Source organism: Taudactylus pleione, unplaced genomic scaffold (assembly GCF_031769625.1).
Source record: "Taudactylus pleione unplaced genomic scaffold, aTauple2 ptg000116l, whole genome shotgun sequence".
In the NCBI taxonomy this organism is placed as follows: domain Eukaryota; kingdom Metazoa; phylum Chordata; class Amphibia; order Anura; family Myobatrachidae; genus Taudactylus; species Taudactylus pleione.
In genome coordinates, this window is record NW_028284518.1 from 10,641,217 (window position 1) to 11,107,599 (window position 466,383).

The window sequence follows — 466,383 nt, forward strand, 5'->3', positions numbered from 1 at the left end:
AGCATCTTGCTCCTACGTGGGAGGATCTCTCGAAAAAGGAGTTTATTGGTTTGAGCGATGTTAAAATTGCCAAGGTTGACTGCACTGCGGAGAGATCCCTCTGTAACAGATTCTCGGTAAGTCTGTACACTCATTTGTTTCTCTGCTAATTGCTGAGACCTTTTATTACTTTGTGTGTGTGAGAAAAAGGTATTTTTCTCTCTATACCTCTGTGAACTTTAGGTTTATTGCGTTTTGTAGGCTGCATGTTTGCCTCAGTCTATTATAACGTGCACCTTTTTACCTGTCTCCAATGCAAAAATATAAGGGCACATTTAGGTGGAAGAATTACAAAGTATGTTTTGCGCTGCCCTATAGTTACACATGTATGTTGCATTAACCACTTAGAAGCAAGATGTGGTGCGGTCAGGATTCGTATATTGTTGGATGCAGTTTGAGGGGTGATTCTGGTAACTATCATTTTGTGACACAATTACTTAATTTCATAAAAATACTCTAGTGACGAGGAGGTTTATGAAGTTGGGAACTTATATTTATTGTAGTTATGTAATTCTGTTTCCTTGTATGAGTACTGTAAAAGTTTCCTCCGTATTCAATTCCAGAGTCTTTTTGCCGGTGCGGAAACGCAATGCAATAGAACCGGCAAAAAAGTTACTCCTATGAATAGGTGTTGAAAAAAGTGCAAAATTGCGGTTTAGGGGTGCAAACCACCCTGCACCCTTGGGACAGTTCCCCAAAGGTAAACTGCGTCAAAAAAAGTAAAAAAAATACTTTAGATCACTCCAAAAAAGTACTTTCATTTTGGGGGTGAAAAAGTCCAAAGTTAGAGGACAAACTTAAAAACTAGGGAAATAGAAATAGACTCTAGTGGGGTCCCCAAGTATGTCACAGGTGTTTTTAAGTTTGCAGGTGGTTGCGAAAGGTGTTTTTTTTTTTTAGTTGTTTTCAAATGTCACTTTAGCAACTTTAAAATATGCTAGCAGCACCTAAGGTTTAAAAATTAAAATTTTTATTTGTGACTGTTTATTTTCCAGCTAATGGCGTTTGCAGTATAAGTTACTAAAGAAAACAATCCCTCACTATGAGATTTGTCTCTCACCATCTAGCATGCCTAATATACAAATAGGACATATGGCCCATTCCTCTACAGCAAAGCCTCCATGTGTTAATGGAGGAAATGCTTTCAGTTCTGGCAATAAATGAAGAAATTGGTTAGTTTAAACCCAGTAATTATTTCAAGGCATATTTGCAATTTCTTTCTGTCTTACAAAGGAAAGATGATCTTTTCCTTGTTCACAGTAATGGGGCAAATCCACTAGACGATCTACTCCCTGTCCAATCTTTAAACGATTTTCCCTTGATTTTTTCCCTTGAAATTTTATCTTTCAGTCTGAACGATTTGCAAACGATTTACAAACGATTTACAAACGATTTGCAAACTATCTGTAATAGATCAAGTGAAATTGACCTGCATGTTCAGTCGACTGACGAGACGATCAAACGACCAGCGGGAGCGCGCATCGTTGATTGTTAACGACCAAACACTGCACGATTTATAAACGATTTTTAAACAATTGAACAATAATGACATTGTTATCGTTCAATCGCCTGCTAAAATCGTGTAGTGGATGCCCCCCTTAACTTCCAGAGATTCCTGGATTTCCTACCCTGAAAATGCTACTAAAATGAATCCTCATTTTGTGCTACTATTCAGCAAGGCCATGTACTTGGTACAGCTGGAAATGGCGATTACCCCTATGTCATACAGATTTGTGCAGGACTAAGATCTGTTGTATAAATTCCCAGTTGCATTGTTTGAGCAGGCATAAGTGAAATTGAGCTAAGTCAGATAATGGGGAAAAAAGCACAGCATTTAATTTGTTAAACACGTTTACCTAAATGAGTCCTGCATGTGCACATGTGATTGATAAATACTCATATGTTCAAGTTTCGTTGAGGTGAAGTCTAAACTTTTCATTTAAAATTGTCCACCTATACTACGCTATTCCTAAAAGAGCTGCAGATGTGTGGTGTGCTCATGGTGTAATAGATTTTACATATATATATATATATATATATATATATATATATATATATATATATATATCCTCCTGATACTGCTTGATGGTCCTCAGACCATTATTTGCTTATTAAGGTGTCTGATTTTACAAACCGCCTAAGTTAATTGTCAATTTACCACATGGGGACTTTTACACCCGAGACTATTCAATTGTAAACCTATTATCCTTGCACGGTAAATCTGCGATTAATACATAGATTCCAGGGTAAGCACCCGGAGCTATGGGTTAATGTGTTTGTCGTGGCAGAAAAAAGACAAAAAATATCACTACTTTATGCGGATTTCTATTCAAGCCACAGGACGAGGTGAACAGAAATCCGCGTTAAGTGGCTGTTGCGGGCTGTAATTGAATAGCCCCAGACACCGCATCGCAGCTAATTAGCCCTTCGAGGCTAATTAAATTCGACCCTAAGTGTTTAATTATATTTTGGCTCAGGCGATCAGAAACACAGGGTGTCCCATGTATGTATTCCCAATCTGTAGTAGTCTCCTACAGACTTCCAGCATTTGGGACAGTGAGAGGCATGTGTGATTTCTTTTCAATTAATGGAAAGCCCAAGAGAAATGATGGAAGTAGAGATGAAGGTTTGTAGATACAGGTAAAGCAGCAGCTTATTCTGCTTTGGCTGCATTCTGCCGAGATATTCTGTTTCGTATACAATTAGTAAGACAAATTGAACATAACATAAAAATATATATATATACCAGAACAATTAAATTGAACAGAAGCCAAAATTCCCTGCTCACAAGATGTTGCAATTTTGTGGGGAAGAATTCTAGATTTAAGTGTTATCTACATAAAAGTAATACTGTAGCCTAGTAGCTTTCAGTTCTTATTTTTCTGCACTGTGACTGACCATCCATCTTATGTTGGGCATACACTATATACAATTATTGGGACGATCGCCCCGATAATTGTACTGTGTGTGCTGCCGACCAATGTTAAAATATCGATTGGTCGGGCATGCCGGATTGTCTAGCCCATCTGATATATCGGGGCCAAGACACTGTGAGATATCTCAGTGTATGCCCTTGATATCTGCAGGCTGTGAGGCTTCCAGATAAAATGTATGTCAGTCTCTAAGGTATTTTATCTGGCAATGTATGCCCAGCATTATCTTCACGGTCTGATTGTGCTCTAGGGGCTGATTCCGAGTTGGTATTAAGGTAAAAAAAACAACAAGCAACTTTGCACCTTAGCAAAACCATGCTGCACTGTAGGTGGTGCAGATTTAGATTTGGGAGGGGCGTATCCTAGCTCAAATCTAATTTGTGCGCAGCACAGACAGTGTAATGGTTAGCATTACTGCCTCACAGCACTGAGGTCATGGGTTCGATTCCCACCATGGCCCTACCTGTGCAGAGTTTGTATAGGGTTTCCTCCAGGTACTCCGGTTTCCTACCACACTCCAAAAATATACTGGTAGGTTAATTGGCTCCCAACACATATTAACCCTAGTGTGTGTGTGTGTGAGCATGTGATAGGGAATATAGAGTGTAAGCTCCACTGGGGCAGGGACTGATGTGAATGGCCAAATATTCTCTGTTAAGCGCTGCGGATTAAGTATGCGCTATATAAATAACTGGTAATAAATAAATAATAAAAATAACATTTGCAGGGTAAAAATAAAGCTATCTAGCATTTGTAGGCTACATGCAAAAGCAGCCAGTATTTACCCTGCATGCATATATATTTGCGCACCTTGCATTGTAACAAGGTTTGTCCAGGTGCAAACTTACTTCTCTTTTGATTTGCTCTCAATCTCAACTATGAATCAGCCCCAAAGTTTGTTCTGTCTTTCCACTGGGAATCTCCTGTTCAGTGTATTGTCAATGACAAGGTACAGATCTATCTATGTTGTGTGAATTTTGCGTTTTTTTAATCTGTAAATATTAAGCAGCCTTATTGTTTATTCTATGCTGTAGGGGGACTTGTATTGTGATTAATGGAGACCGAAAGCTCAGGATGTATATTCAGTAAAATCCTTGAAAGGAGCTGCAACTCTGCTTATAAAAGTCCCTCACATTCAGATTTAAAACTGAGGGCCTAATTTTTTAAATTGAAATATATATATATGTGTGTGTGTGTGTGTATGTATGTACATGTAATATATATATATGTGTGTATGTGTATGTATGTACATGTAATATATATATATATATTGGAACAGTTCCATAATTTTAATGCTGTATAATAATATTTCCAGGGTAGAAAATATTATACAACATTAATCTGTCTAATGTTTTATTCATTGATGGTGTGCAAGGGGAGGGGAGATGCTCAAATGTCGTGACTATCAGTTAAGCCATCGTTTCACCTGTACAGAACTACTTTTTTAGTTTTCAAATGTGTTTGACAGTAACTTAATTATATATATACATAGATGGATGGATAGATAGATAGATAGATATAGATAGATAGATATATTAAAAATAATAGTGTTTTTTTTTTATTAGCCAGTTGTATTCTCCCTTTAGTTCCACCACTGTACTGTAGTAAATGCTTTCTAATAAACACAAGGTATAATAGAGTGCTTTTAGCTCCTTTTTTAGCCATAAAGCATCTACTGCTTTCTTTACCTTGTTCAACCCTTCCCCTTTACAGGTACATGGGTATCCATCATTGCTACTCTTTCGTGCTGGGGAAAAAGTGGGTGAGCATGAAGGTGCCCGAGATCTGGAAACATTACAGAACTTTGTCTTGCGTCACTCCAGAGATGAACTATAAAACTTCCCTGAACCCTATGGGTTTATCTCGTCTGTATGGGCCAAATGGTTACTGAATTTTCTACATGCAGTACTACAGAGCGTCTTGATTTGATGGTTTGTCCTCTCTGTATTCTGTAAGACATGTTTAACCATGGAAAAGGAAGGGATACAGCAATTTGTCTTTCAGAAGGGCAACAGAAACCTATATAAAGACATCTCAGGATGTAGGTTTATTATGCCACTATATGGACAATATGTCTTAAGGGGAGGAATTTAACAATCTGTCTCTTAAACATATTTCATCACCTCTTTCTCTTATTGTGAAATTAGAAGTGAAGTGCCTTACTTACTTGCTGGGTGGGTAAGGGATGAAGGGTTACACTAAATGAAACAATTAAATAAAAAGATTTTTCATTGTTCTGTGTAGTATGTCGATTCTGACTATGGTGTGCAGCATATATCAATGGTTTGTTAGAAAATGTTATACCTAATTACCTTTTATGGGAAATTATTTTTGATCCTCTGTGTCTCCATGTACTGTAAGCCTAACCTAATTGTTTTTGGCTCTAGGCTAGGCTGCCCCAATAAACGCAGCTTTAACAGACAAACCATAATGTGTTGGATTTTTTGTTTTGTTTATTTTGCCACCAAGTGTTTCAATATCATTATAACAGTACAGCACTTACTGTGTCCGATCAATGTTTTATTACAGACTTCTGCATTCAAATACATGAAGGTCCTGACCGAATTAGCAGGTATCCACAGTTTTTTTTTTCTACATACAGCTTTTAAAGGTTATCAGCATAAACTACCTCTTGCAAGCCATAACTAGTTGATCTATGCTGACATGGATCTAGTAGAAACCGGTATTGTTACAAATAATTTCAGTTTGTATTAAAGTCTACAACCGGTAGCCCCTAACTTTATTACTGACATCTCTCTCCCTGTAACTTTTGTCTGTGCTGTGGAGAACTTGACTTATACTTGTCTGTGATTTTGATAGATTACTCTGCATATGGGAAATCAGTGGCAAACGCAGGGTTCCAAATGCTTGATTTTAGAGCGAGTGTGGCAAGTCCATGAAGAGGGTAGAATTAGCACTTATCCAGCTTTAATATGCATCATACAAAGTATATTGTGTTGCATTATTCCAGCATATACAGGACCAGGGATCACAGTAAGCCATTAGATGCGGAATAAGGTCCATCCTGTGTGAGCAGAATGCTTTTTTTCAGATGTGGGCATCATTTCAGAGTATTGGAGCATCCGGGAGTCTGGGGTAGCAGCAGAAGAACCTAGCACTGCCCTGAACATATACAGTCAGGTCCATAAATATTGGGACATTGACAGAATTTTCAGATTTTGTCCTCTATTCACCACCACAATGGCTTTGAAATGAAACAAACAAGATGTGATTTAACTGCAGACTTTCAGATTTAATTTGAGGGTAATTACATCCAAATCAGGTGAATGGTGTAGGAATTACAACGGTTTCTATATGTGCCTCCCACTTTTTAAGGGGCCAAAAATAATGGGACAAACTAAACAATCCTAAATCTATCTTTCACTTTTTAATACTTTGTTGCAAATTATTTGCAGGCAATTACAGCCTGAAGTCTGGAATGCATAGACATCACCAGACGCTGGGTTTCAAATGTCTTCAGTTCCTGCTTGTTCTTGGGGCATTTTCCCTTCAGTTTTGTCTTCATCAAGTGAAATGCATGCTCAATCGGATTCAGGTCAGGGGATTGACATTGCATAACATTACACTTTTTAGCCTTAAAAAACTCTTTGGTTGCTTTTGCAGTATGCTTCGGGTCATTGTCCGTCTGCACTGTGAAGCACTGTCCAATGAGTTCTGAAGCATTTGACTCAATATGAGCATATAATATTGCCTTCAGAATTCATTCTGCTGCTTTTGTCAGCAGTCACATCATCAATAAATACAAGGGAACCAGTTCCATTGGCAGCCATACATGCCCACGCCATGACACTACCACCACCATGCTTCACTGATGAGGTGGTATGTTTTGGATCATGAGCAGTTCCTTTCCTTCTCTTCTCATCACTCTGGTACAAGTTGATATTTGTCTCATCTGTCAATAGGATGTTGTTCCAGAACTGTAATGGCTTTTTTAGATGTTGTTTAGCAAACTCTAATCTGGTCTTCCTGTTTTTGTGGGTCACCAATGGTTTGCATCTTGTGGTGAACCCTCTATATTCACTCTTGTGAAGTCTTCTCTTGATTGTTGACTTTGACACATATACATATACCTCCTGGAGAGTGTTCTTGATTTGGCCAACTGTTGTGAAGGGGTTTTTCTTCACCAGGGAAATAATTATTTTGTCATCCACCACAGTTGTTTTCCGTGGTCTTCCGGGTCTTTTGGTGTTGCTGAGCTCTCCGGTGCGTTCTTTCTTTTTAAGAATGTTCCAAACAGTTGATTTGGCCACACCTAATGTTTTTGTTATCTCTCTGATGGGTTTGTTTTGATTTTTCAGCCCAATAATGGCTTACTTCACTGATAGTGACAGCTCCTTGGATCTCATATTGAGAGTTGACAGTAACTGATTCCAAATGCAAATGTCACACTTAGAATGAACTCCAGACCTTTTACCTGCTTGATTGATAATGAAATAATGAGGGAATAGCCCGCACCTGTCCATGAAATAGCTTTTGAGTTGATAGTCACATTACTTTTGGCCCCTTAAAAAGTGGGAGGCACATATTGAAACTGTTGTAATTCCTACACCATTCACCCGATTTGGATGTAATTACCCTCAAATTAAATCTGAAAGTCTGCAGTTAAAGCTCATCTTGTTTGTTTCATTTCAAAACCATTGTTGTGGTGAATAGAGGCCAAAATCTGAAAATTATGTCAATGTCCCAATATTTATGGACCTGACTGTATGTACATTTTGGTTCTCCTTATGTACTGGATAGTGTATTATTTTACAGTAATAATAATTAACCCTATTGATGGTCTACAGCAGTGCATCCCTAACAGTGCATGTTTTCCACATCTCCTAGTTGGTGCACAGGTATATTTATTACTGGCTGACACATTTTAAAAGATCCACAGGTGTTGCTAATCATTTCATTTGTGATACTGAGAAGAACATGCAGCACTAGTAACATTGTATCATATTACTATTTCTATTGTGGTCATGATGTGTGCTGGGGAGGGGGGTTTCCAGGCAGACGGAAACCCCCCGTGCGTTTGCCTATGGAAATAGTATGGAAATTATTGTATGTCAAATTAAATAAATTACAAAAATTGTATAATGGAAATTATTGGATAAGTGATGGACTTAATTGTACTGTAAGCGTGATCTTAAATAAAGAAAACTGAACTGACCTGGTTATATTATAAATATGATGGCAAAAGGAGGCTTTTAAAGAGTGGTTATCAGGTTGCAGAACAGAAACCCCTTTTTCAGATTTGGCAATGCATGTTGTTTTGGGTACGTGATCCTGGCACTGGTAATGCCAACGGTCAGAATTCATGCAGCCTAATCCTGATGCATGCAGGTAAGTATTCTAACACTAACCCACCTATCCCACACCCTAACTTAATCCTAAACCTAATACTCACTGTCTGGATAGCAGCCATCAGGATTCCGGCACCGGGATTCTGTCTGCTGGCATGGTCTGTCCTGGGATGGTAACTTAGATCCCCATGTTTTGTAAGTTAACTGGTGAAAGGAACTGAGTATTGGGAGTGAGATCTGGTCAGAAAAATGATCCTTCAACTTGTTAATGACAAATGGATGAGTGCTTGTGGGTCACAAATCTAACGAATTCTACAGCCATGGTCAAAAGTTTTGAGAATGACACCAGTATTAGTTTTCACAAAGTTTGCTGCTTCAGCGTTTTTAGACCTTTTTGTCAGATGTTACTATGGTATACTGAAGTAAAATTTACAAGCATTTCATAAGTGTCAAAGGCTAGTATTGACAATTACATTAAGTTTATGCAAAGAGTCAATATTTGCAGTGTTGACTCTTCTTTTTCAAGACCTCTGCAATTCGCCCTGGCATGCTGTCAATCAACTTCTAGGCCACATACTGACTGATGGCCGCCCATTCTTGCCTAATCAATGTTTGGAGTTTGTCAGAATTTGTGGGTTTTTGTTTGTCCATCCACCTCTTGAGTATTGACCACAAGTTCTCAATGGGATTAACGTCTGGGGAGTTTCCTGGCCACGGACCCAAAATTTCGATGTTTTGTTCCCCGAGCCACTTAGTTATCACTTTTGCCTTATGGCAAGGCACTCCATCATGCTGGTAAAGGCATTGTTCGTCACCAAACTGTTCTTGGATGGTTGGGAGAAGTTGCTCTTGGAGGATGTTTTGGTACCATTCTTTATTCATGGCTGTGTTCTTAGGCAAAATTGTGAGTGAGCCCACTCATGAAGCAACCCCACACATGAATGGTCTCAGGATGCTTTACCTGACACAGGAGTGATGGTAGCACTCACCTTTCCTTCTCCGGACAAGCGTTTTTCCAGGTGCCCCAAACAACCTGAAAGGGGATTAATCAGAGAAAATAACTTTACCCCAGTCCTCAACAGTCCAATCCCTGTACCTTTTGCAGAATATCAGTCTGTCCATGATGGTTTTTCCTGGAGAGAAGTGGCTTCTTTGCTGCCTTTCTTGACACCAGGCCATCCTCCAAAAGAATTCACCTCACTGTGCGTGAAGATGCACTCACATCTGCCTGCTGTCATTCCTGAGCAAGCTCTGCACTGGTGGTGCCCCATTCCCACAGCTGAATCAACTTTAGGAGACGGTTCTGGCACTTACTGGACCTTCTTGGGCACCCTGAAGCCGCCTTCACAACTATTAAACCTCTATCCTTGAAGTTCTTGATATTCCGATAATTAGTTGATTTAGGTGCAATCTTGCTAGCAGCAATATCCTTGCCTGTGAAGCCCTTTTGTGCAAAGCAATGATGACTGCACATGTTTTCTTGCAGGTAACCATGGTTAACAGAGGAAGAACAATGATTTCAAGCTCCACCCTCCTTTTTTAAAGCTCCCAGTCTGTTGTTCTAACTCAATCAGCATGACAGAGTGATCTCCAGCCTTGTCCTCATCAACACTGTCTCACCTGTGTTAACGAGAGAATCATTGACATGTCAGCTGGTCCTTTTGTGGCATGGCTGAAATACAGTGGAAATGTTGTTTTTGGGATTAAGTTCATTGTCATGGCAAAGAGGGACTTTGCAATTCATCTGATTTACTCTTCATGACATTCTGGAGTATATGCAAATTGCCATCATAAAAATGGAAGCAGCAGACTTTGTGAAAACCGATACTTGTGTCATTCTCAACTTTTGGCCATGACTGTACAGCCCTGAGTGCTTGTTTCAGCAGTGAAGGGTTCTGGCATGGTTTTGGTGCGCACACTTCCTTATAAGGAGAAGTCCATGATAATCACAGATGTCTCCACATACAGCTTACTTCCTTGCGTGATAAAAAGCCCTTCTAGTTACGCCATGCCATGCAGTGGCAAACGCAGGATTTCTAGAGGGGGGTTTCCAAATGCCTGATTTTAGAGTGAGTGTGGCCAGTCCATGAAGAGGGCATAATTATCACTTATCCAGCTTTAATATGTTACATACAAAGTGTATTGTGTTGCATAATTCCAGCATATACAGGACCAGCGATCACAGTAACCATTATATGCGGCAGAAGGTCCATCCTGCCTGAGATGTTTTTTTTTTCAGATGTGGGCACCATTCCTGAGCATTGGAGCAAGTCTGGGAGTCTGGGGTAGCAGCAGAAGAACCTAGCACTGCCCTGGACATATATGTACATATTGGTCTCCTTATGTACTGGATAGTGTATTATTATACAGTATGAATAATTAACCCTATTGATGGTCTATAGCAGTGCACCCCTAACAGTGCATGTTTTCCACATGTCCTAGTTGGTGCACAGGTATATTTATTACTAGCTGACACATTTTAAAAGATCCACAGGTGGTGATGATTATTTCACTTGTGATACTGTGAAGAACATGCAGCACTAGTAAAATTCTATTACATTACTATTTCTATTGTGGTCATGGTGTGGGCTGGGGAGGGGGGTTTCCAGGCAGACGGAAACCCCCCCTGCATTTGCCTATGGCGTGGCATGACTCTGCAGCGCCAAGCGTCTTTTTGTGATTTTTTTGTTTGTTTGTTTTACCTTCAAGTGCGTCATTCACAGACCGATGGAAATAAGACTCACAAACCGCTTCTGTTGATTAAAATGATATGCAGCATGCTATATTCTGTGTGTAACTGCGGGTGTATCTGAATGTGAAATGTTACATTAGTGTCAGAGGCGGTGACAATGATATAGCATTTCGCATGCAGATATTTCTAAATATAGATACCCGCAGGATATAGATATGCCGCATATCATTTTATTCAGAAGCTTCTTGTGCTACCCTATTCGCATCGCTGTGCGAATAAACTGCATTTGTAGGAGAAAAAGTTGCACGCAAAGACGCTCTGCGCTACTGAGTCGCATGGTACTCACATGTTATGTTTAACGCGACGTAGTGCACGAAGGTAAGATGTATGTGGACACATCTGTAATGTTACCAAGTGATGATCATCTTGACCACACTCTGCAGAATTTCTTGTCTATGATTACAGCATATTTGCCCACTCTCCTGGAATTTCTGGGACACGTGTATTTGGGGAAGAGTCTTCTGGCCCCTGGGAAAGTGGACAAGTCTCCCGCATCACATCTCTTTCTGGGTAAAGTGGGCAGGGCAAAGGCCTGATGAAATTCCTAATTGCATCATCATGGCTCTGTCACAGCGAAGTATTGCCAAGAAGCAAAGCAAAATGTAGCAAGAATGTGATGACCCAATTTGTTGTGACATGACCCCATCTGGACCTCTTTCACCCAGAGAGGGATTTTTACATTGTCAACAGGTATGGATTATAGTGCCAATATCCACTGATCCTGTATGGTCCTCCAATGGTTTGGTTAAGATGACAAACCCATGTAAGAATTCATGGGAACAATATCTTTAAGGGGCCCAAACATCTTGCTGCAATTCCCTGATCCCCAATGCCTGGGATTGGTCTGGCGATCATTTTTAACATGCAGTATTTCCCCGCTTCCCCTTTGGATCGGTGTGTGGGGATCAGGGAATTGTGGCACTGGTGTATTACCCGCATATGACAATATTTTCCACCACTGTCAGCCATGTGTCTGTTCTGTAACATTCTTGTAAAACTCAAGACATTGGTAGACACAATGCTTCAGTATATACTGGCTGTATTAGTCAGAGCTAAGTGACTTCATAGTAGGATTTGGTCCTTTTTTTTGCCCCCTAACCAATGGACTGAACATAAAAACCCATCAAAAGAAATGCCTATATGTCCTAAAAATACTATATCATTTGCTTAAGTGGAAGGAGAAAATAACATGTAATGGCAAAAAGGAAGTAGTGCAAAACTATAAAAATTAGCCCATTCCTATGCTGTAAAACACCCATCATCTACGTTAGTTGCTAGACAGACTTTCCAGAAAATAAGTTAAGCTCTCTACAGCAAGCTTCAAGAAGCCCTTAAAGTTGCACTATAGCACAGATTCTCAAACTTTGTTCTTGGTACCCCAAACAGTGCACATCTTCCAGTTCTCCTCACAGAATCGCAAGTGACATAATTAGTTACATCTGTGGATCTTTTAAAATGTGCCAGTCAGTAATGAATACACCTGTGCACCTGCTGGGTAACCTGGAAAATGTGAACTGTGTGGGGTCCTGAGGACCGAGTTTGAGAACCACTGCTCTATAGTATCAATGCTATGTTTTCCTTCACTTTTATTTTAAATATAGGTCCAATAGTTTACTTTTTATTTCATATTGTAAAATGGATACCTTGATAAAAAAAATGCAATGATCAGAATATTAATTTTATCACTTAGTTGAAGCATTACATATCCTAACATGTTAAAGTCCATTTTTCCCATGTTGGAAGACAAAAATAATAACTCATACATAAAGTCTAGAATTACTAAAGATTTAATGACCATTGATGAACAAATTGTAAATGACTAGGCCGCAGAACATGGAAGGAGTTGTAGTCCCACAATCTGCATAGGAACACAGGTTGGCTATCAGTGGTTTAGTGCCTACAACGTCCTACATATCAATGAAACTACACTCGATGGAAGTTTTAAATGCTCTTTAGGTAGTGAGCCAAATTTAATCACTGACTTATGAGATGTTTAAGATTGATAAATACTGATAATGAAAGTCCCTGGAAAGGATGTTTATATTTGAGTTAAGTACAAAATCCATGTGGATATTTAACTCATCCAGTGCCAGGAAATGTTGACCCATTCATTTATTATGTGCTGTACAAGGTCTATGGCAGTAAACAGGGAGTTAATACCAGAGTAATATTGCACTGCTTTTAGTATTTTCCCACTGACTTGTTCTGAGCAGTAATATGAGATGTCTGGAATACAGCGATTACAGATGCATCAATGACCAGTACTGCTGGTGTTACATTCTTGTAAAATTGACTCCATTAAAGAAACTATTTTAGTAATAATCTAAACTTTCCTGATTCCTGACTCTGGGACCAACAAAGCAGCACAGAGGTTAATGCATATCATATATATAAATATTATTTTAATAGAAAAACAGCTTGATCCAAGCTAACTAATAATGAATTAGCAACATTTCATTTTGGAAGATTTCATTTCACTCCTGTTCATCTTGCAGATAAATGACCGTCCTGTGTGCACAGTTTTAAGTACATGTAATACACATAGCTGACCTCTATTAATAAGCATTACGGATGTTCCTGCCTAATGTTTCAGTCATCATTAGCAATGTGTAGTGGAATGAAAGTGCTCCTTTTGGATGGTCCTTACTCCTCTTTCTTCTAACATCTCTGGAGAGACACTCAGTGACAGCCACATGCTCTCACCACCATGTTCCTGTATTTCTTCAGTATGACATTGGAGTTGTCATCAAAATAAAGCACTGAGATGGCGTTTAGCTTGGTTGGAGCACAGCATGGTTTTGGGACGTATTCGGGATTCATAAGATGGACCTGTTCAATGAGGGGAAATAAAAAAGAAAAGGGTTGAGCACTAACAGTAAGGTAAATGGCCTATTACATAGATGTTTCCTTAGCTACACAAGTCTTTCATTGGGGAATTCAGTTGATTGGCATCGATCCAATGTGGCGTTCCGTAACCGCACATCACCATCCACTGGCATTGCACCTCTATGGGGTTGGGAGGGGAAATTTTGCGATATGGGCACTACCATAACTGGCCAATATGTGCTCAGCTAGGCCTCGCTGCGATGCCTGGTAGTACGTCACCAGCAACTGGATTCCCCCCATAGAGAAAGATTAAAGGTTCACTCTGCCCACAATAGAAATATAATTTTTGGTTGGATTTAATCAGATAATGTAAACATTGGTACTTGCATATCTTTGTACATATATCTGCTTAGCTGCAATAGTTTCAACTGACAATTACAACTAGCTTCATAAAATTAGAAGGCTTACTATGTAACAAATAGCTCCATTTGTTAGGTGTTTGTCTGTGGTGCATGAGGTTGTGAGTTCCAGCATTAGGTATGGCATGCTGAGCAATCTGTATTTTAAAATACAGGGGGATATAATTAAATTACAAGGTGCACATAAAGCACAGTTACTGATAGCTCACAAGTTAAGTATAGGAATATAGAGGTTGGTGTTCAAATCCCTTTCTTGAAGCTTTGTTAAGTAGCTAGTTTACTGGAAACCATCAGTCTTCCTGAACCAATGTTTAGCACTTAACAATTATGACCAATGGTAAAAAGTTAAAACATTGATACGACCAATGTTTTCTTTTAATGTCCCATCCCTATTTGCATGTTTTTGTGGAGGAGGGCAATATGATGTAATTCTTTTAATTGCGTAATTTTGTCTCCACCACCTGCCCATACACATGAACACCCCCTTTATAAAGCCTGCTTTTGCCCGTCACAGTTAACTTGAATCGATCTCTTAGACTGTTTAAAAACAGGGCAAAAGAAGCATTGTGTGTGTCTCAGCCATCTCTGACAGATCCAGCACACATACGGTACAGTGAATCAGAGGCATAGCCAGAACTTTGTGTGTCCCATAGCATTTTGAAAGGGTCCCCTCCCTAATGCTAGACACCTCTCTCCAATGCGATGTTCATTTCATGCCCCATAATATTGCCCTAGTTGTGTAAATGTACCATACAATAATAATGCTCTAGTTCATTTTATGCCCCATAGTAATGTCCTAGTTCACAATGTACCACACAGTGAACCCGTTCATTGTATTCCCCACAGTTCACAATATGTCACATTGTACAGCTACCTGTACACATTAGGCCACATAGCTAGCATTGACTAACCAGCTTCTACCTGAGTGGATACTTCCTTATACCCCTTTTACACCAGAGGAAAAACCTGTGTTTTTTCTGGGTCTACCCAGGTCGAACCTCAGTGTAAAAGGGTCCCCGAAAAATAACCCGGGTCAAGTGACCCAGCAATCTAAACCAGGTAGCTACCAGGGTCGGACCCAGGATGGACCTGGGTAATGGTGCAGTGTAAATGGCGCAACCCGGGTTATCTGACATGGGTCATGCCTAAAATGAGCTGATTGGTGGCTGTGGAGCAGTCACCTCCCACTTTTTATGACCTCCCAAATGTAGGAGGGCAGACCCAGGTCCAGTGTGAACGGGTCTGACCTGAGAATAACCCAGATCGATGGTGCTGTGTAAATGGTGTCTGACCTGGCTTGGAACCATGTCTGAAAACCCATGTCGGACCCAGGTTTTTTGTGGAAAAGAGGTATAATACAATTCCACTTTGGGTAGAGATCTTCTTAATTTAAGCACACAGTCCCTTTCTGTAACAGTCCTAATCTCGGACCTCAATTCCTGCCCTTCAAGCTTCACAAAGGATGTAAACAAGGAGAATCAATAAGCACTGGCCTATACTACTACATGACGATGCTTTAGCAGCCTCGTTACCAGACGCTCCTAAGGTTGTATTCAGAAAAGCACCTGACATCAGCACCAAGCTAGTCAAAAACCACCTAGCCCCCATGGATCACAAACAAACCACTCTGACCAACATATGGACTACCACAGCAAACAGACATAAAGAGGGGTTCTATCATTGTGGCCAATGCACAGCTTGTACCACCACTGGGGTAAGAACCACCCAACCCACAATGTCTATAACATCCACCTCCAATCAATTAGAATGGAAGATCACAGACCACATTACTTGCCACACAAAGGGAGTGGTATATATATTGGAGTGTCCTTGCAGGAAACAATATATAGGCAGGACCATTCGCCCATTCAAACAGAGAGTAGGGGAGCATATCCGTAACATAAGGAAAGGGAACGAGGATCATCCCATTTCAATACACTACAAACAATTCCACCAGTCTGACCCTGCCAAAATAATATTCTGTGCCCTCAAATTGGTCAAACCCAATTGGAGAGGGGGGAACTACACCGCACAGATAAACAAAGATGAATTGAAACTAATAATAACTTTGGACACCCTGACTCTGCAGGGATTAAATGTTTACAATGAAGTCAAGTCCATTATTTGTGACTAGAATGACATTGACACCCATCTGTTAGTAACAGATACCTATATTCCTTAGCACATATTTCTAACATGAACCCTGCCCAGTAATACACCCGATTTAGACTAGATCCAAATTACATACAGACACTTAAACATCAGATTTAGTGTACTACTTATTATCCCTATATGTATATATATACACCAAGTGGCAACATATTTATTTGCACCAGGTATAGGTATATAATCTGTTGCAACCGAGTTCATTCCAGATACATTGATTTACATTATGTTCACAAGTAGGCCTGGCCTTAAGTTTGACAGCCTCCTTCCAACTACAGATTGACAGGTACACCTGCCATACAGGCTAACAAGCACCCACCTATCACAAACAGAGGCGGGGACATACTAGCCTATTTAACTCCGTAGGAGTGATCTACACACATACCTATCTCCCAGAGGAAGACCCCAAGGGGTAGAAACGCATTGGAGCACACATCCCAATTCCAGACCCTATTCATCCTTTTACAATTTGGACTTGCTGTTCCATCCACAGAGTTGACACATGGCAGTGCTAACATCCTTCTAGCCTGCCACAGACGTATTCAGTCACGTGATGCCCACAGCATCACCCGATGCGGAAGTAGCAGCATGAGGACGGAGATCAGACACGCCAGCCACACAGCTGGAGAACGCCCAGCAGGAAGCGCGGACAAAGAGGACAGGTCTGGGAGGGATCCAGCCACATCAGGCAGCGAGTGAGAGGTGAGGCATCTGAAGTGGAGGGGTCAGCCAGGTTGAGACCAGCGAGGGTCGCAGACCGGCTCTCCCCTCCCCACAGACGGCAGCGACAGGCTACACACTGTGACCCCGGTGTCTCCTCTCACCAGAGGACACCTGGTCCGGATCTAGCTCTGACCTACTGGTCCAGACACCTAGCCCCACGGCCCCAGTGGTCTCCCACCTGCACTGAAGACCACCCGGGCACCGACCCATCCAGCCACCCACTGACTATATTCACTCAGACAACAGCGGGACGCCGCGTTGTCTACAAGAGACAGTCCCATCCACACAAACCTCCCATTTATCATGCGGACAGCAAGCCCATCCACAGGCCATACATTTCTTACCCACCCAGGGAGAATTAACAGCCTAGCTCCATTTTTATTTATGCATGCTATTTATTAGTGTCAAATACAATAAATGAAATTTTTTTGACTACATTATACACTTGCTTTTCAGTCATTTTGCATAGAAGGATAGTGCGCTGAATACATTGTGTTTGTGTTAACCTGCTATCGAGGGAGGGCAGACCCCCCCCCCATTCAGCAGCACATCCCACCTCACAGTTGTAACTCCAGTGCGCAGTGTTTTACTTGTTGTAAACAAGGAGAACCCTACTCTCCGACAGTGCTGGTCTTACTGATTAGCTCATCTGTGTTCGTGAGCATGAAACAGTAGTATGTGATATGGATCATATCAGTATGGAGCTTTACTGAGAGGGAGAGATCGACACTGGACAATGAAAGCAAACATTTTATACTTGTTTATCCACAAATGTGTAATACAGCATACATTAGATAAAGAAATAATTGTGCAGGACAATGACATGAAGGATTGAGATATTGCAATTTTTGTGAGATTTCGCACATGTGCATTGGGGCTAACCAGGAGGCATGACATAGCCATCAGCAGCGATCGCTAGAGAGGTGGGTTTCTCTTCTGCACTCTGGTGGCTGAAACATTAATACATCTCAGCATTACTTCTTCCTACTTCACCTTGATAAGAGGCAAAGCAGGGTCAGTTTTATAGGCACAATATGTGCCCTAATAATACATCTCCCTCAATGAAGCTGTGTTTGTGACCCAGACCTCAATATGTACTTACCATTATTGATCCAGTGCCTGTGACACTGACCTTTGCTTTGCTTGACCATTGTCTGCCTCCTGATTCCATACCTAACTTAATTAATGCACACCTGTCCGTCTAGCTCATTATGTTATCCAAGTCTATATATATTCAAGATAACTTTGGACAAGATTTAATTTGCAAATCATCTTCTCCCGCAGGGGTGGACCTCTTCTTTGTGAAGAAAAAAGATGTCAGCTTCATCCCTGTATAGATCTCAAGCTATCAAAATCAAGAATAAACACCCAATTCTCCTAATTACTTAGTTATTTAACCACATCAAAGTAGTCAACATTTTTACCAAGTTAGACCTTTGCAGTGCATATAACTGTATTGGCATTAAACTAGGAGATGAGTAGAAAACTGCTTTCAATACTAGATAGGTCAATTATGAATATCTAGTAATGCCTTATTACTGCACAGGGTGTTTCAAAGTTTCATGAACAAAATTTTTGATACCTTTTACATAAGTACAGTACATCGTTGTCTCTCTAGATGACATCTAGATTTGTCTCAGTTCATTGGGCTGATGTTCAGTAGGTCATTGCCTATTTCAAAACTACAGATGGATCCAAAGAAAGTCAAAGCAATACAAAACTGACCCCAACCAACCTGAAAGCTATCAATTGCTTTCTAGGTTTCTCAAACAACTACAGACAGTTTATTAAAGGATATTCAGCCACAGTTGCCCCATATCTTGGCCCTCACCCCATCATTGTCCTCACCCTAAAAATTGTCCGTTAAGCTGGCAAAGATAGCTCTTGTAAGGTGCAGTCTTATCTGTAACAATTTATAATGACTATGCGTCTAAATGTTCAATAGGCAAAAAGGTCTCTGTACTTCTATTTCAACATGGTTATTGCTTTCTATCCTGGTGCCAAGCACTGAATGACAGATGGTCTATCATGCTTCTTCAAATTGATGAACACCGGAAAACCTTCTGCACCTAAAAATATACTGGAATAAAATTGTGTCATGCTGGCCCATCCCAGAAAGGTCCTACTCCTTCCCCTAATGAAATGTTGGTGCTCCTTAATCTATGCTCAAAACTCTTGTTCTAGGCTCATAGCTCTTGCTTTTCAGGACATGCTGCTGTCAACAACACCTTGAAATTTATATCCAGAAATTTTTGGTGGTCTACTGTCTTGTAATGTCAGGGATATTTTTTCTGCTTGTACTGTCTGTGCATAGGGCAATATTCCTCCACAGGAGCCTACCGGTTTACTTCAGCCTATTCGTTGATTTTGTTACTGATCTCCCTCTTTACAATGAACATAATATGATTAGGGTTATAGTAGACACCTTCTCGAAGATGGTCTTTATATATTTTATTTCATATCTCTCAAAGGTTTACCATCCATCTGTACTATAGATTCTCTCTTTATTATTTTCCATTTACACAGATATTCTCAATAAATTTTTATTTGATCGATGCGCTCGGTTCACTTAAAATTTCTGGAAGACTTTATGCAAGAACATTGGTATTAAATTCAATTATTCTACAGCAAACTACTGCAGAATAGGATTAACCAAGATTTGGAATAGTATATCTCCTCAACTCAGGATGCTTGGGTCAATCTGTTGCATGGGCAGAATTCTCTCAGAAAAGCCACTATAATCAGTCTTCTGCCATGAAACCATTCTTCATTGTATATGGAGTGCATCCACAACTACCTACTTCTGTTGCATTCCCTGCTTCTGAAGTCCCTGTCATTGAATGTCTCTTTCAAGACTTTTCAGTTGTTTGGACACAAGGCAAGAAAAAACTTCTCAAATCTTCCTGCAACTTTTGCAAAAAAGAGCGTAGTTCCAAAGATAAATACTCTAGCTTAGTTGTCAACTCATCACCTCCAGTTGAAGATAAAAAGCATAAAATTTGGTCCCCCTTTTATAGTACCTTTTTATATTCTACAAGGGTTAGGCACTAGGGGGAGAGTTAGGGTTAGGCTGCAGGACGGGACGGTTAAGATTAGGCTGTGGTAGATTAATGGTTAAGATTTGGATAAATATACTTACAATAATCTATCGGGTACCCAACCGGTACTGTCATATGTTGGGGGCAAGTACCTACCTACCTGATCTGGCAGTGTGGTCTCAAGTTCCGCCACATTGTGCAAGCTTTTTGCTGTCTCTTCTACCCACCAGATGTTTTCCCACTGCTCTCTCGCTGGACTACAAGCAGTGCCTCCCTCTAGGGCCAGGTGCATTGGCACTGCTGGCAATTTCATATTGCAATCACGTAAATTCCAAATTAAAAAAAAAACTGAAAACAGTGCCTATATATACTCACTCTGTACATCATTTGGTGCTAGAGTTTTAGGTCCCATTCTATGCTTCAGCAGTACCTTGGTTCTTGTATCTGATTACATTATATCTAACCTTGACCTCTGCCTGAATACTTTCATTGAATTTGTGCTTGTGACCCAGATCTCTGTGCTTAGGACCCTGACATTTGCTACATTATACGATTTTCTATCTTGCTTCATTAATTTACATTTACCTGCCCAGCTTGTCTGCGGGCAGCAATAGGGCCGCGACCCACAGGCCCCTGGCAGCTAAGACTGTGCCACCTCATGGCAGTTTCTGGTGAAGATTAGAGCTCATTAGACTCTGTGCCTTGACCCTGTCAATCCTAAATTGATTTACAGATTTAATCAATCCAGTCTGTTCTGTTACACTATGCTACAGTACTTATATGTTAACAATATATTCCTTATTTTAAATGTCTATCTTTGTCAAGATGTTTCTCTCCTGTTTTCGAATATACTTCTTATATGTACTGAATTTTTTTCATGGACGATGTGCGTAATAATATGTCCTACCTAGAGCCAAGTTGGAATTTTACTTATTTATATTTCTATTTCATATCACGTTTCTCAAAGAGAATTAAATGCAAGTATAATGAAATATTTAATAAATAGAATGATTACTCACCAGAGTCTGCACAATAGCATGGTTTGTGGCATTCATGTGAGCATTGAGTGGGAATGAGCATTCTCCACCACAGTAATTTGCAGCATAGCCCTTTGGTGCTATTATCCAGTCCTATAACACATAATCAGACAGTAAAGTATTAGCTGCTATGTCATTAAATATAGATATTGGTAGACAATAAATTCTGTAAGAGAAACTAAATAGAAACTATATGGTGGCATACAAAGCATTAACTTGCCGTGAAGTGAAATTCATGTTTTAGGACTCGGCCAAACACCAATTTTTTTTATTTTTATATATATATATTTTCCTGAATATAAGCCTAAATTTGTTCACAAATATGCATGTTAGATAAATAGATGCGTAAGTGGTTTGTGTAAATGTATCTCCTGGATGTGATAAACTCACTGTCCTGTGCCCTTAATTAGGATAGAAATAAGAATATGGATAAAGCCGCCAACTATTGTTAAAAATAAAAAAATCTTTGTATTCTGCTAAATCTTAGATTCTGTGCATCCCTATTTTTTTGCCCTGAGGTTCCGTTCCATCTGAAAACAACGCGGGGTATCTGATTAGAAAAGCTTTGCTTGTTTTAGCGTGCCGAAACTGAGTAGTCCTCCCAAACATTTCATATACAGCAATGTCTATTGGCGGTCGCCCGTCTGAGTATATGCAAATGCAGCTGCAAACTCCCTCCCTTGTGTACATCCGTGTGGCAGAATGTGCGAGGTCTGAGGCGACTACATGTAGCATCTGTGCACACTGTAATACTGATTGGCACATCCTTATATGCCATGTACCATCTACCTATGGCAGATGCAGTTTCTCTGTCTGACCATGGCTTCCTATGCCTGCAGTTGTGCATCTGTTATTGCAGCCACTGTCACTGACATGCCCACGACATTCCCATAACACGTCCTCTGAACGGACCATTCATGCGTCCATTCCTAGCCTCCTCCCAGTCACCGACCAGGAACTTCCATCTCTTTTCCACAGCATGTCTGGTACTGTCTGTCCCAATCACAACAGCGCCTTTGTACGTACACTCTGCGTATGTACAGATGCAAAGAATCGCTCAATTATGTGAACATCGGCATTGCGTGCGGATTTAGGCCCTGATTCAGAGATGTACACTAAACCAATGGTTAGCGCACATCTCTGATGTTTGGAGGACTGGCCATGCGCAGCAGGTGTACTGCGCATGTGCAGCCCTCCGACTGCAAGCCCGCTCGCAGTGTGTCCCAGCCGCAGCCTGATTGACAGGCTTCGGCGTTTGGGAGGCGGAGCGGGGACGTTCCCTGGCAGTGTTCCCCGAAAGAGGGGTGTGTCGCCACCATTTTCCAGGAGGGACGAGGCCAGGGTCTGCATGGGTGCATGCAGACTTCCTGGCCTCGCCAGCTGCCAGGACCCGGCCAGGCTGCAGAAGCTTTAGCTCCCACAGCCTGGCCAATGGAACATCGACTACAATCGCGACTGATGGTCACGATTGTTTCGATGGTGACCCCAGCTTGCGACCTCGATTGTAGCGCTGGAATCACGCAGATGCACCAAGGAGGTGTGTGACACCTCCTTCTGCATTTGCATTTTAAATAAATGGAATTGCACAGCCACTTGTGTGCAGCTTTTCAATTCCGTCCATCTCTGAATCAGACCCTTAGGCCGTATGTTTTATTTAATTGAGGATGCTAACAAGGCATTACTGACAGCTGCCAGTGTGTTAGACACTTTTAAGCCCAAATCTATTAGGCTCAGATTTGATTGTCCCTGAGTGATTCTAGAGATACAGCCACTAGATTTAAGTACCAATTTGTTTTGAGTCAAAAACAACCTGGTTTTGTCTTAAAACTAATTGCCATTTTAAATCTAGCAGCTATATCGACGTAAAACTACTGCTTTAACCAAAACTTGTCAGCTTTTCCAGAATGTTCCGGAAGGCTCATTAAATATAAAGGCTAATTCCCGAACTCCGGAAACAGTCTGGCAATCTCCCAGAAGATTGGCAGCCTTAGGCCCTCATTCAGACCCACTCGCAAGCGGGCGCACGTACGTTAGGCGTACGTACAAAAATATTTAAATTCAATGGCTCGCTCGTATTTTCGTTCGCATCTAAAATTCCTCCCTAAACTCTGACGACCCCTCCTCTAACTAACGAGCGTACGAAATAGCGAGCGTACATCCCCGAAATGGCTTGAAAGGAACGCACGCACAAGTATAAACAGGAAGTGGCCTTGTCAGATGTCGATTACCTGCTCCTTTATTCTGCCTACCTCCATCAATCGTATCATGCCAATCAATGTATCAATTAGCTTAATTGTTTGTTTTTTTTCAACACAATGCAAGAAACTTTACTCTTGTCCGTGTTTGTGTTTACCCGCAGAATATGTACGGATGAAACATTCGCTTTTATTGTTCAAAAAACATGTGAACCACAATTAAACAATTGTTCTATTGCTGTGGATCCCCGCATATTTCCCTGGGTTCATTTCTTTATTTAAATTTGCTTACGCATGTCACTGCATCAAGCCTATCATAACTCTCCAGAGATTTCTGGCCCTGTCGAACACATGACTCATACACTAACCAATAAAATTGCTCCTGTTAATTTCCAAAATACATTAGCCAATCAGAAAATTTTTACACACTTTATCAAAAATGATTTTTAAGAAAAACACCATTGCCATCATGAGAGCCTCCGCATTCACCAGGCGCGAGCTGCTGGTGCTTACGGAGGTCATGGATCGCCGGATCACCAGCCAACCTCAACCCATCACCAACCGGCAGCAGCGCTCCGCGTATGCGGAGGCACGGTCCCGCCTGCGGTCCTTCGGCTCACGCCGCAACATCGGGCAGCTGGAGCGCAGGTGGTCCGACCTGCAACGGCGAACGCCCCGCTTGCTGGCATGCTTTCGCATGCAGATCGAGGAAAGTAAGTGTTATGTATTGTGGTTTTAATGTTTGTGTTTGTGGGGCAAACTGCGTGTGCATGTTTTCCTGTCTGTCCTATTTATTATTTGTACTCATATCTGCGTGTGCATGTTTTCCTGTCTGTCCTATTTATTATTTGTACTCATATCTGCGTGTGCATGTTTTCCTGTCTGTCCTATTTATTATTTGTACTCATATCTGCGTGTGCATGTTTTCCTGTCTGTCCTATTTATTATTTGTACTCATATCTGCGTGTGCATGTTTTCCTGTCTGTCCTATTTATTATTTCTACTCATATCTGCGTGTGCATGTTTTCCTGTCTGTCCTATTTATTATTTGTACTCATATCTGCGTGTGCATGTTTTCCCTCTATTTCTGATTTATTCATTCTACTCCTATTTGGCTTATTTTTTGGGTTGTTTTTTTTTTTTAGTTTTGGTCCCCGGATTTGTCCATAAACCGCAATTTCTTTGACATATTTTAGGGGGACAGCCAAGACTCCGCCGTCACCGTCCGTCCAGACGGCGTTCCCGGCCACTATCCCCAACCCCCAGCCAACACTCCACCCCAAATCTTTCCCCTATTCCCCACTCCTCCCCATCCTTCCCAGACCCTCTCCCGGAAATGTCGGGCCTCCTTCCCCTCCGTCCCACTTCCCCCTCTCCTCCACCCACCCCTCTTCCAATTACCCCCTCCCCGGAGTCCATCATAACTCCTCCCCATTCTTTGGGGAATGACGGATCCTCCGAGGAGGATCATGGAGGCATTTCCGGAGCTCCCGTTTTGGCTCCCGGTATGTTTTTATTTTTTTAAAGCACAAACTGTTTGTATGTAATCATGTGTCGTGCCTTTCTTCGTGTTTTTGTGGCTTGACTTTTGGTGATTTTGCAGTTTGCCTTTACCTCTTCCTGGTGATTTCAACATACACATATCATACCTGTGGGAATTTGTACATAGGCCTTGTATTTTTGGCAGCACCCCCCTTTTTTTTTTTTTTTTTAGGTTTAGGAGTGATTTCGTTGTGTTTTTGTTTTTTTAATGTGGATTCCCTATTGTTGTATTAACCCACACACTTTTCTCACCCACAGAGGAACAGAGACGTCGGCAAGAGGTGGCGGATTGTGTTGGCCAGATGCGCCAACATGTAATTGGCATTCTTGTGGCCCTCGACCGGCTGTCTGGCCTCCTTTGCCAGTAGTTTTTTTATTTTTGTTAACTTTTCTAAATAAATTTTTTCAGACAAATATACGTTCTGGCTCATTTTTTAAATCCAAAACCAAGATAGTTTAGCATGACATAAGTAGACTGTTCCTGCAAGGATTTCCCTTTTTTAAAAGTTAGATTGTGTTTTGTCTTTGTATGTCAAACAGACACAAGAAACACATAACAGTAACAATGTCATTTCCCTTTTTGGGTGTAGTGTCAATTACATATTTCTACATTTTACAGGTTCCTAGTTGGTGCGCAAGCTGCTTAGGCCAATCTTACAAATCCCAAGGTTGGGCCAGGCTTCCTTTTGGTGTGGGTTGGGAAGCTGAAAACATATTTCAGTTTAGCTCAACTGGCGTCAGTACTGGATTACCCCTTAGTCAAATGTAACTTGTGTTAACCTGGTTACACTTGCTGTTAACGTCCCAAAAAAGGAAGACCATTTCACTCTCCAAACATTTATTCACAACATAACAGAGAAAACAAAGTGGTCACTCCCAAAAAAAGAACACAGTGATAAATTCAAATACAACACATACCAAGAAATAATTAAATAAAAACAAAAAATCAAGAACTGGTTGACGAAGGACCATGCCAACATGATTCCACAAACATGGCGTTGCGATATGGGTTCCAGAATATATGCCCAAAAGGACCAGATCCAGGTTTGGTAAGGGTAGCAGGAAGTAGTGAGCGTTGGAGTGCCAAAGATTATGTGAACAAACAGAAGATGGTGAGAAAAAAAACACAAAATTAGATGTTCGCAAACAAACACAAACACATTAGGTATAAACACTGTAGTTTTGTTACAACTTACCTAAAAAATCTGGCCACCACATCATCGCGTATGGCCCCCCCACATACTGACCTCCGACCAACCTCGGGGGGCCATCCTCAGGTAAGGCATCCTCTGGCTGCATTGGGACACCACTCCTTATGGCAATGTTGTGAAATATCCCACACAGGACCACAATTTTAGACACCATATCCGGCACATACATGAGCTCGCCACCAGAGCGGTGGAGGCATCTGAATCGGCCTTTTAAAAGGCCGATACAGCGCTCCACCACTTGCCTGGTGGCTGTAAGTGCGGAATTATACGCACTTTGTGGCCCTGGTGTGGGAGCCAAATAAGGAGTGAGCAGCCAGGACATGCAAGGGTATCCACTGTCTCCTGTGAAAAAAAATAGACAACATCAGGAACACTGTGTATCAAGCTTAACATTGTTATGTACTAAAGGTCTCCACTTACCCAGAAGCCACGCATCACCAGCTTGTAGGTTGGTTAATTTCTGCCATATCCCTGATTGCCGGATGACGAAGGAGTCATGAGCACTTCCTGGTAATTTAGCATTCAGGGACAGGATCTGGAGGGAGGCATTACATACCACCATTACATTCAGGGAGTGATAGTGTTTACGGTTTCTAAATATTTCCTCCAGCCGTGCTGGAGGCTGAAGTGGTATGTGAGTACCATCCACAACCCCTATGATGTGTGGGAAGCCAGCTATTTGGTAAAAATTGGCCTTGGCCACACTAAGGGCACCCATATCCAAAGGCATTTTAATAAAATGATGGAGGTGCTTGAAAAGTGCCTCCATCACTGCCCTCAGGATCCGGGAAAAGGAGGATTGGGAGATGCCCGCCACTATTCCCACCGTTGTTTGAAATGATCCTGAGGCACAGAAATGTAACACCGCCATAAATTGCGTCAGTGGTGGTATTGCTGTTGGACTGTCAATTTGCCGCTCAAGATCACTTTCTATTAATGAGAGAGTGTCTATGATGATTTTGGGAGGTAGACGGTAGCGTCTTAAAACCTCATCATCGGGCATTCCAAAAAGGGTGACACGTGTTCGAAATATCTGGGGCCTTGCATGCCTACGATGCCTACGCCTGGGACGAGTTTGAGGTTGGTCGTCTTCCGGGAGCAGGGCCAGAACAATTCGCCCCAGATCTACCTGAAATTCAAAGTTTACAATGTAAGGCTTTTGAGCCACCCCAAAAGTAACATAAAACAACTTAGCTTTATGATACCATCCATAGCTGCTTACATGCCGGGGTATTGTCATGATACGTATAAACTGTAAAAAAGCCAAAAATGAGACATCAAAAATTTAGAGGGTGATTTTATGTTTGTCAAATTGGTGCAAGCCAACACATAAAATAGGCGAAACACACATTTGGCCATCGATGAAAACGACATTGCACACCGTACGTCAAATAGGGGTCAAATGGACCCCAAAAATGGAAAAGGGAAAAGCAAAACTGGTTTACATGATGAATAAGCCTTGAAAAATGCGTTCATTATTTCGCAAATGCAAGTCACTACACCAACAGTCAAAAATGCGTTAATTAGTTCGCAAATGCAAGTCACTACACCAACATTCAAAAATGCGTTAATTAGTTCGCAAATGCAAGTCACTACACCAACAGTCAAAAATGCGTTAATTAGTTCGCAAATGCAAGTCACTACACCAACAGTCCAAAATGCGTTAATTAATTCGCAAATGCAAGTCACTACACCAACAGTCCAAAATGCGTTAATTAGTTCGCAAATGCAAGTCACTACACCAACAGTCCAAAATGCGTTAATTAGTTCGCAAATGCAAGTCACTACACCAACAGTCCAAAATGCGTTAATTAGTTCGCAAATGCAAGTCACTACACCAACAGTCCAAAATGCGTTAATTAGTTCGCAAATGCAAGTCACTACACCAACAGTCCAAAATGCGTTAATTAGTTCGCAAATGCAAGTCACTACACCAACAGTCCAAAATGCGTTAATTAGTTCGCAAATGCAAGTCACTACACCAACAGTCCAAAATGCGTTAATTAGTTCGCAAATGCAAGTCACTACACCAACAGTCCAAAATGCGTTAATTAGTTCGCAAATGCAAGTCACTACACCAACAGTCCAAAATGCGTTAATTAGTTCGCAAATGCAAGTCACTACACCAACAGTCCAAAATGCGTTAATTAGTTCGCAAATGCAAGTCACTACACCAACAGTCCAAAATGCGTTAATTAGTTCGCAAATGCAAGTCACTACACCAACAGTCCAAAATGCGTTAATTAGTTCGCAAATGCAAGTCACTACACCAACAGTCCAAAATGCGTTAATTAGTTCGCAAATGCAAGTCACTACACCAACAGTCCAAAATGCGTTAATTAGTTCGCAAATGCAAGACACTACACCAACAGTCCAAAATGCGTTAATTAGTTCGCAAATGCAAGAAAAATAATGGACTTACCAAAATCGAATATATAAGATTTCCCTCAAAAAGGTTTTTGGGTCCGAAAGCCAAAACAAACTAAAATAGATGAAATTAGTGTAAAAAAAAAATTAAAAAACAAAAAACCAGAAGTAGACACCAATTGGCCACAAATTAGACTGCACAAAACTTACCAAATCAGGAAACGATGGCAAAAAATAAACCAAAAAAATGCGAACGGAAAACCAAAACAACTGTAGCAAACCAAAAAAAATACAAACACCGCCAAATCCTCCAACCGCAAACAACCAAATCCAACCAACTTAACCGCCAACAATCCAACAACGCAACCTCGACTCCACACACACCAAGCCATAAATAGTGTTTATTTTCCCGCACAAATTAAGGATGAATCATAGGGACGCACAATCAATGATGCGGCCGCAAACTAAGGACGCATGTATAAATACGTCACGAAATCACATTTAATTTCTGGTTGATTTCATTCTGGAAGCAGAGACATGGCTTCAGACCAGGGAAACAATGGCCAAAATTCCGCCGGTAAGGCCTTCATGCATTTTGTCTCAATGATTCTTTTAAAACATAATATTGTGCAAGTTGTGAAGTGGCTAAATCTGCATATTTACCCAAATAGGTGAGGAGGATGACATGGAAGAGACTGCTGGCCCCAGTCAACCCGCCAAAGCTGCCAAAAAAAAAAGGCAGCCACATTTCACAAGCAAGAAGATGGAGGTTTTGATCCAGAAGTGCGTTGACATCCTGCCCCAGGCAGCCAGGAATATGAGCCAAAGCCAGAAGTGGAGAATGTGGGAGGAGGTCGCCGTTGCTGTCAATAGGGTGGGTGATTATGTCCGTCTAGCCCGGGATGTCAAACGGCGGTAAGTAAACACTTTCCCATCCTATAAACAAACCCCATTGTAAAAAAAAGGATAATGGTTCCAATTTCATTCCACAGATGGGCAGACTTCAAATATCGTCTCAAGCAAAAACTTGCCGACAGGGCTAGGCATGCAAGGGGGACAGGTGGGGGTCCCACCCCTGTGTCATTGGAGTTGACAGACTTAGAAGAGCTGGCACAGGGGTGTGTGCAGGCTGTGGAGGTGTTTGGCGTGTCCAACATGGATACGGACATGCCAGACTTTGCGGCTCCTCATGTTGGCCAAGGTAAGTCTTGTGATGTCACCAACTCTGAAATGCTATTGTGCCAATATGTAGATTCTAATGTGAGTCTTTTCGCATTTTTCATAACAGAGACAGAGGCGGATGAGTCTGCTCCAGAGGGGAGCCTTGGCCGCAGAATTTCTGCTGGCTCTGCAGGGGAGGAACCAGTACATCCGGCTGAGGACCCTGCAGAAGCCAGTCCAGGGCGTGCCCCCTCGCAGGCAGTGGGCCTCCTCACAGAACTCAATTTTAAATCGGATTTCCATACGGAGATTCTGCAGAGGATGGACGCCAGTCTGATACGGGTGGCTGAGGCCCTGGAGCAAAATGCTGCGGCCAACGTGACCATTGCTCAGGCCCTGGCGGAAAATACCAGGGCCAACATCCGCATCGCCGATGCCCTGGAGCAGCTCGTTCGCCAGCACATGGTGGAGCCGACCTCCCTTCCTGCCGGAACATCCGGATCCTCCACCTCTGGCACAACATCAGCCAATCCTCCAAATGTGCCTAGCCCTGTGCCTAGTCCAGAGGCCACAACATCTGCCTCTGGACAGGCCAGCCCGATGGCATCCCGGACCCGGTCTGGCGCCCACCCTCACCCAGCCAAACGGGCGAGAAAACGGTGACAGCAATGGCGACTTTTCCCACACTCCTTCTGTGCTTGGCTCATATTCCTTTCTGGTCAAAACTTCCCTCTCCTTTCTTGTGAAATGTTTTTAATTTTGGTATTTACGTTTATGTTACCAGTTATGGCTTTTATTTTTTTTTTAACAAATATCTTTGCCACAAAAAAAAGGCAACAAAATATTAGGCCAATTTGTTTGTGTTTAAACAATACATTTAAAACAAAAAACTGACATTGTATTGTGACATTATTGTACAAATGGGTTACATTTAATCCTGGCCCTAAAGGCAAAAACTGACCCTCTTAAAAAAAAAAAAAGGCCTCTTTAAGGAAGGTTTAAAAAATCACATAGCGATGCAAATTCCACAGTAAACCAAAAAAAAGGGGAGCTAATTAAAACATGATGACATTATTGTTACAATAGGCCATAACCAACAAATTGTGGCCAAAATAAAACACCAAAAATGTACGCTAATTGATTGTGTAATCATGACATTAGCAGCTCTGATTTCCACCTGCGTACGCTTTTGTGCTATCCCAATAAACTGCTTTCCAAACACATACCAAGCCGGTTTTCAATCCAACACTAATTACTTTACTGACCAGCCGCGATTAATCGCAGCACCATCGTTGAGTCCCGGAACGGAGGAGAAGGCCATCGCCAATGTGGTCGAGTAATCCTGACCCTAAGCTGTGCGAGCATTTTGAAGGGAAAGCGGATGTTCCAGTGACGTATGAGACGGTCCGAACACATTTGACGTTCGCATCTGCTAATGTATGTACGCCCCAAAAACGCCTCGCCACGCCTGCGTTTTTTCATCTCCACCCCCGTCAAAACCCAAAAACGCCCTGTTCTGTCAATCACATTTGACATGTCACTTCCTGTACGCTATTTTAGGAACGAGAGAAAAAAAACTCGCAATCTGCCGTACGCACATGCGCAGTGTAACACCGACGCATGCGCGGTTAGTCAACATCGGAACGCAACGAGCGTACTGTTGTTAACGTGCGGCTCTGAATGAGGGCCTTAGTTCCTTGGGAGAAACTAAGGTTGTCCGTGGACCATCAATGCTTGACATCATCAATGTTTAGGGGTAAATGGGTGATGTTTTTCCCATTGATGATTTATCACCATTGATGGCTTTGTGCAAATGATGTTTACAAATGTTTGATAATATATAGTTTGGTTTGTCACAAAGCCGGACTGAGGGGCGAAGGGGCAGAGAACACAGAAAGACAATGCTGTTTATCAGTGACATGCAGTCAGGGTAGGCAGAGCCTCCCCTGTCATATTCCTGAGATTTGATATAAAAAGTAGAATACAAAGAATATATTTATAACTTGTAAAGATCTTTGTTACCACTCACCAGCTTGTTGAGCTCCCTGGGACTGCAGGGAGATAAGGCAGCAACAGCTCAGCCTCGCTTCTGTATAATCAGACACTGCTTGTAGAGCTGGGGGCGGGGCCACACCATGGGCCGTAAGCTGCACAGAAAGAGAGCCAACAGAAGCATGGCTCTGAGTAAGAGGGGCATGCCTTGAGCACTGATGGACACCTTGGATGTGTGATGTGACCAGGAAGTGCACTGCAGTGTTTAGAGATCAGACCTCAGTCAACAGCAGCAAGAGAAGATACAGTCATGCAGGTAGGAGAGTGTCATGTGACCAGGAAGTGCACTGCAGTGTTTAGAGATCAGACCTCAGTCAGCAGCAGCAAGAGAAGACACAGTGATGCAGGTAGGAGAATCAATGGACACTGAAGCTTTGTGTAGTGAGGGGAGAGTTACAGTGAGTAGGGGGTGAGACAGTCTTCCAACACTCAGACCCATCTCCATGTGGGCCTCCCCAGCCATTGGCCTCAGATTCTATTTAGCATTTATTGAGCACCTCTAGAAGATAATAGATATAACCTGATTGGTTGCTATGGGCAACATGTCCACTTCTAAAAATCTGCACTTTAGTAAATATACCCCTAAGAGTCAGAACAGATATAACTATTTGCTGTACACCTAACAAAAACAAATTTCTAAACAGTTTGGAATTTCTGGTAATATACTGGTATGCACATTTATTTTATTTGTATAATATAGTGAAAACGACAATTTCTAAATCACACTGCTGTTTTTGACACATTTTACAGTATATTTTATTAATATACTGTATGTCTAAGGATGGGTTGAGTACAGGATGCTGGCGCTCGGGATCCCAGCGGTCAGAATCCCAACGCTGGCATCCCAACAGGGTTAGGATACCAACACCTGTCGGCAGGGCCGGTGCTACCATTGGGCAACCTTAGGCTCCCGCCTAAGGGTGCCAGTCACTGGAGAGTCCACGAAAAAAAAAAAATGGATGGCAGAATTCATGGCTGTGTGGAATATTATGAATTTGCGGCAGTGTTATGAGGTACATTATGATTTTGGCGCTCTGCTGTGTGCATACTTCCCAACATGACCCTCTCCAGGAGGGACACAATGCTCTGGTGCTGGACTTCCATGGTAATTTTTGATTGGTGGCAGCTCCAGTCCAAAATTCAAATAGGGGAATCACACCAAGTGCCAGTGAGTCCCAGCCAGTGATGTTTGGCAGTGTGTGAAATGACAGTTGGTGTGACTCCCCTATTTGACTTTTGAACTGCGCTGCAGCCCCACCTCTTACCAGGGAGGTCCAGGACCAGAGCATTGTGTCCCTCCTGGAGAAGGTCATGTTGGGAGGTATGTGTGTGTAATATTCTATATACTATATATTATGAATTTGGGACACTGCAGGGTGGTATCATATTTTACTGAGGAGACTGATGCGTGGCATATTATGAATTGGAGGGAGCAGGGGCGGTTGGTGAAATGTTGCCTAGGGCGCCCAGAAACCTTGCACCGGCCCTGCCTGTTGGTAGGTCTCCTAACCCTACCCCTCAGTCGACACCTCCCTACCACGCACCCTAAACCTAATCTCTCCCCCCTAGTGCCTAAATCTAACCCTCCCCCAGTGCCTAACCCTGACCCTCCCCCTTGTGCCTAGCATTAACCCCTAACCCTGCCCCTAATACCACTACTTACCGTCAGGATGCCGGCGCAGGGTCTGAATGGTGTCGGGATTCTGGCACTGGCATGTTGAGCGCCAGCATACCGACAGCCAGTATAATGACTGCATCCCCCTAGGACAACTTTGAAATATATCCAATATGGCATTTCCTGTTAACACAACAGTTGGTAATACATTGCCTACTAACAGCCAGTATATAGGAGATAAGCAGCTTTATGGCCCTACCTGCAGACTTGGTCAGTCAATTTGACAGGTTTTATTTTTACATTTGTTCTGTTTGCCCCATAAGTGATAAATGCTCTAAATATTCCAATCGATTATCCTCCGATCTCCAGCTATAAGAAATGGATGGGATTTCATGTCCAAAACCCATGTACACTATGCAGGGCTAACATCCTAGATACATTTCACAGTAAATGGTACAGTAAGTACAGTAGAGGAAAGTTTTAACTTCATCTGATTGCTGAAGAAGCAACAGGGGTAGCTGAAGGGGCAGGCTTGCAGGTCTTTTACCCGGGGAGCTGCAGGCTGGGATCACAGCTGCAGTCACCATGTTGGCGTTATCTAGTCTGACGGAACCCGCAATATAAATATATACTGTGCTGCACTGCTGTCCCTTACTCCTTCCAAAATGTCGCCACATCTGACATCCTGGGAGGAGCAGGGGAAAGAGAGAGGTGCCGTGCACCTTAACGGTAGGTGTACCTCCTTAAGGACAGGGAGATACACCGAATCAACTACGGCTTTGAAGACACACACACTGTGACTTCCCAGTCTGTGTGGGAGCCACTTGGAAATTATGTAATTGTTTTCTGACATGAAAGCGGTACAGGCAGCCTGGCTGGAGATCATTGAGTCTGATGCCACAAATGTGCCAGTGGGTAGTGGCTGCTCAGAACCGCTCTGGCCCCCTCTGTAAAAAATGAAGGTATTAATAAAAAAAGCTATCTATCTATCTATCTATCTATCCAATGGCGTCACAAAGGGGGTGCGGGCCACTCCCGGGTGACACCGCAGGGAGGGACGTCACTATATCTATCTATCTAAGAAGTTATGTTTGTTTGATGGCGCATATGTTCCACAGCTCTCAAGGTAAAGCTTCCAAATCTTACATAGGTATTTAGTATCGAAAAAGTAAGTTATTAGACCACATAGCGACAATGTGGCAATGCGACAGAACGACAAATCTTATATAGCAATTTCATTGGTCTGTTAGTTTGCTTGTCTGTCCAGTTATGCATTCGGACACCCCTGCACCGATTGGGATGAAACCAAGGTGAGGTGGTCTAGTTGGATCCTGGCCACGTTTTAGGGGGGTTAGAGTCCCGGTCGGACCTGCCGTTGGTGTAGGCTGGGCAGAACTTTGATCCGGGAAGTCTGTTCTGAGCCTTCCACTTGATGGATTTGGATGAAAACTTCACAGAATGGTAACATTGGATCGCAGAAGACATACTAGGCAGTTGAGGTCCCAGTCGGACTTCCCATTTGTGTACGCCTAGCAGAACTTTGACTTGGGGATGCTGGGCAGAACTTTGACCCAGGGAGCCTGTTCTGAGCCTTTCACTGGGATGGATTTGGATGAAAACTTCACAGAGGGGTGGCAATTAGTCTGGGATGCCTAATGGAGTGGTTTGGGTCCCGGGCAGACCTCACAGCTGAGTGAGCCGGGCAGAACTTTGACTCAGAGAGTCTGTTCTGGGCCTTCCACTGGATGGATTTGGACAATATCACATAGTAAAACTTAATAACTTTTACATTTAATTTTAGATTTAAGCCCGGGCAACACAGAGTATATATATATTAGTGATCTGCCATGCCATGTCACCACAGTCCCATGTATCTCACCACAACCCCCTGATTCTCACTAGTGCACCCTGCATCTCACCAGTGTCACCACAACCCTCACTGCTGCTGCCCTGCAGCTAGATGGGTGGGGCCCAGCATCTTGGATGTGCTAGGAAGGGCAGGAGGATTATGGATGAGAGATTTGTATTGCAGCTTCCATAAGCATATTCAGCAGCATGTCTTCGGGGCTGAGCCACCTGTGCATTTAAACAGCCTACATGCGCACCCCTCCCCAGCTGCTGAACATGACCATGAGCAATATCTCATTTGCACAATGTATCCTGTATTTCCTGGGCTTCCTGTTGAGCCCAGGTAATGTGTCGTGCACCTGTCCGAAAGTGCTGACTTTCATGGGAGGTGCCTCCTATTCACAGAGGGCATGTGGCTGAGTGGAAACATTATGCTGGAGAGGGAGAATTTCATGGTGGAGGAGTGGTGGCCAGAGTCTGTCTGCAGGTTCAGCCTAGGGATGGACATCGGAATCCGATGGTAACTAACCATCAATTTTTTTCCGATGGTAGTGTTTTTAAACTTTTTACCATTTGATGGTCACGGTCTAATGTTTGCCACCATCAAATGGAAAACATTTGATGGTGTTCCAATAATTGTTTTTTTTTTTAATTCCTAGTTATGCCTTCTCTATCTCCTTCCTAGCTACTGTGTCTGCATCAGGGCATCTTCATAGGTTAGTTGGAGACTGTCTCTCATTCTCTTCCTCAGATGTAACCCTGCTCAGTCCCTGACTCCCTCCCCTCTTTAGGCTCCTGTTAAGTAACTGGGCAGCTATCTCTGTTTGGCTATCACTGTCTCAGAAAGCCAATCAGAGCGCAGCAGCTGTCAGTCACTCATACAGCAACAGGTTTTTTTTCTGTAACTTGCTTCATTTCAAGCCTCAGTTTCAGATGCTCTCTTGCTGTTCAGCACACTGGCCAGCAGCTTGGTGCAAGATTATTTTCTGTGACTTGCTTCACTAAAATCAGCACGGCTTGGCTCCCTTCTGTCACAGATGAATGGTTCATACACAAACACCTTACTCGACCAATGCTGTATAGAGTGGTGAAAACCCGATCAAAATCCGTCTAGTGGTCCAAGAGATTAGCCCGACAGATCCCTAAACCGTGGACTAAACTTTATATAGAGAGAGATATAGACCTTTAAATATATATTGACATCTATATAAAGTCGGGTGGCACTCACGTTAGTAGCAGCAACTGCCCCGATACCCTCCTTAGTACTCATTAGCCCAACATACATCACAAACGACGGCACTCGGGTAATAACGAGCTTGACAGAAAGGTAATCACAAACGTTTTGATGCTTTATTTACATTGTTATGCCCTGAAGACAATGTGAATTAAGCAACGTTGGCGATTTACCTACCTGTTTAGCTTGTTATTACCAGAGTGCCACAATTCGTGATGTATATACAGTATACATAATACATAATAGTGTTAGTATAGACTAATTTACAATATTAGGCCTGTTATATCTATAGGTGGGTAAAAGTTTAGAAATGGGGTACACTATATGATTTATATACATATCTACTGGTATAGCTTGATAGAGATATATAGTTAAACTCTTCTTTGGCTATATTTATAAGTTTACTTAGATTAAGTTTATTTAATACACAAAAAATAGAATATGGTATAATTTTTACTGAAAGAACAGTCACAATTATTTTAAGAAATGAATATAATTTCAGATACATGATTTCTACATATTGGTTATTGTGAATTGAAATACATATAACATATTATGTATAATAACATTTAACTAGGGTTCTCCTTTAATTCAACAATGTACATTGTAAACATATTTGTTACCATAAAGTCAGGTAAAAGATAGGTAATGCAAAAAATGTCCTCACCTGCCATCCCAAGTCTTGAAAACTAACATACAGCTCGTGTTTCCGACACGCTGATTTAAGGTCACTGCTGTTGTAATCTAACAGGGAAAAAGACCACAATTATTATTATTATGAAGACGGCACCCGCAGGCTGTCTTAGCGGTGCGCTGTGCGGTGAGGGCAGGGCGCTTTTTGCCCTTCAGAAGGACAGCAGGGCGCTTTGCCCCGCTAAAACAGCCTAGAGGGAACGCTAAAGGATCCTGTGGATATACTCTTCACCAGAAAACCACCCAACAGAAGACCAAAAAGGCCAATTAAGAAGGATACCAAGGTGCTCACTGATTTATTGGATCTATGTTATGTTTTTTACTTTGTTTATGTGAACTAGAACTTTTAAATGTTGAACCTATATTTTTATCAAAAATAAACATTTGGGGGTAAATTAAGATATCATCTGATTGGCTCTGCAGCAAGGCCAACCAGAAAATCTCATATGTGACCCGTGGGAGAGCGCAACTGTGGGTACACACTAAACGATCTTCATGATTTGTTGTTCCAATATGACAAATCGTGAAGATAGATATCATTCTAGTGTGTACCCGGCCTTACACATGTATATCTCAGCAGATGTCAGTACACAAAGTAAACAATACATGCTTAGCATACAGCGAACCTTACACAGCACTACAGTAATATAAGTGGGTGTTATATTAAATATAATGTATGAGAATAGATTTGGTGTGAAATGTTTGGTTTTTAGGTGAAACTCACCTGCGATTAGTGGTTAGTTATATGGTGATAATAAACATAGGGTCAACTTTTATATTTTCTCTCATACTGACCTCACAGCTCTACAAAGTGAATTACATACAGGTGTCATTGAAAAGTATATCTGCATAATTTACATTACACAGGAGATTGGTATAGTTATTACATGTTTAACTATGCACCACTGACTAGAGCAATTAGCGGGAACGCTAAAGGATCCTGTGGATATATTCTTCACCAGAAAACCACCCAACAGAAGACCAAAAAGGCCAATTAAGAAAGATACCAAGGGGCTCACTGATTTATTGCATCTATGTTATGTTTTTTACTTTGTTTATGTGAACTAGAACTTTTAAATGTTGAACCTATGTTTTTTTTCAAAAATAAACATTTGGGGGTAAATTTACTAAAGTGAGAGTTTTTAGAAGTGAGTTTTAAAAGTGATGTTGCCCATAGCAACCAATCAGATTCCAGCTATTATCTTCTAGAAGGTGCTAGTTAAATGTTAAGTAGAATCCGATTGGTTGCTATGGGCAACATCACTTTTAAAACTCACTTCTAAAAACTTCAGGGTGATATATCTATATATATATAGTATGTCTCAGTTAACTGGTTGCTTTCATGGATATCAATACAGTAATAAGAATATATGTAGATCTTATAACACTTATGCAGTGATTGGCTGATTATTGTGCCTAGTCCCTGCAACATTCCCAATTTCAGCTGCAAGCCAGGGAGGTGAATAGATCCCCTTCAGTTTTTGTACCCTGACATCAGTCCCTACAATCCACGTGGACATAGAGGGGGAAAATAAACCTGTGGTGAGCGAAGTGAGCCCACGAGGGGACACGTTTCTTTTTTTGGTGGACTGTTTAGGCATGGAAACACACTTCTGCCTATCTCCACATCACTTCCAGGTACTGATACTGAAGGGGATATATACCTTTCCCTGCAGCCAGCACTGGTCTGTCCCATGATGCTGAGCAACACAGGGGTCAGAGGAGCATGTGATGAACTCCTCCAATCAGGGCTCAGCTCCCCTGACCACTGTTGAGCTGCAGGGAAGGACCTCTCCTGCTGTGCTGCCTGTGCCAGTGTAATGGCAGCGCAGCATCTACAGCACCCTCCTTTCCACTTATTATTGTTTTATGAATAAAAGGCTGTGGGAGACAAGCAGGGGGCTCCCTGAGAGAGAGGGGCCTGGGGGTACTTGCACCATGTGTCCCCACCCCAATCCGGCACTGGGTTGCCCCCATGAGGCCAACAGCCTGCCAAGTAAAGTCCCAATAAGACCAATGTCCAGTCTGCCCCTGGGTGCATTACATAATAAATAGTCTTCAAGGAGTATCCTGATTTTTTGGGGGGTTTTCTTTGCCACTTACATAATGAACGAGGCTCTGTGTAGAGGCAATAAAATAACAATGAAGAAGCGATGTAGGTTTATTATAATGGGGATTTAGTAATCTTTAATACCCAGACTAACAATGTTATAATACCTAGCCTAAATAATAATAGTAATGATGAGAACAAGTAGATGTTATTTGATTGTACAGAAACCACTTGTAAAAAACAGGATCTTATCTGCCAACCTTAAAAATCATGGCGTACCCATGTAAGCTTTCACAAGCAGGGCCCTCTACCCCCTTGTGCTACTCCTTATACTGTCATCTACTCCCCACTAGGGCACCTAACACCTGATTGCTTACGCACTGTTGCTTATTTGAGTGTTATGATCACTAATGCAGCAATGTATATAACCCTTGTCCTACATTGTATTGTACTGTAAGTCACTTGTTCACTTATTTGTCTATGTACTTTGTAAGGCGCTGTGGGACACTTGTGGCACCATATAAAGTATAATAATAAAAATGTTGTGGGTCCCAGTCAAAAGAAAAAAAAACCCTGCTGTAGATAAAAACATAAAGGGTAACATTGCATACTTGCCGACATTTAGCTCCCATCCTTCTGGGAAGGAGCTGAATGCCTGCATACAGTAGGGGGCATTGGCTGGGCTATGATGCCGTTCTGGGGGTGGGGCCAGGGCATGACCGCACGATTGCATCATCATGGCCCCGCCCCCTCTTCACAATGCCAAAAATAAAGGCATTGTGAAGCAGGGGGCGGAGCCACGATGACGCGATTCAACGCAAATCACGTCATCGGGCCCCCCCACTACGGGGGTTTCTAGTAGTAGCCTGGGGGTACACACTAAATGCTCCTCATGATTTGTTGTTCCAATATAACAACTCGTGAAGATAGATATCATTCTAGTGTGTACCCGGCCTTACACATGTATATCTCAGCAGATGTCAGTACACAAAGTACATAATACAGCAAACCTTACACAGCACTACAGTAATATAAGTGGGTGTTATCATATTAAATATAATGTGTGAGAATAGATTTGGTGTGAAATGTTTGGTTTTTAGGTGAAACTCACCTGTGATTAGTGGTTAGTTATATGGTGATAATAAATATAGGGTCAGCTTTTGTATTTTCTCTCATACTGACCTCACAGCTCTACAAAGTGAATTTACATACATGTGTCATCGAAAAGTATATCTGAATAATTTACATTTATATTACATAGGAGATTGGTATAGTTAATTACATGTTTAATTATACACCACTGACCAGAGCAATTACTGGGCACTTATGCTGGCCCACTTTACCCCCTGCACATGTGACATCATGCCTCGATGGTTCCACTCCCCATGGCCTGTGCCAACCTAGTTATGGGATGCCACTGACAATAGGATGGACTGTAGGCCCATTGTGGCCTTTAGCACTTAAATAGTTATAGTATTTGAAATTATTTCCCAGGACACTTTTCTGCTCATCTGCTGCATCTAAGCACGTCATGTGCGATACTGTCTCTGCAGCCCTTGAAGCACGATAAATCCCATCATATCATGTTTACTAAAGATCAGAACTGGCCCTAGCCAAATTACTGCCCTAGGAAAGATTTTGGGTGGTGCCCCTTTGTGGGATCCTGAAATGGGGGGTGGCCTCATGGAAGGGGTGTGGTCTCACTGTGCGGTGGCTCCTTCCCCCATTGTGCTGTGCTCCCAGCTCAGCACCTATCACCCCTCTCCCAGCACAGATCACAGCACCCCTCTCCCAGAACAGTTCACATCATCCCTCACACAGCACACCTCTCCCAGCACAGCACAGATAACAGCATCCATCACCCCTCTCAACCTCTCCCAGCACAGCACCAATACAGCACACCACCTATGGCCCCTCTCCCAGCACATATCACAACACCCATCGTCCTCCTCCTAGCACAGCACCCATCACCAAGCACAACACCCCTCACCCAGCACCCCAGCCCTCATCAGCACAGAACCCTTCAAACCTCCGCCTACCCTAGGTGGGCTTGGATGCCGCTAGGAATTCCAAATGCCCTAGGCATTTGCTTAGTTTGCCTATGCCTAGGGCTGGCTCTGCTAAATATAATTTCATTGTTGTACTTTAAATACTGTTCTTTAATAAATAGTTGAATTATAAAGCCTACAAAATAACAATATATACTTTAAGAAGAATTCTATTTGAGAAAATGAGGTATCTTACTGTGCATTTGGCCTATACTGTACTCAACATTAGTGACATTTCTGCTGACATAGATTTCAAGGGATAAATCATTAAACCCCAGGACTATCCCTGGAAATGAGAGAGCTGACAACTGTGTACTTGGGTTGTTTGTGCAAGAGGGTCCCCATAAACATTGCACAGCACATTCCTACTCCTTTTGTTGCTAATTAATAACCCAGCCCTTCTGAGCAGACTCTTCATTCACTGGTGTGAAGCCTTATTCACATGTATGGGCCCAGGTGTTGTTAACACGATGGCCGGCCAGACTGTGGGCCTGATTTATTAAGGATCGCTACTGGGATCGCAGCTGCGATTATGGATGCAGTTCTGCTGCGAAAATATGATTATGTTTGCAGCTGCTCAGCCAGCATAGAGACTCCCACTACTGCTTTCTCACATCCGTAATACCTCGCAGTCCTGCGTATACATCGCTAACACAGAGTAACATCGGTCCCTCACGCAGAATTACAGCAGGTCTGACCTGTCTCAGAAATGCAACTCTCATTGCACGCAGTAAGAGCTGTGAATGCCATCGCAGTGGCTAATTTATGCACACCCAGGAAACAGCGTTCAAATGGACAGGCAGGCCTGCGTTTCTCCAACCACTCCCCCGTCACCACCCCCAAACTGTCCCATCACTCACTCTTTGATGGCTTTGTATCTGCATACATGATCGCAGTGTGATCGCAATACTGGCCTGCGCACGGGCACTGCGGTGCATGTGCAGTACGCACCATTGGCCGATCTGTGTACACTGTTGTAATTACGATCTGTGATAAATCAGGCCCTGTGTACAGAGATGAGAAAGTACACCATGCTGTCTAATTTTATGTATTACACATAGTAACAACACTGCTCATCTTACAGAAGCAGCTTTGTTGAATTTATAATTGTTTTATATAAGGAACTAATATGTGTAATATGGCTGCAATTGAAATGATATTTATTCACCTAACTTGTTTCTTTTCTTTTTATAGATGTCATGAAGATACATATTGTGGAGCTCTCCGTATTTATTGTGGCTCTGATTCTCCTAGTGATAGTTGCGGCTATAGTCACTTTTGGCATTTGTTACGTATAAGTTACTATTGTGTACAGAGTGTTACAGTTTATTTACCTAGGTAAAATGTGTATTATTACTATATTATTATTACAATATAACAATATGAAGTAGCTGGCCCATAGGTGCATATGTCTCTAGTTTTACAGGAGCAGATTTACTATTTGTTTTAGTAGGCTGGTGCCGACAGGTTAGTTCCTGACCCTAATGCCATCAGAGATGGGCAATGTTACCTGTATCTTTAGTGTTGCCACCCCTGTCCTTGTATTGTCAGAGACACTTATTATAGGAGTCATCATGGCACAGTCTGAGGGCCCCATTTATAAATGAAGCATAACCAGTGTAGCATTCGCTAAAGGGGTTATAACATCCTTTCTGTATTTAACAAACAGCAGTAATTTAAGATTACCGCTGTTTGTCACAGCATCGTTCTCGCCATCTTTATATGGTGAGAATGATATGGTCCCAATTGATTGCAATGGGGACCTGGTGCTGCCCTTCCGGCTTCAGTGGCACGCTAAGGGCACTGCCAGGTCCCTGTGTCATTCACATGCGCAGACGGACCATCGCACATGCACATTACACAGGAGCCCGTAGCTGGCAGCATTAAGCAGCCAGCAGGTGAGCAGAGGACCTTGTCGACGAGGAGGACTTCACTGAACTTCATCGGAGGAGTAAGTATTGATAAGTACCAGTGGCATTTTCGTTTGGATCACAGTGATATTAACTGAAAAATTCAGCTGATGTTTAGCTTCATTAGTAAATGGGGCCCTGAGTGAGATAAATCATTGCCTGAGAGATACCTTATACATACACTGATTTGCCAAAAGTCATGGGATAGCAGTACAGTATGTAAAGTTAATGCTAGGTGGTGCCATGCTGTGACATCTATGAAATGCCCAGACCTGCATCAGTTGTGATCTGACATTTCATGAGTCAGTTTGAACACTGGCAAGGCTGCTTATGACAAGGTAACGTGAATTATCAGAGTTCAAACGGGGAATGATAGTAGGTGCCTAACAATGGGACATTCCATTTCCAAAAGTTGTGCGGACATTCAACATTCCTTGATCTATGGTGTCACGTGTGTACCGGGAATACCTCATGGAAGGCATTATCACCCACCATGGACAGCGCAGTGGCCAACCATGGCCATACCAGACACATAACCAACAGGTTAGTGGGATATGGGAGCAGAAGACCCACCAGAATGCCCCTGTTAACACTATGACACCGGACACGTACCCCCACAAAATGAAATATTCCAGCAGGATAGTGAGAATGGTGTAGCCACCACATATGCCCGACATGAACCCAATTGAGCATTTCTGGGTCGTCACCTATCCCATGACTTCTGGCACTACAGTGTAATAGTAGTGGTTAGTAATGAGGGAGCCATATGCTGTAGTAGAGCAGAGTGAATAGTGAATATATTCAACACCTGGTCAGATCCTTTGTATTTTTTCCACTTTGCAATTTATAGACTAATTTATGAATTCTCAAAAAAAAAAAGAAAAAAGACTGGATATAACTTTTATAATAAAAATAAACAACTCCATGTGCTCATGTCTATTCATAAAACATGTGAAAAGAGAATTGTTACTTTTCACTATATATCACATATGTTCGATGCAATATACAGCTTTGGTAAGTAGCAATGCATGTATATTTACCCAGGGCCAGATTAACAATGGGGCGGATGGAGCTACAGCTCCAGGCCTCAACATAAAAATAGGCCCATTGTCATGACAACATGATGTTGACTGACCATCTGCTCTCCATATGTTCAGCCATAAATCATAAGTAGTAAAATTGTATTTCTATTTACCTCACAAAATTAAGCATTTGTTTTCTTTTACATATTTAGGGAGACATTGGGGCTCAGAGTATAGGGGTGTACACGCCCACATGGCACTGGTCACACCTTCTCTGATTCTCATAATAGGCCCTTAGTAATTTTCAGCTCCAGGCCCATGTGGCCCTTAATCCGGCCCTGTATTTACCTTTCTAACACAGCAATCCGAAAACGAGGGCTCCAGCAACCCTGTCTTCTCCTCTCTGTGTAACTGGCGACTGAAAAGTAGGTCTTTTCTGTGCATGCACCAGTTTCCCTTACAGGCCGCTGGGGTCTTGGGGTGAGCAGGACGAGTCAGCGGTGGGGGAGCGAGCATTTAGTGGTGATCCGGCATATGCATATATATGTATAGTGGGGGTGTGGGCAGAGCGAGACGGCAGCGGGCTGTATACAAAATGAGGTGACCCGGCATATGTCGGCTCACCTCACTGATATAAAGCGGGGGCAGAGTGAGGTGACCCGGCCACTATTATACACTCTCCGGGAAAAGAATCTCTGATATAGGGAGCAAGAGAGTATTTCTTTTTTTTGATTGGCCGGTGTCAGGGAAGGGGGCGGGGGGAAGGCAGGAATACAGCTGTCTTCCCTGCTCCTCTCCCCTCAGGAGGCTCATTACGCCATCCTGAGATTGAGAAAAAAAAAGTACAAGCAAAATGGAAAGCTGAGCTTTCTGTGCTTCTATGAATCGCTCTCCTCATACTAGTGTATGGGGAAGTGATCCTGACACAGAGCTGGGACACCGCTGGAGAGATCTGAGATTTCTCCACTGTAACCCCTTCTGTGAATAGGACGAAGCAGTGAAAAATCAATTTATTCACTACATGAATAGAGCCCATAAAGACATAACTGTAGAGAACATAAAGGCTTAAAGAAAAAGCAATGTAATTAGTGAAGTGCAAGTGAATACATTACAGTCATCCACAGACAAATATAACTGCACAAATTCTAAACCTTCTATCGTCAGAGGGTGCCCTGTGTAACACCATGTAATAAAACACCTTCTTACTAAATTATATGAAATAAAGACTCAGAGACATGAGATTTGGCAGAATAATTAGTTATCAAATTATTAAACTTATATAATGAATATTAAATTAATCTAAACTGATCGAAAGTATGGTGGCAAAGAAAGGACGGCAACATTCAGCTTACTCTAAGCATGCAGCAGCAGCACACAGACATGCATACCAGCGGACATTGCCCAAGGTGCAGAGCAACCAAGAACTAAACTGTCAACAAAAGGTATCCACTCAACCCTCTAACATGACTACCCACCCGGAAGGGTGATGACGCTATCCCCGGCTGGGTGATCCAGCAAACTAACAAGTCAACGAAGGTGAGCACACCCAAAAACTATACATTATTTGCCACATAATAGTTTTGTCTTAATAGTGATGTTTAATGTAATATTGTATTCCATTAACGGTCTGATGAGACAGTCAGTCTGGACATTACACAGGGGAAGGAAACATTTTACCCCTTAATGTATGTTGTTATGTGCACACTAAATTCCCACCTAAGTAGCCATATAAACACTATATTATACTAGCTGATGTGCCCGGTTTCACCTGGGTAGACCTTAGATATTTACTATTTCTATTTTTTTTAATCCCATTTTAACTTATCTTATATGCTTAGCTCATTTTATGCCTCTGGGGTAAAGGAGCGTGGTAGTATCTATTTAAATAAATTTAGTTTTTTAAACTTTTTTTTAATATGAATGAATTGAAGGTGGGTTATAAGACGAATGTTAACCTTAATGTCATTTGGAAACAGCCATTGTATTCCCAAACACAGTCCATGATGTGAACATGCTCAAGGTGGCTGTCCATTAACAGGCTGTAGAGAGGCTCCGGCAGAGGTTTGAAGGGCGGAATCTGCACCTTGCCAGCTCTGCAGCACATGCCAAGGGCATTGCAGCCCTGGCACTTGTGGCTCATGGTACCCAGGACTACAGTGCTGTCTGCCTCATAAGCCATGTCAGGATCATACATCATGCCTGACTGAGCCTTGACCTCCAGAGAAGTGCTCACCTTTCTACTCATTTTCTAAGATTATTTTGCTCACATTAAGAATGTGCTGCGCTGTGCACCTCAAGCTGATCTGGCCACCACTGCTCTTTTCACCGGAGTTATTTTGTTGGTACATGGCCACTGAAGAACGGTGCACTGCAGGATTACCCTGCACATATTTCCTTTCTGCATTCTGAAGTTGCTACCTTCTTTTAGCATCCGTGTATCTGGCACGACGGGAACCTTCTTGGGGACAGGTAGAGGTGATGCCTTTGAGTGGTGTGAGGCAGAGTCGGGCTGAGAGATGGATGTGGTGACCATCTCTTAAGTTTCATGTGACAGACACTCTTTGCAATGGCTGTTAGATAGGTCGTGTGTAAAGTGTAGCCTCCTTACAGGGAAACATTCAGCACCAACACTCTCAGAGCTCACCAGTGTGGTAAACCTTGAAGATAAACTTGAACAGTTGCCCAACCACCACCAGTTCGTATAAACCACCATAAGTAAAGGGTTGGAACATGTTAAGGAGGTACTCAGTGGACCTGGTGTAGTTGTCCCCCTGCTGTCATGCGACATGATGGAGAAGTCCTTCTAGTTGTCCAACATGTGCCTCACGTTTAGCTCACGTACCTCCCTAGCCATTAGCTGAGTGCCATACATGAGATAGAAGAGGAAATGGAACAGGCAGGCTCCATCTCCTGTGATGGGGACAATGATGTGAGACACCATCTCCCCATTAACATTCAAAAACTCAATTGCCATGTACGAAAATCGCTAATCAAGTGAAGTACCATATTACAATCAAAATTAAGGTTAAGTTTTCAATATCCAAATACAAATCAAGCGAATTTTCTAAAGAAAAAAAACTAGTCAAAGTGTTAAGTCCTCAGTGGTGGCTCCAGAGGTGGGACTGCAGCACAGTCCAATATTCAAATAGGGGAGCCACACCAACTGCCACCACAAATGCTGCGAAACATCACTGGCAGTAGGTGTGGTTTCCCTATTAGGAGTTAAATTTAAAAAAATTCCTGCTTAGTGGCTGCTTAGGTCATGGAAGGAATATACTCCCTACATTTTAATGTTTTTAGGTCCAGGGGTTTGGGCTTGGTGTTGATGAGTAAGTCAGGACATTTGTTTTTATATAATTAAGATTTATACAGTACTGATTATACATGTATATTTTCATGTAGTACGGAACCGACTTTTGCTGTATTTAGCATGGATACATTTTTTTTTTTTTTTTGCTATACTGTATTTAGTATGGAACAGGCTTTTCACCTTCTTGCTGTATTAAGTGGTTAATATACTGTACACTACTTTGCAATTACCTTATTTTTGCTTTTCACAGTTCAGTCACACCATAAAGACAGGGAGCTGGGGCAGTGGCAGGCCTATGATGTGGAGCTGGGCCAGAAACATGAAGATGGAGGCTCTCACCATGTCCCCTTGGAAGATATTCAGAGGGAAGATATGGTTCTGGCATATATACGCGGTATACAACACCAACTTTCCACTATCCGTAATTCTATTGAAAATATCAACCAATATGTCATCTGGACAGAGAGGTTGTCGTGATCAACTTTTGTTTAGGAACCTTTGGACTAGACTGTATATTGCTGAGCCGGCCACCGCTGACGTCCATGGCTGTGACTGTGTCACAATCCACCGCACTGCGAATGCAGGGCAATACGAATGCCTGGCGAGCATTGTCCTGTGTCTATTGTATGAATATATGCACACTTAAAGAGGTGGATCTGATTTATACAGTCATATAAGAACCCAGTCTGTTGGGAATAGGGATAATAAGCATGTCCACACTTGCAGATAGTAGTGTAGTCAATTGTGTCCGAGCACTCAATGGAAACAATAAATATCAAAGTTAATTGTATTGAGCTCCGTGGAGCTTCTTACCATCAGGTAGATGTAAACGATGATCTCCCCAGAGGGCTTGGAAGCCCACACGAATGTAGATGGACTAGCAGAAGAGGGGAGGCATACTTCTGGGAGAGACCCGTTGCAATGGGTGCAAGCGGCAGATGAATGGAGCTCCAGCCGCGTCTCGAGCCCGGCCTCTACCCCCAAAAAACGGCAGCAAATTTCTCAGTTTTTCCTCGTCAAGTGCAACAAGGTATGTAAGGTACGTAGCTTATCCCAGCGGGTCCACAGACAATCCACTGATGCGTTTCGCTCCACAGAATATGGGATATATCATCATGATAAAGCCCCTATTCTGTGGAGCGAAACTTGTCAGGTAATTGTCTGTGGACCCGCTGGGATAAGCTACATACCCACTCACCTTATTGCACTTGACGAGGATAAACGGAGAAATTTGCTGCAGTTTTTTGGGGGTAGAGGCCGGGATCGAGACGCGGCTGGAGCTCCATTCATCAGATCCACCTCTTTAAGTTTGCATATATTCACACAATAGACAGTCAGTTTTTTAAAAGATTTATTGATTATATGTATTTGTTTTTTATATATATCATGACCGATCATTTACGCTTTTTTTGATATGTATTTATATTAAATGTGTTTATTATCACCTATTCAGTACATGATTCATTCCATACCACTCTTAAATTTGGCAGATCATAGCACGAAGATACACCCTCTAGTTTTCTCTAGATACATCTTCGTCTATAGGTTTTGCAAAACCACCATCAAGTGTTTTGGTTTTGGTTCTGAGTTTTAAATAAACAAATTGATAAGTTTTTAAATACAGCTAAACTCGTCTATTTTTTGCAATTCAAAACCCGAAATTCGGATTTAAAATCTGAATTACAGACCACGAGAAGTTTTGAACCGCGACTCAGATCTGTTCGGATCTCCTCAGGATATCAGAACCGCGACTCGGATTTGTTAGGATTCGCAATATTCGGGTAGATTCGGATTTCTGGAGAACCAAGCACATGTCTAAACTAGAGATGAGCGGGTCCGGTTCTTCGAGAACCGGACCCACCCGAACTCCATGTTCCGAGGCGAGATCCGAGTCCAGCTCTGGTTTTCCCGTGTGACTCGGATAGCAAAATGAGGCAAAACGTCATCATCCTGCTGTCGGATTCTCGCGGGTTTTAGATTCTATAAAGGTCCCGGTGATCGTCGCCATTTTCACTACGGCTGGGGACAGTGCCCCTGAATCAGGGCGTTTTTTTTTTTTTTTTGAGCCGGCCTCCTGGCCGCTCGCTGTGGGTGACCACCCACAGCTTTTGCGAGCGGCCAGGTGATGGTCGCGATGGTCGCAACCATCGTGCTTGTGATGATGATTGTGGTAGGGTCTCGTTCCCACAAGCCCCAGTGAGCTTCCTGCTCTAATAGAGCAGGAAGCTCAACTACTGACATCACGAGTGATGTCAGTAGGGCTGCCCTCAAACGGCAGGCGTTCCTTCGGAAATGCCTCCGTTTGGCCAGCCACCCCCCCCCCCGCCTACAAAACGGGGCGAGCTGTCGATCAACATTGACAGCTGCCCCGTTTTGTTGCGAGCCCCGGAGTGAGTGATTTCTCGCTCGCTCCGGGGCTCGCGCACACGCAGTGCACACGCGGCGCATGCACACTGCCCGGCCATCAACCCGCTTGCGAGCGGGTCTGAATCAGGCCCTCTGTACAGAGCAGAGGTGCTCTTGGTGCAGTTAATGTAGTAACTAGTTGTCAACTTGTCAGTCATCAATCATTGTCAGTGATTTAACATTGTCACTATTTGTTCAAGGGTGCAGTGTTGTCAGGCTGGGGCTGCAGTACATAAAGTGGGGGGTTCTGTCAATCAAGGGGCAGGGGCTGCAGTACATAAGGGGCTGCTGCTGACTTGTCTTGTTCATCAAGGGGCTAGGGCTGCAGATCATAAAGGGGCGCTGTGTTGTCCAGGGGTGCTCTGTCAATCCAGGGGTGCTCTTTTTTTAAACTTTTGTGTGTGTGCTAGGTAGTAGTAGTTACACTATTATTGTTTGGTGACACAGCCGGCCAGACTGCAGTTTATCGTCCATGTATTTGTGACTTTGCAGGTGGTCTGTCGACACTTGACAGAGGTGCTTTGTTGTCCATAAAGAAGGAGTGCTGTCTGTGTTGTTCATCAAGGGGCTACTGCCTCATTCAGGGGTGCTCTTCCCCAGTGTAAAAAAAAAAAGTGCTTTTCTTTTTTTGTTTTGTGTGTGTGTGTGCGTTAGCAACTTAGCTGTGCTATTATTGTTTGGTGACACTGCCAGCCAGGGGTGCTGTCTATGTTGTTCATCAAGGGGCTGCTGCCTCGTTCAGGGGTGCTCTTCCCCAGTGTAAAAAAAAAGTAAATGTGAAATAAAATGAATATTATCAATCCACAAAAAAATTATCATCCATGTATTTGTGACTCTGCAGATGGTCAGTCTGCACTCGGCAGGGGTGCTTTGTTGTCCATAAAAGAGTGCTGTGTTGTTCATCAAGGGGCTACTGCCTCATCCAGGGGTGCTCTTCCCCAGTGTAGTTATTTTTGTTATTATTCATTTCTTATTCATAAAAAATCTTTTGACACTGTAAGTGGTAGCGAAGTGTATTATTCATAAAAAATAGTGTGACACTGTAAGTGGTAGCGCAGTGTTATTCTTTTCTTATTCATAAAAAATATTGTGACACTATAGGTCATTGATACCGCAGTGTAACATTTAAAATTGGTACAAATTGATATGTGTGCTGTACCCCACTTCATTTGTGTTTGTTGATATGGAGAACGATCAGTTGAGAGGAGAGCAGGAACCACATAATAGTGCTGGAGCTGCTGCCAGTGCCACAAGTCATGACGATACTAGTCCATCTACATCATCTACTAAAGCCGATACCCAAGGGCATACAGGGCTTAAGTCAGGGCATCTAAAATCAAAGAACCAATCTTTTAGAGTGTTAAAGAAAAACACATCAAAGGGAATGTTAGCTGCAGAAAGACATAAAATTGGCAATATGCCTTTCAACACGCGAAGTGGCAAGGAAAGGCTAAAGCCTTGGTCTTTATTTATGACTGGTGGTTCTGCCTCTTATGATGATGTAGGCAAAAGTGAACATGCTGACATAGAAATAGAGGATGCTTCCATGGAAGTGCACCAGGATGAGGAGGATATTTGTGTAGCTGATGCTAATAAGGATGTTGAGGATAATGATGTTGTTGATGAGGAGGATGTTGTTTGTGTAAATCAGGCACCAGTGGAAGAAACAGTTGTCGCCCATGAAAAGGAAAAGCTCATTGTCATGTCTGGGCATAAGACAAAAAAATCCACTTCTTATGTGTGGAATTATTTCTACCCAAATCCGGACAATTGTCAAGCCATCTGCACCCATTGTAAAGCCAGAGTAAGTAGATGTAGGGACCTTAACCATCTAGGAACCTCCTCCCTGTTACAAAATTTGCAGCAAGTTCATGGAACATTTTTGGGAAAATCAAAAACTGGTGCTAAAAAAACAACAACAGACAGTCCAGCATCAGTCAGCTCACTTCCCTCAGCTAGATCCTAGCACCTGCAATCTCCACCACCAACACCATCATCAATATCCTCACTAATGATCGGAGGTAGTTCTGCATCCAGGATAAGGCTAGGTGACTCCTCCCTTATCCAGTATTGCTTAGAAGAATCCTTGAGTGCTAGGCCTGCTGCTGCTGCTGCTGGGGGTGGATCTTCATCCCAGAAAGGGACCAAGAAAACTACAACTAGTAGTAATTTAAAAAAACAATTGACTATTAAACAATCCTTTGATAGAGAAAGTATAACAGCTGTCACCTAGTTTCTCAGCGTATCACTGACTCCATGACTGTTGTGCTAGTATTAGGTGAGGATGAGGGGTAAATTTGTGTCCTATCTGATGCTAATGAGGATGTGGATGATGAGGATGTTGTTTGTGTAAATCAGCCACCAGTGGCAGCAGTTCTTGCTTGTGATAAAAAGAAAGCCATTGTCATGCCTTGGCATAAAACTAGAAGAGCCACGTCTTGGGTGTGGAATTATTTTAACCCAAAACCTGACAACAGTTGTGAAGGCATCTGTACCATTTGTAAAGCCAAAGTTAGTAGAGGTAGTGACGTTAACCATCTAGGCACCTCCTCCCTGTTACGTCATTTGATGCGTTATGCAATTTATTTAACAAAATTATAATAATTTGTAAATTAATAACAAGCAGTCCAGTATCAGCTACCAGCAGTTTGGACCAGCACATGCAATCTCCACCACCAATAACCTCATCATTAACCTCCTCCTTAATAATTGGAGATAGTCCTTCCAAAAAATGTTTTCTGGGGGCCCAAACAAACAAAGGACTTCAGCCACAAAAGTGTCAGTCCTTGTCGCTAAAGTGCTTGGTTTGTTAAACTGTGCATGTCCTTTTTAATATCTCACATAAGAGTGGGTGGGAGGGCCCAAGGACAATTCCATCTTACACGTCTTTTCTTTACATTTTGCACAATTTGGGGCATTGCTGACTCACATTTTTCTAGTTTATTAAACTGCCACTCTGTCTGCCACTGCTGTGTGGTAATGTTTCATAGATGTCCTATATTTTTTTTAAACTGCCAGGTATTTGTGCCGCTGCTCTGTCGCTTACTTTAGCCAGCCAGTTCGCGGCAGCCTTTGGCCTACAGTGCATCCGGAAAGTATTCACTACGCTTCACTTTTTCCACATTGTTATGTTACAGCCTTATTCCAAAATGCAATAAATTAATTTTTGTCCTCAAAATTCTACACACAATACCCCATAAGGACAACATGTAAAAAGTTTTTTTGAGATTTTTGCAATTTTAATAAAAAAAAAAAAACCACTAAGAAATCACATGTACATAAGTATTCACAGCCTTTGCCATGTAGCTCAACATTGAGCTCAAGTGCATTCTGTTTCCACTGATCATCCTTGAGATGTTCCTACAGCTTAATTGGAGTATATCTGTGGTAAAATCAGTTGATTGGACATGATTTTGAAAGGCATACACCTGTCTATATAAGGTCCCACACTTGACAGTGCATGTCAGAGCACAAACCAAGCATGAAATCCAAGGAATTGTCTGTAGACCTGCGAGACAGGATTGTCTCGAGGCACAAATCTGGGGAAGGGTACAGAAAAATATCTGCTGCTTTGAAGGTCCCAATGAGCACAGTGGCCTCCATCATCCATAAATGGAAGTAGTTCGGAACCACCAGGACTCTTCCTAGAGTTGTACGGCAGTCTAAACTAAGCGATCGGGGGAGAAGGGCCCTAGTCAGGGAGGTGACCAAGAACCCGATAGTCACGCTGTCAGAGCTACAGCATTCCTCTGTGGAGAGAGGAGAACCTTCCAGAAGGACAACATCTCTGCAGCAATCCACCAATCAGGCCTGTATGGTAGAGTAGCCAGACGGAAGCCACTCCTTAGTAAAAAGCACATGGCAGCCCACCTGGAGTTTGCCAAAATGCACCTGAAGGACTCTCAGACCATGATGAGACAAAGATTGAACTCTTTGGCGTGAATGCCAGGCATTATGTTTGGAGGAAACCAGGTACCGCTCATCACCAGGCCAATACCATCCCTACAGTGAAGCATGGTGGTGTCAGCATCATGCTGTGGGGATGTTTTTCAGCGTCAGGGACTGGGAGACTAGTCAGGATAGAGGTAAAGATGAATGCAGCAATGTACAGAGACATCCTGGATGAAAACCTGCTCCAGAGCGCTTTAGACCTCAGGCTGGGGCGACAGTTCATTTTTCAGCAGGACAACAACCCTAAGCACACAGCCAAGATATCAAAGGAGTGGCTTCAGGACAACTCTGTGAATGTCCTTGAGTGGCATAGCCAGAGCCCAGACTTGAATCCAATTGAACATCTCTGCAGAGATCTGAAAACGGCTGTGCATCGCATGCTTCCCATGCAACCTGATGGAGCTTGAGAGGTGCTGCAAATAAGAATGGGCGGAACTGCCCAAAGATAGGTCTGCCAAGCTTGTGGCATCATATTCAAAAAGACTTGAGGCTGTAATTGCTGCCAAAGGTGCATCAACAAAGTATTGAGCAAAGGTTGTGAATACTTATGTACATGTGATTTCTTAGGTATTTTTTTTATTAAATTTGCAAAAATCGCAAAAAAAACATTTTACACATTGTCATTATGGGGTATTGTGTGTAGAATTTTGAGGACAAAAATTTATTTAGTCCATTTTGGAATAAGGCTGTAACATAACAAAATGTGGAAAAAGTGAAGCGTTGTGAATACTTTCCAGATGCACTGTATATTGGTGAAAAGTAGTGAAAACAATATTGTGAGGTGGTTATAAATGCTTGGAAATGCCTCAAAATTATTATTATTATTATTATTAAGGTTAATAATACTGTAGGAACAAATACAGGCCCAAATGATGTGGTTTTATATGTTTTTATCATTTCTTTTTTTAAATAAGATCCAAAACCAAAACATGCAGGATGGTTTTTTAAAACCAAATCCAGATACAAAACCTTGAAGGAGATAGAGATCCAAAATCAAAACCAAAACACGGGGGTCAGCGCACATTCCTAGTCTAAACTATAGACTCTATTATATGCAAGATTTTGTGTGGGAAATTTCAAGTTGGCAGCCATGTTTGATTTGCACTGTGATTTATGACAGTAGAATAATTAAGAGCATTACATTTCATTATGCTCCTTCTGGCTTCTGTTTCTCTTAATTAAAAGCAAACAGCGTTCTAGTAATTGTTGATCTACCCTCCTTTATTTCATTAAAGCATTGCTTTCAGTGTAGTGCTGTTCCAGTTTAAACAATGTTCAGTTTGGCCTTTGATTCAAACACATCTGTGTAAACAAAATCGGAACAAACTTTATTTTTTACTGTTTATGTAACAAAAACTTGACACAGAAAGCAAATATAAACCCGGTCTCTTATAATTTTACTCCTTGGGGTATATTTACATAGCAACCATTCAGATTCTATAGGGTAAATTTACTAAAGTGAGAGTTCTAGAAGTGATTTTTATAAAGGGATATTGCCCATAGCAACCAGATTCTAGCTATTATCTTCTAGAAGGTGCTAGTTAAATGTTAAGTAGAATCTGATTGGTTGCTATGGGCAACATCACTTCCAAAACTCACTCCAAAAAACTCTCACTTTAGTAAATTTACCCCCACTTATCATTTATCAAGCACCTTCTAGAAGTTAATAGCTAGAATCTGATTGGTTGCTATGGGCAACAACTCCACTTCTAAAAACCTGTACTTTAGTAAATATGGTCATATAGTTTGGGCATTATTTTCTTGTAATTAAGGAGTTTATTTATCAAGTAGTGATTTATCAAAAGTAGTGGTTTTTAAAATGACAATTTTATTAAAGACAAAACCTGGCATGTTTTTGCCTTTAATAAAATTTGCATTTGAAAATCTCTAAAATTGGAGATTTTGAAAACAGCCCCACATAATAAATCCCCAAGAACCCAAAAGCTTGGGTCACCATCCATATCAAATAAGATGCAACCTCAAAATTTTGGTTTGCTAAACAATTGTTTACTATAAATATTATGTTGCATAAGTAACGAATTACAGGTAAAACATTGATACCTAATTTCTGAGCAACAGTAAAATAACAAACAATAAATAGAAACTAAATTTATTCATCACCCCCGACTGAAAACGGTTTAGAACTTTGACCCTATGGGGCTACAGTGCAGATTTTTAAAAATGGAGATGTTACACATAGCAACCAATCAGATTCTATTTAACATTTAATTAGCACCTTCTAGATTCTAGAAGAAAATAGGTAGAATCTGATTGGTTGCCATGGGCAACATCTCCACATCTAAAAATCTGCACTTTAGTAAATATACCCCTATGTGTCTGATTCAGAGGTGGATGCTATTCCCAACACAGCTGAGACTATGGGCTTGATTCAGACCCGGACGCGGGTCGCTCGCTCTCAAAAAGGGGCCGTCTATGCAAAACATGCACTCGCTCTTTGCGATGCAAGGACGCCTCTATGTCTTAGAGGGCGAGGGCTTATTGCTCTCGCAGGTGTTTAAACACGCCCCCTTGCCACTCGCAACAAACGTCATCTCCGGGAAATGTAGGATTAATCGGGACCATCGGAGCTGCTTGCAGCACTTAAGGTAGACCTAGACTCCGCAAGCAGTGCGAACAGTTCATGGAAAAATCATCCAATGTTCAATGACGCTACTTTGCTAATTATGCACACCCATTAAACTCCGTTCTGACGTCGTGCACGCCTGCGTTCGCACATCCACTACCCCGTTCACAAGCACCTTTCCCTGTTACCACCCACAAACGGCACTGTCTGTCACTCAAAGTAGCGGCCAGGCTGTGTACTACGAGCGGACAATTTCACATCGCAGACGCTTGTTTGAGCACGTGCACTTCGACTTATACGCATGCGCAGTTCTGCGACCATCGCTCAGAGCGAGCGAGTACAGCTTAGTGACCGGGTCTGAATCAGGCACTTTGTACACAACAGTACTTAGAAATTATGCTGATGGCTTTTGTCTTTAGAGCGCATACAAATCCACACCATCGGTTACACATCAAATTTCTGAGCAACCCTACGGCTGCTCAGAATGTCCATCGGAAGTAAGCCGCTAGGGGCCAATGAAGCTGAGTACAAAGACGCAGTCGCTGGCTGTGACACACCCACAAAACGGTGGCGACACGCACTGTTATCTCGCAGAAACACACACACTGACCGTCAATCATTTTGCATACAAATACTAAATATGACCGCCATCAGGAAAGCATCGCAACACATGCGCAGTTCAACTCAGGAATATCGGCCTTGCATCAACTTCTGAATCAGGCCCTTTATTTTCCACCTTCAGGGGAGTACAAGTGTCTCTTATACCATTTCCAGTCAGCAGATGGAAATGATTGATGTTTTTTCCAATGGCTATTTACTCGACAACTGTAGTTATAGACAGTGTAAGGAAGTGCTGCATGGGAGACGTTAGAATCCTTCATGCAGTGCTGGAAAGGAAAGGTTCTCCCAGTTTCTATTTCAATGTAAGCAAATCAACAATGAGTGTCCTCAGCCAAGGCTTGCACTAGAAGCACATGTGCTCTTTAAATCCTGTTATGAATTTTAGCCCATTACTTTATGTAACAGAAAAGTCTGACTGTCTTTTCTAAAAAAACAGATAAAAAGATTTGGAGTGAGTGCTGTTGATGTGGAAGCGACAACATTGTCTTAACGAATGGGCACACTGGGCAGCTGCCCAGGGCCCCACGATTTAAGGGGCCTTCGAACAAGGGTAGGCTGGGTCGGGTTTCTTGGGAGGCACACAGAGAATGCTGCTCAGCAGCTCTGATTGTGTATATTCCACAAATCAGAGCAGCTGGAGAGCATCTTTCTCTGTATACCCGTCAGCTGACAGCACTATGCATGAAGTAAGCGGCCGCACATTACATGGAGCGTATGGCCGCTAGCTGCTAGCTCCGTGCATAAGGCAGCCGGCTGAAAGACATGCAGAGAAAGATGCTCCCTGGCCTCTGATTGTGAATTACACACAATGGGCTCTATTTACTACAATCCGCATATTGAATGCGGATTGTAGTGTGATATTACCGAGTGAATTCGCATTGCGAATTCAGGTAATATCACAGGGATTTACTATAAATCCCTTGCAGGGACAGAGCTTGCGATAAAGCTCTGTCCCTGCGGATCCCATCCGCACTCTAGTCGCGGTATTTTCGGAAAAAATACCGCGACTAAGAGCCCGCGCATGCGCCGACCGACCACCGCTACTACCCCCCCACCGACGCTAAGCCCCGCCCCCTGGTGCTAAGCCCCGCCCCCCGATCCCCCCCTCCCTTCATTACACTTACCTGCATCCTCCTGGCCTCCGGTGGTCTTCTCCGGGCTTCCCGATCAGGTGATCTCCCATACTGCACTGGGGCCCGATCACCGGATCACCGGGCCCCAGTGCACTGTGGGAGACCAGCTGTCCGGAGAGGAGCCATCACCGGAGGCCCGATCACCGGTCCCTGGATTCAGGTAAGTGAAAAAAAAAATGTTTAATTTTTTTTTTCTTTTTTTTACAGTAATCAGCTTGCAGTCTGCTTAGACCACATAGCTGATTACTGGTACCGGCTCCCGCCTCTGCTCTCCCCGTTAGAGCAGAGTGGGAGCCCGGTAACCGGGGGAGGTTATTAACAGGTGGCGTTATTATCACAGGGCTTCCCCCGGTATTTTTTTACAATTTATTTTTAGTAACTTGCACACAGATCACATTTCCCATTACAATTATGGGAAATGCGATCTGCTTTACTAAAAATAAGTGATACTGGGGGTTGGAGTAGAATTTTACTAATTCTACTCCAATTGCCCTGTAATAAATACAGGTGAATCTAAAATAATGTGAAAAGGGTGTGGAAACACCCTTTTTCACTTTATTTTAGTAAAAATAATGTTAATAAATAGAGCCCAATCTGAGCAGAATTCTCTACCTGCCTCAGAAGAGTTCCTGACCCAGCCCACCCCTGCTTGAAAACCCCCCAGAATCAAGGGCCCTAGGCAGCTGCCCAGTGTGCCCATATGTTAAGACTGTGCTGTCGCTTCCACAACAGCACTTATTCCAAAACCTTTGATCCGGTTTTAGAAAAGACACAGTCGCCCTTTTTCTGTTATATAAACATGATTCATGAGCTAAACTATATAACATGATTTTAAAAGTGCCTGTGCTTCTAGTGCAAGCCTTTGCTGAGGACACTTATTGTTGATTTTGCATGTTCTTCCATGTTCTCAGAGGCCTGTGCATCAGGCAGAGTTTTTAAAAATTCCAAGAGGAATGGTTTATTGTAGTGAATTTGTTTCAGGTGTATATATTTTACCATGAAGTATTTAAGACTTGGCCACAAGACAAAAAAAAAAATTGTGGTATAGAAACAGTTCACATACTTCAATGCGTGTAAATGTCCCCTACGTCACACAGAGAATCACCCTTTTACAGGATTTTTAATATTGATGGCATTGCACCACATGAAGGGAAAGTTCTGATTAATTCTTTTAATGTGGAGTCTGATTTTTTTTAATTTGTGTGGCAGGGGGGAAATATCAGATATGGGATCCGCTTGTATTAATAGGGGGGTGGCCTTTGGGCATCTAATCTGGGGTCTGATTTTATTAATTGGGGAGAAGGGGCAGTGGGTGTCTGCTCTGGGGTATGATTTTATGAATGGAAGGGAGGTGGCAGTGGGTGTCTGAATGTAGGGGACTCAGTGCATTGCTTTGCCTAGGGCCTGTGATGGTGTTAAGTTGGTCCTGGAAGTGACACCTCTTCTCAAGTCCAATCCAGGTTTTGGCAGGCCAAAACAAAAAAGCATTGGGACCATGATGTAAGGGAAGTTATTCTCAGAAGCTAAGGGGGAATAGAACACACGTTCCTGTTTGAGACTAGTGAGGGAATGGTCAACAATCTTTACTATTGGTGTGTATGAATGGGCAATCCAAGGGGATGGACCTTGTCCATACAAGGTCATCGTCCAAGTTTCAAGCAACACAATTGCCAGCCACTGATATAAATTTATGCCCTGATACTCTTCCAATGATGGCATATTCAGCCTTTAGAAAACACATCTCAATGAGCGCAACACACATTTATGTTGTTGCCAAAAAGACACAAACAAATGGTACCCCAACACTGTACAGAAGACAAGACAAAATTCTCTACGCCAAGGTTACATCAAGTGTAAAAACATCTGCTTTAATGTAAAACCGGCTGCTTAGATTAGGTTTCAAAGTTTGGCTGCATAATAAGAACCAAGGAATACGGTCTTCTCATCATGAGTGTCATTTTAAAACAGAAGCTCTGCTTTTCAGTTTAAGATGTACACCAGAGGGATATCTTATGTTTCCTGGAAACAAATTCAGAAATAAGTATACTCTGTTAAATTTCCATTTTTTTACGGCTAATAGATAGTACTACATGAGTATCATTAATCATTGTGCAATGTTTTCCTGCTGTATGATGGAAAAACATTGTGCACTGGACAGGTATTTGCACCTGCAGACATTATTTGAAAAAATATCTCATTATTTGTCCTTTCTGTTTCTGTGCAGCAGAACCTGACAAAACAGGCCATTATGCTGCCATCGGTCATGCTTCTTCACTGAAAGAAGGTTTGGCATTATGTAATGTCACTATAAGAAATCTATGTACTAAGCCATGGAGAGACATAAAATGGAATACCAACCAATCAGCTCCTAACTGTCAGTTTACAGGCTGTGTTTGAAAATTGACAGGGGCCAATTGGTTGGTACTTTATTTCTTTCCAAGGCTTAGTACATCTCCCCCTAGGTATTGTAACTAATGATTTATGGGCTCTCCCTCATATCTAGTGTGATTATACAGAGCTGTACATGTCACAGCGCAAGAGGAAAAACATTGTTGATTCTAATATCATATGCGGGTTAAGAAGATACAGAGTGTCTTGCGTATTGAGCGGTATGTGGGGATCATCATCAGCTTTGTCCACGCTACACACCAGTACTCTGTAGTATTGTTGTTTAAACAACAATATTACTGGTCATGTAGGTGGGAGTTGGCATCTTGTACAGAACAATCCTATGTAAATGAGGGCGAGGCAAGGAACTATATGGCAGTGTTTCAGGTGGTGCTATGGTAGAACCTCAACATCATCCTACATGTTTGTCTGATCTGGTTGTTATCTTTGTAAAACTGAAGGGAATTAACACAGTGAATATGCTATATCTTCTTCTTTCATGATATCATGCACCTAACTGTATGTATGAAATAAGATCTATAGGTACACACATTCATCAGGATGACATACATTGGATCCTCACTGTGCCACAATTGTTTATTAGTATAATTGCAGAGAAATGCACTTGTTCCCAAACAAAAAAAACCCATTCATTTATATCTGCCCAGCTTTAGTCAAAAGCAGAACCAGATCACCCATTAGGCAACCTAGGCTCCCACTGAGTTCCCACCGCCACGAGTCATTATGATGGTTAGTCAGCCGCCAAAGCACTGTTCGATGGTCCAAACACATATGCCTTCTTTTCACCCAGCCCCTTCCTTCTCCTTATAAGAGCTCCACCCCTCTTCTCTGTTCTGCACATTGTCTTCAAGGATAAGTATATGCAGAGGAATGGGTAGAGTGTATTACTGTTATCTGAAGGTCTGTGTAGGGGTATAAGAGGTGCGGCTATTAAATAACAAGTAACTGTACTTGTACTTGTAAAAAGTAAACCATACTGCGTGAATAGGGAATGGGGAACCTCTCCAACTTGGACTATCCCAAAATGGTTTTGCTAGTTTCACCTCTCTCACACAGATGGTTTGCTGTCACACAGCGTTCGTAGAAGTTGTGTTTTTCCTGTGCATCGTGATCTGCTTTTTGCAGCTTAGGTGCAGGGTGGTTGTTAAATAACGAGACTGTACTTGTAAAATTTGTAAAAAATAAAACTATTCTGCGTGCATTACAAGGGAGTGGGGGGAACATTGACCTTGGACTATCCCAAAATGGTTTTGCTAGTTTCACCCCTCTCACACAGATAGTTTGCTGTTCCAAGAAGTTGTGTTTTTCCTGTATGTCGTAAAAATGCTTAGTTCAAAAGTTAAATTGAACAAAATTCCTGAATCTTTCCATATGCTAACCAAGGCTTACGGGGCAGATTGTATGTCAGGTGCACGTGTGTTTGAGCGGCACAAGCGATTTAGTGACTGCCGTGAGGATGTCGAAGAGGATAAATGTCCCGGAAGGCCTTGCACATCAAAAACAAATGAAAATGTGGAAACATTCTTTGAAATTGTTAGAATTGACCATTGACTCAGAATCCAAATGATGAATCAACATTACTACAAAAATGTTCTAGCAACTTTGCAAGAAAGAATCGGAAGAAAGAGGCCAGAGTTGTGGAAATCCTCCCTCAGGACAACGCACCAGCGTACATGGCTCTCACTGTGAAGCAGTTTTTGGCTGTGAAATAGATTGCAGAACTAGAACACCCTCCATACTTGCCAGACCTAGCACCGTGTGATTTCTTTCTTTTTCCTAAAGTCAAATCTGTATTCAAGTGAGGTAAAGAAAAAAACGACGGAGCTGTTGAGACAGCTGACAGATAATGAGCTACAACACGGCTTTGACCAATGGAAAATAAGAATGCAGCAGTGTGTGGCTGCAGAAGGGGAGTACATAGAAGGGGAATGAAGTTAAAATGTACTTATTATAATGACACATATATTATAGCTTCAGTCTCGTTATTTAATAGCCACACCTCATATATGTCATTTGCGCAGGGGGTTTGTTAATGTTATCTGTGTGCATGTGTTACTGTGTTTATTATTATTATTATCTGGGTCCATGGGTATAATTATTACCCAGATCAATGTACGTATTGATGTTATTTGGGGAGGTGTATTAACAATTCTGCAATGGGTGTATTAAAAGTTATTTGAAGGGTTGTAATAATGTAATGTGGGGCGCAGGTATAGTAATGCCATGTGGGAGCTAATGTTCACAAATTCTAACAATGACTAATAGAATAATCTGCTAGTCTTGTATAATTCTTATCCAGCAGAAGACCTACAGTAACATGGAAACACGGAATGCAAGAGAAAGCAAGTAGTGTATTATATTAGATAGCCTTATGTAATGTTGAATAAAGATGTTTATCTGGAGTAAAATCCTTTAGAGGTTGGCATTTTCATAATGGATCTTGGTAAACTCGGCATGCATGTCTTCTTCTTTGGACATACATGGAATAAACCTGCCACCAATTTAGTCACAGATGTGGGAAAAGAATACAGTATTTATCTTGGTAATTGAGGCCCTCAATGAGGGTTCTCTTCAGGGCAGGTCTAGACACTCCAACAGCTGTGGAACTTGAAAACCCAGCGACAGGGTATGAAGGGATTTATAGATGCACAACAGCTTTGAATAGCCACAGGTTGCCTGGGCCTAATCTAGAATGGGATACATATATAGAATCAAGGAATAATGTGGCCATGTGCTTTATAATATCAGTACAAAAAAAAAATAGTACTTAAACAGATATACTAAATCACAAACAACAAAAAAGTGACACTCAACACACCAATTGGGGTGGCAGCAAATCTTCTGTTTTCTCTACAGCAGGTATAGTGATGAAGTTCATGAATTGGTGTAGGGCGTTATTGTACTACTTGGACACTCTTTATGAATACTTACTTCCTGCTCCATATTCCTGACCTGAGATTTAATTCTCATGAGTGGTTATCAGATAAGCATTATTTATTTTCATTTCTTGTACACATATTTTATTTATTTCTTATTAAATTCGGTCTTACATTTTGAAAACACTATATTATGATGCTACACAGAGCACCCAATGTTACTATTATGCCCCACTGCCCCCAGTATGCCACACCATTCCCCTTTAATTATTATTATTCCCCATAGTGCCACCAGAATGCCATACAGTGCCCCCCTGTCAGGGCCGGCCCGAGCCCAAATTTTTTGGTAAGCGAATATATTTTTTGGCGCCCCCAGGCTTATTGTTGCCTGCGCCAGAAAAATTTAAGGGGCCGTGGCATCATGGAAAAAGGCCATACCCATGAGCCATACCCCATTTTTGTCACAATGGATGCATGCCCAGCACTCCGGGAGCTATGAAGGTGTATAGAAGTCACCCATTGTCACACACACCAGTCAGATGTTGTCTTGCGTACCCACAGCAGTCATCCATTGTCTCATATGCACACACACACACAGCAGTCAGACATTGTCACACACACACATCAGTCACCCATTCTCTCACACACACACACACAGTCACCCATTCTCGCTCACACAGTCACCCATTCTTGCTCACACACACGCAGTAACCCTTTCTCTCTCTCACACACAGTCCCTGTCCCAGACTGGCAGGGGCTCCTCCTAGAGTGGCGTGGTGACACTTACATACAGTCCTCCTTACTTACTTACATATAGTCCTCCTTACATATATACATACAGTCCCCCCTTACATACATACATACAGTCCTCCTTACTTACATAAGTCATACATATAGTCCTACATATATACATACATACAGTATACGGGATCCCCCCTCCAAGGTGTTACCTGCTGAGGGATTCTCTCCAACCTCCCGGCAAACCTTTTACAAGAGCAGCAGTGCAGCAATCGACTACACTGGTCTGAAGCAGGATGTTTAATGGATAAGGTCACCAAGCCTGCACAGCGCTGTGCTCCTCGGGGCCGACACAGTGGGGTCGTGAATAGCAGGCTGCAGCTAGGACCTGCTGCCGGCTCCAATACTTTTTTTTTATATATATACAGTATATGCATCCTTTACCTGTCCCCCGGCGCCAGGCATGAAGAGAGCAGCTGAAGATTGCCTGCACCCTGCGGCTACTTCTACTCCTCAAAGGGCCGACCTGGCTTCAATGCTCCCCCTCCGCGTCACTGGCGGTCCGGACGGGCGGTCTCGATCCTTCTCAAAGGCGGGCTACAGCTGTTACTCTCCTCCCGCCAGCCCTGTTTGCATCTCCAGCCTGCGATCTTGCGACATGACGTCATAAAGTCACGTCGCCGCATATAACCCATCGGACGGCCGCCCTTTAGAACCGCGGTGCAGCTGTGTCACAGTGACACAGGCTGCCCGCGGTCAGCCTCTCCGCTGCTGGGTGCAGGCTAGTGGCTAAGTAAATTAATCACATGGTCGCGGCCACGGCGCCCTTCACTATGTGGCACTCTACGCGGCCGCATACCTTGCGTAATCAAAGAACCGGCCCTACCCCCTGTATGAATATTGTGTCTCAATGCCCCCAGTATGCAACACAGAATCTTTGAGTACTTACCTTCTGTGGGGGGGCTCCTCCTGATTTCCCAGCCCCTGGACGGAGCTGACACTGCTTTTCAAATCATAGTGCATACAGAGTGGCTCCCGAGTCCCTTAAGCATGGTGGATGTGATGCTTTAGGGACTTGGGAGCTGCTTCATATGCAATATGCATTCAGAAAGAGTGCAGCTACAGCCCCGTCTGGGAACAGGTGCTGCTGGGCACCTGTTCTCTGTAATTGGTGGGTCAGACCGACCCTGTGTGTGGTATCCATCACATGCAGTCACATGCAAGTGACAGATCGCTTATACGGAAGATCTAACAGACAAGTTTTCAGATGAGCACTATTTCCATTTTTTTATTGGGTATGAAGATATACTTGTCACATGTGGATATATTGAATGCATCACAATGACCTTCATGTAGAGTATATATCATAGAGCGACAGATGGAAGAAGAAGCACCTGATAGTGTATTATATTTTAGAAATTAAAAAATATACAAAGGTGCCCCAAAAATGTGCATACCAAAGACAAATTATAGCATACTGACCTGTTTAGAACGTTCTGTGAGATCGCGCAAGTTTGTCATCGTTTATGCGGATGATATTTTTATTTACTCTACTTTTCTTTCTCAGATTCAAAATTATGTTTCTTTCTGTGTTACAGAGAATTAGAACTTTATGCAAAATTGGAAAAATGTGTTTGAATTTTCCAAAGTGGTATTCTTAGGATATATTATCTCTGCAGAGGGTTTTTCCATGGATCCAGCCAAGGTACGAGTTGTCGTAGAATGGAATTTACCCACAAATCTTAAGGACATCCAAAGGTTCTTATTGGTTTGCCAACTATTATAGAAAATTTATTCATACCGTCTCAATGTTGGTGACTCCCATTACTGCTTTAACAGAGAATGGAGCTGATACTACTATATGTTTCAGCACCAGCTCTCCATCATCCAGATGCTGAGGAACCTTTTATCATTACAGTTGGCACATCAGTTGTTGGGGTTGGTGTTATCCTGTCTCGGGTATCTCTGTACATGCGCTTTCGTTTCCAATAAGTTTTCACTGCCAACTGTGATGTGTGCAATCATGAATTACGTGCAGTCAAATGAGTATTTAAGAAAATAAAAATTGTCAATATATTGAGTTAGCAAAAAGGTTGGGCCCCAGACATGCCCACTGCCATCATTATCTACCATCCTGGTGCAAAAAAATATTAAGGCATAAGCTTTATCCAGGAGTGTTTATCTCAAGATATTGTATAGTGGTCTATAGAACACATTGTAAGGAAATGCCATATCCAAAAATATTGTGAATGGTGGATTTTCTGTTTCTCTTAACATGTTTCTACAGTTGTTTTGATTAATAGACCTATCTATTGGCTGGTACCTTATCTCCTTTCACTCTCCTAACACTGCTTAGTATAATAGATCCCTCAGTGTTGCATAAAATTAATTGTCGGCACTACTGCAAGGCATAATATGAATGAGGGCAGTACTTTTTGTCATAATATGAACTGAGGGAACTACTGTGGTTGGTCACACCCCCCTCTTTAGCAACAGGATTTGAAAGATGTCTCGGCCGCACTAATAGTTGGAACTGGGACCACCCAATAACAGATGCCTAGTTTCGCCTATGTCTGTAGTATATGCCTTGTTCTGCCCTAAGGGACTCTTTCATGGCACTGTAAATCAAATTGTATTGTCCAACTGCTGTCTTCTTTCTGTATTCCTGATAATGTATTACAATTTTATACAATGATTGTAACATCTGACTGTTTTGTAATTTGTATAAGGCGTTCATGCATATAATGCTTCAATAAAATCAATTTAAAGAAAATTACCTAGTGCTTAAAGGCATATTTATAATTAATTACCATCTGGCCTGAAAATGAATATATCTTATCACTACAGAAATATAATTTTGGCAGTATCATCCTGCCGTCATTGGGACAGGGGCTCTGATAAAGACCCTTCATGGAGATAAGTAAGAAGTAAAGGGATAGTGTAAGCTACGACTTTACTAAAGGGCCTGGCCATGCATGTGCTCTGCAGAAAAGTTGCATTGGAGATCGGAAGATCCTACTCTAGCCAGGCTACTCCATTAAGATAAGACGGTTGATCAAGTGCATGCGTTTCATGGCAAATTGTATTTAAAAGACATTCATTTATTCTGTAGCTGACTTCAGGATATGAGATGAAGAATTATCAGAGCAAAAAAATATAAAGAATTCAGCTGAAAATATAATATTATTGTATTACATAGATACAGACAGATTATCTTTTTTAAGATGAACTTAACCTTATTATTGGCTGAAATTATATCCTTAATATAGTGTATTGTACTTATTGAACCAATGTGCTTAACTCAGTTGAGCTCACTCCATGATCACTTATTGTACAGGCTGTCTTTACTTTGAAGATTTTCATTAGCTTTGCGTTATTTGAGATTAGTAGTTCAAACAAAAAATATTTTCTAGTTGGGGCTTCTAATAACTGACAAATGCCTTTAATTTGCTGAAATCCATCATCATTGTGTTTGTTAGACAATCCCCTATGCCAATCAATTTTAGGACATTAAAATCCACTGTTATAACCAATATCATCCGTTTTAGCAAATTTATTGAAGCAGGTCAAATCAGGACTAGTCTTCTGATCATTTTTCCTTTGCCTCCTTTTCTGTGATCTAGTTGTGTATCTTCATCTCCACCTTCATGTATACTTTTCCAGAGCAGAGCTTGTGTTTGAGGGTCTCTCTCATTTTGGTGGTGGACCTCTATGTTGCTAGTCTAGTTGTTAATTGAGATCCCAAAAAAGTTTGCTACTCGCAAACTTATAACAACTAACAAGATGAGGTGAAATTATGTAAGAGAAATATAATCATGACAGTGCCAAAACTACACAGGGGGGAATTCAATTAGCAGCGGTAATTTACTGCAGGTGAAAAGGGTGGTAGCCTCTGGCTTTAACGCCCAGGACTATTCAAGTAGAGCCCCTTTTTCTCGCTCAGGAAAATTACAGTGTTAACACGCTGTGGCAGTGTCACCAGAAGTGGCGTTGGTGAGTAGCAAATTCTGTGTGGGGTTGGAGAGATCCTCCCACACAGGGTATTAATACTGAGTTGTGATACACCTGTGGGTGCCTTGTGGAGAGAGCTCAGGTGTGGGATGATGAGGAGGCAGACAAGTCAGGCTGCTGTTGGAAACAGTCTATGTGGGACTGTGGCAGCCATAGAGCCCAGTGAAGCTAAGCGAGCCATTGGGGGCCAGGAGGCCTGTGTCTGGACCTTGCAGGAGGCAAGGGGGGACCATAAACCTCTCAGACTGTGTAAACATTGAAGCAGCTGGGCTGCAGGCTGAGGAAGCCAGGGCCTACTGTATACCTGGAGGATACAGGGAAGGCCACAAAGACTGATGGTGTTTGTATAGCTGTGCAAGCCAAGCCAGGCTGGAGCCGGCAATAGACCTGCAGAGAAGCAGGCAGAGACTTTATTGGCAGACTAGTTGTACCTTGATAGAGAGGGTTCAAGAAGTGCGCTTGTGCTCTAAGAGAGGGCTAGGTTGTTTGTTATTTTCTATTTTTGTTTCCTGATTACCATGATGAAGTAAAGCACCATTTTCTTTATTTTACTGGAATGCCATGTGTGAACTCTAATTCTGCACCTAATCACTGCACTACTAACCCAATCTACCGAGCTAATTACCCCAAGTTATCACAACGCGTTAACCCATAGAATCCAGGATAAGTTCCTGGATCTATGGTTTAACATGGTCGCAGCACCCGCAAACAGGCTATTTAATGCGGATTTCTTTTCAAGCCTTCAGGGTCAGAAAAAAAATCCTCGTTAACTACAACCTACGGGCTGCCTTAGGCTCTAATTGAATAGCTCCACTGCTTCAATTAGCCCATGGTAAATTACCGCGGATAACTGAATGTCCCCCTGAGTCAGCACCTGAAATGCAGCCATTACTTCCAGGAGTTATGCCACTGGCAGTAATGTTATTTGTAAGCAGTTGACTGAAAAATAAGAGCGAATTTGTTGAAATGGCTCCTTAAAAGTGCATGAGCAGAGGTGTCCTAGTTTGTGGAGAGTATCCAACCTTGATGACCATCAACGAAGCTAATTAAAAAAATAAATAAATAAATACTGTTCTAAATAATTCACATCTTGTGATACTTAACATAGTTCTTTTTGTGACTAAAACAAGCTCCTGATGTTTTGGAAATGGTTCAATGTGAAGGATTGAATTAGAAATCATCTTGGTGACAAAGAGCAGCTGTTTCTATTGCTATTGACACTGGCTTTTACATTAAAGAAAACAAACTTTAGCCATGCAATTCCTCCCATCCCCTATATATACATCTGAAGCAATTCAAGATTCCATAAGTTAAGCGCTGGCAATGAACTCATAAATATTTACCATTGGCAATATTCATAGAAATGTATGAATTTACCCACTTACTTCTGTTTTCACTAGAAAATTAAATTAACCATTGAAGGACATGTGCTAGTCACCATCGATACTACAACATTAAGGGGGTCAATTCAATTAGGCACAACTAAGACGTGTATCCACTAGACGATAAATTGGCCGATTTGAATGATAGCGATATCGTTATCATTCATCGTCCAGTGGATATGCCGTCAACAACCAGCTATGCGCGCTCTGCTTGTCGTTGACGGCATCTATCATCGCCGGAACTTGCAGAGCAGTCTGACAGTATCGTCAGGTTCTGCAGGTACGGGGATGAGGGAGGGTGATGTCACTGAACAACATATCATTCAGTGTGGGTGCTCAATGTCATTTATGACATTGAGCACATCACTGCCGGGGAAACACTTATGGAGCATATCGTCTAGTGGATACCCGCCTTAAGTTGTGTACGTCAGTTAGTGTGGCTATATGCCACACTTACAGTACTGCCGGACTTGTGGATTTTTCTTTGCAGCCCCATATGGCTGCATACGAAAATCCACAAGTTTGGGGCAAGATCTGGCCGCGAGGGGGGTTAGTTTAGCTGTGTTTCTAAGCCGTTGCAATTGCATCTTGCCCCTTTTGCTCCTAATTGTATTGATCCCTAATACTGAAATATACATGCATTATTTATTAGTATATGTAATCACATAATCATGGAGAGATCATGGAGTCCAGAGAAGAGCCATGCTTTTATGCATTTGTCATTTTTCCATAAAGCAGTGATTGACTCCTTTCCACTTAATACTTTCAGCTCTTCATGTTTCCCCACAATTCACAAAAACAAACAAACCGTCTTCTAGGAACTACATTGACTTTCTCCTCTAGATACATGATAAGGTCAGCGGAATAGCAGGGGAGTTGGTTCCCACTGAAAGTGCTTCCTGCTGATTGCAGTCTGGACTGGCAATCCCAGGGGAAGAAACCACCTCCCCCTGGAAATGCCAGTCTGGCGTGTGTTTAGCTGAAACCACTTCCAATGGGAAGCCACGGCAATTGTACTCAATAGTAGTGGTGGATTTTACTGGGGGAGCTTCAGCTCTGCAACTCCTAGCTTAAACCTGTCTCTGCAAACCTAGGATGTGCCATGTAAATTCCTATGGAAGCAACTATTATTGATATAGTTTGAGTTTGTTTCTTTAAACACCACCAAAGTGTGATACCCCAAAACAGGACATCATTTCATCATTTATATTTATGTTTTAATATAAACTACTTTCTTGAAGGAACAGGGGAGTTGCATACCAGACTAACCCGTCCCCCCACACATATACAGACACCTGATGCAGCTGTGGGGGAGGAGCCTCAAGACTCAGTGCCATGAGAGACAGAGGAAATGGAGGGAACTATCTAAGGCTTAAGCAAAGCCCTGAGAGGTGACAGCCAGAGAGCCCTGAACTGACAGAGGATGGAGATTCCCAGGAGTGGGAGCAGGACCTGACAGATTTAGGAGGATCAGGTCTGTGATGATAATACTGCCCTGCACCCCTCACAGAGAGTAACAGAGATTCAGGATGCCACTTGTGACAGAGGATACATATGCAGCCATGGCAATTACCACAGACATCATCTGAGAGAAGTTGTTTAATCTTAATAAAATAAGTACTTCTGTGACAGCACTGAGGACAGACAGTAATGGCTGACAGGCTATGTACTCATACAGGCAGCATATACAGCTCTATCCAGTAACTACAGTAATACCCTCACCTGACAGCACTGAAGACAGACAGTAATGGCTGACAGGCTATGTACTCATACAGGCAGCATATACAGCTCTAACCAGTAACTCCAGGAATACCCTCATCTGACATCACTGAGGACAGACAGTAATGGCTGACAGGCTATGTACTCATACAGGCAGCATATACAGCTCTAACAGTAACTCCAGGAATACCCTCATCTGATGACTACAGTCACCTAATACAGGATTACTACCTACTGTAATGAGCTTACTGGATGCTACTATTCAATCAACTCCATAGTAATGAATAAGTGCACCATGGTAGCATGGCCATGCGCATAGAGAGACTCATAGAGGGGTATTCAATATGAAAGGTTAACTTCCCTGGCGAAGTTAACGTTTCATATCGGAGTTTTTTTCTGCGTAAAGGTTTGGTGCGCGCTCCCGCTTATCCCCGTATTCAAAATAAAATTAACGAAAACGGGAAACTCCGAAGTTGGATTTGCGTAAAGTTACGAATTTTTCCTAAAAATAATTGTAAGACCCCCTAAAGTTGTAAAAATATGGGGGATCACTATGGGTACCCCCGTTTTAGCCTTTAATTGTAAGTCGGGGTTTTAAATAGCCGCAGCAGGTGTTTTTTTCCGACATTGAAGAAGTGATGCAGAAGAGCACTTAGGTTATTTTTTTCGTTTTTTTTAAGTGGTCCCATCAAATTTGGGGTACATGAAAATGGGTACTAGCATATTTTTAAGTCCCTAAAGTAAGTTTTTAAAAATTCTGCATTTGTGCACCTGCCGCTATAATTCTATTCTAGAAAACATCTGCCGCATACTTGCAGAATAGCCCTGAACCTATTTCCCTATTGTTAAACAATTTTTTCCCATTTTTTTTTTCACCCCAATTTTTAAATTAATTTTTTGGGGTGTCCCTATTTTTTTTTTAAACTTTTTTTGATACAGTTTTGTTTTAAATGTCAGTCCCAGGGGTGCAGGCTATTTTTTTTAAGCCTGCACCCCTAAACCCCAATTCTGCACTTTTTTTCGACACCTATTCAATGGTGAAAACTTATCCCCGTTTTTTAGCAAAGACTTTTCAAAACTGCGATAAGTCTTTGAAATTGAATACGGTGTAAGACTAAAACCAGTTATATTAATGCAAAAAAGTTAAAAAGTGCGATATTAACACAAAAAACGATGTTATCGCACCCATATTCAATACCCCTAATAATGGGTAATTAGAATGTGTGAGAAGGTAAATGAAAATTGTTGCTTCATGTAAATTGCAATGTCCTATACCCCTATTTAGGGCCGTGTAGTGTGAGCCATTAGGAGAGGCTCTTGGTGATAGTAAGAATGAGAATACATATAGAAGTATTTACTGCTTAACTTGGTGATATTAAATTATATTTACTGTAATTTTGTGTGCATAGTTTGGTATAATCTGGAATTTGTGTTTTAATGTTTAACAAACCTATTACATTGATGCTGGATCAGCTGTATTTAAAGCAAACAGGTTTTATTACTTGGGAAGCGATCCAGTCAAATAAAACAGAATTTTCCTTTATTAACCTGTGTGATTCTTGGGTCTGGGGTCAGGTTACCTTCACCTCTCTGCCAAGGAAGAAAGAACCTATTACGTTTGAAGGAACCTACCCGAAATACTGGATAACGAAGGTGGGTGTCACAAAAGAGTTTAGGAAATAACAACACAAATCTTCTTGCTGAATGCTGTGTTATATCACCCACAACCACGACAACCAACACAATCTTAGGGCCTGGGAGAGACAGGGTGTGGTCAAGTTCTAGGTGCCATGGCCACACCTTTTCAGAGAAATAAAACAATGACAAATAATGTGTGGCAGTGCACGCTGTGTAGGGGGCATTTCTCTTCCTCCACACCTCGCCGGGCCTTCAGACAATGCCGAGCCTGGGTAATTGGTAAATCTACCCTCCCTCTCTCTGCCCCTGCCTCCAAATTATGGCATTCAAATTACAACCCTGGAACCGCACATGTCAACTATATAATAATTTTACAACAACAATTATAATGATTAGATTCAATGATTGTTATAGGACCTCTTAATATCTGTAATTTGATAAATAAAAAATAAAGTAAGTTTAAGTTTAGTCAGGGTTGATGTAACGTGATACTTGACTTTTATGCTTCAAAAATGTTATTCAGATATCTTCCTTTCATTTTTTTGGAAACCTTTCCCTTGTAAAGCATGTTGTGACATGCAGTACTATGGGCTGAGGTTATTCGGACATGCAAGTCTATGTTAGAAAGCTTATACACAAGCTCTAACACTAGGGGATGCTGTAGCAGAGAAGATCTGGGTCTTACTTGTTCTATATGATCTCTTTTTATGATCTCTTTTATGCACTAACAATCACATTACTGGTAGTTGCTTATCCTCAATCATCACAATGCTCCCCCAGTGACAGCAGCAATGTCAATGAAATAATATCCCCTATGTTTCTAATTAGCAATTAGCTGTCCAGTAGGACGCCAGATCAGTATTTACGTGTGAGACATTAAATCCAGTTTTAAGAGATCAACATAGGATTTATGTCACTGGGCTAAGCTAAGTGTGGGATAGTCACTGATATAAATTATATGTCTATAGCAGGGAAATGGTTGATATTGCAATTCCCACTTCAGGCTATAATCTTTGCTGTAATCAGGCCAGGGCAAAGTCTTGGCTAAAAGTGTCAGCCAGGGCAAATCATTAAAACAAGACAAAGAGAAACCCAAATTTTGTTGAGCTGGCCTTGGTTCTTTTATTTTTTTTACATTATGCACTGACTGCATGTAGCACCACTTCTCTTATACTGGGACAACATTATAATTATTTTATAATGGGACAACATTATATTCACATTAATGTGATTTAATCTAGAAACACTTTTTACAGTTTTGTACTAAACCCCTAATTAAACCACACCATTATTTATCTAAATTGTGCAACGCAATAGGCTCAACAATGTAATTAGTAATTTAGTATAGCCCTTTTTTTCTTAGGATTACACCTATGGCTGTAATATAGAGAATAGCTCATTACAGTACCTATTACACTGGATACTCTTGATACATCTTGTGATTGCGAATAGCGGTTACGATTTGGGTTCTTGCGTTTGCTTGTTGCAGATCTTGCTGTCCTCAGGTGAACCTCACTTGCTTTAAAAAAAGCAACCATGAACGGCTGTTTGTCATATGGACCATCTCTGCCAACCAAACCTGCAGCTCTTGTGTTTACATTCTGACCTGGATCCAAATGAGAGAAATCTGTATTTGTTACTTAACTGAAATAAGTATCTATAAATATACACATTAATATACAAATATAAGATATATAAAAGAATAATCTATTTATGCAGACATATTACTGTGCTGAAAAATAAGTGACACATACTGTAAAGGCAAAAGGATTAAATAAAAATACGAGTAGAATAATACAACAAAAACATGAGAGTATGCACAAAATATACCAAATTAAATTCAGTAATGATATGGATATATATAAATGCTGAGTGTACATAACTGCAAATTTTTCAATAGTATATTACTACTCTCTCATTTTATGTAGTTTATTTTCCCTCTTCATGAGCAACACAAGGATTAGTGTATGTGCATAGAGTGGGTGATGGAGCAATGCTTAAGTTTATGGGGGACATGACTGAGATAGCCAAATAAGCTCTTTTGTACAATATGATATACAATGCCGACCGCCGGGTTCCCGACTGCTTAATCCCGGCAAGGTACACATGACAGGCGTCGAAATCCCGACGCCTGTCATTAGACCTAAGCCGGGAGCGGACAGCCGCGCAGGGGGGAGAGGGTTAGGTTAGGGGCTCCCGGGGGGACTAGGGTCAATGTTGCCCAGAGTAAATAAAATAATGGCACCCCTTGAAAACTGTTGTTTAAAATTCTGCACTACGGGTCTCAGTAATATCCTGACACGGGCATCTCTCAGTACTTCTACAAGTTTGCTCTGCATCTGAACCAGCAGCAACACCCAGCTCTCCAGCTAGCCCTGGATGGACAACTCTTATCAACCTTCTTGTAATCTCCAATCACTTTGCATTGGAAGCCCGGAAGATCTTGCTACCCCTATCTGCCACATCTCTGCTCCAGCAGTGTTTCTACTATTTTTTTAAATCATGTAGATTTTTATTAGAAAATTTTCTACATATTATAAACAAAACAAAAAACAGATAAACAAGTAAATAAGTGTTGCCAATAAAAAAGGAAAGTACAGTGGTACAATTAAATACCAAAATATACAATCAAAGAAGAATCAGCAGTAAACCGAACCTGAGATCACAAATATGACATGTAAACAGCTCGCGCATGGGAGTAAAATAAAATAATCGAACAATAAGGAAGCAAACAAAACAAAGAACGGGGCAAAAACAAAAAAGGGAAAGAAAAAGGAGAATAGAAGAGGCTAGATTACACGGAAGGATCCCCAATTGGTCTACGAAGGCCCAAGAAAGAAAGAGCCCATCTATCCCATAATTTGTGAAATTTAGAAAGGGCTTTACGACTAGTATAGACATACCTTTCATGATCAATGGTATCATTAACAAGTGCCCTCCGTTTGTGTATATCAGGAGGATCTGGAGCACACCAAGAACGGGCAATAATTACTTTTGCTAAAGTGGATAAGCCTAAAACATAACAATAAATATTTTAATTAAATAATTCCTCAATATCCAATGCGAATAAACAAAGTTTTGCCTCTAAGGGAGGTAATGAGAGGAAAGTAAACTGTATATCAGACCATACCAAGGTCCAAAAATCATTAACTCTAGGGCAATCCCATAACAAATGCCAAAAATCACAACCAAGAGCATGACATTTGGGGCAATTAGTTGGAGCATTAATATCAATACGTGCAATAGAAACAGGGGACCGGTAAGACCTGTGCAAAATAAAATAATGGATTTGTTGGAAACGAATACAAGAGGAAGTATATCTTATAAAGCCCAACAACTGAGACCATTGTTCATCCTGAAGAGAACCCAAATCTAGTTCCCATTTATTCCTAAGGGGGAGAAGGGCATCTGGCAAATTACGAGAGGTAAGATCACTATAAAGACAGGAGACTGTCTTACGAACAGGTACTTTGATAAGTGCAAGTTTAAGAAGAGAAGGTGATAATAAAACAGGGTCAGATCCAAACTGGGAGTGCAGGGCATGACGAAGTTGAAGGTATCTATAAAATGCCGTACGGGGAAGGCCAAACTCCATGCACAAATAATCAAAGGAGTGAAGCACCCCATTATGAAACAAATGGCCAAGGGATTTGATACCATATGAAATCCAGAAGGACTCCGATCCCAACACTCCCAGCTCAGAAAAACCAGCATTATACCACAGGGGGATCTCTGGATCCACACCCTCATCCCCAAATAATCCCTGAGCAAAATGCCAAACCAATCGAACCTGTCGACGTAAGGGGGGAGATCTACCTGGCAATTTTACAGATAACAAAATTTGTAGAGGAGCTGAAGGGGAGCCTGTTTGCACACTAAGAAATCCCGCCAAAGCGGTATCAGTACCAGCAGATAACCAGGGCACCAATTGTGACAGCTGTGAAGCCATATAATAAATACGTAAATTAGAAAGGGCCAGTCCACCTGAAGATTTAGATCTACAAAGTGTACGGAGAGCAATCTGTGGTCTCTTATCCCCCCACACAAAAGAAGATAAAATAGCATCAATGTGAGAAAAAACTTTTTTGGGAATATATACAGGGGAATGCTGTAAAACATACAAGTATTTAGGTTGAATGGACATCTTAAATAAGTTAATACGACCTGTCACTGTAAGCGGAAGTTTCTTCCACACATGAATCTTTTGTTTAAAAGCTGAGGTAATGGGCATCACATTTAATTCTACAAAGTCAGCAGGGATAGGTGAAATGGAGATACCCAAATACCGAAAGGAGAGAGTCCATTGTAAAGGGCAGGAGAGAGAGGGGGATAGAGGCAGGGAGCCATTCAAAGGAAAAATATTAGATTTGGACCAATTAATCAGCAACCCCGAAAAAAAAACAAAATCCTTAATAACGTCCATCAAACGATCCAAAGCTGGGCCCGCGTCTGCCAGAAACAGGAGCATATCGTCCGCATAAAGGGCTATTTTTTCAATTGCATGGCCCACTCGCACGCCGGGAATATCGGAATCTGGGCGAATGAGACACGCCAGGGGCTCGATAGCCAGTGCAAACAATGCAGGGGATAAAGGGCACCCCTGGCGTGTTCCACGCCCAAGTTGAAAAGAAGAGGAGACACAACCATTCACCGACACTCTGGCTGCCAGGGAAGAGTACAAAAGACGGACCCAGCCAATAAAACGAGGACCAAAACCAAATTTAGACAAGACCTCCCATAAATACTCCCATTCCACAGAATCGAAGGCCTTGCCTGCATCTAAGGAGACCACCACCGTTTCAGAGGTATCCCCATGGGACATTTGCATATGGTAAAATAATCGCCTAATATTTTGAGTAGTAGATTTACGAGGCATGAAGCCGGTCTGGTCAGGATGTATAATAGAAGTAATAACAGAATTAAGACGAATAGCCAGCAGTTTAGCCAATATTTTAATGTCAGTGGTAAGAGGGAAAATAGGTCTATAAGAGTCTGGATAGAGGGGGTCCTTCCCAGGTTTTGGGCGCACTACAACCAAGGCCTCCGACATGGATGGTGGGAGACAACCAGCATTCAAAAAAGCATCAAAAGTCTCAATGAGACGCGGAATAAAGACGTTTTTAAATTTCTGATACACCTCTATCGGGACACCATCAACTCCGGGAGCTTTACAGTGTGGAAAGGAGGAGATAGCAACCTCCAATTCCTCCTCTGTAAAAGGAGCATCTAATAAATTCACTACCTCAATCTCAAGACGGGGCAGACAAACTGCCTCTAAATAAGCACAAAGCTGTGAGGGAGAATATGATACCCTAGTAGCATAAAGAGAGGAGTAATATTGCAAAAATACATCTGTTATAGAAGGAGCGGAGGTATGCAACATTCCAGAAGAATCAAGGATACCAGAGCCCGTTCTGGAAGCACCATCCTCTTTTGCCAAAAAGGCTAAATAACTCCCCCCAACATCCGCCTGTGAATATTGCTTATGACGCGAAAACAACAGTTTGCGCTTGGATTTATCAAACAGGTGATCCGACCACTCCCGCTGGGTACGGAGCATAGTCTCCCTGTCTGAAATCACTCTGGACAAGAGGTACCGGGCCTCAGCATCCCTATAAGCAGTTTCCAGAATAGTTTCCCACTGCCTATGATATAGTTTAATGTTAGCAATACGCTTAATAAAGGTGCCCCTTAAAAAAGTCTTAAAGGAATCCCAAAGGAGAGAAACCTCAGTACCTGCATTATCTTCAAAATAGGACACCCAAGCAGCCTCCAACTCAGAGCCAGCATCCATTAGGTCCAGCCAGAATGGGTTAAGCTTCCAAAAACGGGCACCCTCTGAAAGGGAGGAACCAACAGTAATACAAAAAGGAGAGTGGTCGGAGACACCCCTCGACAAATAATCAACTGCAGAAACTCTGGGAACCAAAATAGGTGAGAGAAAAACCATATCAATACGGGAAAAAGTACAATAAGTAGAGGACTGACAGGAGAAAGCAGAGATAACGGACACGCCAGACATCCAACCAGCCCAATTCAGCAATCAATTTAGAAAAGGGAGACGGGGAAGGAGGTAGGGAAGAAATGGACTCTCGCCAACGGTCCAGGGATGGATCCATTACGTTGTTAAAATCACCCAAGCAAGTAACAGGGGTAGAGGGAGAAAGTGCAATAAAGGCAGCAGCCTTACCCAAAACATCATTAGAATATGGTGGGGGGATATAGACCGCAAGTATATGCACAAACAGAGAATTAACAAATGCTCTCAGGAAAACATATCTACCCATGGGATCAATTTGGACTGTAAATGAAGACTAAATCAAGACTAAAATGAAGACGCTTGTGAATCAAAACAGAAACGCCTAGAGAATTATGAGAGAAAGTGGAATGGTACATCCATCCCACCCAGGGCTTTTTCAAAGCCATTATACGGCTACCAAAGAGATGAGTCTCCTGAAGACAAACAATATCTACATTTAATTTTTTAACCTGTGACAGAACTAGGGCTCTTTTAACCTTATCACTAAGGCCCCGAATATTCCAGGTGAGCAAACGAATGCCCCCAGAATTATCCCCAGCAGCCATAATAATAATAAATCACATAAGAGAGCAAAAAGGATTAAAAGAAAACAGACAGAAAGACAATAAAGACACCCCCATGTGCAAGCAATATACAGGTCGGCTCATATACCATCATATCAGAATAGCAAAAAAAACTGCAACACATATAAAAATAATTCAAATAAAAACAACATAAGAAAAATAACAAACTAACCCACATCCAAAACCCACCCTGCATACCCTGCCAAACTTAAGGTATACCTAATCCCGAAAAAAAAAAAAAAATATTCCCTAGTCTAAATTAACAAACATAGACTAAATAAGCAAACAGTAACTTACGTATCTAGGGTTGGTAGACAAAGCTATTGCTAGAAAGGCCCTCCAAATAGTTATAGAGGAGCGGTAGCCCCTCAGAACAAACTAAACTGTCCACTAAACTGTCCCAACTTCCCCCATTACCAGAGAATAAATGAGAAAATCACGACAAAACAGCAGATGGACCACAATATACAATAAAATACATTAAATGATCAAACAAAATAGGGGAAGCACTTAAAACAGGGGAAACCAGTAACGGACTCACGAAACCCCCAGATCGGCATCAGGAAACAGCAAGGAGTCCAAGCCAAAAAAGTCAACGTGGAGGCCGCGGACGTCCAGCCAGCCAGGCCTTAGCATCTGCAGGTGTATTGAAAAAATTAGTGGTTCCATCAGCCACCACACGCAGACGAGAAGGAAAAAGCATGGAATATTGGAGTTGGAGCTCCCGTAGCTTGCGTTTAACAGGCATAAACTGAGAACGGCTTTTTTGTACTTCAACAGCAAAATCAGGAAACACTGAAATAGAGTGATTATCCAACTTGAGAGGACCATGGAGACGGACCAGCTGCAAGACTGCGTCACGGTCTTTGTAATGAAGCATGCGGGCAATAAATGTCCTCGGTGGGGCTCCCGGAGGTGGCGGCCAAGCAGGCATGCGGTGGGCCCGTTCAACGGAAAGCTGCGATGAGAAGGCATCTTTACCAAAGAGTTTCACCAACCACTCCTCCAGGAACTTCTCAGGAGCAGAACCTTCAGCTCGCTCCGGCAGGCCTACAAAGCGCAGGTTGTTTCTTCGGATCCGTCCCTCCAAATCGGATAGCTTGGAACGGCAGGCAGCCGCTTCAGTGGAGAGGGCCGCAATCTGCCCAGGTATTGGCGCCGTAAGATCCTCCACAGCAGAGATACGATGTTCAGCCTCCCCAACTCGTTCCCTTATTTTCTGAATATCATGACGGATCAGGGAGATATCAATCTGTAATTCACCTATCTTGTCAGTGACCCTCTTGTCTGACGCCGCAATAGCGTGTAAGATATGTGAAAGATTAGAGTCACTTGCAGAATCAGACGAAGTAGTAGGAGGAGGAGGTGGCGGAATGACAGGAGGAGGTTCAACCGGTGGCATAGGGGTACGGGCAAAGCGCTCCAATTTAGCGGCAGCCCCAAAGGAATGGCCAGTTTTCCCCATTATATAGCAAAGGGATCACCAGAGGATACTTGAAAGTAGAATTTTAATGCAGACAGAAACTCCAGGAATTGTAGAATAATCAAACTGCAGCCCAGCAATAAATCAGGAGATACAGACCACACAGCAGGAATGCAGGAGGGTGAACTACAGGTCCCAGCCAGTCACCCACAGAAATTAATTAAGATCCAGCAAGTCTACACCACTAGAAAGTAGACACCTCTGCAGGTGGATCAGGCAGCAAGAGAGAATAAAAGGCACAGGTTGTTCAGGAAGTCACTGACCCTTAAACTGGCAGCAGCACTGCTGTGTGTCCAAATCCAAAATGGCCGCCGTCAACAGGAGACACCAGGAGCCAGCACCACAGCCTGCAGGAGGGAGAAGCAATCCGGTCACCAGTCCACCCAGCAGGAGAGGAGAACCGTGTCCCCAGAGGATCAGAGAGCCAGGAGGAGAAACTGCAGTTAGCAGCCGCCGGGGAGAGACAGCGGGAGCCGCGACCGCCCACGTGACCAGCCGAGGAGGAACACACTGCCAGTCAGCAGCCCCAGCGTGCATCCACAAGCCAGCGCCGGGGAGTAGAGGAGAAACACTCCAGCAACGATCCAGGGGCAGCAGCAGACACTCACCCACAAGGCAGGTAAGTGAAAAGCCCAGGGCACCGCTCCTGCAGGATTAATGAAGGATAGATAGTAGGAGAGCACGCAGGTATGCTCCTACTACATGCCGCTCCAAGCCACTCCCCCGTGTTTCTACTATTTTTAACTATCACTCACTTAGCTATCTAATTATTTCACGGTTGTTCCCATTGTACTGTCTGCTTCAAACATTTTACATTGAATTATTTGTGTATCATTGTAATTTTCCCTGTACAACGCTATGGACACTTGTTGGCACCATATAAATAAAAGTGGTCATTTTAATAATAATAATCACTGCTTGCAGCGAGTATCAAAGTCGCTGCGAGTAGCAGTGGTGTATACTAAATCACCAAGGCAATGCAACATTGCTCCGGTGCAAAGAAAGCTGACCCGAAGATCAGCTGTCCCCGCGTTCCCTATCACCTGTACTTCTGTAGCAGTGAAAATTAGCACTGCCTAGTCTAACTTGCCAGTGTTAGTGCACATGCATGAACTTGGGTTCACACATGCGCACAAAGAACCTAGCGCCCGGCGTAAGTAGCCAAACAGACGCGAAGGGATCAGATCGGATCCCTCTTTGCAACCCTTGACCTCCTTCCAATTGGAAGGAGTAGGGGTCCGGGAATCAGCGCCATCTGAAAATAGTGAAGGTTCCTGTTCTCAAGCCCCAAAAATGGATAATTTTCGAAGCTTGATTAATTTTGTGATATCTCCTGCTTTACCTTTATAATGTTAATTTTCACCTACTTTTGTAGAAAATAATGGATAATTAATAGATCCCTAAGCCTAAAAGTTCCTCAGACCAAGTCTGAAATTTTTTTTACATTTTTTTTCAGTTTTTCTGATGTCTCAAGTTTTGCGTTCTTGGAGTTTATCTAGTGCACTTCCTAGGTGTCCATAGTCCACCCTGAAAGGGGAGGTTACTGTCAGGATGCAGCCTGGGATCGGCCGCTACTCATGTCCTTGGGCTTAGGTGTTCAGTCGCTAGGAGTGGAGGTGAGTGTTGGCTGAGTATTCTCCCCGGGGTCTGCTAGGGGACCCGTATGATAAAACCACTAGGGAATTGGGGGCATTCACTGTAAAGCCACCATAGAATTAGGGGTCTGCAGTGTAAAGTCACCAGAGAATTGCTTCCTACATTGTATTGCCACTTGTGTATGGTATAGCCACCAGTGAATTGGGGTCTGCACTATAAAGCCCCCAGAAAATTGGGTGTGTGCACTGTATAGCCACTAGAAAATTGGTGTCTGAATGGTAACACCACTAGAGTGCTGGAGTCTACACTGTAAAGTTACAAGATAATTGGTGGTCTGCAGTATAAAGTCCCCAGATCCAATTGGGTCCTACACTATATAGCCAGTACAGAATTGGGGGTCTGCACTATAAAGTCACCAGAAAGTGGGGATCTGCATTGTATAGGCACCAGAGAACTGAGGTCCAAACAGTAAAGAGTTTAAAGACACTTTGATTAGTTCACCAACTCTCATGTCCTTCACATGCCAATATAGACCTCTTACATATTTGTGATACCCCAGAGTAATAAGGGTAATAACATACTTGCCAACTTTTGAAAATTTGTTTCAGGGAGATTATATTTGTTAGTAGAATGCGCTACGCGGTGCGCCATTGAGGGGATGTGTCATGCTCCGCCCCACATGCGTATCTATCACCGCCTATGGGCATATATATTTCCACTCAGGGGTGTGTCCTGTATTGGAGGGTAAAAACTGTAGTACTAAGAGCAGCTGGGCAGGGTAGAGGGGTATGGAGGGGCAGTAGAATGCTGGTAGCTGATCATAGTAGTATTGTGGTGTAATAGTTTAAAATGGGCACCAGCAAGGTGATAATTATAGTGCCAGCAATGACTCTTGCAGGGTGAGGTGATCCCTGGCATTGGTGGGGAGGGGGGCATAGGAGGTGCAGGAGGGAGCTGGCAGCTGACCTCAATATAGTAGGATGTAATAGGTGTAACATGACACAAGCAGGATAATAATCATAGCTGCCCGCATTGCCCCCTGCTGGCTGAGGTGACCCTGGCATGGGGGGGGTATATAGGATGCTGCCTCTCAGTGTTATTGCGGGTGTGACATGGGCACCAAAACGGTAATAATTACAGTTGCCATCAATGCCTGCTGCTTTGCAGGGTGAGGTGGCCCCTAGCATTGGGGGGGGAAGGGAGGCAGTCACACACATATACACAAATAGTCACACACTTCCACACACACATACTGTCACACACACTTATACACAGTGTCCCCCCTCCCTATTAGAACCTTACACTGTCTGCAGTGCTCCTCGAGTCCTCTCCCTCATGCTGCTTGTATCCTGCTGCACACAGTGCCACGCAGCCCCGCCCCCTGCAGAGCAGCCCCGCCCCCTCCTGCTCGGACTTCTTTTCACTTAAAAATTTTTGATAGCTTCTAAATTGAATAATCAAGACTGGGGGGGCCTGATAGAGGGCCCTGGAGCACTAAGATCCTCTGCTCTGCCCCCCCCCCCCACACTCAATCCGGATCTGTTATAGCTGCTGCAGTACTGCTCTCGGAGAGTCTCCCGTCCTGCTCCCCATCCCTCCCCCGCCCGGTTTTTCTCTCTGCAGCAGCGCAGTTCCCATCACAGGTAACACCCCCCCTGAGCACTACTACTATTACCTACTTGTTAAGGCAGGGGGAGGAGATGGAGCCGCTGCTGTCCCAGATGTTGCAGGAGAGAACTGACCGAGTGACAGTCACACAGGTGGCTCGCTCTGCTTGCTGGATGAGGCGGCCAACGTTACCGACAACCCTGCGATGCGTGGCCAGGCAGGAATACTGCTAGCGCGAAGGGGAAATAGTCATGTCCTGCCCGTCACATCCGGACCTGCCCATGCGCAGAATGGGTTTCACACAGCGCTGTTGGGAATGCGGGGGATTCATTAGTTTTGTAGGGCAGCGGGAGGCTTGTCAGAATAACGGGAGCCTCCCGGTTGGCAAGTATGGGTAATAATTGCGTGATTACATATCAGAGTTACCTTGGTGGGGGTCTTCTTTCAGTAATGGCTCTTCACTAATGCCACACCCCAGCAGAGGGGCAAGATTTCCCCAGACACAGAAAGATGCAGCACATTTTAGATGTAATCTAACAAGAATATTTATTCCACAACCTGGTGCAATAATAGGAACGGTCTCACCTAGTGCTGAGTATCACTAGTGAATCGTCTCTCTGTCTGTACTTGGGTAATGTCAGGTATGATAACAACTGCTGGCTCCCTGCAGTAAGTGTGACTCTAGATGCAGGGTTGCTTGCAGTCCGATCACGTCAGGTTCAGCATGTACGGGGATGATGGATGTCACTACACTGAACGACAGAACATTCAGTGTAGGCACATCACAGACATAGAAACAATGGGCCGTATTCAATTTGAGGCGAAAAGTCTGTTTCGCTTGTTTGGCTTTTACCCCGCATTCAATTTGGAAGACTTTCCGCCTAGGCGGAAAGTCAATGCAATGTAATAGGCGAAAAAGTATCGCCTATGAATAGCAGGCGGAAAAAAGTGCAGAATTGGGGTTTAGGGGTGCAACGTTGCGGGAACCCCCGTGCAGCCTTCAGACAGTCCCCCAAAGGTAAACTGTGTAAAAAAAAATTAAAGAAAACACTTAAGGACACCCCAAACAATCACTTTGAATTTGGGGGCAAAAAAAAAAATGGGGGGACAAAGTTAAAAACTAGCGAACTTGACTCTGAGGGGGTCCCCAAGTATGCCTCAGGTGTTTTTTACATTGCAGCTGCTTGCGGCAGGTGGGTTTTTCACGATTTTTTCAACTCACTTTAACAACTTTAAAATATGCTGAACCCCATTTTCAAGTACCCCAAATTTGCTAGGCATAATTATTTTTCCCTAAAAAAACTTTTAAATGCTCTTCTGCATCACCTTATTCAAAGACGCATTTATGCACCAGCCGTGACTTTTAGAAACCCCGACTTCCTTCACGAGATAAAAATGTGGGTACCCTTTGTCATCCCCTATGTCTACACATCTTTAGGAGGGGTCCCTGGATTATTTCCCAAAAATTCCCGTTGCATTGTGCGCATGCGTATGCATCACAGTGCGCATGTGCATACCATAGTGAAAGTTCACAATGCATTCACTCACTGCGCATAGACAGCCCAGCAGAGTGAGTGACAGGAGAAGCCGTTTGTAGGTGGTAACGGGCTGGCCATTAAAAAATGGGGGAGTGGAGGTGCAAATGCAGGTGTGCCTGAGCATCTCAATGGCGTTTTAGAGGTGTGCACAATTATAAGGCAGCATCATAGTACACGTCACCTGGATTGTTTTTACACTGAAGTGCTCGCAGTGCTTGCGGAAGGGTATGGTCAACCTCAAGCGCTGTGATAGCATCCAATGTACCGATGGTTGCATACACTTCCTGGACATGACGTGCACAAGAGGGTGTCTTAAAACAGGTTGGGTGGGGTCTACATACACTATGTGATTGTTCTCTAAGAGATACTGTGCGTGATAATGCATACGCAATTTGCATACACATCGTGAATCAGTCCGATAGTTCAAAGTTTCTAATATGAATAGTGGGCCTGATTCAGACCCGGTCACAAGCGCTGAGCGCTCACAACCGGGTCGATGGTGGCCCAGAGTGCATGCACACGACGGAGCCGGCTCCGTCGTGCGCATGCGCAAGACCCGGATAGCGACGGGCAATCCGTCGCTCCGGGTCTCGCACCAAAGGGGGCGTGCTGTCGATGTTGAGTGACAGCACGCCCCCTTTGGTGGGTGGGCCGAGGCAGTGGCTGCCCAGACGGAGGCGATCCCATGAGAACGCCTACCGTTTGGGGCCGGCCCCACTGACATCACAAGTGATGTCAGTGGAGAGATTCCGGCTCTGTTAGAGCCGAAATCTCTCTGGGGCTTGCGGCAACGAGACCCTACCACAAGGGTCTCGTCGCAAGCTCTATGGTCGCCATGGTCTTGACCATCGTGACCATCATCATGACCGCTCGCTATAGCTGTGGGTGGTCACCCACAGCTATGCGAGCGGCCAGGAGGCCGTTCTTAAAAAAAAAAAAAAAAGACCGGCCCTGACTCTGTCAGAGCGTCCGGCTCTGAATCAGGGCCAGTGATCATACTTTTAAGTGCAACTGTTTACTCCATATTTATTGAAGACGAGTATGTATTTGAAGTTTTAAGAAAGTGATCTTAGAACATGGCTGACATCAAGTTTTAAGGATCCTATTTATTAAAAGGAAAAATATGTTCGCAATGGTGGCTTGTTACCTCTTTGACCTATACCTGAAATGGATTACCACGGCCTTTGCATGGGAAAGCCTATGTAACAAGTACTGCCATGATAGCCATAGTGATCCCCCGGGTCTGGACATCTTTAGGAGGGTCCTACAATTTTTTCCAGAAAAATCCAGTTTTTTTTCGCCGATCACAAATTTCGCCTGTCCCCGATTTCGCCTACTTTCAAATTGAATACAGGGATATAGCGGGCACACGTGCGAAAAGTTTTCGCTTCCAAACTGGCGATGTAGGCGAAAATGGGATTTGGCCAGCAGAGGCGAAAACGCAGCTTCAAATTGAATACAGGCCAATGTCGTAATCGTGCTGTTGTTTCTATGTCTGTTAATGGATAGGTACATTTACTCGCAGTGGCTGCATGTAATCCCACTGCCAAGTCCTGGAGCTGTCTTTCTCCCTCTCACCTCTATGTCCAGCTGCCTCACCTGTAACCGTCACTAACTGTCCTCTCTGTAACTGTCACTTCAGGCTGTGCATGTGCCCTAGATAAGCCGGGTGAATTGTGGGGCAGTAGATCAATATGACTAAGCGGCCTAAGCAGCACTGGCAAACCAACAAATTGATACCTTAAAGTTGTGGGATACCACATATTCATAACAGAAACTGTTCCTTATATGTCCTTGCAGGTAAAAAGTGTCACAAGTATACGTAAAAAAGTGTTTAGCAAAGAATGCAAAAGATTAACTATACTGGATAATCAATAAACTGGACTTGCTGTGACCGCTTATAGTGCCTGATTCAGACCCGCTCGCTAAGATGCATACTCTCGCTGCTGCCGATGGTATGCATTGTGCGCATGCGTATGCATCGCAATGCGCATGTGCATACCATAGTGAAAGTTCACAATGCATTCGCTCGCTGCGCATAGACAGCCCAGCAGAGTGAGTGACAGGAGAAGCCGTTTGTAGGTGGTAACAGGGGCTGGCCATTAAAAATTGGGGAGTGGAGGTGCAAACGCAGGCGTGCCTGAGCATCTCAATGGCATTTTAGAGGTGTGCACAATTATAAGACAGCATCATAGTACACGTCACCTGGCTTGTTTTTACACTGAAGTGCTCGCAGTGCTTGCGGCAGGTTATGGTCAACCTCAAGCGCTGCAATAGCATCCGATGTACCGATGGTTGCATACTCTTCCTGGATATGACGTGCACAAGAGGGTGTCTTAAAACAGGTTGGGTGGGGTCTGCATTCACTGTGATTGTTCTCTAAGAGATACTGTGCGTGCTAATGCATACGCAATTTGCATACACATCGTGCGAGCAATCGCATCTAGCGAGCGGCTCTGAATCAGGCCCATAGTTCAAAGTTTCTAATATGAATAGTGATCATACTTTTAAGTGCTACTGTTTACTCCATATTTATTGATGACGAATATGTATTTGAAGTTTTAAGAAAGTGATCTTAGAACATGACTGACATCAAGTTTTAAGGATCCTATTTATTAAAAGGAAAAATATGTTCGCAATGGTGGCTTGTTGCCTCTTCGACCTGTACCTGAAATGGATTACCACGGCCTTTGCATGGGAAAGCCTATGTAACAAGTACTGCCATCATAGCCATTTCGTTCAGAACAGAGCAAAAAATCCCTTATTCTAAGAATACATTTTTTTAATCCATTAATGTTTTTAAAAGTTTATTTAATTATTAAAATATGTTTTTATACTTTATTTAGGGTCTGATTCAGAGATATACACTATTGCCACCACAGCTGCGATCCCGTACGCAGCCACTTCACGAAAATATGCAAATGTCGCAGGCACCGGGATATGTATTCAAGCCCACTGGTGCATTTCCAAATCCAAGCATCTACATACAAAGTCGCAGCTTCGGTCGCAGATCATTCGATGTTAGCAGCCCGAGTAACTCTATGGTAGTACAGAATGGGTTTGGGAACTGAGATGCCGGATACACATTTTGAGTACGGGATCGTAAACACAGGATGTGACGCTCCTGAAACGATCGTGACACACCTGTGTTTTTAGCCGACACTCCTTGTTACCACTCCCAAACAGAGCAGTAGCGTGGAACCATGGCGCCCGAAGAAAGTGCATGTCATAGCACCCTGTACTGAACTGTGCCAGTGGGGTATGGCCAGCCTGCAGGGGCAGTGGCAAATGCAGGATTTCTAGAGGGGGGTTTCCAAATGCTGGATTTTAGAGTGAGTGTGGCCAGTCCATGAAGACGGTAGAATTAGCACTTAACCAGCTTTAATATGCGTCATACAAAGTATATTGTGTGTCATAATTCCAGCATATAGAGGACCAGCAATCACAGTAAGCCATTAAATGAGGCAGTAGGGCCACCCTTCCTGAGCTGAATGTTTTTATTTTAGATGTAGGCACCATTTCAGTCTATTGGAGCAAGTCCGTTAGTCTGTGGGAGCAGCAGAATAGTCTAGCACTGCACTGGACATATATGTACATATTGGGCTCTGTAGCAGCACATCCCTAACAGTGAATGTTTTCCAGATCTCCTAGTTGGTGCACAGGTTATTTATTACTAAAGCTGGCCATACACGCTTCAATTATTGGGGCGATCCGCCCGATATCCGCAGATCGTCCCGATAATTGTAGCGTGTGTGCGGGCAACCGAAGGTTAAATATTGCTCGATCTGGCATGCCGGATTGTCCAGCATGCCCGTCTGACGCGATATTTAAGAGGTAACTGTCGGCCGTATCGGGCTGTGTATGCCCAGCCGCGGCCGACAGACAGACATTTCCTGTAAAATCGAACCAAATGTGACACCACACTACCAGCGCTAATACATAATACTTAGAGCAAAATGTTGGATTAATCCAAAGTCCTCAAAATCCCATGAGCAGTGGATAATCAGATGACTCTCAAACACAGCATAGTCCGTAGAAATAAATTGCACATGTCCCCATGTAAAAGAAGAGGATGGGCATATAGTGAAGTACAGTTTTAATATATTAAAAACCAATACACATAACACATAAACAGCACACAGAAACACTCCTATCTTGCTAATATGCCACCGCTATTATTAGCACATGGTGGTAATCAGAAAAATCTTTGAAATATGAGATCCCCAACCGGCCAAAATGCAAACAATTACCAGCTGGATTAAGGAAATTTGCAACAGTCAGGTCTTTATGCACCAGTGGATAAGCCGCGATCCAGCATCTGTCCGGAGTATGTGCTGGATTCTAACCGGCGTTCATCCCACGTTCTCTGCACTCTCATCAGTTTGGGGGTCTCAGAAAAAATTACCAACGCGTTTCAACCCCTCGCCTGGGGTCTTTTTCAAGGTCTGCAATCAGTATGATCCCAGAAAAAAATGAGTCCATTAAATACGTGGTGTGTCCTATTAGTGCGGTCCGGACACAGCTGATCTCTATACAATAATAAACTACAAGTCCCATGATCACTTGCTGTGTCCGGCCGATCTCCTCCAATTAATAGCAAGCACGTGATTCCTCTCCTTCCACTATGTGGCCACAATATGTAATATCTTCCAATCCTGATAGCGATACGTCCCTTCCTTAGTAGTAACCATGGTAACTAAGCGCTTCTTAGGAGCGGTGTTTAGTTTTAAGTCCCGATCATCATAGCGTAACTATTAAGTCCACAGACTTTCTCCCATGTAGCTTGCGGAATGAGGTAATACGATTTTAAAGTGCTTTGTGCCTATTAGTATAAAATAACATAACGTTAAAATACATGATAAACATAATAAAAAAGGTTTACAACAACTCATAAAAACCATTTCACCTCAAAGTCGAGGTTCAGCCCTCCCGGTTTAAGAGTACCTAATTCATAAATTTTCTTCATCTCAGCTTTAGCTAGCTGTCTAGGTAAATCTTTTTGCCTCCAATGTCCTGTAATGCAAGATTATCCTATAAATCTTTTTATGGCTGATGGACAACAATTGTGACACTGCTTAAAATTATTTGATAAGGCATGTGTCTCAAGACCGTTTCTTATATTACGTAGGTGTTTTTTGAAAATGCTTTTAAAGAAGAAGGAGAAGGGGTGACTTTATTAGATGAAGATTTAGAAGACACTATGTGTAAATTAGAAAATGTACTTTTAAAAGAAAATAAAATCTGGTGGGAAACTTTAACATTGGAGAAGTATGTTTCCCAAAAATTAATACCAAAAGGGTTAATAATACATAAAGTCGCATCCTTCTCTACACCTGATGGAAATTTTAAAAATAAATGGGACGACATTTTAAAAGAATGTTCCCTGAATCTGATGAAATTGATTATCAGTGAGAGGAAAAAGGATTTATTAGAATTAGAGAAGGAGATTGACTCACATAAAGAGATGGTCACCCGTTTTGCGGATACTCAAGAGTATAAGGATTTTGAAAAGCGCATTGAATATAGTTTACGGAAGAACGAGAAGATTTTAATAGACCGTAAGGTTAAGAAATTTAATAGAGACAGAGCTATATCTAAAACAGAAATTGAACAGAATGAAAGAAATTTGGACAATGGAGGAGTTAGAAGGTTCGTTACAATTCCCTCAAGAGATTTTTCCTCTGAAAATAATAGAATAAGAGAAGAATTTAGAAGGGGAGGGGTAGATAGAAATAGATACACTAATGATATAAGGGGAAGAATTCTCCAAAAATCAGAGGGACAATACAAAAATCACGAGAAGATCTCTATAGGCCCCCATATAGGAATAAAGATAGGTGGGGAGATATTGGGAGAGATTTTATCAGATCCCCTAGGAGAACGGATTGGTATAATAAAAGACGGAATTGGGAGGAAAGAGATGTGGAGATACAAACTAATAATAGGTTTCAACCACTACAGGATTTAGAAAGTTCAACATCTTTTTTATCCAGGAGGAGACGTCTACCGCCCCTGAGATAAGAATTAAATCAAAAAGAGGTTGTAGGGGGTGTAAGATAAATCACAAAATAAAAAGGAAGGCCTCACGAAAGAAAAGAATTAAAAGTAAAGTAGGGACCACTACAAACACAATGACTTTAAAATTACAAAAAGTAAAATTGTTTAACTTGAGCAAACATGTTCTTTCAAAAGAACAGACGACTATGTTGGAAAAGGGTTTAAAATATGCTCCAACTATAGCCCTGAATAAGTTTTCCACGTTTGTGGATCTACAGAAGTATATAAGGAAAATATCAATTAAAAAATTCTTCTTGAGTAAAGAAAGTAATATAGGAGATGAGGAATCAATCACTCCTAATACCCCCTTTAAACCTAAGTCAATTTTCTATCCTTCCTACATTAAGGGCAATTTTATAGATACCTTCTTTTCTATGGTTCATGAAGATATTCAGAAATTGGGTACTAAAATCTCTAAATATAATTTATCTTTCAAAGAAAGAAGGGCTCTAAAAGAATTAAGTGAGATGAAAGAAATGATAATAAAACCCGCCGATAAAGGCGGCGGGATTGTAATCTTAGACAGATCTATGTACGAGGAGGAGGTATTGAAACAACTTGGTGATACATTGACATATGAAAAGTTGAAAGTAGATCCCACAGATGGGATCATAAAGAAGCTTCAAATTATGTTAGATAAATATAGAAACAATGGATTACTAGAGGAGAGAGAATATAAATTCCTCTTAACCACTGAACCAACTATACCAGTTCTGTACATACTCCCGAAGGTTCATAAAGATCCCCTCAATCCCCCAGGGAGGCCAATTGTCTCTGGGATAAATTCAGTGACAGCTAATTTGTCAGAATACATTGACTTCTTTTTGCAACCTTTAGTTACCATGAATAAATCCCATTTAAAAGATACAAAAGATTTATTAAATATGTTACAATTTATTCAATGGGAGGAGGGGCTTATTATGGTGACGGCGGATGTTCGGTCGCTTTATACTATTATAGATCATCAAGAAGGCATTAGGGCCGTAACAGAGTTTTTAAGACAAAGCACTTTAAAACAAGACTTACAGGATTTTATTAAGGAAGGAGTACTGTTTATTTTAACCAATAATTATTTTAATTTTAACGAAAATTTTTATATACAGAAGGTCGGGACGGCGATGGGCACCAGGTTCGCTCCGAGTTACGCTAATTTGTTTATGGGATTGTGGGAAAACGAGAAGATTTGGAACCATAACCCCTATGGAGCGAACCTGGTGTCCTGGTCTAGATATATAGACGACGTTTTATTTTTCTGGAAAGGAGGCTGGGAGCTATTAAATGAATTTTATAATTAATTGAATACTAATTTTAAAAATATAAATTTTACATTCACATCCAGTGATAGCATGGTAAATTTTTTGGACATCAATATATTTATTGAGGATGGGGTTATCAACACCATGAACTTTTACGAAACCCACGGATTCACAAACATATATTCAGGCATATAGCTGTCATCACCAGAATTGGCTTAGCTCAATTCCAGGTAGTCAATTTAGACGCCTTAAACGGAATTGCACAAAGAAAGAAAATTATGATAGACAATCAAAAGAGTTTCAGGATAGATTTTTAGCATGTGGCTATAAGCCAGATCTAATAGAAAAAGTAATGAAAGAGATTAATGAAATACCCAGAGAAGAGCTTCTTGTAAAAAAATCAGATAAAAGATCTGATCATAAACAAAATATTTTTGACTGGGCATTTATTACAACTTACAGCTGTCAGCATAAGATAATTGAAAAAACTCTGAAAAAACATTGGAGCATTTTACAGAAGGATCCAGTGATAGGGACTTTAATTCCGATAAAACCAAAATGCATTTATAGAAAGGCTCCTTCATTAAAAACTGCTCTAGTAAAGAGTGCATTACCAAAAATTAAAAATATGACAACTATTAAATCAAAAGGGTTTTATAGGTGTGGTATATGTATAGCTTGTCGTCATATTAAAAGTACTGGAGCAGCGAAGACAACAACAGTTGAAATAAATGGAAAGATACATCCGATTCGGGAATTTATAACGTGCAATACTAGTAATGTGATATATACTATAGAATGCAAATGTGGCCTTTTTTATATTGGGCGTACCTCAAGACCGGTAAAAGTACGAATAGGGGAACACCTACGTAATATAAGAAACGGTCTTGAGACACATGCCTTATCAAATCATTTTAAGCAGTGTCACAATTGTTGTCCATCAGCCATAAAAAGATTTATAGGATTATCTTGCATTACAGGACATTGGAGGCAAAAAGATTTACCTAGACAGCTAGCTAAAGCTGAGATGAAGAAAATTTATGAATTAGGTACTCTTAAACCGGGAGGGCTGAACCTCGACTTTGAGGTGAAATGGTTTTTATGAGTTGTTGTAAACCTTTTTTATTATGTTTATCATGTATTTTAACGTTATGTTATTTTATACTAATAGGCACAAAGCACTTTAAAATCGTATTACCTCATTCCGCAAGCTACATGGGAGAAAGTCTGTGGACTTAATAGTTACGCTATGATGATCGGGACTTAAAACTAAACACCGCTCCTAAGAAGCGCTTAGTTACCATGGTTACTACTAAGGAAGTGACGTATCGCTATCAGGAGTGGAAGATATTACATATTGTGGCCACATAGCGGAAGGAGAGGAATCACGTGCTTGCTATTAATTGAAGGAGATCGGCCGGACACAGCAAGTGATCATGGGACTTGTAGTTTATTATTGTATAGAGATCAGCTGTGTCCGGACCGCACTAATAGGACACACCACGTATTTAATGGACTCATTTTTTTCTGGGATCATTCTGATTGCAGACCTTGAAAAAGACCCCAGGCGAGGGGTTGAAACGCGTTGGTCATTTTTTCTGAGACCCCCAAACTGACGAGAGTGCAGAGAACGTGGGATGAACGCCGGTTAGAATCCAGCACATACTCCGGACAGATGCTGGATAGCGGCTTATCCACTGGTGCATAAAGACCTGACTGTTGCAAATTTCCTTAATCCAGCTGGTAATTGTTTGCATTTTGGCCGGTTGGGGATCTCATATTTCAAAGATTTTTCTGATTACCACCATGTGCTAATAATAGCGGTGGCATATTAGCAAGATAGGAGTGTTTCTGTGTGCTGTTTGTGTTATGTGTATTGGTTTTTCATATATTAAAACTGTACTTCACTATATGCCCATCCTCTTCTTTTACATGGGGACATGTGCAATTTATTTCTACGGACTATGCTGTGTTTGAGAGTCATCTGATTATCCACTGCTCATGGGATTTTGAGGACTTTGGATTAATCCATCATTTTGCTCTAAGAATTATGTATTAGCGCTGGTAGTGTGGTGTCACATTTGGTTCGATTTTACTATTGTGGTGGAGGGTGAAGGATACCTGTTTATCTTGACACTATCCCACTAGCTGCTTGGGTGCGCATTTTAATTCTGTACAATTTTACATAGACATTTCCTGTGTTCCTTCCTATGGAAGGATAAGGGAAATGTCTCCTCCCCCGGGGGTGGAGCGCAGATGTCGGGTGAATACACTGTGAGAAAACTCACAGTGTATGCTACGGACATCTGCGGCTGGCATGCTGCCAGATAAAATGTCTGTCGGTCTGACAGGCATTTTATCTGCACGTGTATGCCCATTTTGACTGATACATGTTAAAAGATCCACAGCTGGTGCTAATTATTTAATTTGTGATACTGTGAAGAACATGCAGTACTATTAAAATTCTATTGCATTACTATTTCTTTTGTGGTCATGGTGTGGGCTGGGGAGAGGGGTTTCCATGCAGACGGAAACCCCCCTGCATTTGCCTATGGGGGGTATACTGACGTGAAGAGAAAACCAGCAAACAGTGGCAGTATCATGCTGGGCATTGAGGTCCCATTGAGGGAATGCTTCGGTGATGCACTGATATTGGGAAGATGTATGATGCAGTGAAAAGAGTAGAGAAGGGTGCCAGTGGAGAAGTTGCCCATGGCAACCAATCAGCTTTAAGGTTGCATTTATCAAGTACAGTCTATAAAACGATACAGTAGGTAGAAGCTGATTAGTTGCCATGGGTAACATCTCCACTGGCACACTTCTCCATACATCTACCCCATTAAGTTGTAGCTGCTTTTTCACTGCTTTCTTTATGTATAGCACCTAGGATCTGACTTTTATCTCATTTGAATCATTGTTATTAGTCAATAGATTGAGAAGAGATTGTATTATATATTCTGATAATTTAACTTAAATTGACAGAATACATGTGCTAGAGTGAGATTCCAGAGCGTGCACAGCTTATGACTGCGATTACTGCCCCAACCAGCTTTCACTGGAGTGGGAACACCTATGGGGTAGCTCCCTTCTCAGCTATGCTCCTACTTCACAAATATACATTGCAACTACACTACCATTCAAAAGTTTGGGGTCACTTAGAAATGTCCTTATTTTTGAAAGAAAAGCACTGTTTTTTTCAATGAAAATAACATTAAATTAATCAGAAATACACTGTATACATTGGTTAATGTGGTAAATGACTATACTAGCTGCAAACGTGTGGTTTTTAAAGGAATATCTACATAGATGTATATAGGCCCATTTCCAGCAACCATCACTCCAGTGTTCTAATGGTACATTGTGTTTGCCAAGCGCATTAGAAGACTAATGGATGATTACAAAACCCTTGAAAACCCTCGTGCAATTATGTTAGCACAGCTGAAAACGGGTTTGCTCGTTAGAGATCTAGTTGAGTATCTGGAGCATCACATTTGTGGGTTCGATTATAATCTTCAAATGGCCAGGAAAAGAGAACTTTCATGTGAAACTCGACTGTCTATTCTTGTTCTTAGAAATGAAGGCTATTACATGCGAAAAATTGGCAAGAAACTGAACATTTCCTACAACCGTGTGTACTACTCTCTTCAGAGAACAGCACAAACAGGCTCTAACCAGAGTAACCAGAGTAGAAAGAGAAGTGGGAGGCCCCGGGGCACAACTGTGCAAGAAGACAAGTACATTAGAGTCTCTAGTTTGACAAATAGACGCTTCACAAGTCCTCAACTGGCAGCTTCATTAAATGGCACCCGCAAAACGCCAGTGTCAACGACTACAGTAAAGAGGCGACCCCGGGATGCTGGCCTTCTAGGCAGAGTGGCAAAGAAAAAGCCATATCTGAGACTGGCCAATAAAAGGAAAAGATTAAGATGGGCAAAAGAACACAGACATTGGACAGAGGAAGATTGGAAAAAAGTGTTATGGATAGACGAATCGAAGTTTGAGGTGTTTGGATCACACAGAAGAACATTTGTGAGATGCAGAACAAGTGAAAAGATGCTGGAAGAGTGCCTGATGCCATCTGTCAAGCATAGTGGAGGTAATGTGATGGTCTGGGGCTGCTTTGGTGCTGGTAAAGTGGGAGATTTGTACAAGGTAAAAGGGATTTTGAATAAGGAAGGCTATCAGTCCATTTTGCAATGCCATACCCTATGGACAGTGCTTGATTGGAGCCAATTTCCTCCTCCAACAGGACAATGACCCAAAGCACACTTCCAAATTATGCAAGGACTATTTAGGGAAGAAGCAGGCAGCTGGTATTCTATCTGTAATGGAGTGGCCAACACAGTCACCAGATCTCAGCCCCATTGAGCTGTTGTGGGAGCAACTTGACCGTATGGTACGCAAGAAGTGCCCATCAAGCCAATCCAACTTGTGGGAGGTGCTTCAGGAAACGTGGGGTGAAATTTCTTCAGATTACCTCAACAAATTAATAGCTAGAATGCCAAAGGTCTGCAATGCTTTAATTACTGCAAAATGAGCATTCTCTGACGAAAGCAAAGTTTGAAGGACAAAATTATTATTTCAAATGAAAATCATTATTTCTAACCTTGCCAATGTCTTGACTATATGTTCTATTTATTTTGTAACTCATTTGATAAATAAAAGTCAGTTTTCATGTAAAACACGAAATTGTCTGGGTGACCCCAAACTTTTGAACGGTAGTGTATATTAATGTGAGTACACTAATCATGTTCTGTCTGCCACCATTATTATTATTTCCGGTCTCCTAATATTTTTTAAAAGACCTTTCAAATAACATTGTGTGGTCATGTCTGGGAACACCTCCATTACTTTAAATAGCAAAACAGTGACTCTTTTTAAACTCATATCTTATAATTGAAGTTTAGGACTTTACCTCAGATGTGTCACTTTTAAGTCCTTTTAAGCACAATGACTGAATGAGGAGAGAAGGAGGGAGGGGATCAAAGAGGAGAGTGGGAGAGGAAATTGATGATCAAAGGGGGGCGGGGTGACAGATGCCAATAAGAAAGGAGAGGGGAAGGGCAAAGCCAATTAGGGCCAGTGACAGAAGCCAATAAGAAAAGGAGAGGATATGGGTGGTGACAGAAGCCAATAAGAAAGGAGTGGACAGGGGCAAAGAGCCGATCTCAAGGTAGATAGGGGAGGGGAATTAAAGAGGTGAGAAGTGAATGTAATAAATCTGACAGGAAAGGGGAGGTGACAGAAGATGATCACAGAGGAGGGAGGGCCGGAGTGGAGGTAATTGGGCAGCTTGGGAGAGCATGAAATGTAGAAACGGATCTCAGATTCATAATTAGGATATAGAGCAAACAAACCCCATGAATTCAGGAACTCTGCATGGCACCCTCTTTCCATTTTGGCGCCCGGAGCTCATACTCCACTGGAACCACCCTCGCTACACCCCTGCTCCCAAACACTCTCTGACTGTTAATGACACTGAGAATAAATAGTCGCTGCGAGCGACTACGGTAATGTACCTTCACGCATGCACAGTACAACTCAGACACATTAGCAGATGGCCGATAGTCGCTCGACTGCAAAGCATCGACATAGCGTTCAACTCTGATCAGTTCTTTATTGTGTATTTCACATTATTTAAACCAAAAGAAAACACCTGGGCAGGCTAGCTCACATATGCGCAAAACTGACTCAGCAAAGCGGGAAATTAATTAAATTACTGCTCCAGACCAATATTTTTGAGGCTTCCAGACCAGTATTCAGCAGCTGAACGACTGAGTAACTATATCAGTGACATATTTTAAATAAATGTTGGCAGTAAATGAATCATAATTATCACTGCAATAGGGCTGTTAACAATAAATATACCACTGGGCATGGCTTAGCTGGCATCTGGGACAGACGCTCAGTGAAAGCGCTCCATCTCTTACCTGCTGACCTGGGGATTCAGCTATCTGTACCGGTTCTAGAGCTACAAGGACCTGTCCACCAGTGACCGGAACCATCTCCCGTGGGTCCCCACTTATCCAGCTGCCAGCTGTGCTTTGGGCCTACTCAGCTGGCAGAAGCTGCAGCCTCGATTTTCGGTGCGGGCACACAGGTCTTTCCAATCCTTTGCAGATAGCTGAAGTCTCAGTTGTGTTATCATTGGCCCTGTGTATGAATCCACCAATCCACCTAGTGAATTTCTGCAGAGCAAACTGTGCCTACCTGCCTGTTTAGCTGGGCATGCACATATGAGGTACAGCTGGCCCCCATTATACTTTGTCTCTTAAATGAACTACTGTATAAAACATAAAAATGTGGCAGGTAAGAATTAATTTTGCACACTCTCATAAATAATTTTGTTAACCAAGTGTGCAAAATTCATAGCTGGGTCACAAGTTGTAGTCATAAAACTAGTTGTATAAAGGAAAGGTGTTGGAACTGAAATTATAATGCTTTATTGTGTAGCAAATCAAATTTCATAACATAAAAGGTATAAATTGACTCTACAAAATTAAGTTTGATTTAATAGAAAAAAGGTGCTTTGCTCCAAAACTTTCCACTTAATGTACTATTGTTGCCTGTGCTGAATTAATGAACTGATGTTTCAAATAACCTTCATCTTCAATTAATTAAAGTCAGTACTGGTAACTGCACCAATAAATGAACAAGGAAGGTCAGGAGCATTTTTTACCAGGTGGAAGGGGTCATGTTGGTGGGTGTAAAATACATAAAATTATTAGGAATTTCTACATAATGGATTTAGTTTATAGAAAAGAAAAAATATTCCACAAAATAAACACTGTGCAAGTGACGTGCTAATTAATTAAAGTATCAAAAACTAATCAAAAAAGTTAATTTGGTGGTACACGTTTTCTGTTGCTCCTGGCAATCTCAAAAGCTCTACTATATAATTTCACAACTCACTGATGCATTTTTTAACTGAATGATGTGGGAGAAATATTACAGAAAAGCTAGCGTACATAGTGGGAGTATTGAAAATTACATTCTTGCATTATACTTTTTGCTCCTATTTTTATGTGAGAGCCAAGCCTGGATTTGTATTTTTTTACACAAGCCATCTTTTTTGTGCTAACCCATTCTCCCAAGCAAAATATGTAGATAATGATTTAGTAAAGTACAAAAACCCATCAATAAAATCGTGGAGTAGAGTTCCTTCTCTGGACCATGTACCCTATGTAAGGACCTATGTGGTATTTCCATAAATCTAAACTTGAGCTGCACGTGAAAAATAAAATTGCTAGGCTTCAAATGTTATTATGCAGGCATATATAGTGGTTCCTAAATCGGTCATGTAATTTTTGAACATATTAATAACACATACAACATGGCATAAGCTTATAACATCTCTTGATGTGTATCTTGATACAGCCACATATTTACAGTGTATTTTATTTTCAAGTGTCTCACAATATACAGTATAACTTTAGCCACAATTCTGCATCAACAAATGTGTGCTATTGTTTGCCCTGAACAATTGGGTCCTACTCTATCTAAATGAGGCTCATAGTGATAAAAATCACTTTTTTTGTTGTTGTTATTTACAGTTAATTTGCTAGCCACCAAATTTATGAAAGGCAAATAAATCTAAAAATACCCAGTTTTGCAAACTTCCCTAAAAATAATTTATAGACATTGGGCCTGATTCAGCTTTGTGGTTTTACCAAGGTGCTCAGTTACTTGCTACATCTTACTATATTCCCAAAGCTGAATCAGGCCCATTGATTTCTCAAGCATATAACAAGGGAACTCTATTCATTAAAGAATAAATTTTGTAAATTGCTGAAAATCCCCCAAAACGTTTTTACTAGTTCAGACATTCAAGATTTATTTAAAGCTTCCAGCATCTCAATTGTGTTAAACATACTGTAGTGCCCCCACTCTGCATTATGCCAGACTGAACCCCAGTTTGCATATTCCGCAGCACCCCCCACATTGATGATGTAGCTATGTGTGGCGGCTTCCTGTGTGTGTTGCCCGTGGGCGTCTGTCCCAGCTGCCCTGTTGTTAATCCACGATAATGATACACACTATTGTTACATCTTTTCTCCCACATATTCTAGGATATCTATTTGGAGAAATCTGCATATACTCAAAAGAAAGAGAGAGCTCTGGAATCAACCCCCCTTTCATCATTGACTATTTAAAGGAGCCCAGTTGAGAGGCCCCAGCTGTTCCTGGCCGCTCATTCTTTTCCTCACTTGTTCCCTAAGAAGCATCTGGCACCAACTACCCACATTCCCATCTCCTTAATATTTATTACAATTTTACTTTTGATACTAACCACTACTTAAAAACACTTTAAGATCTTTGCACATATATTGTCGTCTAAGTGCTCTTACTGTATATTCCAAATATTTCTCTTTTCCAGATTAAATTAACAATTAAATACTCATTACTAGCTTTATATAATTGCCTATATATAATAAAACAGGATTTAGTTGAACATTTACTAACCATCTCTGGTTTCCACACTCAGTTGTAGACCCAGATTGTGTTGTGGATTCATTACCCATAAGTTGCTTGTTGCAGTAATGTCAAACTCCAACCATCCTTCTTCAGAAGCCCAAACTGTCTGGGTATCCAACAGAAAAATATCAGATGCCCTGTTATTAGAACAAGACAAAGACATTTTAGTATGTAGTCCTGAAATAGACAAAATGGGAGAGAAAATAATGCGGAAGTGTTAGGCAGACAAAGAGAAACAGACAGAGGGGGAAGGAGAGAGAGATGGGGAAGATAAACTCAGGTGAAGCCAGGAACAACTGCTAGTATTCTTAAATAATATAATCTTTGTCACATTTATTTATTTTTTAAAACATGACATTTTAAAATATGGCATTACAATATATAAAATAGCATTCATAAATGAACGTTGTATTCTGTAGTTGTCTTAACATATCAATTTGCACTTCAGAAGCACCCAAAAAATACAATGAACCAACTGCACTAAACTTGCCAGATTGCAAGGTAGAATAGGCTACTGAATATAAAAAAATGCAATATTTTAATTTTAATTGCCACCTTTATTGAGATAATACTTTCACCCATGGGTTAAAAGATCAATTAGACACCACTTGCGCTATGGAATTTGCATGCTGCTTGGTCCACTACACCTGTACACCAACCACACAATACAGATTAATAACAGACCAAAATAGTGGACACTAGTGCTGAATTCCAAAGGTTACATAAATAAAGTATCAATCTGTAACACCACTTATTTTTTTCCCACTCCTGATATATTTGTCAATTATTGTGACGGCTGTCTCTGTGCAATGAGGATTGTTCCCTTACACAAAATAACATGTATTGATCGAAAATAGATTTAGAAAATAGGGATATGCAAGTCAACAAAAAGATTGAACATTTTGAGAAATCACTAATTGATAATAAGAATAGGAAGTTGTCAAGAGATCAGAATGATTATAACAAAGGTCAAATTAGGACTTATAATAGATCTCATCGTATGCCGTATTCAGATAGATCCAGCTTTAGATCTCCTCATCTTGTACGTTATAACAATAGACAACCAGATAAATCCTCTGAATTCATTGGGGAAAAAAGAATGCCGAATAGATCAAACACTAGGTATATCTCTAGATCTGATAACTTTAGAGCCAGAAGGAAAAACTCTTGGTCAGATTTTGAACATCAAAATCGGTTTGAGAATCTGACCGAGGTAACTGACACCCCTACTCATGACATAAGGACAGCAAGAACCACCTATAATAAAAAGAATAAACCAATGGTGTCCAATTCATCTACTACCTCACGTTTTTTTATGGATAGATCCTCGGACACATCAATATACTCCCCCATCAGCCTCTCAGACACACAAAACAGAGCTAAGAGCAGGTTGGTCGACCAAAAGAAACAGAGATGTAGAGCTAGAGGAGGACGAGGAGGTAACCGACATAAGAAATCCCAACAAAAATGTAAGATGGCGATAAATGATAGTAAGGGTATATTTAATCTTTCGGATAAAATCCTAGCGGATAATGAATTGTCCTTACTCCAAAAGGGATTAAAATTCGCTCCGGCAACTAAACCCAATTTATTTACACTTTTTGTTGATTTAAATAAATATGTTAGGACCCTTAGTCGGAAACGTTTTTTTGCATTAAAATCCCTTAAAAATAAACAGTTAGAGGGTTACCCTATTGTTCTAGACATGGAAGATAGGATTTCTCTTGAAATTCTAGAGTCCCTAGGCAGAGAAAATGAGGGACCTTCAGATTCTTATTTGGAAGCCGATACAGAGTCGTCTTTAAGTTCTACACAGATTTATAACACCAATTATAATAATCATACTCTTTTGAAAAGACCCTCTAATTTTTATCCTTTGCAACATCGGGGACCTTTTATAGAGAGTTTCTACTTCAGGGTCCATAGGGGGTCCACAGGGTTGACCTTGGGGTATAGCTGGATCTGGATCCACGGGCACCACGTAGTTAAAGCTTTGCTGCTCCCAGGATGCACTTGGGTCCGTCCTCTATACCCCGAGCCAGAGCACCTCAGTTTTAGTTGGTGCCCGGCCGGAGTTGGGTCACCCTGCGCAGTGGGGCTGCATAAGAAGATTTTATTATTTTATTTTTACTATCTTCAGAGCGGCAGCATCAGACTGTCCTTCTGGACGTCCACGCTGCCGCTCCAACAGCCCCGCTGGCGCTGCGACGCCGGTACTGATCCGGGGATCGCAGCGGGACCCCGGAGTCAGTGCTAGCGTGGCTCCAGGAGCTCCCACTGACTGCTGCCGGACTCAAGGGGCCAGGTAAGCCGCGTGCAGCGCTGCGCGCGGGGAATAATGCAGTCTTCATGCCGCCGGTCTCTGGGGACAGACCGGCGGCGCTAGTAGCGGCGGCGGGCTCCCCCACTATGTGGCATACCCCGCGTGTCTGCTGACCTCCAGGGTGTAAGACCGGCGGGGAACCGGCTTCCCTGGGGGTTTTCATACTAGCAGGGGAGGCAACCTTCCCTGCTTCAGTGCTCCTCCCCTCAGCTCAGCGCGCCTTCTCTCAAGCGTGCTGGCCACTCCTCCTCAGTGCTCTCCGGCGGCCATCTTCAGGCAGCATCGCAGAGCTTCCAGGCAGGCTTCCAGTGGACCAGTCCCCCTGCGTACCTCTCCCCTGATCAGGACAGTGTTCGCAGCGCTATAGCCCTCCCAGACACTGAATCTGGGAGGTTGATTGTAGCGGAAGGTGCAGTGAGTATAACTTCTCTGCATGGTATGTGACTATTGCTAGTGCTGCTGTCTGTGCTTTTTTTCTACTTACTGTCAGCTTTTTACCTATCCCTTTCCTTCTCCTACGGCCCACAGGTGCGTGGGGGAGGGGTGTTCTTTCTGTGTAACCTCACTTCTATAAATCTACGTATTTGTGAGGTCCGTCACATACTGCGGTGTGCTCCTCAGTACCAGTTTGTGGGCTGTTCGGGGTGCATACTTGGGAGTGCGTGGGTGTTATACGCCTTACCTCGTTTCGGTGAGACACTTTTATTGCAAAAAAGTTTATGTCATGTCTGATGAGGAGAATGAGCGCTCTGTGGCTCCTGTGTTGTTTTCCTGCCGACGCTGTTTGGCAGGAGTTGACGGGGCGGATTTGTCTCAGGACGGTCTGTGTGGGCGGTGCCAGTTGGTACCTGGACCTTCTAAACCCCCGGTGGCGCAGGATCCTCCGTGGGCGATGTTTACGCAAGTGCTGGCGTCGATCGCGGACCGACTTGCGGTCCCGACTGCGGCCCCTTCTAGGGCGTTGCCCCAGCCTACCATCCCCCGTTCCCCGAGTGTGATGCGTCTGGTGCAGTCTCCTCCGGGGTCTCAGACTGTGGGTCCTTATGCGGGTTTGCCGGTATACGTGCAATCCCCCATGGTGCCGCAGCAGTCGATGGTACCTTTTCAGGGCTATCCTCAGGCAGTACCCCCGCCTTGGGTGGACGTTCTCTCCAGCTCTGTTCAGAGCCTGGCGGCTTCGTCATCGGCTTTTCAAACTATGTTGCACAGTGATTTGCCCCCTCTGGCGTCCAAGCGTTCCGTTCCGGCTTCACTGGCGGCTCAGTTCACGGACACGGACGTGTCTTCGGATGACGGGGAGATCCATGAAGGGGCCCAGGAGGTGGAGGCTAACTCTTCCATTAATGTGCCGGCATTGGTTAGGGCGGTGCGAGCCATCCTTCACATTGAGGAGGATGTGCCGGCCCCCAGGTCAAAGTACCCAAATTTTAAAAAGGCCAAAGTAGCTTCGACGGTTTTTCCCCTGTCCGATCAGTTGACGGATCATATGGCGGGGGCCTGGCAGTTGCCCAGCAAGAGGTTCCAACCGCAGAAGCGGTTGGCTTCGAACTATCCGTTTCCAGAGGCTCATTGCAGGAAGTGGGAAACTCCTCCAGCGGTGGATTCCCACGTTACCCGCTTAATTAAAAGCGCTACGCTGCCTTTGCCGTCAATCTCCTCCCTGAAAGATCCCACGGACAGGAAGGTGGAGACTTGTTTGAAGTCTATCTACTCTCTCTCGGGGGCGGTGGCCCGTCCGTCCATGGCCATCTCTTGGGTGGCTAAGGCCATCGAGAGCTGGGCCAATGCTTTGGAGGATACCTTTCCGGAAGATGCTCCGGAGATCCAGAGAGCGTTGATAGGTCAAATGAGGGATGTGGCTTCCTACATTGGGGAAGCATCGTTAGATGCAAGCCTGCTGACCTCTCGGGTGTCGGCTGCAGCTGTGGCGGCGCGTCGGTCCTTGTGGCTGAGGTCTTGGAGAGCTGACGCTGACTCCAAAAAGGGGCTGGAGGCCTTACCTTTTAATGGGGAGTTGCTTTTTGGTCCAGACTTGGACAAAATTGTGGACACTCTGGCTAAATCTAAATCAGCCTTCCTCCCTTCGGCTTCTGCACCTACCAAGGTTTGGAGCTCTGCTTTTCGGTCCTTTCGGGTTCAGGGCAAGGCCAAAGGTCAGTCCTTCCCGAGGCAGTCGACAACCAAGGCCGCTCCTAAGCCCAAGAAACAGGCCTGGAGTGCCAGGCGCCCTTCTTCCAAACAGGAAGATAAACCTTCTGCCTGATGGGACGGGCCTCCCTCTGGGGGACCCCAGAGTGGGAGGCCGACTTCTTCTATTTGCCCAGTGCTGGCACAATACCACCTCGGATGCCTGGGTTCGAGAAGTGGTCTCCCAGGGGTACGCCCTGTCTTTTCGGCACAGACCGCCCCACCAGTTTTTCTGCACGAGTCCTTCTCAGGATACGACCAAGTCCTTACAGATTCAGGAAGCTATAGAGTCCTTGCTGACAGCAGGGGTCATTGTTCCCGTTCCTCAATTACAACGAGGGACGGGGTACTATTCTTCTCTGTTTCTGGTGCAGAAACCCAATGGTTCTCATCGCCCTATCCTCAACTTGAAGTCTCTGAACAAATTCCTCAGAGTTCCCAAGTTCAGAATGGAAACGTTACGTTCCATCATTCTGGCGATGGAACCGGGGGATTACATGGTGTCCCTGGATATCCAGGACGCCTACCTCCATGTTCCGATAGCACCTTCGCACCAGCGGTATCTGAGGTTCGCTATCCTTTAACACCATTATCAGTTCCGGCGCTACCCTTTGGTCTCTCCACGGCACCGAAGGTGTTCACGAAGATTATGGCGGTCGTGGCCGCACATCTTCGGAACCAGAATGTACGGCTGCTGCCGTATCTGGATGACCTCCTGTTGCTGGCGAGCTCCCCGGAGGTACTGCTTCAACATCTCCACCTGACGATCGCCTGCCTGCAAGCGCATGGGTGGCTGATAAATTGGAAAAAGTCCTCCCTGATTCCATCTCAGCGGATGGTTCATTTGGAAGCCCTGATGGATTCTCGTCAAAGGATCTTCCTGACCCCGGAGAAGGTCTCCTACCTGCAGCTGAGGATACACAGTTGCCTGAGCAGTTGCCGCCTGTCGGTCCATTCGGCTATGAGAGTTCTGGGCTCCATGGTGTCAACATTCGACATGGTGGAATTTGCCCAGTTCCATTCCCGCCCCTTCAGGGGCTGATTCTATCGGAATGGAACGGGTTACCTCACCGGATCCGCTCTCAGTTGCTGGTGTTGTCCCCGGAGGTTCGGCAGTCTTTGGCTTGGTGGCTTCAAACAGCTCATCTGGTCGAGGGGCGCCCCTTTTGGATCCCGGACTGGGTCCTGCTCACGACGGATGCCAGTCTTCGGGGTTGGGGGACAGTGACCGGCTCGTTGTCACTTCAGGGTCGTTGGTCTGCGGAAGAAGCTCTTCCCATCAACATTCTGGAACTGCGGGCAGTATACCGGGCCCTGCAGTCGTCCGATCCCGCTCTTCACAGAAGGGCGGTTCAGCTGCAGTCCAACAACGCCACCACGGTGGCGTATATCAACCACCAAGGAGGAACTCGCAGTCGGGCAGCGATGTCGGAGGTGTCTCGCATCCTTGCTTGGGCGGAATGTCACATTCCAGCGATCTCGGCAGTCTTCATTCCCGGAGTCCTCAATTGGGAGGCGGACTTCCTCAGCCGTCACGACGTGCATCCCGGGGAATGGTCGCTTCACCCAGAGGTGTTTCAGCTACTCGTGGACAGATGGGGGCTGCCGGAGCAGGACTTGATGGCCTCCCGTCACAATCACAAGTTGCCCGTTTATGGGTCAAGGACAAGAGACGCAGGCGCCAGTCTGGTAGACGCGCTGTCGGTGAAATGGACGTTTCACCTGGCGTATCTGTCTCCTCCGATATCCTTACTTCCTCGGGTTCTGCGGAAATTCAAGCAGGACGGCGGCACGCTCGTGCTGGTGGCTCCGGCGTGGCCCAGACGTCCTGACGTCCTTGGTACTCCGATCTGAGGTGTCTCTCCATCGGCGCTCCGTACCTTCTTCCTCAGCGTCGGGACCTGTTGTCTCAGGGGCCCTGCCTTTACCCGGATCTGGGTTGGTTTTCTTTGACGGCGTGGCTCTTGAGACAGCCGTCTTGAGGTCTCGGGGTTTCTCCAGTTCGGTCATTGGTACCATGCTTAGGGCACGCAAGCCTGCTTCCGCACGGATTTACCACAGGGTGTGGCGCACTTACTTTCAGTGGTGTGAATCCAGAAACTATAATCCTCAGGTGTTCCGGGTTTCCAGAATCTTGGAGTTCCTTCAATCAGGTTTGGACCTCGGCTTATGCCTGGCGTCTCTGAAGGTTCATGTGTCTGCTTTGTCCGTGTGGTTTCAGCGACGGATTGCTACACTACCGGATGTTCACACCTTTTTCCAGGGTGTTCTCAGGATCCAGCCTCCCTTCGTGCCTCCTGTGGCTCCTTGAGACTTGGCGGTGGTGCTACGGGTCTTGCAGGGTCCTCCTTTTGAGCCTCTTGAGTCGGTGGACCTCAAGTGGCTGACGTTCAAGACCGTTTTTCTCCTGGCAATTGCTTCTGCCTGGAGGGTGTCACAGTTGGGGGCGCTTTCCTGTCGCCCCCCTTTTCTGACTTTTCACCAGGACAGAGCGGTGCTCCGCACTCGTCCTGAGTTTTTGCCCAAAGTGGTCTCCAAGTTCCACATTAATCAGGAGCTTGTCGTGCCAGCTTTTCAGTCACCTGATCTTTCCGCTGGTGAGGCTTCCTTAGATGTAGTCTGGGCACTTAGAATCTATGTGGACTGGACTGCTTCGGTTAGGAAGTCGGATTCTTTGTTTGTCCTCTTCGGTTTTCACAAGAGGGGTTGGCCTGCCAACAAGCAGACGTTAGCCCGTTGGCTTCGTTCAGTTATTTGTGAGGCTTATGCACAGGAGGGTTTACCTGTGCCAGCCTCTGTTAAGGCTCATTCCACTCATTCTGTGGGTCCCTCTTGGGCTGCTAGACGTGGCGCCTCCGCTGTTCAGCTGTGTAAGGTGGCCACTTGGTCTTCCATTCAAACGTTTTTGAGGTTCTATGCGTTTGACACCTTCGCCTCTCAGGATGCATCCTTCGGGCGCCGGTTACTCCTTTCAGCACAGGAGCGTCCCCGCCCTTAGTTGAACTGCTTTGGGACATCCCCAAGGTCAACCCTGTGGACCCCCTATGGACCCTGAAGTAGAAAACAAGAGATATGGTAAGAACTTACCTTTCTTATCTCTGTTTCTACGAAGTCCATAGGGTCCACAGGGCGCCTGCCCTGACGCACCTGGCTTCATATGGGCTGTGTGGCTGGTCACCAGTTTTCCGTCTCCCATTTCTGTGAGTATGGTTTCTTGTGTGTTCCAGTCTTCCTTCTCTCTGTTTAGTCTCCTCCTCCGGCCTTGGCTGCTTACCAACTGAGGTGCTGTGGCTCGGGGGCGGGGTATAGAGGAGGACGGACCCAAGTGCATCCTGGGAGCAGCAAAGCTTTAACTGCGTGGTGCCCGTGGATCCAGATCCAGCTAGACCCCAAGGTCAACCCTGTGGACCCTATGGACTTCGTAGAAACAGAGATAACAAAGGTAAGTTCTTACCATATCTCTATGTACGACATCTTTGTAAAAAAACAGAGAGTATTAATCTGGGCGATAATCTCAACAAGATCAGAGAGAATGGCTCTCAAAAAATTGACTAAGGACAAGAATCTGACTATAAAACAAGCCGATAAAGGCGGTGGGTTGGTAATACAAAATACTGAGGACTATGTTAAAGAAGTTTTTAGACAGCTGGAGAATCAGTCTTTCTATTGTAGACTCCCCTACGATCCTACTTATAGCTATGGGGCGGAGCTTAGAGACCTTTTGGATGATGCTCTATCATGCAGCATGATATCCAGAGAAATTTTCGAATTCCTTTACACTACTCATCTGATTACACCGATTTATTATCATTTGCCCAAAATACACAAAGCACTCACTGATCCACCGGGGCATCCTATTATTTCAGGTATTGGGACCTCACTAGTAATCTTTCCTTTTTTATTGATACTTATTTACAGAAGTATGTGGTGTCCTTATCTTCATATATCAAAGATGCCATGGGGACCAGGTTCGCCCCGAGTTTTGCGAATCTATACATGGGCAGATTTGAGGATCACCATGTGTGGGAGAGCGGATTTGGGGAGCACCTGGTCCAATATGGCACATTTATTGACGATCTGTTTTTTGTTTGGGATGGAGACTCCAATTCTATTCTTTCCTTTGTACAACATCTTAGCACCAACACTTTTGGGTTGAAGTTCACCAGCACTTTTAGTTTAACATCGATTAATTTTCTGGATATCACGCTGACAGTAGTAGATAACCAGATTATGACTTCCACTTATAGAAAACCAGTAGATTGTGGGAATTATTTAAATTATTCTAGTGGTCATTACAATCCTTGGAAGAACAACATCCCTAAAGGTCAATTTCTCCGTATTAGGAGAAATTGTTCCAATATAGATCTATTTCAAAATCTAGCCGAAGGATTGTATGACACCTTTCTGAAACAAGGATACCCACATGGTCTTCTCGACAAAGCATTAAAGGAAGTCACTGATCTGGATAGGACTTCATTACTTGGCTACAAATCCAAATATTTGAAATCAACTTCAGATAATGAAGATTTGAAAGAAAAGATTCCTTTCATTACACAATATAATACATCAGCTTATGCTATTAAAAGAATTATCTCTAGAAATACTTCACTTTTAAGAGCAGATAGGATCCTAAGCTCCGTTCTCGATGACCAACAAAGGTTTGCATTTAGAAAGGCATCCAATCTTAAACAATTCTTAGCTCCCAGTCTGTTCAGAGGCCAAACTAAAGACCCTAATCTTAGTACGATCTCCTGGCTACCACCTAAACCATCTGGATTTTTCAAATGTAGTGGGGTAAGATGCATAACTTGCAAATTTTGTAAGAATAAAGTGAAAGAAGTAGTTTCTTTTCATAATAAGAAAAAGTATATCTTAAATTTTATGAACTGTAAATCTACATATGTTATCTATGTCATTCAATGCAAGTGTGGCATCCAATATGTGGGTAGGACCTCTCGGCCCCTACATGTTAGGTTTGCCGAACACAGACGGAATATACTTAATGGCATTAAAACTCATAGTCTATCTAGACATGCAGTTTTTTGCCTTAAAGGAGATCTTGAAGGTCTGTCAGTTATGGCCTTAGAACAGATTCCTAATACATCGAGAGGAGGCGATAGGTTTCTTAAGTTGTGCAGAAGAGAAGCCTTCTGGATATTCCAGTTAGATACTTTGATGCCCTTCGGTTTGAATGACACAGTAGAACTCAATCATTTTTAGTTTATTTAGATTTTATAGATTGGTCATGTTGGATCCTGTTCAGTGTTAGACTAGCAGTGATACTTTGGGTCCCCATAGGTCACACTCTGGTTCAATTACGGACAGAATCATTCTAGTCCTGTGTCATCTATACTTAATCTGTCAAATGTTCTCATGGTTAGTGATCTATTCGCTTTTATCCCATTTGTTTTGCTGGTTAGTGGTATATTTGTTTTAATTATTTGTTTGACTTTTGCTGTTAGGTCTTGAACAACTATGTGTGTGTATGTTATGTTATTTACACACACTCCCTCATTTACAATAGTAGTGAGGTAATCTTTGACACTAATTTTAATAGATAATAAAAAAAAATATTTTTTGTAGCATTTTGATTGGTTTGTTTATTGTGTATTACTATAGCATTAATATTATGCATTATTATTTATTATGATTATTATTATTATGATTTTTATTATTTAGATTTCGGAATACATTTATTTATTATTAATATTTTTCTTATAATATAATAAAATATATTATATGATTATATATGTGTACGGCAGTATATATATATATATATATATATATATAATCGTGTGATGATTAACAATCATATTGAGTAAATAATATATATGTAAGAATCCTGTTTATATATGTGTCCAGTTCATATTTTCATATATAGATATAGTTATTTATTTAGTATATTATAAATTTATTATTTCATTGAAAAAACTTTTTAATAAAGTATGTGGAGATTTTTTCATTACCACATTCTTCTATCTGTCCCATTAGAAACACAAATGATTAACGGAAATGGTTCTTAATTGCTACATGTGCTAATGTTTAATTAATTACTGTCAGCATAAATAGAGTGTGTCTTTACACACTGGTCACCTCTGATGAAACGGCCTTTCTGATTGGCCGAGAAACGCGTCAGTGTTTCCTGTGCTTCCCAGACCTAGAGAGCACCTGATAGGTCCATCAGCCGCTGCCAGCCCATCTGCGTTCCAGCACACTGGCAACTCACACGGATACAGGCGCACACGCAGCTGCCCCCAGGCTGTCTGGACTTCCGCGGATTGGTATGCTGCCTGCACCTCCGCTTCAAGTTATCCTTTCCACCGGGCCTCAGTGATACAGTGTGGCCGCCCAATTCACTCCTGACGGCCAGTTACCGGGATTCCTGCAGGCAGTGACGCCGAGACATATCCTCCCCCGCTGCCATTACCCGCTTGGCTCTGGCAGTTAGCAGTGTGGCCTACTACTCCTCCAGATGGCCCAGCTACCATATACTATCCGGATCTGTCAAGAGGCAGGCCAGGCGCTACATAGCTGTTTGCCGGGACGCCGGCTTACAGCTTTTACCATACAGGTACAATTCTTCATCGCTGTCTGTTATCTTCATGAGTTGTTTGTGCTGCATCATCAACTAACATTCAGTTGGAACATATTATATATAGATTTTTATTACTAACATCTTCAATTTGCTTCACTAATGCTGGCTGAGCTAGATGGAGAATGCATGAGACGCTTTGCAGCTAATTATATGCATTTTTATTAACCCTTTATTGCTTGTTACTTTCTTGCTTACCCATGTTCTATTTATCATTTAAGGTGCTATATTAACATTATCTAGTCTGGACATTATTCATTATTCTGTGCACATGTCATTTTATGATATTGAAATTTTATTATATGTTTTGTGTTAGTTATTATTTGGATTAATAAATTATTTACCACTGTCCAGCGCTCTTCATTGTTTTTCTACATAAATAAAGTATCAATCTGTAACACCACTTATTTTTTTCCCACTCCTGCTAAATTTGTCAATTATTGTGACGGCTGTCTCTGTGCAATGAGGATTGTTCCCTTACACAAAATAACATGTATTGATCTCCGATTGCACAAGGGAAGCTGCGGCATGCAAATTCCTAATAGGAAGACACTTACATTCAGCAAGCTTGGTTCGGTCACATAATGATTTCTTTAAATGTGAATGGTCCCGCTGCTTGCACCCTGGTCAAAAATGTGTCATACTTCATTTAGCCCAAATACATGTGCGACTTCATCAATTCTTGCTGCGATCCTTGCTGAATCAGGCCCAAAGTGCTGTTGGAAAGGTATGTCTATCACTGCCTGTGGGCCTAGCCCCACCCAGCTACTAGCACCAGCCAGGGGGCATGTCTACCACAATTTTTTATGTCATTACTCCCCCTCTCATCATCTTTCCCCCCAATCTCATGATGCACCCCATCTCTCCCATATCATCATATCCCTATCCAATCCTTCCATTTCCCTCTATTCACTTACCTATGACCTAGTCATACTTTTATTGTGCACGCTGAGCAACTTCCTTCTCAATGAAGAAGAGATCACATTCCCTTCCCAATTAACAGATTTGAATTTTCTAACTCCATATTGCATATCACACCTGATTCATATACGACATAAAGAAATGCCCCCAATACATATGATGCATCCCAGAAGTGTCCCCTGGATGGTGTATTTTATAGTACATTCTCTACTCACTGAACTGTTCCATAGTAAACTTCTGTGGAGGTGGGAATAATTAGGGTGTGAAGTGGTGGTTGCCGCTGTACCACCACATCTTAGGAAGTCACTGTCACGGTCACTGGTGGTTGATTTTGTGTTCCTGATCTGGTATCTGGGTCTAGTGTTCCTGGGACAGCTGAATGCAGAAAGCTTGGGGGTTTGATATAGTTCCTGCGCATATAGTAGCCAATTAGCTTAAATTCTAAGGCAATGGAAACGGGACTGGGCCCATGAAGTAAATGGTAGAGTAGTTGAAGTTTAGCACTAACTGTAGCCCAAAATAATTCCAGATAAATATAGTTAGGTTCTTGAGCGGATACTAGGCAAACGTAATCGAGACCCCAGATTGGTTCTGGAGAGACTAGGGTTGGACTCTGAGCTGGTACCGGAAAGAAGTTGGGTGAACTCCAAGCTAGTACTGGAGAGTAGTTGACTGGGCTCCAAGATGGTACTGGAGGGAACTTGAGTGAACTCCAGGCTTGTACAGGAGAGGTGTTGACGGGGCCCCGGGCTGGTACTAGAAAGGTAATGTCTGAACTCCAGGCAGGTATCGGAGAGGTATTGACCTGGTTCCGGGCTGGTACTGGAGAAACACTGACTATACTCTGGGCAGGTACCAGAGAGATACTGACTTAACTTTGGGCTGGTACCAAAGAGATGTTGACTGGGTTCCGGGCTGGTACTGGGGAGACATGGACTGGACTCAGCTGGGACTGGAGAGATGTTGACTGGACTCCAGGTTGGTACTGGAGAGACACTGACTGAACTCCAGGCTGGTACCAGAGAAATGTTGACTGGGCTCCGCGCTGGTACCAGAGAGACACGTACTGGACTCCTGGCTGGTACTGGAGAGACACTGAGTTAACTCTGGGCTGGTACCAGACAGGTGTTGACTGGTTTCCGGGCTGGTACCGGAGAGACACGGACTGTACTCTAGGCTGGGACTGGAGAGATGTTGGCTGGACTCCAGATTGGTACCGGAGAGACACTGACTGAACTCTGGGCTGGTACCAGAGAGACACTGACTGAACTCCAGGCTGGTACCGGAGAAGTGTTGACTGGGCTCTGGGCTGGTAGCGGAGAGACACTTAGTTAACTGTGGGCTGGTACCAGAGAGGTGTTGACTGGGCTCCGGGATAACTCTGGGCTGGTACTGGAGAGGTGTTGGCTGAACTCCAGGCTGATACCAGAGAGGCACGGATTGGACTCCAGGTTGGTACCAGAGAGGTGTTGAATGGACTCCAGGCTGGTACTGGAGAGGTGTTGACTGAACTCCAGGCTGGTACCAGAGAGACTGACAGAACTCTGAGCTGGAACTGGATGCAGAGAGTATACTGGGTCCACTCTGAGGAGCACAGATACAGATCTCATGTCAGAGGCTATGAGTCTTGTTCACTGGCAACCAGACTGTGCAGCTGTAATCTCCTTTATAGGGACTGCCTGTTGCTGATTGGCCGGAGACCCAGGGGGAGCTGCTCCATTGGCTGCTATGTGGTCAGCTGATGTGACCAAGAAGAGAAGAGAAAGCAGCTTAGGGATGGCCATCAGTGTGGTTACCATCAATGGTGATTTAGCAAGTGACCATCGATGGTAAACAACTATGCAATGGATAACCATTGATGGTTTCACCAACCGATGGTTATTCCTGTTCTTTGACTGACTGGCCATGGGCCAATCAGAACATGTAGGCGGTGCTTTGCGGTGTTGGGGGAGGGGCTAAGCTCAGTGTCCTGGCACCTTGCAAAAAAAAATTAAAAATCATTCAGTTATGCTTTACCATCGATGGAGGGAAATCATCTGGTTGTCCCCATCAATGGTAAAATCATTCGACATCAACCATAAACCATCGATGATTTTGAATCATTGATGGTCGATGGCTATCCCTAGAGCAGCTGTTCGCACTGGAGCGGCTGAGGATGGAGCAGCGGTAGCAGATCGTCAAAGACCCGGAACGCCGCAGTGGAGCACCCGGATAGGTAAGCAGCAGGGTCTGTGGCTGAGGTATCTAGAGATAGCTGTGACAGTAACTTACACTGTCACTTTAGAAATCTGGCAGCACTGGTAATTTTGCTCACAAGCTTGGAGACAGCATCCAAAATTAGGGTGTGCCTGGGAAGCTGAAAAGCTGGGGCTTATTTATTTATTTATACACTAGCACTTTTTTGGCACTTCATCACACCTTTTTATGTTTATGTGTGTGTGTTTTTCCAAGTTTTCGGAGTTTTGGATCTAGCTTCAGTATATATATAAAGCACGCACCTCAGGCTTAAAAAAAAAAAAAAAAACAATGTTCACATGTTAATGCAGATATTAGGTATACTGAAGCCTACAATGTATTTTGGTGTATATTGAGAGCAAAGCAAAAAATGGAGCAAATTTGCACCGTGTCAAAACCATGTTGCACTTGGGTTTGATATAAAATATAGACAAGAATAATATAGACAATGTCTAGATCAGTGGTTCTCAAACTCGGTCCTCAGGACCCCACACAGTGCATGTATTCCAGGTCACCCAGCAGGTGCACAGGTGTATTCATTACTCACTGACACATTTTAAAAGATCTACAGGTGGAGCTAATTATTTCACTTGTGATTCTGTGAGGAGACCTGTAAAACATGCACTGTTTGGGGTCTTTAGGACCGAGTTTGAAAACTTGTGGTCTAGATAGACAACATATGTTAGACAGGCAATAGGTTGACAGGAACAAAAGGTCGACACAAAAAAACGGTCAGTATGTGATTTTTTTTTTTGTTTTCACCCTGACCCTAACACTCCCCTTGGTGCCTAGCCCTAATTCTCCCTCCTTGTGCCTAACCCTATGGGGTAAATGCCTAACCCTAACCGTCCCTTCTAGTGCCTAATCCTAACCTTCTGATAAGTGCCTAACCCTAATAAAAAGCATGTCGGCAATTTTTGTGTTGACTATTTTTCGTGCCGACATTTTAACCATGTAGACCTTTTGTACCAGTCAGCCTTCATCCATGTCAACCTTTTCTGTGTCCACCTTTATTTTCCTGTCAGCCTATGGCCTGTCTAGCATCAGTTGTCTATCTAGACATTGTCGACCTTTTTAAAGTCTATCTTCTGACTGGAACCCGTTGTACCTCAGGTAGGCAAATTTATAATGAGCATACAGATTCAGGGTTGGGAAGGTTGTGTCCAACTCCTGCCTAGCTCAATTCTTAAATTCAGTGTAAAAAGAAAGCTGCCCTGTATGTGTGTGCTACATGCACAATAAGGACGTATTGGAATGTAGAATGTTTTGCCGGCCGCACGATTTGGTGATTTTTTGACACACTATGAACATACGATCTCATGTACGTTCACTCGCCCCTATACGACTGGTTGTGATACGATCGATCATGTGCCTCACCAAAAACATGCGATCATAATAGATTTAAATGACGCCGCTTGGACGGTCGGACGCAGGATGCATCGCATTTGCAAATACACGGCACGATTGGCATACGATTACGACGGATAATATGGGCTGCACGTCTGATCATAAGATACGACAGAAGAGTGGCGGGAGCGCACATTGGATCGTATTCCTGCCTAAATACTACTACACGATTTCCACACAATGCATCGTACGATGCATCTAAAATCGTGCAATCGGCCCGAAATCGTGCAAGTGTATGGCCAACAAAACTGTCAATGCCACAGTTATAGGAGCAGCAACAGACTCAGTTATAACTGGGCCCATGTACAGCCTCCTCCGTCTGCCTCGGGTCTTATGTGTTTGAATAAAGCAACTGTAGGTGACATACAGTGACCTACTAAGGGCCGTATTCAATTAGCCGCAATAAGCTGTTTTCAGTGGAAAAGTATCGCGGGTGACGTCACTTCGCCAGGCAGAAAAGTATCGCCGTATTCAATTCCAAATAGTTTTCGCGTACACGAAAACGCAATGTAATGTAACAGGCGGAAAAGATTCGCCTATGGATAGGTGGTGAAAAAAAGTGCAGAATTGCGGTTTTGGGGTGCAAATGTTGGGAAACCACTCAGCAACCCTTGGGACAGCCCCCTAAAGCAGTACTGCGTCCAAAAAAATCCTAAAAAAAATTTGAACTAGCAAATTAAGCTTTTGGGGGGTCTGCAAGTATGGGGGAGGTGTTTTTTTGATTGCAGGTGCATGCTGAAGGTGTGTTTTTTAAAACTTCACTTTTGCGATTTTTAATCATACTTGCACCCATTTTCATGTACCCCAAATTTGCTGGGACTAGTTATTTTCGCCAAAAAAAACCTGCTAATTAGCAGCTAATGAGAGCATTTAAGGACCCCAAATAGCTTCAGTAGGGCTATTCGGGGGCATCTACATTGATCCCCAATGTTATTGCATCTTTTGGGGGCTGTCAGGCTGATTTCCCCACATCTGACAGCACTTTTCGCCTGTTTGCGTTTCACTGGGTTCCGTTTTCACGTCCTTTGGAATTGGATAGGGCTAAAAGCGGGGGCGCGCACGAAAAGTGATTTTGCCAAAAACACACGATGTAGGCGGAAAGTCGGACCGGCGAAACTTTTCCGACTTTTCGCGTGTAATTGAATACGGGCCTGAAGGCAATTCTGCAATCGATTGAAGAAGGGGAAAGATTTTTATACACAATCGATTGCAAATTGCACGATTGCTGCAATCGATTGCTGATGTATGGGGGCCTTAAGTCGATTCTTGCAGAGTAATGACATCACAGTTGTCCCTTAAGAGTTCACCAGGAGAATATTAACAGCCCTCCAACATGACCTCTTCCACCAGGTACAAAATGGTCTGAGCCTGCACATCCTTCTTAATGTATGATTGCAGGCATCTGTGTTGAAACATCCTTCTCATCAATGACCTAGTTCATCACAGATGACTACAATCATAAATTAGGTCCAGGAGCAGAGCATTTTGTACCTGATGGAAGGGGTCATGTTGGAGGGTAGGTAATAAGCTGCATACACACACAACGATTTTGTTACCAACGATTTTCTGAATTATTTTCTGTCAGATTTTTTAAAGTGTAATGAACGATTTTTTGGAACTACAAACGATTTTTGCATATTCCCTTAATGAAAATCGTTCAGTGGGTCAATTTGACTGAACTACAAACGTGAACGCGCATGATATAGTTAAAATAATCGTTGTATGTGTATGCACCTTTAATAATGAATAACAGTAATATAAGTGCGACCCGTGCATAGTGATGATAGCGTATCAGGTGTGTATAGGATTATTAAATAGAATGGTATTGATGGTCAGAGCCGTAATTAGACTTTTTGGTGCCCTGTGCCAGAAAGAGCATTGGCTCCTCATTTTTCTAAGGGACATAATGCACCCAAAAAAGGGGAATTGCCTCATGGGAAAGGGCCAGGGAAGATATAGGGCAGCCAGGAGATATAAGTGAGAATAATAATAAACAGAAATTTGACAGGCCCAAACAGCTCCCCCTGACCTGTGGTGCCCTGTGCGATGGCACCGGCCGCACTACCCTAGCTACGGCCCTGTTGATGGTTTAGGTGAAGGTAGCCACAAAACAATATCTTGCTTAAAGCCCCATGGACACATAATTAAGATGGCCACACATCTAAAGATTATCTGTCCAACCAGCCAACTAGTTGATTGGTTGGAATGAAAATCTGGTAAGGTATGACAGCAAATGACAATCAGCAATTTGCTCCCAGAAGCCGGAAAATGCACAAAAACTGTTGTTTGAACAAATTGTTTAGATCAAACATTTAACAAACTTGTCTGAACGACCATTTTCATCTGTTTTCTGGCATTTAGGAGCAAATTGCTGATCATCAGTTAATCCCATACGTTACCAGATTTTCATTTCAACCAATCAACTAGTTGGCTGGTTGGACAGATTATCTTTAGATGTGTGGCCAGCTTTAGGCTCTGCTTGTGTACAGTATCTGATCCAGCTTGCTGACTGATGCTTCTCCTGTCTGAGGATTTAGTAATGATTCTGTCTGTCTGGTTCTGACCCGGTTAATCTTAACTTTCTCTTCTGGTTATCCTCGTGGTTTGTGCAATCCCAGCTTGTTGACCTGCCCCAGTTCCTGTCACCGACACATCACATCTTGTGCATGGCAGAGGGCAATCCTATAAGCCTTGCTTAGGTCCCTTTCAGGTGGTCACTGGTGAAGATGTTGTTAGACTGTGCACCTCTGCTATTGCAGCACAAATCCAGATTAACATAAGTAAATCCACCATAATCAGCTAAATCCGTAACACCTGGTATATACAATGGTGCTTATGAAATTCTGTGCCCCAGCAGCAAATTATTAGCAGCAAATTCCACATTTGGTCATCATAACAAAAGCCTGAATAAAATGTTTTTATATTTGCTGTAACACCTGAATTACATTTATAATTTAGTTAATAAAAAAAATTGTAAGCATTCAATAGAGGCAATACATGTAATCTGCATTGAGAATATGGGTAGTCATAACAATCCTAAATCGCCAGCATTATGAACCTTCACATGTGTCCACTGTAGAATGCACAAGGTGGAAGAGACTTCTGGTGTGAATCAACACTGAAGAAAGCACAACACACAGTAATAAAAGCCATGTCACACCTCCAATCCATGCTAATATAAAACTCACTGAGCTCTTGAGGGATAACAGAAGGAGTTGACAGGACAAACCATACCTACCCCCATTTTAATTATATCTACCCATATTTTGGCTGAAGTTCAAAGCTTGCAATTAACCAGGTGTTAAAACAATTGCCATGCATCAACAGCATTTCAATGGAACGTTAATTAAACATGTTAATAAAAAAATATCTAATCCACAAAAACGTTCCATCTATGCTACTTCAAAGGCTCTAGGGAAAGGACTTTATAATCTCATTTTAATTGAAGGTAATTTCAAACACTGACAGATCTAGTGTGGAACAAAATATGCTATACTGTATGTGCAATGTAAAGTTGTATCTGAATCTAAAATTATTTTGGTACCTAAACCAGAAAACTGATGGCTAAAATTGATAAATATTAAAGGGCAGCCCTTAGTTTTAGCCCTTAATATACCAGGTGTTCCAGAGTAAACAAGGTGTAAAATCATCCACATTATTGATTGCAATCAGTGTTAGGGCTAGGGGTGAGCGGGTTCGGATTTCTGAAATCCGAACCCCCCCGAGCCCCCCCGATCCGAGTCAGGCTCGACTTTTCCCGCCTGACTCGGATCTGAAATCGAGGCAAAACGTCATCATCCCGCCTTCCGGGTCTCGCGGGTTTTGGATCCTATATAAGGTACCCGCGTCAACGCCATTTTCTCACTCGGCTGTGGACAGTGAAGAGGGAGGGTGGGAGTTAGGGCTGGCTGGGCTGTTTAGTGTAGTGTAGTGCAGAGTAGTGTTGTGCTGTGCTGCGCTGTGCTGCTGTTGTCCATAGGGGCTGTGTCCACTACTTCAAAGTCTATAGGGGCTGGCTGTGTTGTGCTGCTGTTGTTAATAGGGGCTGTGTCCACTACTTCAAAGTCCATAGGGGCTGTCTGGACTGTGTTGTGCAGTCAGTTGTCCATAGGGGCTGTGTCTACTCCAAAGTCCTGTGCAGTGTCCCAGTCCTAAACGGGTGCTGTAGTGTTGTCCAGGGGGTGCTCTGTCCGTCAGGGGTGCTCCCCCCAAGTGCTATAAAAAAAAATATTTTTTGTGTGTTTGTGAATTGTGTGCGCAGTAGCCGCACGTGCATCAAGAAAGTAGTGCCAAGCGTGCGCCTGTGTCATAAGTAAAGGGCCGGCTGGCTTGACCGTTAAAGGGTGCTGTAACCCCCAAAGTACACTCCAGTCCAAACCAAATAAAAAATTATTTTCTGTGTTTGTGAATTGTGTGCGCAGTAGCCGCACGTGCATCAACAAAGTAGTGCCAAGCGTGCGCCTGTGTCATAAGTAAAGGGCCGGCTGGCTTGACCGTTAGAGGGTGCTGTAACCCCCAAAGTACACTCCAGTCCAAACCAAATAAAAAAATATTTTCTGTGTTTGTGAATTGTGTGCGCAGTAGCCGCACGTGCATCAACAAAGTAGTGCCAAGCGTGCGCCTGTGTCATAAGTAAAGGGCCGGCTGGCTTGACCGTTAAAGGGTGCTGTAACCCCCAAAGTACACTCCAGTCCAAACCAAATAAAAAAATATTTTCTGTTTGTGAATTGTGTGCGCAGTAGCCGCTCGTGCATCAACAAAGTAGTGCCAAGCGTGCGCCTGTGTCATAAGTAAAGGGCCGGCTGGCTTGACCGTTAAAGGGTGCTGTAACCCCCAAAGTACACTCTAGTCCAAACCAAATAAAAAAATATTTTCTGTGTTTGTGAATTGTGTGCGCAGTAGCCGCACGTGCATCAACAAAGTAGTGCCAAGCGTGCGCCTGTGTCATAAGTAAAGGGCTGGCTGGCTTGACCGTTAAAGGGTGCTGTAACCCCCAAAATACACTCCAGTCCAAACCAAATAAAAAAATATTTTCTGTGTTTGTGAATTGTGTGCGCAGTAGCCACACGTGCATCAACAAAGTAGTGCCAAGCGTGCGCCTGTGTCATAAGTAAAGGGCCGGCTGGCTTGACCGTTAAAGGGTGCTGTAACCCCCAAAGTACACTCCAAACCAAATAAAAAAATATTTTCTTTTGTTTGTGTGCGCCTTAGCCGCACGTATATATCAAATCAATATAACATAAATGGAGGACCAAACTTTCTCCGATAAAAATAAAATAGAGAAAGATCAAGAACCACTTCCTCCTAGTGCTGAAGCTGCTGCCACTAGTCATGACATAGACGATAACATGCCATCAACGTCGTCTGCCAAGGCCGATGCCCAATGTCATAGTAGAAGCCACATACAATCCCAAATGACAAAGTTCAGGAAAATGACCTTAAAAAAAACATTTAAATCATCTGAAGAGAAACGTAAGCTTGCCAATATGCCATTTATGACACGGACTGGCAAGGAACGGCTAAGGTCTTTCCCTATGTTCATGACTAGTGGTTCAGCTTCACATGACGATGGAAGCCCTCCTCCCACTAAAAAAATCAAATGAGTTAAGCTGGCAAAAGCACAGCGAAGAACTGTGCGTTCTAAGAAGATATCACAAATCCCCAAGGAGAGTCCAAATGTGGTGGCGGTTGCGATGCCTGACCTTCCCAGCACTGGACGGGAAGAGGTGGCTCTTTCCACCATTTGCACGCCCCCTGCAAGTGCTGAAAGGAGCACCCACAGTCCACTTGCTGATATGCAAATTGAAGATATCACTGTTGAAGTACAACAGGATGAGGATACTGGTGTAGCTGGCGCTGAGGAGGAAGTTGGCGAGGAGGATTCTGATGGTGATGTGGTTTGTTTAAATCAGGCTCCGGGGGAGACAGTTGTTGTCCGTGGGATGAAAAAGCCCATCACGGTCATGCCTGGGCAGAAGACCAAACATTCCACCTCTTTGGTCTGGCAATATTTCTATCCAAATCCGGACAACAACTGTCTTGCCATATGTACCATATGTAAAGGTGGAATAAGTAGGGGTAGGGACGTTAACCACCTAGGAACATCCTCCCTTATACGGCACCTGCAGCGCGTTCATAATAAGTTACTGTCAAGTTCAGAAACTTTGGCTAAGACCGTAAGCAGTCCAGGGACACCTAAATCCCGTTGTCCTGTTGTATCCAAGCGCCTGCAAACCACACCGTCAACTCCCTCCTCGTCAATTTCCTCCTTAGTCAGGATCGGAAGTAGTCCTGCAGGCCATGTCACTGGCATGACTGACTCTCCTATCCGGGATTCCTCCGGAGGATCCTGCATTGCTACGCCTACTGCTGCCGCTGCTGCTGTTGCTGCTGCTGGGAGTCGTTCATCATCCCAGAGAGGAAGTAGGAACACCACTACTTTTACTAAACAATTGACCCTCCAACAGTCCTTAGCGAGGAGGATGAAGTACGACAGCAGTCATCCTGAAGCAAAACGTATAACTGAGGCCTTGACTGCTATGTTGGTGTTAGACGTGCGTCCGGTATCCGCCATTAGTGCAGTGGGATTTAGACAATTGATGGAGGTAGTGTGTCCCCGGTTCCAAATCCCGTCTAGATTCCACTTCACTAGGCAGGCGATACCGAGACTGTACAGAAACGTCAGAAAAAGTGTCCTCAGTGTCCTGAAAAATGCAGTTGTACCCAATGTCCACTTAACCACGGACATGTGGACAAGTGGAACAGGGCAGACTAAGGACTATATGACTGTGACAGCCCACTGGGTAGATGTATCACCTTACGCAGCAACAGCAGCAGCGTCACCAGTAGCAGCATCTCAGAAACGCCAGCTCGTTCCAAGGCAGGCTACACTGTGTATCACCGGTTTCAGTAAGAGGCACACCGCCGACAACCTCTTAGAGAAACTGAGGGAAATCATCGCCCAGTGGCTTACCCCACTTAGACTCTCCTGGGGATTTGTGATATCTGACAACGCCACCAATATTGTGCGGGCATTACATCTGGGCAAATTCCAGCACGTCCCATGTTTTGCTCACACAATAAACTTGGTGGTGCAGAATTTTCTGAAAAGCGACAGGGGCGTGCAGGAGACGCTTTGGTTGGCCCGAAAAATTTCTGGCCACTTTCGCCATTCAGCGACTGCGTGCCGAAGACTGGAGCGCCAGCAAACACTCTTGAACCTGCCCCGCCATCACCTGAAGCAAGAAGTTGTGACGCGGTGGAACTCAACCCTCTATATGCTTCAGAGGATGGAGGAGCAGCAAAAGGCCATTCAAGCCTATACATCCACTTATGACATAGGCAAAGGAGGGGGTATGCACCTGACTCAAGCGCAGTGGAGAATGATTTCCGTGTTGTGCAAGGTTCTCCAGCCCTTCGAACTTGCCACACGTGAAGTCAGTTCAGACACTGCCAGCTTGAGTCAGGTCATTCCCCTCATCAGGCTTTTGCAGAAGCAGCTGGAGAAAGTGAAGGAGGAGCTAAGACGGAGCGATTCCGCTCGGCATGTGGGACTTGTGGATGAAGTCCTTCATTCGCTTTGCCAGGATTCCAGGGTGGTCAATCTGTTGAAATCAGACCACTACATTTTGGCCACCGTGCTCGATTCTAGGTTTAAAGCCTATGTGGTGTCTCTCTTTCCGGCCGACACAAGCCTGCAGAGGTGCAAAGACCTGCTGGTGAACACACTGTCAGCTGAAGCGGAACGTGACACGTCAACAGCTCCTTATTCATTTTCTCCCGCAACTGGGGCTGCCAGGAAAAAACGGAGGTATCCTAAGCAACCCGCTGGCGGTGATGCAGGGCAGGCAGAACCAAGTTTGGACATCTGGTCCGGACTGAAGGACCTGGCAACAATTTCTGACATGTCTACTGTCACTACATATGATACTGTCACCATTGACAGAATGGTGGAGGATTACATCGGTGACAGCATCCAAGTAGGCATGTCAGACAGTCCATACCTGTACTGGCAGGAAAAAGAGGCAATTTGGAGGCCCCTGTACAAACTGGCTCTATTTTACCTGAGTTGCCCCCCCTCCAGTGTGTACTCCGAAAGAGTGTTTAGTGCAGCCGGGAACCTTGTCAGCGAAAGGCGTAGGAGGTTGCTTCCACAAAATGTGTAGAAGATGATGTTCATAAAAATGAATTATCAACTCTTCCAGGGAGACCAGCCTCCAGAACGTACAGAGGGACCTGTGGTGGTGGATTCCAGTTGGGACGAGTTAATACTCTGTGAGGATGAGGATGTACACAACACTGAAGAGGGTGATGAATCAGTGGATGAGGAGGATGAGGACGACATCTTGCCTCCGTAGAGCCAGTTTGTGCGGGGACAGATTAATTGCCAGCTTGTTTTGTGGTGGCCCAAACGAACCAATCATTTCAGCCACAGTTGTGTGGCAGACCCTGGCGCTGAAATGATTGGTTTGTTAAAGTGTGCATGTCCTGTTTATACAACATAAGGGTGGGTGGGAGGGCCCAAGGACAATTCCATCTTGCACCTCTTTTTTTTCTTTGCATTATGTACAGTTTGGGGCCTAGTTTTTCAAACTGCCATCCTGTCTGCCACTGCAGTATCACTCCTAGATGGGTCACGTGTTTGTGCCGCCCACTCGTGTCGCTTAGCGTAGTCATCCAGCTACCTCGGTGCAACCTTTTGGACATAAAAACACTATTGTGAGGTGTTCAGAATAGACTGGAAATTAGTGGAAATTAAGGTTATTGAGGTTAATAATAGCATAGGAGCAGAAAAACCAACACATTCTGTGATTTTAGCTGTTTTTATGCTTTTTTTAAAAAAAATACAGACCCAAAACACAAAACCCAGAACCCAAAACACGGAAGGGTGGTTTTGGCAAAACCAATCCAGATCCAAAACACGAAGAAAGATCCAGATCCAAAACCAAAACACAAGACACGAAAAGTGGCCGGTGCACACCCCTAGTTAGGGCGCATGCACACTGGACGATAAGTGTAAACGATAGCGATATCGTTGAACGATATATTGTTCATATCGTTCAGTGTGTATGCACTCACCAACGAACGATGCGCGCTCCCGCAGATCGTTAACTTTATCCCCAGTCGGCTGTATGTACATGCAGTCCAATCTGAGGATATCATTAACGATGTCATGCTGCCGAATGCAGCATGGCCACGCTCCCCCCCTCCACCGTCGTTCGTCATGGCCGGCATCGGCAAGTGTGTATGCACTTGCCGATGCCGGCACCCCTGCCGGGCCTGCCGCTGACTATGTCGCTCACTGGACACATCGTCCAGTGTGTATGCGACTTTAGTGTTAGTGACACTTTGCTTCTGAATAAGAATGTATAATCATATAATAATTATTTTATTGCATATAACACAATTCCCAAAATTTATTTAAAACATCAAAAAATGAAGGTACAGATGGATTTAATTAATTGGGCTTTTATTGCCACACTATTAAAGCACGGAGCCGGCTCCACCATAAAATATTATTAATTAATTTCAATATATAAATTCCTCCAAAGACTTATACAAAATTATCTTTCTAAAACACACACATTGGAATGGAACGGAGCGTAAATAAAAGTCATTAGTCACAACCTGCCGGATGATTTATGTCGGTAATCTTTGATCCTGAGTTTTTGATTTAGGTTATTGCGTAATGGGTATACCATTAATTCCAGGCAACTCTGGTTAATGTATGGCTATTTGACTTCATGTGGGCCTCTTAGTAGCTGACCTTTCGGACTCTATATTTTTGGACATTGAGGGTTTCTTATTCTCGTTTGGATTACTTAGCTAGTATATTCCACCACTTGTTATGTATAGATGGTGGTTCATTTTTGTCCATTTTTTGCGTCAAAATTGTTAGAGGATCTCTATAGAATTAACGATTGTAATGATTTTCTCTGAAGATAGTGTAATTTGTGCCTTCTTAGGGTATCTATATGTATATTAATATTTATTAATTTATTATGGGTTTTGGACCCTAAGAATTTGTTTATATACTACTACTATTTTTTGCTTCCAATCCATTTCTTATTGTAGAATATTAATATTACAATGTTTATCCATGCAGAATAGGATTTATGTTGTCCCTTATTGTAAAGTATTATCTTGATTTTAACAAATTATTATTATTTTATTATTATTTATATACAGGATTTGTAATAGCCATATAAGTTTAGGACTATTATGTATGGATTATTCTAGCAGGCACCTTGGGGTAGAATATCAGAAAAATAATTAATATGAATAATTCTTGTTAAAAAATATACAGATTGTAAAATGTATGTTTCACCATAATATGCATGTGCAGACTGTTTATCCCGTTGTTAGACAACACTGTGGCATGTCAGCAGTTAATTTTTAAATGGGATTGAAAAGCAACCAATCCGGACATTCTAAGAGGGATATAACAGAGCACCAATGAGTCTAGAGCCATCCTCTGATGAAACCGCCGCGTCATTGGGCGGAGAAACGCGTCAGTTGACTCGTGGAACGCAGGTGGTACGCACACTGGAAGCCGGAAGTACACCACCGGAAGTGACGGAGCGGCCACCAGCCAGCGTGCAGCAGCATGCAGCTGTCTGTCCATACAGCCTACTGGTTCACCGTGAACGGTAAGAAGTGCCAGGATCCAGGAGTAGAGGTCTCTTTGCCCGAGTACACAAGCACCTCCAGACCACATGGTGCACTATATCTGTGAGCAGGCGACCATTGCATGAGCTTCCTCCCCCTGGGGTAGAGGTTAACTGCCACAATTCATCCTGTTCTTTCTACCCAAATGGTTGGATGGTAATGTACTTACTATAGGAATTACCTATTTTCCACTGCAATATTAACACTGCAATACTAACATTCTAATCTGCGTTGAAAGAGCTGTGCTGTTTTCTCCACACTCATTAACTCTTTACTAACTGGGTATAAGTGGATATCAAGACTAACAGCAATTAATCCATGCTGGCAGGATGTGACTAATGACTTTTATTTACGCTCCGTTCCATTCCAATGTGCGTGTTTTAGAAAGATCATTTTGTGTAAGTCTTTGGAGGAATTTGTATATTGATATTAATTAATAATATTTTATGGTGGAGCCGGCTCTGTGCTTTAATAGTGTGGCAATAAAAGCCCAATTAATTAAATCCATCGGTATCTTCATCTTTTGATGTTTTAAATAAATTTTGGGAATTGTGTTATATGCAATAAAATTATTAAATTTTTTAAACCAGCAGCCACTGTCAGCGCTCCCATTTCTTTCTTTATTTGGTCTTTATATAATCAGGTGGATATCCAGATCCACTGTGTGGGGGCAGCAGGAGTGGTATCTTTTTTAGCATAATTGGTGACATATATTGGTAGCGCCCACTTTTTTCCCTCTTTTTTTCTTAGATATATTTCATATTATAATTTGGTGAGCGATAAGAAATTCAGAAAATTAAATAATAATTTAAAAAAAGAAAACACCATCAAAGGGAGTGCGCTACTATGCAGACTCCATCATACTGTCCCTCCAGGGAGGCTTCATTCCCAGTACCAAGATGGTCGCCAGACGTAGTACTGCACAGGTGCGGAGCCACTTGCCACTGTGAAGAGTGACATGGTGGGAGTTGGACTTCTACTTAGCTCTTAACTAGAAACCTGGTTATTATCTGCTATTACACTGTTCCAGCATCCTGCACTGCTACACACAATTAAAATACATGCACCAGCTGCTGAGCTGTATGAAAACCTGCACTGCTCAAGAGTAGCGCACGCAGGGGGTTTCTGTGTACCCAGAAACCGCCCCTGACAGCTTCAAGAGCAGGCACCATGTTATTAAGTCCCGCCCCCTCACGGCAAAATGTCACGATTCACGAGTTAATAGGGAGGAGGCTGTGCCAATGTCACTATTCTATTGTGTCATTTGGCTCCGCCCCCTCCCTATTGACCCACATATCGCGGCATTTTGCCGCTAGGTGGAGGAGCCTAATGACATGGTGCTAGCCTGCTAGGTTTTGTCCCTGCAGCTGCTGCAAGGTAAGTGTGTGTCTAATGTATGTGTGACATATGTATGTGTGAGCATATATGTATATACAGTGCTATTTTTCAGCAGGAACTCAGGGCCTGATTCAGACCCGGTCGCTAGGATGCGTTCGCCCGCAGCCCTCAGCAGCCTGAGTATAGAAATCCCGCAATCACTAGCAAGACATTAGCACGCCTACTATGTCTTGCCGTGTGATTGCGGTATGCATTTAGACGCCCACCAGCCTGACACAAGACGCCCACTTTCCCTTAGAAACATACGTCATGTCCAGGAAGTGTATTAAACAATCGGTAACATCGGACCATACGCAGCACTTGCGGCTGACCATACCTTACCGCGAGCACTGCGAGTGCTGCTGTGTATAATTCAGCCATGTGACGTGTATGCTGATGATGTCTTAATTATTCACGCCCCTGAAACGGCGTTCAGATGCACAGACACGCCTGTGTTCGCACCACCACACCCCTGTTACCATTGACCACCCCAGTCACCACCCACAAATGGCACGTCCTGTCACTCATGCTGGCGGAGCATCTGTGTACATGGTGCGAACGCTTCCCAATCGCATGGACTAGTTCACACACATGCACTGTGTCTTGTACGCATGCGCAGATTGCAAACATCGGCAGGCTGCGTGCAAACACAGCCTTGTGATCGGGTCTGAATCAGGCCCTAAGTTCCTGTACCTCTCATTAACTATGATGTAATATCCTGGGCCAAAATGTATTTTCCATAAGATAAGTTTTATTTTAAAGGCCCTTTTGAGTGCCTTATTTTCTAAATATACTATATTTATATATAATATAAATGTATGTATGTATAATATACACATTATTGTTTTTCTATTGCTTCACCCCCAGTTCCTGAACCTAATTTTCCTGAAAAATAGCCGTGTATATATATATCAATCATACTTGCCTACAGTACTTTTGAGAAAGCATTTCGGGGAGATTGAGAAAGCACCACCTATGAGCACAGCGGTAAAGTGGGCGTGTACTTCTACATCTGAGAGGCGTGTCATAAAAATTATTTAAATCCAAATGTAAATGAGCACTAAAGCAGTGTCACACTCTGCAAATTGTATGACTTACCTTGCCATTTGCTGCAGGTCAGGATTTCTGCCTGACCTAGTTCGGGAACCATGCAGTGACATCACCATCATGCACTATGTCAGCTGATAGCATTCTTCCAGTGAGAGTGCTCCTGCCTCAGCTGACCTCAACAGCCTATCATGGACTTGGAGCAGATTCATATCCCCTGTGAGAACTCCCACTGGTGCCTGAGCAAAGTGTTGCTTCCTAGAGTTCAGTTCTAACCTGTGGCTCCTTTGAGCAGAAAACCACCACTGCTATCAGGCTCATTTACCAGATTCCATCGTTCCTGTGATAGTCCGTTACCTGTTCCTGACCTTGGCTTAGTTTGTCACCCTGATTTTGCCTGACCCCTGGTACTGCATCTGATATCTGGTTTTAACTTTGGCTATTCCCTGTGACCTGTTTACGCCTGCTCCCTGGTACCGTCAAAGTCCGTTTGGTTCTGACCCGGCCTGTCGACTAAGCTATACTTCTTCTCCGCTTCATCCGGAGTTTACCAGCACCTGTATAAGGGAACCTATCCTGAGGGCCGCGACCTGTGTGTCAGACGCAACCAAGCCCATACCCTCTTGCGAGGGTCCCTGGTGAACACCGCCGGCACATTAGACTCCGCGCCTCAGGCTTAGGTCTAGCCAACTCCCTAATACGGGCCGCATCCATAACCATCCGGGAGTTGTGACAAGCAGTTAGTAAGGTCTGCTTGTTGATGAAAACACACTGATACTTATCAGAAAAAGCATGTAGTCATAGGGATCATTGTGCCTTATATAACCAATTCAGGGAAATTATACTAATGATCCCATTTGAATGTATATATCTCTGGTTTTTTTTTGTTTCATAATGGGAATAAGGTGCAATCAGGGAGAGTTTGCAAGTATGATATGTGTGTGTGTATGTATGTATGTATGTATATATGTGTGTATATATATATGCGCATGTATGTATGTGTATATATATTAGGGGTGTGCACCGGCCACTTTTCGTGTTTTGTGTTTTGGTTTTGGATCTGGATCTTTCTTCGTGTTTTGGATCTGGATTGGTTTTGCCAAAACCACCCTTCCGTGTTTTGGGTTCTGGGTTTTGTGTTTTGGATCTGTATTTTTTTGAAAAAAATCATAAAAACAGCTAAAATCACAGAATTTGTAGGTTTTTCTGCTCCTATGCTATTATTAACCTCAATAACCTTAATTTCCACTCATTTCCAGTCTATTCTGAATACCTCACACCTCACAATAGTGTTTTTATGTCCAAAAGGTTGCACCGAGGTAGCTGGATGACTATGCTAAGCGACACGAGTGGGCGGCACAAACACGTGACCCATCTAGGCGTGAAACTGCAGTGGCAGACAGGATGGCATTGAAAAACTAGGCCCCAAACTGTACATAATGCAAAGAAAATAAAGAGGTGCAAGATGGAATTGTCCTTGGGCCCTCCCACCCACCCTTATGTTGTATAAACAGGACATGCACACTTTAACAAACCAATCATTTCAGTGCCAGGGTCTGCCACACAACTGTGGCTGAAATGATTGGTTCGTTTGGGCCCCCACAAAACAAGCTGGCAATTTATCTGTCCCTGCACAAACTGGCTCTACGGAGGCAAGATGTCATCCTCATCCTCCTCATCCACCGATTCCTCACCCTCTTCAGTGTGTACATCCTCATCCTCACAGAGTATTAATTCGTCCCTGCTGGAACCACAGGTCCCTCTGTACGTTCTGGAGGCTGGTCTCCCTGGAAGAGTTGATAATTCATTTTATGAACATCATCTTCTCCACATTTTGTGGAAGCAACCTCCTACGCCTTTCGCTGACAAGGTTCCCGGCTGCACTAAACACTCTTTCGGAGTACACACTGGAGGGGGGGCAACTCAGGTAAAATAGAGCCAGTTTGTACAGGGACCTCCAAATTGCTTCTTTTTCCTGCCAGTACAGGTACGGACTGTCTGACATGCCTACTTGGATGCTGTCACCGATGTAATCCTTTAACAGACAGACGCACGCTTGTCGCTGCTGCTTTGAGGATGCAAGTGCGGCTACAGCCCACACAATTCACAAAGACAGAAAAAAGAAGAAGAATATTTTTATTGTTTGTGTAGCACACTTTGAGGGTGTCACCACCCTTTAACAGACAGACGCACGCTTGTCGCTGCTGCTTTAAGGATGCAGGTGCGGCTACAGCCCACACATTTCACAAAGACCGAAAAAAAAGAACAATATTTGAATTGTTTGTGTAGCACACTTTGAGGGTGTCACCACCCTTTAACAGACAGACGCACGCTTGTCGCTGCTGCTTTAAGGATGCAGGTGCGGCTACAGCCCACACAATTCACAAAGACAGAAAAAAGAAGAAGAATATTTTTATTGTTTGTGTAGCACACTTTGAGGGTGTCACCACCCTTTAACAGACAGACGCACGCTTGTCGCTGCTGCTTTGAGGATGCAAGTGCGGCTACATCGCACACAAGTCACAAACACATTAAAAAAATAGTTTTTTATTTTTTGGAGCACTTTGAGAGTTACACCACCCTTTAACAGACAGACGCACGCTTGTCGCTGCTGCTTTAAGGATGCAGGTGCGGCTACAGCCCACACAATTCACATAGACAGAAAAAAGAAGAAGAATATTTTTATTGTTTGTGTAGCACACTTTGAGGGTGTCACCACCCTTTAACAGACAGACGCACGCTTGTCGCTGCTGCTTTAAGGATGCAGGTGCGGCTACAGCCCACACAATTCACATAGACAGAAAAAAGAAGAAGAATATTTTTATTGTTTGTGTAGCACACTTTGAGGGTGTCACCACCCTATAACAGACAGACGCACGCTTGTCGCTGCTGCTTTAAGGATGCAGGTGCGGCTACAGCCCACACAATTCACATAGACAGAAAAAAGAAGAAGAATATTTTTATTGTTTGTGTAGCACACTTTGAGGGTGTCACCACCCTTTAACAGACAGATGCACGCTTGTCACTGCTGCTTTAAGGATACAGGTGCAGCTACAGCCCACACAATTCACATAGACAGAAAAAAGAAGAAGAATATTTTTATTGTTTGTGTAGCACACTTTGAGGGTGTCACCACCCTATAACAGACAGACGCACGCTTGTCGCTGCTGCTTTAAGGATGCAGGTGCGGCTACAGCCCACACATTTCACAAAGACCAAAAAAAAAAGAACAATATTTTAATTGTTTGTGTAGCACACTTTGAGGGTGTCACCACCCTTTAACAGACAGACGCACGCTTGTCACTGCTGCTTTAAGGATGCAGGTGCGGCTACAGCCCACACAATTCACAAAGACAGAAAAAAGAACAATATTTTAATTGTTTGTGTAGCACACTTTGAGGGTGTCACCACCCTTTAACAGACAGACGCACGCTTGTCGCTGCTTTAAGGATGCAGGTGCGGCTACAGCCCACACAATTCACAAAGACAGAAAAAAGAAGAAGAATATTTTTATTGTTTGTGTAGCACACTTTGAGGGTGTCACCACCCTTTAACAGACAGACGCACGCTTGTCGCTGCTGCTTTGAGGATGCAAGTGCGGCTACATCGCACACAAGTCACAAACACATTAAAAAAATAGTTTTTTATTTTTTGGAGCACTTTGAGAGTTACACCACCCTTTAACAGACAGACGCACGCACGCTTGTCGCTGCTGCTTTAAGGATGCAGGTGCGGCTACAGCCCACACAATTCACAAAGACCGAAAAAAAAAGAACAATATTTTAATTGTTTGTGTAGCACACTTTGAGGGTGTCACCACCCTTTAACAGACAGACGCACGCTTGTCGCTGCTGCTTTGAGGATGCAGGTGGAATCTAGACGGGATTTGGAACCGAGGACACACTACCTCCATCAATTGTCTAAATCCCACTGCACTAATGTCGGATACCGGACGCACGTCTAACACCAACATAGCAGTCAAGGCCTCAGTTATACGTTTTGCTTCAGGATGACTGCTATCGTACTTCATCCTCATCGCTAGGGACTGTTGGAGGGTCAATTGTTTAGTAAAAGTAGTGATGTTCCTACTTCCTCTCTGGGATGATGAACAACTCCCAGCAGCAGCAACAGCACTAGGAGGAAGTGGTTCTTGATCTTTCCCTATTTTATTTTTATCGGAGAAAGTTTGGTCCTCCATTTATGTTATATTGATATATATACGTGCGGCTAAAGCGCACACAAACACAGAAAATATTTTTTTATTTTTGCTGGAGAGTAGTGCACTTTGTGGGTTACACCACCCTTTAAGAAATGAGCCAACCGGCTCTTTACTTATGGGACACAGGCGCACGCTTGGCGCTGCTCCTTTGTTGATGCACGTGCAGCCACAGTGCACACAAGTCACAAACACAGAAAATATATATTTTTTTGGTTTGGAGTGTACTTTGGGGGTTACAGAACCCTTTAACGGTCAAGCCAGCCGGCCCTTTACTTATGACACAGGCGCACGCTTGGCACTACTTTGTTGATGCACGTGCGGCTACTGCGCACACAATTCACAAACACGGAAAATAATTTTTTTTTTGGTTTGGACTGGAGTGTACTTTCGGGGGTTACAGCACCCTTTAACGGTCAAGCCAGCCGGCCCTTTACTTATGACACAGGCGCACGCTTGGCACTACTTTGTTGATGCACGTGCGGCTACTGCGCACACAATTCACAAACACAGAAAATAATTTTTTTTTTGGTTTGGACTGGAGTGTACTTTCGGGGGTTACAGCACCCTTAACGGTCAAGCCAGCCGGCCCTTTACTTATGACACAGGCGCACGCTTGGCACTACTTTGTTGATGCACGTGCGGCTACTGCGCACACAATTCACAAACACAGAAAATAATTTTTTTTTAGGTTTGGACTGGAGTGTACTTTCGGGGGTTACAGCACCCTTAACGGTCAAGCCAGCCGGCCCTTTACTTATGACACAGGCGCACGCTTGGCACTACTTTGTTGATGCACGTGCGGCTACTGCGCACACAATTCACAAACACAGAAAATAATTTTTTTTTTGGTTTGGACTGGAGTGTACTTTCGGGGGTTACAGCACCCTTTAACGGTCAAGCCAGCCGGCCCTTTACTTATGACACAGGCGCACGCTTGGCACTACTTTGTTGATGCACGTGCGGCTACTGCGCACACAATTCACAAACACAGAAAATAATTTTTTTTTTGGTTTGGACTGGAGTGTACTTTCGGGGGTTACAGCACCCTTTAACGGTCAAGCCAGCCGGCCCTTTACTTATGACACAGGCGCACGCTTGGCACTACTTTGTTGATGCACGTGCGGCTACTGCGCACACAATTCACAAACACAGAAAATAATTTTTTTTTGGTTTGGACTGGAGTGTACTTTCGGGGGTTACAGCACCCTTTAACGGTCAAGCCAGCCGGCCCTTTACTTATGACACAGGCGCACGCTTGGCACTACTTTGTTGATGCACGTGCGGCTACTGCGCACACAATTCACAAACACAGAAAATTTTTTTTGGTTTGGACTGGAGTGTACTTTCGGGGGTTACAGCACCCTTTAACGGTCAAGCCAGCCGGCCCTTTACTTATGACACAGGCGCACTCTTGGCACTACTTTGTTGATGCACGTGCGGCTACTGCGCACACAATTCACAAACACAGAAAATAATTTTTTTTTAGGTTTGGACTGGAGTGTACTTTCGGGGGTTACAGCACCCTTAACGGTCAAGCCAGCCGGCCCTTTACTTATGACACAGGCGCACGCTTGGCACTACTTTGTTGATGCACGTGCGGCTACTGCGCACACAATTCACAAACACAGAAAATATATTATTTTTTTAGCACTTGGGGGGAGCACCCCTGATGGACAGAGCACCCCCTGGACAACACTACAGCACCCCTTTAGGACTGGGACACTGCACAGGACTTTGGAGTGGACACAGCCCCTATGGAGAACTGACTGCACAACACAGTCCAGCCAGCCCCTATGGACTTTGAAGTAGTGGACACAGCCCCTATTAACAACAGCAGCACAGCACAACACAGCCAGCCCCTATGGACTTTGAAGTAGTGGACAACAGCAGCACTACACTACACTACACTACACAGCACTAACTCCCACCCTCCCTCTTCACTGTCCACAGCCGAGTGAGAAAATGGCGCCGACGCGGGTACCTTATATAGGATCCAAAACCCGCGAGACTCGGAAGGCGGGATGATGACGTTTTGCCTCGATGTCAGATCCGAGTCAGGCGGGAAAAGTCGAGCCTGACTCGGATCGGACTCGGATCGGGGGGGCTCGGGGGGGTTCGGATTTCAGAAATCCGAACCCGCTCACCCCTAATATATATATATATATATATGCATGTGTGTGTGTGTGTATATATATATATATATATATATATGTGGGTGTGTGGAAACCCCCCTGTAAAAATCCTGTGTTTGACCCTGGCTCAAGCTCCGCTCCGCTCCATCTACATTGTGTATACCGCAGTGAGTACGGCTGTACCTGCTACATCCAAATAAACCAACACCACTGGTTAAGTAATGGGCTGTTCATAGTTTGAGTTATCTGCTGGTGTTTGCCTATATAACTCAAAATCAACACCTGTACACACACACATCACTTCCAAAATTCAATATTCAAATGTCAATCAGAATGGAAGTATGGTAATATAATATAACTGTATAATAAGCTATACTATAATGTGATTTTATTATACAGCCACTTACAATCAGTTATAGTAGACTGAAAAGTGCAGGCAACCTGAAGTCCTGGAAATGCCATCAAATGCTACAAGTTTAAGACCTAAGAGCTGAGACCATTAGCTATGCAGTGTGAAATATGTAACTTTGGGCCTGATTTGGATTTGTATGCAAAGCAATGGTTTACGTACATTTTAAATGTATGTAATGTTCAATAAAGAAATTGACGGTAGCACTGGGGAATTAAAGTAAAAAAACACTATATAAAAAAGTCTATTGCAGAGGTCTGCAGCTTCCCCACATTACTAGCTACTTTCATGCCATAATGCTTAATCGTGTTCTTGAATGGACCCGAGCGAGGGGTTTCAAACAGTGGATCATGTTGGAGGAAAGCAGTCTGGCTCAGCCCATAGAAATTGTTCCATGGCTTCCCAAACTACCAACTGTTAGACATCCCACTATAACACCCACACTACGCGCTTGGCAGAAATTGCGACGTCTCCCCCATATTTCATCTCTTGTTTCCCCTCTCACTTCCTTTCTTCGGAATTTAGACTTTTCCCCTGGGCTCTCCACACTGTCCTTTAAAAACTGGTTGAGCGATGGCCACTTTAGACTAGGTCAGATGGTTTGTTCGTCAGGGGTGCGTTCGTTTACAGAACTCCAGGAATCATGGCATCTTCCCCAATCCGAATTCTGGAAATACCTCCAAGTACGACATTTTATCACCTCTTCTTGCAAGCTTCCTGATCTCACCAGGACACTTACCTTATTTGAATCCTTATGTTCTTCATCTCAGACTCCATCCCATACTATATCTACATTATACTCACTAATTATTGGAAATTTATATAAACTACCTCCTCGATTTACTGCAGTGTGGGGAAAAGAACTCCGGAATAAAGTTCAGGACATTGATTTGGAGATTGTTTTTAATAACACCTTTGCCAGTTCTTCTTGTATAGCTACTCTTGAAACTCTTTACAAAGTTATATCATGTTGGTATAGATATCCAGTACTTTTAAATAAAATATTTCCTCAGGTCTCAAAAATCTGCTGGAGATGTAACTCTGCACCAGGTAGCCTTCTCCATATATGGTGGGACTGCCCTTCCCTGGCCCCTTTTTGGTTGAATGCATTTGAGTGTTCTAAGATAATTCTTGGGGGAGAGGTCCCTAGAGATCCTGACTTTTGGCTTTTAAACATGACCTCTTCTTCTACGGCTTCCTACAAGAATTCCTTACTGAGGCACTTGAACAATGCAGCTAAAGCGGTAATCCCTGTTTTGTGGAAGTCCACCTCCCCTCCCTCCATTGAAGATTGGTTTAAGAGGATCGATTATTACATGGATATGGAGGACATTATATCCTTTTCTAAAGGTAGACCTACCGACTTTACTGCTTTGTGGTCCCCATGGCTGATGTTCAAGGGCTCTACACAATATTCCATGTTTAATGGCTCCAACTCTGCATCCATATCTGTCTCTTCTTGATGCTAATATATTCTATTTGAGGCTATGATAAATTGCCCCCATAGATCACCCCCTTATCTCCGGCTCAGTTTCCTTCTTCCCCTCTGACTTCCCTTTCCCCGAACTTTCCTCTATATTGTTTATTTATTGCTTATTTTTTATTGTCTATTTTATTTTTTATTGTTTATTTTATTTTACTGTATATTTTTTATATGATCTATCTACACTAAATTAGGATTTTCATTGTATTATTCGAAATGGAATCACCAATTGTCAACTATTTGTATCTATATGCTTTTTCCGTTTTATTCCATCTAAAATTTTCTGATCCTTTTTCAATAAAAACAGTTTGTATAAAAAAAAAAAAGTATTGATCTTGGCGCTCATCTAGCACATCAGATTACTTCTCTATAATACCAATATATAGTTAATAGGTATATTCATATATTAAATTACAGCCGCATGTCCTCAATCTTGGGCTTTGTGAATACCCATTAAGCACACTAAAAGAAAAATATATTCAAATAACACCCCACAATGTTTTCCACAGAAATCCAATAAGGGCCACGGACACACTGTAAAAAAACGCTACAGCATGTTACAGTACAAATATCGAAAGAAACCAGCGCTGATAATCAATATTGAATATTAAATATTAATTACTAGATGGATGGTAAGATAAAAATGAGTAACTTATTTAGCTAATGACACTAAATATCATAAAAACACATGTGCACATGAGAAAATAAAATAAATGAATAAACATATGACATAAACACATAGATTAAAATGTAATATTGGTGGCCACCTATCTCTGGTGGCATATAAATAAATGCAGGTGAATCACTAATGTATCTCGCAACAGTCAATAAATACCTCCAGATTGCAATCAAAGTCTGGATATAGAGGTTAAAATCAGCTCTGATAGATAATAACAGATAGTGCCACACTGGATGAACAACAGCACTTTACCAGTCCTGGGTAAATGGGTGGTATAGGAATCCTCTGGCGTCCAGCACAAATGATGGTTGTGTGAGGCTGAAGCACAATAATGAGGAAAAATCACAGCTGCAGAGTGAAGCCCGATGTAAGTGGTTCAATAGAATCCTCTGCCGTCCAGCAAGATGTGCCACGCTGAAGCACAATAAGGAATGTCCACAGAGCAGGATAATTACAGGTTTTCACCCAGCAGGTAATGATGGTGCCAATATAATGGCATGCTGTATCAATCCAAGTGGCGATCTGGGTGATTTCCAGAAATGAAGGGTCACAGGGTCTCAACGCGTTTCGCTGAGGAATAACCACTCAGCTTCATCAGGAGTGAGAATGAGGGTCAGGGAACAGTCCTTATATACCCCACTAATTACACCATACTCAGAACATATGTAGCGATTAGCAACACTTAGTACAAAAAATACCATCCATCTATATAAAGAATCTTCAATAAACTACGGAGACAGTCATACTATTAATCCCTAATTGTGGGTGTATAAACTAAGGTAACTTTCTGTAATGTATAATATAAATGTAATAGAATCGCTCCTACCTTGGCGTGATTCCGGACTCCCGATCACGTGAGTGTGACATCACACATCACATGTGCAGGGTCCGTCCATTCACGGAGAAGGTAAATAAAACTCGTCATCATGACGTGTGATGACGCTGGGGATTCCGGTCTCACGCCCATATTGCATCTTGGCTGGACATTCCTCACTTATGTCAGCGATAAAGAGCTAATTATCTATTGGTAAGCAGTCAAAGAGAGAAAAAGAACCGCACATATATCATGGGAACATGATTACTATGAAAATATAACTGCTAACAGCCAATTATTCGCTGTTGTCTCTAAAGTAAGTTCAGCTTTATTTCACATGAGGTCAGATAACTGCATAAGATCTAAGCTTTATTACGAAGCAAATGTCATTCATAAAAAAGGAACATTATATATAATAGTAATGATAACCAAACGTTACCAATAATATGTCCCACAATTGTCTTAATCTAATCTAATGCTAAACACTTTCAATATATATCAATACAGGACATATTAAAACAATACACCCTTAGGATAAGTATATATAGCGAATATTAAGGAATCAGAGGATCACAGAATTTAGTTCAATAGATTCATTAAGTCCTTCGGGATGTAAGGAGTTGAAATTAAGCATCCAAAATACTTCATGTGAAATAAAGCTGAACTTACTTTAGAGACAACAGCGAATAATTGGCTGTTAGCAGTTATATTTTCATAGTAATCATGTTCCCATGATATATGTGCGGTTCTTTTTCTCTCTTTGACTGCTTACCAATAGATAATTAGCTCTTTATCGCTGACATAAGTGAGGAATGTCCAGCCAAGATGCAATATGGGCGTGAGACCGGAATCCCCAGCGTCATCACACGTCATGATGACGAGTTTTATTTACCTTCTCCGTGAATGGACGGACCCTGCACATGTGATGTGTGATGTCACACTCACGTGATCGGGAGTCCAGAATCACGCCAAGGTAGGAGCGATTCTATTACATTTATATTATACATTACAGAAAGTTACCTTAGTTTATACACCCACAATTAGGGATTAATAGTATGACTGTCTCCGTAGTTTATTGAAGATTCTTTATATAGATGGATGGTATTTTTTGTACTAAGTGTTGCTAATCGCTACATGTGTTCTGAGTATGGTGTAATTAGTGGGGTATATAAGGACTGTTCCCTGACCCTCATTCTCACTCCTGATGAAGCTGAGTGGTTATTCCTCAGCGAAACGCGTTGAGACCCTGTGACCCTTCATTTCTGGAAATCACCCAGATCGCCACTTGGATTGATACAGCATGCCATTATATTGGCACCATCATTACCTGCTGGGTGAAAACCTGTAATTATCCTGCTCTGTGGACATTCCTTATTGTGCTTCAGCGTGGCACATCTTGCTGGACGGCAGAGGATTCTATTGAACCACTTACATCGGGCTTCACTCTGCAGCTGTGATTTTTCCTCATTATTGTGCTTCAGCCTCACACAACCATCATTTGTGCTGGACGCCAGAGGATTCCTATACCACCCATTTACCCAGGACTGGTAAAGTGCTGTTATTCATCTAGTGTGGCACTATCTGTTATTATCTATCTGAGCTGATTTTAACCTCTATATCCAGACTTTGATTGCAATCTGGAGGTATTTATTGACTGTTGCGAGATACATTAGTGATTCATCTGCATTTATTTATATACCACCAGAGATAGGTGGCCACCAATATTACATTTTAATCTATGTGTTTATGTCATATGTTTATTCATTTATTTTTATTTTATTTTCTCATGTGCACATGTGTTTTTATGATATTTAGTGTCATTAGCTAAATAAATTACTTATTTTTATCTTACCATCCATCTAGTAATTAATATTTAATATTCAATATCGATTATCAGCGCTGGTTTCTTTCGATATTTGTATATGCTCATACTCAGGGATTGACAACCCCCTTACCAGCAGCTCTCCTGTTAGCGCGTCCATTTCTTTTCCATTTGTTACAGTACAAGAATGACAGCTCATGGGATTGAGCTGTCATTAGTACTATGCTGCGAACCAATCAGCGGCAGCTTAACATTAGTGGCCGCTTATTGGCTGGGACCTACGTGGACTTCAATGGAGGAGCCGCTCATTGGCTAAGTCCATGTGGGTCCCAGCCAATGAGCGGTCGCTAATGTTAAGCCGCCGCTCCTTGGCTCGCGACCTGGTACTAATGACAGCTCATTCTCCGTGAGCTGTCATTCGCGTACTGTAACAACATGCTGAAGCGTGTTGTTACAGTGTGTCCGTAGCCCTTATTGGATTACTGCAGAGAACATCGTGGGACAAAAAGTGAGTATTGGATCTTTTTTTCAGGTACTTCCATAGGATACTTTACATTGAGAAGGGGACGTGAACATCTGGCAGCAGATGGGTATGTGTGAGTGTATGGATGTAATAAATCTTTATTTTCACGGTGTGTTTGTCTTGAGTTTTTTTACACATTTCTTTACAGGTGAACTACACGTACAAGCGGTCCCTTAATGCCCCGCATGCTGCTACTTGTGGTTCTCCAAGTACCAGCATGCGGAGAAGGCTTGCTGGGACCTGTAGTTCCACTGTACAGACAATGTTGATAATTCTATTTTTAACACTACATACACTATCAACCAGTCACCCACCGCACAGGGGTGGGAGGATAGTCCCGGGCTCTCAGCCTAGGCCAGGGGTGCCCTGGAGAGGGGGACCCCTTTATTGGATGGGTCCCTAACTCCCCAGAGATCCCTCGCCTGGGCTGACTAGCAGTCAGGGCTGATGCTGCAGCTGGGGGGCCTGGTGAAAGGGCACCCCTGGCTATGGCATCAGTCCCCTGCTAGAAAGGGTCCGGAGCTGGTTTTAAATATACGGGGAACCTTATGGCAATTTATTTCTCCCTATATTTAAAACCAGGTCTGGCCCTGCTTCCTGGTGCTGGTTCTTAAATTACTGTGGAACCCTACACATTTTGTTCCCCGTAATTTGAAGAACCAAGACTGGCTTGCAAGTCCGGGGCTGGTTAGTCTTTTGGGGGGGAAGAGACCCTACGTAATTTTTTTTAAAACATTAACCCGTTTTTTTAACCATTTACAGAAAGAAGCATACACAAATCACAATGATTTGTGTATGTTTCTGACCATCTCGCAGATCAGGGGGTTGAGAGATTGAAAAGTGATTTTGACAGAGAGTTTGCTCCTATCTCACTTGAGCTTGTCATCCCGATTCTTGGTAAATTTGAGAGATGTATGTTTTAGGTGAAAAGTACTTCCGATTTGACCCAATGGTGATTTGATTCAAGATTGCTATCTCACCCGAGTTTTACGAGTGAATGAGAGAAACCTCTCTCTAACTCACCCGACTTTTGCCTTTAGTGAATTTGCAAGCAGGAAAAAAATGAATAAATCATCTCGACCTATCTCGAATCTTAGTAAATTTACCCCTTATAATATTTTTTTTTTTAAATTTATTAACAGTTTCTTATATAGCGCAGCATATTCCATTGCGCTTTACAATTTTAAACATTGATAGAACAAAACAGGGTAATAATAGACAGACATAGAGGTAAGAGGGCCCTGCTTGCAAGCTAATATAAATTCTAATGGCATAATAGCCTGATTCTAGTGATGTGCTTATTCACTGCCTTCAATTTACCAATTGTCAGTGTTAAGGTGCGTATCCACATGCAGATATTAATGGACGACTGCACGATAACGTTATCGTTCAGTCGTTCATTAATCGTGCAGTAAAATGTCAGAAACAACCAGCGATGCGCGCTCCCGCTGGTCGTTTCAGACATCAATCATCGCCTGAACATGCTGGTCAAACTGCCGATAACGACAGTTGGCCGTGTTCAGGGATGAGGGAGGGTGCCTACACTGAACGACATATCGTTCAGTGTAGGCGCTACAGGGGATGAGGAACGACTGTACGATTACAATGTTGTAATCGTACTGTCGTTACCCCATCGCCTAATGGATACACATCTTTACTTAACAGGTGATCTCCTCAGTTTATACACATAAAGTTTCAATTGCCCACCAGGACACTGGGCCTGATTCAGACCCGCTCGCAAGCGGGTCGATGGTGGCCCAGTGCGCATGCGCACGACGGAGCCGGCTCCGTCGTGCGCATGCGCGAGACCCGGATAGCAACGGGCAAACCGTCGCTCCGGGTCTCGTACCAAAGGGGGCGTGCTGTCGATGTTGAGTGACAGCACGCCCCCTTTGGTGGGCGTGCCGGGGGCATGGCTGCCCAGACGGAGGCGTTCCCATGGGAACGCCTACCGTCTGGGGCCGGCCCCACTGACATCACAAGTAATGTCAGTGCGAGTGTTTTCGGCTCTGTTTGAGCCGAAAGCACTCCAGGGCTTGCGGCAACGAGACCCTGCCACAAGGGTCTCATCGCAAGCCCGATGGTCTTGACCATCACGACCATCTTCCTGGCCGCTCACTATAATTGTGCTTGGTCACCCACAGCTATACGAGCGGCCAGGAGGCCGCTGTAAAAATCAAGAAGGACGGCCCTGATTCAGAGCGAGCGCTCTGTTAGAGCGTCCGGCTCTGAATCAGGGCCACTGTTTCAGTGATGTGTCAGTTGTTAGACACTTTTGTAGCAGAATATTATATGGTAACAGTTATCATAACACATTCTACTGGTTCAGGAGGGTGGAATGGAATGTTACCATAAAAGATTAATGTTTACAGTAGTTTAAAAGTAAGAAAATGCTTAGTGGTACTATAACCGGTATGCAGTCGGGAAGCCGGCGGACGTAATCCCGACGGCCGGCTTCCCGACTGCTTTATCTCGGCAAGGGTTAAATGACAGGCATCTAAATCTAGACGTCTGTCATTTTACCGACGCTGGGAGACCGGCGCCCGGCATTCCAATCGAAGGGATGCCGGGCGCCGCTGCGGACAGCCGCGGGGGGGGGGAGGGTTAGGTTTAGGGCTCCCGGGGGGACTTAAAGTTAAGGTCCCCGCCGGGTGGTTAGGGTTAGGCTAGGGGGGAGGGAGGGTTAGGGTTAGGCACCCCCGGGGGGGACTTAGGGTTAGGCACCCCCCCGGGGATTTAGGTTTAGGCGGCGGGAAAGGGGGTGCTAGGTTTAGGCACTTAGAGGGGGGATTAGGGTTAGGCACTGGGGGGATGTTAGGCTAGGGGGAGGGAGGGTTAGGCTTAGGCACCCCCGGGGGGACTTATGGTTAGGCACCACCCCTGGGGACTTAGGTTTAGGCGGTGGGGAAGGGGGTGCTAGGTTTAGGCACTTAGAGGGGGGATTAGGGTTAGGCACTGGGGGGAAGGTTAGGGTTAGGCACCCCTAAGGAGGGTTAGGGGGGGAGGTTAGGTAAGTAAATACTTACCTGGGGTCAATCAGGATTTTCACCCATGTCAGGCAGCCGCTGCCGGGATTTGAACTTGCATCCGGCGGTAATTCATACCAATTCCCTATAACCCAGTCTCTTGCATAGCCATTATATTCATATATTTTATTTATAAAGCATCCTTCTCCAACTTTATTTTCTTAAAGCAACCAATATTACTGTGTAACTGTTACATAAATAATTTGCCACATTCGCTATTGTGTGATAATACTGTCTCCTACAGTATTTTTAGCTTAGTCTCCCCCATTGTGTATATACTTCAGTTCAAGCTGTAATACAGCCGCATTTACAGACCTAACAGTGATTTACCTCAAAAAGTAACACGGGCTGATGACAGTCACTGTTAGATGGAATCAATTCGAGATTGTCCAGATGGTACTGAATATTGCTCTATATTTCACGAAGACAGCTTAACTATTCTCCAACGGTAAGTATAGCGTCCGTCCTGGCTGCTGTTTGGGAGCTGCACTGTGCCGTACTCACACTGCCGCACTACCCCCACAAATAGATATGCACTTTGCTGCACTCGTTAACCAGGTTGAGATCCCCAAAACTGTTTCCTAGGAATACATTTTATAAATGTCGATTTCAATCGTTTAAATGGGTCTAAATTGATGTTGTGTTTCTGGGGCTAAATCACACATTTACTAACAGACAATTTTTTATTTGCTTTTTTAAGTGTTAGTAAATTTAGCCCCAGAAACACAACATCGATTTAGACTGATTTGAAATCGATTAAAATCTATTAGAATCGACATTTAGCAAATTTACTCCTAGTGTGTGGAGCAGTGGTGGAAGTAGCAGTGGTGCAGCCGGTGCCTTGCACCGGGGCCCGCTGTTGTGCAGGGGCCCATAACCACCTGCATCCAACAGCACCGCTGCACCCGCCGTCAGTGTTCCCCGGGCCCCACAGTATTTAAGTGAAGTGTGGACTGCAGTGAGAGCGGTCCACACTACCCAGTAACTAACATACCGCCAACAGCGGCGGCTGTGTGTTTGTTATAACAGCCAATGAGAGTCACACAGACTCTCATTGGCTGCTGCGTCCACAGAGGGAGCCAGGCTGGAGCTCATTCATGAGCTCCGCCTTACGGCTCCCGTAGTGGGTGATGGGAGAGATATCATGACATCTCTCCCATCATGCAGAGCGGGAGGACAGAGGAGCTGACGGCGGCGGGCACAGGAGGGGGGATTCATGAAAGTGTATTTTTTTTGTGTGTGTGTGTTTGTCTTATATATGTAGAGGAGGCACTGTATAAGGGGCACTACTGGGCGCACTGCATAGGGGAACCACTACTGGGGGAACTACATAGGGGAGCCCAAAGCATATTCTTGCACCTGGACCCACCACTCTCTAGTTCTGCCACTGGTGTGGAGATCTGGTAATAGAGTAGTCAGCAAAATAGATTTGTTACACAGAGCTGGAGTAATAATACCAAATGGGATAAATAAAGCAATAGTCAGGTATCCAAGGGGAGAGACACAAGAGTAAACAGGGGACCCGATAGATCAAACACAGGAGAAGTAATTTGTACAACACTGCTGGAGACTAGGAGGTAAAGCCTAATACAGGTTGAGTCTCCCATATCCAAAATGCTTGGGACCAGGGGTATTTTGGATAACTGAATATTCCGTATTTTGGAATATTTGCATACCATAATGAAATATCTTGGGAATGGGACCCCAATATACACACAGAAAGCATTTATGTGTTGTATACACCTTATACACAAAGCCTGCAGGTAATTTTATTCTATATTTTCAATAATTTTGTGTCTTAAGAAAAGTTTGTGTACAGAAATGAAATTCATTTATGTTTCATATACACCTTATACACACAGCCTGCAGGTAATTTTATACAATATTTGTAATAATTTGTGCCTTAGACAAAGTTTGTGTACATTGAACCATCAAAAATCAGAGGTTTCACTATCTCAGTCGTGCCAAAATTATTCCGTATTTTGGAATATTCCGTATTTCAGAATATTTGGATATGGGAGACTCAACCTGTAATAGTGTCAGTACTAGGATTATATAGGGGACGTGATATGAATTTGTGACCAGGCACCACGTCAGTGATCACATGATAACAGGGATAAGGAAATTGTTGTACACACCTGTAAGAGTGTATGCTGGCCATGACATGAAGGAGGAACCAGGAGAGCAGGGAGCAGCCGATTGACTCTACGGGAATCAGGAGTGCTGAACCTGGTGTATACCCACTGATTTCTAGTGCTGTGTGATACCATCTCTACAAAGGGGCTGACAGACCTGATTACATCAAGTAAGCTTCTCCACCCTCTCCCATCCCTTTCCCCACCCTCTCCTCTCACTCCACAACGGCCAGGAGGCAGGGCGGCTGGATGTAAATTTATGTGCTGCTACCTGCATTGAGCATGCCGCCCTACACGCCAGCGTACTGTGCATAATGGTCAGGCCAGCGCTGTCTCTACACAGAGCCCATGTTTTCTTTATTGTTTGCAGAGTCCTCTACAATGATGTATTCATTGCTATTGATTTAATTGGTGCTTGATTGGGGACAGGAAGCCTAAAATGTTACCATGCTGTTTGCCTTTCTAGGGGGTGAACAATACCTATCCATTTTCCCAACAGGTCCCAACCTTCAAATATTCAAAAAGCATCAACAGAGCCAGTTACCTAGGGGCATATTTACTATAGGTCGATTTTGATCAATATGATCCTGATTCCTGGGGCTAAATCACACATTTACTAATACTTAAAAAACAAAATGAAAAATTGTCTGTTGGAAAATGTGTGATTTAGCCCCAGAAACACAACATCGATGTTGATCAATTTTAAGAGATTTTCATTGATGTTTAGACTCTTGCTGGGACAGTGGGTCTCATGCAGACCCGGTCGCAAGCGCCGGTGCGCTCGCAACCAGGTCGATGGTCCCCACAGAGCATGCGCACGACGGAGCCGGCTCCGTCGTACGCATGCGCGAGACCCGGCTAGCGAAGGGCGCTACATCGCTAGGGGTCTCGTAGCAGACAGGGCGAGCTGTAGATGTTGAGTGACAGCTCGCCCCGTTTGCTGGGCGGGCCGGGGGCGTGCCCAGCCAAACAGGGGTGTTCCAGTCGGAACGCTTGCCGTTTGGGGGCGGCCCCACTGACATCATTGATGATGTGGCTTACGAGAGCCCAGACCCAACCTTAGGGTCTGGTCGTAAGCCCCGATGGTCGCGATGGTGGTGAGCCTATTCATCATTACATAATTATCATTAATTATAATTATATTTTGAATCCGCTGCGGGTTCAAAGAACCGTTCGGGGGTATTCATCATGCCTCCTTGCCTAAAGTATCACTTCCGAAAAGTTGCTCTTTTTGCGGAGTCAGCTTTTTAGAATCGTGATACTTTTATAATTTATCTAAGTCCTCTCTGCAGCCTCTGCCTGTCTCCACACACCCTGCCGCAGTCCCTGCTCAGTTTCTCCCCCTCTCTCTGCCCGCAGACCCTGCTCTGTGTCTCCCCTTCCCCACCGGTGTCTGTCCCAGGCTAATCCCTGCCCCACCTTCCCCCCGCGGGTCTCCCCTGCTGCATGTGTCCCTAGGTTTACCCCAAATATCAGCTCTGTCCCTGCTCCCCCCCCACTGGGTCCCTCAGGTTTCCCTGGTGTCTGGTCTGTCCTTGAGGCCCCCTGCTCCGCCCTTCTCTGCTTTCACTCACCAGTCTTCGCGTGTTCTTTTTCGGAACTTGACGAATGGCCCTGACACTTATTTTTTACTAAAGTATGTGAAAATATACATTTTCACATGCTTTTGTGAAGAATAAGTGATGATGAATAGACCCCTTGGAGAGGAGACTGAGGTAAGAGGAGCTGAGCATGGAGGGGAGAGGACTCGGAGGCTGGAGGAGGAAAGTCTGGCATGAGGGGAGTGGGAGAGGAGGCTAGCATGAGGGGAAAGGAGTCTGGCATGAATGGAGAGGATTCAGAGGCGGGCATGAGGGGAGAGGAGGCAGGAGACTAGGGATGTGAGAGGAGGAAGGAGACTAAAGCTGGGTACACACTAGGTCCGGACCCGCCGATCTATCTGACGATTGGTAAATGTATGCACACTTACCAATCATCTGCCCGATGTCGGGCTTGACAGCTCAAATGGATGGGCATGTGTACAGGTGATCTGAGGGTCACCCGTACACACCAGCAGAGGGCCGATATATCTGCTGTACTGCACACCAGATTGGATATGTCTGTGAACTACGTCATTCACAGACATATCTGCTGTAGACACCCGGCAGTGCACTACAGATACATTGTCCATTCAATGGAACTACTGCGCATGTGCAGGCACCGTGACTGCGCATGCACTGCCACCTCGGGAGGAACCATCTCCCGGCTAATTATGAGAAGTATGGGTCTGATTCAGTTTGAATCGCACGGCTGCATTTGCACGCAGCCAGTCAATGTTTGTGCTCTGCGCATGCATCGCAGTGTGCGAACTGGCCGATGCGAACGGGAAGCAATCGCAGTGAGCACGCAGTCCAATCCCAATCATAGATAGTAACTGTGATTTACACCAGACCATTCAGTTCTAATTTTACACAGATGAATAGGATTAGTAGTTATTAGGTGATAACTACTAATCCTATTCATCTGTGTAATAATAGAACTTAGGACCTGATTCAGACGCGCTCGCGAGCACTGAGCGCTCGCAAGCGGGTCGATGTTGGCCAAGTGCGCATGCGCACGGGGGAGCCGGCTCTGTCCTGCGCATGCGTGAGACCCGCATAGCGACGGGCAAGTCTTCTCTATGGGTCTCGCTACAAAGGGGGGGTGCTGTCGATGTTGAGTGAAAGCACGCCCCCTTTGGTGGGCGTGCCGGTGCCGTTACTGCCCAGATGGAGGCGTTCCCATGGGAACGCCTACCGTCTGGGGCCGGCCCCACTGACATCACAAATTATGTTAGTGGGAGTGCTTTTGGCTCTGATAGAGCCAAAAGTACTCCAGGGCTTGCGGCAGACGAGACCCTGCCACAAGGGTCTCGTCGCAAGCCCGATGGTCGCGATGGTCTTGACCATCACGACCATCTTTTTGGCCGCTCGCTATAGCTGTGGGTGGTCACCCACAGCTATGCGAGCGGCCAGGAGGTCGCTCTAAAAAAAGAGAGGGAGGGCACTGATTCAGAGCGAGCGCTCTGAAAGAGCTTCCGGCTCTGAATCAGGCCCTGAGTCCTGTGTTCAATAACTGAGCATGTTGAATGAAGGATAAATGCTACATATATTTAATAGCTAGATCCAATATATGAATGTGTGGAAGGACAGGGTTTATGCCTATATTTTAATTCCCTGAGGGCCTGATTCAGAGCTGAACGCTCTGACCAGAGCGCTCGCTCTGAATCAGGGCCCTCCTCCATGAAAATGGAGCGGCCTCCTGGCCGCTCACATAGCTGTGGGTTACCACCCACAGCATATGCGAGCGGCCAAAAAGATGGTCAAGACCATCGCGACCATCGGACTTGCGACGGAGACCTTGCATTAGGGTCTCCCTGCCACAATCAGAGCCAAAATCACTCCCACTGACATCACTAGTGATGTCAGTGGGGCCGACTTCAGACGGTAGGCGTTCCCATGGGAACGCCTCCGTCTGGCAGGCACGCCCCCGGCACGCCCACCAAAGGGGGCGTGCTGTCAATCAACATCGACAGCACGCCCCCTTTGGTGCGAGACCCGGAGCGATGGAAAGCCCGTCGCTCCACGGGTCTCGCGCATGCGCACGACGGAGCTCCCGCTCGCGAGCGGGTCTGAATGACCCCCTGAATTCATTACTTTTGTTCACTGCTCCTCTTGTCTTACGGACAATATTCAAAGCAACAATAAAAGTTATATTTTAGATTCCCCAGTGCACCACTTCAGGCATTTCTTTCTCTCTTCTCTATTCTTTTGGCCATTTTAATATATACAGTATAACATTATTTACATGCCCGGTTCAAGCCACGCCGACCCACACATGGGGCGGGGCCACAATCGCCGGTGATTACAGCAATGCTCAGAGCATCCTGAGGATACTCTGGGGAGCTGTAAGGGCAGCGGTGTGACTGTCTGAAGCGCCTAGGATGGTCCAGGTGGCACTGATGCATAGATTCTGGCTGCAGGGTACCTAGAATGGGCTAGATGAGGCTAGCAGAAAAAAGCGCAGAGGGCCAGACCAAATGACTCTGCGGGCCTTAAAAGGCCCCCGGGCCTGAGATTCCCCATCCCTGGTCTAGACAGACACCAGATGTTAGACAGGCAATACGTCGACAGTGACAAAAGGTCGACATGGACGAAAGGTCGACACGCTAAAGGTCGACATGTAAGAAGATCGACAGGTACAAATAGCCAACAGGGTCAAAAGGTCGACATGCAAATTTTTTTCGTTTTCTAACCCTAATCTTCACCCTAACCCTCCCCTTGGTGACTACCATCAGGGTAGGTGCCTGACCCTAACCGTCCCTTCTAGTACCTAACCCTAACCCTCTGGTAAGTGCCTAACCCTAAACCTAACCCTAAAAAACAAAAAAAATACAGTTTCGACCATTTGCATGTCGACCATTTGACCCTGTCGACCATTTGTACCTGTCGACCTTCTTACATAATGTCTATCAAGGCATTGTCTACCTTTTTACTGTAGATCTTTAGAACGGATACCTGCATATGCTGGCAGAGGTCTAGATGGCGACAGGAAGTTTAGCAGTTTGTGCGGTAGGGTCAGGGCAACCACATCTGTGTGAATGGTTCCGATGTTACTCAATGTTACCGATGTTTTTGCTGACTTGCGGATGGGAAGTGGGCGACTTTATACAGTGATGAGTGTCTTGATATAGTTCTGCGATCGCATTCATAGGCATATTTTTGCAGCTAGTGGGTACGTGCAAACGCAGTCGTGCAATCCAAGCTGAATCAGGCCCTATAGCCCATAGGCTACAGCGGCTAACACTATCTTCAGATGGCGTTAGCTGCGGAGGCCAATCCGGAATGCATCACATTCCAGATGTTGGTAAATTTGGCAGCATTGCATCCCTCATAGAAACCTATGGGGGATGCAGCTGCCAGCGGGAATGGAGGGATCGCAGCAGGTTTAGGAGATATTTGCTGCGGTCCCTCCTTCATACATCTGGGGAAAACTTAATATTTGCGGTAAACCCACGAAAACAGGTGTTTTCGGGGATATGGCCGCAAATATACAATGATAAATGGGATCCTTAATACACTATCTTTTTAGGCTAGGAGCCCCTATGTAAAGAAGGCTGCATTAGATATTGCAGCAGGACAGCATGGTAAGGTTTTCTGTATTGGATTATCACACCTTTCACCGAGCAATGCAATGGGCCACCAAGGTCCAGTACCCCTAGAGTTTTGGCGGCGGCACAGCTCCTCCTAGATTTTTAGATGTTTATAGAGGGTGCGTGACATGGCCATTCCGCCTCAGCCCCCACACATTCAGTTACGGTGCACCTCTTTTTCTGGATCCGGCCCTGTTAAGTGCTAATGTTTAGGGGGTGCCTAATATACTGTGTGAGTGACATAATGCAACTCATCTAGTGTATTAACTGCTCATGGAGCACCAGATGCTGAAAGAAGGGAGAAGCTACATACTGTAGATACTGTATTAAAGGTTGAAAAAAATGGATTGATGACTTTTTGGAAACGTACATTAGTGTTTTTAGGACACTGAGCTTGATGCAGTGTCATTACTCATAAACAAATGTCATTATGAATATCTCTTAAAATGAAAAGTATTTCTAATCACTGTTGCAAGGAACATTTCCCTTTGAAAAGTCTGATGAAATTTTTAGTATCAACTTTATTTTCCGCCAACATAAAATTGATAAATAACCCCCTAGATGAGAATTAGTGTGATTGCACATCCACTGAGTAGGGTTCACTCCAAATAACAATCTCCCATTTTATATTCCTTTGTCTTGAGCACTGATTTGCAGTGTAAGGACCATGCATTCCTGGACGACAATTTGGCCAAACAACAGCATTAAATTTATGCAAAATTCCTGGGAGCATCAAAGAAAGTGAAATATTGTTTAAGTACTTAACTAAATGTGACATGTCAAGAACTGTATCCTTGTTTGCGCTAAACAGCTGCTTTTAGTTGGCTTACACATATTGCACTAGAACATAACGTAAATCTTCCAAATATGAAACTGGCTGCCTCTATGACTGCACTTCCCTTTGTAAGGATTATGAGCACTAAACTCCCAGCAGATCTGCAATGACATTCCTAATGAATCACAGGGAGAAATTAAAATATGTATCCACATCAGCTTCTGCAGATGTGAAAACACCATGTATGTTGATAAAATATTTATCCTGTTTGTATGAAATGTTGAATAATGTGCTATGTATTGATCTTTGTGAGTTACTGTGTAGGAAGAATGTGCAATGCACAAATATGTGTCGAGTCAACTGTATCACAGCGGCCAAACTGCATCACATCGGCTAAACTGCATCACAGCGGCCAAACTGCATCACAGGCGCCAAACTGCATCACAGGCGCCAAACTGCATATCACAGGCACCAATCTGCATATCACAGGCACCAATCTGCATATCACAGGCACCAAACTGCATCACACAGGCACCAAACTGCATCACACAGGCACCAAACTGCATCACACAGGCACCAATCTGCATCACAGGCGCCAAACTGCATCACTGCCTCCAAACTGCATCACAGCGGCTAAACTGCATCACAGCGGCCAAACTGCATCACAGGCGCCAAACTGCATATCACAGGCACCAATCTGCATATCACAGGCACCAATCTGCATATCACAGGCACCAAACTGCATCACACAGGCACCAAACTGCATCACACAGGCACCAATCTGCATCACAGGCGCCAAACTGCATCACTGCCGCCAAACTGCATCACAGCGGCTAAACTGCATCACAGCGGCCAAACTGCATCACAGCGGCCAAACTGCATCACATGCGCCAAACTGCATCACAGGCGCCAAACTGCATCACAGGCGCCAATCTGCATCACAGGCACCAAACTGCATCACAGGCACCAAACTGCATCACAGGCACCAAACTGCATCCCAGGCACCAATCTGCATCACAGGCACCAAACTGTATCACACAGGCACCAAACTGCATCACACAGGCGCCAAACTGCATCACACAGGCGCCAAACTGCATCGCAGGCGCCAAACTGCATCGCAGGCACCAAAGCAACCAAACGGGGTGTAGTCAGCATCCCGGCGTGCGGGATGCCGACGGGCGAAATACTGCCGCAGAAATTCCAACAACATCGGGATCCCGGCACCAGAATCCTGACCGCCGGCATCCCGAAGGTAAGTATCAGGTGTTAGGGGGAGGGTTAGGATGAGGAGTTAGGCATTAGGGGGAGGGTTAGGTTTAGGGTGCGGGAAAGGGGGGATAGGTTTAGGCACTAGGGGGGGAGGTTAGGTTTAGGCACCGTGGAGGGAGTGTTAGGTTTAGGGTGCAGGGAAGGGGAGGTTGGGTTTAGGCACAGGGGAGGCAGGGTTAGGGGTTAGTCTTACCTTCTTTCCTTAAGGGTGTCGGGATGCCGCTGTTAGTATTCTGACCAGCGGCATCCCGACGACCGGGATCTAATACCCAACCCCACCAAACTGCATCACAGGCACCAAACTGCATCACAGACGCCAAACTGCATCGTAACCACCAACCTGCATCACAGGCACCAAACTGCATCACGGGCACCAAACTGCATCACAACCACCAAACTACATCAAAGGCATCACAGCCACTAAACTGCTTCACAGTCACCAAACTGCATCACACAGGCACCAAACTGCATCGTAACCACCAATCTGCATCACACAGGCACCAATCTGCATCACAGCCACCAAACTGCATTACAACCACCAAACTGCATCAAAGGCATCACAGGCACCAAACTTCATCACACAGGCACCAAACTGCATCACACAGGCACCAAACTACATCACACAGGCACCAAACTACATCACACAGGCACCAAACTACATCACACAGCCACCAAACTGCATCACAGCCACCAAACTGCATCAAAGGCATCACAGGCACCAAACTGCATCACACAGGCACCAAACTACATCACACAGGCACCAAACTGCATCACACAGGCACCAAACTGCATCACAGGCAACATTTCATTTACAGTCAAACTGATCAGAGACACAGCTAGGTTTGAAGCCAACTGTGAGGTCAACTAGATCAAGGTTTGATATCAACTACATCACAAGCACCAGCATGTTACATGTCATCTGTAATACAAACACCATCAGGTGTGGTTTTAGCCCCATTATATATATATAGCTGTGTCCACAGTACAGTACATCTGATGTTTTATTATCCTGCCTTTCAAGGGTATACTATACTTACACATTAGTATTTTCTGCAGTCTGCTTGTTTGCCCTGCTGAGTATATGTAGGTCTGTCATAGTTTACTTCTGTCTAGTTCTTTTGCATCATGCCCTAAGTATACAACCTTGAAAGGAAACATTGATAGTACCAATGTTAAAATCATTAGTCAAAAAACATTGTTTAGTTATAAACATTGGTTTCCTTTTTTAACCAATGTTGAAGTAACAGCTGCAGGATGAAACCCACGGTCTGTGGAACTCAGTGGGCATTCCTAGGAGGTAACTAGGGGGTGGGTAAACAGATGCGGGCATGTCGCTGTAAGCAGCTGCATCTAAAGATGTGCGCTCACTCAGGAGGCAATACTCAGTCGGAGAAACTGTATCTGAAATAGGGCTGCTGCAAGTTTTGATGTTGTGTCTAAAGAGGCACCGAGACGGACTGCACCACTGCAAGACGCTGTAAGTGGGCACCTCAGTATTAATGAAATAGTCAGCAGAATTTGCATAAACATGCAGACGCGGCTGTGGGCCTGCGGCAAAAGATGCAGTTGTGTCCAGACCCCACCCATCCCTCACACAACAGATCAGGACACCTGGCTGCATGCAGAAAGAAAATAAATGTTTCTAATAGGAAATAAATAAAAAAACCAGCTTACCTGTACCCAGGGATCCATGAACCCTTCTATTCACCTGACCACACAGCTCAGCTGACCTGGTTGCAGAAGGAGCTCACCGATCCCTGATCCCTGGTTACAGGTAAGCTACTTTTTATTTATTCTCTATTACAAACATTTATTTCTTTCTGCATGCAGCCAGGTGTCCTATCAGACACAAGCTGCATGCTCGTCTCCACACTCTGCACTGCCTTAGCCTACATGCCTACCCTCCCGGTTTTCGCGGGAGGCTCCCAATTTTTCGGGTAACCCCCCGCACCCCCGGGAGGGTAGGCATTTCTCCGGCATTCTGCCCACTTCCTAGTGAAGTGGGCAGAATGAGGAGAATTCCTGTGGCGTGAAGGGGGCGGGGCTTAAGACGTGATTCTGCACGAATCACAGCATGTGGTCCTGCCCCCTATGTAAATTTTACCCAATCGCGGCAATTTTACTGCGAGGGGCGGGGCTTAATTGCGCAAATCGTCAGACCCCGCCCCCACCGGCCCCCTGCTGCTTCTCTTACCCAGGTTTCTCCCGGGAAGAGATTATAAAAGATAGGCAAGTATGCCTTACTGGGCATGTGCAGAGTGGAGGCTTTCACTTTTGTGAAAGCCTGATGCAAACAAATCGCCAGGACAGGGCTTTCTTTCCAAGCTCTGTCCCGGGAATTCTCCGCACCAGAATATTGATACATTCCTGTAATTTGTGGTAATGTAGTAAAATTTATATTATCACATTGTGTGAATTTAATCCTCAGATGGTCAGAGCTGAAAAGACGTGTATTGTGTTTTCAAACTATAGCACTAGGAAAGCGCGTAGTTCAATATTATTGGTGGACATGCAGATACCAGCCTGGTTTTGCTTTTTACATTATTGCGGCTTTAAACTAGGGATGTGCAGGCTCGGATAGGTTCGAGTTTGCACGTGGAGTTCGGATTTTTCCCTCCAAAAAAACGGAACTCAGAACGAGGCAAAACGTCATCTTACATGGACGAACATCATCATTCCTGGACAAAAGACCAGGAATGATGATGTTCGTCCATGTAAGATGACGTTTTGCCTCGTTCTGAGTTCCGTTTTTTTGGAGGGAAAAATCCGAACTCCACGTGCAAACTCGAACCTATCCGAGCCTGCACATCCCTACTTTAAACCTGCTCCGAGATCATTGGAATTGCAATACTTCTGAAAACTTGCACCCAATTACATAACAGAGTGGAAATATACCTTCCTTATTCCAATAAAGGCAGGGTAAGCCAATTATTATATACTATCTGGGATACCCGGAGACTGGATCGTGAAGTACACCTGCAGCCGTCATCTTTTTACATTGTCCTTGCCTATAACATGGATAACTATGCAAATTATGAGTAAATGACAGTGTAGACAGACGTATTCTCATACCGTTTGGAACGGGATACATCAAGAGCTGACTGACTTACAGAACAGAAATATGTATAGCTTCCAAATCCACTTGAGTTTCAGAAATCACTGCAGAACAGCAGGGGTGATTCAGCTGCAGACAGACATGCAATCGCAGCTGCAAACATGTTAGCAGCTGCAATAGATGTAATATGGTAATGCAGCAGTGGGCATCACACCTCCTGATCTGAGTTGTTTCCAAGGACAGAGCATCGGCTCATCTGCAATGCTGGGAATGGAGTCCCATTCATGGACAGAAAGGGGGCCACCCACAGTGGTACTGTGTGGCTGCAATCAATCTCCTCTGCTGTTTGTAATCTCCATATGCTAAGCTTTGCCAGGATCAAAGATTGAGTATTGATTATGCTGTGTGCCACAGTCTGAATGTATTTAGTGCTGAGCTGCTCATGAGCCTGCCAGAATGTGACAGTGTGTGTAGGAAGCGAGCCCCAGAACCTGTGTAATTTAAGAGTGTCTCGGTTTTATGGGATTGTGTGACAGTGTGTGGCCCTGATGAAGTTCAAATGTAGGGCAAGAACCTAATCCTGGTCAAACTACATCACCATGCCAAATTTTGTGGAGCTAGGTACAAAACTCTGGACATCATGAAGGACAAACACATACACACACACACACACACACACTTTCTTGCTTATTATATAGATATGTTTAAAGATAATACAAAGACTTTTCAAATCAACTTTTTGTACCACGAACTATACAGAGGAGTCCAGGGGCGGATTGAGATGGAAAATCAGCCCGGGAAATTTTTGGAAGCAGCCCTAATCGGGATGGAGTCTGAGGGGGTGGTGTTTGTCAAGGTGGGGTGGGATCCCTCCTCATAGGGCCTGATTTTGTGTTGGACGCAGTTGTGTTTTTTACTTTATGCTATTGCTGCTACAATGCCCTTCCCTGGTGTACAGCAGTGCATCTGACATCCACTGTCAGTGTCTACAGACAATAAAAATAAGATAACATTGGAACACACAGAAAAAAAAGAACAAACAAATTGGTCCCTACAGAAAACAATAGAACACATTGTCCTCCATATGACCAAAAAAACAAACACATTTACCTCAATAAAAAAACAAAACACAAAACATTGGCCCCATCAGGAAAAAAACACATTAGACCCCACAGGAAAAAATAAAACACAATGGCTCCAACAGGAAAAAAGCAAACACATTGGGTTAGGTAGGTAGTTTATGTCTCTGGGGCAGGGAGTAGAGTGAGTAGTATCTGTCTCTGGGCATGGGGTAGGGTGTGAAGTGTATGTACCTGGGGCCAAGGTGGGGGGTAGTTTATGTCCCCGGGGCAGGGGGAAAGGTATGCAGCCGCTCTCCCCGCGATGCTGTGCCCAGGACAAACACGGAGATCCCGAGTCTCAGCCGGGAAAGGAGCCTGTCTCAGGGCAACAATTTATCCACTCAGCCAGACAGGGTTGACTCCTGACATGAAGGGACATTTCTTCTGGAACTTGCGAGTGGTGGGCCCGGATGCAAAAATATGCTCTTGGCCCCCCTCCTCTGTTCCACAGGAAGAGGCAGTTGGTGACTGGGGAGAAGCAGTGGGTGACTGGGAAAGGCAGAGGGTGATGGGGAGATAGTGAGTGACAGGGGAAGTCAGAGGATGACGGGAAGTCCACCAATGATTATAATTAGCAAAGAACATTCCATTTATATTCTCTATTCTTCTCTTCAGTTATATTGTTCTTTTTACAGTGAGATGACCAAAACATTACCAAAATGAAAATATATAGTACATTCGCATACCCTGATGCTGTTTGAATCTTACCTTCTCATAAAAACAAATCAATCATAATTCATTCTGACATTTGTAGTATCAAAATATTTTTACTATAAATTTTTTTTCAGATTTATGGAATCCTTTACAGCTTTCAGTACCATAAAAGTAATGCTGCGTACACAGTACGATGGCAACGATCAGATAACGATCAGACCCCTTAATGACTATAACGACCTGCGAACTATGGCCCTGATTCAGAGCCAGACGCTCTGACAGAGCGCTCGCTCTGAATCAGGGCCGTCCCGGCTCCTTTTTGGACCACCCACAGCTATAGCGAGCAGCCAAAATGATGGTTGCGACGGTCAAGACCATCGCGACCATCGGGCTTGCGACGAGACCCTGCGGTAGGGTCTCGCTGCCGCAAGCCCTGGAGTGTTTTTGGCTCTATCAGAGCCAAAAGCACTCCCAATGACATCACTAGTGATGTCAGTGGGGCCGGCCCCAGACGGTAGGCGTTCCCATGGGAATGCCTCCGTCTGGGCAGCCACGCCCCTGGCATGCCCACCAAAGGGGCGTGCTGTCAATCACCATCAACAGCACGCCCCCTTTGGTGCGAGACCCATAACGACGGCTTGGCCGTCGTTATTCGGGTCTCGCGCATGCGCACGATGGAGCAGCCTCCGTCGTGCGTATGCGCACTTGGGCAACATCGACCCGCTTGCGAGCGCTCGCGAGTGGGTCTGAATCAGGCCCTATGTTCGCGGGTCCCTATAGTAAGCAGGCTAACCTGGTCGATGTTGACCAAGTCTACCTGCTTGCACAGACGACGGTAGTTGGTCGATAATGACCATACGTGGCCGCGCATCGACCATCGTATGGTCGTTTGCAGGGGCCAGAAACTGTCAGATTTTAACGATAACGTTAGGATCATTAAAATCTGACAGCTTATTTGACCGTGTGTACGCACCATAAGGTAGACTTTCAATATCAAAACAAAATCTAAAAATATATGATGTATTCCACATAAATGATACATAAAACACTGGACAAGGTAAGAAAGAAAAGTACTTTGATACTGTAGATACAGTAAATGGCCGAAGGGATAGGAAGCAGAGGGTAATCGAAGTAATGAGCGACTTCATGTACTTCACAAGCCGCAAACCTTCTAAATTGCTGCCCATTACACATCATTCCAAGAATGAAAACATGAACAAACGACCTCAATAGGTCCATATCACTAATACCAAATAACCCTACATATCCCACACTTGCTCCAAAATGTCACTAAATATCTCTCCACATGCCTCTTCTGTCCTCCCTACATGCCCCTTACTGACCCACCTGCCCTCCCCACATGACCCTTACTGACCCATCTGCCATCCCCACATGCCCCTTACTGGCACATCAGGTCTCCCCACATGCCCCTTCCTGGCCCATCTGCCCTCCCCACATGCCCCTTACTGGTCCATCAGATCTCCCCACATGCCACTTATTGGCCCATCAGATCTCCCCACATGCCACTTATTGGCCCATCTGTCCTCCCCACATGCCCCTTACTGGTCCATCAGACCTCACCCAAATGCATATTGCACTCCCCAATATGTCAATAAGATCTCTCCCACATGCTCATTCGATTTTCCCAGATGTCTCTCATTCCTATCCCAATTTTACAGATACATATCACTCAACTGTCTTGATAAGTGAGCCCACTCCCTTGGCTGACAAGCAACCCCACACATGAATGGTCCCAGGATGCTTTACTGCTGCCACAGTAATGCCCCTTTACAACACATTATGCCACACAGTAATGTCCCTCATAACACATTATGCCACAGTAATGTCCCTTACAACACATAATGCAACACAGTAATGCCCCTTACAACACATTCTGCCACAGTAATGCCTCTTATACATTAAGCCACAGAAATGCCTCTTATTCACTAAGCCACAGTAAATGCCCCTTATACATTATGCGACAGTAATGTCCCTTATACATTTACAGTATGCCACAGTAATGCCCCATATACATTATGCCACAGTAATGCCCCATATACATTATGCTACAGTAATGCTCCATATATATTATGCCACAGTAATGCCCACTCACATTATGCAACAGTAAGGCCCGTTTTACATTATGCCACAGTAAGACCTCTTACACATTTTGCCACAGTAATGCCCCATATACATTATGCCACAGTAATGCCCCTTACACATTATGCCACAGTAAGGCCCCTTTTACATTATGCCACAGTAATACCCCTTACACATTCTGCCACAGTAATGCCCCATATACATTATGCCACAGTAATGCCCCTTACACATTATGCCACAGTAAGGCCCCTTTTACATTATGCCACAGTAATACCCTTACACAATCTGCCACAGTAATGCCCCATAAACATTATGCCACAGTAATGCCACATATACATTATGCCACAGTAATGCCACATATACATTATGTCACAGTAATGCCCCTTACACATTATGCCACAGTAAGGCCCCTTTTCCATTATACCACAGTAAGGCTCCTTACACATTATGCCACAGTAAGGCCCCTTACACATTATGCCACAGTAAGGCCCCCTTTACATTATGCCACAGAAGGGCCCCATACATATAATGCCACAGTAAGGCCTCTTTTACATTAAGCCACAGTAAGGCCCCATCTCCCTTTTTTTACCTGCCAGGGCCGTGCGGTGGGTGAGATTGGGGTGGCGTGGGACTGGGCTGCCACATGCTGGGGAACTGGCAGTATTGCCGTCATGTAATGTGGCACCGCTCGCAAACTAATTGGAGCTCGCGGACCGGCAGCCTCTGCTGATTGGCTGCCGGTCCACCAGCACTGATTGACTTGCGACTGGCACCACATTAGACTGACGGTGTCTCTGTGCCTCTCAAGGCCGGGATGCGGCTCCAAACCTACAAGAGCAGCAACCTAGCCTACCACAAGCCTCTCCCTGGCACCCCCTCAAGTCCGGCATCCGTTTCATGTGCCCCCTTGGCCCCCCCTAGTTGCGGCCCTGCTAAGTGGCTCGGGGAACAAAACATCAACATTTTGAGACCATGGCCAGGAAACTCCCCAGACCTTAATCCTATTGAGAACTTGTGGTCAATCCTTAAACGTGGGTGGACAAACAAAACCCCACAAATTCTGACAAACTCCATGCATTGATTAGGCAAGAATGGGCGGCCATCAGTCGGTATGTGGCCCAGAAGTTGACTGACAGCATGCCAGGGCGGGTTGCAGAGGTCTTGAAAAAGAAGGGTCAACACTGCAAATATGGAGTCTTTGCATAAACTTAATGCAATTGCTAATAAAAGCCTTTGACACTTATGAAATGTTTGTAATTTTACTTCAGTATACCATAGTAACATCTGACAAAAAGGTCTGAAAACACTGAAGCAGCAAACTTTGTGAAAACCAAAACTTGTGTCATTCTCAAAACTTTTGGCCATGGCTGTAGAGTGGTGGTGTGCGGGGGTCAATTTACAAGGCAGGTCTGCGCATAGAAAAATATCTTTCAGTAGTGTATCTGCACTCCGTCATTCCTACAGACTCCCACTGTGAACAGTAAATTATCACACTGCATGTTGTTATTACATCCACAGCCTTCAATAATACGCTATATGGCTTAGTTCTAATGGATGGCTTTAAGTATAAGTTCCTGCCGCGGCTCTGTTATTATAAATGCCGCGATGTTGTCTCCTACTCAATTATATCTAGGTCTGGATCTATAATGAGATGCTCTCACCATTTAATATGTGGTTATCCTTGCAAATCTATATTTAAACATGTTAATACTGCATAGTTAATCTCCCATATATATAGTAGAGTGATGGTATGCAGTTCACCCTCCACAAGATCAATTTACAGAGCAAGTCTGTGCATAGAAAAATATCTTTCAATGGTGTATCTGCGCTCCGTTACTCCTACAGACTTCAATGTGTGAATACGGTATATTATCACACTGTGTGTTGTTATTACATCCACACCTCTCTAACATAATCACAGAATTAGTAGTGTGAGATTCATCCAGAGGATTTGAGGTGTGTTAATGCTGACACCTGGATGTTAAATACACTTGCAGCATTATTCAATTTTAAACATGCACAAGCGAGAGACTCTGAATGAGGTCCTTAGTCCATTGCATTACAGCTTGTTCAATCAGCGATGCAAGAAAACAGAGGTTAGAGCTATTTCTGCCTGTATGAGAGTTTAACACAGTGCTCTACCAAACAGTGGGCTTGATTCAGCAAGGAAGGCAGTTGCTGATCGGTCGATTGTTGCGTAGTGCGCATGTGTGAACTAGCCATTGCGATCAGGACTGTGATCGCAGTGACTGCGCAGACCCATCGCAGAGTGATTGACAGTAAGTGCCGTTTGTGGGTGGTAATGGGGAAGTGGTCGGCCGAATGCAGGCGTGCTAGTGCGTTTGAATGCCGTTGCAGGGGCGTGCATAAATTATCCACTGAGATGCCATAGGCAGCATGAGGCCTGATAGCGTGCGCAGAAGTTAGCAATTTCTGAGTAAGGTCTGACCTTGTGCAAATGTGTGTGAGGCTGCAATGGTACTCGATTGTACAGATGTTTTTTCAGTCCTGCTAAACATTACGGATGTGTGTAAGGTAAAGTGGGCTCCTTTTGTTGTGCTGAGATTGCATTGTGATCACAATGGATTAGCATACTATCGCAGTGAGACTGTGCGCGTAATCTCTATTGCATTCGCATCTGCGTTCCTTGCTGAATCAGGTCCAGTATCTCTTCTAACCCACAAATGGTTAATACATACAATCTCCATCTCCCTTTATTTCATTCTTAGAAACGGTCTGATGATAGGATGGGTATTACATGAATACAGCATACGCAGACATTTGTTAAGGATCGCCTGCCTAACACCTAACGTACGTTTCACATCTGAGCTTTCTCAAAGGCAAAAAGAGATCGTCCAGGAAGTCATATGTCCATTTATTTGCAGATGTCACTAAGCCACTTCAATTCAGAAGCTCTCCCCTAGCAACTGAGGGGAAGCCATCTTATCACTTCAGCAGTAACATACAGTAACATAACGCAGGTGGGAATAGCAATTCATTTTGTAAGATGTTAGATTAGCCTTGGGAATTATATCACTATAAAATAGGGAAAGGTACAGTAACCCTGTAAAAGACAGAGTCACAGGGCACATCCTAATAACTCATTCATTTACCTGTTTTTGTGCTCTGGTAAGACTTGATGTATGCTGATTAAAAAAGTCTGGTTCTCAAAGCTGCCCAGTACACAGTCCTTATATATTCGGAATTCAGCAGCTGTCACTGCTTCTCCCTCAGGTATCTGGGATAAATTAAACTTGAATTCTTTATGATGTCTTAGACGAGGTGACAGCTCCTTGTCATATTCAACTACAAAAGGAATAAAGAAGAAAATATTAAAAGTGTAAACATATATAAAAGCGGAAATAAAAGATGTCTGATAAATTGACACTAGCGGGCGGGATGCACTAAACGGAAAAAGCGGTAAAATCCCTGTTTACCGCATTTTCCATATGCATCAATCACCTGGCCGTCGGGCTTCGATGCGGAGGGGCGTTACCCTATAGAAGCCCATGGGCTTCTACCGCATCTCGCTGCTAGGAGGGATCGGATCCCTCCCAGCATGCCCCGTGACCGCCACATCACTCTGCACATGCGCAGATGGACTCCCGACTCATAAACCCGGAAGTTCACTGTGCAGCAGAGATCGCAAAGGACAGCTCTTATCGGAAGAGCTGTCCTTTGCTGTACTGATGCATATGTTAGTGCATATGCGATCAGTACCAATGCGATGTCCGGCGGTGTTAGGCGGTAAGTGTTACTGCATCCCGCCACAGGTGCCCCAAAACAAATAAAGAAGCTAAAAATAATAATAATAATCATAATAATAACAATAATAATTTATATTTTAATTATATTAATATAGTTTATTTTAAGTAGCCATATCGTTTCCCTAGTGCCATACATGGAATATACAAAGTAATGGTGCATACACACTGGGCGATATTACTGTGCGACATCGTAATCGTGCAATCGCTCAGTAGTTATGCACAAATCGTGCACTGTAATGACGGTAACGACCAACAATGCGCGCTCCCGCTGGTCGTTTCCGACATTGTCCATTGCCAGAACATACAGGCCAATCTGCCGATAACGACAGATTGGCCATGTTCAGGAATGATGGAGGGTGCCTACACTGAATGACACATCGTTCAGTGTAGGCACTACAGGGGATCAAGAACAATTGTACGATTATGATGTCGTAATCGTACTGTCTTTCCTGATCGCCCAGTGTGTACGCACCTTAAGAGTGACACAGGGTAGGGAAAGTAGTTTAGCACTCAATGAGCATGTTCCCAAACGGCAAGCTACAGTCAGAAATGCTGAATTGGACGAGAGGCCTAATTCATAGATGTACATAAACCCGATGTTTACATACATCCCCCATGTCTTTAGATCTGCGCAAACGCATGTGCAGATCCGGGACTGGGATGTCGCTCTTAGTGCCCCAAATGCTGCAGCATGATTGACATGCTGCTTGCGTTTGTGGCGGTGATGGAGCAGCGACAGGGTAGCGTTACAGAAAACAGGGGGTGCGTCAGCCCTGTTTTCTGGTTTTGCTGAAGCCAGTGGCTGTGTTCTTGGATGCAGCTTCTCTGGCTTCAGCAGCATGAACTTTCTGGCCATCCTGAGTAACCTGAGGGTTACTCAGATGATGACCGATGTACACGTAGATGATTCGATGCTGCACCCTCGGATGCAGCAGCAGATCACAGGAACTGGCAGGAGGAGTTTATTTACACAAGACGCCTCCTGCTGCATTAGCATATTATTGCACAGCCCTTGCATACAAAGACACAGTGTGATCTGCGTCCATCTCTGAGTCAGGTCCTAGGAGACAGGATAGTACCAGGAATGAAGATAAGGAAGGAGGGTCTGGGCCATGAGAACCTACATACTAAGAGGAGGGTTAACATTGTACTGGCGAGAAGATTACATCAGGGGAAGAGAGGCAAAACGACATTAAGGAGGATGGAAGCTGGGCTTCAAAAAAACTGGTCTAGAGAGTGGTAGAAAGTCTGACTGAACGATGAAGTAAGATCCAGAGGTTTGTTGTGGAAATCTTGGTGGAGGGAAATGAGAGGAGGTGACCAGGGTACAGTGCAGGCGGCAATGAGATGAAGTACAGAGGGGATGGGAGGGAGCCTGGGCACAAATTAGGTTGGAGATGTAAGATGGGGGAGAATGATATAAGTGCTTTATAAGTGAGCTGAGGAATTTGAGGTAATGGGAGTCAAGCAGGTTGCAGATAGGTGGATTTATTATATTAAAACATATTGATCAATATTAAATTCTGCCCTTTTCAGATATACAGAACTTTGTTTTTCTAGTACAAAATAAGTACAACATTTTCACCCCTTATTTTTTTACCCTACACAATTTGAATAACAATCATCCATGCAGTCTGGCTTTGTGTATATGTACACTGAGAAAAGTGAAACGACTCTTGTGCCCATGACCTTGTTCTTTCCTAGGGGACGTTAGTGACTATTAGAAAAGCAGGGGTTTGTTCAGTTCAGTCTATTTACACATGGAAATATAGGCTCTTGCCTAAGGACCACCATTGGACAGTGGTAGGTTGCATAGGTTGCCTAGTAGGTGATAAGCATTGAGATGATTACCAGGTGTGGTCCTAGCCAGCCCTACTGGTGCTCTTCTTCAATGTGGCTGTCCCTATTTCAGGACAAGCCACCAAGGTGCTGTGGGTTTTCCTGTCCAGACCTCCCAAAATCCTGGCCTTTTTCCTCACCACTCCTTTCCTTCCTTCTCATCTCTAATACCATACATCTCTTAGACTGTAAACTAATTTGATCAGGAACATCTTTACCTTCTGTTCCATATTATTGTATGTTATTTTTTTGTATCATGATACCTTCAGTGTACAACACTATGAAATATGTTGATGTTTTATAAATGAAGGATAATGTTGATAAAAACTTATATTACATTGCATATAAACACTGAACATTGCACATACCTGAAATTACATGCCCCCTGGATATCATGATATAATACAATTATACAACATTCCACATATGACCATAGCCATATGACACTAGTACTACACCTACACAATGTGAACTGATCGCTGAATATTAGCATAACACAATTCTATAACAGTCTATAAAACCATGGGAAAATACTCTCCTCTTCAAAATATAACAACTGAACATTAAGTATAATACAATAATAAAAAATAATAGGATTACCAGACATGAGAGTACTATATTGATATTCTTACAACTGTAAAAAGAAATTATGTAAAATTAGAATACATATGCCTGCGAGCTTGTACTACCTTTTAATTCTGAGTTATTCCAGGTATGTCATGAAATATTTTGCAAACCACCCAAATCACAAAGGAAATAGTGATCACCGGATGAGGTCTGCTTATCGCATGGTAAGTTCCATCACCTGGAATAGATTTCTCAGGCACTGAGTGTAACCAAATTACAGGAACTTGATGTGCTTATAGCATCTATGCAATTCAATATACAGTTTCCTTGACAACCTCTGGGCCTCCTTCACCTGTTTCCTATTACTGTTCAGTTATACCTAGTTCTTTACCTACCTTTCTAAAGCATCATTTCAGTCTCTCTAGTGTGGCTTCCTAGACTTTGAGACATTCTTGTTCAAGTACTAATAACGTTCTTGCAACTAAGGTGCGGGATGTATCAAAATAAAAAAAAACTGCGTATAATTCCATGCATTATCGGCCCAATATTAATCAGAAAAACGTTACACCTAGCGCCCGTATATATGATAACAAACAGTTCTGCAAATCAGCTGCCGTCATGATCTTTGGCAAGCACTTATTAAAGAGAAGCTGTACTAATGCGCATGCGCAGAAATTCCTAACACATGCGCTGATACACATACAGGACGCCCGTCAGAAGATCATCAGAAGACACTGCCAGAAATAGTACAATGCTCTTTGCAGATAAGCATTTTTATGAACCACTAAAGGAAGCTATTGTTAGACCTCTTCTTAAAAAACTTAATTTAGACCGGTACTAAACCTTCCTTTTCTAGGAAAAGTTAATGAGAAAGTGGTTGCAACTCAACTGGTAACCCGTCTATCATGTCAACCCATATTATTTATGGTCCATTGCAGTCAGTATTCAGCAGAAGACATAGCACTGAAACAGCCCCTATAATGATCTGATGGCAGGAGACAGAGGTGGCTATTCAATCTTAATCCTTCGGGATCTCTGTAGCATTTCATGCCATGGGATTCTACATGAGCACTTGAAAATATTCTGTGAACTGGATGGCACAGTCCTCAGCTGTTTGAAAAAAATTCTCACCGGTAGGTCACAGAGAGTTTCTATTGGAGTATACTCATCATCACCAGTGCCACTGCCATGCAGTGTAACACAAGGTTCTATACTACTGTATCTCCCATGCTTTTTGCAGTATACATGTTACCAATGGGTGAAATAATCAGACGTCATTGCCTGGTCTACCACTGCTATGCAGATGATACACAACTGTAGCTGTCCTTTGCTTTGAGTATTGAGAGCCCAATAACAACCTTAAATGGCTCCCTAGCTGAGCTCCAGGGCCGTCACTAGGATAGTGCGACCTGTGCCATGGCACAGGACACCACAGGGCAGGAAGCGCTGTTCGGGTCTGTCAATTTCTGTTTATTATCATTCTCACTTGTAGCTTCCTCTTCTTTTATCCCCAGCATCTCCTGGCCTCCCCTATCTCTTCCCTGGCCCTTCCCCATGAGGCCATGGCCCTTTTTCGGGTGCATTTTTTATGTCCCTATTTGAAAAATAATAGGGTGGCGGTGCCAATGCTCTTTCTGGCACAGGGCACCAAAAAGTCTAGTTACGGCTCTGCTGAGCTCCAAGAGTAGATGAGTGCCAGTTGGCTGTGACTGAATCCTGATAAAATAAAGATCCTTATGATAGGAGTTTACCATCAAAGGACAAGAATACAGTATAGCCAGCCAACTGGACTTAAGCTTGGGGGTTCAGAACTGAAAAACACATAATGTGCGGAATCTTAGTGTTGTCCTGGATGGAGACTTGACACCTAAACATCAGGTATATAAGCCACAATCAGATCCTCTTTTTTTCATCTGAGGAAAATACAGTAGCCAGTAGCACTTAGGGCTTCATTCAGAGGCGGCCGTAAGGTCTACGACCGCATGGCCGCCTCAATGTTTGTCCAGTGTGCATGCGCACGAGGGAGCCGGCTCCTTCGTGCGCATGCATGAGACCCGCTACGACCGACAGCGCCGGTCGTAGCGGGTCTCTTTCCAAAGGGGGTGAACTGTCGATGTTGATTGACAGCTCGCCCCGTTTGGAAGGCGGGCCGGGAGGGTGGCAGCCCAAACGGAGGCGTTCCCATGGGAACGCCTGCCGTTTGGGGGAGGCCCCACTGACATCACTAGTGATGTCAGTGGAGAGCTTCCGGCTCTGACAGAGCCAGAAGCTCTCCGGGGCTTACGACAAGTGAGACCCTACCCTAGGGTCCCGTCGTAAGCCCCGATGGTCGCGATGGTCTATGACCATCGAGACCATCACCCTAGCGGTCGTTAGAGCTGTGGGTGTAAACAGACAGCCTAACGACCGAAACAGAGGCGGCCGGTCAGGATGCAAGCGGCCGCCCAGTTTCTGAGCGACCGCTTGCATCCTCCGACCGCCTCTGAATGAGGGCCTTAATTCCCTCAGAAGATCTTCCTAAATACATGCATCCAAAGCTCTCTACCTGGGTCTCCCAGCAAAAGAATTACACCACTTGCAGCTGGTACAAAATGCAGCTACCAGGCTGCTAACTAACCAGCCATGTTCCTGCCACATAAAACCCCATTCTCTACTCCCTTCACTAGCTGCCTGGAAGATGGTGAATCTATTTCAAGATTAGCTTACTGACTTTCAAACCCTACATAACCAGGGTCCAAAGTACCTGAAGCAGCTTCTTCTTTACACCCCCACTCGCTTCCTTTGATCTGTAGATGAAGGACTATTAGCTGTACCTAGAATCTCCCTTAATTCATTTGTTGGACAAGCTTTTAGCTTTGCGGCTCTGAGTCTATGGAACTGGATTCCTTGCACAGTTTGAGAGGCCTCCACTCTAGATTCCTTCAAAACCAAACTTAAAACTGTTTTCTCAGTATTTCACTAATGTCGCTATAGGTCCTAAAAAATTAAAACCCAAATATTTAGTTCTCTTTTCTGTTAAGCTTATTTTGTATCTTGTGTTTTTTAAGTGTAAATGTGAGTCCTATTGGGGGAAAATAATAATAATTATTATTATTTCAAGGGATAACAGGTAAGTAAACTGGTTATTTATAGAACAATAAAAAAAAAATCATTAGCAATAATAACAATATTTTAAACAATCGCTATAAATATTATATCAGATGAATAGTATGTAAGTGTTGAATACGATGATACATAAAATAGAGCATTACATTTATGTCACAAGCCGCCGCTGGGTCTTGACTGACAATAGTGCTCCAGGCGTTTCTCTCAGGCCCGTTGCTAAGAGACCGGGACGCCAGGCTGTCACTCCGTGAGGTCCTCCTACCTGGCTGTTCCATCATGTCCGTCTTGTCCTGATTGGATCCCTCTCCTTTTTACCTCTGCTGAGTCTTTGCTCGGATGCCAGCTATAGCGTTCATTACGTGGCTTCCGGTTCCATGTGTGGTATCATACTCGTGGTGTGTTCCAGTTTCTCCTGTCTAGCGTGTATCTTGCCAGTCACTACCGTACTGTGGCATCTGAGGGGACTTAACAAATATTCATCATGACAGTCTCATGCTGGCCACACAGATGGCGATCTGCACACGATCAGCCAATGTGTACGATTTGTGTACAATTTCCCTTGAAACCCTCCCTGGCAGCTCTGCACACGAACTCCACACGATCTGCACACAATTTGGTGTCCAATCTTCATACGATCTCTCCTGCATCCAGACTTTCACAGTGCATCACCTCCAAGATTGTGAGATCTGCCCTACTGCACGGCAGATCTGACGATTCAATGTGCGACCAGCGGGGACACGCATTGCATCGTGAGTGGGGACTCACGATTTACTGAGGATTTGGCCATATTTTACAAGATTTGTCCTCATGATTCGTCAAAATCGGGTAAAAAAATCGCCATATGTGTGGCAAGCGTAAGCCTCACTGCAGTGTTCAGGTTGACTATCTGTTTTCAAACTTACAGCTGTCTCAGTCACACCGCTGAACTGACTGGACTCTTTGTTATCTATCTTACAGCTGTCTCAGCCATACTGCTGCATCTGACTGGACTACAGTATTTGTTATCAACCTTACAGCTGTCTCTGTCACACTGCTGTGTCTGAATGGATTCTTTGTTACCTACTTTACCGCTGTTTAGGTCACACTGCTGCGTCTGAGTGGCCTTTATTACATCATGGCTGTCTCAGCTGCTTTCCTCCCAAGTACACATCAGCCCTCAAGGCTGCAACTTGGCCACATTGCAGCCAAGTACACATCAGCCCTCAAGGCTGCAACTTGGCCACAAGGCCACATCCCAGCCAAGTTCATATCAGCCCTCAAGGATGCAACTTGGCCACAAGGCCACATCCCAGCCAAGTACACATCAGCTCTCAAGGCTGCAACATGGCCACAAGGCCACATCCCAACCACGTACACATCAGCTCTCAAGGCTGCAATTTGGCCACAAGGCCACATCCCAGCCAAGTACACATCAGCCGTCACGGCTGCAACTTGACCACAAGGCCACATACCAGCCAAGTTCATATCAGCTCTCAAGGCTCCAACAAGGCCACAACTCCAGCCAAGTACACTCGAGTCCTAAAAGTTTCTTTATTAATTGACTCCTCATCAATTGATTCTTCAAAGCTTCTTTATCAATGGATTCCTCAAAGCTACTTTATCAATTAATTCACACCTCAAATTATGAGCTTTTTATTCCTGATAAACCATTCTTACTGTGACACTTTCCAGAGATTCATAACAATTTATGAGCAAGCATCAATGGGATATCAAACAAAGTTAGCACCTTGATAAAGACTTTTAAGAGTTGAAACGCATCCGTGGAGTATAGGAGCTGCTATCCTTTCTTGGGACCTCTGAGGTGGATCATCTACAGCATGGAGGTGATTTGCCCTGGGACACTTGCTCACATGCTGTCTTAGGGCCTGATTCAGACCCACTCGCGAGCGGCTGTCCGCTCGCAAGTGGGTCGATGTTATGGACTGAGCATGCGCACGACGGAGGGAGCTCCGTCGTGCGCATGCGCCAGACGCGACGAGCGAAGGAAAGTCCTTCGCTCGTTGTGTCCGATCAAAGGGGGCGTGCTGTCAATGTTGATTGACAGCACGCCCCCTTTGGTGGGCGTGCCGGGGGCGTGCCTCCCTGACGGGGGTGTTCCCAAGAGAACGCCTCCCGTCAGAAGCCGGCCCACTGACATCACTAGTGATGTCAGTGGGAGTGATTTTGGCTCTGATAGAGCCAAAATCACTCCGGAGCTTGCGGTTGAAAACCTCAACCGCAGGCTCCGGCTCGCAAATTCGAGCACGCTCGTATAGCCTGTGGGTGGTGACCCACAGCTATACGAGCGTCCAGGAGGACGCTCCATGAAAATGGAGCCCGGCCCTCATTCAGAGCGTGCGCTCTGCTCAGAGCGTACGGCTCTGAATGAGGGCCTTAGTGCCTTGGTTAAGGCCCAAGTTGGTGCGCAGTCATTTTTATCATTATTTTTTTTTATTATCACTATATGAAATAAAAGTATATTTTAACATTATTTTTAACATGGAATAAATTGTACAGTTTTACACTATGAGAAGCATATATTTATGGTTTCTATGAGGTCCATTGACACAAGTAAATCAAAGCAACTGAAGTACAGCTGTGGAATATTGTTGGGTCCTAAAGCAGATTTGGATCTGGAATTGTTAACTGTCAAGGATCCGCTGAACTGGTATATGAAACATATTATATCAGAGACTCAATGGACTGGTATAGACTGTTTCCTAAATTGGGAGCGCTTCTTCACATCTTCTTATATTGTTTGCATATTTATTGGGTTGGTGGTAACCTTTTTGTGAAATAGCAGCACCCTAATCTATGCGCATAAGGTGTACTTTGTTGTTTCACATATATTATTTCAGGACCACCTCTAGACTGTTTGTTTATACATTATTTTTAGATTTTATGTCACTTTGTACATTCGGGTTTGCGTAAGAAAGTGAATAATGCCCTGTATATCACTAGTGTTATGGTTTATTCTACATTGTACTCCAGCAAGTAGTAATCTGGTGTGGTTTTCTTCTTATGATTTCTCCCAGTGAGCCAGATTCCTGTGAGATCAACACTCGCTATAGGAATCTGCTTGTAAAGCTGTAGTTTGAGGGTTATAAAGCATTCTTGACAACTATGGTTAGCTAAGAGGCTAGTCAGTTGGGAGTAGAGTTGCTGGTAAATTTTCAACTAGTTTTTAATTTGACTTCACAGGTTTAAAGGCACAGAACATGTTTGTGATATAATCACCATAGACTTGCAGTTCAGAATTTGATGATTCAGGTTATTCATCTGCAGTTTACTGTATGCATTGATGGATTTGCGGTTCACCTCTAACTGTCAAGGATAGCGGGCCTGATTCAGAATTGTACGCTGAATATGCTAATGCCTTCAGGAGGCATCTGAGGGAAAGACGCCTTCTGCCAGCATCTCAGATCTGATGCCTGCGACCGAAGGTGCAGGATCGGACCCACATTGCGACCATAGCTTACTCAGAATGGCCACCTCCTGCCCACTTGTGAAGCCAGTAAAGCTGCATCGATAGACATAGACACTGGCCTCAGCACTTCCAAAAAACAAGTCCAACATGTCCCCGTTTTCTGTAAACTCAAGCAGCGCCAACCTGTCCCCGCCCCAAACTGCCGCAGCATGTCAATCATGCTGCGGTCTGGGGGCACTGCATGCAATGTCGCAGAACTCGTTCTGCACATGCATAGGACAGGTCCTGCACATGCTTAGTCCATTCATCATCATTGTTGTACAACTCTGATTCAAGCCCAGCATTCACGGTTCATGTTTGTCACTCACTCTAAAATTGCTAGATGTTATATATAAATATATATATATTTTAGCAGAGCCGGATTTAGGAGTCGGTCGTAAGCGGCCGCTCGGTCGTACGCCTAACGACCGAGAAACTGAAAAAAGGAAGCAATCGCACGGCCGGTCAGTCGCAACCAAAGTGACGCCCATATACGCGAACAATGCACCTCCTCTAGCTAGCGAGTGATAGCAGCTAGCAATCGAGTCAATCGTTGTCAGTCGCTGTATGTTAATTTTCTTCTGATGGTTGCGGCCGCTTGTGTTGTATTGTTCAAATGTAATTTAGTTCATGCTGATGTTTTAATGGTAGTGCGTTTGTAAATTAAAAAGATTTTAAACCCGGATTTTGGAATAATAATGTTGTGTTGTTGTTAAATGCATGTTAAAATTAACAAAAAAATGCATAGAATAAGCCATCCCCATGAAATTTATTTATTCTTATTATTCGCTAATACAAACGCAGCTGAATCAATTACAAGCCAATTAGCAGTGTTATTAGCTTCAACAAACGATTATTAGCTGCTTGCATTGTGTGGCTCAAAATAGAAACATCGATCCTAACATCAATAACATTCGATAGTATCGATTGTACTCTGGGGCTTGCGACAGCACGTACCCAACCTCAACCTGTACGATCAGCCAGGCCTCGAACCTGCTCGCAGAGTGACGTTTTACTACTTCCGGCCATAGCAGGTAAATTATGTACGCCCCTAAAAAGCCATCAAAACGCTGAGGCACGTCTGCGTTTTCAGACCACCACCCCGATCAACACCCACAAACGGCCTTTCATGTCAATCAACTCTCGGAAGCCACTTCCTGCTTGTAAGCCGTACGATCTACAGCATTTTGGATCGCAAAGCCTCGTACGCACATGCGCACAACTAACCGTGCACATGCGTGGTTTGGAAACATTGGATGCGTACGACCAAGCGGACGCTTACGACCGACTCTGAATGAGGTCCTTAGACCTCATGGGGCCCTAGGCAAGATACCAGTTTCGGGCCCCCTTCCCTCAAACAATCCATAGCACTACTGTATATTTTCATATCCTGATTCATGTCCCTTACATTATTTGTTATGTTTCCTCCTTATATTCAAAGATTTAAATGTTACAAACATGGGCCCTGATTCAGAGCCGGACGCAAGTGGCTGCTCGTTCGCTCCGAGCGATGTTTGCCCAACTGCGCATGCGTACGGATCGTAATACGCATGCGCGAACCACTCAGTGCGACCGAAATTCATGTGCTCGCAAAATAGCGAATGCCTGATAATTTGAGTGACAGAAAGAGGCGTATGTGGGTGGTAACAGGGGAAGGTGCTTGAAAACGGGGAGTGGAGATCCGATCGCTGGCGTGCTTAAAGGTCAAAGCGGGCGTTTTATGGGTGTGCATATTTAAAACAGCAGCGTCATTGACCACGTCACTGGGTTCTTTTATAGCCAGAACTGCTCGCAAAATTGTGGTAGCAAAAACCAACCACAAGAATAGCGAGCAGTTCATACCCTGGTCGATGTACTCGATTAATCTAATAAATAGCGGACATGACGTAGGATGCGAGCGGCCAGGGGGCATATTTTTCCAAAAAACGAATGCAAGTTTTGTTCGCTCGTTCAGACCTAGAGGCGTGAACAGACCGCAAACAGCGAACGGTTCATTTGAATAGCCACCCCTTGTTTTAGAACGAACGACCGCAAATAGCGAGTGGCTCTGAATGAGGGCCATGGTGTAATGGTTAGCATTACTGCCTCACAGCACTGAGGTCATGGGTTTGATTTCCACCACAGTCCTGTGTGGAGTTTGTATATTCTCCCCGTACTTGCATAGCTTTCCTCCCACACTCCACATATATACTGGTAGGCTAACTGGCTCCCAACAAAAAAATTAACCCTAGTGTGTGCGTGTACAGGTGTTTAGGGCAGACTAGATGGGCCAAGTTGTTCTTAACTGCCGTCAAATTCTATGTTTAAACATTAGAAACAAATACAAAAGGAATATAACACAGAAAACATTCTAGGGATTTACTGTACATACAATACAGGAACAGCTTTAGTGACCAATGTACAATATACATACATAACTAACGAAAGCGCAAAAATTCTGCAGCATGGTTTGGCCAGGGATGGGACTTGGAGCAGGATCGGGGTGTGATTGGAGGTGGGGCCCGGAGCAGTGACTACCTGCTGCTCCAGAGTCCCAACAGATGCAGGAGTGATCTCAGCCAACCCGAAACTGGCTGTGAGCCCATCTCACTCCTCTGAGTGCAGCATGAGAAGCATCACTTTAAAGTTAAGTATGTAGAATAGGAAACTACACTTTCACCACTAAAACAGCTCCAGTATGTATTTGGTTGTAGTGCTTATCTGGCTGCTGCTTTAGTGACAGTGAGAGGCAATCAGAACTGCAACATGGGAGAGAGGAGGGACCAAGCAGGTCACGTCTGATGTAGAAAGGGACAGCCTCCATTGCCTCCAACGGAGCTAAGGACCCAGGTGCCGCGATGCAGGGGGCAACAGCAAGGAAGGGAGGAGCCAGTGGCAGAGCAGGAAATTAAACAAAACAGGTGACCATCAGAACACCATCAAATCATTAGCATTCGATGGTGACAAACATTGGAAAGACACCATCGAATGGTAAAAACACTAACATAAGAAAAATATTGATGGTCTCTAACCATCACAATTCGATGTCCATCCCTAATCTACCATCACACCACCCTCCATGCACCCACAGCAAAGTCACTGAATGATCTGAATCCTGCCATGTTACACCCAAGGTCCAAGCAGTTGAAACACATGATGAGCTGGGCGCAAAATGACTCAGATGCTGCTGGGGAAAAAGGCGACAAAAAGGGTATTCACACTATTGCTGCTACCAGACATTGCCCACAATGGCCCTGATTCAGAGCCGCTTGCTATTTGCGGTCGTTCGTTCTAAAACAAGGGGTGGCTATTCAAATGAACCGTTCGCTAATTGCGGTCTGTTCACGCCTCTAAGTCTGAACGAGCAAGCAAAACTTGCGGTTGTAATTTTGAAAAATATGCCCCCTTGCCGCTCGCACCATACGTCATGTCCGCTATTTATTAGATTAATCGAGTACATCGAACAGCGTATGAACTGCTCGCTATTCTTGTGGCTGGTTTTTTCAACCGCTATTTTGCGAGCAGTTCTGAGTAAAAAAAAACAAGTGACGTGGTCAATGACGTTGCTGTATTAATTATGCACTCCCTTAAAACGCCCGTTTTGACCTTTAAGCACGCCTGCGTTCGAATTCCACACCCCCGTTTTCAAGCACCTTCCCCTGTTATCACCCACATACGCCTCCTTCTGTCACTCAAAATAGCAGGCATTCGCTATATAGCAAACAAACGATTTTCGGCCGCACTGACTGGTTCGCGCATGCGTATTAAAATCCGTACGCATGCGCAGATGTGCGAACATCGGTCAGAACGAACGAGCGGCCGCTTACGAGCGGCTCTGAATCAGGGCCAATGTCCCTGTTTATGAGGTAAAAGATCAAACATCACCACCACAAACACTATCATTGACATTACACTAACAGCACACACTGCATCACTATAAAACCCACTCAGCACACACCGCATCCCTATATCACTCACTCAGCGCACACTGCATCCCTCTATCGCTCACTCAGCGCACACTGCATCCCTCTATCAGTCACTCAGTGCACACTGCATCCCTCTATCACTCACTCAGCGCACACTGCATCCCTCTATCACTCACTCAGCGCACACTGCATCCCTCTATCACTCACTCAGCGCACACTGCATCCCTCTATCACTCACTCAGCGCACACCGCATCTCTCTATCACTCACTCAGCACACACCGCATCCCTATATCACTCACTCAGCGCACACTGCATCCCTCTATCACTCACTCAGCGCACACCGCATCCCTCTATCACTCACTCAGCGCACACCGCATCTCTCTATCACTCACTCAGCGCACACCGCATCTCTCTATCACTCACTCAGCACACACCGCATCCCTATATCCCTCACTCAGCACACACCGCATCCCTCTATCACTCACTCAGCACACACCGCATCCCTATATCACTCACTCAGCACACACCGCATCACTATATCACTCACTCAGCACACACCGCATCCCTCTACCACTCACTCAGCACACACCTCATCCCTCTATCACTCACTCAGTGCACACACCGCATCCCTATATCACTCAGCACACACCGCATCCCTATATCACTCAGCACACACCGCATCCCTATATCACTCACTCAGCACACAATGCATCCCTATATCACTCATTTAGCACACACCGCATCACTCTATCACTCACTCAACACACATCGCATCCCTCTATCACTCACTCAGCACACACCGGATCCCTCTATCACTCACTCAACACACACCGCATCCCTCTATCACTCACTCAGCACACACCGCATCCCTCTATCACTCACTCAGCACACACCGCATCCCTCTATCACTCACTCAGCATACACCGCATCCCTATATCACTCACTCAGCACACACCGCATCCCTCTATCACTCACTCAGCACACACCGCATCCCTCTATCACTCACTCAACACACACCGCATCCCTCTATCACTCACTCAGCACACACCGCATCCCTCTATCACTCACTGAGCACACACCGCATCCCTATATCACTCACTCAGCACACATCGCATCCCTCTATCACTCACTGAGCACACACCGCAACCCTCTATCACTCACTCAACACACACCGCATCCCTCTATCACTCACTCAGCACACACCGCATCCCTCTGTCACTCACTGAGCACACACCGCATCCCTCTATCACTCACTGAGCACACACTGCATCCCTCTATCATTAACTCAGCACACGCATCCCTCTATCACTCACTCAGCACATACCGCATCCCTCTATCACTCACTGAGTACACACCGCATCCCTCTATCACTCACTGAGCACACACCGCATCCCTCTATCACTCACTGAGCACACACCGCATCCCTCTATCATTCACTCAGCACACACCGCATCCCTCTATCTCTCACTCAGCACACACCGCATCACTCTACCACTCATTCAGCACACACCGCATCCCTATATTACTCACTCAGCACACACCGCATCCCTCTATCACTCATTCAGCACACACCGCATCCCTCTATCACTCATTCAACACACACCGCATCCCTCTATCACTCACTCAGTGCACACCGCCTCCCTCTATCACTCACTCAGCACACACCGCACCACTCTATCACTCACTCAGCACACACCGCTTCCCTCTATCACTCACTCAGCACACACTGCATCCCTATATCACTCACTCAGCACACACCGCATCCCTATATCACTCATTCAGCACACACCGCATCCCTATATCACTCACTCAGCATGCCTCTATCACTCACTCAGCACACACCGCATACCTATATCACTCACTCAGCACACACCGCATCACTCTATCACTCACTCAGCATCCCTCTATCACTCACTGAGCACACACCACATCCCTCTATCACTCACTCAGCACACACCACATCCCTCTATCACTCACTCAGCACACACTGCATCCCTATATCACTCACTCAGCACACATCGCATCCTCTATCACTCACTCAGCACACACCGCATCCCTCTATCACTCACTCAACACACACCGCATTCCTCTATCATTCACTCAGCACACCTCAACACACACTGCATTCCTCTATCATTCACTCAGCACACGCCGCTTCCCTCTATCACTCACTCAGCACACACCGCATCCCTCTATCACTCACTCAGCGCACACACCGCATCCCTATATCACTCACTCAGCAGACACCGCATCCCTATATCACTCACTCAGCACACAACGCATCCCTTTATCACTCACTCAGCACACACCGCATCCCTCTACCACTCACTCAGCACACAACGTATCCCTCTATTACTCACTCAGCACACACCACATCCCTATATCTCTCACTCAGTACACACCGCATCCCTCTATAACTCACTCAGCACACACCACATCCCTATATCACTCACTCAGCACACACCGCATCCCTCTATCACTCACTCAGCACACACCGCATCCCTCTATCACTCACTCAGCACACACCGCATCCCTCTGTCACTCACTGAGCACACACCGCATCCCTCTGTCACTCACAGCGCACACCGCATCCCTCTATCACTCACTCAACACACACCGCATCCCTCTATCACTCACTCAGCACACACCGCATCCCTCTATCATTCACTCAGCATGCCGCATTCCTCTATCACTCACTCAGCACACACCGCATCCCCCTATCACTCACTCAGCACACACCGCATCCCTCTATCACTCATTCAGCACACACCGCATCACTCTATCACTCACTCAACACACATCGCATCCCTCTATCACTCACTCAGCACACTCCGCATCCCTCTATCATTCACTCAGCATGCCGAATTCCTCTATCACTCACTCAGCACACACCGCATCCCCCTATCACTCACTCAGCACACACCGCATCCCTCTATCACTCATTCAGCACACACCGCATCACTCTATCACTCACTCAACACACATTGCATCCCTCTATCACTCACTCAGCACACACCGGATCCCTCTATCACTCACTCAACACACACCGCATCCCTCTATCACTCACTCAGCACACATCGCATCCCTCTATCACTCACTCAGCAGACACCTCATCCCTCTATCACTCACTCAGCACACACCGCATCCCTATATCACTCACTCAGCACACACCGCATCCCTCTATCACTCACTGAGCACACACCGCATCCCTCTATCACTCACTCAACACACACCGCATCCCTCTATCACTCACTCAGCACACACCGCATCCCTCTATCACTCACTGAGCACACACCGCATCCCTATATCACTCACTCAGCACACACCGCATCCCTCTATCACTCACTGAGCACACACCGCAACCCTCTATCACTCACTCAACACACACCGCATCCCTCTATCACTCACTCAGCACACACCGCATCCCTCTGTCACTCACTGAGCACACACCGCATCCCTCTATCACTCACTGAGCACACACTGCATCCCTCTATCATTAACTCAGCACACGCATCCCTCTATCACTCACTCAGCACACACCACATCCCTCTATCACTCACTCAGCACACACCGCATTCCTCTATCATTCACTCAACACACACCGCATTCCTCTATCATTCACTCAGCACACACCGCATCCCTATATCACTCACTCAGCACATACCACATCCCTCTATCACTCACTCAGCACGCACCGCATCCCTCTATCACTCACTCAACACACACCGCATTCCTATATCACTCACTCAGCAGACACCGCATCCCTATATCACTCACTCAGCACACACCGCATCCCTTTATCACTCACTCAGCACACACCGCATCCCTCTATCACTCACTCAGCACACAACGTATCCCTCTATTACTCACTCAGCACACACCACATCCCTATATCTCTCACTCAGTACACACCGCATCCCTCTATCACTCACTCAGCACACACCACATCCCTATATCACTCACTCAGCAAACACCGCATCCCTCTATCACTCACTCAGCACACACTGCATCCCTCTATCACTCACTCAGCACACACCACATCCCTATATCATTCACTCAGTACACAACGTATCCCTCTATTACTCGCTCAGAACACACCACATCCCTATATCATTCACTCAGTACACACTGCATCCCTCTATCACTCAGCACACACCACATCCCTATATCACTCACTCAGCACACACCGCATCCCTCTATCACTCATTCAGCGCACAACGCATCCCTCTATCACTCCCTCAGCGCACACACCGCATCCCTCTAACACTCACTCAGCGCACACCGCATCCCTCTATCACTCACTCAGTGCACCCACCGCATCCCTATATCACTCACTCAGCACACACCACATCCCTCTATCACTCACTCAGCACACACCGCATCCCTCTATCACTCACTCAACACACACCGCATTCCTCTATCATTCACTCAACACACACCGCATTCCTCTATCATTCACTCAGCACACACCGCATCCCTATATCACTCACTCAGCAGACACCGCATCCCTCTATCACTCACTCAGCACACACCGCATCCCTATATCACTCACTCAGCACACACCGCATCCCTCTATCACTCACTGAGCACACACCGCATCCCTCTATCACTCACTCAACACACACCGCATCCCTCTATCACTCACTCAGCACACACCGCATCCCTCTATCACTCACTGAGCACACACCGCATCCCTATATCACTCACTCAGCACACACCGCATCCCTCTATCACTCACTGAGCACACACCGCAACCCTCTATCACTCACTCAACACACACCGCATCCCTCTATCACTCACTCAGCACACACCGCATCCCTCTGTCACTCACTGAGCACACACCGCATCCCTCTATCACTCACTGAGCACACACTGCATCCCTCTATCATTAACTCAGCACACGCATCCCTCTATCACTCACTCAGCACACACCACATCCCTCTATCACTCACTCAGCACACACCGCATTCCTCTATCATTCACTCAACACACACCGCATCCCTATATCACTCACTCAGCACATACCACATCCCTCTATCACTCACTCAGCACGCACCGCATCCCTCTATCACTCACTCAGCACGCACCGCATCCCTCTATCACTCACTCAACACGCACCGCATTCCTCTATCATTCACTCAGCACACGCCGCTTCCCTCTATCACTCACTCAGCACACACCGCATCCGTCTATCACTCACTCAGCGCACACACCGCATCCCTATATCACTCACTCAGCAGACACCGCATCCCTATATCACTCACTCAGCACACACCGCATCCCTTTATCACTCACTCAGCACACACCGCATCCCTCTATCACTCACTCAGCACACAACGTATCCCTCTATTACTCACTCAGCACACACCACATCCCTATATCATTCACTCAGTACACAACGTATCCCTCTATTACTCACTCAGCACACACCACATCCCTATATCATTCACTCAGTACACACTGCATCCCTCTATCACTCAGCACACACCACATCCCTATATCACTCACTCAGCACACACCGCATCCCTCTATCACTCATTCAGCGCACAACGCATCCCTCTATCACTCCCTCAGCGCACACACCGCATCCCTCTATCACTCACTCAGCGCACACCGCATCCCTCTATCACTCACTCAGTGCACACACCGCATCCCTATATCACTCACTCAGCACACACCACATCCCTCTATCACTCACTCAGCACACACCGCATCCCTCTATCACTCACTCAACACACACCGCATTCCTCTATCATTCACTCAACACACACCGCATTCCTCTATCATTCACTCAGCACACACCACATCCCTATATCACTCACTGAGCACACACCACATCCCTCTATCACTCACTCAGCACACACCGCATCCCTGTATCACTCACTCAACACACACCGCATTCCTCTATCATTCACTCAGCACACGCCGCTTCCCTCTATCACTCACTCAGCACACACCGCATCCCTCTATCACTCACTCAGCGCACACACCGCATCCCTATATCACTCACTCAGCAGACACCGCATCCCTATATCACTCACTCAGCACACACCGCATCCCTTTATCACTCACTCAGCACACACCGCATCCCTCTATCACTCACTCAGCACACAACGTATCCCTCTATTACTCACTCAGCACACACCACATCCCTATATCACTCACTCAGTACACACCGCATCCCTCTACAACTCACTCAGCACACACCACATCCCTATATCACTCACTCAGCACACACCGCATCACTCTATCACTCACTCAGCACACACCGCATCCCTCTATCACTCACTCAGCACACACCGCATCCCTCTGTCACTCACTGAGCACACACCGCATCCCTCTATCACTCACTGGGCACACACCGCATCCCTCTATCATTCACTCAGCACGCCGCTTTCCTCTGTCACTCACAGCGCACACCGCATCCCTCTATCACTCACTCAGCGCACACCGCATCCTTATATCACTCACTCAGCACACTCCGCAGCCCTCTATCATTCACTCAGCATGCCGCATTCCTCTATCACTCACTCAGCACACACCACATCCCCCTATCACTCACTCAGCACACACCGCATCCCTCTATCACTCATTCAGCACACACCACATCCCTCTATTTCTCACTCAGCACACACCGCATCACTCTATCACTCACTCAACACACATCGCATCCCTCTATCACTCACTCAGCACACACTGGATCCCTCTATCACTCACTCAACACACACCGCATCCCTCTATCACTCACTCAGCACACACCGCATCCCTCTATCATTCATTCAGCACACACCGCATCCCTCTATCACTCATTCAACACACACCGCATCCCTCTATCACTCACTCAGTGCACACCGCATCCCTCTATCACTCACTCAGCACACACCGCACCACTCTATCACTCACTCAGCACACACCGCTTCCCTCTATCACTCACTCAGCACACACTGCATCCCTATATCACTCACTCAGCACACACGCATCCCTATATCACTCATTCAGCACACACCGCATCCCTATATCACTCACTCAGCATGCCCCTATCACTCACTCAGCACACATCGCATACCTATATCACTCACTCAGCACACACCGCATCACTCTATCACTCACTCAGCATCCCTCTATCACTCACTGAGCACACACCACATCCCTCTATCACTCACTGAGCACACACCACATCCCTCTATCACTCACTCAGCACACACTGCATCCCTATATCACTCACTCAGCACACACCGCATCCCTCTATCACTCACTCAGCACACACCGCATCCCTCTATCACTCACTCAACACACACCGCATTCCTCTATCATTCACTCAGCACACGCCGCTTCCCTCTATCACTCACTCAGCACACACCGCATCCCTCTATCACTCACTCAGCGCACACACCGCATCCCTATATCACTCACTCAGCAGACACCGCATCCCTCTATCACTCACTCAACACACATCGCATCCCTCTATCACTCACTCAGCACACACCGCATCCCTCTATCATTCACTCAGCATGCCGCATTCCTCTATCACTCACTCAGCACACACCGCATCCCCCTATCACTCACTCAGCACACACCGCATCCCTCTATCACTCATTCAGCACACACCGCATCACTCTATCACTCACTCAACACACATCGCATCCCTCTATCACTCACTCAGCACACACCAGATCCCTCTATCACTCACTCAACACACACCGCATCCCTCTATCACTCACTCAGCACACACCGCATCCCTCTATCACTCACTGAGCACACACCGCATCCCTATATCACTCACTCAGCATGCACCGCATCCCTCTATCACTCACTGAGCACACACCGCAACCCTCTATCACTCACTCAACACACACCGCATCCCTCTATCACTCACTCAGCACACACCGCATCCCTCTGTCACTCACTGAGCACACACCGCATCCCTCTATCACTCACTCAGCACACACCGCATCCCCCTATCACTCACTCAGCACACACCGCATCCCTCTATCACTCATTCAGCACACACCGCATCACTCTATCACTCACTCAACACACATCGCATCCCTCTATCACTCACTCAGCACACACCAGATCCCTCTATCACTCACTCAACACACACCGCATCCCTCTATCACTCACTCAGCACACACCGCATCCCTCTATCACTCACTCAGCACACACCGCATCCCTCTATCACTCACTCAGAACACACAGCATCCCTATATCACTCACTCAGCACACACCGCATCCCTCTATCACTCACTGAGCACACACCGCATCCCTCTATCACTCACTCAACACACACCGCATCCCTCTATCACTCACTGAGCACACACCGCAACCCTCTATCACTCACTCAACACACACCGCATCCCTCTATCACTCACTCAGCACACACCGCATCCCTCTGTCACTCACTGAGCACACACCGCATCCCTCTATCACTCACTGAGCACACACTGCATCCCTCTATCATTAACTCAGCACACGCATCCCTCTATCACTCACTCAGCACATACCGCATCCCTCTATCACTCACTGAGCACACACCGCATCCCTCTATCACTCACTGAGCACACACCGCATCCCTCTATCACTCACTGAGCACACACCGCATCCCTCTATCATTCACTCAGCACACACCGCATCCCTCTATCACTCACTCAGCACACACCGCATCACTCTATCACTCATTCAGCACACACCGTATCCCTATATCACTCACTCAGCACACACCGCATCCCTCTATCACTCATTCAGCACACACCGCATCCCTCTATCACTCACTGAGCACACACCGCATCCCTATATCACTCACTCAGCACGCACCGCATCCCTCTATCACTCACTGAGCACACACCGCAACCCTCTATCACTCACTCAACACACACCGCATCCCTCTATCACTCACTCAGCACACACCGCATCCCTCTGTCACTCACTGAGCACACACCGCATCCCTCTATCACTCACTGAGCACACACTGCATCCCTCTATCATTAACTCAGCACACGCATCCCTCTATCACTCACTCAGCACATACCGCATCCCTCTATCACTCACTGAGCACACACCGCATCCCTCTATCACTCACTGAGCACACACCGCATCCCTCTATCACTCACTGAGCACACACCGCATCCCTCTATCATTCACTCAGCACACACCGCATCCCTCTATCACTCACTCAGCACACACCGCATCACTCTATCACTCATTCAGCACACACCGCATCCCTATATCACTCACTCAGCACACACCGCATCCCTCTATCACTCACTCAACACACACCGCATTCCTCTATCATTCACTCAGCACACCTCAACACACACCGCATTCCTCTATCATTCACTCAGCACACGCCGCTTCCCTCTATCACTCACTCAGCACACACCGCATCCCTCTATCACTCACTCAGCGCACACACCGCATCCCTATATCACTCACTCAGCAGACACCGCATCCCTATATCACTCACTCAGCACACAACGCATCCCTTTATCACTCACTCAGCACACACCGCATCCCTCTATCACTCACTCAGCACACAACGTATCCCTCTATTACTCACTCAGCACACACCACATCCCTATATCACTCACTCAGTACACACCGCATCCCTCTATCACTCACTCAGCACACACCACATCCCTATATCACTCAGTCAGCACACACCGCATCCCTCTATCACTCACTCAGCACACACCGCATCCCTCTATCACTCACTCAGCACACACCGCATCCCTCTGTCACTCACTGAGCACACACCGCATCCCTCTGTCACTCACAGCGCACACCGCATCCCTCTATCACTCACTCAACACACACCGCATCCCTCTATCACTCACTCAGCACACACCGCATCCCTCTATCATTCACTCAGCATGCTGCATTCCTCTATCACTCACTCAGCACACACCGCATCCCCCTATCACTCACTCAGCACACACCGCATCCCTCTATCACTCATTCAGCACACACCGCATCACTCTATCACTCACTCAACACACATCGCATCCCTCTATCACTCACTCAGCACACTCCGCATCCCTCTATCATTCACTCAGCATGCCGCATTCCTCTATCACTCACTCAGCACACACCGCATCCCCCTATCACTCACTCAGCACACACCGCATCCCTCTATCACTCATTCAGCACACACCGCATCACTCTATCACTCACTCAACACACATTGCATCCCTCTATCACTCACTCAGCACACAACGGATCCCTCTATCACTCACTCAACACACACCGCATCCCTCTATCACTCACTCAGCACACATCGCATCCCTCTATCACTCACTCAGCAGACACCGCATCCCTCTATCACTCACTCAGCACACACCGCATCCCTTTATCACTCACTCAGCACACACCGCATCCCTCTATCACTCACTGAGCACACACCGCATCCCTCTATCACTCACTCAACACACACCGCATCCCTCTATCACTCACTCAGCACACACCGCATCCCTCTATCACTCACTGAGCACACACCGCAACCCTCTATCACTCACTGAACACACACCGCATCCCTCTATCACTCACTCAGCACACACCGCATCCCTCTGTCACTCACTGAGCACACACCGCATCCCTCTATCACTCACTGAGCACACACTGCATCCCTCTATCATTAACTCAGCACACGCATCCCTCTATCACTCACTCAGCACACACCACATCCCTCTATCACTCACTCAGCACACACCGCATTCCTCTATCATTCACTCAACACACACCGCATTCCTCTATCATTCACTCAGCACACACCGCATCCCTATATCACTCACTCAGCACATACCACATCCCTCTATCACTCACTCAGCACGCACCGCATCCCTCTATCACTCACTCAACACACACCGCATTCCTCTATCATTCACTCAGCACACGCCGCTTCCCTCTATCACTCACTCAGCACACACCGCATCCGTCTATCACTCACTCAGCGCACACACCGCATCCCTATATCACTCACTCAGCAGACACAGCATCCCTATATCACTCACTCAGCACACACCGCATCCCTTTATCACTCACTCAGCACACACCGCATCCCTCTATCACTCACTCAGCACACAACGTATCCCTCTATTACTCACTCAGCACACACCACATCCCTATATCTCTCACTCAGTACACACCGCATCCCTCTATCACTCACTCAGCACACACCACATCCCTATATCACTCACTCAGCAAACACCGCATCCCTCTATCACTCACTCAGCACACACTGCATCCCTCTATCACTCACTCAGCACACACCACATCCCTATATCATTCACTCAGTACACAACGTATCCCTCTATTACTCACTCAGCACACACCACATCCCTATATCATTCACTCAGTACACACTGCGTCCCTCTATCACTCAGCACACACCACATCCCTATATCACTCACTCAGCACACACCGCATCCCTCTGTCACTCATTCAGCGCACAACGCATCCCTCTATCACTCCCTCAGCGCACACACCGCATCCCTCTATCACTCACTCAGCGCACACCGCATCCCTCTATCACTCACTCAGTGCACACACCGCATCCCTATATCACTCACTCAGCACACACCACATCCCTCTATCACTCACTCAGCACACACCGCATCCCTCTATCACTCACTCAACACACACCGCATTCCTCTATCATTCACTCAACACACACCGCATTCCTCTATCATTCACTCAGCACACACCGCATCCCTATATCACTCACTCAGCAGACACCGCATCCCTCTATCACTCACTCAGCACACACCGCATCCCTATATCACTCACTCAGCACACACCGCATCCCTCTATCACTCACTGAGCACACACCGCATCCCTCTATCACTCACTAAACACACACCGCATCCCTCTATCACTCACTCAGCACACACCGCATCCCTCTATCACTCACTGAGCACACACCGCATCCCTATATCACTCACTCAGCACACACCGCATCCCTCTATCACTCACTGAGCACACACCGCAACCCTCTATCACTCACTCAACACACACCGCATCCCTCTATCACTCACTCAGCACACACCGCATCCCTCTGTCACTCACTGAGCACACACCGCATCCCTCTATCACTCACTGAGCACACACTGCATCCCTCTATCATTAACTCAGCACACGCATCCCTCTATCACTCACTCAGCACACACCACATCCCTCTATCACTCACTCAGCACACACCGCATTCCTCTATCATTCACTCAACACACACCGCATCCCTATATCACTCACTCAGCACATACCACATCCCTCTATCACTCACTCAGCACGCACCGCATCCCTCTATCACTCACTCAGCACGCACCGCATCCCTCTATCACTCACTCAACACACACCGCATTCCTCTATCATTCACTCAGCACACGCCGCTTCCCTCTATCACTCACTCAGCACACACCGCATCCGTCCATCACTCACTCAGCGCACACACCGCATCCCTATATCACTCACTCAGCAGACACCGCATCCCTATATCACTCACTCAGCACACACCGCATCCCTTTATCACTCACTCAGCACACACCGCATCCCTCTATCACTCACTCAGCACACAACGTATCCCTCTATTACTCACTCAGCACACACCACATCCCTATATCTCTCACTCAGTACACACCGCATCCCTCTATCACTCACTCAGCACACACCACATCCCTATATCACTCACTCAGCAAACACCGCATCCCTCTATCACTCACTCAGCACACACTGCATCCCTCTATCACTCACTCAGCACACACCACATCCCTATATCATTCACTCAGTAGACAACGTATCCCTCTATTACTCACTCAGCACACACCACATCCCTATATCATTCACTCAGTACACACTGCATCCCTCTATCACTCAGCACACACCACATCCCTATATCACTCACTCAGCACACACCGCATCCCTCTATCACTCATTCAGCGCACAACGCATCCCTCTATCACTCCCTCAGCGCACACACCGCATCCCTCTATCACTCACTCAGCGCACACCGCATCCCTCTATCACTCACTCAGTGCACACACCGCATCCCTATATCACTCACTCAGCACACACCACATCCCTCTATCACTCACTCAGCACACACCGCATCCCTCTATCACTCACTCAACACACACCGCATTCCTCTATCATTCACTCATCACACACCGCATTCCTCTATCATTCACTCAGCACACACCACATCCCTATATCACTCACTCAGCACACACCACATCCCTCTATCACTCACTCAGCACACACCGCATCCCTCTATCACTCACTCAACACACACCGCATTCCTCTATCATTCACTCAGCACACGCCGCTTCCCTCTATCACTCACTCAGCACACACCGCATCCCTCTATCACTCACTCAGCGCACACACCGCATCCCTATATCACTCACTCAGCAGACACCGCATCCCTATATCACTCACTCAGCACACACCGCATCCCTTTATCACTCACTCAGCACACACCGCATCCCTCTATCACTCACTCAGCACACAACGTATCCCTCTATTACTCACTCAGCACACACCACATCCCTATATCACTTACTCAGTACACACCGCATCCCTCTACAACTCACTCAGCACACACCACATCCCTATATCACTCACTCAGCACACACCGCATCACTCTATCACTCACTCAGCACACACCGCATCCCTCTATCACTCACTCAGCACACACCGCATCCCTCTGTCACTCACTGAGCACACACCGCATCCCTCTATCACTCACTGAGCACACACCGCATCCCTCTATCATTCACTCAGCACGCCGCTTTCCTCTGTCACTCACAGCGCACACCGCATCCCTCTATCACTCACTCAGCGCACACCGCATCCTTATATCACTCACTCAGCACACTCCGCAGCCCTCTATCATTCACTCAGCATGCCGCATTCCTCTATCACTCACTCAGCACACACCACATCCCCCTATCACTCACTCAGCACACACCGCATCCCTCTATCACTCATTCAGCACACACCACATCCCTCTATCACTCACTCAGCACACACCGCATCACTCTATCACTCACTCAACACACATCGCATCCCTCTATCACTCACTCAGCACACACCGGATCCCTCTATCACTCACTCAACACACACCGCATCCCTCTATCACTCACTTAGCACACACCGCATCCCTCTATCATTCATTCAGCACACACCGCATCCCTCTATCACTCATTCAACACACACCGCATCCCTCTATCACTCACTCAGTGCACACCGCATCCCTCTATCACTCACTCAGCACACACCGCACCACTCTATCACTCACTCAGCACACACCGCTTCCCTCTATCACTCACTCAGCACACACTGCATCCCTATATCACTCACTCAGCACACACCGCATCCCTATATCACTCATTCAGCACACACCGCATCCCTATATCACTCACTCAGCATGCCTCTATCACTCACTCAGCACACATCGCATACCTATATCACTCACTCAGCACACACCGCATCACTCTATCACTCACTCAGCATCCCTCTATCACTCACTGAGCACACACCACATCCCTCTATCACTCACTCAGCACACACCGCATCCCTCTATCACTCACTCAACACACACCGCATTCCTCTATCATTCACTCAGCACACGCCGCTTCCCTCTATCATTCACTCAGCACACGCCGCTTCCCTCTATCACTCACTCAGCACACACCGCATCCCTCTATCACTCACTCAGCACACAACGTATCCCTCTATTACTCACTCAGCACACACCACATCCCTATATCACTCACTCAGTACACACCGCATCCCTCTATCACTCACTCAGCACACACCACATCCCTATATCACTCACTCAGCACACACCGCATCCCTCTATCACTCACTCAGCACACACCGCATCCCTCTGTCACTCACTGAGCACACACCGCATCCCTCTATCACTCACAGCGCACACCGCATCCCTCTATCACTCACTCAACGCACACCGCATCCCTCTATCACTCACTCAGCACACACCGCATCCCTCTATCATTCACTCAGCATGCCGCATTCCTCTATCACTCACTCAGCACACACCGCATCCCCCTATCACTCACTCAGCACACATCGCATCCCTCTATCACTCATTCAGCACACACCGCATCACTCTATCACTCACTCAACACACATCGCATCCCTCTATCACTCACTCAGCACACACCGCATCCCTCTATCATTCACTCAGCATGCCGCATTCCTCTATCACTCACTCAGCACACACCGCATCCCCCTATCACTCACTCAGCACACACCGCATCCCTCTATCACTCATTCAGCACACACCGCATCACTCTATCACTCACTCAACACACATCGCATCCCTATATCACTCACTCAGCACACACCAGATCCCTCTATCACTCACTCAACACACACCGCATCCCTCTATCACTCACTCAGCACACACCGCATCCCTCTATCACTCACTCAGCAGACACCGCATCCCTCTATCACTCACTCAGAACACACAGCATCCCTATATCACTCACTCAGCACACACCGCATCCCTCTATCACTCACTGAGCACACACCGCATCCCTCTATCACTCACTCAACACACACCGCATCCCTCTATCACTCACTCAGCACACACCGCATCCCTCTATCACTCACTGAGCACACACCGCATCCCTATATCACTCACTCAGCACGCACCGCATCCCTCTATCACTCACTGAGCACACACCGCAACCCTCTATCACTCACTCAACACACACCGCATCCCTCTATCACTCACTCAGCACACACTGCATCCCTCTGTCACTCACTGAGCACACACCGCATCCCTCTATCACTCACTGAGCACACACTGCATCCCTCTATCATTAACTCAGCACACGCATCCCTCTATCACTCACTCAGCACATACCGCATCCCTCTATCACTCACTGAGCACACACCGCATCCCTCTATCACTCACTGAGCACACACCGCATCCCTCTATCACTCACTGAGCACACACCGCATCCCTCTATCATTCACTCAGCACACACCGCATCCCTCTATCACTCACTCAGCACACACCGCATCACTCTATCACTCATTCAGCACACACCGCATCCCTATATCACTCACTCAGCACACACCGCATCCATCTATCACTCATTCAGCACACACCGCATCCCTCTATCACTCACTGAGCACACACCGCATCCCTATATCACTCACTCAGCACGCACCGCATCCCTCTATCACTCACTGAGCACACACCGCAACCCTCTATCACTCACTCAACACACACCGCATCCCTCTATCACTCACTCAGCACACACCGCATCCCTCTGTCACTCACTGAGCACACACCGCATCCCTCTATCACTCACTGAGCACACACTGCATCCCTCTATCATTAACTCAGCACACGCATCCCTCTATCACTCACTCAGCACATACCGCATACCTCTATCACTCACTGAGCACACACCGCATCCCTCTATCACTCACTGAGCACACACCGCATCCCTCTATCACTCACTGAGCACACACCGCATCCCTCTATCATTCACTCAGCACACACCGCATCCCTCTATCACTCACTCAGCACACACCGCATCACTATCACTCATTCAGCACACACCGCATCCCTATATCACTCACTCAGCACACACCGCATCCCTCTATCACTCATTCAGCACACACCGCATCCCTCTATCACTCATTCAACACACACCGCATCCCTCTATCACTCACTCAGCACACACTGCACCACTCTATCACTCACTCAGCACACACCGCTTCCCTCTATCACTCACTCAGCACACACTGCATCCCTATATCACTCACTCAGCACACACCGCATCCCTATATCACTCATTCAGCACACACCGCATCCCTCTATCACTCATTCAGCACACACCGCATCCCTATATCACTCACTCAGCATGCCTCTATCACTCACTCAGCACACACCGCATACCTATATCACTCACTCAGCACACACCGCATCACTCTATCACTCACTCAGCATCCCTCTATCACTCACTGAGCACACACCACATCCCTCTATCACTCACTCAGCACACACCACATCCCTCTATCACTCACTCAGCACACACTGCATCCCTATATCACTCACTCAGCACACACCGCATCCCTCTATCACTCACTCAGCACACACCGCATCCCTCTATCACTCACTGAGCACACACCGCATCCCTCTATCACTCACTGAGCACACACCGCATCCCTCTATCACTCACTGAGCACACACCGCATCCCTCTATCATTAACTCAGCACACGCATCCCTCTATCACTCACTCAGCACATACCGCATCCCTCTATCACTCACTGAGCACACACCGCATCCCTCTATCACTCACTGAGCACACACTGCATCCCTCTATCATTAACTCAGCACATACCGCATCCCTCTATCACTCACTGAGTACACACCGCATCCCTCTATCACTCACTGAGCACACACCGCATCACTCACTCAGCACACACCGCATCCCTCTATCACTCACTCAGCACACACTGCATCCCTATATCACTTACTCAGCACACACCGCATCCCTCTATCACTCACTCAGCACACACCGCATCCCTCTATCACTCACTCAGCACACACCGCATCACTCTATCACTCATTCAGCACACACCGCATCCCTCTATCACTCATTCAGCACATACTGCATCCCTATATCACTCACTCAGCACACACCGCATCCCTCTATCACTCACTCAGCACACACCGCATCCCTATAACACTCACTCAGCACACACCGCATCCCTATATCACTCATTCAGCACACACCGCATCCCTATATCACTCATTCAGCACACACCGCGTACCTATATATCACTCATTTAGCACACACCGCATCACTCTATCACTCACTCAGCATCCCTCTATCACTCACTGAGCACACACCGCATCCCTCTATCATTCACTCAGCATGCCGCATTCCTCTATCACTCACTCAGCACACACCGCATCCCCCTATCACTCACTCAGCACACATCGCATCCCTCTATCACTCATTCAGCACACACCGCATCACTCTATCACTCACTCAACACACATCGCATCCCTCTATCACTCACTCAGCACACACCGCATCCCTCTATCATTCACTCAGCATGCCGCATTCCTCTATCACTCACTCAGCACACACCGCATCCCCCTATCACTCACTCAGCACACACCGCATCCCTCTATCACTCATTCAGCACACACCGCATCACTCTATCACTCACTCAACACACATCGCATCCCTATATCACTCACTCAGCACACACCAGATCCCTCTATCACTCACTCAACACACACCGCATCCCTCTATCACTCACTCAGCACACACCGCATCCCTCTATCACTCACTCAGCAGACACCGCATCCCTCTATCACTCACTCAGAACACACAGCATCCCTATATCACTCACTCAGCACACACCGCATCCCTCTATCACTCACTGAGCACACACCGCATCCCTCTATCACTCACTCAACACACACCGCATCCCTCTATCACTCACTCAGCACACACCGCATCCCTCTATCACTCACTGAGCACACACCGCATCCCTATATCACTCACTCAGCACGCACCGCATCCCTCTATCACTCACTGAGCACACACCGCAACCCTCTATCACTCACTCAACACACACCGCATCCCTCTATCACTCACTCAGCACACACTGCATCCCTCTGTCACTCACTGAGCACACACCGCATCCCTCTATCACTCACTGAGCACACACTGCATCCCTCTATCATTAACTCAGCACACGCATCCCTCTATCACTCACTCAGCACATACCGCATCCCTCTATCACTCACTGAGCACACACCGCATCCCTCTATCACTCACTGAGCACACACCGCATCCCTCTATCACTCACTGAGCACACACCGCATCCCTCTATCATTCACTCAGCACACACCGCATCCCTCTATCACTCACTCAGCACACACCGCATCACTCTATCACTCATTCAGCACACACCGCATCCCTATATCACTCACTCAGCACACACCGCATCCCTCTATCACTCATTCAGCACACACCGCATCCCTCTATCACTCACTGAGCACACACCGCATCCCTATATCACTCACTCAGCACGCACCGCATCCCTCTATCACTCACTGAGCACACACCGCAACCCTCTATCACTCACTCAACACACACCGCATCCCTCTATCACTCACTCAGCACACACCGCATCCCTCTGTCACTCACTGAGCACACACCGCATCCCTCTATCACTCACTGAGCACACACTGCATCCCTCTATCATTAACTCAGCACACGCATCCCTCTATCACTCACTCAGCACATACCGCATACCTCTATCACTCACTGAGCACACACCGCATCCCTCTATCACTCACTGAGCACACACCGCATCCCTCTATCACTCACTGAGCACACACCGCATCCCTCTATCATTCACTCAGCACACACCGCATCCCTCTATCACTCACTCAGCACACACCGCATCACTCTATCACTCATTCAGCACACACCGCATCCCTATATCACTCACTCAGCACACACCGCATCCCTCTATCACTCATTCAGCACACACCGCATCCCTCTATCACTCATTCAACACACACCGCATCCCTCTATCACTCACTCAGCACACACTGCACCACTCTATCACTCACTCAGCACACACCGCTTCCCTCTATCACTCACTCAGCACACACTGCATCCCTATATCACTCACTCAGCACACACCACATCCCTATATCACTCATTCAGCACACACCGCATCCCTCTATCACTCATTCAGCACACACCGCATCCCTATATCACTCACTCAGCATGCCTCTATCACTCACTCAGCACACACCGCATACCTATATCACTCACTCAGCACACACCGCATCACTCTATCACTCACTCAGCATCCCTCTATCACTCACTGAGCACACACCACATCCCTCTATCACTCACTCAGCACACACCACATCCCTCTATCACTCACTCAGCACACACTGCATCCCTATATCACTCACTCAGCACACACCGCATCCCTCTATCACTCACTCAGCACACACCGCATCCCTCTATCACTCACTGAGCACACACCGCATCCCTCTATCACTCACTGAGCACACACCGCATCCCTCTATCACTCACTGAGCACACACCGCATCCCTCTATCATTCACTCAGCACACACCGCATCCCCTATCACTCACTCAGCACACACCGCATCCCTCTATCACTCACTGAGCACACACTGCATCCCTCTATCATTAACTCAGCACATACCGCATCCCTCTATCACTCACTGAGTACACACCGCATCCCTCTATCACTCACTGAGCACACACCGCATCACTCACTCAGCACACACCGCATCCCTCTATCACTCACTCAGCACACACTGCATCCCTATATCACTTACTCAGCACACACCGCATCCCTCTATCACTCACTCAGCACACACCGCATCCCTCTATCACTCACTCAGCACACACCGCATCACTCTATCACTCATTCAGCACACACCGCATCCCTCTATCACTCATTCAGCACATACCGCATCCCTATATCACTCACTCAGCACACACCGCATCCCTCTATCACTCACTCAGCACACACCGCATCCCTATAACACTCACTCAGCACACACCGCATCCCTATATCACTCATTCAGCACACACCGCATCCCTATATCACTCATTCAGCACACACCGCGTACCTATATATCACTCATTCAGCACACACCGCATCACTCTATCACTCACTCAGCATCCCTCTATCACTCACTGAGCACACACCGCATCCCTCTATCACTCACTCAGCGCACACTGCATCCCTATATCACTCACTCAGCACACACTGCATCACTCTTTCACTGGTATGCAGCCTGGAAGCCGGCGGACGTAATCCTGACTGCCGGCTTCCCGACTGCTTTATCCCGGCGAGGGTTAAATGACCGGCGTCTATATCTAGACGCCTGTCATTTTACCGATGCCGGGAGACTGGCGCCCAGCATCCCGATCGAAGTGATGCCGGGCGCCGCTGCGTACAGCCGTGGGGGGTTTAGGTTTAAGGCTCCCAGGGGGGGACATAGGGTTAGGCACCCCCCCCGGGAGGTTAGGGTTGGGCTAGGGGTAGGGAGGGTTAGGCTTAGGCACCCCCCGGGGCACTGGCGTATCCAGGGGGGGGCGATAAGGGTGATCGCCCTCTATAACACACAGTCCCATCCCCGCCAATCTCCCCCTGTAGTGCAGCAGTGGCTCAGGGCACAGAGGCCGGGGTTAGCGGGAGTCACGCGCCATTGCCGCTCCCTACCCGCTGGCGGCACTGGCTGATCTGCGGCGCTTATTGCCTGTGCCTATGCCTGCCTCTATGTCTGACAGCCTGCCGCTGCGGCTGTTCAGAGGCGGACAGTACTAAGGGGGCAGGCACAAGCTTCAGCCGCACGCGCGTGTACACAGTGACAGCCTGACTCACTGTCAAGAGCCTGGCACTTTCTGGAGTACAGAAAGGCAGAGGCAGCACTGTGGCAGTGAGTGCACTACATTCGAGGAGAGGACTGTTGTCACTGCTTCCGTCTCTGTCTGCACTAGCCACCAACGCCAAACAGCCACATGGAGGACACCACAGCAGCCCACCACAAGCTCACATCATCAGGCTTACAGTAAGTGCGATTGACATTGATATAAACATTTTTTATATGAATTTTTTTCTTTTTTTTTTCTCATGTGGTAGCCTATATGTATGTTTTTTTCTCATGTGGTAGCCTATATGTATGTTTTTTTTCTCATGTGGTAGCCTATATGTATTTTTTTTTTCTCATGTGGTAGCCTATATGTATATGTTTTATCCTCATGTGGTAGCCTATATGTATGTTTTTTCATCATGTGGTAACCTATATGTATGTTTTTTTACTCATGTGGTAGCCTATATGTAAATGTTTTTTTCTCATGTGGTAGCCTATATGTATGTTTTTTTCTCATGTGGTAGCCTATATGTATGTTTTATTCTGATGTGGTAGCCTATATGTATGTTTTTTTCTCATGTGGTAGCCTCTATGTATGTTTTTCCTCATGTGGTAGCTTATATGTATGTTTTTTTTTTCTTGTGGGGGCCTTCTTGCAGAAGCCATGCACATGTCGGGGGCACGGGGGGAGCAGCAGACATGAACATAGTCAATGAATGGGTGGGTGGGTAGGGGCCCAGTGCATTGTTTTGCCCAGGACCTTCACGGCTATTAATATGGCCCTGGGTACATATATAGGGTTTATGTGGTTAGGACACGGCTTAATGACAAAGGAGAAGAGTGAAATTTAAAATGAAAGGGGGGAAAAAAGGAATAGAAGAAGCAAAAAGAAAAATAGATATAGACAGGAATGGATACACAAAGCTATGACGTAAGGTTATTGCCTGAAAATGGGAGGAGCCAGGTTTGGAAGTGGGAGGAATGAGGGGAGGAGTCGCGATTTATTCTTAAACCGCCCCCCCTAAAAGAAAAGTCTAGATCCGCCCCTGCCCCGGGGGACTTAGGTTTAGGAGGCGTTAGGGTTAGGGGGGGAGATTAGGTTAGTTAGTAAATACTTACCTGGGGACGATCGGGATTTTCACCCATGACGGGCAGCCGCTGTCGGCGGTAATTCATACCAATTCCAGACTTCACTCAGCAGACACCGCATCCCTGTATCACTCAGCACACACCGCATCCCTCTATCACTCAGCACACACCGCATCCCTCTATCACTCAGCACACACCGCATCCCTCTATCACTCAGCACACACCGCATCCCTCTATCACTCAGCACACACTGCATCCCTCTATCACTCAGCACACACCGCATTCCTCTATCACTCAGCACACACTGCATCACTCTATCACTCAGCACACACTGCACCACTCTATCACTCAGCACACACTGCACCACTCTATCACTCAGCACACACTGCATCACTCTATCACTCAGCACACACTGCATCACTCTATCACTCAGCACACACTGCATCACTCTATCACTCAGCACACACTGCATCACTTGATTCAGCACAAACTGCATCACTCTATCACTCAGCACACACTGCATCACTCTATCACTCAGCACACACTGCATCACTTGATTCAGCACAAACTGCATCACTCTATCACTCTGCGCACACTGCACCACTCTATCACTCAGCACACTGCATCAGGGGCTGGCTGGCAACTTTTAGCCTGGGGGGCAAATGCATGCAGGCGGCCCTGGCAGAGGAGTAGTGTGTAGCCAGGGTGCCTGAAAAACGTGCGTGCTACGGCGCCGCCCCCCCCTCAAGTGCTCCAGGGAGGGGGCGGGTCCATATGGGATTAATGTAAGGTAAAAATAAAGATTAGGGGCAGCCCCCTGTCGTAGTGCCCATATGCAGTGCCCCCGTGTGCCATAGGAGAGAACACCCTTATGCAGGCCTCCAGTAGTGCCCCCAGTAGTGATCCCCCCTATGCAGTGCCCCTTGTGCCCCCAGTAGTAAGCCCCTTATAAAGTGCCCCCAGTAGTGGTCCCCCCTGTGCAGTGCCCCTTGTGCCCCCAGTAGTAACCCCCTTATATAGTGCCCCCAATAGTGGTACCCCCTATGCAGTGCCCCTTATATAGTGGCCCCAGTAGCAGTCCACCCCCCATGCAGTGCCCCCAATAGTGGTAACTCTTATGCAATGCCCCTTAAATAGTGGCCCCAGTTGTAGTCTCCCCCCTATGCAGTACCCCCAGTATTGCCCTTTATATAGAGCCCCCAGCAGTGGTCCCTCCTTGCAGTGCCCCCAGTCGTAGTCCCCTCCCCCTATGCAGTGCCCCTAGTAGTAGTCCCCTCCCCCCTATGCAGTGCCCCTAGTAGTAGTCCCCTCCCCTTGTAGTGCCCCCAGTAGTAGTAGTAGTACCCCCCTTGTAGTGCCCCCAGTAGTAGTAATACCTCCCTTGTAGTGCCCCGAGTAGTAGTAGTCCCCCCCTTGTAGTGCCCCCAGTAGTAGTAGTCCCCCCTTGTAGTGCCCCCAGTAGTAATAGTCCCCCCCTTGTAGTGCCCCCTGTAGTAGTCCCCCACCCCCCTTGTAGTGCCCCCAGTAGTGGTCCCCCCCTTGTAGTGCCCCCAGTAGTAGTAGTTCCCCACCCCCCTTGTAGTGCCCCCAGTAGTAGTAGTCCCCCCCTTGTAGTGCCCCCAGTAGTAGTAGTCCCCCACCCCCCTTGTAGTGCCCCCAGTAGTAGTAGTCCCCCCCCTTGTAGTACCCCCAGTAGTAGTAGTCCCCCCCTTGTAGTGCCCCCAGTAGTAGTCCCCCCCTTGTAGTGTCCCCAGTAGTAGTAGTCCCCCACCCCCTTTGTAGTGCCCCCAGTAGTAGTAGTCCCCCCCGTTGTAGTGCCCCCAGTAGTGGTCTCCTCATTGTAGTGCCAGACCCCCCCCCAGTAGACACACGTAATATAAAAAACAAAATATAAAGAGACACTTACCTCAGTCCCCGCTCCCGCCATCGCCATTCGTTCCTCAGTCTGTCCTCCCGGGCTGGGCTGCTCTGCATTATGGGAGAGACGTCATATGACATCATGACGTCTCTTCCATTGCCCACTGCGGGAGCCGGAAGATGGAGCGGCTCCTGCAGTGGGCGCAGCAGCAGCTAATGAGAGTCTGACAGACTCTCATTGGCTGCTGATCACAACAAACACACAGCTGCCGGAGCCGGCGGCTGTGTGATTGTCACTTGTGTAGTGCTGACTGAACTCCGTCCGGTCAGCGCTACACACGCGGTGCAGTCTGTGTCACAGTGACACAGACTGCCCGCAGCCCGCATGACGCTGCGGCCCGGGGGGCACATGGCACCCTGCCCCCCGGCCCAGCCCGCCACTGCACTGCATCACTCTATCACTCAGCACACTGCAGCACTCAGCAGAGCCTTTCAAACTCCACTTGGCAGCTTGCACAGTAACCCTCCTCTTTCTCCCTCTATATACAAAACCAGTGGCATAACTAGGGCAGGGCGAGCGGGGTGCGTGCCCTGGGCGCCGTTGGACCGGCGGCGCGCCGCCGGCCACGGTACCGGCCCGCCAGCCCTAGTTAGCCAGTGTAGCGCCGACCTCAATGAGTGCGGTCAGCGCTACACATTTACACAGGACCGGCGCTAGGCTTCCAGCGCCGGTCCTGTGCTTCACACCTGAGCCCGTTCCCTCCCCCTGAGCGCTTGCCCAATAGCGCTAGGAGGCGAGCTCAGGCTGTGCAAAACACAGCATTGCCGCCAGCGCTGGTGGCGATGCGTGTGTTAAACAGCAGCCAATGAGAGTCAGTCAGACTCTCATTGACTGCTGCAGCACCCACTGCAAGAGCCGGACTTCCGTCCGGCTCCTGCAGTGGGTAATGGGACTGACGTCATGACGTCTGTCCCATAATGCTGAGCGCGCCAGCCCGGGCGGGAGCGACGTCGCTGACAGGAGCAGGAATTCAGGTAAGTATATTTTTATATATATATATATATATATATATATATATATTTTTTTTTTACCTATCTGCACAACGGGGGAGGGGGGTGGCTACTACTGGGGGGACCTGTACTGGGGGAGGTGTGGCTACTACTGGGGGCGCCATTGGGAGGACCTCTTCTGGGGGGGAGCTACTCTACTGGGGACTACTACTTGGGGGGAGCTACCACTGGGGGCATTATAAAAGGGGCCTATTACTAGAGGCACTGCACTCGGGGGACCACTACTGGGGGCAATAATAGGAAGGACCACTACAGGGGGCACTGGATAGGGGGGATCACTACAGGGTGCCTGCATAAGGGGACCACTACTGGGAAAACTGCATGGGGGGGGACTACGGCTGGGGGCACTATATAAAGGGCACTGCATGGGGGGGACTACTACTGGGGGCACCATATAAAGGGCACTGCATAAGAGGATACCGCTACTGGGCGCACTGCATGTGGGGACTGCTACTGGGGGCACTGCATAAGGGGGAACACTATGTGGGGCACTGCATTTGGGGGGGCCACTACTGGGGGTACTGAGTAAGGGGAACTAATTGGGGGCTGTATAAGGGGGACACTACTGGGGATACTGTATAAGGGGCACTACTATGGGCCTGCATAAGAGGGACCACAACTGCATACTGGGGGTACTGTATAAGGGGTACTACTGGGGTTAAGGTGCATATGGATAGGAATGTTCAGTTTGAAAATAAAGGGGTGTGTCATGTTGACGCCCCCATTTTTAAGTGAACACGCCCATTTTTTTGCGCACATCGGGGGGGTGGGGAGGCTCCCTTTTCAAATTTGCCCTGGGCTCCAAATACCCTACTTACACCACTGTACAAAACACAAGTGACTCACCTGTATCCCTGTCATAGTTCACTGTGGCAGAGCAGTAGAACGTCATTTGGTACTTCAGAGGGCAGGAACACACAATATGTAAAAACCCCATGCTGCCTGTACTGTAATATTAGAGGAGAGAGCTGCCCAGGAGGACTACACTAAGGATAGGTAGCTGAAAATCCTCTCAGCGCCCCTTGCTGCAGCCTGGATGCAAGAACTAGGAGAAGATGCCGACGATGTCTTTCCGGACCTAGTTGTTGTGAGTGACTGCAACTAATCCCCAGGGCCAGATTTCAGGAGGCCCAACCACGGGCCCCTTGGGACCTACCGGGCCCTAGGCAGACGCCTAGGTTGCCTAGTGGTAAATCCGGCCCTGTATATTAGCATAACTACAGCAAAACAGAGATTGAATTTCTGGACCCTGAAGTTTTCATTAACAATTGTAGCTATATATATCAGCCACAAGCCAGAAGCACTCAAACTGGCTGGCTAATATTCCACAGGCATTTTGAAAATTTGATCGACTATATATATACAACAAGGAAAATAAATGAAAGGACATTTTATAGAAACTCTATAATATAGATCTAGTGAAAAGAAAATGTGAGGATGTAATGCAAACAGTTTGTAGACTCAACTTATGTATAAAAATCAGAGTAATAATATAAAAAAAAGAATGACAAAGTACATTTCATTGCTCAGTCTCCAAATGCATCTACAAACACACAAAGGGCTCTATTTACTACAATCCGCATATTGAATGCGGATTGTAGTGTGATATTACCGAGTGAATTCGCATTGCGAATTCAGGCAATATCACAGGGATTTACTATAAATCCCTTGCAGGGACAGAGCTTGTGATAAAGCTCTGTCCCTGCGGATCCCATCCGCACTCTAGTCGCGGTATTTTTGGAAAAAATACCGCGACTAAGAGCCCGCGCATGCGCCGACCCACCGTCGCTGCTATCCCCACTGACGCTAAGCCCCGCCCCCCACGATCGCGGACCCCCGCGACCTCCCCCTCCCTTCATTACACTTACCTGCATCCTCCTGGCCTCCGGTGATCTTCTCCGGGCTTCCCGATCAGGTGATCTCCCATACTGCACTGGGACCCGATCACCTGATGACCGGGCCGCAGTGCACTATGGGGGACCAGCTGACCGGAGAGGAGCCATCACCGGAGGCCCGATCACCGGTCCCTGGATTCAGGTAAGTAAAAAAAAATGTTTACATTTTTTTATTATTTTTTTTACAGCAATCAGCTTGCGGTCTGCTTAGACCACATAGCTGATTACTGGTACCGGCTCCCGCCTCTGCTCTCCCCGTTAGAGCAGAGTGGGAGCCCGGTAATCGGGGGAGACGCTGGATAACGCCACCTCCAGGTGGCGTTATTATCACAGGGCTTCCCCCGGTATTTTTTTCCAATTTATTTTTAGTAACTCTGGTCAGATCACATTTCCTATTACAGTTATGGGAAATGTGATCTGCTTTACTAAAAATAAGTGATACTTAGGGGTTGGAGTAGAATTTTACTAATTCTACTCCAATTGCCCTGTAATAACTACAGGTGAAACTAAAATAATGTGAAAAGGGTGTGAAAACACCCATTTTCACTTTATTTTAGTAAAAATAATGTTAATAAGCCCAAAATGATAAGAAAACACTGGCACATTCTTAAGTTTATAGACATATTAAAAATTCAGAAGGTACACAAGAAGGGCAATGTATACATATACTGTATTTGGGCAGGTGTATCTTTGCTTTAACAATCTTAACAACCAAAATGCATATGCCCCTATTCACTACAAACCGCATTTCAAATGCGGTTTGTAGTGTGATCATTTAACCTATATTCGCATGTATCAACATTCTCAAGCAGGGACAGAGTTTGTGAGCAAGCTCTGTCCCTTTGAATCCTCAAATCCTAACCTCCCCCCAGGGGTGTCTAACCCTAACCCCCCCTTCCCCTAGCCTAACCCTAACCTTCCCGGGGGGGTACCTAACCCTGTCCCCCCAGGAGCCCTAAAACCTAACCTTTCCCCCCGTGGCTGTCCGCGCCCGGCGCCCGGCTTACCTTCGTTCGGTATGCTGGGCGTCGGGCTCCCGGTGTAGGTCTAATGACAGGCGTCGGGATTTTGACACCTGTCATTAGTACCTAGCCAGGATTTGACAGTCGGTCACTTACCTGGTCCCGGCTTCAGCAGCATCTCTTACATCGTCTTGCGGGTACTGGTGGTCATGTGACGAGCAGTTCTGGTGCAGACATCTGACAAGCAGAATTCCAGTGAGCCCCCCCATCCCTAATCTTAATTCCTACACCTAAACCTCCTCGTAGTGCCAAACCCTAACCTCCACCCCGCAGCCTAACACCTCCATCTAGTGCTTGACCCTAACCGTCTCGGCGACACTTGAACCTAAATGTCAGCATTCTAGAATGTTGATGTTTCACATGCCGACATTTCAGAAGTTGACATTGTGAAAATGACAACATTGAGATCACAAGACTGCAATAGCAAGTAAAGTGTAATTAATCATGTAATTTGCTTCTCAGGGTAACAATTTGATCTTGTTGTGAAAAGCATAACTATAAGAAACTTGCTAGGTGAGAAGTAAACGCAATAAAGAAAAGGAGAGAAAGATTTATAAACAATAATCCATTTATTCAAATAAAAACTACTGTGAATTAACAATGCTGAACAATTAATGGGATCTAAAAATAAAATACTGTAATAAACAATTAATGGGATCTAAAAATAAAATACTGTAATAAATGTATATACTAATATAATAAGAATGTTGCGTCTCTTTGATCTAAGTTGGTGCAAACACTACTGAACCAATTTTTATGAAAACTGCATCATTTTTGTAGTGAATAGAAATAACCTGCATTTGTTTCATCTCGATCCGTCAAGTTAAAGCTGAGCAATAATAAAAATAAAATTGATGTTCCTCACCTAAGTAATAGGATTCCGATCAGGAGGATATGCCTCCCATCAGCCGACAGTGACCCTGCCGCACTGCCGACTCTGCTAACTGGAGGCAGGCGGGCTGCTCTTGCAGACAAGCCCAGCCCCCCTGTATCTCACCAGATAGTAGAGGAGGCGGCACAAAAAGCATAATCCAATCGCAGCTGTCTCCGGAATGCTGTCAGCTGGCAACAGGAAAGAGGTTCACCCAGAGGTCAGCGCTGCATCCGGAGTGGAATGAGTTCAGCGTGAGGTCAGAGGAACGTCACAATTAAGGGCAGATCACATTTTACTATTATGAAATCAGTCATGCACTGCACCCTGCAGAATAACCGCAGTGGGTATCAATGCAAAAGATAGGTGTGGCACCTCGCACGCGGCTGGTAAGGTTTGGGGGGAGAAGTGCTTTGGGCCCACGTTCACTTAAATATAATATGTTCCAAAGCAGTCTGTGCACAGGGCACACAATGACATTGGTGTGAGTGATGGGAGCTGCTGCCACAAATCTGTATAGCGCTGCTGGTCATGTGGGCCACTCCCCCAGCAGGGCCCATATGCAAAACAATACAACTAGAACACCTCAAATAAAAAAAATGTTGGCAGAAGCGATTTCATTGTGGGCACAGCCGTGTGCAACAGCTAGTATAGCTGTATAACTAAACCAAATGGAATCGGTATGATTTCCCAGCGGCCCGGATGCCGGCGGCAGAAGACCGACAGCGGCATCCCGATGTTCAACATACCGACAGAGGTCAGTAAGTAGACTTTGTCTCCCCCTCTAACCCCTCCCCCGGTGGTGCCTAACCCTAACCTCCCCCAGGTGGTGCCTAAGCCTCCCTTCCCGCACCCTAAACCTAACCCTTCCCGGGTGGTGCCTAACCTCCCCACGGTCTGTGATTAACCCTAACCCACCTCAAGAGGTCCCTAAACCTAACCCTCCCATCCCTGGGCTGACCCTCACACTTACCCGCATACTTACCTTTGGGATGCCGGAGGTCGAGATGCTGATGTGGTATCCTGATCTCTTTGGGATGGTGGCATCATCATTCTGACGGGCGTCGGTATATTGACATCTGGGATTCCGTCCACTGGCATCTTCACCGCATCCTAACCAAAGCATATTATGTGGTATTAAGCTATATGTCCCTGAGAAAGTTTCAAGGTACCTACACACTAGACGACTTGCAAACCATACAATGTCAACGATGTTCCTTGATCTCCTCAGCACTCCTGGACATATACGATATCGTACTTTAAACTGTGCAATCTGTATACCGAAAAGGAAGAGAAGTGTTGCACAGGAAAATCAATCACAATCTAATGTCACAAAACTTCCCCAAGTATTAATAATACTTAGTTCGTATTGGTGATGAGGGTGATACATCAGATCCAACAAGTTACCTGCTAGAAAGAGAGAGAAAGGGATCTCTCCCTTTCTAGCTTGTAACTGTGCAATCTGACCAACGACCTATTGTGCGTCCTTAATGATTTCCAGTGCATCGGTAACGAGATTGCCAGATCTTACTGCATGTAGGTAAGATCTGAGGATACGACAAACGACCTGCGGGATGTGCTTCGGGATCGTTATCGTTCATGGACAGAACACGTTTTGTCGTTCCGATGCATCGGCATCTGCCCAGCGGGCAAAAAATCGTCTAGTATGTAGGCACCTTACATGTATTAATGGGTTTGCATTAGGATGAAGTGCGTTGGATATACATTATTTATTTATTGGTTGATGTCTTCAGGCTAACATTGAGATAAGCCTAATCATTTTATTTATATTGTACATGTGATTACTAATTTTCTCGTAGATTTGCATATCTAAATAGGATTACGCTATGTTTTCTACTAGATCTTTATTTTTTTAGCTTTATTAGGAACATTGGTTTATGGAGAACTGTCTATGGCAGGGACGGCCAGACTTTTGGACTCGTAGATCTACACTAAGGGCTCTATTTATTAACATTATTTTTACTAAAATAAAGTGAAAATGGGTGTTTTCACACAGTTATTACAGGGCAATTGGAGTAGAATTCGTAAAATTCTACTCCAACCCCTAAGTATCACTTATTTTTAGTAAGCAGATCGCATTTCCCATAATTGTAATGGGAAATGTGACTGGCCAAAGTCACTAAAAATAAATTGTAAAAAAATATCGGGGAAAGCCCTGTGATAATAATGCCACCTGGAGGTGGCGTTATCCAGGGTCTCCCCCGGTTACCGGCCTCCTACTCTCCTCTAATGGGGAGAGCAGAGCCGGGAGTCGGTCCCAGTAATCAGCTGTGTGGTCTAAACAGTCCGCAAGCTGATTACTGTAAAAAAAAGAAAAAAAAAATTGTCAAAAATGTTTTTTACTCACCTCACTCCAGAGACCAGTGATCAGGCATCCAGTGATGTCTCCCCTCCGGTCAGCTGGTCTCCCATAGTGCATTGCGGCCCGGTCATCAGGTGATCAGGTCCCAGTGCAGTATGGGAGATCACCTGATAGGAGGCATGGAGGACATCACCGGAGGCCCGGATCATGCAGGTAAGTGTAATTAAGGGAGAGGGGGGATCGCAGGGGGGGTTTCGTGATCGCGGAGGTGGGGCTTAGTGTCGGGGGCGGAGCTTAGTGCCGGGGGGTAGCAGCGGTGGCCGGTTGGCGCATGCGCGGGCACTTTGTCACGGTATCTTTTGCGAAAATACCATGACTAGTGTGTGGAGGGGATTCATAGGGACAGAGCTTTATCGCAAGCTCTGTACCTGCAAGGGATTTGTAGTAAATCCCTGTGATATTGCCTGAATTCGCAATGCGAATTAATTCGATAATATCACACTACAATCTGCATTCAATATGCGGATTGTAGTAAATAGAGCCCTAAAAGTAAAAAATATTTTGTGATCTACCAAGCAGGGACATTTGCGTGTGCCATAGAAAAGCTCCTGAAAAAGGGGTGTGGCCTCGGGGCAAGGAGAGCCAAAATCACATATTGGCCTCCACAGGAAAATAAAATACACATTGGCCCCACAGTAAAACATAAAACACATTGGCACAAACAGAAGACTGACCTGACCTGTCTGAGAGAAGCTCCCAATTTCTACTTCCTACCTGCCCTCAGCTCTTCAGTTCATGCCCACCTCTCTACACTCTAAGGGCCTGATTCATCACCGATCGCAACTGCAACAGCGTACGCAGATCGGTCAATGGTGCGTACTGCGCATGTGTATGCACCACAGTGCGCATGCGTGAGTTGACATTGCGATTGCACTGCAATCACTCACGCAGAAACAAAGCCGTTGCAGAGTGAGTGATTGGAGGTCAGCATTTGGGGGTGGTGACAGGGGAGTGGTCGGATAAACGCAGGCGTTTCTGTCCGTTTGTTGAACGCCGTTGCATGGGCGTGCATAAATTAGCCACTGCAACAAAATACGCAGCTTCTGTACTCACTGTGTACAATGAGGTTAGCAATTTCTGAGTAAGGTCAGGGCTGCTGTAATTCTGCGTGAGGTGCCGATGTTACTCGATGTTCCCGATGTAAACTCACGGCTGCAAGGTATTACGGATATGAGTTAGTGGGCGTCTCTATGCTGGCTATGTAACGGCTTTACAATTGCATTCATTAGCATATTTTCTATGCAGACCTCTGTGCGTAATCTCAGATGCGATCGCAATAGCGATCCATAGGGAATCAGGCCCTAAAATCTGGTCGTTAACTCCTTGCATTCTCTATCATTTGCCTCATTTTTGCATATATCCTACAAGGCCTCAAATGTTGCCACTCGGTCCCCCCCTTCTCCCTCCTGTCTTACTACAACTCTCCTGTCCCCCATCTTTCCATCCTTCCTGCCCAACACCCCTGCCCTCCTGCCACTATTACTGCACAGTCTCATCTTCCTCAGTTTCCACTAAGTCCATTGTCCCACCTCCCACTAATAATCTTACCCCTCCTTCAGTAATATGCCATAAACAGCATGGATGTCCAAGCCGTAAGCTAAAATTATTATACAGATGATGGGTGGGGGGCATCAAGCCCTTTACTTTGCCAGCGGTGCCTTGACCCCAAGGTACGTCCCTGGTTGGTAGGTATGTATATGTCCTATACCAATTACCCTTAGATTATTATGATAAAGTCATATCTATTGTATTAGCTCTGTAATGTGATAAAATTCACAACTAGTATAGGGATTAATAGGGTTGTAATGGTAGTCTAACATTTCCTGAACAGTTCCTGTAGTTTACACATGTTAATATTTATTTTTACAGTTTTGCTAAATGGTGCGATGCTTAAAAAAAATGCTGATGGAGCATAAAATTGCTGGAAATATGCTTTGCCTAAGGAAAAAACAATATGCCTTTAGCAGTTATTAATTTTAACTCACAAAGACTTTTGAAGACATGTCAATCACACAGAGAGCTCAGTAAAGGAAAGTGACAGCAGTTTTTACTGCACTTTAAAAATGGAGCTCATATTGTTGGGTTTAAGGGGCCACTAAACTCAAACTATGCCATGACTTATTCATAACAGCTATTCATAAACATCACAAATATACTGTAGGTAAAGTATTAGGAGCTTATCAGGACTTTAAATATTTGCGATAAAGTTAATAATATGGAGGGAGATTTATTAAGCAGCAGAATTTGGAAGAAATTTACAAAAGCCAAAATTTCAGTTAAATCGACTGCGTTCCTCTGCTCGCGCTTCCGGAAAGGTCGTGCCCAGCACTTACGGAAGTGCTGGGCTTCCCCCAAGCTCTCCCCTCACGATGAATAATTGCTGTGCACATTAATGCGTCTTACACAGTAATGCCCTTTACAACACATTATGCCACACGCATTGATGCCCTTTATAACACATTATACCACATGCAGTAATAACCTGTATAACACAATATGCGACACGCACTAATGCCCTGTATAACACATTATGTCACACGCACTAATGCCCTGTATAACACATTATACCACAAGCAGTAATGCCCTGTATAACACATTATGCCACACGCAGTAATGCCCTTTATAACATATTATGCCACGCGCAGTAATGCCCTGTATAACACATTATGTCACACGCAGTAATGCCCTTTATAACAAATTATGCCACACACATGTAATGCCCTTTATAACACATTATGCCACATGCAATAATGCCCTTTAGAATACATTGCAGGAGCCGTTCTTCAGTGAATGAGACTGCCTCCAGTAGTCAGTATCAGTCTTTAGGGTTAAGTGGTACCTGGGTATGTGGCGGAGCCTGTCTCTAGTGGCGAGTGGTTCCCAGGGCCGGTGCCATGTTTCCCGGCACCCTAGGCGAAACTTCAGCGCCCCCCCACCAATAAAAATAAGACTGTATTTGCAAGTCAAATGGAATAAACATAACATCAATAACAAAAAAAAATATATATATATATATAAAAATATAAATATAAAACAGATTGATTTGGAACAGAATACATAAATACATAGTCAATATTAATAACGGGGACATGGGAAAATATACAGCAGCATCCCACTAATTAGAGAGATCAGTATTATATGTTGGCAGAGCCAGGAACACCAAATGCTACAAAGACCAGATTTGACCACATTCTGCAAAGTGTCACAGGGCCAAATCCTCCACAGGATTGAAATATTTGGGCAGAAGCACACTTGCTATTGGTTTTACCCCTTTTACTGTGGAGCTAAAACCCGGATTATTGCAGGGTTAACCTGGGCAGCTCCTTGGTGTAAAAGGGGAGAGGGTAACTAGCAGGGTTTGACATGGGCGTAACCCGTGAAATCCTGCTGTGTGCATGGCGCGCTCCGGGTCACGATGACCTGGAGCGTGCCGCAAGCTGGCCGATTGGTCTGGCTTCAGTGGTGATTGGAGATGACGTCATCTCCAAGTGTCCACTTCAACGCCGGTAAAGCCGGGTCTATGCAGACCCGACTCCGGCGTGAACAGCGCCGACTCGGGAATGTCCTGGGTCGGCGCCGGCTAAATTCCGGGTCTGATCCGAATAGGAACCCAGTTCCAACTCCAGGTCAGACCCAAAATTTAGGTGGAAAAGGGTTATTACTCTTCATCAACATACCTACAACCCAAAACAGGTGAAATATGCTTAAACATAATTTACATGCCTATGAACAAAACATCATAGTTAGTGCTTCAATACCTGATGCAGCACCTTCCCACGTTCCTCCGCTCACCAACTGTGTGATGCTGCCAGCACAGCCCAACCAGGTTTGGATTAAGCTTTCAGGGGGCCTGGGGTACTTAAGACAGGGGGACCCACTCTCCATTGTCAGCACCCCCACCCTGACTGTGCCTCCACTAATTATATATATATATATGATTTTTGTCTTTCCCCCTCCCAACAACTCATCACTCCAACCCCTTAAAATATATTTAATGATCTTCTCTTTCTCCATCACCCAAATATCTTTTATAAGCAATGATCCCCCTCACCCCAGACCTTATATATTTAGTTATTCCTCTCACCACCAGCATATCTAATTATACCCCTCACCAGCAGCCCTTATATATCTAATTATTTCCCTCACCACCAGCCCTTATTTATCAAATTATCCCCCGCACCACCAGCCCTTAATTATCCACCTCATCACCAGCCCTTATTTATCTAATTATCCCACTCACTCACAGCCCCTATATATCTAATTATCCCCCTCACCACCAGCCCTTATTTATCTAATTATCCCACTCACTCACAGCCCTTATATATCTAATTATCCCCCTCACCACCAGCCCTTATTTATCTAATTATCCCACTTACTCACAGCCCTTATATATCTAATTATCCCCCTCACCACCAGCCCTTATTTATCTAATTATACAACTCACCCCCAGCCCTTATATCTCTAATTATCCCTCTCACCACCAGCACTTATGTATTTAATGATTACCTCTCTTACTGCTAGGCTTACAGTTTTGACAGAATCCAGCCTCCTGCCCCTCAGCCCCCTTGTCAGTGTCAGTATTAACAAAACATCGCTCATGGCTTGTCACATCACAGTCGGAGGACTGTAGACAGCCAGGACTAACAGGTGTCTGGCGGCGGCCACCGCACTGCCTGGGGAGCAAATCCTCTACTCTACAGTTTACAGCCTTCACCGCCAGCAGCAGCGTGGGGCGGTGGAGGCAATCGTTCCCAAACAGCAAACTCTGTGATCGGCTATCAGCACACAAGGGGCGGGCCGCGCCGGCTGCTTCACTCAGGTGGTGAGCGGAGGAGGCTGCATCACAACACGTCACATTGTCAGTGTAGCAAGCACTATTGTGATTGTGTGACTGACCAGCCAGTCCAGTGGGTGATAAGAGTGGATAAAGCAGCAGCAGCCATTACCAGGTTCATCTTAATATTTCTCCCAGCCTCAGATGCCGCCCCTCAGGTCCCAGCGCCCATAGGTAGCTGCCTAAAGCTGGGTATGTGGAGGAGCCTACTGCTTTAGTGGTAAGGTGTACCTTGGTTGTGTTGCCCCCCAGTGACAAGGGTTACAGGTGTATATGGATGCCTCTCAGTGGTTAGGGGTACCTGCCTGGGTCTGTTTCTGAGCCTCCCTCCATTACTCACTCCTCCCTTGACCACTACCCTAATACTAGCAGCAGTTACACCCCTCCCTTACACCAGCAGCAACACCCCCCTCCTTTACACCAGCAGCAGCACCCCTTACCAACACCCCACCACCTGCAGCACACTCCCCCCACTAACCAACACCCCAGCAGCACACTCCCCCCCACTAACCAACACCCCAGCAGCACACCCCCCTTACCAATACCCCTGCTGCACATTTCTCCACCCCCCTTACCAACACCCCAGCTGCACATTTCTCCTCCCCCCTTACCAACACCCCAGCTGCACATTTCTCCCCCCTATTACCAACACCCCAGCTGCACATTTCTCTCCCCCTCTTACCAACACCCCAGCTGCACATTTCTTCCCCCCCTTACCAGCACCCCAGCTGCACATTTCTCTCCCCCCTTACCAACACCCCAGCTGCACATTTCTCCCCCTCCCGTTACCAACACCCCAGCTGCACATTTCTCTCCCCCCTTACCAACACCCCAGCTGCACTTTTCTCTCCCCCCTTACCAACACCCAGGCTGCACATTTCTCCCCACCCTTACCAACACCCCAGCTGCACATTTCTCCCCCCTTACCAACACCCCAGCTGCACATTTCTCTCCCCCCCTAACCTACACCCCAGCTGCACATTTCTCTCCCCCCTTACCAACACCCCAGCTGCACATTTATCCCCCCCTATTACCAACACCCCAGCTGCACATTTATCTCCCCCCCTTACCAACACCCCAGCTGCACATTTCTTCCCCCCCTTACCAGCACCCCAGCTGCACATTTCTCTCCCCCCTTACCAACACCCCAGCTGCACATTTCTCTCCCCCCCTTACCAACACCCCAGCTGCACATTTCTCCCCCTCCCCCCTTACGAACACCCAGGCTGCACATTTCTCCCCACCCTTACCAACACACCAGCTGCACATTTCTCTCCCACCCTTACCAACACCCCAGCTGCACATTTCTCTCCTCCCGTTACCAACACCCCAGCTGCACACGTCTCCCCCCTTACCAACACCCCAGCTGCACATTTCTCTCCCCCCCTAACCAACACCCCAGCTGCACATTTCTCTCCCCCCTTACCAACACCCCAGCTGCACATTTCTCTCCCCCCTTACCAACACCCTAGCTGCACATTTCTCTCCCCCCTTACCAACACCCCAGCTGCACATTCCCCCCCCCTTACCAACACCCCAGCTGCACATTTCTCTCCCCCCCTTACCAACACCCCAGCTGCACACGTCTCCCCCCCTTACCAACACCCCAGCTGCACATTTCTCCAACCCCTTACCAACACCCCAGCTGCACATTTCTCCCCCCCTTACCAACACACCAGCATCACTTACAACAGTACACTAGTTTTTTTTTAAAAAGTCCTTACCTGATGCTTGTCTTCCGGTCCGAGTTGGCTGTATAGTCTGCTGTCATCCTCCCACACACTCGATGTAAGCAATAATGCCCGGGCGGGAAGCTCCCAGAGAGCAGAACACTGACACTGAGAGCAGAGGAGGCGGAGCTTCTCAGTCAGCCTCCGAATATGCTGCTGCTATATAAATCCGGCTGCCAGTAGCAGCAGCAGGCCGGCAGCCAGCAATTCTAATTACATTTTTAAAAAGCCTGCAAATGGCAGGGGGACTCATCGGCGCCCTCTAGGGGCCTGCGCTCCGGGCGATGGCCCTGTTAGGCCGCCCCTAGAACCATCCCTGGCCGGAGTCCATCTGCAGGTTCAGCGAAGGATGGACATTGCAATCCAATGGTTACTAATCATCAATGTTTTTGTTCCGATGGTATTGTTTTTATCATTTGATGGTGGCGGTCCAATATTTTCCACCATCGAATGGAAATCATTTGATGGTATTCCAATGGTTGTGTTTTTAAATTCCTGATAGCTATACCTCCTCTGGCTTCTTTCTGTCTACTGCTCCTTTCTGTCTGGTGCAAGATTTTTTTTTGTGACTTTGCTTCACAAAAATCGTAACTGCTCGGCAGTGGCGGAACTAGAGAGTGGTGGGGCCAGGTGCAAGAACATGCTTTGGGCCCCCCCTGCCCATTCCTGGCACTCCGCACCCCAAAATTTTTTCACCACCCCTCACTACCCCCAGTAATTAAATCCAGTGTCTGTCCACCTGCCTGGACTTGTTTTTACACCACCCCTCACTGCCCCCCAGTCATTAAATCCAGTCTGTCCAGCCCCAGTGTGTCAGCCTCATTCACCCCCTCAGTGTGTGTCCCAGCCTCAGCGTGTCAACCTCATTCTCCCCCCCAGCCCCAGTGTCAGCCTCATTCTCCCCCCTAGCCCCAGCGTGTCAGCCTCATTCTCTCCCCTCAACGTGTCAGCCTCATTCTCCCCCCAGCCCCAGCCTCAATCTCCCCCCCCAGCTCCAACATGTCAGCCTCATTCTCCCACCTAGCCCCAACGTGTCAGCCTCATTCTCCCACCCAGCCCCAACGTGTCAGCCTCATTCTCCCTCCCAGCCCCAGCGTGTCAGCCTCATTCCCCCCCAGCCCCAGTGTGTCAGCCTCATTCCCCCAAGCCCCAGCATGTCAGCCTCATTCTCCTCCCCCAGCCCCAGCATGTCAGCCTCATTCTCCTTCCCCAGCCCCAGCATATCAGCCTCATTCTCCTCCCCCAGCCCCAGCATGTCAGCCTCATTCTCCTTCACCAGCCCCAGCATGTCAGCCTCATTCTCCTCCCCGAGCCCCAGCATGTCAGCCTCATTCTCACCCCCCCAGCCCCAGCATGTCAGCCTCATTCTCACCCCCCCCCAGCCCCAGCATGTCAGCCTCATTCTCCCCCCCAGCCCCAGCATGTCAGCCTCATTCTCCCCCCCCAGCCCCAGCATGTCAGCCTCATTCTCCCCCCCAGCATGTCAGCCTCATTCTCCCCCCCAGCCCCAGCATGTCAGCCTCATTCTCCTTCCCCAGGCGCAGTGTGTCAGCCTCATTCCCCCCCACAGCGTGTCTCAGCTTTGTGCCTCCCCCCCAAAATTCCACCACAGTCGCCGCCACTTACTTACCTAGTTTCCTTGGATGCCTCTTCCTCGCTGCTCCTCTCGGTCCGTGGCTCCAGTCGATCCTCTCCCTCCGGCTGCCCGGACCCTTGTTATGACACGGCACGCATGACGACACACGCGCTGTGTCATAACAAGGTCCGGGCCATGGCGTGTGTAGGTCAGGTCATGTTGGAGCCAAAGCGGGCCCGCTCCAGCCCCAACCATTTTGTCTTAATGGGAACCGGGTCAGCGGCGCTGTCGGATGCAGGCGGCCATGGGCCCCTGCACCACAGCGGGCCTCGATGCAAGGCACCGGCTGCACCACCGCTAGTTCCGCCCCTGCTGCTCGGCCCCCTATTGTCATAGATGAACAACTGTATAGAATATTGAAAACCCCATCAAAATCCATCCAGTGGTTCAAGAGATTAGCCCAAATGAACAAACAGACCCCTAAACGGGAACTTTAAATCAAATGTCCTGACTGACTGACTGACTGACTGCCTAACTCACAGACTCATCAACGCCCAGCCCAAACCCCTAGACTTAGAAACATGAAAATTGGGGAGTATATGCCTTCTATAATGTAGATGCAATGTTCTGCCTGACTATCTCATCGTGGCTGCAGCACAGTTCATATTTGAACACCAACTGTCATCCCAAGTGCTGCCAAACATCACTGGCAGTTGGTGTGGGTCCCCTATTTGAATAGTGAGCAAGGGATGGGTGTAAAGGTACAATATCGGGTGGAGGCTTATGGGGTAAGGGTACAGTATTGGGTTAAGTGTTGAGGGATAAGGGTTAGGGTGGTAAGCATATAGTAGAAGGTTCAGGATTAGGGGGTAAGTGTACAGTATGGAGTGTAGTGTTAGGGACACAGGCCCTTATTCAGAGCCGGACGCTCTGGAAAAGCGCTCGCTCTGAATCAGGGCGTTTTTTTTGTAGTGATGAGCCACGGAGCGAGATAATTTCTCTCTCGCTCTGGGGCTTGCGCAAGCGCAGTGCGGCCGCTGCGCATTCGCAGAGCACACCATCGACCCGCTCGCGAGCGCTCAAGCAGGTCTGAATCAGGCCCACAGTGTTACTACAGAGGTGAGAGAGGAAAATGTGTTACTACACAGCTGAGGGAGGGAAATGTCAAATGTGTTACTACGAGGTGAAGGAAGAGAATATGGGCCTGATTCAGAGCTGAACACTCTGACCAGAGCGCTCGCTCTGAATCAGGGCACTCCTACCTTTTTTTGGAGCATCCTCATGGACGCTCGCATAGCTGTGGGTTACCACCCACAGCTATAGCGAGCGTCCATGATGATGGTCGCGATGGTCAGACCATCGCGACCATCATCATGGACGCTCGCTATAGCTGTGGGTGGTAACCCACAGCTATGCGAGCGTCCATGAAGATGCTCCAAAAAAAGGTAGGAGGGCCCTGATTCAGAGCGAGCTTGCGACGGAGACCCTGTGGTGGGTCTCGCTGCCGCAAGCCCTGGAGTGACATCACTCCCGCTGACATCACTAGTAATGTCAGTGGGGCAGGCTTGAGACGGTAGGCATTCCCATGGGAACGCCTCCATCTGGCAGGCACGCCCCCGGCACGCCCATCAAAGGGGGCGTGCTGTCAATCAACATCGACAGCATGCCCCCTTTGGTGCGAGGCCCGGAGCGATGGAGAGCCCGTCGCTCGCCGGGTCTCGCGCATGCGCACGATGGAGCTCCCTCCGTCGTGCACATGCGCAGTGGGGGAACATCAACCCGCTTGCGAGCGTACTGCCGCTCACGAGCGGGTCTGAATGACCCCCTATGTTACAACACGGGCGAAGGAGGGTAATATGTTACTCCAGAGGTGAGGGAGGGGAATAAGTTACTACAGGTGTGAGTGAGGGTAATGTGTCACTACAGGTGGGGGTTGTATTTGTACACAGCTAAGAGAGGGGAATGTCAAATGTGTTACAACACGAGCGAGGGAGAGGAATGTGTTACAGAGGTGAGTGAGGATAATGTACATCTGCTAATATATATATATATAATTATATATATATATGTATATATATATATATTTTAATTTTTTTTTTCAAACTGTTGGAGTTAAATCAAAATACTTCTGTATTGTCTCATTGATTGTGCAGTTCTGTGTTCAAATTAAGCTTTCTTGAGTTAACCCTTTTGCACTGACCAAAAGACTTTAAAAAGGGTTAACTGCAGAACAAGGAAACTTATGGCCAAATGTAATAGGGTGAGAGTTTAGAAAATGTGAGAGTTTAGCAGTAAAACTCTCACACTAATACATTGATTGAGTTATATTTTCAATACAGGAAACACTTGGATGAGAGTTTAACTCTTGAGAGTTAAGGCTCCCATACATCAGAGATTGATTGCAGCAATCGTGCAATTTGCAATCAATTGTGTATAAAAATCTTTCCCTTTTTCAATCGATTGCTGATTGCAGAGATGCCACAATCGATTGAAAAAGGTAAAGATTTTTATACACAATCGATTGCAAATTGCACGATTGCTGCAATCGATCTCTGATGTATGGGGGCCTTTATTATTTGAGTCTGAAAATCATGCAAGTTTGCATGTTCTGTGACTTTGTTACATTGGCTGAGTTTAAAAATGCGACAGTTTTCTCTCACATTTTCTAAACTCTTACCCTATTACATTTGTCCCTTAGTGTTTAATGTTGGACTATGGGCCTGATTCAGACCAATGCGGATCAATGTTGGCCCAGTGCGCATGCGCACGACGGACCCGGCTCCGTCGTGCGCATGTGCGAGACCCGGATAGCGACGGGCCGTTGTTATGGGTCTTGCTACAAAGGGGGCGTGCTGTCGATGGTGAGTGACAGCATGCCCCCTTTGGTGGGTGTGCCGGGGGCGTGGCTGGTCAGATGGAGGCGTTCCCATGGGAACGCCTACCGTCTGGGGCCGGCCCCACTGACATCACAAGTGATGACATCACAAGTGATGTCAGTGGGAGTGCTTTTGGCTCTGATAGAGCCAAAAGCACTCCAGGGCTTGCGGCCACGAGACCCTACCACAAGGGTCTCGTCGCAAGCGCGATGGTCGCGATGGTCTTGACCATCGCAACCATCTTTTTGGCCGCTCGCTATAGCTGTGGGTGGTCACCCACAGCTATGCGAGCGGCCAGGAGGTCGCTCGAAAAAAAGAGAGGGAGGGCACTGATTCAGAGCGAGCGCTCTGAAAGAGCGTCCGGCTCTGAATCAGGCCCAATGATCAGGCCTGTACACGGTGGCGGTTGAATGCTTGTAATGAAAAATAATACAGCTTATGACTTTACGGTATTGATGAAACCAGATCATACCACTCTAATCAAAATGGACCACGTCAGTGTGATTATGTCGAGACCCTTATAAATAAATCTATCTTTGCTTTCACCACAAACTGTCTAGAAGAAGAATTTACTTAACAAAACACAACACACTACAATCGCCATTCCGATATTTTATGCTGCAAGTACAAATTGTTGGATTACTTAAGCTGGTGGAAAACTCACCAGAAAAAAAATGCCAGGAAAAAAGAGGTTGCTTTGTTCAACTTCAAAGATATTGCTCAAATGACGCCTTTTGAGTGATCATGCTGTTCAACATAATAAAGAATAACAATAGATTTATGGATTATACTGCAAATGATTATTTGTTAATTAAGGGGGTCATCACAGTTAATAATTATGGTTATGGAGACACAATTATTTAATAACTATACTGGGGGGACAGAATTACTGTAATGTTCAATTAGAAGGACAGTATTATATTTGTATTACTATTTTTTAATTGAGTTGTGAGATCAATAATATTTGCATGTTAATTGGAGCAATATTAACAATGTTGTCACCAACTATACTACGTACTTGTGACACTTGTCATGTGCAGGCTGCCAGTTGTAGTGTCACAAATGTGCAGTATTATTATTATTATTATTATTGTTATTACAGGTTGAGTCTCCCATATCCAAATACTCCGAAACACGGAATATTCCAAAATACGGAATAATTTTGGCATGACTGAGATAATGAAACCTTTGATTTTTGATGGTTCAATGTACAAAAACTTTGTCTAAGGCACAAATTATTAAAAATATTGTATAAAATCTCCTTCAGGCTGTGTGTATAAGGTGTATATGAATTATAAATGCATTCTGTGTGTATTTTGGGCAGGGGGCAGCTGGCAACTTTTAGCCTGGGGGGCAAATGCATGCAGGCGGCCCTGGCAGAGGAGTAGCGTGTAGCCAGGGTGCCCGAAAGAACGTGCGTGCTACAGCGCCCCCCCTCAGGAGAGGACACCCTTATGCAGGCCTCGAGTAGTGCCCCCAGTAGTGATCACCCCTATGCAGTGCCCCTTGTGCCCCCAGTAGTAAGCCCCTTATATAGTGCCCCCAGTAGTGGTAACCCTTATTCAGTGCCCCTTAAATAGTGGCCCCAGTTGTAGTCTTCCCCCTATGCAGTACCCCCACTATTGCCCTTTATATAGAGCCCCCAGCAGTGGTCCCTCGATGCAGTGCCCCCAGTGGTAGTCCCCTCCCCCCTATGTAGTGCCCCTAGTAGCGGCTTCCCGATTGCTTCCCCTAGTAGTAGTCCCCTCCCCCCTATGCAATGCCCCTAGTAGTAGTCCCCATGTAGTGCCCCTAGTAGTAGTCGCCCCAGTAGTAGTACCCCCCTTGTAGTGCCCCCAGTAGTAGTCCCCCCCTTGTAGTGCCCCCAGTAGCAGTAGTCCCCCCCTTGTAGTGCCCCCAGAAGTAGTAGTCCCCCCCTTGTAGTGCCCCCAGTAGTAGTAGTCCCCCGCTTGTAGTGCCCCCAGTAGTAGTAGTCCCCCCCCTTGTAGTAACTCCAGTAGTAGTAGTCCCCCCCCTTGTAGCGCCCCCAGTAGGAGTAGTCCCCCCCTTTGTAGTGCCCCCAGTAGTGGTCTCCTCCTTATAGTGCCAGACCCCCCGCAGTACACACAGATAATATAAAAAAAAAAAAACACTTACCTGACACCCGCTCCTGCTCCTGGTCCCGCCGCCGAGATCAGCTCCTCCGTCCGCCGCTTTGCATTATGGGAGTGACGCGTCATGGGAGTGACGCGTCACTCCCATTTTACCCACTGCAGGAGCCGGAAGATGTTCGGCTCTGGCAGTGGGAGCATCAGCCGATGAGAGTCTGCCAGACTCTCATCAGCTGCTAAAGCAAACACACAGCTGCCGGCTGCGGCGGCTGTGTGTTTGTGCTGTGTAGCGCTGACCAAACTCCGTCCGGTCAGCGCTACACACGCGGTGCAGTCTGTGTCACAGTGACACAGACTGCCCGCGGCCCGCATGACGCTGCGGCCCAGGGGGCACATGGCACCCTGCCCCCCGGCCCAGCCCGCCACTGATTTTGGTGTCTCATTCCCAAGATATTTCATTATGGTATGCAAATATTCCAAAATACGGAATATTCAGTTATCCAAAATATCCCTGGTCCCAAGCATTTTGGATATGGGAGACTCAACCTGTATTATTATATTTGTTTGGGATTACAGTCCAGCCGAAAAAAGATCTTTCAGCCAAGCTTAAGTTGTTTAGCAGGTTGAAACCGTTACTTGCCTGTATTTTGTACCATCCTTGCTACTTTTGACAAACTACAGGTGTGCTTTTACATGGTAAATTATGGGCAATGGCTTCTTCTGTGCTACCCTCCAATACATGCCTGCCTGGTGCACCTTAGTCCAGGCTCACGGAACTCTGTAGATATTTCAAAGTAATTGTTGGCTTCTATGTGGATTTTCTCACAAGTCTCCCTCATGTGCACACAAACAAATTTAAGGGATGACCTTTTCACGGAAGCATCTAGATGGTTTCATGTAGCTTCCACTTCATGATAATTGAACCAACAATGCCCACTGGGACATCCAAACACTTGGATATTGTGTTTGTATTTTCCTCATTTATGCACTTGTATCACTTTGGGGGAACTGTATCAAATCTTCTAAAGAGTGGAGAAGTGGACCAGTGGAGAAGTTACCCATGGCAACCAATCAGCTTCTAGCTTGCATTTATCAAGTACATTCTATAAAATAATAAGTAGAAACATATTGGATTCTATATGCAACTTCTCCACTGGCCAACTCCTATACTCTTTAGAAGGTTTGACTCATCTCCCCCTTGATCTGTAACTTCTGAGGGATGATCTTTAGTCTTCAAATTCACAACCTGAAAAAAATGGACCCTTAATGCTTTTATGTGAAGACCTCTTTAACTGTATGGAAAAAATGTACTTGAAACACTGGACCTGAAATGGACAAGCACAGCATCTGGACTGGATGTTTGACTACGTGCATTGTTCCCTGTTGAATGTAAGTACAGGGTTTGCTTATTTATCCAGGTTTAAATGAAATAATCAAGACAATGTTTCACCAATGGGGCATACGCCATGCTTTCTTACTGCTGGTGAAAACTCCCTCACTTTGCCAACATTCCATTATCCTTCCCACTGCTTTGTCACACGGGGCCTGGAACACACAAATTTGCAATGCTCTGCAACTTTCCTTAACAGAAAAGGAGAAGGGCCTGTTCAGAAACAGTGCATTTATTTTATTATTTCTGGCTGGCAGGTTTTGTTTTTGTTACGGGTAATACAACACATACCATGTAAAACTGTTTTAATGACAGATCCAAATTTTGACCACAATATTTCCAGGGGACATCATTTGCTGTAAAAAATACAACTTTGAGAAAAATCTTTTAAAATATGAATCTCCCTGTGGTGGATTACTGTGTGTTTAAGAAAAAATAAATAAATCAAACAAAATAACCTACGCCCTCAGCATGCATATTATTTCAATGGTGTTTGTCAAGAATACGTTTGACAAATGCAAAGTGTGTGGTGTTTACAGCGCCTAATTATAAACATATGTTGTGCTTTTCTGTGGGATTCTCCAAATACTCATTTCCATATTTAGCGCTTAGTTATATTTTTATGTTCTGCTTAATTTATGCTGTAAATCAGGCACAAATTAGTATATATTAAACTGAAAAAAATTCCTTTGTTGTATTTTCAGAAATTAAAAACCCCACTAAAGTCTTGGAAAGTCATAAAGAGACTGTGTTAGAGTAACGGATAGTTTGTAGCATATGATTCTAAATTAATAATAAATTCATTATTTGCATGGGTTGCTGAAGGCTGTCGACTTTTGTAATGGTAATGGGTTGCAAAGTAATTTATCCTACATTATTGCAATACAAGATCCTTTTCACACTGCAAATAGATGCTGCTAGCGTCTTGTTTTGCGCATCCGTAATACTTTCTAATAAGATTAGGTAATACCGCCAAACTGTCTCCACTTTCAGTGGGACAGTCCTGATTTTGAGACACTTAGGTAAGAGTGGCTTACCTAAGCAGGTAAGGTGTACATGTGTTACAAACGATAATATAATTTTTAGACATCATTTACCGCAAATACTCTAAAGGACTTTGAACATATATTGCTCCAGCAAAAATCTTATCTTCACTCAATTACTGTACTTCAAGTCTAATGGCAATATAGGTGCTGTAAGTGCCGTCATCCTGACTGTCAGTATTTTGGCCGGATCCCAGGGATATACATTATATGTTTCTGCCACTGATTGTGAACAACTTCTGAGCATTATTGGGGAAATCTACCTACACTTTCATCTCTTGCAAGCAAGAAAGATGTGGCCAGGGGCGGATTGGGCCGCCGGGACAGTCTCTTTTTATATATTTTAAGTGCCAGTGCTGGCCCAGCTGTTGCGATTGGAGCTCAGCTCCGACCGGGCAGCCAGGGCTGGATTATAGGCGGGGCGGCAACCCCGGGGCCCCCACACTCTTTACCCGAAGCTTACCATACAAATCCGGTGTACCAGTCTCGCGAGAGGAGTCAAATCTCGCAAGACTGATACTGTGACAGCTCCTCAGCAGCCGCGGTAACAGGTAATAATAGCTGAGCTGCCGAGGAGGAGACCAAGGACCGGAGCTCACACAGCTAAACGCTGTACTCCGGATTTTTTTATAGTAAGCGTCAGGGCAAGGTGTGGGGGCTTCTATAGCTATACACATGTATATATATACTGTGTATGAGTATATATATATATATATATATATTAGGGGTGTGATTTCCCTCAGTTTCTGTAAGAGGTTGTCGGCAGCGTGCCTCTTACTGAAACCGGTAATACACAGCGTAGCCTGCCTTGGAACGAGCTGTTGCCTTGGAACGAGCTGTTGCCTTGGAACGAGCCGTAAGCAGTCCAGGTGTCCCTGGACTGCTTACGGTCTTAGCCAAAGTTTCTGAACTTGACAGTAACTTTTTATGAACTCGCTGCAGGTGACGTATAAGGGAGGATGTTCCTAGGTGGTTAACGTCCCTACCCCTACTTATTTCACCTTTACATATGGTACATATGGCAAGACAGTTGTTGTCCGGATTTGGATAGAAATATTGCCAGACCAAAGAGGTGGAATGTTTGGTCTTCTGCCCAGGCATGACCGTGATGGGCTTTTTCATCCCACGGACAACAACTGTCTCCCCCAGAGCCTGATTTAAACAAACCACATCACCATCAGAATCCTCCTCGCCAACTTCCTCCTCAGCGTCAGCTACACCAATATCTTCATCCTGTTGTACTTCAACAGTGACATCTTCAATTTGCATATCAGCAAGTGGACTGTGGGTGCTCCTTTCAGCACTTCAGCACTTGTAGGGGGCGTGCAAATGGTGGAAAGAGCCACCTCTTCCCGTCCAGTGCTGGGAAGGTCAGGCATCGCAACCGCCACCACACTTGGACTCTCCTTGGGGATTTGGGATATCCTCTTAGAATGCACAGTTCTTCGCTGTGCTTTTGCCAGCTTAACTCTTTTGATTTTTTTAGTGGGATGAGGGCTTCCATCGTCATGTGAAGCTGAACCACTAGTCATGAACATAGGGAAAGACCTTAGCCGTTCCTTGCCACTCCGTGTCGTAAATGGCATATTGGCAAGTTTACGTTTCTCCTCAGATGATTTAAATGTTTTTTTAGGTCATTTTCCTGAACTTTGTCATTTGGGATTGTATATGCCCTCTACTATGACTTTGGGCATCGGCCTTGGCAGACGACGTTGATGGCATGTTATCGTCTATGTCATGACTAGTGGCAGCAGCTTCAGCACTAGGAGGAAGTAGTTCTTGATCTTTCCCTATCTTATTTTTATCGGAGAAAGTTTGGTCCTCCATTTATGTTATATTGATATATACGTGCGGCTAAGGCGCACACAAACACAGAAAATATTTTTTTATTTTTGTTGGAGACTAGTGCACTTGGTGGGTTATACCACCCTTTAGGAAATGAGCCAGCCAGCTCTTTACTTATGGGACACAGGCGCACGCTTGGCGCTGCTCCTTTGTTGATGCACGTGCAGCTACAGTGCATACAATTCACAAACACATGAAAAAAAATTATTTTGTATTTTTTGTGGAGCGCACTTTGAGGGTTACACTACCCTTTAACAGACAGATGCACGCTTGGCGCTGCTGTTTTGAGGATGCACGTACAGTGCAGACAATTCACAAACACAGAAGAAAATGTTTTTTTTTTTTGTTGGAGTGCACTTTGGAGGGTTACACCACCCTTTAACAGACAGATGCACGCTTGGCGCTGCTGCTTTGAGGATGCACATACAGTGCAGACAATTCACAAACACAGAAGAAAATGTTTTTTTTTGTTGGAGTGCACTTTGGGGTTGCACCACCCTTTAACAGACAGATGCACGCTTGGCGCTGCTGCTTTGAGGATGCACGTACAGTGCAGACAATTCACAAACACAGAAGAAAATGTTTTAGTTTTGTTGGATTGCACTTTGAGGGTTACACCACCCTTTAACAGACAGACATACGCTTGGCGCTGCTGCTTTGAGGATGCACGTACAGTGCAGTCAATTCACAAACACAGAAGAAAATGTTTTTTTTTGTTGGAGTGCACTTTGGGGGTTACACCACCATTTAACAGACAGACGCACGCTTGGCGCTGCTGCTTTGAGGATGCACTTACAGTGCAGACAATTCACAAACACAGAAGAAAATGTTTTATTTTTGTTGGAGTGCACTATGGGGGTTACACCACCCTTTAACGGACGAGCCAACCGGCCCTTTACTTATGACACAGGCGCACGCTTGGCACTGCTCCTTTGTTGATGGACGTGTGGCTACAGCGCACACAATTCACAAACACAGAAAATAATTTTTTATTTTTGTTGGAGTGCACTTTGGGGGCTTACACCACCCTTTAAGAGATGAGCCAGCTGGCCCTTTACTTATGGGACACAGGCGCACGCTTGGCATTGCTCCTTTGTTGATGCACGTGCAGCCACAGTGCACACAATTCACAAACACAGAAAATATTTTTTTATTTTGTTTGGAGTGCACTTTGGGGGTTACACCACCCTTTAACAGACGAGCCAGCCGGCCCTTTACTTATGACACAGGCGCAAGCTTGGCGCTACTTTGTTGATGCATGTGCGGCTACTGTGCACACAATTCACAAACACAAAAAAATATATTTTTTTATTTTTTTTGGAGTGCACTTTGGGGGTTACAGCACCCTTTAACGGACAAGCCAGCCGGCCCTTGATTTATGACACAGGCGCATGCTTGGCACTGCTCCTTTGTTGATGCTACTGAGCACACAATTCACAAACACAGAAATAAATGTTTTTTTTTGCACTTGGGTGGAGCACCCCTGATGGACAGATCACCTCCTGGACAACACTACAGCATGGTGCTGCTCTTTTGTTGATGCACATGCAGCCACAGTGCACACAATTCACAAACACAGAAAATAATTTTTTATTTTGTTTGGAGTGCACTTTGGGGGTTACAGCACCCTTTAACGGACAAGCCAGCCGGCCCTTTACTTATGACACAGACACACGCTTGGCGTTACTTTGTTGATGCACGTGCAGCCACAGTGCACACAATTCACAAACACAAAAAAAAAGTTTTTATTTTTTTTGGAGTGCACTTTGGGGGTTACAGCACCCTTTAACGGACAAGCCAGCCGGCCCTTGATTTATGACACAGGCGCATGCTTGGCGCTACTTTGTTGATGCTACTGAGCACACAATTCACAAACACAGAAATAAATGTTTTTTTTTGCACTTGGGTGGAGCACCCCTGATGGACAGATCACCTCCTGGACAACACTACAGCACCCCTCTAGGACTACAGCCTTTATGGGACAGTGCACAACACAGTCCAGCCAGCCCCTATAGACTTTGGAGTGGACACAGCCCCTATGGACAACTGACTGCACAACACAGCCCAGCCAGCCCCTATGACAGCAGCACAACACAGCCCAGCCAGCCCCTATGGACAACAGCAGCACAACACAGCCCAGTCAGCCCCTATAGACTGAGTGGTCACAGCCCCTATGGACAATAGCAGCACAACACAGCCCAGCCAGCCCTAGCTCCCACCCTCCCTCTTCACTGTCCACAGCCGGAGTGGAAATGGCGCCGACGCGGGGACCTTTTATAGAATCCAAAACCCGCGAGATCCGGAAGGCGGGATGATGACGTTTTGCCTCGATTTCAGTTCCGAGTCAGGCGGGAAAAGTCAAGCCTGACTCGGATACGACTCGGATCGGGGGGGCTCGGATTTCAGATATCCAAACCCGCTCATCGCTAATATATATATATATAGAGAGAGAGAGAGAGAGAGAGAGACCGCAGTGGGGGGTTCAGCACTCCTGATTCTTCATAAACGACACAGCTGCGGTATACAATTTAAAGCAACGTTTCAGTGCTCCTTTATTTAAGCACTGATGACATCCCCCACTGCTGTCTGTAAATTACTTTGTGCGGGCACCTGGCCGAGTATTGCTCAATACGGGAGAGCCAAACCTCATTAACTTTTTATATATATATATATATATATATTATATATATATATATATATATTATATATATATATATATATGGGCCCCCACAAGTTTATTGCCCACAGACCTTAATTCGGCCCTGCGGGCAGCGTTACCGCTTCTGCTGCACACGCCGGCAGCCACCCTTCCCTTAGTCACCCCACTTCCAACCCAGCTGCCGCGATCGGAGCCCAGCGTTAAGCCTACAGACCTAAACAAAATGTCCGATGGGGGAGCTGCTGCGCACGGCCAGCCGCTGCAGCTCCCCCATAAGCCTTTACCGAGCCTGTCAGTCACTACTGACGGCTCCATCTCCATGCTGTCTGTGGTCAGCCTCAGTGCCTCCAGGATCATCTCTGTACCATGCACGGCACACTGGCACTGTGCACTGTCTGCAACAAGCAGCTGGCATACAGAGTACACATATATAATATACACACACACACCTAAAGTGCCGCCCATTCACTTGCTATATACTATGTATATATATATATATATATATATATATATTACCACGACGATGAGGGGTGTATTATTGGAGTGACACAGGAGTGTTGCTGAAAGTCGGTGCGTGCAGAGACGCTGAATCACACACGTTGGAGGCCATACTTCATGGATAATCTGCACCTAGCAGATGACACATCTGATGGTAATGTCTAAAGACAAAAGTGGGTGTCTCAGTTCTTGCATATTTGGATGCACGGCTGTGCACCATGCAAGGGGTTAGTAGTAGCTGCAACTGCATCCAATTTAGAATCAGGCCCTTTAAGGAGGGCGTATCCTATTCCCTCAACAGACTCCACTGTTTTAACAGAGCCCGCCCCCATCAGGGCTGCTTCCAAAAATTTCCCGGGCTGGTTTTCCATCTCAATCCGCCCCTGGCTGTGGCAAATTGTGTGCAGCCGTGTCCCGAGGACCTGATGCTGGATGTGACGGAAAATGAATAACTCAAACATATTATCAATGGAAATAGTTGATCTAGGTCAGTGTTGGCTAACCTTGACACTCCAGCTGTTATGAAACTACATAACCCAGCATGCACTGCTACAGTTTTGCTATTAGGGCATGCTAAAACTGTGGCAGGGCATGCTGGGATATATAGTTCCACAACAGCTGGAGTGTCAAGGTTAGCCAACACTGATCTAGGTCCACCCTAAAGGTTGTGACAAGCAAATGAAGTATACTGCAATTAAAAAATTAAGAGTTCATTAATTTTATCATAACATTCAAAACACACATACTAACACTTTCCTGGGCATCATTGCACAAAAACTTATTTCCTTAAATTATTATGCAGTCTACATAAAATGCTGCATTGTGGGCTGCGTGAGAATATGAGTGTAGCAGCAAAGAATCAACATGGAGACATGACCTACTAATCTTACTAATGCCATAATGGCATTAGGCACATGTGTAGTGGCCCCTGTATGATAATTACTGTAGATTCAGGGCCTGATTCAGCAAGGAACGCAGTTGTTAATATGCACGTAATCGGGTGATTGTTGCGTACAGCGCATGCGTATGCATCAAAGTGTGCGTACGCGAACCGGCCACTGCGATTGGGACTGTGATCGCAGTGATTGTGCAGACCCATCACAGAGTGACTGACAGGAAGTGCCGTTTGTGGGTGGTGAAGGAGTGGTGGTCGGGTAAACGCAGGCCAGTGCGTTTCAACGCCGTTGCATGGACGTGCATAAATTATCCGCTGAGATACGATACGCAGTCTGAGGCCTAATAGCGTGCGCTGAAGTTAGCAATTTCTGAGTGAAGTCTGACCTGCCTTAACTTTGCATGCGGGTCCGATGGTACTCGATTGTACCGATGTTTTGCAGTCTTGCTAACCATTACGGATGTGCGTGTAGGTGAAGTGGGCGTCCTTATATAGTGCTGAGTTTGCATTGCGATCTCTATGGATTAGCATACTATCGCATTTGTACTGCGTGAGTATCCTACATTGTGATCCGTAGTGAATCAGACCCTCAATGGGTAGGATGCATCATTGCAGATTTTGCGGTCAAACCTCCAAAAATTACATTTTTGGAGGTTTGACCACTTACCCCTTGGAGGTATTCAATCGTATCCCTTCCAGAACCCCCCACGATGCTTCTATAACAAAGGACAACTCTTACCAGAAGAGCTGACCATTGCGATTTTCTTCATGCATACTGATGTTATTTACGTCGGCATGCATGCAATAAGTGGCGGGGTGCACCGCATGTAAAATGCGATGCTTGATGCATCCCGCTCAGTGTCTCCTATATATTAGAACTAGTGCTGTGAGCTCACTGTGTGTTCACTTACATACAGTACTCATATCACCTTGAGAGAGCTGACAGTGAGCAGGTGATGAGTGTGTGTATGAGTATGCTTATATGTCTGTATGTCAGGGGGAGGCTGTTGGGAAGCAGAGTGATAGACAGGGGCCCCCAAAGGACATGGCCTAGGGCAATGGTTCTCAAACTCGGTCCTCAGGACCCCACGCAGTTGGCTTTTTCCAGATCACCCAGTAGGAGCACAGGTGTGTTCATTACTTACTAACATATTTTAAAAGATTTACAGGTGGAGCTAATTATTTAACTTGTAATTCTGTGAGGAGACCTGGAAAACATGCACTGTTTGGGGTCCTGAGGACCGAGTTGAGAACCTGTGGCCTAGGGGATCCCACCTATGGCTATCTGGAACTCCATGAAGAATATTAGAAAAAATTTGACATGGCAGCTGATGTGCTTTTGATATATAGTTAACAGATGCTTGTGGGGTGGGGATCCAAAATTTATGTACAGCCCAGAATTCCAGGCTTAATACACCACTGGTTAGAAGGACACAAAAGTCTGTACCTGGTAAATAAGTAAATGAACCTTCATAATCAGAAGCAGGGGCATAGTCAGAACTTTGTGTGTCCTATAACAATATTTTGAAAGGACTCCTGTTCCAATGCTTCTAGAGAGACACCTCTCCATAGCAGTTCATTTTAGGCCCCATGCTAGTGCCCTTGTTCATTTTCTGAACCATAGTTATACCCTAGTTAAGTTATGCCCATAGTAGTGCCCTAGTTTATTTTATGAACCATAGTTGTTCCCTAGTTCACATAAAGGGCTCTATTTACTACAATCCGCATTGGTAATGCAGATTGTAGTGTGATATTACCGAGTGAATTCGCATTGCGAATTCAGGCAATATCACAGGGATTTACTACAAATCCATTGCAGGGACAGAGCTTGCGATAAAGCTCTGTCCCTGCTAATCCCCTTCGGAGCCTTATCACTGTATTTTTGCAAAAAATACCGCGATTAAGTGCCCGCACATGCGCAGACCGTTCGCCGCAGCTACCCCCTCTGGCGCTAAGCCCTGCCCCCGGCGCTAAGCCCCACCCCCCACGATCGCGGACCCCCCGCGATCACCCCTCCCACCCCGCGACCCCCCCCTCCCTTACTTACACTTACCTGCATGCTCCAGGCCTCCGGTGATGTTCTCCATTCCTCCGTTCAGGTGATCTCCCATACTGCACTGGGGCCCGATCACCTGATGACCGGGCAGCAGTGCACTGTGGGAGACCAGCTGACCGGAGGGGAGACATCACCGGAGGCCCGATCACCGGTCCCTGGAGTCAGGTAAGTAATTTTTTTTTTCACTATTTTTTTTTTTCTTTTTTTTTACAGTAATCAGCTTACGGTCTGTTTAGACCACACAGCTGATTACTGGGACCGACTCCCGGCTCTGCTCTCCCCATTAGAGCAGGGCAGGAGTCCGGTAACCGGGGTAGACCCTGGTTAAGGCCACCTCCAGGTGGCGTTATTATCACAGGGCTTTCCCCAGTATTTTTTTCACATTTATTTTTAGTAACTATGGTCAGATCACATTTCCCATTACAATTATGGGAAATGCGATCTGCTTACTAAAAATAAGTGACACTTAGGGGTTGGAGTAGAATTTTACGAATTCTACTCCAATTGCCCTGTAATAACTATAGGTGATACTAAAATAATGTGAAAAGGGTGTGAAAACACCCTTTTTCACATTATTTTAGTAAAAATAATGTTGATAAATAGAGCCCTATGTCACATTGTAGGGCTGCCAGTAAACACTATGGGCTCTATTTATTAACATTATTGTGACTAAAATAAAGTGAAAAAGGGTGTTTTCACACCCTTTTCACATTATTTTAGTATCACCTATAGTTATTACAGGGTAATTGGAGTAGAATTCGTAAAATTCTACTCCAACCCCTAAGTATCACTTATTTTTAGTAAAGCAGATCGCATTTCCCAGAATTATAATGGGAAATGTGATCCGACCAGAGTTACTAAAAATAAAATGTGAAAAAATATCGGGAAAAGCCCTGTGATAATAATGCCACCTGGAGGTGGCGTTATCCAGGGTCTCCCCCGGTTACCGGCCTCCGTGATCGCAGGGGCGTGGCTTAGCACCGGGGGTGGGGCTTAGCACCGGGGGGAAGCAGCGGCGACCGGTCGGCGCATGCGCGGGCACTTAATCACGGTATTTTTTGCAAAAATACCGTGATAAGGCTCCGAAGGGGATTTGCAGGGACAGAGCTTTATCGCAAGCTCTGTCCCTGTAAGGGATTTGTAGTAAATCCCTGTGATATTGCCTGAATTCGCAATGCGAATTCACTCGGTAATATCACCCTACAATCTGCATTCAATATGCGGATTGTAGTATATAGAGCCCTATGCCACACAGTACCCACAATTCACATTATTATATAGTGTCCTTAGTTCATATTATGCCGCATGACCACATAGTGCCTCCAGTGTATATTTTACCAGTGCCCTCCATTTTAATTTATGCCACTCTATAGTGTCTCCACTTCATATTGTGCCACATTACAGTGCCCCAGTTCATATTATAGTGCCCTCCAGTTCATATTATACCACATTAAAATGAGCAGGTCAGATTATGCCAAATTACATTTCCCAGTTCAGATTATGCCACATTACAGTGCTCCCTTACCATAATAACATCCACTATACACAGCTTTCACTGAAAATTGAATGTCACCCCATTCGGACTTGGCAACGGGATGGAACCAATTGCTTAGCAAGCAAATCCGGGATATTGGTATGCAAGTACAGTATATAACTTGGGTCTGGGGCCCCCTAAGCCTCTGGTTCCCATAGGAATGGCACCCCCTGCACCCACTATAGCTATGCCCATGATCAGAAGGCTGTTTAAATATCCATTCATTGGGAAGAGGTAATTTTGTTGAAAAGCAATATGTTGACAGTGAATATGTCAAGCGGAGAATGCTGGTAGCATTATGCCAACACGGTTGTACTGTTAATTAAAACAATTTAACTATATCAGTATTATAACTTTAATGTCAACACATAAAGGGGCCTATTCATCATACCTAAAAATTTGATGGATGTAATTAGGTTTAGAACTTGCATGGAGTTCTACCTAGTTACTGAAGGAATTCATCATTCCTCTTCTCCATAACTATCTATTTCGAAAAGCTGTCATTTTTGCGATGACAGCTTTTTGGGAAATAGATAGTTTTCCCTCTCGACACTAACTTACTGCAGCTGAAATCCGTGCTGCGCTGCGGTAATTTAGTTCCCCCCTCCGCTCACCTCCCCCCGTCCCTGCACTTACCTGCCCGATGCAGCGCCTCCGGCTCTGGTGGCTGTGCTGAGACGTGGTCTCCCAGCAGCATACTGTACAGTTTAAAAAAAATTATATATTTATTTCTAAACTTTATTGTGTTCTGCTGGGAGAAAATAGTGTCCGAGCAGCCTCCGGAGCCAGAGGACGGACCAGAGCGCTGGAGGGAGATGCCGGGAAACCTGCACATGCTAACACAGGTAAGTTTTACCTGCTATTCGCCAGCTCACAGTGGCGAATAGTAACACCATCAAATTCCGAAAATACATAATTTTCGGAATTTGATGAATACCATAATTTCCATATCCCCATACTAATGTATGGGGAATGTGGAAATTACCGCAGGGGGACTTAACCAGGAGATATCAATGATATCTCCTGTGTGAAGTCTGTTCATGAATACTAAAATAACGTTAATTAAGGAAAATGTCATTAAAAACTTTATTTTAGTGTTGATGAATAGGCCTCAAAATCTTTAACTTTAACTGTCAAATGTTTATATTCTCCATTCTAATTGTTCTCACCTACAAAGAATTTGACCATGTTAAAGATACATGAAAGAGAAGTGTCATTTAAGTTAAAAGATATAATTTTGATGTCAGAAAATTATTCTATTAAAAAAGAAAGGGTTTAATAGATCAATAAATTTGTTTGGAGATGAGGCCTAGTTTCATGCTGTGCTTTTTGATGATTTTGTTTTTTTAATATATTACCGCACAAAGGCCCTCATTCAGAGCCGTACGCTCTGAGCAGAGCGCACGCTCTGAATGAGGGCCGGCCTCCATAATTATGGAGCGTCCTCCTGGACGCTCGAATAGCTGTGGGTCACCACCCACAGCCTATACGAGCGTGCAGTTTGATGGCCGCGATGGTCTTGACCATCGCGACCATCGCCACTGCGTGCCGGAGCCTGCGATTGAGGTTTTCAACCGCAAGGCCCGGAGTGATTTTGGCTCTATCAGAGCCAAAATCACTCCCACTGACATCACTAGTGATGTCAGTGGGCCGGCTTCTGACGGTAGGCGTTCCCTTGGGAACGCCCCCGTCAGGGAGGCACGCCGCCGGCACGCCCACCAAAGGGGGCGTGCTGTCAATCAACAACGACAGCACGCCCCCTTTGATCAGACACAACGAGCGAAGGAAAGTCCTTCGCTCGTCGCGTCTGGCGCATGCGCATGACGGAGCTCCCTCCGTCGTGCGCATGCTCAGTGCAGACCATCGACCCACTTGCGAGCGGACAGCCGCTCGCGAGTGGGTCTGAATCAGGCCCAAAATATCTAAGGTCAAAAAGTTACTGTTGAGAAGGATTATACAATGCATGAGAACAGGTGCAGCACTGAGAGCACACTACGAATGAATAATCAGTAACCGCTGTAGCAATGCACAGATGCAGAGGAGATTTTAGGTTTCGTTATAAATCTTTATTGTGTCTTTGTGCCCCATTCACACAGAAAGGTTCTGGGTCCGCAGTCCAAAGACGATACTCTACTATTAACTCCTGGACAACAAAAAAGTTGAGCCTACAGAGTTATGCGTGGGGGTTAAATGCTTTTCTTCCTGACCTCGGAGGAGAGCAGTGGTTGTCTGCATTTAATTTTCAAACCACATTTCGTCCTTTTCCGCCTGCACATGACCACAAAGAAAAACAACTTTCATGCTGTACATTCTTTTCTGATGCTTTCGGGTTAATCTTCAGTTTTTGCTAGAAACAGCACTTGTTTGTCTAGCCAGAACTGTGAAAGCTCAACTTTATAGGTCTCCTTCACACAAAAAGAACTGGCACTGGGAATGCATGTTTGTTGTTTCACCCAGTGGCGAGTGAATGCATGGAAAAACAATCAGATCAGAATGTGCAAATATACTTCATTTTCTGTTCGTCAGGGCAATCATTTGCAAGAGGATACATCATTTGAGGAGTAAGATTTGTATGAAAAAAAATGGATAAGGCAATTACTAGTGTTTTTCTAGCTATACTAATGTCAGACAGGATTTTTCACAGTTACGTACATGAATGCTTTGGTGGATATTGACCATGATTTAGGCTCTGGCTCTAGCTCTCCCTTCTGCATACCCGGTCTGAGTTACAAGATGACGCAAGTCAGCACAAATTGCATCATCGCTCATCCAGGCCGCCCGGACTGTCCAATGCACTTTAGAAGTGGGCAGTGCCAGGCAGACTAAGGCAGCAGACACTCCAGACCTGGAGACTTAAATACTCTTCCTGGCGACTAGGAGCATCATCCGTTCCAGGAGAGTAGGCAAATGTGAGGTGCATGCCATGCTTATTTCGCTGATGCCAGCAGTTTTAAGAGCATAATTCTCATGGAGCCCAAAGACAGTGCCTATATATTATAAGTAGACACACCACCAATGGACAAAAATGGATTTAGGGGTCAGGTTGCCTCTAGGCACAACATTATTGGGCGCCATCTCCCCCATCACAACTGCTCTTAGACTTACTGTCCGCAGGCAGTTAAGCATAGCAGCAGAGCCTCACAGCAGCAGGTACATTCGGCTCTGCATAGATATCATGATAGTGTCACTGCCAGTTCTGGTGCCACCTCCTTCATGATGTCTGGGGCTGGATGTCATGGCAGTAAATAGGGATGTTCCACTGGTGCCACCGCACAGAGCGCAGTGCCACCATTGCCACCTCATGCCCTTTTCTTCTGGCTAGCAGGGTGCTCTACAGGAAAAATATAAAACATATTGGCCCCCACAGGAAAAAAACACACGTCCACCATGGCAAAAAAACCCACACCAATTGTCCCCCATGGGAAAAAAATGCATATTGTCCCCCATGGGAAAAAATACATGGATTGCCCCCCACAGAAAAATACATCAACGCTTTATGTTAGTTGGCACATGGAGACACTAAGGGATGAGGCACAATTAAACATTAATTGATAGGACTTGTGTGCGGGAAGGGCGGCTAGAATGTTCACTCATTGGGGAAATGTAATGCTGCACAATGGACGAGATGTGCCATTTCAGAATGGCACATTGCATCCACGAGCATCGTTAGTTTTACTTCACGTGGGAAAATATGTAATGTGAACACTACAGTAAATGGCCGATATGCAGCTGCGGAACATTGCATAGAATTTAATTCCCGCATTGTTTATTATTAGAAGAGGTGTTAATTATATATATTTTTTCCAGACAGGCTTGCAACCTTCCAGGATTTATACAAGTCCCAACGGAACTTAGAACACCAACAGGCAGCTGCGGCAAGTGCAGGTAGTACATAACGTATTTTGACTTTGTTTATTTTATGTACTCGTTGTTGTTGGCAGAGATTAGGATTTTGTGAATTATGTTTCCTTGTTGATGTCCTGTTAAAACACTGGCCTCTCACAGGTCAATATAATGCTAATTCCTATGACTCACTGGACAACTGTCTTTTTTAGGTGTAAAGCTGGGTACACACACTGACAGACACATTGGCCAATGTATCTGCTGCCCGTCGGGCAGTGTGTACCTGCGATATGTTGGTGAACGCCGGCATTCACCAACATATCGCATTGGCTGTGCTGCACAGCCAATGGACAGATATGTCTGCAGACATTTCTGTCCATCGGAAGGTGTGTACGAGCGGTCTGCAGACCGCCTGTACACACAGAGCGGCAGCCGCGAGGAGGGGGAGGGACATGCCCCGCCCACCGGTACACGCCCCCTGGTCGCCGGGACCTGCAGATGATGGCCGTTCAGTGTGTATGAACGACCATCATCTGCAGATATATCTGTCAGGTGTGTACCAACCTTAAGGGTTTAGGAAGACACTTTTGTTAACTGAATTAAGAGCCAGGCCAAGTTTTTATTAGTTCCACTAAGGAGAGGATGTTTGGAGGTCATTAGGATGTATCTCTCTGACGGCATCCTAAGACCAGGAAACCCCAATTTAACAAGGCCTTTTGTCTGGGGCCACGTGTTGATTACCTGACCTGTGAAATAGGAAACCATAGACAGCCGGCATCTGCAGAGACTGGTCAAACCAAAATATATTTGTGAGGTTCTGAATTTGTTGTGGACCCGGGGTGGTGATAGGAGCAGACACAGAAGCAGACTTAAATGAAAAAGTGGAGTTTTTAATAAGTGACTTAGAAGACATGGGAATGCCAAACGAAAAAGTCCAGGTATACAAGTATGGTGAGCTGAAAACAGAATGCAGGTATGATGATCTGTAACTGAATGCAGGTTTGATGAGCTGTAACTGAATGCAGGTTTGGTGAGCTGTAACTGATGCAGGCAGAGGTAGTGAAGTCCAGCTGGGAGTGAAATGAAGCAAGGTGCAGGGAAACAGCAGGTTCAGGTACTCAGGCAGGTGAGAAGGTATATGGAGGGTGCAGGGTAAGCCCAGCAGGTTGTAGCAGGCAAGGTTCAGGCTAGAAGCGTATACGAACAGGCAGGTAAGGCACAGGTACTCTCTCTCAGCTGCAGCTGAGAAACACGTTGCACTGGCAAGGAAGGAAGGCTCTGGACCTTCCTAAATACTCAGTGCCGCGCTGTGACTGGCTGGAATGAGCACATGACCTGACAGGACTGGACAGCCGGAACAACATGGCCGCATGCAAGATGGCGGCGCCCATGCCAACGGAACGGAAACTCCGCCAGACCTCATCAGGCCTAGTGACAATGTGCCCGCACAGAACAACGCGCAGCCAATGCCCCTCGCCAAACACCAGCACCGCTGCCAGAGACCCCCCGCCATAACAACCTCACAGGTAATACCTGGTGACTACCATGCCAAGAAACCCTGGCCGTGAAAATATTCAGTCTGTCCTTCAGTTGTGATTACACATAAGCAGAATTGAAAAATTATTTTATGAGGTTTTAGATGAAAATTAATGTTTCTATAATCACTAGGAGCGTCCAACTTTCCATACAGAATTATCACATCTATTCACTGGTTGGGTGCGATTTGCAAATCACTTAGAGAAGTTTCTAAGATATGTATTCTTTGCGAACAATACAGTGAGAAGTGTGTGAAGTGGATTTGCAGGGACAGAGCTGTATGCGAGCTCTGTCCTGCATGTGGTTTTTGATGCATCCTTGTGATGTATTTAAATATCGCAAAGTGAATTTAGGTGGTGTTATTACAACCTATTTGCATCTTAGATGAGGATTGTGATAAATGGTGCCCAAAGAGTTGAGCTGAATTATCAAGTAGAAGTTTTCTTTACAAAATGGTGGTGGACTTGGCTTGTCCCATACGTGACAACTACATTTTTTTTATATTGTTTTGGGTATAATGGAGAACTGAAATGTGTTTCCACCTAAACAATAAGCCTAGTTAGGCAATTTGATATTACATCCAACTTTAAAAAAAAAAAAAATACTTCCAATTGTTAGGTTTAAACAAAAATTGATATGTGAAAATTTGTACAAATTTCCCGTATCAATGGAATGGCCCACCAACAAAATGAATGAGGTTTCATTCATTGAAATCACTCAATCAATAAATATTTAAATGTTTGTCTGCTGTTAATATTAGAGATGAGCGTGTTCGGTTCTCAGAGAACCGAGCCCACCCGAATTTTGCAGATCCGAGTCGGATCCAAGCAGGCTCGGAGATTCCCGCCTGTCTCGGATCTCGAAACCGAGGCAAAACCATAGAGTTGGAAATCTTGCAGATAGCGAGCTTACGTCTCTATGATCAATGTAGTATATAGGGACCACACAGCGGACGCCATTTCTCTCCGGCTGTGGTGACTGGACAGGGAGGGTGGGTTGTGTAGGGCTGGGAGAGTGGGGCTGTGTTCTGTGTCCTGGGCTGGTGCACTGCTGATCCATTCCGGGCTGGTGCTGCTGAGTGCTGATCCATTCTGGGCTGGTGCTCTGCTGTCTGCTGTGTCCTGGGGTGCTGCAGTGCTCATCCATTCTGGGTTGGTGCTCTGCTGTCTGCTGTGTCCATCTGGGCTAGTGCAGAATACATCTGGGCTGGTGCTGCGTCCATCTAGGCCCAAGTTCTGGACTCCCTCCAAAAAAATATATATATATATTGTAAAAAGAAATAAAAATAAAAGTGTTTTTTAGTGTAATATTTTTCTGTGTGTGTGTGCGTGTTAGGCTTAACCGCACAAGATCCAGCCAGCAACGTAAGTTGCAACCTAGTGCTGCCCGACTCCAGTCGTGATCAATCGCTGCTCTGGGCCCAAGTTCTGGAGAATAAAAAAAATAAAAATAAATTGTCTTTTTTTTTATCTTTAACTTTAACTGAACAAATAGAGGGCCTGATTCAGACCCGCTCGCGAGCGCTGGTCGATGGTGCCCTAGTGCGCATGCGCACGACGGAGGGAGCTCCGTCGTGCGCATGCGTGAGACTCGGGGAGCGACGGGGAAGCCGTCGCTCCAGGTCTCGCACCAAAGGGGGCGTGCTGTCGATGTTGATTGACAGCACGCCCCCTTTGGTGGGTGTGCTGGGGGCGTGGCTGCCAGACGGAGGCGTTCCCATGGGAACGCCTACCGTCTGGGTCCGGGCCCACTGACATCACTAGTGATGTCAGTGGGAGTGATTTTGGCTCTGATAGAGCCAAAATCACTCCAGGGCTTGCGGCCACGAGACCCTACCGCAGGCTCTCGTCGCAAGCCCGATGGTCGCGATGGTCTTGACACACAGCTATGCGAGCGTCCAAGAGGCCGCTCCGAGTTTAGGTAGGAGGGCCCTGATTCAGAGCGAGCGCTCTGGTCAGAGCATCTGGCTCTGAATCAGGCCCAGAGTCTAACTGGTGCACTCTTGATCAAAAATAGTAAATAGTCAAAAAAGTGGATAATGAGAAGAATAATACTTAACCTTTAATGTAATTAATAAATAAAATAAAAAAGGGGGTGTATCAAAATACTAATATTTTATACACCCCCCTTTTTATTTTGCTTCTCTGCTAACTAACTAGAATTGTAATTTTCACAAATATCATCTGGTAGCACCACCAACGATAGCGTCTCATATACATTTGTGTCATCTGAGACAATTATGTTGGTTTGGATTATTATTTTTTCATTACTATTTTTGTTTACCTATATTAACAAATCTGATTGACTAGTGCGGACTCTACCAAAACTTTCTTTTAACCGCACAAGAGCCAGCCAGCAATGCAAGTTGCAACCTAGTGCTGCCTGACTCCAGTCGTGATCAATCGGTGCTCTGGGCTCAAGTTCTGGAGCTGTAAAAAAAATTTAAATCAATTGTCTTTTTTTGTCTAATATTTTTGTGTGTGTGCACGACTGCACGTGTGTGAATTTTGTAACCGCACCTTGGCTACACTAATGGTGCTTTTGACACTGCTTCAAGACCGCAGAAAATATTGAGGGCTGTCACATGACAGGAGAGTAAGGCCATGAACCACATGTTGCAGCTGCCTTCAGCAGTGCAACGCCATCAACTTCCTTGTCCTCTATGAAGGCCCATGCCCCAGGGCTTAAGTCACACCATCAATATGGTAAAGCTACTTGTACTGAAGTTAAGAAAAAAAAATTGAAAGGAAATTTGCCTCTAGATAAACAAAAAATTGGCAATATGCCCTTTACTACACAAAGTGGCAAGGAAAGGATAGGAGTCTTTAGGAAGACTGCTGATTCTGATAGCCCTTCGGAAAAAACAACTGTGTGCCCTGAGAAATCGAAATCACAAATCCCCGAGGAGAGTGCAAGTGTGTCTGCGGTTGCCATGTGTGAGCCAGACCTAAATACTAGTGTACTGGAGGATCCTCCAAGTTCCAACATTTGTGTGCCCTCTGTAAATGTGGGGAAGGGCAGTCAACATCTTGCAGACGTAGTCAGTGAGGATGCTTCTGTGGAATTGCACATTAAGGAGGAGGATATTTTGGTAGTTGAAGGTGCTAAGGATGATGAGGATGTTGATGATGAAGATGTTGGTGATGAGGATGTTGATGCCGAGGATGTCCTTTGTGTAAGTAAGGCAACAGCTGTTGCAAATGGATTGAAAAAGCCAAAGCCCATTGTTGTCATGCCGGGACAAAAGACAAAAAAATCCACTTCTCACGTGTGGAATTATTTCCACCCCAATCCGGACAACAGTTGTCAAGCCATATGTAACCGTTGCAAAGCAAGAGTGAGTAGAGGGAGGGACCTAAACCACCTAGGAACCTCTTCCTTGTTACGTCACTTGTAGCGCATTCATCAAATATCAAAGTGTATGTCGCCAAGTTCCAAAACTCAAAACATAACAAGTCCAGTGTCACCTACCTGCTCCCTCTCTGTAGGATCCAAGTGCCTTCAATCTCCAACACTAACACCTGCATCATCATCAACATCCTCATTCATAATCGGAAGTAATTTAAAAAAACAATTGACTATTAAACAGTCCTTTGATAGAGGAAGTATAACAGCTGTCACCCAGTTTCACAGCAGATCACTGACGCCATGATGGCTGTGCTAGTTTTAGATGGTGAAATAATAACAAATGAGGAAGATAGTGTGGAGGAAGTGCCAAAGGAGGATGAGGGGGAAATTTGTGTCCTATCTGACGCTAATGTGGATGTTGATGATAAGGATGTGGTTTGCGTAAATCAGCCACCAGTGGCAGCAGTTCTTGCTAATGATAAAAAGAAAGCAAGAAAAGCAACGTCTTGGGTATGGAATTATTTTAATCTAAATTCTGACAACAGTTGTGAAGGCATCTGTTCTATTTGTAAAGCCAAAGTTAGCAGAGGAAGGGACGTTAACCATCTAGGATCCTCCTCCCTGTTACGTCATTTGCAGCAAGTTCATGCAATTTGTTTAACAAAATTATATTTTGTAAATTAATAACAAGCAGACCAGTATCAGCTACCAGCAATTTGGACCAGCACATGCAATCTCCACCACCAACACCCTCATCATCAACCTCCTCCTTAATAATTTAAGGTAGTCCTTCCAAAAAATGTTTTGTGGGGGCCCAAACAAACTAAGGAGTTCAGCCACGAAAGTGTCAGTCCTAGTGGCTAAAGTGCTTGGTTTGTTAAACTGTGCATGTCCTTTTTAATATCCCACATAAGAGTGGGTGGGAGGGACAATTCCATCTTGCACCTCTTTCCTTTACATTTGGCACAATTTGGGGCATTGCCGACTGACATTATTATAGTTTATTAAACTGCCATCCTGTCTGCCACTGCTGTGTGGCAATGTTTCATAGATGTCCTATATTTTGTTAAACTGCCATGCATTTGTGCTGCTGCTCTGTTGCTTACTTTAGCCAGCCAGCTAGCTGCAGCCTTTGGCCTATATTGGTGAAAAAATAGTGAAATCAATATTGTGAGCTGTGAGGGGGTTAAAAATGCTTAGAAATACCTGAAAATTATTGTTATTACGGTTAATAATACTGTAGGAACAAAAACAGACCCAACTTATGTGGTTTTAGCTGTTTATATAATTTTTTGGAAAAAATACAGATCCAAAACTAAAACCTAAAAACAAAACACCAAGGAAAAAAATCCAAGACCAGATTCAGATCCAAAAGCAAGGGAGATCCAAAACCAAAACCAAAACACGGGGGTCGGCGCACATCTCAAGTTAATATCCTTTTCTGATTATATATAATATTGTTCACTACAGTTTTCCGCTCATGTTTTCTCTCCTTTTGTCTTACAGAGTTTACCCCAGTTCTTTATTTTATTGCTCAGTATTTCATATCACTGCTTACTTACTATGCCAGAACTGTGTCAGGAAAGAAGTCTCATGTGACCCAAGAGCCCTGACTTGTGCAGCGTTGGTGTAGTCAACACATTTTAGCCTAAGGCTAGACATGGATGTACTTAGCATACAAAAGGTCTTTCATAGGAGTCGGTATCCATATTATATAATCTTACTTTTCCCTAAAAGAGGTTACATAGATAAGTTAGTGGAATGATGAAAAATATGCTGTAAAGTATACCTATTGAGTAAAGAAAAAGAGGATGCAGACAAAAAATATACTTTCTGTAGCTTGTAAATTCTTTTGGATTTACAGAGCTTCGCCAGTGAAGACCCAATGGATTGTGCTGTTTGGCTTGTCACAAGTCTGTGCATTCTTCTCCAGAGGACATGATTATTTAAAAGCAACTAATTTTTCATTATATATTAGTGTAATAAATATAATTATGCGTGGGGTGTGGGTGATATTATTATTTTCTCAAAGGCTTTATTTATGTCTTCCATTTAAATAAGAAAAATAATACAGAATTGTTATTAGAATAGTAAAAAAAACACTCAGAAATTGTCATTTTTTTTTTATGATTGAATTAGGTCAAGAACACATTTTTAAAACTTATCCAATACAACTTTATAAAAAAAATATATTTTTAACCATTGTTTACCATAAAAATAGCAATTTTTATGGTATACTGTAGTAATTGCTTTTGACAGCTGTATCATCAATGGTCGATGGGTTCAACCATCGGTAGAAACTATTGATTGTTTGAGACTGTAGCTGCCAATGTTTCATTAACATTGCTTGGGGCTGCCATCGATGGTGCAGCAACAGTGCCCGACAGCGATGGCAAAACCACTTGTCATAGACCATCGATGGTTGGCTCTCAGCCGGAGCCAAATTTAAACAGGCAGCCTCTTGCTGACCGGTGTTGGGACAGTGACAGTCCTAGCGCCGAGTGTCAAAGTGAAGTACCGGTATAACACACCGTTTCATACCGCCACACTTCGAGCACTAACAGGGGTATTCAATATGAAACGTTAAGCTTCACTGTCGAAGTTAACGTTTCATATCGGAGTTTTTACGTGCGTTAAAGTATCGGGCGCGCTCCCGCTTATACCCGTATTCAATATAAAATTAACGAAAACGGGAAACTCCGAAGTTGGATTTGCGTAAAGTTACGAATTTTTCCTTAAAAAAATTGTAAGACCCCCTAAAGTAGTAAAAATATGGGGGATCACTATGGGTACCCCGTTTTAGCCTTTAATTGAAAGTCGGGGATTTAAATAGCCGCAGCAGGTGTTTTTTTCCGACATTGAAGAAGTGATGCAGAAGAGCACTTAGGTTATTTTTTTTGTTTTTTTAAGTGGTCCCATCAAATTTGGGGTACATGAAAATGGGTACTAGCATATTTTGATGTCCCTAAAGTAAGTTTTAAAAAATTCTGCATTTGTGCACCTGCCGCTATAATTCTAGAAAACATCTGCCGCATACTTGCAGAATAGCCCTGAACCTATTTCCCTATTGTTAATCATTTTTTTCCCATTTTTTTTTTCACCCCAATTTGTAAATTAATTTTTTGGGGTGTCCCTATTTTTTTTAAAAAAACTTTTTTTGACAGTTCTTTTTTAAATGTCATTCCCAGGGGTGCAGGCTCTTTTTTTTAAGCCTGCACCCCTAAACCCCAATTCTGCACTTTTTTTCGACACCTATTCAATGGTGAAAAGTTATCCCCGTTTTTTATCAAAGACTTTTCAAAACTGCGATAAGTCTTTGAAATTGAATACGGTGTAAAAGTCAAACCTGCGATAATGACGTCAAAAGGGCGATATTAACGCAAAAACGATGTTATCGCTCCCATATTGAATACCCCTGTTAGTATATTAAACTTTATTACTATTATTAAAGAATCAGAAAGCATGTCCCATTAAATTACCATATTTTTTACAGAAACAAAGGAAGGTGGAATGTTTATTGTATGAGCAATTACATATGTTATCCATTCCTACAGGGATATATGTTCTGTAGATAAATAAATTGTCTACTTTCACTTGCTAAACTGATAACCTTGTAGGTTAACAGGTGCTATTAGTAAGACACGAATATTACAGAGGAAGCTTATGCTGTTGCACACGGGTTCCATTGAGACCTGGGGAATAAAGAAATGAACTGCAGCTGCTTGGAAAGTATAATAACATCTGTAATGCACCACCATCCACCTACACCAACTAAAATCAAGACGAATCTGAAAGAAAGATTTTCTTGAGGTCCAATGGGATATAGTTGTAAAATTCATATTTCTGCACAAGCCTTTTGTTTACTCTCTCAAATCATGGAAGGAAATTTAAAATTGTAACCGTTGTATAATTATTTAATATACAGTATTTTATGGTTTTGCATTTGAACTTGTTGAAAACATTCATCCGCTCTGCTACTGGCTGTACATTCAGATTGTAGAAGCCAATCTGTTTTTGGGTTTGCAGTAAATACAGTAGGGATCTCTTTGCAGACTGAGGGATGACATTTCCTGCATGCTCACTTTGGTTATTCTTACTTTTGTCACGCTTCAGGTTTTGGGTACTTGATGCTGTGATTTATATGTGTCACTTTTTGTGTGATGTTGGAAACTGGAGATATTCATTTATATGTGGTCTAATGAGCAATGGCTCCTGGAGTAATATATCAGGGTAATGTGCTTCTTGATTTGGTATAGCAAAGATGAGAGACAGGCCTGCTGTAAGGGTGCATATTAACATTTTTATGTTATATCAACTAATCTGTGATATAAATATATTCTAAATTAGAATAAAACAAAAAACAGTACTTGTAACAGTTTTGACTATAAAACGTATTAAAATTTGTAAACATTTTTATAGTCAAAACAGCGACAAGCTCAGCCTCCTCTCTGATAATTAGAAACTGCCAGGAGTGCACCTTAGCGATCAATAATTCTAGTCAGTGCATTGCAGTAACTAAAATGAACGAGCACCATTGGAGGTAGCTATCAATACTGCCTCAATGATGGGGGCTTGCCTTGCGCAGGGCCAACCCTAGCCATGGTCACACACAAGGTCACCCGCCTGCCCTGGACACTGATTCCTCTGATTGGCGCATAGCCCCATGTGTTCCTCCCCTGGCCACGTGTGTCTCCCGCCGTGTGCGCAGAGTCCATTGCAGCCGTGCACATGATCACATCCACTGGCTGCAGACTCAGCAACTCCCTTGTCCTCCTCATCCTCTGCCCCATCAAACTCATCTTCAGCTGACCCACCATGCACCTGGAACTCGATTGTGTGCCCAGCTTCCCCCAGCTTGACAAGCAATGGCTAGGTGTAGACTGGGAGGCCAGTGAGCTGTGGGCCCAGGAAGTGTCCGCTGCCCACCCCACAGTGTAACAAACTCATAAACTCGTATGAGGATAAGAGCAACAAGTTTGTGTGGCAAGAATGTCAGGCTGACAGCCAGGTCTGGGCCATCCTTGTGGAACTACAGCTCACAGCATGACCTGTTAGCCACAGCCCCAGAGAGTTCCACACTGTAGTCGCGACCGGCCAGGTGGGTTAGGTCAGACTGTGTCTCCTGGCACTGTCACGGAGGGTCAGGTTGGCTGTACAGTGAGGACACCAAAGGAGCTGGATGTCCAAAGCCTGAGAGAGAGAGGCACCAGCGGAGCCTACAGCAACAGTTCAGACGGGTGTGTTGTTTAGGAATCCCAAGGGAGCCTCCAGGCAGGACTATCCCGAGATGGAGAAGGATAAGTCCTCCCCGTTGTACTGCAAATGCACGGCAGCCACATGAGGAGAGGTGCACAGCAGATCAACTGAGTTGATCTGCAGTGACAGCGTGTGCCAGTGGGAGAGGGTAGACAGCTGGGGGAAGGTCACAGCAGATTCCCATGCTGCTTACTGGCCCCTGGGTAATCCTTCCCTGTACAGTAGATGTGCTACACCCAGAGCTACCCAACACATCCAATTGGGAAGTTATTAGTGGCCAGTGCCTCCCCAGTCATTGACCTCACCGCATGTCACTGGTATCCATTATATCTTTTGTTCAAATTTCAAACCATTTAGAAGGATATATAAAATATCAAGATAGTACCTAGTACGTAAATATGTCTCCCTTTAGCAGCATTTTGTTGGTGGGGGAATTGTGCCTCTATAAGACAATCCTCATCTAACATACTCAATCTCTCACATTGCATAGTATGTGTAGCGCGGCTGTAGTTCTCTATTGAAAGACAGTCCGGGCTACCATGAAATCCTCACTGTGTTTCCTAGAAATAGACAGATGGTGGAAATAGAAAAACCATCCCATTACTAAAGATGATTATCCGCCCAAGGGAAATATGCGAGATTATATATTACGCAACCCTAACTAATTTCTGTAATACATATAATGAATACTGTGTCTTTGCTTTAACTGGCTAATTTTGTTTTCTTTCATCCAATGATATATTAAGCGAGCTGGTGTGTGGCTACAAAATAATTTCTCATTGTGTTATGAGCTGGTAGTAAACCAAAAACTCCATAACACTATATATTTCAATTTGTATTACATCCTCCCTAATGTGTTCTATTTTATGTTAGTTTCTTATGTATAGTTAGAATGTTTTGATTGATTTTGTGACCGATCCACTCTCCGACCCACCCCCCTTCTCTCCTTAGTGTGCACCTCCCCGAATGTTTAATCAATGAGACCAATAAATCTCAAGTAAAAAAAAATGTAATGATAGAACCCAAGCTACAGTACATGCATGTTTTTGGGGGATCTGAAGTTCAATGTCAGCAGAGCAGAACACTTTTTCCACCTAATAAAGAGCAAGAAACAAGTAAATTTTCTTTTTTTTTTCCTACTTTAACATTGCTCATATTCCCAATCTGGTGTGTAGTCAGGAAGCAAATTGTGAGCTTCCTAAAACAATTTTGTGTGCAGAGACTAAATGAAAGTATGGTCCTTCATCCAGTGTACAGTAGACGCAGCCAGGCATAACTGTGATTTGGAGCCAAGAATAAAATATGGGAACCAGGACCTCTATAGCTACAAAGTACAAACTGAAATCCAACATAGTAGCTAACAGAATTGCAATGGATAGCTGTGGCATAGAGAGGGGGAGGTAGGGATTTCCCCACATAGTAAAACTAATGAGGTGCCTTGAGGCTTCTCATGGTAGCGTACGAAACAGAAAGGAATGATAGAAAATGTAAAAAGTTGTATTCTACACTGACTCTACATTGCACAACTGCAAAATGCTGCTGAGAAGTTTGTGACATTTAAAAAGATTAACAAAGTACAAAATTAAGTCAATCCATTTAAATGTTAGACACAAACAATTCTTTGTTTAACTGGCCATTACACCTCCCAAATTCTCAATTCCTTGCTGGTAATTAGCTACCTGTTTTATATTGGAAAGACTATGGGGTACATTTTCAAAGATGTCTCCCACCTACTATACATATAGAGGTAACAGCTTCATTGCTGATGCTAAAAAAGGTCTGTTGGAAGGATCAATCATTGTAATGCAATAGTGGAATTAACACAGTGCTTAGAAAAGAAGATTAACTCATCTCTCTGGCTAGTGCACCTGCGAACCCGTGAGCTCCTGCACAGTCTCCAGCAAAATGGCTCCTCTAGGGAGGCTTCGTCCCCTAACCAAGATGGCTGCTGATAGTGTATCTGAGCATGCTCGGCGCCATCTTGTCACTGTGTATGAGTGACATGATGGAGTACAGATGTCCTCTTCTTAGCTCCAGATACTAGCAACATTAACCAGTTTCATCCATTCCAGAACGCTGCACTGTTACCCTGGTAGAGGACAGTCACCAGCTGGTGAGCTCTCTGCACCGCTGCTTTGCTACAGGCTCCACTCCGTTGATGAACCAATAATTGTAACAGTGAGTATGGCTGTACATTCACTTCTACAAATAAACCAAAGAGCGAAGTTAAGCTACCTGAGTGGTCATTGCCTACACAATTTCACCACTAGTGTGTACAGTACTCTGTTTATCCCCAAGACTGCACACACATTCCCAACAGGTTGTGGGCCCAGGCACAAAGAGCCCATGTACTGATCAACAGACCAGAGGGCGCAGCCATGACAGGCACCCAGCACACTTCACTACAGAAGGGATACCTCAATATATAAATAATAGAAGAGGATTAGAATCTCCAGAGTGTATACAGAACTGCCCCAGGCATGTGTTACAAATGCTAGACAAGTTTTGAGGCGCCATCTTGGTGGGTTAGGTATGAGATTCCAGCATACACAATACCGGTGAATTTGTTTGAAATACAGACACCTGTAGGTAAGGATTTTAACCCTATTGCTAACCCTACCCCTAAATCTAACCCTCCCCACTGCAGCCTAAACCTAACCCTCCCTCCACAGCCTAACCTTCCACCACAGCCTAACCCTAATCATCTCCCTAGTGCCTAGCCTTTACCCTAAACTTAACCATAATACTTCACGTTGTCAGTGGTCAGGATCCCGGAGCTAGGATTTTTACTGCTGTCAGGATTCCAACACCAGCATTCTGAGCGCCAGCTTCCTGGCTTTCTGGATGTCAACTACATCCCATTTTGGCCACATGTAAAGATGCTGAAAGCTTCTGCAGCACACAGGAAGACAAACACAGTACATTTTAAGCTAAAAGGTTTCACAGAAAACACATTTTACAGCATTGAACTGCATATAATGGCTGTAAGGAGCATAAGCATAGGGACAATACCTATAATGGATTTCATTAAACTTAAAGGTGCAGAAAACTACACAACATGGAAATTTGCTATGGAAATGCAACTTAAGCAGGAGAGACTGTGGAAAGCAACAGTAGATCCTGATGACAGTCCAAATCCAGATGAAGTAGAAAGAGCCATGGGTAACAAAGGCTTGAGTGTGGAGCAACATCTGCACTCCATAATACATGGGAAAGTGTCAGCTAGAGACATGTTGATTGCATTGCAAGAGACAATCAGGATGGATGTCTCGAGGCGAATAAACTTAAGACTTGTAGTATATAACACAAAGTAACATGAATGCAAAAGTATAAATGACTATACAGATAAGATGGTGTCTGTATTTCAGCAGTTAGCTTATTTAGGTGTAAAGATAGAAGATGAGGAAATTGCAACCACGCTTCAGAATCTAATACCAGAGTGTGACTTCTTAGTTGACAACAGACACAGTGTTAGCAAAGCTAAAACAGTTCCAGGAACGTGTACCCTGTGAACCTAGTGCTGAGACAACTGTGTTACAAGCAAAGAGTGAAAAGTTTAGAAAATGTTAATTCAAGTTAAATTCTAGTTCATCATATTATTGTCACACGATAGATCACAAGGCAATTAACTGCAAACAAAGAAAAGTAGATCCAGTTCAGAGCCAGAAATGTGATGACAAAGATCAGACAGCATTGAGTGTAACAGATAACACAGAAAAAAATCATGGTGTATTGATTTAGGTGCAACAAGACATTTCAGCTGCAATGAGAAGTTGTTCACTAAGATAAGTGAGTGTGAGCTATCACAATTAAAGGAATCAGCAATCATTTGTTGACAGTCATTAAAGTTGTGACAAATAAGCTTGAATGAGGATAGTTCAAGATCTAAAGTCACAGAAATTCAAATTGTATTCTATGTACAAGAGATGAAAACACATCTTATTGCTATTAGTGTCTTAGAGCAGAGATGCAACACAGTTTAATTTGCAAGAGGAAAGTGCATTCTGAGAATCAAAAGTGGGACAATCCACTACTGCACAAGACGCCAGCAACTGCATGTCCTTGATATACAGCACTGCTATGCAATGAGTCACTATCATTGGAACTCTGGTATAGAAGATCTGGTCACCTTGGATATGACAGTGTTGAAAAGCTGCAGGACAAGATGGTCACAGGAATGTCAGTGACTAACACAGAGAAACCTGTGTGTGAAAGCTGCAGTATAAAAATAAAGTAATCAACCATTTCCCAAGTCAACCAATAGAACTAAAGCACCACTTGAAATAATAGATTCAGATGTGTGTGGATCAATTGGAGTTCAAATTGCAAGAGGAAAGTGCACTGTGAGAAACAAAAGTGGGGCATTCATCGCTTCAGGCACAAACACCAGCAACTGCATGTCTTTGATACACAGCACTGCTATGCAATGATGACAAGTGAGTCACAGTTATTGGAACTGAAGCAGCACTTGAAATAGTGCATTCAGATGTGTGTGGACCAATTGGAAGTAAGGACCTGATTCAGACCTGCTCGCTAGCAGGCACTCGCTCGTTTCTGGTGATGTTTGCAAATGTGCGCATGCGTATAGTCGCAGTGCGTGTATGCAAACTAGTATGAGCAATCAGGATGCGCTCGCTCACCCTGCCAAGACAGCCCAGAGGAATGAGTGACAGGAGAGGCCGTTTGTGGGTGGTAACAGGGGCAGGGCAGTAGTAATGGGGGGAGTGGAATTAAGGACGCAGGCGTGCCTGAGTGTTTAAACGCCATTTCAGAGGCATGTATAATTAACTGACAGCATCATAATACACATTACCTGGTTGAATAAGACACTGAAATGCTCGCTGTGCTTGCGATAGGGTACAGTCAACCGCAAGCGCTGCGGTCTAATCTGATGGAGCCCGATATACCGATGGATGGTTGTATATACTTCCTGGAGATGACGTCTGCTAGTGGGCGGCTAAAGACAGGCTGGTGGGCGTCTGGAAACACAAAGTGATTGCTCGCCAAGACATAGTGGGTGTGCTTATGCCTTGGCGTGTGAGCGTCTGCCTTGAATTTCCATATGCTGGGAGCAAGCGGCCACATCTAGCGATTGGGTCTGAATCAGGCCCTAAGTTCATAAGTGAATATAGCTACTTCATGACATTTATTGATGACTTCACAATAATGGCACACGTGTACTTCATAAAGGTGAAATCTCAAGCAGCAAAGAAAATTGCAGATTAAAAAAGACTTGTAAAGAAGCAAAGGCCACAGACTCAAAATTCTGAGATCTGATTTGGAGGAGAGTATCTCAACAGAGTGGTGGAGCAATTCTTTCCAAAATATGGAATAGAGCATCAGTTGACCATTGCTTATAGTCCAGAGCAAAATGGAGTTAGTGAATTAGCAAATCGTACACTGGTGGAGAAAGCAAGGTATATGCTGAAGGACGCAAATTTAGAGAAACAGTTTTGGGCAGAAGCCATATCCACAGCAGTCTACTTAAAGAACTGTTCACCAACAGTTGCCCTGACTGACAAAACACCAATTGAGGCCTGGTCAAAAACAAAGCCAAGTGTAAAACATCTGAAAACATTTGAAAGCACTGCTTACATCCATATACCAAAGGAATCAAGATGCAAGCTGAATTCAAAGTCATTAAAATGCTGGGATATTGTCATGAGAATAAATGCTACATATTGTGAAATCCAACTGCAAAAAAGCTTATCAAGTCAAGGGATGTTATATTTAAAGAATATAGAAGAATGTCCTCCTCTTAGCCTTAGAGACTCGTGACATTACCCCATTTCACCCGCTGTTACAGAACCCTGCACCGTTACCCTGAGAGAAGACAGTCACCAACTGGCGAGCTCTCTGCACCCCTGGTCTGCTACAGGCTCCGCTCTATTGCTTGACCAATATCTGTAACAGCGAGTACAGCTGTACAATCACTTTTACATATAAGCCACAGAACCTGGTTGAGCTACCTGTGTGGTCACTGCCTACACAATTTAACCGCTAGTGTGTATACAGTACTCTACTTATCATCAAGACTGCACACACATTTCCAAACAAATAATAGATTTGCCAAGAATATGCAGTACCTGCAGTGGGTCGGACAGGTAAGTCTTGGATTCTTATATGCACTAGGACCTGGGGAATTAAAGGTGGGAATGGGATGTACTTGGACAGATTTTGTGAAATTAAGATGGGTAGGAGCAAATGTTTGATTCAATGAGTGTATTGCAAGAATTTTAATTTTTAATTTAAGGTGCTTTATATAATGTTGATGTTTTACATTGTAATGGAGATTATATTCATTTAAAGCTATTGTATTAATTTTGATTTTAATACTAAGTGGTAACCAACATTTTATTAGGCTAATTTATGCAGTGAACTAGTAGTTGGGTAGGTTGGTTTGCATAGAGGGGATCCCAAGCACCAAAAGTAAGATTAATCTGCAACTGATTAACTATGAGCCTGATTCAGACCCACTCGCGAGCGGCTGTCCGCTCGCAAGTGGGTCGATGTTCTGCACTGAGCATGCGCACGACGGAGGGAGCTCCGTCGTGCGCATGCACCAGATGCGACGAGCGAAGGACTTTCCTTCGCTCGTTGTGTCTGATCAAAGGGGGCGTGCTGTCGATGTTGATTGACAGCACGCCCCCTTTGGTGGGTGTGCCGGGGGCGTGCCTCCCTGACGGGGGCGTTCCTAAGGGAACGCCTACCGTCAGAAGCCGGCCCACTGACATCACTAGTGATGTCAGTGGGAGTGATTTTGGCTCTGATAGAGCCAAAATCACTCCAGGGCTTGCGGTAGAAAACCTCAACCGCAGGCTCCGGCTCGCAGTTTCGATGGTCGCGATGGTCAAGACCATCGCGGCCATCAAACTGCACGCTCGTATAGGCTGTGGGTGGTGACCCACAGCTATACGAGCGTCCAGGAGGACGCTCCATAGCTATGGAGGACGGCCCTCATTCAGAGCGTGCGCTCTGCTCAGAGCGTACGGCTCTGAATGAGGGCCTATGTTTTTCCACTTAGGAGGTTGCACTATTTCCAACCCCACCTGGAGTGCTGTGAGATATTAATTGCCAATAGCAGAGGGTATACCTCCTGATCTCTTTTGCTGTATTATGAGGCTTAGGCATAAATCAACTAGCTCCCAATGTGGGTACTCCTTATGCAGTGGTCACTCTAGGGTATTAGTTAGTAAATTATATTGCTTCCTGAAGAGTTCCAAGTACTGCAGGTGGATCAGTAGGAGTATTCCTCAATGGAACTACAGATGTATTTATTGGCTCCACAAATGAGGTTTGGGACTGGTACATCTCCAAAGCTCTAAACACTTTACGTGATACAAGGGAATCTTTCTTTATTGGTAAAGGGTGACTGGTATAAATGATGATTATTATTGTAAGACTATTGCTGAACATAACACCATTTGGTTGTCCTAAAATATCCATGTGCTTTAATGCAGTTTCATTGTGTGCGACTCCATCCTGATAGTACAAAATCCAATCCGGAAGGATATAAATTGATGTGTCAGGTTGGAAAATTAGGTTGGCCAAAGTTGGCCTTAAGTGACGCACATGGAATTCTCCGTGAAATGTGAATTTCCTAATACAGTATGAAAAAGGCAGATTATTGTGCTGGAATTTTGTACCTCCTTAAACTAATTTGTTCCTACACACAAATCAGTTTGCACGAGATTTTACTGCAATTTTGGATATATCTAATTTCACCCTGCAATATTTTTTATAAATCTAGCGGACTGTTTTTTCCCCTCTATCAAACCCAAAAAGTGACATATTAATATCCAAAAATATTCAACCCCTAAAAAGTTAACAGACACAGATAATTCCAGACTGTATTATTTGTTACAAACGAATGAGTTTAGTAAAGTAAAATTTTTAATTTATAATTGAAACAATTGAAAAAGACTAGTACTTGGACGAACCATTTTTTACTGCAGTAACTTTAAGTCTGTTGGAATACGTTTCTATCAGGTTTGCACGCTATTTCTGAATTATTTTGTCCTTGGGGAGTTGTTCCAAATTGTTCAGGTTGGTTGGATAATACTTGTGGTTTGTAATTTTCAAATATTACCACAGATTGTCAATTGAACTGAGACCTGGACTTTGACTTGGCCATTGTAGACCATAAACCTTTTGTTGTTCAACCTCTTCAGTGTTGCTTTGGCCTAGTGCACTTTCTCGCAAATTTTAGTTTTCCTGCAGACTGAAGCAGGATATCTTGCAGTATATCCCTTTATTTTGCACAATCCTTCAGTTTTAACAAGATGGCCAGTCCTCAATAATGAAAAGCAGCTCCCTAACATGATGCTGCCACCCTCATACCTCACGATTGGGATGGTGTTTGTTGAGGAATGGGCAGTGAGGTTTTAGCCTTTTGAATAGCAGGCAAAAAGCTAAATTTTTGTTTCATTTTAGCTGGGTCACTCTCATATTTTCTGGCAAATACAAGATGTATAGATGATTTATTTTTCATTTGGAAAGGGGATTCTTCATCTATTGTACAGTTTGTTCAACACCTTAATCATAATCACTTTAACCTCACATTCACGAGCACTTGTCACCAGCACACAATATTTTAGACATCACCCTCAATGTCATAGATAATCAGATAGGCACCTCTACTTTTCGGAATGGGGTTGTCTGCAAAAATTATATTAATTATAGTAGCATCCACCAAAAAAGTTGGCTCAATAACATCCCGAGAGGACAACTGTGCAGATTGAGGCACAACTGTACAGGGAGGGATACATTTATTGAACAGGCAACCCCTCTACTTGATTCGTTTAAAGAAAAACTATATCCTCAGGGACTATTGGACAAAGCACTAGATGAGACTCTGGCACTGGATAGGGCTACACTCCTATCTAAGGATCAGGTGCGCCCCAATAAGAGTGAAAACATTTGATAGGTCTTTGGTGTTTGTCTCTAAACAAAATAGTTTGTCACATAAGATTAATAACATAATGGTGAAAAATTTCCCTATCCTACAGTTGGATTATTTGCTTAAAAATGAACTGCAGAAGAAGCCTATTGTGGTATTCAAAAGAGCTGATAATCTACAGAGGAAATTAGTTTCGAGTCATTTTAAACAACTGGGTGAAAAGACAAATAATTCCAATATTATTCCATGGGCTCCCAAACCGGTTGGATGCTCTAAGTGCAACCATGCTAAGTTCACTACATGTAAACATATAGCCAACCTACAAAAGAGCTTCTGTTCAACTAATACTGGACAGTCTTTCACAATTGGGACTCCTACCACCTGTCAGTCGGATTATGCCATCTATGTCTTGTCATGCCCGTGTTATAAACAATATGTTGGTCAAACAACAAGGAAATTTAAAGTATGGATCTTAGAACATAGGCGAAACATTATGAAATGCATGACCAGACATAGTGTGGCCTGACATTTTGCACAGGAACACGAGGCCAATCCATAGTCACAAACAGCGATTGTAATTGAGCAAGTACCAACAACCCAAAGGGGAGGAGATCGCTATAAAAGGCTTTGTATGAGAGAAACCTACTGGATCCATGCATTACATACATTATATACATTATTTTGCAGATCAACTAAATTAAACTATTGAATTGGACTTTTAGTAAAACCGCTTTATCATCCCTAGATATATCTTAGAATTTATAGGTAACAATAGATCTAGATGCTCTTAATATGTGAATCCACATTTATGTATGTATAAGACATGAAATGTTTTGTATATAGAGAAACATTCTTTACAGGAGTAGTGGCCCCACTGCATCAGCGAATGTACTTACATCATTGCATAAGTAAAAATATATATATTTAATAATAAGGTTTAGTTTTTGCAGCACAATGATTCTAACTTTTTGGACTGGGGCTCAACAACAGATTTTGTTTTAGATTAATAATATGCACATTTGTACAGATAAAATATAACTTTGTCATAACTATTCTTATGAAGATTACATCATTAGTGGTCTTCCTGAGTAGCTCTCCATGTAATATTGACTATACATTATGTATTTATTAGACAAACATGGGATGCAGATTTCATGTTTGTCCTGTGAATAAGGAATTTAACATGCAAACATACTGATTATAAACAATGTCTTATCACAATATTGAAGAATATCTATACATTACCTTGTGTTACAGATATGTATGTAAATATGGGGACTAGTCATGATATTATAATGGATTATAATGGTTCACTTCTAACCTTTGATTTAGGTATGTTAACACACTATGCTGTGGGCTAGAAGTGTGTACATTGGTTTGCACAGTATATTATCTAGTTGTAATTATTCTTGGGTACACTACATTATTTAATGTTTCTGAGGTGCTTTCCACACTTTTCAAATACACATTAGATATATACCTTAAGTCAATTTTGGGAGTTTGAGGAATTAAATATATATGTTAACCACTTGCCTGGCATGGTCGTATCAGATACGACTGCACCAGGCTGGGCTTTCCCTGACATGGTCGTATCTGATACGACCAGTCAGAAATGCCCACTAGGCGGCTGTGGGAAGCTAATCTTCCAGCAGCCGTCTACATCAGAGGGACCTTCTGGTCCCTCTGCAAGCATGGCTGCCTTGCCAGCGTGTCCCGATCACAGGATAAAATACATAAAAAACACACGAACAATGTATATATATAAAATTGCTTTAAAATTAGAGTAAAAAAGGGATAAAAAATCGTAGCTTATCTTATAAAAAATGACAAGTTCATGAGTGGGAAGAGAGTAGGAGCCTCCAACGCGTTTCGTCCGTATCCTGGACTTCTTCAAGGGATCCCTTTTACACGTGTGAGGTAAAAGACACACATTGAGGACAAAATCTTTTATTTAGAGGGATTTTTACCTAATTGGTGCTGTAATCTTCTGCTACACATATATATATATAATCGCAGAGCCTCTGATTAGAGACGGCAATCTACACAGATCTCCTCGACCAATCGCTAAACAATTGATGGCTTCTAACGATGGTTGAACCATCGATGGTACAGTTGTCAATGGCCATCACTACAGTATAACATAAAAGTCGCTATTTTTATGGTATACGGTGTTTTTTTTAAAAATGTTTGCTAATAAAATAGTGATGGATAAGTTTAAAATTATGGCCCTCATTCAGAGCCACACGCAAGCGGGCGCACGTACGTTAGGCGTACGTACAAAAATATTTAAATTCAATGGCTCGCTCGTATTTTCGTTCGCATCTAAAATTCCTCCCTAAACTCTGACGACCCCTCCTCTAACTAACGAGCGTACGAAATAGCGAGCGTACATCCCCGAAATGGCTTGAAAGGAACGCACGCACAAGTATAAACAGGAAGTGGCCTTGTCAGATGTCGATTACCTGCTCCTTTATTCTGCCTACCTCCATCAATCGTATCATGCCAATCAATGTATCAATTAGCTTAATTGTTTGTTTTTTTTCAACACAATGCAAGAAACTTTACTCTTGTCTGTGTTTGTGTTTACCCGCAGAATACGTACGGATGAAACATTCGCTTTTATTGTTTAAAAAACATGTGAACCACAATTAAACAATTGTACTATTGCTGTGTATCCCCGCATATTTCCCTGGGTTCATTTCTTTATTTAAATTTGCTTACGCATGTCACTGCATCAAGCCTATCCTAACTCTCCAGAGATTTCTGGCCCTGTCGAACACATGACTCATACACTAACCAATAAAATTGCTCCTGTTAATTTCCAAAATACATTAGCCAATCAGAAAATTTTTACACACTTTATCAGAAATGATTTTTAAGAAAAACACCATTGCCATCATGAGAGCCTCCGCATTCACCAGGCGTGAGCTGCTGGTGCTTACGGAGGTCATGGATCGCCGGATCACCAGCCAGCCAGAACCCATGACCAACCGGCAGAAGCGCTCCGCGTATGCGGAGGTACGGTCCCGCCTGCGGTCCTTCGGATCACGCCGCAACATCGGGCAGCTGGAGCGCAGGTGGTCCGACCTGCAACGGCGAACGCCCCGCTTGCTGGCATGCTTTCGCATGCAGATCCTGGCAAGTAAGTGTTATGTATTGTGGTTTTAATGTTTGTGTTTGTGGGGCAAACTGCGTGTGCATGTTTTCCTGTCTGTTCTATTTATTATTTGTACTCATATCTGCGTGTGCATGTTTTCCTGTCTGTTCTATTTATTATTTGTACTCATATCTGCGTGTGCATGTTTTCCTGTCTGTTCTATTTATTATTTGTACTCATATCTGCGTCTGCATGTTTTCCTGTCTGTTCTATTTATTATTTGTACTCATATCTGCGTCTGCATGTTTTCCCTCTTTTTATGAATTTTTAATTCTACTGCTATTTTTTTTGGTTTTATTTCTTTTTTCTTTTTTTTATTTTGTTTGTTTGCCCGGATTTGTCCATAAACTAAACGCAATTTATTTGACATATTTTAGGGGGACAGCCAAGACTCCGCCGTCAACGTCGGCGTTCCCGCCCACTCTCCCCAACCCCCAGCCAACACTCCACCCCAAATCTTTCGCCTATTCCCCACTCCTCCCCATCCTTCCCAGACCCTCTCCCGGAAATGTCGGGCCTCCTTCCCCTCCGTCCCACTTCCCCCTCTCCTCCACCCACCCCTCTTCCAATTACCCCCTCCCCGGAGTCCAGCATAACTCCGCCCCATTCTTTGGGGAATGACGGATCCTCCGAGGAGGATCATGGAGGTTTTGCCGGAGCTCCCGATTTGTTTCCCGGTATGTTTTTTATTATTTTTTTTTAAAGCACAAACTGTTTGTATGTAATCATGTGTCGTGCCTTTCTTCGTGTTTTTGTGGCTTGACTTTTGTTGATTGTGAAGGTTTGCCTTTACCTCTTCCTGGTGATTTAAGCATACACATATCATACCTGTGGGAATTTGTACCTAGGCCTTGTATTTTTGCCAGCCCACAATTTTTATTTATGTTTTTGGGTTTAGGAGTGATTTCTTTTTTTTTTAATGTTTTTCTGTGGAGTCCCTATTGTTGTATTAACCCACACACTTTTCTCACCCACAGAGGAACAGAGGCGTCGGCAAGAGGTGGCGGATGTTGTGGGGCAGATGCGCCACCATGTAATCGGCCTTCTGGTGGCCCTCGACCGGCTGTCTGGCCTCCTTCGGCATTAGTTTTTTTTTTTTTGTTGTATTTGCCAAATAAATTTTTAAAGACAAATATACGTTGTGGCTCATTTTTAAAAACCAAAACCAAGATAGTTTAGCCTGACATAAGTTCCTGCAAGGATTTCCCTTTTTTAAAAGTTAGATTGTGTTTTGTCTTTGTATGTCAAACAGACACCAGAAACACATAACAGTAACAATGTAATTTCCCTTTTTGGGTGTAGTGTCAATTTCAGATTTCTACATTTTCCAGGTTCCTACTTGGTGCGCAAGCTGCTTAGGCCAATCTTACAAATCCCAAGGTTGGGCCAGGCTTCCTTTTGGTGTGGATTGGAAAGCTGAAAACATATTTCAGTTTTGCTCAACTGGCGTCAGTACTGGTTTACCCCTTAGTCAAATGTAACTTGTGTTAACCTGGTTACACTTGCTGTTAACGTCCCAAAAAAGGAAGACCATTTCACTCTTCAAACATTTATTCACCACATAACAGAGAAAACAAAGTGGTCACTCCCAAAAAAAATACACAGTGATAAATTCAAATACAACACATACCAAGAAAAAAATAAATAAAAACACAAAATCAAGAACTGGTTGACGAAGGACCATGCCAACATGATTCCACAAACATGGCGTTGCGATATGGGTTCCAGAATATATGCCCAAAAGGACCAGATCCAGGTTTGGTAAGGGTAGCAGGAAGTAGTGAGCGTTGGAGTGCCAAAGATTATGTGAACAAACAGAAGATGGTGAGAAAATTAAAAAAAAATTAGATGTTTGCAAAAAAAAACAAACACATTAGGTATAAACACTGGAGTTTTGAACAAACTTACCTAAAAAATCTGGCCACCACATCATCGCGTATGGCCCCCCCACATACTGACCTTCGACCAACCTCGGGGGGGCCATCCTCAGGTAAGGCATCCTCTGGCTGCATTGGGACACCACTCCTTATGGCAATGTTGTGAAATATCCCACACAGGACCACAATTTTAGACACCATATCCGGCACATACATGAGCTCGCCACCAGAGCGGTGGAGGCATCTGAATCGGCCTTTTAAAAGGCCGATACAGCGCTCCACCACTTGCCTGGTGGCTGTAAGTGCGGAATTATATGCACTTTGTGGCCCTGGTGTGGGAGCCAAATAAGGAGTGAGCAGCCAGGACATGCAAGGGTATCCACTGTCTCCTGTGAACAAAAATAGACCACATCAGGAACACTGTGTATCAAGCTTAACATTGTTATGTACTAAAGGTCTCCACTAACCCAGAAGCCACGCATCACCAGCTTGTAGGTTGGTTAATTTCTGCCATATCCCTGATTGCCGGATGACGAAGGAGTCATGTGCACTTCCTGGTAATTTAGCATTCAGGGACAGGATCTGGAGGGAGGCATCACATACCACCATTACATTCAGGGAGTGATAGTGTTTCCTGTTTCTAAATATTGCCTCCAGCCGTGCTGGAGGCTGAAGTGGTATGTGAGTACCATCCACAACCCCTATGATGTGTGGGAAGCCAGCTATTTGGTAAAAATTGGCCTTGGCCACACTAAGGGCACCCATATCCAAAGGCATTTTAATAAAATGATGGAGGTGCTTGAAAAGTGCCTCCATCACTGCCCTCAGGATCCGGGAAAAGGAGGATTGGGAGATGCCCGCCACTATTCCCACCGTTGTTTGAAACGATCCTGAGGCACAGAAATGTAACACCGCCATAAATTGCGTCAGTGGTGGTATTGCTGTTGGACTGTCAATTTGCCGCTCAAGATCACTTTCTATTAATGAGAGAGTGTCTATGATGATTTTGGGAGGTAGACGGTAGCGTCTTAAAACCTCATCATCGGGCATTCCAAAAAGGGTGACACGTGTTCGAAATATCTGGGGCCTTGCATGCCTACGATGCCTACGCCTGGGACGAGTTTGAGGTTGGTCGTCTTCCGGGAGCAGGGCCAGAACAATTCGCCCCAGATCTACCTGAAATTCAAAGTTTACAATGTAAGGCTTTTGACCCACCCCAAAAGTAAGAAAAAACAACTTAGCTTTCTGATACCATCCATAGCTGCTTACATGCCGGGGTATTGTCATGATACGTATAAACTGTAAAAAAGGCAACAATGAGACTTCAAAAATTTAGAGGGTGTTTTTTTTGTTTAAAAATTGTTGCAAGCCAACACAGAAAATAGCGGAAAAACACATTTGGCCATCGATGAAAACTACATTGCACACCGTACGTCAAATAGGGTTCAAATGGACCCAAAAAATGGAAAAGGGAAAAGCAAAACTGGATTATATGATGAATAAGCCGTCAAAAATGCGGTAAATTATTCGCAAATGCAAGTCACTACACCAACAGTCAAAAATGCGGTAAATTATTCGCAAATGCAAGTCACTACACCAACAGTCAAAAATGCGGTAAATTATTCGCAAATGCAAGTCACTACACCAACAGTCAAAAATGCGGTAAATTATTCGCAAATGCAAGTCACTACACCAACAGTCAAAAATGCGGTAAATTATTCGCAAATGCAAGTCACTACACCAACAGTCAAAAATGCGGTAAATTATTCGCAAATGCAAGTCACTACACCAACAGTCAAAAATGCGGTAAATTATTCGCAAATGCAAGTCACTACACCAACAGTCAAAAATGCGGTAAATTATTCGCAAATGCAAGTCACTACACCAACAGTCAAAAATGCAGTAATTCATTCGCAAATGCAAGGCGCTACACCAACAGTCAAAAATGCCGTAATTCATTCGCAAATGCAAGACAAAAAATGGACTTACCCAACTCGAATATATAAGATGTCCTCAAAAAACTTCTTTGGGTCCGAAAACAAAAAAAAACTAAAAAAGATGAAATGAGTGTTAAACAAATGAACTAACCACAAAACAGAAGAATACACCAATTGGCCACAAATTTGAATGCACAAAACTTACCAAATCAGGAAAGGATGTTGAAAAAATGAAAAAAATGCGAACGGAAAAACCAAAGAAATGTAGCAAAAACAAACAAAAAAACAACTCTCCAAAATCCTCCAAACGCAACCAACCAACCAAATCCAAACCACTTAACCGACAACACTCCAACAACCCCACCTCGAAGCCACACACACCAAGCCATAAATAGTGTTTATTTTCCCGCACAAATTAAGGATGAATCATAGGGACGCACAATCAATGATGCGGCCGCAAACTAACGACGCATGTATAAATACGTCACGAAATCACATAGAATTTCTGGATGATTTCATGCTGGAAGCAGAGACATGGCTTCAAACCAGGGAAACAATGGTCAAAATTGCGGCGGTAAGGCCTTCATGCATTTTGTGTCAATGAGTATTTTAAAACATAATATTGTGCAAGTTGTGAAGTGGCTAAATCTGCATATTTACCCAAATAGTTGAGGAGGATGACATGGAAGAGACTGCTGGCCCCAGTCAACCCGCCAAAGCTGCAAAAAAAAAAAGGCAGCCACATTTCACAAGCAAGGAGATGGAGGTTTTGATCCAGAAGTGCGTTGACATCCTGCCCCAGGCAGCCAGGAATATGAGCCAAAGCCAGAAGTGGAGAATGTGGGAGGAGGTCGCCGTTGCTGTCAATAGGGTGGGTGATTATGTCCGTCTAGCCCGGGATGTCAAACGGCGGTAAGTAAACACTTTCCCATCCTATAAACAAACCCCATTGTAAAAAAAAGGATAATGGTTCCAAATTCATTCCACAGATGGGCAGACTTCAAATATCGTCTAAAACAAAAACTTGCCGACAGGGCTAGGCATGCAAGGGGGACAGGTGGGGGTCCCACCCCTGTGTCATTGGAGTTGACAGACTTAGAAGAGATGGCACAGGGGTGTGTGCAGGCTGTGGAGGTGTTTGGCGTGTCCAACATGGATACGGACATGCCAGACTTTGCGGCTCCTCATGTTGGCCAAGGTAAGTCTTGTGATGTCACCAACTCAGAAATGCTATTGTGCCAATATGTAGATTCTAATGTGAGTCTTTTCTCCAATTTGCTAACAGAGACAGAGGCGGATGAGTCTGCTCCAGAGGGGAGCCTTGGCCGCAGAATTTCTGCTGACTCTGCAGGGGAGGAACCAGTACATCCGGCTGAGGACCCTGCAGAAGCCAGTCCAGGGCGTGCCCCCTCGCAGGCAGTGGGCCTCCTCACAGAACTCAATTTTAAATCGGATTGCCATACGGAGATTCTGCAGAGGATGGACGCCAGTCTGATACGGGTGGCTGAGGCCCTGGAGCAAAATGCTGCGGCCAACGTGACCATTGCTCAGGCCCTGGCGGAAAATACCAGGGCCAACATCCGCATCGCCGATGCCCTGGAGCAGCTCGTTCGCCAGCACATGGTGGAGCCGACCTCCCTTCCTGCCGGAACATCCAGATCCTCTACCTCTGGCACAACATCAGGCAATCCTCCAAATGTGCCTAGCCCTGTGCCTAGTCCAGAGGCCACAACATCTGCCTCTGGACAGGCCAGCCCGATGGCATCCCGGACCCGGTCTGGCGCCCACCCTCACCCAGCCAAACGGGCGAGAAAACGGTGACAGCAATGGCGACTTTTCCCACTTTCCTTCTGTGCTTGGCTCATATTCCTTTCTGGTCAAAACTTCCCTCTCCTTTCTTGTGAAATGTTTTTAAATTTTGTATTTACGCTTATGTTAGTAGTTATGTTTTTTTTTTTTTTTGAGCAAATATCTTGGCCACAAAAAAAGGCAATACAATATTATGCCAATTTGTTTGTGTGTAAACAATAAATTAAAAACAAAACACTGACATTGTATTGTGACATTATTGTACAAATGGGTTACATTTAATCCTGGCCTTAAACGCAAAAACTGACCCTCTTTTTTAAAAAAAAAGGCCTCTTTAAGGAACGTTTAAAAAAACACATAGCGATGCAAATTCCACAGTAAACAAAAAAAAAGGGGAGCTAATTAAAAGATGATGACATTATTGTTAAAATAGGCCATAACCACCAAATTGTGGCCAAAATAAAAGCCCAAAAATGTACGCTAATTGATTATGTAATCATGACATTAGCAGCTCTGATTTCCACCTGCGTACGCTTTTGTGCTATCCCAATAAACTGCTTTCCAAACACATACCAAGCCGGATTTCAATCCAACACTAATTACTTTACTGACCAGCCACAATTAATCGCTGCACCATCGTGGAGTCCCGGGACGGAGGAGAAGGCCATCGCCAATGTGGTCGAGTAATCCTGACCCTAAGCTGTGCGAGCATTTTGAAGGGAAAGCGGATGTTTCAGTGACGTATGAGACGGTCCGAACACATTTGACGTTCGCATCTGCTAATGTATGTACGCCCCAAAAACGCCTCGCCACGCCTGCGTTTTTTCATCTCCACCCCCGTCAACACCCAAAAACGCCCTGTTCTGTCAATCACATTTGACATGTCACTTCCTGTACGCTATTTTAGGAACGAGAGAAAAAAAGCTCGCAATCTGCCGTACGCACATGCGCGGTGTAACACCGACGCATGCGCGGTTAGTCAACATCGGAACGCAACGAGCGTACTGTTGGTAACGTGCGGCTCTGAATGAGGGCCTATGTTCTTGACCTAATTCAATCATAAAAGAAACCGACAATTTTGGAGCGGTTTTTGGAAAAAGAATTCGTCAGTTAAGTGGTTAAGTGATGTCAATATATTGTGTGGAAAAATGGCTTACTAATATTTAGACATTATTTGATATACTGTATATCCCAAATTGGTTACATGGTCCTACCCTGTTTCAGAATATCTGAGGAATTACTGAAGTAATCTTAAAACGAAAAGATTGGTTATAGAGATAGAAAATTATTTTATAGATATTCCTAAATCCTCTTATACTTGTAGTGACTTGAAAAGTAGTTAATATGCATTTCTCCTTCCATTTAATAGCTACATTCTATACCTTTCTGTAAAATTTATTAAAACTTTGAATAAATAAATAAATATATTCCCTATGCTGGGCATACACGACCAGATAAAATATCTGTCAGACCGACAGACATTTTATCTGGCCAGCTGCCAGCCACAGATGTTGCCGGCATACACTGTGAGATTTCTCTCACAGTGTATAGCCCGACATCCGCACTCCGCCCCCAGGGGAGGAGACATTTCCCTGTTCCTTCCATAGGAAGGAACACAGGAAATGTCTGTCTGTCGGCCGCGGCTGGGCATACACTGCCCGATGCGGCCGACAGTTTACCGGGAAATGTCGCATCGGACGGGCATGCTGGACAATCCGGCATGCCCGACCGAGCAATATTTAACCCTCGGTCGCCCCCCCACATGCTACAATTATCGGGGCAATCCGCCGATATCAGGCGGATCGCTCCGATAATTGTAGCGTGTATGGCCAGCACTAGAAACAACAAGGTCACATATTTTTGAATATGATGGTACAAGTTTATACAACATATGATTGATATATTTTTAGTATGTGGTATATTTTTTATTTTTCTCTGTTCTTTAGAGCTGTCTATTATGGTTAGAAGCTTCCCTCTCTGTGAAGAACAAACTGAGTAACACATAGGGCCGTATTCAATTAGCGTAAAAAAAGTATCGCCGATTGCGACTTTTCGCCAGTCTGAAAGTTTCCTCCATGTTCAATTCCAAAGAGTTTTTGCGTATGCGAAAACGCAATGCAATGTAATAGGCGAAAAAGATTTGCATATGAATAGGTGTCGAAAAAAGTGCAGAATTGCGGTTTTGGGGTGCAAATGTAGGGAAATCACCCTACACCCTTGGGACAGCCCCCCAATGGTTAACTGCATTGAAAAAAATCCCCCAAAAATAAAGAACACCCCAAAATATGACTTTGATAAAGGGGATGAAAAAGTACAAAGTTGGGGTACAAACTTAAAAACTAGCGAAATAAGCTTTTGGGGTGTCTGCAAGTATGGGGGAGGTGTTTTTTGATTGCAGGTGCTTGCTTAAGGTGTGTTTTTTAAGTTTTTTAAAACTTCACTTTAGCAATTTTTAACCATGCTTGTACCTATTTTCATGTACCCCAAATTTGCTGGGACTAGTTATTTTCACAAAAAAAACCTGCTAAATGCTATTCTGCACCACTTGTGCAAAAACGCTAATTAGCAGCTATTGAGAGCATATAAGTACCCCCAAATACCTTCAGCAGGGCTGTTCGGGGGTATCTATAGTGATCCCCAATGTCAGTTCATCTTTTGGGGGGTGTCAGACTGATTTCCCCAAAACTGACAGAACTTTTCGCCTGTTTGCGTTTCACCGGGTCCCGTTTTCGCGTCCTTTGGAATAGAATAGGGCGATAAGCGGGGACGCATGCAAAACTTTTCCGCAGGTAAAAGAAGCGATGACAGCGAAAAGTACGGCATGCGAAAAGCGGCCGACTATTCGCGGCTAATTGAATATGCCCCATACACTATTTATTTGGAGATTATTTGTATATTTTAAATGTATCATGTTTAGGTTTAACAATGTTTAAATTATGGACACAGGGGGTCATTCAGACCCGCTCGCGAGCGCAGGATGCTCGCAAGCGGGTAGATGGTGCGCATGCGCGAGACCCGGCTAGCAACGGGATAGCCGTCGCTCCGGGTCTCGCACCAAAGGGGGCGTGCTGTCGATGTTGATTGACAGCACGCCCTCTTTGGTGGGCGTGCCGGGGGCGTGGCTGCCAGAGGGAGGCGTTCCCATGGGAACGCCTACCGTCTGAAGCCGGCCCCTCTGACATCAGTAGTGATGTCAGTGGGAGTGATTTTGGCTCTGATAGAGCCAAAATCACTCCAGGGCTTGCGGCAGCGAGACCCTACCGCAGGGTCTCCGTCGCAAGCCCGATGGTCGCGATGGTCTTGACCATCGCGACCATCATCATGGACGCTCGCTATAGCTGTGGGTGGTCACCCACAGCTATGCGAGCGTCCAAGAGGCCGCTCCATTTTCATGTAGGAGGGCCCTGATTCAGAGCGAGCGCTCTGGTCAGAGCGTCCGGCTCTGAATCAGGCCCACAGTTTTTAATAGTGCAAAGTAACCCACCGATGCTGGTTAAATCAGCTGATTGAGATTTGCACTAATTGAAAGGCAATTACAGCTACCGTAAAGCCTGAGACCAGCTCAGTGGAATCCATACCTTCTGAGGAAACCAGGACTCCAACTACCGGGAGAGATTACTTTGCTAAAGCTCCTTTTATCATCCCACTCAATGCTCGTACACACTACACGATATGCTCCCTGAGCGATATCGTGTAGTGTTGTCCCCGGCAGGCTGTGCTCAATGTCGTTCATGACATTGAGCACAGCCACTGAACGATATCATTAACGATATCGTTCAGCGCCGGGCTCTCTCCCCCATCCCCTGACATGCAGCAACCTGACGAGATCGTCAGGTTGGGCTGCATGTCAGCCCGATGAACGATAATGACGAACGACCCGCTGGAACGCGCGTCGTCGTTATCGTTCATCTTTTTGGGGTTAAAAATGGACGATAAAGTGGACGACTGAACGATACCGTTATTGTTCAGTCGTCCACTTTATCGCCCAGTGTGTACGCACCTTTATAGTACACTGACTTACTGCTTATTGCATCCTCAAGCCCGGCCAGGAAGAATCGCCGAACGGCTGCCCCAGCGCCAAATACACAGACAGGCTAGTGGATTCCTGGGGCTTTACTGTTTACCGCACAGTCCGGCTGTCACACTTCACCGAGCGGCTGGTCCGTGACAAGCCTACGTTCCCGCTGACAAGCGGCTGCAAGCCATCACATGTGAAAAACAATCCAGTGAGTACTTTGTGCAGCTTACAAATCCTAATAACATCTGTGTATGCTTGTATATACGGCACCCAGTCAGAGGACTTATGACCTGATTCAGACCCGCTCGCTAGGATGCGTTCGCTCGATTGTAGCTTTCTGCACATAAATACGCATTGCAGTGCATGTGCACAAACCAGTGCGAGAGATCGGGAAGCGTTTGCTTGCTGCACATAGAGAGCCTAGCAGAGTGAGTGACAGGAGAGGCCATTTGTGGGTGGTGACAGGGGCAGGCCACTATAAATGGGGGAGTGGACAAGCGAACGCAGGCGTGCCTGAGCGTCTCAACGCCATTTCAGAGGCATGCATAATTAACAGGCAGCGTCATAGTACACGTCACCTGGTTGTATTTCACACTGAAGTGATCACAGTGCTTGCGGCAGGGTATAGTCAACCTCAAGCGCTGTGATCGCATCCGATGGTACCCGATGTACAGATGGTTGCATACACTGGAGATGATGTGCGCAAGTGGGCATCTTAAGACAGGCTGGTGGGCGTCTACATACACAGAGCGATCGCATGCTAATACATAGCGGGCGTGCTTATGCCTTGCCATGCGATCGCCTGCCGTGTCATCACTTAGCCAAATTTGTATGCGCTGGGTGCGAGCGAATGCATCTAGCGAGCAGGTCTGAATGAGCTCCTTAGTCCAATATTGGCGTAACAACACACACACGGAGACACAGATTGTTCAAACCAGGGACATATCGACTTATATCTTAATATGTGGCAGCTAAAAAGGACATTGTATTAATATACCCACATAGGAAGTGGCATTTCAATGAGTGGGAGATTAATTGGAATACACAAATCAGAATAATCCCTTTTTTTGGGGGCAGATCTATACAGGACAATGTTATATGAAACCTTGATATACTGTTTTGATCCAACATACTCTTTTTGGAAAAAGATTGGGAATCAATTTATTGATTTTAGAGCTTGAGCAGATATTTCACTGTATTTTACTGTTTCTACATTGTATTTAATATGCCAATAGTGTTATTACATAATTGTTTTCAAACAGAAGTGTAGTTATGCAAACAAGTGCTCCATCTACATTTTCTAGATTTTCCCTTTAGCAGGTAGCAGCGCCAGTTTGAAACCAGTATATATTGACTGATTGAGGGTCGCAGCTGGTTTTTTCTCTTTTTTTCTTTTTAAATACAAGTTCTGCTTTAATGGTTTTTCTTCAGTAATAGAGTCTTACAAGCCACCTTACCTGTACCATACAGACAAATTGTATGCACAGTAGGCATGTGCGCCATCCCTCGTGTTTTGGTTTTGGATCAGTATCTCCTTTGATGTTTTGGATCTGGATTTGGTTTTGCAAAACCGACCCTGGTGTGTTTTGGTTTTGAATCTGTATGTTCTTTCAAAAATTGATAAAAACTGCTAAAATCACATCACTTGGGCTTTTTGTTGTTCCTATAGTATTATTAACCTCAATAACATTAATTTTCACTCATTTTCATTCAATTTTGACCACCTCAAAGCTCACAATATTGTTTTCATCCAGTTCAGGCCTAAAAGTTGCACAAAGCCAGCTGGCTGACTAAGCTAAGCGACAGCAGTGGGCGGCACAAACAAGTGGCAGTTCAACCCTCAGCATGGCACATAAGGAAACATATGTTTTCATTAAGGGAGGGAGATGGAGTATGTATGTAGTTAAAGGCAGGGAAAGGAAAGGTTGATTCATAGTAAATATATTTAAATTTTTTTATTCCGAAGCAAATGTATGAGGGAGGAGGGGAGAGCATGGGTGAACAATATGTCCCATGTTTTGCCCACAAAATCAACTTGGTGGTTCAGAATATTTTCTTTCATTTAAAGGGGCATGCAGGAAATGCTGTCTGTGGCCATAAACATTTCGGTATTCAGCAACCGCATGTCAGAGTTTGCAACAGCTGTGGCAGTTCAACTTCCAACATGGCACATAAAGTTACAAGAAAGGAAGGGTTGATTAGTAGTAAATTTTATTTAATTTTTTTATTCCAAAGCAAATTTATGAGGGAGAAAGGGAGGAGGGGAGGCATTTACAAAAAATATTATACTCATTCACATTCACAGTCCGTGCCCCAGTGGAGCTTCTCGGTGGTTCCAAATTTTTTAAAAAGAATCAAAGGGGCATGCAAGAGATGATGTTTGTGGCAGCACACAAAACGGAAGCTCTGAACAGGAAGGAGACAGAGGGATTTTAAAGTCTGGTACTAAGCATCTCTTATCATTGTGCTTCTGGGAATGGGAAGACTGGGAGGGGAGGAGGGAGAACATCTCCAGATAGTCAGATACCATCACAAAATAGCCTCTCCATTTGGTGTTTGAGTTTCATCTGACCAAACATGGCTGTTATAATCAAGGAAAGCCAAGCCCACCAGGTTGGTATCTAAAATCAAGGTTGAAAATGGCATAAAAGTATTTTGCAAGTATGCCTATTTGTGATTTTAGTTTAAATAAATACAGTATGAAACAAAAAAAAAAAAGGCAGCATCAGAGCAGCGACATAAAAGCATGGCAGTTAAAAAAAATAGAGAACATTTTTGAAACATTTGCCACACAGCAGTGGCAGACAGGATGGCAGTTTAATAAGCTATAATAATGTCAGACAACAATGCCCCAAACAGCACATAATGCAAAGAAAAGATGTGCAAGATGGAATTGTCCTTGGGCCCTTCCATCCACCCTTATGTTGTATATAGTAAACAGGACGTGCACAGTTTATTAAACCAATCACTTCAGCGACAGAGACTGCCAATTGTGGCTGAAGTGATTGGTTTGTTTGGGTTCCCACGAAACAAGCTACCAATGGGCAGCTGACATTGCTGCCAATGATCTCTCCGTGCACAAACTGGCTTTACAGAGGCAATATGTTGTCGCTATTATCATCCAATTCTTTGCCCTCATCAGTGTGTACATCATCTTCACACAATATTAATTCGTCCCCGCTGGAATCCACCATTACAGCCTCAGGTGTCTCTGTAATTTTTGGATGTAATTGGCAGTAAAGGTCTTCCTTGTGAAATTTGTACTATAGTTCATTTTTACCACATTTTGAGGAAGTAGCCTCCTACGCCGATCGCTGACAAGGTTCCCGGCTGTGCTGAAAACTCTTTCTGAGTACACACTGGAGGGTGGGCAGCTCTAGTAAAGCAAAGCCAGTTTGTGCAAGGGCCTCCAAATTGCTTTTTTTTTCCTGCCAGTAGTGAAACTGACTGTCTGACATGCCTATTTGGACACTATCATTAAAATAGTCGTCAACCATTCTTTGAATGGAGACCGAATCAGATGGAGTCACGGTAGATGTCTCATTAATTGTAGACAATTCCTTTAGACCTGACCAGATGTCAAAACTTGGTTGCGTTGACTCATCTGCATCACCAGTGGGTCTTCATTTGGGAAAGGTTAGATTTTTCCTGGCAGCCACACTTGCTGGAGAAACTGAAGAAGCCATCGCTGCATCACGTGCCGCTTGAGCTGACAATTTCTTCACCAACATTGTATCTCTTCAGATCTGTGTCTGCTGGGAAGAAATACACGACGTATGACTTAAACCTGAGATCCAGCACGGTCGCCAAAATGTATTGATCCGATTCTAAGATCCTGACAACCCTTGGATCCTGTCGAAGCGAATAAAGGACTTGATCTACAAGTCCGATATGCTTAGCGGAATCGCTTCATTTCAGTTCCTTCTTCATTTTAGCAAGCTGTTTTTCCAACAGTTTAATTAGAGGAATTACCTGGCTCAATCTGGCAGTGTCTGAACTCACTTCACAGGTGACTACTTCAAAGGGTTTCAGCACTTTGCACAACACAGAAGGTATTTTCCACTGAGCTTGAGTAAGGTACATCCCCCCTCCTCTTCCTATGTCATAGTTCGTTGTGTAGCTTTGGATGACTTTTTGCTGTTCCTCCATCCGCTGAAGCATATAAAGGGTGGAGTTCCACCTTGTAACTACCTCTTGCTTCAGCTGGTGACAGGGCAAATTCAACATTTCTTGCAGGTGCTGCAATCTTCTACATGCACCTGCTGAATGGTGAAAATGTCCAGAACTTTTGCGGGCCACAGTGAGCATCACCTGCACGGCCCTGTCATTTTTTAAAATAATTTACACCACCAAGTTGATTGTGTGAGCAAACCATGGGATGTGTCGGAATTCACCCTGCTGTAATGTTCTCACAATATTGGTGGCATTGTCAGAAATCACAAATTCCGAGGAGAGTCCAAGCGGGGTAAGCCATTTTGCAATAACTTCCCAGAGTTTTCTAAGAGGTTGTCAGGTGTATGCCTCTTAGTGAAACTGGTGATACACAGAGTAGTATGCTTTTGAATGAGCTGCTGTTTCTTAGATGTTGCTACTACTACTGTTGATGGCGCTGAAGGAAATACACCCACCCAGTGGGCTGTTACAGTCATGTGATCTTGCATCGTCCCTGTACAGGCTGGGAATTGCTTTTCTAGTTAAGTGGAACCTAGATGGGATTTTGTAGGACCTCAATTAACTGTCTAAACCCACTGCACTAAATGGCGGATATCGGACGCACATCTAATTCCAGCATAGATGTTATGGCGTCAGTGATCTGCTGTGCAACTGGGTGACTGCTGTCATACTTGCTCCCTCTTGCAAAGGATTGTTTAACAGTCAATTGTTTTTTAGAACCACTACTAGTAGTCTTCCTGGTCCCCTTATGGGATGAAGATCCACTCCCAGCAGCAGCAGCAAATGTAGCGCTCAAGGATTCTTCTGAGGAATCCAGGATAGGGGAGGACTGAGTTAGCCTTATTAAATTGGATGCAGGACTACTTCCAATCATGATCGAGGATATTGTTGATGAAGGTGTTAATGGCAAAAATGCCAGGTGCTTGGATCTAGCAGGGAGAAGGGAGCTAACTGACGCTAGACTGCTTGTTGTTACTTCTTTAGCCAACATTTCTGAATTTTGCAAACACTTTTGAGGGATGCGCTGTAGATGGTTAGGGTCCCTAGCTCTACTTTTTCTGGCATGGCAACAGGTACAGATGGCTTGACAATTGTTGTCCGGATTTGGGTAGAAAGGATTCCACACATGAAGTGGATTTTTTTTTTATGCGCAGGCGTGACAATGGGCTTTTCCTTATCATGTGTCGAAGCTGGTTAATTGGCTGAGACAAGATCAGTTTAAAATTGGATCGCAGCGACGCCATCTTGCGACTGGATGCAAGACGCCATCTTGGAAATGAGATCGCAAGACGCCATTTTGCGAATGGTCGCCTAAGCGCCATTTTAGATAAACTCACACTTTAGTACATGTGGCGATATTACTATTAGCATCATGCGATTGCATCTGTGACCATCGCCATAAGTTATGGCGATTCATCAAAAGCCCATTTCATGACTTTACGTAGTTTGGGTGCTCTGGATAAAGTGTGTGTATTATTATAACTCCCCTACAGGATATATTTCAGAAATGGCTGTACAGTATGTCAAAATTGGATTGCATTAGCTAAACAGAGCAAATGGCCACGTGACAACTAGCCTGTGAAGACAAGCTTCATGGACATAACGTCTGCTCTCACTCCAGGTGGCCCTGCTCGAATACAGCAAGAGGGTCGTTTGTAGCACTTTACATTAGCAGGCTTCCTACAATAAAATACCTTCAAAGCCATTTGCATCTACACAGGCCCTAGGAGAACAAAGACCAGTATTTTGGAGCCTGAAAAGGGTGGGGCTGCTGGGGCATGAGCAAGTCATGGAACTATAATGCTCAGCATTCCACACTGCTAGGTGTTCACTTCTAGGGGTAGCTGAGAGCGAAGAAGTACTCCCCATGTCGGTCTATGGTGGTCTCCCTCCACACAGATTCTCTAAGACTTCAGATCAGCGTTATCTCTGTGCTCTAATGAATTCACGTGCCTGTAGAGGCTCATGCTATAATTGCGTAATCACTGTGACTTTAAGTGAGATTTAAGTGCACCATTTCTCATACACACATTAATACGCACAATTGCGCTGTTAACTAGTCGCATATTAGCGAATGCATAAGACCCTGTATGAAAACGCTGAATATTAGCTCCATGCACACGCATCTGCCCCAAGTTACCTAGTGTCTTTACATCAAACCCCACATACTCACACATTACATATTCACATACAAGGTTCCATAAGCTTTAAGGTATAAGATTCGAGTATGCACATTTATTATCATTGCTAGGAAATAAAGGTTATTTCGTAACTAAGGTTTTATACGTGATAAGTAAGCCATGTTTGGTATTGTACTGATGCGTACTCTCTCAACAGTATTCCGGTAATATCGATGGAGAGATCGCAACATGCATTCTCAACTTATGGACCGCAGAGACTTCAAGCAACAAAATGTACATTATATGAACAACTGTTAGGATTTGCATGAGGAAACCAGAGACTACCAGTTGTGAGAGGCTGGATTATGTCTATTTGAACCAACCTGTTAAATGCCTTGTAACATATGCCCTCTCCTTTAGGACCAATGGTATTAGCTACAAACTTCTCTATTGTGTTGTTTATTCCTGGGGGGTATAAATATGTGTGCTCTGACCCTGGGTTTCTAGTCTTCGTGCTGAATGCTCATTGACGAGGGGTTACTTGCTGATGCCTACATCTGGACCAGAGAGCGCTGCGTATGTATAATTGTACTTGGGTCTGTATAATCTCTTTGTGCTAAGATTATATGAGGATCATAGCGTGTAACTGCTGTACTTTTACTTGAATAATACTTTGTGCTTTGGAACCACAGGTTCTAGGTCTGGAGTCTTTACTTACTGTATGACTGCGTACGCAAATTAGCATCATCCTTAGAGGTTTATAGGAAGGATATTAGAAGGTATAGGCAGGGGTATTTATAAGGTTCAAAGGCAGTATCATTACATGGGTAACAACTGCTTCCACTGGGGCCTGATTTACACAAACAACATCCTCATCATCAGCATCCTCATCATCAACATCCTTATTAGCGTCAGTTACACAAATATCCTCCTCATCTGGTGCACTTCCACAGACGCATCCTCAATTTCTATGTCAGCATGTTGACTTGTGCTGCTCATCCCCACATTTGCAGAATGCACAAGTTGTGGAAGAAGGCTCCTCTTTGAGTACAGTTTTGGATATGTCAGGCTCACACAAGGCACCCTCCCCGACACACTTAGACTCTCCTAAGGGATTTGTGACATTTCTGAGCGCAGTTGGTTCCTGTGCCTTAACGATTTAAATTTTTTGGAAATGTCTACAGGGAGAAGGGTTGACATCATCATAAGAGGCAGAACCATTAGTAATAAATAAAGGCCAAGGCCTTAGCCTTTCCTTGCCACTTCATGTGGTGAAAGGCATATTGCCAATTTTATGTCTTTCTGCAGCTAACTTTCCCTTTGATGTTTTTTGCCTTACCAATGTAAATGATTGGTTCTTTAATTTCAGATTTGGGCTACATTCCTCTTACCTCATTGGGTATCCATAGAACTGTGCATTACCAATCTCTGACAATGTCTAAAGGCAGAAACTCCCATGCAAAAAAAGCTTTCCCCTATACCTTATGAAGTAGTAACACATTTGACATTCTCCTCCTTCACCCCTGCAGTAACACATTCCCACCCCCACCTCTAGTAACACATTCCCTTCCCTCATTATTCAAATAGGGGAGCCACACCAACTGCCAGTGACGTTTGGCAGCACTTAGGATGACAGTTGGTGTTTGAATTCTGATCTGTACAGCTATGATGAGTCAGTCAGGCAGGACATTGCACAGGGGGAGGAAACATTTTAGCCCTTTTCACTCCCTTGAGTAGAATTTAAAAAAATCCCTTCTTAGCAGGCACCTATGTCATGGAAGGCATGTACTCCATGATTTTCATGTTTCTAGGTCCAGGAGTTTGGGATGGGCACTGATGAGTCAATCAGTCAGTCAGTCAGGACATCTGATTTGATATATATATATATATATATATATATATATTTCTAGACTAGTAAATCTATGTATATGAAGAGAGTGTTGTCATGTTCTTTTTCTGGTGTAAGGCCAGACAAAATAATTTGTCCTTTTCTGAAACAGTAGGACATTATAGAGACACGCCTTGGGAAGATTTAAAAATGTAGTGAAAAACATACAAACTCCCTCCAATATAAGCAGCCTTGCCTTAGTGCCGCTTATCAGGGTCAGACAACTCTCAGAAGCATTGAATTTGCTGTTTTCTTACTAGTTAAAAAAGGGGCTTTTTTAATGGTCCTAAAAAGCAAGAGATCATCTTTAAACAAATACTGAATGACTACAGGAGTACCACATGCTCTCGTTTGCAAAGAAGAGTGCAGTTTTTTTATCACTGAAAATCTGAACTATGGGCCTGATTCAGGCCCGGTCACTCTGACAGAGCGCTCTCTCTGAATCAGGGCTGGGTCAGTGGGAGAGATTTCGGCTCTGTGAGAGCCGAAATCTCTCGTGGGCTTGCGGCAACGAGACCCTACCACAAGAGTCTCGTCGCAAACCCGATGGTCGCGATGGTCTTGACCATACCGACCATCTTCCTGGCCGCTCGCTATAGCTGTGGGTGGTCACCCACAGCTATGCGAGCGGCCAGGAGGCCGCTCTAAAAAACAAGAAGGCCGGCCCTGATTCAGAGCGAGCGCTCTGTCAGAGCATCAGGCTCTGAATCAGGGCCACAGTCCCTTGCTGGCTAGTGTTTGAGAAGGTTGTTATACCCACACCACTGCACTGAATAGTCTATTGTTACAGTAATGCCGGCCATACAGAGTACGATTTTCTGACATAGGATGTGTTGTACGATTTCCCTTGAAATTCTCCATACGATATGGCCAAATGGTGTACGATTGATCAATTCGATCATACATTACGATGCATACATGTGTAACACATTGTACACAATAGATCGCAATCTTACGGTTTTGCAGTAAGATCTACGATCCAGCTATATGACGGCGGGGACGCGCATCGGCATCATAAACACACAGAATCAACACAAGATGTGCACTATTGATCGTTAAGATTGATCGAAATCGTCCACAAATCGCACCATGTATGGGTCACTTAACTTGTAAACACTCCACCACTCCTACCTTGCATTCTGTTGTATTTTGTTGTGCTGTACTAAAAAACCTGCTGGATTTTAATACAGATTCCAGCCTGGCGACTTAATGTAACCCACTACAATTTGGTTATAGTCAGGGTTGGAGCAAGATCTCCTGGCACCCTAGGCAAAACGTCAGCCTACCCCCCTTCCCCACACACATGCCAATTACACACTTCCCAGCCAGTAAAGTGAAAGCATCTTATAATGTAAGTCACCCCCTCCCCACACACCAATTACCCACTGCCTAGCCAGTAAGGTTAAAGTTCTGCAAGACATACACCCAAACACAACTATAAGTTCTCCTCCCCTCCTACAACATTCATGACACAGCCAGATACAGTTTGCTTAATATGCTAATGCTACAGGTGCCTTACATACAGGTGTCTGGACCCGACAGGAAGACTGCAGTGCAGTGATGATGAGCCACTAAGCACTGAATGGCCCATGGAAGCTGCCTGGGAGGAGCTGAATTGTGCATCCCAGCAGCTCCCCTGGATGACTCACTGGCTACAAGGTCGTTCGGAGCTCTGGTGTGAGTTCCAGCTCACAAAAAAAAATTGACAGTGCAGCTGCGGCAATGAATCTGTGGGCACCACTATAGTGAAGTGCGAGTGACTCTTCCGAGCCAGGTAGCCCTGCTTCTCGTCTCTGAAAGGCATAGGGGGAGCTAAGGGAATGAGAAAGCAGGCCAGGGGGCTGGTGCCTTTAGGGTGAATCACCGCTGACAAACAGCACGGGTGGATGCGGCAGGAAGAGGATACCAAGCACTAGCGTGACCAGTGCATTGCTGGTGGCGAGATGACTGACAGCGGTGGCTGCGGCTGGATAGATATGCTCTGTGGCTGGCACTAGGCTAGGCCACCACTATGTAATTTTGTTGTAAAACAAATTAAGCGGCAGGCTGCGGCACTCTCCAGTGGCCAGTGCCCTTAGGCAGCTGCCTAACGGTGGTGCCAGCCCTGGTTATAGTAGGATCAAGTTAGTTATTGTCTTTGATGACTTTGATGAGCCAACATTGAGACGATTATGCAGCAGTTTGTGGTGCATCTCATAGAGCTCCAGCAGAAACAGATGGAGAAAATAGCAAAGCAGATAGAATGCTTGCTTAGACTGTTTAAAGAGGAGAGGTCTGGGAAGTTTGTGAGCTGGTGTGAATGCTGCTGCTGTAGCCATTTGTGTGGATGGCCACTTGTTACAATTACATTAAAGACTCTTGGGATAAAAAGAAAGTTTTGCCCAGGTTGTTGCAGCCAAGTGTCAGAAAGAAAAATGAGTTTGGGGCAATGGTTTGGGTATGGGAGAGCAGTACATTTCCCATGTAAAGTAGTGTGTTATAATGACAGCATTCTAACTAACATGATTGGAGACACTAGATCACATGACTGTGCATTATTTCCCAACAGCCACACACTTCCCAGCATAACCGCTCCCCTGAACTACTTCTAAATGTCACATGACAAATCCAACTGTAAACAACGGCATCACTCATACAGACACTACTCACAGGAAAGTAGCACATCCCTGCTTCACTGACAGCAGCACATCCCTGTCTCACTGACAGACATACACATTTCTGTTGCATTCATACCCGTAACAGAATTTTTTTCCCACAGCAAATAAAAACAAAACGTAAGAGCCTTCAGGAAGGCGTGAGCGATCAATGGGTCACAACTATATGTCTCAGACAAGAAAGAATGAAGAGTATTCGCAACGTGAGTCTCATTCCAACAACATTTACAACTAAATCGAGAGGCGCAGACTATCCAGCCCTCAGCCATCAACCTCTAGACAGCCAGCTGAAATGGAAGCAAAACTTGAAATCCCCAATGCGAACATGGCCTTCACATCCTCCATCTCTAACATTAGTGAGTCATTGAACCAATTGGGACATCACCACTCTGAGCACTTTGCCAATTTTGTTTTGCCTGATACTTTAGATGAAGAAGCAGGAGTGATTCCTCACTATACGAAAGCGTAAACCACAACTTTGCTGCGCATTGAATCCCGTTTTTTATTGTGGGTTTCAATGTGAGATCTGCTGAGCTGTACATTTCAATTGCGAAAAGATTGGCACCAAGAATATCTTTCACATTAATAGCTGTTGCCACGATAAGGTTCTCCTGTCACCGACTCTTTCTTACCCATTACTTGAAAATCCTCTGAAGAAAGATGGCAACTCTGACAAGCGCCATTTCTTAGACAACATCAGGAAATACAACAGCGCAATGTCATTAGCTTCTTTTGTTGCAAATTAAGCTTTCTTACCTGTATATATTGATACAGTATGTATATATATATATATATATATATATATATATACATACTGTATATATATATATAAAAAAGATAAAACACTTGGCGCTAAAGTATATACAAGGTGAATAAATATGTGAAAAAATGTATAATACAAAGGTCCAAGATCAATCCAATGGGATATAGTTCCAAATATGCATAGGAAAATCCACGTGAAGGACGGCAACACAGATCCTTGTCTAGATCCACACCACCTCCTTTATTCTGTAATATATAAAATGACAAAGGCGCCTCCTAGTGCAATAAAGTGCAAATGCCACCAATATCTGCTCAAAAAACTGATAAGTGGACCCGTACCAGAATGATAAATGAATAAGCTTATCTCAGTGTTGTTTCCACAGGTATACAAGAATTCATCCACCATAGGATTATTCATAAATTTTTAATGGAACTCCAACAACATACATAGGATAAAAACAAAAATACATATAGTGCAATAGAGTTTGTACATAAGGACACAATTAAATGTATATAAAATGCCCGTACATTAAAGAAATAAAAAAAGGCTTATCTGAGATGAACGTCTAGTAGTACCCAAAGTGTTTCATCTAGATGGGGTTATGTCCCATCTCCTGGACTTCCTCAGGGGTAAGTTGCACTTAATTGCACTAGGAGGCGCCTTTGTAATTTTATATCTATATATCTCTATCTATATATATCTCTCTTTCTCTCTCTCTCTCTCTCTCTCTCTCTCTCTCTATATATATATATATATATATATATTTTGTAGGATTATGGGAGAGCACTCACCAGACAAATATAAAACAGATTTAACCTCGTTCAAAAGGAATAAATTGGACAGTGTAGCCCAGGATTACCAGAGGCATTCAGTATTTAGATGGCTCTTGGGAGAGGACAGATCTATCCGCCCAAATCAAGGAGCAAGACAAAGACGATTTTTTAGAGCAAACCGATTTGACAACTTTACATCAAACTCATCCTCTGAAACTGATACCACTGATAGTCTTCCACCCTCAGGTTCATCTTTTTTAGGTCCCAACACGAGATCTCAAGTAGAAGGTTCAAACAGGGAACTCGGAGACCGCACCCGCGGCGGGGGGGGGACCAAGAGGAAGACCAAGGGGTCGGGGGAAGGGAGGAAGGAATTAATTTTAATTTATCCTCACACATTTTGACTGAAGCTGAGATTTCTCTACTCTCTAAGGGATTATCGTTTATTCCAACACATAAAGCAGATTCCTTTCAATGGTCAGTTGACTTATTCAAAATTGGCCGTAAATTGAGATTAAGGGAATACTTTGATAATAAACAAGACCTTAAAGTGCAGAAAAGTATGTGTAAATTTAGGAACAAAAGTACTTTTGATCCAACCTCGTCCAATGCAAGTTTAAAGACATTTCTAAGGCTGGTGAATACCGATTGGAATGACAACTTTAGATCTAACGATAAGAGATTTGAGAATCTGACTATGGCGGAGAAATCAGCCTTGAAAGATTTGCGTAACAACACCTCTTTGGTCATAAGGAGTGCAGATAAAGGTGGTGCGATTGTTTTACAGGATTACTCCTCCTATGACAAAGAGATAAAGAGACAATTGTCAGATCACTCTACCTATTTGAAAGTTGATTTTAACCCTGTAGTAAGGATTAAGAAAGAGGTAGATGATCTTATAAATCTTGGTGGAGGTAATGGTTGGATTGATGAGGGGGTGGTCGCATTCTTGACAGTTGATTATCCAATTTGTCCGATTTTATATACGTTGCCAAAGATCCACAAGACCATGGTGGATCCACCTGGGAGGCCTATAATATCGGCCCGAGGCTCTGTACTACAGCCTATAGCCCAAGTTTTGGATTTTTATTTTCAACCTATTGTGCAGAATGCGAGCACCTACCTGCGAGATACTGGCCATTTACTAGCCGACCTTAGGAGGTTAATTGAACTTCCATCTGAATATATGCTGGCAACACTTGATGTATGTTCCTTATACACTGTGATCCCACATACACAAGGTATTGAGACAGTAGAAAGAGCGTTGAGCGAGGGACCTTACAATGGTCCTCCTATACAATTTATGTTGGAATTGTTAAAAAAGGTATTGGAATGTAATCATTTCCTGTACCAAGGAGATCATTACATTCAAACGACCGGGACGGCTATGGGGTCGAATTTGGCTCTGGCCTATTCTAATATATATATGTACCAATATGAGAGGGAACATATACTGAGCAAATTTGGAGAGCAAATTTTTTATTATAGGAGATTCATAGATGACGTTTTTTTGATTTGGTTAGGTAATGAGGAGTCTTTTAACACCATGATCTCGAGCCTTAATAGTCTCTCAAGTCCTATAAGATTTACATCGTCTTTGAGTGATAAATCCACAAATTTTTTGGATCTCACACTATTCAAGAGTGATTTTGGGTTGGAATATACTCTTTTTAGGAAACCCACTGATAGAAACACGCTTCTGTGGGCAAGTAGCCACCATCCAAATTCATTAAAGTCAAATTTACCAATTTCGCAATTCTTACGCATTCTACGGAATAACTCCAATCGACAGTTAGCCGAAATACAGATACAAGAATGTTGTAAAAGATTTGGAGATCGTGGCTATAAGGAACAGACAATCAGAAATAGCCTTATAAAGGCAAGAAAACGATTCGCTGAGGGGCAAGCTTTGCCTAAAAGAACTTTACAAAATGAATCAAGACTTATTTTGAATAGTAGGTGTGACACTAACCTCTCGGTGGTACAGAGATCGATCAAGAGAAATTGGCCTATGTTGACCACTGACCAGGCTTTTAGCAAATTGGGGAGAGCACCACCACTTCTGAGCATAAAAAAAGGTCCAAATTTGAAGGATCTGTTACTTCGTCCGAATATGCATCAGAGTGATAGACCTATGGACAACTGGCTATCAAATAAGAAAGGATGTTTCAAGTGCCTTGGATGCACTACATGTAGATCAATGCTAACTGGAACATACTTTAGTCATCCACATAGTGGTAAGAAAATCTTCCTCGTTAGCGTCTGACGTGTCAACTTGACCATGTGGTATATTTCCTCACGTGCCCATGTGGATTATTTTATGTTGGCAAGACGGTGAGGACATTCCGTGAACGGATGAACCAACATCGGTCTTCTATTCGATTGGCATATTCTACTGGAGCTTCTGATAAGCCGGCGGCGATTCATTTTCTGAAGAATGGACACCCTATTCCCACTTTAAAGTGTATGATAATTGACTGGATTCCACCCTTGGAGAGAGGTGGAAATCGTGGATTAATTTTGTTGAAATGTGAGGCAAGATGGATTCATAGCCTTGAAACGGTTGCCCCTAAGGGGCTAAACGAAACCAATCCCTTATCTATGTTTATTTAGAAGTTGAGACTAGGATTCGGGCTCTCATGGTGTTATGACTCGGCACTTAAAAAGCGAGTGCTGAATCTATTATATACTGTATGCTAATAATAGGATAATACACTGAGGTGCAGTTTATATTTAGTGAATGTCTGTCTGTTTTGTCTTGTATATGTGTTATTAATGTATATGTATGTGCACTATTGGGGGTCTTTCTACCTGAGATGCTATGAATATCCTAATATTGACAAATGTGATTAGGTAGAATTTAGGTGATGTGGATCTAGTTACTCTGATGGGACCTGTGGTTGATTACTGTGTGTCCATCACTAGAGGTGCAGATCGGGCTCTAGTGATAGAGCTTGCTGCTCACTGGTCATGCGTTCCAGCATGCTGGGGAATGCCGTTTTGGCACTTCCGGTTTCGCGACTTCCGGTAGGAAGTCGGAGGTGGCTCCCTGTAAGCAGCTCTAGTGACAGAGCTTGCTGCTCACTGGTCGTGCGTTCCAGCACACTGGGGAATGCCGTTCTGGCACTTCCGGTATCGCGACTTCTAGTAGGAAGTCGGAAGTGGCTCCCTGTAAGCAGCGGGGACCTGCACATGGAGCCGATACATGGATATTGTGGGTATGTAGAGATTGGGATAATAGATCTCGTCGCTGTGGGCTGTAGTATGAATAATAATATTATGCTAGCTATTTGATTAAAGTGACATGACTTCCGGTAGCGTCACACAGGTGATCCTGATTGTAATTTACTCAGGTATAAATGGCACCCAAGGATGCACATGCTGTTATACTGCTTGTATGAAGGTGGATTCTTTGTCTGTCCAGTCTTGACAAAGGCTCTGTGGGAGCCAAAACGTCGACTATGTCTATGGATTAAATAGATTTTTGCTGATACAACTCTGATGGAATTTTATGAAGTCTGGTGAGTGCTCTCCCATAATCCTACAATATATGTGGGGGTCCTAATGGATGGACTTCCTGAGATTTGGCACCCCAGCAGTTGCTGAAGTTTGAGGCCCGGGAGTGCGGTTTTCTCCGGTGGACTATATATATATATATATATATATATATATATATATATATATATATAATTTTTTTTTATTATTATTTTTTTTTTCAAGATCAAAGGCCAGCTCCATTACAGATTTGGCCATTTGCATCTCTAAAATGTTTCTGAGCGATCTTTTGCACAACTTTACATCATTGACACTGTTGAAGCAACTGAAATGACGATTGGATGGGACTCAACCTGCAATCCTAATCTGATGGCAAAAATGCATGAAATGATGCTCGAAGACAACCCTTTAGCCCACAAGTACAAGATGATGGCAGAAGTTGAGAAGGCAGAGAACGTACTGGCACTTATCGAAGTCAGGAAGCCATATGAAGTTCAGCCTGACATCCGTGACCAGAGCAAGAACCGATTCACTTTGCCTTCAGCAGATGAAATCGCTGCCATTTTCATGACCAAAGATTGTGATCCTCCAGTAAACTATGCCTTGAATTTCTTCCCTAAGGGATCTGGGACTGAATACCTGAAAAATATCAACTCACTGCATCAACTCACTTACCCGATGCTATAGCCTTTACTGTTTCCTTATGAAGAACGTGGACAGTATAAGAATAGGCCACATGAAAGACAGACCAATGGCAAGTTCAGAAAAGTAACTCGATTGCAGTATGTGGCTTATAGAATGTCTATCCGGAAAGAATTTTCTGTTTTACACAACTTCGGCAAGTTGTGGCTACAGTACTTAGTCGATCAGTATCTACGAGTTCAAGGTGAGCGTCTCATGTACAATATGACACAGCTTGAGCAAAAGAAACTCAGAGTTGAGACATTTGCTGGCCTACAAGACTACTTATTCAACAAGGCAGCCGAGCGTGGACTACAACCTGAGAAAATCGTCATCCTGCCTTCTTCCTTCCAAGGTTCGCCCAGAAACATGAACATGCATTACCAAGATGGTATGGATTTAGTCAGAGCCTTCGGCAAATCATTGCTGTTCATCACACTCACATGTAATCCGAAATGGAAAAAGATAACTGAGAATCTTGGATACGTAAGTCAGTCCAACTTTAGGCCTGAACTTATTGCTCAAGTATTCAAAGCAAAACTTGATGAGCTCATATCTGATTTGACCATGAAAGAAGTCTTTGGAAAGGTGATCTATTACCTATATGTCATCGAATTCCAAAAACGAGGACTGCCTCATTGCCACATGCTTCTCACCCTGGCAGAAGAAGATGCGATACATAGGATTGAACACATTGATAAAATTGTCTCAGCAGAACTTCCACAATCTGATCACTCACGAAGATGCACCTGGATTATCTGCCACAAATTAATGGACTTAAACTATTGTCTTTACTGAAGTCTTTGAATGAATTTGTTATTTTTTTGTCAATCAATTAAAGTTTACATTAGTTGCTTGATATGAGTTTATTCATTAAAAAAAATAAAAATAACCATCGATTTTGATGGGTTTCTTCTAGCTTTATATTAAGAATGTTACAAGGGGTCCTGAAGCACTTAAAGGTTACCTTGGTGAGTATGTCAATCTACCATGCACACACAGATGTCTAGCTTAACGCCCCCCTCGCACTCTAAAATCAATGTTAAGATGTTTTACTGAAAAATAATTGGACAAAATCGTCCCTACTCCTTGTAAGCTGTTTGCAAGTTGAACAGCCATATAAATGCTTTTTGTCATTTGATCTTCTTTATGGGAGAAGGCCCAGGGCACCCTTGACCTCCTTCAGGAGTACTGGGAAAAGTATCCTGTAGAAGGTGAGAACATCCTGCAGCATGTTAAGAACATGCACAATCATTTGGATTTAGTTGGCCAGTTAGCCAAAGAGAATCTGTTGAATGTGCAACGGGCACAAGAGTAACTGTATAATTGTAATGCCCACACTTGTTTCTTCACACCAGGTGCTAAGGTCTTGCTGTTGTTACCCATACAGGGAAGTAAACTGTTGGCAAAATAACATAGCCTCTACGAAGTGATCCATAAAGTAGGAGATGTAAATAACGAGATATCTCACCCTGACTCTCAGAAAAGAAGATGGATTTACCATATACACTATGTAAACAAAAGTGATTGGACACTGACAGTAAACAGATCAACAAAATTTTATTGACGTCAGTACTTTGTAGGTCAACCAGGACACCCTTCTTGGCAAACTGTCCACAAGTTCCTGGACAACAGGATGCGGTATGTTTTGCCATTCTGCCTTAAGAACAGTGATCAACTGTGACACTGAAGAAGGTCGAGTCGGCCTATAATGTACCCGTTGCTCCAATTTGTCCCAAAGGTTCTCAATGGGGTTAAGATCTGGACTCTGAACTGGCCAGTCCATCCAGGTTACCGAATTTTCTGTATACCAGTCCGGCGTTGCCCTGGAAACATGACAGGTGGCATTGTCCTCCTGATAAAACCATTTGCTGTTTCAGTAGAACTGCCACAATGTAGGGAGCACAGATCTATAGATAACATCTCTATACTTCTCATTTTATACCTTCACGAACATCTGTCTGCTGACTGCTGTAGTAGCATACCATTTCACTTGCGTGGGAGTGTCCAATCACTTTTGACTACATAGTGTAAATCAGTTAATAGTTGGAGAAAGCAGGAAACTTTATGTCTACATCCTGTTGGGTTAATAATACTCTTTGTCCTTTGGTGTCACAAAACACAGTCCGTACGATAGCATGAGAAGGGTTTTTTAAAGTCCCTAATAGCCAAATTTCCATATGTGCTCTCTTATACCACAGGGATGACTAATTTATACTGCATGCCATTGTGATTCCTCCTTAGCTTGTGGTTCATCATAGGCCATACAGACTCCCTGAGGGAATATGAGAACAGGTAATAAAAGATAAAAAAAAAAATGTTACTCCTACGCATAATAGAAGAGTCTAGTAGTGGATGGTGTAACCTCATTGTTCTGGTCCCTAAATTGGATGGTAGTATCTGCTTTTACATAGATTTATGCAAGGTAAATGCAATTTCAAGTTTGATGCATGTCTTTAATCGGCTGGATTCTTCCATATATATTTCCACCCTTACAAAAGGCAATTGTCATATTAATTTGACTGAGGAATCTAAGCAGAAAAGAGCATTTTATATCCCTGTAGGTTTGCATTAATTTGTAACTATGCCTTTTGTGCTCCGTCACTCACCTGCATCTTTTCACCGTCTCATGGACAGTCAAAATTATGCTATCGCTGTCCTCTGAGACATGGTCATCTATAGTATAAATTTGGAATGTACACCTGATTCACCTATGCCATGACATTCAGGGGGTCATTCAGACCCGGTCGTTAGCGCCGATGCGCTCGGACCGGGTCGATGGCCCCCCACAGAGCATGCGCACGACGGCGCAGCCGTGCGCATGCGTGAGACCCGCTACGACCGACAGCGCCGGTCGTAGCGGGTCTCGATCCAAAGGGGGCGAGCTGTCGATGTTGATTGACAGGTCGCCCCATTTGGAAGGCGGGCCGGGGGCGTGGCAGCCCAAACGGGGGCGTTGCCATGGGAACGCCTACCGTTTGGGGGCGGCCCCACTGACATCACTAGTGATGTCAGTGGAGAGCTTCTGGCTCAGACAGAGCCGAAAGCTCTCCGAGGCTTACGACAAGGGAGACTCTACTAGGGTCTCGTCGTAAGCCCCGATGGTCGCGATGGTCTTGACCATCGTGACCATCACCTTAGGCGGTCGTAAGGCTGTGGGTGTTAACCCACAGCCTTACCACCGCAAAGGAGGACGTCTTGAAAATTCAAGAGGTCCTCCCCTCATTCAGACCGACCGCACGCTCTGTGCGACCGGCTCTGAATGAGGTCCTCAGTCCTTGCAATAGGCAATCTTATTGGCTAACCTCAAATAAGTGTGCTTTAGGGATGCAAGATGCTAAGTATTTGGGGCACTGCGGCCAGGTGGAAATCTCCAACATTTGAAGAATGGGTTCATTTTCCCACACCCTTTATTCAATTAAGAGGAGCTAAGGTATATAAACCTGTTTGTGCAGTCAGAGGACAGATAGAAGGGTGTGCACCATTAGAACCTCACTGTGTATTGGATGCCGCATGAACTGTGTATTGGATGCCGCATACCCTAACTTCCCATGTTGCTATATTCCTGAGTTTGCGGTTTATACTCCTGTGTAAAACATTATTGCACTGGCTGTACCTGTCTGCTGGAATAAAAGCCTATTTGTTTTGAAGCACTTCAGTCACCAGTGGTCATCTGAATCTACCCACTACAGGTACATTGTGGGCAATAGTTAGGCAAATGGCTAGGGGCATGCATTCCAAGCCTAGGGCTGGCTCAGCTTCACAGTGGGCAGTGGCGGGATGGGCAGACGGTGTCGGCTGCTCTGCTCAGGGACTGATCCAGAGTAACACAGAAGTCACTGACAATAGTACTACTGCAGTGACACGACTCAAAGTCAGAAGGGAGTGATTGAGTTTCAGGGCTCGTCTGGGATGTCTGTAGAGCAGACTTATCAGATCTCCTCAGCTCAGCTGTTCACGGGCCCCTCTAGCTGGCTGGCTGGCTGCTGGGTGGAGGAAGTCGCCTTACCTGACGATAGCCCCAAAGACTCCTCCCTCTCCCCATCTTACTAGGAGCATTGAGCAGGTCATTTGGACATTTCATGGCACAGGTGAAAGTGTATATTGACTGTTTAACCAGTCTGAGGGCAGATTATTCCCTTGCCATTTTGCTATACCATTCAAAGCATTTTTCACTATTTGTCAGACTGGCTTTAGGGCACTACTCTGTGGTGTAATATGAATAAGGAGCAATACGGTGTGGCATAATGTGAATAAGAGGCAATACAGTGTGGTGTAATGTGAATAAGGAGCAATACGGTGTGGTGTAATGTGAATAAGGAGCAATACAGTGTGGTGTAATGTGAATAAGGAGCAATACGGTGTGGTGTAATGTGAATAAGGAGCAATACGGTGTGGTGTAATGTGAATAAGGAGCAATACGGTGTGGTTTAATGTGCATAAGGAACAATACGGTGTGGAGTAATGTGAATAAGGAGCAATACGGTGTGGTGTAATGTGAAATAAGAAGCAATACGGTGTGGTGTAATGTGAATAAGGAGCAATACGGTGTGGTTTAATGTGCATGAGCAATACGGTGTGGTGTAATGTGAATAAGGAGCAATACGGTGTGGTGTAATGTGCATGAGCAATACGGTGTGGTGTAATGTGAATAAGGAGCAATACGGTGTGGTGTAATGTGAATAAGAAGCAATATGGTGTGGTGTAATTTGAATAAGGAGCAATACGGTGTGATGTAATGTGAATAAGGAGCAATACGGTGTGGTGTAATGTGAATAAGTAGCAATACAGTGTGGTTTAATGTGCATAAAGAGCAATACGGTGTGGTGTAATGTAAATAAGGAGCAATACAGTGTGGTGTAATGTGAATAAGAGGCAATATGGTGTGGTGTAATGTGAATAAGGAGCAATACGGTGTGGTTTAATGTGCATAAGGAGCAATACGGAGTGGTGTAATGTGAATAAGGAGCAATACGGTATGGTGTAATGTGAATAAGGAGCAATACGGTGTGATGTAATGTGAATAAGGAGCAATACGGTATGGTGTAATGTGAATAAAAGGCAATACGGTGTGGTGTAATGTGAATAAGAGGCAATACGGTGTGGTGTAATGTGAATAAGGAGCAATACGGTGTGGTGTAATGTGAATAAGGCGCAATACGGTGTGGTGTAATGTGAATAAGAGGCAATACGGTGTGGTGTAATGTGAATAAGAGGCAATACGGTGTAGTGTAATGTGAATAAGGAGCAATACGGTGTGGTGTAATGTGAATAAGGAGCAATACCGTGTGGTGTAATGTGAATAAGGAGCAATACGGTGTGATGTAATGTGAATAAGGAGCAATACGGTGTGGTGTAATGTGAATAAGGAGCAATACGGTGTGGTGTAATGTGAATAAGAGACAATACGGTGTGGTGTAATGTGAATAAGGAGCAATACGGTGAGGTGTAATGTGAATAAGGAGCAATATGGTGTGGTGTAATGTGAATAAGGAGCAATACGGTGTGGTGTAATGTGAATAAGGAGCAATACGGTGTGGTGTAATGTGAATAAGAAGCAATACAGTGTGGTTTAATGTGCATAAAGAGCAATACGGTGTGGTGTAATGTGAATAAGGAGCAATACGGTGTGGTGTAATGTGAATAAGAGGCAATACGGTGTGGTGTAATGTGAATAAGAGGCAATACGGTGTGGTGTAATGTGAATAAGGAGCAATACGGTGTGGTGTAATGTGCATAAGGAGCAATACGGTGTGGTGTAATGTGAATAAGGAGCAATACGGTGTGGTGTAATGTGAATAAGAGGCAATACGGTGTGGTGTAATGTGAATAAGGAGCAATACGGTGTGGTGTAATGTGAATAAGGAGTAATACGGTGTGGTGTAATGTGAATAAGGAGCAATACGGTGTGGTGTAATGTGAATAAGGGACACTACTGTGTGACGTAACATGAATAAGGGACACTATCCTGTGATGTAATGTGAATAAGGTTGCACTACTGTGTGGCGTGAATTTGAATTGGGGGTATTATTGTGTGACCGTGGCCCTTGCCAGCAAGACCACACCTCTTTATGTGGGCGTGCTTTTGGTGCACGCTGTCCCTATTTAAAATAAGGGAGGTTTGGGGGGAGCAATAGCACAGGGCACCAAAATGTTTTGTTACAGCTTTGGAATCCAGTCTTTTTCTGTGGATGAGGATTGTTATGGGTGAGGGGTAATGGGTGGTGCTGGCTGCTCAGGTTCAAGTCTTCAACAAAGCCCCATCCCCTGGCAATAAAAAAATAGTTCCTCTCTTTCTAGGTTTAGTTGGCTACTATTGGCGGTTTACTCCTCAGTTTTCTACTGCAGATGTTCCTCTAATGAATTTCCTAAATTCTGAACTGAATAAACTGGTATGGTCGTCTGAGTGTCAGTCTGCCTTTGTTACTATTAAAAGGATCCTTTGTGAGGATCCTGTTTTAGAGGCACTTATTTTAACAACAGTTGCTGATGTTTCTGATGTGGGGTTGGGTTAGTTGTGTGTCAGGGTTTAGAAGGTGTAGGGGACTCAGTTTTGTATCTTAGCCAGAAGTTCTACTCTTGTGAATCCCACTACTTGGCAGTGGAAAAGGATTGTCTCACTGCCAAGTCAGCTGTGGAGTCACTGTTATTATCTTGCGGACGTACACTTTGCAGATGCCACTGACCAAGCACCCCTAAGTTGGGTTCATTCCACATAAAACTAAAATGCCCCATTATATGGTGGCACCTAGCAATCCAGTCTTTTTCTTTTGAGATATATCACCACCCAGGATCTTTGCATCTTGTTCTGCCCTGGGCTGAAGTGCTGGGGTTTACCTTGACTTTTCAAGGACCACCCTCTAACAGAGAAGGTATGTGACAGGATGAGAGACTGTCACATGTAAGGAAGGGGTTAACCAACTGGCATTCAGCTGATAGTTCCACCACTTCATCATATGGGACACATTGAAGACCTCAAACTCGGTCCCTCTGCAGGTAAGTGTTTAGGGAGTGTGTTATGGACCAGATGTCTGCGCGGTAGAACCTATTGTTACAGGAACTTGTAAAAATTCTACCACTTATATACTGCTGTGTTCTCCAATAGTAATGGTGCATACATACAGGATGATTGACAACGATAACGATATCGTTGTACAATCTCCCGGGGGTGTGCTGGATGTTCTATATCGAACATCCAGCACACCATGAACCCACCAACGAGGGCCAACGACCCGTGATCAACGATCAACAATCAATATAGTAACCTGGTTGATATCGACCAAATTGGCCTGCATGCCCGGACGATGGACGATATCATTATCGTCCATACACTCCCGCGCATCGCAGTTTGTTGGCCACCGAAAAATGCACAATATGAACGATAACGATATGATCAATATCGTTATCATTCATGTCGTTCAATTTCATCGTATCGTGTGTACGCAGCACAAGGCATTTGTGTAAGAGTAGCACAATAAAGATCCTGCCTGGACTTAAATACAGAATCCTGCCTGGTGACTGGTTAAACCACGGCCAGCTCCCCCACTATGATAACCTATGCTTCCAGATGTTAGGGTTGCCTAAACCACTGATTAAATTAAATAATGTAACTCTTTACTGTCCCCACAGTGCTCTATGTATGAGCCTATGACATGGGTGTCAGCAGTGGGGAACTTCTAACTAGTAAAGCTGCAGACTATGATGTAATAGCTGGTGCCACACTCCCTAGAAGAGAACATGCCACTCCACCCATGCTCCACACAAGGAAAGATGTTGGCTATTAGTGCCAAAGGACAGGTGGTGCTCAGTGATGAAAAGGGTTTTTTGCATGGGGGAAGCATGCCCTGGCACTGGATAAAACTAGTAATTAAACTTCACATAAAAGTACAAAACCCTATCCCATTTTTTTCCCTAATGTAATACTTGGCTTAGTCTCATTCAAGAAGGATTAGAAAATAAAAACCTACTCAGGCGCTTTATAAATTAGTTAAATGCTAGAATCCTTCTCAGAAAGCTGACAGCTGTCAGAGAAACATAACAAGGAGATTATATAGCTTTGACTGTCAATGCTGCTCTTTTATTGAAAATATAGGAAACAGCATCCATTACTCAGTGCTACTACAAATTTTTAAAATGCCAGACTCAGAACCTGGGAGTGACTTGTGTGTGTTACCTGCTAGAATACCACAGACGGTTAATTATCGCTGCTGAGTGAAACATAACAGTCAGACTAAAGATGGGTACACACTTAGTGATGTGTATCCTGCCCGATGTTGCGTGCGGCGGGACCCGTCAGTGGTGCCAGCATCGGCAAGCGTATAGACAGTTGCCGATGACGGCAGCGATGGCCACTGCTAGCGATATAGCCTGTTGGACCTGCTGACGACACACGGGAGCACGCATTGTCAGCGACATAGCATGTACACACTTGCCAATGCCGCAGCGATGGAGCGACGGCAGGGGCCATGCTGCATTCGGCATTCTGACAAAGTCATCTGAGGAAACGCGTTAGAGCGTTGCCTGAGTAACGCGATTCTGTACTGCCCGTCGTCTCCTCCAGCCACCTCGATCCCCATGGCATCGGTACGCTTCAGCTTCCAGCGGCGGCTTTTAGCGTGGGGTGTTTGTCCCGGATGTCTCGTGGATGATGGTTGGTGATTGCCTGGGATTTATTCTTACATGTCATGTAGTAATCAGCCCACAGAGTTCTTAGACTGGGTACGAGTACATCTCGATCAGTGTTATATCTTTTAATTGTTTATTAAAACTTTTATGGACTATGGAGTGCCCCTCTTTCTATATATATATATATATATATATATATAATGTGCATACATATAAGCTGGGACACCTGGCGGCGGCATTGGCAGGGTTGAAGACTGAACCCTGAAGTACACCTACAGCCTTTGTTTACACTGTCCTTGCCTATAACCTCATTCCATTGATCCTGAAAAGAGCCCCACTGTTTGCTAACATGCATGCAAACAGTGACATAACTACCGTGGGTGCATGGGGTGTGGCTGCTATGGTGCCCGAGCTACCTCTGGGGCCTGCTTCTCCCCCTGCACCTAGTCACACATACAAGGTGGGCCGGTCCAGTCAGGGTTACCAAGGGGGGCCAGGGTGGCAGCGGTGTTGATTTGATGCCGGCCCACCAGGTGATTATAGCTGGTGCATCGGCAGGCAGACATGGAGACAGCGCCGCCGGTCGTGAGGTAGTCAGAGCTTGCGGACTGGCAGCCAATCAACACTAGCGGCTCCTGATTAGCTGCCGGTCCATGAGCTCCAATTGGCTTGTGACCAGCACCAGATTCAAATTGTGCTGACGCTGTCTGTCCATGTCTGCCACTGACTGCCGGTGCACCAGCTGTGATTAGCTGACGGCCCAGCACCGAATCCACACCTGCTGGCAGCTGATGGCACACAGGGGAACGCGAAAGGCTGCTGGAGGGGGCCAGGCAGGTGAGTTGCTGGCGGGGGGCATAATGTGTAAGGGGCATTACTGTGTGGAATAATGTTATAAGGGCCACTACTACTGTGTGGTATAATGTGTATAAAGAGTACTACATTGTGGCATAACCTGAATGAGCTTTGTGTGGCATAACAGGAATGGGATTTGTGTGGGGGCAAATGTATGGTTTTTTTTACCTCTGGGTGGTGGCTATTAAGAACTTGCTATGTGGCCCTCAAAGTTCTAGTTATGACCTTGCATGCAAACGCAGAGGGCTGACTAACATATATTGTCACTTTAAAAAGAACTAACTCTGGATTTAATATGAACGTGCATGAGCCATATAATATATATATGAATGTCCACTTGAGCCAGCCCCAGAACCTGTGTAATTAAGAGTGTCCCCATATTTAGGAATTGTGTGACAGTGTGTGGCCCTGACGAAGTTCAAACCTAGGCAAAAACCTAATCCTGTTCAAACTACACCACCCTGTCAAATTTGTCAAATTTGGTGGAGCTAGGTCCAAAACTATGGCCGTGTAAAAAGGACAAACAGACAGACACACTTTCTTGCTTAGAAAAAAAAAAATATATATATATAATAAAAAAAGGGCACTCATCGCAGAAAATAGACAACACTTATCTGTTTATTTAACTCACGAATATAATATGTCGACGTTTCGGTCCGGCTGAACCTTTGTCAAGACCAATACACAGAGACAGCACAGCTACCACACCCAGGAATCGTGTCCCACACTCTCACAGAGCCAGCTTAAATACCCTTTATAATTACTTACTGCTCACACCTGCGGTAACATGTCCAAAACTAGAAGTCAATCCATAAAATATGTCCAGCGACTAGCATACATAGGCATATGGTACAGAGACCAGTGCCTTTACCTGCTCCAGATCGCTACATCGCGGACACCCGTGTACCCCGTAAGTGGTCTCAATCAGCTAGCGCTGCCTAACCAGAAGTACCCTGCATTCCACACGCTGGAACGCATGGGTACCAGAAATTACGCGTGACCAAAGAAAACTTCATAGTTCTGAAGTGGACTATAGTCAGGTGATCACAGAATGCGTTTCAAACACTGGAATGCAAAGTACAAAGAAAACATATGTTCAAACCCCGGTAATACTTACATGCACTAATAAGTACTAAAACATCCGTTATATTCAATGAACCATTAATAATACTTATCAACTTATCAACTGTTGCAGCTTATCTTCAATAAAGAAGTCATTATCTATAGGGTTATTTACCAAACTGGCTCTAGTGGAGTACTAATGGTAGAGAAATATTATGGCTAGTGCACCCTCTACAAATTAATGACTCAAGAAACTATTAAATATAAATTAAAAAAATATAAAAATAAAAAATAAAAAAATATAAAAATAAAAAAATAAAGAAATGTGGATAACCAAAACTATTTAACCAAAAAATCTGAAAACCAACATAATAATGAAAATATAAACACACATTGTATAAAGTTACACTCATTAAACCATATTCCCCATGTTAGAACTATATTATATGCAATCCGCCGAAACAAAATGCATACTAGATATATGTGTCAAAAAATTGATAAGAAAACATTGTCTGCCAACACTGCAAAATAAAAAGATTTTCCTATGTACAGTATTTCACCGCAGAAAAATATTGTATGGGTGATATTTGTTCAGCCCGCGTGGGGCCGCTGTGTCCAAGTAGAAAATCCAAGACGCCTCGCATTTTTTCAATAGTAATTCTCTGTTGCCACCCCTTAAGGGTTTCGGAACAAAGTCAATCAACATATACTGTAACGATGAAAGTGGATGGCTTAATTCAGTGAAATGTTTAGCTACCGGCTTATCGGAAGTATGTGATTGTAACGCCAGGCGTATCGAGGACCGGTGGTTCGCCATCCTCTCTCTAAACACCCTAGTCGTCATCCCAACATAATACAGTCCACACGGGCACATCAAAATATAAACTACATGGTCCGTCGTGCACAACAATTTATATCTGATCTCTATCTTCTTACCACTATGCGGATGTGTAAAACTTGTGCCGGCTGTCATTGACCTACAATTAGTGCAATCTGTGCACTTAAAGCACCCACCTTCTGGCCAGAAAGAAATGTGTGTGATGTGTGTTGGGTTGCCTTGCAGGACGTAGTAGTAGTTGTCGTAGACTTGGCCCTCTGCGGTATGCCATCTTAGGAGGTTTCTTATTGACATTGTTGAAAACTTTGTCAGTCGATATTATGTTCCAATTCTTATGGACTGCTTGCTTTGTTTGATGAGATGATAGATCATACGTGGACGTATAAATCATACGGTTCGGGTCCAGAGGTTTCTTTGTGGTGGCTTGTGCTTGTCTAAGTCTGGCCTTTTGAAAACAACGTATGTGTATACCCTCTTTCAAGAAACCGATCGCTCATCTCATACAATGTAGAATGTAGTTGATTATCCTTTAAGAAAATTGTAACGTCCAAAAAATGTATGGCTTCTTTTTCTAGAACAGCCGTAAATCGTATGGGGCTGCCCAGTGAATTGGGGCTGTTGACCATTGCATGGAACTCGGCCTCAGTACCACTCCAAATGAGGAAAAGATCATCAATATACCATTTGTAATATCGGATCTTGTCCCCAAAAATGCTCAATAAGTGTTTACGTTTGTAGTGAGCCATATACAGGTTAGCATAGGATGGCGCAAGGTAAGAACCCATTGCCGTCCCAGCCAACTGCATATAGTGATCCTTACTGTATGTAAAATGGTTATTTTTCAACACTAATTCAGCCAATTCTAACAAGAAGTTAATCGGAGGTCCTAAATCAGAGCCCATGCTCAATGTTTGTTGTAATGTCTCCAAGCTTGCATCATGAGGAATCACTGTATACAAGGATGCAACATCCATCGTAGCCAGCCACATGTCATCGGTGAGGCCATCCAATGGTAAGACCTTATCTAGACATTCAACCATGTCTTGGAAATAGCTTCCCATACTGGTGACATGTGGCTGCAGAAAGCTATTAACAAACACTGCAAGTGATTGCAATACTGATCCCCTTGCTGAGATTGGGCGACTAGGTGGATTGACCAATGATTTATGGACCTTAGGTAACAAATATATAATGGGACAGATGGGATGATCAACCTTGACAAAAAACGCTATCCCATCATCCAACCATCTGTGTCGAACCGCCTGATCAACCGCATCATCAACCAATATTTTTACATCGTACATGGGACTACGAAGCGCTCTCAAATATGTCTTGTCATCATCCAGTTGGAAACGTACTTCCTTGTTGTATGCTTGCCAATTCTGGATGGCGACTGCAGCCCCTTTATCAGCCTGTCTGACTATATATATATATATATATATATATATATATATATATATATATATATAGTCAGGTCCATAAATATTGGGACATCGACAGAATTTTCAGATTTTGGCCTCTATTCACCACCACAATGGCTTTGAAATGAAACAAACAAGATGTGCTTTAACTGCAGACTTTCAGATTTAATTTGAGGGTAATTACATCCAAATCAGGTGAATGGTATAGGAATTACAACGGTTTCTATATGTGCCTCCCACTTTTTAAGGGGCCAAAAGTAATGGGACAAACTAAACAATCCTAAATCTAACTTTCACTTTTTAATACTTTGTTGCAAAACCTTTGCAGGCAATTACAGCCTGAAGTCTGGAACGCATAGACATCACCAGTCGCTGGGTTTCATCCCTGGTGATGCTCTGCCAGGCCTCTACTGCAAATGTCTTCAGTTCCTGCTTGTTCTTGGGGCATTTTCCCTTCAGTTTTGTCTTCATCAAGTGAAATGCATGCTCAATTGGATTCAGGTCAGGGGATTGACTTGGCCATTGCATAACATTCCACTTTTTAGCCTTAAAAGACTCTTTGGTTGCTTTTGCAGTATGCTTCGGGTCATTGTCCATCTGCACTGTGAAGCGCCGTCCAATCAGTTCTGAAGCATTTGACTGTATATGAGCATATAATATTGCCCGAAACACTTCAGAAATTCATTCTGCTGCTTTTGTCAGCAGTCACGTCATCAATAAATACAAGGGAACCAGTTCCATTGGCAGCCATACATGCCCACGCCATGACACTACAACCACCATGCTTCACTGATGAGGTGGTATGTTTTGGATCATGAGCAGTTCCTTTCCTTCTCCATACTCTTCTCTTCCCATCACTCTGGTACAAGTTGATCTTTGTCTCATCTGTCCATAGGATGTTGTTCCAGAACTGTAATGGCTTTTTTAGATGTTGTTTGGCAAACTCTAATCCAAATGTTCCAAACAGTTGATTTGGCCACACCTAATGTTGTGCTATCTCTCTGATGTGTTCGTTTTGATTTTTCAGCCTAATGATGGCTTGCTTCACTGATAGTGACAGCTCTTTGGATCTCATATTGAGAGTCGACAGCAACTGATTCCAAATGCAAATGTCACACCTAGGGGTATATTCAATTGGCCGTGAAAAAAGCTAAAAACCCGCACCTGCGAGGTATTTCCTGCAGGTGCGGGTTTTTTGCTATTCTATTAGGTGCGTGTTTTTTATAAAAACACGCGCCAGGAAGTTTTTTTTTGCGCACCTCCTGAGCAAGCGTGATTTTTCCAGAAATCAATGTTCTTAGGTAAAATCACGTGTACTTGCTCTGACAACCCCCCCCCTCCCCAAAGAACTAATTAAGCAATTGGCTTAATTAGTCCATAATTACTCACCTTCCGAAGCGCTGTCTTCTCATCTTCTTCTGCATCCAGCATCGGGAGCCGGCTCTTCTGCAGCAGCGGTGAGTATGTCAGTGTGTGTGCTGTATGTAAGTGTGTATGAGTGACTGTGTGGTGTGTGTGTGTATGAGTGCATGAGTGTGTGTGTCACACCCGGTGCGGTGTGTGTGGCCCCCCCGGAATGGGCACTGGGAGAACTACATCTCCCAGCAGCCCTTGCTCCTCCCATCAGCCCCCGGGACTCCCAGCAGCCCCCTCTCCAGTAAGAAGAGAGAGGGGAGGCCGCCGGGAGCCACGGAGACCCGGACAGGGAAGTGACTTTTTTTTTTTAAAATTTACGCGGCGTGTGGTTTTCAGTGATGAAAACCCTGCGCCCACTGTTTTTTTGATTGAATCCCGCAGGTATCGGGAGCGCGCATACCCGAAATTGGCCGCGAGGGGCGCAAGGTTTTTTCCTCGCAAATCCTCGTGGCTAATTGAATATACCCCTTAGAGTCAACTCCAGACCTTTTACCTGCTTAATTGATAATGAAATAACGAGGGAATAGCCCACACCTGTCCATGAAATAGGTTTTGAGTTGATAGTCCCATTACTTTTGGCCCCTTAAAAGGTGGGAGGCACATATAGAAACCGTTGTAATTCCTACACCGATCACCTGATTTGGATGTAATCACCCTCAAATGAAATCTGAAAGTCTGCAGTTAAAGCACATCTTGTTTGTTTCATTTCAAAGCCATTGTGGTGGTGAATAGAGACCAAAATATAAAAATTCTGTCAATGTCCCAATATTTATGCACGATATATATATAATCAGTACACAAAGAAAAAAATATGTCTTCAGGAATTTTTTTGTTTTTTAATAAAAATGAAACGTTGACTCCACGAAGGATATTTCCTGTGACTTGGTGACATGCACCTGTCTTTACTGTTCAGAGCAAGTCCAATGAGTGCCAGGATTCGTGTACCAATGGATATTTGCAGGATGGGACTATAAAAGGATGAGTGCCAGCTCCCTTGGTATATATATATAATGTAAAGATCCATTGACCGGCACTCCCAATACAACACTAGCTTGCCCAGGTGCCAGATCCCCAAGTAACAAGTACAAGTATGCAAACGGGAGGCACTCCTGGGACTAAAAAATGGTTGAGTTAAATAAGCCACACACTGCAAGGATCAAGGACACCACTTAACCACCATTATAGATCTCGTGACATATCACCGTTACAAAGTGGTTTTGCTTTTATCAGTTTGTTTTTTCCTTTTTTACGTATCCCCCCCTTCTTTTGTTTGGGGTATTATGTCTTAAACTACAATCACTGAAGCCTACTGTGGATTCAACCATATCAACCTACCTCTGGGTGAGGTGCTAAGCTTCTCTAAGAGCGAAACAGAGATTTGAGGATACTGCAGGAGAGGCCTGTACAAGTGATTTATATAATAACTGGATCAAGTTGAGAAAAAGGGAAACAGATTTCCTACTACATGGGTTTACATTATCAGAAAATGTCCGGGAGAAAAAGATGCGGATTTTGTGTAAAAAATCCACCCACCATAGGACTACAACAACGAAGTTTGCCATCGCTGGATTGCGGTGCTGAACAAAGGCTCTTTCGATTTGATGACCCTAGTAATTGAAGAAGCGGCATGAGAACTTGCCTGCACCCGTACAAAAATACAGGAATTTGAAGAATTATATAGGGCATCAATTCTATCGGACACTTCAGCTGACTGGCTACAAAAACGTGACTATCAAATCGCTATATACAAAAAAGACCTTATAGCCTTTATAAAGCAGAAAATGGAGAAAGTCAATAAAGACTACAATGAACAACGGGTATATAGATGGCTTACTGGTTCAGGGGAGCGTTCATTTCGTCAACGCATGGCATTACATAGGTCAGCCATCAGAGCTGCCCTTAATGGAAAAACTTCGGATCAGCCTGTGGCAAGACACTTTTCACAGGCTAGGCACAGTCTTGCTAGCTTAAAACACATCTTAATAGATCACATCCTGGAGAATATACGAGGTGGAGACCGACACAGGAGACTATTGCAGTTGGAATCTAAATGGATTTTCCTTTGGATTCTGTAAAACCAAGGGGTCTTAATAACCAATTATCTTTTTAGTGCATTTTTATAATTATAGCCCATATATACTGACCATGTTGGATTCCGATTCAGTACATGAGTAGTACTATACCTGCTGATACCTATCCTTATAGTGACCAGTAGTGATACTAGATGTATATTACAGTGCTCGTTTCTTCCTTACACACTAGTTTACTTTTACTTTCATTTCTGAGCAATAGTACATATGTTCACATATTACTATCTTTTGTTAGTTGGTAACAGCTTCATGCTGTGATTCATGACTTATTTGACAAATTACCAACATTTGCTTTTGATATTCTTTTCATAGATGCATGTTTGCAAATATGATCGTGCTTAGCAGCAGGTTTGCTGAGTGTTCCCTCCATCTATTAACAGTGTGTCCTCACCACTAGTTCCAAATAGTTTATCATGGATGGGATGTTACATTGCTTTATTACATTTATTATGCTCCTGTTGCTACATCGTTTCTCTTTCTTATTTTTCTGATAGCACATTTATTGCTTCAGTATATTCATGTGATGCGCTTGATGTTTCCTCTGTAGATGGTTCCATGTCTTTCTGGTGGTGGGTACTGTATGTCACTTGATATAGCGTCTCCGTTGCTGGGATACTCTGATGCTCTGGCTGACTGGTCACTTCCGGTACACTCTACCGGAAGTGGGTGGCTCATGTACTGTACCAGACAACTGGAGATGCAGAGCATAGTGGGTGCACATAAAGGTTAGATCATGTTTATATATATATATATATATATATATATTACTTACTGTAATTCATTATAACTGTATGAATTAAAATATTAGAGCATCTTCCAGAACCAGTTCTTTTATCCACTGCACAGGGACTTTCTCTTTTAAAGATGATAACATTTAGAGCCTCTTTGTAAGCAGGTGGTAATTTTACAGTGCATTTGTGTTGCTTACTTCATTAGTTACCATTTATTTATTTATGTCTAATACACTTGTTATTTTTTTTTTCCTTTTTACTAGTGCTGTGGTTTAAAAAATTGTTCCTTGAGCATTTTGAGTATTTTTTTTGGGCACATGATGCACACGCATATGTCACTTCGACTTTTGCGAGACTTTTAGTTGTGCTTTTTTTAATACAAGAGATATAGTTCCAACACTCAGCAGCTGTGTTTGTTTACAGGGTTTGCAATTAGCACTGAACTAATGGAGAGATTCCAGCAACTTTCTTGGCACCGTGAATATAATTTAAAATATATAGTCATGGACCCCAAATCATAAACTTGCCATTTGTGGTGTCCAAGAATAAGATTGCTAATACATACATTAAAATTCACACCACTGCGGGGTCTACATAATGTAACAGAGTAATAATGTCACGTTATATAACCACTAAAGTATTTATTTATTTAACCATTATCATTTAACATTAAACACTGCCTGGGTATATTTAGAAGGTTTATAAAAGATAGGCATAAGGAATACTAAAGATTTATAGGGCTCTATTCATCAAGTCAAATATCGGGATCAGAACGGACCCCGAAAATTAACATTTGAACTTGCCGCGATAGCAATTCATCATTGCTCTGGTGCGGAGACAGCTGATCCAAAAATCAGCTGTCTATCTGGAACTTTTCACTGCTCCTTTCACTGCTCCTACAGGTCACGCAAGCTCACAAGAGCCCCAGCGACTGGCAGAAGGAGCCGGACAGGGGCGGCCGAATCTGAAAGTATCCCTCTCGGCGACCCGGTAATACCGCAAAAGCTTCTGCAGTCAAGCTCCGAAAATATTGTATTTTTGGAGCTTGATGAATTCGGTCCTCATACTAGTGTATGTGGACAGCGAGCCATTCTGGGTGAGAAAGGTAAGCAGAATACCTTTTTGATGAATGGCCCGGACACTTAATTTCTACAATTGCAGTGGAAAATGTTAATTTTCACCTGCTTTTGTAGACATTAAGTGATGATGAATAGAGCCCTTTTTAAGTAAGTACACACCTTTTTAAGTAAGTCTGCCTGCTACAAAATTGAATAAAAAAAAATACCAAAGCTGCAGACAACGCAATGTGTATCACTTAGGAGAAATATGCACATTTCTATATGCGACAGCCTGTGCCTGCTTTGCTGGTATGCACAATAGTGTGTACACCTAAAACTCTTATACATTTCACTGGTGATTATGCCTAAACAGTGCATACCTGTTACCGTTTTTTAGAGCCAAATGCCTCATACTTACCCCGGGGATTAGACAACCACCTCGGTTCTCACCTACTTCCTCAGTGCTGTGAGTGGGACAGGAACATGATAACACAATTTACAGTGACCTGTGTCATAATAAACCTGTCCCCTGTTGCTGTGTGATACTCAGGGCCGTAGCTAGGGTAGTGCGGCCGGTGCCATCGCACAGGGCACCACAGGTCAGGGGGCGCTGTTTGGGCCTGTCAAATTTCTGTTTATTATCATTCTTGCTTGTAGCTTCCTCTTATTTCATCCCCAGCATCTCCTGACCTCTCCTATCTCTTCCCTGGCCCATCCCCATGAAGCCATGGCCCCTTTTTGGGTGCATTATGTCCCTTTGAAAAATGAGGGGAGCGCCAATGCTCTTTCTGGCACAGGGCACCAAAAAGTCTAGTTATGGCTCTGGCAATACTGTAATCTGTGGCATTTTGCAGTGGAGGATGGAACTGTGATGCAAATTGCTGGAACTTCTCACTGCAGTGGTAAGCTGTTGACTGCTAAAACCCTGGATCGCTAAAAAGGAAACCTGCATTTGTTTGTATTGCTGCAATGTGCGGCAATGCAGAACACACCCACTGACCCACCAATGGTAAATCAACCCCACAGAGGCCTATTTAACAACAGGCCCCTTTTTCTAGTGATAAGGTTGGTTGCCCTACTGGCGCATGCACAGCGGAACTTATAACCAAGATTTGGGATTTTACACTGATTACAAGAAAACAAAATATAATAATTAAAAGAACTGGTAACAATTATTATTTAAAAAATAAAGTAATTTCAAAACTTCCAAGTAGAAAGCATTTTTTTCATTAATATTGTTATCACCATTCAGCACAATTTTAATAATTTAGTATCTCAAAATGAAACTTTTACCTAGGGGCGCCATTGAATAATTACTGGGACACTATGGCCACTATGTCATGAAAAAACTGGAGAACCACTGTCACGTAGATTGAGCTCATTAATGTGGAAATGGCATTACTTTGGTCAGGTCGGTAGGGATGAGAATGATTGGAGCTGGAGTGCGAGAGACCACAGAGCACCAAGCAAACTACTGGCTAAGGGGCATATTTATAACAATTCGCATATGATTCTAAGGGGTAAATTTACTAAGAATCGAGATAGGTCGAGCTGACCATCTCGGGTGATTTATTCATTTTTTTCCTGCTTGCAAATTTGCTAAAGGAAAAAGTCGGGTGAGTTAGAGAGAGATTTCTCTCATCCCACTCGTAAAACTCGGGTGAGATAGCAATCTCGAATCAAATTACCATTGTGCCAAATCGGAAGCACTTTTCACCTAAAACATACATCTCTCAAATTTACCAAGAATCGGGATTACAAGCTCGGTTGAGATAGGAGCAAACTCTCTGTCCAAATCACTTTTAAATCTCTCGACCCCCTGAGCTGTGAGATGGTCAGAAACATACACAAATCATTGTGATTTGTGTATGTTTATTTCTGTATATGGTTTCCCAAAAAAATGATGTGAGATACCCCCAAAACACTAACCGGCCCCAGACTTGCTAGCCAGTCCTGGTTCTTAAAATTACAGGGAAAAAAATGTGTAGGGTTCCACTGTAATTTAAGAACAAGCACCAGGCAGCAGAGCCACTTGGTTTTAAATAAATGGAGAAAAAAATAGGCGTGATGTTCCCCGTATATTTAAAACCAGCTCTGGACCCTTTCTAGCTGGGGACTGATACCACAGCCAGGGGTGCCCTTTCACCGGGCCCCCCAGCCGCAGCATCAACCCTGACCACTACGCAGCTCAGGCCAGGGATCCCTGGGGAGTTGGGGACCCCTCCAATAAAGGTGTCCCCCTCTCCAGGGCACCCTCTGGCCTAGACTGATAGCCCGAGGCTATCCCCACCACCCCTGGGCAGTGGGTGGCGGGTTGATAGTGTATGTAGTATTAAAAATGGAATTATCAACATTGTCTTTACAGTGGAACTACAGGTCCTAGCAAGCCTACTCCACATGTTGGTTCTTGGAGAACCACAAGTACCAGCATGCGGGGCATTAAGGGCCCACTGGTACCTGTAGTTCACCTGTAAAGGAATGTGTAAAAAAAGACACACACACCGTGAAAATAAAGAATTATTCCATCTATACACACTCACACATACTCACCTGCTGCCAGATGTTCACGTCCCCTCCTCAACGTAAGGTATCCAATGGAAGTACCTGTAAAAAAAGATCCAATACTCACCTTTTGTCCCACAATGTTCCCCGCAGTAATCCAAATTGGGCCCCGGACACACTGTATCAACCCGCTACAGCATGTTGTTACAGTATGCAATGTGTATTCATCAGGCTTTCACAATAAAGAAAGCCCTCATTTGCTGAGACACACTCTTCACATAGCCATTAAGGCAGCGTAGTGTGGAGACAGAGCATACAGCCTGTGTGGGATAGAACACAAGCTGCATGCAGAAAGAATATAAATATTTATAACAAAAAATAAATAAAAAATAGCTTACCTGCACAGTGGGGTCTCTGGGCCTCATTCAGCAGTGTATGCAATTGCGATCGCAGCTGCGATTTTGTATGGAACAGAGTTGTGAAAATATGCTAATGCTTGCCAAAGGTCAGCCAGCATAGAGACGCCCACTGCTGCTTTCTCATATCTGTCCAACCTCGCCTTTCTGTGTATACATTAGTACCATTGACGCACATTGGCCCTTCGCTCAGCATTTACATCAAGTCTGACCAGCCACAGAAACTGCAAGACTCATTGCACGCAGTGAGTGCTCAAGCGGCGTATGCAATCGCAGTGGCTAATTTATGCACGCACATGAAACAGCGTTCAGGCACGCCTGCATATTTCTGACCACTCCCCCGTCACCACCCCCAAACACTGACAGCCTGTCAATCACTTTGCGTTGAGTTCCTTTGTGCATCTGTATGTCGCAATGCTATCACTGAACACGCGCAGTGGGCTTGCACGCATGCGCAATGGTAAACAATCGCTTGACTGCTATTGCGTACACTGCTGAATCTGGCCCTCTGATGAGAGGGCTGCTTTTATAACACGGTCAGCTGAACTGTATGGTCAACTGAGCTGCTCCAGGCTGACACCTCAGCTGATCACACAGGGATCAGAAGCAGCCCATCAAACAGAGACCTCACTGTGCAGGTAAGCTATTTTTCTTTTCCTTTTATTTTCTATTATAAACATGTATCTTCTTTCTGTTAGTGTCCTGATCTGTTGTGTAATTGATGGGTGAGCTACTGGACGGATCTCCGTGCAGCTCACTCATTGCTGTCAGTGACATCGGCTCTGCTGTGCCTGTGCTCTCTGTACAACAGAGCAGGATAATGGGGGAGGGATCTCCCTCTCTGCCGGACATAGTACACAGCTCGTATCTTCTGAATGGAGGGAAGCCTCTATAATACAATCTAAAGATGGCGCTAATTTCGTGAGGAATCTCCGGTATTATATTACAATGTGGTTATAGTAAATATGAACAGATCACATTACCCATTAATACAGGTATGGAAAATGCAATCCGCATTAGAAAACTATGTGAATTTCAACTCATGGCCGAGTTTTTTTTAAGAAACCTCCTCCAAAAGCCCTTTGATACATTAAAGTGATACTAAAATAATTATTTTTGTAGAAAGAAAGATTGATAAAGAAAGATTGGTGATCGGTGCTCCGGTGATGTCCTCCGGGGCTTCGGTCAACTGGTCTCCTGGCTCCTGCACTGTGACCCCGGTCAGCTGCTCTATGCAGCACAGACGGTGTAACGGTTAGCATTACTGCCTCACAGCACTGAGGTCATGGGTTCGATTCCCACTACGGCCCTAACTGTGCGGAGTTTGTATATTCTCCCTGTGCTTGCGTGGGTTTCCTCCGGGTACTCCGGTTTCCTCCCACACTCCAAAAATATACTGGTAGGTTAATTGGCTCCCCTCAAAATTGACCATAGTGTGTATGTTTGTGAGCATGTGGTAGAAAATATAGATTGTAAGCTCCACTGGGACAGGGACAGATGTGAATGGTAAGATATTCTCTGTAAAGCGCTGCGGAATATGTGTGCGCTATATAAATAACTGGTAATAAATAAATAATAAATTGCTCATATACACAGCCTTAAACCTGAGAGTATCAAGATTTCTTTAATGCTGATACCTTTAAGTGGGATTGGGACTGACATACCGGCAGCAGATTTAGACAGACAGCTTCCCGGCCGTCGGTATTCTGACTACATCCCCTTTAAGTGCTGATCACATTTATTTCCTAGCACACCAATACAGTTGCCAGCATTTCCTATATACAGTATACCACTACCCATGATCATTTGACAAAGCCCACATACATTACTCTTTACTACTGTGTGCTAATAAAGGTGTCAGGTAGCTCTTCCCTAGTCAGATGTGTGTCTATGGGGCCTATTCATCAACACTAAAATAACATTTTTAAGGACATTTTCCTTAAATAACGTTATGTTGGTATTCATGAACAGACTTAGCACAGGAGATATCACTGATATCTCCTTGCTAAGTTCCCCTGCGTTAATTTCCACACTGGAAATTGTGGTATTCATCAAATTCCGAAAATTATGAATTTTCGGAATTTGATGCACAGTGGCGAATAGCAGAATCGACTTACCTGTATCCGCGTGTGCAGGTCCCCCGACGAGTCCCTCGGCGCTCTGCTCCGTCCTCAGGCTCCGGAGGCTGGCCGGACATGTGTGCTCCCCAGCAGAGCACAAGAAAGTTTAGAAAAAGAAAAAATTTTTCTTTTTTTTTTCTAATCTGTCATGTGGTCTGCTGGGAAACCACATGACAGACCAGCAGGACGGAGCCGAAGGCTGCTGCGCGGACAGGTAAGTCCACAAACACAAACACAAACTTAACGCATCTGTAGGCAGTGCTGCGCATGCGCTGGTTTTACAGATGTAACAGCGCATGCGCAGCACTGTTTCCAGATGCGATAAGGTAGTGTAGGCAGGGAAAGGTATCTATTTCCCGAAAAGCTGTCATCGCAAAAATGACAGCTTTTCGGAATAGATACTTATGGAGAGGTGGAATGATGAATTCCACCTATAATTAGGTAGAACTCCATGAGAGTTCTAAACCTAATTATCTCCATTGAATTTTTAGGTTTAATGAATAGGCTCCTATGTTACTGTGAAACCACATTTACAAATTGTACAGTGTTTTTTTCTGAGTTAATCCACGGTAAAAGTCTGAAGTTACTACTACAGTACACAGAGAACTGGAACTAAGATATAGAGGCCTATTCATTATTACTAAACTTTCCCTGGAGGTAATTAGGTTTAGAACTTGCATGGAGTTCTACCTAATTACCAGAGGAATTCATCATTCCTCCTCCCTATAACTATCTATTCCGAAAAGCTGTCATTTTTGCGATGACAGCTTTTCAGGAAATAGATAGTTATCTCTCTCTACACTAACTTACCGCAGCTGGAAACAGTGCTGTGCATGCGCTGTTAAATTCGTTAACCCAGCGCATGCGCAGCACTGCCTACACATGCGGTAAGTTTGTGTCCCCCCCCTCCGCTCACCTGCCTCCCCTCCCCCCCGCCCCCTCCCCTTCAGCACTTACCTGTCCGCGCAGCAGCCTCCGGCTCCGTCCTGCTGCTCTGTCACATGGTCTGCTGGAAGAACACAGTGTCCGACCAGCCTCCGGAGCCAGAGGACGCACCAGACCGCCGGAGGAAGACGCCGGGGGACCTGTCCAGCTGGAAGCAGGTAAGTTTCACCTGCTATTCGCCACCTCACAGTGGTGGATAGTACCTCCATCAAATTCCGAAAATACATAATTTTCGGAATTTGATGAATACCATAATTTCCACACTCCCCATACTAATGTATGGGGAGTGTGGAAATTAACGCAGGGGGACTTAGCAAGGAGATATCAGTGATATCTCCTGTGCTAAGTGTGTTCATGAATACTAAAATACCGTTATTTAAGGAAAATGTCCATAAAAACGTTAATTTAGTGTTGATGAATAGGCCCCTCAGATAGATACATTGTGCTAGAATCTAAGGTGAGACGTCATTCTTCCGCAGCTCTATCTATCATTCACTCATCATTTATTCTTAGCATGGGAGTATTTCAGCCACAGGGGTTATATGCTTTATGTTTGAAAACTATTGTAACTTTTCCAGTGACAACATTTATGGGCAAAGTTGCATTATTTCATAAATTGTATTGTCACACGAAGAGGGCTATACATGACTACAAACAAGCAGCTATGTAGCTACAGTATGAGGCACTGGAGGATCTTGCTGGAAAACATTGTCTAATCATTAGCTGAGAGCTGACGGGCATACTGTTTTGATTGTAAAACAGGTTGTATATGATGCAAATATATGACTCAGAAATGATTTCACATAAACATTTTAGCAACAGCAATCTGACTCATTAGCTCCAACACAGGGAATATCAAGTCCTCCAGAACATCTGTGCAGTGCTAGCAAGTCAAATCGTTGCTGCTCCCCAGAAAAGCTGGGGAGAAAGAGAAATATTAATATTATCCAATTCTTATCTGAAGAAGATTTGATCAGCAGTGTATCTGCTGATCACATCTTCAGATAAGCTGTTATTTTCTCTAATTATTGTACGGGCAATTATATACATAATTGTGTTGTCATTTTTAAAAACCATCTTGCGCTATGTATGTTTGTTTTTATCTTGTATGTGTTTTTTGGTGTCCTATTAAACCCATGAAAAAAACATACTGTGCATGACTTTGGGGTAAATTTACTAAAGTGAGAGTTTTTAGAAGTGAGTTTTAGAAGTGATGTTGCCCATTGCAACCAATCAGATTCTACTTAACATTTAACTAGCACCTTCTAGAAGATAATAGCTAGAAACTGATTGGTTGCTATGGGCAACATCACTTCTAAAACTCACTTCTAAAAACTCTCACTTTAGTAAATGTACCCCTTCATGTGGACCTATGTGAAACTTTGAGATAAGCCTAATTATTTTATCCATATGGTACGGGTTCACTTATAACTTGTATTCAATTCACATTGGTGACATTTTCACTCTATTGCACTAGAAGGCACCTTTGTCATTTATTGTATATATATATTATATATATATATATATAAATATATATAATTATATATATATATATATATATATATATACAGCATGTGTATAAAAGCCAGTTTGAAAATAGATCTCTCTCTCTCTCTCTCTCTCTCTCTCTCTCTCTCTCTCTCTCTCTCTCTCTATATATATATTTATATAAAACAAATAAAGATAAAAGAGCGCCTGCTAGTGTAAACAATATAACCAGTGCAATAAAATACACTAATATAATGTGCACCATCAAAGTGCACCTTGAATCGTATTTTCTGTGGTCACATGACCACCATGAGATTCAATGTATGTGAGAATACAAAAGAAAATATAACTTAGTGTGTACTACACAAATATCTGAAGTGGAGCACAGAATCATATGTTAAAACAAGGAGTAGGAACACATAGGTCCCAAAAACAATTTCAATAAAGATCCGCTAGTGCCGGTACTTAAAAACATAGTTTTATTCCATAAAAGCAAACAAGTAGCACACGTAGAAGATATAAATATAAAATGAGCTTATCTGTCCATAGGGGAAGTCAGGAGTACCAATGCGTTTCATCTCATACAGGAGAATTCATCATGATATCCCCATGTGATGAGCCACCCCTCATATAAATAATAATATACTATGAGGAGTGTTTCTTTTACATATTTTTTTTTTGGCTAATTTTTTTAGGTTTTAAGTATTACTTATTAATTCCACTTTATTCACAATTTTCCAAGATTCAATTATATTGTGTCCATATCTACCTGATTTTTACATTGTAGACCAACAAAGGTGTGAAAATGTGCTTGGAGGAAATGAGTAACTGTCAGTGCATGTGCAGTGTAACAGTTGATCCTCTGACTCACTGCTCTTCCATTGGAGCTCTGCCTGCCCCCCACTGGAACATATCAGCCTGTGCCATCAGATCAGTGCAGTTTTAGGCACTGGAAGACATCCTGAGCGAACTTGCCTAAACCAAGCTTCAAATCAGAGACTCCATGGCCTACTTTGTGAGCACCATGTCGACATCCATGGCACTGATAAACTTCAAACATAACCTAACCCTAATCCTGTTCAAACTACACCACCATGCCAAATTTTGGTGAAACTTGGTACAAAACTGTGGCCGTGCATAAAGGACAGACAGTTGTAATAAGTCACTAGTGGTGGGGTGTTGGTAGGTGAGTCGTACCTGTTTCCCTGCAGAAGTCGTCAATCCCGGCCTTTCAAATAGTCTTTGACCTGCTGCTGCTCTTGGATTCTGTAGTGGTTAGGCAGAGAGATGGGAACCCCCGAAAAACCCCTGACAAGTCACTACACGTGTGGACAGTGACAAAATGTTTTATTTTGCCTGAATGGTAGATCACTGTAATGTTAATTCAATATAAATACACAGTTTAGCAATATGACTTTGTTAACAGTAAACTCAGTTTCACACACAGTATAGTTAACCTTTCATAATAAGTTATAGCAATTTTACAAAGAACAATGCAATGATGATAAACGCTCTAATATCTCACAAATAATCTAACAATCTGGCATTACCATTAGGAAATATCAGGAAGTTCTGCAACAGATAGTTGTTTTCCCTTAATGTAGTCTCCCTCAATAACACATATTGCACCAAAGTCTTAATGGCTACAGGCAGAAAGCAAAAGAGTTCTCTCCACACTTTGGACTGGGAATGTCAACGTATTACTATTATCCACATGGTGGTGGCACTGAGATAATATCTTAAATGTATCCAGACTAATGGTCACGTTGCTTTCAATGACTTCCGGATGGTAGAATATATATATGTATAACTGTTCTGTCCTTCATAACTGTATGCAAAGGGAGTAACACCCTGTTCTCTTGATTGTCTGCTAACAGAATATATATATATCACAGTTCTGTTCTTGGATTGAGTTAAAAGAGGTAAAGTATTTCAATTAGGTTAACTGTGTACTATGCAGGCTGTTATTCTGACCAGTTCATTAAACAGCATGAATCCCAAGTCACATACAATGCACACCACTGGTTACTATAGACTGGTAGTTGGTTGCTTTGCTTTCTTAAGGTAAATATCCCTTGGTAGCAAAGGGAGGGAAAATAAATCTTGGATAAAGTTCAGTTTATAGTGCTGTAAGGGTTGTTACTCACTGTGCCTTACTGAGTCTTTCATAATAGATAATGGGAGCCACAGTACACTTTAGGATATCACTGTGCTTGCGATCACTGCACCTGCTCCTTCTTTCTCTGTCTCACTGGGAGTCTCTTACTTCATATTGCCGGCTACTTGCTGCCCACTGCGTCCTCTGACCTGGCAGTGCAGCTTCTTCACTCCACGGCTTGGCTTCTGGTCACAGCCCTGCAAACAATCCCAGATGCTGCACTCCTCACAGCCTACTTTCCAGTCCCTTCACACACCAGACATGTGCTTTCTCAGCCAGTTTCAGGGTCCTTCTCTCTCCTCCCCTTTTTGTTACAGTTTTTAGTCTGAGCTCACTAGTGAAGCACACTCTGCCAGATTTCCTGGATCCTAGTGCACCTCCTCACTTCAGTTACAGAACATTCTCCAGCTCAGGGCAACATACAAATGTCCACAAATATGGGGGTCTTTACAGGGTATCACACACTCCCCCGCTAGAACTATGCATGTCCTCACGCAACTTTGTATCTACTTAAAAGTCCTGAACAATCTTTCACATTTATAACCAGAAACAATCTGATACTGTACTTTGTCATAAGGCAATTATACATACAGGTTACAATAGTTCACATGCGGTATCTTACAGGCATTATACCTTTGGTGCTTCGTTCTGACCTTCTGACTTCTAGGTCAGGTACATTACTCTCTAACTGATCAAGAGCAGGAAGGGGGTCAGCTTCGCCTTCCATAGACCTTACTGTTAAAGGTTCTGGGGCTGTACTCCCTACTGTACTCAATGGAACCGGGCCACACATGAATGTGAGCAACTCTATGGGGTCATTAAGAGGGACGTCCCCAGAAGATCCCCATCTCTCTGCCATAGGGGAGTCCTCCTGCTGTATCGGGGAAGCTTCAGCAGTGCATAGCTTTAACTGGTCACGTGGTACCGTGCTGAGTTGTCCATCTTTCTTCCTCTGGATTAGGTAGGCGTATCGGCCATCAACGGGGACACCAACAACGGTATAAGGGACATCCTCCCACATGGCATCCAACTTGCTTGATCTGTGGTTTTTCTTCTTCCAGACTTTGTCTCCCATTTGTAAGGGCAGCGTTCTGGCATCTGAATTGTAATTCCTCTCCTGACGTTGATGCAGTCTCCATCCTCTTCTCAACTATCTCTCGGGCAGTCACTATCCGGTGCTGATGTTCCAGAACCCAATTAGTCTGTGTGGTAACAGGATCGACCAGCTCGGGAGCCAACTCCAGATCCTTGGGCAGCTTGCCATGCCGTCCGAACATGAGGTAGAAGGGCGTGAATCCTGTGGAACAGTGTTCTGTGTTATTATACAGATACACAAGGTCAGGCAGGATGGTAGGCCACTGAGAGCGCTTCTCGGCTGAAAGACTTCTTAGCATTCCAATCATAGTCTGGTTTGCTCTCTCACACAAGCCATTGCATTGAGGATGATAGGCGGTCGTCCTCATCTTCTTGCAGCCATACAAAGAGCAAAGTTCATGAAATAGCTGTGACTCGAATGCGGGTCCTTGATCTGTCAAGATCCGATAAGGGTACCCATAGGGACGGACAAAGTTCCTTAGAAAGACCTCCGCTGTGGTCCTGGCTGTCAGATCACGTACTGGGACAACTACTAGGAATTTGCTGTAGTGGTCAGTGATGGTCAGTGCGTATTGGAATCCACTTGGGCTGGGCTGAGCTGAGCTTTCCCCCTAGCAAAGAGTCCTTTTGAACCTCATTGTTTGGTTTGGTTTGGTTTAGACATCCGTTTGTCTCTAGATTTTACTTTTCCCATCTTCCCTTTCCGAATCTTTCTTTTCCTTTCTTTCTTTTTCTTTTTTCTTCTTTTAATAATATCTGAGAAACGATTTTTGAACCATTTGCTCTATTTGATACTAAATAGTTTTTTATAATGTTTCTACACTAAGGGCTCTATTTATTAACATTATTTTTACTAAAATAAAGTGAAAAAGGGTGTTTTCACACCCTTTTCACATTATTTTAGTTTCACCTGTATTTATTACAGGGCAATTGGAGTAGAATTAGTAAAATTCTACTCCAACCCCCAGTATCACTTATTTTTAGTAAAGCAGATCGCATTTCCCATAATTGTAATGGGAAATGTGATCTGTGTGCAAGTTACTAAAAATAAATTGTAAAAAAATACCGGGGGAAGCCCTGTGATAATAACGCCACCTGGAGGTGGCGTTATCCAGGGTCTCCCCCGGTTACCGGGCTCCCACTCTGCTCTAACGGGGAGAGCAGAGGCGGTAATCAGCTATGTGGTCTAAAGAGACCGCAAGCTGATTGCTGTAAAAAAAAGAAAAAAAAAATTAAACATTTTTTTTTCACTTACCTGAATCCAGGGACCGGTGATCGGGGCTCCGGTGATGGCTCCTCTCCGGTCAGCTGGTCTCCCACAGTGCACTGGGGCCCGGTCATCAGGTGATCGGGCCCCAGTGCAGTATGGGAGATCACCTGATCGGGAAGCCCGGAGAAGACCACCGGAGGCCAGGAGGATGCAGGTAAGTGTAATGAAGGGAGGGGGGGGTCGCGGGGGTCCGCGATCGCGGGGGGCGGGGCTTAGCGCCGGGGGCGGGGCTTAGCGTCAGTGGGGGGGTAGTAGCGGTGGTCGGTCGGCGCATGTGCGTGCTCTTAGTCGTGGTATTTTTTCTGAAAATACCGCGACTAGAGTGCGGATGGGATCCGCAGGGACAGAGCTTTATCGCAAGCTCTGTCCCTGCAAGGGATTTATAGTAAATCCTGTGATATTACCTGAATTCGCAATGCGAATTCACTCGGTAATATCACACTACAATCCGCATTCAATATGCGGATTGTAGTAAATAGAGCCCTAAATAGTGTTTTCTAGATATGTGCTGTTTTTATAAGTGTTCACAAGTATTATTTTTTACTACTTGGTTCTCTCTGTTTTCTATATGTGATTTCTGCAAACTTTTTCTCATAAATGCTTTTGCAAATAAAAAATTTCTTAAAAAACAAAATCACTCAATACAGTACACAATTTAATTAGATCAATATTTGCACTAATAATGTAAACAACAAATACGTACTATAAAATATATACAAAATATATAAAAATAAAATACAAATAGATACAATAGAAATAACTTCAGCATCAGCAGAATAGTGCACATATAGATGGAAGGAAGATACTACTTATGAAACAGTGAAGAGCACTCTAAGGAGTAATAAAGTGTAAAAGAGAAGTAACCTATTGTATTTTACAGTGGAACTACAGGTGCCAGCATGCCTGCCCTTTGGCACTTGTGGAACTACATGTGCCAGCAGAGGGCCACACCCGTATCTTCTCCACTGTAAAATAAATAGTTAAATAAAGACACAACACACACACCATAGTTAGTATACATTTATTACACACATACCTCAATCACACATACTTACCTGTACCAGCCGGTCTGTCCTCGTCTCCCATGTAGAAATCCGTGTGTTTGTTGTTTTGCCCAGACCCTAGATGCTACAGAGAGCAGCGCCAGGATGTAGGTGAATATAGGATCTTTTTTGCAGGTACTTCCACACGGATTTCTACATGGGAGAAGAGGACAGATCGGCTGGTACAGGTAAGTATGTGTGATTGAGGTATGTGTGTCATAAATTTATACTAACTATGGTGTGTGTTGTGTCTTTATTGAACTATTTATTTTACAGTGGAGGTACGGGTGCCGGCTGCCTGCTAACACGTGTAGTTCCACTAGTGCCACAGGGCAGGCATGCTGGCACCTGTAGTTCCACTGTAAAATACAATAGTTTACTTCTATTTTACACTTTATTAACCCCATACCCACAGCCCAGGATTGCGGGGAAGAGCCCCTGGCTCCAGACCAAGCCTGGGGTTTCAGGAGAGGGGGGACTCCTTCTTGTGGGGGCCCCACCTCCCCTGAGATCCCCAGCTTGGCCTGATCAGCTTGGGGTGAGAATGCTTTGGCCCTGGAGACCCAGTAATAGGGTCTCCTGGCTGTGGCATTATACCCCGGACAGTTTGGGTCCGGTGCTGGTTTTCAATATAGGGGGACCCCTATACAATTTTTCCCCCCTATATTTGAAACCAGGACTGTCCCTGCAGCCTGGTGCTGGTTAGTAAATTATGGTGGGACCCTACTCGGTTTGTTCCCCATAATTTTTGGAACCAAGACTGGCTGACAAGTCCAGGGCTGGTTATGCTTTTGGGGGAGACCCTACGTCTTTTTTTTTTTACAAAAATTTACCGATCTTTTACAGGTTTTACACACAAGCAGCCTGCACATATCTCACTGATATGTGCAGGCTGCAAGCTTGGGAGAGATTTACAGAGAGAAAACACTGCAATCTTGGGTGAGTAATCTCATCTTCACTTGCAACTCGGGGGAGATATCTCGATCTGCTTCACCATCGGCCATCTCACTTTTAACTAAACTCACTTCTGATGAAAAATAGGAAAATCACCCGAGATTCATAGAAACATAGAATTTGACGGCAGATAAGAACCACTTGGCCCATCTAGTCTGCCCCATTTTTAAATATATTGTTACCTCAAGCCTTATTGATTCTTACTTCTTCTGAAGGATATCCTTATGTCTATCCCATGCATGTTTAAATTGCTCTACTGTCTTAGCCTCTACCACCTCTGATGGGAGGCTATTCCACTTGTCCACTACCCTTTCTGTGAAGTAATTTTTCCTCAAAATTCCCCTGAACCTACCTCCCTCCAGTTTTAGAACATGTCCTCTTGTTATAATACTTCTCTTTCTTTGAAGAATGTCTCCTTCCTTTACCTTTTTAAAACCATTTATATATTTGAACGTTTCTATCATGTCCCCCCTTTCCCTTCTCTGATCCAAACTATACATATTAAGATCTTTTAGTCTTTCCTGGTAGGTTTTGTGGTGTAGACCTTGCACCATTTTAGTTGCCTTTCTTTGTACAGTTTCTAATGTATTAATATCCTTCTGGAGATATGGCCTCCAGAACTGAACACAGTATTCGAGATGAGGACGTACCAATGACCTATACAGTGGTATTATCACTTCTTTCTGCTACTGATTCCTCTCCCTATGCAACCAAACATCTGACTTGCCTTCCTCGTTGCTTTGTTACAATGTTTGCTTGCCTTTAAGTCACCTGAAATAGTGACTCCTACATCCCTTTCCTCTTCAGTACTTTCCAGCATAGTAATATTAATACTATATTTACCCTTTGGATTTTTGAGACCCAAGTGCATGATCTTGCATTTTTTGGCTTTAAACTGTAGTTGCCACGTTCTTGACCATTCTGCTAGTCTACCTAGATCATCAATCATTTGTTTTACCCCTCCTGGTGTGTCTACCCTGTTGCATACCTTTGTGTCATCTGCAAAAAGGCATAGTTTCCCTTCAATACCATTTGCAATGTCACAAATAAAGATATTAAAAAGCACTGGTCCAAGTACAGATCCCTGAGGTACTCCACTGATAACATTTCCCTCTTGAGACTGCACTCCATTTACTACAACTCTCTGTTTCCTATCCTGCAGCCATTATCTTATCCATTCAACTATATCATGCTTTCGAGTTTATTTAACAGTCTGCTATGTGGAAGTGTCAAAAGCCTTACTAAAGTCTAGATAAGCTATATATATGCCCCCCCTTTATCCTTATCCTTAGTCACCCAGTCAAAAAAGTCAATAAGATTTGTTTGACATGATCTCCCCCCAGTAAATCCATGCTGTTTGTGATCCTGAAAATGGCTGGATTTGAGATAATCTATGACTCTTTCTTTTAAGAGTATTTCCATAAATTTCCCAACTACTGATGTAAGGCTCACTGGTCGGTAGTTGCGTGCCTCTTCTTTGCTTCCGCTTTTGTGCAGTGGGACAACCTTTGCTTTTTTCCAGTCCTCTGGAATTACTCCAGTAGCTAATGACTGGTTGAATAATTCTGTTAATGGTGTTACCAGCACCCCTTTAAGCTCATTTAGTATCCTTGGATGTATTCCATCAGGCCCCATTGATTTATCCACTTTCAGTTTTGAGAGTTCATTTAGGATCTTCTCCTCTGTAAATGTGCTTGTTCCTACCTCTTTTTTCTGATCACACCTGCAACTTAACTGTGGCCCCTTGCCCTCTCTTTCAGTAGTGAATACCGAACAAAAATAATTATTAAGATGATCAGCTACTGTATTACATTGTCTTCCTCAACAAGACTCCCTCTTTCTGTCTTTAGTCTTTTTATTCCACTTTTTGTTTTTCTCCTTTCGCTTTTATACTTAAAAAAAAGTTTTGCCCCCTTTTCCCACAATTCGGCAATGCAAGTCGAGATGAAAAAAAACAAAACTCGACCAATCTCGATTCTTAGTAAATTTACCCCTAAGATTGTATCATGAAAACTTCGCACCACTACTAAACTGTTTGCCCCACTGCAAAACTCAAGTTGTATGAAATATAGCCATAGTTGTATTAATCTTGAATTGAATCACATGTTTGTTGCCATCCCTTATTCTCTGCTGTTGGAGAACTACATGTTGCAGATTGAATTTTTTTAACTCACTATGGGGCCTATTGATAATCGGGGGGCCATACAGCCCCCTATGATTAAGTATCCACCTCGCTGCGGTGGATACTTATCACCAGAGCAATTCATCATTGCGCCGATGCAGGGACAGTTGCTCCGAAAAGCGTCTGTCCCCATGATTACTAGCACAGCTACAGAAGTAGCTGTATTACATACCTGTCCCCGTTGCCGGCTTGTGCACATGTGTGACCAGAGGTCACGCATGTGCAAAGCCGCCGGGGAGTCAGTGAAGAGGCGGCGGAAGGATCCACTTAGATCCCTCTTCGCATCCCCGGAACTCCTTCCCATTGGATTGAGCAGGGATACGAGAACAAGCGCCATCTGAAGATGGTACTTGTTCTTGCAGGCAAACTCAGAAAACGTAAAGTTTTCGGAGTCTGATGAATATCAGGTCGTCCTATCGGATCCCTGATGATAAATGGCCCGGTAACTTGAATAGTGTTTGAAGATGGTTAATGGGACATTTTAGTTATGATAAATAGCCCCCCATGGTTTTTCCACCAAATACGAACACAAAGATTGTAGGCTAAACATTTTCACCTGTGCCATGTTAGTCATGAATTTACAATAAGAGTACTGTAGATTAGTCGTATCCACAATTGAAAGAGTAGAAAATGCAAATAGCTCCAATGGTAGTGTAATTAGAGATCTTGCCTGCTCACCCATTAGTTTCATGGATGGTGCAAACTGAACGAGGCCGCACTGTCTGTCCGCGCCAAGAGTAAGAGCTGTACACTAATGCACTGTATTATTGTATTATAAGTAGAGATAAGCGTTTCAGTTTTGGTTCGGTTTTGGCTCGGATCTGAAAAATGAATTTTAATGGAGTCTGTTTCTTACGTATTTTGGAGAAAATGATAAATCTGAACTTGCGCTAAGTTTGGCGAAAATAACTAAGTAAAACCATACTGCTCGTCTCTAATTATAAGTGCAATATACTTGTCATGATTGAGAAAGAACACATGCATTACTAGTGTTTCATGCTGTATAAATGTATTTGTTGGCATTAGAGACTGATTTACATAATCAGCTATGTACTTATATTACGTTTTTTCTAATTCAATCTAAATGTAAGGAGCTGGTAGCCAGCACTGTATATACAGAAATGTGCTAGCATCTGCCATTCTTCCTCAGCCAATTAAGACAATTAAATAATTGATGTACAGCTATAAACTGCTAATGTTTACACGGTATTGTGTAAAATATGCACTCAAGTTTTCCCCTGAAATGTTGTGTAATACTTTTGTTCCCCAATTAACACAGCTGGGTTGACATAACACTGATGTGTGTGTCACCACTTTCTATGAAACTTACACTGACACAGCCCATCAGGAAGCAGCTGGTAAACATGTGAAGAAAATCTAATGAGCGCTTGCTGGCAGCCTGTGCAGTTAATTTTAAGGGGGATTTCACCTTATAAATCCATTATGTTCATAATCTGCCCTTCTCCTATGGATACCTTGGTGTGCCTACAGTGTCTCCACTTTAAGTAAGGCTCATTTAATACATGAAATTGGGGAAAGTAATTACAATAGGGGTCCCTGAACGGTGGTCAGAGGGACGTACAACAATATTTAAAGCTAAGGTTTATTTATTTTTTAAATTTCAAATTATTATTAGTATTATTTAAAATATATATATATATATAATATATATATACACTTAATTTTTAATTATATTTAATATTGTTTAATCCATTACACTGTATTGGACTATAGTTAATTCTTGGTGGCACATTCGAGCACATTACATTTAAATACACTGTTACTAATACATTGGTAGTGCGCTCATTCAATTTTCATTTCACAGATGGTGATAATCGTAAAAGAATGAATATTGCCATACACAATACCAGGAACATTCTAAAGACCTATATATAATACAGATCCCATGATCTGACTAATTGCACCCCCCTGCCTTCCTTCAACATTTCTTTTGTGATACATTGTGACATATCATAAGTCACCATATTCAGGGGAAGATTTAGGGGTCAGGCCACGCCTAGGCACAACATTAATAGCTACCACTACATTTTATTATTTTCATTATTAGTTTATAATCCCTATTTTGACTATTACCAGCATAATAATAATAAAACATGCCATGAGCAAGATACTTATTAAGTAGGCCAGTTTTCAGGGGCTTCCTTGTTGCTTTCGAATTGTGGTTTGAAAACATTTTGGCCTGACAGTAATAAAACAAACATCTGAGTGCCGGCCCCAGCAAGTGGCACACCTAGGCACGTGCCTCACATGCCTACTGGGAAATTCACCATTGCCCATATGGATTGTCTCCCATTTTCTCTGGTTGGTGAATTAGTTCTCTTGATATCATGGTACTGTCTGAATTGATTCACCTCAAAGCATCTCCTTGTACAAATGCTTCCACATATAGTGCACCTCGATTGATGCATCCCCATACATGGACCCCCTGTATTGAACCTTCCCACATTATACCTACTTCTTTCTTCAGCCTTCATTTAAAGAGATGGTTTTCAAGGCATCTTACAGACTCCTAACATCTCACAGACTTAAAAACAGGGAATTCATCCCTGAAAGCAAATTAAAACCAAAAAGTTCCACAGAATTATAGATAACAAAGAAAACCTCTAATGCTGCAAAAGGAAGCTGTGTGTGTGAGGCTTTTTTTAATACTATATATACAGTGGGGCAAAAAAGTATTTGGACAGCCACCGATTGAGCAAGTTGTTGCACTTTAAAAGGTGAGAGAGGTCTGTAATTTCCATCATAGGTACACTTTAACTGTGAGAGACAGAATCAGAACAAAAAATTCCGCAAATCACATTGTATGATTTTTAAACAATTTATTTGTATATTCTTGCGGAAAATAAATATTTGGACAATCAAAAAGTTTAAGACAATACTTTGTAAAGTAACCTCGGTTGGCAATTACAGAGGTCAAACGTTTCCTGTAGTTCTTGACCAGGTTAGCACACACTGCAGCAGGTATTTTGGCCCACTCTACAATGCAGATCTTCTCTAGATGTGTCATGTTTTGGGGCTGTCGCCGGGCAACACGGACTTTTAACTCCCTCCACAGATTTTCTATTGGGTTGAGGTCTGGAGACTGGCTAGGCCAATCCAGGACCTTGAAATGCTTCTTACGGAGCCACTCCTTAGTTGCCCGGGCAGTGTGTTTGGGGTCATTGTCATGCTGGAAGACCCAGCCACGTTGCATCTTCAATGCTCTTACTGAGGGAAGGGGGTTTTTCCCCAAAATGTCACGATACATGTCCCCATTCATCCTCTCCATAATACAGATCAGTCGTCCTGTCCCCTTTGCAGAAAAGCATCCCCAAAGCATAATGTTTCCACCCCCATGCTTCAGAGTGGATATGGTGTACCACCAATTATATTATTTACATGATCATTTGTCCCTGTTCTCTTATTTATGTGGGGAAAACTGACAGGACTCTTAGAGAGAGGATGGCAGTACACAGGTCCGCCATTAGATCTGCTATAGCATCAGGTAATAGCGACCAACCGGTGGCCCGTCATTTCGCCAGGTGTGGACATAATCTTGCTATGTTGCGCTACATGATTATTGACCATATTCCAACACTTCATCCAGGTGGTTATCGATCTCGATTACTACTTCAGTGTGAGGCACGCTGGATTTTCCGATTGGATGCTTTGACCCCACGAGGACTCAATGAGCACCTTGGCTTACATTGTTTTCTCTGATTTATTAGTATTGTCTATACTGGTTTACTATTATCATTTACACTGTATTATGTGACAAATTTATATGTGTTGTTTGTTTAGTTCATTACTCCTTCGAAAAAACCTTTTTGATGTTTCCATACCACTGTGGATTATTACTGTTCACAGCAGACATGGATACTTGTCTCCTGTAATTGTATTTCTGTATATGCATCATTCTTTTGATTTTTGTTGCCATCTTGTTTTTATATCAGACTGGCTGCAGCCAGGTTACCTTGGCAATGGGGACGCGAGTTATGGGGGTGTGTCCGCTGGTCTGACGTGGACGGGGTTGTTACCTGCGTCCACATGTTGTCCGGCGGATAGACGTCATCATGCGGCGACCTGGAACCAGGCGCCGTGGAGGCACGAGTAACACGAGGTGTATTGTGAGTATAAATGTTCGTTCTGTATGTTTGTTTGCATAACCTTGAAAATGGGGTATTAAAAGGCCCCGAAACATCGGTGGTGATTCAGATCACTTTCCTGTGTTGATCCTTATTTTTGCTGGGAGTGCCGCCTGTTTGCTATATATATATATATATATATATATATATATATACTTATATATATATATATTAGGGATGAGCGGGTTCGGATTTCTGAAATCCGAACCCCCCCGAGCCCCCCCGATCCGAGTCGTATCCGAGTCAGGCTTGACTTTTCCTGCCTGACTCGGAACTGAAATCGAGGCAAAACGTCATCATTCCGCCTTCCAGATCTCCCGGGTTTTGGATTCTATAAAAGGTCCCCGCGTCAGCGCCATTTCTCACTCCTGCTGTGGACAGTGAAGAGGGAGGGTGGGAGCTAGGGCTGGCTGGGCTGTGTGGTGCTGCTGTTGTCCATAGGGGCTGTGACCACTCAGTCCATAGGGGCTGACTGGGCTGTGTTGTGCTGCTGTTGTCCATAGGGGCTAGCTGGGCTGTGTTGTGCTGCTGTCATAGGGGCAGTCAGTTGTCCATAGGGGCTGTGTCCAGTCCAAAGTCTATAGGGGCTGGCTGGACTGTGTTGTGCAGTGTCCCATAAAGGCTGTAGTCCTAGAGGGGTGCTGTAGTGTTGTCCAGGGGGTGATCTGTGCATCAGGGGTGATCCCCCAAAGTGCAGTCCAAAAAAAATTATTATTTTTTTTTGTGTTTGTGAATTGTGTGCGCAGTAGCCGCACGTGAAACAACAAAGTAGCACCAAACATGCGCCTGTGTCCCATAAGTAAAGGGCTGGCTGGCTTGTCCATTAAAGGGTGCTGTAACCTCCAAAGTGCACTCCAAAAAAATAAAAAAATATATTTTTTTGTGTTTGTGAATTGTGTGCACAGTAGCCGCATGTGCATCAACAAAGTAGCATCAAGCGTGCGCCTGTGTCATAAGTGAAGGGCTGGCTGGCTTGACCATTAAAGGGTGCTGTAACCCCCAAAGTGCACTCCAAACAAAATAAAAAAATATTTTTTGTGTTTGTGAATTGTGTGGGCAGTAGCCGCACGTGCATCAACAAAGTAGCGCTAAGCGTGCGCCTGTGTCATAAGTAAAGGGCCGGCTGGCCTGACCGTTAAAGGGTGCTGTAACCCCCAAAGTGCACTCCAAACAAAATAAAAAAATATTTTCTGTGTTTGTGAATTGTGTGCACTGTGGCTGCACGTGCATCAACAAAGGAGCAGCGCCAAGCGTGCGCCTGTGTCCCATAAGTACAGGGCCGGCTGGCTTGTCCGTTAAAGGGTGCTGTAACCCCCAAAGTGCACTCCAAAAAAATAAAAAAATATATTTTTTTGTGTTTGTGAATTGTGTGCACAGTAGCCGCACGTGCATCAACAAAGTAGCATCAAGCGTGCGCCTGTGTCATAAGTGAAGGGCTGGCTGGCTTGACCATTAAAGGGTGCTGTAACCCCCAAAGTGCACTCCAAACAAAATAAAAAAATATTTTTTGTGTTTGTGCATTGTGTGCGCAGTAGCTGCACGTGCATCAACAAAGTAGCGCCAAGCATGCACCTGTGTCATAAGTAAAGGGCCGGCTGGCTCATCTGTTAAAGGGTGGTGTAACCCCCAAAGTGCACACCAAACAAAATAAAACATAATTTTCTGTGTTTGTGAAATGTGTGCACTGTGGCCGCACGTGCATCAACAAAGTAGCACCAAGCGTGCGCCTGTGTCATAAGTAAAGGGCCGGTTGGCTCATCCGTTAAAGGGTGCTGTAACCCCCAAAGTGCACTCCAAAAAATATTTTTTTTTCTGTGTTTGTGTATTGTTGCACTGTACGTGCATCCTCAAAGCAGCAGCGCCAAGCGTGCATCTGTCTGTTAAAGGGTGGTGTAATTGTAATCTTCGTGAATTGTGTGCACTGTAGCTGCACGTGCATCAACAAAGGAGCAGCGCCAAGCGTGCGCCTGTGTCCCCTAAGTAAAGAGCCGGCTGGCTCATTTCTTAAAGGGTGGTGTAACCCACAAAGTGCACTAGTCTCCAACAAAAATAAAAAATTATTTTGTGTGTTTGTGTACGCCTTAGCCGCACGTATATATCAATATAACATAAATGGAGGACCAAACTTTCTCTGATAAAAATAAAATAGAGAAAGATCAAGAACCACGTCCTCCTAGTGCTGATGCTGCTGCCACTAGTCATGACATAGATGATAACATGCCATCAACGTCGTCTGCCAAGGCCGATGCCCAATGTCATAGTAGAGGGCATACACAATCCCAAATGACAAAGTTCAGGAAAATGACCTTAAAAAAACATTTAAATCATCTGAGGAGAAACGTAAACTTGCCAATATGCCATTTACGACAGTGGCAAGGAACGGCTAAGGTCTTTCCCTATGTTCATGACTAGTGGTTCAGCTTCACATGACGATGGAAGCCCTCCTCCCGCTAAAAAAATCAAACGAGTTAAGCTGGCAAAAGCACAGCGAAGAACTGTGCATTCTAAGAAGATATCACAAATCCCCAAGGAGAGTCCAAGTGTGGTGGCGGTTGCGATGCCTGACCTTCCCAGCACTGGACCGGAAGAGGTGGCTCTTTCCACCATTTGCACGCCCCCTGCAAGTGCTGAAAGGAGCACCCACAGTCCACTTGCTGATATGCAAATTGAAGATGTCACTGTTGAAGTACAACAGGATGAGGATACTGGTGTAGCTGGCGCTGAGGAGGAAGTTGGTGAGGAGGATTCTGATGGTGATGTGGTTTGTTTAAATCAGGCTTTGGGGGAGACAGTTGTTGTCTGTGGGATGAAAAAGCCCATCACGGTCATGCCTGGGCAGAAGACCAAACATTCCACCTCTTTGGTCTGGCAATATTTCTATCCAAATCCGGACAACAATTGTCTTGCCATATGTACCATATGTAAAGGTGAAATAAGTAGGGGTAGGGACGTTAACCGCCTAGGAACATCCTCCCTTATACATCACCTGCAGCGCGTTCATAAAAAGTTACTGTCAAGTTCAGAAACTTTGGCTAAGACCGTAAGCAGTCCAGGGACACCTAAATCCCTTTGTCCTGTTGTATCCAAGCGCCTGCAAACCACACCGTCAACTCCCTCCTCGTCAATTTCCTCCTTAGTCAGGATCGGCATGACTGACTCTCCTATCCGGTATTCCTCCGGAGGATCCTGCATTGCTATGCCTACTGCTGCCGCTGCTGCTGTTGCTGCTGGGAGTCGTTCATCATCCCAGAGAGGAAGTAGGAACACCACTTCTTTTACTAAACAATTGACCCTCCAACAGTCCTTAGCGAGGAGGATGAAGTACGACAGCAGTCATCCTGAAGCAAAACGTATAACTGAGGCCTTGACTGCTATGTTGGTGTTAGACGTGCGTCCGGTATCCGCCATTAGTGCAGTGGGATTTAGACAATTGATGGAGGTAGTGTGTCCCCGGTTCCAAATCCCCTCTAGATTCCACTTCACTGGGCAGGCGATACCGAGACTGTACAGAAACATCAGAAAAAGTATCCTCAGTGTCCTGAAAAATGCGGTTGTACCCAATGTCCTCTTAACCACGGACATGTGGACAAGTGGAACAGGGCAAACTAAGGACTATATGACTGTGACAGCCCACTGGGTAGATGTATCATCTTACGCAGCAACAACAGCAGCGTCACCAGTAGCAGCATCTCAGAAACGCCAGCTCGTTCCAAGGCAGGCTACGCTGTGTATCACCGTTTTCAGTAAGAGGCACATCGCCAACAACCTCTTAGAGAAACTGAGAGAAAAACCATCGCCCAGTGGCTTACCCCACTTAGTCTCTTCTGGGGATTTGTGATATCTGACAATGCCTCCAATATTGTGCGGGCATTACATCTGGGCAAATTCCAGCACGTCCCATGTTTTACTCACACAATAAATTTGGTGGTGCAGAATTTTCCGAAAAGCGACAGGGGTGTGCAGGAGACGCTTTGGGTGGCCCGAAAAATTTCTGGCCACTTTCGCCATTCAGCGACTGCGTGCCGAATACTGGAGCGCCAGCAAACACTCTTGAACCTGCCCCGCCAAAGGAGGGGGTATGCACCTGACTCAAGCGCAGTGGAGAATGATTTCCGTGTTGTCCAAGGTTCTCCAGCCCTTCGAACTTGCCACACGTGAAGTCAGTTCAGACACTGCCAGCTTGAGTCAGGTCATTCCCCTCATCAGGCTTTTGCAGAAGCAGCTGGAGAAAGTGAAGGAGGAGCTAAGACGGAGCAAATCTGCTCGGCATGTGGGACTTGTGGATGAAGCCCTTCATTCGCTTTGCCAGGATTCCAGGGTGGTCAATCTGTTGAAATCAGACCACTACATTTTGGCCACCGTGCTCGATCCTAGGTTTAAAGCCTATGTGGTGTCTCTCTTTCCGGCCGACACAAGCCTGCAGAGGTGCAAAGACCTGCTGGAGAAAACACTGTCAGCTGAAGTGGAACGTGACACGTCAACAGCTCCTTCTTCATTTTCTCCCGCAACTGGGGCTGCCAGGAAAAAACTTAGGTATCCTAAGCAACCCGCTGGCGGTGATGCAGGGCAGGCAGGACCAAGTTTGGACATCTGGTCCGGACTGACGGACCTGGCAACAATTTCTGATATGTCTACTGTCACTGCATATGATACTGTCACCATTGACAGAATGGTGGAGGATTACATCGGTGACAGCATCCAAGTACCTGTACTGGCAGGAAAAAGAGGCAATTTGGAGGCCCCTGTACAAACTGGCTCTATTTTACCTAAGTTGCCCCCCTCCAGTGTGTACTCCGAAAGAGTGTTTAGTGCAGCCGGGAACCTTGTCAGCGAAAGGCGTAGGAGGTTTCTTCCACAAAATGTGGAGAAGATAATGTTCATAAAAATGAATTATCAACTCTTCCAGGGAGACCATCCTCCAGAACATACAGAGGGACCTGTGGTGGTGGATTTCAGTGGGGACGAATTAATACTCTGTGAGGATGAGGATGTACACAACACTGAAGAGGGTGAGGAATCGGTGGATGAGGAGGATGAGGATGACATCTTGCCTCCGTAGAGCCAGTTTGTGCAGGGACAGATTAATTGCCAGCTTGTTTTGTGGGGCCCCAAACGAACCAATCATTTCAGCCACAGTCGTGTGGCAGACCCTGGCGCTGAAATGATTGGTTTGTTAAAGTGTGCATGTCCTGTTTATATAACATAAGGGTGGGTGGGAGGGCCCAAGGACAATTCCATCTTGCACCTCTGTTTTTTCTTTGCATTATGTACTGTTTGGGGTCTAGTTTTTCAAACTGCCATCCTGTCTGCCACTGCAGTGTCACTCCTAGATGGGCCACGTGTTTGTGCCGCCCACTTGTGTCGCTTAGCCGAGTCTTCCAGCTACCTCGGTGCAAACTTTTGGACATAAAAACACTATTGTGAGGTGTGAGGTGTTCAGAATAGACTGGAAATGAGTGGAAATTAAGGTTATTGAGGTTAATAATAGCATAGGAGCAGAAAAACCCACAAATTCTGTGATTTTAGCTGTTTTTATGCTTTTTTTAAAAAAAATACAGATCCAAAACACAAAACCCAGAACCCAAAACACGGAAGGGTGGTTTCGGCAAAACCAATCCAGATCCAAAACACAAAGAAAGATCCAGATCAAAAACCAAAACACAAAACACGAAAAGTGGCCGGTGCACACTCCTAATAAATAAATATATATATTGACTTTTTTTCCAGTCACATCTATCTGTTCACAGGTTTTTTCTCACGCCATCCAAAAGTTTTATCCACAGCTGTACTGTGAATTGCCTTACAATGGTAAGCCACTTCTTTTTAACCTTGTTGCTGTGGAATGCAAACGCTTGTGTCACTTAGTTCTTGCACAGCCACGGTGCGTGACCATTGTGGACACTCCATCAGCATCTGGATACTGCTGTTAGTTTATTTGCAAATTGCTTTATACTTGGTACCAGTGTACAGTGACTGTTGATTATATATCAGCTGAAACATCCTCTTCCTAAATAGTGATCCGGGCATCGGTATCCCCCTCCCAAAGTGTTGACTTCCATTAGCAAAACATTAGCAACTACTGTAAGTAGCGATCTTGGTTGTAGGATCTATCAAGCAACAAGTATCAACGGACTTGTACAACTTACAGTACCTTATGCCCAAAACTACTACAGTGTGGCGGTCACCACAAGTATATTTATATCTCTACTAGATTGTATGTCCTTGTTGTGGTATATACTCTTCTTACAATCTATTCTTATTGAAAGGAAACCAACCATCAAGATGCAAGTATAATGGAGTTTAAACTGGTCTGATATTGTTGACTGAAGTACACCAACTGCAGAATTGTACTAATTGTAGCTTCTACTTGAGAGCACTATATGATATTATAAGTTTAGGCTAATTTTTATATTTATTGTATATGTTTATATTTTAAACTGTCTTTTCATAGTATATCCATGGCTATAATATCATTATAGTGTATATATGTATCTATCCATTTGTCATTACTAGAAGTGGTTTCACAGCTCTGCTCTCTGCCTTTCAAAAAAAAAATCTTCCCTATATTAGCAGTGTTTCTGACAGTCAGACTGCCTCCTGCAGAGCAAGCAGAGATTTGTAGCCTCGTAAGTCAGATGAGGAAATTCTCATCTCTCCTGAATCTGTGCTCCGCGGCTACCATTGCTAATATAACTGTCATTGTCTCTTCATTGTCAGGGGCCATCACCGCTGCCCCCTATGGGATAAAGGGCCTGATTCAGAGCCGGATGCTCTGAACGAGTGCTCGCTCTGAATCAGGGTGTTTTGGGGTTTTTTTGTGCAGCCTCCTGGCCGCTCGCATAGCTGTGGGTGACCACCCACAGCTATTGCGAGCAGCCAGGTTGATGGTCGCGATGGTCAAGATCATCGCGACCATCAGACTTGCGACGAGACCCTTGTGGTAGGGTCTCATGGCCGCAAGCCCCAGAGAGCTTCTGGCTCTAATAGAGCCAGAAGCTCTCCCACTGACATCACAGGTGATGTCAGTGGGGCCGCCCCCAAATGGCAGGCATTCCTTCGGGAACGCCTCCGTTTGGCCAACCACCCCCCCTGCCCACCTACCAAATGGGGCGAGCTGTCAATCACCATCGACAGCTCGCCCCCTTTGGTGAGAGACCAGGAGCGATGGAGCACCCATCACTAGCCGGGTCTCGCGCATGCGCACGACGGAGCCAGGCACGACAGAGCCGGCTCCGTCGTGCGCATGCCCAGTGGGCAAACATCGACCCTGTTGCGAGCGATCAGCGCTTGCGACCGGGTCTGAATCAGGCCCAGAGCCCATGTGTTACTGTTTTACTTTTAATTGAAAGAACTTTTTTTTTTTTAGACAATATTTTAATATCTCCAGATGGCCCCATAATGTCATGGGGCCATCATCTCCCGGTAAAGTCTATGGCCAATCCGCCCCTGACAGTGTACTAAGTTTTATTAAGAAAACAAAATGATTTGATATCCTGAGCTGGTTTTCATTATACCATGGAGACCACAGACTAGGACTTGTTCTGCTATTGTGAAACCAGACTGGTAAATGCATTAATGATGCCTTTATGATAAGGTGGCAAAAACATTGTGCTACCTCTTAAGGTGCATACACACGGTCAGATTTTTCTTCAGATCTGAACGGTAACGATTTAAAAAATCATTCAATCGTTTATATCTGAAGGAAAATCTGACATATCTGACATGTCTGAACGATGGACGATAAACCATGCACGATGCCGATGGACAGATAACGATATCTGACGTCTGATGTGTTTGCAGTTAGACTTGGACGATTCCATTCATTTTAATGCAGTCAAAACTCGTTCAAATCGTTCAAATCTTTGGTAAATCGTTCAAATCGTTCAATCGTTCATCTGACAGATCTGACAAATCTGACAGTGTGTATGCACCATTAGAGGCTACCAACTATTCCCGACCCCTTTGTAGTGCCAGCAGAGGCACAGTGCTTGTATACACAGAGGGCTACAGCTCAAGGAGTCACAATGCTTGTATACACAGAGGGCTACGGCCCAAGGAGTCACAGTGCTTGTATACAAAGTGGGGTATGGCCCTAGGAATCATGATGCTTGTATACAAAGAGAGCTACGGCCCAAAGAGTCACAGTGCTTGTATACACAAAGAGCTAAGGCCCAAGGAGTCACAGTGCTTGTATACACAGTGGGGTATGGCCCTAGGAGTCACGGTGCTTGTATACAGAGAGGGCTACGGCCCAAGGAGTCCCAGTGCTTGCATACAGTACACAGTGGGATACAGCACGAAAAAAGTTTTTTTAAACTTATTTTTTTTTTACACTGGTCCTTCCTCATGAGGCCATGGCCCTTTTTCAGGTGCACTTTCTTATGTCCCGATTTAAATTTTGGGGGGTTTGGGGGGCGCCAATGCTCTCTCTGGCACAGGGCACCAAAAAGTCTAGTTACTGCTCTGTTGGACACAACCACTTTAATCACCAGAGTAGCGCAGCATACATCTGCATGCCATGCATTGTGCCCCCCTATACACAGTCACTTAACAGCACAGCCACTAATCTGGAATTTGGACACAGCCATCTTATTGTAGAGCAGTGCTCAGCGTGCGTGCCAAGTAAAAAATGGCGCCGGGTCCCGGTCGCACTTTAATCAGCAGAGTAGCGCGGCATACATCAGCATGCCATGCAGTGTGCCCCCCTATACACAGTCACTTAACAGCACAGCCACTTGTGAATCAGGAGTCGGACACAGGCTACAGCCACTTTAATCAGCAGGGTAGCGCAGCATACATCAGTATGCAGTGTGCCCCCTACAGTCACTTAACAGCACAGCCACTAGTCTCGAGTTTGGACACAGCCACCTTATTGTAGAGCAGTGCGCAGCGTGCGTGCTGAGTAATAAATGGCGCCGAGTCCCGGTCGCGACGCCTTATATAGAACCAAGTCTCGTGAGAATCTGACGTCAGGCGGATGATGATCGGCCTCGAAGTGGCCGCGGCTCGGGTGGACTCGGAACCCCTATGTTTGGAGCGGTACGGATTCCACAGAATCCAATTTGCTCATCCCTAGTAGAAATGTGTTGTTCAGGCCAATGGTTGCTCACAGGAACTGGTTTAAATAGGAGGTGTTCAATAGCCATTGGTCTAGCTGACCAGGTGAGCACACAGGTGCATCAGTTAATCACAGGGAGACGTCCCTGGGATGTCTTGGAAACTGAAATAAATGAATGTCTAAGGGATCTATTTACTACAATCCGCATTTATAATGCAGATTGTAGTGTGATATTATCGACTGAATTCGCATTGCGAATTCAGGCAATATCACAGGAGCCACAGGCAGAGCCGGGAGCCGGTCCCAGTGATCAGATGTGTGGTCTAAACAGACTGCAAGCTGATTCACTGCAAAAATAAAAAGTAAAAAAAAAATGTACTTACCTGACTCCAGGGACCGGTGATCGGGGTTCCGGTGATGTTCTCCCTCCGGTCAGCTGGTCTCCCATAGTGCACTGCGGCCCGGTCATCAGGTGACCGTGTCCCAGTGCAGTATGGGATGTCAGCTGCCTGGAGGCATGGAAGACATCACCGGAGCACCGATGACTGCAGGTAAGTGCTATTGAGGGAGGGGATTTTTTGCGAAAATACCGTGACTAGTGTACATTAATTACATATGGACCTGCCTCCTCCCTGGAACATTTGAGGGGGGGGGGGGCCGCGCCGTAGCACGCACGTGCTCCGGGCACCCTGGCTACATGTTACTCCTCTGCCAGGGCCACCTGCATGCATTTGCCCCCCAGGCTAAAAGTTGCCAGCCAGCCCCTGTCTACAAGAATATCTTTCACCTGAAGGATCAATAAATAAACCCCTTAAAATCACCGGCTTCTATAAACTAGGAACATCACTCCTTTAATAAAACCTGCTGCATTCTATATTCAGGATGTCATTGCAAATAGGAATAGGCTTCAGCAAATAGTCTTAGTCTAATCATGGAAAAACAAAATCATATACAAATAAGTAAATACTGTGTATTACATTCAGGTTATGCCAATCACCTTGATCAAAAGGATAACACAAAGGATAACGCAATTGTAATCACATGCAACATAAAAACTTAGAGAACTTCATTAGATTTAATTCACCTGATTCATAAGCTGCTGACACTTTATTAATTTAAAATTAAAGTAAGGTTTTAATTATTATCAGGAGTAAAATTGGTAATGAAGCCTTTGCCAGCGAGAGCTACCTATACTTAATTGAAGTGTGCTGCCACCCTGCATACATGTATATAGGGCTATTTGAGAAAATCTTCTAGTCTGCTTTTCACTATTGATAAATTGTCCCCTTGGTCTGTTTCCCATGTTTAAAGACAGTGGAAATCACAGGGTTCATTGCTCCTAATCATATGACTTGTATGTACAGTATGTACATAGATATGCACTTAATTAGTCTGAACGAACATCTATGTAAGTCTTCTTAATAATTATTAGCAATTGTCAAAAAGTATTCACATAACTGATGTATAGAAGTGTATGATACTAATATACTTCTAGTAGCAAATTGGGTACTTTGCCAGCCTTTCTATATGTAAAACTTCACAGGAGTTAACCTACTTGGGGCTGGAGGCAATCTGGACACATATCAATTTTCCATAATTCCTGAGCCCAGTTATTGCTTTATTTAATCTGGAATATAGCAAAATATACAAAATTACTCCTGTTTGTGTTTGTCCAATACCAAATAGGCAAATTATGTGCTTTATTTCTTTGTATAATTCCTGAACCTGAAGAAATATGCAAAAAAGTGTTCAATAATACAATATTAGTTATGTATTATATAAACAAGTCAGTTTCTTTAATAGAAATATTTTTTTTTACTGCAGAAACATTCTGTGGACAAGTACAGCTAGGACAGATTGAATCTCTCATACATCTGGCAGCAGCCAGCTTAGTCAGAATGGTGAATCCAGTTATGTGAGAATAGATATTTATAGCAAATTTCAATTAATATCTTTGTACAGAGTGTTTCACTCGCTATTGGCCCCAAAGTTTTTCTTATAACTTTTAAAGTAATTGACGTAATTTAGTGAAATGTGACTCAGACATACCTTGGTCTACGAGAAACATGAGGAAGTCATAGCAAGTGTAGAAAGTGGTCGCCATTAGCAACCAGGCCAGCTGTTCACACATGCTTGAAGTGAAGGCCAGCTGTTCACCCCCCTAATCAACAGCGCAGTCCAAATTTCAAATAGGGGAGCCACACCAACTGCCAGTGAGGATGCCAGTGATGGTGGCAGTTGGTGTGGTTCTCCTATTTGAATTTTGGATTACCCTGCAGCCCCACCTCTGGAGCCGCCACTGCTAGTCAGTAGGTATTCCTGCTTCTGATAGTGGTGTTGTGTACTGAGACGTACACATTAATCATGTCTGTGTGTTATGTGCCGATATGAACCTTTATTGACTCAGTTTTCCAGCACGTCTGAACAATAAATACGCGTTGTTTAGCTGTGTACCGCTTCATATCAGCACGTAACACACAGACACGAGATGGGGCTGTGTCAAATTTCACTAAATTACATCAATTACTTTAAAAGTTATAAGAAAAACTTTGGGGCCAATAGCAAGTGAAACACCCTGTATAACACCTGTTCACCTCTAGATTTTCTTCCTTAAAAGGTGACAGGGTCACACTACAGATCTTGTTTCTGGACGGTGCCTCCACCAGTGATGTCCTCCCTCCGGTCAGCTGGTCTCCCATAGTGCACTGCGGCCCGGTCATCAGGTGATCGGGTCCCAGTGCAGTATGGGATATCACTTGACCGGACGGATGGAGAACATCACCGGAGGCCCGGAGCATGCAGGTAAGTGCCATTAAGGGAGGGGTGGGGGCACGGGAGGGGGTTCACGGGGGGTCCGTGATTGCAGGGGCGGGGCTTAGCACCAGGGGTGGAGCTTAGCGCCGGGGGGGGTAGCAGCGGTGGCCGGTCGGCACATGCGCAGGCACTTTGTCACGGTATTTTTTGCGAAAATACCGGGATAAGGCTCCAGAGGGGATTCGCAGGGAACGAGCTTTATCGCAAACTCTGTCCCTGCAAGGGATTTGTAGTAAATCCCTGTGATATTTCCAGAATTCGCAATGCGAATTCAGTCGATAATATCACACTACAATCTGCATTTAATATGCGGATTGTAGTAAATACAGCTCTAAGAGGCATATGTATCAAAGCTTGATGTGAGATACAATTGTGAAATATATATCACCAACCAATCATCTCCAAACTATCATTTCTTAAACACAGCCTGCAAAATGTAAGTTAGAAGCTGATTGGTTGGTGATATATATCTCACAATTTTATCTGACATCAAGATTTGATACATATGCCCCTAAAACCTTTAATATAAATTCACCAGTCACTCCCTTTAGCAATTCCTTACCAATACCCTGAACCTCAGTAAATCACTCACACTCCCTACAGTTACTAATAAATTTACTTAAACAATAAATAAACTTTATCCGAATGTCTAAAGGGCCATACTTTTGTGCACAGATAGATTTTCTTTTGGTAGTATTTCCTTTGGTTTCTTGTTTATCAAAGTTCAAATGTTTCTCAGTATATCTGTAGTAAACTACTAATTGTTGGCAAATTAATTTTCATTTAGGAGTGACCTAAATAGAAATCTGCATTTTAAGATTACCAATAATAGATATACACAATTTAGAGTTTTTTCTTGTTCTTTCTCACCCGGATATATACTGACAAATGGCAATGGGGTAACTTCCTTAATTATTTTACCAGAGACAATTCTGGCAGATGCCACTGGTCACGATCATTAAGCACCCATGGTCTGCTACTGTGCTGTCCATGGTGGCTGGTAATGCCTTCCATGAAGTACATATGTGACACCATAGATTAAGGAATGTTGAATGCCCGCACAACTTCGGAAATGGAATGTCCCATCCGTCAGGCACCCGCTATCATGCCAGTTCGAACTCTGATAATTCACGTCACCTTGTATGAGCAGCCTAACCGGGGTTCAAACTGACTCAAACGTTACTCACAATAGCGATAATATATTTACACTGCTAACACATAAACAATCATCTATAGATAGATGGTACACCATTTAAACGTGACTGATGATGACAATTTCAGAGACTGAAAAGGAACTGAGCAACACAAACACCTTTAAAACACAACCTCAAGAGCTAAAATAAAGATTCCAGAATTTAAGTAACTGCACCCAGCCCTATACCTCATCCATGAAAAATTCGAAAGACAAAACACAATGGATGTGAGTTTTTTGGCATCTGTACTCAGCAGTAGTGACATTATTATGGGCCTATTCATCAACACTAACTTAACGTTTTTAAGGACATTTTCCTTAAATAATGTAATTTTAGTATTCATGAAGTATCTTAACGTAGGAGATATTACTGATATCTCCTGGTTAAGTTCCCCTGCGTTCATTTCCACACTCCCCATACATTAGTATGGGTATGTGGAAATTATGGTATTCATCAAATTCCGAAAATTATGTATTTTCGGAATTTGATGGAGGTATTATCCGCCACTGTGAGGTGGCGAATAGCAGGTGAAACTTACTTGCGGTCAGCTGGACAGGTCCCCCGGCGTCTTCCTCTGGCGGTCTGATGCGTCCTCTGGCTCCGGAGGCTGGTCGGACACTGTGTTCTTCCAGCAGAACACAATAAATATTAGAAAAAAAACCCTTTTTTTTTCTAATCTGTACTGTGGTGTGCTGGGAGACCATGTGACAGACCAGCAGTATGGAGCCGGAGGCTGCTGCGCGGACAGGTAAGTGCGGGACGGGGGGGAGGTGAGGGGAGGGTGGAGGGGGGTTTGGGGGGGTACACAAAATTACCGCAGCTCTAAGTAGTGATGCGCATGCGCTGGGTTTACGAATGTAACAGCGCATGCACAGCATGGATTCCAGCTGCGGTAATGCAGTGTAGTGAGGGAAAACGATCTATTTCCCGTAAAGCTGTCATCGCAAAAAAGACAGCTTTTCGGAATAGATAGTTATGGAGAGGAGGAATGATGAATTCCTCTGGTAATTAGGTAGAACTCCATGCGAGTTCTAAACCTCATTACCTCCCTCAATTTTTATGCGTTAATGAATAGGCCCCTATGTCACGCGGTCATGCAGAAGACAGCAACTCCTTCCAGATTCGCTGCAGACTGCCAGGTATGATACCAGCGTGGGTTATCTACAGAGGGAGAAGTCTCCTGTCAGCACAGGTTTTCCTTTTTCAAGCTTTGCAACATAAGTATAGTTGTGCTATACAGTTTTATCAAAACTCACAGAAAGACCAGGTGGTTCCATTTTTCCCAGAGGAGTTAGACTCTGTGAATATCTCAGTGATATTTTACGGTTTGTTACTGATCCGCAGACCTCCTTGCCACACCTCAGTGTTAGACCAGTTCAACCAAGCTTCCCTCTTTAAATTTAATGCTACCAATTTGAAAGCTCTTTCTGTGAATATAGTATCAGAGCCCCAAAGGCTGCAATCTCAGTGGTCTCCCTTTCCTATTTGTTTATACAAATCCAGCCAAATTTTTGCACTATGTTTGAAGTAAATCTCCCATCGCCTGCACATTTGGCAAACGTTGCCAACTTTTGCCTGCAACATGAGGCCTCCTGGTTAGGCCATCACTTGGCTTATAGGATGATGTTGTTACCCAAACTTAAGTATATTTTCTGCATGATCCCATATTCCTTACCAAAAGATTCCAATCCTATCTTACCTGGTATGTCTGGAAAAAGTAATCCCCCAAAGTTGCTTATACCCGAATTACCCTTCCCAGACAGAATGGAGATCTTGGTCTCAGGGGCAAAAATACAGATGGCAATGGATCCTCTGGGCAACAGCTCTGAAGGGGGCACACTGACCTTGTCCATTGTTCCAGGTTTCTGATTTATGTGCCCCAGAGCAGAATTATGCAGGGAGCCCAGAGGCATGTACTGTGACTCACCCTCTACCAGGGTCCCCACCCTGGAATTGCGTCTCTAGGGATGGATCTTTAGCAAGGAAACCACACCAATGTACATAAGAGGGGCAGGGCAAAGCCTGGAGTGCATGGCACCTCCCTCCTTTGTTGTTTTATCTTTCCTCTGCTGTAGCTGTGAGAGCAGCAAATAGCAAGAACAGAAAATCCTGATCAGCGACAGATAGTATTTGTGTGCTGGGTTGTTGCTAGTTAATTGGGGTCAAAGTGTGTGATTGGGTGCTGCTGCTCAGATGTTGGCACAGCAGTGAATGCAGGAAGGGAGAGTGTGTGGGTTACGTGGTATTGGCAGTGAAAGCAGGGGCGAGAGTGTGTCTGGGTGCTGCTGGGGTGTTAGCAGTGAATGCAAGGGGGAGAGTGTGTGTTTGTTTGGGTGCTGCTGTGGTGTTGGTAGTGAATGCAGGGGTAGGAGAGTGTGTGTCTGGGTGTTGCTGATGTGTTGGAAGTGAATGGAGGGGGTAGAGAGTGTGTGTCTGTATGCTGCTAGGGTGTTGGCAGTGAATGGAGGGGTAGGAGAGTGTGTGACTGGATGCTGCTGGAGTGTTGGTAGTGAATGTGATTTAGAGGGAGTGTGTTCGAGTGCTACTGGGACTGGGACGTTGGTTAGTGAATGCAAGCAGAGGGGGGGAGCACTAAAAATTATTTCACCTTTGGGCTTCTGGTATGAACTTACACCCCTGCTTGGTCTACCCCATATATGGAAGCTTGCATTCTAAATCAATAACGATATTGGACTCATCCCTCAAGTTCTAAACCTTGGGTTGACCTGGAGGCCTCTCTGTCCCCTGAATTCCCCTTGACAGATCGCCTATGGGTCCCTAGTACTTTACATCCTTCCTAGGCCTCCATGCTATCTAACATTTGAGACTCCCTGAAAATTTGGGACAAATTTTTGTGCCGCTGTGAGAACATGGTGCTCTCTACCCATAAACTCTTTGGTAATGCCTTAGCTAAAATGATTCCTCATATGAATTTTCTGCCTTGGTACCCAAAAGGTGTGAAAGTGCTGGACCAGCTGCTCTCTGCAAACACCCTTTATTCATTTCAGTACTTAAGTGAAAAGTATTCTTTCCCCACTGTATATCTGTTTAAATACTACCAAGTTCTTTACTGAAAATTCAATAAACAGAAAGGATAATAATCCAGGCGCCAGCAGAGTTATATAGACAATTTAGCCTCTGCTGATATTCAAAGCTGTTTTGCCAAACCTCTACCAACAAAACATGTAAAAAAAAAACAAATAGTAGATGTCGCTAATCACTCACAACAGTGGATTATATTTCAATATTTTCTAAATACAAAATAAATAAATGTGTTAATAGGTAACCAACATTTATAAAACTCCCAGGAGTGGGGTTATAAATATATAAGTATACAAAATAAATATATTATAAAAAAGAGGACATACATCTAATAAACCCAACACATGTGGGTTAACTAATGGCAGGCATCGAAGTGGTTAAACCCTTCAATACAAATAGAAATAGGATCTCACTGTTCCACAAACAGGGGTATTCAATATGGAGCGAAAAGTCATTTTTTGCGATAACTTCGCACCTATGACGTCATTTTCGCTGGTTTTTGTTTTACACCGTATTCAATTTCAAAGACTTTTCGCAAGTTCGAAAAGTCTTTGAAAAAAAACGGAGATAACTTTTCACCACTGAATAGGTGGCGAAAAAAAGTGCAGAATTGGGGTTTAGGGGTGCAGGCTTAAAAAAAATAGCCTGCATCCCTGGGAATGTCATTTTAAAATAAAAGTAAAAAAAAAAAAAATAGGGACACCCCAAAAAAATTATTTTAAGTTTGGGGTGAAAAAAAAAATGGGAAAAAAGTGTTTAAAAATAAGGGAAATAGGTTCAGGGCTATTCTGCAAATATGCGGCAGGTGTATTCTAGAATAGGCTATTAGCGGCAGGTGCATATTTGCAGAATTTTTAAATAAGGACTTTAGGGACTTAAAAATATGCTAGTACCCATTTTCATGTGCCCCAAATTTGATGGGACCACTAAAAAAAACGAAAAAAATAACCTAAGTGCTGTTCTGCATCACTTCTTCAATGTCGGGAAAAAAACACCTGCAGAAGCTATTTAAAACCCCGACTTTCATTTGCAGGCTAAAACGGGGGTACCCATAGTGATCCCCCATGTTTTTACAGCTTTAGGGGGGTCCTACAACTTATTCCAGGAAAATTTCGTATTTTTACGCAGATCCCACTTCGCAGGTTCCCGTTTTCGTAGCTTTTATATTGAAGATGGGGATAAAGCGGGCGCGCGCCCGATACTTTATTCCAGGAAAATCTCCGATGTGGAGCGAAAAGTCCAGAACGGACTTTTCGCTCTCATATTGAATACCCCTGAAAGTCTCTTAGCAATTGCTATGTTGGCACGCATCAGTCTTTGTTACAGTTGCAGATAGATAACTATATGTCACTGTTAAGTAGCACAAGATGTAGCAAAGTATTGCGGCTTTAGATTATTCACAGCCAGATGCCGAGAATCCCAGCTCTCCACAGTACTCCAATAATACAATGTTAGTAGTAGGAGTGTGCTTTTAAATTTCAACTTGAAGTAATAATAATAAACAGTGAGCCGTCCGGAATCCCAGCTCTCCACAATACTCACAATATTGATGTGAGCTAGGGTTTTGCTCAGATAGCAGGTGAACAGCGAGTCATCCAATGATGTGAGTATTCCATCTGGTGCAACAACCCAGCTCTCCTCTCCACAGAACTCACCAACATAAGCCCGGTTGGCAGGAAATCCTTGCAAGGCTAAGCGGTGTAGTGTGGGGTGCCGGTAAGTGCAGTTGGGTTTCAGAAGGAAGCTCTGCTACAGATCCCGTGTCCTCGACGCATTTCCCTGCACATCACTTGTCTAAAGTATATGGCCCTCTCAGGGCTCCACCTAGCCAACTTCTCTCTCTGCTTATGTCCGGCATAGATTAAGGTAATATATCCTTTTGGTATCAACAAGTCCTCCTTGACCCCAATTGTCAAAGCCCCCTCCCAAGCTAACTAAATTAGGGCCTGATTCAGCAGAGGACGGAATTGCAAAGCCGCACACAAGCAACCTTGCAATTCCATCCTTGCTAAAATCCAAATGCAGCAGGAGGTGTCTGATACCTCCTGCTGCATCTGCTATCCCAGCGCTGCGACCATTGGTCGCAATGTTGGACGGCGCCAGCCAGCTGAGTAAGCCTCACCTTAGGCAGGCTGGCCAACATGCAAGGCCAGGAATCTGTGTCCATGGATGCGTATCCTGCCTTGCCACTCCGGGAAAATGGGGCCGTGTCCTGCCCCGCCCATTAAACGCCTCTACCTGGCAAGTAAGGACCTAAATAGTGACTTCACCTCCTTGCCTGATATTGCTTTAGAGCACCCTCCCAACCCACCCACTTACCATAGGTATGTGTTTGACCATATTCTTATCACGACACATGCCACTTATCCTCCAATGGCCTAGGTTGTAGCTGAGCAACATTTCCATTTCAAAATGGAGACAGCGGTTGTCTCTTATTGGGCCTCAGCTCCTTCCGCTATGGTAATATGGTTTAACTGGCATAAGTATACTAATGAGGGAGCTGACTCTTCCATTCCTCCTGATAGTTTGTTCCCTTACCTTTCAGTCTCAATGAACCTCCATAGATTTGACCCTTCCTGATATCATGTATGTTGTACATGCTACTTTTTCTTTGATTGCGTCCTACTGTGTCCTGAGCTGAGCAGCGTTGGGGACTCGTTATATTGTCCCCATGTACTCCGTCCACTTTCCCTTCTTTTTTTCTGTACCCCTTTCTTTGGAAAAATGTTTCAAGAACAACTATTGATGGGAAAAAATTATTCATATTCATGGCATGCTGCTTTATTCCATATAAAATCTGCTCTTTTACATGAAATGATCCAATTAATCTAATTGTGCTTGTTGTATGCAACATCTCATGTGCGGTGATATTAAAAAAAAATTAGTTAAAATGTAGTAGTTTTATATTGAGGTTTAAACTTCTGATAAAGTGGAACCAGATCTCTAAATACATAATTAGATATAAAAACTGACAGCATCCTGCTCCTATTCTTTAGCACGGAGAACAAGTGGCAGCTTACTAAAAATATCAGTAGGCTGAGTCTGTGGACACTTGAACAACTCATTCTGGCTCTGACATGTAATACTGTATATCAGAGACAGGGGAAAATGGGTAGACACTAGGGAGATAGATGAGATTATTATAATTTGCTTCTCAGGAAATAGAGAGAGATAGCCCATTTCAACCTACTCTACTAGCAAAAAGACTCAGCAGGGTAATTAGATTAATTGTAACTCTTAGCAGGGTGGCATTGATGGAGGTACAGTATGACTGATGCCGCTGCCCAGGGCACAAAGTGGAAGGGGCGCAAAGTTGCTCTTCCTTGGACCCTGAAGAAACCCAACACTTGGCTCTCTGTTCCCTCAACCATCATGAGTTGCGATGCTGTCAGCGAATAGGAGCCAGAAGGAAGGTAGAATAGTAACTAAGGGTGAGGGGGAGTAATGGGGTGGTGGGGGTGACACACCTGGGGTGCCTTTTTAACCTGAATCTAGATTTACAACACTGATTCTAGATATGATCAAAACTGTGATGGGTTTGTACAATAGGTTATTGTATTATATTCCACCATCTTCAAGATATAAATATGAAAACAAAAGATGTTTACAGACACTTTCAATGCAATTATTGTTTTGGGTTGTTATAATGAAATTAATTTTGTGATTGTTTAGTAGAAATTATGATAAATATAACAATAAATATTCATCTGCTTTCCAGGTCTATCACTTTATTCTACAAATGTTATGATATTATTATGATAATGTAACAATAAACTTATCTGTACATCCCACTTATGGGGTATATTCTTGAGGCTCCTTGAGTGCACAGAACACATTTATTGTGCATTTCTCTATTCATATAACAATATACATACTTTGGTTTGTGTCATTGTTTATTAAGAGATGCTATGATAAGGAATATACAGTGCCTTGCAAAAATATTCACCCCCATTGTCTTTTTCCCTTTTTTGTTACATTACAACCTGTAATTTATTTATTTTTTTAATTTGAATTGTATGTGATGGATCTGCACAAAATAGCCTAATTTGGTGAAGTGAAATGAGAAACATATATTTAAAAAAGAATCTTTATAAATAAAATTCTGAAAGTGGCATGTGCATATGTAATCCCCCCCTTTGCTATGAAGCCCCGCAAAAGTTATGCTGCAACCAATTACCTTCAGAAGTCATATAATTAGTGAAATTAATTCATCTGTGTGAAATCTAAGTGTCACATGATCTGTCAGTATAAACACACCTTTTCTGAAGGCTCCAGAGGCTGCAACACCACTAAGCAAGATGCATCACACCATGAAGACCAAGGAGCTCTCCAAACAAGTCAGGGACAAAGTTGTTGAGAAGTACAATTCTGGGTTGGATTATAAAAAAATATCAAAATCTTTGATGATCCCCTGGAGCACCATCAAATCCATCATCATCAAATGGAAAGAACATGGTACCACAACAAACCTGCCAAGAGAGGGCCGCTCACCAAAACTCACAGACCGGGCAAGGAGGGCATTAATCAGAGAGGCAGCACAGAGACCAAAGGTAACCCTGAAGGAGCTGCAAAGTTCCACAGCAGAGACTGGTGTATCTGTGCATGTGACCACAATGAGCCGTACACTCCATAGAGCTGGGCTTTATGGAAGAGTGGCCAGAAAAATCCATTACTAAGTGATAAAAATAAGAAGACACAAATTGAGTTTGCCAAAAGGCATGTGGGCGACTCCCCAAATGTATGGAGGAAGGTGCTCTGGTCAGATGAGACTAAAATTTTACTTTTCGGCCACCAAGGAAAATGCTATGTCTGGCACAAACCCAACACATCCCATCACCCCAAGAACACCATCCCCACAGTGAAACATGGTGGTGGCAGCATCATGCTGTGGGGATGTTTTTCAGCAGCAGGGACTGGGAAACTGATTTGAGTCGAGGGAAAGATGGATTGTGCTAAATACAGGGATATTCTTGAGCAAAACCTGTTTCAGTCTGCCTGTGATTTGAGACTGGGACGGAGGTTCACCTTCCAGCAGGACAATGATCCGAAGCATACTGCTAAAGCAACACTCGAGTGGTTTAAGGGGCAACATTTAAATCTGTTGGAATGGCCTATTCAAAGCCCAGATCTCAATCCAATTGAGAATCTGTGGTCAGACTTGAAGATTGCTGTTCACAAGTGGAAACCATCCAACACGAAGGAGCTGGAGCAGTTTTGCCCTGAGGAATGGGCAAAAATCCCAGGGCAAGATGTGCCAAGCTCATAGAGACTTATCCAAAGCGACTTGCACCTGTAATTGCCACAAAAGGTGGCTCGACAAAGTACTGACTTTAAGTGGGTGAATAGTTATGCACACTGAAGTTTTCTGTTATGTTGTCCTAAATGTTGTTTGATTCACAATATAAAAAAAAACAGAACTTCACAGTTATAGGCATGTTCTGTGAATGAAATGATGCACACCTTCAAACAATCCATTTTAATTCCAGGTTGGAAGACAACAAAACATGACAAATGCAAAGGGGGGTGAATACATTTGCAAGGCACTGTATGTGTTACTCTCTTATACAGTAGCCAGTGTTGGATTACTGCTTTGTGAAATGAGGGTTTTTAAAACAGGGATTTGTACATTACCAGCATATACAATTAATAGAATAGTGCCATCACATTAGAAAAACAGACATACCATTAAAACGGTATTAAAAACATAAAACACAACAAACCAGTAACTGTTCATAATAAAAAAAAATGCATTAACTATTTCCTAGCACAGGCTGGTTGGTACCCTGCTATACTGTGTATATTGCTCACATTTTAGGCAAGAATGCAAATAATATTAGGTAACATGTGACAATAACTATGTCACCAATGCAAAAGCAGATTCACTGAAAACATCAGAGCTGTCCCAAAGCTTATATTGCAACAATAACCCCTACATAATCCATTGTCGTAGGTGCTACCATTCACCCCACCCCATCTGTAGCAATAGCAGTGATAAAGTGTGAGTACAAAAGAAAATGTCCTTGCCTTTGTCTGTTATGAAGACATTCATCATAAAAAAGGATTTAACACTTATTGCATCTGCTATTGGTTAAATGCATTTGTTCAAATATAGCTACAAATATTCACTTTATCTGTTTTATCTCTTTCTACATATTTTATATTTTCTCAGATTTCCTTCTTAAATTCGTCATTATACTTAATTCCCACTTAGTTCCTTGTCAGCTTGATTTGACTCCATCAGTATCAAGAGCAGCTCGAATGCTCTTGAGGGCATTATGTGGCTGAAGGGCTGCCAGCTGGACTGGCCAGCTCACACAATGGGAGGTCCCGTTTTGTAGTTGTGATGGAAAGGTTGAGAAGACACGTCTTGCAGTTAAAGTTTTAGCAATAAAGACTTAATGCTGAGAAACAATGTCAAAGTCTTGGAAAGACCTGCAGCTATGACATAATCCAACTACATCCCACTTTAAGAATGTATTTATTTTCATAAAACCATCATGTAGCAATGGAGAAGAAATGATACACCAAAAACATGTAACCAGAACAATGTTAAGTAATGCATTATATATTACTCAGCCTTCAATGGGCGACTGACAGTTACATTACATACTAAATTGTATTTCCATTCTAAGAATGGTACAAAGAACACCAAAGATGTAATTAATATAGGGTTGTTTCCTAGTACACTAATGTATAACCTTATTATGTGACAAAGAAATTGCATACATGTTCATAACGTTAGAAATATTTTAATAGCAATGTTACACTGTAATTGTAAACAAAGTAAATGCAGGCAAAACCCTGTGTCATAACTGAATTATGGGCTTCAATAACTGTGTCTCTGGTAAAGAATGGTAGAGAGTTTCTACCATGGAGCTAGGTCTATGTACAGGAACTTATTCAGGAACTAGGATACTAACTGTACCCAACACACTCTGGGCCTGATTCAGACTCGCTCGCGAGCGATACGCCGGCTCCGTCGTGTGCATGCACGAGATCCGGATAGCGACGGGCAAACCGTCGCTCCGGGTCTCGTACCAAAGGGGGCGTGCTGTCGATGTTGAGTGACAGCACGCCCCCTTTGGTGGGCGGTCCGGGGGAGTGGCTGCCCAAACGGAGGCGTTCCCATGTGAACGTCTCCGTTCGAGGGCCGCCCCGCTGACATCACGAGTGATGTCAGTGGGAGAGATTTCGGCTCTGTGAGAGCCGAAATCTCTCTGGGGCTTGCGGCAACGAGACCCTACCACAAAGGTCTCGTCGCAAGCCCGATGGTCGCGATGGTCTTGACCATCGCGACCATCTTCCTGGCCGCTCACTATAGTTGTGAGTGGTCACCCACAACTATGCGAGCGGCCAGGAGGCTGCTCTAAAAAACAAGAAGGCCGACCCTGAGTCAGAGCGAGCAAATTTGATTTATGTTTAATTGCATAATAGCTGGGTATGTAATAAATGTGAACTGAGCACAAGAGAGAGACACATGAGGAACTAATTGTTAACTTATGGTGCATGTATAACATAGATTCATAAAGGAATAGAGGGGGTCATTCAGAGTCGGTCGCAAGTGCTGAGCGCTCGCAACCGACTCGATGTTGCCCCACTTGGCATGCGCATGACGGATCCGTCTCCGTCGTGCGCATATGCGAGACCCGGCTAGCGACGGACGCTCCGTCGCTAGGGGTCTCGCAGCAGATGGGGCGAGCTGTCGATGGTGAGTGACAGCTCGCCCCATTTGGGAGACGGGCAGGGGGCGTGCCTGCCCAAACGGAACGCTTGCCGTTTGGGGGCGGCCCCACTGACATCATTGCTGATGTCAGTGGGTAGCTTCCTGCTTGATCAGATGCATGGTAAGTGCATGAAGATATGTGAATATGTACTTCAGAATCTAGGTAACACTTACTAATGGAATCGGTATGGATCAAATACCGACAGCGTCTGCCTGACGGGTCGAAATTCCGACACCTCAAGGTAAGTACCCTAACCTTCCCCTCTTCCCCCCTAACCCTAAGTGTATACTTACCCGGCAAAGAGGACGATCGGTCTGGTGTTCCGGCGTTGGGATTAACATTAACGTCTGTATTTCTCTTGCTGGGATTACTCTGTCGGGATTGAGACCGGCGGCCGTAAACTACATCCCCTTACTAACGTGTACAAGAGGCATACATTACAGAGTGTTTAAAAATATCTAGAGACTCTTGATTAAATCTGTATTTACAACTTAATTTCTTTGGACTCTCATAAATAAGACTCTCATAACTCTCACTGTCCCTGCTCTGGTTAACCATCAGGGACTGGGGAGATTAGAGTCCTAGCAACAGCAGATCCAGTCTATTTTTTTTCCATCAGGCTATGTACACACCATTGTACTCTCACTATCCTGCACACAGGAGAGAAGTAGAAGCAGTGGGATGTAGCTATATAGCTTTGATACTCCATAATTATCTATCACCAATAAGTGACAATTCCTCTGTGACACTGACCGGTACATTTTTGATTAACCATATTAACCAGGAGTTATAGTGATTATATTCTCCTATAACAAATAGCGACACTTCCATATTTATGATAAACTTGGGCAGTGATAGGAGGTTAAATAATTGCATAATAATGCACCATTCACTCTACAGGTGAGCATCTGCCAATACCTGTATACATCTCCTTCTTTTGTCTCTTTTTCTTTTAATAATATGTGTAGTGTATGTGTATAAATACGGTTAGGATACCTATCCACTTGTTTTAAGGGATTCATAATAAAAGCTATGTTTTACATTTGTAAAAATTGAAAAGAAGAGTGCCCCAACACATACAGTCCTTCTTCTTCCTTTGCTGTTCTAACATTTTTATTCAGCCAGTCCGGTCAGTTGTCAATCACACACACACACACTGGAACTGGGACCGTGCTCTGGCTTCCAGTTCCAGATTCCACATCAATATAAGATTACATTTTGGTTATAAAAAAAGGTGGGGGATGGGGAGGCTACTCTCTCACGCCCAGGGGCGCCGAGAGGGGGGGGGGAGCGGGTACAGATTACCGGGGCCCGGGCTTCCTGAGGGGCCCGGCGCCGCTCCCCCTCCCTCACAGCAGCCCAGCACACAGCGTGTGCTGAGCTGCAGTGGAGACTGCTCGTGGCTGCTGAGCAGCAGCCACAGCAGTCTCCTATGCCTGTTGGGGGGAGCGATCACACTGATCGCGCCCCCCCTGGCTTTGAGCAGGGCTGAGGGGGCCCAGAGCGCCCCCCTCCCCAGCGTGCAGACGGCGCTGCAATTTTTTTCCAGGAAGGGGGCGTGGCCACGCCTCCCACGATTAGGCCACGCCTCCTTTTACCCGGGCCCGCCGCGGCTCTCAGCGGGCCTGCTCACGCCGCTGCTCTGCACACACTCCGAGTGTGACACACAATGGGACCGTGAGGGGATGCCAATGTGCTCTTTTTGTGCATACACACAATCCTCCTACTCCCCTTCCCAACTGTTGGGAGATATGTTAACTCTGTATATCTATCTATTTTCTCTACAACTATCACCATTGCAGAAATCAACAAAAGACAACTGACTGGCCACCTCCGTACACATGTCCTTTAGCTCAGCAGCTAAATTGATGTTGTCAAACTTTGAGTCAAAAGATCTCACCTCTCCAGCCACTTTATCTCTCTCCAAGGCTTAGTACATAGACCCCTTAATTACAGTGTGTGCTGTATGTTATCGGGGGAGAGTGTGCTGTGTTTTTATGATGCAAGCATGGGACTGATGTTACATTTTCTACATAGATTTGAACTTTACTGCTCTAACTACCGCTGCTTTTCCTGAATTTGTAAGTGAGGGCAGGGGCGTATTTATAATGGGTGCAGGGTGTGTGGCTCAGGAGGGGCCCGCACTGCACACCCTGCACCAATACTTTTTTAATTATATTTACCTCTCCGAAGTCTTACGGAGTAGCGCTACACAAAACACCAGGAAAATAGCTGCCACGGCCATTTTCCCGGCGTTTTGCGCATGCACAATACAGAAAATAGCTGCCGCTCCATTTTCCCAGTGACCTACGCATGCACAGTAGACTCCGGGCACACTCTAGTGCCCGGAGTCCACTGCTGTTATCAGTTCACTGACGACAGCCAGGGAGAGAGGAGGGGGCCCCGGACGTCTCTTAATACACCCCTGAGTGAGGGGGTTAGTGGAACAGCGTCAGATATAATAAGGAAGACTACAAGTCCCAGGACAATACTTGATATGTAAAGCTCACAGAACTTGAAAGAGTTATAATCACCAGAGGGAGAAGCAGTCAGCTGCAAGCGACCAAAGAGACTAGATGTGGCTCCTGCTGCTTGCGGGAAGAACCCAAATGTTAGCCACAGGATTTATATACATATACTGTTGCCGCTGACCATTGGATGGAATGTTATAGCACCTCACTAATGAAGAGAATCATCCCTTCACTGACTAAAGTGTTTTGTCAAAGTCAGTCAAGTAGTCAATTGTCAATCAGTCTGTCAATCAAAGAGTTTGTTAAAGCAGTGACCAAGCCTATTGATCCAAGAGTAACTCACCATATTGAAGGTAATTAGATATCAGGCCTATTGTTAATCTGAAGTGCCTAATGACCAGTGTGCGCAGACCATTGAGTCCGTATGATAGGATCTCTGTTCAGAGCTGATGGTGCCAAAGAAGTTTGTTCTTCGAGCAGCCTGATCAGTGGCTACACAACACAGCTATTTTGGCATAGCCCTCATTTTGTGCACTACAAAGAGCAAAAAAACATACAGGGGAGATGAATCAAGCCGTATTCCATGCAATTTTCCCAGCGGAAAAGTTTTGCCTATTTTTAGCTGGCGGAAAAAAGTGCAGAATTGCGGTTTTGGAGTGAAAAGGTGGGGAAACCACCCTGCACCCTTAGGACAGGTCCCCAAAGGTAGACTGTATAAAAAAAAAATTAAAAGAACACCCCAAAAATGTACTTTGAAAAAGGGGGCAAAAAAGTACAAAGTTGGGGAACAACTTAAAATCTAGCAAAATAGAAAAAAAATTTGGGGGGGGGTCTGCAAGTATGGGGGAGTTTTTTTTATTGCAGGTGCTTGCTAATGTTGCATTTTTCATGTTATTTAAAACCTCACTTTTGTGATTCTTAACCATGCTTGCACCCATTTTCATGTACCCCAAATTTGCTGGGACTAGTTATGTTCCCCCCCCAAAAAATGTAAATTCTATTCTTAACCATTTGTGCAAAGACGCTAATTAGCAGCTAATGAGAGCATTTAAGTACTCCAAATACCTTCAGCAGGGTTATTCGGGGGCATCTACCATGATCCCCAATGTCACTGCATCTTTTGGGGGGTGTCAGGCTGATTTCCCCAAATCTGACAGCACTTTTCACCTGTTTGCATTTCGCCGGGTGGCGTTTTCGCCGATTTCTATTTGAATATGGGGATAAGCGTGGACGAGCGCGATACTTTTTTGCATGGAAAATCAGCGATGTCGGTGAAAAGACCGGCATGTGAAAAGTATGGGACTTTTCAGGTCTCATTGAATATGCCCCTTAGAAAGAGATAAAGTGGAGAAGTTGTCCATAGCAACCAATCAGCTTCCAACTGTCATTTCATAGACTGCGCTAAATAAAGGATAGCTAGATATACAAAGAAATATTTAAACAGACTCCCAAGGTGCAATCAATACGTTTGCTGCCACCTATAAACGCAAGGGCCATCTAACCCTTATACACAAATCATATACAATATAATTAAAGGTAACGGCACTCATTAAAGTCCATCTCAGTCACAATATAAAACACTATATGAAATACTTAAATTTCCAATATGGTCCAGCTTGTAATATTTAGTCGTCTATCCTGATGTCCTCTGGTTGGTGGTTATAGTCATCTCATATTGTGGACGTGAAAAAAAACACAAGCAAAGAACACATCATGGTACAGTATGTCTATAAACATTAGCAATGAGACACCACCTATAAGTGTTAGATTCGACTTATATGCGTGACAAAAAACCACAGCATACCCAACTCACAGGAAAACATTGAAGATTCCACATTTAAAGGTTTCTTTGCACAGGGTTTGGGACAAGATAATTAATCACACAGAAATGGAACGTACCATACAGAGCTGTAATCCTCCTATCTGGGTTTCTTTGGGGAGTGGGTTTTCCTACTCCCTGATGTTGAAGTCCAGAATAATAATGTAAAGTATTAATAAAGCCAATCCCAAATGAATGGCAATTATATCAAAAAAGGCTTTTATTCTACACAAAAATCATATAGCTCAAAACAAACATACAGTAGGACGATTGTATGGTGGCAGTTTGTCATATAGACATAGTAAACACAGAATAGGGAAAACGGCATCTGCCAAAAACACCCTAAATCCCACAGATCTTACATGTATTACTAATGTCTATTTGCTGCTCAAAAAAACCATACCAGCACTCTCTCCAACACGTTTCTACCCTATAACGGGTCTTTTTCAAGGAGATAAATGACTAATTATTACAGGCTGGACCAAAACATCACTGGTTCCATATTGGACATTTAAGTATTTCATATATTGTTTTATATTGTGACTGAGAATTTACTAAATATGCAGTTTCCTATTACCTATTAACTATATATAAATGGAAATCATTTTATAGTTGTGAGTGACTACCAAGTTCACTAGCGCACGCAGGGGGGGTTTCTGAGTACCCAGGAACCCCCCCCTGACAGACTGGAGAGCAGGCACCATCTTCTTAAGCCCCGCCTCCTTGCAGCAAAATGCAGTGATTTTTGGGTCAAATTGGGAAGAGCTGGAGACAATATGATGTGATTACATTAGAATAATTTGAGTCCGCCCCCCCTGATTGACCCGTGGATTGTGGGATTTTGTTGAAAGGGGGAGGGGCCTAATGACATGGTGCCTGCCTGCCAGGTCCCATCCTTATCACAGGTCTACAACCCGCAGTTGCTACAAGGTAAGTGTGTGTGCAATGTATGTGTGACATACAGTAGGTATGTGTGTGTGTAAGGTATGTGTGACATATGTATGTGTGTGTATATATGTGTATGTGTGTGTAATTCTATGTGAGTGTATGTATTATATATATATATATATACTTACCTCCATTAGAGAGCAGTGACTGTCTGTGGAATACGTTTGTGCTTAACAGCAAGGCTTTAATTGGAAGTCTCTTTTGGGGCAACACCCTTTGCTTGCATACAGCTTAAAGACACCAGGTCCTAAAAGGATTATTCAGTGGTGAAAAGCTAAAAGTCTGTTTTTATTAAAGGTGCAATAGCTTTTTTTGATTGTACCCCTGAGGAAGTCCCACTCTAAGGACGAAACGCGTAGGGTTCAACGTGTTGTACACTTCTGTCCCACGTCGGGTTTCCACCTATGAGCTCACACCCTTTGGAGTTATTGGTGGTGTACATCTACCTCACTAAGATGTTGGTCATCTGACACCATGGTATTCTGATGTAAGAAATTGTTTCTAAATCATTTTTAATAAAAACAAAAGATAAATTCAGTTTCTAATTAGGCCTATCGGCCTTCTTTCTTGGGTGACATTTTTGGTGTGAGGGTATATTTCAGGACATTCCCTCCCATCGTAACAGTTCCTCCACATCTTATGAAGAAAAAGTTTAATGAATAATTTTCCTGCTTTAACTTTTCCTAAATTGGAACAAGCATCATTTCATATAAAGCTCTGGACTGTTAAAATTTTATTCAAATTTATTGTTATCATTTTTGATTAGCACGCTCGGGTTCTTTATTGTATCTGTGTATTATTTGTTAGGGTCCTGCTGACAGGGGTCCTGCTTTGAGGTGCTGCTTGAATTGACCTTAGTGCAAAATAAGGGTTATTTGTGATTGTATATAATATATATATATATATATATATATATATATATATATATATATATATATATATGTATATATATATATCTTCACACTGAGAAGCCATACTAACATTAATGACTGCTGCTGTGACAAACACACTTAAGCTCATTGTTAACAACTACAATTGTTGCTACAACTAACAAAGTATGAGCTTTCCCTATGCTTGACTATTAAGCAACATTACAGTGAACACTATTGCATGCTTTTTATATATATATATATATATATATATATATTTATATTTTTATTTTTTTTAAAGTTATTACTAACACCGGCCAGTATATATGTTATAATGGTGATTTAATTATTGTTTTTTTTTTAATTTATATTCATTTTATATATTAAATACCTGTATTGCCCAGCACTGTCATTCTATTTTAATATTTCTGTGAATTGAAAAGTTCAGTATTCTCTTATTGACAGCAGCAGGTGGGCTAGGTCACTATATTTATTATGTGGATTATAGCGCCAGGTCTTTTTTACTCTAGTTTATACCTCCATTGGTTAACTGTAGTCTACCTAATTCAATATAAAACACTTTTACTTACTGTGACAAAAACACTGGAAAGTTTGGCAAGGGAAAGTACATATACCCTAGATTTTTAGCTTCTGTCTGGTAGACAGCAGCCTTAATTGCCAGACCACCTGTGAGAGACTGATAAAGGGTGTGTCAATCTCTGTAGTCAGTCTCTCACTGCTGGGGAAGAAGTCAGAGGCCTTTTAAGGGACACTGGTGGAGATGTATGAAGCTCAGAAGCGGTATCAGTGCATGTTATGAGCGCTGATACTGCTTCTCCCAGATGTATGATCGGGGGTTGAGCGGTAAATGACAGGGGTGCTATGCGCCCCTGTCATTAACGGCGCTGCTGTCTACAAGATAGCAGCATCAATAGCCTGGGCCATGTATGAACGGTCAGATCGCCTGACCGTTTGGCCCGCTGTAGAAGTCACTATCAACAGCTACAGCCTGGCGCTACCCTATCCCCACAGCAGGGACAGCGATGTCCCTGCTGCGGCGGCTGCCGGCTCCAGTATGCACGCAGGGATCTCGCGATACTTGTGAGATCTTGTGCATGCTCAGTGGAGCCGGCCGGGACTGAGACAGAGCGCATCAGCACTAGGCTGATGCCCTGCGGTCTCTGGCGAGTAGCGCTAGAAGGGGAGATAACGTTCCCCCTCTCCTGCCGATGAGATGTTCATACATCTCATCGGTAGTGCTTTCTGCTTCGCCTCGGTAAAGAGGCGAAGCAGGAAGCGTTACAGCGGCACATTAAGTGAATTTAAATTGAATTTAAAGTGTCCATGTCCAATCTTATTTGAATAATTTAAGGTGAAGGTAGCCAGTTTAATTTATTACTATTTAAAACCTTTAATGAATTGAGTGACTCTGAAATACAGTTAAGAACAAGAAAGGTTAATGCTATTTATTAGTGTTATTGTTTTATTTTCTATGTCTTTAATAAATGACTAACAGCCTTTTTGGTTTGTTCTTTTCCTATGGACTGTGCCAGTGTGTTTAACGATAAAAAAATATAGAGGATCTCTGCGCACCAAGATGGCTGCTGAGGGAGAAATCAAACGGTGGGTCACCTTCCATCAACCAAACAATTACATGAAAAAATATGAATACTCCCAACTGCGCTCAACCTCTATCACAAAAGTGTGTACTTTCAATGGGTTAATATCCAATAAGAATAAACACAAAACAGATTATATATACAACACCCGCCTCTGAACATATAGTAATGGTCACACTTGATGAGTTCAAACGAGAAAGTCCTCCTTGTGCATAAAAAAAGTGTATCTCCAAATCCCCTTTCTTCTGCTGTTTACTTCAAACGATGTTCCTCAAATAGAAGAGATTAAGGGAGGACCGATAGTGTAGTAGTTTTAATTCAAATAAGAAGAAGGTCAAAAATTAGCGATGAGTTGGTTAAGTAGTGGGTCATACTGTAACTCACTCTGTTGGACAAAGGTACCCTTATATAAAGGTATCTTTATTTCCAGGGTGATTCCAGGGTAATTCTGTCCCATGAATAACGATAAGGGAATGGTAATCCAGGCACCCATGTGAGGTCAGGATACTGATCTTCTCTTTTATATTTCCTCATGGTCACATGTAAAAAAGTGAGTGAGGGGACTCGTCAGAGGTAAGTGGTTTCCAAAAAAGATTTATTTCATATCACAATAAAAATATAAAATACAAAAGAAGCAGCACATGAGCGATAATGCAGGGAAGAATGGAAAAGAATCACCTGTAGTGGAAACAAAGTCTGGACTGCTCCACAGCAGGCAACCTGGTCCCTGTACGTCACCCAGTGTAAGGAGCCCTTACAGGGACCAGGTTGCCTGCTGTGGAACAGTCCGGACATTGGAAACCACTTACCTCTGACGAGTCCCCTCACTCACTTTTTCACATGTGATTGTGAGGAAACATAAGAGAGAAGAAAACTCACCAGGTGAAGAGTGAAGGGGTCGGTGTATCTAAAGAAACCTTTATGAGCACGCTATTATACAGATTACTGTAAGTAGGGAACATCCCTTAATATATAGTATCCTGATCTCACATGGGTGCCTGGTTTACCATTCCCTTATCGTTATTCATGGGATAGAATTACCCTGGAATCACCCTGGAAATAAAGACACCTTTATATAAGGGTACTTCTGTCCAACAGAGTGAGAAACCTAATACACTATAAGCGAATTAAGAAAAAAAGTACACAATCTATGTAAACTGGCAAAAGCCCTGCAACTTGCCTCGCGCCATGCATTATGTTGCTTAACCTGTCACTTTTTACCAATTCCTTTTGCGACAAAAAAAGTAATCCTAAGTACCTAATACACTATGTATATGATTTAGAGGTGGACGCTAATGCCACCGCAATGTTTTACGCAGTGCCTCTTCCTCTGTATGCTAATGCTGCAGCCTCTGGAATTCATACATTCCCACCGGCTGCTGCACTAATTGAACATTACACCAGCCTTATGCAGGTGCAGAATGCCCGTCTAAAAATGGCCACTGGAATCAGTGCAACTGCTGTAAAAGTCAGTGATGTGAAACACCACTGAAATGCCATCTCTCTGTGTCCAAATTTATTCTGCGTCCCCCAGTAGTAACTAACGGGGTGCATGCACAGTGTGACTCGGATGCATGCGCAGACTGAAAACATCGCCCACTTGTGTCCAACCTCAACACTGCGTTCCACCTCTGAATCAGACCATATAAGCTAATTTGTTTGCAACTATGCAAAATTTAGGAAAAGAACACAAGTACGGGCTTGGAAGATTGTTGTTTCCTCCCATTACCAGATCTCCAATCCAACCAACCAAATAGTTGGCTGGTAGGAAAGATAATCTTTACATGTGTGGCCAGTTTAAGGGCCGGATTCAATTAGACGCGAAAAGCCATAATCCGCGAAAAAGTTTTGCCTATTGCCGCTTTTCGACTGTTTGCGTCTTATCTCCAAATTCAATTCCAGGGCATTTTTGCCTAAGCTGAAACTCAATGCACTGAAACAGGCAGAAAAGTTTCTTCAATGAATGGCAGGCGGAAAAAAAGGGCAAAATCTCTATTCTGGGGTGCAAATGTGGGAAATTGATTCAGAACCCTTTGGACACCCCCCAAAGGCCAAATCAGAAAAAAAAATATATATATTACCTCAGAACACCCCAAAAAAGATGTCACTTTTGTGGCGAAAATGAAAAGAGTGAGGGGACAAGGATAAAACTAGCGAAATAGGTTTCTTGGGAGGCTGTATGGATGGGGCAGGTGTTTTTAGGATTGTAGGTGTTTGCAGCAGGTGGATTTGTCTCATTTTTTAAAAGTGCACTTTAGAGATACAAAATATACTAGCACCCATTTCCAAGTACCCCAAATTTGACTGGACTATTTATTTTAACCAAAAAATACTGTTTTCTATCATTCTTTACGACTTTTACAAATATGCTTCTAGAAAACATTTAACACAAATTAAGGACACAAAGTACTGTAATGAAATCTGTAATGATTTCCAGTGTCAGTGGGTTTTATTTTGGGGTACAGACTGATTACCCCATTCTATTCAGTACTTTCTGCCTGTTATGCATTCGCGTATTTGCATTTTCGCCTGTTCTGTAATTGAATAGGGTGATTCGCGGGAACGCACATGCCGCAAATTCACGTCCCAAACATGTGAATGTGGCGGAAAGTAAAACTGCTGCTAATTGAATACGGGTCTAAGAGAGAAAACGCAGAAAACAGGCCCAGTATGAATACAAAACAAATACAGTTATCTAGAAGTGGAGGGATGTGGTCCTGGCACTGATATGAGATGAGGTGCCAACCACTAACAACTGGTATCACACAGTACATAAGACAGTGGGATGCTCCCAAAAGTAAAACAAATTCAATTTACTACTTTGCAAAACAAACAGTGGACAGTACTTCTAAATTGGGACATATTGGCAGATCCTATAGGTGCTGATATAGGTGTCAGCAGTGTGTGAGGAAAGTCAGTTCACACGATGGATAACACAGTATTACTGCTAGTATGTACAATAGGTATGCAGGAATCTAATAGATGCAACAGATGCAGAGAGGAATGAAGGTGGTGTTAACACAGGTGGTGTGCAGATAAAGGGAAGCACACACCTGTACAAACTGTCGAAGCTGGATAATTGGCTGAGACAAGATCAGTTTAGAAATGAGATTGCAAGACGCCATTTTGCGAATGGCCGCCCAAGCGCCATTTTAGATAAACTCACAATTAAGTACATATGGCGATATTACTATTAGCACCATGCGATTGCATCTTTCATAATTTCTTATATACACATTAATACGCACAATAGCGCTGTTAACTAGTCGCATATTAGCGAATGCATAAGATCCTATATGAAAACGCTGTTTAGTAGCTAAATGCGCACGCATCTGTCCCCAGTTAACTAGCGTTGTTATATCAAACCCAGCATACTCACACATTACATATCCACATACAAGGTTCCATAAGCTTTAAGGTATAAGATTTAAGTTCGTTCATTTAGTCTAAATGCTGTGAAATAAAGATTATTTGGTAACTAAGGTTTTATACATGCTAAGTAAGCCGTGTTTGGTTTTATACTGATGCGTACTCTTTCCACAGTATTCCGGTATCGTCGGTGTGGAGATCGCATCATGCATTCTCAACTTATGGACCGCAGAGACTTCAAGCAACAAAATGTATATAATATGAACAACTGTTAGGATGTTGCATGTGGCGGGAATCCAGAGACCCCCAGTTGTTAGAGGCTAGGTTGGGTCTATTTGAATCAGCCTGTTAAACGCTCTGTAACAGATGTATCCCCCTTGGGAACCAATGGCATCAGCAACAAACGTCTCTATTGTTTTGTCTATTCCTGGGGGGTATAAATATGTGTGCTCCAGTGCTGGGATTTTAGTCTTCGTGCTGAATGCTGATTGACGAGGGGTTTCTTGCTGATGCCTAACATCTGGTCCGGAAGTGCTGCGTATGTATACTGTACTTGGGTCTGTATAATTCCTTTGCGCCGAATTGTGTCTGGATCAATAGCGTGTAACTGACTGTACTTTTACTTGAATAACACTTTGTGCTTTGGAACCACATGTTCTAAGTCTGGAGTCTCTATTTACTGTATGACTGCGTACGCAAATTAGCGTCATCCTTAGAGGTTTATAGGTAGGATATTAGAAGGTATAGGCAGGGGTATATAGAGGTTATAATTAAGTATCGTTAGTTGGGGGCTCGTAGTGAAGTCACTTACCTGCTCGCACGGCACATACGGCTATCGATATCTTAGCAAAGGGTGGAGAGGCCACATGCAGGGTTTACCTGCAACCGCTTTGTGCTGAAAGATCGCTATCCGTTTTCATGTGAGCCAAGGAAGCTGACTAGAATCCAGGGACAAGAGAGGAAAAAGTTTGTTTTCCTTTGTTGATAGAACCTAATGTTTAAAGGGGTGCCGCAGTATTGAGTACGCAGCTGAGTCGCAGTTTTGCACACAGCAAAGATGCACATTTGCGTACGCAGCTAAAAAGTTGTCATACGGTTGTGTGGTAGTCAAATTATTGTGTATGCGACTGGTCGCACAATAGCGTATATGTACTTCCGGTCGTGCTGCCACGTGTTTAAATAAAGCCGTTGAGGTTTACATTTTTCAATTGTTATCAATATCTTGGTTAACCTGTATTTTTCTGCGCAGGAAAAAGTGTGTAACAGTGAGTATTTGTTGGTAGGGGTAACTTGTTCCCTACAGTTAAGGGTATCGTATGATCCTTAAGGGATAGGTGCAAGGGTTGGTCTAGCCACTCAGTAATCAGCTTACCATTCTATACACAGTAGCAGGTGTACATGTTGTCTTTGTTGTAGAGAGGTGCGTGGAAGTAGCCGACATACAAACTTCCATAGGTGTGGAAGTTGCCTTACTAAATCTTATCCGGGTGTGGAAGTTGCCTTTTTCAAATCTTATCCAGGTGTGTGGGAGCTGCCGACTTAAATCGTTCACAGGTAAGTGAAAGTATCTTGATTGTCTTTCACCAGTTTAAATCCTTATTGAAAAGCGTAGGATTTTGTCTCAGAATGGGACCAGCGCAAACAGTAGAGATGTTAGACAATGATGTGCTGCTAATGGAGGTGACGATCGGAGCGGCTCGTCGTTTTATGCATACTAAGTACGGTACTTATGCAATAAGGTATTGTGATGTATGGTTTAAGATGATGATGAAGAGTGTTAGACCGTTTCCCAGAATTGGTAGTTTTGATAAAGATGTATTAGATAATGTCCGGGATCATATCAGTCTGATGCGCTCCCGAGAGAAAAAGGTTAAATATTATGAATGTTTAAAGTTGTGGCAGCATGGGGATGCGTGGCTTAAAAATGTGCAAGCGACGCAAACTAGCATCGCGAGCACATTGCCGGAGAATACATCCGCGACGCTAAATTGCAATACGGGCGAGCTGCAAAATGGCGCGCACGTGCGACAAGGTAGCGTTGTGGAGAGTATTGCCAGCAGTTCACGCTCACCTCCCCCACCTTATGTGGATGGAGGTGCAAGTACAGTTACCAAAAATACCCATAAAAATGTAACAAACAATTTGTACCCTCTCTTAAGCAACCATAAAGAAAATGTTTATGATGTGGATGATGAGCCTATTGTATTGTCTGCCATTTCCCATGCTGTGCAAATGATAGATGCTGCATCACCACAATCACGGGTGGTGCCGCCATCTCCATCGGCAATAGCAAGGGAGGTGCTAACACCCACTGTACCCGTAGAAGAAGTTGTTCATAGCATACGTAGCAGCAGCAGATTAAACCCCCAGCCAGGTAACCAGGTCAAAGGTAGCAGCGCTACCGGTCTGCATCCCATTCGGACAATAACTGTTCCGAATGGAAATGCAGATGCGAACTGTGCAGTGCCCACGAGGGAAGTAGTAATGCATTGCCCTTGGACAAGAGCAGAACTAAATTCCATCATAAATGATTTCCCCGATCCCAAAAAGGAACTAGTCAAATGTCAAAGATTTTTGAGAAATTTGGGTAGTTCACATGAGCCAACTAATAAAGATTGGCGTGTGGTGTTAAGGGCCTGTCTGCCACGCAATACCGATGTGACAAAGTTTATCACGGATTGTGTATTGGATGGCGACGTTCCCTTAACAGACCAAGTAAACTAAGGTAACATTTCCCGCATTGTAACTCAATTAGGTATATATTTTCCAGTAGTAGCTAACTGGAACAAAATTTTCACCATTAAGCAAAAAGAGAGTGAAACTGCAGAAGATTATTGCGATCGGGCTCTGCATGCTATCACCCAGTACACTGGGATAGAAGATATTAAAGATAGCACTCACCACAGGGGAATGATAGTCACGGTACTAATGGACGGTCTGAAAGAGAATTTAAAGACTCGGGTTCAGACCTCACAGCCTGGCTGGAGGGGACTCATAATAGATACCCTCATAGAATCTGCCATAGAACATGATAAAAACATCTCAAAAAAGAGAGAGACCCAGAGCGAAAAACTAATGGCTGTCAGTATCCAAGCTCTGGAGGGAATGACGGTAACATCACAGCCAACAGACACACTCGCACCTGCACACACACTTACACCTGAACAGTTATATGCCCTCACTAACCCCACGCAACAACAAACACAGCTCTATTCCACTAACCCAATACAATCACAGGTCCCATACTCATATCCCCCACAATACCCTTACCCTCCCTATCCTTACCCATATCCACCACCTTTACCCTCTGCTCAAACCTCACAACAACACATATTACCCGATCCACGGACATGTTTTAATTGTAAACAAACAGGACACTTAAGTAGAAACTGTACAGTAAAAAGAGTAGGAACCCCAAATCAGGGAAGACCTGGATATCCCCATAAGGGATATGCACAGAGAACAGCAAATATTCAGCAGGCACCAGCTCCAATTGTGGCCGTAAATGCTTTATTGGAGAATGGTAGCCAACGCTAGGGGTCAGGTCATACCTGTAGTCTACAGATAGTCAGGTTAACGGGAAGTACTAGGGAAGAACCGGTCATGATGGTTGATGTAGCTGGTACTGAATATCCTTTTCTTGTATACACAGGGGCGACCAGGTCAGTGATAAAATCTCCCGTTAATTTACAGGTGACCAACGAGACAGTACCAACAATGGGTGTAACAAGTAAAGTGGAACATTATCCTTTAACAAAGTCCACAGAGGTTACTATTGGGCCGTTGGAAACCAGACATTCTTTCTTTCTGGCTGCTGCGACTCCTACTAACCTGCTGGGTAGAGACATGTTATGTAAGATGGGATGTGTTATATATTGCACCCCTGATGGTGTATTTTTAGATATCCCAGAGAGAGTTGTACATGAGGTGCGGGATATATTGGACACTCCCCAAAGGATAATGTATCACTCTACAAGTTTAAAAGAAAATCCATCTCAGGTAGATGAAATGTTGTCCCAAATTCCAGATTCCCTTTGTACTAAGGATGGACAGGACACTGGATTAATGGGAAACGTAAGCCCTGTAATGGTAAATTTAAAAAGCGGTAGGAAAGCTCCAAAAATTCCCCAGTACCCACTAAAACAGGAGATAGAATTAGGGGTTTTTCCAATAATTGAGTGATTATTGCAACAGGGAATTTTAGTTCATACAGCTAGTGTAGCCAACAGTCCCATCTTTCCAGTGAAGAAGAGTGGTGGGAGGGGTTATAGGCTGGTACAAGATCTTAGAGGCGTTAATAAGGTAGTAGAGAGTTAATTCCCTGTACTGCCAAATCCAGCTGTCATTCTGATGCAGATCCCACCAAATGCAACCCATGTCACTGTCATTGACCTCTCAATGCTTTCTTCTCTGTGCCTCTCCACCCTGACTGTCAGTATCTATTTGCATTTACATACAGGGGTGTACAATATACATGGACACAGTTACCCCAAGGTTTCATAGACAGCCCCAGTATCTTCTCCCAGGCATTGCACGACTGTTTACAATCTTTTCAACCTGCCAATGGATCTGTTCTAATTCAATATGTGGACGATTTATTGCTATGTTCTGACTCATTTATGTCATGTTTGAATGATACTAAACTTTTGTTACTTCATCTCTCACATACAGGACACAAGGTGGCTAAGGACAAACTACAGCCGTGCCAATCCAGAGTAAAATATTTGGGACACTGCCTAACCCAGGGGTTACGACATCTAACAAATTATAGAATCCAGGCCATACAAAACATGACACTGCCGCAGAATCAACAGCAAATTCGTACCTTCTTGGGAATGTGTGGATATTGTAGAATGTAGATCCCAGGTTTTTCTATTTTGGCCTTGCCTTTACAGGAATTAGTCTCTTCCTCAAAGCCCGATTGTGTCATACACACAGAGGAATCATAGCAGGCTTTCCTTAATCTTAAGGATAGTCTGACAAAAGGTCCTGCATTGGGAATACCTGATTATGAAAAAACTTTTGATTTGTATTGTACGGAAGCCGATGGTTGTGCTGCAGGTGTCCTTACACAAAAACATGGTGATGCCAGTAGGCCCGTAGCATACTACAGTGCCCAATTGGACACTGTAGCAAGATCACTCCCCACTTGTTTGAGAAGTGTAGTAGCTACCACCCTATTGGTGAGTAAAAGTGAGGATGTGGTACTGGGTCATGATATGATTGTCTACACTCCCCATGCTGTATCTGCTCTGTTGAACTCAGCTCAAACCAGACACGTCTCTTCAGCTAGGTTTACCAAATGGGAACTAGCTCTAATCGCACCCGCAAACATCACTGTTAAATGTTGGAGCAAGCTGAATCCAGCAACGTATTTACCATATGTACAACATGATGTACAAAGGGTGGAAGGAGACGAGTTGCTGGCGGGAGGTGAGTTCAGCGGACATATTGATATGCACGATTGTATGACATATCTGAATCAGACCTTTACTGCTAGACCTGACATACATGACACACCTTTAGAGATGTGACTTTTTATACGGATGGGAGTTGTCATAGACAAACAGACACAGGTGAATTATGTACAGGTTATGCTGTTGTAAATGACACAGACATCATAGAAGCTAAACCTCTTGGTCCTCCTCACTCGGCCCAGGTGGCAGAGTTAGTAGCACTAACTAGAGCGTGTGAACTGGCAGCAGGCAAATCTGCTAATATTTACACTGACTTGAGGTACGCGTTCGGGGTGGTGCATGATTTCGGGGCTCTGTGGCATCTGAGAAATTTTATGACAGCAGCAGGCACACCAGTTGCACATTCCCGACACATAAAACATCTTTTAGAAGCAATCCAACTGCCCAAAGCGGTGGCAGTAATTAAATGTAAAGCCCATACATGTGAGGATGATCCGGTGTCACTGGGCAACAACAGAGCCGATGAAGCTGCAGAATGGGCAGCAGGGTTAAAAATGTTTTCTTCAATTGAAAAAATTATGTCTTTCCAAACAATTGATATGCTGAAATTAATTGAGATGCAAAATTTGTGTTCAATTCATGAAAAATCCATTTGAAAGTCCAAGGGATGTGGGCAAGAGTCTTCCGGGCTCTGGAGGGATGGACAAGGTAAGCCAGTAGCCCCCAAGGCATATTACCCCAGCCTGGCTGAGGCAGCACACGGTTTGACTCATCTGGGAAAACAAGGTATGTGCAAGTTGGTGAGAGCATACTGGTGTGCACCAGGTTTCTCTTCACAAGCAGAAAAGATAGCAATGTCCTGTCTGACCTGCTTGAGGAAGAACATAGGGAAAGCGATCCCTACTGAACCGTCCCACATTCCACCGACTGATGGACCTTTCCAGGTGATACAAATTGATTTCATCCAATTACCACCCTGCAGGAACCTTAAGTATGTATTAGTGCGCACGGATGTATTTTCTAATTGGGTTGAGGCCTACCCAGTGGCCACTAATACTGCTGCGTTTACTGCCAAGAAAATAGTTCAGGAATTTGTATGCAGGTACGGTATCCCTAAAATCATCGAGAGTGACAGGGGTACTCATTTCACAGGTGATGTTTTTCAAAATATGTGTAAGCTGATGGGTATTAATAGCCGACTTCACATCCCCTACCGACCGCAAGCCAGTGCCAAGGTAGAGAGGATGAACGGGACTATTAAAAATAAGTTAAGTAAAATCATGGCAGAGACTGGACTAGGATGGCCAGAAGCGTTACCTTTGGTCCTACATAGCATAAGGACCACTCCTAGACCTCCTCTAAATCTGTCCCCATTTGAAATACTGTTCGGTAGACAACCTCATTTGATTATAAGTCCACAGGAAGACCTGAAGGGTAATAACGAGGTAACTGTAAATTATCTTATATCAATGAGTAAGCAGTTAAAACAACAGCAGCAGAAACTGAAATTGTTGTCCCATGATATGCCTGAACTAACTGTCATGATGTTGAACCAGTTCAGGTTGTTTGACTGATCGGTGGGAAGGTCCGTACCAGGTGCTGCTGACGAGTACTACATCTTTGAAAGTGGCCGAGAGAGATACCTGGGTCCATTCCACTCACTGCAAAAAGGTCAATCAACCGGTGGAGAAACAAGTCGGAGACGAGGCTGATAGCGTGAACCTGTCGCTCGCGAGGAGGATTGAAAAGGTCGTAGTGAGATACCTGAACTAAGAGAAATTTGCAGGTCTTGTTGTGACAATGGACGGGCCTGCTGTGTTCATTTTCATATTCTCTTTTAGAGTGTTCACCATCCTGGTCAGTTCGGGAATATCAAGTTTCTGTGATGGGAGACCGATTGAGGAAATGGGAGCTGATTGCAGTGTTGATGGAGTGGACTCTGGAGGAGTGCAATGCCAATCAGGGGAGTGTCTGACCAATCTTAGTACTGTTATTGTTAAAAGAGCTGTCATTCCGGATACTCGGGGATGGTGTAGAGGCTTATCGTCTGAAGATTCCTGTATTTGTGAGCTATGTGGGTTCCTAGTTGATGAGAACTGTATCCAACGGTGCCAAATAAAAATATAACCCGTACTGGGGTGGGTATCCTTTAGAGGATTATCATAGAATGGTAGTCTAAGTGTTAAATCAAACTGATTGCTGGGTGTGTTCACACGTGCCACAGGGACAGCATAACGTAGGGTTGGTGCCATTTCCGCTGAATACCACAGATATTTTAGAATTACAAAAAGGGAAAACATTGGATGGAAAATTCCTTTCATCCAAACTACCTCATTTCAAACTCTATCAATTCCAAATAGATAGATCACTTTTGTGTTTAAACATAACCAACCCCAATAAACCCGGGAGTTGGGAAGTGACAGGGAATAATCAGACGATGACCTTCTCACAAAGAGCTGATAATGAGTCCATAAACCATGATCTGTTTCGCTCAATTAAATCTGGTGGGAAACATTTTAGGTATCGGTATACACTGAGTTCCACCAAAGAAATTATTGGTAAGGTACCAGATGGTTATTGTGCTAAAATAATACAGCCAGAGACTTGCATGAACCAGATGGAAGGCCCAGAAATAGGATTGTTTGCAAGAGAAATATGCTTAATGTTCTCCCTGATAATGTATATTTTATATGTGGAAGAAAAGCGTATAAGTGGCTCTCAACGAGTTCCGAAGGTTTGTGTTACATGGGAAGAGTAGTCCCAGAAGTTATGACCCTCACACATGTTGGAATGCTTGGTATACATAAAAACACACCGTCACCATATCTTCACACACAATATGAACACAGAGGCAAAAGAAATATGATACATATGTGACGTGCATAATGCCACTCAGTTAATTAGTGAGACAACTGGCTTTCAAGTGTTAGTCGCACTGGATTCCACCAGGATTGCTCAGGGTACATTAAATTTTAGGTATATTCAGGAACTTGCTAAATTGATAGATAATATCACCGAGATGTACGATGACACATTCAGGTATACAGGGAGAGAATTGCAAGTGTACAAGAACTGATGCAACACAGGCTAGTGTTGAATTATTTAACTGCTGTTACTGGAGGGTATTGCGTAACGTTAGCCACCCAGTTTGGAGTAAAATGTTGCACCTACGTCACCAATGATACTAGCGACCCCAAGGAGGTGATAGACCGAAAGATGGATGAAATTCTGCAGCTAAAATGGGAGTTTCATAGGATCCATAACGCTTCAGTGGCTGAAGTAGGGGAAAAGATACAAGGATGGTTTTCATGGCTGAACTCAGTAAAATGGTCCTCAGGTCTAGGGGAATGGGTTCAGGAAGTGATCGCCAGCATAGGCAAATTCTTGATCCTTATACTAATTGTCATCATAATGATTGGCATATGTGTCCGGTGTGTTCCTATTGTGTTGAAGTGTGGAAAGTGTAAAAATAGAGTAAAATGAAAGAACGAAACTATGATGGTGGTCAGAAATGACAATATGAATGCTGAGGTAAATATAGAACTGCATTACAACCCTGAACTAGGAAATACCATCATTTAATGTATCATATTTAGAAATACATAGAATGTATTATTGAAATGTTATTTTTAAAACACCTTAGATAATGTAAAGTCTAAATTCCCCTTCAAGACTGCTTTTATAAGACTGGTGCATTCCCACACCTTTCACATGATCTTCCAAGATCCGCAGTGTGCGTATAATAGTAGTTTTATGCCCCCACCCAGAGACACATTATTGATGGATTAAGAACCACCTTGTGCCATCCCATAATAACACTAAATAATATGTAAATGTAAGCCTAAATTAAATTCAAAGAGTAGATTGTGATAGCATGTTGTTCGCTATCAAAGGGTGGACTGTCAAAGCTGGATAATTGGCTGAGACAAGTTCAGTTTAGAAATGAGATCGCAAGACGCCATTTTGCGAATGGCCGCCCAAGCGCCATTTTAGTTAAACTCACAATTAAGTACATATGACGATATTACTATTAGCACCATGCGATTGCATATTTCATCATTTCTCATATACACATTAATACACACAATTGCGCTGTTAACTAGTCGCATATTAGCGAATGCATAAGATCCTATATGAAAACGCTGTTTAGTAGCTAAATGCGCACGCATCTGTCCCCAGTTAACTAGCGTTGTTATATCAAACCCAGCATACTCACACATTACATATCCACATACAAGGTTCCATAAGCTTTAAGGTATAAGATTTAAGTTCGTTCATTTAGTCTAAATGCTGTGAAATAAAGATTATTTGGTAACTAAGGTTTTATACATGCTAAGTAAGCCGTGTTTGGTTTTATACTGATGCGTACTCTTTCCACAGTATTCCGGTATCGTCGGTGTGGAGATCGCATCATGCATTCTCAACTTATGGACCGCAGAGACTTCAAGCAACAAAATGTATATAATATGAACAACTGTTAGGATGTTGCATGTGGCGGGAATCCAGAGACCCCCAGTTGTTAGAGGCTAGGTTGGGTCTATTTGAATCAGCCTGTTAAACGCTCTGTAACAGATGTATCCCCCTTGGGAACCAATGGCATCAGCAACAAACGTCTCTATTGTTTTGTCTATTCCTGGGGGCTATAAATATGTGTGCTCCAGTGCTGGGTTTTTAGTCTTCGTGCTGAATGCTTATTGACGAGGGGTTTCTTGCTGATGACTAACATCTGGTCCGGAAGTGCTGCGTATGTATACTGTACTTGGGTCTGTATAATTCCTTTGTGCCGAATTGTGTCTGGATCAATAGCGTGTAACTGACTGTACTTTTACTTGAATAACACTTTGGGCTTTGGAACCACATGTTCTAAGTCTGGAGTCTCTATTTACTGTATGACTGCGTATGCAAATTAGCGTCATCCTTAGAGGTTTATAGGTAGGATATTAGAAGGTATAGGCAGGGGTATATAGAGGTTATAATTAAGTATCGTTAAAACAGTGGTGGCAGTGTAGTATGCACCCACTTACATACAATATGCAGGCCCGCCAAGAGCCGCAGCGGGCCCGGGTAACAGGGGGCGTGGCCTAATCGCTGGAGGCATGGCCACGCCCCCTTGGGGAAAAAAATCTGCGCCGTGGAGCGGTGCTGCGCGCTGGCGAAGAGGGCGCTCTGAGCCCCCTCAGCCTGGTGCAAAGCTGGGGGGGGCACAATCAGTGTGATCGCTCCCCCCCACAGGCATAGGAGAATGCTGTGGCTGCTGCTGAGCAATCTCCCACTACAGCTCAGCACACGCTGTGTGCTGGGCTGCTGTGAGGGAGGGGGGGCGGCATCGGACCCGGGCCCCCATCGGGCCCCTCAGGAAGCCCGGGCCTGGGTAATTTGTACCCGCTCCCCCTCTCTCGGCGCCCCTGACAATATGCAGGGTCTCTACTGTATATGAGGGCCGTCTCTGTGGAGACTATCAGGGGTCCTCTATGGAGGACGTAGCTGAAAACATGCAGTAAAGCCGCACATGTGCAGTAGTACACTAGGGCCGGCAGTCATGTGGTGATGCACCTCTGACTCTATACAGCCCGCATATTGTTTGTAATAGGCCATTCATTACAAAGCTGTAACTAGACTTTTTGGTGCCCTGTGCCAGAAAGAGCATTGGTGCCCCCCTTATTTTTCAAAGGAACATAATGCACCCAAAAAAGGGCCATGGCTTCATGGGGAAGGGCCAGGAAAGAGATAGGAGAGGCCAGGAGATGCTGGGGATGAAATAAGAGGAAGCTACAAGCAAGAATGATAATAAACAGAAATTTGATAGGCCCAAACAGCGCCCCCTGACCTGTGGTGCCCTGTGCGATGGCACCGGCCGCACTACCCTAGCTACGGCCCTGATTCATTATTAGAGGCCCGATGGGGCTGTCTAGTATTCAGCAAACAGACGGGTCGCTGGAGTAAGCATTGCTACTTCTGTAGCTGTGATAGGCATAGTGGGCACAGCTGCTTTTCAGAGTAGCTGTCCTCGCACCAGAGCAATACGTAATTGCTAATGTAATTAGGTATCCACTGCCGCAAATCAGGTGCTTAATTATTTGAAGCCACCAGGCCCTCGATGATAAATAGGCCCCTAAGATTAGTTTTACTCTCATCAGCAATATCTTTGTTAGAAACTGCCTGCATAAGGTCAAATATGCCATTATAGGGCTAGGATGACAAATGGTGTAATATGATACAGTGGCAGGATAAAGTCATTATAGATGTTGGCAAAACCCACCCTACATATCACTCACATTTTATCCAAAGGTGCCCTAAACCAATATAGCAAACCGTGCCCCATACATTATACCCAGCAGGGGATGGGTATGGGATGCCGGCACTCGAGTTCCCCACGGTCAGAATCCCGACGCCGGCATCCCGACATGGTTAGGATACCCCCCCTTCCCCTCCCTATGCTTATCCTCACTCCCCGATGTCTGAACCTAACGTCGCCCCCTAGTGCCAGACCTAATCTCCCCTCCCTGCACCCTAAACCTAACATCCCGGCAGGGTTAGGATACACCCTCCCCTGTCCCTACGCTAACCCTAACCCTCCCTCCCTGGTGCCTGAAACTAACCTCACTCCCTAGTGCCTAAAACTAGTCTCCCCTCCCTGCTCCCTAAACCTAAGCCCCCCCCTTAGTGCCTAACTCTAACCCTTAACCCTTCCCCTAATCTCAGTACTTAACTTCGGGATCCCGGCAGTCGGGATGCTAGCGCTAGTATTCTGACTAGTGTCGGGATTCCATAGTCTGCATTCTGACGGTCGGAATCCCCGCGGTTGGGATATTTACCGCACCCCCCCAGCAGACCCTGCTCATTATACTACTATGGATCATTTCCACCACACATATATTAGTACTTAGACCCAAACGGGTTGGGTATGGATTGCCGGCGGTCGAGATGCCGCTGGCCAGAATACCGACACCCATAGGTAAGTGTGCTAGCACTAACCCTAACCCCTACCCTAACCCCACCTCCCCGGTGCTTAAACCTAACCTCCTCCCTAGTGCCTAAGCCTAACCTCCTCCTCCCTGTACCCTAAACCTAACACTCCCTCCACGGAGCCTAGACCTAACCTCCCCCCTAGTGCCTAAACCTAACTTCCCCCTCCCTGCACCATAAACCTAACCCTCCCTCCCGGATCCCTAACCCTATCCCTCCCCCTAGTGCCTAAGCCCTAACCCTAAACCTAACCCTCCCCGTAACCCCCGAATACTTACCTTCAGGATATCAGCGGTTGGGATACTGGTGCCGGGATCCCGACTACATCCTGACCCAAACATATTATACCATATTTACCATAACAAATCTCAATTACCTCCATGTCCTGCATACAGTTATGCCACCATCTATTATAGTATCCATATGCCTTTATAAATATACCAGTTCTATGTCACCAGTGATTATGCCAGCTCTGTGTTTCAAGCTATTATAGGATTTTGATTATATCATCTAATTTATTTGATTTGTGTATTATATTGTGCAATTTGCATCTTTATATGAAGAGTTATTTTCCATCCTACATTTTTATCTTAGTGACCTGGATTAATTTAGTGTTTTCATAATTAAAATATTAAATGAGCCATTGTTTCAAAAGAAAAAAACGTTCTGTCAGAGAAATGATCTGTTTGATTTGGGGTCTTAAGTCTGCATAATCACTCAGGGAATGCTTGGCCCAGGCAAAGGAAAATGGACAAGTATGGCCAATCATTGCACAAAGAGAATATTTTCATTTTACAGATGCAAATAGAATATTTAAGTGTGTACGAATCCTTTAAGCATGTCAAAACTGTATTTTCTTTGTAAATATCTTATAGGATTTATTTGATGTTTGAAAGCTATAAAGTATAGTAACACCTAATGACAGGAAGCGTTTCATGGCTGTAATGGTCAGCAGGTTTGTCATTAAATGATTTAAATTTGGCTTATTTATTTCTCACTCACAAAACGTAATATAGCACCTTGGCCTCCCTGCTGTGGCTGCCGCACACTAATTGAGTACATCTAGACCTCTCAAAACTTTGATCTAGGTTTCTGTTTTTAATGTTCCCTGTCAGTCACCAGTGACTGAGTTTCAATAGACATTATGTCACCCCTTTGGCACAAGTAAACATAATGTCTAACACCTAAATAACTTGTGCCAGGCAAGCGTAATGCAAATGATGACAAGATAAGTACACAATTTTGCACCTGCAGGAAGAATTATTTAAGCGGGTGAACATGGGCAAGATGTGTGCTATGTACTGCTCCTCCCTGTTTCCAGCTAGTTTTTTTTTCTCGTTAACTGCAGTAAATACAGTCACTGAGAAATCCAGCTTTTATTGATTTGAAAAAAGTTAATTAAAAAATTAAATGGACGTGAAAAATGATAATAAAAAGTGATTCTACAAATAATATGTGATCATTAAGTCAAGTTTCAAGAAACAAGAACATTTTTTTAAGTGCTTTCTTGAAAAATATGTATTGTTTTGAAAATTATATTGTTTTAATAATAAGATTTAAACCATATTTAAGCTAGAAACAATTACAGTAAAATATGTTCATAGAGTACACGAGAAGATGGAAATTGACTCCTACACCATGGGAGTTCCTGTTGTCAGGAAAGATGTCTGTGAAAGTATCGCACAGTTCTGCTCTTCATACATAAGGAGGCAACATCCACCTATCTGTCATTGCATATATCACATGGAAAGGCCCTGGCATGGCTTGTGCCCCTTTTATAGAGGGGCGCTGACATGGGATGACTGTCTCCTGAACAGCAGAAGGCTCTGCAAGTTTTGGTAAAAGGAGTAAGAATAATTTGGCAAATTTGGAGCAATGATGTCTAATACATAGTTACTTAATTCTTTAAATCTCTTTTGAGATCCTGCATGGTAAGTCTAGTAGCAAGTGCGGAGGGCTTGACAACTATATTCACATTATTGTGATTGTTGTGCAATGCTGCGTTTTGTGTATTCGCTTAGTTTGGGCAGGGAAATTATAATGCAGTTCACAGTGAATGCGGTAAGGTGGCCTACAATGCTACTAGTGGCTGGCTAACCAATCCATCATGCTGGAGGAAAGTGGGGCTATAGCAAAGCATCATCATGCATCATGAAAGGGAATCATGATCTGGGATGGACATTCCAGGAGAGCAGGCAAATATGGTCTAATGTATAGTAGTGTCTAATGCTATTTACTAAATAATATGCATATTAAACAAGGTTGTACATCATGAGGTAAAACGCAAGTGCAACAGTATACTTTCTGCATATTTATTTTCCGAGTATTTTATAGGGCCATATTTCTCTCAGTTAACATCACATGTGGGATCTTTTCCATTTGGCATTAACCATCACAACAATGTTAGTATAGTTAGGGGTGACTGGCAACTTTTGGGCTGGGGACAAATATAAACATGTGGCCCAGGCTTTTCTAGTAACATGTCACAATCGAAAAATTATCATTGCCAAAACCCTGTTGGTCTTGTTTATGTAATTAAAGTACGGTGTTACACAGGCAATGAAATGTATGTACAATTGTTATTTCAAAGACGTATAATCAAACACAGCCTCATATGAACAGTATTCAATGAAGAGCCTATTGTTGTAATTTCTATGGTGTGATGTTCAGGTGTCCACATACTTCTGGTCATGTAGTGTACATAAGTGTACAACATGACATGTGCTAGTGGTTTTATTGTCCTTAACCACTTGCCTGATAAAGTTGCATCAGACTCAACCACGTCAGGCTGGGCTTTCCCTGACATGGTTGCATCTGATGTCAGAGGAGACTGCCGGCAGCTGCTGGATGCTCATCTTACTGCAGCCATTGAGCTCAGCCCACCTGGCCAGCATCCATTGCCTTGGCAACCTTCCCCTTGCCTCCTCCTACCTCCCAGGCTACAGAAGGGGACACCTGCAGGAAAACAGTCTTGCTGAAGCCCAAGCTTCAGGAGCTATGGGCAATCGTAAGCGGCTGTCTACCACCACCACCACCACAAAGACTGTCATCAGTGATCCTAACATGATTGCCCACAGTCTGCTTTACTGCAGAACTGCTGCACCTCCCCCACTGTCTCCCAGGCAGCACAGTAGCAATTGAGATGGACAATCCACCCCTTGCTGCAAAACGAATCTTTATACAATGTAAAACAAAAACATATATATATATATATATATAAACTGTGTTGTGATTATGTTATGGATAGATCACAAGATATTAGACCACATATAACCCTTTATGTTTATTAAACAGTATTTATTTTAATTACTAGCGTGGTGACCTGCGGATTAACTTTTATGTGTAAAGTCCAGCTGCAGATGATGGGAGGTGCTCACGGATCAAGTAACAGATAAGGGTTTATGGGAAGGTCATAATGTTTTGTATGGTGAAACCTGTTACGAAAATATCAATGTTCACATGACATATTAATCTGCTCCCCAAATTCCTTGAAGATCTGTCAAACATCTCAGAACCTGACCCTAGACCAAAAAACCTCTATATATGCCTAAATTATAGCCTGTTCTGCGCAAAGTGCCATAAGACCTAATTTGCATTGACACAGGAAGCAAGGAAGAATGGGGACTGTGTGACAGCACATACATGGTTAAATACCATATCCCACATGTGAATTTTTTTTAAATTCTTGGAAACCCATCTGGCATGGGGAATTGCTCCATCTTCTTGCGTCTTCCCGCATACAAATTCCTGTAAGTGATACTATTCATTTTTAACCCTTTTTGTTTGTAAGAAAATTATTTTACTATTTTTGTATTTCCTTTTTATTAATTGTGTTTGAATATACTTAAGGCATTGTAACTTTCTCATATTAACTTCAGTTAATAAGATTGGTCTCTGTGATATTATCCGATCCTTTTTGCCTGCGGATTTGGGCAATCCATGCTCATTATACTCATATGTATTACATGTTATTATTTATGTAATAATAACTGGGACTTATTTGTTGTCATTGTGAGAACTTTAGGCTTCCTATGTGGGGTGAGTTACTTCTGAAAAACTCTTAAGTGGTGGCTGTTATATTTAGAAAATTAATAGTGAGTGGGAGAGATACCGATGGAATGTAATAATTTCTGTAAATAGACCAGGTTGTAAACTTTGTGTCAGACCCACGTCACACAAGATAAAGTGAGTACTGAACTTGACAAAATTACAGACCGTGGTTATAGACTGGAGTAGCTTGAAACTGGGTCCATGACAAACTGTATAAAAAATGTTTTCGAAAAAATGTTGTGTTTTTTATCAAACTGCCGAAACATTAGCTTTTTATATTTGATTTAATATATATTTTTTTAAATTATTACATTTGTTAAAAATAAATATACTGAATCATATGTATTGAGCAATTATTTACATAATTTTATAATAAAAAATGTTGGGAACATTTTTAGAAATAATATTTGTCAGTTAAGGGAATCTAAGTACTGGGATAACAAAAGCTAAATTTGTAAGTTGGTTGTACTTCGCGCAGATAAGACTCACTTTCTTAATCAGTAGACTAGGACACCAATGACAGTTCAAGTCAAATTTGTAGGAATATGTTCCTAAATTTATAGCAATCTTAAGGTGTGTATGCACTAGACAAGAAAAATGAGCGATTGAAAGAATATCACATTGTTACCGTTCAATTGCTCATTAATCGTGCAGTAAACGTGCTGAAAAATGCCGGCAACAACCCAGAGATGCGTGTTCACGCTAGTCGTTGACAGCATTTGTCATCGCTTGAACATGTAGGCCAACCTGTCGATATCGACAGGTTGCACATGTTCAGGGATGAGGGAGGGTGCCTGCACTGAGTGACATATCGACATATCCACTGCACATGATGATGAGCGATTGCTCGATAACAATGTTGTAATCGTACTGTCGTCCCACTCTTGTATATTGTATACACACCTTTAGTGTATCAAGATTGTAAATTCTTAGACAATGTTAATTGCTAATTAATTGTGGTCTTCTCTGTTGCAATTTAATTTAGTAGCATTCAATCAACTCACAAAATAGTTTTTCTAATGTTTGAAAATATCATTATAAATATTCATTTGTGATTTTAGAATGGAGTTTGCGTTAAGAGAACGTAAAAAAATAGAATTTTAGAAAAACAAAACTTGCTTTTGTGCCTCTTTTTTTTTAAAAAAAAACCAATTTTATTAATTTACATAAAGTGTCATTAAAGACGTATACAAAAAACACATGTGAACAGTAGCATAAGGATTGACCATAATAGCAGACATGGTAAAATACAGACGCATATTACAACATTGTAAGGATATCACACAATCTGCTATAAGTATTAGAAGGACTAACAAAACATTGTTCACAATGATCACACTTGAAAAACAAAAGCGTTATAGTATTTGGTGGGGGATAAAAAGGGGAGAGGAAAAGATACACAAGGATAAAAACAGGTAATTACGAGCACAAGACAGCAGAATACATCTGGCAGCAGTCTGAACTATTGGGGGGGTACAATTTCTGTATTTTGGCCAATTGGTGTAAACAGCTGGAGTGAGAATATGGATATAACCTTCTGCCTCGATACGTCTCAAAGGGAACCAGGTAGTCATCTCAAATAATGTATATACCTTAGCCTGAGTTGAGTCATCCAATTGAACAATAAATATGCTCCATTTCTTTGGAATTGAGCGATTCTGTCTCTCATAGTATAAGATTTTGAGAAGTGAAGTTTCTAGGGCTGAAATGGTAGGGGATGACTTAGAGATCCATTTAGTATGAGTTTCTTGGCAGTTGTTAAAATAACACATAACAAGGGTATAATAGTTTTCTTTTCAGGGCCTAAATCCCAAGTTTAAGAAATAAACAAGGGATGGGGTGGCAGGTGAGGTGCAGTGGCTTTTGTGCCTCTTAAATATTTATTTATGTTACAATATTATGCGGGTCATACATCTACAATCCGATTCCTCGTTCTACTGACGCCGATCTGCAGTGGATATCGCTGTTGGCAAATTTGGGAAATTCAACATGTTAAATATCCCTGTCAACATATTGGACAATCTTGATTCCCCGATTCCGACACGAAACTTGTTGGAATCGGGGAATCAAGATTGTCCAATATGTTGGATTTCTCAGAATGTAGCACAAATAGAAGAAAAAAGAAACTCTATTTTGCGAGCACTCTTGAAATATTTACTGTATTATTGTTTAAAACATAACTTTAATTAGCATATTAATGCCTAAATAATGTATAATATGGACAAACAACAAAAACGTACAACATAGAACATATATACCTGATTTATATGTGTCATGAAACCCAGCTAAAAAATAAGTAAATTGATCCCAAGATCAGATAAGATTGAGTATAGCTGGAAAAGTAATAATCAGACAACTAATCAGTTAAATATTACTGCCTCCTTTTATGAATATCAATAAATACTATCTATCTGTTAATATAAAATATTGCCTCAAATTCAGAATGTTCGTTTTAATGGCGAAATATATTGAACAACATAAATTCTCATATACAGCTTAGATAGCAAGATTCAAACTCATACTAGTTTCTATAATAATTACACATAGCATAAATTATCATGTGTAACCTTAATAACCTGAATCAGGATAATACCTGTTGGTGTATATTGCAGTAGAAACACTGTTAATTTTAATTCTGCTTCTCCTCACTTAGCATACAGCCATCAATGAGGAGTGAGAGATTATTTGAGAGCAGTTTAGCCCCTAGAAACAACAGTGTAACCGCAATGTTTCTCAATTTTTCACTTCTGCTGTTGCAGGTCTTACATATTGCATAGAACCCCCAATGAGAGAGTTACTCTGATTGAGGTAGTCATCAGTTAATAGAGTAGATAGAGAGTATACAATGAGTGGTTTGTATCAATTACTATTAATTGCAGCAATTGTGTGATGCCCTTGTTTCTTTTATCAATAAGAATGACAGTCTGGTGCAAAAAATCAATAGGTAAGTATTTCAAACAGGCTTCAAATAGGCAAACAATAAATATTATTCAGTATTAAGGTAGCCAACTCTCAGATAAAAAAACATAGGGCTACTGACAATTAGCCATACAATGGCAATAAGATTTCTGATATGTATAAGCAGTTGATAATATGCACCTAGCCTTTACCTAGTTCAGCTCTCTAAATGGGCTCAAAGAAGAATTATGCCCAGGTAGGTACTTATAAGCTGACAGCTGATTATGTCATAAAGTGCACACTTAGAAATATTGTTCTCCCTGCAGCAATATGCAAGATGTGTCCTCTTCTGATCAACCGCTGATGACAAGGTAAATGATTCAGAAATAATGTCAGTCTATGATCTAAATATAATATGCATTCATTTGTAATATACACACAAATGAATGAACACTCTAGTGAGAACCGCCGCAGCCTGGTATCTTTTTGCATACTCCATTAATGAGATTATAATTATATAATAGCGGTTTACTATTCAATATAACCTTAATATTGTCAGTGCGTCGATTCCCCCCATTTCCCTTCTCCTTTCAAAAAGGATTTCTCAAAATCCCTGATGTCGGTGACAGCAGAATGAGGACTTGCCTAATACAGGTTAATGTATGGAGTCCATTCATTTACAATACAAAAAATAACAACCAATGATGTAAATGTTTATATATAATTATGAAATAAAAGTAGATTCAAAAAAACCTCTGCATACTTTTGTGCTGCATTAATTCCTATCCACTGTATTTTGTGCACTACATGTCTCAATAACTGTATATAAGGCAACAGGACAAGAAATGAGGGAATCCTTTAATGGTACTCAGTAGGCAAGCAAATTAACAAAAATATTAGTTATAAAACACTTCTGCAATAAACATTATATTTGAACAGACATTTTTTCAATTAAAGTAAACTTTATTTATTTAGCTTTCAAGCTCCTAGTGATTAGATCATAGCTGCTGTCATGGTAAGTATAACAAAGCAATGCATGTGGTGATTGACTAACAGTACAGGTTTTGTCCTATTAGTTATTATGGTTATTAATTATCACAGCAGCCAAGACTCAATAAGTTGAAGCTATTGAGATTTGAGGACAAATATAGGGTTTACCAGGCTCTGTAGGCAACAATGTTAGAACTAATTATGTATATTAATCCATTTTTTAGAGGGTTTTCTTATTTTATTTCTCTGAAGGGGATGTGTACATTGTTTTTTTCTCATCCATGTGACCCACAGTTTTCAGATGTATACACTAGAGATGAGCGGGGCCGGTTCTCCGAGAACAGGATCCACCTGAACTTTGAGATCCGGACCTAGATCTGAACGCAGCTCGAGATTTCCCACGTGACTCGTATCTCAAAACGAGGCACTGTCGGATTCTCACGGGTTTTTGATTATATAAAGGCCATTTTCACTCTGGCTGTGGAGAAGCTAGCAGACATGTCGTCACTGTCAGTCACTCAATGTGTCTAGTCGGGGTCTTGGGCTGAAGTCTGCTGCTGTGTTATCCATAAAGGGGCTTAGGCTGCAGTATATAAAGGGGGGCTTCCTTCCGTGGGTGCTGCAGCTGCTGTGTCACTTGTCCTGTCAATTAACTGTGGCTGCTGCTGTGTTTTTCCTGTCCATCAGGCTAGGGCTGCAGTCCATAAAGGGGTACTGTGTTGTCCAGGGGGGTTGCTCTGTCAATCAGGGGTGCTCTTACCCAGTATAAAAATAAAATAAAAGTGCTTTTTTTGTGTGTGTGTGTGTGTGCATTAGCAACTGTGCTATTATTGTTTAGTGACACTGCCGGCCAGACCACAGTTTATTGTTCACGAATTGTGACACTATAAGTTGTAGCGCATTGTGTTATTCTTATTCATACAAAAATATTGTGACACTGTAAGTGGTAGCACAGTGTTTTACTCATAAAGAATCTTGTGACACTGTAAGTGGTAGTGCAGTCTAATATTCAACTTTTCACTTCTTTCCTCAATCGTGAATAAATGATTAGTCTACATGCCGACGACAAGATCACAACAAAGTGCTAAATAACATGCGTTATATATAAAACATAATGACATCAGTGTAAGTGGCAGTGCAGTGTGTTATTCTTTTCTTATTCATAAATAATCTTGTGACACTGTAAGTGGTAGCGCAGTGTGTTATTCTTATTCATAAATAAGCTTGTGACACTGTAAGTGGTAGCACAGTGTGTTATTCTTTTCTTATTCATAAAAAAATCTTGTGACACTGTAAGTGGTAGCGCAGTGTGTTATTCTTATTTATAAATAATCTTGTGATACTGTAAGTGACAGCGCAGTGTGTTATTCTTTTCTTATTCAGAATTTTTTTTTGTGACATTGTAAGTAGTAGCGCAACATGTTATTCTTATTCATAAATTATTTTGTGACACTGTAAGTGGTAGCACAGTGTGTTATTCTTATGTTATTCATAAAAAAATCTTGTGACACTGTAGGTCATTGATACCGCAGTTTAATATTTAAAATTGGTACAAATTGACATGTGTGCTGTACCCCACTTAATTTGTGTTTGTTGATATGGAGAACGATCAGTTGAGAGGAGAGCAGGAGCCACATACTAGTGCTGGAGCTGCTGCCAGTGCTACCAGTGATGACAATACTAGTACATCTACATCATCTACTAAAGTCGATGCCCAGGGGCTTACAGGGCTTAGGTCAGGGCATCTAAAATCAGGGCATCTAAAGTTGTAAAGAAAAAAACATCAAATGGAAAGTTAGCTGCAGAAAGACATAAAATTGGCAATATGCCTTTCACCACATGAAATGGCAAGAAAAGGCTAAGGCCTTGGCCTTTATTTATGACCGGTGGTTGTGCCTCTTATGATGATGTAAGCACAAGTGAACATGTTGACATACAAATTGAGGATGCTTCTGTGGAAGTGCACCAGGATGAGCAGGATATTTGTGTAGCTGACACTAATAAGGATGTTGTTGATGAGGATGTTGTTTGTGTAAATCAGGCACCAGTGGAAGAAACAGTTATTGCCCATAATAAGAAATAGTCCATTGTCATGCCTGGGCACAAGACAAAAAAATACACTTCTTATGTGTGGAATTATTTATATCCAAATTCGGACAACAATTGTCAAGTCATCTGTACCCTTTGTAAAGCCAGAGTAAGTAGAGGTAGAGTAGGAGCCTTAACCATCTAGGAATCTCCTCCCTGTTACGTCATCTGCAGCGCATCCATTCAAAAAGTTTTTTCAAAATTCATAAATTAAGGCTAACAAAAAGTACAAGCAGTCCAGCGTCAGCTAGCTCCCTTCTCTCTGCTAGATCCAAGCACCTGCAATCTTCACCACCAACACCTTCATCAACAATATCAATCATGAAGCGATTGGTTTGTTTGGGCCCCCACAAAACAAGCTACCAATTGGCAGCTGACATGCTGGCAATGATCTCTGTGTGCACAAACTAGCTTTACAGAGGCAAGATGTTGTCGCCATCATCATCCAATTCCTCACCCTCATCACTGTGTACATCATCGTCACACAATATTAATTTGTCCCCACTGGAATCCACCATTACAGGTGCCTCTGTAATTTTGGGATGTAGTTAGCCTAAAATTTGTAGTTCATTTTGATGGACATCATTTTTTCCACACTGAGAAAGTAGCCTCCTACGCCGATAGCTGACAAGGTTCCTGGCTGTGCTGAAAACTCGTTCTGAGTACACACTGGAGGGTGGGCAGCTCAAATAATGCAAAGACAGTTTGTACAAGGGCCTCCAAATTGCATTTTTTTCCTGCCAGTAGTCAAACTGACTGTCTGACATGCCTATTTGCTATTGGATGCTATTTTAAAATAGTCCTCAACCATTCTTTGAATGATGACCATATCAGATGGAGTCATGGTAGAGGTCTCATTAACTGTAGGCAATTCCTTTAGACCTGATGTCAAAACTTGGTTGTGTTGACTCATCAGCATCACCAGTGGGCCTTTTGGGGAAGTTTATTTTTTTCACGACAGATGCACTTGCTGGAGAAACTGAAGGAAAAGCCATCACTGCATCAGTAGTGGACTTCCTGCTCTATATCCTACCACAGGGTCTCGTCGCATAGTCACGATTATCGCGATGGTCTCCTAGCGGCTCGCACAAGCTGTGGGTGGTCTCCCACAGCTTTGCAAGTGACCGGAGAAAAAATAAATTAATGTAAAAAACGCCCACAAACCCTGCGAGCTGCCAGCGGCAGCGAGCGGGTCTGAATCAGGGCCTATGTTCTTTTGTGTAGACAAATTTCTTCATAACCTCTATTAAGTAATAAGAAAAAAAAGTCAGCTGCTGCTTAGTGACCACCTGGAAGACTGATCTTGAGGATGCTAAAAAAAAACAGTCCAGCTTCATGTAGAGGGTGGTTTATTTGTCAATATGCAACTGGTGGTGACATTTATAGAAAAGGAAAGTGCGTAACTGAGGAACTGACATTATGCAATTATTGACATCAAGTAAAGCCTCAGAGCACTGCGTGTTGACCATGTATGTCATTAAGAAAAAGTGAATGTAATTGATTTTGTGATTTAATTATGGAATGGAAAGACCTGTGGTGTGCTTACATGAGGTGTTGTGCTTTAAGCATGCACAAAATTCGCAAATTTAAAATACATTGCTACAAACATGGAAAGCATGACGAATAGACTGGGAAAACAGCATAAAGGGAGTGGTACAGCATAACATTTGAAGTTCCTAATTCTACTTGCTCAAAGCAAAACTTGGCTTTTTATTATTCTTAGGTTAAGCAAATCACCTAAAATTATGGATTGCTGTGTCAGATGAGGCCGACTCCATGGTTAGTTGACATTTGGAACTCAGGGCCAGATTCATTACGGATCGCAATATTGCGTACGCACGCAGTTCAACTGCGATAGCATGCTAATCCATTGCGATCACAATGCCAACTCAGCAAAACATAAGGACGCCCACTTTACATTACACACATCCGTAATTCTTAGCAGAATAGCGAAACCATTGGTACAATCGAGTACTATCGCAGCCTCACGCACACTTACACAGCTCTGACCTTACACAGAAACAACCACGCACGCTATGAGACCTCAGGCTGCGTATGGCATCGCAGTGGATAAGTTATGCACACCCCTGCAACTGCGTTGAAACGCACTGGCACACCTACGTTCGCCCGACCACCCCATCGTTACCACCCACAAACAGCACTTGTCAATCACTCTGCGATGGGTCTGCATAGTCACTGTGGTCGCAGTCCCGATCGCAGTGGCCGGCTCCAGGAGTGTGATGCAGACACATGCGCAGAATGCAACAATCGGCCGATTGCGTGAGTATTAGCAACTGTGATCCTTGCTGAATCAGGCCCTCAGTTGCATCCTATAAGTGGGTAATACTTCTAGGTGGGGGAGGTTGGTGGGGAACCCAGAGGGTCTCCAACAGCCATGGCTCCTAACTTTAGATTTCAGGAGGGCTGCCGCTGCATGGGAATCCTTATTACGATGGCTGCCGCCAGCATGACCATCAACTTTTGCACATGTACAGTTGCACTAAAACAGCTTTTAGGGACTGCATAGTCTGCAGCCCCCAGAAGCACTGTAAGCCAGGGCGAGCAGGGTGCGTGCCCTGGGCGCCGTGGCACCGGTGGCGCAAGGGGGCGCCGCCGGCCACGGGACCGTCCCGCCCTAGCTAGCCAGTGTAGCGCTGACCTCAGTGAGTGCGGTCAGCGCTACACATTTACAGGGAACCGGCGCTAGGCTTCCAGCGCCGGTCCTGTGCTGCACAGCTGAAGCCCCTTTCCTCCCCCTGAGCGCTTGCCCAATAGTGCCAGGAGGAGGGTGGCAGGCGGGCTCGAGCTGTGCTAACACACATATCGCAGCCAGCATGGCAGTGATGTGTGTGTTATTCAGCAGCCAATGAGAGTCAGACAGACTCTCATTGGCTGCTGCTGCTGCGGAGATGTGTGTGTTAAACAGCAGCCAATGTACCCATTGAAGGTTTTGCGCAAGGTTCCCCTGTGTTTTATAAGTTTTTTATAAACTTTTTATTTTTTTGCTATGTATTGGGAGGGGGGGGAGGTACCTCTACTGGGGGCAGTAATTGGGGGCACCCTTTACTGGGGGCAGTAATTGGGGGCACCCTCTACTGGGGGCAGTAATTGAGGGCATCACTGGGGGGAACCTCTACTGGGGGCACTAATTGGGGGCACTAATTGGGGGGACTACTACTGGGGGCAGTAATTGGGTGGACTACTACTGGGGGCAGTAATTGGGGGGACCTCTACTGGGGGCAGTAATCGGGGGGACTACTATTGGGGGCACCACTGGGGGGACCACTACTGGGGGCACTAATTGGGGGGACTACTACTGGGGCACTCCATCAGGGACCACTACTGGGGAGACTACTACTGGGGGCACTATATAAAGGGCACTGCATAGGGGGTGACTACTACTGGGGGCACTGCATGGGGGGACTGCTACTGGAGGGACTATATAATGGGCACTGCATAAGGGGGGGTCTACTACTGGGGGCACTATATAATGGGCACTGCATAAGGGGGGGTCTACTACTGGGGGCACTATATAAGGGGCTTAGTACTGGAGGCACAAGGGACACTACACTGGGGGCACTAAATAGGGAGGACCACTACAAGGGGCACTGGATAGTGGGGACCACTACTGGGGGGCTGCATAAGGGGGATTACTACTGGGGGCACTGTATAAGGGGCACAACTGGGGGTCTGCATAAGGGGGACCACTACTGGGTGCACTGTATAAGGGGAACTAATGGGGAGCTGCACAAGTGGCACAACTACTGGGGGTACTGTACAAGGGGCACTACTGGGGGCCTGCATAAGAGGGACCACTACTGGAGGCACTGCCTAGGGTGGACTGTATAAGGAGCACTACAGGGGTTAAGGTGCATATGGAAAGGAATGATAAGAGTGACGCCCCATTGTCAAGTGACCCCGCCCCTTGTGATCACGCCCATTTTTTTGCCATGAGCGCCCTAGGCGCGCGCATATTGGGGGGGCTCCATTTTTAAATTTGCCTTGGGCTCCAAATACCCTAGTTACGCCACTGCTGTAAGCCCAGAGGTTAGCAGTGTGGGCTTCTTGCTACTAATCACACACCATACTGCCAGTCCCAGGAGGAAGAGTTTCCTCCCCCTGGGACTGCCAGCCTGATCTGAGATAAGCACTAAGAGTTCTAATAGGAAGCCACTGCTTGTACACTTGAGAGATGAGTGGTTCGGTTTTACTCGGTTATGTTCGGATCTCAAAAACGACATCTTATTGGCAAAGCCGGATTAATAATGGAACTGATGGAGCTACAGCTCCAGGCCCCCAATCAAAATAGGCCCACCAACAGCTGTGCTCCTGCTGTTGACGGGAAAACATTTTTCCTGCTACAGCAGCCTGCGGCTGTTCGAGGCCCCGCCCCCAGTAGATGCGACCAGCACCCCCCTCCTGGCCGCGTCATCAGGCGGATTAAAGACTTTCCCCACCAGCATACATTAGAGACATGGCTAGGCTTCACTAGCCCTCCCTGCGCTGAATATGTAATGACACAGCGCTTCAGCACAAAGGTGCTGCCTTGTCATCAACGCCGTACAGCGGGTCCTGAAGGAAGTGAAGCAGCAGTCTGAGGCAGCTCCGTGAAGGCGGCCCTGATTGGTGACTAATCCTAACTCCTGAGGTATGATAATGCCTTTAGAATGTAAACTCTCACGAGCAGGGCCCTCTTCCCTCACGTGCTTCTCCTTCCCCTACTTATAGTATCATTTACTCCTAACTCCCCAATTGGCACCTAACACTTGGTTGCTGAGACCCTGCTGCTTGTCTTATGCAGCAATGTGTTATAGACCATGTCCTTGTCCTGCATTGTTTTATATTACTATTAACTGTTTTTCTTGTGTGCTCATTTATGTACTGTGTAAGGCGCTGCGGAACCTTTGTGGCGCCATATAAATAAAGGATAATAATAATAATAATGTGTGTGTATATATGTGAATATATTTCTTAATTTATATATGTATGTAAATTATAACTATATGTGTATATATTAAAAATATACAGAGACCATGTGTATATACACATACATACGTATATATATATATATATATATATATATATATATATATATATACATACATAGATAGATAGATAGATAGATAGATAGATAGATAGATAGATAATATGGAAAGCAGGCGGAGACTTTGTAATATCAAACAAGAAGCCCCATAACTGGGGAATTTATTGCCAACGTTTTGGGGATCAAGTCCCCTTCCTCAGGACAAAGCATGTGAGGAAGGGGACGTGATCCCCGAAATGTTGGCAAAAAATTACCCAATTATGGGACTTCTTGTTTGATATTACAAAGTCTCCGAGTGCCGCCTGCTTTCCATATTATCTGCATTGTGGGGACGCTGATCCTCGAGGAGGGCACCGGAGCAAGTTTGTATCTTTACTAGGGGTGAGCAGGTTCGGATTTCTGAAATCTGAACCCCCCGATCCGAGGCCGATCTGAGTCAGGCTCGACTGTTCCCGTCTGACTCGGATCTGAAATCGAGGCAAAACGTCATCATCACGCCTTCCGGGTCTCGCGGGTTTTGGATTCTATATAAGGTACCCGCGTCGGCGCCATTTTCTCACTTGGCTTGGACAGTGAAGAGGGAGGGTGGGAGTTAGGGCTGGCTGGGCTGTGTAGTGTAGTGTAGTGTAGTGCAGTGTATTGTTGTGCTGTGCTGCGCTGTGCTGCTGTTGTCCATAGGGGCTGTGTCCACTCCTCCAAAGTCCATAGGGGCTGGCTGTGTTGTGCTGTGCTGCTGTTGTCCATAGCGGCTGTGTCCACTCCTCCAAAGTCCATAGGGGCTGGCTGTGTTGTGCTGTGCTGCTGTTGTCCATAGGGGCTGTGTCCACTCCTCCAAAGTCCATAGGGGCTGGCTGTGTTGTGCTGTGCTGCTGTTGTCCATAGGGGCTGTGTCCACTCCTCCAAAGTCCATAGGGGCTGGCTGTGTTGTGCTGTGCTGCTGTTGTCCATAGGGGCTGTGTCCACTCCTCCAAAGTCCATAGGGGCTGGCTGGGCTGTGTTGTGCAGTCAGTTGTCCAAAGGGGCTGTGTCCACTCCAAAGTCCTGTGCAGTGTCCCAGTCCTAAAGGGGTGCTGTAGTGTTGTCCAGGGGGTGCTCTGTCCATCAGGGGTGCTCCCCCCAAGTGCAAAAAAAATAAATATTTTTTCTGTGTTTGTGAATTGTGTGTGCAGGAGCCACACGTGCATCAACAAAGTAGCGCCAAGCGTGCGCCTGTGTCATAAGTAAAGGGCCGCCTGGCTCGTCTGTTAAAAGGTGCTGTAACCCCGAAAGTGCACTCCAAATAATATATTTTTTTTTCTGTGTTTGTGAATTGTGTGCACTGTGGCCGCATGGTTATCAACAAAGTAACGCCAAGCGTGCACCTGTGTCATACGTAAAGGGCCGGCTGGCTTGACCTTTAAAGGGTGCTGTAACCCCCAAAGTGCACTCCAAACAAAATAAAAAAATATTTTTTGTGTTTGTGAATTGTGTGCACTGTGGCCGCACGTGCATCAACAAAGTAGCACCAAGCGTGCGCCTGTGTCATAAGTAAAGGGCCGGTTGGCTCGTACGTTAAAGGGTGCTGTAACCCCCAAAGTGCACTCCAAAAAATATTTTTTTTTTCTGTGTTTGTGAATTGTGTGCACTGTACGTGCATCCTCAAAGCATCAGCGCCAAGCGTGCATCTGTTTGTTAAAGGGTGGTGTAACCCCCAAAGTGCACTCCACAAAAAAATAAAAAATTCTTTATTTTTCTGTCTTTGTGAATTGTGTGCACTGTAGCTGCACGTGCATCAACAAAGGAGCAGCGCCAAGCATGCACCTGTGTCCCATAAGTAAAGATCCGGCTGGCTCATTTCTTGAAGGGTGGTGTAACCCACAAAGTGCACTAGTCTCCAACAATAATAAAAAATTATTTTCTGTGTTTGTGTGCACCTTAGCCGCACGTATATATCAATATAACATAAATGGAGGACCAAACTTTCTCCGATAAAAATAAAATAGGGAAAGATCAAGAACCACTTCCTCCTAGTGCTGGTGCTGCTGCCACTAGTCATGACATAGACGATAACATGCTATCAACGTCGTCTACCAAGGCCAATGCCCAATGTCATAGTAGAGGGCATATACATCCCAAATGACAAAGTTCAGGAAAATGACCTTAAAAAAAACATTTAAATCATCTGAGGAGAAACGTAAACTTGCCAATATGCCATTTACGACACGGAGTGGCAAGGAACGGCTAAGGTCTATCCCTAAGTTCATGACTAGTGGTTCAGCTTCACATGACGATGGAAGCACTCATCCCGCTAAAAAAATCAAACAAGCAGGCAAAAGCACAGCGAAGAACTGTGCGTTCTAAGAAGATATCACAAATCCCCAAGGAGAGTCCAAGTGTGGTGGCGGTTGCGATGCCTGACCTTCCCAGCACTGGACGGGAAGAGGTGGCTCTTTCCACCATTTGCACGCCCTCTGCAAGTGCTGAAAGGAGCACCCACAGTCCACTTGCTGATATGCAAATTGAAGATGTCACTGTTGAAGTACAACAGGATGAGGATACTGGTGTAGCTGGCGCTGAGGAGGAAGTTGGCGAGGAGGATTCTGATGGTGATGTGGTTTGTTTAAATCATGCTCCGGGGGAGACAGTTGTTGTCCATGGGATGAAAAAGCCCATCACGGTCATGCCTGGACAGAAAACCAAACATTCCACCTCTTTGGTCTGGCAATATTTCTATCCAAATCCGGACAACAACTGTCTTGCCATATGTACCATATGTAAAGGTGAAACAAGTAGGGGTAGGATGTTAACCACCTAGGACATCCTCCCTTATACGTCACCTGCAGCACGTTCATAAAAAGTTACTGTCAAGTTCAGAAACTTTGGCTAAGACCGTAAGCAGTCCAGGGACACCTAAATCCCTTTGTCCTGTTGTATCTAAGCGCCTGCAAACCACACCGTCAACTCCCTCCTCGTCAATTTCCTCCTTAGCCAGGATCGGAAGTAGTCCTGCAGGCCATGTCACTGGCATGACTGACTCTCCTATCCGGGATTCCTCCGGAGGATCCTGCATTGCTACACCTACTGCTGGGAGTCGTTGAATCATCCCAGAGAGGAAGTAGGAACACCACTACTTTTACTAAACAATTGACCCTCCAACAGTCCTTAGCGAGGAGGATGAAGTACGACAGCAGTCATCCTGAAGCAAAACGTATAGCTGAGGCCTTGACTGCTATGTTGGTGTTAGACGTGCGTCCGGTATCTGCCATTAGTGCAGTGGGATTTAGACAATTGATGGAGGTAGTGTGTCCCTGGTTCCAACTCCCGTCTAGATTCCACTTCACTAGGCAGGCGATACCGAGACTGTACAGAAACGTCAGAAAAAGTGTCCTCAGTGTCCTGAAAAATGCGGTTGTACCCAATGTCCACTTAACCACGGACATGTGGACAAGTGGAATAGGGCAGACTAAGGACTATATGACTGTGACAGCCCACTGGGTAGATGTATCACCTTACGCAACAACAACAGCAGCGTCACCAGTAGCAGCATCTCAGAAATCATCGCCCAGTGGCTTACCCCACTTAGACTCTCCTGGGGATTTGTGATATCTGACAACGCTACCAATATTGTGCGGACATTACATCTGGGCAAATTCCAACACGTCCTATGTTTTGCTCACACCATAAACTTGGTGGTGCAGAATTTTCTGAAAAGCGACAGGGGCGTGCAGGAGACGCTTTGGGTGGCCCGAAAAATTTCTGCCCACTTTCGCCATTCAGCGACTGCGTGCCGAAGACTGGAGCGTCAGCAAACATTCTTGAACCTGCCCCGCCATCACCTGAAGCAAGAGGTTGTGACGCAGCGGAACTCAACCCTTTATATGCTTCAGAGGATGGAGGAGCAGCAAAAGGCCATTCAAGCCTATACATCCACCTATGACATATGCAAAGGAGGGAGTATGCACCTGATTCAAGCACAGTGGAGAATGATTTCCGTGTTGTGCAAGGTTCTCCAGCCCTTCGAACTTGCTGACGTGAAGTCAGTTCAGACACTGCCAGCTTGAGTCAGGTCATTCCCCTCATCAGGCTTTTGCAGAAGCAGCTGGAGAAAGTGAAGGAGGAGCTAAGACGGAGCGATTGCGCTCGGCATGTGGGACTTGTGGATGAAGCCCTTCATTCGCTTTGCCAGGATTCCAGGGTGGTCAATCTGTTGAAATCAGACCACTACATTTTGGCCACCGTGCTTGATCCTAGGTTTAAAGCCTATGTGGTGTCTCTCTTTCTGGCCGATACAAGCCTGCAGAGGTGCAAAGACCTGCTGGTGAAAACACTGTCAGCTGAAGCAGAACGTGACACGTCAACAGCTCCTTCTTCATTTTCTCCTGCAACTGGGGCTGCCAGGAATAACTTAGGTATCCTAAGCAACCCGCTGGCGGTGATGCAGGGCAGGCAGGACCAAGTTTGGACATCTGGTCCGGACTGAAGGACCTGGCAACAATTTCTGACATGTCTACTGTCACTGCATATGATACTGTCACCATTGACAGAATGGTGGAGGATTACATCGGTGACAGCATCCAAGTAGGCAGGAAAAAGAGGCAATTTGGAGTCCCCTGTACAAACTGGCTCTATTTTACCTGAGTTGCCCCCCCAGCCTCCAGTGTGTACTCCGAAAGAGTGTTTAGTGCAGCCGGGAACCTTGTCAGCGAAAGGCGTAGGAGGTTGCTTCCACAAAATGTGGAGAAGATGATGTTAATAAAAATGAATTATCAACTCTTCCAGGGAGACTAGCCTCCAGAAGGTACAGAGGGGACCTGTGGTGGTGGATTCCAGCGGGGATGAATTAATACTCTGTGAGGATGAGGATGTACACAACACTGAAGAGGGTGAGAAATAGGTGGATGAGGAGGATGAGAATGACATCTTGCCTCTGTAGAGCCAGTTTGTGCAGGGACAGATTAATTGCCAGCTTGATTTGTGGTGGCCCAAACGAATCAATCATTTCAGCTACAGTCGTGTGGCAGACCCTGGCGCTGAAATGATTTGTTTGTTAAAGTGTGCATGTCCTGTTTATACAACATAAGGGTGGGTGGGAAGGCCCAAGGACAATTACATCTTGCACCTCTTTTTTTTCTTTGCATTATGTACTGCTTGGGGCCTAGTTTTTGAAACTGCCATCCTGTCTGCCACTGCAGTGTCACTCCTAGATGGGCCACGTGTTTGTGCCACCCACTCGTGTCGCTTAGCATAGTCCCACACCCTTTTTCACTTTATTTTAGAAAAAATAATGATAATAACTAGAGGCCTGGGGGTGAAGAGCACCCCTGAAAGAAGCAGCAGCCCTTTGACAGACAGCAGCACAGCACCCCTGTGCAACTACATTGATGACATGTGTGGCTAACACACACATAGAAAATATATATTTTTTTCTTTTTTCACACTGGGGGTGAAGAGCACCCCTGAAAGAGGCAGCAGCCCTTTGACAGACAGCAGCACAGCACCCCTGCACACCTACCTTGATGACAGGTGTGGCTAACACGCACACAGAAAAATATTTTTTTCTTCACACTGGGGGTAAAGAGCACCCCTGAAAGAGGCAGCATCCCCTTGACAGACAGCAGCTGCACAGCACCCCTGCGCACCTATGTTGCTGACAAGTGTGGCTAACACGCACACAGAAAAAAATTATTATTTTTTTTTTTTCACACTGGGGGTGAAGAGCAACCCCTTATGGACAGAGCATCTCCTGGACAACACAGCAGAACAGCCAGCCCCTATGGGCAACTGTAAGCCAGCCCCTATGGACTACAGCCAGCCAGCCCCTATAGACAGGACAACAGCAAGCCCCTATATATGGACAACAGACAGACAGCTCCTACGGATGGACAGGACAACCTCAGTCACAACAACAGCCAGCCCCTATATGGACAACAGCCAGCCCTTAAGCAACACAACTGTAGCCAGCCCCTATGCACAGCAGCACAACACAGTTCCCTCCCTCTTCACTCTCCACAGCCGGAATGAAAAATGACAAATCCAAAACCCGCGAGAATCCGACAGAGGGATGATGATGTTTTACCTCGTTTTCAGATCCGAGTCAGGCGGGAAACCTGAGTCAACTCGGATCTGACTCAAATCCCCTAAGTTCTGGTGGGTTCGGTTCTCAGGGAACCGAACCCGCTCATCTCTAGTTTGTACCATGCTTGCCGATTATATGGCTGCCCCTTCCGGGAGGAAGCAGCCAGAGTGGCTTGACTGGGGAGCGTAGCCAGCAAAGGGGGGCGGGGCCAGCCAGACGACAAGAGTTTGCGGGCGGAGCGGGGGCAGAGACACGCGATCACCTAATTTTGGCCCCGCCCCCGCTACACACTGCCGATATTACAGGCAGTGTGAAGCAGGGGGTGGGGCCAAAATTATGCGATTTGGCTTGAATCGCGTCACAGGCCCCCCGCTACCGGGGATTTTCTTGTAATTGCGGTGGGGGGCAGGAGGGGTCGGCAGCTGCCGGGAGACTTGCCTGCTTTCCTGGTAAGTCGGGAGTGGCACCCGATTTTCGGAAGGCTCCCAACCAAATCGGGAGGGTAGGCAAGTATGGTTTGTACTAGATGGCTGGAAGTCTTGAAAATGGTCACAGTGAAGACCAAAACGTTGACTTACTGATTGGATTTTCTATTTGAATTGCACACATTCTATATGTATATGTGCGTGTGTTTAATCTTTCATGGGTGGTATGGTTTCTGGTTCACTTTCCAAAGTCTAAGTCTCCATGTTTATAGATAGCGTTCCCGCTAGGCTGTTTTAGCAGGGCATCGCGCCCTGCCCAATTTCAAAGGGGCAGAATGTGCTCTGCCCTTTTTGTGGCACCCCACTAAAACAACCTGCTGGGTGCTGTCCTCACCAGTGGGCAGCAGTGTTATGCCGGTGGGAAAAATAGTGGTGTTGCGGTCACCGCCGGTGAATGGATGCCGGGCACCCCATGTGGCCTTAATCCGCCACTGTGTCCATTTCTCACAAACATTGTGCCACCGTGGGCCACTACAATTAAATTATCCTTGTGGTTATAACATACCCCAGTCCCCCAATGTTTAAAAGTATAACAAAATAGAATTAAAGCTTTTTATAAATAAAAAAAGTTGCATTTTGTTAATAATCCATAGTTTGTGTGGTTTTTTGCACATATTCAGTGGTCAATAATATAACAGGTGGTGTTTGCTTCATATAAGCAAAGAGGGGAAAGATATTTAGGTGGTTGAAAGTAGACGTCCATAGGGCTAAGCCACGGCACAGACCACACCCCCTTTATAGACCATACTCACACTAAATACGCTCACAGTAGTCACACCCCGGCATGCCGGTCACACCTCCGGCGGCAGCACACAATAGGCCCTTCATAAAGGTCAGCTCCAGGCCCATGTGGACCTTTATCTGGTACTACTTATTGGCTATTTGACTCTCATGTGTTTTGTATAGCCAATAAGATAAATCCGCACTTGCGCTAATTTGGAGAAAAAAAACGAGTCAAAACGGAACTGTTCATCTTTACCACACAATTCTTTCGGAGCCGGTCTATCTGCTGCAAGGTCTGGGACCTTCTCCACTCCTGCACTGCAAATTCTGCTGGGACCTGGGCTCACTGGGGATGGTGTGCTGTGGCGGATTTTACTGGGGGAGCTGCAGCTCTGAAGCTCCTAGGTAATATCCGCCACTGGTCTCCAATATAGGGGGGGATTCAATTAGGCTGCGAAAAGTCGAAATCGTCATTTTCGAATGTTTCAGTTATCCCCGTATTCAATTTCAAAAACTTTTCGCCGGGTCAAAAAGTCTTTGAAAAAAAAATGGAGATAAGTTTCACCAGCCTTTAGCTGGCGAAAAAAAAGTGCAGAATTGGGGTTTAGGGGTGCAGGCTTTAAAAAAATAGCCTGCATGCCTTGGAAAAGCCCCTAAAAACGAACTGTGTCAAAAAAAAGTAAAAAAAAAAAAATAGGGACACCCTAAAAAAATGATTTAAAATTTGGGGTAATAAAAAAAAAAAATAGGGAACAGTAGGCCTGATTCAGAACCGGACGCTCTGACAAGAGCGCTCGCTCTGAATCAGGGCCCTCCTACCTAAAATTGGAGCGGCCTCCTGGCCGCTCGCATAGCTGTGGGTGACCACCCACAGCTTATGCGAGCGGCCAAAAAGATGGTCACGATGGTCAAGACCATCACGACCATCGGGCTTGCAACGAGACCCTGCGGTAGGGTCTCGCTGCCGCAAGCCCAGGAGTGCTTTTGGCTCTATCAGAGCCAAAAGCACTCCCACTGACATCACTAGTGATGTCAGTGGGGCCGGCCCCAGACGGTAGGCGTTCCCATGGGAACGCCTCCGTGTGGGCAGCAATGCCCCTGGCACGCCCACCAAAGGGGGCGTGCTGTCACTCACCATCGACAGCACGCCCCCTTTGGAGCGAGTCTCATAGCGACGGCTTGGCCGTCGCTATGCGGGTCTCACGCATGCGCACGACGGAGCTCCCTCCGTCGTGCACATGCGCACTAGGGCACCATCGACCCGCTTGCGAGCGCTCAGAAAATAAGTTTAGGGACTTAAAAATAAACCTAAGTGCTCTTCTGCATCACTTGTTCTGTTGGGAAAAAACACCTGCTGCGGCTATTTAAAAATGCAGAACACATTCTGCAGGACCATGTCTGAACATCTTTAAGGGGGTCCTAGGAAAAAAAAAAGAAAATTCCTGAATTTTTAACGATACTTACCTTTCCGCTGGCCCCCGTTTTCGCTGCTTCCTAATTGAATACGGGGATAAAGTGGGCACGCGCCCGATACTGTAGCCCCAGAAAATCAGCAATGTGGAGCGAAAAGTCCGGCACAAACTTTTCGCTCCCAAATTGAATACGGGCCTTAAGCTGCATAAACACAAAATTATTTTTTGAACGATTATCGTTAAACAATATCGTTTAACGATAATCGTTTGAAAAAATCGTTCACTTTCTGAGTCAAACGATGAACGATTATCGTTCATGTGCGTTCACGTTTGTAGTTTGTAGTTCAGTCAGACTTGTCAACTCAACGATTTTCCTTAAGTTAATATGCAAAAATCGTTTGTAGTTCAAAAAAAATCGTTCGTTACACCTTAAAAAATCTGACAGATAATCTGACAGATAATCGTTCATAAAATCGTTCATAAAATCGTTGGTAACAAAATCGTGTGTGTATGCAGCTTTAGAGTGAAAACTCTTATTGCAACATAGATTGACAATTACTGTTAGGGGAACTTTCTTCTTTTAAACAGACACATAAGGCCTGATTTAGAGGTAGACATGGTCAATGCTGCAAGCAGTTGGCCGATGTTGTAGATCTACGTATGCGTCTTAGTCGCACATCGCACACATCACGATTGATACTGCTCAGAGTTGCAGTACAGAAATGGACGTCAGGGCTTTTTACTGGGCGTTGCTAAGAGATATAATGGGGGTGGCTAAGTCGATGTGCGTGTGTCATGGGTGTATCGCTGAAAGTAGCTGCATCCAAAGAGGCATAGCTGCTCACACAGGACACCATACTCAGACAGAGAAACTGACTGCAAATTTTGATGGTGTGACCGATATATCATCTAAAGACGCTCACAGGCCAAAAACCAAGCTTCAGTTGCTGCAAGTTGGATTCTCAGTTTAGCTGAAAATGGCCACGGCATTAGCATAAGGAACAGACACAGCTGCGGCATAAGGCGATGAAAGATATTGTTAACGACCAACAGGAGTGCGTATCGCTGGTCGTTGACTACATACACACTGAGCGATATTACAGACAATGAATGATAGCAATATCGTTATTGTTCAAATCATCCACTTTATCGTTTAGTAGATACGCGCCTTTACACTTGGTATCCCAGCTAGTGCACAATAAACAAAGCACGGGAAAGGAGAAAATCGATTGAACTTAGAAAAAACACTAAGAAAAATATACTGGGAAAGCCTCATTTAAAAATGATCATCACCTCATGCCTGAAGATTAGGAGATTTTGGACCTCCTATTTTGAATCAAAACCTCTCAACCATTTGATTATAGGCCCCCATACATCAGAGATTGATTGCAGCAATCGTGCAATTTTCAATCGATTGTGTATAAAAATCTTTCCCTTTTTCAATCGATTGTAGATTGCAGAATTGCCACAATCGATTGAAAAAGGGAAAGATTTTTATACACAATCGATTGCAAATTGCACGATTGCTGCAATCAATTTCTGATGTATGGTGGCCTTATGATAGCAGTAAGGATTACTTAGATAAACATAGACTAGGGGTCAAAAACCCCCAGCGTGTGTGCCAGACACAGTACCTGGAACAGTTTTAGGTGGTATGCATATGGTTAGAAAGAACTACGAGCTAGGACCAATATACAGTATAAGTTCCACACTCTCCTGTAGCATATAGGGCTTTATTGCCCTGAATCAACCAGCCTTTTGAGAAGAGTCATTCTCACTAACATGTCATTAGCGAAAACATTTTGTGCCAAATGAACTAAATCATTTCTATGAGACAGAGAGTAGCAATTGGAGTGGGAAAACATTGATGGTGTTATTTATTTGCACAGGTCTTTGATCTGGTAAGGCCCAAAAAGAGTTCAAATATTACACTTAAGGGATATAACGTGGTACAGTCTGACTCCAAAACTATAGTACAAACATTACATGTGGTAAAGCATTAAGGTGTGACCCAACGCAAAATCCACTCTGAGCTAAAGATAGCCTATGAAAGAGCAGCCTAATTTCAGCATGGGCTAGTAGTGGTCATTCTATGCTTTTTAGTAGTGGTGTCATCTTATTTGCATTGGGAGAAACTGTCAAATAAGATGAAAAAATGATGTAATCTTAAACAAAATATACTGAAGAATTAGCCACATATTTTATGATAAGTCATAAAGCAATCATGAAGAGAATTCAATCTCAGAAATGTATTATTCTGATTGTCTAATCAACTCAACTGCAATGGTACATATATACACATAGAAACACGTTTGTAATACATTAATAAATGAGTTTCAAACAGATTATGATTCTTACATTTCATGCACAATGTATTATATATTGTTATATAAAATTAGAACAATTTTACTCATGTTTCCTGCATTTATCATGCAAACGATATCCATTTAAACTGCAAAGTTGAATTATATGTTGAATAATACTGTAAAATAAGTGAAACCAGTGTGGAAAATCATCTAATATTCTCAAACCATTATGAATCATAGAAAACATTCTGCTAGGCAACAAAGAATCCACAATATATAACTTCCATATTCAGATCAATTGAACTTATACAGCCATGGCCAAAAGTTTTGAGAATGACACAAGTATTGGTTTTCACAAAGTCTGCTGCTTCAGTTTTTATGATGGCAATTTGCATATACTCCAGAATGTCATGAAGAGTGATCAGATGAATTGCAATTAATTGCAAAGTCCCTCTTTGCCATGACAATGAACTTAGGCCCTGATTCAGAGCCGGACGCACTGACAGAGAGCTCGCTCTGAATCAGGGCCGGTCTTTTTTTTTTCTATTAAGAACGGCCTCCTGGCCGCTCGGATAGCTGTGTGACCACCCACAGCTATAGCGAGCGGTCATGATGATGGTCGCGATGGTCAAGACCATCGCGACCATCGGGCTTGCGACGAGACCCTTGTGGTAGGGTCTCGTGGCCGCAAGCCCCAGAGAGATTTCGGCTCTAACAGAGCCAAAATTTCTCCCACTGACATCACTCGTGATGTCAGTGGGGCCGCCCCCAAACGGAGGCATTCACATGGGAACGCCTCCGTTTGGGCAGCCACTCCCCCGGCCCGCCCACCAAAGGGGGCGAGCTGTCACTCAATATCGACAGCTCGCCCCCTTTGTTGCGAGACCCGGAACGACGGATTGCCCGTCGCTATCCGGGTCTCGCGCATGCGCACGACGGAGCCGGCTCCGTCGTGCACATGCGCTCTGGGCCACCATCGACCCGGTTGCGAGCGCTCAGCACTTGCGACCGGCTCTGAAACAGGCCCTTAGGCCCTGACTCAGACCCGCTCGCTGCCACAGGCAGCTAGCAGGGTCAGTGGGCATTTTTTTTTTTTCGTGTCCAGGCCGCTTACAAAGCTGTGGGTGACCACCCACAGCTTGTGCGAGCGGGCTGGAGACCATCTCGATTATCGCGACCATCGGCCTTGCGACAAGACCCTGTGGTAGGGTCTAGGCTGCTGCAAGGCCGAGTGGACTCCCTACTCTAATAGAGCAGGAAGTCCACTACTGACATCACTAGTGATGTCAGTAGGTCCTCCCACAAACGCCAGGCATTCCTAAGGGAACGCCTGCGTTTGTGCAGCCACCCCCTCTACCCGCCTACAAAACGGGGCAAGCTGTCACTCACCATCGACAGTCGCTTGGCGGGGCTCGCGCATGCACACACCGGACGCGGCGCATGCGCAGTGGCCCAATATCGAGCCGCTTGCAAGCGCTGTGCGCTCTTAATCCCCAAAACAACATTTCCACTGCATTTCAGCCCTGCCACAAGACGACCAGCTGACATTATGTCAGTGTTTCTCTCGTTAACACAGGTCAGAGTGTTGACGAGGACAAGGTTGGAGATCACTCTGTCATGCTGATTGAGTTAGAATAATAGACTGAAAGCTTTAAAAGGAGCGTGGAGTTTGAAATCATTCTTCTTCCTCTGTTAGCCATGGTTACCTGCAAGGAAACAAGTGCAGTCATCATAGCTTTGCACAAAAAGGGCTTCAGAGGCAAGGATATTGCTGCTAGTAAGATTGCACCTAAATCAACCATTTATTGGATCATCAAGAACTTCAAGGAGAGAGGTTCAATAGTTGTGAAGAAGGCTTCAGGACGCCCAAGAATGTCCAGCAAGTGCCAGGACCGTCAACTTAAATTGATTCAGCTGCGGGATCGGGGCACGACCAGTGCAAAGCTTGCTCAGGAATGGCAGCAGGCAGGTGTGAGTACACCTTCACGCACAGTAAGGTGAAGACTTTTGGAGGATGACCTGGTGTCAAGAAGGGCAGCAAAGAAGCCATTTCTCTCCAGGAAAAACATCAGGGACAGGCTGATAGTCTGCAAAAGGTACAGGGATTGGACTGCTGAGGACTGGGGTAAAGTTATTTTCTCTGAACCCCTTTCAGATTGTTTGGGGCATCTGGAAAAACGCTTGTCCGGAGAAGGAAAGGTGAGAGGTACAATCAGTCGTGTGTCATGCTAACAGTAAAGCATCCTGAGGCCATTCATATGTGGGGTTGCTTCTCAGCCAAGGGAGTGGGATCACTCACAATTTTGCCTAAGAACACAGCCATGAATAAAGAATGGTATCAAAATATCCTCCAAGAGCAACTTCTCCCAACCATCCAAGAAAAGTTTGGTGACGAACAATGCCTTTTCCAGCATGATGGAGCACCTTGCTATAAGGCAAAAGTGATAACTAAGTTGCTCGGGGAGCAAAACATCAACATTTTCGGTCCTTGGTCAGGTAACTCCCCAGACCTTAATCCCATTGAGAACTTGTGGTCAAACAAAAACCCACAAATTCTGACAAACTCCAAGCATTGATTAGGCAAAAATGGGCAGCCATCAGTCAGTATGTGGCCCAGAAGTTGATTGACAGCATGCCAGGGTGAATTGCAGAGGTCTTGAAAAAGAAGGGTTAACACTGCAAATATTGACTCTTTGCATAAACTTAATGTAATTAACAATAAAAGCATTTGACACCTATTTATTTATTAACAGTTTCTTATATAGCGCAGCATATTCCGTTGCGCTTTACAATTGTAAACATTAATAGAACAAAACTGGGTAATAACAGACAGATATATAGGTAGGAAGGCCCTGCTCGCAAGCTTACAATCTATATGACAATCTATATTACAAGCTTATGAAATGCTTGTAATTTTACTTCAGTATACCATAGCAACATCTGACAAAAAGGTCTAAAATCACTGAAGCAGCAAATACTTCTGTCAGTCTCAAAACTTTTGGCCATGTCTGTACATATTTCATCTACGTGGAGATACTGTAGATTTGAGAGCTGTCTCTATGAAAGCATCCACATCCATAATCCATAAATTATTGTTACTCTCCTATAATGACTGCTCCTCAATGTAAAGGATTTTTAGAATGATTTATTTGTTAAAATTATATATATGCATCTCTCTTTCTCTATCTCCCTCTCTCTCTCTCTCTATATATATAAATATATATATAGCATTTACATGTTATAAATCTTTTTCTTGACAATATTTAGTCATTCTTTCATTGTCTTTGCCCCATCGGAGTTTACAACCTATATTCCTGTCCTAGGGTTCATTTAAAAAAAAAAAAAAAACTAATCTACCAGAAGAAATTGATACAGACACATGGAGAACATAAAAACTCCACACAGATGGGGCCCTGCTTGAAATCAAATTCATGGCCTCAATGCTGTAAGACCAATGTATCACCATGATGCACCGAGCAACCCGGCCATAACCCAGTCGCAGGAAGGATCTCAGGGGTCCCTCTGCCTCTGACTCAAGTCCTCACTTGTGGCATGCAGACACACAGATCCCCCTCTCCTCGACAAGAGTGCTTCCACAGCATGTCAAGAAATGAGATGTGCAATGCAATGTGCTGATTACCACTTTTAATAGGATTGGTCCACCCATGGGTCTAGCTGTGTGTGGGAGTGGGGCAGTGTGACTATGAGTCTTCTCCTCTCAGCTGGAGGTGCCCGGTTCGGCACCTTCTTCCAGTTGTTGTAAGGTGCTGGTTCATACATGCCTACCCACCCGGTTTTCGCGGGAGGCTCACGATTTTTTGGGTAACCCCCCGCACCCCCGGAAGGGTAGGCATTTCTCCCGCATTGTGCCCACTTCCTAGTGAAGTGGGCAGAATGAGGAAAATACCCGCGGCGATCGCGGGTCTCCCTGTAGGGGGCGGGGCTTAAAACGTGATTCTACATGAATCACGTCATTAGGCCCCGCCCCCTATGCAAATTATAGCCAATCGCGGCAATTTCCCAAATGAGGGGCGGGGCTTAATGACGTGAATCGTCAGGCCCCGCCCCCATTGCCTTCCTCCTGCTTCTCTTACCCGGGCTTCTCCCGGGAAGAGATCTTTAAAGGTAGGCAACTCTGTGCTGGTTGTGTCCAGATATCCAGTGAAAGCTGTGAGGGGAAGGAGTGGGTGGAACGCTATACAAATGCTCTAGCTTGTTATATAATAGATGGAAGTAAGTATAAGCTGTTCCATTTATTACGTGAATGATATTTAAGCATATAATGGGCTTTATTCTGAGTCACAAGCAGAAGTGCACACAGCAGTGTCTATTGGTGGTCGCCCATCTGTGACTTTATGAAAATGTCATTACAAACTCCATCTCTTGTGTACATCTGTGTGGCCAAATGTGCACCATCGAAACTCAACTACTTGAACATTGGCCCAAGATACAGTTGGAGTGCTTATAAGATAGTGTACAGTATAAATAAAGGTACATAAAGTGTATCATATACATGGTAGGGGTGTGCACCGGCCACTTTTCGTGTTTTGTGTTTTGGTTTTGGATCTGGATCTTTCTTCGTGTTTTGGATCTGGGTTTTGTGTTTTGGATCTGGATTTTTTCTTAAAAAATAAAAAAAAACGCTAAAATCACATAAAATGGGCCTTTTATTGTTCCTACGCTATTAATAACCCCAATAACATTAATTTCCACTCATTTCCACTCTATTCTGAACACCTCACACCTCACAATATTGTTTTTAGGCCAAAAGGTTGCACCGAGGTAGCTGGATGACTATGCTAAGCGACACAAGTGGGCGGCACAAACACGTGGCCCATCTAGGAGTGGCACTGCAGTGGCAGACAGGAAGCCAATCAGCGTTATGGTGCCCATTTGCATGTAGCACGAACCCGGGAGATCCGTGCTACATGCATCTGTGTGATTGGCACAGAGCAATGACAGGTCCGTGAGACCCGTCTGTGCTGCTGTGGTAAAAAAAAAAAAAAAAACCTGTGTAAAAAAAGAAAAAAATGGCGTGCACCCCCCCAAAAAAGAGCAACCAGCCCCGGGCATTAGTAACCCAGTGCTGGGTGTGCTTAAATACAGGGGACAAATGACGTAGGGGTCCCCTGTACTTAAGCACAACCAGAACCGGGCTAGTCAGAACCAGCGCTGGTTGCCAAAATACGGGGGACAAACGATGTAGGGGTCACCCGTATTCTGTGCAACCAGCTCTGGGCTCTGATCCGGTCCTGGTTCTGGAAATACAGGGGGAAAAAATTAGTAGGGTTCCCCTGTATGTTCCAGAACCAGCACTGGACTTTTTCTAGCGGGGGGCTGATGCCACAGCCAGGGGAGCCCTTTCACCGGGCCCCCCAGCCGCAGCATCAGCCCTGACCGCTAGTCAGCCCAGGCCGGGGATCCCTGGAGAGCTGGGGATCCCCCCAATAAAGGGGTCACCCTCTCCAGGGCACCCCAGGCCCAGGCTGATAGCCCGGGGCTATCCCCGCCACCCCTGGTGGCGGTGGGTGGCGGGTTGATTGTGTGGTGTGGTGTAAATAAAGAATATCAAACATTGTCTTTACAAGTAGAACTGCAAGTCCCAGCTAGCCTGCCCCGCATGCTGGTACTTGGAGAACCACAAGTACCAGCATGCAGGGCATTAAGGGCCCACTAGTACCTGTAGTTCACCTGTAAAAAAAATGTTTAAAAAAACACAGGACACACACACCGTGACAGTATAAGTTTATTAAACATACATACACACACACACACATGTACACATACTCACCTATGTAACCTGTAGCATCGGTCCACTTGTCCGGTAAAGTATCCATAGGGGACCTGTGAAAAAAAACATACTCCCCATCTCCTATGCGAGGTTCTGTCCTCTTCGTTCCAAAGTAGGCATCCCCGGACTTGGCAAAAAAAAAAAACGAAAACGCGATCCACGAACTTAGTACCGTTCTATAGAACGGTACTTCCCGAATGAGAGCTTAGCGGCATGGTATCACCATGGAAACCCCGCTGCTAAGCGTTCATTGGCTGAGAGAGGTCATCTCCCGTCTCTCAGCCAATGATCGGCTCCCTCCATTGTAGTCAATGGTGGGAAACGCAGGGTAAACTTTAATAACCTTGCGGCTCCCACCATTGACTACAATGGAGGGAGCCGTTCATTGGCTGAGAGACGGAAGATGACCTCTCTCAGCCAATGAACGCTTAGCAGCGGGGTTTCCATGGTGATACCCCGCCGCTAAGCTCTCATTCGGGAAGTACCGTTCTATAGAACGGTACTAAGTTCGTGGATCGCGTTTTCGTTTTTTTTTTTTGCCAAGTCCGGGGATACCTACTTTGGAACGAAGAGGACAGAACCTCGCATAGGAGATGGTGAGTATGTTTTTTTTCACAGGTCCCCTATGGATACTTTACCGGACAAGAGGACCGATGCTACAGGTTACATAGGTGAGTATGTGTACATGTGTGTGTGTGTGTATGCTTAATAAACTTATACTGTCACGGTGTGTGTGTGTCCTGTGTTTTTTTTAAACATTTTTTTACAGGTGAACTACAGGTACTAGTGGGCCCTTAATGCCCTGCATGCTGGTACTTGTGGTTCTCCAAGTACCAGCATGCGGGGCAGGCTTGCTGGGACTTGCAGTTCTACTTGTAAAGTCAATGTTTGATATTCTTTATTTACACCACACCACACAATCAACCCGCCACCCACCGCCACCAGGGGTGGCGGGGATAGCCCCGGGCTATCAGCCTGGGCCTGGGGTGCCCTGGAGAGGGTGACCCCTTTATTGGGGGGGTCCCCAGCTCTCCAGGGATCCCCGGCCTGGGCTGACTAGCGGTCAGGGCTGATGCTGCGGCTGGGAGGCCCGGTGAAAGGGCTCCTCTGGCTGTGGCATCAGCCCCCTGCTAGAAAAAGTCCAGTGCTGGTTCTGGAACATACAGGGGAACCCTACTAATTTTTTTCCCCAGTATTTCCAGAACCAGGACCGGATCAGAGCCCAGAGCTGGTTGCGCAGAATACGGGGGACCCCTACGTCGTTTGTCCCCCGTATTTTGGCAACCAGCGCTGGTTCTGACTAGCCCGGTGCTGGTTGTGCTTAAGTACAGGGGACCCCTACGTCGTTTGTCCCCTGTATTTAAGCACACCCAGCACTGGGTCACTAATGCCCGGGGCTGGTTGCTCTTTTTTGGGGTGGGGGCACGCCATTTTTTTCTTTTTTTACACAGGTTTTTTTTTTTTTTTTACCACAGCAGCACAGACGGGTCTCACGGACCCGTCAGTGCTCTGTGTCAATGACACAGATGCAAGTAGCACGGATCTCCTGGTCCATGCGTGCATCTGTGTCATTGAAATACACAGCAGCACAGACGGGTCTCACTGACCCATCTGTGCTCTGTGTCACTGTCAGTCACACAGATGCATGTAGCACGGATCTCACGAGTCCGTGCTACATGCAAATGAGCACCATAATGCTGATTGGCTGAGAGCCGTGACAGACGGCTCTGTCAGCCAATCAGCACTTTGCCCATTAAAGGCAAAGGCATTTTTTTTTAAATGGCCGCTCGAGGCAAAACCTTGAGATCCGACAGCAGATTGGGCTCGGATCGCCCCGGATCCCCGAAGTTCGGGTGGGTTCGGTTCTCAGGGAACCGAACCCGCTCATCCCTAATACATGGACAATCTTTTTAGTTTGTTTTGAATTGTAGCTGAGGGCTGTACAATTGATTAGAGCAAAGCCATCACATTTCATTAGCTACACAGGCTTAGTGCCTGTTATTCTATAGCTGAGCTTCTTAAAGGAACAGGCTAGCACCGCTTCTGTGTTTTTGTTTTGTTTACATGTGGATTACAAGTCAGTATAAGCAAGAACTGTACCTTGCAGTTCTGCAAGCACCAGCATACCCACACTTTAAGCATGTCTTGCCTGCTTGGACATGTGGTTCACCAGCAAAAACAAAACAATTATATATACAGTATACTGTATGTTTGTGTATTCCATTGCAACTGGCATTTCAAAGAGTCAAACTACTGGTTCTTCCTGGGGTAGGCCCACATTATTTTCTCCCATTCCTCCAACTGAATTAAACTCTGTGCTTATCAGCCTAGGGTTGGTAGACATTATGACAGGGTGACCCTTACACTGCGCTCTCCACTGCGGTGGACAAACAGAGTGGTGTTCCCCCCTAAAAAGCCATTACCGGCACTAGGCTCTGAGCACTAGTGGTGGTTACACTTTGTGGAAAGAGCCACTGTAAGTATCTGTGATGATCATACTCATCATCATCAATAGCATGGATATTTGTATTTTCCTCAGGCCCTAGCCAGATAAATGCCAGGTTCCTGCACATTTGCTACAGATGCATTTACTGTACATGCCCTTGCTGTACACTGCCTATGTGTGAATACCTCTTCCCACCCCAATTCCTATAAAATAATCTTTTAATTCAGCTACTGCTTTACCTTTCCATGGAATATCATTGTTCACTGTAATTGTTCAGCATTCATACTCTATGAATAGAACTGGGACAATGAGAGTCAATTCATTCTGCTGTGTGGTGTGGATGGGGTAGGACAGCATATACGTTTAGTTTGTACAGGGAAAAAAATGTGTTAAGTAACTTATTCCACCTCCAGGTCCTGTCTTAAAAGGGACTCATCTGGACATTGTTATTAAGGAATGACACACAACATGGACATATTGGGCACAGATCTAGTCATTTATTTGTTTCTTATGGCCACAACTTTAAAAAAAACAAACAAAAAACATAGTTTAAAAAGTCCTAACTTGACCGGGCCACAATGCAGCATGGGAGACCAGCTGACCGGAGGGAGGACATCACCCGGAGCCCCAATCACAGGTCCCTGGAGTCAGGTAAGTTATTTTTTTTTTTTTGCAGTTTATCAGCGTGTGGTCTAGACCACACAGCTGATCACTGGGACCGGCTCTGGGCTCTGCTTTCCCCGTTAGAGCAGGGCAGGAGTCCGGTAACCGGGGGAGACCATGGATAACACCACCCCCAGATGGCGTAATTATCACAGGGCTTTCCCCGATATTTTTTTTACAATTTTTTAGTAACTTTGGTCGGATCACATTTCCCATTACAATAATGGGAAATGCGATATGCTTACCAAAAATAAGTGATATTTAGGGGTTGGAGTAAAATTTTACAAATTCTACTCCAATTGCCCTGTAATAACTATAGGTGATACTAAAATAATGTGAAAAGAGTGTGAAAACACCCTTTTCACATTATTTTAGTAAAAATAATGTTAATAAATAGAGCCCTATGTGAGATGGCAGACAATATATAAGAATTGTCAGGACTCGATCAAATATGCATAAATATGGATTTTGAATTCAATTATACTGTAGAAAACATTTGACCTTAAAAATATCACACTTTATAAACTTATAACATCACAATAATTCTAATTATTCATCAATCAGCTGAGATGAGTGAGACAATGTAAGACACTATGTAAATATATATATATATTGAGTTAATTGATCTCTCAACTCCTTTTTACTGTAAAATCCAGGTTTAATAGCTTGTTGTGGTCCACAAATATTGAATGTATAAGTCCCGCATGTAGCATACACTGCATATACTGTAATCAATCATGCAAACAGCCAGATGGTTACCCTATTCAAAATAATATAGTTGAAGTCCCATGAGGGTGAAAAATTATAAATGGCCCATGTCGAAGCTGGATAATTGGCTGAGACAGAATCAGTTTTAAAATTAGATCGGAGCGATGCCATCTTGCGAATGGCGACAAGACTTCATCTTAGAAATAGGTCACACAGCGCCATTTTGTCAAAACCACATAGTACACAAAACACAACGCTAAATTGCTATTAAATAGCAATTTGTCAAAACCACATAGCACACAAAACAACGCAAAATTGCTAATAAGTAGCACGGACAGTTTTTTAACAATCTTCCCCAAACACATACCGACGGTGTCTGACATACATAAAAATGACTTTCCAATGCATTAAAATCACCACAGACATAAATATGAACAGCACTAAAAAGTAGCAAACTAGTGGTGTTTTCCCTGCATTCACATTAACACATACACATGATGTTAAACAGTGCACAACGCAAAATAGCTAATTATTAGCAGGTTCAGCTTTTTAACGATCGCTACACAACCAATACCGACTTAGCGCCTGATTCAGACCGGCTCACGAGCGCTGCGCCTTCGCAAGCGGGTCGATGGTGCCCTAGTGCACATGCGCATGATGGAGGGAGCTCTGTCGTGCGCATGCGCGAGATCCGCATAGCGACGGCCAGCCGTCACTATGGGTCTCGCTCCAAAGGGGGCATGCTGTCGATGGTGAGTGACAGCACGCCCCCTTTGGTGGGCGTGCCAGGGGCGTTGCTGTCCAGACGGAGGCGTTCCCATGGGAATGCCTACCGTCTGGGGCGGCCCCACTGACATCACTAGTGATGTCAGTGGGAGTGCTTTTGGCTCTGATAGAGCCAAAAGCACTCCTGGGCTTGCGGCAGCGAGACCCTACCGCAAGGTCTCATCACAAGCCCGATGGTCGCGATGGTCTTGACCATCGCGACCATCTTTTTGGCTGCTCACATAAGCTGTGGGTGGTCACCCACAGCTATGCGAGCGGCCAGGAGGCCACTCCAATTTTAGGTAGGAGGACCCTGATTCAGAGCGAGTGCTCTTGTCAGAGCATCCGGCTCTGAATCAGGCCCTTAGTCCCATACACTCAGAGATACCTTTCCAGCTTAGTGCTGCTCGCTAAGTACCCCACAGACCCCCAGACGCACAACACTATTTAGTGTCGTTCTCCCTTGCATACATACACTTAAAGCAATAGTTCCGTAGCGCAAAAGGGTTATTATTATACAATTCAATCACAATGCCAGCATGTAAAGAAATGACTGTTTTCTGCAACTAAGGTTTAGTACATGATAAGCAAACCGTGTTTGGTGTTGTACTGATCTACTCTGTCTCAACAGCTTTCCGGTGTCATCGGTGAGAAGATTGGAACATGCATCTGCGAACTATGGACTATAGAGAGTTAAAACATTAAAATGTACTCTGTAATATTAGCAACTTAGATTTGCATGCAGCGGGAAAAAGGAGACAAAAGGCTGTCGGAGGCTGACCTATGTCCATTTGAATCAACCTGTTAAATGTCCTGTAACAGAAGCACCGTGACTGGAAACCAATGGAATCATGCCAAACTTGCCTATTGTGTTGCTTATCCCTGTAAGGGTATAAATGTTTGTACAGACTCCAATCTGGAGTCTTCTTGCTGATGCTGTTGACGGAGGTTTCTTGTAGATGCCGGTAACTGGTCCCAGAGCGCGTGCGTATGTAACAACTGTACCTTGGGTCTGTATGATTTATTTGCGCTAATTGTCTTTAGATCACAGCATGTAACCATCTGTTTTTATGTTGAATAATAACTTTTTGTGCGTTGGAAACACATTCAATGTCTGAAAGCATTTATTTACTATGTGACTCATTACGCTAAATTGCAACAATTCTACAAGGTATAGGCAGGCTTTAGAAGGTATAGGCAGGATCGTGCAGAGGTTTAAATCTAGTATCGTTAGATGGGGGCTCGTCCGGGATCATCTCGCAACCGGTCTGTAACATTCGGTATCGCAGCAAAAGGGTGGAGACGCCTGGCAGGAGAACGCATTGTGCATTTGGAATCTGTTACCACCGTTGTTGCTGAGAGTGCGCTACCCATTACTGTGACTTAGGAGCGCTGATTGAGAATCCAGGGACGGGGGAGGAAAACGTTTGTTTTCCTTCGTCGATAGTTTTTTTCCGTTTTTGTTTTGTGTGTTAAAAAGGGGGAAGCCGCATTATTGCATATGCAGCTAAGTTGTAATATAGCATAAGAGTCATAATACGGTTGTGTAGTAGTCGCAGTATAGTGTGTGCGACTAGTCGCACAATAACATATACGTATTTCCGGTCTTGCTGCCACATGTTTTAAACAAAGCCGTTGAGATTACATTATCAATTGTTGCCAATAACTGGATTAACGTGTATTTTGCTGCGCAGGAAAAAAGTGTGTAACTGTGAGTATTTGTTTAGGGTGTAACACAGGTCCTAAATGTTAAGGGTATTGTATGAACTTTAAGGGCTAGGTGCAGGAGTTAGCCTAGCTGCTCGATAGTAGCTACCGTTCTGTACACATCAGCAGGTGTACATGTTGTCTTTGTTGTAGGGACCGGCTCTCAGTGCAATTGCAGTGTTTAGTAATTAGGGTGGCTTATTTGAGCAATTGAGCCGCACTGGAAACTTGTGATTGTAAACTGAAAGATAATAGGTGAGTGGGAGCATCTAGAAATAACTTCCATAGGTGAGTGAGAGCATCTAGAAATTTCTTACATAGGTCAGTGGGAGCATCTAGAAATTTCTTCCATAGGTAAGTGAGAGTATCTAGACTGTCTTTCACCAGTTTTATTATTTATTGAAAAACTTAGGGTTCTCCCAGGATGGGGGCCAAGCAAATGGTAGAGATGTTAGATGATTTGCTGCTGTTCGAAGCGCCGCTTGGGTCAGCACGACATATTATGCATACTAAGTATGGTGCCAATGCAACCAGGTATTGTGATTTATAGTTTAATATGACGAGGAAGAGTGTTAGGCCGTTTCCTAGAATTGGTAGCTTTGATAAGGAGATATTGAACAATGTCCGAGCTCACATCTGTTTGGTGCGTTCTCAAATGAAAAAGATAAAATATAACGAATGTTTAAAATTATGGCAGCATGAGGGGGATGTGTGGCTTAAAGGTGTGAAAGAGACGCAAACTATCGTCTCGAGCACGTTACCAGAAAGTACACCCGCAGCGCTAAATTGCAATGCATGCGAGCCGCGAAATAGCGCGCACGTGCACTAAAGTAGCATTGTTGAAGGTATTGCCAGTGGTTCACGCGCACCGCCACCACCCTATGTTGATGGTGGTGCAGGTACAGTTGTTGAAAAAACCCATAAAAAATGTAACAAGTAATTTGTACCCTCTCTTAAGTAACCTTAAGGAAAATGTTTATGATGTGGATGATGAGCCTATTGTTATGTCTGCCATTTCCCATGCTGTACACATGTTAGATGCTCCACAACGACAATCACAAGTGGTGCCGCCATCTCCATCAGTGATAGTACAGGAAGTGTTAACATCCACTGCACCCGTAGAGGAAGTTAACCCTATACGTTGCAGTAACAGACTAAACCCCCAGCCAGGAAATAAGGTCAAAAGTAGCAGTGCGGCCGGTCTGCATCCCATCCGGACAATAATTGTTCCGAATGGGAATGCGGATGCGAACGGAGTGGTGCCCACAAGGGAAGTAGTAATGCATTGTCCTTGGACAAGAGTGGAACTAAATTCCATAATGAATGATTTCCCTGATCCCAAAAAGGAATTAGCCAAATGTCAAAGATTTTTGAGAAATTTGGGTAGTTCGCACGAGCCAACCAACAAAGATTGGCGAGTGGTGTTAAGGGCCTGTCTGCCACGCAATATCGACGTGACAAAATTTATCACGGATTGTGTATTGGATGGAAATGTTCCTTTAACAGACGAAATTAATCAAGGTATCATTTCCCGCATTTTAACTCAACTGGGTGTATATTTTCCAGTAGTAGTTAACTGGAACAAAATCTTCACCATAAAACAAAAAGAGAGTGAATCTGCAGAAGATTATTGTGACTGGGCTCTGCAGGCTATCACCCAGTACACTGGGTTAGAAGATATTAAAGATAGCACTCACCACAGGGGAATGATTGTCACTGTACTCATAGATGGTCTTAAAGAGAACCTAAAGGCCGGGTTCAGACCTCACAGCCTGGCTGAAGGGGAATCACAATAGACACCCTCATAGAATCCGCAATTGAACATGACATTAACATCTCTAAAAAGAGAGAGACCCAGAGCGAGAAACTAATAGCTGTCAGTATTCAAGCTCTAGAAGGATTGACAGTAACATCACAGCCTGCATCCACACCTGCACCTGAACAGTTACATGTCCTCACTAATCCCACACCACCGCAAACACAGCCCTACCCCACTTATCCTACACAACCACAAAACCCATACTATCCACCGCCACAATATCTTCAACCACCATACTACCCTCAAAATCTTTATCCTTATCCTCACCCTTTCCCCACTGCTCAACCCACACAACAACCTTATCACCCATCCCGCTCACAAAAATGCTTTAACTGCAACCAAGTGGGACACCTAAGTAAGTACTGCAAAGTGAAGAATGTAGGACTCCCAAACCAGACAGTACCGGTATACCCTCATAAGGGATATACACAGAATACAGGAAAACCCCCAGTCGCCAGCTCCAACAGTAGCCTTACATGCTGTATTGAGAATGAAAGTCAGCGCTAGGGGTCAGGTCATATCTGTAGTCTACAGATAGTAAGGTTAACGGCATGGACACGATTGCCCCAAGGTTTCATAGACAGCCCCAGTATCTTTTCCCAGGCCTTATACGACTGTTTACAATCTTTTCAACCTGCCAATGGATCTGTTCTGATACAATATGTGAACGATTTATTGTTGTGCCCTGTTTCATTTATGCCATGTTTAAATTATACTAAACTGTTGTGCTTCATCTCTCACACACAGGACACAAGGTTGCTAGGGACAAATTGCAGCCATTTCAGGTCAAGTACTTGGCAAACTGTCCAAACCCAGGGGCTAAGACACTACCTAGAGCAGTAGCTATTAATAACAGGGTTTAATTGTACAGAAGGTTGTATGCAGATACGGTATCCCTAGAGTATAGGGATTCTCATTTCACAGGTGATGTCTTTAAAAACAAACATGTGTAAGTTGGTGGGTATTAATAATATCAAGATCACCCAGACCGTCTCTTTTTCTTTTTTTATCTGTCCCCCTTTGAGATACTGTTTGAGAGGCAGCCTCATGTGAAAATATGATAATGAGGTTACTGTGCAGTGTCTCACGAAGATGAGTAAGAACAACTGAAAATTGAAAATGTTATTTTATAACATGTCTGATGCAAACTGTCATGATGTCAACCCTGGAGAATTTGTTATGATCCGAATTTTTTACGCTCAGGTTGTTTGATTGACCATTGGGAGGGTCCGTATCAGGTGTTGCTGATGAGTACCACATCTTTGAAGGTGGCTGAGAGAGATACCTGGGTCCATTCCACTCACTGAAAAAAAGGTCAACCATCCGGTAGAAAAACAAGGCGGAGACAAGGCTGATAACGTGCTGATAACGTGGATCTGTCGATCGCAAGCTTGTTCCGGCAGGATTAAAAGGTTGTAGTGAGATATCTGAGAAATTTGCAGGTCCTTGCTGCGGCGATGGACTGGTCTGCTGTGTTCATTTTCATATTTTCTTCCAGAGTTTCCATCATCCTGGTTTGTTCGGGGATATCTGGTTTCTGTGACAAGAGACCGATAGAGGAGATGGGAGCTGATGGCAGAATTGATGGAGTAGAGTCTAGGGGAGGAGTGCTATGCCAATCAGGGGAGTGTCTGACCAATCTTAGTACTGTAATTGTTAAGAGATATGACCCTCACACATGCTGAAATGCTTGGTATTCATAAAAAAACACACCATCACCATAACTTCACACACAGTATAAACACAGAGGCAAAATAAATATGATACCAGGTGATATGCATAAAGCCACTCAGTTAATTAGTGAGACAGCTGGTTTTCAAGTTTTAGTAGCATTGGATCCCACCAGGATCACTCGGGGTACACTAAATTTTAGATATATCCAAGATCTTGCTAAATTAATAGATGTCACCGAGATCTATGATGACACCTTCAGGTATACAGGTAGGGAATTGCAAGCGTACAAGAAAGAACTGGTGCAACACAGACTAGTATTAAATGACTTAACAACTGTCACAGGAGGGTACTGCTTAACTTTGGCCACCCAATTTGGAGTGAAGTGTTGCACTTATGTCACGAATGAAACCAGCGACCCCAAGGAGGTGATAGACCGGAAGATGGATGAGATTTTACAGCTAAAATGGGAATTTCGGAAGAACCATAATGCTTCAGTGGCTGAAGTAGAGGAGAAAGTAGAGGAATGGGTTTCATGGTTGAACCCAGCGAAATGGTTCTCAGGTCTAGGAGAGTGGGTACAGGAAATGATCGCAAGCATAGGTAAGCTCCTGATCGTCATACCGGTTGTCATCATAGTAATTGGCTTATTTGTCAGATGTGTTCCTACTGTGTTGAAATGTGGAAGATGTAAAAATAAGGTAAACCGGAAGAACGAAATTATGATGGTGGTCAGTAATGACAATATGAATACTGAGGTAAATGTAGAACTGCATTACAACCGTGAACTAGGAAATACCATCGTATAATGTATTATATTTAGACATGCACAAAATGTATTATTAAAATGTTATTCTTAAACACCTCAAATAATGTATGTCTCTAATCCCCCTCAAGACTTCCTTTATAGGATAGGGGCATCACCACACCATTTCCATGATCTTCCAAGATCCGCGGTGTGCGTATAATGATAGTTTTATGTCCTCTCCTAGAGACCCATTATTGATGGATTAAGAACCACCTTGTGCCATCCCATAATAACATTAAATAATATCTCATAATGTAAGCCTAAATTAATTTTAAGACCAGTGTATGATAGCATGTTGGTTGCTATCAAAGGGTGGACTGTCGAAGCTGGATATTTGGCTGAGACAGAATCAGTTTTAAAATTAGATCGGAGTGACGCCATCTTGCGAATGGCGACAAGACTCCATCTTAGAAATAGGTCACACAGCCCCATATTGTCAAAACCACATAGTACACAAAACACAACGCAAAATTGCTAATAAGTAGCACGGCCAGCTTTTTAACAATCTTCCCCAAATACATACTGACAGTGTCTGACATACATAAAAATGACTTTCCAACGCATTAAAATCACCACAGACTTAAATATGAACAGCACTAAAAAGTGGCAAATTAGTGGTGTTTTCCCTGCATTCACATTAACACATACACGCGATGTTAAATAGTGCACAACGCAAAATAGCTAATTATTAGCACGTTCAGCTTTTTAACGATCCCTAAACAACCAATACCGACTTAGTCCCATACACTTAGAAATACCTTTCCAGCTTAGTGCTGCTCACTAAGGAGCTTATTCAGAGGCGGCCATACGGTCTACGACCGCCTCGATGTTTTGCCAGTGGGCATGCGCACGAGGGAGCCGGCTCCCTCGAGCGCATGCGTGAGACCCGCTACGACCGACAGCGCTGGTCGTAGCGGGTCTCTTTCCAAAGGGGGCGAGCTGTCAATGTTGATTGACAGCTCGCCTCGTTTGGAAGGCGGGCCGGGGGGGTGGCAGCCTATGGGAACGCCTGCCGTTTGGGGGAGGCCCCATTGACATCACTAGTGATGTCAGTGGAGAGCTTCCGGCTCAGACAGAGCCAGAAGCTCTCTGGGGCTTACGACAAGTGAGACCCTATCCTAGGGTCTCGTCGTAAGCCCCGATGGTCGTGATGGTCTCTGACCATCGTGACCATCAACCGAGCGGTCGTTAGAGCTGTGGGTGTTAACCCACAGCCTAACGACCGCATTTGAATCAACCTGTTAAATGTCCTGTAACAGAAGCACTGTGACTGGGAACCAATAGAATCATGCCAAACTTGCCTATTGTGTTGCTTATCCCTGTAAGGGTAAATGTGTGTACAGACTCCAATCTGGAGTCTTCTTGCTGGTGCTGTTGACGGAGATTTCTTGTAGATGCCGGTAACTGGTCCCAGAGCGCGTGAGTATGTAACAACTGTGCCTTGGGTCTGTATGATTTATTTGCGCTAATTGTCTTTAGATCACAGCATGTAACCATCTGTTTTTATGTTGAATAATAACTTTTTGTGCGTTGGAAACACATTCAATGTCTGAAAGCATTTATTTACTATGTGACTCATTACGCTAAATTGCAACAATTCTAGAAGGTATAGGCAGGCTTTAGAAGGTATAGGCAGGATTTAGAAGGTATAGGCAGGATCGTTACCCAGGATGTGACAAAGTCTAGAGTGATGCTCACCCCGTAGGCTGGCTCTGTTTCTTGGAAGCGTTTGCTGCGACTCAGCTGTGGGTGCCTTTAGTGTGTAGATTAGCACCAGCCATCAGTCTGCTGTGACTGTGTCTCGCAGCAGTGTATCAGAAGTTGTTGCCATGTGAACGGCACATCAGCATCCTGGATATTAGAGGTTCAGTGAATAGACATCTTTGACCATATAGGTAACAGCTGGGGGATCCCTCTATAATGTCTATGGCTTCCTACTGTATGTTTGCCATTGTACTACTTCACTTATCACCTATACCTTGCTTACAGCTTTGTGACTGAGCTGTATTATGCTACTAATATCATAGTGCCTATGACTGTGACCTATGCTTTCCATTGTGTTATGACTTACCCTGTGCATTCTTGAAATTTTTGATGATTTGTGGTGTTTGTGGCTTTATCCAGTAAGCTGTGGAATGTTCACCAAACCAAATCTTCATTCATTACTATTCAGGAACATGAATACTGATACATATATTTTGTTTAACAAGACAAGCAATGTGCTAATGTAAATTATTTATAATTCCATGTATTGGTTTTTGATAGGTTATAATGAAATATTTTTACAAATGATGAAGGTCCTCACTGTATTAATCACAGTTTATGAGCTCAAGCAAAAGAATATAATTATACATTGAGCACCATTGACTATAGAAATGAATAAGGCAATGAAAGTGTTACAGAAAAGGAGACAGAGACAGAAAAATGTCCTTTTACAATCCCACAGACATAAAATAGACAGATAATGGCCAAAATTCTATTGCTGGAAGATGAGGAGCTGTGATTTATGATGTCATAAGACTGCTTGATATACTTTGCAGATCTAGTTTGTTCAATTGCAGAAAGTGGATTCTGCATGTTGCTATTCTGAGCTCACGGTATAGCAATGATGGTAAACTATGTAACGTCTGCTTGCAAATGTGCTGCAAGAATGAAACACCTCAAATCATTATACTTACAGCAACTATTAAACCTCATTTTTGCAATAAATAATGAAGTATCTGCTTACACAAATAAAAAGAAAATGGCATTTTGCATATCAGATTTTCAGCCTGAACATTTCCTGCTCAGCACAACTCACCAGTCTACCACCACCTTGTGTTTTACTTGTACACAGTAACAAAGAAATATGTTTTGTATTTATTAGAAACATACTTGGGGCTCTATTTACTACAATCCGCATTGGTAATGCAGATTGTAGTGTGATATTACTGAGTGAATTCGCATTGCGAATTCAGGCAATATCCAGGGATTTACTACAAATCCCTTGCAGGGACAGAGCTTGCGATAAAGCTCTGTCCCTGCTAATCCCCTTCGGAGCCTTATCACGGTATTTTCGCAAAAAATACCGTGATTAAGTGCCCACGCATGCGCCGACCGGTCGCCACTGCTACCCCCCTCCGGCGCTAAGCCTCGCCCCTGCGATCGCGGACCCCCTCCCCCCGTGACCCCCCTCTCCCTTACTTACACTTACCTGCATGCTGCAGGCCTCCGGTGATGTTCTCCATTCCTCCGGTCAGGTGATCTCCCATACTGCACTGCGGTCCGATCACCTGATGACCGGGCAGCAGTGCACTATGGGAGACCAGCTGACCGGAGGGGAGTCATCACCAGAGGCCCGATCACCAGTCCCTGGAGTCAGGTAAGTAAATTTTTTTTTTAGTTTTTTTTACAGTAATCAGCTTGCGGTCTGTTTAGACCACACAGCTGATTACAGGGACCCACTCCCAGCTCTGCTCTCCCCGTTAGAGCAGGGCAGGAGGTCGGTAACCGGGGGAGACCCTGTATAATGCCACCTCCAGGTGGCGTTATTATCACAGGGCTTTCCCCGATATTTTTTTCACATTTATTTTTAGTAACTCTGGTCGGATCACATTTCCCATTACAGTTATGGGAAATGCGATCTGCTTTACTAAAAATAAGTGATACTTAGGGGTTGGAGTAGAATTTTACGAATTCTACTCCAATTGCCCTGTAATAACTATAGATGATACTAAAATAATGTGAAAAGGGTGTGAAAACACCCTTTTTCACATTATTTTAGTAAAAATAATGTTGATAAATAGAGCCCTTGGTGAGATCTTACAAGCTGGTAATATAATAACTCCTATAGAAATAAGGCAAACAAAAAACAGACACACCACAGTGAGAGTGAGAGTTTTTAGAAGTGGAGTTGTTGCCCATAGCAACCAATCAGATTCTACTTAACATTTAATTAGCACCTTCTAGAAGATAATAGCTAGAATCTGATTGGTTGCTATTGGGAACATCTCCACTTCTAAAAACTCTCTTAAGTCAAATGTGACCACTAGAATAAAACCAGAAAACCTAGCTATAAATATTGATGTTCTCCATCTCAGCGCTATTGTTACCTAGGATACATTTGCTTAAATATCCCTAATAATAGTTATATAAGAGATAATTTATAAATGCATCTCTTATATTAATTGTCCAAAAGATTACTGTAAAATGTATAAGGGATAAATATTGGGATAAAGGCACCCTATGGTTGTTGAATTGGCCCTTTGATACATTTTCTGCCTACAATACAGTGTTCTGTCTGTATTTCACCCTGCTTTATTTTATTTTAGTTGATGCTATCTCCTTCAATGTTATATGCTGCGGTAAGTGACTTAAATAGTGTTCTGCTCATTCGCAATAATGCTAGTGGGTCCCTTTATCCCAGAAATCTTACCCAAGTGGGTAAGCACAGAGGTTCACAACATCTTCCATAGCCCTGGGGAAAAGCCTAAGTAAAGGACACCAACAGTAACAATAAAAAGCCTACGAAATGTAGAAGCAGAAATATTTTATTTTTTTATAAGTGCTGATATTGCTGCCTCCATATAGTTGGCACTCCTAAATAGCAAACAGACCACTTTGCCTGGTGCTCAATAATTCAAATACAGATTTACAAACAAAGTGGAGTAGTTTTCGGTTCATTTAGATATTAAACAGAAAGTAAAACCAAGCTCAGGCATATTTATTTTCTGTTTTTGTTTACAAATTGCCTAGTGCTATTATGGCTGCTGTAAGTCATGGCTATATAAGGCCAACCCTTGTCTAGAGGTTACCGTCTGTACCTAAGAGGTGAGTGCATTTAACTGCAATTTAATGGTGTGAGTGTAGAGACTTGCACAGAATTGGGGTCCCTTAACGATTGGCTACAAGCTTAAATGTTTTGATTAAAATATGAACAAAATCCCCATACTTTTGCCACATACACAGTGGCGTCACTGGGGCCGGTGACGTCCTTGTGGCTAATAGATCCCCTTGCGCGTCCAAAAAGGGAGTATGACCTTGGTGGGAAGGGGTGTGGTCTCGTGACACACTCCCATTTCATCACTCTGAGGGCGTGCTTAGCACTTCCAGAGATGCCGGGCTGACCCCAGAGAATTTGCCTGCACTGCCGGCTCCTCCCCACTGATCTGGGGCGGGATGCACCAAAAGGAAAATGCGGTAAAACCCGTTTACCACATTTTCTGTATGCAGCAATCTCCTGGCCGCCGGGCTGCGATGCGGAGGGTAACGCCAGCTATTGCTGGCATTACCCCATAGAAGCCTATGGGCTTCTACTGCATCGCTCTGGTATGAGGGATCCGATCGGATCCCTCCCAGCATGCCCCGCAGCCGTCCCGTCACTGCGCATGTGCAGATGGACTCCCGGGTCATAAACCCAGAAGTCCACTGTGCAGGAGAGATCGCAAAGGACAGCTCTTATCGGAAGAGCTGTCCTTTGCTGTACAGATCGCATATGTTAGTGCATATGCGATCTATACAATGGCGATGTTCGGCGGTGTTAGGCGGTAAGTATTAGTGCATCCCGCCCCAGGAGTCCAGCGCTGCACAATAACTTCACAGTGCAGCGCCAGTCTCCTTATCACTGAAGAGGAGCTGGCATTTTGGTGTCACCTCCTCGGAGGGTGATACCTCCTCGGAGGGTGACACCTCCTCGGAGGGTGTCACCCGGTGCGGTCCTTACCCTCCTAGTTATGCCACTGGATACAGACAGATTACAATGAAAGTGACAGTGCCAACAACTGCTTTACATACATATATGGCATCAATAATGCCACACAGCTGGCACCATGTACAATATGAGCATACTTGCCTATCCTCCAGGAGCCTCCCGAAAACTGAGTACAGCTCCCGGATCCCCAGAAAGGCAGACGAGCCTTCCGGCAGCCGCCACCCCCTCCGCCCCCAACGGTAACAAGAAAAACCCCAGCAGCAGGGCGGTGACGCGATTCACGCTGAATCACATAATTTTGGCCCCGCCCCCTGCTTCACAATGCCAGTAATCTCGGGGGGCAGCCAGAATGTCGGCAACCCTGAATATGGGTAAAACCGAGTATGGGTATATTTCTTTTATTATTTCTATATTAATCAAAGGTGGCAACAATAGATTCGCTGAGATTGAGCAAGCGGATAATGTGTATATAAAAGTGGGTAAAAGGAACAAGAAAAGAAGCAACATGGATTATTAAGTGAAAATGTAAATTAATATTGTAATCTTTGTAATTAGTTTGTATAGAAAACATTTGTACACTGTGGAATGTTTAAAATGTGAAGTTGATATCACAAATGTACCTGTTTTTTTTTGTTTGCCATTATTGTGTATTAGTTCTAACCATGCTAATACTTTAATTACTTTCACTATTGCATTAATTATATTAATTTGATCCTTGGTTTCCAACATTTTAAAATATATTCCAGGGACACTTTGCTGCTATGTCCATGCTTATGTCTGGGTGGCCCTTTGGACACTACAGTGCCCATCATTTCATTTATCTTCAAGTTGTTTACAACATACTTTCTGCATTTATATATACTCCTTTTTCAATAAATAAGACATGTTTACCATATTATTGTGCAATTGACCAACACTAAAAAATAATGGTATATCTCTAAAACCTGGGATATTGTTACCATATAAAAATATTACATACAATAGATGGTTCTATCTACACCAGTGGTGGCCAACCTGTGGCTCTTGAGCCACATGCGGCTGTTCCATTGTCCTGATGCGGCTCCCCTGACTGACATTGACTGCCTCCTCTGATAGGCGCGCAGCTGTTCAGAGGAGGCTTGTCCTTTGTTGCAGCAGTCTGCTCTGCTCCAGAGACATGAATGGGCGATGTTATGATGGCACACCGCAAACAGGAGGTGGAGCTCAACTTGTGGCTACATGACACAGACAATCGCAACAGGGTAAGAGCTGTGAGGGTTATTTATTTATTTTTTTCATTTGATTTGTGACATGTGGGGTAGCTGGAGTGGCCCATGGAGTGGGAGGAAGTGTGGGGGAAGATGGTTGCACTGGAATGGCTCAGGGAAAGAGGGGGGGGGACTGTAGTTGCACATGAGGGTCTTCTGGAGGAGTGACACATGAAGGTTGCTGGAGTGACCCATGGGGGGGTTGTTGGAGTGACACATGAGGGACTGCTGGAATCACAAATGGGGGCTTGAAGTGACACATGATTGGTTGCTGAAGTGACACATGAGGGGGACTGGAGTGACACATGGAGGGGCTGGAGTGATACCAGGGGGGTTGGATTGTATCATGTGAATCTGTTTTTTGTTTTGTTTTTTTAATGTATTTTTTGTGGATGTGGCTTTTTCAGTGTATTATTTGTGTATGTGGCTTTTTCAGTGTATTTTATGTGGATCTGTTTTTTTCAATGTTTTTTATATTATTCTGGCTTTCTCTTTCCCTTTAATAGTTACCTCCATGGTGATTGTGTGCATGTGCTTTTACATGCTCTTACAAACATGCGTCTTTGGTGTGTGCATGATCTCGGTTCTTTGACATACCTACAGATATTTTAGGCTACCCCTGATCTACACAGTTCTACTGTATGTTTTTATTTTCAGCCAGAATATATGTATACTGTACTGTATGTAGTATAACGCCAATCACATTGATATTTTTTTAACATTTCAACATTATATTCAAATCTGGAATCAATAAAATGTTTGTCCTGTAATTGTATCCATAAAATTTAATTTCCTGGTGAAAAAAATACCAACAATGCAGAATGAAATGCAGTTTATTATTAGCAAATAAAACAAAACAGATACTATAGGTAAGCTACTAGTATAAATAAAACCTTTTAAGGGCTCGGTCAATGGGGGGTTGAAATCAGCTTTATTGCTCTAATCCTTACTACCACTGCTTAAAATGGTCCTAAAGAAGTGATGGAAGTCACCGCCCCCCCTCTGTGTTTTTTACAATAATGGAAAAAAGCGTGCCGCGTCGGAAAAAGGGCATGCCCTCAAATTAAAGGGATGTGGTAACAAAATAAAGGGTGTGGTCACAAAAGAAAGGGGAGTGGTCACACAATAGTATTTCCAATTCAAATTACGCCACACAGTAGAACAATCTTGATTCACATTACACCTCCCGTATTCATGTATGACACATAGCAGTGCCCCTTTTATACAATGCCCTCATTTGTGCCCCTTATACACAATGCCCACAGTAGTAGTGCCCCTTATACAATGCCCACAGCAGTAGTGCCCCTTATGCAGTGCCCCCAGTAGTGGTAGTGTCCCTTATGCAGTTCCTACAGTGGAAGTGCCCCATATTTTAAGGATATTTATGCTTGAGCACAGGTGGCTTAAATAGTACCTTAGTCAATTTGATTTAACTATCTCAGCTGAAGCATAGCTATCTTTAGCACCTGGACTGTTAAGGTGCTTTCAGGACAGAGGCCCTTATTCAGAGCCGGATGCTCTTTCAGAGCGCTCGCTCTGAATCAGGGCGGTTTTTTTTGTTTGATTCGGCCTCCTGGCTGCTTGCATAGCTGTGAGTGACCACCCACAGCTTTTGCAAGCGGCCAGGTGATGGTCACGACCATCAGGGCTTGCAACGAGACCCTTGTGGTAGGGTCTCGTTCCCACAAGCCCCAGTGAGCTTCCGGCTCTAAATAGAGCAGGGAGCTCACCACTGACATCACTGGTGATGTCAGTGGTGCCTCCCAGAAACGGCAGGCATTCCTTCGGGAACGCCTCCGTTTGTGTAGCCACCCCCCCTGCCCGCCTCCAAAACGAGGCGAGCTGTCAATCACAATCGACAGCCGCTCCGTTTTGGTACGAGACCCGTAGCGATGGAGCGTCCGTCGCTGGCCGGGTCTCGCACATGCGCACGCTGGAGGCAGCGCATGCGCAGGGGAAAACATCATCCCGCTTGCGAGCGCATAGCGCTTGCGAGTGGGTCTGAATCAGCCCCTCAGTTTGAGAACCACTGCCATATGCAATACCTCTCTTTGGGAAGCAAAATGTACTGGAAGTATATGTCTGCCTACAGCGGCGTCATGTAGAGATACACCTGCCCAGCAGCAGAATGTCCCTAAAGGTCTACTGTTTAAAAGTTGTATAGAATTGTTCCAGTCTATATAATTAGAGGCTCTTAAAGGGACTGTTTCTTTAAGGATGCGTTCTGGTTTAGCATTCCTCAAGGATGTAAACAACTTGCTTATCGTGTGAACGACAAATGATAACATCTGAAACCAGAAACCAAATCTAATATGAAAAGCAGGAAACCGCAATAATGAAATATATGGCATAAAGGCAGTCACTGACAGAATCGCCCCTGGAAGGGAAGGTCAGCATCTGTCTTCCTTTCAGCAGTTTTCTTATCAGTACTGGAGACCTGGAAAAAATATCTGCTCAGTATGAGCTAATGTGAACATAATTTTTATTACTTTTGTAGAATTATTCAATGTACTATTCTGCTGCTGGCACAGAACAGACTCTAGTACGTGTATTTCTTAAAGTTACATGATTTAGTTTACTCTGTGCATATGGACAGCAATGCAATATAAATGCAAGAAATAAATTGACAGTAATGTAAAATAAAATTTAGTATAAGGATTTAGGGGTACACATGTCAGTGGTTGGGCAGACCCCCCTCACACATGCACCAGCTCTACATAAAAGATATGTCAGAAAGGGATGCAATCGGGAAACCGGCTGTCTTAATCCCGACAGCCGGCTTCCCGACCGCTTCATTCCGGCGAGGGTTAAATGACAGGCGTCTATATCTAGACGCCTGTCATTTTCCCGACGCCGGGAGACAGGCCCCTGGCATCCCGATCGAAGGGATGCCGGGCGTCGCGAGCGGACAGCTGCGGGGGGGGGAGGGTTAGGTTTGGGGCACCCGGGGGGGGGGCTTAGGGCTAGGCACCCCCCCAGGAGGGTTAGGCTAGGGGGAGGGAGGGTTAGGGTTAGGCACCCGCGGGGGAGATTTAAGGTTAGGCACTTAGAGGGGGGATTAGGTTTAAGCACTTGGGGGGGAGGTTAGGGTTAGGCACCCCTAAGGAGGGTTAGGGTTAGGGGGTTAGGTTAGGTTAGTTTTTACTTACCTTTAGGATGATCGGGATTTCCAGCTCTGTCAGGCTTCCGCTGCGGGGAACTCTCCTTCTGTCGGCCTGCCGCTCCCGGGAATCAAACTGCCGGCCAGAGGGCCAGCGGTATTTCATACTGATCCCGTCGGAAAACAGGTGTATTTATGCATATGGTCCACTCTGCATGGCCTGCAAATGCACAAAACTTTGCCTTCAGCTGCAAGTTGAGATGCCACTGAGTTGTGTATGACTCAGCATTGCCCAGTTGTTGTTGTGCTCAGCTCCAATAAGATATTTCCGCAAGCCTGACTTGCCATCAACTCTATGTCAGCCCCACAGTGCACATATTTCCTAACTCAGAGTGAAGGCAGCCATTTTATTGGCTGAACAAAAAAAAGATGCATCATGCTTCAGTCATTAGTTCCTAGTGAATTGCCAGGATAGGGATCAGTCACCACTCATCACTAAGTGGAGGTGACCGATACATTTTAATATCCATGAGGCTTATCAGTATTCATACAAGCGATCTTCAGTATATTTTATTCTAGCTGGGATACCCGGCGTTGCCCGGGTTGAAGACTGGACCCTGAAGTACACCTGCAGCCTTTATTTGTTTACATTGTCCTCGCCTATAATCCCATTCCATTGATCTTGAAAAGAACCCCAGTGTTTTGCTAACATGCATACAAACAGTGGCGTAACTACCGTGGGTGCAAGGGGTGCGGCTGCTATGGTGCCCGAGCTGCGTCTGTGGCCCACCGCTCCCCTTGCACAAAGAGCGGGCTGGGCAGGGCACTATTTTAGTTCTGGGGGGCCGCCATCTGCCTGCAGCTGAACGTTGCATGAATGCCTGGTGGCTGCAGACAGGCAGAGGATGCTGCCGAGCCACTCCATTTGTGTTACACATAAATGGAGCCAGAGGCGGATTAAGGAGGGGGCACAGGGCAGGGGTAGGTGGTAAGTGCCCCGTGCCCTCCCTTTCTCAGATGCCCCCAGCCTTTGATCGCAGCTATAGCGCTGTGATCTGAGGTACTGTAAACTGAAGAGAGGAATTGTGGAGGCGGAGTCCAGTGTTGCCAACTCTGAAATGTAAAATTAGCAACCAATAAGTAAAGAACAAGCCCAAAACAAGCCCAACCCAATCATAAAATCATATCATAAAAAGCCCAATAAAAAAGCCCAATTTATAGGGGTGTCTCTTTGTCCTCATTCTCTACCTGCCTAACTTCCTTTATTCCCCCTTTCACTAACCTACATAGTTTAGTGTGTGCACAGCCTTATTATCTGCCTGTATTGCTTTTCTCCCTCTACACCAGCCTCCATATTTTTACCTCCTCTCTCTTTTCATACCTCATTCCCTTGCCAGTCTTCAGCTGGGTACACACTTGCTGATGTGTGTACCCAGCAAAGCGACGCCCGACCACGCAATATATATCGGCGGTCGATACATACTGCACGATGCGGTGACCAAACGCTTGATATGTCGGGCACCGGCTACATCCACTATGCCAGCTTCAGCACCTGGGTCAATCCATCGGCCCTACAGGCAGGTCGACGGAACAACCCCCAATGGACGATCCATGGGAGTGCGCAGGGTTGTGCATAGTGGGTACACACTGGCCGATGTGGACGATATGTCGGCCCGATCAGCAGGATCGGGTGACATATCATCTAGTCACTATTAGGCTGCCATAGCCGGGGCTGCTACAATTCCAGTGCCTAGATTTGAAGTGCTTAGTTTAAAGTGTCAATAGAACATTTAAGTTAAAGCTGGAGTTATTCAGGAGTTAAACAGGAGGAGAACAGAAGGAGAATTTAACAGATCAGCAATTCCTGCAATTAAGGACTGCTTTTATCTACCACCACACTTCCACCATGACTATGGATTTTGCCTGCACCTGGATCTCCAATGCTGCCCGCATCCCTTCTGCCCTCCACATGCAATCTGCTTATCCACTCCAACTATACCTTACCGAACCACGCAGCAAGATGACCTCTCAAATGGTCCTTGGTTGTGGCCCCCAAATCAGGAGGCTTGGTGCAATTTTGCTGTACTCATTGTTTTTTTTTCCTCTTAAGTTTAGACTAACCTTTCCATAGATGTTAGATTACTGTGACCCTTGTATCCAGCCCATCCGTGTCACCCATATTTGTCTGCCCCCTCCCCTTTAGAATGTAAGCTCTCACGAGCAGGGCTCTCTTCCCTCATGTGCTTCTCCTTCACTTAATTATACTCTAATTTACAACAGCACCCAACCCTTGGTTACAGGTTATCTTATCTAAGTGTTATGCAGCAATGTATAAATCATGTATCTGTCCTGCATTGTATGTACTGTTAATATCTGTTTTCTTGCGTGCTTATTTGTTTATGTACTGTGTAAGGTGCTGCGGAACCCTTGTGGTGCCATATAAATAAGGATAATAATAATAATAGTGTGTACCCGCCTTTCCTTTACCTGACTCCCCATTCTTCTCACCCCTCTTTATTACCTCCTTCATTCCTGTCACATGTCTAATTCTATTATCCCTTCACTATAAAGCCTCAGTAATTTTAACTCGCCCCCATATACCTGCCTCATTTCCATCAGCTATTTTACCTCTCCCTCTTGCCTGCCCCCTCCTGCTTGTAAGCGGACTTGGCAACTATGGGGTCGCGGCTACACAGCACTGTGTGAAGCCAGGAGCAGCATAGATGGGAGAGAGCATGGAGGAGCTGCAGCTAGTCAAGTCACAGTGGCAGTTTAATGTAAATGGGAGGGAGGACACTAATGTCTCTATGTACAGTATATATGTGACAAGTGTGACTGTATGTGTGAGACTATGTGATGACTGTATGCATGTATTTGCAGTGGCATAACTACTGCCCCCGCAGCTCCCGGTGGCTTGGGGGCGTGGAGGCTTGTGGGGCGATGTGGCTGCAGATTCCATGCGGACTAGTCGTCCGCATGAAATCTGCAGAGAACAGCCCTCCAAAAATGGTCGCCGCCTAGAAGGAGACATATTCTAGAGGTCCTACTGGACCTCTAGCATCTGTTAGTCACCCAGGCAGGGCGGTAGTGTGGACGGCACTACTCTACTAGCAACAAACACACAGCCGCCGGCACCGGCAGCTGTGTGTTTGTTTTAGCAGCCGATGAGAGTCTGTCAGACTCTCATCGGCTGCTGCGCCCACGGCGGAAGCCGAGCTTCTGGCTCCTGCAGTGAGTGATGGGAGAGACTCCCATCATGCAGAGCGGGCCGGCCCTGGAGGATGCTGCAGGGAGGAGCATGTCGGAGCGGGGATCAAGGTAAACAGAGTTCTCTTTTCTTTGTGTGTGTGTGTGTGTGTGTCTGGCCGGGGGGGGGCACTGCTGGGGGGACTACCACTAAGGGCACTGCTGGGGGGGAGGACGGAGTACTACTAAGAGCACTGGGGGAGGGGGGGACTACTACCACTAAGGGCACTGCCGGGGGAGAGGGGGGACTACTACCACTAAGGGCACTGCTGGGGGGGAGGGGGGACTACTACTAAGGGCACTGGGGAGGACTATTACTACTAAGGGCAGTGCTGGGGGGGAGGACTACTACTATGGGCAGTGCTGGGGGGGAGGACTACTACTAAGGGCACTGCTGGGAGGACTACTACTAGGGGCAATGCTGTTTAATGGGCATTATGGTGTGTGGAATAATGTGTAAGGGGCATTACGGTGTGCGGCATAATGAGTAATGGGCATTACTACAAGGAGGAAAAATACTGTAAACTGTCTAGGGGGGGTGGGGGCACATTTTTAACTTTTTCACTGGGAGCCAAATTGTGTATTAATGGCCCTGTAATGATTTTACCAAAATGCCATGGGGGGGGATTGGGAACGTCAGAAACAATTTTGGCAGGGGGGAGCCACTGTGTATTTGTATATGTGTGTGACTATGTGTATGTATATGTGTGTGATAGTTTTGTATGAATAAGTGTGACTGTATATACGTATGTGTATGTGTGTGACAGTATGTATGTGTATAAGTATGTTACTGCATATGTGTGTGACAGTATGTACATGTGGCTATGTGTACAACAGTACGTATGTAAATGTATGTGACTATATATGTATGTGTATATGTGTGGCTATGTGTACTACAGTACGTATGTAAATGTATATGTGTGTGCCTGCATATGTGTGGCTATGTGCAAAACAGTACATACCCCCCAACCATCATGACTGAGGTGTGACAGTCCTGTTTTTTGGGTGCTGTCACACCTGTAGGCTGGAGGACAGGTAGGGAGGGCAGCCTAGCCTATAGTGAAGTGATGTGCATGCCCCAAGTGTGAAATGAAATGGGGACGTGCTATGTGGCCATGCCCCATTTTCATTAATGTGCCCAAGGCTTGCACACAAGGACTTGATCCCCGTGTCCCAAATGTTGCCCTCTAGGGCCCCCCCAGCCTTAAGTGCCCCGGGCCCCCAAAAACTTAATCCAGCTCTGATTGGAGCAACTGATCACCATCTTCCGGCAGCAGCATGTACATGATGATTCCGTCCGGCCGTGCTGATAGGTTGCTGATTGGTGGAAGGATCTTTGCATCCACCAGTCACAGTGGTGGGGATTTCCTCCAATCAGAATGCATGAGGCTGCAGAGACAAACTAGAAAGCAGAGAAGGCTGCTGGTAGGGTACCCTGTTTGGGTCACCTCGCAGGTTAGAATTCAGCAATGTAAATTCTATTGTACTGTGTATGTATGTGTATATATACTGTATTATGGGTGTACACCGGCCACTTTTTGTGTTTTGTTTTTTGTTTTTGGATCTGGATCTTTCTTTGTGTTTTGGATCTGGATTGGTTTTGCCAAAACCACCCTTCCGTGTTTTGGGTTCTGAGTTTTGTGTTTTGGATCTGTATTTTTTTGGGAAAAAAGCATAAAAACAGCTAAAATCACAGAATTTGTGGGTTTTTCTGTTCCTATGCTATTATTAACCTCAATAACATTAACTTCCACTCATTTCCAGTCTATTCTGAACACCTCACACCTCACAATATTGTTTTTAGGCCAAAAGGTTGCACCGAGGTAGCTGGATGACTATGCTAAGCGCCAGGGTCTGCCACACGACTGTGGCTAAAATGATTGGTTCGTTTGGGCCCCCACAAATCAAGCTGGCAATTAATCTGTCCCTGCACAAACTGGCTCTACGGAGACAAGATGTCATCCTCATTCTCCTCATCCACCGATTCCTCACCCTCTTAAGTGTTGTGTACATCCTCATCCTCACAGAGTATTAATTCGTCCAGGCTGGAATCCACCACCACAGGTCCCTCTGTACTTTCTGGAGGCTGGTCTCCCTGGAAGAATTGATAATTCATTTTGATGAACATCATCTTCTCCACATTTTGTGAAAGCTGCCTCTTACGCCTTTCACTGACAAGGTTCCCGGCTGCACTAAAAACTCTTTCGGAGTACACACTGGAGGGGGGGCAACTTAGGTAAAATAGAGCCAGTTTGTACAGGGGCCTCCAAATTGCCTCTTTTTCCTGCCAGTACAGGTACGGACTGTCTGACATGCCTACTTGGATGCTGTCACCGATGTAATCCTCCACCATCCTGTCAATGGTGACAGTATTATATGCAGTGACAGTAGACATGTCAGAAATTGTTGGCAGGTCCTTCAGTCCTGACCAGATGTCCAAACCGGCCCTTGACTTATGACACAGGTGCACGCTTGGCGCTGCTACTTTGTTGATGCACGTGCGGCTAAGATGCACACAAACAGAAAAATATATATTTTTTATTTTTTTGTACACTTTGGGGCTTACAACACCCTTCAACAGATCAGCCGGCCCTTGACTTATGACACAGGTGCACGCTTGACACTGCTACTTTGTTGATGCACGTGCAACTAAGGCGCACACAAGTCACAAACACAGAAAAATAAATAGTTTTATTTTTTGTGCACTTTGGGGGTTACACCACCCTTTAACAGACGAGCCAGCCGGCCCTTTACTTATGACAAAGGCGCACGCTTGGCGCTGCTACTTTGTTGATGCACGTGTGGCTACTGTGCACACAATTCACAAACACAGAAAAAAAAAATATATTTTGTTTGTAGTTCACTTTGGGGGTTACAGCACCCTTTAACGGACAAGCTAGCCGGCCCTTGATTTATGACACAGGTGCACGCTTGGCGCTACTTTGTTGATGCATGTGCGGCTACAGCGCACAGAATTCACAAACAGAAAAAAATATATATATATTTTGTTTAGAGTTCACTTTGGGGGTTACAGCACCCTTTAACGGACAAGCTAGCCGGCCCTTGATTTATGACACAGGTGCACGCTTGGCGCTACTTTGTTGATGCACGTGCAGCTACAGCGCACAGAATTTACACACACAGAAAAAAATATATACATATTTTGTTTGGAGTTCACTTTGGGGGTTACAGCACCCTTTAACGGACAAGCCAGCCGGCCCTTGATTTATGACACAGGCGCATTCTTGGCGCTACTTTGTTGATGCACGTGCGGCTACAGCGCACACAATTCACAAACACAGAAAAAACTATTTTTTTTATTTGTTTGGAGTGCACTTTGGGGGTTACACAACCCTTTAACAGACGAGCCAGCCGGCCCTTGACTTATGACACAGGCGCATGCTTGGCGCTACTTTGTTGATGCACGTTCGGCTACTGCGCACACAATTCACAAACACAGAATATTTTGTATTGGAGTGCACTTTGGGGGTTACAGCACCCTTTAACGGACAAGCCAGCCGGCCCTTGATTTATGACACAGGCGCACGCTTGAAACTACTTTGTTGATGCACGTGCGGCTACTGCGCACACAATTCACAAACACAGAACTTTGGGGGAGCACCCCTGATGGACAGATCAGCCCCTGGACAACACTACAGCACCCCTTTAGGACTACAGCCTTTATGGGACACTGCACAACACAGTCCAGCCAGCCCCTATAGACTTTTGAGTGGACACAGCCCCTATGGACAACTGACTGAACAACACAGCCCAGCCAGCCCCTATGACAGCAGCACAACACAGCCCAGCCAGCCCCTATGGACAACAGCAGCACAACACAGTCCAGTCAGCCCCTATGGACTGAGTGGACACAGCCCCTATGGACAACAGCAGCACAACACGGCCCAGCCAGGCCCTAGCTCCCACCCTCCCTCTTCACTGTCCACAGCCGGAGTGAGAAATGGCGCCGACGCGGGGACCTTTTATAGAATACAAAACCTGCGAGATCCGCAAGGCGGGATGATGACCTTTTTGCCTCGATTTCAGTTCCGAGTCAGGCGGAAAAACCCGAGCCGGACTCGGTTCCCGACTCGGAACGGGGAGGCTCGGGGTGGTTCGGATTTCAGAAATCCGAACCCGCTCATCCCTATACTATATATGTATATATATATATATTTGGACTACCTATATATATATATATATATATATATATAGATATATATAAGTAAATAAATAAGTTATGGCTGCTCCACTATAATTTTCTGTCACTTTTTCTCTTTGGGAGAAAACCTGGGGCCACTCACTTGGGTTTGCCCCCCAGCCTGTAAGTTGCCAGCCAGCCCCTGTACATGGTGTTCCACATTACACAGGTAATGCATCTGTGGCACGATAAGTGTTAACATGGTGAAAGTTTTTTTTTTTTATTTCCATGAAGTTGGTGACCTATGGACTTATCCTTCAATTTAATGCCCAATTAATTAACAAAGCTCAAATTAACTAAATCCCCTTAAAATGAATTTACTTCCTAAGTAATTCTCCTATATATTAGCTGTTGAAGTTATTGAGGTATATGAATATTTGCAAATGTCTCATGAAGTCCTCTGACCCATGCAGCAGCTAAAGGATATACTGCCGAAACAGTGGGATAGGGAATGATAGGAAGGAATGCAGAATAAAACCCATTAGAGGTTGCGGACAAACAAATACAGGGCAATAAAGGCAACCACTATACATATAACTGCATAATAATTAAGTCTTATGGATCAATAAACTTTCTTAAAAACTTCTCCAGAGCATCATATTAAGCCCACTATGACCTACATTTTATTTGTCCACACCAGGCAGAGGAGTGACCTAGCCTATAGGAGTAGCAAGGGTTGCAATGCACAACCTTGTTGAAACTGAAATACAACTTTCTTTATTGAACTCTGCTACATCACATGTCATTTAAGTATTTTAGCTGAGACTGAGCTGTCAGGACCCGTATGGGAAGTTCTTCAGGTGAGGACAAAAGCCAGGGGGGTTAGGGTGGCTAGGGAACAAGCAGGTGAGTGACAGTGCTAGGTCTCCCTATTGTGGCTAAACCCAGGTTTGGCTAGACCTGCCCAGAGGCGCGGAGTTTAACTCACTTGGTGGTCTTCACCAGTGACCCCTCCAGATGGGATATGGGTTTCGCTACACCAAGTGAGCAGGTTGCGGCCCTCTGGACAGGTACCTGGGAGTGGCAGGAAGACCCAAAACTATATTAGCACGGATTAACACTAGGAACCCTAGAGATGAGTCTACTAGCAGACACTAGAATCAGGATAGTCGCTGTAGATAATCCGGAGGCAGACTTGCACTGGTAAAGACAGAGATTGTAGACACAGTGATGTACTGGGAGTTGATAGCGATCCGATCGCAGACTTGCACTGAGAAAAGTAGACACAGGAATACAGTGAGAATTGAAAGGGATCCTAATCGCAGAGTTGCACTGAGAAATTAGACACAGGAATACAATGAGAATGAGTAGTGATCCAATCCAGAGTTGCACTGAGAAATGAAGACACAGGAATACACTGAGAATGAGTAGTGATCCAATCCAGAGTTGCACTGTGAAGTATAGACACAGGAATACACTGAGAGTTGATAGGGATCCTAATCACAGAGTTGCACTGAGAAATGTAGACACAGGAATACCATACTTACCTACCCTCCCGATTCGGCCAGGAACCTCCCGAAAATCGGGTGCCGCTCCCAGCCCCCTGGAAAGGTAGGCAAGTCTCCCAGCCCCAGCGACCCACCTGCGCAAACCCCGGCAGCGGGGGGGCGATGACGCAATTCGCGCTGAATCTCGTCATTGTAGCCCCGCCCCCTGCATCACAATGCCATTAATATTGGAATTGTGAAGAGGGGGCGGGGCTATGATGACACAATCGCGCTGTCACGCCCTATGCCCCGCCCCAATGGTGTGTAATCCTCCTAACCACACCCCCTTTTCCCCTGCGACATGCCCCCTTTTTGCCGTGAGACTCCCCCCTGTGGTTGACCGACAGCTCCCTCCCGGAAGGAGGGAGGTAAATGTCGGCAACCTTTAGGAATACACTAATAATTGGTAGGGATCCTAATCGCAGAGTTGCACTGAGAAATGTAGACACAGGAATACACTGAGAATGGGTAGGGATGCAGTTGCAAGGTTGCACTGAAAAATGTAAGGAGAAGTAAATACAGGAATGTAGCTTGACAGCTAAATTGGTAATAAGCTTGAAGGCTGACACATGTAACACAGAGAGTCAGCCTGAGAGCTAAGCAGCACACTAAAAGACAACACAGGAACTGTTACATGAAACACTGGAGTTCTGTGAGAGAGCTAAAGTAACACGCTAAGAATTTGCATGGGAGCTAATATAAGTAACACTGGAGGTCAGTGTGAGGGCTGAAACAACACACTAAAGATACTTTGTGGAAAACACCGGAGAGCATAACAATAATTAGAACAGTGAAGTTGAGCAGCAGTTTCCTGTTCCTGGAGTCAGACTTAAATAACCTTAGGTAGCTTGTTATTGGATCAGAGGATCAGCTGAGTGACCGCAGGACTACCATTGGGAGAGACTAGTCAGGTGATATGGACCAACATGGCCTTGCCCATGCCCGGCACCCTGGGAACCAGGACGCACGCACGGAAGCCCTAGCAGACCCCGGGGAGAATACTCAGTCACCACTCACCTCCACTCCCAGTGACTAAATACCTAAGCCCAAGAACACTGGCATGGAGGCGAGTAGCGGCCGATCCCAGGCCGCATCCTGACATGAGCATTTTGGAATAGTGATAGAAAGGGGATACAGGCTCTAGAACGGGTGTGGTATCAAAGATAGACAGTAAAAAGGTTGACAGTATCTAGAAAGACATCAGATGTTAGACAGTCAATAGGTCGACAGGATCAAAAGGGCGATACAAAAAAATGGTCGACGTTTTTTTTAACCCTAATATTCACCCTAACCCTCCCCTTGGTGCCTAACGCTCCCTCCTGGTGCCTAACCCTGTCGGGGTAGGTACCTGACCCAACCGTCCCTTCTAGTGCCTAACCCTAACCCTCCGGTAAGTGCCTAACCCTAACCGTCCCTCCTAGTGCCTAACCCTAACCATTGGGATAAGTGCCGTACCCTAACCCTTCGGTTAGTGCCTAACCCTAAAAAAACAACAACAAAAGTGTCAACCATTTTTGTGTCGACAATTTTTGTGTTGTCATTTTGACTCTGTCGACCATTTGTACCGGGCGACTTTTCATGTCGACCTCTAGTGTATCTACATTTTGTCCTTGTCGACCTTTTGTTCCTGTGGACCTATTAACAGTCTAACATCTGGTGTCTACAGAATCTAGACATTGTCAACCTTTTTACTGTCTATCTGTAGTCCGAATACCCTCTGGAACACCCAGGACTTAGGAGGTATGGAATGTCTTCTCCAAAAGAGAGCCATCAACCCGAAAGTAACTCCCTGATGTGTGCTACAAAAATACCGCTACCTGCAGGAACAACCATCTAACTGGTGATTTCTCGCACAAAATTGATTTGTGTTTTGATTCACAATTATTTCTAAAGGGTGATTTGTTTAGCAATCTATTAATTTTTTTGAGAGTGCTAATTATTTTTAAATACAATAATACACTTAAGTTATTAACATTTTTATAGGTATAATAAATATTGATTGGATGCTACAAGTAATTGTCATATAACACAATGGGCCCTATTTATTAACATTATTTTTACTAAAATAAAGTGAAAAAGGGTGTTTTCACACCCTTTTCACATTATTTTAGTTTCACCTGTAGTTATTACAGGGCAATTGGAGTAGAATTAGTAAAATTCTACTCCAACCCCTAGTATCACTTATTTTTAGTAAAGCAGATTGCATTTCCCATAACTGTAATGGGAAATGTGATCCGACCAGAGTTACTAAAAATAAATTGTAAAAAAATACCAGGGGAAGCCCTGTGATAATAATGCCACCTGGAGGTGGCGTTATCCAGGGTCTCCCCCAGTTACCGGGCTCCCACTCTGCTCTAATGGGGAGAGCAGAGGCGGGAGCCGGTACCAGTAATCAGCTATGTGGTCTAAACAGACCGCAAGCTGATTGCTGTTAAAAAAAAAAAAAAAATTGAACATTTTTTTTTCTTTCCTGAATCCAGGGACCGGTGATCGGGCCTCCGGTGATGGCTCCTCTCCGGTCAGCTGGTCTCCCATAGTGCACTGCGGCCCGGTCATCAGGTGATCGGGTCCCAGTGCAGTATGGGAGATCACCTGATCAGGAAGCCCGGAGAAGATCACCGGAGGCCAGGAGGATGCAGGTAAGTGTAATGAAGGGAGGGGGGAGTCGCGGGGGGGAGGGGGGGTCGCGGGGGTCCGCGATTGTGGGGGGCGGGGCTTAGCGTTGGTGGGGGGTAGCAGCGACGGTGGGTCGGCGCATGCGCGGGCTCTTAATCACGGTATTTTTTCCGAAAATACAGCGACTAGAGTGCGGATGGGATCCGCAGGGACAGAGCTTTATCACAAGTTCTGTCCCTGCAAGGGATTTATAGTAAATCCCTGTGATATTGCCTGAATTCGCAATGCGAATTCACTCGGTAATATCACACTACAATCCGCATTCAATATGCGGATTGTAGTAAATAGAGCCCAATATATTTATACAGCATATTTTAAAATTAGCGGGCTTTTAATAGGTATTTAGCAATATACAAATAGTCTTAAAATATAGTACCATGATATTAGCACATTAATCCAGTGTGCTCTTTCACCGTGGCATGGAATCGTGTGTTATTTGAAGAAAGGTGGTTTTCCAAAATACCTAGGATAATTTGCCATTGCTCATAAGTCTAGTTAATTTGTAGTTGTGTGCTGTATTTTCCTGCCACCAACAAGTTTCCAGGATGCACTGGGGAGACCTGCCCTAGTTCAAGACTACAACCAGCAGCCAGTAATATGCAGAACTGCTTTTCTAAATAGTAATGCAAAGCACTTAAAATACATGACACTTCCATAACTAAACATATTAGATTATACCAAATATGAATCTTTAGAATTAAAGGCTCTGCATTACCAAATCATGTTTAAAGTGGTTTACATATTTATTTAGTGAAATTAGTTTTCATTTTACACACCTAGCAAGGCTTCTATGACTTTTTCTAATTTAAACGTAATATTAAAAATTTAGGGTAAATTGTTTCAAATATTCTCAGTTAACCCTTTAGGTATCTTTGTTCTTTAGTCCTGAACTGGGAAGCTGGCAGTGTAAGTGCACGTGTGAACTGAGGGCTTGATTCAGACCCGCTCGCTAGATGAGTATGCAAATTTCGGCAAGGCAAGCGATCGCACGGCAAGGCTTTAGCACGCCCACAATGTCTTAGCGTGTAATCGCTTTGTGTATGCAGATGCCCACCAGCCTGTCTTAAGACGCCCACTTGCGCACGTCATCTCCAGGAAGTGTATGCAATCATCGGTACATCGAGTACCATCAGAAGCGAATGCTGCGCTTGTGGCTGACCATATCCTATCGCAAGCACTACAAGTGATTCAGTGTGAAATACAACCAAGTGACGTGTACAATGACGCTGCCTCTTAATTATGCACACCTCTGAAACGGCGTTAAGACGCTCAGGTACGTCTGAATACGCACCTCCACTCCCCCGTTTCTAGTGGCAAGCCTCTGTTACCACCCACAAACGGCTTCTCCTCTCACTCTTTCAGCCGGGCAGTCTATGCGCAGTGAGCGTATGCTTCCCGATCGCTCGCACTGGTTCGCGCACGTGAATTGCGATGCGTAAGCATACGCAGAATGTAAACAATCGGCTGGCTGCGTGCGAGTGCTTCTTAGAGAGCTGGTCTTAATCAGGCCCTGAGTTCACACATGTCAGCTGCCGGAGGAGGTGGAGGGAACCAATCGGATCCCTCTTCACAACCTGCACTTCCTTCATATAAGGAGTGGGTCTCCGGGAACCAATGCCATCCGAATATGGCATTGGTTCCCACAGTCAAATGTTCTGCAGCCACATCGGTCCCTAATAATGAATGGGCACATCACTTAGAAGATGCCCAAACCAGTGTTTGTTTTGACATGTGTAATGGGCCCCTAAGTGATCATGAATAGGCCCCACAGGGAGAAGAGCATTTGAGAAGTATGCTATATACACTGCTTGGAAATTAAAAAAGTTCCACTGTGCAAAATACCAGTATTATTAAAGGACAGATTGATAATCGGTACACTACTATGCTGCTCCCAATTGCTGAAAGTCACATCGGCTTGCAATTGCTATTCTATACTTTTGATATCACTGCTTAGCCTCTATCCCTATCTTTATTAGTTTGTTATTTTTAGTAATTATCTGTTTACTTTTATTCTCTATTTAGTGTTTGCACTGAAAAAAAAAAGCACATGCGCAGATCCCTAAACATCGGAGGTGTACGCTAACCATCGGGTTAGCGTACATCTCTGAATCAGCCCTTCAGTCATGTTCTATGCCATGGCTGTAACTAGAGGTGTACAACCTGTGCCGTCACACAGGGTGCAGGGCCCTGGAGGTGGCACCGTTGCTCCCCCCACGGCACCTTAATTTGGATTGCAGGGTGCCTGGGACTGCATTCCATTTATTTATTTATTAACAGTTTCTTATATAGCGCAGCATATTTCGTTGCAGAAGAAACATTGATAGCACAAAACTGGGCAGTAACAGACGGACATAAAGGTATGAGGGCCTAGCCAGTAGCGCTACTGAAGAGCTGCCTGGAGCGTCCAATAAACCCGTCCCTAGGAGTGACATCATGATGTCACAGGTTTAGGGGGCGGGACTTGCACAGGGCGCACTGACGCCCTGTTACGGCATACAAGAAGTACCTCCGTTTTGAACCCAGAAACCAATGTCTGTCAAGATTGAAAAGACTCTTCCCAGCCCACACGCACAGGATTTCTTTAAATTCTACAAAGAAACTTATGCAAGATGGTGGCAGTTCCCTACCAAAGAGACAAAAGGGTGTGCTATCTCTAAACAAGATTTCATTGCTCTTTACAAGGAATTGAAAGCACATTCAGACTTAGGTAAGATCATCATAGTACTTAGAATGTATTATAGTGTAGACTGTATTATAGTGTACTTGAACTACCTCCCGATTTGGTCGGTAGCCTCCCGAATATCGGGTGTCGCTCCCGACCCCCCGGAAAGGCAGGCAAGCCTCCCGGCTGCCGCCTATCCCCCTGGACTACTAGTAAAAAACCCCGCAGGGGGGGCCCAATGACTCGAATCACGTTGAATTGCGTTATCGTGGCTCCGCCCCCTGCTTCACAATGCCTTTTTTCAAGCATTGTGAAGAGGGGGTGGGGCCACGACGACGCGATCGTGCGGTCACGCCCCACCCCCAAAACGGCATCATAGCCCGACCACGCCCACACAGAATGCAGGCATTCAGCTCCCTCCCAGAAGGAGGGAGCTGAATGTCGGCAAGTATGACTACTGTAGGTATTTGAAGGCCCCATAGCAAAAGTTTGTACACTTGCCAACTCTCCCTGATTGCCAGGGAGGCTCCCTGAAATAGTAGCAAACTCCCTGACTCCCTGAAGAGTCTACCAATCTCCCTGATTCCACCTTATCCCCATTATGAAGCTATTATATTAACCCCCCCCCCGAGATATATACATTCAAATGGCATCATTAGTATCATTTCCCTGCATTGGTTATAAGGCACAATGATCCCTATGGCTACATGCATTTTCTGAAAGTATCAGCCTGTTTTCATCAACAAGTAGATCTTACTAACTGCTTTGGGGCTCACTTACATTTGGATGTAAATCAATTTTATGACACGCCCCTCAGATGTAGCAGTACACGCCCACTTTAACACGTACTCATAGATGTTGCTTTCACAATCTCCCTGAATCACTTTTTCAAAAGTAGTCAAGTATGCTCCTATGTACCACCAAATGGTAAAAAATGTACAGGGTGGTCCATAAGTGTGGAAAGAGACAACCTTATAAAAAGGAAATTAGTAAAAAAAAATATTAATCCAGTATCAACACATGATTTTTCTTTTTTCTTATGAGATTATGCATCTGTTTGATCGGTCACATGACTACCTTCCCAATTAAAAAATTAGAGTTGCATCCAAGATGGCCGACTTCAAAATGGGCGCAATACTGGTGACATGCTCTATAAAGTGTTCCCCAACTCCTATATCATATGTTTAGACACTGGATTAATATTTCCTTACTCATTTCCTTTTTATAAGGATGTTTCCCCACTTATGGACCACCCTGTATATAACATATGTAACTTGACAAGGAAGATGCCCCCCCTCCCAGCTCTGGGCCCCATAGCACCTTGCACCTATGGTAGTTACACTCATGCTTAAATCTAAAAGATGGAATAATGAAGATGATAAAGAGAGAGTAGACACCATCATAAATTACTGTATATATCAGAACAACTAGATAGTGAAAACAGGCCCATGAGTTGGAGGCAATGTGGAGGGCTTTATAAGGGAGGGCTAGAAGTGTGTACTGTGGGCCTGATTCAGAGCCGGACGCTATTTGCGCTCGCTCGTTCAGAAAAAAGGGGTGGCTATTCAAATGAACCGTTCGCTCTTTGCGGTCTGTTCACACCTCTAGTTCTGAACGAGCGAACAAAATTTGCGGTCGTTTTTTTAAAACTACACCCCCTGGCCGCTCGCATCCTACGTCATGTCCGCTATTTATTAGATTAATCGAGTACATCGACCAGCATATGAACTGCTCGCTATTCTTGTGGTTGCTTTTTCCTACCGCAATCTTGCGAGCAGTTCTCACTATAAAATAACCCAGTGACGTGGTCAATGCCTATTGTATTAATTATGCACATCCATAAAACGCCCGTTTTGACCTTTAAGCACGCCTGCGTTCGGATCTCCACTCCCCGTTTTCAAGCACCTTCCCCTGTTACCACCCACATACGCCTCCTCCTGTCACTCAAAATAGCAGGCATTCGCTATTTAGCGAACAAACGATTTTTGGCCGCACTGACTGGTTCGCGCATACGTATTACGATCCGTACACATGCGCAGTTGTGCAAACATCGTTCGGAACGAACGAGCGGCCGCTTACGAGCGGCTCTGAATCAAGCTCTGTATTCTGACAGGGAGACAGTGGAGAGCTTTGCAGAGAGCGATAGTGGAAGAGGAATGGTGGGAGAGGAAGATTAGTCATGTATCAGCGTTCAGGACAGACTACAGAGGGAACAAACGGGTGACAGACAGGCCAGAGATGTGGTACTGTATACAAACTTGTTGTATTTTTTATTTACGACCAATGTGTCTTTTAACTATATCATCCACAGTGTATACACATGGAGAATACTCCCCAATTAGACCAAGCTCTGAGCAATAAAATCTGTGTGCCACAGAACACAAACAAAATCATTTGGACCCTATAATGTTTATACCACAGCACTTAGAGCCCGATTTTACCGAATGTTAATTAAGAAGGCTGATAAAGCTGAGAGTCACACAAGCAAATTCTATGACAAGTAAATGATTTATTATTTATTACCAGTTATTTATATAGAATCATCATATTATACAAATGTATATAAAAATATTATTTAATTATTCACAAGTTCCTGCACCATTGGGGATTACAGTCTAAATTATCTTCTATAAAAACATATATACACACTATGGCTATTTCTGTCAGTCACCAATTAATACACTGGTAAGTTTTTGGACTGTGGAAAGAGCCCCTGGAGGAAAACCATGAAAATACAGGAATTTAGAACATGCAAACTCCAGCCATATAGCCCTGTTTGGAATCAAACCCACTGCCCCAGCGCTAGGAGGCAGCTATGCTAACCATTGTGCCACGTTGGTTAAACTTGATAAGCTACTGGACAGTATATTAAACCCAAAGCAAAGGGCTTGTTTTAGCAAAGCCACTGTACGCGAGTGCACAAATGGACAAATGTGGAGTAAGCTGGGCGATATTCTGGAATCCTTTGCTTCCAACTAAGAAGGTACTTCAACCAACACATCAGTGGCGTCACTGGGGTTGGTGCCATCCAGTACACCTACTCATACTTGCCCCCCTCAGCTGTGGTATACATGCGCGTGGAAGGCACTCACAAAAAAGGCGTGGCCTCCTGTCCACAAAGAAACACCCCCAGATGTATGACATTTGGGGGCATGAGCTCTTGTCCTGCCACTGTTCTCATCATGCTGGGAGCCTGCCCAGTGATCCTGGAGATGCTGGGCATCCCCAAGCCTCTCCGGACACAGTGTGGATGGCGTGTGCATGTCATCCATCACCACTATCATTGCTGCTTGGTGACATCATTCAAGGGTGTGACAACAAAATAGCAGAGCAGCTCTGCTATTTTGGTGTCACCCCCCTTGGATGGTGTCACCTGGTTCGGCCTGCACCCCCCCTAGTGATGCCACTGCAACACAGGCATAACTACTGTTGTGGCAATCCACTGCTGTAATGACCTTAACAATTAGAGAAAAACTTATTAAATACAGTATGTTGCAGTACAGCAGGGCTACCATCAGAAATTGATGGGCCCGGGACCTGACAAAATAGGCAGGGGCCCCAAACCCCCTGTGTTTCTGCTACTCCGGCCCTGCAGTTTCTCTAGCCATCCCCATTTTGTCTCCTCAGCCAGCAGCACCTTCTGTCTCCCCAGCCAGCGCACCCTTCTGTCTCTCCAGCCAGTATTCCCTTGCTGCCTCTCCAGCCAGCACCCCCTTTCTGTCTCCCCAGCCAGCACCCTCTTCTATCTCCCCAGCCTCCATCCCCTTCTATGCCCAAAGCCAGCACCCCCTTCTGTCTCCCCAGCCAGCAACCCTTTTATGTTACCAACCAGCCCTCCTTTTATGTCACCAGCCAGCCCTCCTTTTATGTCACCAGCCAGTCTCCCTTTTATGTCACCAGCCAGCCCTCCTTTTATGTCACCAGCCAGCCCTCCTTTTATGTCACCAGCCAGCCCCCCTTTTATGTCACCAGCCAGCCCTCCTTTTATGTCACCAGCCAGCCCTCCTTTTATGTCACCAGCCAGCCCTCCTTTTATGTCACCAGCCAGCCCCCCTTTTATGTCACCAGCCAGCTCCCCTTCTATGTCACCAGCCAGCCCTCCTTTTATGTAACCAGCCAGCCCTTCTTTTATGTCACCAGACAGCCCTCTTTTTATGTCACCAGCCAGACCCCCTTCTATGTCACCAGCCAGCCCCCCTTTTGTCATCAGCCAGCCCCCCTATTAGGTCACTAGCCAGCCCCTTTTATGTCACCAGCCAGCCCCCCTTTTGCCACCAGCCAGCCCCCCTTTTATGTCACCAGCCAGCACTCCTTTTATGTCACCAGCCAGCCCCCTATTATGTCACCAGCCAGCCCCTTTTATGTCACCAGCCAGCCCCCCTTTTATGTCACCAGCCAGCTCCTGCCTGTGTGTCTCCACCCAGTCCCAGCATCAATCACTTACCTTATACTGCCTTCTGGCTGGCAGCTGCTCCTCTTCATCTCACGGGTACAGTTGCGGCTCCTCTCAGCAGCGCGGCGTGACCATGACGTCACGTGCGCCGCATTGAAAAAAATACTTTATTGCCCTATCAAGCCCCTGTCACCGGGCATCTAGAATTGGCCCGGCACGGGGAAGCTAGCAGCTGTGGGCCTGGCAAGCAACCGAGGGGAGCTCCAGGAACTGTCTCGAACTCCCCATGGCCTTGGGTTGAAGGAGCCAGGGGCGGCACGGGACTCCATGACCGGTAGTCACCCACTGATGGCAGCCCTGCAGTACAGTACTATTGTTATTCGATTCTTTATTATTTAAAGCTCGGATATGGTTAGAAGATAAGACATTTGTGCTATAAAATAAGTTACAGTAAGAAAGAAATAATGCCTTAAAAACCAGAGCTAGCTCGAGTTTGAGCTTGTCTTTTAATATATCATGTTATGTAGGTGTCATATAATTGTAACATGGAAAAATGTATACAATTGGTTTTTAGTGTACGAAGATATATGACTGCTTTCACTCTACAATATAACTCACTTCAGGGCCCTGTTATCACAAAAATGACAGTAGGTCACAGGCTCAGGGACTCATAACCCATAACAATGTAAGTGCAAGATGACTTACTTTTTCTCCCTGTGTGTTCTTCTGAGACTGATTGCTAGGAAGTGGAATTGTATATAATTAAATATAACTGTACTGTAATTTGAAACAGTAATAATAAATATAGAACATTTGTAACAGCAACTGTTATGTTCCCGAATTGTGTTATTTAGAACAACAGATTATATGTGAGATCAAACATGAATAATGTGGAAACCTCCCAAACACCAGGAAATAAAACATTGACTATAACATTAAAACTAATGATGGTATTCTTAACAATATATATATATATATATATATATATATATATATATATATAATCCTGTAGAATGATGGGTGGCACTCCAGGTATAAGTAGTTTAAAAAGTAAATTTTATTGCATGTTACAAAATATACCAATGTTTCAGGACAGATTACGTCTTTTTTTATCTGTCCTGAAACGTTGGTATATTTTGTAACATGCGATAAAAGAAACTTTTAGATTTACTAAGAACTGGAGTTCCGCCCATCATTCTACAGGACTGCATGTCTATTACAGAGTAGGGCACCCGGGCACTGTTAAAAGGATTACAATAGAGTTCTGGTCCTATTGGAACTATTATATATATTATATTTATGCCCCAGGTTCCTAGCTTCTGTCTGGTAGACAGTTGATGATCAGCCTTAACTGCTAGACCATCTGTGAGAGGCTAATAAAATGAATGTCAATATTTCTAGTCAGTGTCTCACTACCTGGGGAGCAGGCTGACAGACCTGTTGAGAGACACTGCTATGGTTTTATGAAAGTTCTGAATTTAAATGCTCGTTTGTGTGAGTTTTACTGTACATTAGGTCCTCCCACCCTTAGAGAGGGATACTTCTGTTTAATTCGAGGCAGACAGACTAGGTTTTATTTTTTATGATTTTTTATTTTACTACACAAATAAAACTAGCTGCTGATACTTGTATCAAGGCCCTGGACTGGTTTGATACGACACTCTTTAACCTGATCTTGCAACTATATATATATATATATATATATATATATATTAATATGTATGTATAATACACCCACACACAGTATATGCATAGGTTTTTAGTCAAGCATGATGAAGTTCATGAATATCTAGTTTTGCTGTAATGTTTTAACCTATGTTTACTACAGCAGTTTACTATTGCTTTGTCTTTCTCCACACTACACCTGACAATTCCTTCTGCTCAGACCTGAAAAGACATACGTGTTAAGTGCAATGCTGCGGGCTGACTTTGGGGCTAATTGGATAGCCCAGGGTATTCAATTAACCCATGGTAAATTGCCGCAGCTAATTGAATTCACCCTTGAATGTATCCATAATAAATAACATTTGATGAAAAAATTTGCTTGGACTATGAGGCACCTGATTTTAATATAAGGGGTTATTGGTGCTTCTGGATATCTCTATATCCTCTTGATAAACTACCGCAAGGAACACCTTGGATAAAATAAACCTCTTGATGAACGGTCATATCTGTTTTTAGGTGAGTCTGATTGTTAAAGGGAGTAATATAAGTGTGTTGCAGTCATTGTTATAAGATTGATGTCCACAGTAGTCAGAGATATAAAAGAAGTCTTTCAGTTCTATTATAGGTGAGTGTGGAGTGGAGAGTGTGAAGAGTTTACCAGTTGATTGGCATGTCATAATCTTGTTAGTTTGTCTCCCTATTATTTGAGAGAAAAAAAAAGAGGACCGATCCCTTATGACCAATAGGGGTATAGAAGAGACGAGTGTTTCTATTCTTGACTGCGCTTGTGGACCACTCCTTGTTTTATTGTGTGTTAAGAAAGGTCTAGTGCACCCAGGGGCGCCGAGAGGGGGGGGGAGCGGGTACAGATTACCCGGGCCCGGGCCTGCTGAGGGGCCCGGCGGGGGCCCAGGTCCGGCACCGCCCCCCCCCCCCTCACAGCAGCCCAGCACACGCTGCAAATCTTTTTTTTTTGTTTTCCTTTCGGGAAGGGGGCGTGGCCACGCCTCCCCTATTAGGTCACGCCCCCTATTACCGGGGCCCGTCACGGCTCTTGGCGGGCCTGAGTGCACCTGAGTGTTGGACTGAACAGCCGTCAAGCAGCGCAAGTTACTCTGTTCTTTGTTTGGTTTGAGACAGTGACAAGCGGTTTGCTAGTACTGGAGATAGTCATCAACATTATCCACTATCCACAGCCAGATTAAGACTTCAGGGGGCCGGGGCACTTAAAACAGGTGTTGTCAGCACCGCTACTTTTCGTCACCCGGCCCGCCCCCTCGTCTTGTGTACAATGGCGGATTACACAAATATTTCCATAGACACTTTGCTGCTTTGCAGGTGCTCTGAGCATGTAATGTGCAAATTATACAATCTCCAGCACAGGCTGAAGCTGAAGCTTTGTATTATTTAATTTTCAAAAACAATTCAAAGTATGGCACACAGATAAAGAAAGTGTAAGAATTACATATAGAATAAGATATATAGCATTGTCAACCAATTTTATAAGGGTTCCAGTTAACATGGCGACATTCAGGATGCCAACATGTTTAATATGTTGACAGGTGACAAGTTGACATCCACAATGTTAACATTGTGAATGTCGATAGTAACAATGTTGAAACATGCAATTAGGGTTAGGTTTAAGGTTATAGTTAGGAAACCATTAGGGTTATGCTGCATTTAGCTTTAGGGTTATGCTGCAATTAGGAGTAGGGTTATGCTGCAATTAGGGGTAGGGTTATGCTGCAATTAGGGGTGGGGTTATGCTGCAATTAGGGGTAGGGTTATGCTGCAATTAGGGGTGGGGATAAGCTGCAATTAGGGGTAGGATTATGCTGCAATTAGGGGTAGGGTTATGCTGAAATTAGCGTTAAGCCGCATAGCCACTACATGATTAATGAACGATTGAATGTTAACAAGATTGTTAAATCGTTCATTGTATTGTGCAGTAGACACTGAGCCCACACTGAACCATATATCAATCAGTGGGGACACCCTACCTCATCCCCGAACCTGCACAACCTGACGATATCGTCAGGTTGGACAGCAGGTTCAGGCGATGAGCGATGGCATCAATGACCAGCGGGAGTGTGCATTGCTGCTCGTTGATGGCATATACACTGTACGATATTGTGGACCATGAACGATAACGATATCGCTATTGTTCATTTATATTGTGTAGTGGATACACGGATTTAGGGTTATGAGGCAGTTAGGTGTAGGGTTATGCTGTAATTAGTGTTTGGGTTACGCTGCAATCAGGGGTAGGCTGCAATTAGGGTTAGGCTGCAATTAGTGTTAGGGTTGTGCTGCATTAGGGTTTGTTCTAAGCTCAAATAGTACTGTCGACATTCTGAAAATGTCAACATTATGTCAGTGTCAACATTGCGGCTATCAATATTTTAAACATGTGAACATGCTGAATGTTGACATTTTGAACATGTCGACATTATGTTGTTGACATATTGAATATTGGAATACTGCATGTCAACATATCATACCCAATCCCTTTCTACATACACAGCCTAATAACTGGAAGCTGCTATATTGCCTATAGTGATCTTGTGAGTTGGGGGATATAAATCTGGACCTGCTAGGTGCTTTTCCTGGTGCCTATATTACATGCCTAAGTATGTTTTAGATGGCTGGCATGATAAGAACCTCATCTAGCATTAGTTATGTTGATGATTTGCTCATCCTTGCCACACACCACACATAAAACATTATTTCTGGGTCTTTTATCTTACATTTATGTACATTTATTTGTATAATGAGACAGACATTTTTCTCACATGTGGGTGCAAATAGGAAAATAAATGAAAAACACACAATGAAATTCCCCAAAATAAGAAACTATCCTGCCATAAATACAGGCAGACTTGTGTACCAGAAAGCTTACTGTATCATTTCATGATTATTATCTTTAGTAACAAAATAATCACAATCGTGTAAATTCACAACTGAGGGTTTTATCTGCATCCTGCTGCTTCTAACCACTATGCCCAGCACTTAATGATTCCAGCTCACATCTGTTATAAAATGTGCTATACTATTCCCAAAGCTACATATAACAAGCTACCACCCTAATAATAAGAACAGGCAAATGTACTTTCTGCTATAATGCAATATTTAAAACAAAATAAGTTACTGACACTTTACTGTAACCTGATTTATATAAACAGATAAAACACATGAGGTCAGTCAAATGCTATCTGCCAAAATTTGCAACACAAATGCAAACAAACTATTCTTAATGAAATAATATTAGCGATCTATGACAAGGTTTTTAATTTTTTTAACAGTGAACGTACTTTACAAAGTCCCGTATTTTTAAGAACTGCAGAATAGGACCTTTTCATATAAGAAATATAAGATTTATTTTTATGATATTAGTTTTAAGCCCATATAAATGCAATATTTTACTCCTAATAAATTCAATGTTAAACTATCCATACAGCATTTACAGAATATATACTGTATACTGGATGTGGCAGGCCATTGCCCATTTTATTCTCTTGGAAAGCTTTAGGAACACTACTGTACATCACCTATTAGCACCTGCTGTTAAGAACCAGTTGAGAACCAGATGACCCTTGTATCAGACATTACAATGATCATGGAAATGTAAAAGCAAATACTGAGGTAGTGCTATAACTAATCATATTACAGTATTACAGTGAAAAGTGTAATAGTGATTGTGGAAATAGCACAAATAAACACTGGGAAAACAGTCTGATAAACACCATAAACTAAAAATAGGATAAATTAAACCTGCATGCTCTTTTTCCTACAGAAGTCTAAATTTCAATATTACACAAAACATTGTTTTAAAAGATATTGCAAGTTTACATTGCACAAACACATGTGTATCTGGCTTTATCAGAGCACAGTGATCTACAATTACTATCACATGCAGCAGTGTTTCTGAATATTTATATTGATGTACCTGTTCTGCAACACTTGGGAGGGAATCCCTGATCCTGATTCCACATACCCTTGTCTGACAAGAGTGTGTGTTTATAGTGTCAGTGTAGTAATTAGCAGGACACCATCACAAAGATGCATTGTCATCTCCAGTCATGTGATGCAGCAACCCTCCATGACCTCACATGAATACAGTACACCATCTAACTGCACTGTCTTCATGTATTAGGGACATTATATACTATATATATATATTTATATATATATATATATATATATATATGCACACACACACACACACCCCTGTGCCATTGTTTCCAAAGACACTCCCTTGAAAACTAACAGCAATATCCCACATTAAAAAAGATGATGGGCATATGTATCAAAGCATGAAGTGAGATAAAATTGTGAGATATATATCACCAACCAATCAGCTTCTAACATACATTTTGCAGGCTGTGTTTAAGAAATTATAGTTTGGAGCTGATTGGTTGGTGATATATACTTCACAATTTTATCTCACATCAAGCTTTGATACATATGCCCCAAAATACGTAGTATCAAAATGAGAATTAACAAAAAGTATTTTCAAGTGACCATTTATTGTGTGTTTCCCACATGTTTTTCAATTAGGTTCATATGTGTAAAGAAAAAAAGTATCATTACAGGGTAATAAATCTGTACCATATGCATCACATACATGTAGGTCTGCATTGGAATATTTCGTGCAGATTGCACATATTTGCACAGCCTTTGATAAATTGCCCAAATCAATCACAAAGGTATGCCGTATGTTACTCACCCAGGTTGACAAAGCTCATGACCATGTCAGCATCAGAGAGGAAGGCACTGTCCTGTGCGCTGGCCAGGGGGCTGCTGAGGAGACCCTTCACCTGCTGGCTGTGAGGAGTAGTCCTGTGTGACCAGCCTTTGCTATCCATTCCCTGCTCCTGTCCAGACATGGCATTATATAGGTCCAGCATAAAGAGGGGAGCAGAGTTCAGTTTCCCAGGCTGGTACAGCTGTGCAAGGGTGAGTCCATGCATTGGCCTCGGTCTGTGGGGCAATCCCAGGACTGAGAGGATCTCCTTCTGCATCTCCCTCTTCTCGTGGCTCTTCAGGCGCCGGTACAAGAAGCCACTGTCCATGCTGGCTCTTCTGCTACTTTCCACCAGTGTCCCCTGTGCCAGAGACAGCAGCAGGGAGCAGAAGAGCCAGAGTGACCAGTATGAAGGTGAGGCTGACCTCTGCATGCTCAGACAACACGTGTAGCCAGATACTGTCCCCACCTTATCTAACTATTGCTGCTGGTGCTCAATGCACAGAGTCACTGCTGGAGCTTTCATCTCACTCCTTCTGAATGATGAGCTGTACTAGCAGATGTACCGTATGCTGCGCAGGGAGAGGAGCACCTGTCTCTCTGCTCACATCTACCTGTACTCTCTGCAGGTTACTCCAGTCTTCTGTGTGCACCGCAGCTACAGGTGTAACAGGTCTGAGACACAGACACTCATCATCATCATCTCAGCATACTGTCACAGTCATCTCTATGACAAACACAGCTGGGCATTCATGTCAGCTGCTCACTTAATTACAGACCTAAAGGGGGTGTAATTCAGGCTCAGTCCCTTATTATCACAGACTTCTTCTTCCTAAGTGTCATACACCCTTGAAAGTGGAAAGAAAAAAAAACTTTATAAGGGATTCTGCGACTTGCTCTTCCTTCCATGCACATTACTGACTCATTTCTCCTAAAACTGGCATTTAAGAGTTAGAAAACTGAGTCCACTGGAGACATCTACTGGTCATTTAGAATATTGCGTTATATTCTTACCATGACAGGCAGCTTCATAAACAAGCTGTATGACTGAATATATTTCTATAACTCCCATTTCTAAAATGAGAAACCTGGCAAGTCTATAATATCAATGAACTCAGTCAATTAACCCGTCAATGGCCACATTTTTTCACAATGTTGACATCTGAACTGTTGTCATGTGAAATGTCGATAGGCTGAGGTTGCTGACAGGGTTAGGTGCCGCCAAGAGAGTTAGGGTTAGGCTGTGCGGGGAGGTAAGAGATAGGCACTCGGGTGATAGTTAGGGATTAGGGGCTTAATACTCTGGAATGCCGCTTCAGAGACATCACTGCCAAACTCATCCTCATTCGACCTCTGGGTCCCGGAAGAAAGGCTGGAGCCACTGCAACTGCCAGGACCAGATACAGTAAGACACAACTAAACCACCATTGACGGTTTGTCGACAGTTCATCAAGTCAACATATCATACATGTAGACGTGATTGTCGACATGATCATTGACGTGCTACATGTCGACAGTTCGACCATGTCTACATTGCCATGTCGACATAACTGTCTACCAGTCATACCCAACAATATTTGTAAAGCAGCATGAGTGACACAAAGTAACAAACAGGAAAAATTCATTAAATTCCATTGAGGGAAAAAACAAGATTTTGGGCAGATATGTATCTTGGACAATGCAAGAAACTTGACGAAGAATGAGCACATCTATACTTAGGGGAAGGTGACCACGTTTAGAGCGTTGCCTAATTTAATATACTTCAAAGTTACTGAAATGCCTAATAACGCTGAAAAATATCTAAGGAATATTTCTCAACAAAGACCACGTAGTATCATCAAACACCTTCATAATGTGTTCATAAGTATTGTTGGGTAAATGTTTTGCATTTATTATTTTATGTTGGTGACCAGGACGTGAAATCGGCAAGGAGGAACACTTCCCAAGAAAATGGTCATCTAGATCCAACAATCTAAAATGATGCACTTTATACTGTACCAGAATCTTTTTATTTTCGAACATTGCCAAACATTATGTAGGAAATCTGCAGATGCTGCATGGCATTTTGGACAATTGCTCGGCTCATTCGCTATAATATGGCTTCTCTGGGCTTGTGATATGTATGCCCTCTTAAGGAACTTAATATGAATTTCCTGCATTTTAGCTGAGCTTACTCATTTCATAACAGATTGAATCGCAGTCATAATGTGTTCCAAAAAGTTGAAGTCTGGAAAATCCTGGTTCCAGGATGGCCAGACATGTTTCCATAGGCTCAATACATCATAAGGTAACATATCGTCGTCTAAATATCTTAGTTTAAACTTAGTATTGGAGACTAACGTAAAAAGTGAATATAAGGAGGATGGAGTGGCCGGGTTTATCAATGAGCTATATGAACCGGAGGGCAGCTTGACGTAGGACCTGATTCAGAGATACACGGATTTACATCCACACACAAGTGGCTGTGCAAATCCATCCATCTCACATGCAAATGCAGGAGGTGTCAGACACTTCCATGCTGCATTTGTGAAATCAGCACTGCGACCGATGTTACAGGCTGGGATCACCATCGGAACCGGTTGCTCCTTTGGTCAGGCCAGTACCTGGTCACGCAAGAGGCCAAGAATTTGCATCCGCTGACGCAAACCCTAGCATCGGCCCTCCCGGAAAATGGAGAGGAAACGCCTCAGTTTCCGGGAACGGCGACCAGGCACCCCACCCCCCAAACTTTTCAGGATGTCAATCATGCTGCAGCTTGGGGAGTCTGCGAGCTTGTAAGTATAAAAAGAATTGGAAGTTAGGAATATAAATGCTGTTGGAAGGAGTAAAGGACGTCTCTAGGGTCAAGTACTGTATGTTTCTAATTTACAGAATCCATTTTTGTTTCCATGTCTTGTAATGGGATATTGTAAGCGAGGGGTAAAATCTGGATTGCCCCACAATGGTAAATATTTAGTAATATGAGAATTTGAGCCTAGGTGCTTATGTATAACAGACCAAGCCTTATAGGTGTCCATAAATAAAGTGTTATGGATAATTCCCGTAGGAAGTTTGGAGCAAGATGTGTGCAAAAGAGCTGCGAGGGAAAAAGGAGAAAATAAAGCCTCCGCGAGCCTTAGGTTAGTAAAATGAAATAGATTCAGATACCAGTCGGAGACATACCACACTGCTGCTGCACAGGAATAAGTCAGAATTGTGTTGTATCTGATTTGGCTATAAATAATGGGAGCATTTGGAGGGGATAGGCCAGCTTTAAGAAGAGCACGTTTTGATAAACTGCAATTCTTCCTAGTAATGAAAGTAAGTGGGGCCATTCAATGTTGGGTATTTTGCATCATTTTTTAGATACTTTGGGGAAAATGTATGGTATAGAGAAGATGTAATGAAGATACTTAGATATTTCAATCTGGATTTGGTCATGTGAAAGGTAGAATAGATAATAGAAGATTGGTGTAGCTAATGGCAACACTTCAGATTTCATAACATTCATTTTGTAGCTGGCAAAAGAGTAAAAGCAAGAGATTTCCTCTACTATAGTAGGAATAGATAATGTAGTTGAAAAAATAATTAAAGGGAATATCGTCGACAAACAAGGAGATTTTCAAATTAATATTGCCCATCTGAATAACATGAAATAAAATGCTCTAAGGCAATAGCTAAAGGTTCTATAGCAAACAATAACGGGGAAAGAGGATATTCTGATGGGTGCCTCTATGAATTACAAAGGGAGGTGATATAAAGTTATTCACTATACTGTGAGATGAGGAGGTTGAAATTAGTAATACCTCTTTTACACCAAAGTCCCGGGTCTGATCTGAGAGTTGGAACACTGGCCCTGATTCAGAGCCGGTCGCTCTGACAGAGCGCTCGCTCTGAATCAGGGCCGGTCTTTTTTTTTTTGGAACGGCCTCCTGGCCGCTCGCATAGCTGTGGGTGACCACCCACAGCTATAGCGAGCGGCCAGGAAGATGGCTGCGATGGTCAAGACCATCGCAACCATCGGGCTTGCGATGAGACCCTTGTGGTAGGGTCTCTCTGTCCGCAAGCCCCAGAGAGATTTTGGCTCTAACAGAGCCGAAATCTCTCCCACTGACATCACTCATGATGTCAGTGGGGCCGCCCCCAAACGGAGGCTTTCACATGGAAACGGGCAGCCACTCCCCCGGCCCGCCCACCAAAGGGGGCGAGCTGTCACTCGACATCGACAGCTTGCCTCCTTTGTTGCGAGACCCGAAGCGACGGAGTGCCCGTCGCTATACGGGTCTCGCGCATGCACACGACGGAGCCAGGTCCGTCGTGCACATGCGCACTGGCCCACAATCGACCCGGTTGTGAGCGCACAGCGCTTGCGACTGGGTCTGAATCAGGCCCTCTGTTCCAATTTGGATCAGACCCGATCAGAACCCTTTCATATTACGGCGCTGACCCAGGATATTTCCGAGTCGGCGCCGTTCACACCGGAGTCAGATCTGCAGTGACCTGACTCTTCTGGCATTGCAGTGGACGCTTGGAGATGATGTCATCTCCAAGCACCACTGAAGCTGGCCAATCAGGCAGCAAGCTGCACGATCCGGGTCATCGTGACCCAGATTACATCACTTACACTGCAGGGTGGCACGGGAACGATCTGTGGCTAACCCTGCAAATTACCAGAGTTGGATCCCCGGACGATCTATTTACACCAACAAAAATCCCGGGTTGATGTGCATTAACCCGCGATTTTTATGTTGATGTAAAAGGGATATAATTGGATAAAGATTATAATTTGAGTAGGAAGCCAAATCTATACAAAGATTTGTATAGGTGGTCCCACACTACTAGGTCCAACACCTTTTCTTCATCGAATGATAAGAGAATATGTGGATTGTCTTCACGAATCTCCTCACAGAGTGGTATTCAATATGAAACGTAAACTTCGCTGTCGAAGTTTACGTTTCATATCAGAGATTTTACCTGGGATAAAGTATCGGGTGCGCGCCCGCTTATCCCCGTATTCAATATGAAAATTAACGAAAACGGGACCTGGCGAAGTGGGATTTGCGTAAAGTTACAAAATTTTCCTTAAAAAAATTGTAGGACCCCCCTAAAGTTGTAAAAACATGGGGGATCACTATGGGTCCCCCCGTTTTAGCGTGCAAATGAAAGTCGGAGATTTAAACAGCTGCAGCAGGTGCTTTTTTTCCGACATTGAAGAAGTGATGCAGAAGAGCACTTAGGTTATTTTTTTCATTTTTTTAAGAGGTCCCATCAAATTTGGGGTACATGAAAATGGGTACTAGCATATTTTGATGTCCCTAAAGTAGGTTTTTAAATATTCTGCATTTGTGCACCTGCCGCTATAAATCTATTCTAGAAAACACCTGCCGCATATTTGCAGAATAGCCCTGAACCTATTTCCCTATTGCTAAACAATTTTTTTCCATTTTTTTTTTTTTTCACCCCATTTTTTAAAATAATTTTTTGGGGTGTCCCTATTTTTTTTTAAAACTTTTTTTGACACAGTTATCTTTTAAATCTCATTCCCAGGGGTGCAGGCTATTTTTTTTAAACCTGCACCCCTAAACCCCAATTCTGCACTTTTTTTCGCCACCTATTCAGTGGTGAAAAGTTATCCCCATTTTTTTTCAAAGACTTTTCGCAGGTTCGAAAATTGAATAGTGTAAAACTAAAACCTGCGATAATGACGTCATAGGTGCAATATTAACGCAAAAACGATTTTTTCGCTCGCATATTGAATACCCCTATAAGTGTTGTGATACAGCTAAAGCTTTACGAATATTAGAGACTGCGCTGCGTTCCCATATTGAACCGGTTTGTTATGGATATACCAGTGAGGGCAACGCCAATTTAAACCACTTTGCTATTATTTTTGTGAAAAGTCTGTAATTTATATTTACTAATGATGTTGGGCAGTAAGAAGCAAGGAGAGTGGGATCTCTGCCTGGTTTAGGTAATACCTTTATGATAGCATCATTAAAGTAAGCAAATGGGGACTGCCAGAAAAAAAATAATTATTAAGATTTCTAAGAGGGGTGACTAAAGATGACTGGAGAGTTTTATAAAAGTTTCGGAGTAGCCATTTGGGCCTGAACACTTGCGTGATTTAAAGCCTCTGATGGGGGCAATGAATTCCAGTTCAGTAATAGGTTGGGTTAGGGAAGTTGTGAAAGGGAAGTTTTGTTCCAGAATGCCATTTTGTTTGCCATCATCAAGATGTTACTGAGAATATAATTTGGAATAAATAGTTTGAAGTATCTAGAATAGCTGGGCTATCATTTTGTAAAGAACTAGTCTGTCTCCATGCAATAAATTGGACAGAAGTTTGATATTTTTGTTGCCATTTTAGTAGGTTTTTAAATAAAGTTAGCAAGATGGATTACAGCAGTCAGAATCCAATATATGTTAAAGGGAAACAAATCAATATTATATAGTGTGCTTAAATATATATCCAATATTATATGTATCCTAATTGAAACCGGCATGCTCACTTCCAAGTCATCTAAAGGCTCCATCACTTATTTGAGTTCCTGGACATTATGTTATTTTATAAGTGAAGACAGTTTGGAAGCAATACATTCTGGCCTATGGATCTTGGGAAGCTGCACCAGATATTTATGCACCTCAGCTTTTTGCATCCTTTAACACCAACCATCCAGGCAAACCTGCAGTCACTTTGAAAGGAAGGGGTTACTGTCAAGATCCTTTCTGTTGCATTAGTTGGCTGGTGTATTTCCTGGGTCCTTATCTGCTTCAGCATCACTTTCAACTTCAAGTCTCCTTTGTGTTGTGGGCATCACAATAACTACATTTAGGCCCTATCTTAAGATTACAGCTGTTTATCAAAAATGGCACTTTTGCTATTCTACCAGCGATGTAATGTATTCACATACATTTCCCCACTCATGTCACAGAGGCGCATGTGCAGTGTATTCATGTATAAACACCACTTCTACTCATGAGTGATGCTTGTCTGTGCAATGCTCCAATTCCAAGAGATGGTGGTAGAGTAGACGAACAGAAAGGTGCCCTTTTATTGAGCCCTTGTCCCCTAAACCAGCGTACTGGACTTTTCTATTTGGATCACTAGTGTATGACCCTGGCTTATTGGGGCTACTCTATCTGCTCTAGTCCCCTGGCATTGTTCAACAACCCGTCTCCTTCTCAAACCCTGGAAACATTCCTGACATTTCTTCTGTCAGACCCGAATACTACATACCTTGGGTTCTACTTCTGCTTACACAGATACCTTTATTATTTATTTCAGTTTGATTCAAACACTTTACGTGACTTCCTACTATTGGAATTTAACTGCTGGTACTGTTGTGTGCTGCCAACTACTCAAGGCCATAGAGGTAATATGCACCATGTCCAACTATGAACCTTTGAGAAAGTGAAACTAACCATAAAAACAACTAATTGGTAAATGCTTCTTACATTTCTTCTATGCGTTCATTGTCTGCAGGTGAGAATTGGATGTGGTGTCTGGTGGCTATGCAGTACAGCACCTATTTTCCACAATGGAGAATATTAACCTCTGAGGATAATCTTCGTAACAGAGCCACACAAAGCTCAGCATAATTAAAGAGGTCACATACCTTCAGGCTTACTCATAACGACATTTGGTGTGTAGATAGTGGGCCTGCGTCACGAATCAGGGTCTTAGCATTCCTTACAGACTCAGACATTCGTTTATTTCGGTTTCCCAGGGACGCCTCCTGGTGATTAACTAATGCACCTGTGTGCTCACCTGGTCAGCTAGACCAATGGCTATTCACCATTTTAACCAGTTCCTGTGAGCAACCCATTGCCTGAACGACGTGTTCCTTCCCAAGATAGTTCTAGGCTCCAGGCTTACTCCCATAGGTGAAACTAAGGGGTGGTCCGGGGGAGCACAGAACCACCCATTAGCCTCTACCAACAATTCACAATTTTTTAGTCGGCTCCCGGTCAGGAAGGCGTTAACGCCACTCAAACTGCTCTACACATAGCGCTCACCTGACTGGGAGGACATTTTCTGCAGCTCCGCCTCCCCTGTGTTGGCACCTATCAGGTTCATCCTTCTTGGAGCAGAGCGCGTGGTGACGTCGGGCTGTGCGCTCTAGTGAGGAGCTACTGAGATACCTACACCTGGAGGAGTATCCGATTCCTGCTGCCTTACCAACGCTGCAGCTTGCAGTGGAGGGGACTTACTGGAGAAAGCAGCAGCATCTGGCTCCCTCTCGCCTCCACACACGTGACCCAATAATGTTGGGAGGCACAAGTGAGATGGACTCATAGCATGCGTGGAAGCAATTCCTGAGTGAGGTCTGACCTGTATTAACTGTGCGTCTGGGTCCGAAGTTACCGATTGTTTCTCTATGTTGTCAAAGTATACTGATGTGAGGGAAAATGGGCCCTTCGTATGAGGCCACGTCCCCTTTTCAGGCTCACACCGTCCCTCCCCGCACCGGGTGACACCACGGTGAGGGACGCCACTGCCATTACCTGTCAGCATTGCAGATTCCACACTGCATACAGACCTGCCTATCATCTGCCGCTGTGTTCCATTACCTGCCAGTGCCACAGCTCTCATGCCACTTACAGACCTGCTACAACCACTTCATCTCAGCCAACATATATGCTGCCTTCCGTCTGCCACTGTGTATAGCCACCCATCAGCACAGCAGTTTCCATGCTGCATACCAACTTGTTAGTCCTTAGTGCAGAGCCAGCGAGTGCAGCCACGGTCTTCATTCCATCATACCGCTGGGACAGTGTACGCAAGTTACCTATTCTGTTTTACTCTGTGCTGTCCAGGATATCAGGTTATACTATTGGGCTGACCTTTTATTGGTTACCCTGCACTGTGTGCTATTGTCTTGGGCTGGTACAGAGAAGGGTGCTGGTTCCAGGACTAGGGTTCAGTGTGCAGTATATGCAGAGGTGCCGAGAGCCGCACCGGCCTGTGTGCTGGGCTGCTGTGAGGTACAGTAAGATGGAGGGGAGAGTGCCGGACCTCCAGCAGGTCTGGGTAATTAGTACCCCCCCCTCCCTCTTGGTGCCCCTGAGCATATGGTCTGTACACTGAAGTGTCCAGTGAGCTGTATTACTAATCCTGACTCATGCAAATTGAAAGTTTTACGCAGACTGAGAGATTGTCTGCCATTGCGCATGTGGATAACCCACACTGCGCATTTGCAGCGATTGAATTGCGATTTCGGTCACAAAGAGTATTTACTTGCAAAGTGAGTGACAGGTAGTCGGCATTTGGGAAAGGTAAAGGGGCGGGATGGTTACAGATACAGGCATGTTGGGTCAGTTTAAACACTGCTTTCTTGTTTGCAGCTGGAAAGCCTTATGTGTGTCAGGAGAGGCGCTCTGTTTGAGATAGGTCAGACTTACTCAGAAGATTGATGGGCGCCCAATCTGTGCTGATGTTTCCGATGTTTACGTTACTGCCCGTTGTTGGACGGATATGAGAAGGCAGCAGTGGGCGTCTCTATGCTCAGGTAAACTTCTGAGTCATTAGCATATATTCACAATTGTGGAGAGAGTGAAATCGCAAATGCATTTGCGTCCGGATCAGAATCAGGCCCTTATTTTGATAACAGAAAGTGATTTGTTCATCTTGATAGGCTGAAATCTTTGTTCACCTGGAATTATTATGTACCTTTAATAATGTACTTTTCATATGGTATACACATGAGACTGAATATAAATAGTATATTGTAAAAGGCAGAATAACTAGACAAATACATATTATCTAATCAATTTAATATGGTAATGGCGTTTAATGCAATACTGACAAATACTGCTTGTTATGTACTGTACCCTGTTGTGACAGCAAATGCATATTACATGAGCTTGAGTACTATTAGTAGGGTTTCTGCAATAAAGTAGAAAAGGGGAGACTTAAAAAATGTGTGCCCTTACATCTTATATATACAGGCATCAGAATGGGACCTCCTTAATAGGCATTCCATTATATATTGTTTATAAGAGGTTGACACAATGCTTGCTACCTATTACTCATATCCCCTTTAAAAAAAGATGAATTAACATTTCTATAAAGACATATTAGGAGCGCCCAGAGTATCTTGTTTTCATGACACAACATTTCAGTCTAGCACTCTAGTCTATTTACTAATTTGGCTGGCTTTAGATGTTTAATTTTTTATAAATATACATAAGACATAAGCGACCAAATCTTTATGAGCCTCCCCTTTTATCTCTTCTTTTGTATTTTACTGCCTACAGCATAGAGTCTTGTTATTGTAGCACCCCCTGTAAAACCCTAAGGAATTATATATCATAGAAAACACAAGTATTGTGATTCATACTGTAAATAGATGCTTATCAGATAAAAGATATACCCACTGTGGAAGGTTACTTTTCCTTTATCTGCGATAAGGAAAAGACAAATATAATTTGTGTGTGACTGAGTGGCCTATATTGTAGTTGCCTGCAGTTTTCACATTGGAATATGTTGTATTTTTTTGAAGTTGTGAATTAGAGTAAGTAAGGAAATCACCATGTACTTTAAGTGAGTCAAACGCTCCTTGAGTATATTTCTCATAAATATGCCCTGCAGCCAACTTATCTTACTAGGGCAGAGGTTCCCAAACTCCGCCATTACAGTTCACATTTTAAGGATATCCATGCTTGAACACAGGTGCCTTTATTTAGTACCTCAGTCAATTTAATTTAATCATCTGGACTTAAGCATGGATATCCTTAAAACCTAGACTGTAATGGCGGAGTTTGGGAACCTCTGGACTAGAGGATTGTGCAGAATGGGACAGAATTTGCATGTAAATTACTAGCGTAAAATGTGCTCTTCACACAGGTGCATCTTGCTTAACATGCAGAACTGACAGTATTGATGCAAAGATCAGCAAGAGTAACAAATGCGCCTCATCTACTCCAGGAGAGAACAGTATATGCACCTGGCTTACTCCAGGAGAAATCAGTACTATATGCTTCTTGTTTACACCAGGAGAGAACAGTAGATACGTACCTGGATTACTCTAGGAGAGAATAGAAGTCAGGGGTGGTTTAAGGGGCAGGCTGGCAGGGCTATCACCCAGGGAGCTGTGGCCTGTGGGCCGGGTACACTGTCAGGAGTTAAAGGGGTTCAGCCTCTGTGATGGCTCTGCACAGTGAGTGATAGAGCCTGTTCTGCTTCTTGCATCAGTGGATGAAATAGGTGGCACTAGGGTACTCTGTAGGGTGGATGTCTTTCCCTCCTCAGGTCACAATAGCTCCATGGAAACAAGGTAAGAGGGGGCTGGAGAGACACAAGTGGGGATACTAGACCGGGGAGGATGGGGGTGAAAAAAATGCAGTGGTGTGAGCTGGAGAGATGTAGGGGGTTGAACAACAGAGATGCAGGGTTGTGCGCTAGAAAGATGCAGGGGGAGTGAACAAGAGGGACCAGGGCTGTGATCTGGAGAGAAAGGGGAGCTGGAGAGATGCAGTGGTGTGAGCTGGAGAGACACGGGGAAAGCTTGTGAGATGAGAGGTGTGAGCTGGAGAGATGCATGGGGGTTGAACAAGAGAGATGCAGGGATGTGAGCTGGAGAGACAGAAAGGGAGCTGGAGAAACACAGGGGCTGAGCTGGAGAGAAGCAGGAGTGGTGTGAGCTGGAGAGATGCAGGAGGATGGTCCTTGGGAGATGCAGGGGTGTCAACTGAAGAAATGCAGGAGGATTGTTCTGGGGAGACGCAGGGATGTGCACTGGAGAGACGCAGGGGGTCTGAGCTAGACAGAGAAAGGGTGCTGGAGAAAAGCAGGGAGCTGAGCCGGAGACATGCAGGAGGATGGTGCTGAAGACATGCAGGGGGATGGTACTCAAGACATGCAAGGGGATGGCATAATAGAGACGTGGGATGGCACTGTAGAGGTGCAGAAGGATGGCGCTGGAGAGACCTAGGAGGATGGCGTTTCTCCAGGAGGTTAACCCTTTCCTCAGAAAGTGGGAGAGACCCACTCTGCCACACTGTTTTTTTTTTATTTGACCAATTTTATCCTAAAACCCTGCTTGTTGGATACTCCTTATGTTGATGAATCTTAATACTTTAATTATATTGTTACTTGCATATATAGATATGCACTTTCCCATTTTAGGAGTGACATTTTGGTGGAAGAGGTGTACCATTGAAAGCATTGTCCTGAGATGTACTACAGTACTATATGTGCACCTGGTTTACTCCAGTAGAGAACAGTACTATATGCTCCTTGTTTTCGCCTTGCAATAGACTCCTTAATTGTCTATTGTAAGGCCTCAGGATAAATGCACATACAGAAATATATCCAAATTGACAGCCAGCTTACCTGGGAGTATTTGTTGCATCCAAATGCATGCAACAAATATCTCTGAATTTCTATTACCATATAGTTTTCAAGTATTGTTGCAGGTAATATTTTGTTTGCCGGGGGACACCCCCCTTCGTTTTTTTTTGTCGAATGTGCACCTAGTTTACTCCAGGAGAGATCTGTAGAATATGCACCTAGTTTACTCCAGGAGAGAACTGTAGAATATGCTCCTAGCTTACTCCTAGAGAGAACAGTAGTATATGTGCCTGGTTTACTCCAAAAGAGAGCAGTTTATTCACATTGTTATTCTAGGAGAGAGCAGTAGTTTATGTATATTTTTTACGCCAGGTGACGTGACATGATACTCATAGTAGTAAATGATAAAGGTACAAGGGGCAGATTGGGCCACCGTGAAAGCAGGAAAGTTCACGCTGGGCTGGTCCCATGCTCCGCTCTGCTGGGCTGGGTTACACTACCTGCTGGGACGACTCACATTGCCTGCCGGCTGCAGCAGCGGCGCAGGGTTGGCGGCGTCAGTGAATGGAGCTTGTGCTCCAGGAATTGGCTCCGGTACAGGGTGATAGGTACAGTATCCACCCTAACCAGCAACCCCCCTGCCTCTGGAACATTTCCTAACCTCGGCCTCAGGGACCTACGCTCAGCCCCGGCCTCAGAGACATACACTACCCCACCCTACCCCACAATCCTGGGACATGCGCTACTCACCCTACCCCCTCTCTCCCCCCTGCCGCCCCAGGGACATGCACTGCCCATCCAGGCCGAGGAACATACACTCCTCACCCTACCCGCCCCCCAACAAAGGGACATACACTATTCACCCTAAGTTGTGGGGGTCAAAGGCAAGGCAACATTAATGACCTAGCACTGTTTATAATTTTTTTATAGGGCACAGGGGGGTGTTGCCTAAGCCTTTCTTCCAGGATAAGTATGAGAGAGATATACACTGCCCGTCCTACCTCCCAGCCCAGGGAACATACAATACCCCCCCTTTACCCAGTGATATAAATTCACCAACCACTCCCTGAGACATACAGTACATACCCTAGCCTGGGGATATACACTAAACACAGTACCTCACCCGCCCTGCCTCCCAGCCCCCAAAACATACAGTACCTCCCCTGACTTCCAAGAGATATACAATAAAAACATAGTAGGTTCTACCCTTCCCAGTCCCCAGATAAATTTCTGTACTGGAGTATGGGGTGCCATAGCATGTGCCTGTTTGGGGTGCTGCAGTTCTTCACTATGCCTCTGGCTGGGAGATGGACCACCCTGGAGCCCTGCAGTTGCCTCAATGACAGTGGCCCGCGGTCTGCAAGGCAAGTGGGTAAGGCCCGATTCATCCTGCAGCATGTGCGTTGGTACTGTTGCCAGCCCAGGCACCGCAGTGATCACAATAAACTACAGCTGCCTTAGCTAAACAGCCAAATACACATTGCTCTCCTCGTGGAGCAAAGTACTGCAGACAAGTCAGTCTTCTATGGGGGACTGGGACAATTATGTATGTTTTATTTTTTTTGTGTGGGGGCCAGTGTGTTAGTTTTATGTTTTTCATCTGCGCGTGTGTCTGAGTTGCACCGTGCATGAGTCCCAATGGTGTTCGTATAGAGTTACAGTACAGATTCAGATGCATGCATGAAGAAGTGTATTAGAAATGTGTTAGGTGTTCCTAGGCGGTTACAGGGGGTTGGCTAATCAGGTGCAGATGTAACGTAGTATAGGCTTGTCATTGGAGTGACATGGGGTGTTCATGAAAGTGGTTGCTTGTGTCATTAATGTGTCATTAATGCTGGGCATACACTATACAATTATCTGTCAGATATCTGTCCAATCTGGCTGGTTGGAATGAAAACCTGGTAATATATGGGTGCAAATGACAATCGTCCATTTCTCACAAACTCTGGAAAACAGACATAAATGGTCATTCAGACAAGTTGGTTAAAACACACAAATTTAACCAATTTGAACAATTGTTTTTTGTCTGTTTTTCAGTGTTTAAAACCATATGATCAATTGTCATTTGCTCTCGTACATTGCCAGGTTTTCATTCCATCCAGCCAGATTGGTCAGATAATTGTATAGTGTATGCCCAACATTACTAATGAATACATCTGTGCACCTACTGGGTGACCTGCAAAACGTGAACTGTGTGGGGTCCTGAGGACGAAATTTGAGAACCACTGACCTACATCAATTCATGGTCAGGCATAAACAGGGCCGTATTAAGGCTTGTGGGAGCCCCATCAATAAAATTGCCACAGCCCCACGCTTCAACTACTATGCCCCTTACCTTGTCTCTGGTCTCTCCACTTATCGGCAATATCACAGCATACTATATTATGTCCGCAAAACTGCTGGGAACCGACTGCCGGCAGCATAGCAGACATGACCTAGTACACTGCCAGGGGCAAATGCAGGATTTTGAGTGGGGCGTGAGAGAGAACGAGAGAAGGAGGGAGAGACGAGGAGGGAGAAAGAAAGAGAGAGGGAGGATGGGGGACAGCAAAATAGAGGGAGGGAGAGAGAAAACAATAGAGAGGGAGAGGGGGAGTGAGAGAAGGGAGATATAGAGAAGTCATTATGGAGAGGGAGAGACAGAGGGGGGTAGAGAAAGGGAGGGGGAGAGAGAGAGGGTAGGAGAAAGGATAGGAGGAAAGAGTAAGTGTGAGAGAATGGGAGGGAAGAGAGAAAGGGAGAGAGTGAGAGACAGAGGGAGGGGGAGAGAAAGAGAGGGAGGGGTAGGGAGAGATGATTAGAGATAGAGAGAGAGAGAGACAGAGGGAGAATGGGACAGAGGCCCTGATTCAGAGCCGGACGCTCTGACAGAGCGCTCGCTCTGAATCAGGGCCGGCCTTCTTGTTTTTTAGAGCGGCCTCCCCACAGCTATAGCGAGTGGCCAGGAAGATGGTCGCGATGGTCAAGACCATCGCGACCATCGGGTTTGCAATGAGACCCTTGTGGTAGGGTCTCGTTGCCGCAAGCCCCAGAGAGATTTCGGCTCTCACAGAGCCGAAATCTCTCTCACTGACATCACTCGTGATATCAGTGGTGCCGCCCCCAAATGGAGGCGTTCACATGGAACACCTCTGTTTGTGCAGCCACTCCCCCGGCCCACCCACCAAAGGGGGCGTGCTGTCACTCAACATCGACAGCACGCCCCCTTTGGTACGAGACCCGGAGCGATGGTTTGCCCGTCGCTATCCGGGTCTCGCGCATGCGCACGACGGAGCCGGCTCCGTCGTGCGCATGTGCTCTGGGCCACCATCAACCCGATTGCGAGCGCATAGTGCTCACGAGCGGGTCTGAATCAGGCCCAGAGAGCACACGCACACTAACCGGTTTCAAACTTGCAGCATCAGGCAGGCTTCTGATGGGGGCGGGTAATTCACTGCATTAGGCTCCACTCCCTACCCATACACTAGCGAATCGCAGTATGACAGCGAGGGGACGGGGCTTCTATCGTCAGTCACGGTCCAACATCGGTGACTTTGCTGCCTGTCACTGCTTCTTCTGTCTGCTGTCGGGAGCCGACCAGAGAGGGTCTAGAGTGGCCCTGAATGTATGTGGGGGACCTTGGGCGAC

At 44.3% G+C, this 466,383-nt stretch overlaps 1 protein-coding gene and 1 long non-coding RNA gene across 2 annotated transcripts in view; one reads left to right on the forward strand and one right to left on the reverse strand.

Annotated features, from left to right (window-relative positions):
- The window catches only part of LOC148524757 (uncharacterized), a 5,376-nt gene extending 249 nt beyond the window's left edge, over window positions 1–5,127 (forward strand). The window contains exons 2-3 of the long non-coding RNA XR_015878349.1: window positions 1–116; window positions 4,686–5,127. The exon at window positions 1–116 is cut by the window's left edge and continues 14 nt beyond it. This is a non-coding gene — a long non-coding RNA (uncharacterized LOC148524757). The remainder of the gene's footprint in view (window positions 117–4,685) is intronic.
- A 7,708-nt stretch (window positions 5,128–12,835) lies between these two features.
- Window positions 12,836–451,112, reverse strand: BMP6 (bone morphogenetic protein 6). The gene is made up of 7 exons (XM_088471775.1): window positions 450,468–451,112; window positions 164,841–165,033; window positions 101,573–101,721; window positions 74,377–74,574; window positions 37,135–37,211; window positions 21,225–21,335; window positions 12,836–13,862 (listed from the first exon to the last, which is right to left on the reverse strand). The coding sequence occupies exons 1-7, from the start codon at window positions 450,916–450,918 to the stop codon at window positions 13,713–13,715; spliced, it is 1,329 nt and encodes a 442-aa protein (XP_088327901.1). The 5' UTR covers window positions 450,919–451,112; the 3' UTR covers window positions 12,836–13,712.
- Window positions 451,113–466,383: the final 15,271 nt, after the last annotated feature.

Excerpts from the sequence above, each read along its gene's own strand:
- BMP6 (XM_088471775.1), bottom strand. The coding sequence starts at position 450,918 with ATGCAGAGGTCAGCCTCACCTTCATACTGGTCACTCTGGCTCTTCTGC. Across the intron at positions 74,575-101,572 it reads GAGTGTGGAAACCAGAGATG|GTCAGAATGTAAACACAAGA; the intron begins GTTAGTAAATGT and ends ATTTGGATCCAG. Across the intron at positions 13,863-21,224 it reads ATGCTATTGTGCAGACTCTG|GTCCATCTTATGAATCCCGA; the intron begins GTGAGTAATCAT and ends CTCATTGAACAG.